The sequence below is a fragment of the Pelobates fuscus genome, chromosome 1 (genome assembly GCF_036172605.1).
Source record: "Pelobates fuscus isolate aPelFus1 chromosome 1, aPelFus1.pri, whole genome shotgun sequence".
In the NCBI taxonomy this organism is placed as follows: Eukaryota; Metazoa; Chordata; class Amphibia; order Anura; family Pelobatidae; genus Pelobates; species Pelobates fuscus.
The window spans coordinates 26,299,043-26,875,758 of NC_086317.1; the positions used below are offsets into that span (position 1 = coordinate 26,299,043).

The 576,716-nt window shown below is 41.7% G+C and overlaps 2 protein-coding genes, 3 long non-coding RNA genes and 3 pseudogenes across 5 annotated transcripts; all 8 read right to left on the reverse strand.

The window, feature by feature from the left end:
* Positions 1-66,218: 66,218 nt before the first annotated feature.
* On the reverse strand, positions 66,219-455,594 carry LOC134600026 (mucin-2-like). Its single transcript, XM_063445024.1, has 23 exons — positions 455,448-455,594; positions 454,446-455,328; positions 454,094-454,351; positions 452,320-452,432; positions 451,569-451,782; positions 450,633-450,770; positions 434,562-434,702; positions 433,807-433,947; positions 429,465-429,605; positions 290,791-290,931; positions 210,403-210,543; positions 209,043-209,126; positions 208,161-208,273; positions 206,738-206,936; positions 206,089-206,229; positions 205,571-205,711; positions 96,671-96,811; positions 95,298-95,438; positions 88,521-88,661; positions 70,422-70,505; positions 69,559-69,671; positions 67,674-67,872; positions 66,219-67,015 (listed from the first exon to the last, which is right to left on the reverse strand). The coding sequence occupies exons 1-23, from the start codon at positions 455,592-455,594 to the stop codon at positions 66,804-66,806; spliced, it is 4,167 nt and encodes a 1,388-aa protein (XP_063301094.1). The 3' UTR covers positions 66,219-66,803.
* On the reverse strand, positions 209,513-209,988 carry LOC134600571 (mitochondrial inner membrane protease subunit 1-like; annotated as a pseudogene).
* On the reverse strand, positions 224,926-228,131 carry LOC134602232 (uncharacterized). The gene is made up of 2 exons (XR_010090420.1): positions 227,663-228,131; positions 224,926-225,040 (listed from the first exon to the last, which is right to left on the reverse strand). It is a non-coding gene; the product is annotated as an uncharacterized LOC134602232 (long non-coding RNA).
* LOC134602240 (uncharacterized) lies at positions 266,221-270,904 on the reverse strand. Its single transcript, XR_010090422.1, has 2 exons — positions 270,804-270,904; positions 266,221-266,332 (listed from the first exon to the last, which is right to left on the reverse strand). It is a non-coding gene; the product is annotated as an uncharacterized LOC134602240 (long non-coding RNA).
* On the reverse strand, positions 291,030-324,537 carry LOC134600587 (uromodulin-like 1). Its single transcript, XM_063445027.1, has 6 exons — positions 324,025-324,537; positions 323,672-323,929; positions 301,671-301,780; positions 298,389-298,599; positions 291,352-291,486; positions 291,030-291,091 (listed from the first exon to the last, which is right to left on the reverse strand). The coding sequence occupies exons 1-6, from the start codon at positions 324,362-324,364 to the stop codon at positions 291,030-291,032; spliced, it is 1,116 nt and encodes a 371-aa protein (XP_063301097.1). The 5' UTR covers positions 324,365-324,537.
* Positions 423,838-427,463, reverse strand: LOC134600603 (mitochondrial inner membrane protease subunit 1-like; annotated as a pseudogene).
* On the reverse strand, positions 441,167-444,574 carry LOC134600619 (mitochondrial inner membrane protease subunit 1-like; annotated as a pseudogene).
* A 25,389-nt stretch (positions 455,595-480,983) lies between the features above and the next one.
* LOC134602235 (uncharacterized) lies at positions 480,984-488,575 on the reverse strand. The gene is made up of 3 exons (XR_010090421.1): positions 488,489-488,575; positions 485,615-485,724; positions 480,984-481,038 (listed from the first exon to the last, which is right to left on the reverse strand). It is a non-coding gene; the product is annotated as an uncharacterized LOC134602235 (long non-coding RNA).
* Positions 488,576-576,716: the final 88,141 nt, after the last annotated feature.

The following is a 576,716-nucleotide window of genomic DNA, read 5'->3' on the forward strand; positions in this document are numbered from 1 at the left end:
GACTGGAACCACACGAACACTGGAACAGCTGAACAAGAAAAGCAGACATCGGCTTACACTCTTGGCAGTCAGCATACAATCCCATTCCCCCAAAGACCGAGACGACACATCGCTTTGAGGGTTAAGCAAGAACTCTAGACTGGGACACCCAGTCTGGCTTTTATTTCCAACTCACACATACAGGCCACACCCAGGGGGAGGCATAAAATAACCAGTCAGATACATGGTACAACCCACACATCCCCTCCCCTTAGTGTGACACATAATCCCATTATGCATACAGAGTAAAATATACTTTTACACAACTTTCATAACTTTAAAACCATACATCACATTCACATAAAAATACATATCCACAATCAATCCATTCAGGGGAACAACATATTAAAAAATGGCATGAATCCGACCAGGGGTTTAAAAGTTACTAAAAGTATCTTTTGGGCCCTGGCTTGCAGCTGTAACGTGTATATACCCCTACACGCAGGATCCAGCAAAACAGAAGACAGCACAGAGGAGAGATACGTCTACCGGACCTTAGAGTGGCCGGACTCGACGTAAAGGAGAAGTACAGAGTCAGGAGCGATCCGAGGTCAAGGGCACAAAGAGACAGCGTAAACGAGAACTAGCCGGGGTCTGGTACACAGGAATCAGCAAGCCGGCAAACAGTACAGACAAGGATAAAGCGAAAACGAAGTCAGAATACAAAGCCAAGGTCAAATACGGAGAAACACAACAGAATACAACAAGCACTAAAGGGAACTGTAGCAGAAACCACGATAGGGCAAGGAACTAAGGGAAAAGGGTAAGTATAAGTAGCCTTCAAACTAACGTGATTGGCTCCTGTCTCTTCCACTCCCCCAACAGGTAAGTGTATGGGGTGATTGGCGTGACAGGAGCCAATGGGAGCCTTTTTGCAATTTAGGCTCCCACTGTCTCTTTAAGAGCGCGCCCGAGATTCGCGGCGCGCTCTTAGCTGCAGGCGGGACACGTGACCGCTTCTCGCGGTCACTGCCCGCCTTCCTGTTTGAGCAGTCGGATGAGCCGCGCGCGGCTCGTGCAGCCGCAGGACCGCGCGCGGCTTGAAGAGAGGACCGCGGCCGGCCCCCGGATAAGGTAAGTACCGCTACAGTACCCCCCCCTGAGGACACGCCCTCCGGGCGGGCAGGACCAGGTCTGGCAGGAAAACGCGAATGGAAAGAACGTACAAGGCGGGGAGCATGAACAGCATCCGCAGAAATCCAACTGCGCTCCTCAGGCCCATAACCCTTCCAATGTACCAAGTACTGAAGCCGACCCCTGAGGAAACGAGAGTCAATAACAGCAGACACTTCGAACTCCTCATGACCCTCCACAGAGACAGGAGGGGGAGGGGGTGTACTCCGGGTATAGCGGTTGCGTACGTAAGGCTTCAACAACGAGGTGTGAAATACATTGGGTATACGCAGATTTTTAGGCAGACCCAAGGCATAAGAAACGGGATTAACCTTATGTATAATGCGATAAGGACCAATGAAGCGGGGAGCCAATTTCATAGAAGGCACCCGGAGGCGAATATTCCGTGTGGAAAGCAAAACCCTGTCCCCCACAACATAGGAAGGAGCCGCTCTGCGATGCTTGTCAGCCTGAGCCTTCTGGCGGGCAGCAGAGTCCACCAAAGAACGCTGAACCTGCTCCCAAGTATTACGCAAACCAGCCAAATGCTCATCCAGAACTGGCATGCCCTGTGAGGAGAATGCAGCCGGAAGAACAACGGGATGCTGGCCATAGACAACGTAAAAAGGGCTTTTGCCGGAAGAATCATGAGTGGCGTTATTCCGAGCAAATTCAGCCCAAGGAAGCAGGTCAGACCAATTGTCCTGATGGTGAGACACAAAACAACGGAGGTACTGCTCCAGAGACTGGTTGGCACGTTCAGCAGCTCCATTAGACTGGGGATGGTAAGCGGAAGAAAATGAGAGGGAAATACCCATCTCCGAACAAAAGGCTTTCCAGAACCTGGAAATAAATTGGCTACCCCTATCGGATACAATAGATAAGGGAATACCATGTAACCGAAACACTTCTTTAGCGAAGATAAGAGCCAGTTCCTTGGAAGTGGGCAACTTGCGAAGAGACACAAAGTGAGCCATTTTGGAAAACCGATCTACTATCATTAGGATGACTGTGTTACCATTCGAAGGGGGTAATTCAACAATAAAATCCATTGATAGATTAGACCAAGGTCTCTCGGGAACGGGTAACGGATGCAACAGCCCACAAGGAACTCTACGAGAGGTTTTCATACATGCACAAGTAGAACAAGCACTTATATAGTCAGTAACATCCTTACGTAAGGTATCCCACCAGAAATACCGAGAAACGGCTGACACTGTTTTGGAAATACCAGGATGTCCAGCAGTCTTAGTATCGTGATACAGTGACAGAATATCCCGTCTCTCGGGAACGTCAACGAACAATTTATCATTAGGCCTCTCGCCAGGTGCCATGCTCTGTTTCGCTTGTATGGCCTGCAAGAGGGACGAGGAAATAGACAATATAGTAGTTGCTATTATCCTGTCTGGGGGAATGACAGGAGTGACATCAATCTCCTGTTTGTCAATAGTCTCGAATTGTCTGGACAGAGCGTCCGCTTTAGTGTTCCGGTCGCCTGGCCTATAGGTTATTATATAATTAAAATGAGACAAGAACAGTGACCACCTAGCCTGCCTGGAAGACAATCTTTTAGCTTCGCTAAGGTAGGACAGGTTCTTATGATCCGTAAATATGAGGATGGGATCCTTAGTGCCTTCTAACAAATGTCTCCATTCTTTAAGTGCTAAAATGATAGCAAGGAGTTCGCGATTACCCACATCATAATTCCTTTCTGCTTTGGACATTTGTTTAGAAAAGAAGCCACAAGGATGCAATGGCTTGTCAGGAGACTCTCTTTGGGATAAGACAGCACCTACCCCTATATCGGAAGCATCAACCTCAAGTATATATGGCAATGAGGGGACAGGATGCTGTAAAATAGGGGCAGAGGCGAACGTAGTCTTAAGAAAGTCAAAAGCCTGAAGTGCCTCAGTAGACCAGACACGTGTATTGCCATCCTTTTTAGTCATACGAGTAATAGGCGCTACTATAGACGAAAAACCTTTGATAAAACGTCTATAATAATTAGAGAAACCCAGAAAACGCTGGATGGCTTTCAGACCTTGTGGCAGAGGCCATTCTATGACCGCAGCGAGCTTCTGGGGATCCATCCGAAAACCCTCAGCGGAAATCAAATACCCTAAAAACTGGACCTCGGATTGGTCGAATAGACATTTTTCTAATTTGCAATAAAGACCATTAGCAAGAAGGGTCTTCAGAACTGTCGTAACATGTCTGTGATGAGTGTGAATGTCTGTAGAATATATTAAAATGTCATCCAAGTACACAATAACAAATGAGTGAATAAAGTCCCTTAAGACATCATTAATAAATTCTTGGAACACTGCTGGGGCATTGCAAAGCCCAAATGGCATGACGGTATACTCATAATGACCTGACCGAGTGTTAAAGGCTGTTTTCCATTCGTGGTCCTTCTTTATACGTATCAAATTGTATGCTCCTCTAAGATCTAATTTGGTGAATACCGTAGCATGTTTGAGCCTGTCAAACAATTCTGTTATTAACGGTATAGGGTAAGCATTTTTGATGGTGATTTTATTAAGACCTCTATAATCAATGCAAGGTCTTAAATCACCTTCTTTCTTCGATACAAAGAAGAACCCCGCTCCAGCCGGAGAAGAGGATCTCCTAATAAATCCCTTTTCTAATGATTCTTTAATGTACTCCTCCATGACACGGTTTTCTTGAACCGATAGGGGGTACACCCTGCCCTTGGGAGGTATAGTACCAGGCAACAAATCAATAGCACAATCGTAGGGTCTGTGAGGCGGTAATTTGTCAGCCTCTCTTTTATCAAAGACAGTCTTTAAAGTTAAATACTGAGAGGGTATAGCCGTAGATAAAGGAGGAACAGTAGGAACGTTAATAGAATTCACAGGCGTGACTTCAATAGTACATGACTCATGGCAGGCTTCACTCCATGATTTTATCTGCCCTGTCTCCCAGTCAAAAATGGGATTGTGGGCACGTAACCATGGATACCCTAATACCAACTGTGAAGAGGGAGAGGTGATGACCTGGAACCGAATGGTTTCATAGTGTAGAACCCCTGTGTACATGTGTAGCGGTGCAGTCTCGTGAGTAACAACTGGAGATATCAATGGTCTACCATCTATGGCCTCAACGGCCAAGGGTATCTCCTTCTCCCTGATGGGAATATTGTTTTTCTTTACAAAACCAGAGTCTATAAAATTCTCAGCTGCCCCAGAATCAACCAGGGCGTCTATGTTTTCAACTATACAACTCTCTCCCATATGTAAAGAAACAGGGAGAAGCAGTCGGTTAGGAGGCAAAGTAGGAGACTTAGAAATCACACCCAAGGCCAGTCCCCTATAAGGTCTTAGGTGCGAGAGTTTTCCGGGAGCAGAGGACACTCCTTTACCATATGGTCTCTCTTACCACAATATAGGCAGAGTCCCTCCCTTCTCCTATGTAATTTCTCAGTATCTGAGAGTTTGGCAACCCCTAATTGCATAGGTTCCTCTTCAGGTACTTTAACACTCTCCGGTATATTAACTCTGGGTTGAATAGGTGTAACAAAACGTCTATTCCTGTTCTTAGTATAGAGCCTGTCACGAATCCTATTATCTATATCGATGAGGTAGTCAATAAGGTCCTCTAAGGCAATAGGAAGCTCCTTAGCTGCTACCTCATCCAATATAGAGTCTGATAAACCTTCCATGAAGGCCGTAGTTAACCCATTATTGGTCCAATCGACCTGTGAGGCAAGGGTACGAAACTGTATAGCGTAATCAGCCACAGACCTAGAACCCTGTTTAACCCTCATTAATGCTCTAGCGGCATTCTTAGACCTTTTCATAGTATCAAAAGTTCTACGAAAAGCTGTTAGGAAACTGTGAAAGTTATGCACCATAGGTCCATTAGCCTCCCAAATAGGGTTTGCCCATTCAAGTGCTTTGTCGGTAAGTTGGTGCATAAAGAACCCAACTTTAGACCTCTCTGTGGGAAATGAACGTGGATACATTTCAAAATGAAACTCTATTTGGTTAATGAACCCTCTGCATGTCTTAGAATCCCCTCCATACCTAGGAGGAGGCGTTAAATGTGCTGTAGCGTTAGGCATAGTCGATACTTCAGGAAGCAGGGGTGCAGGAGGGTTAGGTGCGGTTGCTGGAATGGTTCTAGCTAAGAGCGTCTGGAGAGCCTGAGCTATTTGATCCATACGGTGATCCTGCTCTACAAATCTAGCCTCATGGGTCGCCATCTGTTGAGCTAAATCTGCGGGGTCCATGGCCCTATCGTAATGTAACGTGTATATACCCCTACACGCAGGATCCAGCAAAACAGAAGACAGCACAGAGGAGAGATACGTCTACCGGACCTTAGAGTGGCCGGACTCGACGTAAAGGAGAAGTACAGAGTCAGGAGCGATCCGAGGTCAAGGGCACAAAGAGACAGCGTAAACGAGAACTAGCCGGGGTCTGGTACACAGGAATCAGCAAGCCGGCAAACAGTACAGACAAGGATAAAGCGAAAACGAAGTCAGAATACAAAGCCAAGGTCAAATACGGAGAAACACAACAGAATACAACAAGCACTAAAGGGAACTGTAGCAGAAACCACGATAGGGCAAGGAACTAAGGGAAAAGGGTAAGTATAAGTAGCCTTCAAACTAACGTGATTGGCTCCTGTCTCTTCCACTCCCCCAACAGGTAAGTGTATGGGGTGATTGGCGTGACAGGAGCCAATGGGAGCCTTTTTGCAATTTAGGCTCCCACTGTCTCTTTAAGAGCGCGCCCGAGATTCGCGGCGCGCTCTTAGCTGCAGGCGGGACACGTGACCGCTTCTCGCGGTCACTGCCCGCCTTCCTGTTTGAGCAGTCGGATGAGCCGCGCGCGGCTCGTGCAGCCGCAGGACCGCGCGCGGCTTGAAGAGAGGACCGCGGCCGGCCCCCGGATAAGGTAAGTACCGCTACAGCAGCATGGCACAATCTGGCCCAAACAGAAGTAAAACATCCCCCACAATGCATCCCGGCTTCCTCCCTTCTGCCCTGGAGATAATTGGAGAAGTAATCCAATTATCTAGGACTAGAGTCAGACTCCATTAACCACATGGTTGCAAAAAGACAGTAAAAGACATAAAATTACATACTGATACATTTAACACATAAAACACACATTTCTACAAATCCCAAGTTTAACTGAACACATAAATACCTACATAATATTTAAGACAGTATTACTGTGATATGTTACAAAGTCTTAAAGGGACATTAGTCCCAAAAGTCCCAATATGTCCATCGCTGATTTTAAAGGGCCAGTAGCAGCAATATAAATTATTACATGCCCAAATATAGTGTTTATAGAGCAATATGTCCATGGGCCGTAGTCGCAGGGCAGGAGGCTAGCAGCCAGGCCTCTCCAGTTCACAGTGGCGAAGCTGGTTTCGCCACATTTCTCCCCTTTGCCAATTAGACTAACAGGGTACCTGACTTTCTGCCGGTCAGTGCCCTGGTTAGTCCAGCAACCCACCCACGAAACAGAAATAACAGAGCAGCCCACCCACACTAACCGGTTACTACATCTGGGTGAGGAAGGATTTTGTCCAAGTTCTGGTGTTTCACCACTGCTGGGTGGGAGACGGGTAGGCTGCCTTGGTGGGTTGCTGAGGGGGCAGAGACCAGCGGTACTCTGTCCTGTTGCCAGCACTACCACGGGAGTAGTCTGGTGGGCGCCTGGTTGTTGGAGACTGGCTGTCTCCCCTTTAGGTGCACAGCTCGACTGCCGGAGGGGGAGACCGACTGTCTCCCCTTTGGATCCATCACACTGAGGCTGGGGAACAGGACCGACCGTCCCTATCCCTTGTGCTGTAAGTGCAGAGACTACGGTCCCATCTGCACAGTTGTTGGGCTTAACATCTCCCCTTGGTGGGTTAGGTTGCCGTGGGAGAGAGGGTGTAACAAGTTCCTCTCTCTGGATGGCAAACTGCCGCTGGGGAGAAAGGATGGCACCTTCTGCTCCCTGGGGTACACACTGCCGCTGGGGAGGAAGGATTGCACCTTCTGCTCCCTGAGGTACACACTGCCGCTGGGGAGGGAGGACGCTGCTCTCCTCTCCCTTCACCTCACCCTGCCTTCCTGGCACATCACTTTGTTGCTGGGGGGCAGGAACAACAACCTCTGCCCCCTGTAACTCAGCCTGCCGCTGGGGAGGATGGACGACACCATCAGCTCCCGGAGACACACACTGCCGCTGGGGGGGGGAAGGACTGCACCTTCTGCTCCCTGGGGCACACACTGCCGCTGGGGAGGGAGGACGCTGCTCTCCTCTCCCTTCCCTTCACACTGCCTTCTTGGCATATCACTTTGCTGCTGGGGGGCAGGAACAACAACCTCTGCCCCCTGTAACTCAGCCTGCCGCTGGGGAGGATGGACGACACCATCAGCTCCCGGAGACACACACTGCCGCTGGGGAGGGAGGACGCTGCTCTCCTCTCCCTTTACTTCACACTGCCTTCCTGGCATATCACTTTTCTGCTGGGGGGCAGGAACAACAACCTCTGCCCCCTGTAACTCAGCCTGCCGCTGGGGAGGAAGGACGACACCTTCATCTCCCTGGGACACACACTGCCGCTGGGGAGGAAGGACGGCACCTTCAGCTCCCTGAGATACAATCTGCCGCTGGGGAGGAAGGACGACACCTTCAGCTCCCTGTGATACAATCTGCCGCTGGGGAGGAAGGACGACACCTTTAGCTCCCTGGGACTTACTCTGCCGCTGGGGAGGATGGACGACACCTTCCTCTCCCTGGGGTTGCTCACAGGACCAGTCTAGGAACTCTGCTACCTCGGGTACTGCTGGTTGCTGTTGGGCGGGAGGACCGGTTGTCTCTTCCCAGGCCTCATTGATGAGTCGCAGGTAATTCCCCTCCAGGTTCCATTCCTTGGTGACCAAATATCGTAGGTCTGCCTCGAGGTCCATAGCGCCAAAGAGACCCAGCATGTTCTCTCGGATGCCGTACAGGTCCCAAAAACGATAGTCGGTATCTTCCCCAAAGTCCTCGTCACCACTATTATCCCAAAATAGACCGGGGCCAGTGTATTCTCCGCCTTCTGGGAACTCATACTCTGCCATCCTGGGGACACACTGAGCCGCGTACCACTGTAGCGCCTGGTACGCGTTGTCGAGCGTCAGTTCTGCGTATACTAGAATCTCGAGTCTAGTCACCCACTTTTCTGTGGTCTGTTTTCTCAGGAGGGGCATCCGCTCTGCCATTCTAGCCAGAATTCGCTGCCTTCTGCTGCGGCGCCGATCCCCTCGTGAATACTGTACTTCTTCTAGGGCTTCGTCCCACAATCTGGCTCTGGCCATATCTCTGTACCTCATCATGTCCTCCTCTGGGACTACTCCAGCCCACAGGCCTACGTAACTGGACATTACATCCTGAAGCTTCTTCTCCATTTTCTGAGTTCCTTTGTAGATAGGGTCGCTGTACGGATACTAGCGTTACCCTCAATTTGTAATCCAGAAATAGTGTTGTCTGTAGCTGTCCCTCTGGTTGTAGGAACGATCCCACCGCTGCCACCAATTGTAACGGACCGTTTCACTTACAAGAGGATAAAACCCAGTTTAGGCGATAATCCCCTTTCCAGATGCACAGGCAGCTACTGCAAGCACCATTCTCCCGACTGGAACCACACGAACACTGGAACAGCTGAACAAGAAAAGCAGACATCGGCACACTCTTGGCAGTCAGCATACAATCCCATTCCCCCAAAGACCGAGACGACACATCGCTTTGAGGGTTAAGCAAGAACTCTAGACTGGGACACCCAGTCTGGCTTTTATTTCCAACTCACACATACAGGCCACACCCAGGGGGAGGCATAAAATAACCAGTCAGATACATGGTACAACCCACACATCCCCTCCCCTTAGTGTGACACATAATCCCATTATGCATACAGAGTAAAATATACTTTTACACAACTTTCATAACTTTAAAACCATACATCACATTCACATAAAAATACATATCCACAATCAATCCATTCAGGGGAACAACATATTAAAAAATGGCATGAATCCGACCAGGGGTTTAAAAGTTACTAAAAGTATCTTTTGGGCCCTGGCTTGCAGCATGGCACAATCTGGCCCAAACAGAAGTAAAACATCCCCCACAATGCATCCCGGCTTCCTCCCTTCTGCCCTGGAGATAATTGGAGAAGTAATCCAATTATCTAGGACTAGAGTCAGACTCCATTAACCACATGGTTGCAAAAAGACAGTAAAAGACATAAAATTACATACTGATACATTTAACACATAAAACACACATTTCTACATATCCCAAGTTTAACTGAACACATAAATACCTACATAATATTTAAGACAGTATTACTGTGATATGTTACAAAGTCTTAAAGGGACATTAGTCCCAAAAGTCCCAATATGTCCATCGCTGATTTTAAAGGGCCAGTAGCAGCAATATAAATTATTACATGCCCAAATATAGTGTTTATAGAGCAATATGTCCATGGGCCGTAGTCGCAGGGCAGGAGGCTAGCAGCCAGGCCTCTCCAGTTCACAGTGGCGAAGCTGGTTTCGCCACAGTTACGCTGTACGATAGATGTTATTCGGCACCGACTAAAAACAAAACGTTGTCTTTGAGCTATGCGGTATTGGGTAACCGAGCCACCACACATGAATTCTCTTACAAGGCCCAATGGGAAAGAGAATGCCCCTTGGCAGTTTCAGACGGGCAGTGGCTTGAATCACTGATGGCTTTAAAAGGCATATCCACCTGCTACTCACACATGGAAGCCCACAAAAAAATAGTGTACAGATGGTACTACACCCCTGATAAGCTGCATAGAATTTTTCCTCTCACTTCAAACAAATGCTGGAGGTGCGGAGTGAGTGAAGGAACAATGACCCACATATGGTGGGGATTCCACCTCATAGCACCATTATGGGCGGAAACCCATAATCTATGGTCCTGTATGGGTATAACGAACCTGGCACTGACACCCCAACTGGGCCTCTTGCTCTTCGTCCCCACCCCTATCTCACACCTGGATAAACACATGGTAATTATAACAATATTAGCGACACGCAATCTTATAGCTACACACTGGAAACAAACTACCTGCCCTTCTTCCGCTCTGCTGAAAGTAAAGATTAGACAATACCTTAAATACGAAATAACGACCTCTACACGAAAACAAATAGCAACCGCACACCACAACTGGCACAAGTGGACTACCTTAAAACCAAAGCCCGTCGGGGCCGGGCCTGGCCGCCATGCTGGCTGGTCGCATGGCCCAATAGCTACGACAACTTTATGCCTTTAAAGCCAGAAAAATTGAATACTCGGTCCTACTGGACGACCAAATGCGGTGGGCCGGCACACGAGGAAGCACTGGACCCAAGGAGAGGCTCGCAGTACCTGTTTCAGTCCCTCGGAGAGATACACGTCGTCCCCACAGGATGAGGCCTACTCAGGCAGTGAGTGGGGGTGACGGCCGCTGCCCCGCTATCCTGCCCGACAGTATCCAGACGGACTCCCTCAGAGTGGTGGACAGGGCCCTGTTCCCCCCCCCTCTGGGCCGGTGGTGGTGATCCCGGCCCACACCCTGCAGTTCCGCCCGTAGATGAGCTCCCAAGACCCAGGTAGGCTGTTAAACCACAGCTCAAGCCACAGGCCGCATCTACAAAGGCGGTATCTACAACCCTGCTAACTCGCATCAGGGAGCCTGTCACCTTCCGCCCCCGAGGAATGCAATCCCCACAAATCTAGGGCAGACCCCACGCACCTGCCCATGAAAGCCTGACCGACGGGGACACAGGACCACACCACATCGGTATATGCTAGACCTGATCTCCATTGTCCCTGCACCTGCATACAGCAAAGAAGGCGAAGGGGCAGCACGCAGGCACAAGCGACACAACACCAACTCACCAGACCCGGCAGACAAGCCCTCAACCTTCAAGGTGTGGACACTGAACACCAGAGACTGAGCACACCACCAAGGGCCACACTGAGCATGCAGATACCTGCCTCAATCCACAGCCAGGGATATTGGGACTTAACATCTGTTGGTGGGGCATTGGGGTGTTTTAATGTCATCAGCTTGAAGCATAGCATGTTGTTTATTCATCCTTACACAGCAAATATTTACTAACTCAGATGGGGTTGGTGCCCTTCTAAAGCGACTGAATGACTTCTCTTCTGTTTAATAAGGGAACTGACAACATGTGGTTAAATCTCTTGTTTCTTTAACGTGTTACTTTAATATATAGTTAATTCACTTCTTCTTGACTCCAGAGCTTGTGACACTAATCTTCTTACTTATAAAAATGCGGTTAGCTACTACTTAGACCACCTAACATATGTTAGTACTCGTGGTTGCCTGCGTATAGAAATGTACATGTACCCTACTCATGCTGACTGCTATACCTCTGCACAGTTTCCACTCTGTATTGTTCATACAATTGTGGATATGACATATCTAACCATATTACCTCTCACGGCACTAGACGTATCTCTTACTCCTATCTCATACGCTTGTTTTAATTTTAAACATCACATGACTAACAAATGTCTAGAACACTGCCTAACCTAATCAGTGGACGAGCTCCTACAGCCAAGCACGCTATAACTTACACTACACTACTGTCCAATCTTCTTAAATTTAAAAAATGTGCACTGTCAATTCATGCCATACAACTGTCTTTCTATGAATATGTAAACTCTGGCATAAGCTATTGTGGCATTGCTGGCGTAGATGTTATATGTCTAATATATGCACGATAAAATAAAGAATAAAAAAAAACAAAAAAAAAAAACAGCCCGTCAATACAGTTTAGTATGACACACAGCACAACGTTAAAACCCAATTGATAACAAAACATCACAGGTTTAAATGAGATATACGCGGCTGACGCCTACGATGGGAGAAACGAAAACCCTGACTTATTAGATTTATATATATGGTTGCAATCTCTCCTAGTATAGACAGATATGCAAACCTGCAAGCAGATTGTGCAGCCCATCACACATATGTATCTTAGATCCATGTCTGTATCTGATTCTAAACAGGACAACTTGTACAAATGAGCTGCTGTTAATATGTGAAATGTTATGTAATAAACTGCAAGTACATGTGAAACACCCCTACCCCTCCACATCCTTTTTGTCTTCTGTATCCTATCCCTCCTCATAAAACTTTCAATAAAATACGAACTATTAAAAAAAAACCTCCTTCTCCCCCCCTGTAACACCACCATAAACTATCGGTTTTGATGTCACTTAACTGAGAAGATTACCAAAATTAGGAATGCTATTTCCCCTTTTTTCCTCTTCTGCCCCAACACTTACCTTCCATTTTGTTCCCTTTTTTACTCTTAACTCATTTTCCCTGTCTCTGAGCAAAAGGTCTCTAAACGTCTTCTATTATCCCACCCCACCACATGTCCTCTTTATCCTATCCACTCTCAGCCTCTCCAGTATCTTTCGCTGAGTCCAGTCCCAGACAGAATGCTCTTTGGTGCCACCTTCTTACCACTTCTCATTACTGTTGATGTCCCCCAAGGCTCTGTACTTGGTCCTTTTTCATTCTCTATTTACACAGCCTCTCTCTGTAAAATAATTTGCTCTGTTTGATTTTATTTTGTCAGGAACAACACAGGGATCCAATACGCAAAATGGAAATAGGAAAACATATACCGGGCCTTAGAATGGACTGACTAATGTCTGTAATGACAGAGAATAGTCAGGGACGAGCCGAGGTTAAGAGAGCCAGAAAACAGGTAAGCGAATAATATAAGCCGAGTCAAAACAGAAAATGTACTATAGGGAACAATAAAGCTTGAACCACAACAGGGCAATGATTCAGAACAACTGATCCCTTTTTATAGTGTGGCTCTTTAATTGATAGCCATGCCTTCAAAAAGTCCAATTTCAAATTTTCGGGAGTGCCGTTATGTCATTGTTGTCATGCCGCGTCATAAATAGGGGAGGAGTTACAGCGACCTGTGTCAGAACGGCTGAGATGAGGGGGAGGAGGCAGAGGACGGTCCCGCTCCTGTGCGAGGAGACCTACAGGCTGGATCCCTGCCTGGGAAGAGGCAACAGGTACCCTGGCAGTACCCCCCCCTTCGAGAAACACCCACTGGACGGAAGGGACCAGGATGAGAAGGATAACGTGAATGAAAAGCCCTATGAAGACGGGGAGCATGGACATCATCATAATTCACCCATCATCTTTCCTCAGGACCACATCCCTTCCAATCAACAAGGTATTGTAGTTTCCGACGAGACATACTAGACTTAAGAAGATACTTAAAGGGACACTCTAGGCACCCAGACCACTTCTGCTCATTGGAGTGGTCTGGGTGCCAACTCCCACTACTCTTAACCCTGCAAGTGTAATTATTGCAGTTTTTTATAAACTGCAATAATTACATTGCAGGGTTAACTCCACCTCTAGTGACTGTCTGTTAGACAGCCACTATAGGGCACTTCCTGGATCATAGCACAGGAAACCTGTGCTAGAGCGTCGCTGGACGTCCTCACGCTGTGTGAGGACCTCCAGCGTCGCTCAAAACCCCATAGGAAAGCATTGAAATGATTTTCAATGCTTTCCTATGGGGAGACGTAATGTGCATGCGCGGCATGTTAGGTCCCCTCGGCCGGTGGGCGAGATCAGTCTCGCCCACCGGCCGACGCAATGAAGAGGAGGAGCGTCGCAGGGTGACACAATGCACAACCTCATAACATGCTCCACCTCAACAACTGGCCACAAATACGAGACAACATCCATCACTATGAGCCTCTCAAACACATAGACGATGGCAACATACAAGTGCAGACACGCTTTAAGAAACACCATGGCCCTAACTATAATATCACTTAATGCGAAAGGTTTGAACTCTCCGCATAAGCGAAGGCTCGCCCTTGACAAAGGGTTTCTTCCAAGAAACCCACTTTTTGAAATCCAACTTGCCCAAACAATTCCCTATAGGCTACCACTCCGGATACTCTAAAAAGAAAAGAGGGGTATCAATACTGATCAATAAGGATGTGCCCTTCTCATTACAGAAAAAAATCAGTGACAAAGAGGGACGTTTCCTCCTGGTACAATGCCTAATCAACAATGAACCATACACTCTTATTAATGTGTACGGACCACACGAGAACAGGGCAACGTACCTGGACAAACTTAGACAAATTGCATACCTTTGGCAACGTAGAGATAGGGGGGAGACACCAACCTTATCTTAGATAGCCACCTAGACACACCCTCCTCCTCACACATATCACAGACCACGGCCAAGAACCGATCAACCACAACAAAGGATATCCAGCAATGTCTCCATGACACTAGTTTCTTAGATGTATGGAGGATATTACATCCCACTGAAAAAGATTTCACCTTCCATTCACAAGCCCACAATTCCTAGTCCCGGATAGATTCCTAGTACACTCCTCTATGATACCTAAAATAGGTCTGATAACCATGCCCCTATCTCTATTACACTAACGACTCAGTACCCCAACAAAGGCACGGGTTCGTGGAGATTGAATGAATCCTTATTGCGTGACCCTAACATCATCACACAAGTTAAGACAGAACTCGCAGAATATTTCCAACGGAATACTGTGGAAACCTCACCTGTAGAAATGATATGGCAAGCCCATAAGGCAGTAATACGAGGAATATTCATTAAACAGGCCAGCTTCGCGAAAAAGACGAGGCTTCACACTTACAACACTCTAATTCAACAAATAACCACACTCACCCATGCTAACAAACTAAATCCGACAGCAAACAGCTATACACAGCTAAACAAATTGCAGGCACAACTACGTGAGATGGAATTAGACAAAACAACCCATCTCCTGCAAAGATATAAATATAAATTTTTCGCCCAAGGGAATAAAGCAGGATCTCTTTTAGCTTCCACACTAAAGGCTCGTATGGCCAACTCACGGGTGGCATATATTCTCTCCTCCAACAAAAGGAAACTAATGCACCCTCAAGACATTGTGGAAGAGTTTGCGAAGTACTATACCTCCCTATACAATCTCAAAAATGATCCTACAATGCCCACACCGTCTAAGGAACATATCACACAATTCTTAGACAGGGTGAACCTACCCACCCTAACACAGGGAGAAATAGAAACGATAACACAACCCTTCACAGTAGAAGAATTGAAACACACAAAAACCAAACTGCCCCAGCATAAATCCCCGGGACCAGACGGTTTCACAAACCTGTACTACCAGACATTCTCTGACATAATGACCCCCCATCTAACAACCCTACTTAAACCAATGCTTCTCCAAAGGTACGATGCCAACAGACATGTTACAAGCCCACATCTCCACCTTACCTAAACCAGGAAAGCCACCCACGCAATGTCAGAACTTTCTGCCAATTTCCTTACTAAACTGTGACACAAAATTTTATGCCAAGATATTAGCAGACAGGCTTAAAAACATCATAGCCCGGATAGTTCACAACGACCAATCAGGCTTTGTCACAAACAGACAGGGATCAGACAACACAAGAAAAATATTAAACATATTAGCACACATGGAAACATACAACACAGAAGGTCTTCTCCTAGCACTAGACGCAGAGAAAGCCTTTGATAGATTACACTGGGGATACATGGAACAGGTACTCATCAAGTTTGGATTTCCAGCACCGTACCTTAAAGGCATTATGGCCCTATACTCGAACCCTACTGCCAAAGTTACAAACGCGGGGTTTGTATCCAGCCCTTTCCCTATCACTAATGGAACACGCCAAGGCTGCCTGCTTTCACCTCTACTTTTTATCCTCTCTCTTGAACCACTGGCTTATATAATTAGGCATCACCCGAGCATAACAGGAATTAAGATCAAATCCTCAGAATACACACTGTCAATGTTTGCAGATGATGTCCTGATCACCATGTCCCAACCTGAACGTTCCCCACCCAATCTCATCAATGAACTAGAAGACTATTACAAGCTAAACCAATCAAAAACGCAAGCCCTGCCAATCCGCCTTTCCTCTTCAAAGGTATCTAGACTGAAAACCGAATTCTCCTTCGATTGGAGACAGACACACCTCACTTATTTAGGAGTAAAGATAGCGGCCACACACCGAAGCATCACCACACTCAATCTTTTCCCCTTACCACAAATGTGTAAGCAGGTCCTACATAAATGGAAAGATGTTATACTGTCATGGCTGGGTAGGATCAACACTGTAAAGATGATGGTGCTCCTGAAACCTCTATATGTTTTTCGTATGTTACCCTTACCCCTCTCACCCACACTATGCAAACAGATACAAAACGTACTATCATCCTTTATATGGGACGCCAAAAAAAACGAGACTTCCTCTAGCACTATTGCACTCCCCGACCAAGAAAGGCGGTATAGGATTCCCTAACGTCCTAAGGTACCATACGGCCGCAATCATAGAGAATGTAGTTAAACTACACGCCCCACCAGGGACCATACAATGGGTGGACACTGAAAATCAACATGGGCCCAGAGGATCTGTGGTAGTTCTCATTTGGACCTCAAAACATCTGAGAGATAAAAAACAAAAACTCTTACCCATAACCCACTACGCTATACAAATGTGGGACTCCCTCCGCCACACACAACAGACTGACAAACGGTTCTCTCACTGGGCACCTATAACTGCGCTTCAGTCGATCTCTCCATGGCTATCCCTAGGCAGATGGGAGGAGAGAGGAGCTAAACGCATTAAGGACATATGTCACCAAGGGAAGATCATACCCTTCCCGGAATTACAAAGCACATTCAAATTACCCCACTCCTATATCTTTCCATACCTCCAACTAAAAAGCATAATCAAGGACAAAGTAGCACAATCCTTAACCGCCCCATACAACATTGATACCGAAACGGTTACTGTAACGGACCGTTTCACTTACAAGAGGATAAAACCCAGTTTAGGCGATAATCCCCTTTCCAGATGCACAGGCAGCTACTGCAAGCACCATTCTCCCGACTGGAACCACACGAACACTGGAACAGCTGAACAAGAAAAGCAGACATCGGCTTACACTCTTGGCAGTCAGCATACAATCCCATTCCCCCAAAGACCGAGACGACACATCGCTTTGAGGGTTAAGCAAGAACTCTAGACTGGGACACCCAGTCTGGCTTTTATTTCCAACTCACACATACAGGCCACACCCAGGGGGAGGCATAAAATAACCAGTCAGATACATGGTACAACCCACACATCCCCTCCCCTTAGTGTGACACATAATCCCATTATGCATACAGAGTAAAATATACTTTTACACAACTTTCATAACTTTAAAACCATACATCACATTCACATAAAAATACATATCCACAATCAATCCATTCAGGGGAACAACATATTAAAAAATGGCATGAATCCGACCAGGGGTTTAAAAGTTACTAAAAGTATCTTTTGGGCCCTGGCTTGCAGCATGGCACAATCTGGCCCAAACAGAAGTAAAACATCCCCCACAATGCATCCCGGCTTCCTCCCTTCTGCCCTGGAGATAATTGGAGAAGTAATCCAATTATCTAGGACTAGAGTCAGACTCCATTAACCACATGGTTGCAAAAAGACAGTAAAAGACATAAAATTACATACTGATACATTTAACACATAAAACACACATTTCTACATATCCCAAGTTTAACTGAACACATAAATACCTACATAATATTTAAGACAGTATTACTGTGATATGTTACAAAGTCTTAAAGGGACATTAGTCCCAAAAGTCCCAATATGTCCATCGCTGATTTTAAAGGGCCAGTAGCAGCAATATAAATTATTACATGCCCAAATATAGTGTTTATAGAGCAATATGTCCATGGGCCGTAGTCGCAGGGCAGGAGGCTAGCAGCCAGGCCTCTCCAGTTCACAGTGGCGAAGCTGGTTTCGCCACATTTCTCCCCTTTGCCAATTAGACTAACAGGGTACCTGACTTTCTGCCGGTCAGTGCCCTGGTTAGTCCAGCAACCCACCCACGAAACAGAAATAACAGAGCAGCCCACCCACACTAACCGGTTACTACATCTGGGTGAGGAAGGATTTTGTCCAAGTTCTGGTGTTTCACCACTGCTGGGTGGGAGACGGGTAGGCTGCCTTGGTGGGTTGCTGAGGGGGCAGAGACCAGCGGTACTCTGTCCTGTTGCCAGCACTACCACGGGAGTAGTCTGGTGGGCGCCTGGTTGTTGGAGACTGGCTGTCTCCCCTTTAGGTGCACAGCTCGACTGCCGGAGGGGGAGACCGACTGTCTCCCCTTTGGATCCATCACACTGAGGCTGGGGAACAGGACCGACCGTCCCTATCCCTTGTGCTGTAAGTGCAGAGACTACGGTCCCATCTGCACAGTTGTGGGGCTTAACATCTCCCCTTGGTGGGTTAGGTTGCCGTGGGAGAGAGGGTGTAACAAGTTCCTCTCTCTGGATGGCAAACTGCCGCTGGGGAGAAAGGATGGCACCTTCTGCTCCCTGGGGTACACACTGCCGCTGGGGAGGAAGGATTGCACCTTCTGCTCCCTGAGGTACACACTGCCGCTGGGGAGGGAGGACGCTGCTCTCCTCTCCCTTCACCTCACCCTGCCTTCCTGGCACATCACTTTGTTGCTGGGGGGCAGGAACAACAACCTCTGCCCCCTGTAACTCAGCCTGCCGCTGGGGAGGATGGACGACACCATCAGCTCCCGGAGACACACACTGCCGCTGGGGGGGGAAGGACTGCACCTTCTGCTCCCTGGGGCACACACTGCCGCTGGGGAGGGAGGACGCTGCTCTCCTCTCCCTTCCCTTCACACTGCCTTCTTGGCATATCACTTTGCTGCTGGGGGGCAGGAACAACAACCTCTGCCCCCTGTAACTCAGCCTGCCGCTGGGGAGGATGGACGACACCATCAGCTCCCGGAGACACACACTGCCGCTGGGGAGGGAGGACGCTGCTCTCCTCTCCCTTTACTTCACACTGCCTTCCTGGCATATCACTTTTCTGCTGGGGGGCAGGAACAACAACCTCTGCCCCCTGTAACTCAGCCTGCCGCTGGGGAGGAAGGACGACACCTTCATCTCCCTGGGACACACACTGCCGCTGGGGAGGAAGGACGGCACCTTCAGCTCCCTGAGATACAATCTGCCGCTGGGGAGGAAGGACGACACCTTCAGCTCCCTGTGATACAATCTGCCGCTGGGGAGGAAGGACGACACCTTTAGCTCCCTGGGACTTACTCTGCCGCTGGGGAGGATGGACGACACCTTCCTCTCCCTGGGGTTGCTCACAGGACCAGTCTAGGAACTCTGCTACCTCGGGTACTGCTGGTTGCTGTTGGGCGGGAGGACCGGTTGTCTCTTCCCAGGCCTCATTGATGAGTCGCAGGTAATTCCCCTCCAGGTTCCATTCCTTGGTGACCAAATATCGTAGGTCTGCCTCGAGGACCATAGCGCCAAAGAGACCCAGCATGTTCTCTCGGATGCCGTACAGGTCCCAAAAACGATAGTCGGTATCTTCCCCAAAGTCCTCGTCACCACTATTATCCCAAAATAGACCGGGGCCAGTGTATTCTCCGCCTTCTGGGAACTCATACTCTGCCATCCTGGGGACACACTGAGCCGCGTACCACTGTAGCGCCTGGTACGCGTTGTCGAGCGTCAGTTCTGCGTATACTAGAATCTCGAGTCTAGTCACCCACTTTTCTGTGGTCTGTTTTCTCAGGAGGGGCATCCGCTCTGCCATTCTAGCCAGAATTCGCTGCCTTCTGCTGCGGCGCCGATCCCCTCGTGAATACTGTACTTCTTCTAGGGCTTCGTCCCACAATCTGGCTCTGGCCATATCTCTGTACCTCATCATGTCCTCCTCTGGGACTACTCCAGCCCACAGGCCTACGTAACTGGACATTACATCCTGAAGCTTCTTCTCCATTTTCTGAGTTCCTTTGTAGATAGGGTCGCTGTACGGATACTAGCGTTGCCCTCAATTTGTAATCCAGAAATAGTGTTGTCTGTAGCTGTCCCTCTGGTTGTAGGAACGATCCCACCGCTGCCACCAATTGTAACGGACCGTTTCACTTACAAGAGGATAAAACCCAGTTTAGGCGATAATCCCCTTTCCAGATGCACAGGCAGCTACTGCAAGCACCATTCTCCCGACTGGAACCACACGAACACTGGAACAGCTGAACAAGAAAAGCAGACATCGGCTTACACTCTTGGCAGTCAGCATACAATCCCATTCCCCCAAAGACCGAGACGACACATCGCTTTGAGGGTTAAGCAAGAACTCTAGACTGGGACACCCAGTCTGGCTTTTATTTCCAACTCACACATACAGGCCACACCCAGGGGGAGGCATAAAATAACCAGTCAGATACATGGTACAACCCACACATCCCCTCCCCTTAGTGTGACACATAATCCCATTATGCATACAGAGTAAAATATACTTTTACACAACTTTCATAACTTTAAAACCATACATCACATTCACATAAAAATACATATCCACAATCAATCCATTCAGGGGAACAACATATTAAAAAATGGCATGAATCCGACCAGGGGTTTAAAAGTTACTAAAAGTATCTTTTGGGCCCTGGCTTGCAGCATGGCACAATCTGGCCCAAACAGAAGTAAAACATCCCCCACAATGCATCCCGGCTTCCTCCCTTCTGCCCTGGAGATAATTGGAGAAGTAATCCAATTATCTAGGACTAGAGTCAGACTCCATTAACCACATGGTTGCAAAAAGACAGTAAAAGACATAAAATTACATACTGATACATTTAACACATAAAACACACATTTCTACATATCCCCAGTTTAACTGAACACATAAATACCTACATAATATTTAAGACAGTATTACTGTGATATGTTACAAAGTCTTAAAGGGACATTAGTCCCAAAAGTCCCAATATGTCCATCGCTGATTTTAAAGGGCCAGTAGCAGCAATATAAATTATTACATGCCCAAATATAGTGTTTATAGAGCAATATGTCCATGGGCCGTAGTCGCAGGGCAGGAGGCTAGCAGCCAGGCCTCTCCAGTTCACAGTGGCGAAGCTGGTTTCGCCACAGTTACGCTGTACGATAGATGTTATTCGGCACCGACTAAAAACAAAACGTTGTCTTTGAGCTATGCGGTATTGGGTAACCGAGCCACCACACATGAATTCTCTTACAAGGCCCAATGGGAAAGAGAATGCCCCTTGGCAGTTTCAGACGGGCAGTGGCTTGAATCACTGATGGCTTTAAAAGGCATATCCACCTGCTACTCACACATGGAAGCCCACAAAAAAATAGTGTACAGATGGTACTACACCCCTGATAAGCTGCATAGAATTTTTCCTCTCACTTCAAACAAATGCTGGAGGTGCGGAGTGAGTGAAGGAACAATGACCCACATATGGTGGGGATTCCACCTCATAGCACCATTATGGGCGGAAACCCATAATCTATGGTCCTGTATGGGTATAACGAACCTGGCACTGACACCCCAACTGGGCCTCTTGCTCTTCGTCCCCACCCCTATCTCACACCTGGATAAACACATGGTAATTATAACAATATTAGCGACACGCAATCTTATAGCTACACACTGGAAACAAACTACCTGCCCTTCTTCCGCTCTGCTGAAAGTAAAGATTAGACAATACCTTAAATACGAAATAACGACCTCTACACGAAAACAAATAGCAACCGCACACCACAACTGGCACAAGTGGACTACCTTAAAACCAAAGCCCGTCGGGGCCGGGCCTGGCCGCCATGCTGGCTGGTCGCATGGCCCAATGGCTCCGACAACTTTATGCCTTTTAAGCCAGAAAAATTGAATACTCGGTCCTACTGGACGACCAAATGCGGTGGGCCGGCACACGAGGAAGCACTGGACCCAAGGAGAGGCTCGCAGTACCTGTTTCAGTCCCTCGGAGAGATACACGTCGTCCCCACAGGATGAGGCCTACTCAGGCAGTGAGTGGGGGTGACGGCCGCTGCCCCGCTATCCTGCCCGACAGTATCCAGACGGACTCCCTCAGAGTGGTGGACAGGGCCCTGTTCCCCCCCCCTCTGGGCCGGTGGGGGTGATCCCGGCCCACACCCTGCAGTTCCGCCCGTAGATGAGCTCCCAAGACCCAGGTAGGCTGTTAAACCACAGCTCAAGCCACAGGCCGCATCTACAAAGGCGGTATCTACAACCTTGCTAACTCGCATCAGGGAGCCTGTCACCTTCCGCCCCCGAGGAATGCAATCCCCACAAATCTAGGGCAGACCCCACGCACCTGCCCATGAAAGCCTGACCGACGGGGACACAGGACCACACCACATCGGTATATGCTAGACCTGATCTCCATTGTCCCTGCACCTGCATACAGCAAAGAAGGCGAAGGGGCAGCACGCAGGCACAAGCGACACAACACCAACTCACCAGACCCGGCAGACAAGCCCTCAACCTTCAAGGTGTGGACACTGAACACCAGAGACTGAGCACACCACCAAGGGCCACACTGAGCATGCAGATACCTGCCTCAATCCACAGCCAGGGATATTGGGACTTAACATCTGTTGGTGGGGCATTGGGGTGTTTTAATGTCATCAGCTTGAAGCATAGCATGTTGTTTATTCATCCTTACACAGCAAATATTTACTAACTCAGATGGGGTTGGTGCCCTTCTAAAGCGACTGAATGACTTCTCTTCTGTTTAATAAGGGAACTGACAACATGTGGTTAAATCTCTTGTTTCTTTAACGTGTTACTTTAATATATAGTTAATTCACTTCTTCTTGACTCCAGAGCTTGTGACACTAATCTTCTTACTTATAAAAATGCGGTTAGCTACTACTTAGACCACCTAACATATGTTAGTACTCGTGGTTGCCTGCGTATAGAAATGTACATGTACCCTACTCATGCTGACTGCTATACCTCTGCACAGTTTCCACTCTGTATTGTTCATACAATTGTGGATATGACATATCTAACCATATTACCTCTCACGGCACTAGACGTATCTCTTACTCCTATCTCATACGCTTGTTTTAATTTTAAACATCACATGACTAACAAATGTCTAGAACACTGCCTAACCTAATCAGTGGACGAGCTCCTACAGCCAAGCACGCTATAACTTACACTACACTACTGTCCAATCTTCTTAAATTTAAAAAATGTGCACTGTCAATTCATGCCATACAACTGTCTTTCTATGAATATGTAAACTCTGGCATAAGCTATTGTGGCATTGCTGGCGTAGATGTTATATGTCTAATATATGCACGATAAAATAAAGAATAAAAAAAAACAAAAAAAAAAAACAGCCCGTCAATACAGTTTAGTATGACACACAGCACAACGTTAAAACTCAATTGATAACAAAACATCACAGGTTTAAATGAGATATACGCGGCTGACGCCTACGATGGGAGAAACGAAAACCCTGACTTATTAGATTTATATATATGGTTGCAATCTCTCCTAGTATAGACAGATATGCAAACCTGCAAGCAGATTGTGCAGCCCATCACACATATGTATCTTAGATCCATGTCTGTATCTGATTCTAAACAGGACAACTTGTACAAATGAGCTGCTGTTAATATGTGAAATGTTATGTAATAAACTGCAAGTACATGTGAAACACCCCTACCCCTCCACATCCTTTTTGTCTTCTGTATCCTATCCCTCCTCATAAAACTTTCAATAAAATACGAACTATTAAAAAAAAACCTCCTTCTCCCCCCCTGTAACACCACCATAAACTATCGGTTTTGATGTCACTTAACTGAGAAGATTACCAAAATTAGGAATGCTATTTCCCCTTTTTTCCTCTTCTGCCCCAACACTTACCTTCCATTTTGTTCCCTTTTTTACTCTTAACTCATTTTCCCTGTCTCTGAGCAAAAGGTCTCTAAACGTCTTCTATTATCCCACCCCACCACATGTCCTCTTTATCCTATCCACTCTCAGCCTCTCCAGTATCTTTCGCTGAGTCCAGTCCCAGACAGAATGCTCTTTGGTGCCACCTTCTTACCACTTCTCATTACTGTTGATGTCCCCCAAGGCTCTGTACTTGGTCCTTTTTCATTCTCTATTTACACAGCCTCTCTCTGTAAAATAATTTGCTCTGTTTGATTTTATTTTGTCAGGAACAACACAGGGATCCAATACGCAAAATGGAAATAGGAAAACATATACCGGGCCTTAGAATGGACTGACTAATGTCTGTAATGACAGAGAATAGTCAGGGACGAGCCGAGGTTAAGAGAGCCAGAAAACAGGTAAGCGAATAATATAAGCCGAGTCAAACCAGAAAATGTACTATAGGGAACAATAAAGCTTGAACCACAACAGGGCAATGATTCAGAACAACTGATCCCTTTTTATAGTGTGGCTCTTTAATTGATAGCCATGCCTTCAAAAAGTCCAATTTCAAATTTTCGGGAGTGCCGTTATGTCATTGTTGTCATGCCGCGTCATAAATAGGGGAGGAGTTACAGCGACCTGTGTCAGAACGGCTGAGATGAGGGGGAGGAGGCAGAGGACGGTCCCGCTCCTGTGCGAGGAGACCTACAGGCTGGATCCCTGCCTGGGAAGAGGCAACAGGTACCCTGGCAGTACCCCCCCCTTCGAGAAACACCCACTGGACGGAAGGGACCAGGATGAGAAGGATAACGTGAATGAAAAGCCCTATGAAGACGGGGAGCATGGACATCATCATAATTCACCCATCATCTTTCCTCAGGACCACATCCCTTCCAATCAACAAGGTATTGTAGTTTCCGACGAGACATACTAGACTTAAGAAGATACTTAAAGGGACACTCTAGGCACCCAGACCACTTCTGCTCATTGGAGTGGTCTGGGTGCCAACTCCCACTACTCTTAACCCTGCAAGTGTAATTATTGCAGTTTTTTATAAACTGCAATAATTACATTGCAGGGTTAACTCCACCTCTAGTGACTGTCTGTTAGACAGCCACTATAGGGCACTTCCTGGATCATAGCACAGGAAACCTGTGCTAGAGCGTCGCTGGACGTCCTCACGCTGTGTGAGGACCTCCAGCGTCGCTCAAAACCCCATAGGAAAGCATTGAAATGATTTTCAATGCTTTCCTATGGGGAGACGTAATGTGCATGCGCGGCATGTTAGGTCCCCTCGGCCGGTGGGCGAGATCAGTCTCGCCCACCGGCCGACGCAATGAAGAGGAGGAGCGTCGCAGAGGCGGAAACAGCGACGAGGGACATCGCCGCTGCCTCAGGTAAGTGACTGAAGGGGTTTTCACCCCTTCAGTAACTGGGGATTGGTGGGTGGGAGGGAGAGGGACAGGGCCGGACTGGCCATCGGGCACACCGGGCAAATGCCCGGTGGGCCGCGATGGCTGTGGGGCCGAGGCCGGCAGGGGAGATCACAGGATCTCCCCTGCCAGCCCCAGCAGGGCCAGCGCTACCCGAGCGCCGGCCCTGCTGTGTGTCTCCATGGGCCGGTGGGGAGATCAAAGATCTCCCTCACCGGCCCAGAGACACTGACAGGCGGCCGCCGGCTGTGGGGTGTGAGGGAGGCAGCAGAGAGGACCGGCGGAGCTCTATCCAGCAGCTCCGCCGGGTCCTCTCGCGAGGTCTGAGCGTTGCCGCGGTTACCGTGGCAACGCTCAGATCTCGCGAGAGTGAACTCTAGCCGGCAGGTTAGAGTTCACTCTCACCACTGGACCACCAGGGAAGGAAGCATGGTCCCCCCCCCAGGCAGAACGGCTCCTCGCAGGCAGAACGGCTCCCCCCCTCCCATGCTAAAGGTAAGAAGGGAGGAGGGGATATAACTTTTTTTTTTTTAATTATTAATAAAAAAAATATTTAAATGTAAAAAAAAAAATCACACTAACAGCCCCCTCACACACACACACATCACCCCCAGACACACACATCACCCCCAGACACACACAGCACCCAGACACACACACAGCCCCCAGACACACACAGCCCTCCCAGACACACACAGCCCCCCCAGACACACACAGCCTCCCCCCAGACACACACAGCACCCCCAAACACACACAGCCCCCCCAGACACACACAGCCCCCCCAGACACACACAGCCCCCCCAGACACACACAGCAACCCCAGACACACACAGCACCCCCAGACACACACGGCACCCCCAGACACACACGGCCCCCCCGACACACATGGCCCCCCCGACACACACAGCCCCCCCAGACACACACAGCACCCCCAGACACACACAGCACCCCCAGACACACACAGCACACACAGCGCACGCAGACACACAGCGCACGCAGACACACAGCGCACCCAGACACACAGCGCACCCAGACACACAGCGCACCCAGACACACAGCACCCTCAGACACACAGCACACATCACCTTCAGACACACACATCATCTTCAGACACACACAGCACCTTCAGACACACACAGCACCCTCAGAGAGACAGCACCCTCAGACAGACAGCACCATCAGACAGACAGCACCCTCGCTCACACACATACACACATATAAAATAACCCTCAGTGAGTTAACAGACAAAGAAAATTAGAAAGCTAGAATGTGACGGCAGATAAAAACACCCTCACACACAGCACCCCTCTTAAATACACACACACTGCGCCCCTCACACATACAATACGTCCAAATATATATATATATATATATACACACACACACACACACACACACTACAGCACCCCTCACACTGCACCACCACACACATTATGCTCCAGATACACGCTAGATCCCTTACCCTATATGCACTCTTAATCCTCTATATATACATACACACACACACACACAATCTCCTATACACACTCTGGGTCCTTTACACACTAGATCTCCTACACACCCTCTCTACAACCCCTACACACACTACGTCACCTATACACACACACACTGCCTGTATGCACACACTCGCTACATCCCCTATAACACTATGCCCCCTATACACACACTATCTACAGCCCCTAGCCACACATATTACACCACAAACACAAATTAAATTGACCTATTTACACAATACCACACCACACTCTACACACACGCAATTTCACAAGCAGGCTCCAAACACATGCACCATACACTTTCCTGGCCCAATTGTCCTCTGGTATCCCACTTGTGGAGACACCAGAGACAATTTAAAAGCAAACAAAGCGCAAGCCTCATTCTAATGCCAGAGCTCTTCAGCAGGGCTCTGCGCATTGAACCAACTTGCTCACTTTGAGAGGGGGTGTGCTTGTCATTAGTGATGACAAAACACACCCTCTCTGGCCCCGCCCCCTTCTTAGGGGGCCGCTCTGATTGAAAAATGCCCGGGCCTAATTTTTTTCCCAGTCCGGCCCTGGAGAGGGACCCTCCAGTGCCAGGAAAACGTTTCCTGGCACTGGAGTTTCCCTTTAATATAATACTCCTTTTGTTCCTCATCCTGGATAGAGGAAGTAGGAGAAGGAAGAGTAGTGAACCTGTAACAAGTCAGAGGCTTCAACATGGAGACCTGAAAGGAATTGGAAATACACAAGGTAGAGGGAAGAGCAAGCTTATACGCTTCAGTATTTATCCTGTATTCATTCTGTTAGTACATGTCTTATTACAGTGCTGAAGAATATGTTGGAGCTATCTAAATAATTGTAATTCAGCAAATTATTTCAACATAGCAACTTTTTTTGTGTTGATAAATGCCTCCAGTGTGTTAAAATCTGTTTCAAAATGAAATGCAATTAAATAAATTTAGATTTGAAAGATTAACATTCCTCTGAAAAAACACGCAAGTTGTGATTTGTTTTTTTAACCATATCAACAGTGGAAGCTTCCAAATAAATAGAGACATACTTTTACAAATCTAGCCAAAGTAGAACATACCAAACTCCGTACCATATATTCCAATAAAAGCAGCATTTCATGACATCAATTTAGAGGTTAAAAGTCTTTGACATAAAATTACCCCTGGAGTCAGATTCATCGGTTCATACAAACAGATTGTTATAGGTATACTGCACATTCATGGATTAAAAGTTTAAATCAGATTACATTTTATAATCAGATTAAGCGTTTTGCCATGCTTCCTAGGATATTATAAGCAGATGACTCAATCTATTAGCACATATGTCACATGATGTTTGTGGCTAATGAAGTTTAGCCCCGGAGCACTGTGACATCACACTGTTTAAAACGCTGTGCGAATTCCGTGGAACTCAGTCACTGAGCGCAGCTGTAATCAACACACGGGAAGGGCAGGAATCATTACAATAATATGAGGATTAATGCTGACAGTACTAACTTCATTAGCATGTGAATACCTAGAATGATTTATTTTCTAGTTTGCTTTTGTTTATATATATAACTGGCATTGCATAGCCATATACAGTTTAGAAGAAATTAGGAACTAAAATAATGCAGATAAGCAACCAGATTTAGGGTGCAAAATGCTTCTAGCAACCCCCCCACCCCCACCCAAAAAAGCTACACAAACAATAACCTTAAAAAGAATACATCTCACACACCATTTATAGTTAAATATAACAAATATATATTCATTTATTCCATCCATCACAAATAATATTAATTAATTATTATATTCATAATTATGCAATTATAATTGGTAACCTCTACACCACCAACAAGAAGATTAAGGAAGGGGTAGGAGTCATTGTAGCGGACTGGGTCCTATACCAGAGTGCGCCCCAGTTTCCTGGAGGGGGCTGATGGCTCACCTCCTGCCCAGTGATTATGGCCCTGGGGGTATTGCCCTTTAAAGACAGTATTTGGGCATTATGGATTTTTATTATGTGGCTACTGGCCCTTTAAGCACAGTGTATGGACTTATATTAGACTGTGTATAGATTGTGTATAGGAAGGTGTACCCCTCCCCCGTTTCCTGTCCCATTGTTCTCCAGCAGGGCGTTGTCCCAGGCACACTGCCAGACTAGTTGGAACTGGTTTTGGGCTGGAAAGTTTGGGCTGTAGCGCCATGCTTCAGTGGAACTAAAGGGAAATCCACCTAACTTTTAAACCCCATAACTCCCAAACCCCTGGTCCGATCTGGGTGATTTTTGAATATGTTATTCACCCAGATCAGAGCTATCAGGGGATACCACATTTAGGAGTGTACCCTATGTATTTGGGGTACATCTAGAAGTTGCAGAAAATGTACGTTCTGTTAACAGATAAGCTGATGGGAGGAGATGTGTGGGTTGTACCTTGTACTTTATTGGTTAATGTACTAATTATTGTGGGTGGCTCCCTTGCATGGGAGCATTGCATAAAAGCAGGGGTTGTGTGATTTAAAAGTGAAGTTCTACTCCTGATACTGTGTGTCGTCCAGTTATTGGGAAATGTGATGGGATATTGCTGGATTGTATTGCTGACTGTGCTGGATATGCTCTGGGATTTACTACTTATTCCTGCATCCTCTGGATATATTGGCGGAGTTAAGCTGTGAGAAATCAGCTCTCCGGTAGAGTCATTCATTCATCAAGGAAAGATATTTGGGTCACATCTGGTTAATACTGGTGTCTGGAAGAGAAGACCCTACTTTCTTAACCCCACAAAGAAGAGTTCAGCAGCTCTCTCTTATTAAAGCGGCACTTTCATGCCAAACCTACCTTTCCCCAATCGCTTCTTCTTCTCTTCCTCTCTCAGAATCTGTTCTTCATTTCTTCCTGTCTGATCTAGTTTTCCTTAAAACATAAGACAAAATAGGGACTACTTTGTCTTATGTATTTTTCCTTCACTTGACCATCTATGATCCAAGGAAGAGCTTAAGTCTGCTCCATTTCCTGTGGTCAAAGAAATTTTCCCTCTGTGATCTCTAGTTGCTACATTCGCCGTTCGAACGGCCTGTCATATAGACAGGATGCAGGTAAAACTTTAAAATTTCAGCCTAACAGAATGAATATAGTTTGTCCACTCGTGTTAGGGCAAATTTTGTGCATTTTGTTCGTTTCAAAATTTAATTTGATTCGTGCACCGGCTGCATCTTGCAGCCACTAAGCAAATAACTCCCTAATTTGAATTGTATTAGGGAGCTATCTACTAAAAGGCTGAAAGACCAAAATTGGCCTTTCAGCCAACTTTACTAATATTAAGTAAAAATTACTTAGTATTAATAAATTCGATAGACCTTCTGCCCCTACTCGCAATGCCGCAAATAGGGCATGTCTACTAAACAGTGATCAGCATGTGGCTGCTCATTGTTCAAAATAAAAAAAGAGCCCCCCCCCCCCCCACTCCAAAATAATTGCAAATAATTAATAGGGGGTCATAGTGTCCCTCCTGAGCCTCCACCTAATGGCCCACAAGTGCGGTCTAATAAACTAAATGGAGGGTTTAACTAAACTAAACAAATTCGATTGGAATTCCATTCATTCAAATGAAATTTTGAACCGAACAAAATGCACAAATTCTCGTCCTAACACGAACGGACAAACTGTACTCACTCTGTGAGGAGGAAATTCGGTAGTTTAGACGGCGTTTGAACGGCAAATGAAGCAACTAGAGATCACGGAGGAGGGGTTCTTTGACCACAGGAAATGGAGCAGATTTAAGCTTCTCCTTATTTCAAAGATGGTCAAGTGTAGGAAAAATACACTAGACAAAGTAGTCCATATTTTATCCTATGTTGTAACGAAAACTAGATTAGAAAGGAAGAAATGAAGAACGGATTCTGAGAGAGGAAGAGAAGAGGAAGTGATATTGGAAAGGTAAGTCTGACATGACAGCCGGTTTAAATGCTGTGGTCCATAGACCCCAGACATGTATTATTTTTACAGTTATTGAAAGGGACACTATTGTCACCAGAACAACTTCAGCTTAAGGTAGTTGTTTTGATGTCCCTATACTGTCCCTGCAGCCTTTTTGATGTTCTCAACCATAATGTCTATTATCTGCATCCTGTGTTGACAACCCATTAGATCAAAATAATTGCCTAACTAGTAAATATTGAGTGATGTCTTTGGTCCTAATTTTTTTTCCTTTACTTAGGTCCCAGTAGAGCATTGATAGTGGAGTTTAGAAGTCAGATGTGACATGCTAAGTAGTCCTGTTATGTCCCACTCTGCAATTTTCCCATCCGCCTCCGTTAATTAAGTTAGACACAGTTAGTGCATACATGGTGCCCCAGAAACTCAACTGTTCTTGATGCAACAACAATCAAACTGCAACACCCATAAATAGACAGACTGACAGGCAGACAACTGACATTGAAACAATTTTAAGACTTGCAACTAGTTCATAAACCAGAAACCCAGTGTCAAGCTATTAGGTACATGCATTGCTTAGGTGATAAAGTTACAGTAGTTTTCTAGTAAAAGGGTTCAATAAAGTCATGAATCCATTATTGTACAAAAACACATGCTCACAGAGAAGAGCAAGAGTAGTTATTTGGCTGGTTAATATGGTTGGTTACCTGTTGGTAAGATGTTGGTTGGTTTCGAGCTCGTTGGTAGCTCAGAACCCGGGTGGTGTAGGGGTTTCAGGTGTTTATGTTATATTTACGTGATTGGTATACTATGTTATGTCATGGGTCATTGCCTTGTGATTTGACATGTGGGGAAGTGATAATGTTGGATGGCTGAGGTTTTGGGGATGGGCAATGAATTTAAATGTTGTTTTATTCACATGTTATTGTTATTATTAGTATGATTATAATAAAATTAAAGCTGTGGGTATATTGACCCATACCTAAGAGTGGCAGTGTTTTTTTAGGGGTGGGTTTGGTATAAGGCAGTAGACAGCTCCTCCTGCCAATATGGCGACAATGCACCTGTTATGGATTTTACTGCAAAATATGAAAAACTGGCAAATTACTTCTGCTATGAAAAATCATGCAAAAGATAAATAGGTGAAAAAGGAAAGCTAATTTAATAGAATTAAAATTTGAGATGGTTCAGTATTTAAAAAAAGTCTTCATAAGTTAAGTAACATGTTGCATTAAACAGCATCTTTTGAGACAAAGCAACAGAGTTGTAAAAAATGAAGATGGTATAATGTACTAATAATCTTACATTTAGTGATGACAGGAGGCAAGTATCTTGCATATCTTTCTTTACTTGACTCCATAGCAGCAAAGAAACATATAGAAAAAACAAGATCTAATCAGAAACAAGTAATGTGAATATAAGGCATAGTAAAACCAAGCACTTCCTCTTTCTCCATGCAATATCACAAGCAAAATAGAGAAAACATTGTACAAGGAGAAAAACAAGAACGTTCAGACTCAGCATCCCGTAGAACGAGGAGACCCAGCAGACCAGAACAGCAAACGCGTCCCCAGAAGTGAATTTAACTGAAATGAAAAGGTATTATAGGCTTAGTCATACCGAAATAAATATATTAAACAACAAAGTAATGCAAGTACTTGAATTTAAATACATGAGTCATAGCAGAAAAGACAATATTACTTGTATAACAAAACGCAAAACAGCACTAATGCCATATCAAAATATCAAAACCAAATCACGAAATCACAATAAAATACCCCAACAATGGGAACCCCCATCATCAAGACAGCAAACAATGTAAAAAAAAAAAGTGGGGGAAAAAAAGGGGTGGGAAATACTCACCTCCTGTCATTATTAAAATTAAGATTATTAGTATATTAAAGCCAGCATAATCTTCAATTTGACAACATGACAGGAGACTTCATAGTTAGCTATTTTAATGCTGAGAGAGAAGAGAAAACGTAGCATAGAAGAGGGGCAGAATTCCTTGAGAAGAACATGGTTATTAGCAAAAATCGCCATGGTTTTATGAAGCACAGGTCATGTCAAACTAACTTGATTGCATTCTACGAAGAGGTAAGTAGAAGTATAGATCAGGGTGTTGCAGTGGATGTGATCTATTTGGATTTTGCCAAGGCATTTGATACAGTTCCACACAATACATTAGTGTTCAAACTCAAAGAAATCGATCTAAATGAAAATTCTTGTTCTTGGGTAGAACATTGGCTTAAAAACAAGAGTACAAAGAGTTGTCATTAATGGTAAATGTTCAAGCTGGACAGAGGTGGCAGCCACTTGTGGAATTAGTTCAGTAAAGCATTCGTTGTTTGCTATCTGGTGATAGTTTATTTGTTTTTTTTTAGAATAAATTAATGAAAAATAAATGTTTTGTTCATTTTAGCATTTGTACAAAAACAAAAGTGCATATCTACCAGCAACCTTATATATTATATATTAAAGTTAGATAATAAACATATATATTTTTGGTTTGGTTAACATTGAGTTTATAAATAATATATATTAGAAAGTTAAATATTTTTTAAGTTTTTATCAGGATTGATGTGTAGCTGCTTTTATGTTACTTAGCGCCACCTAGTGGCTTTCCATTTTTCATGCTATCTCATACTGGCCCAATATGATTTCTTTGTTTTTTTTTATTGCCCTCCAGAAAATGCCAGACATAGTTGATTGTGGGATGGGGACAGGGCCGGTGCTAGGATTTTTAGTTACACAGGCGAAGATGCATTTTGGCGCCCCCAACCCTCATTAAAAAAAAAAAAAAATGCATCTGACCTGTGTGTCTTTCCTCCCAAGCCACAGGCACACAGGCATCATTTTTCAGTCACACAGTCAAAGTCATACAGGTACACTGTCATACAAAGACAGCAATAATCATACAGACACATACAGTCAGAGACATACAAGCAGAGACATACATGCATACAGAGACATGCAGGCATACCGTCATACAGACACATACATACAGACAGGCATACAGAAACATACATACAAAGACATACAGGCATGCAGACACATACATACATACATACAGGCATACAAAGACATACACACATACAGATACATGCATGCATACAGAGACATAACGTCATACAGACACATTCATATAGACAGGCATACAGACACATACATACATACAGAGGCATATCGTCATACAGACACATACATACATACAGAAACATGCATACAAAGACATACAGGCATACAGAGACACACAGACACACATACGTACATACAGAGACATAAAGGCATACAGTTACATACATGCATACAGAGACATATATACAGACATTTAGAGACAAACATACATCCAGTTACATACATGCATACAGAGACATACAGAAACATACGTACAAGACATACAGGCATACGGACACATACATACATACAGAGGCATACCATCATACAGATACGTACATACAGACAGGCATACATAAAAATACATACTCACACACACACACACAAACTCAGACACATACTCGAACACACACACACACACATACTCACGTGCGCACACACACACTGACATACTCACACACACCGACAGACACACTCACTCACACACAAACTCATAGACACACTTCACACACACTGACAGACACACACACACTCACACACATACACACTGACATACACACTCACACACAAACTCATAGACACACTTACACACACACTGACAGACACTCACACTCACATGCACACACACAGTAATTAATAAAGTAATTAATAATAAATTACATTTAAATGTCCCACCCAGCCTCCCTACCTGGAGTGCTGGCGTGGGTCTCTCATTGGTGGTCCAGTGGGGCTGCTGGGAGGCGTGCGTCTGAAGTTGATTAGGAGGCGGCGAGGGAGCTCTCTGATCTCTCTGACCGGCTCCCTCGCAGGCTGTTTTCTGATGCCGCGGGAGCCGGAATATGACGTCATATTCCGGCTCCCACGGCATCAGCAAAAGGCGCGCGAGGGAGCCGGTCAGAGAGATCAGAGAGCTCCCTCGCCGCCTCCTAATCAACTTCAGTCGCACACCCCCCAGCAGCTCCGGGGATCCAGGAGGTGACCAGGCAGGAGGAAGCACTTCCCTCCTGCCGGTCACTGGAATTTTGCGCCCCCAGAGCCGGTGCGCCCTAAGGCGGCCGCCTGTGCCGCCTTATGGACGCGCCGGCCCTGTATAACATGTTATGTTTGTAATACCTGTCAAAGAAATGCTTGCAACAGCTGTTGGAGCTGTGCAAGCCCAATGTTAGTTTATGCACAACCAAAATAAAAATAAAGAATTTAAAAAAAATAATAATAATAAAGAATTAAAAAAAAATTAAATATAAAAAAAAAAAAATTAAATATATAAAAAAAAAATTAAATATATAAAAAAAAAAAAAAATTAATCTTACCCCCTTCAAGTGCTGGCAGACAGTTCTAAAGTGATGGGGATCTGAGGAGACTGCAGGCACTCCAACACTATGGGGAGCAGTCTTGCAGAAGAGGCAGCTCTCCCAAAGTAAGTCTGCTGCCGCCTGCCTGCAGGACTTTGACAATATGGAGTCAGGGGAAAGGGGAAGGGGGAAGGGGGAGGGGGCGGAAGTCAGGCCACCTACTCGGCTCACCATATTAAACTAAAGTCCGCCTGGGCCTATCTGCCTATCTCCCCTCCCCTTCCCTTCCCTTACCTTCCTGTTTTCTCCGGGCTGGCCTGACTCCAAACGCAGGCGGGCTCCACTCTGTCATGGGCGCCGCCATATTGGAGCCAGCAGAGGGAGCCCGGCCCTGATGCATCCGACGGTGGACCGCAGGGGACTCTGGGGGAGGTGTAAGTCGCGCCCTCCTCCTGACATCATCAGGAGTGGGCGGCGCAGCAGGAACTTCACCTCCGGTCCGGAAGTAAGGGAAGCATGCAGCCTCAGCAGGCCAAGGTAGGCTGCGGTATTATAAAAATCCGAATCCCTAGCCGTTGGCTGGGGATTCGGATTTTTGCGCCCCCCCTGCGCCTTATGGACGCGCCGGCCCTGGATGGGGAACAAGATTGGGGAAGGGGAAAATGAGTTTTTGGTCAGTACCAAATTTCCCATATTAAAGTAGCTCAGGGCACATTCAATATCTCATGTTGTAAGGTAGTTTTACAACATAACAGACAAATGGACTTTAGTGGGAGATTACAGACTCCTAAAGCTTGCTGAAATGCTTTACGTGTAAAACGTGTGTCCTCTTTATTTCATTTTACAAAAAGTGCTTATCAGTTTTTGTACATTTTTTAGATTTAGTCGACTAAAATGAAAACAATTCAGATGACTAAAATATGACTAAAACTAAAATGGCTTTTTAGTCAAAAGACTATGACTAAAAACAAAATTTAAATTTGCAGCCAAAATTAACACTGGCGGGTAATGAGACACATGGTGGACTGAGGGAATGAGACCCACAAATAAGAGGATCTGAGAGGAGGAGCAAAGAGCCACAGAGGGGCTGAAGAAGGACTAAAACTAAATTGAAATTTGCTGCCAAAATAAGAAATGCTGCAGATTTCAATAGAAATTTACACCTTGTAACATCTTCCTGGCTGTCAATCAGACAACAAGTCGTGTTACTTCCTGGTTTATTTAGCTCAGTGGTTCTAAACTCAAGAGGCAGAACACCTGCCTTGCAAAGACTTCTCATTGAGCTGCACTGGGAAGTCTGTGATTGGACAGCCATAGAATAGCTGGGCGTGGTTAGAATGGGAAGGATTGCAAAGGCTGCAGACAAGAGATCTGCAGCTTTTACAAGCTGTGTTTAACCCCTTAAGGACCGGCCTGTTTTTGCGATGTTTGTACGTTAAGGACCAGAGCAGTTTTAACACTTTTGTGGTGTTTGTGTTTAGCTGTAATTTTCCGCTCTCTCATTTATGGTTCCCATACAAGTTATATATTGTTTTTTTCACGACAAGAAGGGCTTTCTTTACATACCATTATTTGTATTATGTCATATATTGTATTTTAAAAAAAAATAAAATATGGTGAAAAAGTTAAAAAAAACATGTTTTTGGACTTTTACTTGAAAAATCTTTTACTTATCTACAAAAGCTAATGAAAAAAACTGCTAAATAGATTCAAAATTTTGTCCCGAGTTTAAAAACACCCAGTGTTTACATGCTTTATTGCTTTTTTTGCAAGTTATAGGCCTATAAATACAAGTAGGAAATTGCTGTTTCAATATATATATATTTTAAGTGTATCAATAGTGACATTGTAACACCGTTATCTGTCATAAATCCCCGAAACACACCTAACATGGACATATTTTTTTAAAGTAGACAACCCAAGGTATTCAAAATGGGGTATGTCCAGTCTTTTTTAGTAGCCACCTAGTCACAAACACTGGCCAAAGTTAGCATTTATATTTGTTTGTGTGTTACATATGCAAAAAACGCTAACTTTGGCCGGTGTTTGTGACTAAGTGGCTACTAAAAAAGGCTGAACATACCCCATTTGCAATACCTTGGGTTGTCTTCTTTTGCAAATGGTATGCCATCATAGGGCTAATTCTCATTCCTTGGCTACCATACGCTCTCAAAGGCAACCTAACCAATCTGACAAAGTAAAAAAAAAGTAAAATCAAGCCTTATATTTGACCCTGTAACTTTCACAAACACTATAAAACCTCTACATGTGGGGTACTGTTATACTCAGGAGACTTCGCTGAACACAAATATTAGTGTATCAGAACAGTAAAATGTATCACAGCAATAATATCCTCAGTGAAAGAGCTGTTTGTGTGTGAAAAATGCAAAAAACTTCACTTTCACTGACAATATCATCGCTGTGATATGTTTTACTGTTTTGAAACACTAATATTTGTGTTCAGCGAAGTCTCCCGAGTAAAACAGTACCCCCATGTACAGGATTTAGGGTGTCATAGAAAGTTACAGGGTTAAACACAGTGCTAGCAAATTAAATTATCTGGACTTTCGGCCTGGGTTGGCAGGCAGGTCCCTCAAATTGCAATCATTAAAATTACTTAATTAGGTAAAAATATTACATAAATACGCACGTATAATTTTAATATATATACATATTTATATATTTGACGTCTACGTGTATATTTATGAAATTATTTATGTAATTATGTATGTGGACATATGTATATTTCGGATTATTTTTATTTATTTATTTATACATAGATATATGTATCATTACATTCTAAGTGTATTTTGATATAAATATATATATATCAATATCAAAATACTGTTAGAATAAAATTGCATATATATATATATATATAATTTTTTTAATTATTAAAAATTATTTTTATTTGTTGTTATTTATTTTTATTAACATATTATTTGTATTTTATAATAATATATATATATATATACCATATATATAGTTATTATATATATTGTATATATTCGTGTGTAATTTAAATATAAGTGTATTTTTATATTAATATACGTATATATAAATATAGAAATACACTTAGTATGACATTATATATATGATATATATACATATATTATATATAGGTATATATAGATATAATACATGTATATATATCATATATATACACATATTATTATTTTTTTTACACTGATTGTTTTTTTTTCACTTTATTTTTTTGATTTTTCACTTGCAGGGAGACTGCCTGTCAGCACAGACAGTCCCCCTGCAGGCAGACACATGGACCCCTATTGCGGTCATGTGATCGAGTGATCACATGGCCGTGGGGTCCTGATCTGCCGAGGGGGGACTGCCCGGGCAGACAGGCAGTCCCCCTGGACCGGGAGGAGAGCTGATCGCCGCCGTGGGACCGACGGCGATCAGGTAAGCAGCCCCAGACCGTTATGGCGGTTCTGGACCGTCAGCGGTCCAAACGCACGTTTTACCGCTGACGGTCCTGAACCGTCAGCGGTCCTGAAAGGGTTAAAAATACCCCAAAGGAAAACATGCACAATTAAATGTATACAAGTTAGTTGCCCCATTAAAGGACCACTATAGTGCCAGAAAAACAAACTCGTTGGCCGGGCTGAAGGGGGCTGAAGGGGGCTGAAGGGGTTAAACTCTTACCTTTCTCTAGCGCCAGGCTTCCTCTGTTCTGCGGAACTCTCCTCCCACTCCCGACGTCAGCGCTGAATGCGCATGTGCGGCAAGAGCCGCATGCGCATTCAAACACTCCATAGGAAAGCATTTCTCAATGCTTTCCTATGGACGTCAGTGTCTTCTCACTGTGATTTTCACAGTGAGAAGCGCGGAAGCGCCCTTAGCGGCTGTCAGTGAGAAAGCCACTAGAGGCTGGATGAACCCTATTGTAAACATAGTAAGAGCCGCGTGCGCATTCAAACAGTCCATAGGAAAGCATTTCTCAATGCTTTCCTATGGACGTCAGTGTCTTCTCACTGTGATTTTCACAGTGAGAAGCGCAGAAGCGCCCCTAGCGGGTCTCAGTAAGACAGCCACTAGAAGCTGGATTAATCCTATTGTAAACATAGCAGTTTCGCTGAAACTGCTATGTTTACAGCTGCAGGGTTAACACTAGATGGGCCTGGCACCCAGACCACTTCATTGAGCTGAAGTGGTCTAGGTGCCTAGAGTGGTCCTTTAAGCATATCTCCTCATCACATGCATTTCTAATAGCATGGAGCTCAGGGAGTTGTAATATTTATTGTGCAAGAAAATAGAAGAAAAAGCAGTGGTAAAAGGGACTACATTTGTGTCTGTCCCCTGTGACAGAGATGGGTCAAAAAATATCCAAGAGGTATTGTGCATTAATCATGGTGTTATACATGCCAGTTCTCTCTAAAAACATGTACAGGCTGGTTTTAGATCCAGATTTTGTATGGTCTTCAATAAAACCCTTAACCCCTTAAGGACACATGACATGTGTAACATGTCATGATTCCCTTTTATTCCAGAAGTTTGGTCCTTAAGGGGTTAAAGACCTTTTTTCCATTTTATGAAATGTGCAGATTTCAATGGAAATTGTCAATTTTATAAATTAACCTTGTTACACCCCTTCCCCACCCCCCTGAGCTGTCAATCAGACAAGTAGTCCAGTTACTTCCTGGTTGTTTAACTCAGTGGGTCTAATCTCAAATTGCACCTTCCTTGTAAAGACTTCTTATTGAGCTGCATTGAATTGGGAAGTCTGTGATTGGACAGCCACGGAAAGTTTGGACAGGAATGGCTTGCAAAGGCAGCAGACAAGAGATTTGCAGCCTTTGTACGCTGTTTTTAAATAGACCCCCCAATTAAAAAATTAAATGCACGGATATTTTCATTGGGGTCTACTGAACAGTTATTTTTATTTACTTTTTTTATATTTGGTTGGAGTAGGTTTCATTTAAAGGTAATTATTCCCAGGCATCCAGGGTAATTCAAAAGATTCATTGTAAAGAAAAAGGCATCAACGTTAATGCAGAACAATATAATGCAAAAGGAAGTTATAGTACATGTGAACATAAACAAATATGCTTCTTTGAGGAGGTACTTTTTTAATGCTAAAGAGATATTACTTTGGGGTGTTCACATATTTTTTTGTTTTTCAAATATGTTTATTCTTAGTCATGGTCTTTTTATAACTGTGTTCGCCTTAAGGTGACAACATGAAGCCATAACGATTGCTTGTGTTTTTATTGATTTAGTGTTAATGTTGTTGTAATTTGCTGTTGGCTGCTGTTCAGAGGCCAGGACTGCAATGATTGCATAGCTTGGTTTTACTATTTTGTTCCATTGAACATGCATGGTGCGTTGCACAAGCATTCATTTTCCATGGACATTTCTACATTTTGAAGTGACACAAACAGGAATTTGATTCTATGAGGAATTTAATCATTTATTTTACTCCGCAAGCATGCTTAACACTTATAAGGTGTAATCATGTCACAAAAGTAATACGTCATTAAAGGGACACTCCACACCAATACATACCTTTAGTTTGTTGGAGTCATTTGTGTGTGAAGAGTGTGTTCTCTTTTTTTCATTATACAAAGTGTGCAGATTGGCACTTTTCTAAATCAATCTTGTGCTACCTAGGTCCATGGATGAGGTGTTTAGTAGATGCAGAGTGTGTGTGTTTGCAGTAAATGTAGTGTGTGTAGTAGATGCAGTGTGTGTGTGTGTGTGTGTGTGTGTGTAGTGGATGCAGAGTGTGTTGGAGTAGATGCAGTGTGTGTAGTGGATGCAGTGAGTGTGTATGTAGTGAATGTAGAGTGTGTGTGTGTGTGTGTGTGTGTGTGTAGTGGAGGCAGTATATGTGTGTAGTGGATGCAGTAGATGTGTGTAGTGGATGCAGAGTGTGTGTAGTGGATGCAGGGTGTGTGTGTGAAGTGGATGCAGTATCAGTGTTTGTGTACTGCCTGTAGTGTCTGCAGTGTGTGTAGTGGATGCAGTGTTGGTGTTTGTGTACTGCCTGTAGTGTGTGAAGTGTGTATTGTGGATGCAGTGTCGGTGTTTGTGTAGTGCCTGTAGTGTGTGCAGTGCGCAGTGTGTGTGTAGTGGATGTAGTGTCGGTGTTTGAGTACTGTCTGTAGTGTGTGCAGTGTGTGTAGTGGATGCAGTGTCAGTGTTTGTGTAGTGCATGTACTGTGTGCAGTGTGAGTAGTAGAATAATTATAACATTTAATTTTATGTTACCAATTCTACCTAGTTTCTCTCTATGCATTTGTGTTTCTCATTAGCTGACAATGTTATTCAACAAAGTGACAACAGGCTGTCTTTGATTGTTTTAAGGTAAACCTTTATGAAGGACTTCCAGGTCTTCCTGGTCTGATCTTGCTGCAGAAAAAGACCATAAGTGACGATGTAGGCAAATAAAATGAATAAGAGAATCCTCTTAATGCGTAAAATTTACTCAGGGGATTGCAACCACAGAGACCAATTATTTGAGCAGTATAGAGCTTGAAAACCTCAAAGGTACCGCTTCCGGATGTGTTGATACTCCTGTGTGGTTCTTTCCATTGAGCCAAAAAAAGTCTATTGTAATCTTTTGGGAAAGGAATTAAATAAAAGACAATTGTATCAACAGTGTTCTAAATAGACATTTAGGCGTACAACATCATAAATGGCTTAAAGGGTAACTGACATATCTCAACATTTTTATATTTCTATTTGATTATCCCCTGTTATCCCCTGCACACCTGTTTTATATGGGGGCTGAAAAACAAAACACGTTGTTAAAATCTGCACATATATCCTGGAATTGGGCACCTCCATCTTGGCTCCCTGTCAGTCAACTTTGTAAATGTTGCCTTTGTCTATCACTGAAGATAGTTAGTGGATGAGGAGAAAAGGATACAATGTTTCTGCTCTAGTCCTCATGTACATTGTGTCTGGGTTAAACTGCTTTGTGGCGTCACTTGCTAAATCTTTCATACACATTTTAAATGAAAACAGAGAATTAAATAAAACTTAGAAGATTTTAAATGTCTCATTAAACAAAGTATTTTCCAGAGAAGTGACACTACCACTTTAAGATAAACTATATATTTTGGTAAACTGTATTTCAGAAGAAGGCAATGTATAATTAAAAGAATGAGAAATGCCAGATAATGTATGTCGACAATAGTTAGGTATTAATACACCTGGTATATTCAGTGCCTTCTTAACAGCATTAGGGGGCCCCTGGGCAAAGCACTGGGGCCCTGCCTACACAACCACTCGCAGGAATAAAAATTAAAATTATCGATAAAATTAAGCTTATATTTAATGATACCTCCAACAAATTAAATACATTCATACAAAAGAAACTCAAAGACAGCTGAATACACCCACACAGACTGCTGAGTACACCCACACAGACTGCTGAATACCGGACTGGCCCACCGGGATACAGAGAAATTTCCCGGTGGGCCGCCGCAAGCTGGGGTTGGGCTGACAGCCCTAATGATCATCATGATAAATCCTTCCCTCGGACTGTGCCAGCCTGTCAGTCCGAGGGAAGTAAGGACGGAGGAGCTGGGGGCTGGTGTGGCTGCCAGCGGCCGCAGGGACACCTGTCAGTCTCCCGGCAAAATCTAAAACAATTTTGGCTGCATGCCCCGCCCCCACACGGAAGCTCCACCTCCCGAACACAAGCTCCGCCCCCACGCACGTTGCTGGAAAGCTGCCCACCGGACCAACAGGAAACTAAAAGTTATTTACCTTTTTACAGACCCCTACCCACCATTCAGATCCCCCCATTATACAGTCCCCCTACCCACTATACAGCCCCCTTACCAACTATACATCCACCTACTAACTTTACAGCCCCACTATACATCCCCCCTACCCTCTATACATCCCCCTACCCTCTATACAGCCCCCCTACCCTCTATACATCCCCCCTACCCTCTATACAGCCCCCCTACTAATTATACAGCCCCCTAACCATTATATATATATATATATATCCCTGTTACCATTTATACATCCCCCTACCCTCTATACAGCCCCCCTACCCACTATATATATCCCCATTACCATTTATACATCCCCTACCCTCTATACAGCCCCCCTACCCACATCATAGCCCCCCTACCCACCTTACAGTCCCCCTACCCACCATACAGATCCCCTACCTACTTACTGTATTAGAGGTGTGATGTGTGTGAGGAGTGCAGTGTGTGTGTGGGGGGGGGGGGGGTCGGTTCTGTGTGTGTGTGTGGCGGGGGGGTGCTGTGTGTGTGTGTGTGTGTGAGTGGTGTTGTGTGTGTGTGACGGGTGCTGTGTGTGTGTGTGAGGGGCGCTCTGTGTGTGTGTGAGGGGTGCTGTGTGTATTTGAGGGGTGTAGGGGGGAGTTCAGTTTGTGTGTGGGGGGGTTCCGTGTGTGTGTGTGTAATGGGGTGCTCTGTGTGTATGTGAGGGGTACTCTATGTATATGCGAGGGTTGCTGTGTGTGTGTGAGGGGTGCTCTGTGCGTGAGGGATGCTGTGTGTGTGGGGAGCAGTGTGTGTGAGGGGTGCTGTGTGTATTTGAGGGGTACTGTGTGTATGTGAGGGGTGCTTTGTGTGTTAATGAAAGGTGCTGTGTGTGTGTGAGGGGGGAGGAGCTTAGCAAAAAGGGATTTTTTAAAATTTTATTTAAAATACCTTTTAAAAAAAGCTTCATGCCCACCCACCCTTCTTCTTACCTTTGGTGAAGGAAGTGTGGGGGAGGGACAAAGCTAGCCTTGGTGGTCCGGTGGTGAGTAGTGCTCTTTAGCCTGCAGCTCCTGTGGCTTCAGGCTGCCTATACTTCTGCCGTGAGGAGAGAGCTGTGTCGGAGTGTTGACATGGCAACTTCCTCCCAGGTCTTACATCCCTCCCTGTCACTAACAAAATGTGTTTGGGCAGGGCCGGCTCTCCATGGGCCTGCGGGGTAGATCAAAGGATCTCTCCTGTCAGCCCTGTACATGGGCATCGCTGTGGAGCCCCTATGCTTGTGGGGCCCTCAGGCAAGTGCCCAGCGTGCCCATGCAGAAATATGGCCCTGAGCGTCCCCAAGTCTGTGGTACACGGATGCTGACCTTCCAATGGACCTAGGGCTGAAGAGGGGACTATCTCTGCCCGTATTTTACTGTCACCCTAAGGACCCTCCATGCCCCCATAGTTTCATTGCCCAGTATGGGCATTAGCTGACTGTGGACACTAGATGGGCTTCACCAGCTATTGCCATTCCAGGACAGCTTCATTGTAGGTACCAAGCACCATTTTACCCATATATGCAGACACTCACAGTTCTCTTATCTTAATATTTTTGCCTTATAGTTTAAGTTAATCTGCAAAGCTCTAAATATGATGTGATGTTGATAGTTTGCTGGGTCTTATCCACCATGATCCTTTCCACAGTAAACCGATTTGATATGCCACGTCTACTGGGCCTAATCTGCTATTTACCATGAACTGCTTTTCTACTCATAATTCTCTTTAGACGTGCTAATATAATTTAAGCTCGCATTGCTGTTAAATTACTGCTTAGGGAATGCTCTAAGCATTACACAGATCTAACACACTATGTGGGCAAAGTGTATTGTGTGGCACTATTATGGCTTAGTATCGGTGGAATTTACTAATTTCAGTTCTCACAGTTTATTAGGCGTGATAGAATCTTCGTAAGCATTCTTTTTAATGTAACAGGATCGAGTATAGTGAAGAGATCGCAAAAAAATATGAAATATTATAAGGTGGTATCAAATATGAACAAATTTGTAACTTCACCTATCAAAGTATGACAATATACAATATAACCATAAAAAATGTACGAGATTATACAGCAAAAATAAAATATAGGTAATACAGTCACTGTTAGGGATAGGCAAAGTTCATGTCCAATCTGTATAAATAAATCCGTAGATAACCAACTGTGCCTTAAAAATAAGGAAACAGATAATAGTGTAACACAGTTTATTTATTGCCCTTAAAGGGACACTCCAGGCACCCAGACAACTGCCCATTGGAGTGGTCTGGGTGCCAACTCCCACTACCCTTAACCCTGCAAGTGTAATTATTGCAGTTTTTTTTATAAACTGCAATAATTACCTTGCAGGGTTAACTACACCTCTAGTGCCACTAGAGGGCACTTCCTGGATTATAGCACAGATTTTCTGTGCTAGAGCTTCGCTGGACATCCTCACGCTGTGTGAGGACCTCCAGTGTCACTCAATTCCCCATAGGAAAGCATTGAAAGCATTTTCAATGCTTTCCTATGGAGAGCTCTAATGTGCATGTACATTAGGTCTCCCCGGCCGGCGGGCGGGATCAGTCTCGCCCACCGGCCAACGTAATGAAGAGGAGGAGCGGCGGCGGAGGAAGTAGCAGTGACGAGGGACATGTCGCTGCCTTTGGTAAGTGACTGAAGGGGTTTTCACCCCTTCAGCAACCGGGGATTGGGAAGTGGGAGGGAGAGGGGACCTGCAGTGTTAGGAAAACGGATTGTTTTCCTGGCACCGGAGAGTCCCTTTAAACATGAAAAAATTCCCCCTAATTAAAAACTCTTACAAGATAAAATAGTGTTACTTATCTCTAAGGACTACGAATTCAGCTAAAATAGCAAGTCACTCTTAGTCCAAGTATATCTCACATGGAACCGATCCTCCAGAGGAAGCTGGGTCTGCCTTGTGCACAAAAGCCGACCATCCTGGTGCCGCGGCCATTTTTGCAGATATATACCATGGTTTTGATCAATCTTGTCCTCGTTCAGAATTGCATTGTTTTACTTATTCCCTAACTGAAATACCCATTACACGAGTGTAAGAGATACACAGGGGTTTGTAGTGGTGTACAACTTTAAGAAAACAATTTTGCCGTTTAGCAGACATGGTATATATCTGCAGAATAACGGCAGCGGCACCTCATGAGAAGGGCGAAACGCGTTGAAGGTGTAGCATGTATTTTTCAGCAGCAGGGCTCACTGATTTAGTTCCAACATCCAGCGTGGTATACTTCAGGCGTTCCTAAGAGCTTGGTACCAGGACGGTCAGCTTTTGTGCACGATTCAGACCCAGCTTCCTCTGGAGGATCGGTTCCATGTGAGATATACTTGGACTAAGAGTGACTTGCTATTTTAGCTGAATTTGTGGTCATTTGAGATAAGTGTGGGTCTGTAAGTATGTGTGTTTGTCTGTAAGTGTATGTGTGTATGTGTGTGTCTGTAAGTATATGTGTGTGTCTGTAAGTATGTGTGTGTGTCTGTAACTGTATGTGTGTCTGTCTGTAAGTGTGTGTCTGTAAGTGTGTGTGTCTGTAAGTGTGTGGGTGTCTGTAAGTATATGTGTGTGTGTGTGTGTGTGTGTGTGTGTGTGTGTGTGTGTGTGTAAGTGTATGTGTGTATGTATGTGTGTGTGTGTCTTACTCTTGTAAGAGTTTTTAATTAGGGGGGATTTTTTCATGTTTAAGGGCAATAAATAAACTGTGTTACACTATTATCTGTTTCCTTATTTTTAAGGCACAGCTGGTTATCTACGGATTTATTTACACCAGTGGTAGTCAACCTTTTTCTACCTACTGCCCACTAATGCATCTTTCTTGATAGAAAAAATTCCTTACCGCCCACCAGTTTTCGCGCAAGTGCAGAATATTTTTTAGAAAGGAGGGTGTTTTAAAAAAATTAATGCACGTACATTTATCTTTTTATTTCTACTTTATGCATGTTTATAATGTTTTTAACTTTATAAAGTTTAATGAGAAAACAATAAAGTAAATTGAAATTACCTTTACTAGTGATTAATGAGATCCTTGAGGTTGATGCTGTGAGACTAAATATTTGATATCTGGTTCGATTTTCGTAAGGAACAAACAAAGGTCTCTTTCGGTGATATTCAGACGATTTCATACACACATACACTTACAGACACACACACACATACATACACACATACACTTACACACACACACACACACACACACACACACACACACACATATACTTACAGACACCCACACACTTACAGACACACACACTTACAGACACACACTTACAGACAGACACACATACAGTTACAGACACACACACATACTTACAGACACACACATACACTTACAGACACACACACACACATACATACACACATATACTTACAGACACACACATACACACATACACTTACAGACAAACACACATACTTACAGACCCACACACATACACTTACAGACACACACACACATACATACACACATATACTTACAGACACACACATACACACATACACTTACAGACACACGCACACATACACTTACAGACACTCACACACATACACTTAAAGATACACTATACACTTACAGACACACACACATACACTTACAGACACACACACATACACTTACATAAACACAAATTATTAATATTAAATGTCCACCCAGCCTCCCTACCTGGAGAGCTGGTGTGGATCTGTCCCTGGGGTCCAGTGGGGCTTCTAATCCGAGGGGGCGAGGGAGCTCTAACCTCTCTGCTCTGCTCCCTTGCGGGCTGTCTACTGATGCCGGGAGTCGAAATATGACATCATATTCCGGCTCCCGCGGCATCAGCAAACATCGAGCAAGGGAGCAGAGCAGAGAGGTTAGAGCTCCCTCGCCGCGTCTGATCTTACCACTGCCACACACCATGCCGGGGGTCCAGAAGGTGGCCTGGCAGGAGGGAGCGCTTCCTTCCTGCCAGTCACTGAAAACTTGCGCCCGCATAGCCGCTCGCTCCCGCCCACCCAAAAGGAGAAATTCTCAAATAAAGAGGATTTAGCCGCTGAAATCCCTACTGCCCACCTGGAATCCTGAAATGCCCACTAGTGGGCGGTAGGGACCAGGTTGACGACCCATGATTTACACAGATTGGACATGAACTTTGCCTATCCCTAACAGTGACTGTATTACCTATATTTTATTTTTGCTGTATATTCTCGTACATTTTTTATTCTTGTTTTACCCATCTGGTATTTTTTTCAGAAACCTGTGTTTTACCATTGATACTCATTTGCTTTGCATTTTACTTGATTATTTTTTACTGCTTTCATATTGCACTAATGCTCTACTAAGGGCATATTAACTAAGCGCTGACACTACGTACACTGTATACTTCTTAATGTGTATTTCTGTTCCTCAATACTCGTTAAGCCTTGTACCAGTACCAAAACTTGTTTGATTAACGTGTAGTCTTTTATGTTACCTATGCAGACAGATCTATCTGGCCTGATTTTCCTTCTTTTTCATTATAAAAATAAGGCAGTCTACCCATTATGCTTTCATACTTTTTTTTTTTTATGTATATCTGACATAACTCATTTTCTATATTCTGTAACATGTGAATCAAATGCCATAATAAAAGAAAGATCGTCAATAAAAGGGACACTGTAGGAACCATAACCACTTCAACTGATTAAAAGTTTATTTCAACCACCATAACCACTTCAACTGATTAAAATATGTTTAGCAGAGATGTACAATCCCCAGGAGTATGTAGCCCTGTCCCTGATGATAAAAAGACAGTGACAGAGATTTTTATATTCACCAAGGGGACTAAGTTTGGCGCTCTCAGCAATTTACCGACCCTATCCTTGGTATGAATTGGTATGGTGTAAAGCAGAGCATAGCTTAGACTCCGCCATATTGTATTTAGGTGCCAAGCTGAGGGCTACTGGAAACCGAGCATCTCTGCTAAACAATTAGTGAACCATTGATGTGGGACCTGGCACACATGATATCCAGATACTATAACCACTTCAATCAGTTAAAGTGTTGTGGTGTGTATAGTGCTCCTCTCATTTTTGTCAGATAGTGTAAGAAGCTTCAATACTTAAATTTTATATTTTATATCTAGCTATTTGAGAATGTCTCTCTCTCGTGATCTATTTTTCCTCTTTGCGGTATTTGTGAAAATGGGTGTAAAAGGGAATAAACACCACCTCCACACTGATCCCATGCCCCAGGAGGGCACTCCAGCAATGCCCAAGGGCTTAACCCTAGATACTAGCAACAGAAACAAAGAAGCACAAATTCACAAACTGAATATAATGCTGGCTGGAGATAAAGACGTAGGCACCAAAGCATCCAGTGGTATGGAACAATGTAACCAGAGGGAGACCACTAAATAGCTGAAGTAACAAAGTATCAACACAAAAATAAACTAACTCCAAATAATAATAAATACCAAACTCGCCTTATAAGGCTACTCTCATGCCTAAGTAAGTGAGGGGATAAAGTTACTAAACACCTAAGTCTGCAATATTCATATAGGCTTTATTGGTCCTGGCCCTTTAATGCATAGGGTGTTAGTAGATCTCCCATTAATTCCTGAAAACCGGGAAAAATGCTAAAGGGAGATAAGTTACTGTCTAGAGGATCAGCAGCGCTAATAATCAAAGTAGGACAGGTAAAGTAGAGAAAGTCTATCTCCCTGTTAAACTTACTAAATAGGCATAGAAGAACAAAATTGCAAAGGAAAAACTTAAATCATAACAAACATGTATCACACAGTGCAGTGAAGTGCCCATGTGTGTGCAAGTTAAAACTGACCCATAGGAAAGAGCCCATGGGCCCTATGGGTCAATTTTATCTTGCACCTATGCATCCTATTCAGCTCTCTGTAGCAGCTCTGAAGCCCTTGTCCTTTCAATGTTTTTGCGAATGGGAGGGAGAGTGTGGACACAAGGCAGCAGCAGCCATTCTCCTCTGACTTCACACTAACATTTGAATACTGATGTCTAAAGGAGACAGCTGTATTCCGTTCCATTGCTTTTTTTTTTTTTTTGTGATAATGCCGCCTTGGAGGGGGAAGACTACAGCCTCTCTGTTTTCTTTCTTATGATTAGTTTGCTATCTTTAGGGGTAATTCTCGGATCCTCTGAGCTGCCTCTAAATGCTATGAGGGGAGGACTGGCACAGCTCATTTGTTTACTCAAATCAAAGGAACAGGTAATAGGAGGGTGGCTGAGGCTGTTAGGGAGATGGCAAAGTGTGCTACATCCATAGGCGTGCGCAGCCTATTGCATTATGGTGTGCACCCTAAAGCACAAACACACACGCCGCGTATATATATATATATATATATATATATATATACACACACACACACAAACACACACACACACATATATAAATACATACACTGCTGTGTGTGTGAGGGTGCTGTTAGTGTGTGTGTGTGTCTGTGTGTCTGTGCTGCCATGCCTAATCCCTGGTGGTTCTAGTGTGAGTGAACTCTAGCCTGCAGGGCCTGCAGGTCTAGAGTTCACTCTCACGAGATCTGAGCGTTGCTGTGTGTGCCTAGTTGTGTGTTGCGTTTTCATGTAAGGACTGTATTTAGTGTATCTAGGAGTTGCAGGGGCTGGTATTGTGTGTATGCGTATCGTGTGTATGCGTATCGTGTTGTGCCCATGTGTGTATTGGTGTGGTAATAATAGGGGGTGTAGTGTTGTGGTGGAATCTCGGTAAAAATAAATTTAGTAGGCCGAGATTGCCACGTGGTATGTGCACGTGCATATGCTGATGTATCGGTCGGTTGGTTGCACGTGGCAACGATACAATCAGTAGTGTAAGGAGCATGTGCAGGAATACAGGATATACGAGTATTCCCCTCCTCCATTGTGCTGGGCAAGCCAAGTGGTCAAACAGGAAAGTTAGTCTTTATTCTGTTGATTGGGTTAGAGTGATACCGGAGAAACTGACGGAAGCCAAGCACAGAGAGATGGACACAGGTTTCTTCAGGAAGGAAGAGATTCTTTATTCGGTTCACCGATCGGGACTCAGAGGGACTAATGTCACCAAAAATACAGCCCCGGACAATAGTGCAGGCTCCTTATATAGGCATATAACTCCTCCCATATTAAGCTCCACCCGCACATTCTCTTGACCAATCAATACAAATAAGAATTAACTTCCTGCTTGACCGCATGGCTTGTCCAGCACAATGGAGGAGGGGAATACTACATCCTGTATTCTCGCACATGCTCCGTGCACTACTGATCGTATCTTGCCACGTGCAACTAACTGATCGATACGTCAGCATATGCACGTACACATGCCACGTGGTAATCTCGGCCTACTAAATTTATTTTTACCGAGATTCCACCACATTCCCCCCTTTGATGCCTCTTGATATTTCACAATTACTTGAGGCATCACTTAACCTTAGTTTGCATATACCTCAGGCTACCATAAAACCAGACCAGACTTTTCCCGTGATGTGAATCCCTCAACACTCCTCTTCCTGCATTGGTTCTCCCTGATCTAGAGCTTCATATTTATATATGGCCATTATCTGTGCTGCAGCCTTCCTTTCTGCTATATTTTCTATCAGGCTTTGCACAGACCTAACTACTAAGGGGATAAGACATGGCAGGAGTAGACACAACTGCTCATACCAGCTACCAAACCAACTACTTGGATTGTACCCTTTCCATACCTGAGTAGGCACATGCGCTAGTTTAACCATATGGCTAGTAAGCTCAGCTATTGCTTGCCCTTCGTCATCTATTTGAAGACAGCAATTGCTCAGGTTAAACTTCCCACATACACCTCCCTCTACTGCCAATAGGTAATCCAAGGCTAATCTATTTTGGTATACTGCTGTCCTCATCCTGGTATTATGCTTCGCTAGAAGATTGAGCGCTTGTGAGGTCTCATTAGTAATTATCTCAACCACCGCCTGTAACCTTATAATACGGTTGAGCATATAAATTGGGGTTCTATAACCAAACGTACCATCCTCTGCCCATGTGGCTGGCCCATAATAATCTATAATACGCTGGGGAGGCCATTCATCATCTTCCCAAGCGCCTATCTCTATGGGTCCCCTTTTCTTCCTATGATTCACATCATACACTTTAACACCCAAAGTCTCACCTGTTTCAATAGGTAACAAGAAGAAGGATGGTTTGAGCATACCCAACACACATGCCCCTTCCCAGTCCTGTGGCAACTCCGAATAGGCCTTCTTACCACAGATCCAGTACAAATTTGCTGGGGCTCTCCAACTAGATGTGATGGATAAATCAAACCACACGTCCTTTAAATTGGCATATCTTGCAAACGGGTTAGATGGTTCTGAGACATTTGAAGCCGACCACCAAGTTGTATTCTTTGTATCATCATCATAAGCTTTTTGCCCTAGACAAGTTAACTCTCCTACAGAAGTATTATACATCATTCCTTTCCTTGCTATGCAAACATAACCTATGATGGAGGTCTTTAATCTCCACTCAGATTTACCTCTAACACTCACCTGATAATCGGCTTGTGAAGATATTAATTGTTCAACTGCCTCAGAACCGGACATTACCTCCTTTGCTTCCCAAGGCCATTGGTCTCCCATGTTAGTACCTCCACACACATAGCAGTTGGTAACATTAAGACTACCGGCAATACTCTCAGCTAAATCAATGAACAGGTTTTTAGCGTTATGGGGGATCTTATTATCTATACTCATCTCTTCATAAAAGGAATGGTATACCTGATGAGTTTGGGAGGTTACCGTATCGGTCTCTATCCCTATAAACAATACTGTCCCAGGGTCTAAACCCGTCCCGTATATTTGAAACCCAAATAAATTACCATATCTATCTAAGAACTGGTCAGGATTGTTTATAAGAATATGGACTGGATTGCATTCCATAGACTTACAGTATGGATTGGTAGGCAACTTAGTCACAATCATATCCTTGTCTGCTGTCTGTCCCCAAGTTGCCCACCCCACACAAGACCAATATGGGCAAAAAATATAATCCCTATTTGGGCATCTAGGACTCACATACTTATTTTTACTACTGGGACAAATATATTTATCATTAGACCCATACGTTCTCTCATTAGATGCCCACATACATTCCACGGCTTTCTACCACTTGATATTGCTTTACATGCATCAAATAGCAGAACACCCGAAGAATGTACGGATTCTAACACTGTTTTATTTATTAGGGTCCCCTGAGGATCTCCATTCCTGAGAGTCAACCAAATTGTACGGGGTTGATACTCTGGATTGAAGCACTTAGGTTCTCCTACCCCTAGTTGGCATACACAATACTCTACATTTAAGTATCTACACCTAGACACATCACCTTTACACTCATATTGCGAATGCCAAATTAGGGTCTGGGAAATATGGTTACCTGTTCTTGTAGTCTTAATGCATACCTCACAGCTAGGAGTGTCGGTACCTCTACCTTCCTGAATATAAAAATACATATAAATAAACATTATCATAAGCACATCTTTCGTCGGCATCCTCAGTCTTCGTCCGTGCGATGGCACCTCAGCTTCCAGGGTTAAGGGCTGCAGGGAATGGAGTTCTGCTCGTCTTCACAGGGGTCCCTTCGAGACTTCCCTGACTTTTAAACTACACGTCGGTGAGCGGACAGGCTTTATTATGGCCTTCTCACTCACTTACCAATCTCTGAAACAATAAAATTTGTAATCCACAAGGTTCCTCGTCACTCCGACTGAGTCGTGCGCTTTAACCGGATCTTGCAGGGATTCTCTGGATCTGATGTAACTTGCCAAGAATCGACTGCTGCTGGTTTAACCCTGGAGTGATGTATCCACGGAGTCACTTCGGCCACTTTTATCGCTGTAGGGGTAGACAAAAGAACAACATAAGGACCTCTCCACTTGGGCCCTAACGGTACATTATTCCACTCTTTAATCCACACTTGGTCTCCTGGATGGTAACTATGAACAGGGGGATAAATATTCACAGGTAATCTATCTTGTACCCATTTCTGTACCTCCTCCATAGTCTTACCCAACTCTACAACCTGCTGCCGAGTAATTCCTTCTCCCAACTGACTAAAATCCCCCCTTAAGTTACCAAGTACGGGAGGTGGTCGCCCATACATGATTTCAAAAGGAGAGAGGCCCATCCTTCTGGTAGGTGTACTGCGGATTCGTAACAGAGCTATGGGCAAAAGAACGTTCCACTTAAGTTGGGTTTCCTGACACATTTTTGCCAACTGGTTCTTAATAGTTCTATTCATTCTCTCTACCTTACCAGAACTCTGAGGTCTATATGCCGTATGAAGTCTCCACTTTATACCAAGCATATGAGTCAGTTGTTGTAGGCATTGATGAACAAAAGCTGGACCATTGTCCGATCCTATAGAGCAGGGTAGTCCATATCGGGGTATTATTTCTCGTAGCAGGAATCTCACAACTTCTCCTGCTTTCTCTGTACGAGTAGGACATGCTTCTACCCAGCCTGAATAGGTGCACACAACTACTAGTAGGTAGCGATGTCCACCAGATTTAGGCATTACTGTATAGTCAATTTGTAGATCCCCATAAACTGAACTCCTGGTGGCTTTACTGGTCCTTGATTTGCATTATTTTTAGCACACGTCACACATCTTCGTACAATGGCCTGAGTTAAATTGAACAATCTTGGTATGTAGAAATGTTTTCTGAGAGATTCTTCTGTACTATCTCTCCAAGAATGTGTCCCGTTGTGATAGTTTTGGACAATTTCTACCGCTAGTGATGCTGGGATAACTATTCTCCCATCTTCTAACTGATACCATTTGTTCTCCAAATACTTTCCAGATTCAGTCTTTAACCACTCCTCTTCTTGAGCTGTATAAACTGGAGTCCATTGAGACAGTGGGGTTGGAATAAGAGCAGCTATATGTTCCACATATTCCTGTCTTCCTGATTCAGCGGCACGCTTAGCTGCATTATCTGCCATCCGATTTCCTTTGGTTATATCACCATCTCCTCTCAGATGCGCTCGACAATGTATAATACCGACTTCTTTCGGTTCCCACACTGCTTCCAATAGTTGTAGGATTTCAGCTGCGTACTTGATTTCTTTGCCCTCTGAATTCAATAGTCCTCTTTCTTTATACAAAGCTCCGTGGGCATGAGTGGTTAAAAACGCATACTTGTCCGTCCGTATAGATGTTCACCCTTAAACCTTCAGCCAATTGTAACGCTCGTGTCAGTGCTATCAATTCTGCCTTTTGTGCTGATGTTCCTTTTGCCAGTGGCCGAGCTTCTATCACCTTGTCTATTGTTGTTACTGCATATCCTGCATAGCGGATCCCTTCTTTCACATAACTACTGCCGTCTGTGTAATATTGAACGTCGGGGTTCTGGATGGGAAAATCACGAAGATCTGGTCTACTTGAAAATACTTCATCCATCACCTCCAAACAATCATGTTGACTTTCAGTAGGTTGTGGCAAAAGAGTAGCTGGATTTAAGGTATTTACAGTCTCTAAATGCACTCTTGGGTTTTCACACAACATTGCTTGATACTTGGTCATACGGCTGTTACTAAACCAATGATTTCCTTTGTAATCCAACAACGTCTGTACTGCATGTGGGACTCGTACTTAAAGTTCTTGACCCAGAGTGAGTTTATCGGCTTCAGCTACTAGCAGGGCGGCTGCAGCTACGGCTCTTAGACAAGGTGGAAGTCCGCTGGCCACTGCATCCAATTGCTTAGACATATAGGCAACAGGTCTTTGCCATGATCCCAAGTACTGTGTCAATACTCCCACAGCCATTCTTATTTGCTCGTGTACATACAGGTAGAATGGTCGTGTGTGATCAGGTAGACCTAATGCTGGGGCACTCATCAAAGCCTTCTTCACATCTTCAAATGCCGTTTGCTGTTCTTGAGTCCATAAGAAGGGGTCGTGTTCTGTACCCTTGATAGCTGCATACAGAGGTTTTGCCAATATCGCGTAACTGGGAATCCATATCCTACAGAAGCCTGCTGCCCCCAAGAACTCTCGCACTTGTCTTCTATTCTTGGGTATTGGTATTTGGCACACAGCTTCTTTTCTCTCTGGCCCCATTATCCTTTGACCTTCAGAGATATGGAATCCCAGATATTTGACAGTTGGCAGACACAACTGAGCCTTCTTCCTAGACATCTTGTATCCTGCCTTCCAGAGAATGTGTAGTAGATCGTGCGTTGCTTGCTGACATATTTCCCTTGTAACTGCTGCTATCAACAAGTCGTCTACATATTGTAATAATACACACTCTCCTGGGATGGACTCGAAATCCAGTAGATCTTGACTTAGAGCTGAACCGAACAGGGTAGGTGAATTTTTAAACCCTTGAGGCAGTCTTGTCCAAGTCATTTGGCGTTTTGAGCCCGTTACAGCATTTTCCCATTGAAAAGCAAAGATACATTGGCTTTCTGCGGCAATTCGGAGGCAAAAGAAGGCATCTTTGAGGTCTAAGACTGTAAAATAGGTAGCCCCGCCCAGAATTAAAGCAAGCAGGTTATACGGATTGGGCACAACTGGATGTATACTAACAACCGCATCATTGACTGCTCTCAAGTCCTGCACAGGGCGATTCTCATCTGTACCGGGCTTTTGAACAGGCAGCAATGGGGTGTTCCAGGGGGAAGTACAGAATTTTAGGATACCATACCGTATGAACTTATCCAGATAAGATTGAATGTTTTTCTTAGGCTTCTGCGGGATATGATATTGTCGTAGGCTCACTGGATAAACCCCAAGTTTTAGTTCGATTTTAATAGGTGGAATATTGCCGGCCAGTCCTGGTGGGTTGTTCTCTGCCCAAACTCCTGGTATGTTGAATAAGGATTCATCACTCCTAGGGTTTTGGCTAGTCAACGCTGTATAAAGTCGCCACTCTTCTTCCTTTGGTACGGATAATGTCATGATACCTGAAGGTCCATTAAACTTTAAGGATGTTGTTCCGTTTGGTAGGAACGTAATCTGCGCTTGTAATTTGGATAGCAAATCACGTCCCAGCAATTGGACTGGACATTCAGGCATGTAAAGGAATTGATGTTTTACTACGTGGCCTCCCAATGTACAGAGTCGACTTTTAAGAACCGGTTTTGCAGCACTCCTTCCGGTTGCTCCTATTACGGTAATAGTTCTTCCAGATGGAGGAGCAACTAGGTTAGTCACCACCGAATGTTCAGCACCAGTGTCGATCATGAATGCACTCCTTTTTCCCCCTATTGATACATCGACCATAGGCTCCGCTCGACCAAGGGGGATGGAGCCCGGTCGGTATCAATAGTCCTCCATGACCGTGTCAGCCAATCCTACAAAGTCCCTACCTTCTCTATCGTGGGACCTTTGCGCTGCAGGATAGTATCTATCCTCTCTTACACTTCCTCTATTACCATTACTCCCTCCGGGACCTCCTCTACCTCTCGCTCTGCCTTTCCATAACCTGCCCTGGGTGGGTCTCTCTCGTACTGCTCTTTTTTCGGACACTCGCTTCTCCAATGCCCTTCTTCTCTGCAATACGCGCACTGATTCCTACTCAGGGGCTCCCTATTCCACCTACTATCGCCTCTATCTGGGCCCCGTCTATCTACGCCATGCGATCGCTACCGCTAGCATATCCGCCTTTTTACGCATCTTGCGCTCTTCCTCTTTCTTACTTTCTGATTCCCTATTCATATATACCTTATTTGCTACCTCCATTAGTTGGGTGATGGACATTCCTGCAAACCCTTCTAACTTCTGTAGCTTGCGCTTAATATCCCCGTAGGCTTGGCTGACAAAGGCAGAGTTTACCATTCGGGAATTCTCGGTGTCTTCCGGATTAAAGGGGGTATACAGGCGGTATGCCTCCAATAATCGGTCATAAAAGACACTGGGCGCTTCATCACTTTTCTGAATCACCTCAACTGTCTTCGACATATTTATGGCTTTCTTCCCTCCGGCTCTCATGCCAGCAATTATAGCGTCTCTGTAGGCTTTTAAATGACGCATATCTGCACCATTAACATCCCATTCGGGATCGGTATTAGGATAATGAGTTGCGGCCCATGCTGCTGGATTTGCTTGGTTTAAGGCACGGGCTTCTTCCTCTAGCGCTTTAATGGCCGCTTGATTAATCCTAGTCCTCTCCTCATTGTTAAATAATGTCATTAATAATTGTCGGATTATGCGTCTGAACTATCGAGGTGAACAGGTCGGTCATGGCTTGTGGTTTCTCAGTATACGAGGAATTGTGGGTCTTCCAATTCAAGAGATCGGTAGTCGTGAATGGGACATATACGAAGACTGGGTCAGCATACACCATCTGACCTAAAGCATCAAGGTAGGCTGACCCAGGATTCAAGCGAAGAGGCATCTGATAATGTTTGGGTTGTTGGGTACCGGTCAGTTGTCGGGTTAGTATAGGGCTACGTGGAGGGGCGTCGGTTAGAGGTTCCGGTCGGGGGGTAGTAAGACGTGGGGATGTAGAGGCTTTATTGTGGGGAAGGCCGGTGGCCGCTGAATAGAATATTCCGAGCCGGGCTAGAGGAAGCCTGACCGGAAGCTTGAAGTGGCGCCACATCAGGATAGATGGACTGAACGGGGGCTGGTGCCGGAAGGGGAGGTTGCTAATGGCGAGCGGTGGATTCTGAGCTGGAGGAGGATGGGGACAACGGGCCAGTGGGTGTGGAACTTCCTGTACTTGTATCACCTCCCCCTACAGGGAAGTAAGGGGGCGGCATAGGGATCTCGGACTCAGGGGGCGTGTCCAAAATGGGCCTAACCATGGTCCTAGTGGACAAACAAGTCCTGGCCACCATGAGGCGACATTGCTCCTCGTGGCATATTCGGATCCATCTTGGCGAGTCGTTTACGGCCTGCCTCCAACAATCGATGTATGGAAACTGTCCGTAAAGTTCAGGCCTACCTGATACAGCCACGTGTACACGCTGTACCAGATTTGGATCCAAACTGCCACGTGGCGGCCATGCCGCAACCAAAGTAGGCCACTCCCTAGTGCACAAAGTGACCAGACGTGCAGGAGACATTTTAACCCCAAAATCACATACTTTAAATCCCTTGTTAAAATTCTTTACCATACAACCTAAGGGATCCAAAATCGTCGACTCCGACGCGCCCATACTTATCAATGGAGCGTCGTTGACAACGAATGCTATACACATGCTCTATTCAACAGTCACACCCGTTTCTTCCGGCAACAGCACCATGTGGTACAGTTACCAAGTGAAACGTACACAGTAACACAATAAAAACACTCAGGGAATTCCCGTACACACACAGCTGTTACACCAGTCACTAAGTAATCGATATTATGCCCTTTGGCGAAACTATACAGTCACCCACGCTATAATTCTCTATATATGAATTACCCGTCTATAACACACCCCAGTAACATCGTCTTTTACAAACAGCAGTTACAGTACGGTTAGCATAGGTCAAAGTACAATTTAAGGTCACAATACAATTATTAGTGGTTATGGTGTTAGACATGCAATAGACGACAATGATTAGTACTTATATACAATGTCAGTAAATATACAGGGTTATGGTACCGTGCACTATAATACAGCAACACACTATTAACACTCTCGCTAGACGGCTGAGCTCGCGCTATCTAACAAGATATACACGTTACTAACAATATACAATCCCAACTAAACTATTGGCCAGTACCTTGATGGACTACCTAAAACTATCTACATCCGTTTTGGTTAGCCACACTGCCCAAGCACCACATATAGCGAACTAGAGGGCGGAATTTACAACAGAACCCTTTTAGTCTTTCTACTCTATCAATAGTCTAGTGGGTTCCAAATTTACACGCCTTCCCACTTAGCCAAGATAGGTTGAGAGCTAGCGGACCGAATTTACACAGACGCCGCTTAGTCTCCCGGTCCCTCCGACCTAGCGAACAAATTGTACACCCTAGAACGCTAGTCTAGACAAGACACCGGTGTCCGGCTAGGGCTATTTACACAGAACCCCGCCTGACTCCAAACCAAATCAAACGGTCTTACTAAAGAGCGTTCGATTGAGCGGTGTGCCTTCGCTCCTTCCCTCCGACAGAGGGGGCAGATTCCATACACAGATTTAACCCCTTATAACCCCTTATGGGTCTACCGCACAATCGGTATACCCCTAGTGGGTCCGTCTAAAACAGCGGTTGTCTTACCTCCTCGTTCCTGAACCTGAGTTCACACTCATCGACGGGGACACCCCAGCACTTACTACGTAGAGGCCGATGATCTCCTGGACAACAGACCAGTGGCGCCGAGACGAAGGGAGGTCCACGCAGAAGTTCAGGGGTGCAGCCGTAGAGAACGTGGGCAAAGATAGACCGTCTCACGTCTCTGCTTCTCAGCTACCGTTGAACGATGAGTTTCCCGGCCAATGCACCAAATGATACCGGAGAAACTGACGGAAGCCAAGCACAGAGAGATGGACACAGGTTTCTTCAGGAAGGAAGAGATTCTTTATTCGGTTCACCGATCGGGACTCAGAGGGACTAATGTCACCAAAAATACAGCAAGTTCTGAGCCCCGGACAAAAGTGCAGGCTCCTTATATAGGCATATAACTCCTCCCATATTAAGCTCCACCCGCACATTCTCTTGACCAATCAATACAAATAAGAATTAACTTCCTGCTTGACCGCATGGCTTGTCCAGCACAATGGAGGAGGGGAATACTACATCCTGTATTCTCGCACATGCTCCGTACACTACTGATCGTATCTTGCCACGTGCAACTAACTGATCGATACGTCAGCATATGCACGTACACATGCCACGTGGTAATCTCGGCCTACTAAATTTATTTTTACCGAGATTCCACCACAAGAGTACATGTAGGTGGAACTGATTATAAGAGGAGCTATATGCCTATATAAGGGACCTACACTGTATGATCAGGACTCAGATTTTAGCTGTTTTTGGTGACATTAGTCCCTCTGAGTCCCGGTCGGTGAATCGAATAAAGAATCTCTTCCTTCCTGAAGAAACCTGTGTCCATCTCTCTGTGCTTGGCTTCCGTCAGTTTCTCCGGTATCAGTGTGTGTTTAGGGGAGTTGTGCGTGCATAGGGGTACAGTGGGTGCACAGGAGATGTATATCGGCATAGTATGAATGCAGTGGTAAGGTGTTTATAGGGGTATAGAGTGTGTAGTGCTTTTGTATGTGTGTATGCAGGAGGTGTAATATGTGTGTTTAAAGGGAGTATAGAGTGTGTGTAGTGATTGAGTGCAGTGTATAGGGGGTATAGAGTGTGTGTGAGTGCAGAGGGTGCAGTATGTATATAGGGGTATAGTGTGTAGTGTGTATATAGTGTGTGTAGGTGCAGGGGGTGTAATATGTGTGTTTAAAGGGAGTATAGAGTGTGTGTAGTGATTGAGTGCAGTGTATAGGGGGTATCAGTGGCGTACCTACAGGGGGCCCGGCCGCACTGTGGACCCCTGCTGTTACTATCAGATAATAACATTCTTCCTGGTGCTGTGGGCGGCCTTGGCAGATAGCTGGCTGCTCTGAGTCTCAGACTCAGTGATTGATGCAGCAGGTAAGCTGGGGCCGTATGCTGTCTGACTGGGGCATGTGGTGCAGGGAGTGGGGCCCGGGGGGACTCTGGGGGTGGGGGTGGAGCCCAGGGGGGGAACGTGGGGGTGGTAATGCAGCCAGGAAGGAACCTTCTCCTCCTGCTCCGCAGGAAATCAGATCTCCCTCACTGCCTCTCCAGCAGGCAGCTGCCCTTCAGCACTGCCACTGTCTGACAGCAGCAGCAGAGCAGAGTCCCCCCAGTCAGGCCAGGTCCAGATCATTGTGTCTCCCCTCTCTGGCCCAAGGTAAGCCAAAGGGAGGGGGACAACAAATAGGTAGGTGTATTGTTGTGTTTTTTTTTTTTTGCATTGCATTGCATTGTTGTAGTATTTTAAAGCCCTTAAACCCCACCACTACCACAGTGAGCCCCTTGGCACTCCTGTGTACTGCCCATCCCCCTTTGTGCATCCTCTTCCTCATGTTTGCAGCCCCTTACCCCCTCTGTGATTCCCCACTCTGTGCAGTTCATTCCCCCTGTGTGAATCCCCCTTTCCCCCTTTCCCCCCTCTGTGCAGTTAATTCCCTCCTTTGTGCAGCCCCCTTCCCTCCACTCTGTGCAGCCCCCTTCCCCCTCTCTGTGCAGCCCCCTCCCCCAGTATGAATCCCCCTTTCCCCCCTCTGTGCAGTTAATTTCCCCCTTTCCCCCCCTCTATGCAGTTAATTCCCCTTTGTGTGAATCCCCGTTTGTTTGGTAATTCCCCCCTTTGTGCAGCCCCCTTTCCCTCTCTGTGTGCAGCCCCCACCCCCTGTGTGAATTCCCATTTCCCCCCTCTGTGCAGTTCATTCCCCCTGTGTGTATCCCCCTTTCTCCTCTCTGTGCAGTTAATTCCCCCTGTGGGCAGCCCCCTTGCCCCCTCTGTATGTTGCCCCTTCTCTGTGCAGCCCCCTTGCCTTCTCTGTGTGCAGCACCCTCTGTGTGCAGCCCTCGAGTGTGTCTGTGTGTTAGTGTGTGTGTCTGCTAGTGAGTGTCAGCAGGTGTTGGCTTTTGTGTGTGTGTGTGTGTGTGTGTGTGTATGTGTTACTGTGTGTGTTGTGTGTCTGTTATTGAGTGTGTGTCTGCTAGTGAGTGTCAGTGAGTGTGTTACTGTGTGTGTCTGTTACTGAGTGTTTTAGTTCGTGTGTGTCTGTTAGTGAGTGTGTGTTTGTCAGTGAGAGTGTATGTATGTCTGTCACTGAGTGTGTGTAAATGTGTGTGTCTGCTAGCTAGTGTGTATGCGTCTGTTCGTGAGAGTGTGTGTGGTAAAAACCCCTTCAGCACTTACCTTTCTGCAGTGCCAGGCTCCCTTGGCGCTGGGGATTTCTCTGCCACGATCCGCTTCTCAGCTCCGAATGCGCATGCACGGCAAGAGCCGTGAACGCATTCAAACTGCCCATAGGAAAGCATTACTCAATGCTTTCCTATGGACGTCCAGCGTAAGCGTCTCTAGCGGCTGTCAATGAGACAGCTACTAGAGGCTGGATTAACCCTCTCTGAAACTGCTATGTTTTCAGCTCCAGGGTTAAAACTAGAGGGACCTGGCACCCAGACCCCTTCATTGAGCTGAAGTGATCGGAGTGCCTATAATGGTTCTTTAAGTGTATGTGTATCTGCATGCACTGGCGTCGCAGGGGTCGCAACATGTGTTGCTGCCCAGGCCCGAGCAGAGTAAGCGGATCAATTTTCGCACCAGGGCCGCATGGATTGTGTGTACGCCACTGGGGGGTATAGAGTGTGTGTGAGTGCAGAGGGTGTAGTAAGTATATAGGGGTATAGTGTGTAGTGTGTATATAGTGTGTGTAGGTGCAGGGGGTGTAGTGTGTATGTATATGGGGTATAGTGTGTTGGTAAAGGGGTTGTAGTGTGTATGTATAGGGGGTATAGTGTGTAGGTGCAGGGGGTGTAGTGTGTATGTATGGGGGGTATAGTGTGTAGGTGCAGGGGTTGTTGTGTGTGTATATAGGGGGTGTAGTGTGTATAAAGGTGGTGTATATAGGTGTATAGTGTGTTTAGTGTGTAGGTGCAGTGTTACCACGGCAACGCTCTGAAAATATCGGAGATCGCGAGGCCGTTTGCTCCGTAACCAAACAGAACGGAGCTCTTCAGAGCCTCTGTTGGGGCCAATCTGCTGTGCTTGAGCCGGCAGGGGAGATTTTTTCTATCTTCACTGCCGGCCTCGATCCATAAGCGGCACGCAGGGATTAGGGATTATCTGTTTATATGTGTGTGAGCATTGAATGTGTATAGGTGTGCATGTATCAGAGTGTGCATGTATTAGTATGTGTGTGTCCAAAGAAGCAACATAGCTGCAATGAGGGTGATATGGTTTTGGCAATATCATGGAGATGTGGTAATATATATGAGAATTATACAATACATGTATCTTTATTTAGAACACTGTTTCCTGGTCTGTAACTTCATTATTTGGTTACTGATTATTTTTTTTTAAGGTTTTTCTGCCCCATCAAATTTTTCTTTTTTTATTTCCATTTCATAACATTATCTGAAACAAAAAGTACATTTAGACATTACTTCCAAAGACACTCAAATGATTTGAAATCTGGAGGTGTTTTTTTTTGCAAACCGGTTGGTAGTGAAAGAGCAAAACTTGAGGACTATTCAGTTTAAGCATGTGATACTGCCATCTAGTGCTTATAATAGGTGCTACACCTTATAGCAGTTAAACTTTATCCATATACACCGCTCAACCACAACATTAAAACAAATTATCTGAGTACCTTTGACATTGGCCAAATAGTGATGGCTAGACAATTGGGTTAGATCATATCCAAAATGGCAGGTCTTGTGGGGCGTTCCCAATATGCATTGTTAAGTACCTACCAAAAGTGGTGCAAGGAAGACAACCGGTGAACATCAGGGTCATGGGCTCCTAAGGTAAATCACACATAAGAGTTACTTAATTTAAATTGCTGAAAATTGTTATGCTGGCCATGATAGAAGGTTGTCAGAGCACACAGTGCATCGCAGTTTGCAGCGTATGGTGCTGCCCAGCTGCAGAATGGTCAGCTGACACTCTCAACCAATTACTTTTACAAGTGGCTGCTCTGTCTAATGATAAAGCATTAACCTGAGTGGCAGAGAGGAGCCAGGCTGTGGTCTATTCAAAACCAGTTAAATATTTATTAATGGGATGGTGCCAGGGAATTCTAAGTACCATAACCACTTTAATAAGATAACATGTTTATGGTGTCTGGGGTGTCCATTTAAAATTGTAAAAAATATATAATCTCCCTCTTTATGTAGCCCCAAAGAGCAACACAGAATTGTTATCATACATTGGCGTAGTACAGAGCATGCTAATGTTTTATTGTTTTTTAAAAAAAAACAGTAGTGAAGGAAATTCATGAAAAAAGCCACACATACTAAAATATTGTTTATTGAGATAATGTTAAATAGCATACCACAAAAGTTAAAATAACTGTGTACATAATGTTTTATTATGTTACAAATACATAAGGAAAGACCCAGTCATACATGAAACATGTGTACTTCATACAATAATCATAAGGCAGTAGGTTTCATTAGACAAATAGATACAAGTATCGAGTATACAAACCAGTCCTAAAATTAATTTCCACAAAACATAATTAAATACATTTCATAGTAAGAATGAGCAGAATACATTGGGCATCGCTATATGTGTGCCTTAATAAAGTATCTAGTGATTACGATTGTTTGTTCCTGATAGACAGCAACGATACATTAAAATGGGTGGGGCATCGGCTAAAATGGGTGGGGCATATGATAAATGGGTGGGTCATGTTCTAAAATGGGTGGGGCATATGATAAATGGGTGGGGCATAAGCTAAAATGGATTCCCAATATTTCCTTCATCTACACATTGGTATCCCTAGACATCACCCCCTAGCCAAGTGCTCCATGGGAAATGAAATCTCAATGCCAGTAAGCTCTTCATTTTGAATATGGAGAACAATGCAGATACAGTTTTGCCATGTGTTCAATTATTGTCTGTGACTGAGCACTTCATATGCAATAACAAACATGGCGTTTTCCATGTATCAGTTAAACCTTTACTTTTTGTTTCTCCTTTTTGCATTGTTCTAAAGACTTTACAGGTTCGATGGATTAATTATGGAGCATCACTGAATGCTGCTTTACAATATGTGAAATGATTGATACTTTTATTTGATATAAATCCTTCCAATTTCAACATTGAAAGAAAATGAACAGCTGTCCTGTTTTGGTTTTAAAATATATCTACAAAAAAAACCCCCAAAACCCTCAGTACTTTAATATTTAGATTCCTTGTGGATTCTGACATTTATTTGGATGACACAAATGTATCCTTAGAACAGTATTATACGTTATGTAATTAAATGTATTAATATGTTTATAAAAATATAAAGAATATAAAATATTAAGAGTAATCTGTGCAATTGATATATTATTCTATAGCAACAACCTGAGTAACTATTTGGCACATCATTTTATATAACAATTGCTTTCAGTGTTTCCTTTATTTAGTTCAATTAGTTATAATATTTGTTTTAAAGAATTACTTTCTAATTTGTTAATACCAGTATAAATATATAATATATATACATACACCGCATACATGTTTATAACATATTTTGTTACACATTTTATGTTAAACTGTAAACATTTCTTTTAGCATTATAACATGATAACATAACTTTACCAGCAAAATGATATTTTAGGATAAAATTCCGTGAGAAACCCACATGTCCAGCATCTGTTGAGTTTCCAAAGAGGTAAAAAATGATTGAGGATTTCCACGTGAATCCCACCTCTATAACGTCTAACTACACCTGACCCTATTCACCTGAATTTACGTTAAACAGCAACAGCAACAGTCCAGGTTCAACCAACACCATTTCACTGCTCTGAAAATACAGAAATATCTATGATCCTCCAGTTTTATTTTAGCTAGTTAAAGCCTGGTAAAGAAACATGATTACTGGGAAAGTTACCTAGCGACTAATCCGGTGGTCATATCATTTTTTGGTGGGGTCTTCATCCCTCCTTAAAGTGCTACCATATTAATTCACTGTATTATTACAGTAAATAACACAAAATGAATAAGCATACCTTATACATTTTTAAGCAAAAACATTCCTTTTTTTTCTTTGTATGATCTAATATGTTGAACATATTTTATTCCCGTTGGAGGATAAACAACAATAGTTTTTAGGTCAGACTAACTGGATGTTTTTATAAGTGTTTATAAGCAGATATTTTCACGTTGTCGCCAAAACTGGTTGAGTACCGACCAGTCCTTCTCTTTATATACAGAGATACAGCTACCACAATGATAACTATTAGCAGGGCTGCGGATAGTAGCACACCGATAATGATTGTAGCCATCCTCCATTGATTGTCCTGAGTGGGATTTGAAGATGAAGCAGAAGCAGAAGTAGATATTGCTGTCAATGGGAAATAAATAGAAAATATGTTACTACATGTCACCTAGATATCATTAAGATAATAAAAAGCTAACCCAACAAGGTTTATTTTGTTCCTGTGAAGATTTTGAGGTTCTCTCTATGCAGTATTTAATAGAGACTAATCTATATAGTTCTGATTTCCTCCTGTATCAGGGGAGAAATTCATCTTATTAGTGCAACTGCGATTTTAAAACGGGTGTTATTATTCAGCACCAGTGAGTACCTACCCACAGATAGAAAGCTGTCTCTGTGCTGCCAGTGCCAGGAATGGTCATGCTGCCAGTACTAGGATTGCCTACATTGCCAATTCCATGGTTACTTAACCTGCCAATGCTACAGTTGCAAGTTATCCCACTGCTGGGGTTTCCATTTATCTCAAAGCTAGGGTTGATACCATAACCTATTCCATAATGTTTCATTCTGCCGTTGTATGAGGTACCTGTGCTGTTAATTTAAGCATTGGTTAGGCTGACAAAGCCAATGTTACTAATGCTATACATGCCAGGAGGTATATGCTGACAATTACCATTGCCAGGATTATCTATGCTGTTGATGCCAGGGTTAGCTAAACGGACGATACGAGGCATGCCCATAGAGCAGTAAAACAGAGATCTGGTCAGCCACATGGAACACTTACTCTGCACTGTAACTGCAATGTCTGACGTTGGAAACACAGTTTTCAATGCATCATTCAAAGTGGCCTTCAGGAGTGCTTCGGTAACAGAAACTGTTGAATTTACTAAGACCATGGTGTAAGCATGTACACTTCCTTTGCGGAAACCCAGCACAACAATTTTTAAAGAGATGTTCAGGATTGCAGTCATATTCCCTGCGACCTAAATAAAATAGAGTCAAAATGAATTTGAATGTGATTAATAAGAGTGTATTGCATTAAGTGGCAATTAATTACTATTTTAAATTATAGTTAAAAGAAATCCTGAGAAATGGTAAATCTAAACATTTTATTTTATTTCTCCAATATTTCCATTAATAGTATAAACCCCAATTTTTTATTATAATTTTTTTTTAATTCAATTTAATTACCCCATTAATTCTCTTGCACTGTATATGCAAAGCGACATTACAGAAAAGAAATCAGAAATCTGATATTACTACTCACAACTTTTTGATGGCAAAACAAAACGCATTGTTTTGTTTTTTCCAAACTCTGAATTATTGTTGTTGCTGACCATGTGATCAAGTCTGGTTTGTGTGGTTCAAACACAAGGGTAACAAAAAGGATGAAGATGCACCAGTCTAGCTTGCAGTAATGAGTCTTCTAATTTCTAGATGTAACTGTCCCTACTCTCGATATTATGTGTCTAAAACACCAGGTAGACAATGTTCAGATTGTTCATTCATATTAAACAAAGACTACATTTCCTATAATGCTCAACCAGTCAGAAAGTAAATAAAGCCTGTCAGGGTGTCATATAAATGAATGTTAACTATGATATGGTAATAATCTAAAGCAGGCTTCCCCAAACTCCGGCCCTCCAGATGTTGCTGAACTACAACTCCCATGATTCTCAGCCTATCTATTTCATTCAAAGAATCATGGGAGTTGTAGTTCAGCAACATCTGGAGGGCCGGAGTTTGGGGAAGCCTGATCTAAAGCAAGTGTGATTTTCCTAAATCTGCAATATTACTGTGAACCACAAGATGGCAGTGCTCTTATAAATGTATATCTAAAATGCTAGTGTAGTAACACTTTTCAACCATTACTGCCATTGAGAATATTATTAAAATTACCAACACATCAAACAGGTTGCTAAATAAGAATAGAAATTCTAATACTCTCCGTTCGATGTTAAAACGCCTTTTATATTCTACTATTTTTACATCACGTGTGGCGATGCATGTGAATTAACTGCTGCAGCAAAATGGCTAATATGCAAATGCAGCTATATTATTATTATTATTATATTTATAGAGCGCCATCAAATTCCGCAGCGCTTTACAATGGGTGGACGAACAGACATGTAGTTGTAACCAGACAAGCTATACAAAGATTAAATCTCTTTATTTACAGAGCAAAAGGATAGCGGTGAAATTCCTACATTTATCTAAACTTTGTTCTTTTTTGATTTTGGAGCGCTCTAATAAATAATAGTTGTATACTTAGAGTTGGTATGAATTGTATTTGTCTAATTATAAAATGCTGCTAACACACTCATGTCTTGTACCCCAAAACACAAAACAGAGTCAGAAGAAAATGTATATACATAAGAGTGGAGCAGTGTGTTAAGAAAGTATAAACTTTGTTTAAGCTGCTGATGTAAGTGTAAGAGTATTTTATCATATGGTGTTTTGTTTCCTCAAACTATTTTCATTGTGGATGTTGTAGTTGCATACATGAAGGGTCAGTTTAAAACTGGGCTTCACTTCTTGTTATTTGAGCATCAACGTGCCTTTCACATGGATTTGTACTTTGGATGTTTGCAGAATGAGTAGTGTTATAAACATTTTTGTTTTGTTTTGTTTATTTGCATTAGACACATATCAAACTATAATTTACTCACGTATTCTGTGAATTCCTTTGCATATTGTGTATAATTTTGGCTTGAAGTGTTTAGCAAATCTGTACTAAAGTTTCCATCTTTAATGAATATGTCACACGGAAATGCTTGTTTACCTGAAATACAATGAAATCAATTGTAATTTTATATATATACAAACCGATCACATAAATACTGCAATGAGATATCACACTATCTAATTAAAGAACAAATATGCCAAGGTGGAAACATTTTGAAATGTGGTCGGCTGTCAAGTCACCCCAACTCCTTCATTTGTTTTCCCCCTTTAGGTTTCACGCAATTTAAAGCACTTGTGAGGCTATATTTCTTTAGAAGATAATATTCTCAATTTAAGATATAGATTAAAAAGATACAGATTAAAATGTTCAAATAATTTATGATATTCAAAAAAATCATGCTGAAAAAACTCTTAGAAGGACTTGTCATACAGCAAACAAGAATATAGAGAATACTATTATATAACAGCTGCCACTCCAATAAACGATTGAGCCACTAGTTCAGTATAACTAGTTATTATTATAATCATTGCACTGGGATATTTTGTTTTACAAAGTTTTGATTTAGTCAGCCGGCTTTAGTTGTGTAGAGTTGCCTCTATCTAGATGAAATATATGTTTTATGTCTATTAAAGTATCAATTTGTTTAAAGGTACAGCAGTTTGAATTATTGAAGGAATCACATCTATTGTTACTTTTATTTTTGTCTTTATTTTATTTTTTACTTTCAATAACGCCTCCTTGATATTGTAGTTTTATGTTATCTATGCGCCATAAACATTATATCTTGTTGACTGGCATATATTACCTAAACATAATAATTCAAAAATGGTTTCTACTCAGACTTACTTGCGCATATAAGATCTTTGGAGGGCGTACATGAGCTGGTTTGGGAACAGAAACTGCTGCTGTTGAAACATCCTGGTAAAGAATCTACAAAACAAACAGCACCATTATTTGCCTAGATTGTTGACCGATATTTCACATTTCTTCACAACATAGCATTTCACTTTTTTTCTCCTTATATATATCTGGACTATATACAATACAGATAAATGGGATGGAGTTACATGACTTTGTGAGCAAACTAAGGCCTTGATTTAATATTTCTGGATACACGTTCAAATGATTCAATATTTTTGTAAAAAAAAAAGAAATTTAAAAATATTCAAATATCCAAAAATATCTCATATGTATAAATAGTAATAAAAAAATAATATATATATATATATATATATATATATATATATATATATATATATATATATATATTTGTGTAAGGGGCAAATAGCCGTATATGGAGTATTGATCCAGCATAAGCATAGGATAGTATAAAGGGAGCAAGTCGGTTGTGGTGTGCCGAGACCGACGATACGGTAGGCCTGTAAATAAAGAGGGCCCACCAAGGAGTAAGAAAGTAAAGTAAATGGAAAGAAAAGAGAAAGTGTTGAAATGAGGAGTGGGTGGGAGGGTCATTCTGCTGCTGACCTCAATCGATATGAGTCAAGTAAGGGGTGTCCCTTATATAGGGGAGTGAATTAATTTAAGCCCCTCCCACAAATACAGGCCAAACGGCCTTAATACTTGTGTAAGGGGCAAATAGCCGTATATGGAGTATTGATCCAGCATAAGCATAGGATAGTATAAAGGGAGCAAGTCGGTTGTGGTGTGCCGAGACCGACGATACGGTAGGCCTGTAAATAAAGAGGGCAAAAATGAATAATCAAAGATTTAATACAGTCAACAAATATATACAAATTAACCAGACATTTCCTTAAATGCATTACAGTATTTAATTCCTGGAAGAATTTTGAAGGTAGGAATCTAGGACCGAAAGTGGACACCATTTGGATAGTATGTTATCTCTACTGTTGGTCCGTGTTGACTCGTTTCGGAATGTGGTAGAGCCAATAGGTAATGATATATGTGTTTACGTACGTGGGATCGTTGAAGACAATGATCTGTCTGAGTGGTGGTGATGGTAGTGGATTCTCTGGCCCGAGAAAGGCATAAAAGGCAATGTGCATGGCTGGTAATGGCCGACTTGGTGTATAATTGAATGGTTGTAGATCTAATAGGTCCGATAAGGATGAAAAGTTGGATGGCTATTGGTAATCTCTGAAAGTATCATGGGGGAATGGATTCCTGAAAACCTCTGAGTATATTCTTGTCTGGTATGATAGCATGAAGTTATGGTAGTTTTGGCCATAGGTTATCCTGTGTTGTTGAATGCCTGTAAAATATATAATTAATGGTGTGTGAGATAGTTTAAGGTGGCAAAAAGAAGCAAAACCTAGGAGAAATGTTATGACACAGGTTGAGCTATGTTGTGTTCCAATGAGATTCTTTAAGCCAGGTAAAAAGCTGTGTTATGCATTCAGACAAGTATGGGACGAAAGTGCTAGGTGGGATAGTGCATGCTATGCTGCATGAGTATGTCTAATCCATGATTTTGTCTCTGGAACGAAAGAGTGGCCGTGACTGTATGGGCGGCTGTAGGAAGTGTATGATGAACATGCCTGGAATATAAATGAGACAATTGTCGGCAGGGATGTATACCCCCGTCCGGTACATGAAAGTGAAATGTGATAAGTGGCCAACCAAGTGAGTTCCCCAGAAATATCATGACCTTATGGATGAGTAGTGGCGTTTGTTGATGATATGACATGTGCCTAGTTGTCTGAGTAACAACGGATTGATGACCCTGACCATGATTTACCCCATGCCACAGCAGCGGCTACAATTGGGAAGTTCTCCCAAAGGGGCTGAGGTGGTGGGAAAATTGCCAAACCTGGATGCCATGGCCAACAGTCTAGGGACATCTTTTGATCGTCATGTTGGAAGTGTGGAAAAAAGGGGAAAGTACTCTGGATGTGAAAGCGTGGTCTTGTGGTATGATTGGCATGGCAAAATTAAGGAACCTGGTAGGGATTGTAGTTCCTTGCAGTTGTAAGTACTAAGCAGGAGGTAGTGATTGATGTAGTTGAGAATGTTCCCTATTTGTCTTGTGGTAACTTGCGTGTATGGATGCCGACTCAAGTCATATGCCCAGTAATGTGATGATAGTGTCTGAGCCTTCTGTTTCTTATGGGGTACTGGGACACCCAAGTGGTCAACCAGACTAAGCTGCCGTGAGGCTTCTAGTGAAAAATATGTTATCTTTGATCAACAAGAAGTCTTCTAGATAGTGTATGACTGTAAGGCCTCTGGATATGTTATCATAACCAGCACAGAGTATCTGCGAAATATCGATAGTAGGCTAATCTGTAGCTCGAAAGTTGAGCAGGGAAAGGATTGCCCAATTTATGCCATGTAAGTGCCAGTGTGTAGGGTAGATGGTAGCCGTTTACTGCGTTGATGATATTGGTCTTCCTTAATCAAGCTTCAACCCATGCTTGAGTGATAGCTGTAAAGGTAGGTCAATGGTGTTGTATAGTAAGAAAACTCCTCGGAGGGTATGAGGGAGTTGAGACTTGGGGTAGCCGAGGTGTGTGGTTCCAATAAGGCTACGGTTAGTCTTTGTTTAAGGGAAGATTCCTTGTGACAATACCAATGTGTTTGTGTTTGGTGCCATGCTGTAAATGGTGGAGATTGGAAGACCCTTCTGCAAATCTTTGCTATGAGTGTGTTTACAGCCAATGGTTTTGTTGTGCTAACTAAGTGAGGGCATGCTATATTCCTTGAAGGTGTGTTTATGATACCTGTATGGGAGCCCTTTGAAGCTCCAGAGCTTTAGTAAATCTACTACAAGTCTGGAAGGGTGATGAGTCAGTAGTGTTGAAAATGCATTAGTGTGTACAGATGGTGAGTACGTTATTTGTAAGTTGTATTGGGACACATGGTTTGTCATGTGCCCTGAACAATTTGAACATATATGCAACAGTCTATATGCAATGCAACTACTCATATCAATGGTCTCTGGTAGTTCAGAGGTGCTGGTACCTGGAGCCTGAGAGTGCTCGTCCATTTGTTTGGGACAAACTCCCTTCTGTATGGGTACCTGCACAAATAAACATCTCTACATATTCCAAAATGCCAACCCAACCAAGGGATGGTCAGTTCCCGATTTACCTGGAATCCCTGGATCTGACCATCACAGATACATCATCATACATATATATGCCTTGCTTAACCAATGTGCTGGGATCATACGTGCAGGGTTAACGTCTTGTGTGTCATAAGAATTGATTGTACCAGGTAACCAAGTTTCGGTTGGTGCTGGTTGTAGAGTAGCGTGAGGCCCAGCCTTGTGAGGGCTGTGGTGACCAACTCGAGATTGCCAGTCTATCATAAATTTTTTTTTTTTTTTTTTTTTGGGGGGGGGGGCTCATGAGTTTATGAGTGAGGCTAGCATAGCCTGGGTGTCACCTGAGTTGATGTAGCTGGGCCTTCCCCTGCCTTCGTGTTGTCCGTTGATGTATGGAGGAGTTTGAATAACTCTGCTTTCCTTGCTGTAGCAGGGTAGGGGATTTGTCACCTCCTTAGGTCGGTGGTAATGTGTGGGATCGTCCAGGATCTGATTGCTGCTGGACTAGCAACATCTCCTCTGCTTGAAGGTGTATCAATTCTAGCCGGGGTGCTAGGAAGAGGTGATTCTTCACCATCTTTTGGAGAAATACTTAAATAACAATAAAGATTGCAATTATTATTTGTACCCAGGGTTCTTGTACTGGCTTGCTAGCTAAGCCGTAAGGCGAAACGATTAGGCTTGGTGTTTTTTTTTTTTTGGGGTGACTGGTGAGGCCCTGCTAGTTGCCAAGTGGCTTGAGAGGCTCCATCTATGCTTGGCGCGAGGGGATTTTGTGTGGCCACTGAATGTTGTGGCAGGATGTTGGCCTCTCGGTGACAGTAACCAGAAAATAGGAAGGGGAGTGACAGGTGAGGCCCTCTCTATGATACAATGCGAGGCGGCTAGCTCATGAGTGGCCCGAGGGGTGTATGCCTCCGACGAGTGAGGCGGGGTGTTGGCCTCGCGGGACCACTAACCGAAGCATAATGCAGAGAAAAAAGGGGGTAATACCTATTGGGCCCTAGAACCCTAATTGCCAGTACACTATTACTATTCCAGGGAAAGTAAGAGATGAAAAACTATGTGAGCAGGTGTATGTACCTGGTAGTATGGTATTGAACCTGACAATCCGTATAGGTTTTTAGTAGTAACTGTAACCTGAATGGATAAAACCGTATGGCATAAGGAAATGTGGCATAGACCAAGCTTATCTTAATACGTACAGTATATGTGAAAAGTAAAGTGCCGTGATGTGTAAATATTAAACATCGTAGCCATACTGGTTAAATATGTATCAATCTTAACCCATTAAGTGCCGTATGTACAAGTGAAAAGGTGGTCTGTCCCCACCTTGTAAGTTGTATGTCCCCTTGCTAGGGGAAAGTCTGTTGTGTGAGCAGCGTGCTGTGAAAAATGTATGTGAACTATATTACCAGTTACGTATATACAGATGTGTCTGCTACTGTGTAATAATATATGTATTTATAACAGATGTTTGATATAGTACTTGCTATGTGAATTGTTGTATTATTGAATGGTAGGGGTCAGTGAACATGGTGTTGCAAAATGCAAGTGCACTGGAGATCTGCAGAGTGCCCTATAGGTGGCAGTGCAGTTGGATACTGATTGGTATGTGAAATGTTGTTTGTCTGTTGACCTATAGGTGTCAGTGTTTTGGTGTTTGTAAAACCCCATGAAAATTGTCAACGTACTTGACAGACCTGTAGGTGGCAGTGTTGATAGAACCACTGTTGGTCTTGATGTGAAATGTAAATTATTGTGAATAAAACCTGAAGTTGAGCCCGTGCTGGAGTTTAATTTATGGTTATGTTTAAAACAATCTTATGTGTAATTTATATTGGCTGGTAAATTGTATATGACATGTGAAGACAGTTTTGCTGTTGACCAGTAGGGGTCAGAAATGCTGATTGTATGTTAAAATACCCTTTAACCCCTTAAGGACCAAACTTCTGGAATAAAAGGGGATCATTACATGTCACACATGTCATATGTCCTTAAGGGGTTAATCCTACCGTTTGACAGATAGGAGTCAGTATAAAAGCGAAAATGCTGTAGTTAGTTTGTTTGCTTATGAAGTGAAATAAAGTCTGAGAAGCCTGTAGTATACCGATTGACCGGTAGGGGTCAGCATGTAGGCGAAAATGCCATGGTTTATTGTTTTGTACATGAAAAGCAAAAATGTCCTAGAAGCCTGTAGTACACCGAATGACTGATAGGGGTCAGTGTGTAGGTGAAAAATGCAGTGGTTTGTTAGTTTGTACATGAAATGCAATAATGTCTGAGAAGCCTGTAGTACACCGAATGACTGATAGGGGTCAGTGTGTAGGTGAAAAATGCAGTGGTTTGTTGGTTTGTACATGAAATGCAATAATGTCTGAGAAGCCTGTAGTACACCGAATAACCGGTAGGGGTCAGTGTGTAGGCGCAAATGCAGTGATTCGTTGATTTGTACATGAAATGTGATAATATCTAAGAAGCCTGTAGTACACCAAAAGACCAGTAGGGGTCAGTGTGTAGGCGAAAATGCAGTTGGTTGATTTGTACATGAAATGCAATAATGTCTGAGAAGCCTGTAGTACACTGAATGACCGATAGGGGTCAGTGTGTAGGTGAAAATGCAGTGGTTCGATGGTTTGTACATGAAATGCAATAATGTCTGAAAAGCCTGTAGTACACCGAATGACCGGTAGGGGTCAGTGTGTAGGCGAAATTGCAGTGGTTCGTTGGTTTGTACATGAAATGCGATAATGTCTAAGAAGCCTGTAGTACACCCAAAGACCAGTAGGGGGTTTAAACGAATGATATGCTTGAACTTGCAATGGTTTTAGAACAGACAAAATGCAGCCGTAAAGTGAGGACCTGACCCGTGCATGGTGCCGTGGGACTGATGCCTGGCGTAACGGGTAGGTCGACTTACAGTTTGTGAGTCACTTGGACACCATCCACGGTGATGGATTGAAGAAAGAAGGTGGTAGGCCAGAAAAGCCTGTGGCTGGATTCCTGACACAGCTCTGCTTAGAAAACCTCATGGAGTAATCAGGTAAAATGGCATCTGGATGACCCGGAAGTGGAAATCATTCTGCTGCTGACCTCAATCGATATGAGTCAAGTAAGGGGTGTCCCTTATATAGGGGAGTGAATTAATTTAAGCCCCTCCCACAAATACAGGCCAAACGGCCTTAATACATATATATATATATATCACAAAATATCAAGATACTAAAATAGTACATAATTTTAAAAGCTTTTTCAAAATTATTAAATTGCGACCTAAATTTAGTAAAACAACAAAAGAAATTGTTAAAGCCAACACAGTAAAGGAGTTTAAGCATGCGTGGGATAGGCATAAGGATATCCTAACTATAAGATAAGGCCAGGGACTAATGAAAGTATTTAGAAAACTGGGCAGACTAGATGGGCCAAACGGTTCTAATCTCCCGTCACATTCTATGTTTCTATGTTTCTATATAAAACTGCTTTGATAAAAACTTCAAAAAAAAACAAAACAATTATATAGCATTCTTTTTATGAAGCAAAGATTTAACCTTTGAAAATCCAGCAGTCCTAAAAATGTAACGAATACTATAATGTTAACTCCACCACTTGTACCCAATTTGGTCCTTAAGGCGCATCAATGGTTCAGCTTTTGTCAGTATCACATGGGAATAGGATTGGATACACCTGTGCTATGGACTGTTAATACGCCTTGAGGATTGTGTTGGGAACCACTGATCTAGACAATGGTGGTTATTTACTGATCTACAACTCAATGTGCGTTGTTGCATGTCATTTTCTAATTATCTAGTCTTAATAGTTGTTAATTAGCTACTATAGATACCATAGAGGATGGAAAAGTTTCCTTTTTCCTTTTTCCTTTTTTGTATTTTTCTTGTTCCATAGTGATGGTATTATCCTACCAAATTATAGTTTTTCAAATATCAATCCAAAACTTCACAGACATAGGCCTGGCTGAAGATAATGAGCAATTTTTGAAACTGACATAGATCATGCCCACTTAACGCCATCATTTATTGAACTTGCTATGTATAGTAAAGCATCATATGAGTGATGGGACACTGTAATTGTCATAGAAGAGTCCATTCAAATCAAACTAGTTATCTACAAACATGTCTTGAACTTGGAACAGATTGGAAAATGATACATTTAAAATATGGGTGTTTGTAACATAGGGTGATTTTAATCATGCAAATCTTTAATGTTATGTAGCATTTGAGGGGAAGGGGAGTAAATATAGAACAGAGGACAAAGGATCACCACCATGGGCGTAGGAACCGGGGGGGATGGGGGGGACGCATCCCCCCCAGCAAATCATGCGGGGGGGACAGGTATGGGGAAATCCCCCCCAGCTCCGCCGCCCCCCCCTGATGCTGCAGCCGCCCGAGCGCTCTGCAGATAGCCTCAGGCGGCTGCAGCTTTGCCCGGGCTGGTGCGTCCATGAGAGCGCACCGCCCGGGCGCAGCATGAAGAGAGGAGCTGACAGGAGGGAAGCGCTCAGCGCTCCCTCCTGTCACTCCTTCACTGTAGCGTAGCCGAGCGCTGTATAGTCCGCCGGTACAGGGAGCATCTGTCTCCTGTACCCGGCCGGACTAACAGGAAGTGCACACTGAGTGTGCACTTCCTGTTAGTCCGCCGGGTACAGGAAACAAAAGCTACCTGTACCGGCGGACTATACAGCGCTCGGCCACGCTACATCATAGGTAGGGGAGGGAGGGAGAGAAAGAAACAGGAAGGGGGGAAGAGGGAGGGGGGGGGAATAAAGAAACAGGGAGGGAGGGAGGAAGGGGAAATAAAGAAACAGGGAGGGGAGGGGGGGGGAATAAAGAAACAGGGAGAGGGGGGGAATAAAGAAACAGGGAGGGGGGGAATAAAGAAACAGGGAGGGAGGGGGGAGGGGGGGAATAAAGAAACAGGGAGGGAGGGGAAATAAAGAAACAGGGAGGGAGGGAGGAAGGGGAAATAAAGAAACAGGGGGGGGAAGGGGGGGAATAAAGAAACAGGGAGGGAGGGGAAATAAAGAAACAGGGAGGGAGGGTGGGGAAATAAAGAAACAGGGAGGGGGGGGAAAGAAGCAGGGAGGGGGGAGAAAGAAGCAGGGAGGGGGGGAAAGAAGCAGGGAGGGGGGAAAGAAGCAGGGAGGGGGGGGAGAAAGAAGCAGGGGGGGGAGAAAGAAGCAGGGAGGGGGGGAGAAAGAAGCAGGGAGGGGGGAGAAAGAAGCAGGGAGGGGGGGGAGAAAGAAGCAGGGAGGGGGGGAGAAAGAAGCAGGGAGGGGGGGAGAAAGAAGCAGGGAGGGGGGGAGAAAGAAGCAGGGAGGGGGGGGAGAAAGAAGCAGGGAGGGGGGGAGAAAGAAGCAGGGAGGGAGGGGGGGAGAAAGAAGCAGGGAGGGGGGGAGAAAGAAGCAGGGAGGGGGGGGGAGAAAGAAGCAGGGAGGGGGGGAGAAAGAAGCAGGGAGGGAGGGGGGGAGAAAGAAGCAGGGAGGGAGGGGGGGGAGAAAGAAGCAGGGAGGGAGGGGGGAAGAAAGAAGCAGGGAGGGAGGGGGGGGAGAAAGAAGCAGGGAGGGAGGGGGGGGAGAAAGAAGCAGGGAGGGGGGGGGGAGAAAGAAGCAGGGAGGGAGGGGGGGAGAAGGAAGCAGGGAGGGAGGGGGGGGAGAAGGAAGCAGGGAGGGAGGGGGGGGAGAAGGAAGCAGGGAAGGAGGGGGGGGAGAAGGAAGCAGGGAGGGAGGGGGGGAGAAAGAAGCAGGGAGGGAGGGGGGGAGAAAGAAGCAGGGAGGGAGGGGGGGAGAAAGAAGCAGGGAGGGAGGGGGGGGGAGAAAGAAGCAGGGAGGGAGGGGGGGGAGAAAGAAGCAGGGAGGGGGGGGAGAAAGAGTGACAAGGGAGGGAGAGAGATTGACATCCACCACACACACACACACACACAATCACACAATCATACCACCCTTACACACACAGAAACACACAATTCATCCTTACACACACTCAATGCACCCCGTGCACACACACACACACACTCACACAATCATGCAACCTTACACACTCAATGCACCCCGTACATACACTCAATGCACCCCTTACAGACGCACACACTGCATCCCGTACATACACAGAATCACACCTTGCAGCCCTTACACATACAAACACAGATTCACACAATGCATTCCTTACACACATATCAGGACATCCCCTACACACTCCACCCCCTGTGAACAAACTCATTGGTGGAACATGAAGGTGGACCCTGGGATCCAGACCTTGAGCTGTGTAAAGGACCCCCAAAAAATGGAGCTGCTTCCCGTTCTCACAGAACATTGATTTTTGTGACCACAGTTACAAACAGCCTCCAGAGAGCCTGTTCTACACCAGACCAGTGGAGCCAGACTGCAGCTAGAGCCCATCATCATCCTCATCTGGTTGTAAGTAGGCAATCTAGCATATTATTCGTTGCACTAATCTCTAATTTACCTCACATTAAAGAAACACTATAGTCCCCAGAAGCACTGCAGCTTAGTGTAGTGGTTCTGGTGTCTATAGCCTGTCCCTGCAGGCCTTTTAATGTAGGCACTCCAGCACTGGCGTTAGTTAACATGGCAGAAAAATAATTGGAAAGGGTTAGAGGGGCTACTAATAAGGATAGGGGAGAGGGGTAGGTAGAAAAATAATTGGAAGGGTTTAGGGGGGCTACTAATATGGATGGGAGGAGGGGGTAGGTAGAAAAATTATTGGAAGGGGTTAGGGGAGTACTAATATGAATGGAAGAGGTAGAGTGGGTTCTAATATGCATGGAAGGGGTTAGGGGGGTACTAATATGCATGGAAGGGGTAGGGAGTTAATGTGCGTGGAAGGGGTAGGTGGAGTTCTTTTGTGCATGGAAGGGGTAGGGGTGGTTCTAATATTCATGGGAAGGGTAGGGGTGGTTCTAATCAGGAGGATCCCGGCGCTGTATCCGGGTAAGTAAAACCCCTTCCCTGTGGTGACCCTTTAATGTTGTTATTATTTAATCATTTATATAGCGACTGCAAATTCCGTAGCGCTGTACAATGGGATAAACAACTCCTAGTTTACGGAATAAGAATATACCCGGCGAGTAAAAATGCTATCCCCCCCAGATTTTTTTGGGTTCCTACGCCCATGATCACCACAATTCAATGCTTTAATTTTATTTGCTAGAAAAGCGAATGCGTTGAGGAATACATTCATCTAACAAGATGTTGTGTGGAAATCTCTATAGAAACTGTAGGATATTGTAAAGTGTGATATTGACTTTGTTCCACAATGTGAAAGCATTGTGAAGGAATATGTGAAATACAATAAACGGGATAGACTTGAATGATTCTTTTGAATAATCAGTCATGCTAGGTGTCAGTATCTGTGACTTTCATGGGGGATGATACCTTACGGAACTGAAGGAGAAAATACAATTTGTTCTATGCACTCAGAGACAAACAAAACAGCAATGATAATATATAGTAACAAGGAAATTATTTTGTTTTGCTAAACAGTGAGACTACTTTTTAGCAAGATAATACATATATGAGAGTCTTTCATAATGCTATTTGCTCATCAACCGTTTCCTAACTCCTGGAAAAACACTTTTAGCTAACTATTTATATGACTACGCTAACTGCTTAAAGTGTACCTATTACATTAATTACACAGACAATTCTTTAAATTCAAGTGGAAAACAATTATGTATAGATTGTGCTAGTATAACTGGCAATTGTATAGATTTTTGAAGAAAAAAAAAATCTGCAGTAAAGTGTGGTCTCTCTTTACCTAGACGATTCAGTTCTCAGCATAACATATATGCCTCTGGCATAAAGATCTATACTGAGTGTTGAGTGACACCAGGGAGCAGGAGATCCCTTCTACCTTCTCCTATACCTATAGCTACCCCCAGCAAGTCTTGCACTTGCTTGGGCAATGTATAAATGAAGTAACAGATATCAGAGGTTGCTGTATCTCTTGTGAGTTTGGATCTGTCCTGCCATTTTGGGTGGGATCAGTCTGATGTGCAAATGGCCTGGTTCTTTTTGTAATGGCACAAGATGAGCTAAAACCAACTTGAGATCTGTGCGGGGACCAACAGTATGGCAGGCTATGTGAGCTGTTGTCCATTCTCAGTATTCTCTTGCACCCTGTTTTTTGCTTTCCCTAGGTTTAAAGGATATTCCAGATGTGGATCCCTTGCTCACGGTTCCTAGAGGGATATTGGCTATACCTCACTGATGATGCCTAACAAGGTTTAAACGACTGTCTGGGGTTGCTGTATCTCTCCTGCAGAGAGAACCGGTCTGCATTTTGGATCTGTCCTGCCATTTTGAGTGGCATCAATGTGATGTGCAAATGGTTCTTATTGTAATGGCACCAGATGAGCTACAACCAGCTTGAGATCTGAGTGGGGACCAAGCGACGGGCAGGCTATATGAGCTGTTGTCCGTTCTCAGTATTCTCTTGCACCCTGTTTTATGCTCTCCCTAAGTAACAGATATCACTCCATTCTGAAGTTAATAAGCTGGCAATGAAGCCAATGAGTCAGCAGCATGGGGAGGATTTGAGGGCAAAGGTTCCTAAATAGGTTCAATTGTATTGAAGGTAGGAGAAAAGGGATGGAGAGATCTTGGTGAGTCTTACATTACTTGAACATCGACAAAACTGCTCAGATTGCTGCTTTGTCACTACTGGAGAGGAGATTGGTATATCACTTATTGTCTCTGTTATATTCATTATGTAAATTACTTGTTGTCAAATATCCCTATTCTATAATTGTACAGAGTTTGTTGGAGCTAAATAAATGCTAATAATTATAATAATGTGCCACTAATATCTCCAAAATAAAATAAATAGGTCTTTTGTCCTTATGATAAACTATATTTTTTATTCGTTGTGTTCAGATTCTGCCCCAGCCCAAATGCAACACCCAGTTTCCATTAACTTGGACTAGGAATTTATTTATAAATACCCACGGAGATGTTTTTCTCAGTTTATATTTTGGGTCCACCTGAGACAGTTTAAAGCGGCACTGTCATGCCGAATCCCGGTTTTTTTTAACCCCCCTCCCACCTCCACTACATCCAATTGACCCCTTAGTTGACCCCTTAGTCACCCCCAAATGCCCCTAAGCCCCCCAGATTACCTATTTATTAATCTGTATTTTCTGCCCCGATCTTTATTCAGGGCGCCGCCATCTTTGTGTGGGTAAGTGAAGTCCCTGTGGGACACGTCATCTGCCCACACTAGATAGCGCTGAGATTCCTGCACATGCCCAGTTAAACACCTGGACATGTGAACAGGAATTTCATCTATTCATTCATTCATCAGACGAATGAATGAATAGAAAAATCAGCCGAACAAACTAACACTGAGTATCAGTGTTAGTTTGTTCGTTCAGTTTATTACAAGGAGGGAGCTACCGGCGTGCAGCTCCCTCCTTGTAATATGTAAAGACAGAAGCGGCAGGGAGCAGTGCTCCCCACCACTTCATAAGCCCCCTCGGTCCCCCCCTCACTCTATGGGGGTCAATATGACCCCCATAATAGTATAAAGGAGAATAAAATCTCCCAAATGCCCCTACTCGCTATACCGCGATTAGGGGCATGTCTACTAAACAGTGAGCAGCCAGTGGCTGGTGGGGGCCATAAATTACAATGGAGGGATGGGGACCTACTGTCCTCCCCCCACCCCCGGCCCCCACCCTTGAGCGGTGGGTGGGGGCCATAATTTATAATGAGGGGGGGGACCTACTGTCCTCCCCCCGGCCCCCACCCCTGGTAATGATAATGGGGGGGACCTACTGTTCTACCCCCCAGGCCTCCACCCCTGGGCGGCGGGTGGGGGCCATAATGATAAAGAAGGGGGGGGGACCTACTGTCCTCCCACCTCCGGCCCCCACCCTTGGGCGGCGGGTGGTGGCCATAATGATAATGAAGGGGGGGATCCTACTGTCCTCCCCCCCCGGCTCCCACCCCTGGGCAGCAGGTGGGGGCCATAATGATAATGAAGGGGGGGGACACCTACTGTCCTCCCCCCGGCCCCCACCCCTGGGTGGTGGGTGGGGGCCATAAAGATAACGAGGGGGACCTACTGTCCTCCCCCTCTCCGGCCCCCACCCCTGGGCGGCGGGTGGGGGCCATAATGATAATGAGGGGGGGACGACACCTACTGTCCTCCCCCCACCGGCCCCCACCCCTGGGTGGCGGGTGGGGTCCCTAAATCAAATAACCCCCCCTCCATCAAAGGTGACTAGGGGTCCCCAAGCCCCTAGTCACCCATCCCCCACCCAAATAAAAAAGCCCCTACCTACCCCCCTCACCCTAAAAAATAGTGAGGGGGGAATAAAATTACTACCCTGTAAAAAAAATTAAACTTACCATTCGACATCTTCCTTTTTCTGAAATCTTCATTTTTGAGCCCCAAAAAAGGGCAAATAAAATCCACTATACCCATCGAACTTAAAATAAAATAAAAAACCAGACGAAAAAGAAAAAAAAATCCATCTTCACCCATGGAGGGCTCCGCACAGACTGAGCTCCGCAGGGCGGGGGAAGGCTTATAAAGCCTTGCCCCGCCCTGCACTTAGGCTAAGAACACTCTGATTGGTGGGTTTAAGCCAATCAGAGTGCTCTTTGTCATTTTACACAGCGTGGGAAAGTTCTTTGGAATTTATGGGACAATAGGTCTCCCCCCTTATTTTACTTTAGGGCCCCCACCCGTCGTTTAGGGGTGGAGGCCAATAGTTTTTTTGTTTGTTTTTTTACAGTGAGCAGCCACTGGCTGCTCACTGTTTACTAGACATGCCCCTACTCGCGGTATAGCGAGTAGGGGCATATTATTTACTAATACTAAGTAATCTTTACTTAGTATTAGTAAATTTGGCTGAAAGACCAATTTAGGTCTTTCAGCCTTTTAGTAGATAGCTCCCTAATACCGTGGGAATTAGGGAGTTATCTACTAAGTGGCTGCAAGATGCAGCCGCGGCAATGAATAGGATCGGAGTTTCATTCATTCGAATGAAATTGCGATCCGAACAAAGTCCCGAATTGCGTTCTAAAACAAACGAACATACTGTTCTCATTCAGTTAGAACGCAATTCGGCAGTTTCGGCTAAAATGACAGGAAGCATCGTGGGAACAGGGAGGAAAGGTAAGAATTATGGGAAAATTGCTCTGACCAGCGGAAATGAAGCACACTTTGCTCCTCCGCTGGTCAGAGCTGGCCAAGTGGAGGAATCCTCCATAAGACAAAGAGTCCCTACTTTGTCTTATGATTTTAAAGAAAACTATAGCAGACAGGAAGAAACGGAGAACAGATTCTCAGAGAGGGGGAGAAGAGGAACAGTTTGAGGAAAGGTAAGTTCGGCATGACAGTGCCGCTTTAAGGCTATTTCACTCCTCTTAATAAAAGTAAATTTAGCTGAATGACCTTGAATACATAAACTGAGCAATTACTTTTTTTTTTCTAAAGAAACACAACATACAACCCTACAAATAATGGAACATCAATCCGACCTTCAAAAATATAAGTCCAGTTTACCTTTAAAGGCCCTCACATGTTAAAATGAGTTACAGTCCAAGTTCAGAATCTGCTCTATTTATACAAGCTTGGGTATTTGTCTGCTAATCCAGAGATCTTTCCTTATTTGCTAAGTTGCGGCTTCTTTGAAAATGTAATTACGATCGATGATGCAATATTTATAACACGTCTACACCAATTTCTATGTCACCTGCTAACGCAAACACTTCAAAGAAAAATAGCCAAACCATATAGGGTGGGTGACTACATATGATTTAGACAATAACCCATTAAACGTAAGCATTAAACTTGTTGATGCTATCCTGTATGCATGGCTTCCTTGATTCTACCAATTTTAAAGAAGAAATCTGCTTAAAGGGACTCTATGGTTACCAGGACCAGTACAGCTTAATGTAATGGTTCTGGTATCTATAGCTTGTAGGCTTTTCAATGTAAACACTGCCTTTTCAGAGAAAATGCAGTTTTTATATTGCTGCCTAACAACACCTCCAGGCACAGCCACTAGAGGTGCTTCCATGTTCAGTACTGCGCTGTGTACATGGAGAAACTCTGCATGGAGACACTGAATGCTCCACGTTGAGATGCATTGATTGATCTATAAGAAGATTCTGCCTGGTTTGCTTTGGGAAAGCATTGGATTGGCCGAGATCATCAAGATTGATAATCTCAGCCATAGAGGCTAAGCCAGGCAGGGCCTGCTGGCCTGGCGTGGGGAAATAGGTGAGTTAAATAACCTTTTCTGCACGATCGGAGTGAAGACAGTCACCTAAAATGTCACATCAGGACTATAATGTCAGTAATACATGTTTGTATTCCTGACACTATAAAGTTCCTTTAAGTTACTTTATGGCTTATCTTTTTATCCATAAAGTCTATATTAAAGCATCACTGAACTAAACTTTTTTAAAATAGAATGTGACAATTTCATGGTAGCAAATTACATTTTGCTGTTGCTAATTAAACAATGGAACTGTCCTGTAGCCCATGGAACAGCAAAGAGAGTGGAATGGACCTTGATAAGGCCGGGAAGTAGGCATAAAAAACATGTCAATTAGGTCAGTGAGAGCAGGGTTTGTTAGGGATATAGGGGTTTATTAGGGATATACATATCGGCCATAAAGGGGTTTGTTAGGGATATACATATCGGCCATTTTAGGTAGTGGCTATTTTGAATAACCTTCACTTACCTGCTATTTGTCCCTCCCTGTTATTTTGTTTTGGGTTTTTTCCGGTTTCTTCACAGTGGTGGGGAATGGCCAAGTTAAATTTTGGGGGTAGATGGAGTAGGAAGTGGGGCATGGCTAAGTTAGTATGGATTAGGCAGGAATGTTTCACTTGGTTGGTAGGTTCGAGCTCGTTGTTGGCTCGTTGTTGGAGATGTAGGGGTGTTGGAACGACAGTGTTTTATGTCATGTTATTAAGTGTTCTTGCATAGCAAGACCACTTAATGTTATCTCACATATATATTATTATTATAGCCAAATTTGCCACCCTAACTCCTCCCACAGTTTTTACACTACATAGACCATAATATACCAAAACGTGCGGATTGCTATTACTTTGTGGAACGTTTCGCCGAATGGTTCACGGAATATCGTCGTTCTTGTGGCGAAATTTGTCCCATAGGAATGAATGGCAAAATGTTCAAAACTAGAGTGGGAGCTGGCAAAAGCTTAAAAATCAGGACATGATTTCTAAACTGACACCACTCCCTCATTTTCAAGCCCACCTACACAAATCTTATATCAAAACGTTCAGCTATCCCTGCTGCCAATAGAAATGTCCACGGCTATGCCATAGTCCTGATAGTTTTCACAATATGACCATTTGTTTGCAACTCACGCCTTCCATTGACATTCATTGAAACTTCACTCAAGTCAGCTCAAACTTGAAGGGCAATTTCTAAACTGCGACTGTGCCTGAATTTTTAATACTTCAGAGACATACTATGCATCAAAATGTAGGTCTGGGTCTTGTGATTCTCACAATATAAAGCTCTTCGCTGTAGGATTTACAGTTTCTAAAATACGACCGTTTGAAGATGGCAACCGCCAAAATACTCTGACCTGTGCCAGGCTGCAGCAGCAAGTGATGTCATAGACAGGGCCTTTTGTACACCTGCTAATGTTTTTATAACTGTATGTTTTAATGTAACTGTGAAGCACTTTGGGCAACAACGTTGCAATTAAATGTGCTATATAAATAATAACAGTTACTCCGCCAACTCCAGTTGCAGACTACTGGTGGAGGCAAGAACACTTCACAATTTCCACAGAAATTGTAGCTTTTCTAGTTTATATTGTTATGTTTTGTTTTGTTGGGTCACTTCCAGGGGTAATTTATGTATGAGGGGATGGTGGTTTACATATGAGTATGGTTTTGTTGGCAATTATCCTATTTTGTTATATTTTCTTATAAGTTAATAAAGCTGTGTACAAATATTTTACAATAAGAAAAGTCAGTGTCCTTGTCTTTTTGGGGATGTGGGGGTAAGTGTTATGACTATGCCGGTCAACGACTGTGCACTTGTCATGTGTTTATTAAAATATATGCTATTTTTTTTTATTTACCAGAAAATTATAGTTTGAAAGTAGACAGAAAATTAATGCAGTGACTGGTCTCTGCAAACTAAAGTGGAAAGTAAATATCTGTCACATAGAAACTCCCCGACTTAGAACTGACTGCATTGCTGATTGATTACAGGTTTGTGTATGATTAGTCAATCCGTGGGTGAAAGTCTTCAACCGAGAGCTGCAAAGTGAAATGTCCATTACATCAGTTAACCATTGTAATTAAAAACAAATGAAAAGATTTTGAGCTAAGTTATTTAATAAACTGAAAATCTGGAGAATCGGCTGAAGGATTTTACATTTTAGGCAAGCTGAAAAAATGTTAGCAAGTCTACTAATTTTGTTTAAAATTTAAAATGTAATTCTTTAGTTCTCACTAATGTTTTTCAAGAGTTTGGTGATTATCTCTGTTTGGAACATAAAGGAACACCATGATCACTGTTTTGCCCTCTCGTAGGAAAAGTGATATTCCCGCTACCCCTCACATATCAGATCTCTCTGACACCCATTTATATCTTCTCATTTCTTTGTTTAGAGTTATGCATTTCCAGGGATTTCACTCCCTTCCAGAGTTAGGGAATCAGGGCATGTCTAAGGTTATCACTTTGCTCTCTCAGTTCCTCCTATTACTGGATTTCTGATACACGACTGATCATAGCAGAGCAGCAGTCACATGTCAAACTAAGTAAATATTAAAGGAGGACAATGTTACTTTAAGACAAGTTAAGTAACATACATTTTCTTGAGTAAATGTCTCCAGTTATTTAGACACAGTTGTATACTGTATGTTTCGGGCAGTACTCACCAATGCATTGTCGTCCAGGATTAGTTGTATTGGTATCAGAATATCCTGGGTAACACTGACACTGATAGCTCCCAGGAGTGTTGGTACAAGTAGCAAAAGACGAACAGGTGTTCAAAGTAGAATTTGCACACTCATTTATATCTGTAACGAAACAAATCAACTAATGAATTATATAGACATTGTAAAGCAAATGTAACGGGTTATAATATGAAGGTATTAACATACACAAATAAAGTAAAAAGCAATCTCCCTTGTATCTGATTCATGTAATAAACGTTATCTTGTTTAACTGCAAGGAAAAGGCTCTCTTAGAGACAAGTTATTGTTAACAGAAATTCAAATGTCAAGAAGAGTTTAGGATATTCCTAAAATCCTCGAGTCACTGCAACTATATTTAACCCCTTAGTGACCAGACCATTTTTCAATTTTCTTACCGTTAAGGACCAGGGCTGTCACACTTTTTTGAACTTTGACCCCAAAATCTGTTACGCATCTACAACCGCCACAAAACACCCATGCTAAATAGTTTCTTGAGTTTAGAAATACCCAATGTTATCATGTTCTTAGCTTTTTTTGGAAAGTTATAGGGCAATAAGTACAAGTAGCACTTTGCTATTTCCAAACCATTTATTTTTTAAAAATATCACTGATATCTGTAAGGAATCCCTAAATAAACCTGCACATTTAAATATTTTTTTTTAAAAATAAGACAACCTAAGATATTAAACTTGGGGTATTTTGACTCTTTTCATGCAACCATTTTACCAATCTATTCCAAATAAAAAAAAAATAATTGGTGATTTTTTTTGACACACAGTAATTTAAGAATACATCTACTGAGAACTTTAAGGGTTACTGCCAAAGAACACCCCAATATGTGTTCAGCAACATCTCCCGAGTACAGTTATACCACCCATGTATAGGTGTGTTGGGTTCTCCGGGGGCTAAAAGACCTTATTTGGATGGTGTGCATTCCAGTTTTCCAACTTGGAATTTTCACAGCTGGTCATCATGCACCCATGTCCTATTTGTGAAATTTTTGAAGCCGGACAATGTAATTTACCCCCATCAAACCATATATTTCTGAAATGTAGACACCCTAGGGTATTTTAAATGGTGGTATTTTAACACTTTCCATTCACTAATTCTACCACCAGTCTGTGTCAAACCTTTGGGTAGTCATTGTTTGTGTTATTTTTCTCTCACATTGTACTTTAGGCATGGATTCTCAATTCCTGTTATGTGTTACTGACCCCAATATGAACATGCCAATATACCGAATCCCGCGCGCTCATGGGGAAAAAAACGAACGTGTGTGCAAACAGGCATGAACACCTTATTCGTGTCCACGCGTTCGTGAGGAAATGAATTGATGCGCCCGCGCAAACATCTGAATGCCCGGGCGTGCGCACTCATTATGTAGGATGCCGGGGACCTTGCGCTAGAAGGCAAGAACGCCAGCGCAAACGTACCTGAGCGGAATAAAGGGATTGAAAAATAGGACCGGAGTACTTCCGTGAGAAAGCAGAAGGAGACAACATGTCAGGTGGCATCCAGGGTTGTTCACAGTGGATCCTTCTCCCCAGTCATCCACATATTTGCCGGCCTACGTGTGTGTCTGTGCATATATATATATATATATATATATATATATATATAGTGTATCTCACAAAAGTGAATACACCCCTCACATTTTTTGTAAATAGTTTATTAGATCTTTTCATGTGGCAACACTGAAGAAATGACATTCTGCTACAATGTAAAGTAGTAAGTGTACAGCCTCTATAACAGTGTAAATTTGCTGTCCCCTGAAAATAACTCAACACACAGCCAATAATGTCTATACCGTTGGCACCAAAAGTGAGAGCAACCCCTAAGTGGAAATGTCCAAATTGGGCCCAGAGTGTCAATATTTTGTGTGGTCACCATTACTTTCCAGCACTTCCTTAACCCTCATGGGCATGGAGTTCACCAGAGCTTCACAAGTTTCCACTGGAGTCCTCTTTCACTCCTCCATGACAACATTACGTAGCTGGTGGAGGTTATAGACCTTGCGCTCCCCCACCTTCAATTTGAGGATGCCCCACAGATGGTCAATAGGGATTAGGTCTGGAGACATACTTGGCCAGTCCATCACCTTTACCTTCAGCTTCTTTAGCAAGGCAGTGGTTGTCTTGGAGGTGTGTTTGGGGTCGTTATCATGTTGGAATACTTTCCTGCGGCCCAGTCTCTGAAGGGACGGGATCATGCTCTGCTTCAGTATGTCACAGTACGTGTTGGCATTCATGGTTCTCTCAATGAACTGTCTCCCCAGTGCCGGCAGCACTCATGCAGGCCCAGACCATGACACTCCCACCACCATGCTTGACTGTAGGCAAGACAAGCTTGTCTTTGTACTCCTCACTTGGTTGCCACCACACACACTTGACACCATCTGAACCAAATACATTTATATTGGTCTCATCGGACCACAGGACATGGTTCCAGTAATCCATGTCCTTAGTCTGCTTGTCTTCAGCGAACTGTTTGCAGGCTTTCTTGTGCATCATATTTAGGAGAGGCTTCCTTCTGGGATGACAGCAATGCACATCAATTTGATGCAGTATGCAGCATATGGTCTGAACATTGACAGGTTGATCCTTCACCCCTTCAACATCTGCAGCACTGATCCGTCTTTTTCCCAAAGACAACCTCTGGCTATGACGCTGAGCACGTGCACTAAACTTCTTTGGTTGACCATGACGAGACCTGTTCTGAGTGGAACCTGTCCTGTGAAACCATGCCCACCGTGCAGCTCAGTTCAGGGTCTTGGCAATCCTCTTATAGCCTAGGACATCTTTATGTAGAGCGGCAATCGTTTTTTTTTCAGATCCCCAGAGATTTCTTTGCCATGAGGTGCTACGTTGAACTTCCAGTGACGAGTATGAGAGAGTGTGAGAGTTATACCACCAAATTTAACACACCTGCTCCCCATTCACACCTGAGACCTTGTAACACTAACGAGTCACATGACACTGGGGAGGGAAAATGGCTAATTGGGCCCAATTTGGACATTTCCACTTAGGGGTGTACTCACTTTTGTTGCCAACGGTTTAGACATTAATGGCTGTGTGTTGAGTTATTTTGAGGGTACAGCACATTTACACTGTTATACATGCTGAACACTTACTACTTTACATTGTAGCAAAGTGTCATTTCTTCAGTGTTGTCTCATGAAAAGATATAATAAAATCTTTAAAAAAATGTGAGGGGTGTACTCACTTTTGTAAGATACTGTATTATATAGATATACCGTATATACTCGAGTATAAGCCGATTTTTTTCAGCACATTTTTTGTGATGAAAAACCCCAACTCAGCTTATACTCGAGTCAATTGTCTGTATTATGGCAATTTACTGCCATAATACAGACAATGGGGCTGTGGGGGCTGTATGCGTTTACTTACCTCTCCTGCAGCTCCTGTCAGCTCCCTTCTCCTCCTCGCCGGTCCGTTCAGCACCTCTGTCAGCTCCCAGTGTAAGTCTCGCGAGAGCCACGGGGTCATAGTGTGGCTCTCGCGAGACTTACACTGGGAGCTGACAGAGGTGCTGAACAGACCGGCGCGGAGGAGGAGGGAGCTGACAGGAGCTGCAGGAGAGGTAAGTAAGAGCTCTGCCAGCCCCCTCCTACACAGCCCATCCACTGGACCACCAGGGAGTGAGAGCCCCCCTCCCTGCCATATCAAGCAGGATGGGGGGACGAAAAACATTTAAATTATAATAAAATAAAATAAAAAATAATAATTAAATAAAATAAAAAATAATAATAACAAAAAGTATTAAAATAATTAAAAAATAATAATAATAAAATTACCCACCCCCCACCAAGGCTCTGCAACACACACACACACTGCACTCATACACACACACTGCACTCATACACACACGCTGCACTCATACACACACGCTGCACTCATACACACACTGCATTCATACACACGCTGCACTCATACACACACTGCATTCATACACACACACTGCATTCATACACACACACACTGCATTCATACACACACACACTGCATTCATACACACACTCTGCATTCATTATATACACACACTGTAAATAAATATTCAATTAATATAATTTTTTTAGGATCTAATTTGATTTAGAAATTTACCAGTAGCTGCTGCATTTCCCACCCTAGTCTTATACTCGAGTCAATAAGTTTTCCCAGTTTTTTGGGGTAAAATTAGGGGCCTCGGCTTATATTCTGGTCGGCTTATACTCGAGTATATACGGTGTGTATATATATATATATATATATATATATATATATATAAACACACACATATAATACATGTGTATTACATGTGTATGTATGTATGTATGTATAGTATGTATGTATACGGATGGTGGGGGAAAAAAAGTGTGGATGAAAACCCCTTCCACCTGAAATAAGTAGATAGTTAATAAATTGCTAAACACAAATGCACACACCAGTCAAGCCTTAAGACTTGCTTTTCCCACAGAAATCTCACTTTAACAGTGCTCTCACTACTGCAAGGGATTCTGGATAGGTGTATGCAAATGAGATCAACAAAGAACCATATTTTTGCCTCATAATTCCACTTTATACATGGATTCCTTGGAGTATGTGTCTGCTGTATACAACAGCTTTGAAACACAACTCAGGAAGAGGAGCAAAGCTAGTGAACCACTCATGGACAGCTGTTTCGTTGTTAATGCAACTCATCAGCATGAGGTTGGTTACTGGCTTGAAGGCCTGGCATTACTTGCAAAGTACATACCAAGAGAGTTGTGGTGGGGAAAAAAGTGTGGATGAAAACCTCTTCCACCTGAAGTAAGTGGATAGTTAATACATTGCTAAACACAAATACACACACCAGTCAAGCCATAAGACTTGCTTTTCCCACAGAAATCCCACTTTAACAGTGCTCTCACTACTGCAAGAGTATCTGGGTAGGTATATGCAAATGAACTCAACAAAGAATGTGGTTCTTTGTTGAGCTCATTGCATACGCCTACCCAGAATGCATATATATGATTTTATTATAAGTGTATTTTGCGATATGTGGATATATCTCAAAGTACACTTATAATGAAATCATATATATGCATTATATATGTATAATCTTTTATAAAATGCTTTGATTATTTTATAATATTGTATACATATATAATATATGTATAATATATATATATATATATTTATATATATATATTTCATTTTTACTTTTTAGCAGCCTTGGGGACTGCCTGACAGCTCAGACAGTCCCCCTGCTGGCAGCTCCATAGACTCCTATTGCGGCCATGTGATCATTTTGATCACATGGCCCTGGAGGGCCAGAGTGGCCGTGGCTGCTGCTGGGGGACTGCTGTGGTCTCCGGCAGTACCCCCCGACTGTGATCGCCACGGATCGCAGGTCCAGGTAAGTCCAGGGCTCCTATTTGCCACTGACGTACTAGGTACGTCCGCAGTCCTTAACGACCGTTTTTTGTCGGATGTACCTAGTACGTCCATGATCGTTAAAGGGATATATGTATTTATAACGTCATTCTAAATGTATTTTGATTTAAACATATATGGATATTAATATAAAAACCAGTTAGAACAAATTTAATTTTATTATTTTTTTGTTATTCTATTGAGGGCTGGATCGGGCAGTGGGGATCTGTCTGACCTCCCAGATGGACCCCAGGATCGCGATCACTGGTGGGGGAACGCCAGTGGTCAGGTAAGTGTCGATTTACCAAATGACGTGCCGGGTACATCCGCTGTTGTTTTTTTGGAGGACGTACCTGGTACGTCTCTGATCAGGAAGGGGTTAACGGGACAATATAGTCACCAGAACAACTACAGCGTAATGTTTTCAGTTGACAAGCTATTTGCCAAATTTAAAGGGACTCTCCAGGGAGAATATTTTACTCACCTCATTCCAGCGCCGGGAGCCTCGTGAAGCCGCGCACCCTATTTCGTCAAAATGACGAAATAGGCGGGCGCGAGCAGGGAGCAATCAGACGCTTCCATTTGGAAGAGTCATTGCTCCCTTGTGCGCATGCGCTGCTTTGCTATTCATGCCGCCCTCTGAAGTCCTGAGCGCACTACCGCGCATGTGCGCGGCCGCGAGCTGAGCTGACTGACAGCTCAGCTCGCGGTCTTTGCCCGCCCCCCTCCTCTGCTGACAGGCTGGAGAGAGAAGGACACAGTGCCTTCTCTCTCCTGCACGTCAGACATATTTTAATACGTCTGACGTGTACAAGGCCTTTTTAGGGCCCTGCATGATAGGAAGTCCCTCTGGTGGCAGTCTGAGTGACGGCCACTGGAGGTATTCCTATCAATCAATGTAAACACTGTATTTTCTCTGAAAATACAGTGTTTACATTAGATTGCCTGCAGGGAGCTATAGATCTCACCTGAACAAATACATTAAGCTGTAGTTGTTCAGGTGACTATAGTGTCCCTTTAAAACAAAATTGCCAAATTAGAAAACTATTCCGGACCCAATTATTTCTCTTCAACTTCTTATTTTGGCCTAAAAAATCCTCAACTGACTGTTTGGTGTATATTGCACTAAAGGTGACAGTCAAGAAAACTGAAAGAGACTCCAAGGTCTTAGAGTTAATTGATCCTTTTAAGGATTTTTTTTTATTTTAATTATATTGCTAAACAATGATTTAGTTACTAAAAAAAAAATTAATGTAACAATTTACATTACTGAAATAATGTTCCATATTGTTTATATCCATGTACACATGTCCTAGGCAGTACTTACCTGTGCATTGTCTACCAGGATTGGTTGTATTATTATCCACCGTTCCTGGGATGCACTGACATTCATAGCTTCCCGGGGTGTTGATACAAGTTGCCAAAGGTGAGCAGGTATTAGTAGTATTAGATGCACATTCATTGATATCTGGAAAAAATACATATAATGTAATCAGTCTGTAGAATTCAGTAAAAGTTTTAACGTAAATGTGGAGCGCTGTGATATAAACGCCATTATATGTGTCAGATATTTCGCCCATAACGAGATGGTTCTATATAGTTAACACACAGTCTTCTCTGTATCTTGTATTGAGTTAATAAACTTGCTTTAGAGTGTTCTATGTAAAGAAGCCAATTATTGAGAACAATTATTACGAAAAAGGCTATGTAACAGATAAGTTATTGGTAACAGAAATTCAAATGTTAAGAAGAGAATATACTCCTAGAACCCTTGAGCCAATTTAACTATATTTAAAGGGACACTATAGACATCAGAACAGCTACAGCATAATGTTGTCCCATATTCATGTAAAACTGCGTTTTCAGTCACTCAGACGGCCACTAGTGGTTCTTCCTGGGTCAGTGCTGCATAATGTGCAGCACTGGCGCTCTGCGTCTCCACACTCTACATAGAGCCACTGAACCTCCCCATAGAGATGCATTGATTCAATACATCTGTATGTGGAGATGCTGATTGGTGCACTGCAGCATTTTGCTGCTTGTGCGCATTAGCCTCCCAATGCTTTAATATGGGAAAGCAGTGGATTGGCTGAGATCATCAATTTTGAAATTGACATTTATAGTTTCCGAGAGTGTTGGCACAAGTTGCCAAAGGTGAACCTTTGTTGTTAGTAGTACACTCCTTTATGTATATATGAAGATAAAAAATAAATAAATGAATGCATATTTTTTTCTAAAAGTCTTAAAGTTTTACAGTAGCCCTTTTTAATATATGTGTTCTGTTTAAGCAAATACGACTTATAGGGCACAATTTATTAGGTCTCCCACTACATTTAGCAATAAAAGCTGAAAAAAAGGTTTTCAACTTACCTCAAATCCAGCTCCGGGCAAAGCTCCCAGCTCCGCCTTCCAAGCCTCTTCCAACACCAGCAAGGGACTAGTGCGGTCCAATCAAAGGCTTCTCGTAGAAAAGTCTTTAATTGGACCATTTCACTGGGTCAGAACCGGTGACAAAGGGAAAAAAAATGATATCAGCCATGGAGCGAGGCTGGAGGTGGGAGGGCAGAGCAAGTTTCCCCTTGCAGGCATGCTATATAGTTAACGCACAGTATTCTTTGTATCGTGCATTGAAGTACACATGATTGAGATAATGTTCCATATTGTTTAAATGCATGTACACATGTCCTAGGCGGTACTTACCTGTGCATTGTCTACCAGGATTGGTTGTATTATTATCCACCGTTCCTGGGATGCACTGACATACATAGCTTCCCGGGGTGTTGTTACACGTTGCCAAAGGTGAGCAGGTATTAGTAGTATTAGATGCACATTCATCGATATCTGGAAAAATAGAATGTAGAATTCAGTAAAAGATTTACCGTAAACGTGGAGCGCTGTGATATAAACGCCATTATATGTGGCAGATATTTCACCCATAACGAGATGGTTCTACATTGTTAAGACGCAGTCTTCTCTGTATCTTGTATTGAGTTAATAAACTTGCTTCACATATCTTGCTATAGAGTGTTGTGTGTAAAGAAGCTATTTATTGATATTTGAACACCTAGAAAAATGTTTAGAATTAACAGAAACACCAACTGTTGCCACGCAGCAAAAGTGACTCACTTTTCTTCTGTAGAATTGTATTTAGATATTTTGATAATTTTTTTCCCACCAACATGTTTGTCATAGCTACCTTGTTTGGTTTTGGTTGTTTGAGGTGCACATCTTAAATCTTAACATTATATCAATCGGTTCCAAAGATTCCACTTACCTTCACACATTCTTCCAGGGACACTGGGGCTGGTATCGTTATATCCTGAGAAACACTGACAAGTATATGAGCCATCGGTGGCCGTGCATGTGGCAGATTGCGAGCAATCATTTTGTCCGGTAGCACAACTGTTTGATACTGTAGAAAAAAAAAAGTAAGGACTTGTAGGAAATGAAATCCAACACTATAAATATTTGTAAACTAAAGAAAAAGTAACCAAAGTTTTATGTCATACGTACAAAAAGGTTTTATATATGTATAAATCAGGAAGTAACAGCCAGGGAGGGGGAGGGGGGAGTGTAACAAGGTTATTTTATAAGAGTGCCAATATCTATTGACATCAGCTCTTTTGTGCAAATTGAGAAAAAATCAGAAAGCAAAAGTGCTTTAGGGGTCTGGAGTGTAACTAAATTCTATGACATGTCATGATTCCCTTTTATTCCAGAAGTTTGGTCCTTAAGGGGCTAAAGCCTGGAGGAAAGACGAGCCAGGGGCGATGTGATAGAAACATTTAAATACATAAAAAGAATCAACACAGTAAAGGAGGAGGTTATATTTAAAAGAAGAAAAACTACCACAACAAGAGGACATAGTCTTAAATTAGAGGGGCAAAGGTTTAAAAATAATATCAGGAAGTATTACTTTACTGAGAGGGTAGTGGATGCATGGAATAGCCTTCCAGCTGAAGTGGTAGAGGTTAACACAGTAAAGGAGTTTAAGCATGCGTGGGATAGGCATAAGGCTATCCTAACTATAAGATAAGGCCAGGGACTAATGAAAGTATTTAGAAAATTGAGCAGACTAGATGGGCCGAATGGTTCTTATCTGCCGTCACATTCTATGTTAACAGTGTAGCGGATTTGTTGCTTCCATGAAGTCTGTGGATCTTTCTTTTTCAATCTAGGTCATTGGCATAAATTTATTAAGAAATTAATTTACTAATTCATTTATCAAGAAAGGACTTGAGAAAGGATCAAGTGAGGTCCAAAATGGTCACAATCTTGCAGGTCAATATAGAAGAAATACTTTAATATTTTTTTACAAAAAGACGTGTGAGTACCCATACCATATGATTATATATACATATTAAACACACACACACACATATACATACATACAGAGATCCAGTGCACTCACTCATTCACTAAATCAACGTCAAAGATCACAAAATGTGGCCAAACTTATAATAATGGGGATTTACAGTAGTAGACATTTTAAGACAGAATGTTTAGTATAAAAACATTATGCAAAACAAATTGCAGCATAAAACTTATACCTTTAAAGTTATATGTCGATATTTCAAGAGTTACGCTTTTATTTAATGCTTCTTTAATAATGGTGGAGACATTCTGCACTGTAAAGTTGTTGGCTGTATTTGTGATGATGTCAAAGTTTACAACGACGCTTCCTTGTACAATGCTGGTGATGTGGATACGCATTTTCCCAGAATTAATCAATCCTCTACTATTGTCATCCAGATTTGTTATTAACTGCAAAGCATAATTACAAATTTAAAAACTAACACATTGATTAAAAAGCACTTCTGTATATTCTGTTACTAAATGCTGGAATATGGAGAGTTTGTTCTTTAGTCAAGCTATGTTTTTGTTGTGTTTTTTTCTTTTTTCACGCAGTTACATATTTATCATTTTCTCTCCACCATGCAGTTACCACATGTGACCACTAGGCATCTTGGATATTAAACAGACTGAAATTATTAAGAAGATTTCTAAATATCATATGTAGTTTCCATAAAGTTATTTATTGTAGTCACATTATTGGCCTTTGTGTCAATACTAACTCCCACCACTTACCCCGCTTCTCTAAATTTTGACTGTATTTTCCCTTGACTGCAAAGTTTTTTCCCCCCCAAAAAAATCTAAGTAAACTCAACAACGCAAGAATAATATAATGATATTAAAACATGTCTAATGAAACCAATGTAATAATAATTTATTTGTGCAAAATAATTAATTTAAAACAATTGCCTAATTTGATATTGCTACTGAACACACTCACCTGTTGTGTAAAGGTGTCAGTGAAATTTTTATACGCCTGACTACTTGTGTTTTCAAAATCTGGTTGGAAAATTTCATTTGTTATCCTAATTTGTGCAGCAAATATTTTTCCAGCTGTAGAAACAAGAAACACATAAGACTTAGAATGGTAGTTTTATTATCATTAAATATCATCGTATACCTCCATTTTACAAGTCCCATATAACCATATATTATTTTATTAGACTGTAATTGAATATCGATAACGTTGGCTTTGGGATTTAACTCTCTAATTCCTTTGTTAAGCTGAGGTGCATGGACTTTTATGATTTACTCTAGGGGTAATAGCGCACCCACTGGTCATGAATATACCTGTATTTGGTCTTTAATGTCACATAAAATAAATATAGTTGCCAGGCAAAAAACAACAAAACAGGAATCTTACTATCAATGTTGGCTGCATTATTATGCTCCCAAAGCCCTCCCTACCTCCCTCTCACCCAGATGCTGTTCTCTGCACTACTGACATTTACATAATGATCTGTCTCTCTGCACAAGGCAGCGAGGCTAAACAGAGCACTAACAGAGAAATTGGTTGTCTTACTGGTTCAGGATCACCACAGTTTGCCAAAACAAACTTAGGCGTATGTTGTGCTGGGGTAGTAGAAGTCTATTGGTGGTGTTAGTATATAGAATTAGGAGGTAAAGTGTTTATAATTCTTTAACAAAGTATCTCTGTTTCCTTGCATACTAATAACTTCAGTAATTAAATGAAAGCACTGTGCGTCTGTACCATAGGTAGTGAAATTCTCATCTGCAGGGAATATGTGAAAAGTGAAGCAGAGTATATGTCAACATTGACAAACTGTAAATGTGTGAATTTTAACTGAACCCTCCAAGCACCATAAACACAACTGGCCAACATGGGCATGGAACCAAATAAGTTGCCAGGGTTGCAGAACCAAATAAGTTGCCAGAATGTATTCTAACATTTTGACAAATTACTTCCGGGCGGCAGCAGAACACTCCTGGCACCATAACCATACAGTGAGTTGTAGTGGTTATGGTACTTGGGAGTGGTTTTTTTAAGTCAGTTCCTTAAACAGTTCATGTTCTAAAAAGGTTTGCTTCTGAACCAATTTGTTCAATGTCTCAGCTTCTCATTAACGAGCAAACAAATCCTATCCTGTGGTCACTTTTTTGGCAATGTTGGAATGTAATAACCTTTCTGCGGTTATGTTGTACCAGAATTCTGTAAACATGATTATTTGGCCTCTCAGAGCATTTTGTTAGCAGTAATGGAAAGCATTTGTAGCTTGCTATTTTAAGATGGGGAAGCTGCTATTTCAGGCTCTTTAGGGAGCGTTCCGAAGTCTCTCCAAAGAGTAAAGCTGCGTGTTTTATTTATTTAAAAATTAACTGTTACTTATTTGTTGATAGATTAGGCTAAGCAGGTAACTTTCCTGGTTTATTCAACCTGCGCAGATATACCATCAGTGATACTTTGTGTGTTTCACACGCTCATTGGAACTTTCCATTGCTTGTTTGACTCTAGGAAATGCCCTCGTCACAATGATTACTCAGTGTCACTAGGAAGTTTTGTAAACATAAGCAGCATTTTCCGTGACACTCAGTGCTATGTGCTTAAACGGTGGAATATTGTTAAATGACACTCTAATGGGGCTGAGTTTGCAAGATCAGAACTTTGCAGCTTTAAATCTTATCCTTAGGATTAGGGTGTGCTTATGGTTAGACTTCACTGCACTCAGAATGAGTGGATTGTAAAACCACCATTAACCCCCTTGGCTTCTATGTGATTTCAAACCCTTATATTGGTTTCTGTGCTGCTGTACAAAATTCTAAATATAGTTAGATAGCTGAAAAGAGACTTGCGTCCATCAAGTTCAGCCTTCCTCACACCTGTTTTTTGCTGTTGATCCAAAAGGCAAAAAAAAAAAAAAAACCCAGTTTGAAGCACAATTTTGCAACAAGCTAGGACAAAAAATTCCTTCTTGACCCCAGAATGGCAGTCAGATTTATCCTTGAATCAAGCAGTTATTACCCTACATTGAAAGATTATATCCTTGAATATTCTGTCTTTGCAAGTATGCATCTAGTAGCTGTTTGAACATCTGTATGGACTCTGATAAAACCACTTCTTCAGGCAGAGAATTCCACATCCTGATTGTTCTTACAGTAAAAAAACCTTTCCTTTGCCTTAGACGAAATCTTCTTTCTTCCAGTCTAAACGCATGGCCTCGTGTCCTATGTAAAGTCCGGTTTGTGAATAGATTTCCACACAATGGTTTGTATTGGCCCCGAATATATTTGTATAATGTTATCATATCCCCTCTCAGGCGACGTTTTTCTAAACTAAATAGGTTTAAATTAGTTAACCTTTCTTCATAGCTGATATGTATAATTATAGTGTCATTTTCCAAGTGTAATTGGTTAACATTTGATAAATATTATTTTATAACTATTTGAAAAATATACATTATACTTTCACATTTAGCATTAGTTCAGCTTCCCAAAAAGGTCCAATTTATGATTGTATACCTATGTTTTCATGTTTTGTTTTTTTTTTTTAAATAAAATTAACAATCTACAATTAGAAAATATTCTGCTTTTATTATTATTATTATTATTATTATTATTATTATTATTATTTTCTTTGTGGTATGTTGTATATAATGCAGAAAATGCATAGGAATAAAATGTGTATCCATAAAGATATAACATTTATTTTAAACCACACTCAATTCTGATTTTATAGAAGGTATTGTAACGAATATGTATTAATTACTGCATTTCTCCAACCCCGTCTAAATGTACTATAGTAAAAGAATAATAATTAATAATAATAATCATCATAATAATAATAATAAATTAATTCACCAAAAATCATCCTATACAGATACAAGACCCCTTATATAATAACGTAGAATGTCCACTTTTAAAAGATTGCTCTTAAGGGTGTCTCTGTAATTTTGGGAGTCAGGAAGGCAATAAATCAGATATCAGATTTAAATATTACAGGTCACAGTATGATATTTGTAGTTTTCCGAATAGTTAAGATTACCTTGCAAAGTGTTGTATTGTAGTTTTTTTGTAAAATATCCTTCCCTAGACCACTCACAATCAAATCCAACATAAACCTGTGAGCAAGCCATTGGCAAAATGTATATAACTTAAACAAGTAGAAACAACCAGCGGCAGACATACGTAGATGTCAGAACGCCAATTTAATCTTCCCAGATTAAAGAACAGCCTCTGTTTGTCTCACTGCTGTGAAAGTAACCTACAGCCCATTCCCCGTCTTCAAAAAAAGGTCGATTACTTATTTACTAAGCAAATGAAACCAGTTAATCCCCTACCTCTCAACATTTTAAATATTCAAAAATAATATTGCTTTAAGGGCCATAGCTTGTAATGCAAGAAATTTAGAATAGTCCCTGTAACCAATTGATAGCTACTAGATCATTCAGAGTATAAAACAAATACAAATTAATATAATATGCTGGCTAAAGCAGTGTAAAGTATATAATGATATTGTTATGCAGCTCTGTAATACACACATACATGCTGGTTATTACTATATTTAATTCACACAATTATAAAAACGACAATAATGCACACTGTTTAGGAGTGTATCACAGAGCTCCACAACTATAAAACTTACAATAATGTGCAGTGTTTAGGAGTGTATCACAGAAGCCATCCACAATAAACAAACAATAATGTGTTGTGTAAAGTAGATTAGTATATCACAGAACTATTCTAGCAGGCATAGTTTTTTTTATTTTATTTTTTTTGTAACTCGGCTATTTTTACTTAAAATTTGAAAATAAATACATGCATATGTGAAAAAAAAATATGTTTATCTTATTTATTTGTGTCCCAAGACTAATATTTATATATACTCACTATTACATGTATTTTAAGAAGTACCAAAAAGGAAAAGAAAGAAAAAATGATATTGAGATGGAAGTTACAAACATCTTACCTGTCCAGACACTGCTGTTATAAATGTTATTCTGCGGGCAAGATAACTGTCGTACAGACAGCTGATACTGGAAGGAAGGTTCAAGGCTCGAAAACGTCACCAGAGAACTGGCTTGTGTTTGTGTCGATGATAACAGGACAGTGCCATTTGACAAGGTTACACTGTACAGAGCTCCATTGAACCCTCCCTGAGCGATGACTACTAGTGTAATCTGATCACTGGTAACTTCATTTAGCTGGATAGTGACAGTTACTCCATCTAAGACAGAAAACATACAATTAGTACAGTTAGTACATCAAAAACAGTTCTTTAGAATTAATGGAACAATATATTCTGATAATTATTAACATACCACACACTGAAGGTGTTGTTAGCTGTGTGATGGAGGTTTTAGATGTACTGACTGTTGTTGAAGTAGTTGATATGACTGGCATTGTGGTTGATGTTATGTTTTGTGCAACTGGCTTGGTGGTATATGTTTGCGATTCTGTTTTGGTGACCATGCTTGCTGTAGTAGTTACTGAGATGGACACTGATGCATTTGCTTCAGGGCTTGTTTTGGAGGGGAAGCTTGAGGAAGAAGTTTCTGAGAGAGACACTGTGACTGGCACTTTGGTTGTTGTGTTATCTGGCTGAGATTCTGTTTTGATGGCTGTAGTAGTTTCTGAGGTGGACATTGTTTCATTGGTTTCAAACGATGTATTGCTCGACATTAACTGTATAGAAGTCATTGTCATGGATGAGTTTAGTGTAGATGTTTCTGAAATATTATTTGTTGTAGACCCTGTTGTGGAAGACATGACTGGTGTAGATGTTTCTAAGACAGGCACAGTTGTATTTGCTTCAGAGCTTGATTTGGTGGAAATGCTTGGTGTAGAGGTTTGCAAGGATACTGTAGTATTTTCTTGATCACTTATTGGGGAGGACATAGTAGAGGTGGACTCTGTAGAATTTATTCCAGATGTTATGTAAGTTATGTTTGCTATGGAGGATTCCAAGATGTCTTTGGTTGGCTGTGTGGTTTTATCTGTGGTTATATCTTTGGTTGGCTGTGTGGTTGTATCTTTGGTTGGCTGTGTGGTTGTATCTTTTGTTGGCTGTGTGGTCGTATCTTTGGTTGGCTGTGTGGTCGTATCTACATTTGGCTGTGTGGTTGTGTCTGCAGTTATATCTTTGGTTGGCTGTGTGGTTGTATCTGCAGTTGGCTGTGTGGTTGTATCTGCAGTTGGCTGTGTGGTTGTATCTACAGTTGTATCTTTGGTTGGCTGTGGGGTTGTATCTACAGTTGGCTGTGTGGTTGTATCTGCAGATGTATCTTTGGTTGACTGTGTGGTTGTATCTGCAGATGTATCGTTGGACAGCAGTGTGGTTGTATCTGCAGATGTATCTTTGGTTGGCTGTGGGGTTGTATCTACAGTTGGTTGTGTGGTTGAATCTGCAGTAGTATCTTTGGTCAACTGTGTGGTTGTATCTGCAGTTGTATATTTGGACGGCAGTGTGGTTGTATCTGCAATTGCATCTTTGGTTGGCTGTGTGGTTGTATATGCAGTTTGCTCTCTAATTGTATCTGCGGTTGCATCTTTGCTTGGCTGTGTGGTTGTATCGACAGTTGGCTGTGTGGTTGAATCTGCAGTTGTATCTTTGGTTGGCTGTGTGGTTGTATCTACAGTTGGCTGTGTGGTTTTATGTGCAGTTGTATCTTTGGTCGGCAGTGTTGTTGTAATTACAGTTGGCTGTGTGGTTGTATTTGCAGTTGTATCTATGGTCGGCTGTGTGCTTGCATCTGCAGATGTCTCTTTGGTTGGCTGTGGGGTTGTATCTACAGTTGGTTGTGTTGTTGAATCTGCAGTTGTATCTTTGGTTGGCAGTGTTGTTGTATCTGCAGTTGGCTCTGTGGTTGTATCTGTGGTTGTGTCTTTGGTTGGCTGTGTACTTGTATCTCCAGTTGGCTGTGTGGTTGTATCTGCAGTTGTATCTTTGGTCGGCTGTGTGGTTGTATCTAGAGTTGGCTGTGTGGTTGTATCTGCAATTGTATCTTTGGATGGCTGTGTGGTTGTATCTGCAGTTGTATATTTAGTCGACTGTGTGGTTGTATCTACAGTTGGTTGTGTGGTTAAATCTACAGTAGTATCTTTGGTCGACTGTGTGGTTGTATCTGCAATTGCATCTTTGGTCGGCTGTGTGATTGCATATGCAGTTTGCTCTGTAATTGTATCTGTGGTTGTATCTTTGGTTGGCTGTGTAGTTGTATCTTTGGTCGGCTGTGTGGTTGTATCTACAGTTGTATCTTTGGTTGGCTGTGTGGTTGTACCTGCAGTTGTATCTTTGGTTGGCTGTGTGGTTGTACCTGCAGTTGTATCTTTGGTTGGAAGTGTGGTTGTATCTGCAGTTGGCTCTGTAGTTGGCTGTGTGGCTGTATCTACAGTTGCCTGTGTGCTTGTATCTGCAGTTGTATCTTTGCTAGGCTGTGTGGTTGTATCTACAGTTGGCTGTGTGGTTGTATCTACAGTTGGCTGTGTGGTTGTATCTGCAGTTGGCTGTGTGGTCGTATCTGCAGTTATATCTTTGGTTGGCTGTGTAGTTGTTTCAACAGTTTGCTGGGTGGTTATTTCTACAGTTGGCTGTGTGCTTGTATCTGCATTTGTATCTTTGGTTGGCTGTGTGGTTGTATCTACAGTTGGCTGTGTGGTTGTATCTGCAGTTGTATCTGCTGTTGTATCTTTGGTTGGCTGTGTAGTTGTTTCGACAGTTTGCTGGGTGGTTATTTCTACAGTTGGCTGTGTGCTTGTATCTGCATTTGTATCTTTGGTTGGCTGTGTGGTTGTATCTACAGTTGGCTGTGTGGTTGTATCTGCAGTTGGCTCTGTGGTTGTATCTGCTGTTGTATCTTTGGTTGGCTGTGTAGTTGTTTTGACAGTTTGCTGGGTGGTTATTTCTACAGTTGGCTGTGTGCTTGTATCTGTATTTGTATCTTTGGTTGGCTGTGTGGTTGTATCTACAGTTGGCTGTGTGGTTGTATCTGCAGTTGGCTGTGTGGTTGTATCTGCAGTTGGCTGTGTGGTTGTATCTGCAGTTGGCTGTGTGGTTGTATCTGCAGTTGGCACTGTGGTTGTATCTGCAGTTGGCACTGTGGTTGTATCTTCGGTTGGCTGTATTGTTGTATCTACAGTTGTCTTTGTGGTTGTATCTGCAGTTGTATCTTTTATTGGCTGTGTGGTTGTATCTTTGGTTGGCTGTGTGGTTGTATCTGAAGTTGGCTGTGTGGTTGTATCTGCAGTTGTATCTTTGGTTGGCTGTATTGTTGTATCTACAGTTGGCTTTGTGGTTGTATCTGCAGTTGTATATTTTGTCGGCTGTGTGGTTGTATCTTTGGTTGGCTGTGTGCTTGCATCTGCAGTTGGCTCTGTGGTTGTATCTGTGGCTGTGTCTTTGGTTGGCTGTGTGGTTGAATCTACAGTTGGCTGTGTGGTTGTATCTGCAGTTGTATCTTTGGTTGACTGTGTGGTTGTATCTACAGTTGGCTGTGTGGTTGTATCTGCAGTTATATCTTTAATTGGCTGTGTGGTTGTATCTACATTTGGCTGTGTGGTTGTATCTGCAGTTATATCTTTAATTGGCTGTGTGGTTGTATCTACAGTTGGCTGTGTTGTTATGTCTGCAGTTGTATCTCTGGTTGGCTGTGGGGTTGTATCTACAGTTGGCTGTGTGTTTGTATCTGCAGTTGTATCTTTGGTTGGCTGCATGGTTGTATCAACATTTGGCTGTGTGGTTGTATCTGCAGTTGTATCTTTGGTTGGCTGTGTCGTTGTATCTACATTTGGCTGTGTCGTTGTATCTTTGTTTATCTGTGTGCGTGTATCTGCAGTTGTATCTTTGTTTGGCTGTGTGGTTGTGTCTGCAATTGTATCTTTGGTTGACTGTGTGGTTGTATCTACATTTGGCTGTGTGGTTGTATCTGCAGTTGTATCTTTGGTTGGCTGTGTGGTTGTATCTTTGGTTGGCTGTGTGGTTGTATCTACAGTTGGCTGTGTGGTTATATCTGCAATTGTATCTTTGGTTGGCTGTTGGGTTGTATCTACAGTTGTATCTTTGGTTGGCTGCGTGGTTGTATCTACATTTGGCTGTGTGGTTGTATCTTTGGTTGGCTGTGTGGTTGTATCTGCAGTTGTATCTGTGGTTGGCTGTGTGTTTGTATCTGCAGTTGTATCTTTGGTTGGCTGCGTGGTTGTATCTACATTTGGCTGTGTGGTTGTATCTGCAGTTATATCTTTAATTGGCTGTGTGGTTGTATCTACAGTTGGCTGTGTTGTTATGTCTGCAGTTGTATCTCTGGTTGGCTGTGGGGTTGTATCTACAGTTGGCTGTGTGTTTGTATCTGCAGTTGTATCTTTGGTTGGCTGCGTGGTTGTATCTACATTTGGCTGTGTGGTTGTATCTGCAGTTGTATCTTTGGTTGGCTGTGTAGTTGTATCAGCAGTTGTATCTTTGGTTGGCTGTGTGGTTGTATCTACATTTGGCTGTGTGGTTGTATCTGCAGTTGTATCTTTGGTTGGCTGTGTAGTTGTATCAGCAGTTGTATCTTTGGTTGGCTGTGTGGTTGTATCTACATTTGGCTGTGTGGTTGTGTCTGCAGTTGTATCTTTGGTTGGCTGTGGGGTTGTATCTACAGTTGGCTGTGTGTTTGTATCTGCAGTTGTATCTTTGGTTGGCTGTGTGGTTGTATCTACATTTGGCTGTGTGGTTGTATCTGCAGTTGTATCTTTGGTTGGCTGTGTAGTTGTATCTACATTTGGCTGTGTCGTTGTATCTGTAGTGTTATCTTTGTTTTTCTGTGTGCGTGTATCTGCAGTTGTATCTTTGTTTGGCTGTGTGGTTGTGTCTGCAGTTGTATCTTTGGTTGACTGTGTGGTTGTATCTACATTTGGCTGTGTGGTTGTATCTGCAGTTGTATCTTTGGTTGGCTGTGTGGTTGTATCTACAGTTGGCTGTGTGGTTGTATCTACAGTTGGCTGTGTGGTTGTATCTGCAATTGTATCTTTGGTTGGCTGCGTGGTTGTATCTACATTTGGCTGTGTGGTTGTATCTGCAGTTGTATCTTTGGTTGGCTGTGTGTTTGTATCTGCAGTTGTATCTTTGGTTGGCTGCGTGGTTGTATCTACATTTGGCTGTGTGGTTGTATCTGCAGTTGTATCTTTGGTCATCTGTGTGCTTGTACCTGCAGTTGTATCTTTGTTTGGCTGTGTGGTTGTTTCTTCAGTTATATCTTTAGTTGGCTGTGTGGTTGTATCTACATTTGGCTGTGTGGTTGTATCTGCAGTTGTATCTTTGGTCGGCTGTGTGCTTGTATCTGCAGTTGTATCTATGGTTGGCTTTGGGGTTGTATCTACAGTTGGCTGTGTGTCTGTAGCTGCAGTTGTATCTTTGGTTGGCTGTGTGGTTGTATCTACAGTTGGCTGTGTGCTTGTATCTACAGTTGGCTCTGGGGTTGTATCTGCAGTTGTATCTTTGGTTGGCTGTGGAGTTGTATCTGCAGTTGTATCTTTGGTTGGCTGTGGGGTTGTATCAGCAGTTGTATCTTTGGTTGGCTGTGGGGTTGTATCAGCAGTTGTATCTTTGGTTGGCTGTGTGGTTGTATCTACAGTTGGCTGTGTGCTTGTATCTACAGTTGGCTGTGGGGTTGTATCTGCAGTTGTATCTTTGGTTGGCTGTGGAGTTGTATCTGCAGTTGTATCTTTGGTTGGCTGTGGGGTTGTATCAGCAGTTGTATCTTTGGTTGGCTGTGGGGTTGTATCAGCAGTTGTATCTTTGGTTGGCTGTGTGGTTGTATCTACATTTGGCTGTGTGGTTGTATCTGCAGTTGTATCTTTGGTTGGCTGTGTAGTTGTATCAGCAGTTGTATCTTTGGTTGGCTGTGTGGTTGTATCTACATTTGGCTGTGTCGTTGTATCTGTAGTGTTATCTTTGTTTTTCTGTGTGCGTGTATCTGCAGTTGTATCTTTGTTTGGCTGTGTGGTTGTGTCTGCAGTTGTATCTTTGGTTGACTGTGTGGTTGTATCTACATTTGGCTGTGTGGTTGTATCTGCAGTTGTATCTTTGGTTGGCTGTGTGGTTGTATCTTTGGTTGGCTGTGTGTTTGTATCTACAGTTGGCTGTGTGGTTATATCTGCAATTGTATCTTTGGTTGGCTGCGTGGTTGTATCTACATTTGGCTGTGTGGTTTTATCTGCAGTTGTATCTTTGGTTGGCTGTGTGGTTGTATCTACATTTGGCTGTGTGGTTGTATCTGCAGTTGTATCTTTGGTTGGCTGTGTGTTTGTATCTGCAGTTGTATCTTTGGTTGGCTGCGTGGTTGTATCTACATTTGGATGTGTGGTTATATCTGCAGTTATATCTTTAGTTGGCTGTGTGCTTGTATCTACAGTTGGCTGTGTGGTTATATCTGCAGTTGTATCTTTGGTCATCTGTGTGCTTGTACCTGCAGTTGTATCTTTGTTTGGCTGTGTGGTTGTTTCTTCAGTTATATCTTTAGTTGGCTGTGTGGTTGTATCTACATTTGGCTGTGTGGTTGTATCTGCAGTTGTATCTTTGGTCGGCTGTGTGCTTGTATCTGCAGTTGTATCTTTGGTTGACTGTGTGGTTGTATCTACATTTGGATGTGTGGTTATATCTGCAGTTATATCTTTAGTTGGCTGTGTGCTTGTATCTACAGTTGGCTGTGTGGTTATATCTGCAGTTGTATCTATGGTTGGCTGTGGGGTTGTATCTACAGTTGGCTGTGTGGTTATATCTGCAGTTGTATCTATGGTTGGCTGTGGGGTTGTATCTACAGTTGGCTGTGTGTCTGTAGCTGCAGTTGTATCTTTGGTTGGCTGTGTGGTTGTATCTACAGTTGGCTGTGTGCTTGTATCTACAGTTGGCTGTGGGGTTGTATCTGCAGTTGTATCTTTGGTTGGCTGTGGAGTTGTATCTGCAGTTGTATCTTTGGTTGGCTGTGGGGTTGTATCAGCAGTTGTATCTTTGGTTGGCTGTGGGGTTGTATCAGCAGTTGTATCTTTGGTTGGCTGTGTGGTTGTATCTACATTTGGCTGTGTGGTTGTATCTGCAGTTGTATCTTTGGTTGGCTGTGTAGTTGTATCAGCAGTTGTATCTTTGGTTGGCTGTGTGGTTGTATCTACATTTGGCTGTGTGGTTGTATCTGCAGTTGTATCTTTGGTTGGCTGTGTAGTTGTATCAGCAGTTGTATCTTTGGTTGGCTGTGGGGTTGTATCTACAGTTGGCTGTGTGTTTGTATCTGCAGTTGTATCTTTGGTTGGCTGTGTGGTTGTATCTGCAGTTGGCTGTGTTGTTGTATCTGCGGTTGACTCTGTGGTTTGATCTGTGGTTGACGCTGTGGTTTGTCCTGTGCTTTCTGTGCTTCCATCTAGGAAATAAAACAGACATATGAGGAGATAAAAAAAAATTAAGAGTTATATAAAGAGTTTTAAACTTTTTTATGGGTAAGAAATTGTCACACTATATGTTACTAAGTGAACACATAACCAGAAGCACTTTTTATAAGAATTGTTTAGCAGGAGTTTACAAACGTTGCTGTATGTTGCAGCATTAAAATAATGTTGCTGAATTGCCAACAACATCAAATTATTATATTTTGTAAAGCTAGGTCTCATACCGTGCTTGATACACTGCACTATCATGCACTATAATAACACAAGGCATAGCAGTAACATGAATCTCTCATGAATAACCTGTTTTTCTTTAATGACTCTACACATGCAACCTATTGCAGAAATCACCATAACTTCTACAGCCTGCTGCAGGGGTGCCAATTCAGTGCCATGATTAGCCCGGAGTAGACAGATGTTTCTGCCAGTAAAGGACTATTCTTATACTCTCACCAGTTGGTGTGCTCCTACATTTCCCTGCTCTGTTCCAGACAGCAATCTAGATTCTCCAGAGAAGATGGGATGCAAGAAATACAGTCGCAAGTACCTAGAGGGGCCCAGCTAAGATGTCACACTGTGCTTAAGCAGTTTGACATCCTGCAGTGAGACATAGCCAGGGAACTCCAGGCACCATAACTAGTACAGTGGGCTGTAGTGGTTATGGTGCTTTAACGTTTTCTTGAATGCTTCATATCTACTTGATACTTGAAAAAAAAAAAAAATCTACTTGAATGCTTCATAGTTATTAAATGTTTCCATAAGGTATAAAATAAAAAAAAACGAATTAAAATAGCATAATCTCATTGTGAGTGTATTAATGAGATTTAAGAATGCAATATCTATTAAGATAGGACTATGTATATAATATATATAATCAGGAAAAAAATCTAAGTTAATAAGTGGTAATTAATTGTAATCATCATATATAATAAATAATGCATGCACCTAATAAGTGCATTTTAAGGCAAAAAAAAAGCTATGATTCCAAAGTCTGTTATTTTTTGGGCTTAGCTGTTTGGCCTAAAAGTTGAAATCCATTTTGAATTCACTTTGAATTCCCACCAATTCACTTGTTACATCGAAAGCATTTGTAAAAATAAAATAAAATGCTGTACTTGTTTTTCAGACAAAATTATAAAATGATAAACGATGTTATGAAATACGATAGCCTTGATTTGCATAGTAGGGGGGCCTTCTTTATGTAAACATGTCCTTTGCATGGGTCCCTGTCCTATGTTTTGGCTCTTTAAGTCCTTTTGCTATTTTGATCCATTTATGGCTAAGAGATTATAATACAGGGTTGGCAGGCTGAGTTTTTGAATTAAAACAAAATACTGTCGTTTTAGACCATTTTGAACAATAGACAGTTTCCCAAGATCACAGTTGTATAATGCTGAAGGCAAGAACAAAATACAAAGCACCAACTCAGGGTGTCATCAGGTTCATTCGCTAAACAATGCTTTGTGTTTTACTGAAATCTCAATTTAAAACAATTAAGAAATGGAAAAGTTGTCCAATTGATTTTCTCTTTCAACTTGACTCATTTTTGTATTTAGGTTTAAAAAAAATATAATGGTTTTACGTGACTAGCAAAATACTTCAATGGTTTTAAAATCCCATTCTGCACTGGAGCTGAGATCACATGTGTAGTATTATTTGTATTGATAGACAACATACAGCACAGTTGGCTAGTCCAGGGATAATGGAATTGTGGGTAAGGAGCAGATAAGATAGAAATTGTAGTTTCCTCATGTACTCTAAGGTCATATAACAGTCAGGGAAGGGAATACATTAATGGCATTAATTCAGTCCGTCTCCATGAAAGGGAGGATTTGAGAGGCAAAACAACGTGACTACATTTTTGGCATATAAATAAAGGTGGGCCTAGACCATGGTACCTTTTATAGAATACATCTGACAAAACTAGTTTCTTAGGCTGTAACGAGTAACTGCCAGTGATTACAGTGAGGGAAAAAGTATTTAATCCCCTGCTGATTTTGAACGTTTGCCCACTGACACAGAATAAGAAAAAAAAAAATCCAGAAAAACGCATTACAAAAAAGTTATACACTGATTTGCATGTCAATGAGTGAAATAAGTATTTGACCCCTTCGATTTAGTCCTTTGTGGCAAAACCCTTGTTGGCAAGCACAGAGGTCAAATGTTTCTTGTAGTTGGCCACGAGATTTGCACACATCTCAGGAGGGATTTTGTCCCACTCCTCTTTGCAGATCCTCTACAAGTCATTAAAGGACAACTATAGGCAACCAGACCACTTCAGCTCAATGAAGTGGTCTGGGTGCCAGGGCCCCCAGTTTTTAACCCTGCAGCTGTAAACATAGCAGTTTCAGAGAAACTGCTATGTTTACACAAGGGTTAATCCAGCCTCGGCTGGCTGTCTCACTGACAGCCGCTAGAGGGGCTTCTGCGCTTCTCACTGTGAAAATCACAGTGAGAAGACGCTAACGTCCATAGGAAAGCATTGAGAAATGCTTTCCTATGGACTGTATGAATGCGCGTGCGGCTCTTATGCTGACGTCGGGAGGAGGAGGAGAGTTCCCCAGCACCAAGGGAGCCCAGTGCTGGAGCAAGATAAGTGTTTAACCCCTTCAGCCCCCCTGAGCCCAGCGGGAGTGGGACCCTGAGGGTGGGGGGAACCTAAAGACCCTATAGTGCCAGGAAAACGAGTTTGTTTTCCTGGCACTATAGTGGTTGTAACCGACCGTTTTGCTCAAAAGGAGATAAAACCCAGTTTAGGCGATAATCCCCTTTAGATAGACCAGCAGCTACTATAAGCACCAATTTCCCGAACTCCCAAACTGCACGGATTCACCAACTCTCGAACAGCAGACACACAAACCCTGGAAGCAGCCGAACAGGAAAAGCAATACGAACAGCTTACACTCCTGGCAGTCGGCATACAGTCAAATTCCCCCCAAGAATGAGACAACACTTCAGCTTCAGGGTTAAGCAGGAACTCATTTACTCAGGGCTACCTGCCCAGTATTTATGCAGGTCTCCCACCTGGTGGACACTCCCCTAGGGGACCAAATGGAAGACTGTAACAAAGGACAGACATAAACCAATTACAGACACACAGCAGTAAACATTCCCACAATGCATCATGGCTTCCTCCCTTCTGCCCTGGAGATAATTGTAGAAGTAATCCAATTATCTCCCAGGACAAAGACAAGACTCCATTACACATGTGGGGACCTAAATACAGTATTATGCTTTAAAATATATAAAGTCACTTTTATTTCACCCAACACAGACATGTTACATATCCCCAGATAGCTCAGGTCTGGGTGCACATTATTAGGTGAATGGCACCCAGACCACACGAATACAGTTTAATCGCCATGGAGCCAAAGTCTTTAATCACCCAAATAGGCTCCATGGCATAGCTATCTGGGTTACTACAATTCACATAGAAATTCCTGTGTTCGGTTAACCTTGTACGATTAGGACCCAGGCGACGGACGGCTCAGCGGTGTTCGTGCAATTAAGTGTCCGTTTACAGTTCCATAGTTTGAGCGCTGAACACCGCTGGCCGTTCGGGAGTTAAAATGGCCACTGCCACGTGTTCGGCAAACGAACAAAGGCCACCCAGCGGTCATCAATTAAGCTGCGGTTAACCGCAGCTCCTGGGCGGTTAAATGACGGCACACTCCAGCTCCTAGGTGGTCCCTCATACGGTAGTTTGTTCGGTAGCTGGAATCTACCGAACACCCCGGCTGAAAGGCACGAATATGCCTTTCTGCAGGTAAAATAAGCTTTTTAAAGTCTGGTCCATAGTCCAAAGGAAGCAGGCGAGCAACCAGGCTTCTCCAGCTCATAGTGGCGAGGTTGGTTTCGCCACAGTGGTCCTTTAAGGTTTCGAGGCTGATGTTTAGCAACTCGAACCTTCAGCTTCATCCATAGATTTTCTATTGGATTAAGGTCTGCAAACTGGCTAGGCCACTCCATGACCTTAATATGCTTGTTCTTGAGCCACTCCTTTGTTGCTTTTGGCTGTGTGTTTTGCGTCATTGTCATGCTGGAATACCCATCCCCGACCCATTTTCGATGCCCTGGCTTTCAATGCAGGTGTCTTTTATACAGGTAACAAGCTGAGATTAGGAGCACTCCCTTTAAGAGAGTGCTCCTAATCTCAGCTCGTTACCTATATAAAAGACACCTGGGAGCCAGAAATCTTTCTGATTTATAGGGGATCAAATACTAATTTCACTCATTGACATGAAAATCTATTTATAACTTCACTGTAAATCACTGTGTATGTTTAATAATGAAGCAAGGACATTCCCTAGCAGCAATTAAATGGCCATGGTACCATAAAATCATGTTACCATAACACAGATATATATATTGCATTTTATCATCATACTAAGTGTAACATATTTATTTTTTACTTTTACATCCACAGAAGTTAGGGCAAAACAATATCTAAATATAAAGCACATTAATTATCTCTTCAACGCTTTCAACAGCACGTCCGATACCACAACAATTTGTGACTTTGCTTAACCCCAGCCCTAAAGTGGTTTATTGGATTGGGAAAATTAATAAATTGCTCCAGGTTCAATCTTTTCATGAAATGCATTGATCAGAAGAAAACCTCCATGACCATATTTTATTAACATGTCATTATGGCTGAAATCGATTTCTAAAGGCAAATAATGCACATTAATATTGAAAGTATGTCTTTGTAACTGAAAAATCAATTTACTATAGTGGATCAACCTTGTAAAATGGATTATCTACAGATAAAGCTTCTATTTCAATACAATGATCTGTTATCAACAGGGAATATCTTATATCTAAGCCAAATTAAACTAGTGGTGATATTAAAGGTGATTAAAAAATATCCTACTTATTCACGTTAACTAGGATGCATCCCTTGAATATCCCAAGGCAAGTTTTAGTAAAAGTCTCCCTTAGGAACTGAACTAAGAGGTGATGCATTTAACAATTCTGCCAGAATGCAATTCTGAATATGCAAATACACCTAGACAGGTATCACAAGGTTTTCAAAGATTTATTTAAGCTCCTTTAGCAAAGACACTTTATTTCAAACACGATCTTTCATTTGTTGAAAGCATAATATGTACATAAACAATTTGAAAATAGCTCAAAGGAAATATTTCATAACATTTGTTAAAAAAAATAATAATTCCATTAACCCCTTCCTGACCAAAGACGGAAATTTTCCATCAAGCTTGTCCTTGTGTTAATAACCCTTGACAGAAAATTTCCGTAATTTACAAAAGTTAACCCCAGATCGCCGCAATCCCAGCGATTGCGGGGTTAACACTCCTCCAGTCTGCTCTGTGTTCAAGGCAGACCGGGAGCACCCGATTGCGCTGTCCCTGCAGCTGTGATCGCTCTGACAGGCTGTCAGACTTCTAACCGCCTCCCTGTGCTTCCGCGGTCAGTGTAAAGTGCAGGGAGACGGATCAGTAGTGATCTTCTCCCTGCAAAAAAATAAAATAAAGTTAAAGTTAAAGTTAAGTCCCACCCCCTCTTTCCCCTGCTTTAATAAAATTAACTCCTTCCATGCCAAATGATCACTGACTACAGTGATCATTGGCAGGGACTACATTTTACTGTCATCTGTTTTTTTTTTTTTTTTAACCCCATGTGGGTCAACTATTATTTTTTTTTAACCCTCGGGGGTTAAATTTATTTTATTAATTAATGTAAATATTTTTAAATTATATATTTAGCTAGCTGGGGTGGGAAAAAGTTAGTGTGGAATTGGGGAATTTGGTGTTAAGCTAGCTAGGAGTTAACGTTAAAAAAAAGTTTAAAAAACAATAAATTCTAAAACTTTTGAAAGATTTTTTAATAACGTTTAAAAAAAGTAAAACAAATCCCACCCCCCTTTACCCAGTCCAAATAAAAATTAACCCCTTTCCTTCCAGTTGATCACTACCTACAGTGATCAAAATAAAGATCACAGTATTGTACTGTGATCTGATTTTTTAATCCCTGAGGATAAACTTTTATTTATTTTTTAACCCTCAGAGGATCAATTTATTTAATTAATTAATTTAAATATTTTAAAATGATATATTTTGCTAGCTGGGGTGGGTGGGAGTTATGGGAACTTGGGGAATTTACTGTTAGTGCTGCTTACTGCTAGTTAGGGGATAACGGAAAAAAAAAGTTCATAACATTTTTTAAAAGTGTAAAAAAGTTAAGAAAGTTTTAAAAAAATTTAAAAATTGAATAAGTAAAAAAAGTTTAATAAGTTTTAAAAAGTAAAATAAGTTTTAAAAAGTTTAAAAATACATTAAAAAATGCTCATTACCACTACACCTGGAACAAACTTGAAAAAAAAATGATCACACGCTAAGGTTCAAAATATGCCTTTTGAATTACACCAGGCTGTATTCTTTAATAAATAGTATGTGTTTGTGGGGAAGTTTGAATAACCAACCAGCTAAACTACTCCAAAATGGAACATGGACACAGCGTAAAAATTCAAAGTTTGAAAAAACCTGGAATGGCTGTGTTTCAAATGTGCCCCTTCAATGTCCACATATACCTGGCAAAGGTACATACGGTATTGCTGTACTCAGACGACATAGCTGAGCAACATATGAAGTATTATACAGTCGTAGCACACATAAGGTTTGCAAAATATACTGTGCAAACTCACTTTTTGTGTCAAAAAGGCATAAAAAAAATGCTTATTCTCACTACACCTGGAACAAACTAGAGAAAAAAAATGATCCCACGCTAAGATTCAAAATATGCCTTTTGTAATACCCTGGGATGTCTTTGTGGTGTAGTTGTAATATGTAGCCTGCTCAAGTGCTCCAAAGTGGGACACGGATGCATCAAAACCCTCCATGAAAATTCACACTTAAAAACCTGAACTTGTCACGTCTCTTTTACAGCACTGTAACTTCACAAACTAGTGTCTAGGTCATACATTGGGCATATTGTTTTACTCAGAAGATGTAACTGAGTATAATTTGTTTTTTTTAATGACTGGTACATATCATGTGTGAGAAATACTCAGCAAAAATGCAACATATATGTAAAAATGCCATTTTTGTTCCACTCACCACAAACATTGACATAAATTGGTGAAAAAATTGTGACAAATTACACCATAAAAGATACCCTGGAGTGTCTGCCTTATCAAATGAAAGCCCTTAGTAGGGTTATTTGAACAGTCACACTGCTATAATACCCTAAAATGAGACATAGGACGTAAAATCCATCTACGAAAATTCTAACTATAGAAACTGAAATGGCCTTGTCTCTTATATGGCATTGTAGATTCACAGAATAGTGCCAAAGGCATACAATGGGGGTATCGATATACTCAGCAGATGTAGCTGAACACAATATGGGGTTCTGTGCAGGAATAGCACACTCCAGTTTTACGAAATACACATTACAAAAACCTTGTTATATGTGTATATGCCAAAATAGAGAAAAAACACAATTTTACTCCAATATTTAGCAGAAATTAGCGATGAAATGGCTACGTAAAAAGTGTCAAACTAACCTTAGATAAATAGCCCGTGATGTCTACTTTATATGAATATATACTGTTGTGTGGCAATTTTGTTTTCTGTGATGGCTACTAAACCTACAAGACAAACATACCAACATCTAAAATTGTTGCACATTGAAATGTTATTTTAGTCCTTGTATTTTGTGACCTGTACCTTTCAAAATAAGCTGAAATCCTATACATATTATGTAGTACAGGCATAGGCAACCTTCGGCACTGCAGATGTTTTGGACTACACCTTCCATGATGCTTTGCCAGCATTATAGGTATAAGAGCATTATGGGGGATGTAGTCCACAACATCTGGAGTGCCGAAGGTTGCCTATATCTGATGTAGTATATAAAGCAAGACACATAAATTTATTTATTTTTAATTACTTTTTCTAAGTTGGACATATTATGCACACGCTATTATTGCCAAAACTGTGAAAAAAATAAAATGTATTTTATTTTCCCATTTTTTGGCATTTCTTTTATAATAAATGACAATATATCTATTTATATGTGACATCAAATTAAAGCACTCTTTGCCCTCTATAAAACGGTCTAAAATATGTGTTGGTGCAATAAATGACAGAGATACAAATTGCGTTTGAACACAAACCGCAAAAAAATAAAAAAAATGGCTTGTGTCCGTAAGGGTAAGAAAAGCTTTTGAAGCTGTGTTCTTAAAGGGACACTCCAGGCACCCAGACCACTTCTGCCCATTGGAGTGGTCTGGGTGCCAACTCCCACTACCCTTAACACTGCAACTGTAATTATTGCAGTTTTCTTAAACTCCAGTATTTACCTTGCAGGGTTAACTCCTCCTCTAGTGGCTGTCTACCAGACAGCCACTAGAGGGCACTTACTGCTTCATAGCACAGGTTTTCTGTGGTATCGCTGTAGCGGAGTGCAGTATTAGAATCCACGATCTCCGCTGGTATCACAGGTAAATCCACAGTCAGCGCTGAAAAGGAAGGCAATATCCCAATCCTCCCAATAACCGGACGAAACACAGTTTGGGAGTCAACTAACTCGCTTTATTCACAGACTTCCATATTTATGCAGTTCCCCATGCAAGGGGTTTCCTCACAGATGTTACAGGGGATTTCTCCCATCAGGCATTGTAATTATCCCAACAGGCATTGCTGCACGAGAGGGATACTCCCACTAAAATGGACGATTAAGTAGATTATCCCCTCGTGCAGCAAAACTGACAATTCATATAAAAATCTATTTTTCACATATTACGCATCGCTTTTATACACACAACTGTTCGGTAGATAGCTGGGGTCTGCGGGCATATTTAGGGAGAATACCGCTCAGATCCCAGCTAAACCAACCGAACGCCGCACAAAATACACTTACCCATCGAGTTCGGTTTGAAACTACCGAACACCGATGGGGAACATAATGGGCTGAGAGCGGACCTACCGAACGCTCTGGAAGTCCAACAGTGTTCGTATCATCGAGTAGCCATTTTCGGTTCCGGGCCCTCGACGACCGAACACCGCTGGAGAGACAAAGGATCCAAGATGGCCAACCGCCGCATGGTCGGTAGCCTAACGGGGGCCACCTAGGAGAGCCACCTAGGGGGCCACCTAGGATTGCCATAGTTGCAATCGGTTAACGAGCGCCACACGACTATGAAGGTGTGGTTCATCTGGGGGGCCCGTGTTCGTTCGACGAACAGCCCGGATAGCCGAGGTTCGCCGAACGAAGTACTTGCATGCTGGTAGCTTACGGCTGCCAGCATGCTAATTACCATATACATTGTACATACAGACGAATTACCTAAGACACAATACAGCCTGCGGACAACCTTTTCTATATATCGTCCAGAAGTGGCTAGGTTTGCCACAATAGCGTCGCTGGACATCCTCACGCTGTGTGAGGACCTCCAGCGTTGCTAAAATCTCCATAGGAAAGCATTGAAATTATTTTCAATGCTTTCCTATGGAGAGGTCTAATGCGCGTGCGCAGCATTGCCGCGCATGCGCATTAGGTCTTCCCCGCCGGTGAGCGTGATCGGTCTCCCCCGCCAGATGACTTGGTGACGGGGAGGAGCATGGGCGGACCCAGAAGCAGCGCCGAGGGACATCGGCGCTGCCTCAGGTAAGTCACTGAAGGGGTTTTGACCCCTTCAGCAACCGGGGATGGGAGGTGGGAGGGAGAGGGGACCTACAGTGCCAGGAAAACGATTTGTCTTCCTGGCACTGGAGAGTCCCTTTAAGGGGTTAATTGAGTTTTAAAATGTTTTATGACTCATTTAATGGAAATGGATGTGTTTCTGTTATCTTCTACTGATCAACATAACAGGGTTTGTTTAATAAACAGTGACGTATACTGAATCGAAAATCGAATTGCACAATTCAGACTAGAATTTTCAATCTATGGCTATAGCTGAGTTTACATTTTTCCAAATCAGCTTTTTAAATTTGAAAGTTAGCATTTCGGTTTTCAATGCAGTACACTTCACTGTTTGATGAGTAAACCCTTTATTGTATGGGTTAAACTTATCACAGCAACACACACTGACACACATTAACAACTGAACTATTTTAGCTTATATAAACTAATATATCATCAGTAAATAAATTAAATTAATGTATATCTTATCTCTTTGCAAAAGACGCTGGATACACTTTGATTAATTAAAATCACTTCCTAAAAAGAAAATCCCCCAAAATACTCCATCTAAAAGCAATTTTAACACACAATGAGAGATTAAAAAATAGTTAATATATTTTTTACAGGTGCGAAATTAAATTTAAAATACATTTACCCACTAATATATTACCAATATCAGTGAGGTAAATAAATACATACATAAACAAATAAAAATAAGATAGGGCATAAATAAGTCAATAATTTGAATGGGAAATTAAAATATTCAGAGTTTGTTCAAGAAATATTTTAGGTTTAATTCTATAAAAAAGGATAAAAGGAACAAGTAATGCCATATGTGCTTAAAGTTATATTTAGTCATTATTATTATTATTATATTATTTATAGAGCGCCGTCAAATTCCGCAGTGCTTTACAATGGGTGGACGAACAGACATGTAGTTGTAACCAGACAAGTTGGACACACAGGAACAGAGGGGTTGAGGGCCCTGCTCAATGAGCTTACATGCTAGAGGGAGTGGGGTATAGTGACACAAAAGGTAAGGATAGTATTAGACTAATGACAGTGGCAGAAGAGGAATCAGTCGGGAGCTATTAACAGATCAATTGATACGCTTTTATGAAGAAGTGGGTTTTTAATGATTTTTGAAGGATTGGAGACTGGATGAGCATCTAACGGAGGAGGGAAGCGAGTTCTACAGGATAAAATGTCATAAAATGCATTGCCTGATAAATTTATAGAAAATACATTTATAAAGTGAATTTGATTCATGGTAAAAATAAAGTCAATTAGAAAACAGCAAAATTACTGATAGTAAGTGATAAATGCTTATCTGATCTTTTACTATCATTATTCTATTTGGATATAATTCAATAATGTTAATATTAATCATCACTTCATACAGAGAAGTGTATTAAATATATTTATGCCTCAATGAAAAATGAAAAAAAAAATAAAAAATATATATATATATATATTAAATACAAAACTGTTTTACCCAAATATTATTAATGTGAACAAAAATAAAGACGGTAGAAAACTTACATATTAAGCAGCAAATAAATATACATAATTTGATCCACACTCCCATCGTTTATCAGTTCTGTTTCTTGTTCTCTGTTGCTCTTTGTATTCCTTGTGCTGTACTGACATTTTTGAATAACTGTAAGGGTGCTTTTGTAGGTTTGCAGTGGGCGAGGCATGAGTACCAATACCTGTTACAGAAGTCAAACCTGTTTTCTCTTGCACAGTCGTTTGTTTAAAGGGAAACTCCAGTGCCAGAAAAACAATCCGTTTTTCTGGCACTGGAGGGTCCTTCTCCCTCCCACCCCCCAATACCCGGTTACTGAAGGGGTGACAACCCCTTCAGTCACTTACCTGGGACAGCGGCGATGTCCCTCGCCGCTGTCTCTGCCTCCGCGACGCTCCTCCCAGTGATTGCGTCGGCCGGTGGGCGAGACTAATCTCGCCCACCGGCCGAGGAGATGTAATGCGCATGCGCGGAAATGCCGCGCATGCGCATTATGTCTCCCCATAGGAAAGCATTGAAAAATCATTTCAATGCTTTCCTATGGGGTTTTGAGCGACGCTGGAGGTCCTCACACAGCGTGAGGACGTCCAGCGACGCTCTAGCACAGGTTTCCTGTGCTAGAACCCAGGAAGTGACCTCTAGTGGCTGTCTAGTAGACAGCCACTAGAGGTGGAGTTAACCCTGCAATGTAATTATTGCAGTTTATGAAAAACTGCAATAATTACACTTGCAGGGTTAAGGGTAGTGGGAGTTGGCACCCAGACCACTCCAATGGGCAGAAGTGGTCTGGGTGCCTGGAGTGTCCCTTTAAATAAGTTTCCTGGGCTGGACACAAAGGGACAGTGACAATTCCAGAGTGAGATATGAAACACATGCATCTAACAGATATGTTCCCATTTATTGGATCATTGATAAAGACTTTAGTGTGTTTTGTATTTCCTAACCTTGATGAGAATGAAAAGTGTATAAACAATAAAAACAGTTTTATGTGTTCTAAAAAGTATCATAAAATTGAATTGCGAAATAAAACATTCTAAACATTTGCTTAAAAATTCTTTTCAGATATAGAAAATAAACGTTATCTTTTAGTACATATTATAGGGATTCTATAATTCCAGGAATACAAAGCTGCATTCCTGGCACTATCACTCTCTCTATTTTTTCAGCATAGAAGGGCACAAATATTTGTTTGAACATCTTGTACGTCTTAGAACACATTGCCCTCCATGCTCCTAGAGCAGAAAGATTTCCCCCTTTTCTGGCCTTTGCACTCTTGCCAACAAACAAACAACTATTTTTATGTGATGCCAAATCATTTCTGTTCAATACGAGAGTAAAATTATTTACGTAAAGTGGGGAGAAACATTTCCACAAAGGGACAATTTACCTTGGTTTTTATTTCTAAATATAGACCCATGGGTAAATATCTGCAAAAACACAGCGTAATTATTGTTATCAGCAACTGTGGGACATAACTATCTGAACCCATGTGACAACTTGAATTCCCTGTTGTCCCATCTACTGGTCCGTTATCTTTCACTTAATCTAGTAATGTTAGAACCTTATACTATGATTCTATAGGAACTCCTCACTGGAATTTTGCTGCCCAAAAATGGAAATTGCAAATAAACAGTCATGCACACTTTTTAGGTTTGTTTTCTGGTGCATTTCCTATTTGCACCAATGTATTTTCGTATTTGCAACAAAATATTTCTTGACCTTTTCTGACATTTTAGTTTCGTATTCCAATTTGGTTCTACTTTTTATTTTGTTCACAAATTTGCTGCTTTGAATGTATAAGAAAAACATTCAAATATTTCCGCCACTGTCAGGGGTTTTCGAGGCAGTTAAGAAGGTTTTATGGCCTTCCTTTTGGTTTTAGGAATAAAAATCCTTCAAACTGCATGTGCATCTTTTTTCCATCTGATAGTGCGTATTTGTATTGTTATGTGAAAGTAACAAACGGCAAAATCGTCCATTAAAAAAAAAAAAAAAAAAAAAAGAACAAAAACTCAGAAGAGGAATAAAAAAATATGTCAGGAAGACAAATTATTTTGGAACATTACAAAAGGTGCAAAAACTAGCATGTCTAAAGAGTGGACTAAATGTTTTATACACAAGGAAGTTGTGCATGTGCACAAATGCAAATGATAATCTTTCTGTCAATAAGAGCCAGGACAGAATAAACCCATCAATGTACAGCGTATCACTAGTCCTTCCACGATTTGGAGATATCAGGTGCACAAAAAAAAATCTGTTCGACTAGGGACAGTGTTTTTTTTTTAATCCCTAGATATAGTATAACATTTTCCCACTTTATTTTTCCAGCATTTAAATTAACTATGGGAAAAACTATTAAAAATAGCAATGAGTTAAGGGAAAAAAAATTAGGAAAAAAAGTAAAAAAAAAAAATCAATAAAACTGTTTACCTGAAAGAGCTCCTCCTATATGTTGCTGTAATCTCAGACCCAGAATAATTGTTTGTTCGTCTTTGCATGGTTACACAAATACAATGTAATTTTTTTTTTTTAATGGTATTCGGCTGTAGCGTCAATTGTTATATTTATGTACATCTATAAAACAATAAAATATTTAAAAAATATATAATATTTAAAAAAAATAGCAATGAGTAATAGAGTAACATTGTCTTGAGAAGTAAGAAGCTATAACTATGATCAGTCGTTGTTTTAGCACCAGAGCACTACCAAAGCTCTTTACAATATACATGTCAGGATCGGGACAGGGATCCAACACGCAGAGTACAAACAGGTGGTAGGTACGTATACCGGACCTTAGAATGGCCGGACTAACGTAAGGAGTAAGCAAAGAATGGTCAGAGACAAGCCGAGGTCGGGGGAACGAGAGAGCAGGTAAGCGAGAGACAAGCCGAGTCAAAGGGTAATAGAGATAAGCAGGGTAGAACAAACAAGCCGGGTCAGAACCAAAGAGACAAATAGAAAACAAGAGCACTGAGTGACTAGACAAGCTAGAACCACGACAGGGCAATGAACAAATGCAGAAAGCCCTATTTTATACCTTGGTTCTAGATAGGAATCACGCCCCCGACGAGTCCTGATTCGTGCTCGGGACTTGATTGATAGGTCGGAACGGATTGTCGTCATGACGTCGGCTACTGAGCGCCGCGTCATAAAAGGAAGCGGATTCCTCGCGGCCGGCGTGTAAACGGCCGAGAGAACTGCGAGGAACGAGTGAGTCAACCCCTCTGAGAGGATGAACGTCCAAGTGTCTCACCTCCTCCGAGGTAGAGACAACAGGTACCCTGACAATACAAAGGGAAGAAATAGCTGGTAATTGGCAGAAAGTAGCGAAAATCAAGAGGTAAAGAGAACCCTGATCAAACAAGCTTACAATCTATCTCAAGATTCCGAGAGTAAATATATATATTTTTTTTGTTTGTTTGTTTTTACAGAAAAAGATTGCAGATTCATGGGCTAACAGTTGCTGTGGGCTATATATTACAGATTAAAATAATATCAAGCGTTCAAGAAGATAGACAGTGCATTTGTATTTCCCAAGCCACAAAACAAATATTATTAAAATCTCGTCATTTTTATAGGTAAGAGGTAGTTTTGATGATTTCATTGGATTTTTTCCTATCAGCAAAATCTATTTCTGTTGATTGGTGTCTTTGTCAGGTTGAAAAGAAATCTTGGTTTCGGACAATGGAGTGGACTTTTTGACATTTATTATAACTCTAAGAGACAAGAATGCCACTTGGGAGGAATGGTCAGGTTTTGGAGTAATTAAGCATTATTACGTCACGCTTGGATTAAGCCTAAAGCCCCTTGGTCAACCTTAAAGAATGTATGATTTCCAGTAGAACAGGCTGCAAAAAGAATCACCCTGTGTTTTCTTCCCCCAGAAATGTCGTTAACATTTTGTTAACATGACGTTTCACAGATCCCTCCTGCTGACTTGGCTTCTGGATGTAGTAGAGGCCTATAGGAGAAGACTGTTAAGGGCTAATTTCAAGAACTATTATTGCAATTCTGTTCAGCGGTTTCCTATTATATTATTTGATATTTTCTTCTGAACTAAACATCAGATTGTGTAAGCATTGGACTTTTGTAATTGTTGTTTTTAATAATATCAAAAGGTGACATTTTGCAGAGTTGATATATTTTCATTTTAATGAGGAATATTAAAAGATAGATGATGCACTGATGGACAGAGAGACAGACAGACAGAGAGACACATGATAATTCAGTAGACAGTGAACTATCTAAAATGGAAAAGAAAATTGCAAACTTTACACCAAAACGGGAAAAAATAGAAAAAGGGTCTAATTTAAGAGGTTCAGATGGTTTCATTGTTTTATATATTTTCTAGTGCCATTATTTTGTATAACATTTGCATTCCCCTGTCACTTCCCAACATTTATTTCTTTAGTAAATGATCCGGCGAGTGAGAAAGGAACAGCAACGGAACATAATGGTTTACATGTGACAGAAATATTAAAAAAAAAAAAAAAAAAAAAGACCACAAGGTCTAGAGATTCTTTGAAATGTATAAAAATAGAAACTATGTGATAAAAAAATTGACCACTAGCTGCAGACGTAGAGCGATAAAAAAATTAGATTGAGAAAGTCGTTCAAATACAGCGAAACGCGTTTCGGATCAAGAAGACCACAATGCCTTTCTTTTTTGTATGGGTCTAATTACTAGCTTTTATTTGTTTTCACAATACTTTTAATAAATTTAACTAGACACATTAAGTTGTTCAGTGGATAATCTTCTACTGATGCTCCTAGACACATACCTAGAGCAAGGTATGGACTCTTTACAAGGTGAGAAGCAAATTGCACATTGTATCCATGTCACAATTTCTAGTGACCCAACACACAGAATGTAAATAATAATAGATGTAACAGCGTATACCGGTCCTTAGAGTGTCTGGACTTTACGTTCCCTAGATATTGAATGGTTAGGCACAAGCCATGTCAGGGTAACCAGAAAACAGTAAAGCGAGGTACAAAAGCCAAATCAGGGAAACCAGAAATCATATAACCGAAAACCAATAGCCGAGTCACAGGAATAGAGAATAGTCAGAATAGCCAAGATCAGTAACCAGAATATACACAGAAATAATGCACTCTTGGAAAACAAAATATTACTACAATGGGGCAATGATCCTTGCCCTGTGAGACCTTTTTATAGTATGTGACTTTAATTCTATAGCTACGTCCCCAAAAGTTCGAATAAGAACATTTTGTTGGGCCGTGAAGTCATTAGCATTATGATGATAGCGTGCGCGGTGCGTCATAAAAGGGACGGAACTTCAGCGGCTGGCGTAGGAACCTCTGAAGAAATTATAGGGACCATGGGAAGAAAGGTAACGTGACAATCCACCTATTTGTATCCTGTTTTTAATGCACTAGGAGCCTCCCTGCTTCTATTTTTTCTTTATTCCTTTTTTCTTCCCCTTATATCAGGACATCATTATTTATAGAAAGAAGTTGTTCTGTGTCACCTTAGTACACACAAGTGGATGTGATCTGAGCCTAACCAAACTGGTTCTTTTCCATGTGAGTGTACCCATTGAGAGCATATACCTTCCACTGTATTTAACTGTATTACACTATATGTGTTTTATTTTTTTATTCATTGTACTGCTGTTTTAACCCTTCAGAGTAACTGTATGAAGTTATTAGCGCTCCACGTCTGCAACTAGGGGTGAATTCTTTTTTATCACATAGTGTCTATTTTTATACATTATAATGTGTCAGGGCTGAGAGTTCCTACAACTGTGTGGTAGCTGCTACTATATAACTTCATTTGCCCATTGTTGTATTTGAAGCGCCCTGTAGCACAACGCACTTTTGGTTTTTATATACACGTTAACATGTGCTTATATTTTAACCATTATGTGACATATCCTTAAAAATGGGAATTTCCACAATAAATTAATACATTGACTTGTTACTGTCACAAGGAAACTTTATTTAAAACCGTTTTATTGCATTTTTCACATATTATAATTATGTAAGTATGAACATGAAGCTCTAGGAGTCTTTTGAAGTCAAATATAGCTCTAATGACTTTGCAATTCGGTAACATGCGTGACAGGATAATATGAACTAAACAAAAGAGGAGATTAGGTATCGCCAAAAACAGAACAAACAAAGTATAGTTACAAATCTATAAAAAATATATTAAATTCAATATAAGAGATAATGAAAAGAAGTCCAATAAAACTTACCAGAAGATAGAGCCTCAAATATGTCCGGAATCATTTTTCTAAACTATTAGAATTAAAAAAAAATATTCTGCCAGGTTAGAGTATTTGTCTCCACTTGATAAAGCTTTGTTGGTAAAAATGCAATGTGGATATTTTATATTGTTATAATAAAGGTATTTTGGCTACTTCCATTTGTGAGTGTGCCATTTTACTTTTTTTATTTGTTCTTTTCTACCTGGCATCTATTTAATGTTCCAGTGAGGACTACTCCTAAAGAATCCAAGGTGGGTATTATACCACTTACACTCTATACAGTGAGCAGTTTGTCTGCTCTACTAAATGTGAGTAAGCATTTATTATTTAATTCTCCTGGCATTTTTTTTTTTATACAGTGAGCACCAGTATTGTCTCTTTTAAATTTATTTTATGGTCTACATATTGCCGAAACATCTTCCTAACAACCTAACTGTCACGTATTCATCCGCACATGAAAATGTGATTAATGGCATTTACTGTCCTGACAGGAAAAGTTGTGCCGAGCAACATTACTGTCCTGACAGGAAAAGTTGTGCTGAGCAACATTACTGTCCTGACAGGAAACATGTGCCGTGCAGCAATCAAATCCACAGGAGGGTTTGTGCTGAGCAGCAATTATGCAAATGGAAACCTAATAATTGCCCAAGGAGTAGAGTTGGGTACCAAACATTAATTTTTTTTGGACCCCAGAATCGAACACGGACATTTCACTGTATGTTCGGGTTGGAGTTCGGTGTTCGGCGATTTAATGGCACGTTTTGAAAGGCTTCAGGGCAGCCAATCAACAAGTGTTTGACTCGTGTGCCCTTAGAAGCCATCACAGCCATGACTTCTAATGGCATGGCTGTGATTGGCCAGTGCAGCATGTGAGCCATAGACATAGTATACATAGTCGCCGTATTGACTGCTGAGCGGCGATAAATAGACACAGATACAGAGATACAGTTGCAAGAAAAAGTATGTGAACCCTTTGGAATGATATGGATTTCTGCACAAATTGGTCATAAAATGTGATCTGATCATCATCTAAGTCACAACAATAGACAATCACAGTCTGCTTAACCCCTTAAGGACGAGTGACGGACGAGGTCCGTCACTCAGGGGAATGCGTTAATGACGAGTGACGGACCTCGTCCGTCACGCGGTAAAATTAACCCCAGATCGCCGCAATCGCGGCGATCGCAAGGTTAATGGTGCTCCGGTCTGCCTCTGTATTAGAGGCAGACCGGGAGCACCGGATCGGGCTGTCTCAGTACATGTGCCCGCTCTGACAGCATGTCAGAGCGGGCACATGTGCTGTGTATACTCATCTCCGCCTCCCTGCACTTCCTGGTTCTGTGTGAAGTGCAGGGAGACGGATCTTCAGTGATCCTGCCCCCTGGTGGAAAAAAAACATAGTAAAATTAAAATCCCACCGCCCTTTACCCCCCCTTTACCCATTTTAATAAAAAATTAACCCCTTCCCTGCCAATTGATCACGGACTACAGTGATCAATTGGCAGGGATTACATTTTGCTATGATCGGATTTTTTTTTAACCCCTGAGGGTTAATTCTTTTTTTTTAACCCTCAGGGGTTAAATTTATTTTATTAATTAATTTAAATATTTTAAAATTATAAATTTAGCTAGCTGGGGAGGGTGGAAGTTAGTGGGGAATTGGGGGATTTAGTGTTAGGCTAACTAGGGGTTAACGTTAAAAAAAAAGTTTTAAAATAAGCTTTAAAAAGTAAAAAAATTAAGTTAAAAAAAGTTTTAATAACGTTTAAGTAAAAAATTACAAAAAATAAACCCTTTACCCGGTCCAAATAAAAATTAACCCCTTCCCTGCCAGTCGATCACTGCCTACAGTGATCAAAATACAGATCACAGTATTATACTGTGATCTAATTCTTTTTTAACCCCTGACGATTAACTTTTATTTATTTTTTAACCCTCAGGGGTTAAATTTATTTAATTAACTAATTTAAATATTGTATAATTAAATATTTTGCTAGCTGGGGTGGGTGGGAGTTATGGGAAAATGGGGAATTTACTGTTAGTGCTGCTTACTGCTAGTTAGGGGTTAACGGTAAAAAAAAGCTTAGAAAAATTTTAAATCTGTAGAAAAAAGTTTTACGAAAGTTTAGGAAACTTTAAAAAATATAATAAGCAAAACAAAAGTTTAAAAAATAGTTTTAAAAAGTAATTAAAGTTTTAAAAAGTTAGAAAATACATTTAATAACGCTCATTACCACTACACCTGGTATACGCTAGCGGAAAAATGATCCCACGCTAAGGTTCAAAATATGCCTTTTGAAATACCCTGGGATGTCTTCTTTAAGAAATGGTATGGCTTTATGGGGTATTTGGATTATATAGCCTGGTAAAATACTCTAAAATGGGACATGGGCACAGCGTAAAAATGTAAAGTTTGAAAAGAAATGGAATGGCTGTGTCCCAAATGTGCCCCTCCGATGTCCACATATACCTGCCAAAGGTACATACGGGGGTATTTTTGTACTCAGCAGACATAGCTGAGCAATATATGAAGTATTATACAGTGGTAGTACACATAAGGTTTGCAAAATATACTGTGCAAACTCACTTTGTGAGTCAAAAAGGCAGAAAAAAACTCTTATTACCACTACACCTGGTACAAGCTAGCGGAAAAATGATCCCACGCTAAGGTTTAAAATATGCCTTTTAAAATACCCTGGGATGTCTTCTTTAAGAAATGGTATGGCTTTATGGGGTATTTGGATTATATAGCCTGGTAAAATACTCTAAAATGGGACATGGGCACAGCGTAAAAATTTAAAAATTTGAAAAGAAATGGAATGGCTGTGTCCCAAATGTGCCCCTCCGATGTCCACATATACCTGGCAAAGGTACATACGGGGGTATTTTTGTACTCAGCAGACATAGCTGAGCAGCATATGAAGTATTATACAGTGGTAGTACACATGGTTTGCAAAATATACTGTGCAAATTCACTTTGTGTGTCAAAAAGGCAGAAAAAAACGCTTATTACCACTACACTTGGTACACGATGGCGGAAAAATGATCCCACGCTAAGGTTCAAAATATGCCTTTTGAAATACCCTGGGATGTCTACTTTAAGAAATGGTAGGCCTTTGTGGAGTAGTTTGAATTTAAAACCTGCGAAGATGCTTGGAAATTGCACATAGGCCCAGCGTCAAAATTCAAAGTTCGGTAAAAACTGATATGGCTTGATCTCCTATATGGCACTGTAGCTTCACGAAATAGTGCCAAAGACATTTATTGGGGGTGTCTTTATCTCAGAAGACTTAGCTGAGCATAATTTGGGGGTTTTGAACTCAGTGGCACATATGAAATATACAAAATGCCCAGCAAAAATGCAATCCGTATGTAAAAAAATGCCCAAAATAATTTTTGACCACATACTTTGGCATATATTGGTGGAAAAATGGGGGCATGCTAAGGCACAATATGCACCTTATGAGATACCCTGGAGTGTCTACTTTTACAAATGGTAGGCCTTTGTGGGGTTTTTATGAACAGTCAAACTACTATAATACCCCAAATGGAAGCATAGGCTCATTAAATCAGTCTCTCAAAATTCTACTGTGAATACTGAAAAGGACAGGTCTCCTGTATGGCACTGTAGCTTCACAAAATAGTGCCATAGACATACAATGGGGGTGTCCTTTTACTCAGAAGACTTAGCTGAGCATAATTTGGGGGGTTTGAACTTAGTGGCACATATGAAATATACAAAATGCCCAGCAAAAATGCAATCCGTGTGTAAAAAATGCACAAAATTATTTTTTACTACATACTTTGGCATGTAATGGTAAAAAATGGGGGCATGTTAAGGCACAATATGCACCTTATGAGATACCCTGGAGTGTCTTCTTTTACAAATGGTAGGCCTTTGTGGTTTTTTTTTTGAACAGTCAAACTGTTATAATACCCCAAATGGAAGCATAGGCTCATTAAATCCGTCTCTCAAAATTCGACTGTGAATACTGAAAAGGACAGGTCTCCTATATGGCACTGTAGCTCCACGAAATAGTGCCAAAGACATACAATGGGGGTACCGTTGTACTCAGCAGAAGTAACTGAACACATTATAAAACTTTGTACAGGAATAGCACACACCAACTTTACAAAATACACATGAGAAGTTCTTTGTTATAAGTTTGTGTGCCAAAACCTCCCAAAAATACCATTTTACTCCAATATTTATCAGAGGTTGGCGGTAAAATGGCTACGTAGAAAGTGTCAAAAGAACCTTAGGTAAATAGCCTGTGGTGTCTACTTTATATAAATATATACTTTTGTGTGGCAATTTTGTTTTCTTTTATGGCTATTAAGCTTACAAGACAAACATACCAAATTCTAAAATCGCTCCACATTAAAAGTTTATTTTACTCCTTGTGCTTTGTGACCTGTAACTACCAAAAAAAACTGAAAATCCCAGACACATTATATATTCTGTAAATCAGAACAACTAAATTAATGTATTTTTAATTACTTTCCTTAACCTGCACTAATTGTGCACACATTATTATTGCAAAAACTGTAAAAAACCACAATATTTTTCTTTTTTTTTTGCATTTTTCTGTATTTTTTTATAATAAATAAGCATATAAATATATATATATATATATATATATATATATATATATATATGTTACATCAAATTAAAGCCCTTTCTGTCCTTTAAAAAACAGTATATAATATGCGTTGGTGCAATAAATTAGTCAAATGCAAATTGCAGTTGAACGCAAACAGCAAAAAATGCCGTTGTCATAAAGTGAATGACAAGCTTCCGAAGCTCTGTCCTTAAGGGGTTAAACTAATAACACACAAAGAATGAAATGTTGCCATGTTTTTATTGAACACACCATGTAAACAACATAGTGCAGAGCAGGGATAATGAGAATGGTAGTACTCAGTTAGTGCAGTGCAGGGATAATGGGAATGGTAGTACTCAGTCAGTGCAGGGATAATGGGAATGGTAGTACTCAGTGCAGAGCAGGGATAATGAGAATGGCATTACTCAGTAAGGGCAGGGATAATGGGGATGGTAGTACTCAGTAAGGGCAGAGCAGGGATAACAGGAATGGTAGTACTCAGTCAGTGCAGGGTTAATTGGAATGGTAGTACTCAGTTAGTGCAGAGCAGGGATAATGAGAATGGCAGTACTCAGTAAGTGAAGGGATAATGGGAATGGTAGTACTCAGTGCAGAGCAGGGATAATTATAATGGCAGTACTTAGTTACTGCAGAGCAGGGATAATGGGAATGGTAGTACTCATTCAGTGCAGGGATAATGGGAATGGTAGTACTCATTCAGTGCAGGGATAATGGGAATGGTAGTACTCATTCAGTGCAGGGATAATGGGAATGGTAGTACTCAGTTATTGCAGAACAGGGAAAATGTGAATGGCAGTACTCAGTGCATGGATAATGGGAATGGCAGTACTCGGTCAGTGCAGGGATAATGGGAATGGTAGTACTCAGTCAGTGCAGGGATAATGGGAATGGTAGTACTCAGTCAGTGCAGGGATAATGGAATGGTAGTACTCAGTGCAGAGCAGGGATAATGGGAATGGTAGTACTCAGTAAGGGCAGGGATAATGGGAATGGCAGTACTCAGTTAGTGCAGGGATAATGGGAATGGCAGTACTCAGTCAGTGCAGAGCAGGGATAACAGGAATGGTAGTACTCAGTCAGTGCAGGGTTAATTGGAATGGTAGTACTCAGTTAGTGCAGAGCAGGGATAATGATAAAGGCAGTACTTAGTGCAGAGCAGGGATAATGAGAATGGTAATACTCAGTGCAGAGCAGGGATAATTATAATGGCAGTACTCAGTTAGTGCAGGGATAATGATAATGGCAGTACTCAGTGCAGGGATAATGGGAATGGTAGTACTCAGTGCAGAGCAGGGATAATGATAATGGCAGTACTCAGTCAGTGCAAGGATAATGGGAATGGTAGAACTCAGTTAGAGCAGGGTTAATGGGAATGGTAGTACTCAGTCAGTGCAGTGATAATGGGAATGGTAGTACTCAATCAGTGCAGGGATAACGGGAATGGTAGTACTCAGTCATGGCAGGGTTCATGGGAATGGTAGTACTCAGTGCAGAGCAGGGATAATGATAATGGCAGTACTCAGTCAGTGCAAGGATAATGGGAATGGTAGTACTCAGTTAGAGCAGGGTTAATGGGAATGGTAGTACTCAGTTAGTGCAGGGATAATGGGAATGGTAGTACTCAGTCAGGGCAGGGTTAATGGGAATGGTAGTACTCAGTTAGTGCAGAGCAGGGATAATGGGAATGGTAGTACTCAGTTAGAGCAGGGGTAATGGGAATGGCAGTACTCAGTGCAGAGCAGGGATAATGCTAATGGCAGTACTCAGTCAGTGCAGTGATAATGGGAATGGTAGTACTCAGTCAGGGCAGGGTTAATGGGAATGGTAGTACTCAGTTAGTGCAGGGATAATGGGAATGGTAGTACTCAGTCAGGGCAGGGTTAATGGGAATGGTAGTACTCAGTTAGTGCAGGGGTAATGGGAATGGCAGTACTCAGTCAGTGCAGGGATAATGGGGATGGTAGTACTCAGTTAGTGCAGGGATAATGGGAATGGTAGTACTCAGTCAGGGCAGGGTTAATGGGAATGGTAGTACTCAGTTAGTGCAGGCCTAATGGGAATGGCAGTACTCAGTGCAGAGCAGGGATAATGAGAATGGCAGTACTCAGTAAGGGCAGGGATAATGGGGATGGTAGTACTCAGTAAGGGCAGAGCAGGGATAACAGGAATGGTAGTACTCAGTCAGTGCAGGGTTAATTGGAATGGTAGTACTCAGTGCAGGGATAATGAGAATGGCAGTACTCAGTTAGTGCAGGGATAATGGGAATGGTAGTACTCAGTGCAGAGCAGGGATAATTATAATGGCAGTACTTAGTTACTGCAGAGCAGGGATAATGGGAATGGTAGCACTCAGTTAGAGCAGGGGTAATGGGAATGGTAGTACTCAGTCAGGACAGGGTTAATGGGAATGGTAGTACTCATTCAGTGCAGGGATAATGGGAATGGTAGTACTCAGTTATTGCAGAACAGGGACTGGCCCACCGGGATACCGGGTATGTGCCACCGGGTGGCCGGTCCGGTGGCACACTCAGAGGGGGCCGGACGGCCGCGTTCCAGGCTTAAACTGCCGGGCCGGGTGGCACTCCTAATGCTGAGGGCTGAAGGAGGAGGGAGCATGTCTCTCTACCATGCTCCCTCGCGGTTCCCACAATTCACAGCACAGATACTGCTGTGAATTGTGGGAACCGCGAGGGAGCATGGTAGAGAGACATGCTCCCTCCTCCTTCAGCCCTCAGGTGTGCCGGTTGTGCATGGGCACACCCTAATCCCTGCGGCACGCCTCTGGAGTGAGACCGGCAGGGGAGATCCCTGGGGTGAGCAGGGAGTCCAGAGCTTCTGGCAGGGAGAGGGGGGTGGGTGGGCAGGGAGAGGGGTGGGGGGTGAGCAGGGAGTCCAGAGCTGCTGGCAGGGAGAGGGGGGGGGGGGGGGTGAGCAGGGAGTCCAGAGCTGCTGGCAGTGAGGGGAGAGGGGGTGAGCAGGGAGTCCAGAGCTGCTGGCAGGGAGAGGTGGGGGGGGGGGGGGGGGGGTGAGCAGGGAGTCCAGAGCTGCTGGCAGTGAGGGGAGGGGGGGTGAGCAGGGAGTCCAGAGCTGCTGGCAGTGAGGGGAGGGGGGGTGAGCAGGGAGTCCAGAGCTGCTGGCAGTGAGGGGAGGGGGGGTGAGCAGGGAGTCCAGAGCTGCTGGCAGTGAGGGGAGGGGGTGAGCAGGGAGTCCAGAGCTGCTGGCAGTGAGGGGAGGGGGGGTGAGCAGGGAGTCCAGAGCTGCTGGCAGGGAGAGGGGGGGGGGGGGGTGAGCAGGGATTCCAGAGCTGCTGGCAGGGAGGGAGGGGGGGGAGGGTGAGCAGGGAGTCCAGAGCTGCTGGCAGGGAGAGGGGGGGGGGGGGTGAGCAGGGAGTCCAGGGCTGCTGGCAGGGGGGGGGGGGGGTGAGCAGGGAGTCCAGAGCTGCTGGCAGTGAGGGGAGGGGGGTGGGGGTGGTTGAGCAGGGAGTCCAGAGCTGCTGGCAGGGAGAGGGGGGGGGGGGTGAGCAGGGAGTCCAGAGCTTCTGGCAGGGAGGGGGGGGGGGGTGAGCAGGGAGTCCAGAGCTGCTGGCGGGGAGGGGGGGGGGGTGAGCAGGGAGTCCAGAGCTGCTGGCAGTGAGGGGAGGGGGGGTGAGCAGGGAGTCCAGAGCTGCTGGCAGTGAGAGGATGGGGGTGACCTTTGACCCACAGTGTACCATTTATCACTGTGCTCTTGATTTCTCCCCTTCTGTTGGAAGCAGGAAATTCAACTTCAGGAGCTAAGCGCAGAGCTTTCAAGAAGCAAAGTGGGCAGTGGCACCCAGGTATTCATGTTTATTTAACTGATTCTTAAGGTGTAATTGTATGTATGTTTGAGGATGTAATTGTGTGTGTGTGTTTGAGGATGTAATGGTGCTTATGTATGTTTGAGGATGTAATTGTGAATGTGTTTGGTGTGTATTTTTAAAGGTATTATGTGTGTGTTTGAGAGCGTAATTATGAGTATGGTTTTTATGGCTGAATGAGTGATAGGTGCCCATACCTTATGGATACACTATACACGCCTTGGCACCCATGCTTTGACACTCACATTCCCAACTTTCCATGTACATACACACACACACACACACACACACACACACACACAGTGATTGTGCTTTTGGGTGCACACCCTAATGCAATAGGCTGCGCACGCCTATGCCCTCAGCATTAGGAGTGCCGCCAGACCGGCAAGGCTGCAGCGTGGAACGCGGCCGGCCCCCCTGACTCCTCTCAGGTGGATGGGGGGGATGGGGGAATGGGGGGGTGGGTGGGAGAAAGGTAGAGGGTGAATAGATAGACGCAGGGAAAGAAAGAGACACTGGGAGAATAGAGAGAGACAGAGGGGGAGGGGGAGGGAGAGTGCCACAGGGAAAGGAGGGAGAAAGAGACAGAAGGGGGAGAGTGAGACACAAGGGGAGAAAGAGGGGGAATAGAGAGATGGTAAAGGGGGAGAGAGAGAGACACAGGGAAAGGGGGGAGAAAGAGACACAGGGGGAGAGTGAGACACAGGGGGAGAAAGAGGGGGAGAGAGAGACACAGGGAAAGGGGGGAGAAAGAGACAGAGGGGGGAGAGTGAGACACAAGGGGAGAAATAGGGGGAATAGAAAGAGGCAGAGGTGGAAGAGAGAGTCTGGGAAGGAGAGGGGAGACATGGACACAGGAGCAGTGAGGGGGAGAAAGAAACATACAGAGGGACTGGGAGGAGGCAAAAAGGCACGCAGAGGGGCTGTATATATCACTGGTGGTTCCAGGGGGGCAACGGGCAATTGCCCCCCCCCGCCCCCCACCAGAGGCTCTCCCCTGCTGGCCAATGCAGGGCTGGCACTGTCAAGCGCCATGTGCCTTCACGGACCGGAGGAGAGATCAGAGATCTCCCTCCCAGTTCCACAGGCACCGTGCAGGCAGCCGGCAGGGGAGGAAGAGAGGACCCAGGAACTTAGCCTGCAGCTCCTCCGGGTCCTTCATGTGCGAGTACAGAGCGTTGCCGCGGTTACAGCGGCAACGCTCACCATACACATTCACACACTGCCCCCCCCACACACACACAGACCCCCATACACACATTGCCCTACTCACACACACAGCCGCCCATACACACATTGCCCCACACACCCTACACACTGAACCTTTCACACACACATTGCACCACTGCTCCTATACCCTACTACAGCCCCATATCCCAGCAGACCCCAGGTAAGTTGTCAAACTGTTCTTAAACGGTTTGACTACTTACTCTGGGAGCGGGTCCCGGCACTCCTGCCACCATAACCACTACACAGAGCAGTAGTGGTTATTGTGCATGTATTATTTCTTTAAATAATCTGTAAGTGCCCCTTCCGAGATAAGGCTCTGGATCCGCCACTGGTATATATATATATATATATATATATATATACCTATTATATTTACACATATATTAATGTACATTTACATATGCATAATACACATAGAAATGTCATTAATATTGGCCCAGTCTTGTTGCTAGGTGCATACTCCAGCACAATAACATATTTAAAGTGAAGAGTGCACCCACAGGACTTCAAAATAAACAAGATAATGTAATTTTTTACAGTTGTGCCCTACATACATTCACCATTTCAGTCCCATTACCACACTATGCTGGCGCGACGCATTATGGGGCTGGTAAATATTTTTTTTCCAGGGCTGCTTTTAATTCCCAGTCCGGCCCTGACTCAGTGCATGGATAATGGGAATGGCAGTACTCGGTCAGTGCAGGGATAATGGGAATGGTAGTACTCAGTCAGTGCAGGGATAATGGAATGGTAGTACTCAGTGCAGAGCAGGGATAATGGGAATGGCAGTACTCAGTGCAGAGCAGGGATAATGGGAATGGCAGTACTCAGTTAGTTCAGGGATAATGGGAATGGTAGTACTCAGTCAGTGCAGAGCAGGGATAACAGGAATGGTAGTACTCAGTCAGTGCAGGGTTAATTGGAATGGTAGTACTCAGTTAGTGCAGAGCAGGGATAATGATAAAGGCAGTACTTAGTGCAGAGCAGGGATAATGAGAATGGTAATACTCAGTGCAGGGATAATGATAATGGCAGTACTCAGTTAGTGCAGGGATAATGGGAATGGTAGTACTCAGTCAGGGCAGGGTTCATGGGAATGGTAGTACTCAGTGCAGAGCAGGGATAATGGGAATGGTAGTACTCAGTCAGTGCAAGGATAATGGGAATGGTAGTACTCGGTCAGTGCAAGGATAATGGGAATGGTAGTACTCAGTTAGTGCAGGGATAATGGGAATGGTAGTACTCAGTCAGGGCAGGATTCATGGGAATGGTAGTACTCAGTGCAGAGCAGGGATAATGGGAATGGTAGTACTCAGTCAGTGCAGGGATAACGGGAATGGTAGTACTCAGTCAGTGCAGGGATAACGGGAATGGTAGTACTCAGTGCAGAGCAGGGATAACGGGAATGGTAGTACTCAGTTAGAGCAGGGGGTAATGTCCTGCAGGAACGCATGGGAACGGCGTTCCTGCACTTTTTCCAATGCAGGAACGCCGTTCCCGCTAGTGATCATGCAGGACTCGAGCCCTGCTACCTGCAAACAGGGGCCATCACACGCTGTGTTCCCTCTCCAGCTCTAACTCTCGCGAGACCTGGCTGTCAGAGCGTTGCCACAGGTTGCCACAGGCGAGTCTCGCGAGAGTTAGAGCTGGAGAGGGAACCCAGCGTGTGATGGTCTCTGTGTGCAGCGGCTGCCTTCCTCCACCGGACCACCAGGTGATCTCCCCCCTCCCTGACAAGGTAAGAAGCAGGGAGGGGGGAATAAAATAAAAAAAAAATACACACATAAAGTTAAAAAAAAAATGCTTCCTCCCATCATCCAGCACACACACACACAATCCAACACACACACATCGTCCAGCACACACACATCATCCAGCACACACATCATCCAGCACACACATCATCCAGCACACACACACACCCACACATCATCCAGCACACACACACACACATCATCCAGCACACACACACACACACACACATCATCCAGCACACACACACACACACACATCATCCAGCACACACACATCATCCAGCGCACACACACACACACACACACACACATCATCCAGCACACACACACACATCATCCAGCACACACACACACATCATCCAGCACACACAAACACAATCCAACACACACACAATCCAACACACACACATCATCGAACACACACACACACACAATCCAACACACACTCACATCATCCAGCACACACACACACACATCATCCAGCACACACAAACACAATCCAACACACACACATCATCCAGCACACACACACACACACACACACACACAATCCAACACACACACATCATCCCGCACACACACGCAATCCAACACACACACACACAATCCAGCGCACACACATCATCCAGCACACACACACACACACACACACATCATCCAGCACACACACACACACACATCATTCAGCACACACACACACATCATTCAGCACACACACACACACACACACACATCATTCAGCACACACACACACACACACATCATCCAGCGCACACACACTGCATTCATTATACACAATCTGCACTTACTACAAACACACTACATTCATTATACACACTCTGCACTCATTACAAACACACTACATTCACTACACACACTGCATTCATTATACACACATTGCACTCACTACAACACAGTACATTCATTATACACACTGCACTCACTACACACACTACATTCATTATACACATTCTGCAGTTCACTACAAACACACCACATTTATTATACACAATCTGCACTTACTACAAACACACTACATTCATTATACACACTTTTCACTCACTATAAACACACTACATTCATTATACACACTCTGCCATCACTACAAACACACTACATTTATTATACATACTACACTCACTACAGACACACTACATTCATTATTCATACTCTGCATTCACTACAAACACACTGCATTCGTTATACACACTCTGCACTCACTACAAACACATTACATTCGCTATACACACTCTACACTCACTACAAACACACTACATTCACTATACACACTTTGCACTCACTACAAACACACTGCATTCATTATACATACTCTGCACTTATTACAAACACACTACATTCATTATACACACACTGCACTTATTACAAACACACTACATTCATTATACACACACTGCACTTACTACAAACACACTACATTCATTATACACACTCTGCCATCACTACAAACACACTACATTTATTATACACACTGCACTCACTACAGACACACTACATTCATTATTCATACTCTGCATTCACTACAAACACACTGCATTCGTTATACACACTCTGCACTCACTACAAACACATTACATTCGCTATACACACTCTACACTCACTACAAACACACTACATTCACTATACACACTTTGCACTCACTACAAACACACTGCATTCATTATACATACTCTGCACTTATTACAAACACACTACATTCATTATACACACACTGCACTTACTACAAACACACTACATTCATTATACACACTCTGCCATCACTACAAACACACTACATTTATTATACACACTGCACTCACTACAGACACACTACATTCATTATACACACTCTGCACTCACTACAAACACACTACATTTATTATACACACTGCACTCACAACAAACACACTATATTCATTATACACACTCTGCACTCACTACAAACACACTACATTCATTATACACACTCTGCCATCACTACAAACACACTACATTTATTATATACACTGCACTCACTACAGACACACTACATTCATTATACACACTCTGCACTCACTGCAAACACACTACATTCATTATTCATACTCTGCATTCACTACAAAGCACTACATTTATTATACACACTCTGCACTATATGCATAGGCGTGTAATTTAAAAAAACAAAAAACTGGGGGCTGGGGGGGGGGATCTTGGGTGAGTTCCCACACTTTTTTCCCCAGGACTTGACCCCTGGGTAATGGGAATGGTAGTACTCAGTCAGGGCAGGGTTAATGGGAATGGTAGTACTCAGTTAGTGCAGAGCATGGATAATGGGAATGGTAGTACTAAGTCAGTGCAGGGATAATGGGGATGGTAGTACTCAGTTAGTGCAGGGATAATGGGAATGGTAGTACTCAGTTAGTGCAGGTATAATGGGGATGGTAGTACTCAGTTAGTGCAGAGCAGGGATAATGGGGATGGTAGTACTCAGTTAGAGCAGGGGGTAATGTCCTGCAGGAACGCATGGGAACAGCGTTCCTGCACTTTTTCCAATGCAGGAACGCCGTTCCCGCTAGTGATCATGCAGGACTCGAGCCCTGCTACCTGCAAACAGGGGCCATCACACGCTGTGTTCCCTCTCCAGCTCTAACTCTCGTGAGACCCGGCTGTCAGAGCGTTGCCACAGGTTACCATGGCAACGCGCCGCACAGGCGAGTCTCGCGAGAGTTAGAGCTGGAGAGGGAACCCAGCGTGTGATGGTCTCTGTGTGCAGCGGCTGCCTTCCTCCACCGGACCGTCAGGTGATCTCCCCCCTCCCTGACAAGGTAAGAAGCAGGGAGGGGGGAATAAAAAAAAAAAAATACACACATAAAGTTAAAAAAAAAATGCTTCCTCCCATCATCCAGCACACACACACATCATCCAGCACACACACACACAATCCAACACACACACATCGTCCAGCACACACACATCATCCAGCACACACACACACACCCACACATCATCCAGCAAACACACACACACATCATCCAGCACACACACACACACACACACACACACACATCATCCAGCACACACACACACACACACACACACATCATGCAGCACACACACACACACACACCATCCAGCACACACACACACACACACATCATCCAGCACACACACACACACACACACACACATCATCCAGCGCACACACACACACACACACACATCATCCAGCACACACACACACATCATCCAGCACACACACACACATCATCCAGCACACACACACACACACACACACATCATCCAGCACACACACACACACACATCATCCAGCACACACAAACACAATCCAACACACACACAATCCAACACACACTCACATCATCGAACACATACACACACACACAATCCAACACACACTCACATCATCCAGCGCACACACACACACACACATCATCCAGCTCACACACAAACACAATCCAACACACACACATCATCCAGCACACACACACACACACACACACACACACACAATCCAACACACACACATCATCCCGCACACACACGCAATCCAACACACACACATCATCCAGCACACACACACACATCATCCAGCACACACACACACACACATCATTCAGCACACACACACATCATTCAGCACACACACACACACACACACACATCATTCAGCACACACACACACACACACACACATCATCCAGCGCACACACACTGCATTCATTATACACAATCTGCACTTACTACAAACACACTACATTCATTATACACACTCTGCACTCATTACAAACACACTACATTCACTACACACACTGCATTCATTATACACACATTGCACTCACTACAACACAGTACATTCATTATACACACTGCACTCACTACACACACTACATTCATTATACACATTCTGCAGTTCACTACAAACACACCACATTTATTATACACAATCTGCACTTACTACAAACACACTACATTCATTATACACACTTTTCACTCACTATAAACACACTACATTCATTATACACACTCTGCCATCACTACAAACACACTACATTTATTATACATACTACACTCACTACAGACACACTACATTCATTATTCATACTCTGCATTCACTACAAACACACTGCATTCGTTATACACACTCTGCACTCACTACAAACACATTACATTCGCTATACACACTCTACACTCACTACAAACACACTACATTCACTATACACACTTTGCACTCACTACAAACACACTGCATTCATTATACATACTCTGCACTTATTACAAACACACTACATTCATTATACACACACTGCACTTATTACAAACACACTACATTCATTATACACACACTGCACTTACTACAAACACACTACATTCATTATACACACTCTGCCATCACTACAAACACACTACATTTATTATACACACTGCACTCACTACAGACACACTACATTCATTATTCATACTCTGCATTCACTACAAACACACTGCATTCGTTATACACACTCTGCACTCACTACAAACACATTACATTCGCTATACACACTCTACACTCACTACAAACACACTACATTCACTATACACACTTTGCACTCACTACAAACACACTGCATTCATTATACATACTCTGCACTTATTACAAACACACTACATTCATTATACACACACTGCACTTACTACAAACACACTACATTCATTATACACACTCTGCCATCACTACAAACACACTACATTTATTATACACACTGCACTCACTACAGACACACTACATTCATTATACACACTCTGCACTCACTACAAACACACTACATTTATTATACACACTGCACTCACAACAAACACACTATATTCATTATACACACTCTGCACTCACTACAAACACACTACATTCATTATACACACTCTGCCATCACTACAAACACACTACATTTATTATATACACTGCACTCACTACAGACACACTACATTCATTATACACACTCTGCACTCACTGCAAACACACTACATTCATTATTCATACTCTGCATTCACTACAAAGCACTACATTTATTATACACACTCTGCACTATATGCATAGGCGTGTAATTTAAAAAAAAAAAAAACTGGGGGCTGGGGGGGGGGATCTTGGGTGAGTTCCCACACTTTTTTCCCCAGGACTTGACCCCTGGGTAATGGGAATGGTAGTACTCAGTCAGGGCAGGGTTAATGGGAATGGTAGTACTCAGTTAGTGCAGAGCATGGATAATGGGAATGGTAGTACTAAGTCAGTGCAGGGATAATGGGGATGGTAGTACTCAGTTAGTGCAGGGATAATGGGAATGGTAGTACTCAGTTAGTGCAGGTATAATGGGGATGGTAGTACTCAGTTAGTGCAGAGCAGGGATAATGGGGATGGTAGTACTCAGTTAGAGCAGGGGGTAATGTCCTGCAGGAACGCATGGGAACAGCGTTCCTGCACTTTTTCCAATGCAGGAACGCCGTTCCCGCTAGTGATCATGCAGGACTCGAGCCCTGCTACCTGCAAACAGGGGCCATCACACGCTGTGTTCCCTCTCCAGCTCTAACTCTCGTGAGACCCGGCTGTCAGAGCGTTGCCACAGGTTACCATGGCAACGCGCCGCACAGGCGAGTCTCGCGAGAGTTAGAGCTGGAGAGGGAACCCAGCGTGTGATGGTCTCTGTGTGCAGCGGCTGCCTTCCTCCACCGGACCGTCAGGTGATCTCCCCCCTCCCTGACAAGGTAAGAAGCAGGGAGGGGGGAATAAAATAAAAAAAAATACACACATAAAGTTAAAAAAAAAAATGCTTCCTCCCATCATCCAGCACACACACACATCATCCAGCACACACACACACAATCCAACACACACACATCGTCCAGCACACACACATCATCCAGCACACACACACACACCCACACATCATCCAGCAAACACACACACACATCATCCAGCACACACACACACACACACACACACATCATCCAGCACACACACACACACATCATGCAGCACACACACACACACACACCATCCAGCACACACACACACACACACATCATCCAGCACACACACACACACACACACATCATCCAGCGCACACACACACACACACACACATCATCCAGCACACACACACACATCATCCAGCACACACACACACACATCATCCAGCACACACACACACACACACATCATCCAGCACACACAAACACAATCCAACACACACACAATCCAACACACACTCACATCATCGAACACATACACACACACACAATCCAACACACACTCACATCATCCAGCGCACACACACACACACACATCATCCAGCTCACACACAAACACAATCCAACACACACACATCATCCAGCACACACACACACACACACACACACAATCCAACACACACACACATCATCCCGCACACACACGCAATCCAACACACACACATCATCCAGCACACACACATCATCCAGCACACACACACACACACATCATTCAGCACACACACACATCATTCAGCACACACACACACACACACACACACACATCATTCAGCACACACACACACACACACACATCATCCAGCGCACACACACTGCATTCATTATACACAATCTGCACTTACTACAAACACACTACATTCATTATACACACTCTGCACTCATTACAAACACACTACATTCACTACACACACTGCATTCATTATACACACATTGCACTCACTACAACACAGTACATTCATTATGCACACTGCACTCACTACACACACTACATTCATTATACACATTCTGCAGTTCACTACAAACACACCACATTTATTATACACAATCTGCACTTACTACAAACACACTACATTCATTATACACACTTTTCACTCACTATAAACACACTACATTCATTATACACACTCTGCCATCACTACAAACACACTACATTTATTATACACACTACACTCACTACAGACACACTACATTCATTATTCATACTCTGCATTCACTACAAACACACTGCATTCGTTATACACACTCTGCACTCACTACAAACACATTACATTCGCTATACACACTCTACACTCACTACAAACACACTACATTCACTATACACACTTTGCACTCACTACAAACACACTGCATTCATTATACATACTCTGCACTTATTACAAACACACTACATTCATTATACACACACTGCACTTATTACAAACACACTACATTCATTATACACACACTGCACTTACTACAAACACACTACATTCATTATACACACTCTGCCATCACTACAAACACACTACATTTATTATACACACTGCACTCACTACAGACACACTACATTCATTATTCATACTCTGCACTCACTACAGAAACACTACATTCATTATTCACACTCTGCACTCACTACAAACATATTACATTCGCTATACACACTCTACACTCACTACAAACACACTACATTCACTATACACACTTTGCACTCACTACAAACACACTGCATTCATTATACATACTCTGCACTTATTACAAACACACTACATTCATTATACACACACTGCACTGCATGGGAATGGCAGTACTCAGTCAGTGCAGGGATAATGGGAATGGTAGTACTCAGTTAGTGCAGGCATAATGGGAATGGTAGTACTCAGTTAGTGCAGGGATAATGGGAATGGTAGTACTCAGGCAGGACTACTGTCCTCCCCCCCCCCCCCGGCCCCCACCCCTGAGCGATGGGTGGGGTCCCTAAATATACATTTAGTCCCCCCCCCCCAAAAAAAAAAATAACCTCTACCTACCCCCCTCATCCTAAAAATAATGAGGTGGGACCATAAGCTAGATACCTGTAAAAAAAAGAAACTTTCTTCTAAAATCGACTTTTTCAGCCCCAAGAAAGGCCTAATAAAAATCCATAATAACCGACGCACTTTAAATAAAAAGAAAATACAAAAATGAGCGCAAAAACAATAAATCCATTTTCACCCATGGAGGGCTCCGCACAGACTGAGCTCTGCAGGGCAAGGGAAGGCTTATAAAGCCTTGCCCCGCCCTGCAATTAGGCTCAGAGCACTCTGATTGGTGGGTTTAAGTCATCCAATCAGAGTGCTCTGACAGATAAATGAAGAGACTGACAGGTAACTGACTTGAAATCCACCAATCAGAGTGCTCTGTGTCATGTAGGAAAGTTATTTTTTTTTTTTTTAAATGCGACGGCCATTATGGTTTTTTATTTGGCCTTTTTTGGGTCTGAAAAAATAAGATTTTAGAAAAAAGAAGACTTCAAATGGTAAGTTTTTTAAATTTTTATTTTTTTACAGATACTTAGTTAATGGTCCCCCAGGACAATGGGTCTCCCCATTATTGATATTTAGGGCCCCCCATCCAATGCTAAGGAGGGCCGGGGGGAGGACAGTAGGTCCCCCCCTCATTGTTATTTAGGGCCCCCACCCACCGCTAAGTGGGGCCAGGGGGGGAGGACAGTAGGTCCCCCCCTCATTGTTATGTAGGACCCCAACCCGCTGCGCAGGGGTGGAGGCCGGGGGGGGAGGACAATAGCCCCCCCCCTTTATTTTACTTTAGGGTTCCCACCCGCCGTTCAGGGGTGGGGGCCAATAGGTTTTTAATTATTATTATTTTTTTACAGTGAGCAGCCACTGGCTGCTCACTGTTTACTAGACATGCCCCTACTCGCGGTATAGCGAGTAGGGGCTGAATTTACTAATACTAAGTAATCTTTACTTAGTATTAGTAAATGTGGCTGGCCTTTTGGTAGATAGCTCCCTAATACCGTGGGAATTAGGGAGTTCTCTACTATGCAGCTTCTTATTTTATGTTATTTTAAGTGATTTCCCTATCCACATTTGTTTGCAGGGCACTGGTCCTACTCTTACCCCCATTTTACTTCCTTTTGCAACCCTCTAGCCTTTTCCAGGACTTTTGTAGAGGCATTTTAGTAAACATCAAACAAAACTGAATTGGAGTACACAATAAATGGAATAATAAAAGGGGCTGCGTCACATACAGAGGAGCGACTGAATTATAAGATCCTTTAAGATTTATACTTAATAATATTATTTTGATGTTTCTATTGTATTTTATGTTAATAATTTAAAATGCACACCTTAGGCGATCCGCCCTCTACAAATTTACTTTCAAACTTTATTTTTTAATTGAATGACCACTCCTTTAGATGTAGGGTATATATACCCAGTATGTGGACAGCAGATCTTTGTCTTGAGAAAGTCCTCCAAAGGGGACGAAACGCGTAGACGATCTGTTTTCCGTCTCCTCTGTATTTTCAACCCGGCTTCATTTACGGTCCGGGAGTGATTTTCGGCAGCTGTTGAATTCGGACCCAGATATCCTATCTCGCGGTAGGGAGTTGGCGTGCTCCTCTTAGCTTACACGAAGGTCGGGTGAATAGGGTAAGTTGCTCTGACTCACTCCCTAGGTTTTCAACTCTGGGAGATTATTCACAGCGGCACCCTCTACCTTAACCTAGTTGTCTGGCGGATTTAAGAGCTCCCTCCCCCAGGAATGATATATGTGTTTGGGGTCTGATATTCATTTTTTGATGTTTTACATTTTTTAACTTTGATGTGCACAGTCCTTTGGTTTTCTATTTTGATACACAATCAATATTAGTGTTGGGGGCCCCACACTGTGTATCTTTGAACTCTGGTCTGGACATATTTTTGTGGTAACATAATTCTTTTCATTGTATCCACGTTTGATTTATTTCATTGTTTATATATGTTTAAATAAATACTTTGTGTATATTTACATTTTTTTTTTTTTTTTTAATTCTTTATTTTGGTTGTGCATGTGGTTACAGGTTATTAACAGACGCCACAACAGCGTATTTCAAGATTAACAGTAACGTAGTGGCATAAAAATTCGCACATTTTTGTTGTATATCATGTATGACTAAACAGTTATGTCGTCGAAATATGTTGAACTCGAATAAAATAAAATAAAACAGCAATGTTTACACAAACACCACAACAGCGTAAATTAACATATATCAACATAGATAAGGAGTATGACAGTGGTTTGCATGGTCGCATATTTTTCTATATATAAGTATGGTTATGCTGTTATCGCCTGTGGTACATTTATCGCTTAGCCTTAGTATTAACAGACGCCACAATAGCGTATCTCAAGATTAGCAGTAGTTACGTAGCGGCATAGAAATTTGCACATTTTTTTTTTTTTTGTTGTATATCATGCATGACTAAACGGTTATGTCGTCGAAATATGTTTAACTCGAATAAATTAACAGAAGACAGCAAAGTTTTCACAAACACCACAACAGCCTATATTAACATATATCAACATAGATAAGGAGTATGATAGTGGTTTGCATGGTCGCATATTTTTCTATATATAAGTATGGTTATGCTGTTATCGCCTGTGGTACAGTTATCGTTTAGCCGTAGTAGTTTAGGTAAACAAAGCATTAACTCAATTTATGCGTTATGGTGTAGTTGCATGCAAGATGTTCATCACATGGCGAGAGCCAGTGACGGCAGACTAGGCAGCTATTTTAAATTACATCTTATTTTGTGCGTCGTATCCTGAGTACGACGTGTTTGGGTACCTTAACGCTAGGACATATTTATGTTTAGTGCCGTATATATGCAATAGATGGTGCTGGATAAAAAAAACAAAAAAAAAAACATCCGCTTGTATTAAACACGAGAAAACAGTAATATCTGGGGAAAAAAAATAGGCATTATAAACTTGCTTAGTGTAGTCTCCAGTTAGTTGGGGCTTTATCAGTCAGAGGCCTGAGCACAATCAGACGATTCCCTCGTCTGGGAAGCCGAAACCCTGAGAATAGGGGTCAGAAAGGTAGCGTTTGTCCCAAAGTTGTATTATGAATGCAGAGGGCCTCATGCGTGGCAGTTCATTTAGCCGATACCCTGTCGCCAGGCTGGCACCGAGGGACCATGATGCTGGCTGGAAGCTGCTTTGGTCGTCGTTCTCTGCTGTGAGTGCTCTTGTTGCCTCTTCGTGGTGCCGCTTACTGACAGGTGCTGGTGGGGTCGGATAGCTGGATCGGGTTGCTGGAGCAGGGTCACCCCCGATGTGGCGGGTGCTTGTAGGGGTTTTATGTCTGGTTTCGGCAGGCCCCTCCGCCGTGCTGCTTTGCGTACACGAGGTGAGTGTCGAGCCCTGTGCCGCCATCTTGTGACCTTGGTTGCTGGAGTAGCTGACTTGTGCTGCGGGGTGTGTGGAGGTTGTCGAGGTAAGTGGTTTTCCGTTGCTTTTAGGGCCCCTTGGTGCAGTTTGCTCTCTAGTTTGCGCCAAAAGTCTGCAAAGATACGGTCCAGGCTGGACTTTGGGTCGTGTTGCATCTCGTGGCTGTTTGGGGCCTGCGTGGTCTCCGCCATCTTAGGTAGGTCCTGCGGCTCTCCGGCTCGCCCCCCCAAGGGTACTGCCGTGTTGTAGAGGGTCCCTCGAGGTGGACCGGGATCACCCCCGCCGGTCCAGGGGGGGGGGTTGCGGGTTACCCATTTGTAGCAGCCGGTCTCCGGGGAGCCCCAGGCTGGGAGGTCGGCCGCCTCTCCCATCCGGCATTCACCGGGCCTTTTGCCCTCGTGGGTAGTGCTGACTGTCCGATGTCCGCTCACGGGCCGCATTACCGGTTCACCGTGGGGATTGATAACAGGTGGGTCGCTCGAAATCATGCTTTAGTGCGTTTTGTGGGTGAGAAATGCAGTTTTAGCTGTTTCCAGTGAGGAGCTCCAGCTAGGCACGTCTTCCCTCCATGGCAGTCAGGCCCCGCCCCCCATATTTACATTTTTTATTCAACAGCTGCTGCTTTGGAGTATAATTTCTTGTGGTCATATTTTATTTGGAGCGCTCACATACCCTTGTTGGTTTATATTTTATTTAGAGGCATTTTAGTGCCCAAAAGTTTGGTTCCCCATTGACTTCAATGGGGTTCGGGGTCAAGTTCGAGTTGAACTCGAACTTTTTGATGAAATTTGGCCAAACTTGGCGAACCCGAACATCCAGGTGTCCGCTCAACTCTACTAAGTGGTCAAAAGCCGGTTACAGCCAATCGGATCCACAGGAGGGGTATTTAGGCTTAGTTCTCCTCTTGCTCAGTGCCCTGTCGTGGTTTCATGCTTATGGGTATCCGAGAGTGCGTTCCTGATCTTGATTTTCTGGTATTTTACTTTGGCTTTGTTTTGACTTCACTGATATCTGGTATCCTTGACTTTTGGCTTTCCCTCATCTTTGTGTCTGATTCTGTGTCCCTAACCTCGGCAAGTATTTTGACTATTCTTGGAGACGTTAAGTCTGGCCATTCTAAGGTCCGGTTATATGTTATCCCTAGTCCTAGGTGTGACACAGTACTGCGTGCTGTATCAACTTGTAATCCTGACATTACAACATATTCATAGATCCTGCAGAATTGTGTCAGCACATAGCAGCTTGTGAGAGAAAGATAGAGGAGAATGATCACCGTATGGATCAATTTGCCCAGGCTTTAAGCATGCTCCTTACTAGGACGACTCATTTACAACCTGAGGCTTCTCCAATTATGTCACCACTGCTTAATTTACCTCCACCTATAGTATATAAGGCACCTACGATCTCCTTATCTCCTCCACCACAAGCATTGAGTGGGGACTGGGGGGGACATTAGGCCCCCCCTCATTATTATTTTAACATCCCCACCCGCGGGCAATGGGTGGGAACCAGGGGGACATTAGGTCCCCCCCACAATTATGTTAGGGTCCCCACCCTACGTGCAATGGAGGATTTAACCTCCCATTTATTATGGGGGTCATAGTGACCCCCATGGATTTAATGCGAGGGGGGGTAGTAATAATTTTTTTACAAGGAGGGAGCTGGTAGAAATGCCGGCTCCCTCCTTGCTTTTTTTGTGCGTACGCTAATAGAAACAAAAATGGAAACGAAAAGGTAATCATTCGGCATTTCCCCTTTCCTTTCGTTTCCATTATCATATGTTGCTCTTTCATTTATGTTTCTGCCGACGAATACGAAAACCACAGGAATTTTAGCCGAAAACGCTTACGTTCAAAAACGAATGCACATGTCTACTACGAATATCTTGTTATGCCCTTCGGGTTATGTAATGCTCCTGCCGTATTTCAAGACTTCATTAATGATGTACTCAGAGACTATATTTACTCTTTTGTGCTTGTATACCTGGATGATATCCTTATTTATTCCCCTGACATCCAAACTCATCATGATCATGTCAAACAAGTTCTACATACTTTGCTTAAAAATGGTCTTTATTGCAAACTTGAGAAATGCTTATTTGATCAACATGAGGTTCAGTTTTTGGGGTATAATATTTCTGCCTCCGGTTTCCAAATAGATCCTCGCAAACTAGAGGCCGTTCTACAATGGCCATTACCCAGTGGGTTAAAAGCCATTCAGAGGTTTATTGGTTTCTCTAACTATTACAGGAGATTCATCAAAGGTTTCTCATCGGCAGTAGCCACCATTACTAATATGACGTGCAAGGGGGCTAATTGTACTATATGGCCTAAAGAAGCTAGAGAGGCTTTTGAGCTTCTTAAACTAATGTTCGCATCTGCTGACATATTAAGACATCCTGTCACTAGTGTTTTCAAATTTCAATTTAGGTGATATAACCCTACTCGCGGCATGTCACGAGTGGGGACATTGGTGAGGGTTTAACCTCCTTTTTTATCAATATGGGGGTCCTATTGACCCCCATATTGATTTATATTTAGTTTTATGACAGCGAGCAGACACTGGCTGCTCACTGTCATTTAAACTTACATAGAAGTGAGAGAGCTGGTAAGAGTACCGTGGGAAAACTAACTATTTAGATCTAAATAGCAACTTTTTCCTATTGCAACATTGTTATAGTTTTAATATAACATTTTGTTACATGTACTCTCTCTTACCATAGCTCTCACTCACTTCTATGTAAAATACTGATTTAAATGACAGCGAGCAACCACTGGTGACATGCCCCTACTGCAGGGGGGGGGGGGAGGGGGGGGGCTGGCACAGGTAGGGGCAGCAGGATTGTATCTGTGCCAGCCCCCTACTCCCCCATTTATTGCACTAGTGACTGGGCAGCAATAGTTACATAGTTACATAGCTGAAATAAGACTTGCGTCCATCAAGTTCAGCCTTCCTCACATATGCTTTTTCTGTTGATCCAAAAGAAGGCAAAAAACCCAGTCTGAAGCGCTTCCAATTTTGCAACAAACGAGGAAAAAATTCCTTCTTGACACCAAAATAGCAGTCAGATGTCTCCTTGGATCAAACAGCTATTACCCCACTAATTAGAAATGATATCCCTGTATGTTATGTTTTTGCAAGTATTTATCCAATTGCAGTTTAAACATCTGTATAGACTCTGACAAAACCACCTCTTCAGGCAAAGAATTCCATATCCTTATTGCTCTTACTGTAAAAAAAACCTTTTCTTTGCCTTAGATGAAATCTCCTTTCTTCAAGCCTAAATGTGTGACCTTGTGTCCTATGTATAGCCCTGTTTATGAATAGATTTCCAGATAATGGTTTGTACTGGCCCCGAATATATTTGTATCATGTTATCATATCCCCTCTCAGGCGCCGTTTTTCCAAACTAAAGAGATTTACATTTTTTAACCTTTCTAAAATGCTCCATTCCTTTTATCAATTTTGTAGCTCGTCTCTGCACTTTTTCTAGTGCCATGATATCTTTCTTTAGAACAGGTGCCCAAAATTGCACAGCATATTCAAGGTGTGGTCTTACCAGCGATTTATAAAGAGGCAAACTTATATTTTCATCTCGAGAATTTATGCCCCTATTTATACATGACAAAACCTTACTGGCCTTAGCAACGGCAGATTGACATTGCATATTGCTACCTAATTTATTGTCTATAACAATTCCCAAATCCTTCACGTGTGTGGTTATCCCTAGTTCACTACCATTTAGGGTGTAAATTGCTCGTGCATTCTTAACCACGAAGTGCATAACTTTGCATTTTTCTACGTTAAATTTAATCTGCCATTTTAGTGCCCAGTCCCCCAATCTATCCAAATCCCTCTGCAGCAAGGCAATATCCTGCTCACATTTTATTACTTTACAATGTTTTGTGTCATCTGCAAACACTTATACATGGCTTTCAATGCCCATTTCAAGATCATTTATAAATATGTTAAATAGAAGCGATCCCAAAACAGAACCCTGAGGGACACCACTTACCACTTTTGTCCAGCTTGAAAATTTACCATTTATAACAACTCATTGTACTCTATCCTTAAGCCAATGTTCTACCCAAGAACAAGAATATTCATCTAGACCAATTTCTTTTAGTTTGAAGAGGAACCGTATCAAATGCCTTGGCAAAATCCAAGTAGATCACATCCACTGCAACACCCTGATCTATATTTCTACTTACTTCTTCGTAGAATGCAATTAGGTTAGTTTGACATGACCTATGTTTCATAAAACCATGCTGATTATTGCTAATAACACAGTTCTTGCCAATGAATTCCTGAATATTATCCCTTAATAGCCTTTCAAATAATTTCCCAGTCACAGAAGTTAAGCTCACAGGTCTATAATTTCCAGGCACGGATTTTGAACACTTTTTAAATATAGGAACAACATCTGCCTTCCTCCAATCCTCCGGTACAATACCTGAAACAAAAGAATCTTGAAAAATTAAATACAGAGGTTCACTTATTTCCCCACTTAGCTCCTTAAGTACTCGTGGGTGGATACCGTCAGGCCCCGGAGCTTTATTTACATTAATTTTCTTTAATAGCTGTAGCACCTTGTCGCGAGTTATCCAATCACAAGTTATCTGCCAGTTTGTTGCAGCAATCATTTACATATCTCTTGCCATAGGATCCTCATTAATACCGTATATACTCGAGTATAAGCCGACCCGAATATAAGCCGAGGCCCCTAATTTTACCCCAAAAAACTGGGAAAACGTATTGACTCGAGTATAAGACTAGGTTGGGAAATGCAGCAGCTACTGGTAAATTTCTAAATAAAATTAGATCCTAAAAAAAATATATTAATTGAATATTTATTTACAGTGTGTGTATAATGAATGCAGTGTGAGTGTATGAGTGCAGCGTGTGTGTATGAGTGCAGCGTGTGTGTATGAGTGCAGCGTGTGTGTATGAGTGCTGCGTGTGTGTATGAGTGCAGCGTGTGTGTATGAGTGCAGCGTGTGTGTATGAGTGCAGCGTGTGTGTATGAATGCAGCGTGTGTGTATGAATGCAGCGTGTGTGTATGAGTGCAGCATGTGTGTATGTGTGTATGAGTGCAGTGTGTGTGTGTATGAGTGGTGTGCGTGTGTGTTGCAGAGCCCTGGTGGGGGGTGGGCAATTTTTTTTTATTCTTTAAAAAAAAAAATATTATTATTATTTATTATTATTATTTAATTTAACTTAATTATTATTATTTTTATTATTATTTATTATTTAATTTAATTATTATTTTTTTATTATTATTTATTTAATTTAATTATTATTTTTTTATTATTAATATATATTTTTTTCGTCCCCCCTCCCTGCTTGATACATGGCAGGGAGGGGGGCTCTCCTTCCCTGGTGGTCCAGCATTGGCAGTTCAGTGGGGGGAAGAGGGGAGCTGGCAGAGCTGTAACTTACCTGTCCTGCAGCTCCTGTCAGCTCTCTCCTCCTCCGCGCCGTCCGGTCAGCTCTTCTGTCAGCTCCCACTGTAAGTCTCGCGAGAGCCGCGGCTCAACACACACGCACACCACTCATACACACACACAGTAGTAGGGGCATTCAGGAGGATTTAACCTCCCATTTATTAATATGGGGGTCATAGTGACTCCCATGGATTTTAATGCAGGGGGGGTAGTAATATTTTTTTTACAAGGAGGGAGCTGGTAGAAATGCCTGCTCCCTCCTTGCTTTTTTTTTTGCGCACGCTAATGGAAACGAAAAGGTAATCATTCGGCATTTCCACTTTCCTTTCGTTTCCATTATCGTATGTTGCTCTTTCGTTTCCGTTTCTGCCAACGAATACGAAAACCACAGGAATTTCGGCCGGAAACGCTTTTGTTCGAAAACGAATGCACATGTCTACTACGAATATCTTGTTATGCCCTTCGGGTTATGTAATGCTCCGGCCGTATTTCAGGACTTCATTAATGATGTACTCAGAGACTATATTTACTCTTTTGTGCTTGTATACCTGGATTATATCCTTATTTATTCCCCTGACATCCGAACTCATCATGATCATGTCAAACAAGTTCAACAAACTTTGCTTAAAAATGGTCTTTATTGCAAACTTGAGAAATGCATATTTGACCAACATGAGGTTCAGTTTTTGGGGTATAATATTTCTGCCTCCGGTTTCCAAATAGATCCTCACAAATTAGAGGCCGTTCTACAATGGCCATTACCCAGTGGGTTAAAAGCCATACAGAGGTTTATTGGTTTCTCTAACTATTACAGGAGATTCATCAAAGGTTTCTCTTCGGTATTAGCCCCCATCACTAATATGACGTGCAAGGGGGCTAATTGTACTATATGGCCTAAAGAGGCTTTTGAGCTTCTTAAACAAATGTTCGCATCTGCTGACATATTAAGACATCCTGACACTAGTAAATCTATCCTACTTGAAGTTGACGCCTCTGAGAAAGGGGTCGGGGCTGTTTTTTCTCAGAGAGAGAGTCAGGATGCCCCTTTGCATCCTTGTGGTTACTTTTCCAGAAAGTTGTCTCCTGCCGAGCATAACTATGACATTGGTAATAGAAGACTGTTAGCCATCATACTAGCGCTTAAGAAATGGCGACATATTTTGGAGGGTTCCATGGATCCCATTCTGATTATTACTGATCACAAGAACCTGGCATATATTGGGGATGCCAAACCACTGTCTTCTAGACAAGCTAGATGGTCATTATTTTTGTCTAGCTTTGACTTTATTATCACCTACAGACCCAGTTCTAAGAACGTTAAAGCTGACGCCATGTCTAGGCAATTTGACGTTGAATCGGATCTAGAACAAGAGACATCCCCTTTTATTTCTCCTGAGTGTATTATTGCATCCACTGTCCTTTCTTTATCATCCCCTTTGCTCTGTGCTATCATGGCGGCTCAGCCCCAGGCACCTTGCAACAAACCTCAAGATAAATCGTTTATTCCATTGCCTGACAGGAAAGAGGTGCTGAAGGTATTCCATGACAATGTGACCGCTCGGCATCCGGGTATTAATAAAACTGTATCCTCCATTTCCAGGTCATTTTGGTGGGAGTCACTCAGGAGGGATATTAAAGATTATGTAGAAGCCTGCTCTGTCTGTGCAGTTTCGAAAGTTCCTCATAAACTTCTGTGTGGATTGTTACAGCCACTTCCTATACCCAGTATCCCATGGTCTCATTTATCGATGAATTTCATTGTTGTACTGCCTAGTTCCAATGGGTATACTATCATCCTCATGGTAGTTGAACGTTTTTCAAAAATGGCACACTAGTGCACAGTCTAACTGGGCTGAATTATTGCCCTGGGCCAAATTTGCAAGGAATAATGCTACCCATGACTCATCTGGGCATAGTCCGTTTTTTGTCAATACGGCTCGTCATCCTGCTGTTCTCCCTGCTGTGTTTTCTGATACAGATATCCCTACTTTGGATGATCACCTCACCTCTATTCGTGATACCTGGACTAAGGTACACTCCGCTCTTGAAACTGTGGCTGCTCGTTTTAAGTTTCATGCGGATAAACGGCGGAGTGCCAATCCAGTTTTCCAGGCGGGTGATCGGGTTTGGTTATCTTCACGCAACATCAGGTTGAAGGTTCCCAGCATGAAGTTTGCTCCGAGGTTCCTTGGTCCTTTTCGTGTGGTTATGAGAATCAACCCTGTTTCCTATTCTCTGGCCCTTCCAGCGTCCTTACATATACCTAATACTTTTCATGTGTCCTTGCTCAAACCGCTTGTTTGCAATCGGTACACAAGTCCGATTGCTCCCCCTCCTCCTTTGGTTGTTTCTGGACAGGAGACGAAGTCTCCTCCATCATTGATTCCAGGTTTTCTAATGGTTCCTTACAGTATTTGGTTGATTGGAGGGGGTATGGGCCTGCTGACTGTTCTTGGGTTTCGGCTTCTGATATCCATGCTGGCCATAAAATGTGTTCTTTTCATGCCAAGTTTCCTCTCAAACCTGGTCCTGCTCACCCGGTGGGCGTTCTTCAGGTGGGGGTAATGTCACGTATTCATCCGCACATAAAAATGTGGTTAATGGCATTTACTGTCCTGACAGGAAAAGTTGTGCCGAGCAACATTACTGTCCTGACAGGGAAAGTTGTACCGAGCAACATTATTGTCCTGACAGGAAAAGTTGTGCCGAACAACATTACTGTCCTGACAGTAAAAGTTGTGCCGAGCAGCAGTCAAATCGACAGGAGGATTTGTGCAGAGCAGCAGTTATGCAAATGGAAGACCTGGTAATTGCCTAAGGGGTCAAAAGCCGGTTACAGCCAATCAAATCCACAGGAGGGGTATATAGGCCCAGTTCTCCTCTTGCTCAGTGTCCTGTCGTGGTTTCATGCCTATGGTTATCCGAGAGTGCTTTCCTGATCTTGATTTTCTGGTATTTGACTTTGGCTTTGTTTTGACATCCCTGATCTCTGGTATCCTTGACTTTTGGCTTTCCCTCATCTTTGTGTCTGATTCTGTGTCCCTGACCTCGGCAAGTATTTTAACTATTCTTGGAGACGTTAAGTCCGGCCATTCTAAGGTCCGGTTATACGTTATCCCTAGTCCTAGGTGTGACACAGTACTGCGAGCTGGATCAATTTGTAATCCTGACACTAACATCACTGCACACTATTCATACTAGAAGAGCTGGTTATAAGCTCTTAAAAACTTAAGTAGGACTAGATTAAACTTTTATACTGGTATTATCTAACTCTGGGGTATATTGCACTATTAGTTTTTCCTTTTGTTTTTACATACGGATGAATACCCTGATCTGACACTGTTTTAGAAGAATTATTCATATTTGAGGCTATATCTTCTGGTAAGTTTTATTGGGACTTTTACTGGACTTCTTTTCATTATTTCTTATATTGAATTTGTTTATATATTTTTTTATATATTTGTAACTATACTTTGTTTCTTCTGTTTTGTTCCAACCTTATCTCCTCTTTTGTTTAGTTTTTGCTTACTTGTGGGGCTTAGAGGGAGCCCTGCTATTTTAGGTGTGCTGCCTCATTTACATATATTCTAAATTTTGTGTTTGTTATTTAGAGCGCTGATCCTTTTTCATCTAGTTCCTGTGACAGGATAATATGCAAGCGTTGAATGTAAATAATCATTTGAGAAGAAGTTAAAAACAAGATTATGCATTCCTTTTTCAATCCCTTGAGCGACATTGTGGCAGGAGTGGCAGGAGTTTACTTACAATAAACCTTTTCAGTTCATTTTTCATAAACATGAAATATGAACTACAGGCAATCGAGAATTCATTAACCATGCACAAGGTAATTCCTTTTGTGAATCATCTGGAAATCTAGAGTGAATTCAAAGTACATTTTCTTCAATTTCAAAATTCCAAAAATATTTTTCCAAGTTTACTATTTTGTCCTAAGCAAATAAGTGAAGGAAAAAATATATTTTTGGAATATCCTGGTGTAGACAAATGGCAACCAACCTAAAACTGTTTTGATTCTAATATTTCACCTTGAAATTAACATAAATACATAAAAACTTATCAGAATGAAGCTGGCTGTTTTTCCTAGACTTGTTCACTGTGAAAAAAAACTGTTTCGGCTTAACCACTTTGTCCAAAATTTCAAAAATAAGAAAATTTAAAATGATAGGATGGCAGAATTTTGATAAAATTGGGATTGGCTCACCTAGATTTTATTAATGAAAAAATTATTCAGAATCAAAATAAAATAAAATAATGGTAAGATGGGAGAATTTTGGTAATATGGCAGGTTGGCTTATCCAGATCTCATTAATGAAAAAACTTTAAGGAATTTGAATCCAAACCAAAAACAAGTCAGGAATTGTACTTCAACATATACACAAAATAGATTAGACCTCATATATCCATATACGTTAGACAGATTTTGGTTGGTTGAAAACACCATCCAATCAAAACACTGAAATGACTCAAAATGCTCAGTGATTCAAACTGGGTCAAGTCTCTCTAAAATGCAGGGCATCATATTGGAAAAAAATATAATGGTCAAATTACTTTTATACATACACATACAAATTTGTCACCATGTATTGGTTAATATATAAAAACCAAAAAACAAAGTAATATTGAACTTGTATCCTCTTTGTAACAAATGACCAACCAATACCATCAAGATAGCAATGGATTTTCCTAATCCTGGCCTGATAGGGATAATCAGGTGCAATTATTACTTTCATGCCTCTGGGCCAAAAACAATAGAAATGCAGATAGTCCCAGCAGATGATGAGTATACAAATCAGTGGAGGATGAATACTGTTAATTAAGGCTATAAATAGCTTTTTACTGCTAAACAAACAGTAGTGATTATTTCTTAGCTTGGAAAGCAATTTACACACTCTGCATTACTTTAACGATATACAGAAGATTATGATGATGGCGATGATGATGTCACCCAATTCGTGCCAATACTAGAAATGTAATAAGATGACTTAAGGTTCTATTGAAGGAATGAAACTCGCAGCTTTGAGTTCCAGAAACTCTCTCAATGTTAGTGTTAATTAAAAGATCTGTTGGGAATGTCAAACCTTTGATATACCGGCCAGGCATGCTCGACCATAGATAATGTCAGGAATACACTGTGAATTTCACATTTAAAGCCAAAATACTAAAAGTGAAAGCACATTGATTAATTAGGCCACTGTGGATTTGAACTTTCTTTTGGTTTGAAGTCAAATTTTAAAACCCACAATATTCTTATCCTCTCTTTTGTTATCTTTTGGATCAACAGCAGAACAAGAGTTGTGTAAGATGTTGAACCTGATGAAGCCGAATCTTAAGAGTTTATTCACTAAATAATGATATGAAATAAATGAGAACACAAATTGGAAAACTTAAGCAAAAAAAAAATAAATCTGTTTATTAAACTTATTTAACCCCTTAAGACCGCAGCCAAATGTACAAGTTGTGAACCAAAAAAAATGTAAACAAACCACAGATTTTGACTATATGTCTGTTCAACAATAATTTACCTCTTTCATATTAAATGCACCCACACTTATTATATATCATTTTGTTCAGGGGAAACAGGGCTTTCATTTAACATCCAATATTTAGGTATGGAACATAACGTAATATGAATAAAATATAAAAAAATGAGAGAAAATATGATTTTTTTTAAATTTTCTTAGTTCTATGTGACATTCTAACTGTGAATGTCATAATACTGTTTGCTTTTACTGCAATAAAATACACATATTTGTATTCAGCGATGTCTCACGTGTAAAACAGTACCCCCTATGTACAGGTTTTATGGTGTTTTGGGAAGTTACAGGGTCAAATATAGCATGTTACACTTTTCAGTTTTTTCACATTGAAATTTGCCAGTTTGGTTATGTTGCCTTTGAGACTGTATGGTAGCCCAGGAATGAAAATTACCCCCATGATGGCATACCATTTGCAAAAGTAGACAACCCAAGGTATTGCAAATGGGGTATGTCCAGTCTTTTTTAGTAGCCACTTGGTCACAAACACTAGCCAAAGTTAACGTTAATATTTGTTTGTGTGTGAAAAATGCAAAAAACTAATTTGAAAGCCAATTTTGGCCAGTGTTTGTGACTAAGTGGCTACTAAAAAAGACTGAACATACCCCATTTGCAATACCTTGGGTTGTCTACTTTTGCAAATGGTATGCCATTATGGAGGTAATTCTTATTTCTGGGCTACTATACGGTCTCAAAGCCAACGTAACCAATCTGGCGAATTTCATTGTGAAAAAACTGAAACGCAAGCCTTATATTTGACTCTGTAACTTTTGAAAACACCATAAAACCTGTACATGAGGGGTACTGTTATACTCAGGAGACTTTGCTGAACACAAATATTTGTGTTTCAAAACAGTAAAAAGTATGACAGCAAAAATATCGTCAGTGTAAGTGCCGTTTGTGTGCGAAAAAGGCAATAAATTTCACTTTCCCTGACGATATCATTGTTGTAATAAATTTTACGGTTTTGAAACACAAATATTTGTATTCAGCGATGTCTCCCGAGTAAAACAGTACCCCCCATGTACAGGTTTTATAGTGTCTTGGAAAGTTATAGGGTTAAATATAGTGCTAGCAAATTAAATTCCCTATACTTTCGGCCTGGGTTGTTAGGCAGGTCCCGCTAATTGTAATTAATTAGGATACCTAATTATGTAAAATTATTACATAAATATATATGTAAAATTATTATATATACACGTGTGTGTATATATATATATGTATATATATGTATATAATTTTTTTACTATTTTTATTTATATATAGGTATACATATAGTGATGTATACGTATATACTTGGGTATATTATTTCGTTCTACGTGTATTTTGATATCTATATATATATATATATATATCTATCTATCTATATATATATATATATATATAGATAGATAGATAGATATATATATATATTATCAAAATACAGTTAGAACGAAATTACACATATATATATTTTTAATTATTTATTTTTTTATTTTATTTTTTTTTACGTATTTACATATTTTTTTATTATAATATATATATATATAATTATGTATATATTTAATCAATATCCTTCTACGTGTATTTTGATATTAATATATATATATATATATAATTATATATATAAATATTAAAATACACTTAGTGTATGTGTAAATGTGTGCGTATATATATATATTATATATAGATCATATATATAATAGATATATAAATGATGTAAGTGTATTTTATTTTTAACTCTAATTTATTTATTTTTTTACATTAAGGGGTTAATAGGGGAGGAGAGGGGCAGAGACAGTGTCAGCCAGTGATTTTACATCACTGGCTGACACACAGGATCAGTGATCACAGTGACAGGCTGTCACTGTGATCACCTCCTGCAGATCGCGGTAATTGGCCACAGGGGGAGTGCCTGGGTGGCCAGGCATGCCCCCCACCGCGATCTGCAGGGGGATCCTGCCTGCAGTTACTATGTGTCAGCCAATAGGCTGACACATAGTAACCTCTGATCGCAGTGACAGGCTGTCACTGCGATCAGATCGCAGGGAGAGGCTGTCTCTGCATTCAGATCGCAGAGACAGCCTCTCCCTGCGATCATACTCTGCAGATCGCGGTCACTGACCGCAGGGGGACTGCCTGGGGGGCCAGGCATGTCCCCCGACCGCGATCTGCTGCAGAGAATTCCGCCGGCTCCATGTGTCAGCCGATTTTAAAATCGGCTGACACATGGTAAATACCGATCGCAGTGACAGCCTGTCACTGCGATCGGAAGCTGCAGACCGCGGTCCCCAGGCACAGGGGGGCTGCCTGGGGGGCCAGGCATGCCCCCCGACCGCGATCTGCAGCGGCCATGTTCCGCCGGCCACGTGGGGCTGAAGACCGCCCAGGACGTACTATGCCGTCCTGCGGCGTTTAGAGCCACCAAAATAAGGACGGCATAGTACGTCCTGCGGTCTTAAGGGGTTAAGGAAAAAATTGTAATAAGTTGGGTGCTGAGTGCCTCTTCTCCTTCGGCTAGAGTTTAAATATTTTAAACAACACAGGTGGACAGAGGGAATCTCTGAGGGAAGGAGTGGGGAAATGTGCAAGAACTAATGTATAAAGGACCCTGGAGCAAGATTTTGTTTTGTACCCTACTATAGCGCAAGGGTCACCAAAAGGTAGATTCTTAACTGTTGAGTTACTCCCAAGACATATTGAGGAGAGTTTGTGCATTTGAATGTAAGCATGCTTTTTTTCTGAAATATAGGTGTGAATGTAGGGGAATATTTGTGTGTAGTGTATGTGTTTGAATGCAGGCATCTGTTTATACATAATGTTGGTGTCTGAATGCATGGATGCAGTGGCGTACACACAACCCATGGGGCCCCGGTGCGAAAACTGATCCGGGCCCCCCCCCCCCTCCCGCGCGAGCGCGCTTACTCTGCGCAGGCTGGGGCCGCAACACATGGCGGCGGGCACCTGGTCGCAGGGCTGCGACCCGTGCGACCGCGGTATGTATGCCAGTGCATGCATAAACACATACACTTAAAGGACCAATACAAACACCCAGATCACATCAGCTCAATGAAGTGGTCTGGGTGCCAGGTCTCTCTAGTTTTAACCCTGCAGCTGAAAACATAGCAGTTTCAGAGAAACTGCTATGTTTCACTGAGGGTTAATCCAGCCTCTAGTGGCTGTCTCATTGACAGCCGCTAGAGGATTTTCTGCGATTCTCACTGTGAAAATCACAGTGAGAAGACGCTGAACGTCCATAGGAAAGCATTGAGTAATGCTTTCCTATGGGCGGTTTGAATGCGCGCGTGGCTCTTGCCACGCATGTGCATTCGGAGCTGAGAGGCGGATGGGGACGGAGAGATCCCCAGCGTTAAGGGAGTCCGGCGCTGGAGAAAGGTAAGTGCTTAAGACACACACACACAAACACTCTCATGAACAGACGCACACATTTACTGACATACACACACTCAGTGACAGACGCACACAAACATACTCAGTAACAGACACACACACACACACTCTAACACTAACACACTCACTAACACACACACACTCACTAACACTAACACACACTCTAACACTAACACACACTCTAACACTAACACACACTCTAACACTAACACACACTCTAACACTAACACACACTCTAACACTAACACACACACTCACTAACACACACACTCTAACACTAACACACACACTCACTAACACTAACACACACACTCACTAACACTAACACACACACTCACTAACACTAACACACACTAACACTCACTAACACTAACACACTCACTAACACTAACACACTCACTAACACACACACTCACTAACACACACACTCACTAACACACACACTCACTAACACACACACTCACTAACACACACACACTCACTAACACACACACTCACTAACACACACACTCACTAACACACACACTCACTAACACACTCACTAACACTAACACACTCACTAACACTAACACACTCACTCACACACTCACTAACACACACACTCACTAACACACACACTCACTAACACCACACACACACTCACTAACACTAACACACTCACTAACACACTCACTAACACACTCACTAACACACTCACTAACACAAACACACTCAAACGTTTTTTTGTTTGTTTTTTTTTTAATCCCCCCAGCCTCCTTACCTGTGGGAGAGCTGAGGGGATTCCCTGGGGTCCAGTGGTGCTGCTGGCCCTGCTGTCACCCGGCTGGCTGGCGGGCGCACGAGGGAGCACTGTCCCCTGGGTGCTCCCTCTTCAGCTCCCTCGCGCGCCGCGTACTGATGCCGGAGCCGGAAGATGACGTCATCTTCCGGCTCCGGTTTCAGTGCGGTGCGCGAGGGAGCTGAAGAGGGAGCAACCAGGGGACAGTGCTCCCTCGCGCTCCCGCCAGCCAGCCGGGTGACAGCAGGGCCAGCCTCGGGGGGGCCCGGAGGTGGCCGGCTCCTGGGCCCCCCAGCAGAAGAGGCTGGCCCAGTGACCTACATACCTGGGTCGCAGGGCGGCCGGGCCCCCTGGTGGGCCGGGCCCGATCGCAGCCGCGACCCCTGCGACCCCGGTATGTACGCCACTGCATGGATGTGTGTGTATGTTATGTTGGCATTTGACTGCAGGGGGGGATTTGTGTATAGTAGTTGCATTTGAAAGATGATGCTCTTGGAGTTTAGATTCAGGGGTGCAAATGTGTATGTAGTGTTTGAATTTGAAATCTTGGATGTATGGACTTATATACTTACACTACCACACAATTATGCAAACATACTGACATAGATACAAACAATGACAAACACACATATACTTCCACAGACACACGTACTGACACACACAGATGTACACACTGATACACACACACAAGTCATAACTACATATTTTCAGCCACCTCACTGCTTCCATGCCTTTTGAATGCAGGAGGCTGACTTCCCTGGGGTAGCATGTGATCTGGCTTAGGCTGATGGGAGTCCCAGTCTTGTTGGTGTATGCTCCTTGTTCCCTCTCCCTTTCTCTCTGTGCCTCCTCTTCTGGCCGCACCACTGGCAGATCCCTCCATGGGTGAAAGCATTGGGCACCTTATCAAGATCATAATCGTAAGATAGCGGTCAGCAGGCAAAATAGATTTAAAGTATACTAAAAGCTGGAAGTGAATAAAAAATAATGCATAAAAGTAGGTGAGAAGAAAACAGTGAAAAAAAAATAGGAAAAATAAATAGATTAGAAAAGAATGCAAAAGATACTCATTTTTAAAGTTCTTATATTTGTTGGGGTTTGAGTAAGTTCTGTAAAGACCAGGAAATACAACCCAAAGTCATGGCTTTTATTAGTATGCACAGCATTAACATCAATAGTAATCCATATACAATTATCACGAAACTTAAAACTCTAAAAATGATAAAACATGGCCAGAATCTCTCATTTAAGATGGTAAAGGTCTCACCATTTTTTGCAAATGAAAATTAATGCATTTAGAAGTGGGGTGATAGTTGAATCTATTGAGATTATATTTTTATGTATCTTAAAGGGACTCTCCAGTGCCAGTAAAACAATCCGTTTTCCTGGCACTGCAGGTCCCCTCTCCCTCCCACCACCCATCCCCCGGTAGCTGAAGGGGTGAAAACCCCTTCAGGTCACTTACCTGAAACCCCGCCCATGTCCCTCGGCGGTGGTTTCTGCTCGCCGCCGCTCCTCCCAGTGATTACGTCAGCCGGTGGGCGAGACTGATCCCGCCTGCCGGCTGAGGAAACCTAATGCGCATGCTTGGCAAGTGCAAGTGCGCATGCGCAGCAAGTGTTTGTCTGATAGGATATTTCAGAATGTTAGACATTTATTTTATACTTTGGTGAAGGACAACATTTTTTTTTTAAATAAGAGCCGACAAGGTAAGAAACTCCCCAGGCAGAAAGAATGAGATCGAAATTATTATTATTAGTTGGATGATATTTGACTTCCTTCATGCAAATTGGTAGTGAATAAGCTACAAAGAAATGTATATGAATTGAAATATCTGAATGGTCGAATGACAACTAATAAACATATATCACGGTTGAGGTAAAGTTTCTGATTTCGTTTTTTTTACATAGATTCTAACAGGAAAAAAACAAAAACAGACTCATATTCAAGGATTTATTTGCATTTAACTCTATTTGCTTTAATTTCTGCATATTATTATTATTATTATTATTATTATTATTATTATTATTATTACTACCATGTATTAATTTACTTATTCGATTCTATTTCAGTTTCCAGATCTTTGATGTCCCTTTCTTACTCTCCTCTCTATTGTCTGTGTTTTCAGATCCTTTCATCTGCTCTCTGTCTCCTCTAATTGTTTATACCAGACCTCTACCTTCTCTCGTATTAAACATATCCATAACACCAATATCTACCATACTTCCCTCCTTTTTATACAACACATTCTGCATTCTCTCAATTTCCCACTTTGCCTTTGTTAGTATCCTGTATCCTTTCTACTTCCTTCCTTAAATTTTGATTCCACATTTAACTTATCAAATAGGCCCCAATCCGGCCTCTGTCATCACTCTTTTTTCTTCTATATTGTTCCATTTCTCCCTTTTCTCTTATCTGTTATCTGCACCAATCTTGTACTCTTTCATTATCTTTCTATCCTATTCCTCAATTTCCACCATTCAATTCTGTATTATCAACAATGTCCAAAGCCCATCATTGCACCCATTTTTTCCTCTTGTATTTTCTTCTTTTTCATTGGTTCTTCTCTTGGTCTTTCTTCTGTTTTCACGTCATTACTCTTCTTCACGTGTTACGGTAATAGCCACAAAGATCTAAAAAATAGAAAGGTAACAAGTACCTGCATCAAACAATTCAAAAGGTTTTGTGGACATAATGCTCAAAAGATTCCATCTTATTTGTACTAAACAAAGCCCTTTGAGTAGCTGGTCCACCCAAATGTATTCACTTAAAAAAACAGATTGGTATACAAACCAAACATTTGTCACTTTCAATTCTCTGCTAAACCACAGGGTGTGACAGACTGACAGGGACATAATTGTGCGTGAATATTTAGTATACAATCTCATCTGTTCACGGATACAGCTAGTTGTTGTCCTTGTTCTCCTATTGTTAAGACATGTTTAACTTGTTCTTTATTGAACCTTTTTTTTGTTCTCTTTCTGCTCATTGTAAAGTTCAAGCTCTGTATATGGTTTATTCATTAAATATCGAATCACAGTAATATTCATGATCAACAGTAGTGTGACTTATGATTAGCTTTGTATTGAAAGAACAATATTTTCTTGCTTAGTATTTAATTTAGAATTTGCTTTACTCTATAACACTGAGATGCTATTTAGAGTAATTTAAACCACATTTCTACCATTTAGAGTGATTTACACAGATCTCTTTAAAATTAATATATATACCGTATATACTCGAGTATAAGCCGAGTTTTTCAGCACATTTTTTGTGCTGAAAAACCCCAACTCGGCTTATACTCGAGTCAGTGTCTGTATTATGGCAATTTACATTGCCATAATACAGACTGGGGGCTGGCAGCGAGCGCTTACCTCTCCTGCAGCTCCTGTCAGCTCCCTTCTCCTCCGCGCCGGTCCTTTCAGCACCTCTGTCAGCTCCCAGTGTAAATCTCGCGAGAGCCGCGGGGTCATAGTGCGGCTCTTGCGAGACTTACAGTGTGAGCTGACAGAGGAGCTGACCGGACCGGCGCGGAGAAGGGAGCTGACAGGAGCTGCAGGTGAGGTAAGTAAACTCTGCCAGCCCCCTCACCCCCCCCCCCACTCAACTGCCAATGCCACTGGACCACCAGGGAAGGAGAGCCCCTCTTCCTGCCATGTATCAAGCAGGGAGGGGGGACGGAAAAAATAAAAATAATAAAATAATAATATTAATAAAAAAATAATATTAATGAAAAATAAATAATATAACAAAAATAAAAATAAAATAATAATAATAAAAAATATATAAAAAATTCCCACCCCCCACCAAGGCTCTGCATCACACACATACACACGGCACTCATACACATACACACTGCACTCATACACACACACACACTGCATTCATACACACTGCATTCATACATACACACTGCACTCATACACACACTGCACTCATACATACACTGCATACACACACACACTGCACTCATACACACACACTGCATTCATACACACACACACTGCACTCATACATACACACTGCACACACTGCACTCATACACACACTGCACTCATACACACACACTGCATTCATACATACACACTGAACTCACACACACACACACACTGCATTCACACACACACACTGCATTCACACACACACACTGCATTCATACACACTGCATTCATACACACACTGCATTCATTCACACACTGCATTCATACACACACACTGCACTCATACACACACACTGCATTCATACATACACACTGCACTCATACACACACTGCACCCATACACACACTGCACTCACTCATACACACTGCATTCACACATACACACTGCATTCATATACACACACTGCATTCATATACACACACTGCACTCATACACACACACTGCACTCATACACACACTGCATTCATACACACACACTGCACTCATACACACTGCATTCAAACACACACTGCACTCATACACACACACTGCACTCATACACACTGCACTCATACACACTGCACTCATGCACAATGCATTCATACACACACTGCACTCATACACACACACTGCACTCATATACACACACACTGCCCTCATATACACACACGCTGCATTCATGATATACACACACACTGCATTCATGATATACACACACTGTAAATAAATATTCAATTAATATAATTTTTTTAAACAAAGAAACATAGAATGTGACGGCGGATAAGAACCATTCGGCCCATCTAGTCTGCCCAGTTTTCTAAATACTTTCATTAGTCCCTGGCATTATCTTATAGTTAGGATAGCCTTATGCCTATCCCATGCATGCTTAAACTCCTTTACTGTGTTAACCTCTACCACTTCAGCTGGAAGGCTTTTCCATGCATCCACTACCCTCTCAGTAAAGTAATACTTCCTGATATTATTTTTAAACCTTTGTCCCTCTAATTTAAGACTATGTCCTCTTGTTGTGGTAGTTTTTCTTCTTTTAAATATAGTCTCCTCCTTTACTGTGTTGATTCCCTTTATGTATTTAAATGTTTCTATCATATCCCCCCTGTCTCGTCTTTCCACCAAGCTATACATGTTAAGATCCTTTAACCTTTCCTGGTAAGTTTTATCCTGCAATCCATGAACCAGTTTAGTAGCCCTTCTTTGAACTCTCTCTAAGGTATCAGTATCCTTCTGAAGATATGGTCTCCAGTACTGTGTACAGTACTCCAAGTGAGGTCTCACCAGTGTTCTGTACAATGGCATGAGCACTTCCCTCTTTCTACTGCTAATACCTCTCCCTATACAACCAAGCATTCTGCTAGCATTTCCTGCTGCTCTATTACATTGTCTGCCTACCTTTAAGTCCTCAGAAATAATCACCCCTAAATCCCTTTCCTCAGATGTTGAGGTTAGGACTCTATCAAATATTCTGTACTCTGCCCTTGGGTTTTTACGTCCAAGATGCATTATCTTGCACTTATCCACATTTTTAGGATCTAATTTTATATAGAAATTTACCAGTAGCTGCTGCATTTCCCACCCTAGTCTTATACTCGAGTCAATAAGTTTTCCCAGTTTTTTGGGGTAAAATTAGGGGCCTCGGCTTATATTCGGTTCGGCTTATACTCGAGTATATACGGTATATGAGATTTTTGGCAATCTAAGAAAAGATACAGTTTAAAATAGCTGAATGATGTTGGCCAACCATGATGAGACTGTGGGATAGTTTTCGAATGTACCTGAACAATCCTGTGCCTGTAGTGACTATCCTGGTACAATTCCTGGTAGAATTCCAAGTTCACCTGGATTCACTTTCCCATGAGAAAGTAATTTGTGGGAGATAATCTGCCTGGGCAAAACCAGAATCTACCTAGCTTGGTGTCAAGGAATATTAGACAGGTGAGACCATAAATATTTTGAGCCTGTGTGTACTCATAACATTTGGAAAATAATGTTTAGATTAATGCTTTACGGGGACGGGGTCTGAACTCTGTGACAGTCACCTTAGAAAGCCCAAGAAGCAAAACGCGTTGTGATTTGAGATTGTAAAGTATTTTACTATTAATTTGTTATGGCTTGTTTGCTGATTAAATAGTTTTTACTGTTCAATTTATGTTTATTATTTTATTTATTTCATATTTTATATTGGGCCTCATTTTCATTTTTACATTTTTATCTTTATTTTATCTTAAATATCCTGAAAAAAACAGCTAGCATTCCTGCACCTTTTCCACTTGTCCTTACCTATGCTGTTACCACATGTGTATGCTCCTTTAAATGTAAGTTCATTTCATTGAAATGTTTAAGCTATATTTCAGTAGTATTTAGTAGCATCACAGTTGAAAGAGAGAAGCGCTCATGCCATTGTACAGAACACTGGTGAGACCTCACTTGGAGTATTGTACGCAGTACTGGAGACCGTATCTCCACAAGGATATTGATACTTTAGAGAGAGTTCAGAGAAGGGCTACTAAACTGGTTCATGGATTGCAGGATAAAACTTACCAGGAAAGGTTAAAGGATCTTAACATGTATAGCTTGGTGGAAAGACGAAACAGGGGGGATATGATAGAAACATTTAAATACATAAAGGGAATCAACACAGTAAAGGAGGAGACTATATTTTAAATAAGAAACTACCACAACAAAATGACATAGTATTAAATTAAAGGGGCAAATGTTTAAAAATATCAGGAAGTATTACTTTACTGAGAGGGTAGTGGATGCATGGAATAGCCTTCCAGCTCAAGTGATAGAGGTTAACACAGTAAAGGAGTTTAAGCATGCGTGGGATAGGCATAAGGCTATCCTACCTACAAGATAAGGCCAGTGATTGATTAAAAGTGTTTTGAAATATTGGGCAGACTAGATGGGCCAAAGGGTTCTTACCTGCCGTCACATTCTATGTTTCTATGTTTCTATTTCCACTTCATACAGAGAGCACTATTTTTTGTATTTCTAACACTTACCAAAAGGAATATCCGTGAGCGGGGATTATACTGCTTCATGCTTTGACTAAGAGCTGAATTGGAAGCTTTTTGTTTGTGAGTGTATTTTTATCTTCTATTAATTTACCCTTTTTCTGTTTTATTGGATTACACAAATGGATTTCTCTCTACTTTTATATTTCATGTGAGTCACGCATGTTTTGAATCTGTCACTGTTCATGCATGTGTTCCTGGAATGATTCTGAGTGATTACCTTCTATATATCCCATGACAAGGATTGTATTGTCAGATATTGATGCATGAGAGCTAATATATAGTTCCTTGTTTGTGAGTGCATTTTCTATTACCTTATTCCTCACCTCTGTCATATACAATATTACACTATTTTGGCATCCTTGTCATTTCATTTCACAAAATCTGCATAAGTTTATGAACACACTACAATACCTGCTGTACTTCACCTCCCTTATCAAGAATTCTGCTATCCCAATCGAATTTGGGAATATTTTGTAAATACCATTATATTACTTTTCATTATTAGTGTTGTTTTACATCTTGTCTAATATATTTATTAATGCTTTTAAAAAAATAGTATAACAGATAATATAATAATGACATAAATAGGATACTGTATGAACTGTTGTCAAATAAAACAGATAAATAAGTGAAAAACACATAAAAATTATAGTTTTCGATATAAATGAGATAAATAAAGTCAGGTGGGAACATGGTTAAGGTCCGTATTCCTTTTTCACACCAACATCTGGCGCAACCTGTCTTTTTTCTCTACCTTTACTATATCTCTTAGATTGTTGGGGAATCCAAGTATCATTGTCCTACTCCAGTCTTAATATACCAAAAACAGAAAGGCCTCAAAGATGGTGCAAGAACGTGAATAAAATTTAATTTGGCCTAACATTGATCAAACAGCAAATACTGTGTAAAGATGCGAGGAAAATAAAACTTTAATTGCATACCAATAGATCTATTATTGACCACAGAAGTATTATCTATGTGGAATCAAATCGAACTCATAGTCATGTTGCTACGGTGTCAAAAAAAATTGTAAACACAAAAAAGCATTGAATTGCTAGAATGATGCAGGTTGCTGCAGCATAAAAAAACAATGCAAGGACATATGAGCATGGTGTCAACAGGAAGGCGCTATAGCACAGAAATTTACGCAAGTTCAGGGAGATATAATATGACACTGCACAAGCAGTCCGCATCAAAACTCACAACAGAGTGATGCATAATGTAAATTACTGTGCCCATGGTGGCTTCTGTATGAAGTGGAATTCAGGATAAATATAGAATGTGTGTGTGTTCTAACGTGGGCGTATTTTTGTCGTCATTCATTAGTGATTCCAGAAGAGATAAGCACAGACTAGGTTTGGCAAGACAGTGCAGCCTTCATCATACATTCTTTGAAATAGAAATGAACGAGAACAAAAATATTGCAGATTCTTTTGACCAACGTCTGCTTATTTGAGGAAGCTTTATGCATAGTTTTTTTTACATTTGTTTGACTTTAAATCTAAAAATATTTTTTTCCGTACCTAAACATACGTCAGCATATTGAACCTTCGCTTAGCAAGACAGAGTTTGTGGAAATTGGAATACCACAAGAAAACAAAATGTTCTAATACCTACAGTGACTCCGATTTCACTGGTAATAGACCAGGCTAGTTCAGTTTACACTTGATAGATGTTTCCAATCAGATGCATACAAAGTTGGCCACTAATGTGGTATTATACTGGGTATTATAATTTTAAAACCCACAGGGACTCTTTCTGGCCACAATAGTGATGGAAAAGTTGTTTCAAGGGGACTAACACCTGGACTGTGGCATGCCGGAGGGGGATCCATGGCAAAACTCCCATGGAAAATTACATAGTTGATGCAGAGTCTGGTTTTAATCCATAAAGGGCATAAATCACCTAACATTCCTAAATTGTTTGGAATAACGTGCTTTAAAACATCAGGTATGATGTTGTATCGATCAGGTAGTGTAAGGGTTACACCCGCTTCACAGTGACAGACCAAACTCCCCGTTTAACGCACCGCAAACAACCGCAAACAGTCCATTTGCACAACCGCAAACTCCCCATTTGCACAAGGTTGGATACCAAGCTAGCCATGTCCCGTTTCTTGTCCTCACTGATGTCATTGAAGGTCTCTTCCTCCACCCAGCCACGTACAACACCAAGGGTCCCCAAAAGGTGACAACAAGCCCCCTGGGACGCCTGCTGTGTTTGGTCTTCTACCTCCTCAAAGCCACCTTCCTCCTCTGACTCCTCTTCTTCAGACTCCTCTCTCTGCATTGCCTCTCTCTGCGTTATTATAAGGTGTGTTAAGTAGTACTGTTCCTATCAGTTTAATCCCTGTTACGTCCCCTGTCAGGGGACGTGTATATGGCATCGATTTTAGGAACCGGGAGATGGAAAAAGATGCTTGGTTGGTCCTCCTACTTCAAATTTGGGGCACTGCACATGTAATCTAATGTGCCACCAGATAGGAGTGGTGTGCTAAGTAGTACTATTCTTATCAGTTTAATCCCTGTTACGTCCCCTATCAGGGGACGTGTATATGGCATCGATTTTAGGAACCGGGAGATGGAAAAAGATGCTTGGTTGGTCCTCCTACTTCAAATTTGGGGCACTGCGCGTGTAATCTAATGTTTTTTATATATATATATAGTTCCATAATTTTATTTTTCCTTTTTATATATATACATATATTTCTTATCATTATTATTTTATTTTACAACCACTACTATTTTTACCTTTCACACTCGGATCCTGATCCAAAGAAATCCTAGGTGGGGATTATTCCACCAGTGCCCTATTAATAGAGCAGTATTTCCTGCTCTATATTTGTAAGTACAATTTTTATCTACTGTTATTTCACATACCCTGCCTACTGAGAGCACTATTGTTGTTTCCTATCCATTCCGGAGTACCAAGGTTGGATCGCCAGACGTCTTCTCCAGTACATCCTGGTAGCGGGGATCATACCGCTGCAACGCCTATAAGTCCAGAGCTGGTCCAAAGCTCCCACAAATGTGAGTGTATTATCATATTATTTTCTCACTTCACCCTTGGAGCCGCAATTCTTCACTATTGGCAGTTTGTCGTGTCTCCTATTTTGTCTCCACATATACGGATTATCCTACTACCCGGACGGATCAACTCCTGAGGACTGTACAGATATCCCACCAAGCTATATCAGTGAGACTAATTTTTTATTCATCTTTTATTCATTTTTTATTCATTTTTTTACCATTTTTTACATTGTATACTTTTTTTATCTGCAAAGACTCTCTTCAAATATATATTTTTCTACAGACTATTTTTTCACCTGGTTCAAAGAGACTTACACTTTCCGTTGTTACCAAATTGTGACCATTTGGTCTGGTTTACACTGTACTGTATTTTACTGTATCTTATTTTTTAGCGCAGCCCTTTCCCCCCGTTGTTTCAATCTAATGTGCCACCAGATAGGAGTGGTGTGTTAAGTAGTACTATTCTTATCAGTTTAATCCCTGTTACGTCCCCTATCAGGGGACATGTATATGGCATCGATTTTAGGAACCGGGAGATGGAAAAAGATTCTTGGTCGGTCCTCCTACTCCAAATTTGGGGCACTGCGCGTGCAATCTAATGTGCCACCAGATAGGAGTGGTGTGTTAAGTAGTACAATTCTTTTCAGTTTAATCCCTGTTACGTCCCCCTCATCAGGCCTTTTTTAGTCGAATGTATCGCCCACTGTCAGTCCCTTTGGGATCCATCCCTCATTCATCTTAATAAAGGTGAGGTATCTAGACTTTTTTGACCTAGACGACTTCTCTTCTCAGTGACAATACCTCCTGCTGCACTGAAGGTCCTTTCTGACAGGACACTTGAAGCGGGGCAGGCCATAAGTTCTAACGCAAATTGGGATAGCTCAGGCCACAGGTCAAGCCTGCACACCTAGTAGTCAAGGGGTTCATCGCTCCTCAGAGTGTCGATATCTGCAGTTAAGGCGAGGTAGTCTGCTACCTGTCAGTCGAGTCGTTCTCTGAGGGTGGACCCCGAAGGGCTGTGGCGATGCATAGGACTTAAAAAGCTCCACATGTCCTCCATCAACAACACGTCTGTAAAGCGTCCTGTCCTTGCCGGCGTGGTCGTGGGAGGAGGAGGATTACTTTCACCTCTTCCCCTGTTAGTTTCCTGTTGTGCTGTGACATCACCCTTATACGCAGTGTAAAGCATACTTTTTAATTTATTTTGGAACTGCTGCATCCTTTCCGACTTGCGGTAATTCGGTAACATTTCAGGCACTTTCTGCTTATACCGGTGGTCTAGTAGTGTGGACACCCAGTACAGGTCGTTCTCCTTCAGCCTTTTTATACGAGGGTCCCTCAACAGGCACGACAGCATGAAATACCCCATTTGCACAAGGTTGGATGCCGAGCTACTCATGTCCCGTTCCTCGTCCTCAGTGATCTCACTGAAGGTATGTTCTTCCCCCCCCAGCCACGTACAACACCACAGGTACCAGATAGGTGACAACGAGCTCCCTGGGATGCCTGTTGTGGTTGGTCTTCCTCCTCCTCCTCAAAGCCACATTCCTCCTCTGACTCCTCTTCTTCACAATCCTCTTCCAGCGTTGCCGCAGGTCCTGCAATCGATGCTGATAAGGCTGTTTCTGGTGGTGATGGTGACCACAACTCTTCCTCTTCCTCTTCACGCTCATCTACGGCCTGATCCAGCACTCTTCGCAGGGCACGCTCCAGGAAGAAAACAAATGGTATGATGTCGCTGATGGTGCCTTCGGTGCGACTGACTAGGTTTGTCACCTCCTCAAAAGGACGCATGAGCCTACAGGCATTGCGCATGAGTGTCCAGTAACGTGGCAAAAAAATTCCCAGCAGAGGTTGTCCTAGCACCCCGGTCATACAAATAGTCGTTAACAGCTTTTTCTTGTTGGAGCAGGCGGTCGAACATTAGGAGTGTTGAATTCCAACGTGTCGGGCTGTCACAAATCAAGCGCCTCACTGGCATGTTGTTTCGCCACTGGATATCTGAAAGGTGCGCCATGGCCGTGTAGGAACGTCTGAAATGCCACACACCTTCCTGGCCTGCTTCAGGACGTCCTGTAAGCCTGGGTACTTATGCACAAAGCGTTGTACGATCAGATTACACACATGTGCCATGCACGGCACATGTGTCAACTTGCCCAAATTCAATGCCGCCAACAAATTTCTTCCGTTGTCACAAACCACTTTGCCGATCTCCAGTTGGTGCGGAGTCAGCCACTGATCCACCTGTGCGTTCAGGGCGGACAGGAGTGCTGGTCCGGTGTGACTCTCTGCTTTCAGGCAAGTCAACCCCAAGATGGCGTGACACTGCCTGGGGAGCTGGGTGGGGGGTGCCGTTCATGTGGAGCAAGACGCATCAGCAGAAGAGGACTCAGCAGAGGAGGTTATGGAAGAGGATTGAGTAGGAGGAGTAGAGGAGGTGGCAGCAGGCCTGCCTGCAAGTCGTGGCGGTGTCACCAACTCCTCTGCAGAGCCACGCATTCCATGCTTGGCAGCCGTCAGCAGGTTTACCCAATGCGCAGTGTAGGTGATATACCTGCCCTGACAATGCTTTGCAGACCAGGTATCAGTGGTCAGATGGACCCTTGCCCAAACACTGTGTGCCAGACATGCCATTACTTCCTTTTGCACAATCGAGTACAGGTTGGGGATTGCCTTTTGTGCAAAGAAATTTTGGCCGGGTACCTTCCACTGCGGTGTCCCAATAGCTACAAATTTTTGGAACGCCTCAGACTCCACCAGCTTGTATGGTAAAAGCTGGTGGACTAAGAGTTCAGACAAGCCAGCTGTCAGATGCTGGGCAAGGACATTGGCTTCTTACGCTCAAACATGTCCTTGACAGACACCTGACTGTGGGCAGATGAGCAGGAACTGCTCAAGGCGAGAGACGGAATGGCGGATGGTTGAGAGGGGGCAAGGAGGACAGCAGTGGTTGACGTGGCTGAAGATGCTGGACCAGGAGGAGGATGGCGGCTTTGAGTTTGTGTGCTGCTTGTACTCATGTGTTGATCCCATAGGTGTTTGTGATGTGTGATCATGTGCCTTCACAAAGCACAAAGCAGGTTGTACCTAGGTGGCTGTTGGACTTCCCACGACTCAGTTTCTTTTGGCACAGGTTGCAGATGGCATTACTGTTGTCAGAGGCAGACACACAAAAAAAATGCCACACTGCTGAGCTCTGCAATGACGGCATTCTGGTGGTGGCAACAGCATGCATTGATTGGCGTGCTGTCTGGCTGACCCCGGGTGCCGATGTATGCTGTATGACTGTACCACTAGCTCCTTGCGACGACCTCCCCCTGCTTCCAACTAGTCTCCTCCTCCTCTCTGTCTCCCCATCTGAACTTTCCCCCTGTTCTTCTTCTCTTCTAGCGGGCACCCACATGACATCCACGGACGCATCGTCATCATCAACCGCTTCACTTGTATCTGACAACTCAGCAAAGGAAGCAGCAGCGGGTACAACATCATCATCATCACACCGTACGTCAATATGTGTAATGCTGCCTGACTAAAACATATCCCTGTTATCTACATCCTCTGGCAATAATGGTTGCGCATCACTCATTTCTTCCAACTGATGTGTAAATAACTCCTCTGACAGATCAAGTGAAGCGGCTGTGGTGCTAGTGTTGGTGGTGGCGGCAGGCGGGCAAGTGGTAACTTGAGAGGTGCCCGAAGCTAAGCTGGAGGAGGATGGTACGTCAAGGTTCCGAGCGGAAGCTGTAGAAGATTGGGTGTCCTGTGTTAGCCAGTCAACTATGTCCTCAGAACTTTTCGAGTTTAGGGTACGTGGCCTCTGAACACTGGGCATTATTCTAGGGCCAAAGGGAATCACAGCACCACGACCACGACGGCACCTGCGGGATGGCCTGCCTCTGCCTGTCATTTTGTTTTCGATTAGTGGTACTATGCGTGCAAGCTACTGTGACAACAGATATGAGTGGCACTGTGCACTGGCAGAAGTTGGCAGAGTAGACGCTGTAGGCCTGACACACACGCTTGCAGACAACTAACTGCTATTCAATCTATTACAGTCAAAATTGTATTTTATTTTTTAAATGTACACTACTGTTACTCAGGATATGAGTTGTACTGGTGTTACACTGTGCCCTGGCAGGCCCTGAAATGGACACGTGTGAAGGAAACTGACTGCTATTATTTCACAGTCAAAAAAGTTTTGTTTTTTTAATGCAAGCTATTGTGACACCAGATATGAGTGGTGGCACTGGGCAAGTGGGCACAGTATACGCTGTGAGCCTGACACACACGCTGGCAGACAGGCAACTGCAATTAGATTACACAGGAAATAAAAAAAAGCAGACTGATGTTCTAGCCCTAAAAAGGGCTTTTTGGGGTGCTGTCCTTACAGCAGAGATCAGATGAGTCCTTCAGGACTTTAGTGGACACTGAATACACTAGCCTAGCTATCAATTTCCCTATTAAATCAGCAGCAGCTACACTGTCCCTCCTCTCACTAAGAATGCAGCTTCCGGGGGGCGGGGCCTAGCTGTCATGGAGGAAAGATGCACTTCGTGTGAGCTCCCTCAATATCTCACTTTAAGCAGCTATCAACAAGCAAATTTCACCCCAGAAGGTCCTACCTGACCGACCTGACATGCTTAATAGCGGTCAGCCACTCGACAGAGTCTTACTTACCTCCGTGTGGCAGGTGTGGCCTGGAGCTCCGTTACCCCCCCCCCTCGGACCAGTGGGGGTTATCCCGGTCCACCCCTGAGAGGCTGTCTGGAGCTAATGGACGCACAGAGCACAGCTGCCCAGGCTGACATACTCATCTGCGACTCTCCCAATATGGCGGCAGCCACGTGTCCTCCTGGTACCAGCAAAGCATGGCAGGATATTGAGTCTAAGCTGGACAGACTCTTTAATCAATTTTGGAGCAAATAACAAGCAGGAAGCCCCAACAAGCTCCACCACAGCCCCAACAAGCTCCACCACAGCTAAGCGAAGCAGTCCCCATTAAAATCCACCAACGCAAAAGGCGTCGAAGACGGGACCAGAGGCACAAACAGAAATACAGAGCCTGCCCCACGTCAAGCACTCGCCTCCACCTTAAGCCACCACAATCCCGCACCGGACGTGAAGCACCACCGGGACAGATCCGACCACCCGACAAAACAAGCTTCCACCACCTCAAGCCGCGAATCCGGCACTCAGCCAGAGACTTGCCTTTGTTGTTCCAGGTATCAGGGACTCCCAGGGTCTGCACCTGGCGCCCAGAAGGGTCAGATGAGCACAAGCAGTTAACAGCAGCCTGCCAAGCATGTCCCACTATAGCCGATCCTCCACACCATGCCTTTGATCACATGAACTGCTCTCTGCACATTAACTAATCATAAAGTAGCAAGCGTTTAAACATGTCATTATTTCACCTCCTAAAGAGTTTATTGCCGTAGTTCCTTACATGCCTTTACCTTAACCGTTCATATATTATGTTATTGACTAGTCTCATCTCATGGGGCGACTCACACTTGATTTATAACTAGTGGTGGAGCTGCTGATATAAATACACAGTTGATAACGTGCAAGCTACACCCTAAACATGACAGCCATCTTTCACAACAATGTACTGCTATATACTCATACCCTCAGTGCAACTAGCCATGATATACGCACGTTCAGCCTAGCATGCTCAAATATAACACACTTTTTTTTTTTAAATGTATTTACTTATATGCATGACCATATAATGCAAAAAGAAGATATAGTACATGTAAACTTTTATTTCTAGTAAGAATAAAAAGTGATGCCACTTTGAGGAGGTACTTTTTCAATGCAAAAGAGATATTACTTTGGGGTGCTCACATATTTTAGTTTTTTTTCAAATATGTGTATTGTTAGTTGTGAACTTTTTATAAATATGTTCGTCTTAAGGTGACAACATGAAGCCATAACGATTGCTTGTGTTTTTATTGATTTAGTGTTAATGTTGTTGTAATTTGTTGCTGGCTGCTGTTCAGAGGCCAGGACTGCAATGATTGCATAGCTTGGTTTTACTATTTTGTTCCATTGAACATGCATGGTGCGTTGCACAAGCATTCATTTTCCATGGACATTTCTACATTTTGAAGTGACACAAACAGGAATTGGATTCTATGAAGTATTTTATCATTTATTGTACTCCGCAAGCATGCTTGACACTCATAAGGTGTAAAATATGTTGTAATCATGTCACATAAGTAATTAAAGTCATTAAAGGGAAACTCCACACCACTACATACCTTTACAACCACCATAAAGTGTACAGGGGCAGCAAAATGCCCTCCTTTAAAAGTGCCACGTGGAGCAATAGCCCGACCGGGGGTAAATGAACGGGCTGGTTCTGGTGGTATGACTATTAAATAGTGGTTTTATTGATTTGGCCAGTTGAGCGTCCCTTTAACCCCTTAAGGACCTGACTGGTTTACGATGTTGTACATTTGCGACCAGGCATCTTTTTACACTTTTGTGGTGTTTGTGTTTAGCTGTAATTTTCCGTTCTCTCATTTACTGTTCCCATACAAATTATATATTGTTTTTTTCAGGACAAAAGGGGCTTTCTTTACATACCATTATTTATATAATCTCATGTAATTTAATTTAAAAAAAATGAAAAAATATGATGAAAAATTGAAAGAAATACATGTTTTTTTACTTTTATGTGAAAAATCTTTTACTCATCTACAAAAGCGAATACAAAAAAACTGCTAAATAGATTCAAAATGTTGTCCTGAGTTTAAAAATACCCAGTGTTTATGTGCTTTTTGCTATTTTTTTGCATGTTATAGGGTTATGAGTACAAGTAGGATATTGCGGTTTCAAAACATACATTTTTAAAATGTATCAAAAGTGACATTGTAACATTATTATCTGTCATAAATCTCTGAATAACACCCCACATGTACATATTTTTTTTAAAGTAGACAACCCAGGGTATTCAATATGGGGTATGTCCAGACTTTTTTAGTAGCCACTTAGTCGCAAACACTGGCCAAAGTTAGCGTCCATATTTGTTTGTGTGTGAAAAAAGTAAAAAACTAAATTGAACGCTAATTTTGGCCAGTACATGGGGGGTACTGTTTTTCTCTGGAGACTTTGCTGAACTCAAATTTTAGTGTTTCAAACTGGTAAATTTTATTACAACGATGATATTTTAAGTAAAAGTGATGTTTTTTAAATTTTTTACAACCAAACTGCACTTTTATGGACTATATTATTGTTGTAATATGTTTTACTGTTTTAAATCACAATATATCACAATATCATAATATTTGTGTTTAGTGAAGTCTCCCGAGAATAACTGTACCCCCCATTTACAGGTTGTATGGTGTTTTGGAAAGTTAGAGAGTCACAAATAAGGCTTGCAGTACATTTTTTTGACATTGAAATCTGCCAGATTGGTTATGTTGCCTTTGAGAGTGTATGGTAACCCAGGAATGAGAATTACCCCAATGATGGCATACCATTTGCAAAAGTAGACAACCCAAGGTATTTCAAGTGGGGTATGTCCAGTCTTTCTTAGTAGCCACTTAGTCACAAACACTGGCCAAATATTAGTTTTTTGCTTTTTTCACACAAAAACAAATATGAACGCTAACTTTGGCCAGTGTTTGTGACTAAGTGGTTACTAAAAAAGACTGGACATACCCCATTTGCAATACCTTGGGTTGTCTTCTTTTGCAAATGGTATGCCATCATGGGGGTAATTCTCATTCCTGGGCTACCATACGCTCTCAAAGGAAACGTAACCAACCTGGCCATTTTCAATGTAAAAATATTTGACCCATATATTTGACCCTGTAACTTTCAAAAACGCTATAAAACCTGTACATGGGGGGTACTGTTATACTCAGGAGACTTTGATGAACACAAATATTAGTGTTTCAAAACTGGAAAATGTATCACAACAATTATATCATCAGTAAAATAGCTGTTTGTGTGTCACTTTCACTGACAATATCATCACTGTGATATGTTTTACTGTTTTGAATCACTAATATTTGTATTCAGCAAAGTCTCCCGAGTCAAACAGTACCCCCCATGAACAGGTTTTAGGGTGTCGTAGAACGTTACAGGGTAAAATACAGTGCTAGCAAATTAAATTCTCAGGACTTTCGACCTGGGTTTGCAGGCAGGTCCCTCAAGTTGCAATCAATAAAATTACTTAATTATGTAAAAATATTACATAAATACACACGTAGAATTTAAATATATATGCATATTTATATATTTGAAGTCTACATGTATATTTATATAATTATTTATGTAATTTTGTATATGGACATATATATATTTTGTATTCTTTTTATTTATTTATATATACATAGATATATATACAATTCATTCTAGGTGTATTTTGATATAAATATATATATATATTAATATCAAAATCCAGTTAGAATAAAATTTCATATAGATATATAATTTTGTTTTACATTTTTATTATTATTTTAAATTTTTTTTTATTTAAATTACTAATTATTTGTATTTTATAATAATATATATATACAATATATATACGGTAGTTATTATATATATATATGATATATATACGTGTGTAATTTAATTATAAGTGTATTTTTATATCAATATATGTACATATTAATATAAAAATACACTTAGCATGACATTATATATATGATATAGAGACATATATTATATAGGTATAATATATGTCTCTATATCATATATATATACACATATATAATTATTATTTATTTTTAATTAACATGTACCTTTATTTTTTTTATGATTTTACACTAGCAGGGAGACTGCATGTCGGCACAGACAGTCCCCCTGCAGGCAGACACATGGACACCTATTGTGACCATGTGGTCGCTCTGTTGAGCGATCACATGGCCCCAGGGGTCCAAATCCGCCATGGGGAGACTGTCTGGGCTGCAGGCAGTCTCCCCACACCGGGAGCACCGCCGATCGCCGCCGGGGGAACAACTGCGATCGGGTAAGTAACTAAGGCCGTTAGGACGGTTCAGGACCGTCACCGGTCGGCAATGCAAAAATGCCGATGACGGTCCTGAACCGTTCTTGGTCCTTAAGGGGTTAAACAATTTTTTTTTTCTTTTCTTTTTACATACCTATAGCACCACAAGGTTACAATTAAAATATCCCATGAGCTCTATTTGTAGAAGGCTCCATTGTAATTGCTATAGGTGATATTCAAAGTAGTGGCATCATGAAGGAGCTACCAAAACAAGTCCAGGATAAAGCAGGATAAGTAGCACAAATATATATTAACATTTAAATAAAATGTACAGTTTTTATTTTTGTTTTCATCCATAACACAATGAAATGTGAAAATGTGATGGATGCTTGATCAAGTAATTGTATCTTGCAATGTGTACAGTTTTGGTTCACTGGCTTTTCGTCTCTTCCTGAGTTGTGTTTCAAAGCTGTTGCATACAGCAAAAAGGAATCCATGTTTAAAATGGAATGATGAGGCCAAAATGGGATTCTTTGTTGAACTAATTTGCATATTCCCACCCAGAATCTCTTGCAGTAGCAACATCACTGCAATTTCAAAGATTTCTGTTGAAAAAAATAGACTTGTGTGTAGATCTGTGTTTAACAATGTATTGACTATCTAATCTATATTAGGTTATAGACTTGGCCGGTCAGATCAGTCAGAATTGAAATTTTCATCCGTTTGAATCTCAGAACTGTGAACATCAATCAAATCTTCAAAAATAGAAGTTTACCTTTAAAGGCCCTCACATGTTAAAATGAGTTACAGTCCAAGTTCGGAATCTGCTCTATTAATACAAGCTACGGTATGTGTCTGCTAATCCAGAGATCTTGTTTGCTAAGTTGCGGCTTCTTTGAAAATGTAATTATGATCGATGATGCAATATTTAAAACACACTATACCAATTTCTATGTCACCTGCTAACGCAAACACTTCAAAGAAAAATAGCCAAACCATATAGGGTGGGTGACTACATATGATTTATAGAACAGCCCATAACACGTAAGCATTAAACTTGTTGATGCTATCCTGTATGCATGGCTTCCTTGATTCTACCACTTTTAAAGAAGAAATCTGCTTAAAGGGACTCTATGGTCACCAGAGCCACTACAGCTTAATGTAATGGTTCTGGTATCTATAGCTTGTAGGCTTTTCAATGTAAACACTGCCTTTTCAGAGAATTCTTCACAACTGAAAAAATTTGGCAAAATTCTTCACAACCGAAAACATTTGCCGTACACAAGTCTATTCGCCACTGCCACTAAACTACACCTTTAAATCACTAATTTATAGATTGAGAATAGTTGTTTTTCTTTTTGTTAAAAGGGCACTAAGTGCACCTTTTTTCCTTCATTTTAGGGCTTTCCGTTGATTGTCAGATTATTTAAGCATTTTTCAAACTGAACCTGAAACTGAAATTTCGAGTCAAACTGAAAATGTTTGACTGAATGTCTTCAGAACTAAAAAAAATCTGAAATCAAACTGTATCAGTTTAGATAATTCTAATAGGTTCTGTACCATTGAAGAGAAATCTGGAATAATTATAACATTTCATTTTATGTCACAAATTCTACCTAGTTTCTCTCTATACATTTGTGTTTCTCATTAGCTGACAACCATAGGCGTGCGCAGCCTATTGCATTAGGGTGTGCACAAAGCACAAACACGTGCCGCGTGTAAATGTATGTATGTGTGTATGTGTGAGTGTGTGTATATATATATATATATATATATATATAGGAAACATGGGGGGACATGGGGGGATGGTTGCACTCACCTAAACATGCTTAAATGGGGTGCTGCTGGGGGCCATATTATACAATAAACAATACACAAGATCCAGCGCACTCTCCTATCCACTAAACAGCAACTTCAATGTTGACAGATTTTATTAGTTTGTAAAAGTTTTTTTTTTTTTCTTTTTTTTTTTTAAAAACACCTAATCTAGGCAAAAAAATGGGGATTTAGTTACATTATATGATCATACATTGCATAAGCCTGCCACAACGTCAATGTACCCCATCTTTGGCAGGTCCTACTCTCACAGTCTAATGTCTGCTCTTATGAGATTAACCACTTACTTGGGAAAAAAAAAAAATATATATACATACACACACACACATACATACACTGCTGTGTGTGTGTGTGGGTGCTGTTAGTGTGCTGTGTGAGGCTGGGGGTGGTGGGGGTGAGGTTGAGGGTGGTGGGGGTGAGGGTGGTGGGGGGTGAGGCTGAGGGTGGTGAGGCTGAGGGGGTGATGCTGAGGGTGGTGGGGGGTGAAGCTGAGGGTGGTGGGGGTGGTGATGCTGAGGGTGGTGGGGGGTGAGGCTGAGGGTGGTGGGGGGAGAGGGTGAGGGTGGTGGGGGGGTGAGGCTGAGGGTGGTGGGGGGGTGAAGCTGAGGGTTGTGAGGGGTGATGGTTGGTGATGGGGTGGTGAGGCTGTGGGGGTGAGGGTGAGGCTGGGGGTGGTGGGGGGTGAGGGTGAGGCTGGGGGTGGTGGGGGGTGAGGGTGAGGCTGGGGGTGGTGGGGGGTGAGGCTGAGGGTGGGGGGGTGAGGCTGAGGGTGCGGGGGGTGAGGCTGAGGGTGGTGGGGGGTGAGGCTGAGGGTGGTGGGGGGTGAGGCTGAGGGTGGTGGGGGGTGATGGTGAGGGTGGGGGGTGAGGCTGAGGGTGGTGGGGGTGATGGTGAGTGAGGCTGAGGGTGGTGATGGTGAGGGGGAGTGAGGCTGAGGGTGGTGGGGGTGATGGTGAGGGTGGGGGGTGAGGCTGAGGGTGGTGATGGTGAGTGAGGCTGAGGGTGGTGATGGTGGGGGGGGTGAGGCTGAGGGTGGTGGGGGTGATGGTGAGTGAGGCTGGGGGTGAGGCTGAGGGTGGTGGGGGTGATGGTGAGTGAGGCTGAGGGTGGTGATGGTGAGGGGTGGGTGAGGCTGAGGGTGGTGGGGGTGATGGTGAGGGTGGGGGGGTGAGGGTGGGGTGATGGTGAGTGAGGCTGAGGGTGATGAGGCTGTGGGGGGAACGGCTGGGGGTGGTGATGGTGGTGGGGGGTGATGGGGAGGGAGAGCCTACCTTTCCCTGGTGGTCCAGTGGGCTCCCTGGTGGTCCGGTGGCCATTACTTCCGGTCTGCAGCTCCGCAGAGCTGCAGACCGTGTAATCTCGCGAGATTTCAGAGCGTTGCCGTGGTAACCCGCGGCAACGCTCTGATTGGCCAATTCTCGCGAGTCACATAGTCTGCAGCTCTGCACACTGCGGAGCTGCAGACCAGTGTCTGCGGTGGCTGGCCGGCAGCCAGGAGGGGCCTTGCACCCGGCGGCATACCGGGCAAGCCGCCGGGCCCCCTCCTGGTGTCAGGTCCTTGGTCAGTGACCGAGGACCTGACACACTCTGCCAACAGGCGGTTTAGGCGGCCGCGAGGCCCCAGCCAGCGCGAGGCCTTAGGCGGCCGCCTAAACTGCCTAATTAGAGAGCCGCCTCTGTTGTGCGGGTAGGGGCAGATTACTTAATATCCCCCCTCCCTTCTTACCTTATGTAGGGAGGGGGGATCCTTCATTGCTGCCTTGCTGCCTTTCCTGGTGGTCCAGTGGAGAGTAAACTCTAACCTGGGGGCTAGAGTTCACTCTAGCGAGATCTGAGAGGAACCCCTCGGATAGCGTCGGCTGACAGGGGAGATCCTGATATCTCCCCTGCCGGTCTCAATCCATAGGCGTGCTGCGGGGATTAGGGTGTGCCCAGGCACACCCGGCAAACCCTGTGCGCATGCCTATGCTGACAACGTTATTCCATTAACAAAGTGACAACAGGCTGATTTGATTGTTTGTTTAAGTTTAAGGTAAACCTCTATGAAGGACTTTCAGGTCTTCCTGGTCTGATCTTGCTGCAGAAAAAGACCATGAGCGACAATGTAGGCAAATAAAATGAATAAGAGAATTCTCTTAATGCGTAAAATTTACTCAGGGGATTGCAACCACAGAAACCAATTAGATGAGCAGTATAGAGCTTGTAAACATCCTTCCGGATGTGTTGATACTCCTGTGTGGTTCTTTCCATTGAGCCAGGAAAAAAAGTCTATTGTAATCTTTTGGGAAAGGAATTAAATAAAAGACAATTGTATCAACAGTGTTTTAAATAGACATTTTGACGCATAACATCATAAATGGCTTAAAGGGGTAACTGACATATCTCAACATTTTTATATTTCTATTTGGTTATCCCCTGTATTTAGCAAACCTGTTTTATATGGGGGCTGAAAAACAAAACACGTTGTTAAAATCTGCACATATATCCTGGAATTGGGCACCTCCATCTTGGCTCCCTGTCAGTCAACTTTGTAAATGTTGCCTTTGTCTATCACTGAAGATAGTTAGTGGATGAGGAGAAAAGGATACAATGTTTCTGCTCTAGTCCTCATGTACATTGTGTCTGGGTTAAACTGTTTTGTGACGTCACTTGCTAAATCTTTCATACACATTTTAAAAGAAAACAGATAATTAAATAAAACTTAGAAGATTTTAAATGTCTCATTAAACAAAGTATTTTCCAGAGAAGTGACACTACCACTTTAAGATAAACTATATATTTTGGAAGAAGAAGAAGAAATATAATTAAAAGAATGAGAAATGCCAGATAATGTATGTCGACAATAGTTAGGTATTAATAAACCTGGTATATTGCCTTCTAGTTGTGTTACGAATAATGCGTTTGACACACAGGCTATGAAACGTTCTATAGCACCTGGCTCCTATTATTGAAGGAGATTGATTTTTTTGTTTTTTTAGCTATTTTTATCTGACACTAAGATACAAACGTATGTTGCATTATGGTGGCTGGTAAATGAATTCCTTTTGTTTCTTAAACAAGTGTATTTTACCTTTTGTCAGCCCCTGCCTAGGGTTTAATGCACTAAACAATGAGTTCTGCTGCTTTACGACTGTTTTGACAACAGACAGACCTAAAAATTTAAATTTTTAATAAATCCCTCTTCTATAAAACAAAGCAGAAAATGTCATATCTGAGTGCCAGGGTTTGGTATTGTACCCCCCCCCCCCCCCCCCCCCTCTGATATATGTATTGCAATGTGATGGAATTAAAGTGACACTCTAGGGACTATAACCACTTTAAATGATAAACGCTGTTATTTTGCCTGGAGTCAATGGGCACTGGATCCTGCATTACTCCTAAGGGTTTACTCTGTGTGAGACACAGAGATAGGTTTCCATTCACACCATACCAAGAGTACAAAGCAGTGATTGACTGAGCACTCTCAGACAGTTACTGCCCCTACCCTTGGTATTATTATTAAGTGTTCTTGCATAGCAGTTTTTACACTACATAGACAGAAATATACCGAAACATGCGGATTGTTCCCGATCGTATTACTATTACTTCGAGGAACGTTTCGCTGAATGGTTCACGGAATATCGTCGTTCTTGTGGCAAAATTTGTCCCATAGGAATGAATGGCAAAATGTTCAAAACTAGAGTGGGAGCTGGCAAAAGCTGAAAAATCAGGACATGATTTCTAAACTGCCACCACTCCCTCATTTTCAAGCCCACCTACACAAATCTTATATCAAAACGTTCAGCTATCCCTGCTGCCACTAGAAATGTCCACGGCTAAGCCATAGTCCTGATAGTTTTCACAATATGACCATTTGTTTGCAACTCACGCCTTCCATTGACATTCATTGAAACTTCACTCAAGCCAGCTCAAACTTGAAGGGCAATTTCTAAACTGCGACTGTGCCTTCATTTTTAATACTTCAGAGACATACTATGCATCAAAATGTAGCTCTTCGCTGTAGGATTTATAGTTTTTAAAATACGACCGTTTGAAGATGGCAACCGCCAAAAAACTCTGACCTGTGCCAGGCTGCAGCAGCAAGTGATCTAATAGACAAAGCCTTTTGTACACCTGCTAATGTTTTTATAAATGTATGGTTTAATGTAACTGTGCAACAACGTTGCAATTAAATGTGCTATATAAATAATAACAGTTACTCTGCCCACTCCAGTTGTAGACTACTGGTGGAGGCAAGAACACTTCACACAATTTCCCCAGAAATTGTAGCTTTTCTAGTTATTATGTTATTATTTATATAGCGCCAACAAATTATATAGTATGTGTGACTGTGTTTGTGTATGTGTGACTGTCTGCCTGTGTGACTGTATGCCTGTAACGGTGTGACTGTGTGTGAGTGACTATGTGTGTGGGACTGTGTGCATCTGACAGTCTTCGCCCTGCAATGAGCCAGCAGTCGGGATATGATGTCATCGCGGCCTCAACGTCATTACAGGGCGCGCAAGGGACCAGTGCAGGAAGAGCACAGAGATCCCAGCAGCAACCACTGACCACCAGGGACTGAGTATCCACTCCAGCCCTTCTAGAGCAAGGTAGGGAGGCTGGGTTGGCCTCTTTATTATTAAATGTGTATATGTATGTAATGCTTGTGTGTGTATGTGATTGTGTGTCTGTGATTGTATGTGTGTGGGTCTGTGATTGTGTTTGTGTATATCTGTGATTATGTGTATACTTGTGGTTAAAGGACCACTATAGGCATCCAGACCACTTCAGCTCAGGGAAGTGGTCTGGGTGCCAGATCCCTCTAGCTTTAACCCTGCAGCTGAAAACATAGCAGTTTCAAAAATAGGACCCACCCCGGGTGCCAAAGGCTCTAGGTACGCCCCTGGCCACAGGTACCATGGCAACGCTCCAAATCTCGTGAGACTAAACTCTAGCAGCTCCTGAGGCTGCTAGAGTTCACTCTCACCACTTGGACCACTAGGGCTTCTCCACCGGACCTCCAGGGATTGCCTAGTACTGTCCCTCCTCCCAGGCAAAGGTAAAAAGGGAGGGGATGCGCCATATTGTATTTAGGTGTATTCTGTTCCTCTGCTTTTTTTTTTGTGATAATGCCGTCTTGGAGGGGGAAGACTACAGCCCTTTCTTTTTCTTTCTTCCTCATTAGTCAGCTATTTAACCCCTTAAGGACCAAACTTCTGGAATAAAAGGGAATCATGACGTGTCACACATGTCATGTGTCCTTAAGGGGTTAAAGGGGTGTTCTCGGCTCCTCGTAGCTGCTTCTAAATGCTGGGAGGGGGAGGACTGGCACTGCTCATTTGCTTTCTCATATCAAAGGCACAGGTAATCAGAGGGTGTCTGAGGCTGATAGGGAGATGGCAAAGTGTGCAACATCTCCTGATAGCAGACACTAGCACATTCTTGCATAGTCCATTACTATATCCAGCTACACTTCACATCATAGTGAAGCAGCATGTGCTGCCTGTCTGATTGTTCCTTTCAGGATTTACAACACACTATCACCACTACATCACCAGGGTAAATGTGTGTGTTTCTAGCAATATGTGTGGTGTGTGAGTGGGTGTGTGCCTGTCAGCATATATATGTGTGTATGTGTCTGACAGGCTATTTTGGTATCTGTATGTGCACATGTAACTGACATTGTGTATATGTGTGTGCCTCTGAATGTGAGTATGTGTGTGGCAGTGAATATCTGCATGTTTGTCTTTCTGGCAGTGCTATCAGTGGTGTGTTTGGATTATCTGTGTATATGTGTGTGCGCATGAATGTATATAGGTGTGCGCGTATCAGAGTGTGTATGTACGTGCATGTACCAGTGTATATATACGTGTGCATGTATTAGTATGCGTGTGTCCTGTCAGTATATCTCCACTAGCAGACATTTTGTGCTAAGATAGAAATTAAAAATGTATACTGTAAGTCACCATTAAAGCGGAGGTGACTCCATTTTGTAACAGAATACAAAAAGACAGACACATTTTTTGTACTTCTCTGTAACTCTATTCATTCAAGCAAACAAATGCGTCTAACGTAAACATTGGCCAGAAATAAGGTTTTCCTACAAGACCTTATGTCTGCAGCAGGAAGGGAGGGAGAGGGAGGGAGGCTGAAACAGCCCAGAAACACACACAGACATATATATATATATATATATATATATATATATATATATATATATATATATATACATACATATATCCACATATAACTTACTATTATGATATTAAACATATAGAAATAGCACCTATATTAATATTAAATATAAAAGGATCGCATATCAATGAAGAAATATCATATTATTAAACTAATGTTGGTGGAATGTGTATAATAGGCATGTATATAACACATGTTGTCACATTACTTAGTGTTACACACATAATTCCACAAAAGAACCAGACACAGGATTATGAAGAAAATAGATAACTAAAAGTAATTAATTTACTTTTTAAATATTATGGCTCTGATACAAAGTTTCATTGTATTAGAGAAGGTAAAAGAAAAGGCAAATGTGTCAAATTCTAATTTTATGACACAAAAACCAGATGGTAAGTCTGGTAAAATGAAATAAAAGTCTTTGAAATCTGACTGGTTTTGATGGATGGTTATCCATAAAGATAACCAAAAATGACATCAAGTGCATCACAAAATCTTGTTAACCTCTTACACAAAGTGATAATTGGAATTCCTGACAAGAATTTCTTGTGGTGTTATGATGCCATCTACTGACCAAAATCTAGATAATAGTCTTTAGGGAGGACACGCTTGTCTTACTCTATTGGTCACTGAAACTAATGACGTAAAGTATGATTCTCCTTGAAAAATTAAGGACAAAGGAGAGAGAGGGGTCTGGGGTCGGAGATTGGAGCATATAAAACTGACACATCTAACTTTACAACTAACACTTTACTTTGAATTTCTTATTTCCCACAATTATCATTCATACTTGCATTCACAAATCTTGGAATATATCTCCTAAAATAAATTCTACAAAAAGAAGCTGGCAATTATGCTGGTCTTATTTAATTTAATTTGAATTAATTAATTTTGCTAAAAATAGAAATATATCTTGATCAAAAGGATGGTCAGATTTAAACTATTATGAAATCATAGTTAGCTAATGAAATATGCTGTTCCACGTTCCTTACTGCAGATGGAATAAATAACAATATATTTACTGCCAATTTGCCAAAAATAGCATATCAGTTATTAACCAGAGATACTGACTTATCTGGATTTAGGGATAGTCATCTTTATTAGGAAAGTTAAAATTCTGCAAATGTAAAATCTGGTTAGAAATATTCTTATTGGTTATTGGATGAGAAGGAATGGTTACCTGATCTGGTATGATAAATATTGTATTTTGTCATTGCAATATAAAAGGTATTTTGCCCGTGAGAATTGTAGCCAGCAGTGAGTGAGTTAACTCAGTGTGATTCAGACAGACAGAGAAATGTTTTTACAGCCATATGCTGTGTGCTGTCATGTGAGGCTGTGAGATGCTGTGTTCTGTGTTAAGAATTGCATAGCTGATATCAAAGAAAGTGTCCTGTTGTAAATCTAGTTGAAATTGCATTTACGTGGATATAAAGGTTGCTATTCAACTATTGGAAACTGTGTTAAACTGCCATATCGTATACTTATATACCTAATTATTCACAGTTTATTGCCACGCATGTTACATTTTATTATTATTATTATTATTATTATTATAATTATTATTGTCACAATAAATAATATTTGTATAATTAATTTGTGATTAATGTGTGAAATACAAATCCTCTAATAAAACATACTCTAGGGCAGGGGTAGGCAACCTTTTAGCAGCACTGTGCCAATATAGGATTGTGATGTCCCGTAGAGTGCCGATCCTATTTTTTTTAAATTGAGGTGTGTATGCTGCCATATTCTGCTTGTGTTATTTTGACTGTAATTGCTTTGTATCGTTGTATTTGTGCGTATATGAGCTATTATATTGTATATGTTCGTTAGTAGTTTATGGTATCGTGTATGATACCTATGAATGAGGGCTGCTTGTGGAATTGTGTGTGGATGGATATGTCACATTGTGTGTTTGGTAGTCTGTGGGGGCTGTTTGGGGTATTGCATGTGAGAGGCTGCATGTGGGGTTGTGTGCATGTTTTTGGATTGTTAGTGGTGTTGCGTTTATGGGCGTTGTGTGTGTGTGTGGGCTGTTCATATTATTTGTATGAGGGGAGGGTTATTCTGCATTTCTGTGTATATCTAGCAGTGTGGGTGGGTTCCATGGGTTCCAGTGGGGACCAGGCTGGCCAGGTACAGGTTAAGGACAGGAGCTGGGATAGCTGTCGATGGCTGCTCTACTACAGTGTGGATTCCAATTCACAAGTGCTGGTAGGAAGTGCTCTGAGATCACTTCCTCTATGTGCTGCAATGCATAAATTGAGGATTGTCCTTCACCACCTCTTCGTATTAGCAGATATCTGAAGTTTTACTGGGACTCCTGATAGGCCAGAGTGCGTTTGGCTCTAGCAGCCTTGAGTGCCGTGCAAAGACACCTCGAGTGCCGTGCATGGCACTAGTGCCGTAGGTTGCCTACCCCTGCTCTAGGGTCTATAAGAGTAAAACAATAGTGACTAACTACCCATTCCACTTCAACCCCAGGCACATACATTATCTGGGTGTCGATCTACCAGCAGACGTCTCCCAGACATACCGACTCAACTATTCCCCCCTACTACAAAGAGCGAAGGCCGACCTTAAAATTTGGGAATCCCCCTCTATCTCCTGACTAGGAAGGGTGGCATGCATAAAGATGAATCTCTTACCGAGATTTTTATACCTATACCAAACGCTACCAGTTCAAGTAGCAGCCAAAGACTTTAAACTACTACAAACACAAATTGACCGCTTCGTATGGGCCAACAGGCATGCTAGGATAAGGAGGTGCATCCTCTATCTCCCGACAAGATCAGGGGGCCTCGGCCTACCCCACTTCCTCCACTACTTCCACGCAGCACAACTAGCGCAGATTAAGGCACTGCATGCCCCCATAGGGTTAAAAAGATGAGCAGACCTCGAACACGACTTGTTTGGCCAAGATTTCCCTTCCCTTTATATCTGGGTACCAAAGCGAGCAAGACCACAACCCCCACGAACCACACCGGCACTCGATACTTCTATAACTATAACTTCTATAACTGGAACAAACTCTCCATAAAACATGCACTCACGTCAGACCCCTTACCCATGACACCAATCTTGAGAAATGAACACTTCACACCAGGCATGACCCCAAAAGTCTTTGCACACTATGAAGACAATGACTTAATCAGGACATATCAATTTTTCCGGAACCAAAAACTCATTGTGTTCACAGACTTACCACAAACCAGACCACTCACCACACACGACTTCTTCCGCTATCTGCAAATCAAAAACCTACTGGAAACTCCTACATATAAACAAGCCGGACTTACCCCCCTCACCGCCTTTGAACAGTCATGTATCCATGCCCCTATACAAAAAAAGCCAGATCTCTACAACATACACACAACTGCTCAAGGCGACAAAAACCCAACCATTAGGGTATGTCTCAGCATGGGAACGGGACTTAGGACCCCCCACCGACCCCACAGACTGGACTGTAATCTGGGAAGCCACAGCAATGGTAACGATATGCGTGACCCACAAAGAGCAGGCATACAAAACTCTTATGCACTGGTACCACACTCTGTTAAAACTCAAGCAAATGGGACTTTCCACTTCGGATAGATGCTGGAAAGGGTGCGGCCAAAAGGGGACATACTACCACCTGTGATGGGAATGCCCACACATAACACAAATTTGGACAGACATAGTGGCCTTGACCTCAAGAGTCCTACACAACCCCATCCCAAGGCTACTATCCAAACCGCTAGAAGGCACACCACGGGCTCACAGCAAACTACTAGCCAAACTAGCCTTGGCCACTAGAAGAGCCATAGCCACCCACTGGGGTTCACCCACAGTCCTGTAAATCACTGACATAAAGAAAAAAATTAACGAAGCTAGGTCAATGGATAGTTTATCAGTAGTGATGTCCCGAACAGTTCGCCGGGAACCGTTTGTCGGCGAACATAGCGTGTTCGCGGTCGCGAACATGCGCGATGTTCGGTCCGCCCCCTATTCATCATCATTGAGTAAAATTTGACCCTGTGTCTCACAGTCAGCAGACACATTCCAGCCAATCAGCAGCAGACCATCCCTCCCAGACCCTCTCACCTCCATGACGAATAGGGGGTGGACCGAACATCGCGCAAACGGTTCCCGGCGAACTGTTCGGGACATCACTATTTATCAGCACTCATTCACAACACCACAACACATTGTAACAAAATATGGGACCTGTGGCTCATGGAACCCACCACTGCCACTTAAGAAACTAAGACCCCAAGAGAGTCAAGGCCGAGCACCACGATTCGCAAATCAAACTAAAACCACCCTTCCCCTTCCAAAATCCCAACCTGAACCCAACCCCAATAACCCAATATAAAGGAAGGATCGAATCGACAGTAGAACTAATAGACAGGTAACCAACCACGTAAAGAGACACATAAATAAATAGAGCCCACGGGGACCATAATCATAATTATGAAAGAAGCGTAGAAACATGCACAACACCAAAAGGCCGCACACCACAAAGGTCAGGGACGCCTATTCACTCCACCACTCCCCCTACAACCCCATTGAAGACTCCAACAGATGGAGCCTCTCTAACACACTTCATCCATAATTTTAATTATAATTTTAATTAAATTTTTTCTTATTTTTCTAACCTTCAATTTCTGCTTCTTTTGCTGTTCCAATGCTACCTACAGTTGCATTCAAACTTGTTTAGTTTTGTTTTATTGTATAAAAACTTGACAGAACAGAACTGCATAGAAAGAAACTAAAGTTGCACCACCAGACAACATCTCTTTCTCTACAAACTTTTCTGTATCATGATGTACTGTTGAAATGTTTGAACTTTGACTTTTGCATAAGCCCATGCATTACCTTTGCACAACACTCATGTGCTTGACAATTCTGTCACTTGAAAATAAAAGAATTACAAAAAAAGAGTAAAACAATAGTGGGTAGCTCTTAGCTTTAAATTATTCAAGGGGAACAGTGCCAGAATATACATTTTTGATATAATAAAAATTATTAAATACATTTTTGATAATATTTATGAAATATTATTTTTTAATATTTATTACCACATAAATATCTTCACAGTCCAAATAATCAACATAGCTGCAATGAGGGTGATATGGTTTGGACAATATCATGGAGATGCGGTAATATATATGAGAATTCTACAATATGTGTATCTTTATTTAGAACACTGTTTCCTTGTCTGTAACTTCATTATTTGGTAACTTATTTTGTAAAAAGTTTTTCTGCCCCATCAAATGTTTCATTTTGATTTCCTTTTAATAACATTATCTAAAGCTATCTGAAACACAAAAAGTACATTGAAACATTACTTCCAAGGACACTCACATTATTTAGATTCTGGGGGTATTTTTTTTTTTTTTGCAAACCGCTTGATGGTGAAGGGGTTAAACTAGAACACTGTTTCATTGAACTTTTTAAATACAGCTTGAGGAATATTCGGTTTGAGCATGTGGTACTGCCATCTAGTGCTTATAATATGTGCTTCTCCTTCAAAATTATTGCAGTTAAAACTTCATCTGTATACACCGATCAACCACAACATTAAAACCAGTTATCTGAGTAACTTTGACAATGGCCAAATAGCAATGGCTAGACAATTGGGTTAGAGCACAGGGGCGCCACAAAATGTTTCCCTGATGCTATAATCATAGCACCGGGAAATGTGCCTCGCTCTCCCCTGCCTGCTCTGCACTGTAATGCTGGCAGCCGGCACGGGAGGGAGAGAGGACCCAGAAGAAGTTCTAACCTGCAGTTCCGCTGGGTTCTCCTCTCATGAGCTCGGAGCAACGCTCCGCCGGGTTCTCCTCTCGCAAGAGTGAACTCTAGCAGCTCTTAACTCTCACAACTTGGACCACCAGGGCTTCTCCACCGGACATCCAGGGATTGCATTGTACTGTCCCCTCCCCTAGGCAAAGGTAAAAAGGGAGGAGGTATGAAAATTATTATTTTTAATAAAAAAATAAAAAAAAAATAAATATATATATATATATATATATTCATGAAGTTTCCCTCCTACCCCTACAGACCCACTATAACTCCCCCCATAGACACACACTGTCCCCCATAAATAAACACACTACCCCATACACACACACTACCCCTCATACATACACACTACCCCCCATACACAAACACTACCCTCATACACACACACTGCCCCCCATACACACACACGGCCCCCCATACACACACTTAAACCCCCCATATACACACACTGCACCCCTCACACACTGTACTTCTCACACACTGCACTTCTGACACACACACTCCACCACTCACACACACATATTGCACCCCTCACACACACACACACACTACAGCCCCTATCCCGGCAGATCCCAGGTAAGTTGTCAAACTGTTTTTAAACAGTTTTACTACTTACCCTGGAAGGGCACTATGACACTACTGGCACCATAACCACTACAAAGTGATGTAGTGGTTATTATGCCTGGATTGTTTCTTTAAATAATCTATCAGTGCCCCTCCAAAGATTAGGTTCTGGATCTGTGCCTGAACGGCAAGTATTTCTGCCAAACAAGGGCCCAGTATATGCTACAGTGCTGTACATATATACAACCTAGAAAATTGTTTTGCCTTGGGGCACTTTGGAAAAATATTGAACTATTAATGGCACCTTGAAGCTAAAATATTTGGGAACCACTGGGTTCGAGCATCTTCAAAATAACAGGTCTTGTGGGATGTTCCCAATATGCATTGTTTAGTTCCTACCAAAAGTGGTGCAAAAATGACAACAGGTGAACCAACAACAGGGTCATGGGCTTCTAAGGCTCATTGACGCACCTGTAGAGTGAAGGCCAGACCTTCTAGCCCAATCACACATAAGAGTTACTGTAGCTCAAATTGCTGAAAAACTGTATGCACAGTTTGCAGCCAATCACAGTTACAAGTAACTGCTTTGTCTAATGATGAAGCATTAATCTGAATGGCAGAGAGGGGCCAGGCTGTGGTCTATTCAAAACCTTTTAAACATTTATTGATGGGATGGTGCCAGGGAATTCTAAGTACCATAACCACTTTAATAAGATAAAATGTTTAAGGTACCTGGGGTGTCCATTTAAAATTGTTCAGAAATATATAATCTCCCTCTTTATGTAGCCCCAAAGAGCAACACAGAATTGTTATCATGCTTTGGCGTACTACAGAGCATGTACGTTATGTTACATTTTTTTATTTTCCTTAAAGAACCGGTAGTGAAGAAAAGTCATGAAACAAATCACACATACTAAAATATTGTTTATTGAGGTAATTTTAAATAGCATACCACATAAGTTAAAATAACTGTGTACATAATGTTTTAATATATTACAAATACACAAGGAAAGACCCAGTCATACAGGAAACATGTTGTGTACTTCATACAATAATCATAAGGCAGCAGGTTTTATTAGACAAATAGATACAAGTATCGAGTATACAAACCAGTCCTAAAATTAATTTCCACAAAACATAATTATATACATTTCATAGTAAGAATGAGCAGAATACATTGGGCATCGCTATATGTGTGCCTTAATACAGTATCTAGTGATTACGATTGTTTGTTCCTGATAGACAGCAACGATACATTAAAATGGGTGGGGCATCGGCTAAAATGGGTGGGGCATATGATAATGGGTGGGTCATGTTCTAAAATGGGTGGGGCATATGATAAATGCGTGGGGCATATGATAAATGGGTGGGGCATAAGCTAAAATGGATTCCCAATATTTCCTTCATCCACACATTGGTATCCCTAGACATCACCCCCTAGCCAAGTGCTCCATGGGAAATGAAATCTCAATGCCAGTAAGCTCTTCATTTTGAATATGGAGAACAATGCAGATACAGTTTTGCCATGTGTGCAATTATTGTCTGTGACTGAGCACTTCATATGCAATAACAAACATGGCGTTTTCCATGTATCAGGTACACCTTTACTTACTGTTTCTCCTTTTGGCATTGTTCTAAAGCCTTTACAGGTTCGATGGATTAATTATGGAGCATCACGGAATGCTGCTTTACAATATGTGAAAGTATTGATACTTTTATTTTATATAAATCCTTCCAATTTCAACATTGAAAGAAAATGAACAGCTGTCCTGTTTTGGTTTTAAAATATATCTACAAAAAATAAACCCCCAAACCCTCAGTACTTTAATATTTAGATTCCTTGTGGATTCTGACATTTATTTGAATGACACAAATGTATCCTTAGAACAGTATTATACGTTATGTAATTAAATGTATTAATATGTTTATAAAAATATAAAGAGTATAAAATATTAAGAGTAATCTGTGCAATTGATATATTATTCTATAGCAACAACCTGAGTAGCTATTTGGCACATCATTTTATATAACAATTGCTTTCAGTGTTTCCTTTATTTAGTTCAATTAGTTATAATATTTGTTTTAAAGAATTACTTTTATAATTTATTAATACCAGTATAAATATATAATATATATACATACACCGCATACATGTTTATAACATATTTTGTTACACATTTTATGTTAAACTGTAAACATTTATTTTAGCATTATAACATGATAACATAACTTTACCAGCAAAATGATATTTTAGGATAAAATTCCGTGAGAAACCCACATGTCCAGCATCTGTTGAGTTTCCAAAGAGGTAAAAAATGATTGAGGATTTCCACGTGAATCCCACCTCTATCACGTCTAACTACACCTGACCCTTTTCAGCTGAATTTACGTTAAACAGCAACAGTCCAAGTTGAACCAACACCATTTCACTGCTCTGAAAATACCGAAATATCTATGATCCTCCAGTTTTATTTTAGCTAGTTAAAGCCTGGTAAAGAAACATGATTACTGGGAAAGTTACCTAGCGACTAATCCGGTGGTCATATCATTTTTTGGTGGGGTCTTCATCCCTCCTTAAAGTGCTACCATATTAATTCACTGTATTATTACAGTAAATCACACAAAAATAAGCATACCTTACACATTTTTAAGGAAAAACACAAAAAAAATGTCTTTCTTTCTTTGTATGATCTAATATGTTGAACATATTTTATTCCCGTTGGAGGATAAACAACAATAGTTTTTAGGTCAGACTAACTGGATGTTTTTATAAGTGTTTATAAGCAGATATTTTCACGTTGTCGTCAAAACTGGTTGAGTACCGACCAGTCCTTCTCTTTATATACAGAGATACAGCTACCAAAATGATAACTATTAGCAGGGCTGCGGATAGTAGCACACCGATAACGATTGTAGCCGTCCTCCATTGATTGTCCTCAGGCATTGCTGTCAATAGAAAATAAATAGAAAATATGTTACTACATGTCACCTAGATATCATTAAGATAATTAAACGTTAACCCAACAAGGTTTATTTTGTTCCTGTGAAGATTTTGAGGTTCTCTCTATGCAGTATATGATAGAGACTAATCTATATAATTCTGATTTCCTCCTGTATCAGGGGAAAGGTTAATCTTAAAACGGGTGTTATTATTCAGCACCAGTGAGAACCTACCCACAGATAGAAAGCTGTCTCTGTGCTGCCAGTGCCAGGAATGGTCATGCTGCCAGTACTAGGATTGCCTACATTGCCAATTCCATGGTTACTTAACCTGCCAATGCTACAGTTGCAAGTTATCCCACTGCTAGGAATTCCATTCATCCCAAAGCCAGGGTTGAAACCCTAACCTATTCTGCCATTGCATGAGGTGCCTGTGCTGCTAATGCAAGAGTTGGCTAAGCTGTTAATGTCAATTGGTTAGGCTGACAATGCCAATGTTGATAATGCTATAAATGCCAGGTGGCATCTGCTGGCATTACCATTGTCAGGGTTACCAATGCTGTTGATGCCAGGGATTGCTAAACGGGCATAACTATAGAGCAGTATAAGGGCTGCATCTGATGTGTTGGGTTGCATTGGCATTATAATTTAATACAACTATTTGTATCTACAAAGTTTAAGTATTTGATGAGTATGCCCTTGTTGGAGCTCCATTGCAGGTCCGAATCTTTAAAGGAACACTATAGGGTGAGGAACACTTTAAAGGAACATTATAGGGTCACATTTATTCCTGACCCTATAATGTTAAAACCACCATCTAGACCCCTGCCCCTAAATATAGCAAAATCTTGCCTTTATTCCAGTCTCCTGCTGCTTGCTCTGCCCCTGATCTGCCTGCTTGGCTGACATAATCAAAAGTGGTGATCTGAGCCAATCACAATGTTTTCCCATAGGAAGCATTGGATTGGCTAAGCTTGTCAAGGAGACAGAACACAGCCCTGGCAAATCAGTATTGAACTACTGCACCTCTATGAGGACAGTTTTGTGTCTCCATGCAGAGGGTGGAGACACTGAATGTAAGTAATTTTGTGCAGCCCTGCCCCAGGAAATGTTTCTAGTAGCTATCTGAGGAGTGGCCAGTGGAGGTATCCCTAGTCTGTAATGTAAACACTGCATTTTCTCTGAAGTGTTTACTGCAAAAAAACGTAAAGGGAATTATTATGCTCACCAGAACAAATGCAATAAGCTGTAGTTGTTCTGGTGACTATAGTGTCCCTTTAACACTGAGATGAGATGTTTTCCTTGTGTTCAGATTCTGCCTCAAGCCAAATGCAACACCCCGTTTCCATTAAATTGGACTAAGAATGTATTTATAAATACCCATTAAAATGATTTTCTCATTTCATATTTGGGTCCAACTGAGTTAGTTTAAGGGTATTCTTCATTCATAGAACCATTGGAAATATATTAAAAATAAACCATTAAACATATCTATTCTGCAATAAGGAACTTGAAAACTTTTATTTGTACCCGAAGACATAATGTTCCCTCCGGTTTAACCATAAATCATATAATCCCTATTTCAAGAGAGTCAAAGTTATTTAACACTAAGAAAATACACAGTTTAACTGTGAGATTAAATGTTACTCAATCCCTATAATTACCACCTATTAAGTGATTGTATTTAAAGGTCCAGTTACTCTATGTAGATGTCTATTGTAATATACAGAGCAATTCAAGCAGAGCGCTCCTCAATTAGATATATCAAGATTTATGCTGACTGAACTTAAATATATCAACTGAGCAACTACTTTTCTTTTCTAAAGAAACACGACATACAACCCTAAAAATAATGGAACATCAATCCGACCTTCAAAAATAGACGTCCAGTTTACCTTTAAAGGCCCTCACATGTTAAAATGAGTTACAGTCCAAGTTCAGAATCTGCTCTATTAATACAAGCTACGGTATGTGTCTGCTAATCCAGAGATCTTTCCCTATTTGCTAAGTTGCGGCTTCTTTGAAAATGTAATTACGATCGATGATGCAATATTCATAACACACTATACCAATTTCTATGTCACCTGCTAACGCAAACACGTCAAAGAAAAATAGCCAAACCATATGGGGTGGGTTATTACATATGATTTAGACAATAGCCCATAGATTCTACCACTTTTAAAGAAGAAATCTGCTTATAGTAACTCTATGGTCACCAGAACCACTACAGCTTAATGTAATGGTTCTGGTATCTACAGCCTGTAGGCTTTTCAATGTAAACACTGCCTTTTCAGAGAAAAGGCAGTTTTTATATTGCTGCCTAACAACAGCTCTAGGCGCAGTCACACATATGGCCAATAGAGGTGCTTCCATGATCAGTACTGCGCAGTGTACATGGAGACACTCTGCATGGAGACACTAAACGCTCCACATAGGGATACATTGATTCAATGCATCTCTATTAGAAGATGCTGACTGGCGTGTTTTGGGAAAGAATTGGATTGGCCGAGATCATCAAGATTGATAATCTCAGCCATGGAGGCTAAGCCAGACAGGGCCTGTCGGCGTGACGTGGGGGAAAGGTTGAGTAAAATAACCTTTTCTGCACGATCGGTATGAGGACAGTCACCTAAAATGTCATATCAGGACTATAGTGTCACTATAGTGTCATCAGGACCAATACATGTTTGTATTCCTGACAGTATAATGTTCCTTTAAGTTACTTTATGGCTTTGTGTTTTATTCATTAAATCTATATTAATGCGTCACTGAACTAAATTTTCTTTTAAATAGAACTGTTACACTTTCATGGTAGCATATGCATTTTTGCTGTTCGTAATAGAATAATGAAAATGTCCTGTGTTTATTAAAATTATAGTAAAGCTATTTACTAAACTGAAATTCTGGAGAATTGGCCGCTAGGCAAGCTGTAAAAATGTTTGCAAGTCTACTAATTTTGTTCAAGATTTTACATTTCCTTCTTCTATTCTCACTAATGCAGTTTAAGAGTTTTGTGATTATCTCTGTTTGGAACATAAAGGAACACCGTGATCAATATTTTTAATTCACTCTCGTAGGAAAAGTGATATTCCCGCTACCCCTCACATATCAGATCTCTCTGACACCCAATTATATCTTCTCATTTCTTTGTTTAGAGTTATGCATTTCCAGGGATTTCACTCCCTTCCAGAGTTATGGAATCAGGGCATGTCTAAGGTTATCACTTTGCTCTCTCAGTTCCTCCTATTACTGGATTTCTGATACACGACTGATCATAGCAGAGCAGCAGTCACATGTCAAACTAAGTAAATATTAAAGGAGGACAATGTTACTTTAAGACAAGCTAAGTAACATACATTTGCCCGAGTAAATGTCTCCAGTCATTTAGACACAGTTGTATACTGTATGTTTCGGGCAGTACTCACCAATGCATTGTCGTCCAGGATTAGTTGTATTGGTATCAGAATATCCTGGGTAACACTGACACTGATAGCTTCCAGGAGTGTTGGTACAAGTAGCAAAAGCCAAACAGGTGTTCAAAGTAGAATTTGCACACTCATTTATATCTGTAACGAAACAAATCAACAAATGAATTGTATATAGACATTGTAAAGCATATGTAACAGGTTATAATATGAAGGTATTAACATACACAAAAAAAGTAAAAAGCAATCTCACATACATCCTCCCTCGTATCTGATTCATGTTATAAACTTAATCTTGTTTAACAAGAAAAAGGCTAGTTAAACAGTTTATTCAGGAAAACTGAAAGAGACTCCAAGGCCTTAGAGTTGATTTTTGTTTTCATTGAATTGAATTAAATCACTGAACAATGATTAACTACTAAAAAAAACAAAAAAACAATTGATGTAAAATTATACATGATTGAAACAATGTTCCTTATTGTTTAAATGCATTTACACATGTCCTATGCGGTACTTACCTCTGCATTGTCTACCAGGATTGGTTGTATTATTATCCACCGTTCCTGGGATGCACTGACATACATAGCTTCCCGGGGTGTTGTTACAAGTTGCCAAAGGTGAACAGGTATTAGTAGCATTAGATGCACATTCATCAACGTCTGGAAAAATACAAAAAATGTAATTAGTCTGTAAAATTCAGTAAAGGTTTTAACGTATATGTGCAGGACTGTGATATAAAGGACATTATATGTGGCAGATATTTCGCCCATAACGAGATGGCTCTATATTGTTAACATTTCCATTGCCAGGGTTAGCCAGTCTGTTGATTCCAGGGTAAGCTAAATGGACAATACCAGAGCAGTATATGGGCTGCCTCTAATCCCAGGGTTAGTGTTAAGTTGCACTGGCATTATCCATCTAGAAAAATGCCAGTGCAACTTAACACTAACCCTGGCATTGGAGGCAGCCCTTAAACTGCTCTGTCGTCATGCCTGGTATTGTCCATTTAGCTTACCCTGGCATCAACAGACTGGCTAACCCTGGCAATGGAAATGTTAATGATATAGAGCCATCTATTCTACAAGAACATAATTAAAGTTTCTTGACTGTCTCTATCATTTTAGAGTGGGTAAAACTGAGATCTGGTCAGCCACATGGCACACTTACTCTGCACTGTAACTGCAATGTTTGACGATGGATACACAGTGTGCAATGCCTTATTCAGAGTCGTCTTTAAGACGTCTTCGGTAACCGGAATGGTTGAATTTACTATGACCATGGTGTAAGCATGTACACTTCCTTCGCGGAAACCCAGCACAACAATTTGTAAAGAGCTGTTCAGGATTGCAGTCATATTCCCTGCGACCTAAATAATGAGAAAATAGAGTCAAAATGAATTTGAATGTTATTCATGAGAAAGTATTAGATCAAATTGCAATTAATTACTATTTTAAATTATATATAAACATGTTTTTATTTATTCTATGTAATTACCCCATTTATTCCACTATATATGCAAAGAGAACTTACAGACGAGCGTATAGAAATCAGATTTTACAACTCACACCTTTTTGATGACAAGACAAAATGCGTTGTTTTGTTTTTCCACACTCCATGAATTATTGTTGGCACTGACCATGTGATCCTGTCTGCCCTTTGTGGTTCAAACACAAGGGTAAAGAAAAGGATGACAAGACACCAGTCTAGCTTGCAGTAATGGGCCTGCTAATTTCTAGATGTAACTGCCCCTACTATAGATATTTTATGTCTAAAACCCCAGCCAGACAATGTTTCAGATTCTTAATTCATATTAAACAGAGACCTGATGACTAAACATTGATCTGCATATGTTTGACAACTACATTTCCCATAATGCTTAACCAGTTAGATAGTAAATAAAGCCTGACAGGTTACATTATAAAATGACTGTTAACTATGATATGGTAATAATTTAAAACAAGTGTGGTTTTCCTAAATCTGCAATATTACTTTGAACCACAAGAGGGCAGTGCTCTTTATAAATGTATATCTAAATTGTGACTCATATAGTAACACTTTTCAACCATTTCTGATATTGAAAATATTATTAATATTAGCATTACATGAACGGGCTGCTAAGGAAGAATAGACGTTCTCATGCTCTCCGTTCTATGTTATATACCTGTTATATTTTGCTATTTTTACATCACATGTGGCGATGCATGCAAAATAACTGCGGCATCAAAAATGGCTTATTTGCAAGAGCAGCTATAACAGGATTCAATTTTTTTGATTTACAGAGCGAAAGGATAGTGTTGAAATTCTTACATTTATTTTATTATCTAAACTTTATTTAAGCTGTCATGTACTTGTAAGTGTGACAGGACGCTTTATCATTAAATGGTGTTTCGCTTCCTCAAACTATTTTCATTGTAGATGTTGTAGTTAGATGCATTTTGGGTCAGTTTAAAACTGGGCTTCACCTTCTGTTATCTGAGCATGCCTTTCACAAGGATTCGGGCCTTGGATGTTTGCAGAATGAGTAGTGTTACAAATATATATATATTTTTTTGATTTGCATTACACATATATAAAACTACAATTTACTCACGTATTCTGTGAATTCCTTTGCATAGTTCAGATAGTTTTGGCTTGAAGTGTTTAATAGGTCTGTTGTAAAGTTTGCATCTTTAATCAATACGTTACAAGGAAATGCTTGTTTACCTGAAATACAATGAAATCAATTGTAATTTGGTATATCTATACAAACAGATCACATAAATACTGCAATGAGATATCACACTATCTAATTAAACAAACAAATATGCCAAGGAAGAAACATTTTGAAACGTGGTCGGCTGTCAAGTCACCCCAACTCCTTCATTTGTTTTCCCCCTTCAGGTTTCACGCAATTTAAAGCACTTGTGAGGCTATATTTCTTTAGAAGATAATATTCTCAATTTAAGATATAGATAACAATGATTTAAAATAATTTATGGCTTCTTTAAAAAAAAAAAAAAAAAAAAGCTGAAAAGACTCTTAGAAGGACACGTCCTACCGCAAACAAGAGTATAGAGAATACTGGAAAAAAATTAATTTTATATGTATAATATACATAAAATTATATAGAACAGCTACCACTCCAATAAAAGATTGAGCCACTAGTTCAGTATAACTTGTTATTATTACAATAATTGCACAGTGATTTTACAACTTTTACAAAGTTTTGATTTAGTCAGCTGGCTTTAGTTGTGTAGCGTTATCTAGATGAAATATATGTTTTATGTCTATTAAAGTATCATTTTGTTTTAAAGGTACAACAGTTTGTATTATTGAAGGAATCACATCTATTGTTACTTTTCTTTTTACTTTCAATAACGCCTCCTTGACATTGTAGTTTTATGTTGTCTATGCACCATAAACATTATATCTTATTGACTGGCATATATTACCTAAACATAATAATTCAAAAATGGTTTCTACTCAGACTTACTTGAGCATATAAGATCTTTGGAGGGTGTACATGAGCTGGTTTGGGAACAGAACCCACTGTTGTTGAAACATGATGGTACAGAATCTATAAAACAAACAGCACCATGATTATTTGACTGGATTGTTGATTGTTATTTGAAACATTCACATTAGTATTTATCTCACCATGTACAAATTATTTTTCTCATTAAAAATACCCTTAAAACGTTGGAGAAGGCTTACATGTTTACATTAGAAAGTCCATGATTGACTATATTACTTTTAAACAGTTTCTACACAAAAATAGAATTCTAGGAGAACATATTATAAATGTTATAATTATAGTTTCTTCACAACATTCTCTAAAAATGGCATTTCAATGGCATTTTCAGTTTATTGTAAAGAATGGCATTTCAATGGCATTTTCAGTTTATTGTAAAGAATGATTTTATAAATAAGTAGAAGACATTAAAATATTATTAGAAAATAGTGTCAATCATCTTGCAATATGCTGCCAGTCAGACTATCCTGCAACACACCAAAAGAGCTGAAAGGCCAAATCCCCATAAAAATCCGACCCCTTATCAGGGCATAATAAACTGGGCCGTAGGTGCTGGAATCACATGAGTTCTGCAGGTTGTCATCTTCTAACCAAACATGGCCTTTGGGAACATGAGTGTGTCTCTTGAGGAGTTCTGATGGGCTGCTGGTACATATTTTGGAACCTTCCAGTCCAATTACCCTTTTACAGATGTTGATTTCTGGCCTGTTTGGGCTTTTTGCAATTATGATATCTCCCTTGTGTATTGAATAAAGGTGTCAAATGAAATCGTCAGTAAGTAAAAAATCAAAATCCTTATGGTTGGTTCCATAGAGGGTCCAGAACAGATGACTATTTCTCCAATGTATTCAAATATAAATTGTGCTTTGCAGCCATACTGAATTGCATATCTGAAGAAACCAAGTTTTTTCCAACCTTTTTTTCTCCTTATTTCTCCTTATTTTACTTGGCTAAATACAAAATGGATAAATGGGATTGAGTTAAATTATTTTGTGAGCAGACTAAGGACTTGATTTAATATTCTTGAAAAAGATTTCAAATGTTTTAATATTTATGGTTAATTTTAAACTAATTGTTTTCAAACTATTAAAATATCCAAAAATATATCATATTGGTTAAAAAAAATGAATATATCTCAAAATGTCGAGATACTCAAATATAAATCATTTAAAAAACTTGTGAAAAAATATTAAATTGTGACCTACATTTGGTAAAACATCTAAAGTGCAGAACAAAAGAAATTGTCAAAAACAACATATAAAACAGCTAAATAAAACAGCTTTGATAAAAACTTAATAAAAATGTCTCAGACAGTACTCACCAATGCATTGTCGTCCAGGATTGGTTGTATTGGTATCCACAAATCCTGGGTAACACTGACACTGATAGCTTCCAGGAGTGTTGGTACAAGATGCAAAAGCCGAACAGGTGTTCAAAGTAGAATTTGCACACTCATCTATATCTGTAAAGAAACATATCAACTAATGAATTATATAGACATTTTAAAGCATATGGAATGTGTTATAATAGCGGTACCCAAACTGTGTGCCGTAGCAGCCTGGGGCGTCACGACGGGCACACAGGTTCCCCGTGGAATGTGTCCCGGTGCTATGATTGTAACACCAGGAAACATTTCTGCTGAACAAGGGCCCTTGTATTGTTGCCCAGCTTCGTGCAGGGAGACACGCGGGGGGGAGAGGAGGCAGCCGCAGCATGAGGGGAGAGGAGCACTCCAGGAGCTGTTCCAGACCCCTCACTTCCACTAGCCAGCAAAACCAGGACTGGTGTGTGTATGTGTCAGTGTATGTGTGTGTTTATGTGTAAGGATCAGTGTGTATCTATGTGTCTCTATATGAATTTGTGTGAATTTATATGTATATGTGTTTTAATGTGCATGTATATCTGTGTAAGTATGTACAGTTGCAAGAAAAAGTATGTGAACCCTTTGTAATGATATGGATTTCTGCACAAATTGGTCATAAAATGTGATCTGATCATTATCTAAGTCACAACAAAAGACAACCACAGTCTGCTTAAACTAATAACACACAAAGAATAAAATGTTGCCATGTTTTTATTGAACACACCATGTAAACATTCACAGTGCAGGTGTAAAAAGTACGTGAACCCCTAGACTAATGACATCTCCAAGAGCTAATTGGAGTGAGATGTCAGCCAACTGGAGTCCAATCAATGAGATGAGATTGGAGGTGTTGGTTACAGCTGCCCTGCCCTATAAAAAACACACACCAGTTCTGGGTTTGCTTTTCACAAGAAGCATTGCCTGATGTGAATGATGCCTCGCAAAAAAGAGCTCTCAGAAGACCTACGATTAAGAATTGTTGACTTGCATAAAGCTGGAAAGGGTTATAAAAGTATCTCCAAAAGACAAATTGTCTATAAATGGAGAAAGTTCAGCACTGCTGCTACTCTCCCTAGGAGTGGCCTTCCTGTAAAGATGACTGCAAGAGCACAGTGCAGACTGCTCAATGAGGTGAATATGAATCCTAGAGTGTCAGCTAAAGACTTACAAAAGTCACTGGCAAATGCTAACATCCCTGTTAGCGAATCTACAATACGTAAAACACTCAACAAGAATGGATTTCATGGGAGGATACCACAGAGGAAGCCACTGCTGTCCAAACAAAACGTTGCTGCACGTTTACAGTTAGCACAAGAGCACCTGGATGTTCCGCAGCAGTACTGGCAAAATATTTTGTGGACAGATGAAACCAAAGTTGAGTTGTTTGGAAGAAACACACAACGCTATGTGTGGCGAAAAAGAGGGACAGATCACCAACATCAAAACCTCATCCCAACTGTGAAGTATGGTGGTGGGGGCATCATGGTTTGGGGCTGCTTTGAATTCCCAAGTTTATCAAGACATTTTGCAGGAGAACTTAAGGCCATCTGCTACCAGTAGTGATGTCCCGAACTATTCGCTGGTGAATAGTTCCTGGCGAACATAGCATGTTCGCGTTCGCCACTGCGGGCGAACACATGCGATGTTCGATCCACCCCCTATTCATCATAATTGAGTAAACAATAAGGGGGGGACCTACTGTCCTCCCCCCCGGCCCCCACCCCTGCGCGGTGGGTGGGGGCCATAAATCACAATGGGGGGGACCTACTGTCCTCCCCCCCGCCCCCACCCGTGAGCGTTGGGTGGGGGCCATAAAATAATGAGGAGGGGGGACCTACTGTCCTCCCCCCGCCCCCACCCCTGCGCAGTGGGTGGGGGCCATGAAAATAATGAGGAGGGGGGACCTACTGTCCTCGCCCCCGCCCCCAACCCTGCGCGGTGGGTGGGGACCATAAAAATAATGAGGGGGGGCCTACTGTCCTCCCCCCCGCCCCAACCCTGCGCGGTGGGTGGTGACCATAAAAATAATGAGGGGGGACCTACTGTCCTCCCCCCGCCCCATCCCTGCGCGGTGGGTGGGGGCCATAAAAATAATGAGGGGAGGACCTACTGTCCTCCCCCCGGCCCCCACCCCTTGCGCGGTGGGTGGGGGCCATAAATCACAATGGGGGGCCCCGGCCCCCACCCCTGAACGGTGGGTGGGGGCCCTAAAAAAAACAATAAGGGGGGGACGTACTGTCCCCCCTGGCCCCCACCCCTGAGCGGTGGGTGGGGGCCCTAAAAAAATAATAAGGGGGGACCTACTGTCCCCTCCCGGCCCCCACCCCTGAGCAGTGGGTGGGGGTCCTAAAAAAAAACAATAAGGGGGACCTACTGTCCTCCCCAGCCCCCACCCCTGAGCGTTGGGTGGGGGCCATAAAATAATGAGAGGGGGGACCTTCTGTCCTCCCCCCCTGGCCGCCACCCCTGCACGGTGGGTGGGGGCCATGAATCACAATGGGGGGACCTACTGTCCCCCCAGCCCCCACCCCTGAGCATTGGGTGGGGGCCATAAAAATAATGAGGGGGGGGACCTACTGTCCTCCCCCCGGCCGCCACCCCTGCATGGTGGGTGGGGGCCATAAATCACAATGCGGGGACCTACTGTCCCCCCCTGGCCCCCACCCCTGAGCAGTGGGTGGGGGCCCTAAATACTAATAAGGAGGGGGACCTAATGTCCTCCCCCCTGGCCCGCACCCCTGAGGGGCGGGTGGGGGCCCTAAATACAAATGGGGAGGACCCTAGTCACCCCCTCCCCCCAAAAAAAAGTTATCCCCCTACCTAACCCCCTCACCCTAAAAATAATGAGGGGGGAAGAACCTGTAAAAAAAAATAGAAAAAAACAACTTACCATTCGATGTTTTCTTTCTTCTAAAATCTTCTTTTTTCAGCCCCAAAAAAGGCCAAATTAAAAACCATAATAACTGATGCAAAAAAAAAAATACATCTTCACCCATGGAGGGCTCCGCGCAGACTGAGCTCTGCAGGGCGGGGGAAGGCTTATAAAGCCTTGCCACGCCCTGCAATTAGGCTAAGAACACTCTGATTGGCTGGTTTAAGCCAATCAGAGTGCTCTTTGTCAATTTACACAGTGTGGGAAAACTCCAAAGAACTTTCCCACGCTGTGTAAAATGACACAGAGCACTGTGATTGGATGGCTTGAAATCCATCCAATCACAGTGCTCTTTGTCATTTTACACAGCGTGGGAAAATTCCAAAGAACTTCCCCACGCTGTGTAAAATGACACAGAGCACTGTGATTGGTGGGCTTGAAACACAAAATAAAACTTTGTACATTAATAGCACACACCAACTTTACAAAATACACATGAGAAGTTCTTTGTTATAAGTTTGTGTGCCAAAAAAAACCCAAAAATAAATTTTACTCCAATATTTAGCAGAGATTGGCGGTGAAATGGCTACGTAGAAAGTGTCAAAACAACCATAGAACAATATCCTGTGATGTCTACTTTATATAAATATATACTTTTGTGTGGCAATTTTGTTTTCTTTTATGGCTATTAAGCTTACAAGACAAACATACCAAATTCTAAAATCGCTCCACATTAAAAGTTTATTTTACTCCTTGTGCTTTGTGACCTGTAACTACCAAAAACTTAAAATCCCAGACACATTATATATTCTGTAAATCAGAACAACTAAATTAATTTATTTTTAATTACTTTCTTTAACCTGCATTAATTAGGCACACATTATTATTGCAAAAACTGTACAAAAAACTCATTTTTCTTTTCTTTTTGCATTTTTCTGTATTTTTTTTAATAATAAATAAGCATATATATATATATATATATATATATATATATATATATATATATATATATATATATGTTACATCAAATTAAAGCCCTTTCTGTCCTATAAAAAAAGAGTATATAATATGTGTCAGTGTAAAAAACGAGAGAGATGCAAATTGCAGTTGAACGCATACAGCAAGAAAATGCAAAAATTGCTTGCGTCATAAGCGTAAGACAAGCTTCTGAAGCTGTGTCCTTAAGGGGTTAATGTATCACATAACAATTGTAGGACAGTTTTTTTTTCTTTTTGTAACTAGATGGAAATTTGAAAATGAATACATGCAAATCTGCAAATTAAAATGTGTTTATCTTTTTTGTCACAAGACCAATATTTATATATTTATATATATTCACCTTTACATGCATTTTAAGAAGCATCAAAAAAGGAAAAGAAAGAAAAAATTATATTGAGATGGAAGTTACAAGCGTCTTACCTGTCCAGACACTGATGTTATAAATCTCATTCTTCGGGCAAGATAACTGTCGTACAGACAGCTGATACTGGAGGGAAGGTACAAGGCTCGAAAATGTCACCTGAGAACTGGCTTGTGTTTGTGTGGATGATAACAGGACAGTGCCATTCGACAAGGTTACATTGTACAGAGCTCCGTTGAACCCTCCCTGAGCGATGACTACTAGTGTAATCTGATCACTGGTAACTTCATTTAGCTGGATAGTGACAGTTACTCCATCTAAGACAGAAAACATACAATTAGTACAGTTAGTACATCAAAAACAGTTCTTTAGAATTAATGAAACAACAGATTCAGATAATTATTAACATACCACACACTGAAGCTGTTGTTAGCTGTGTGATGGAGGTTTTAGTTGTACTGGCTGTTGTTGAAGTAGTTGATATGACTGGTACTGTGGGTGATGTTATGTTTTGTCCAATGGTAACAGATTCTGAATTGGTGGTATATGTTGCATTTGTTTTGCTGGACGTTAACTCTATAGATGTCGTTGTCTTGGATAAATTTAGTGTAGATGTTTCTGAAATAGTACTTGTTATAGACCTTGTAGTGGAAGACACAACTGGTGTAGATGTTTCTGAAATGGAAACGGCACTACTTGTTTCAGATCTTTGTGTCGTAGATGTACTTGGTGTAGAGGTTTCTGGAATGGACACAGTAGTACTTGTGTCAGATCTTTGTGATGTATATGTACTTGGTGTAGAAGTTTCTGGAATGTACGCTGTAGTACTTGTTTCAGATCCGTGTGTCGTAGACGTACTTGGTGTAGACGTTTCTGGTATAGACACTGTAGTACTTGTTTCAGATTTTTGTGTAGTAGATATGCTTGGTGTACTGGTTTCTGGAATGGACACTATAGTACTTGTTTCAGATCCGTGTGTCGTAGATATACTTGGAGTAGTAGTTTCTGGAATGGACACTGTAGTATTTGTATGAAATCCTTCTGATGTAGGTATACTTGGTGTAGGATTTTTTGAAGTGGACTCTGTGGTATTTGTTTCAGATCCTTGTGACGTAGATGCACCTGGTGTAGATGTTTCTGGAATGGGCACTGTAGTACTTGTTTCAGATCTTTGTGTCGTAGATGTACTTGGTGTAGATGTTTCTGGAATGGGCACTGTAGTACTTGTTTCAGATCTTTGTGTAGTAGATATGCTTGGTGTACTGGTTTCTGGAATGGACACTATAGTACTTGTTTCAGATCCGTGTGTCATAGATATACTTGGAGTAGTAGTTTCTGGAATGGACACTGTAGTATTTGTATGAAATCCTTCTGATGTAGGTATACTTGGTGTAGGATTTTTTGAAGTGGACTCTGTGGTATTTGTTTCAGATCCTTGTGACGTAGATGCACCTGGTGTAGATGTTTCTGGAATGGGCACTGTAGTACTTGTTTCAGATCTTTGTGTCATAGATGTACTTGGTGTAGAGGTTTCCGGAATGGACATTGTAGTACTTGATTCAGATCCTTGTGTAGTAGAAATAGTTGGTGTACTGGTTTCTAGATTGGACACTGTAGTACTTGTTTCAGATCCATGTGTCGTATATATACTTGGAGTAGTAGTTTCTGAAGTGGACACTATAGTACTTGTTTGAGATCCTTCTGATGTAGGTATATTTGGTGTAGAATTTTTTAAAGTTGACTCTGTAGTACTTGTTTCAGATCCGTGTGTTGTAGATATACTTGGAGTAGTAGTTTCTGTAATGGATACTGTAGTACTTGTTTGAGATCCTTCTGATGTAGGTATACTTGATGTAGGATGTTCTGAAGTGGACTCTGTGATATTTGTTTCAGATCCTTGTGTCGTAGATGTACTTGGTGCTGATGTTTCTAGAATGGACACTGTAGTACTTTTTTCAGATCCGTGTGTCGTAGATATACTTGTTTGAGATTCTTCTGAAGTAGGTATACTTGGTGTAGGATTTTCTGAAGTAGACTCTGTGGTACTTGTTTCAGATCCTTGTGACGTAGATGTACTTGGTGTAGAGGTTTCTGGAATGGACACTGTAGTAATTGTTTCAGATTCTTGTGCAGTAGATATACTTGGTGTACTGGTTTCTGGATTGGATACTGTAGTACTTGTTTCAGATCCATATGTTGTAGATATGCTTGGAGTAGTAGTTTCTGTAATGGATACTATAGTACTTGTTTGAGATCCTTCTGATGTAGGTATACTTGCTGTAAGATTTTCTGAAGTGGACTCTGTGGTACTTGTTTCAGATCCTTGTGTTGTAGATGTACTTGGTGTAGATGTTTCTGAAATGGGAACTGTAGTACTTGTATTAGATCCTTCTGATGGAGTTGTACTTGGTGTAGAATTTTCTGAAGCAGACTCTGTAGTACTTATTTCAGATCTTTGTGTAGTAGATATTCTTGGTTTACTGGTTTCTGGATTGGACACTGTAGTACTTGTTTCAGATCCGTGTGTCATAGATATACTTGGAGTAATAGTTTCTGGAGTGTACACTATAGTACTTGTTTGAGATCCTTCTGATGTAGGTATATTTGCTGGAGGATTTTCTGAAGTGGACTCTGTGGTACTTGTTTCAGATCCTTGTGTTGTAGATGTTATTGATGTAGATGTTTCTGAAATGGGCACTGTAGTACTTGTTTCAGATTCTTGTGTAGTAGTTAGACTTGGTGTACTGGTTTCTGGATTGGATACTGTGGTATTTGTTTCAGGTCTGTGTGTCGTAGATATACGTGGTGTAGATGTTTCTGGAATGGTTACTGTAGTACTTGTTTCAGATCTTTGTGTCGTAGATGTACTTGGTGTAGATGTTTCTGGAATGGGCACTGTAGTACTTGTTTCAGATCCTTGTGTAGTTGATGTACTTGGTGTACTGGTTTCTGGATTGGACACTGTAGTACTTGTTTCAGATCCGTGTGTTGTAGATATACTTGGAGTAGTAGTTTCTGGAGTGGACACTATAGTACTTGTTTGATATCCTTCTGATGTAGGTATACTTGGTGTAGGATTTTCTGAAGTGGACTCTGTGGTACTTGTTTCAGATCCTTTTGACGCAGATGTACTTGGTGTAGATGTTTCTGGAATGGGCACTATAGTACTTGTTTTAGATCCATGTGTGGTTGATGTACTTGGTATACTGGTTTCTGGATTGGACACTGTAGTACTTGTTTCAGATCCATGTGTTGTAGATATACTTGGAGTAGTAGTTTCAGGAATTGACACGGTAGTACTTGTTTGAGATCCTTCTGATGTAGGTATGCTTGGTGTAGGATTTTCTGAAGTGGACTCTGTGGTACTTGTTTCAGATCCGTGTGTCGTAGATATACTTGGAGTAGTAGTTTCTGAAATGGACACTGTAGTACTTATATTAGATCCTTCTGATATAGGTATACTTGCTGTAGGATTTTCTGAAGTGGACTCGGTGGTACTTGTTTCAGATCCTTGTGTTGTAGATGTTCTTGGTGTAGATGTTTCTGAAATGGGCACTATAGTACTTGTTTCAGATCTTTGTGTCGTAGATGTACTTGGTTTAGACGTTTCTGGTATGGACACTGTAGTACTTGTTTCAGATTTTTGTGTAGTAGATATGCTTGGTGTACTGGTTTCTGGATTGGACACTGTAGTACTTGTTTCAGATCCATATGTTGTAGATATGCTTGAAGTAGTAGTTTCTGGAGGGGACACTATAGTACTTGTTTGAGATCCTTCTGATGTAGGTATACTTGCTGTAGGATTTTCTGAAGTGGACTCGGTGGTACTTGTTTCAGATCCTTGTGTTGTAGATGTTCTTGGTGTAGATGTTTCTGAAATGGGCACTATAGTACTTGTTTCAGATCCTTGTGACGTAGATGTACTTGGTGTAGATGTTTCTGGAATGGGCATTGTAGTACTTGTTTCCGATCCTTGTGTAGTAGATATACTTGGTGTACTGGTTTCTGGATTGGATACTGTAGTACTTGTTTCAGATCCATATGTTGTAGATATGCTTGAAGTAGTAGTTTCTGGAGTGGACACTATAGTACTTGTTTGAGATCCTTCTGATGTAGGTATACTTGCTGTAGGATTTTCTGAAGTGGACTCTGTGGTACTTGTTTCAGATCCTTGTGTTGTAGATGTTATTGATGTAGATGTTTCTGAAATGGGCACTGTAGTACTTGTTTCAGATTCTTGTGTAGTAGTTAGACTTGGTGTACTGGTTTCTGGATTGGATACTGTGGTATTTGTATGAAATCCTTCTGATGTAGGCATACTTGGTGTAGGATTTTCTGAAGTGGACTGTGTGCTACTTGTTTCAGATCCTTGTGACGTAGATGTACTTGGTGTAGATGTTTCTGGAATGGGCATTGTAGTACTTGTTTCCGATCCTTGTGTAGTAGATATAGTTGGTGTACTTGTTTCTAGATTGGACACTGTAGTACTTGTTTCGGATCTTTGTATCGTAGATGTACTTGGTGTAGATGTTTCTTGAATGTACACTGTAGTACTTGTTTCAGATCCTTGTGTTGTAGATATAGTTGGTGTACTGGTTTCTAGATTGGACACTGTAGTACTTGTTTCAGATCTGTGTGTCGTATATATACTTGGAGTAGTAGTTTCTGAAGTGTACACTATAGTACTTGTTTGAGATCCTTCTGATGTAGGTATACTTGGTGTAGGATATTCTGAAGTGGACTCTGTGGTACTTGTTTCAGATCCTTTTGACGTAGATGTACTTGGTGTAGATGTTTCTGGAATGGGCACTGTAGTACTTGTTTCAGATCCTTGTGTAGTAGATATACTTGGTGTACTGGTTTCTGGATTGGATACTGTAGTACTTGTTTCAGATCCATATGTTGTAGATATGCTTGAAGTAGTAGTTTCTGGAGTGGACACTATAGTACTTGTTTGAGATCCTTCTGATGTAGGTATACTTGCTGTAGGATTTTCTGAAGTGGACTCGGTGGTACTTGTTTCAGATCCTTGTGTTGTAGATGTTCTTGGTGTAGATGTTTCTGAAATGGGCACTATAGTACTTGTTTCAGATCCTTGTGACGTAGATGTACTTGGTGTAGATGTTTCTGGAATGGGCATTGTAGTACTTGTTTCCGATCCTTGTGTAGTAGATATACTTGGTGTACTGGTTTCTGGATTGGATACTGTAGTACTTGTTTCAGATCCATATGTTGTAGATATGCTTGAAGTAGTAGTTTCTGGAGTGGACACTATAGTACTTGTTTGAGATCCTTCTGATGTAGGTATACTTGCTGTAGGATTTTCTGAAGTGGACTCTGTGGTACTTGTTTCAGATCCTTGTGTTGTAGATGTTATTGATGTAGATGTTTCTGAAATGGGCACTGTAGTACTTGTTTCAGATTCTTGTGTAGTAGTTAGACTTGGTGTACTGGTTTCTGGATTGGATACTGTGGTATTTGTATGAAATCCTTCTGATGTAGGCATACTTGGTGTAGGATTTTCTGAAGTGGACTGTGTGGTACTTGTTTCAGATCCTTGTGACGTAGATTTACTTGGTGTAGATGTTTCTGGAATGGGCATTGTAGTACTTGTTTCCGATCCTTGTGTAGTAGATATAGTTGGTGTACTTGTTTCTAGATTGGACACTGTACTACTTGTTTCGGATCTTTGTATCGTAGATGTACTTGGTGTAGATGTTTCTTGAATGTACACTGTAGTACTTGTTTCAGATCCTTGTGTTGTAGATATAGTTGGTGTACTGGTTTCTAGATTGGACACTGTAGTACTTGTTTCAGATCTGTGTGTCGTATATATACTTGGAGTAGTAGTTTCTGAAGTGTACACTATAGTACTTGTTTGAGATCCTTCTGATGTAGGTATACTTGGTGTAGGATATTCTGAAGTGGACTCTGTGGTACTTGTTTCAGATCCTTTTGACGTAGATGTACTTGGTGTAGATGTTTCTGGAATGGGCACTGTAGTACTTGTTTCAGATCCTTGTGTAGTTGATGTACTTGGTGTACTGGTTTCTGGATTGGACACTGTAGTACTTGTTTCAGATACATGTGTTGTAGATATACTTGGAGTAGTAGTTTCAGGAATTGACACGGTAGTACTTGTTTCAGATCCGTGTGTCGTAGATATACTTGGAGTAGTAGTTTCTGGAGTGAACACTATAGTACTTGTTTGAGATCCTTCTGATATAGGTATACTTGCTATAGGATTTTCTGAAGTGGACTCGGTGGTACTTGTTTCAGATCCTTGTGTTGTAGATGTTCTTGGTGTAGATGTTTCTGAAATGGGCACTATAGTACTTGTTTCAGATCTTTGTTTCGTAGATGTACTTGGTGTAGACGTTTCTGGTATGGACACTGTCGTACTTGTTTCAGATTTTTGTGTAGTAGATAAACTTGGAGTAGTAGTTTCTGGAGTGGACACTATAATACTTGTTTGAGATTCTTCTGATGTAGGTATTCTTGGTGTAGGATTTTCTGAAGTGGACTCTGTGGTACCTGTTTCAGATCCGTGTGTCGTAGATATACTTGGAGTAGTAGTTTCTGGAGTGGACACTATAGTACTTGTTTGAGATCCTTCTGATGTAGGTATACTTGCTGTAGGATTTTCTGAAGTGGACTCGGTGGTACTTGTTTCAGATCCTTGTGATGTAAATGTACTTGGATTTTCTGTTATAGTTGATGTGGTGTCGGGAACAGTAGCGGTTGTAACTGTGTTTCCATCTAGGTAACAGAAGAGAGATATCAGAAATTCACACATTGAGTAAGAGGTATATAAAAGTAATGTATAAAGTAGTAATATACAAAGTATTTTAAAAGTTTTAATCCATTGATGTCTTTGCAATCACATAATATATCTGCATAAGAAATTCTCACACATGAGTAGAAGCCCTTTTTTAAGGAACTGTTTGGCATGATTCTCTTTGGAAATATTATCTCTATGTAATTGAGTTTGCAAATGTTGCTGTGAATTAAAGCATTGAAATAATGCTGTAGCATTGAACACAATGTCACATTATTACTGTATATATTATGGTACTATGCCTCATACAGTGCTAGATACTCCACTATACAGGCACTGTAATAACATGAGACACAGCAAGAAACTCTTATGATGGACCTGTTTCTGCTTAACTTACTGATTTCTATAATGGTAAATTTCAATTTAAGAAAAAAAAATGCATTGGTCATGGTAATTTATTGACTTTTAAAGGGACACTATAAGCAAGCAGACCAGAGCTTATTGAAGTGGTCTGGGTGCATTGCCCTAGGCCCCTTAATCCTGCAATTGTAATTATTGCAGTTTTTGATAAACTGCAATAATTACCTGCCAGGGATAACTTATGGGTGGTTAGGTGACTTTTGGTCCCCTGCTGACGCTGGATGTCCAGACGCTCTGCATGAGGACCTCCAGCTTTACCCAAACTTTCACAGGAAAGCACTTTACAATGCTTTCTTTTGGAGAAGTCCTAATGCGAGCATGACTTTGGCAGAGGAGTCGAAGCGGACTCAGCGCTGGAATAAGGTATGTGACAGAAGGTGTTTTTACGACCTTATGCACCACGGGGGGAACGGGGGCATAAGGGAATAGAGCACTTTAAGGAGCTATAGTGTGAGGAAAACAACTTTTCTACAACTTTTCCTAGCATTATAGTTTCCCTTTAAAGACTTTACATATGCACCCAATGGCTTAAATGAATTCTTAAACCACCACAATGATAATTTTAATTTAATTTATTATTAATTATTAAAAAAAAAAGGACAGGGAAAGAAGCATGCAGATAATTATTGCAGATCAATACTTCATATTTATGTTTTTAAAAATATATGCCATTTTTTCCCTACTAGTGAATTATATCTTTCAATCTAAACGCGAGCCAGGAGATGTCTGCACTGATTGGTCTCTAAAAATGAGGGTCTTGTTTTAATAATTTTACAGATTAATTTTTCAAATTATTTAATATTTTTAGATAATTTAAAATGATTCTATATTTTAAAATGCAAAAATCTAGATTTTTACATATCTATTGATGTGTTGTTTTTTTAGATGATATATGTTTGATATTTTACATTTTTGAAAAATGTTAATATTTGTTTAAAAATACTAAATTATTTTAAAAGCATATCCAAAAATATTAACTCTTTCAATTAGATTTCATTTGTTTGAACCAGATTTAGAAAGCATTCTATTCTATTAGGGGGAAAAATAACCTGTTCAAATGATTTATTTATAAAACAAATCCCATTGGCTTTAATGGTGACTTCTGTAGATCTGTAGATAAATCATTTGAGATTTATTTTTTTCCTAAAAGAATGGAATAATTTCGAATTCTGATTCAAACTAATTAAATAGAGACCTTAGAACTGACTGCCTTAGGATTGATAAGGTTAGTGCACGTTATTCCGTCAGTGTGTGAAAGCCTTCAGCTGAGAGGTGTTATGTAAAAATGTCCGTTAGGATCACTCTATTACATCAGTTGCCCATTGTAATTAAAAACAAATTAAAAGATTTTCAGCTTTTCAGTTATTTACTGACAGAAAATCTGAAGAATAAGCCAGAGGATTTTAAAGTTTTTATGTCAAATTAGTAAAGCTGCAAAAATGTTTTGGGCTAAAATGATAAATTTCCTTGTTTAATACAAACTAATGTAGTTTAACAGTTTAGTGGGAAAAAAAGTAATAAGCACTTAAAGGGAAGGGAAACTGTAGACATTTGTAAATCGAAGAAAAGGAAAAGGTTCTATATCATACATTATTTTTATTTTTTTTAGATTACTGGATTTGAGAGTTTTTTTATACATATATTGTAAATTCGACACGTTGAGCAATCACTACCTAGGTATGATGGAATGTTCATCTGGTCTGAAAACTTGTCTTGTTAGAAATACAACAGCGGAAGTAAAGAATGGTCAGAATTGCAGTATAAATCTCCCTAAACTAAACTCCAAGGTACAGAGTTCAATGGAAACAACAGTGTGAAGGATTCCTAGCTCCCCTGGAGTCCGTTCATCTTTCTTTATTAAGAAACAGATGGGTGGCGTAGCTCCAAATATGACCCCGGATTTGGTGTTTGAATCGTCTTTTGAACTGTACCAGTAAACTACAAGCACTGAATTCCCCCTCTGTTTCTACATCTTTCTTCATTAATCTAGGTCATTGGGATAAATGGATTAGGGGATGAGTTCACTAATGAGCTGAATGTTGCGTTTACAATTGTTTTAGCAAATTTAGGTTAAAATATTCAAAGTGGAACAAATCCTCAGATTTTATTTAGTTTTACTTTTCTTTCTTTCTCTCTCTCTCTCTCTTTCTCTCTCTCTCTCTCTCTTTTTCTCTCTCTCGCTCTCTCTTTCTCACTCTCTCTTTCTCTCTCTCTCTCTCTCTTTCTCTCTCTCTCTCTCTTTCTCTCTCTCGCTCTCTCTTTCTCTCTCTCTCGCTCTCTCTTTCTCTCTCTCAGAATCTTTGGTATCAAAAACACTAGGCAAAAGAAATTGCAGAATAACACTTATACCTGTAACAGCAAATAACGCTATTATAAAAGTAGTCTTATTTAATGCATCTGAAAAACTGGTGCGGATATCCTCTAGAGTCAGGTTTTCGGCTAGGTCCGTTACAATGTCAGCGTATACAACAATGCTTCCTTGTTCAATACTGGTGATGTCGATGCGCATTTTCCCAGACTCAATCAATGCTTGGCTTTTCGGATCCAGATTTGTTGTTACCTGCAAATCATAATTACAAAGTAATTAAAAACAAAACAAAACCAAACACAAGACAAAAATAAAGCATTGATTGAAAAACAACTTTGTATATTCTTTTACTGGGCTGCCTCAATGTGGAGAATTTGTTCTTTAGTTAGTCTATTGTTTTGTTTTTGTTTCTTTTCCATGCAGTTACACCATTATCATTTTATTCTGCATACAGGTATCACATTCTTGATTATAATACAATATAAACATATTGAGAAGGTTTCTACATGCTTATGTAGTTTAAAAAAAAAAAAAAAACTCCATTTCGGGCAGGTAATTTCCCTTTGTCTAAAACGTGGCTGTGCCCTACTTGTATTGGAAAGCTTGTTATTTGTTCACATTAGCAATTATAATATAATGATATGAAAACATTTTATCTCAGGAAACTAATGTAATGATGGATTATTTGTGCAGAATAATTCATTTAACAAATGTCTAATTTGATATTGTTTCTGAACACACTCACCTCTTGTATAAACGTGTCAGTGAAGTTTTTATATTCAGGGCTACTTTGATTGTTAAATGCATCTATGAATTCTTCATTTGTTATCTTAATTTTTGCATAAAATACCACTTCACCTGTAGAAACAAGGAACACATATGATTTAACATGGTAGTGGAAATATCATTAAATATCATTGTATACCTACATTTTACAAGTCCCATATAACCATATTTTATTTTACTAGACTGTTATTGACTATCTATAACTTTGGCTTCGGGATGCAACTCTCTAATTCCCTTGTTATGCTGAGGTGCCTGGACATTTAAGATTTACTGCAGGTATAATAGAACAACGACTAATTATGAATATACCTGTATTTGGTCTATAATGTCACATAAAATAAATATGTTTGCCAGGCAAAAAAAAGGAATCTTAGCATAAATTTTGGCTGCAATGTGCCCTATTATGTGAACAAAACCTTCTCTACCTCCCTCTCACCCAGATGCTACCCACTTTCAAAATTTAAGCAAAATAAACATATATGTATATTTAGAAATTCTGAGGTTATGTTGCACTATAATGCTGTAAACATGATTAATTGCCCTCTCAGAGGCTTTTCTAAGCTCTACTGGAAAGCATGTATAATTGGCTATTGTAAGAGGGGCATACTTCTATTTTAGGAATTTTAGAGAGCGTTACACAGTCTTTCAAAGCTCTAAACTGCGTGTTTTCTTTATTTAAAAATAAACAGTTTTTACTGAATGAATTGTTATTAAATTATTTGTTGAGAGATTAGTGTATAAGGGTAACTTTCTTGGTTTCTTCACCCTTCTTAGACAAACTATTCCAAAGTCATTGGACAGGTGGTGGGCCGCCAATATATCTATGCCACGGATTCCCTTTTCCCCAAATATCACAGCTACAACAATCCTGAAAGAAAATATCCCATATATTCCATATCCCCCCACCCAGTATTCCATATCCCCCCCGAGACTTAGTGCTGTGAGTAGAACTGTTTAATGGGAGCACAGTCACATAATTTATACAGTTAGTAAACTCCTCCTCTGTGCCTGAGAAGTATTTAAGTCAGGAACTGTACAAATTCAATTATCTCCAGGGACAGAAAAGTATAAAACAATTTAAACACCCCAAAAGTACCCCCAAAATCCATGGAAACCTGGCCAAAGTCACATCCCCAGATAGCCCTGATCTGAGTGACCATCATATCCAAAAATCACTCAGATCAGTTTGGCAGTTTTTGAAATCTTTTCACTGGAGAATGCTCCCCTTGTTCGGCAGTTTAGAACTCCCGAACAACATTCGTATAAGTGGTTGGGAACTTGAACAGGCAGCAGGTCTATCTTCACCGGCATTCGCGAGAATGCCTGGCAGAAATCAGTTCCAGGCACTAGACGGCCAAGTCCCACTGCCTGTGTTCGGTAGACAAGATGGTCCCCATCCATTTTGCCGACTACGTGTGTTCGGTTGCACGAAATGGTGTCCACCCAGTGGATCATTCTATTAATTGTTTCCTTTGCGTTTTTCGTACTGGGTACTTAAAGTTCCAAGTACTAATGAGGTTCTGGGGTGGTCTTCATTCAGGAATCGAACCAGGTGGAAACAAACAAAATAAATCCCATGAAATAAGCCAAAACATGTGATGGGGATATTCCTTCACAGAACATCAATGAAGGAACATCTTATTGAAGTAATTATAGTATCTGGAGTACCCTGGCACATTTTCCACTCAACATTGTACTGTTTATAATTTTTTATTGCATAGCAAGAGTCCCCAGCAGCCCTCCATGATGCATTTTATTATTATTTATCATTATTCTGAGCAAAAATTGGCAGCTGTGATTGGGTGAGAGTTGCAGCTGACCACTCTCAGCCTTTCAAAGCACCCATTTCTGGCATGAATTGGTACGGCTAGAAGAAAGTGTGCAATCTCTGCCATAGCTATACTTTCAATCGGAAGTAGTCTACTAGAAGTAGTCTACTAATTGCTGCCCCTATTTAACGTTTAACTGCTTGAACGTAGTGTACCACTGAATGGAGAGACAGTGCAAGGAGACTCCAAATCAAGGATATAAATTGGCTACAGAATCCCTTTAATGAATAGACCATGCAGAGTAAGGTGGAGGAACAGATCAATAGGAGTTTCAACAAAGAAAAAGAGAATTATCATTCATTAGAATGAATAATTAGGAGCTTAGAATATATTTTGTGCAAGAATGTATCACAGAGTTCCATGCAAATAAAACTCACAGTAACATACTGTGTACATGAGTGTATTAGAAAGTTCTACAAATATAACACTTACATTAAGTGTATTAAGTCCCTGCCTTTTCAGGACACCTCCAGTGGCAGTCACTCAGATGGCCACTAAGGGTGGTTCCTAGGTCAGTGCTGCACAATGTGCCCTCTGCATGGAGACACTGAACTTTCCCCACAGAGATGCCTTTAGTCGATGAATCTCTATGAGGAGATGCTGATAGCCAGGGTTGTGTTTGACTCCGCCCCACAGAACTGATGAACTCTAATCCACTGCTTTCCCATAGGAAAAACTATAAAACTAAAAGAAACTATAAAACTTACAGTAATGGGCAGTGTTTAGAAGTGTATCACAGAGGCCCAGTACTAAAAATCTAATGGTTTTATGCTGTTTTTAGGAATGTATCCCAAAACTCCACAACTATAAAACTCACAGTAGATCACTATACTACTTGTATTAGATCCATATGTAATAGATATACCTGGTGTAGTAGTTTCTGGAATGGACACTGTAGAACTTGTTTTAGATCCTTGTGATGAAGTTGCACTTGGTGTAGAGGTTTCTGAAATGGATACTGTAGTACTTATTTCAGGTCCATGTGTCGTAGAGATACTTGGAGTAGTAGTTTCTGAAATGGACACTGTAGTACTTGTTGTAAATCCTTCTGATGGAGTTGCACTTAGTGTAGAAGTTTCTGAAGTGGACTCTGTGGTGCTTGTTTTAGATCCTTGTATCGTAGATTTACTTAGTGTAGTAGTTTCTGGAATGGACACTGTAGAACTTGTTTCAGACCCTTGTGATGAAGTTGCACTTGGTGTAAAGGTTTCTGAATTTGAAGTACTTGCTTCAGATTTGTATGTAGTAGATATACCTGGTGTAGTAGACAAACTTTGTGTAGAAGTTTCTGAAGTGGACTCTATGGTACTAGTTTCAGATCCTTGTGTCGTAGATATTCTCAGAGTAGATGTTTCTGAAATGGATACTGTAGTACTAGTATCAGAACTGTGTGTGGTAGATATACTTGGTGTAAAATTTTCTGAAGTGTACTCTGTGGTGCTTGCTTCAGATCCTTGTGTTGTAGATATACCAATTGTAGAAGTTTCTGGAATGGACATTGAAGTACTTGTTGTAAATTCTTCTGATGGAGTTGCACTTGGTGTAGAAGATTCTGAAGTTGACTCTGTGGTGCTTGTTTCAGATCCTTGTGTTGTAAATTTACTTAGTGTAGTATTTTCTGGAATGGACACTGTAGAACTTGTTTCAGATCCTTGTGATGAAGTTGCACTTGGTGTAGAGGTTTCTGAAATGGACATTGTAGTACTTGCTTCAGATTTGTATGTAGTAGATATACCTGGTGTAGTAGTTAAACTTGGTGTAGCAGTTTCTGGAATGGACACTGTAGCACTTGCTTCATATACTTGTGATGAAGTTGCACTTGGTGTAGACGTTTCTGAAGTAGACTCTTTGGTACTAGTTTCAGATCCTTGTGTCGTAGATATTCTCAGAGTAGAGGTTTCTGAAATATACACTGTAGTAGTTGTTTCGGATCCATGTGTGGTAAATATACTTGGTGTAAAAGTTTCTGAAGTTGACACTGTGGTGCTTGTTTCAGATCCTTGTGTCATAGATATACTTGGTGTAGAAGTTTCTGTAATGGACTCTGTAGTACTTGTCTCAGATTCTTGTGGTGAAGTTCCACTTGGTGTAGAGGTTTCTGAAATGGACACTGTAGTACTTGCTTCAGATTCATATATACTAGATATACTTGGTGTAGAAGTTTCGGGAATGGACACTGTAGTACTTGTTTCAGATCCTTGTGATGAATTTGCACTTGGTGTAGAGGTTTCTGAAATGAATACTGCAGTACTTGTTTGAGATACTTCTGATGTAGGTATACTTGGTGTAGGATTTTCTGAAGTGGACTCTGTGCTACTTGTTTCAGATCCGTGTGTCGTAGATATACTTGGAGTAGTAGTTTCTGAAATGGACACTGTAGTACTTGTATTAGATCCTTGTGACAAAGTTGCACTTTGTGTAGAAGTTTCTGACGTAGACTCTATGGTGCTTGTTTCAGATCCTGGTGTAGTAGATATACTTGCATTTTCTGTTAAAGTTGATGTGGTGTCGGGAACAGTAGTTGTTGTATCTGTAGTTCCAACTAGGTAACAAAAAAGAGATATCAGAAATTCACACATTTTGAAGAGGTATATAAAAGTAATGTATAAGGTAGAAATATACAAAGTATGTTAAAAGTTTTAATCCATTGATGTCTTTGCAATCACATAATATATCTGCATCAGAAATTCTCACACATGAGTAGAAGCCCTTTTTTAAGGAACTGTTTGGCATGATTCTCCTTGGAAATATTATCTCTATGTAATTGAGTTTGCAAATGTTGCTGTGAATTAAAGCATTGAAATAATGCTGTAGCATTGAACACAATGTGACATTGTTACTGCATATATTATGGTACTATGCCTCATACAGTGCTAGATACTCCACTATAGAGGCACTGTAATAACACGAGACACAGCAGTAAACTCTTATGATGAACCTGTTTCTCCATAGTTTACGGATTTCTATAACTGTTAAATTACATTTTAAAACATTTTTTTTTTATTGCCAATGATAATTTATTGATTTCTAAAGGGACACTACAAGCACCCAGACCACTTCAGCTTATTGAGGTGTTCTGGGTGCTGTGTCCCAAGCCCCTTAACCCTGCAATAGTAATTACTGCAGTTTTTCATAATCTGCAATAATTATCTGCCAGGGTTAACTTCCGGGTAGTGAGGCAACTTTTGGTCGCCTAGCTGGCGCTGGATGTCCTCACGCTCTGCACGAGGACTTCCAGTGTCATCCAAAACCCCATAGGAAAGCATTGTATGTCAGCGGAGGAGGATGTAGTAGGATGGGGAGCCGAGGTGGAGCCTGAACTAGCACCGAGGAACATCAGCGCTGGAATAAGGTATGTGACTGAAGGGGTTTTAAAGCCCTTCTGCATCACGGAGGGAAGGGGGCATAAGAGAATAGGACACTATATAGAGCTATAGTGCGAGGAAAACAACTTTTCTACAACTTTTCCTAGGATTATAGTTTCCCTTTAAAGACTTTACATATGCACACAATGGCTTAAATTAATACTTAAACCACCAGAATGATAATTTTTTTTCTTTTATTATTAATTATTAATAAGGACAGGGAAAGAAGCACGCAGATAATTATTGCAGATCAGTCCTTCATATTTATGTTTTTAAAAATATATGCCATTTTTTTCTCTACTAGTGAATTATATCTTTCAATCTGAAGAAAGCCAGGAGATGTTTGCACTGATTGGTCTCTAAAAGTTAGGGTCTCATTTTAATAATTTTATGGATTACATTTGCAAATGATTTAATATTTTTGGATAAACATTTGTAATGATTCTATGTTTAAAAATTTTAATATCTAGATTTTTATATAGTTACAAAAATGTTTGCAAGTCTACTCATTTTGGATTAAAATGATAAATTCCCTTATTTAATACTAACTAATGTAGTCTAACAGTTTAGTGATAAATAAAGTAATATAAGTAATATAAAAAAAGTAATATAGGGAAGGGAAATCCAAACTGTAAACATTTCAAAGAAAAGTTTCTATATCATTCGAAAATGTTTTTAGATTACTGGATTTGAGAGTTTTTTTATACATATATTGTAAATTTGACACGTTGAGCAATCACTACCTAGAGATGATGGAATGTTCATCTGGTCTGAAAACTTGTCTTGTTAGAAATACAAAACAACGGAAGTAAAGAATGGTCAGAATTGCAGTATAAATCTCCCTAAATTAAACTCCAAGGTACAGAGTTCAATGGAAACAACAGTGTGAAGGATTCCTAGCTCCCTGGAGTCCATTTATCTTTCTTAATTAATCTAGGTCATTGGAATAAATGGATTAAAGGAGGAATTTACTAAAGAGCAAAGTGCGTTGCATTTACAATTGTTTTAGCAAATTTAGGCTAAAATATCAAAACTGGAAAAAATCCTCAGATCTGTAATTTTTTTTGGTAAATTTGTCTTTACTTCTATTTTTCTCTCTCTTTCTCTCTCTCTCTCTCTCTCTCTCTCTCTCAGAATATTTGGCATCAAATACACTATGCAAAATAAGACTGCAGAATAAAACTTATACCTGTAATGTCAAATGACAATATGTGAAAAGCGCTGTTATTTAATGCATCTGTAAGAATGGTGCTGATATGCGCTAGAGTCAGGTTTTGGGCTGGGTCCGTGGCAATTACAATGTTTACAACAATGCTTCCTCGTTCAATACTGGTGATGTCGATGCGCATTTTCCCAGACTCGATCAATGCTTGGCTTTTCGAATCCAGATTTTCTATGAACTGCAAATCATAATTACAAAAAACTTAAAAACAAAAATAAAGCATTGATTGAAAAACAACTTTGTATATTATTTTACTGGGCTGCCTCAGTGTGGAGAATTTGTTCTTTAGTTAGTCTATTGTTTGTTTGTTTTTGGAGGTTGGGGTTGTTTTCTTGCATTTACATAATTCTCATTTTTTTCTGCATACAGTTATCAAATTTTTGGATTTTTAAATAAATGCCTCCCTTTAGGGCAGGTAATTTCCCCTTGTTTGGAACTTTGGCAGAAAGCTTGTTATTTGATCACATTAGCAATTATAATAGACTTTTTATCTCATTTTATCTCAGGAATATTATCATTTTACAACATTTTATCTCAGGAAACTAATGTAATGATGGATTATTTGTGTAGAATAATTCATTAAAAAAATGTTTTCATTTGATATTGCTTCTGAACACACTCACCTCTTGTATAAACGTGTCAGTGAAGTTTTTATATTCAGGGCTACTTTTATTGTTAAATGCTTCTATGAATTCTTCATTTATCTTAACTTTTGCATAAAATTCCTCTTCACCTGTAGAAACAAGGAACACATATGATTTAACATGGTAGTGTAAATATCATTAAATATCATTGTATACCTCCATTTTACAAGTCCCATATAACCATATTTTATTTTACTAGACTGTTATTGAATATCTATAACCTTGGCTTCAGGATGCAACTCTCTAATTCCCTTGTTAAGCTGAGGAGAATGGACATTTAGGATTTACTGTAGGTATAATAGAACGACCACTAATCCTGATTTTATTAAAGACACGGAGGCTCCTATTATGCTTCTCTTTCTTTTATTTTCCCTCAGCAGCGAAGAGAGAAATGAGTGAAAAGAGAAAAAACATATCATTAACATATATACATATTCAACATATTCCACAGTGCTACATAAGGGAACCTCCCCCTTTCAGTATATAAGGTGTAGCACTCTCTTCCTCTTCCTCTTTCTTCGCTGCTCCCTCAGACCAGCTAAGTACATTTTATTGACTATATCATTCTGCTGTCATTTATACCTACACTGCCTGCAGTTTCTCTGCAGGGCTTGTTTTATGTTTAATTTATTCATATATATACTACTTATTCTATCCTTTGGGGGTGGGCTCTTGCCCCTCTTCACCCTGGGCTGTTTTTGACCCGACCCGTTTTCACCCGGGTCCCTGGGCTCTTCTGTGCCCCTGGCTGTCTCCCCACCCCACCCTTGTCGTTTTCGGCACCCTTAGAATCCCGCCAACGTTGTTCCCCGGCGGTTTCTCATCTTCTCCGGTTCCGCCGCGGGCGCGTTCTGCGCATGCGCGGACACTCGCGGCGGCCATTTTCTTGGTTTCCTGTCGCCGATAGTGCCGGCGGCCATTTTAAGCCTCATTACTCGGCGTTTTTTGCTCCGAGGAGGCTGCTTGATCCCTGCTCCTGCTCCTACCGGGTATCTTCTCTCCTGCTCTGTCCTTTGTGCGTGGGTTAAGCAATCCAGCACCTGTCTCTGTCCTTAGCCTTAGACATTACCTACTTAGTTTGTGATTATGCAGTCTGCCTGTGGTGATTTGAGTCCCCACCCTGTCCCCCCTAGGGGTACCACAGCATCTGATTCCCAGGCTGACTCCAACCTTATAGGCTCTGAGGAGTTCCAAACCCTCCTGGACACCACTATGTCCACCTCCATTAACAAGGCCATTTCCTCGGCCATGGGAGCTATGTCCTCTAGTATCTCCCTGTCCATCTCTCAGGCCCTTAGGCAGGCCCTCCCCGCCCAGTCTGGCATAGGACCCTCTCCCAGCTCCCCTGAAGGGACTAGCCCAGGGCGCAAGGCGCCTGCCAAACGCAAACACTCTGCTGACCCTCCCCACACCCAGGTAAAGCCTGGTTTGAATGACACGCCTCAGGCTGTCGATGATGGCGCGCAACAACCGCGCAGTAGAGCTACTGGCCGGGCTACGGCGGCCAGAGAATGGAAACGGGCACGTGCCCATGATTTATTGTCCGATTCGGACGAGGATGGGGACGAGGAGTCAGACAACCAGTTCTCGGATCCCTACGGGGACGAGGTTTCAGGGGACGATGACCTCCCAGGGTCACAATTCCCTTCCAGGCCAACCCAGGCCAAAACCCTTTCAGGGGCCCATGATGCAGAGCTAACCTCTGACGATAAGGATGCCCTGGCTTTTGACCCAGACAACCTCAGGCACCCTCGCTCCGCGGAATGGGAGCCTGCGACCCATATAGCCCGATACCTGGCCCTTAGGGTCCGGAAATCCCTCTCACAGGAGGGTCGGAACAAGCTGAGGGCGGAATGCCCCCGCCCGATCATACCCGATGCGGTAGCCAAGACCCCTGAGGTAGACCCCCAGATTGTACAATTTCTGGGCAAGTCGGGTTGGAAACCCAAAAAGGGCCTGGACTACTCCATGCGTAACTGTCAGGACAAGTTCCTTGACACCCTGGGCCCGGTCACCAAATTGTATGAGCTGCTAGAGACGGCTCAGTCTAGTGGGGCTCCAGTAGACTTTGAGGTGGCGTTCGGCTGGCTCCAACGCCTAATTTGTATGATAGGCAACGCCAACACGGCTATGTCAACAGAGCGCAGGAAAGCCATCCTGCTTAAGATTGAGCCCAAGCTCGCAAGCATGGCCTCCAATGAGCCCGGTGCCTCCGCAAAAGGCCTTCTATTTGGAGAGTCCTTCGTAAAGGACCTGGGGTCTTACGTTAAGACATTCACGGCTTTGGACAAGGCCCAATCCTCCATTAAGCGGGTATTTAGCCCAAAGGTTTTTGGCGGGGCCGGTAGAGGTAGGAGCCGTCTACCCGGCCGCAACCCCCGGGGTTTCTCAAGACCGGGCAGAGGCTCCTTCAACCAACAGAGACCGACCCAGGAACGGTCCTTCACCCCATTCTTCCCCTCACGAGGACGGGCTTGGCATACCCGCGGCAGTCGAGGAGCACCCACGGGAAAACGCCCTTATGGTGAGTACCATGTTTCCCCTTTCTTCCCATATACAGGTAGGGGGCAGACTGACCCGGTTCACCCGGGCATGGTCACTTATCACGTCAGACAGTTGGGTGTTACAGACGATAGAGGGCTACCACCTAGAACTGACCGCTTCCCCCATTCAGACCTCTCCCCCAAGGGCGATTCACATGCCATCTGCACACTTAGATCTCATCTCTACGGAGATCAGGGAATTACAGGCCAAGAAGGCCATAGAAGAAGTCCCTCTAGACACACCGGGTTTCGTAAGCAACCTTTTTCTAGTGCCCAAAAAAGGAGGCGGGGTACGCCCGGTTATCAACCTACGGCCCCTGAATGCCTTCATACAATACCGGCACTTCAAGATGGAGGGCATTCATTGCCTCAGAGACCTGCTCCTACCCGGAGACTGGATGGTCAAATTAGATTTGCAAGATGCTTACCTAACGATCCCAGTAGCCTCAATTCACAGGAACCTACTCCAGTTCTGCTGGGAAGGCAAGAAGTGGCGTTTCACATGCCTACCTTTCGGTCTGTCCTCCACCCCATGGTGTTTCACGAAAGTACTAAAACCAGTGGTAGCCTTCCTCAGATTGCACGGAGTCCGCCTTATCATTTACCTGGACGACATCCTCATACTCTCCGGGACTCGATCCCTCTTACTAGAACACTTGGGGTGGGCCCTACACCTCATACAGAACCTAGGCTTCCTTGTAAACTGGAAGAAGTCGGTTCTGATCCCCTCTCAACAAATGGAATTCCTCGGATTCCGTATCGACTCTGTACTACAAGTTCTCTGCCTCCCAGCGGAGAAGATGTCCAACATCAAGAGGGAAATACGGAAACTTATGCAACGGCCGGACATTTCCCTGCGCCAACTGGCACGGGTCATCGGCCTGTTGGCAGCCTCTATCCAGGCGATTTTCCCAGGTCCGCTACACTACAGAGCCTTACAACGACTGAAAGCGGCCTGCCTGAGAAGTGGCCACTCGTACGAATCTCACATTTCCCTAGACACGGAGTCGAGGGAGGAACTGAACTGGTGGCTGACCCACATGGAGGCTTGGAACGGCCGAGCGATCTTCGGGTCCACTCCAGATCTGGTGATCGAATCGGACGCCAGCTTACATGGTTGGGGCGCGCGCTGCGGCAATATATCCACAGGAGGCAGGTGGTCCACGGAGGAGTCCTTCTTACACATAAACTCTCTGGAACTGCTGGCGGCCTCGTTCGCCATTCGCAGTCTGTCTCCCAGAGGCATCTCATGCTCGATTCTTCTCAAGCTGGACAATGTCTCAGCAGTACGATACATAAACCATCTAGGGGGAACCAGGTCCCGCATCCTAGCGGTTTTGGCCAGAGACTTCTGGAATTACTGCTTACAGAACAGCGTGTCCGTTACCGCGGAACACATCCCGGGCCTAGACAACTACACCGCGGATTGGAACTCCCGCTACTTGAGGGACTCGGGAGATTGGAGACTGCTACCGAAAGTATTCCGCAGAATCTCGTCCCTGTGGGGACCTTTGAGCACGGACCTGTTCGCATCCAGACTCAACACACAACTACCGAAGTTCTGCAGCTGGCGACCAGACCCGGAAGCCATAGCGACAGACGCTTTCCTCCAAGATTGGTCCGAGGGCAGGGCTTACGCCTTCCCACCGTTCAATCTGATAGCTCGTTGTCTGGCGCACCTCCGACGCTTCAAGAGCTCATTGGTACTGATAACCCCGTGCTGGAGATCTCAACCTTGGTTCCCACACCTACTGGAGATGGCGATAGACCACCCACGGCTACTGCCGGACCATCCATCTCTACTGACCAACCCGGACGGGGAGAACCACTCCCTGGTGGAACAGGGCCTTCTCCGCCTCATGGCATGGCTCCTTTCCGGGGACCCTGGGAAATCACGGAAGTTTCGAACACGACTATGCAGGTCCTGGCAAACGCATGGGCACCTGGTACACGACAAGCTTATGCTGCAGCATGGAGACAGTGGGCCAATTGGTGCTTGGGACGATCACTGGATCCGATATCAGCCCCTGTGAAGTCGGTACTAGATTTCCTTACGCACCTGTTCGAGTCAGGCAAGGCCTTCCGCACGGTCAATGTTTTCCGCTCGGCCATCTCAGCCGGGCACGACCAGGTGGACGGCCTCCCACTGGGGCAGAATCCTCTAATTTGTCGTTTGCTCAAGGGAGTCCGTTTCTCACGTCCCCCCACGTCCAGATACGGGTCCTTCTGGGACGTCAACTGTGTGTTCAGACTCCTAGATGGCTGGCCCACCAACGTGGATCTTTCACTTAAACAATTATCGGCAAAACTACTGATGCTGCTCTGCCTTCTATCCTGCAAACGGGTATCAGATGTAAGAGCCTTGGACTGGCGAGCACGTACATTCACCCCGGAGGGGGTGTCGTTCGATATCTCACGAAGAACGAAGTCGGCCACCAAACAGGTCTGCTATCCACGGATACCGTGCTTACCTAACTTATGCCCAATAGCGTGCCTAAAAGAATACGAGTCTCGCACCTCTGCACTGCGCCCGTCCAATGACGGCCCTCTGTTCATCTCCCTGAAGAAACCCCATCTACCGGTATCCACGCCGACGCTGGCACGATGGATCAAATGGCTGTTAGCTACGGCCGGGGTCGTCGTCTCTGTTTTCTCATCACACTCTGTTAGAGGCGCCATGGCCTCTAAAGCATCGGCGGCCGGATGCCGCTTGGAAGACATTCTGAAGGCTGCAGATTGGTCTACGGAATCCACATTCAGGAACTTTTACTTTAGACCGATACAACATTTTTCAGATAAAGTTATTGCTCAGCTTTGAACAAGCATAATAGGAGCCTCCGTGTCTTTAATAAAATTCCTAGATTTTACTAGTAGCATGACGTAAAGTCATGATTTTATTAATGACACGGAGGCGAGTATTATTCCCTCCCTCCCTCCCTAGGTTGGAGGTGGTGATATGTCTTCTTTTACAACCTGTTTATCTGGACTGACTCACGACTTACATCTTTAGGACGGGTCTTCCTGGCCCATATTCTATTTAGTTATGCTTTATTATTTGACGTTTCTGTCTTTCAGGCTTAGTTTACATTAGCTTTAATTGATCATGATCGTCACGTATTTAATGTTATGTCTATTTAGTATGACATTTATTTCCTTTTCAGAAGTCAAGATTACTAAATATACTGGAAAATGTTACACCCAGTTGTAAGTTGAGATTTTACCATATTTCTCCTCTCTTTTTTTTTTTAGCATGATTCCAAATACCAATGGAAATAACAGGAGCTTCAAGGTTGACTCCACATTCCCAGGAAGATATGTTCAGCTTCCCGAGTTTACAGTTCAAATTCAAGTTCTGGTTCGGTTTACGGGTCTTCGGATCGCTACGAAAGAGGAAGAGGAAGAGAGTGCTACACCTTATATACTGAAAGGGGGAGGTTCCCTTATGTAGCACTGTGGAATATGTTGAATATGTATATATGTTAATGATATGTTTTTTCTCTTTTCACTCATTTCTCTCTTCGCTGCTGAGGGAAAATAAAAGAAAGAGAAGCATAATACTCGCCTCCGTGTCATTAATAAAATCATGACTTTACGTCATGCTACTAGTAAAATCTAGGAATTATACCTGTATTTGGTCTATATTGTCACATAAAATAAATATGCTTGCCAGGCAAAAAAACAGGAATCTTAGAATCAATTTTGGCTGCAATGTGCCCTATTATGTGAACAAAACCTTCCCTACCTCCCTCTCACCCAGATGCTACCCACTTTCAAAATTTAAGCAAAATAAACACAGATGTATATTTAGAAATTCTCAGGTTATGTTGCAATAGAATGCTGTAAACATGATTAATTGCCCTCTCAGAGGCGTTTCGAAGCAATGCCGGAAAGCTTTTATAATTGGCTATTGTAAGAGGGATATACTTCTATTTCAGGCATTTTAGGGAGCGGTATGCAGTCTCTCAAAGTTCTAAACCGCGTGTTTTCTTTCTTTAAAAATAAACTGTTTTTATTGAATGAATTGTTAATGAATTATTTGTTGAGAGATTAGTCTACAAGGGTAACTTTCCTGGTTTCTTCACCCTGCTTAGACAAACTATTCCAAAGTCATTGGACATCCATGAAGGAATATTTTATTGAAGTGGTTACAGTATCTGGAGTGCCCTGACACCTTTTCTACTCTACATTGTACTGTTTTTAATTTTTTATTCCTAAACAATAGTCCTCATCGATGATGCATTATTATTATTATATATCATTATTCTGAGCAGTAATGGGCAGCTGTGATTGGGTGAGAGTGTCAGCTGACAACTCTCAGCCTGTCTTAGCACCCATTGTTGGCATGAATTGGTATGGCTAGAAGAAAGTGTGTAATCTCTGCCATAGCTATACTTTCAATCGGAAGTAGTCTACTAGAAGTAGTCTAATAGTTTCCACCCCTATTTAACGTTTAACTGCTTGAACATAGTGTACCACTCAATGGAGAGACAGTGCAAGGAGACTCCAAATCAAGGATATAAAATGCCTACAGTACTCCTTTAATGAATAGACCATGTAGAGTAAGGTGGAGGGACAGATCAATAGGAGTTTCAACAAAGAAAAAGAGAACTATCATTAATTAGAATTAATAATTAGGAGCTTAGAATATATGTTGTGCAAAAATGTATTACAAAGCTCCATGCTAATAAAACTCACAGTAATACTCATTTACTGTGTAAATGAGTGTATTACAAAGATCTACAACTATAACGCTTACATTAAAGAGACAGCTTCAGAGAAAAGGCAGTGTTTACAATGCTCCCTAGGGACACCTCCAGTGGCAGTCACTCAGATGGCCATTGAAGGTGGTTCCTGGGTCCGTGCTACACAAGGTGCAGCACTGACGTTCAGCGTCTCCACACTCTGCATGGAGACTCTGAACTTTCCTCACAGAGATGCATTTAGTCGATGCATCTCTATGAGGAGATACTGATTGCCAGGGTGGTGTTTGACTCCGCCCCACAAAATTGATTAACTCAGCCAATCCACTGCTTTCCCGTAGCAAAAACTATAAAACTAAAAGAAACTATAAAACTTACAGTAATGGGCAGTGTTTAGAAGTGTATCACAGATGACCAGTACTATAAATCTAACGGTATTGTGCAGTTTTTAGAAATGTATCCCAAACCTCCACAACTATAAAACTCAAAGTAGAACACTATAGTACTTGTATTAGATCCATATGTAGTAGATATACCTGGTGTAGTAGTTACTGGAATGGACACTGTAGTGGTTGTTTCAGATCCTTGTGATGAAGTTGCACTCAGTGTAGAAGTTTCTGAAGTGGACTCTATGGTACTAGTTTCAGATCCTTGTGTCGTAGATATTCTCAAAGAGGAGGTTTCTGAAATGGACACTGTAGTACTTGTTTCAGATCCGTGCATGGTAGACATACTTGGTGTAAATGTTTCCGCAGTGGACTCTGTGATGCTTGTTTCAGATCCTTGTGTTGTAGATATAGGCAGTGAAGTTGGTTGTGAAGTGGACCCTGCAGTACTTGTTTCAGACTCTTGTGATGTAGTTATACTTGGTGTAGAAGTTTCTGACGTGGATGCTGTGGTGCTTGTTTCAGATCCTGGTGGTGTAGATATATTCAGTGAACTTGTTTCTGAAGTGGACTCTGCAGTACTTGTTACAGGTCCTTGTGATGTAGTTATACTCAGTGTAGAAGTTTCGGATGTGGATACTGTGGTGCTTGTTTCCGATCCTGGTGTTGTAGATATATTCAGTGAAGTTGTTTCTGAAGTGGACCCTGCAGTACTTGTTTCAGACCCTTGTGATGTAGTTATACTTGGTGTAGAAGTTTCTGAAATGGACTCTGCAGTACTTGATACAGGTCCTTGTGATGTAGTTATACTTGGTGTAGAAGTTTCTGACGTGGATGCTGTGGTGATTGTTTCGGATCCTGGTGTTGTAGATATATTCAGTGAAGTTGTTTCTGAAGTGGACCCTGCAGTACTTGTTTCAGACCCTTGTGATGTAGTTATACTTGGTGTAGACGTTTCTGATGTGGACTCGGTGGTGCTTGTTACAGATTCTGGTGTTGTAGATATATTCAGTAAAGTTGTTTCTGAAGTGGACTCTGCAGTACTTGTTACAGGTCCTTGTGATGTAGTTATACTTGGTGTAGAAGTTTCTGACGTGGATGCTGTGGTGATTGTTTCAGATCCTGGTGTTGAAGATATATTCAGTGAAGTTGTTTCTGAAGTGGACCCTGCAGTACTTGTTTCAGACCCTTGTGATGTAGTTATACTTGGTGTAGACGTTTCTGATGTGGACTCGGTGGTGCTTGTTACAGATTCTGGTGTTGTAGATATATTCAGTAAAGTTGTTTCTGAAGTGGACTCTGCAGTACTTGTTACAGGTCCTTGTGATGTAGTTATACTTGGTGTAGAAGTTTCTGACGTGGATGCTGTGGTGATTGTTTCAGATCCTGGTGTTGAAGATATATTCAGTGAAGTTGTTTCTGAAGTGGACCCTGCAGTACTTGTTTCAGACCCTTGTGATGTAGTTATACTTGGTGTAGACGTTTCTGATGTGGACTCGGTGGTGCTTGTTTCAGATTCTGATGTTGTAGATATATTCAGTAAAGTTGTTTCTGAAGTGGACTCTGCAGTACTTGTTTCAGACCCTTGTGATGTAGTTATACTTGGTGTAGAAGTTTCTGATGTGGCTTCTGTGGTGCTTGTTTCCGATCCTGGTGTTGTAGATATATTCAGTAAAGTTGTTTCTGAAGTGGACTCTACAGTACTTGTTACAGGTCCTTGTGATGTAGTTATACTTGGTGTAGAAGTTTCTGAAATGGACTCTGCAGTACTTGTTACAGGTCCTTGTGATGTAGTTATACTTGGTGTAGAAGTTTCTGACGTGGATACTGTGTTGATTGTTTCAGATCCTGGTGTTGTAGATATATTCAGTGAAGTTGTTTCTGAAGTGGACTCTGCAGTACTTGTTTCAGACCCTTGTGATGTAGTTATACTTGGTGTAGAAGTTTCTGAAATGGACTCTGCAGTACTTGTTACAGGTCCTTGTGATGTAATTATACTTGGTGTAGAAGTTTCTGACGTGGATGCTGTGGTGCTTGTTTCAGATCCTGGAGTTGTAGATATATTCAGTGAAGTTGTTTCTGAAGTGGACTCTGCAGTACTTGTTTCAGACCCTTGTGATGTAGTTATACTTGGTGTAGACGTTTCTGATGTGGCAACTGTTGTGCTTGTTTCCAATCCTAGTGTTGTAGATATATTCTGTAAAGTTGTTTCTGAAGTGGACTCTGCAGTATTTGTTTCAGACCCTTGTGATGTAGTTATACTCAGTGTAGAAGTTTCTGATGTGGCTACTGTGGTGCTTGTTTCCGATCCTGGTTTTGTAGATATATTCAGTAACGTTGTTTCTGAAGTGGACTCTGCAGTACTTGTTTCAGACCCTTGTGATGTAGTTATACTTGGTGTAGAAGTTTCTGAAATGGACTCTGCAGTACTTGTTACAGGTCCTTGTGATGTAGTTATACTTGGTGTAGAAGTTTCTAACGTGGATACTGTGTTGATTGTTTCAGATCCTGGTGTTGTAGATATATTCAGTGAAGTTGTTTCTGAAGTGGACTCTGCAGTACGTGTTTCAGACCCTTGTGATGTAGTTATACTTGGTGTAGAAGTTTCTGAAATGGACTCTGCAGTACTTGTTACAGGTCCTTGTGATGTAGTTATACTTGGTGTAGAAGTTTCTGACGTGGATACTGTGTTGATTGTTTCAGATCCTGGTGTTGTAGATATATTCAGTAAAGTTGTTTCTAAAGTGGACTCTGCAGTACTTGTTTCAGACCCTTGTGATGTAGTTATACTTGGTGTAGAAGTTTCTGACGTGGACTCTGCAGTACTTGTTACAGGTCCTTGTGATGTAGTTATACTTGGTGTAGAAGTTTCTGGTGTGGATGCTGTGGTGATTGTTTCAGATCCTGGTGTTGTAGATATATTCAGTGAAGTTGTTTCTGAAGTGGACTCTACAGTACTTGTTACAGGTCCTTGTGATGTAGTTATACTTGGTGTAGAAGTTTCTGAAATGGACTCTGCAGTACTTGTTACAGGTCCTTGTGATGTAGTTATACTTGGTGTAGAAGTTTCTGACGTGGATACTGTGTTGATTGTTTCAGATCCTGGTGTTGTAGATATATTCAGTGAAGTTGTTTCTGAAGTGGACTCTGCAGTACTTGTTTCAGACCATTGTGATGTAGTTATACTTGGTGTAGAAGTTTCTGAAATTGACTCTGTAGCACTTGTTACAGGTCCTTGTGATGTGGTTATACTTGGTGTAGATGTTTCTGACGTGGATGCTGTGGTGATTGTTTCAGATCCTGGTGTTGTAGATATATTCAGTGAAGTTGTTTCTAAAGTGGACCCTGCAGTACTTGTTTCAGACCCTTTTGATGTAGTTATACTTGGTGTAGATGTTTCTGATGCGGACTCTGTGGTGCTTGTTTCAGATCCTGGTGTTGTAGATATATTCATTGAAGTTGTTTCTGAAGTGGACTCTACAGTACTTGTTACAGGTCCTTGTGATGTAGTTATACTTGGTGTAGAAGTTTCTGAAATGGACTCTGCAGTACTTGTTACAGGTCCTTGTGATGTAGTTATACTTGGTGTAGAAGTTTCTGACGTGGATACTGTGTTGATTGTTTCAGATCCTGGTGTTGTAGATATATTCAGTGAAGTTGTTTCTGAAGTGGACTCTGCAGTACTTGTTTCAGACCATTGTGATGTAGTTATACTTGGTGTAGAAGTTTCTGAAATTGACTCTGTAGTACTTGTTACAGGTCCTTGTGATGTGGTTATACTTGGTGTAGATGTTTCTGACGTGGATGCTGTGGTGATTGTTTCAGATCCTGGTGTTGTAGATATATTCAGTGAAGTTGTTTCTAAAGTGGACCCTGCAGTACTTGTTTCAGACCCTTTTGATGTAGTTATACTTGGTGTAGATGTTTCTGATGCGGACTCTGTGGTGCTTGTTTCAGATCCTGGTGTTGTAGATATATTCATTGAAGTTGTTTCTGAAGTGGACTCTGCAGTACTTGTTTCAGACCCTTGTGATGTAGTTATACTCAGTGTAGAAGTTTCTGATGTGGCTACTGTGGTGCTTGTTTCCGATCCTGGTGTTGTAGATATATTCAGTGAAGTTGTTTCTGAAGTTGACTCTGCAGTACTTGTTTCAGTCCCTGGTGATGTAGTTATACCAGGTGTAGACTTTTCTGAGGTGGACTCTGTGGTGCTTGTTTCAGATCCTGGTGTTGTAGATATATTCAGTGAAGTTGTTTCTGAAGTGGACTCTGCAGTACTTGTTTCAGACCCATATGATGTAGTTATACTTGGTGTAGAAGTTTCTGATGTGTACTGTGTGGTGCTTGTTTCAGATCCTGGTGTTGTAGATATATTCAGTGATGTTGTTTCTGAAGTGGACTCTGCAGTACTTGTTTCAGTCCCTGGTGATGTAGTTATACCAGGTGTAGACTTTTCTGATGTGGACTCTGTGGTGCTTGTTTCAGATCCTGGTGTTGTAGATATATTCAGTGAAGTTGTTTCTGAAGTGGACCCTGCAGTACTTGTTTCAGACCCTTGTGATGTAGTTATACTTGGTGTAGACATAACTGATGTGGACACTGTGGTGCTAGTTTCAGATCCTGGTGTTGTAGATATATTCAGTGAAGTTGTTTCTGAAGTGGACCCTGCAGTACTTGTTTCAGACCCTTGTGATGTAGTTATACACGGTGTAGACGTTTCTGATGTGGACTCTGTGGTGCTTGTTTCAGATCCTGGTGTTTTAGATATATTCAGTGAAGTTGTTTCTGAAGTGGACTCTGCAGTACTTGTTTCAGACCCATATGATGTAGTTATACTTGGTGTAGAAGTTTCTGCTGTGGACTCTGTGGTGCTTGTTTCAGATCCTGGTGTTGTAGATATATTCAGTGAAGTTGTTTCTGAAGTGGACCCTGCAGTACTTGTTTCAGACCCTTGTGATGTAGTTATTCTTGGTGTAGAAGTTTCTGATGTGGACTCTGTGGTGCTTGTTTCAGATCCTGGTGTTGTAGATATATTCAGTAAAGTTGTTTCTGAAGTGGACTCTGCAGTACTTGTTTCAGACCCTTGTGATGTAGTTATACCAGTTGTAGACGTTTCTGATGTGGACTCTGTGGTGCTTGTTTCAGATCCTCGTGTTGTAGATATATTCAGTAAAGTTGTTTCTGAAGTGGACTCTTTAGTACTTGCTTCAGACCCTTGTGATGTATTTATACTTGGTGTAGAAGTTTCTGATGTGGATACTGTGGTGCTTGTTTCCGATCCTGGTGTTGTAGATATATTAAGTGAAGTTGTTTCTGAAGTGGACCCTGCAGTACTTGTTTCAGACCCTGGTGATGTAGTTATACCAGGTGTAGACGTTTCTGATGTGGACTCTGTGGTGCTTGTTTCAGATCCTGGCGTTGTAGATATATTCAGTAAAGTTGTTTCTGAAGTGGACTCTGTAGTACTTGTTTCAGACGCTTGTGATGTAGTTATACTTGGTGTAGAAGTTTCTGAAATGGACTCTGCAGTACTTGTTACAGGTCCTTGTGATATAGTTAGACTTGGTGTAGAAGTTTCTGACGTGGATGCTGTGGTGCTTGTTTCAGATCCTGGTGTTGTAGATATATTCAGTGAAGATGTTTCTGAAGTGGACTCTGCAGTACTTGTTTCAGTCCCTGGTGATGTAGTTATACCAGGTGTAGACTTTTCTGATGTGGACTCTGTGGTGCTTGTTTCAGATCCTGGTGTTGTAGATATATTCAGTGAAGTTGTTTCTGAAGTGGACCCTGCAGTACTTGTTTCAGACCCTTGTGATGTAGTTATACTTGGCGTAGACGTTACTGATGTGGACTCTGTGGTGCTTGTTTCAGATCCTGGTGTTGTAGATATATTCAGTGAAGTTGTTTCTGAAGTGGACCCTGCAGTACTTGTTTCAGACCCTTGTGATGTAGTTATACTTGGTGTAGAAGTTTCTGAAATGGACTCTGCAGTACTTGATACAGGTCCTTGTGATGTAGTTATACTTGGTGTAGAAGTTTCTGACGTGGATGCTGTGGTGATTGTTTCGGATCCTGGTGTTGTAGATATATTCAGTGAAGTTGTTTCTGAAGTGGACCCTGCAGTACTTGTTTCAGACCCTTGTGATGTAGTTATACTTGGTGTAGACGTTTCTGATGTGGACTCGGTGGTGCTTGTTACAGATTCTGGTGTTGTAGATATATTCAGTAAAGTTGTTTCTGAAGTGGACTCTGCAGTACTTGTTACAGGTCCTTGTGATGTAGTTATACTTGGTGTAGAAGTTTCTGACGTGGATGCTGTGGTGATTGTTTCAGATCCTGGTGTTGAAGATATATTCAGTGAAGTTGTTTCTGAAGTGGACCCTGCAGTACTTGTTTCAGACCCTTGTGATGTAGTTATACTTGGTGTAGACGTTTCTGATGTGGACTCGGTGGTGCTTGTTACAGATTCTGGTGTTGTAGATATATTCAGTAAAGTTGTTTCTGAAGTGGACTCTGCAGTACTTGTTACAGGTCCTTGTGATGTAGTTATACTTGGTGTAGAAGTTTCTGACGTGGATGCTGTGGTGATTGTTTCAGATCCTGGTGTTGAAGATATATTCAGTGAAGTTGTTTCTGAAGTGGACCCTGCAGTACTTGTTTCAGACCCTTGTGATGTAGTTATACTTGGTGTAGACGTTTCTGATGTGGACTCGGTGGTGCTTGTTTCAGATTCTGATGTTGTAGATATATTCAGTAAAGTTGTTTCTGAAGTGGACTCTGCAGTACTTGTTTCAGACCCTTGTGATGTAGTTATACTTGGTGTAGAAGTTTCTGATGTGGCTTCTGTGGTGCTTGTTTCCGATCCTGGTGTTGTAGATATATTCAGTAAAGTTGTTTCTGAAGTGGACTCTACAGTACTTGTTACAGGTCCTTGTGATGTAGTTATACTTGGTGTAGAAGTTTCTGAAATGGACTCTGCAGTACTTGTTACAGGTCCTTGTGATGTAGTTATACTTGGTGTAGAAGTTTCTGACGTGGATACTGTGTTGATTGTTTCAGATCCTGGTGTTGTAGATATATTCAGTGAAGTTGTTTCTGAAGTGGACTCTGCAGTACTTGTTTCAGACCCTTGTGATGTAGTTATACTTGGTGTAGAAGTTTCTGAAATGGACTCTGCAGTACTTGTTACAGGTCCTTGTGATGTAATTATACTTGGTGTAGAAGTTTCTGACGTGGATGCTGTGGTGCTTGTTTCAGATCCTGGAGTTGTAGATATATTCAGTGAAGTTGTTTCTGAAGTGGACTCTGCAGTACTTGTTTCAGACCCTTGTGATGTAGTTATACTTGGTGTAGACGTTTCTGATGTGGCAACTGTTGTGCTTGTTTCCAATCCTAGTGTTGTAGATATATTCTGTAAAGTTGTTTCTGAAGTGGACTCTGCAGTATTTGTTTCAGACCCTTGTGATGTAGTTATACTCAGTGTAGAAGTTTCTGATGTGGCTACTGTGGTGCTTGTTTCCGATCCTGGTTTTGTAGATATATTCAGTAACGTTGTTTCTGAAGTGGACTCTGCAGTACTTGTTTCAGACCCTTGTGATGTAGTTATACTTGGTGTAGAAGTTTCTGAAATGGACTCTGCAGTACTTGTTACAGGTCCTTGTGATGTAGTTATACTTGGTGTAGAAGTTTCTAACGTGGATACTGTGTTGATTGTTTCAGATCCTGGTGTTGTAGATATATTCAGTGAAGTTGTTTCTGAAGTGGACTCTGCAGTACGTGTTTCAGACCCTTGTGATGTAGTTATACTTGGTGTAGAAGTTTCTGAAATGGACTCTGCAGTACTTGTTACAGGTCCTTGTGATGTAGTTATACTTGGTGTAGAAGTTTCTGACGTGGATACTGTGTTGATTGTTTCAGATCCTGGTGTTGTAGATATATTCAGTAAAGTTGTTTCTAAAGTGGACTCTGCAGTACTTGTTTCAGACCCTTGTGATGTAGTTATACTTGGTGTAGAAGTTTCTGACGTGGACTCTGCAGTACTTGTTACAGGTCCTTGTGATGTAGTTATACTTGGTGTAGAAGTTTCTGGTGTGGATGCTGTGGTGATTGTTTCAGATCCTGGTGTTGTAGATATATTCAGTGAAGTTGTTTCTGAAGTGGACTCTACAGTACTTGTTACAGGTCCTTGTGATGTAGTTATACTTGGTGTAGAAGTTTCTGAAATGGACTCTGCAGTACTTGTTACAGGTCCTTGTGATGTAGTTATACTTGGTGTAGAAGTTTCTGACGTGGATACTGTGTTGATTGTTTCAGATCCTGGTGTTGTAGATATATTCAGTGAAGTTGTTTCTGAAGTGGACTCTGCAGTACTTGTTTCAGACCATTGTGATGTAGTTATACTTGGTGTAGAAGTTTCTGAAATTGACTCTGTAGCACTTGTTACAGGTCCTTGTGATGTGGTTATACTTGGTGTAGATGTTTCTGACGTGGATGCTGTGGTGATTGTTTCAGATCCTGGTGTTGTAGATATATTCAGTGAAGTTGTTTCTAAAGTGGACCCTGCAGTACTTGTTTCAGACCCTTTTGATGTAGTTATACTTGGTGTAGATGTTTCTGATGCGGACTCTGTGGTGCTTGTTTCAGATCCTGGTGTTGTAGATATATTCATTGAAGTTGTTTCTGAAGTGGACTCTACAGTACTTGTTACAGGTCCTTGTGATGTAGTTATACTTGGTGTAGAAGTTTCTGAAATGGACTCTGCAGTACTTGTTACAGGTCCTTGTGATGTAGTTATACTTGGTGTAGAAGTTTCTGACGTGGATACTGTGTTGATTGTTTCAGATCCTGGTGTTGTAGATATATTCAGTGAAGTTGTTTCTGAAGTGGACTCTGCAGTACTTGTTTCAGACCATTGTGATGTAGTTATACTTGGTGTAGAAGTTTCTGAAATTGACTCTGTAGTACTTGTTACAGGTCCTTGTGATGTGGTTATACTTGGTGTAGATGTTTCTGACGTGGATGCTGTGGTGATTGTTTCAGATCCTGGTGTTGTAGATATATTCAGTGAAGTTGTTTCTAAAGTGGACCCTGCAGTACTTGTTTCAGACCCTTTTGATGTAGTTATACTTGGTGTAGATGTTTCTGATGCGGACTCTGTGGTGCTTGTTTCAGATCCTGGTGTTGTAGATATATTCATTGAAGTTGTTTCTGAAGTGGACTCTGCAGTACTTGTTTCAGACCCTTGTGATGTAGTTATACTCAGTGTAGAAGTTTCTGATGTGGCTACTGTGGTGCTTGTTTCCGATCCTGGTGTTGTAGATATATTCAGTGAAGTTGTTTCTGAAGTTGACTCTGCAGTACTTGTTTCAGTCCCTGGTGATGTAGTTATACCAGGTGTAGACTTTTCTGATGTGGACTCTGTGGTGCTTGTTTCAGATCCTGGTGTTGTAGATATATTCAGTGAAGTTGTTTCTGAAGTGGACCCTGCAGTACTTGTTTCAGACCCTTGTGATGTAGTTATACTTGGTGTAGAAGTTTCTGATGTGTACTGTGTGGTGCTTGTTTCAGATCCTGGTGTTGTAGATATATTCAGTGATGTTGTTTCTGAAGTGGACTCTGCAGTACTTGTTTCAGTCCCTGGTGATGTAGTTATACCAGGTGTAGACTTTTCTGATGTGGACTCTGTGGTGCTTGTTTCAGATCCTGGTGTTGTAGATATATTCAGTGAAGTTGTTTCTGAAGTGGACCCTGCAGTACTTGTTTCAGACCCTTGTGATGTAGTTATACTTGGTGTAGACATAACTGATGTGGACACTGTGGTGCTAGTTTCAGATCCTGGTGTTGTAGATATATTCAGTGAAGTTGTTTCTGAAGTGGACCCTGCAGTACTTGTTTCAGACCCTTGTGATGTAGTTATACACGGTGTAGACGTTTCTGATGTGGACTCTGTGGTGCTTGTTTCAGATCCTGGTGTTTTAGATATATTCAGTGAAGTTGTTTCTGAAGTGGACTCTGCAGTACTTGTTTCAGACCCATATGATGTAGTTATACTTGGTGTAGAAGTTTCTGCTGTGGACTCTGTGGTGCTTGTTTCAGATCCTGGTGTTGTAGATATATTCAGTGAAGTTGTTTCTGAAGTGGACCCTGCAGTACTTGTTTCAGACCCTTGTGATGTAGTTATTCTTGGTGTAGAAGTTTCTGATGTGGACTCTGTGGTGCTTGTTTCAGATCCTGGTGTTGTAGATATATTCAGTAAAGTTGTTTCTGAAGTGGACTCTGCAGTACTTGTTTCAGACCCTTGTGATGTAGTTATACCAGTTGTAGACGTTTCTGATGTGGACTCTGTGGTGCTTGTTTCAGATCCTCGTGTTGTAGATATATTCAGTAAAGTTGTTTCTGAAGTGGACTCTTTAGTACTTGCTTCAGACCCTTGTGATGTATTTATACTTGGTGTAGAAGTTTCTGATGTGGATACTGTGGTGCTTGTTTCCGATCCTGGTGTTGTAGATATATTAAGTGAAGTTGTTTCTGAAGTGGACCCTGCAGTACTTGTTTCAGACCCTGGTGATGTAGTTATACCAGGTGTAGACGTTTCTGATGTGGACTCTGTGGTGCTTGTTTCAGATCCTGGCGTTGTAGATATATTCAGTAAAGTTGTTTCTGAAGTGGACTCTGTAGTACTTGTTTCAGACGCTTGTGATGTAGTTATACTTGGTGTAGAAGTTTCTGAAATGGACTCTGCAGTACTTGTTACAGGTCCTTGTGATATAGTTAGACTTGGTGTAGAAGTTTCTGACGTGGATGCTGTGGTGCTTGTTTCAGATCCTGGTGTTGTAGATATATTCAGTAAAGTTGTTTCTGAAGTGGACTCTGCAGTACTTGTTTCAGACCCTTGTGATGTAGTTATACTCAGTGTAGAAGTTTCTGATGTGGCTACTGTGGTGCTTGTTTCCGATCCTGGTGTTGTAGATATATTCAGTAAAGTTGTTTCTGAAGTGGACTCTGCAGTACTTGTTTCAGACCCTTGTGATGTAGTTATACTTGGTGTAGAAGTTTCTGAAGTGGACTCTACAGTACTTGTTACAGGTCCTTGTGATGTAGTTATACTTGGTGTAGAAGTTTCTGAAATGGACTCTGCAGTACTTGTTACAGGTCCTTGTGATGTAGTTATACTTGGTGTAGAAGTTTCTGACGTGGATACTGTGTTGATTGTTTCAGATCCTGGTGTTGTAGATATATTCAGTGAAGTTGTTTCTGAAGTGGACTCTGCAGTACTTGTTTCAGACCATTGTGATGTAGTTATACTTGGTGTAGAAGTTTCTGAAATTGACTCTGTAGTACTTGTTACAGGTCCTTGTGATGTGGTTATACTTGGTGTAGATGTTTCTGACGTGGATGCTGTGGTGATTGTTTCAGATCCTGGTGTTGTAGATATATTCAGTGAAGTTGTTTCTAAAGTGGACCCTGCAGTACTTGTTTCAGACCCTTTTGATGTAGTTATACTTGGTGTAGATGTTTCTGATGCGGACTCTGTGGTGCTTGTTTCAGATCCTGGTGTTGTAGATATATTCATTGAAGTTGTTTCTGAAGTGGACTCTGCAGTACTTGTTTCAGACCCTTGTGATGTAGTTATACTCAGTGTAGAAGTTTCTGATGTGGCTACTGTGGTGCTTGTTTCCGATCCTGGTGTTGTAGATATATTCAGTGAAGTTGTTTCTGTAGTTGACTCTGCAGTACTTGTTTCAGTCCCTGGTGATGTAGTTATACCAGGTGTAGACTTTTCTGAGGTGGACTCTGTGGTGCTTGTTTCAGATCCTGGTGTTGTAGATATATTCAGTGAAGTTGTTTCTGAAGTGGACTCTGCAGTACTTGTTTCAGACCCATATGATGTAGTTATACTTGGTGTAGAAGTTTCTGATGTGTACTGTGTGGTGCTTGTTTCAGATCCTGGTGTTGTAGATATATTCAGTGATGTTGTTTCTGAAGTGGACTCTGCAGTACTTGTTTCAGTCCCTGGTGATGTAGTTATACCAGGTGTAGACTTTTCTGATGTGGACTCTGTGGTGCTTGTTTCAGATCCTGGTGTTGTAGATATATTCAGTGAAGTTGTTTCTGAAGTGGACCCTGCAGTACTTGTTTCAGACCCTTGTGATGTAGTTATACTTGGTGTAGACATAACTGATGTGGACACTGTGGTGCTAGTTTCAGATCCTGGTGTTGTAGATATATTCAGTGAAGTTGTTTCTGAAGTGGACCCTGCAGTACTTGTTTCAGACCCTTGTGATGTAGTTATACACGGTGTAGACGTTTCTGATGTGGACTCTGTGGTGCTTGTTACAGATCCTGGTGTTTTAGATATATTCAGTGAAGTTGTTTCTGAAGTGGACTCTGCAGTACTTGTTTCAGACCCATATGATGTAGTTATACTTGGTGTAGAAGTTTCTGCTGTGGACTCTGTGGTGCTTGTTTCAGATCCTGGTGTTGTAGATATATTCAGTGAAGTTGTTTCTGAAGTGGACCCTGCAGTACTTGTTTCAGACCCTTGTGATGTAGTTATTCTTGGTGTAGAAGTTTCTGATGTGGACTCTGTGGTGCTTGTTTCAGATCCTGGTGTTGTAGATATATTCAGTAAAGTTGTTTCTGAAGTGGACTCTGCAGTACTTGTTTCAGACCCTTGTGATGTAGTTATACCAGTTGTAGACGTTTCTGATGTGGACTCTGTGGTGCTTGTTTCAGATCCTCGTGTTGTAGATATATTCAGTAAAGTTGTTTCTGAAGTGGACTCTTTAGTACTTGCTTCAGACCCTTGTGATGTATTTATACTTGGTGTAGAAGTTTCTGATGTGGATACTGTGGTGCTTGTTTCCGATCCTGGTGTTGTAGATATATTAAGTGAAGTTGTTTCTGAAGTGGACCCTGCAGTACTTGTTTCAGACCCTGGTGATGTAGTTATACCAGGTGTAGACGTTTCTGATGTGGACTCTGTGGTGCTTGTTTCAGATCCTGGCGTTGTAGATATATTCAGTAAAGTTGTTTCTGAAGTGGACTCTGTAGTACTTGTTTCAGACGCTTGTGATGTAGTTATACTTGGTGTAGAAGTTTCTGAAATGGACTCTGCAGTACTTGTTACAGGTCCTTGTGATATAGTTAGACTTGGTGTAGAAGTTTCTGACGTGGATGCTGTGGTGCTTGTTTCAGATCCTGGTGTTGTAGATATATTCAGTGAAGATGTTTCTGAAGTGGACTCTGCAGTACTTGTTTCAGTCCCTGGTGATGTAGTTATACCAGGTGTAGACTTTTCTGATGTGGACTCTGTGGTGCTTGTTTCAGATCCTGGTGTTGTAGATATATTCAGTGAAGTTGTTTCTGAAGTGGACCCTGCAGTACTTGTTTCAGACCCTTGTGATGTAGTTATACTTGGCGTAGACGTTACTGATGTGGACTCTGTGGTGCTTGTTTCAGATCCTGGTGTTGTAGATATATTCAGTGAAGTTTTTTCTGAAGTGGACTCTGCAGTACTTGTTTCAGACCCTTGTGATGTAGTTATACTCAGTGTAGAAGTTTCTGATGTGGCTACTGTGGTGCTTGTTTCCGATCCTGGTGTTGTAGATATATTCAGTAAAGTTGTTTCTGAAGTGGACTCTGCAGTACTTGTTTCAGACCCTTGTGATGTAGTTATACTTGGTGTAGAAGTTTCTGAAATGGACTCTGCAGTACTTGTTACAGGTCCTTGTGATGTAGTTATACTTGGTGTAGAAGTTTCTGACGTGGATGCTGTGGTGCTTGTTTCCGATCCTGGTGTTGTAGATATATTCAGTGCAGTTGTTTCTGAAGTGGACTCTGCAGTACTTGTTTCAGACCCTTGTGATGTAGTTATACTTGGTGTAGAAGTTTCTGAAATGTACTCTGCAGTACTTGTTACAGGTCCTTGTGATGTAGTTATACTTGGTGTAGAAGTTTCTGAAGTGGATGCTATGGTGATTATTTCAGATCCTGGTGTTGTAGATATATTCAGTAAAGTTGTTTCTGAAGTGGACTCTGCAGTACTTGTTTCAGACCCATATGATGTAGTTATACTTGCTGTTGAAGTTTCTGAAATTGACTCTGCAGTACTTGTTACATGTCCTTGTGATGTGGTTATACATGGTGTAGAAGTTTCTGAGGTGGATGCTCTCGTGCTTGTTTCAGATCCTAGTGTTGTAGATATATTCAGTGAAGTTGTTTCTGAAGTGGACCCTGCAGTACTTGTTTCAGACCCTTGTGATGTAGTTATACTCAGTGTAGAAGTGTCTGATGTTGCTACAGTGGTGCTTGTTTCAGATCCTGGTGTTGTAGATATATTCAGTGAAGTTGTTTCTGAAGTGGACCCTGCAGTACTTGTTTCAGACCCTTGTGATGTAGTTATACTTGGTGTAGACGTTACTGATGTGGACTCTGTGGTGCTTGTTTCAGATCCTGGTGTTGTAGATATATTCAGTAAAGTTGTTTCTGACGTGGACTCTGCAGTACTTGTTTCAGACCCTTGTGATGTAGTTATACTTGGTGTAGAAGTTTCTGAAATTGACTCTGCAGTACTTGTTACAGGTCCTTGTGATGTAGTTATACTTGGTGTAGAAGTTTCTGACGTGGATGCTGTGGTGATTGTTTCAGATCCTGGTGTTGTAGATATATTCAGTAAAGTTGTTTCTAAAGTGGACTCTGCACTACTTGTTTCAGACCCATATGATGTAGTTATACTTGGTGTAGAAGTTTCTGATGTGGACTCTGTGGTGCTTGTTTCAGATCCTGGTGTTGTATATATATTCAGTGAAGTTGTTTCTGAAGTGAACCCTGCAGTACTTGTTTCAGACCCTTGTGATGTAGTTATACTTGGTGTAGAAGTTTCTGATGTGGACTCTGTGGTGCTTGTTTCAGCCCCTAGTGTTGTAGATATATTCAGTAAAGTTGTTTCTGAAGTGGAATCTGTAGTACTTGTTTCAGACCATTGTGATGTAGTTATACTTGGTGTAGAAGTTTCTGATGTGGACTCTGTGGTGCTTGTTTCAGACCCATATGATGTAGTTATACTTGCTGCTGAAGTTTTTGAAATTGACTCTGCAGTATTTGTTACATGTCCTTGTGATGTGGTTATACTTGGTGTAGAAGTTTCTGACGTGGATGCTCTCGTGCTTGTTTCAGATCCTTGTGTTGTAGATATATTCAGTGAAGTTGTTTCTGAAGTGGACCCTGCAGTACTTGTTTCAGACCCTTGTGATGTAGTTATACTCAGTGTGGAAGTTTCTGATGTGGCTACAGTGGTGCTTGTTTCCGATCCTGGTGTTGTAGATATATTCAGTGAAGTTGTTTCTGAAGTGGACTCTGCAGTACTTGTTTCAGACCCTTGTGATGTAGTTATACCAGTTGTAGACGTTTCTGATGTGGACTGTGTGGTGCTTGTTTCAGACCCTGGTGTTGTAGTTATATTCAGTAAAGTTGTTTCTGAAGTGGACTCTGTAGTACTTGTTTCAGACGCTTGTGATGTAGTTATACTTGGTGTAGAAGTTTCTGAAATGGACTCTGCAGTACTTGTTACAGGTCCTTGTGATGTAGTTAAACTTGGTGTAGAGGTTTCTGGCGTGGATGCTGTGGTGATTGTTTCAGATCCTGGTGTTGTAGATATATTCAGTGAAGTTGTTTCTGAAGTGGAGCCTGCAGTACTTGTTTCAGACCCTTGTGATGTAGTTATACTTGGTGTAGAGGTTTCTGATGTGGACTCTGTGGTGCTTGTTTCAGATCCTGGTGTTTTAGATATATTCAGTGAAGTTGTTTCTGAAGTGGACTCTGCAGTACTTGTTTCAGACCCATATGATGTAGTTATACTTGGTGTAGAAGTTTCTGATGTGGACTCTGTGGTGCTTGTTTCAGATCCTGGTGTTGTAGATATATTCAGTGAAGTTGTTTCTGAAGTGGACTCTGCAGTACTTGTTTCAGACCCTTGTGATGTAGTTATTATTGGTGTAGAAGTTTCTGATGTGGACTTTGTGGTGCTTGTTTCAGATCCTGGTGTTGTAGATATATTCAGTGAAGTTGTTTCTGAAGTCGACACTGCAATACTTGTTTCAGATCCTTGTGATGTAGTTATACTTGGTGTAGAAGTTTCTGATGTGGCTACTGTGGTGATTGTTTTCGATCCTGGTGTTGTAGATATATTCAGTAAAGTTGTTTCTGAGGTGGACTCTGCATTACTTGTTTCAGTCCGATGTGATGTAGTTATACTTGGTGTAGAAGTTTCTGAAATGGACTCTGCAGTACTTGTTACAGGTCCTTGTGATGTAGTTATACTTGGTGTAGAAGTTTCTGAGGTGGATGCTCTCGTGCTTGTTTCAGATCCTAGGGTTGTAGATATATTCAGTGAAGTTGTTTCTGAAGTGGACTCTGCAGTACTTGTTTCAGACCCATATGATGTAGTTATACTTGCTGTTGAATTTTCTGAAATTGACTCTGCAGTACTTGTTACAGAACCTTGTGATGTGGTTATACTTGGTGTAGAGGTTTCTGACGTGGATGCTCTCGTGCTTGTTTCAGATCCTAGTGTTGTAGATATATTCAGTGAAGTTGTTTCTGAAGTGGACCCTGCAGTACTTGATTCAGACCCTTGTGATGTAGTTATACTTGGTGTAGACGTTTCTGATGTGGACTCTGTAGTGCTTGTTTCAGATCCTAGTGTTGTAGATATATTCACTGAAGTTGTTTCTGAAGTGGACTCTGCAGTACTTGTTTCAGAACCTTGTGATGTAGTTATACTTGGTGTAGAAGTTTCTGAAATGGACTCTGCAGTACTTGTTACAGTTCCTTGTGATGTAGTTATACTTGGTGTAGAAGTTTCTGACCTGGATGCTGTGGTGCTTGTTTCTGATCCTGGTGTTGTAGATATATTCAGTGCAGTTGTTTCTGAAGTGGACTCTGCAGTACTTGTTTCAGACCTTTGTGATGTAGTTATACTTGGTGTAGAAGTTTCTGATGTGGATATTGTGGTGCTTGTATCAGATCCTGGTGTTGTCGATATATTCAGTGAAGTTGTTTCTGAAGTGGACTCTGCAGTACTTGTTTCAGACCCTTGTGATGTAGTTATGCTTGGTGTAGAAGTTTCTGATGTGGCTACTGTGGTGCTTGTTTTCGATCCTGGTGTAGATATATTCAGTGAAGTTGTTTCTGAAGTGGCCTCTGCAGTACTTGTTTCACACCCATATGATGTAGTTACTCTTGCTGTTGAAGTTTCTGAAATTGACTCTGCAGTACTTGTTACATGTCCTTGTGATGTGGTTATACTTGGTGTAGAAGTTTCTGAGGTGGATGCTCTCGTGCTTGTTTCAGATCCTAGTGTTGTAGATATATTCAGTGAAGTTGTTTCTGAAGTGGACCCTGCAGTACTTGTTTCAGACCCTTGTGATGTAGTTATACTCAGTGTAGAAGTGTCTGATGTAGCTACAGTGGTGCTTGTTTCAGATCCTGGTTTTGTAGATATATTCAGTGATGTTGTTTCTGAAGTGGACCCTGCAGTACTTGTTTCAGACCCTTGTGATGTAGTTATACTTGGTGTAGACGTTACTGATGTGGACTCTGTGGTGCTTGTTTCAGATCCTGGTGTTGTAGATATATTCAGTGAAGTTGTTTCTGAAGTGGACTCTGCAGTACTTGTTTCAGACCCTTGTGATGTAGTTATACTCAGTGTTGAAGTTTCTGATGTGGCTACTGTTGTGCTTGTTTCCGATCCTGGTGTTGTAGATATATACAGGAAAGTTGTTTCTGACGTGGACTCTGCATTACTTGTTTCAGACCCTTGTGATGTAGTTATACTTGGTGTAGAAGTGTCTGATGTTGCTACAGTGGTGCTTGTTTCAGATCCTGGTGTTGTAGATATATTCAGTGAAGTTGTTTCTGAAGTGGACCCTGCAGTACTTGTTTCAGACCCTTGTGATGTAGTTATACTTGGTGTAGACGTTACTGATGTGGACTCTGTGGTGCTTGTTTCAGATCCTGGTGTTGTAGATATATTCAGTAAAGTTGTTTCTGACGTGGACTCTGCAGTACTTGTTTCAGACCCTTGTGATGTAGTTATACTTGGTGTAGAAGTTTCTGAAATTGACTCTGCAGTACTTGTTACAGTTCCTTGTGATGTAGTTATACTTGGTGTAGAAGTTTCTGACGTGGATGCTGTGGTGATTGTTTCAGATCCTGGTGTTGTAGATATATTCAGTAAAGTTGTTTCTAAAGTGGACTCTGCACTACTTGTTTCAGACCCATATGATGTAGTTATACTTGGTGTAGAAGTTTCTGATGTGGACTCTGTGGTGCTTGTTTCAGATCCTGGTGTTGTAGATATATTCAGTGAAGTTGTTTCTGAAATGGACTCTGCAGTACTTGTTACAGGTCCTTGTGATGTAGTTATACTTGGTGTAGAAGTTTCTGACGTGGATGCTGTGGTGATTGTTTCAGATCCTGGTGTAGATATATTCAGTGAAGTTGTTTCTGAAGTGGCCTCTGCAGTACTTGTTTCAGACCCATATGATTTAGTTACACTTGCTGTTGAAGTTTTTGAAATTGACTCTGCAGTACTTGTTACATGTCCTTGTGATGTGGTTATACTTGGTGTAGAAGTTTCTGAGGTGGATGCTCTCGTGCTTGTTTCAGATCCTAGTGTTGTAGATATATTAAGTGAAGTTGTTTCTGAAATGGACTCTGCAGTACTTGTTACAGGTCCTTGTGATGTGGTTATACTTGGTGTAGAAGTTTCTTGCGTGGATGCTGTGGTGCTTGTTTCAAATCCTGGTGTTGTAGATATATTCAGTGAAGTTGTTTCTGAAGTGGACCCTGCAGTACTTTTTTCAGACCCTTGTGATGTAGTTATACTCAGTGTAGAAGTGTCTGATGTGGCTACAGTGGTGCTTGTTTCAGATCCTGGTGTTGTAGATATATTCAGTGAAGTTGTTTCTGAAGTGGACCCTGCAGTACTTGTTTCAGACCCTTGTGATGTAGTTATACTTGGTGTAGACGTTACTGATGTGGACTCTGTGGTGCTTGTTTCAGATCCTGGTGTTGTAGATATATTCAGTGAAGTTGTTTCTGAAGTGGACTCTGCAGTACTTGTTTCAGACCCTTGTGATGTAGTTATACTCAGTGTTGAAGTTTCTGATGTGGCTACTGTTGTGCTTGTTTCCGATCCTGGTGTTGTAGATATATTCAGTAAAGTTGTTTCTGACGTGGACTCTGCATTACTTGTTTCAGACCCCTGTGATGTAGTTATACTTGGTGTAGAAGTTTCTGAAATGGACTCTGCAGTACTTGTTACAGGTCCTTGTGAAGTAGTTATACTTGGTGTAGAAGTTTCTGACGTGAATGCTGTGGTGATTGTTTCAGATCCTGGTGTAGATATATTCAGTGAAGTTGTTTCTGAAGTGGACTCTGCAGTACTTGTTTCAGACCCATATGATGTAGTAATACTTGGTGTAGAAGTTTCTGATGTGTACTCTGTGGTGCTTGTTTCAGATCCTGGTGTTGTAGATATATTCAGTGAAGTTGTTTCTAAAGTGGACCTTGCAGTACTTGTTTCAGACCCTTGTGATGTAGTTATACTTGGTGTAGAAGTTTCTGATGTGGCTACTGTGGTGCTTGTTTTCGATCCTGGTGTTGTAGATATATTCAGTAAAGTTGTTTCTGAAGTGGACTCTGCAGTACTTGTTTCAGACCCTTGTGATGTAGTTATACTTGGTGTAGAAGTTTCTGACGTGGATGCTGTGGTGATTGTTTCAGATCCTGGTGTAGATATATTCAGTGAAGTTGTTTCTGAAGTGGCCTCTGCAGTACTTGTTTCAGACCCATATGATGTAGTTATACTTGCTGTTGAAGTTTCTGAAATTGACTCTGCAGTACTTGTTACATGTCCTTGTGATGTGGTTATACTTGGTGTAGAAGTTTCTGAGGTGGATGCTCTCGTGCTTGTTTCAGATCCTAGGGTTGTAGATATATTCAGTGAAGTTGTTTCTGAAGTGGACCCTGCAGTACTTGTTTCAGACCCTTGTGATGTAGTTATACTCAGTGTAGAAGTGTCTGATGTGGCTACAGTGGTGCTTGTTTCAGATCCTGGTGTTGTAGATATATTCAGTGCAGTTGTTTCTGAAGTGGACCCTGCAGTACTTGTTTCAGACCCTTGTGATGTAGTTATACTTGGTGTAGACGTTACTGATGTGGACTCTGTGGTGCTTGTTTCAGATCCTGGTGTTGTAGATATATTCAGTGAAGTTGTTTCTGAAGTGGACTCTGCAGTACTTGTTTCAGACCCTTGTGATGTAGTTATACTCAGTGTAGAAGTTTCTGATGTGGCTACTGTGGTGCTTGTTTCCGATCCTGGTGTTGTAGATATATTCAGTGAAGTTGTTTCTGAAGTTGACTCTGCAGTACTTGTTTCAGACCCTTGTGATGTAGTTATACTCAGTGTAGAAGTGTCTGATGTGGCTACAGTGGTGCTTGTTTCAGATCCTGGTGTTGTAGATATATTCAGTGAAGTTGTTTCTGAAGTTGACCCTGCAGTACTTGTTTCAGACCCTTGTGATGTAGTTATACTTGGTGTAGACGTTACTGATGTGGACTCTGTGGTGCTTGTTTCAGATCCTGGTGTTGTAGATATATTCAGTGAAGTTGTTTCTGAAGTGGACTCTGCAGTACTTGTTTCAGACCCTTGTGATGTAGTTATACTCAGTGTAGACGTTTCTGATGTGGCTACTGTGGTGCTTGTTTCCGATCCTGGTGTTGTAGATATATTCAGTAAAGTTGTTTCTGACGTGGACTCTGCATTACTTGTTTCAGACCCTTGTGATGTAGTTATACTTGGTGTAGAAGTTTCTGAAATGGACTCTGCAGTACTTGTTACAGGTCCTTGTGATGTAGTTATACTTGGTGTAGAAGTTTCTGACGTGGATGCTGTGGTGATTGCTTCAGATCCTGGTGTAGATATATTCAGTGAAGTTGTTTCTGAAGTGGACTCTGCAGTACTTGTTTCAGACCCATATGATGTAGTTATACTTGGTGTAGAAGTTTCTGATGTGGACTCAGTGGTGCTTGTTTCAGATCCTGGTGTTGTAGATATATTCAGTGAAGTTGTTTCTAAAGTGGACTCTGCAGTACTTGTTTTAGACCCATATGATGTAGTTATACTTGGTGTAGAAGTTTCTGATGTGGACTCTGTGGTGCTTGTTTCAGATCCTGGTGTTGTAGATATATTCAGTGAAGTTGTTTCTGAAGTGGACCTTGCAGTACTTGTTTCAGACCCTTGTGATGTAGTTATACTTGGTGTAGAAGTTTCTGATGTGGACTCTGTGGTGCTTGTTTCAGCCCCTGGTGTTGTAGATATATTCAGTAAAGTTGTTTCTGAAGTGGACTCTGTAGTACTTGTTTCAGACCCTTGTGATATAGATATACTTGGTGTAGAAGTTTCTGATGTGGACTCTGTGGTGCTTGTTTCAGATCCTGGTGTTGTAGATATATTCAGTGAAGTTGTTTCTGAAGTGGAGCCTGCAGTACTTGTTTCAGACCCTTGTGATGTAGTTATACTTGGTGTAGAAGTTTCTGAAATGGACTCTGCAGTACTTGTTACAGGTCCTTGTGATGTAGTTATACTTGGTGTAGAAGTTTCTGAAGTGGACTCTGTGGTGCTTGTTTCAGATCCTGGTGTAGTAGATATACTTGCATTTTCTGTTAAAGTTGATGTGGTGTCGGGAACAGTAGTTGTTGTATCTGTAGTTCCAACTAGGTAACAAAAAAGAGATCAGAAATTCACAGATTTTGAAGAGGTATAAAAAAGTAATGTATAAGGTAGTAATATACAAAGTATTTTAAAAGTTTTAACCCATTGAGGTCTTTGCAATCACATAATATATCTGCATAAGAAATTCTCACACATGAGTAGAAGCCCTTTTTTAAGGAACTGTTTGGCATGATTCTCTTTGGAAATATTATCTCTATGTAATTGAGTTTGCAAATGTTGCTGTGAATTAAAGCATTGAAATAATGCTGTAGCATTGAACACAATGTGAAATTATTACTGCATATATTATGGTACTATGCCTCATACAGTGCTAGATACTCCACTATAGAGTCACTGTAATAACACAAGGCACAACAGTAAACTCTTATGATGAACCTGTTTCTGCATAGTTTACGGATTTCTATAACTGTTACATTAAATTTTAAAACATTTTTTTTTATTGCCAATGATAATTTATTGATTTCTAAAGGGACACTACAAGCACCCAGACCACTTCAGCTTATTGCAGTGGTCTGGGTGCTGTGTCCCAAGCCCCTTAACCCTGCAATTGTAATTTTTGCAGGTTTTCATAAACTGAACAGGGTTAACTTCCGGGTAGTGAGGCAACTTTTGGTCGCCTAGCTGGCACTGGATGTCCTCACGCTCTGCATGAGGACTTCTAGTGTCATCCAAAACCCCATAGGAAAGCATTGTATGTCAGCAGAGGAGGATGTAGTAGGATGGGGAGCCGAGGCGGAGCCTGAACTAGCACCGAGGAACATCAGTGCTAGAATAAGGTATGTGACTGAAGGGGTTTTTAAGCCCTTCTGCATCACGGGGGGAAGGGGAGCGCAAGGGAATGGGGCACTATAAAGAGCTATAGTGCGAGGAAAACAACTTTTCTACAACTTTTCCTAGCATTATAGTTTCCCTTTAAAGACTTTACATATGCACACAATGGCTTAAATTAATACTTAAACCACCACAATGATAATTTTTATTTCATTTATTATTAATTATTAATAAGGACAGGGAAAGAAGCACGCAGATAATTATTGCTGATCAGTCCTTCATATTTATGTTTTTAAAAATATATGCCATTTTTTTCTCTACTAGTGAATTATATCTTTCAATCTGAAGAAAGCCAGGAGATGTTTGCACTGATTGGTCTCTAAAAGTTAGGGTCTCATTTTAATAATTTTATGGATTACATTTGCAAATCATTTAATATTTTGGGATAAACATTTGTAATGATTCTATGTTTAAAAATGTTAATATCTAGATTTTTATATAGTTACAAAAATGTTTGCAAGTCTACTCATTTTGGATTAAAATGATAAATTCCCTTATTTAATACTAACTAATGTAGTCTAACAGTTTAGTGATAAATAAAGTAATATAAGTAATATAAAAAAAGTAATATAGGGAAGGGAAATACAAACTGTAAACATTTGAAAGAAAAGTTTCTATATCATTCGAAAATGTTTTTAGATTACTGGATTTGAGAGTTTTTTTATACATATATTGTAAATTTGACACGTTGAGCAATCACTACCTAGATATGATGGAATGTTCAACTGGTCTGAAAACTTGTCTTGTTAGAAATACAAAACAACGAAAGTAAAGAATGGTCAGAATTGCAGTATAAATCTCCCTAAACTAAACTCCAAGGTACAGAGTTCAATGGAAACAACAGTGTGAAGGATTCCTAGCTCCCTGGAGTCCATTTATCTTTGTTAATTAATCTAGGTCATTGGGATAAATGGATTAAAGGATGAATTTACTAAAGAGCAAAGTGCGTTGCATTTACAATTGTTTTAGCAAATTTAGGCTAAAATATTGAAACTGGAAAAAATCCTCAGATCTGTAATTTTTTTTGGTAAATCTTTCTTTACCTCTATTTTTATCTCTCTTTCTCTCTCTCTCTCTCTCTCTCTTTCTCAGAATATTTGGCATCAAAAACACTATGCAAAATAAGACTGCAGAATAAAACTTATACCTGTAACGTCAAATGACAATATGTGAAAAGCGCTGTTATTTAATGCATCTGTAAGAATGGTGCTGATATCCGCTAGAGTCAGGTTTTGGGATGGGTCCGTGGCAATTACAATGTTTACAACAATGCTTCCTCGTTCAATACTGGTGATGTTGATGCACATTTTGCCAGACTCGATCAATGCTTGGCTTTTCGAATCCAGATTTTCTATAAACTGCAAATCATAATTACAAAAAACGTAAAAACAAAACAAAAATAAAGCATTGATTTAACCCCTTAAGGACCGAGGACGGTTCAGGACCGTCATCTGCATTTTTGCATTGCCGACCGCTGACGGTCCTGAACCGTCCTAACGGTCTTAGTTACTTACCCGATCGCCGTCGTTCCCCCGGCGGCGATCGGCGGTGCTCCCGGTGTGGGGAGACTGTCTGCAGCCCAGACAGTCTCCCCATGGCGGATTTGGATCCCTGGGGCCATGTGATCGCTCAACAGAGCGACCACATGGTCACAATAGGTTTCCACGTGTCTGCCTGCAGGGGGACTGTCTGTGCTGACAGGCAGTCTCCCTGCTAGTGTAAAATCATTAAAAAAAATAAAGGTTAAAGTTAATAAATAAAAATAATAATTATATATGTGTATATATATGATATATAGACGTATATTATATATATATATAATATACGTCTATATATCATATATATATATAATGTCATACTAAGTGTATTTTTATATTAATATGTACATATATTAATATAAATATATTATTATTATAATTAAATTACACACGTGTATATATATAATATATATAATAACTATATATATTATATATATTATTATAAAATACAAATAATAAATAAATGAAATAAAAAAATGTAAAAATAATAATAAAAATTAAAAAAATTATGTATCTATATGAAATTTTATTCTAACTGTATTTGGATATTAATATATATATATATATTTATATCAAAATACACTTAGAATGAAATTGTATATATATATATATCTATGTATATATAAATAAATAAAAAGAATACGAACTATACATATGTCCATATACAAAATTACATAAATAATTATATAAATATACACGTAGACTTCAAATATATAAATATGCATATATATTTAAATTCTACGTGTGTATTTATGTAATATTTTTACATAATTAAGTAATTTTAATGATTGCAATTTAAGGGACCTGCCTGCCAATCCAGGTCGAAAGTCAGGAGAATTTAATTTGTTATCACTGTATTTTACCCTATAACGTTCTACGACACCCTAAATCCTGTACATGGGGGTACTGTTTTACTCGGAAGACTTCGCTGAACACAAATATTAGTGATTCAAAACAGTATATCATATCACAGCGATGATATTGTCAGTGAAAGTGACTTTTGTTTTAATTTTTCACACACAAACAGCACTTTTACTGATGATATAATTGCTGTGATACATTTTCCAGTTTTGAAACACTAATCTTTGTGTTCAGCGAAGTCTCCCGAGTAAAACAGTACCCCCCAGGTACAGGTTTTATAGCGTTTTTGAAAGTTACAGGGTCAAATATATGGGTCAAATATTTTTACATTGAAAATGGCCAGGTTGGTTACGTTGCCTTTGAGAGCGTATGGTAGCCCAGGAATGAGAATTACCCCCATGATGGCATACCATTTGCAAAAGAAGACAACCCAATGTATTGCAAATGGTGTATGTCCAGTCTTTTTTAGTAACCACTTAGTCACAAACACTGGCCAAAATTAGCGTTCAATTTAGTTTTTTACTTTTTTCACACACAAACAAATATGAACGCTAACTTTGGCCAGTGTTTGCAACTAAAAAAGTCTGGACATACCCCATATTGAATATCTTGGGTTGTCTACTTTAAAACAAATATGTACATGTGGGGTGGTATTCAGAGATTTATGACAGATAATAGTGTTACAATGTCACTATTGATACATTTTAAAAATGTATGTTTTGAAACCGCAATATCCTACTTGTACTTATAGCCCTATAACATGCAAAAAAATAGCAAAAAGAATGTAAACACTGGGTATTTTTAAACTGAGGACAACATTTTTAATCTATTTAGCAGTTTTTTGCATTCGCTTTTGTAGATGAGTAAAAGATTTTTCACATAAAAGTCAAAAAATATGTATTTTTTTCAATTTTTCATCATATTTTTTCATTTTTTTTTATTAAATTACATTAAATTATATAAATAATGGTATGTAAAGAAAGCCCATTTTGTCCTGAAAAAAACAATATATAATTTGTATGGGAACAGTAAATGAGAGAGCAGAAAATTACAGCTAAACACAAACACCACAAAAGTGTTAAAAGATGCCTGGTCGCAAATGTACAACATCGCAAAAACAGTCCGGTCCTTAAGGGGTTAAAAACAACTTTGTATATTCTTTTACTGGGCTGCCTCAGTGTGGAGAATTTGTTCTTTATTTAGTCTATTGTTTTTTTTTTTTTTTTTTGGGGGGGGGGGTTGTTTTCTTGCATTTACATAATTCTCATTTTTTTCTGCATACAGTTATCACATTTTGGGATTTTTAAATAAATGCCTCCCTTTAGGGCAGGTAATTTCCCCTTGTTTGAAACTTTGGCTGAAAGCTTGTTATTTGATCACATTAGCAATTATAATAGACTTTTTATCTCATTTTATCTCAGGAATATTATCATTTTACAACATTTTATCTCAGGAAACTAATGTAATGATGGATTATTTGTGCAGAATAATTAATTTAAAAAAATGTTATTTGATATTGCTTCTGCACACACTCACCTCTTGTATAAACGTGTCAGTGAAGTTTTTATATTCAGGGCTACTTTTATTGTTAAATGCTTCTATGAATTCTTCATTTATCTTAACTTTTGCATAAAATACCTCTTCACCTGTAGAAACAAGGAACACATATGATTTAACATGGTAGTGTAAATATCATTAAATATCATTGTATACCTCCATACAAGTCCCATATAACCATATTTTATTTTACTAGACTGTTATTGACTATCTATAACTTTGGCTTCAGGATTCAACTCTCTAATTCCCTTGTTAAACTGAGGTGAATGGACATTTAGGATTTACTGTAGGTATAAAAGAACGAACACTAATCATGATTATACCTGTATTTGGTCTATATTGTCACATAAAATAAATATGCTTGCCAGGCAAAAAAACAGGAAACTTAGAATCAATTTTGGCTGCCCAGGGCTCGAGTCCTGCAGGAACGCATGGGAACGGCGTTCCTGCACTTTTTCCAAAGCAGGAACGCCGTTCCCAGTCCTGCAGGACCTGCCCTGCTAACTGCACACAGGGGCCATCACACGCGGCGTTCTTCTCCAGCTCTCTCAGCTTCAACTCTCGCGAGACCCGCAGCTGTAAGAGCGTTGCCACGGGTTACCATGGCAACGCTCCGCACAGGCGAGTCTCGCGAGAGTTGAAGCTGAGAGAGCTGGAGAAGAACGCCGCGTGTGATGGCCCCTGTGTGCAGCGGCTGCTACCCTCCACCGGACCACCAGGCGATCACATAAAAGTTAAAAAGCAAATGCATCCCCCCCATCATCCAGCACACACACACACATAATCCAGCACACACACACACACACATAATCCAGCACACACACACATAATCCAGTACACACACACACATAATCCAGCACACACACACACACATAATCCAGCACACACACACACATAATCCAGCACACACACACATAATCCAGCACACACACACATAATCCAGTACACACACACACATAATCCAGCACGCACACACACACATAATCCAGCACACACACACACACATAATCCAGCACACACACATAATCCAGTACACACACACACATAATCCAGCACACACACACATAATCCAGCACACACACACATCATCCAGCACACACACACACAATCATCCAGCACCCACACACACACACACACATAATCCAGCACACACACACTGCATTCATTATACACAATCTGCACTTACTACAAACACACTACATTCATTATACACACACTGCACTCACAACAAACACACTACATTCATTATACACACTCTGCACTCACTACAAACACACTAAATTTATTATACACACTGCACTCACTACAAACACACTACATTCATTATACACACTGCACTCACTACAAACACACTACATTCATTATCCATACTCTGCATTCACTACAAACACACTACATTCATTATACACACCCTGCACTGCACTATATGCATAGGAGTGTAATTTTTTTTAAGGGGGGGGGAGGCGGAATCTTGGGTGAGTTCCCACACTTTTTTCCCCAGGACTTGACCCCTGAATGTGCCCTATTATGTAAACAAAACCTTCCCTACCTCCCTCTCACCCAGATGCTACCAACTTTCAAAATTTAAGCAAAATAAACACAGATGTATATTTAGAAATTCTCAGGTTATGTTGCAATAGAATGCTGTAAACATGATTAATTGCCCTCTCAGAGGCGTTTCGAAGCAATGCCGGAAAGCTTTTATAATTGGCTATTGTAAGAGGGGTATACTTCTATTTCAGGCATTTTAGGGAGCAGTATGCAGTCTCTCAAAGTCCTAAACCGCTTTTCTCTAAAAATAAACAGTTTTTATTGAATGAATTGTTAATGAATTATTTGTTGAGAGATTAGTCTACAAGGGTAACTTTCCTGGTTTCTTCACCCTGCTTAGACAAACTATTCCAAAGTCATTGGACATCCATGAACTAATATTTTATTGAAATGGTTACAGTATCTGGAGTGCCCTGACACCTTTTCCACTGTACATTGTACTGTTTTTAATTTTTTATTCCTAAACAATAGTCCTCATCGATGATTCATTATTATTATTATATATCATTATTCTGAGCAGTAATGGGCAGCTGTTATTGGGTGAGAGTGTCAGCTGACAACTCTCAGCCTGTTTTAGCACCCATTGTTGGCATGAATTGGTATGGCTAGAAGAAAGTGTGCAATCTCTGCCATGGCTATACTTTCAATCGGAAGTAGTCTACTAGAAGTCCCTCCCCACCCCATCCCACCCATGGTCATCAATTTACTTATAGATAGTGCACATCAGCTGGTTACCTTAACACACCTATCAAGTCACTAAACCTCTCCTCACCTGAAATCATTTAACACACTGCATCCTTACAATGGTTTAAACACTCATTGATATTTGTGTGTGTTTGTATATATGATCTACATATCTATATAATACACATTTTCTCTAATGTTCTCCCTTCTATTTTTCACTTTAACACTAACTTCTCTCATTACTAAAATATCCCTATCCTTTTGCTCACCTGTCCCTGGCAACACCATCATCATTACTTCCACCTTACTCCCCTCCCCTCTCTATTCATCCCATGCACTCTACACATACCTTTCCAGCCTATCCGCACCATCTCCTCCCAAATTCTCTACATACATACCCTCCTACAAAACTTTCAAATCCTACTCCCACCTTCACTTATTTTCTATCCTTCTGCTCCTAGCAGCTGGTGATGACTCTCCAAACCCCGGTCCCCTCTCAACAAACTCACCACATACTAACTCAAGGAACCACACTAATCTCATACCCATCTCATGTTCCTCTAAATCCTCCTTCAATACTGCCCCCTGGAACGCACGCTCTGTTTGCAATATAACTAAATCCACTGCTGTCCATGACTTCTTCATCTCTCGTTCAATAGATTTACTAGCCTTAACAGAAACCTGGCTCTCCCCCTCTGACACTGCCACCCCTGCATCTTTGTCTTTCGGTGGTCTCCAACTTACCCACAACCCAAGAAACTCTGAATGTAAAGGTGGTGGTGTTGGGTTTCTCATCTCTCCTCACTGCTCCTTTAAACCTCTTCCAACCCCCCCCTTCCCTCTCTTTCCCGTCATTTGAAATACATTCAATTCGCCTTTTGAAACCCTTCTCTGCTAACATTGCTGTTATTTACCATCCCCCTGGTTTCCCTCTTCTCTTCCTTGACCACTTTGCTGCCTGGCTACCCTATTTCCTCTCTTCTAACATTCCATCCCTAATTCTCGGGGACTTCAATATTCCTATAAACCCACCTTTGACCTCTGCAGCCACTAAACTACTTTCAATTACTTCCTCCCTCAGGCTATCGCAGTGGGCAAATTCTCCCACCCATGTAGCTGGCAATACCCTTGACCTAATCTTCACTTATGCATGTACAGTATCTACTATCTGCAACACTCCATTTCCACTCTCTGATCACCACCTCTTATCATTTGCTCTCGCGTACCCCCTCACCCAACAACCTCAACCTAACCCCCCTCAACTAAGGAGGGACCTTAATTCTCTTGATCTCCAGCAGTTGTCAGCTGACATTGATTCACGACTGCTGTCCATCCCTTCCCTCTCCTGTCCTTCACTGGCCATCTCCACATATAACTCTACTCTTACATCTGCCTTGAACGCTGCAGCGCCACTCCAAACAAGTACCTCAAGGAGGACCCGCCCCCAACCATGGCATACTAAATCAACGCGCTACCTGCAAAGATGCTCCTGTTATGCTGAACACTCCTGGAGGAAGTCTCGCACCCAATCAGACTTTCTCCATTATAGATTCATATTGTGTTCATACAGTGCAGCCCTTGCCCTTGCCAAACAGTCCTATTTTTCCTCTCTCATTAGTTCATGTTCCCGCAACCCCAGGCGTCTCTTTGACACCTTTAATTCTCTTCTTCACCCTGCTGTGGCCACCCACCAAATTAACCTTACTGCTGATAACTTTGCATGTTATTTCACTGACAAGATTGAACAGCTAAGGAAAGAATTCTCCCCTCCTTCAGAGCTCCATGCTAATAAAACTCTTGCTGTGTAAATGAGTGTATTACCAAGAGCCACAACTATAACGCTTACATTAAAGAGACAGCTTCAGAGAAAAGGCAGTGTTTACAATGCTCCCTAGGGACACCTCCAGTGGCAATCACTCAGATGGCCATTGAAGGTGGTTCCTGGGTCAGTGCAACACAAGGTGCAGCACTGACGTTCAGCGTCTCCACACTCTTCATGGAGACACTGAACTTTCCTCACAGAGATGCATTTAGTCGATGAATCTCTATGAGGAGATGCTGATAGCTAGGGTGGTGTTTGACTCCGCCCCACAAAATTGATTAACTCAGCCAATCCACTGCTTTCCCGTAGCAAAAACTATAAAACTAAAAGAAACTATAAAACTTACAGTAATGAGCAGTGTTTAGAAGTGTATCACAGATGACCAGTACTATAAATCTAACGGTATTGTGCAGTTTTTAGAAATGTATCCCAAAACTCCACAACTATAAAACTCAAAGTAGAAAATTATACTACTTTTTTAGATCCATATGTAGTAGATATACCTGGTGTAGTAGTTACTGGAATGGACACTGTAGTACTTGTTTCAACTCCTTGTGATGTAGTTATACTCAGTGTAGAAGTTTCTGATGTGGATACTGTGATGCTTGTTTCCGATCCCGAAGTTGTTTCTGAAGTGGACCCTGCAGTACTTGTTTCAGACCGTTGTGATGTAGTTCTACTTGGTGTAGATGTTTCTGACGTGGATGCTGTGGTGCTTGTTTCAGATCCTGGTGTTGTAGATATATTCAGTGAAGTTGTTTCTGAAGTGAACTCTGTAGTACTTGTTTCAGACCCTTGTGATGTAGTTATACTTTGTGTAGAAGTTTCTGAAATGGACTCTGCAGTACTTGTTACAGGTCCTTGTGATGTAGTTATACTTGGTGTAAAGGTTTCTGACATGGATGCTGTGGTGATTGTTTCAGATCCTGGTGTTGTTGATATATGCAGTGAAGTTGTTTCTGAAGTGGACTCTGCAGTACTTGTTACAGGTCCTTGTGATGTAGTTATACTCAGTGTAGAAGTTTCTGATGTGGATATTGTGGTGCTTGCTTCAGATCCTGGTGTTGTAGATATATTCAGTGAAGTTGTTTCTGAAATGGACCCTGCAGTACTTGTTTCAGACCCTTGTGATGTAGTTATACTCAGTGTAGAAGTTTCTGATGTGGATATTGTGGTGCTTGCTTCAGATCCTGGTGTTGTAGATATATTCAGTGAAGTTGTTTCTGAAGTGGACTCTGCAGTACTTGTTACAGGACCTGGTGATGTAATTATACTCGGTGTAGAAGTTTCTGACATGGATTCTGTAGTGCTTGTTTCTGATCCTGTTGTTGTAGATATATGTAGTGAAGTTGCTTCTGAAGTGAACTCTGCAGAACTTGTTTCACACCCTTGTGTTGTAGTTATACTCAGTGTAGAAGTGTCTGATGTGGATACTGTGGTGCTTGTTTCCAATCCTGGTGTTGTAGATATATTCAGTAAAGTTGTTTCTGAAGTGGACTCTGCAGTACTGATTACAGGTCCTTGTGATGTAGTTATACTTGGTGTAGAAGTTTCTGACGTGGATGCTGTGGTGATTGTTTCAGATCCTGGTGTTGTAGATATATTCAGTGAAGATGTTTCTGAAGTGGACTCTGCAGTACTTGTTTCAGACCGATATGATGTAGTTATACTTGGTGTAGAAGTTTCTGAAATGGACTCTGCAGTACTTGTTACAGGTCCTTGTGATGTAGTTATACTTGGTGTAGAAGTTTCTGACGTGGATGCTGTGGTGATTGTTTCAGATCCTGGTGTTGTAGATATATTCAGTGAAGTTGTTTCTGAAGTGGACCCTGCAGTACTTGTTTCAGACCCTTGTGATGTAGTTATACTTGGTGTAGAAGTTTCTGACGTGGATGCTGTGGTGATTGTTTCAGATCCTGGTGTTGTAGATATATTCAGTGAAGTTGTTTCTGAAGTGGACTCTGCAGTACTTGTTACAGGTCCTTGTGATGTAGTTATACTTGGTGTAGACGTTTCTGATGTGGACTCTGTGGTGCTTGTTTCATATATTGTAGATATATTCAGTGAAGTTGTTTCTGAAGTGGATTCTGCAGTACTTGTTTCAGACCCTTGTGATGTAGTTATACTTGGTGTAGACGTTTCTGATGTGGACTCTGTGGTGCTTGTTTCAGATCCTGGTGTTGTAGATATATTCAGTAAAGTTGTTTCTGAAGTGGACCCTGCAGTACTTGTTTCAGACAATTGTGATGTAGTTATACTTGGTGTAGAAGTTTCTGACGTGGATGCTGTGGTGATTGTTTCAGATCCTGGTGTTGTAGATATATTCAGTAAAGTTGTTTCTGAAGTGGACTCTGCAGTACTTGTTTCAGACCCTTGTGATGTAGTTATACTCAGTGTAGAAGTTTCTGATGTGGCTACTGTGGTGCTTGTTTCCGAACCTAGTGTTGTAGATATATTCAGTGAAGTTGTTTCTGATGTGGACTCTGCAGTACTTGTTTCAGACCCTTGTGATGTAGTTATACTGGGTGTAGAAGTTTCTGATGTGGACTCTGTGGTGCTTGTTTCAGATCCTGGTGTTGTAGATATATTCAGTGAAGTTGTTTCTGAAGTGGACCCTGCAGTACTTGTTTCAGACCCTTGTGATGTAGTTATACTTGGTGTAGAAGTTTCTGATGTGGACTCTGTGGTGCTTGTTTCCGATCCTGGTGTTGTAGATATATTCAGTGAAGTTGTTTCTGAAATGGACTCTGCAGTACTTGTTACAGGTCCTTGTGATGTGGTTATACTTGGTGTAGAAGTTTCTGGCGTGGATGCTGTGGTACTTGTTTCAAATCCTGGTGTTGTAGATATATTCAGTGAAGTTGTTTCTGAAGTGGACTCTGCAGTACTTGTTTCAGACCCTTGTGATGTAGTTATACTTGGTGTAGACATTTCTGATGTGGCTACTGTGGTGCTTGTTTCCGATCCTAGTGTTGTAGATATATTCAGTGAAGTTGTTTCTGAAGTGGACTCTGCAGTACTTGTTTCAGATCGATGTGATGTAGTTATACTTGGTGTAGAAGTTTCTGAAATGGACTCTGCAGTACTTGTTACAGGTCCTTGTGATGTAGTTATACTTGGTGTAGAAGTTTCTGACGTGGATGCTGTGGTGATTGTTTCAGATCCTGGTGTTGTAGATATATTCAGTGAAGTTGTTTCTGAAGTGGACCCTGCAGTACTTGTTTCAGACCCTTGTGATGTAGTTATACTTGGTGTAGAAGTTTCTGACGTGGATGCTGTGGTGATTGTTTCAGATCCTGGTGTTGTAGATATATTCAGTAAAGTTGTTTCTGAAGTGGACTCTGCAGTACTTGTTTCAGACCCTTGTGATGTAGTTATACTCAGTGTAGAAGTTTCTGATGTGGCTACTGTGGTGCTTGTTTCCGATCCTGGTGTTGTAGATATATTCAGTAAAGTTGTTTCTGAAGTGGACTCTGCAGTACTTGTTACAGGTCCTTGTGATGTAGTTATACTTGGTGTAGAAGTTTCTGACGTGGTCTCTGCAGTACTTTTTACAGGTCCTTGTGATGTAGTTATACTTGGTGTAGAAGTTTCTGATGTGGATGGTGTGGTGATTGTTTCAGATCCTGGTGTTGTAGATATATTCAGTGAAGTTGTTTCTGAAGTGGACTCTGCAGTACTTATTTCAGACCGATGTGATGTAGTTATACTTGGTGTAGAAGTTTCTAAAATGGACTCTGCAGTACTTGGTACAGGTCCTTGTGATGTAGTTATACTCAGTGTAGAAGTTTCTGAAGTGGATACTGATGTGCTAGTTTCAGATCCTGGTGTTGTAGATATATTCAGTAAAGTTGTTTCTGAAGTGGACTCTGCAGTACTTGTTACAGGTCCTTGTGATGTAGTTATACTTGGTGTAGAAGTTTCTGACCTGGATGCTGTGGTGATTGTTTCAGATCCTGGTGTTGTAGATATATTCAGTAAAGTTGTTTCTGAAGTGGACTCTGCAGTACTTGTATCAGACCTTTGTGATGTAGTTATACTTGGTGTAGACGTTTCTGATGTGGACTCTGTGGTGCTTGTTTCAGATCCTGGTGTTGTAGATATATTCAGTAAAGTTGTTTCTGAAGTGGACTCTGTAGTACTTGTTTCAGACCCTTGTGATGTAGTTATACTCAGTGTAGAAGTTTCTGAAGTGGATACTGATGTGCTAGTTTCAGATCCTGGTGTTGTAGATATATTCAGTAAAGTTGTTTCTGAAATGGACTCTGCAGTACTTGTTACAGGTCCTTGTGATGTAGTTATACTTGGTGTAGAAGTTTCTGACCTGGATGCTGTGGTGATTGTTTCAGATCCTGGTGTTGTAGATATATTCAGTAAAGTTGTTTCTGAAGTGGACTCTGCAGTACTTGTATCAGACCTTTGTGATGTAGTTATACTTGGTGTAGACGTTTCTGATGTGGACTCTGTGGTGCTTGTTTCAGATCCTGGTGTTGTAGATATATTCAGTGAAGTTGTTTCTGAAGTGGACTCTGCAGTACTTGTTTCAGACCCTTGTGATGTAGTTATACTTGGTGTAGAAGTTTCTGACCTGGATGCTGTGGTGATTGTTTCAGATCCTGGTGTTGTAGATATATTCAGTGAAGTTGTTTCTGAAGTGGACTCTGCAATACTTGTATCAGACCCTTGTGATGTAGTTATACTTGGTGTAGACGTTTCTGATGTGGACTCTGTGGTGCTTGTTTCAGATCCTGGTGTTGTAGATATATTCAGTGAAGTTGTTTCTGAAGTGGACTCTGCAGTACTTGTTTCAGACCCTTGTGATGTAGTTATACTTGGCGTAGAAGTTTCTGAAATAGACTCTGCAGTACTTGTTACAGGTCCTTGTGATGTAGGTATACTTTGTGTAGACGTTTCTGATGTGGACTCTGTGGTGCTTGTTTCAGATCCTGGTGTTGTAGATATATTCAGTAAAGTTGTTTCTGAAGTGGACCCTGCAGTACTTGTTTCAGACCCTTGTGATGTAGTTATACTTGGTGTAGAAGTTTCTGACATGGATGCTGTGGTGATTGTTTCAGATCCTGGTGTTGTAGATATATTCAGTAAAGTTGTTTCTGAAGTGGACTCTGCAGTACTTGTTTCAGACCCTTGTGATGTAGTTATACTTGGTGTAGACGTTTCTGATGTGGACTCTGTGGTGCTTGTTTCAGATCCTGGTGTTGTAGATATATTCAGTAAAGTTGTTTCTGAAGTGGACCCTGCAGTACTTGTTTCAGACCCTTGTGATGTAGTTATACTTGGTGTAGACGTTTCTGATGTGGACACTGTGGTGCTTGTTTCAGATCCTGGTGTTGTAGATATATTCAGTAAAGTTGTTTCTGAAGTTGATTCTGCAGTACTTGTTTCAGACCCTTGTGATGTAGTTATACTTGGTGTAGACGTTTCTGATGTGGACTCTGTGGTGCTTGTTTCAGATCCTGGTGTTGTAGATATATTCAGTAAAGTTGTTTCTGAAGTGGACCCTGCAGTACTTGTTTCAGACCCTTGTGATGTAGTTATACTTGGTGTAGAAGTTTCTGACGTGGATGCTGTGGTGATTGTTTCAGATCCTGGTGTTGTAGATATATTCAGTAAAGTTGTTTCTGAAGTGGACTCTGCAGTACTTGTTTCAGACCCTTGTGATGTAGTTATACTCAGTGTAGAAGTTTCTGATGTGGCTACTGTGGTGCTTGTTTCCGAACCTAGTGTTGTAGATATATTCAGTGAAGTTGTTTCTGATGTGGACTCTGCAGTACTTGTTTCAGAGTCTTGTGATGTAGTTATATTTGGTGTAGAAGTTTCTGATGTGGATACTGTGGTGCTTGCTTCAGATCCTGGTGTTGTAGATATATTCAGTAAAGTTGTTTCTAAAGTGGACTCTGCAGTACTTGTTACAGGTCCTTGTGATGTAGTTATACTTGGTGTAGAAGTTTCTGGTGTGGATGCTGTGGTGATTGTTTCAGATCCCGGTGTTGTAGATATATTCAGTGAAGTGGTTTCTGAAGTGGACTCTGCAGTACTTGTTTCAGACCGATGTGATGTAGTTATACTTGGTGTAGAAGTTTCTGAAATGGACTCTGCAGTACTTGTTACAGGTCCTTGTGATGTAGTTATACTTGGTGTAGAAGTTTCTGACGTGGATGCTGTGGTGATTGTTTCAGATCCTGGTGTGTTAGATATATTCAGTGAAGTTGTTTCTGAAGTGGACTCTGTAGTTCTTGTTTCAGACCGATGTGATGTAGTTATACTTGGTGTAGAAGTTTCTGAAATGGACTCTGCAGTACTTGTTACAGGTCCTTGTGATGTAGTTATACTTCGTGTAGAAGTTTCTGACGTGGATGCTGTGGTGATTGTTTCAGATCCTGGTGTTGTAGATATATTCAGTGAAGTTGTTTCTGAAGTGGACTCTGCAGTACTTTTTTCAGACCGATGTGATGTAGTTATACTTGGTGTAGAAGTTTCTGAAATGGACTCTGCAGTACTTGTTACAGGTCCTTGTGATGTAGTTCTACTTGGTGTAGAAGTTTCTGACGTGGATGCTGTGGTGATTGTTTCAGATCCTGGTGTTGTAGATATATTCAGTGAAGTTGTTTCTGAAGTGGACTCTGCAGTACTTGTTTCAGACCCTTGTGATGTAGTTATACCAGTTGTAGACGTTTCTGATGTGGACTCTGTGGTGCTTGTTTCAGACCCTGGTGTTGTAGTTATATTCAGTAAAGTTGTTTCTGAAGTGGACTCTGTAGTACTTGTTTCAGACCCATGTGATGTAGATATACTTGGTGTAGAAGTTTCTGAAATGGACTCTGCAGTATTTGTTACAGGTCCTTGTGATATAGTTATACTTGGTGTAGAAGTTCCTGACATGGATGGCGTGGTGATTGTTTCAGATCCTGGTGTTGTAGATATATTCAGTAAAGTTGTATCTGAAGTGGACTCTGCAGTACTTGTTTCAGACCCTTGTGATGTAGTTATACTCAGTGTAGAAGTTTCTGAAGTGGATACTGATGTGCTAGTTTCAGATCCTGGTGTTGTAAAAATATTCAGTGAAGTTGTTTCTGAAGTGGACTCTGCAGTATTTGTTACAGATCCTTGTGATGTAGCTATACTCAGTGTAGAAGTTTCTGATGTGGATACTGTGATGCTTGTTTCCGATCCTGAAGTTGTTTCTGAAGTGGACCCTGCAGTACTTGTTTCAGACCCTTGTGATGTAGTTATACTTGGTGTAGAAGTTTCTGATGTGGCTACTGTGGTGCTTGTTTCCGATCCTGGTGTTGTAGATATATTCAGTAAAGTTGTTTCTGAAGTGGACTCTGTAGTACTTGTTTCAGACCCTTGTGATGTAGTTATACTTGGTGTAGAAGTTTCTGATGTGGATACTGTGGTGCTTGTTTCAGATCCTGGTGTTGTAGATATATTCAGTGAAGTTGTTTCTGAAGTGGACTCTGCAGTACTTGTTTCAGACCCTTGTGATGTAGTTATACTGGGTGTAGAAGTTTCTGATGTGGACTCTGTGGTGCTTGTTTCAGATCCTGGTGTTGTAGATATATTCAGTGAAGTTGTTTCTGAAGTGGACCCTGCAGTACTTGTTTCAGACCCTTGTGATGTAGTTATACTTGGTGTAGAAGTTTCTGATGTGGACTCTGTGGTGCTTGTTTCCGATCCTGGTGTTGTAGATATATTCAGTGAAGTTGTTTCTGAAATGGACTCTGCAGTACTTGTTACAGGTCCTTGTGATGTGGTTATACTTGGTGTAGAAGTTTCTGGCGTGGATGCTGTGGTACTTGTTTCAAATCCTGGTGTTGTAGATATATTCAGTGAAGTTGTTTCTGAAGTGGACTCTGCAGTACTTGTTTCAGACCCTTGTGATGTAGTTATACTTGGTGTAGACATTTCTGATGTGGCTACTGTGGTGCTTGTTTCCGATCCTAGTGTTGTAGATATATTCAGTAAAGTTGTTTCTGAAATGGACTCTGCAGTATTTGTTACCGATCCTTGTGATGTAGCTATACTCAGTGTAGAAGTTTCTGATGTGGATACTGTGATGCTTGTTTCCGATCCTGAAGTTGTTTCTGAAGTGGACCCTGCAGTACTTGTTACAGGTCCTTGTGATGTGGTTATACTTGGTGTAGAAGTTTCTGACGTGGATGCTGTGGTGCTTGTTTCAGATCCTGGTGTTGTAGATATATTCAGTGAAGTTGTTTCTGAAGTGGACTCTGCAGTACTTGTTTCAGACCCTTGTGATGTAGTTATACTTGGCGTAGAAGTTTCTGAAATAGACTCTGCAGTACTTGTTACAGGTCCTTGTGATGTAGGTATACTTGGTGTAGACGTTTCTGATGTGGACTCTGTGGTGCTTGTTTCAGATCCTGGTGTTGTAGATATATTCAGTAAAGGTGTTTCTGAAGTGGACCCTGCAGTACTTGTTTCAGACCCTTGTGATGTAGTTATACTTGGTGTAGAAGTTTCTGACATGGATGCTGTGGTGATTGTTTCAGATCCTGGTGTTGTAGATATATTCAGTAAAGTTGTTTCTGAAGTGGACTCTGCAGTACTTGTTTCAGACCCTTGTGATGTAGTTATACTCAGTGTAGAAGTTTCTGATGTGGCTACTGTGGTGCTTGTTTCCGAACCTAGTGTTGTAGATATATTCAGTGAAGTTGTTTCTGATGTGGACTCTGCAGTACTTGTTTCAGAGTCTTGTGATGTAGTTATATTTGGTGTAGAAGTTTCTGATGTGGATACTGTGGTGCTTGCTTCAGATCCTGGTGTTGTAGATATATTCAGTAAAGTTGTTTCTAAAGTGGACTCTGCAGTACTTGTTACATGTCCTTGTGATGTAGTTATACTTGGTGTAGAAGTTTCTGGTGTGGATGCTGTGGTGATTGTTTCAGATCCCGGTGTTGTAGATATATTCAGTGAAGTGGTTTCTGAAGTGGACTCTGCAGTACTTGTTTCAGACCGATGTGATGTAGTTATACTTGGTGTAGAAGTTTCTGAAATGGACTCTGCAGTACTTGTTACAGGTCCTTGTGATGTATTTATACTTGGTGTAGAAGTTTCTGACGTGGATGCTGTGGTGATTGTTTCAGATCCTGGTGTGTTAGATATATTCAGTGAAGTTGTTTCTGAAGTGGACTCTGTAGTTCTTGTTTCAGACCGATGTGATGTAGTTATACTTGGTGTAGAAGTTTCTGAAATGGACTCTGCAGTACTTGTTACAGGTCCTTGTGATGTAGTTATACTTGGTGTAGAAGTTTCTGACGTGGATGCTGTGGTGATTGTTTCAGATCCTGGTGTTGTAGATATATTCAGTGAAGTTGTTTCTGAAGTGGACTCTGCAGTACTTGTTTCATACCGATGTGATGTAGTTATACTTGGTGTAGAAGTTTCTGAAATGGACTCTGCAGTACTTGTTACAGGTCCTTGTGATGTAGTTCTACTTGGTGTAGAAGTTTCTGACGTGGATGCTGTGGTGATTGTTTCAGATCCTGGTGTTGTAGATATATTCAGTGAAGTTGTTTCTGAAGTGGACTCTGCAGTACTTGTTTCAGACCCTTGTGATGTAGTTATACCAGTTGTAGACGTTTCTGATGTGGACTCTGTGGTGCTTGTTTCAGACCCTGGTGTTGCAGTTATATTCAGTAAAGTTGTTTCTGAAGTGGACTCTGTAGTACTTGTTTCAGACCCATGTGATGTAGATATACTTGGTGTAGAAGTTTCTGAAATGGACTCTGCAGTATTTGTTACAGGTCCTTGTGATGTAGTTATACTTGGTGTAGAAGTTCCTGACATGGATGGCGTGGTGATTGTTTCAGATCCTGGTGTTGTAGATATATTCAGTAAAGTTGTATCTGAAGTGGACTCTGCAGTACTTGTTTCAGACCCTTGTGATGTAGTTATACTCAGTGTAGAAGTTTCTGAAGTGGATACTGATGTGCTAGTTTCAGATCCTGGTGTTGTAAAAATATTCAGTGAAGTTGTTTCTGAAGTGGACTCTGCAGTATTTGTTACAGATCCTTGTGATGTAGCTATACTCAGTGTAGAAGTTTCTGATGTGGATACTGTGATGCTTGTTTCCGATCCTGAAGTTGTTTCTGAAGTGGACCCTGCAGTACTTGTTTCAGACCCTTGTGATGTAGTTATACTTGGTGTAGAAGTTTCTGATGTGGCTACTGTGGTGCTTGTTTCCGATCCTGGTGTTGTAGATATATTCAGTAAAGTTGTTTCTGAAGTGGACTCTGTAGTACTTGTTTCAGACCCTTGTGATGTAGTTATACTTGGTGTAGAAGTTTCTGACATGGATGCTGTGGTGATTGTTTCAGATCCTGGTGTTGTAGATATATTCAGTAAAGTTGTTTCTGAAGTGGACTCTGCAGTACTTGTTTCAGACCCTTGTGATGTAGTTATACTTGGTGTAGACGTTTCTGATGTGGACTCTGTGGTGCTTGTTTCAGATCCTGGTGTTGTAGATATATTCAGTAAAGTTGTTTCTGAAGTGGACCCTGCAGTACTTGTTTCAGACCCTTGTGATGTAGTTATACTTGGTGTAGACGTTTCTGATGTGGACACTGTGGTGCTTGTTTCAGATCCTGGTGTTGTAGATATATTTAGTAAAGTTGTTTCTGAAGTTGATTCTGCAGTACTTGTTTCAGACCCTTGTGATGTAGTTATACTTGGTGTAGACGTTTCTGATGTGGACTCTGTGGTGCTTGTTTCAGATCCTGGTGTTGTAGATATATTCAGTAAAGTTGTTTCTGAAGTGGACCCTGCAGTACTTGTTTCAGACCCTTGTGATGTAGTTATACTTGGTGTAGAAGTTTCTGACGTGGATGCTGTGGTGATTGTTTCAGATCCTGGTGTTGTAGATATATTCAGTAAAGTTGTTTCTGAAGTGGACTCTGCAGTACTTGTTTCAGACCCTTGTGATGTAGTTATACTCAGTGTAGAAGTTTCTGATGTGGCTACTGTGGTGCTTGTTTCCGAACCTAGTGTTGTAGATATATTCAGTGAAGTTGTTTCTGATGTGGACTCTGCAGTACTTGTTTCAGAGTATTGTGATGTAGTTATATTTGGTGTAGAAGTTTCTGATGTGGATACTGTGGTGCTTGCTTCAGATCCTGGTGTTGTAGATATATTCAGTAAAGTTGTTTCTAAAGTGGACTCTGCAGTACTTATTACAGGTCCTTGTGATGTAGTTATACTTGGTGTAGAAGTTTCTGGTGTGGATGCTGTGGTGATTGTTTCAGATCCCGGTGTTGTAGATATATTCAGTGAAGTGGTTTCTGAAGTGGACTCTGCAGTACTTGTTTCAGACCGATGTGATGTAGTTATACTTGGTGTAGAAGTTTCTGAAATGGACTCTGCAGTACTTGTTACAGGTCCTTGTGATGTAGTTATACTTGGTGTAGAAGTTTCTGACGTGGATGCTGTGGTGATTGTTTCAGATCCTGGTGTGTTAGATATATTCAGTGAAGTTGTTTCTGAAGTGGACTCTGTAGTTCTTGTTTCAGACCGATGTGATGTAGTTATACTTGGTGTAGAAGTTTCTGAAATGGACTCTGCAGTACTTGTTACAGGTCCTTGTGATGTAGTTATACTTGGTGTAGAAGTTTCTGACGTGGATGCTGTGGTGATTGTTTCAGATCCTGGTGTTGTAGATATATTCAGTGAAGTTGTTTCTGAAGTGGACTCTGCAGTACTTGTTTCAGACCGATGTGATGTAGTTATACTTGGTGTAGAAGTTTCTGAAATGGACTCTGCAGTACTTGTTACAGGTCCTTGTGATGTAGTTCTACTTGGTGTAGAAGTTTCTGACGTGGATGCTGTGGTGATTGTTTCAGATCCTGGTGTTGTAGATATATTCAGTGAAGTTGTTTCTGAAGTGGACTCTGCAGTACTTGTTTCAGACCCTTGTGATGTAGTTATACCAGTTGTAGACGTTTCTGATGTGGATACTGATGTGCTAGTTTCAGATCCTGGTGTTGTAAAAATATTCAGTGAAGTTGTTTCTGAAGTGGACTCTGCAGTATTTGTTACAGATCCTTGAGATGTAGCTATACTCAGTGTAGAAGTTTCTGATGTGGATACTGTGATGCTTGTTTCCGATCCTGAAGTTGTTTCTGAAGTGGACCCTGCAGTACTTGTTTCAGACCCTTGTGATGTAGTTATACTTGGTGTAGAAGTTTCTGATGTGGCTACTGTGGTGCTTGTTTCCGATCCTGGTGTTGTAGATATATTCAGTAAAGTTGTTTCTGAAGTGGACTCTGTAGTACTTGTTTCAGACCCTTGTGATGTAGTTATACTTGGTGTAGAAGTTTCTGATGTGGATACTGTGGTGCTTGTTTCAGATCCTGGTGTTGTAGATATATTCAGTGAAGTTGTTTCTGAAGTGGACTCTGCAGTACTTGTTTCAGACCCTTGTGATGTAGTTATACTGGGTGTAGAAGTTTCTGATGTGGACTCTGTGGTGCTTGTTTCAGATCCTGGTGTTGTAGATATATTCAGTGAAGTTGTTTCTGAAGTGGACCCTGCAGTACTTGTTTCTGACCCTCGTGATGTAGTTATACTTGGTGTAGTAGTTTCTGATGTGGCTACTGTGGTGCTTGTTTCCGATCCTAATGTTGTAGATATATTCAGTAAAGTTGTTTCTGAAATGGACCCTGCAGTACTTGTTTCAGACCCTTGTGATGTAGTTATACTTGGTGTAGAAGTTTCTGATGTGGACTCTGTGGTGCTTGTTTCCGATCCTGGTGTTGTAGATATATTCAGTGAAGTTGTTTCTGAAGTGGACTCTGCAGTACTTGTTACAGGTCCTTGTGATGTGGTTATACTTGGTGTAGAAGTTTCTGGCGTGGATGCTGTGGTGCTTGTTTCAAATCCTGGTGTTGTAGATAAATTCAGTGAAGTTGTTTCTGAAGTGGACTCTGCAGTACTTGTTTCAGACCCTTGTGATGTAGTTATACTTGGTGTAGACATTTCTGATGTGGCTACTGTGGTGCTTGTTTCCGATCCTAGTGTTGTAGATATATTCAGTAAAGTTGTTTCTGAAATGGACTCTGCAGTACTTGTTACAGGTCCTTGTGATGTGGTTATACTTGGTGTAGAAGTTTCTGACGTGGATGCTGTGGTGCTTGTTTCAGATCCTGGTGTTGTAGATATATTCAGTGAAGTTGTTTCTGAAGTGGACTCTGCAGTACTTGTTTCAGACCCTTGTGATGTAGTTATACTCGGTGTAGAAGTTTCTGAAACAGACTCTGTGGTACTTGTTTCAGATCCTTGTGATGTATTTTCTGTTAATGTTGAAGTGGTACCGGGAACAGTCGTTGTTGGATCTGAGGTGCCATCTGGGTAACAGAGCAGAGAAATCATAAAGTCACACATTGGTGTATAAAAGTAATTTATAATGTAGTAATTCCCAGATTTTACTAGTAACATGACGTAAAGTCATGATTTTATTAAAGACACGGAGGCGAGTATTATGCATAACTCTTTCTTTTATTTCCTCAGCAGCAAAGATAGAGGAATATAAATATTATCAAAAATGAAAGAAAAAACTGTACAGGCACAACAGGCAGCCAATCACATAATAGAGGAAGTAGCTATATAAGTCCTGTGTCTCCCACAATCCCCCTCTTTCTTGCGAAAACCGAAGACCAGGTAAGATGAACGATGTCCCACTTGATCCAAACAGGAAACGGGAAACAATGCGATAACTTCAAGCTAAAAAAGATAGAAAAATATGGTAATTTCCAAACTCAAAATTGTAGACTTACCAAAGGAGGAGTCATACATAAAACTGGATTCTGAAATAGAAAATATATAAAAATTAGAAACCAGCATAAAAACGTTCAAAATCATCCAAAACATGATAAAAATACATGATATAAATACATGATCCAAATACAGACCCAATTGAAAACATACCTGCATAGTATCGAAGCATCTCCTATCCCAAATCCACACCGGGAGGGTGGGAGGGAATAATACTTGCCTCCGTGTCTTTAATAAAATCATGACTTTACGTCATGTTACTAGTAAAATCTGGGAATTTTATTAAAGACACGGAGGATCATATTATGCAAGTTCAAAGCTCTGCTATCACCTGAGATGCGATGTGTTCAATTGGTCTGAAATAGAAGTCCCTGAAGGTTGATTCTCGGGACCAGTCCGCTGCGCGCATGATGTCCTCCAGACGGCAACCAACTGTGGATGCCTTCGAGGCCATAGCACCTCGTACAGAATGAGGTGTAAAGATAGACGTGTCTATACCCGCTAGAGATAAAAGCCAACGAATCCAACGCGCTAGAGTCGGTGTCGAAACCGGCCGATGAGGAGCCTTAAAGGAAATGAATAGGGGTTGTCGGTCAGACGAACACAACGTTCGCGTAGCATCCAGATAGGCCTTCAAACAATCCACCGGACAGAGTGCCGAGAAGCTAGGATATACGAAGGATTTGGATGCCGACTTAGTCCTCCTAGATATGTTGAAAGTAACGCCTTCAGGAGTAAACACAAAGGCACCCCAGTCAAGAGCCCTGACATCGGAGACTCTCTTACAAGAGATCAGGCAAAGCAGCATAACCATCTTGGAGGATAGCTGCTTAAGGGTCAAGTCATGGTTAGGATACCACGCCGACAGGAACCGCAACATTATGTTGACATCCCAAAAGGCCGAAAAATGCGACCTAGGTGGACGGACGAGTCGAATACCCTTGAGAAGGCGGCATACAAAAGGATGTTTGCCGACGGGTAAACCTTCCAAACCGCCGTGACCGGCAGATATGGCCGAACGAAAAACATTGATAGTTCTGTACGCCTTGCCCGAGTCGAACAGGGCTGTGAGAAACTCCAGGATCAAATGGAGAGGGGCAGATATGGGATCCACTGCCCGTTCCATGCACCAACCAGACCAAGACTTCCATGCAGCTCGGTAAGCTGATCGCGTGCCCGGAGCCCAGGCGTTATCGAGGAGCAAGAGAGTCGTCTGTGGAACGTCAGGGACAACCCAGCGTCCCCTGAAAGGAACCACGCTACCAGGGGCAACTGGTGCCGTAATACCAATTCGTGCGAGTTCCCATCCGGATCCAGAAGGAGGTCCTGAAAGTTCGGTAATAGACGAGGGAAGTCTATAGACAACTCCATCAGTCGAGGGAACCACAGACGGGATCTCCACAGAGGGGTGATCAGAGCCAGACAGCAGTCGTGACGAACCAGCTTCGAGATTGTGCGAGCAATCATGTTGAATGGAGGGAAGGCATACAGGCGGCCCGGCGGCCATTCCTGAAGAAAGGCATCCTTCGCCACAGCCGCCGGGTCCGGTCTCCAACTGTAGAACTTCGGCTATTGAGTGTTCAGGCGAGAGGCGAATAGGTCCATCTCGAATCGCCCCCACAACCCGGTTAGGCTTTGGAAGACCGAGGCGTGCAAGCGCCAGTCTCCCGAGTCTCTTAAATGTCTGGAGTTCCAATCCGCACCCGAATTGTCCAGACCCGGAATATGTTCCGCCGTCACCGAAACGTTGTTGAAAAGGCAGAACTGCCACAAATCCTTCGCCAAGAGAGCCAACATCCTGGACTTGGTGCCGCCCAGGTGATTTATGTACCAGACCGCCGATACGTTGTCTAACTTGAGGAGAACGCAACAATTCGCCCTTCCAGGGGTAAGGCTGCAAATCGCAAAGGCTCCCGCCAGAAGTTCTAGGCAGTTGATGTGCAACGACTTCTCTGTGTCGGACCATCTGCCTCCTGTGGAAACGTCGCCACAACGAGCACCCCAGCCGTGCAAGCTGGCATCTGATTCTATGATCACGTCCGGAATGGAACCGAAAATCGCCCTTCCGTTCCAGGCTTCCATGTGTGCTAGCCACCATACCAGCTCGTCTATGGATTCCTCATCCAAACATATCCGAGATTCGTAGGAGTGACCCGAACGTAGGTGTGACCCCTTGAGCCGCTGGAGGGCCCGGTAATGCAAAGGGCCTGGGAATATCGCCTGAATGGAGGAGGCCAGTAGACCGATGATCCTTGCCAACTGTCGAACCGATAAGTCCGAAGCACGAAGAGCTCGACGAAGCTCCTTCTGGATGGCTTTCATCTTGGATTCCGGCAAGTACAGGAACTGCCGTATGGAATCCACCTGGAACCCCAAAAACTCCATAGACTGGGCGGGGGTCAGGACCGACTTGTCCCAGTTGATCAGAAAACCTAGGTTCTGTAAAAGGTTGACTGTCCAGTCCAAATGCAGTCTCAGGCATTCCAACGATGACATGATCAGGATGTCGTCCAGGTAAATAATCAGTCGAACCCCACGAGTACGGAGGTACAACACCACCGGCTTCATTACCTTGGTGAAACACCAAGGGGCCGAGGAGAGACCGAATGGCAGGCATGTAAAACGCCAATGCCGTCCGTGCCAGGTGAAGTGTAAGTAGTCCCTGGACTCTACTGCTATTGGAACCGTGAAGTACGCGTCCTTCAGGTCCAACTTGGCCATCCAATCCGACTGTCTCAGAAGGTCTCTGAGACAATGAATGCCTTCCATCTGAAAGTGTTGGTAGCGGAGGAAAGCGTTGAGAGGGCGAAGATTTATCACTGGGCGGACTCCGCCCCCTTTCTTGGGCACTAGGAAGAGATTGCTCGTAAAGCCTGGAGTGGCGAACGGCAATTCCTCGATGGCGCCTTTCGAGAACATCTCCTCGACTTCTGCGGAGATCATCGCGTCCTGCTCCTGTGGGAGAGACAATTCCCTGGGGGCAGACATTTGAACAGGCAGGGAGACAAACTCCAGTTGATAACCCTTTACGCATTGCAGAACCCAAGCATCTGAGGTTATATCTGCCCACCTTAGGTAGAATAAAGCCAGCCTCCCCGCCACCCGAACCTGATCGAGAGGGGAAGAAAGGGTACTCACCATAAGGGCGTCTGCCCGAAGACCCACCACGGGGGTATCTGGAGCCCCACGATCTCCCTCTTGCCGGAAAGAAGGGAAGCGTTTTCGGATCTTGGAACCCTCCGGAGGGGAAAAAGGAACCTCTGGTGGCACGGAACGAGCCTCGGAAACCACGGCCGGGTGGACGGTTCCTGCTACGCCCGGCCCCTCCGAAAACCTTGGGCGCGAATACGCGCTTCATATTTGCCTGCGCCTTGTCGATCGCCGTAAATGTTTTGACATAAGATCCCATGTCTTTCACGAAGGATGTGCCGAACAACATCCCCTCATCGGCTGAATCAGGTTCAGCTACGGTCATAGCGGCCAGTTTAGGGTCTATTTTTAAGAGAATTGCCTTGCGTCTCTCGGAAGACATGGCCGTGTTAGCATTCCCTATAAGGCAGATAGCCCGCTGGACCCACCCGATGGCCACATCGACATCCAAAACAGAGTCACCAGTACGAGTGGCGTCAAGAAGCTCATACAGCTTTGACAGGGGGCCCAGCGTATCTAGGATCTTGTCTTGGCACCCTTTCAGGGAGTGATCAAGACCCTTCTTAGGTTTCCACCCAGACTTATTTAAAAATTGGGCAATTTGAGGGTCAACGTCTGGGGTCTTACAGGCAGCGCCAGGGAGGGAAGGTCGTGGGCATTCGGCACGAAATTTATTGCGGCCTTCCTTGGACAGAGGTGTGCGTATTCGTTTAGCCACATATTGGGCGATATGGTCCGGAGGGACCCATTCAGCAGACCGCGGGTGACGTAGGTCGTCCGGGTCAAACAGGGGGTTACCCTGTGGGTCTAAAAGCCCTTTATTATCATCCCCAGCAGGGCCTGGCACTTTCCCTCGGGGGTTGGCAGAGGACCCAGAAGGGGTTACACCCATAGGGGGTTGATCCTCGCCTGACTCGCCCTCAACATAGGAGTCATACTCCATAATATCGGAATCATCTTCCACACTCCGGTCGGTATCCGACCCATTATCCAGGGCTCTAGCCCGTTTCCACAATCTAGCATCTTTAGCCCGGCCAGGGGCTCTTGTGCACGTGGGATGCGCGCTATCTGCGACCACCAGAGGCGTGTCAGTCATGGCAGGCAAAGCCTGCATCGAGGAGTGGGAGCCGATATGTCGAGATTTTGCCTTCGCCTTACGGGCACCCGGCACAGTTTGGGCAGGGGAAGGGGACCCCACACCCAGGGGGGTAGGGGTAGCCATGGAAGGTAAAAACACAGAGTGAAGTGACTGGGTAAAGGAGGATGAAACAGCCCCCATAGCGGAGGCAATAGCCTTTTGAAGGGAGGAAGCCATAGTGGCCTCTAATAAGGCCTGGAACTCCTGAGAGGCTATAGCACCCTAGGGTTATCTATTGGGAAATCCCCAGAGGGGTCAGTAGGCCCATCCTTACTATCCTGCATAATGAGGCACTAGAGAAAAAATGGGCACTAATATAAGCCTAAAAGGAAACACCAGAAATGGGTTGATTAACCCAGCAGAACAGAATACAAGCTAAAACCTGATCGTTGGTGTAGCAGGGGAACCCGGAGAAGAACAGGGACCGACCGCACGGCAGAAACAGGGTGATGCGAGTGACCGCCCAAAATGGCCGCCGCATGTGTCAGAGTGCGAGAGGGGAACGAGCACAACTCAGCCGCGGTCGCAGGGGGAAGGACCGTCGGGGCAGAGTAACAGCACTGAGAAGCGAGTAGAGAAACAGGGACGGGAGGGAGGGGAAAAACAGCCCGCGGCGGCGGGCAAAGTCCCAGGGGAACCCCCAAATACACCAACGATGTAGGTAACAGAAAATATCAACAGCGAATAAATACAATAATAATAGCAATAAGCATAAATCAAAAACATGAACCACAAGTAAACATCACAAAACAAAATGCAATGAGTAGGAGAGCTCAAGTAAGATACTTAGCTGTCTGAGGAAGCAGCAAAGAAAGAGGAGGATTGTGGGAGACACAGGACTTATATAGCTACTTCCTCTATTATGTGATTGGCTGCCTGTTGTGCCTGTACAGTTTTTTCTTTCATTTTTGATAATATTTATATTCCTCTATCTTTGCTGCTGAGGAAATAAAAGAAAGAGTTATGCATAATATGAGCCTCCGTGTCTTTAATAAAATATACAACATACAGTTTTAATGTATTGATGTCTTTGCAATCATACAATGTATCTGCATAAGAAATCCTCACTCTTGATGGTTTAAAGAGTATACATGAGTAGAATCACTTTTTTAAGGAACTGTTTGGCATGATTCTCTTTGGAAATTTTATCTCTATGTAATTTAATTTGCCAATGTTGCTGTGTATTAAAGCATTGAAATAATGCTGTAGCATTGAACACAATGTGAGATTATTACTGCATATATTATGGTACTATGCCTCATACAGTGCTAGATACTCCACTATAGAGGCACTGTAATAACACGAGGCACAGCAGTAAACTCTTATGATGGACCTGTTTCTGTATAATTTATTTACTTGTATAGCTGTAAAATTTAAATTAAAGAAAATGTTTCCATGATAAAATATTACTTTTTAAAGATTTTACATATGCACCCAATGGCTTAAAGCAACAATTAAATCACCTCAATTAATAATTATTAGTTGGGAAACCAAAAGGAACATGCCAATAATTATTGTAGCAGTCCTCCACATATATGTTTTTTTAAATATATTCCATATTTTCCCCTACTAGTGAAATATATCTTTCAATCTGAAAGTAAGTCGAAGATTTATGCAATGAATGGTCTCTAAAATCAGGACTTGGTTTAATATTTTTGGATTAACTGTTCAAATGATTTAATATATTTGGAAAAAACAAATTAAAATAATTAATATTTAAAAATGTTATATGTATTTTTTTTATATTGGTATATTTTTTGTATGATATATGTTTGATGTTTAATATTTTAACCTTTTTGAAAAAAAAAATATTTTAAAAGTTTATCTAAAATTATCAATTTATTTTAAAAGCTTATTTAAAAATATCAGTACTTGATGTAATTTGTTTGAATCAGAATCAGAAAGAAATAAAATTAATAAAAAAAAACTTTTCAATGATTTATTTGCAAAAAATTGCCACTGGCTTTCATGGTGACTTCTGTAGATAAATCATTTTGAATTTTTTTTTTTTCTCAAAGAATGAAATTATTTCTAATTCTGTTTCAAACTAATTAAATCAAAATCTTAGAACTGACTAGCTAATTGATTAGTAGAGGTTTGTGTATGTTTTCCAGTCAGTGGGTGAATGTCTTCGGCCGATGGAGGCTAATTGAAAAATTCATTAGGATTTAGGATTTTTAAGTTTACTATTTTCTTGTTCAATACGCACTTATATATTTTATAGTTGCAACATAAAGGAACACCACGATCACTATTTTTGTGCACTGCCATAGGAAATGTGTTATTCCTACTACCCCTTCAAATATCAGATCTCTCTTTAATAGAATCTCAATTATATATTGTTATCTCTTTGTTTAGAGTTTTGCTTTTACATGGATATCAGTTGCGGTACTTACCTGTGCATTGTCTACCAGGATTGGTTGTATTATTATCCACCGTTCCTGGGATGCACTGACATTCATAGCTTCCCAGGGTGTTCTTACAAGTTGCCAAAGATGAACAGGTATTTGTAGTATTAGATGCACATTCATCGATATCTGGAAAAATACAAATTTCATAATCAATCTGTAGAATTCAGTAATAAAGTAAAAAGAGAGAACTGTGATAAAAAAGGCCATTATAAGTGGCAGATATTTCACCCATAACGAGATGGTTCTATACAGTTAACACCAAAATCTGCCCCACAGCAAATAAAGCCTTCAAAAAGATTTATTGAGGAAAAATAAGTGACTCACTTTTCTTCTGTAGATTTTAATTTAGATATTTTTCTTTGATCACTTTTTCCAACCAACATGTTTGTCATAGCTAGTGCGTTTGGTTTTGGTTGTTTGTGGTGGGGCAGGGTAGGGGATGCACATCTTGAATCTTAACATTAAGTAAGCCGATGGAGGCTAATTAAAAAATTCATTTTTTTTAATCTTAACATTAAGTAAAGCGGATCCAAATATTCCTCTTACCTTCACAAAATCTTCCAGGGACACTGGGGCTGGTACCGCTATATCCTGGCAAACACTGACAAGGAACCAAGCTATAACTAGTGCATGTGGCAAATTGCGAGCAACCAGCTTGTCCAGAGACACATATGTCTGTTTCTGTAAAAATAAAAAAAGGAAGGATTTATAGGTGACAAAATCCGAACTATAAACATTAGTAAAATGAAGAAAAGGAAAAGGTTCCATCTCATACATACAAAAATGTGTATAAATTACTGGATTTGAGGTTATTTATATATACATTGTAAATTCAAGACTCTGGACGTCTGGAAACTTGTCTTGTGAAAAATGCACACTGTAGCGAAAGCCACTTCGCCACTGTGTTTTGGAGGGGGCTGCTTGCCCGCCTCTTACCCTGTGACTACGGTCCCTGGGCGATTTGGCCCTTTATGCACGGTATTTGGGCATACTGTGGGTTATTGGGCTGCCCCAGGATTATGGGCCCTCTCATCAGCCCATACGAAACTTAAACCCCATGGCGTTTGAACTGTGTTTGTGGCATCTGAGCGCTGTTTGGATATGTTGAGCGCTCAGATCCAAGCCATCTGGGGATGGGTTGAATGTGGGGGTTCTGTTTAGTATAACAGGAGTTATGTATTGTTATGTCTTTTGGTGGTTGCTGGTAACATGTGATTAATGGAGGCTGTGTTTGTCCCTGGATATAATTAAATCAGCTTCTCCATTGTCTCCAGGATAGAGGTGTTACGGACCGTTTCAGCATAAAAGGGGAAAAATCGGTTTAGGCGATAATCCCCTTTTCCCCAAAAAGGCACAGCTACTGTAAAAGCACCAAAACTCACGAACTGGATATAGATGAATAAGGTAGCACTCCAGCTGGAACCTCACGAATAGCTGCTAGCAGATGAATAGGAAAAGCAGACATCAGCTTACACTCCTTAGCAATCAATCTCCAACAGCATACAGTGAATCCCCCCAAGAACGAGACAAGGCTCCGTGTTGAAGGTCAAGCAGTGGTCTGTTTATTCAGGGCTACCTGCCCCTGTATTTATGCAGGTCTCCCACCTGGTGGACACTCCCCTAGGGGACCAGATGGAAGACTGAAACAGCAGACAGACATGTATCATTTTCGTACACACAGCCACAATACTTTCCCACAATGCATCCTGGTTTCCTCCTCCCTGCCCTGGAGATAATTAATGAAGTAATTCAATTATCTCCTAAGACAAAGGCCAGACTCCATTATGCACATGGTGACACAGAAACAGACTATCCCTTTAAAATACATACAGACACATTTTATACACAAAACACAGACATGTAACATATCCCCAGATAGCTCAGGTCTGGGCGCACATTATTAGGTGAATGGCACCCAGATCACACAAATACATTTTAATTGCCATGGAGCCAAAGTCTTTAATTATACGAACAGGCTCCATGGCATTGCTATCTGGGTTACTACAGTTCACATAAAACATAAAATACCGAATTCCCTGCATTCACCAAATCCATACGAATTAGAACCAGGGGCTGGAGGTTCAGCGGTGCCTGCACGTAAAAGTGTCCGATTTTGGTGCATGAAAGCCGGGCAGAAAAGTGCTGCTGGGGGGCAGGGACAACTACCTGTGCCCCCTGTAACTCAGCCTGCCGCTGGGGAGGGAGGCCACTGCTCTCCTCTCCCTGTACTTCACATTGCCCTCCTGGCATATCACTCTGCTGCTGGGGGGCAGGAACAACTACCTCTGCCCCCTGTAACTCAGCCTGCCGCTGGGGAGGGAGGACGCTGCTCTCCTCTCCCTGCACTTCACATTGCCCTCCTGGCATATCACTCTGCTGCTGGGGGGCAGGAACAACTACCTCTGCCCCCTGTAACTCAGCCTGCCGCTGGGGAGGGAGGACGCTGCTCTCCTCTCCCTGCACTTTACACTGCCGCTGGGGAATGGAGACTGGGCTCCCAATTCCCTGCAGGCTCGGTGGAGAGACCTCGGTCCCATCTCCACTGGCCACCTGGGGTTCTTCCCAGTAAAATTGTACAATATCTTCCCAGCTGAAGGGGTCTGGATCTGGGTCTGCGCTTCCCTGTTGAGCCTTCTCACTGGAGTGGAACAGATTTTGGTAGTCCTGTTCCAGCTCCATCTCTCGGGTTACTAGGTGGACCAGGTCTTGCTCAATTTCATGAGTGTCGTCCCAGTCATACCTGCTCTCCCTCCACTCAAAGAGATCACTGAACCGGGCTTGTGTGGGGCTCCCAAATTCAGGCTCTGAGAAAGACTCCCATAACAAGCCAGGACCATCAAACTCCTCTCCCTCTGGCTTGTCATGCTCGGCTGTCCAGGGCAGGTGCTGTGCAACATACCACCAAAGCGCCTGGTAGGCATCCTCCAGCCACATCTCCTGCCATACCCGGAGCTCCAGTTCTTTTACCCATTCCTCCCTGGGCTGCTCTCCCAGGAAGGGCATCCGCAGGGCTAGTCGCTCCTGCAAACGCTGATCTTCCTTGGGAAGTCTCTCACCTCGTTGGTATTCCACAATGTCCAGTGCCTGGTACCAGATGCCTTTCCTTAATGCCTCCCGGTCATCCATGTCACCCTCATCGTACTCCACTGCTGGTTCAATGCTGTTGCTTTTAGGGTCGCTGTCCTGGGACATGCGTTGCCCTCAAATTGTAAAATCCAGAGTAATGGTGTCTCCTGTAGCTGTCCTTCTGGCTGTAGGAACGATCCCGCCGCTTGCCACCAATTGTTACGGACCGTTTCAGCATAAAAGGGGAAAAATCGGTTTAGGCGATAATCCCCTTTTCCCCAAAAAGGCACAGCTACTGTAAAAGCACCAAAACTCACGAACTGGATATAGATGAATAAGGTAGCACTCCAGCTGGAACCTCACGAATAGCTGCTAGCAGATGAATAGGAAAAGCAGACATCAGCTTACACTCCTTAGCAATCAATCTCCAACAGCATACAGTGAATCCCCCCAAGAACGAGACAAGGCTCCGTGTTGAAGGTCAAGCAGTGGTCTGTTTATTCAGGGCTACCTGCCCCTGTATTTATGCAGGTCTCCCACCTGGTGGACACTCCCCTAGGGGACCAGATGGAAGACTGAAACAGCAGACAGACATGTATCATTTTCGTACACACAGCCACAATACTTTCCCACAATGCATCCTGGTTTCCTCCTCCCTGCCCTGGAGATAATTAATGAAGTAATTCAATTATCTCCTAAGACAAAGGCCAGACTCCATTATGCACATGGTGACACAGAAACAGACTATCCCTTTAAAATACATACAGACACATTTTATACACAAAACACAGACATGTAACATATCCCCAGATAGCTCAGGTCTGGGCGCACATTATTAGGTGAATGGCACCCAGATCACACAAATACATTTTAATTGCCATGGAGCCAAAGTCTTTAATTATACGAACAGGCTCCATGGCATTGCTATCTGGGTTACTACAGTTCACATAAAACATAAAATACCGAATTCCCTGCATTCACCAAATCCATACGAATTAGAACCAGGGGCTGGAGGTTCAGCGGTGCCTGCACGTAAAAGTGTCCGATTTTGGTGCATGAAAGCCGGGCAGAAAAGTGTTGGCTGCCCGGGGAGCTCCAGAACAGCGCCACCTAGCGGCCGCTAAGTGTAACAGCGGCCACACAGTTAACAGGCAATTAACCGCAGCTTCAGGGAGGTAAATTGGCAGCACACTCCAGCTTCTGGGTGGCCAATTAACAACGCCGGCCGGCTTCCCACGGCTCTGGGGAGGTTGGTGAACGGCTGTTTGTTCGGTAGATGAAATCTACCGAACTGCTGTGCAGAAAGGGAGAAATAAATCCTTCTGCACAGTAAAATTAACCCTTTAGCTGCCGGTCCATAATCCAAAGGCAGCAGGCGGGCAACCAGGCTCCTCCAATACAATGTGGCGAGATTGGTTTCGTCACAAGAGGATTCTGTGGAACTAGTTTGAGCTGGAAAAACCATGCTTCCAGAAGGTCAAATGCACATTTGTACTAACTTTTGAACCCCTGGTCCAATTCTTATGATTTTTGAGTATGTTGTTCCCCCGAATGTATTGATTATGCGAATGTGATGTATATTTTGGGAGTTATGACTGTTGTGTAAAAACTGTATTTTCCCTACCTATGATAATTGTATTTTCCTGTGTGTACAGATAATTAGTTTACAGGTAGAAGGGAGGGCTATGTGTGGGATGTAACTATTGTGTGATTGGTTAATGTACGTTACTGTGTGTGTCCCTCCCCTTCATGGGAGCACCTAATAAAAAGGGCTGCAAGCTAGCAGCCAGACAGTTCTATTTTTACCCTCAACTTGAGTCCTGTCTCTTATTGGGGGAATCTGCTACAAGGGATTGCTATGCTAGGCATATTCCCTTGCTATAATCACTGAGCTCTTGTAAGAGCTTGTTCCTGCTTCGTTCTGAAGGGAGATAGCTGCAGCCTGCGGTGCTTATGGTGTCTGGTGCAGTGCTTGGAGTCCTCTGGAAGCGCTAGGAGCATCTTTTAACGGAGGTACCCAGTCGGGGTGCCAGTGGATCCGTTACATTGGTGGCAGCGGTGGGATGGCGTCCTAGTGCGAGAAGCAGCTCAGAGACACCGGTAACATGTGGAGTTGTGCAGCGTCCCTATCTTCAGCAACATAATGGAACCAGCAGTGGCTACAGCAAGCATGGCGTATAGCTACTCCGTACTGGAGTTTGGCACGATGGTAGGGTTGCACCTGAAGTTTTACGGACCCAATCCAGAGGAGAAATTCGTGCGGTTCGTGTGGGGCATGGTGACCCGGAACCTACAACACAGGGCGTTGAGGGAAGGCCAGTGGGCACGTTGGGAGAAACTCCAGCCACAGGTAGACTGGGACGAGGAAGAAACCGAGGTGGCCGGTGGAGATGGGACCGAGGTCTCTCTACCGGCCCTACAGGGATGCTGGGCACCCGGCCCAGATCATCAGCGGCAGTATGTTTTACAGGGAGGGGAGACAGTCGGTCTCACTCCCCAGCGGCAGAATGTGTTATTGGAGGAAGAGACAACCGGTCTCCCTCCCCAACAGCAACCAGTGGTACCCGAGGTAGAGGACCTCATAGACTGGTCCTGGGAGGACCCCCTGCAGGCAGGTGGAGATGGGACCGAGATCTCTCCACCGGCCCTACAGGGATGCTGGGCAACCGGCCCAGATCCCCAACTAGAGCTGGAGTTACAGAAAGTAGAGAGCATCGACCTCCCCCCCCAGCAGCAGCCGGAGTACCAGGGGGAGGTAAGTGATATTTCTCCTCCCCAGTCAACTCCTTTGTTCCCTGACCCCCCAGCAGAAGAGCTGGCAACTGGGCAGAGCGCCGCTGGCCTCTGTCCTCCCTTGTTTCCTTCCCCTGAGCCTGACTTTCTACAGGCTGCCCCAGCGGAAGAGCTGACAACTGGGCAGAGCGCCGCTGGCCTCTGTCCTTCCTGTTTTCCTTAACCTGAGACTACCCCAGCTCTGACCCCGGAGCAGAGCACATCGGGCATCTGGCCCCCAAGTACTCACAGCCATTTGCCCAGCAAGGCCGAGGGTGCCACAGTTTCACCCCACAACTTGGGACCTACAGGCCAGTATGACTTATTGTGGGGGGGCTATTCTGTTAATTCTTTATTGTGGGGGGCTACACTGCTAAATTTGTTTTGTGGGTGGGCTACTCTGCTAATTTTGTTTTATGGGTGGGCTGCCCGACTAATCTAGGTACTGACCGGCAGAAGGTCAGGTACCTGGTTAGTCTACCCCCGAATGGGAAGATATGTAGCGAAAGCCACTTCGCCACTGTGTTTTGGAGGGGGCTGCTTGCCAGCCTCTTACCCTTTGACTACGGTCCCTGGGCGATTTGGCCCTTTATGCACGGTATTTGGGCATACTGTGGGTTATTGGGCTGCCCCAGGATTATGGGCCCTCTCATCAGCCCATACGAAACTTAAACCCCATGGCGTTTGAACTGTGTTTGTGGCATCTGAGCGCTGTTTGGATATGTTGAGCGTTCAGATCCAAGCCATCTGGGGAATGTGGGGGTTCTGTTTAGTATAACAGGAGTTATGTATTGTTATGTCTTTTGGTGGTTGCTGGTAACATGTGATTAATGGAGGCTGTGTTTGTCCCTGGATATAATTAAATCAGCTTCTCCATTGTCTCCAGGATAGAGGATTCTGTGGAACTAGTTTGAGCTGGAAAAACCATGCTTCCAGAAGGTCAAATGCACATTTGTACTAACTTTTGAACCCCTGGTCCAATTCGTATGATTATTGAGTATGTTGTTCCCCCGAATGGATTGATTGTGAATATGTATTTTTATGCGAATGTGATGTATATTTTGGGAGTTATGAATGTTGTGTAAAAACTGTATTTTCCCTACCTATGATAATTGTATTTTCCTGTGTGTACAGATAATTAGTTTACAGGTAGAAGGGAGGGCTATGTGTGGGATGTAACTATTGTGTGATTGGTTAATGTACGTTACTGTGTGTGTCCCTCCCCTTCATGGGAGCACCCAATAAAAAGGGCTGCAAGCTAGCAGCCAGACAGTTCTATTTTTACCCTCAACTTGAGTCCTGTCTCTTATTGGGGGAATCTGCTACAAGGGATTGCTATGCTAGGCATATTCCCTTGCTATAATCACTGAGCTCTTGTAAGAGCTTGTTCCTGCTTCATTCTGAAGGGAGATAGCTGCAGCCTGCGGTGCTTATGGTGTCTGGTGGAGTGCTTGGAGTCCTCTGGAAGCGCTAGGAGCATCTTTCAATGGAGGTACCAAGTCGGGGTGCCAGTGGATCCGTTACACACACGATGGTTGGAAGCAAAGAATGGTCAGTATTGTAGTATAAATCTCACTAAACTAAACTCTAAGGTACAGAATTCAATGGAAACAACAATGTGAGTGACTCCTAGCTTCCCTGGAGTTTGTTCATCTTTCTTTATTTTGTCTCTCTCTCTCTCTCTCTCTCTTTCCCTTAGTAACAAAAACATTATGCAAAAGAAAGTTGCAGAATAAAACTTATACCTGTAAAATTAAATGAATCTAATTGAAGAGTGCTGTTTTCTAATGCTTCTGAAAAAGTGGTGGAAATATCACTTAGAGTCAAGTTTTCGGCTGGGTCCGTGGCAATGCTAAAGTTTACAACAACACTTCCTTGTTCAATACTGGTGATGTCGATGCGCATTTTCCCAGAATTAACCAATTCTTTGCTTTTCTGATCCAGATTGCTTGTTACCTGCAAATCATAATTACAAATTAAAAAAAATAAACACAAAGCAAAAGTAAAGCATTGATTGAAAAAGAACTTTGTGGGGGCGGAGCTAAGCAACCGAGAGGGAAATTCGCATGGAGCATGCGCTCCGACACAACCAGGCCCAAACTTACCAAAATCCAATGTGGCGGAACCACCCTCGCCACTGAGAACTGGAGAAGCCTGGTTGCTAGCCTCCTGCCCAGTGATTATGGTCCCTGGGAGATATTGCCCTTTAACCCCTTAAGGACCAAACTTCTGGAATAAAAAGGAATCATGACATGTCACACATGTCATGTGTCCTTAAGGGGTTAAGGGACTGAATTGGGGCTTATGGACTGCTACCATAATGTACTGACCCTTTAAGAACTACTTTTGGGCAGGTGGATTGTATTATACTGTCCCTAGCTCTTTAAATACTTTGGGGACAGATTGGTACTTTTGTATATGGCACTTTGGACACATTCGAAGCTGTCGAAGCTGTCGAAGCTGTCGAAGCTGTCGAAGCGGTCGAAGCGGTCGAAGCGGTCGAAGCGGTCGAAGCTGTCGAAGCGGTCGAAGCTGTCGAAGCGGTCGAAGCTGTCGAAGCGGTCGAAGCTGTCGAAGCTGTCGAAGCGGTCGAAGCAATCGAAGCGGTCGAAGTGGTCGAAGCTGTCGAAGTTACCGAAGTTGTCGAAGTCGTCGAAGTGGCCGGTATCGGACAAAGGACCACGTGGCGGCGGCCATTTTAACTTCGAACACTGCCGACCCTTAACATCAACTCCACTTCGACACTTCGACTAAAGTCGAAGTTCAGGCACACTTCGAATGGGACTTAGCCGTTTTTATGCCAGGAATTGACCGACCGCACAGCCCAAATCTATGGAACTGTTTTGGGCAAGAAAATGTGCTCGCGGTCGGTCATAAAAGGACTTCCGTGTAACTTTTGATCCACTGGAGGGATTTGCCTGAATTTTGGAAGTGTTTATGTTTAAAGTATGCTGAGTCTGAATATGTGATTTGTATGTGAATGTGATGTATGGTTTTGAAGTTACAGATATTGTGTAAAAGTTATGTTTTAAACTGTATAATAAGTGGATTATCTCTCAGGCTAAGGGGAGGGGATGTGTGGGTTGTACCATATCTCGGATTGGTTATTTTATGCCTCCCCCTGGGTGTGGCCTGTATGTGTGAGATGGAAATAAAAGCCAGGCTGGATGAGCCAGTCGAGAGTTCCTGTTTTACCCTCAAAGTGATGTGTCGTCTCATTATTGGGGGAAAGATTTATTGCATGCTGTTCCAGTTGACTGCTAGGAGTACAAGCCTATTCGTATGGTTCCTATTCAATGGTCTACAGCATTCATATGCTTGGGAGAATTTAAAGGTTTCTCGGATTCGGTGATTGTGGTGTCTGCCAGAGTGCTTGGAGTCCTCAGGAAGCGCTAGGAGCATCCATTAACGGAGGTACCCGGTCGGGGTGCCAGGCGATCCGTTACATCCAGCATTTGGCAACACTTATTCCAGAGGATACCCCAACAGACGAATTGCCACACATACTAAGGCACTTGCTGACAGCCCTGCTACCACCGCGACAGGCCAAAACAACGCAGTTAGATGGCTTCTTCCGAGCCCCAAAACCAGCTAAGGCACCTACCGCAACACCCAGAGATCTTATCATAAAATTAAGGACAAGATGGCGGCCGTGGCGGCGACCAGGGGAAGCTCACCCCATCAGTTTGAGGCGATGAATCTATCATTCTACGCGGACCTAACTGGCAGCACACTCTCCTGGAGATGGTCCCTCAAACCATTCACCATGCTGTTGAGGCAGAAAAACATACTCTACAAGTGGCTGATGACCCGAGCCTTATGGATCCAGAAAGGAGAAACAAAGCACACAGTAAGCACCCTCACAGAAGCAGCGGCGCTGTTACCTGTCCTGGGGCTGCCGATGGACTCACTACACCCCGCTGCAACCCAAAGCGCTACCACCTCGACGCATTATTGGAACCCTGATCAGGTGACCCCCTTCGTCCCACGAGGTTCGACCCGGGAAAAACATGATTCGGCAACAACCTGAAATCTACAGGCGAGAGCCACCACCCTAAGGACATTGCACTAAAGCATGAGTTTTTATACTTTCTCTGTTTTCAACGTTAACCTTTGAATGTTTTAATGTTAACATGACGACTAACCACACTCTCAACACATCTGACTAGACGGCCGGTGGGCCATGAACCACTACCCTCCCCCCCACGCCTGACAGAACTTACACAGGACTTGCAACCCAACCCTACAGAGACAGGCGACGCACCAAGCAAGACACTAAGCGACATGACATCCCACTACAGGGAACATGTCATTTAAAAGCACCACTCACTATTAAACTTCCCGGGTTATACCAGGCATACCGAACAGGTCAGACACAAGTTTACATGCATACACGCAGTACACACTGCTTATTCCATTCAAACCTCACCTAGCCAAGTGTACAGCGGGGACAATAAGCTCACACAGGACACCCTGGATGCAACCTCGAGCTGTAGAGACCACTATGTATAATGCGACCAAAACCAAAAATGTGCATGATACGACAAGCCATGCAATGTTGCCGACTGTTTATTGTTTAATGTTGCAAAGCTGTTGTGGCAATGTGACTATATGTGTTACTCTACGCACAACCAAAATAAAGAATTACAAAAAAAAAAAGAAAAATAACTTGGCTGCGAATGTATTCTTTAGTTAGTGTATTGTTTTGTTTTGCTACATATTTTTCTTTTTTTTTTCTACATGCAGTTACTATATTCTTGGATATTAAAAGTATCAGAATGTTGAGAAGCTTTCTAATTTTATGTAGTTTTTTTTTTTTATTTTAAATAAATGCCTCCGTTTAGGCTAGCCAATTTTTTCCTTCTGTGAAGCTTGACTGTGCCCTCCATGGAAAGTTTTATTTTAGTTTTTACATTAGCAATTATTATATAACCACGTTAAAACATTTTATCCCATGGAAACAATGTCAAGATGGTTTATTTGTGCAGAATAATTAATGTGAAACAGTTCTATAATTTCACACTCACCTCTTGTATAAAGTTGTCAGTGAAATTTTTATATTCAGCACTACTTATATTTTTAAATTGTTCGTTGAATTCTTCATTTATCGTAACTTTTGCAGAAAATGATACTCCGGCTGTAGAAACAAGGAACACATATGATTTAATATTGTAGTTTTTGTTTATCATTTAAGATCATAGTATGCTTCTATTTCATAAGTACCATATTACCATATTTTATTTTATTAGACTGTTATTGAACATCTACAAATTTGGCTTTGGGATGCAACTCTCTTATTCAGTTGTTAAGCTAAGTTGCCTGGACTTTTAGGTCCATATATATATATATATATATATATATATATATATATATATATATATATATATATATATATATATATATATATATATATACTGCAGGTATAATAGCACAACCACTGATCATTAATATGGCTGTATTTAGTCTCTAATGTCACGTAAAATAAATATAGTTGTATATTAGTATCAATGTTGGCTATAATGCCTTAATATGTGCCCAAAGCCCACTCTACCTCCCATCCACCCAGATGCTGCTTTCTGCAGCACTGCCAGAAGGGGAGAGAGTGCTGTATAGCTCCTGTCTAAGCCAGTGAGGTTGACCAGAGTCCTAGTAGAGACATTTGTTTATTTACTGGTTAAGGATCACCCCAGGATTGCCAGGGAAGGTTAGTGCAATTTTATTTTAGATTTTGCCATGCTGAAAGCCAAAACAAACCACGGGTATATGTTGAGAAATTCTGAGGTTATGTTTCACTAGAATGCTGTAAACATGATTAATTGCCCTCTCAGGGGCTTTCTAAGCTCTAATGGAAAGCATTTATAATCGGCTATTGTAAAAGGGAACACTTCTATTGCAAGCCTTTTTGGGGGTGCGTTACACAGTCTCTCAAAGGGTGTTTTCTTTCTTTAAAAATAAACTGGTTTTATTGGATGAATTGTTAATGAATTATTTGTTGAGAGATTAGTCTACAAGGGTAACTTTCCTGGTTTCTTCACCCTGCTTAGACAAACCTTCAATAATATATTGTATGTTTCACACGCACAGTTGAACTTTCTTTTTTGAGTCTGGGAAATGCCCCTTTTACCCACCGGCACTGGTACCTGCATACGTTTTACATTTTACTTTTTTAATTTACTTTTCAGTTTTGATGGTCTAGACCAGTGGAAAAAGAGAACAATCATTTTTATCTATTGCTAATAATAGATTGTATCCTCCCTGATAACAATCGTAAAAAGTCCAAAGCCATTACGGATAAATATAGTAAATTTCCACTTTATTTTTACCATTTACATCTATCGGTTAGTGTAAAAGTAATTCTTTTTTGGTCTCTTGTAAAAATAATAAAGTGTGATTTAGGTTTTTTATCAGGAGCATTGTATACAGGCATGGACCCAAGAAGTTTGACTTGTTTAATCAACAATGAAATGGTCATTACTCTGTTAACTAGGTCTCGTATTAAGAAACAAAGAAAGCTTAAAAAAATAAAAAAGCAGTGTAGCTGAGGGCAGTATTATAATCCACAATCTCCGCTGGTTTCACAGGTAAATCCACAGTCAGCGCTGAAAAGTAATGCAAGTCCCCAAATCCTCCCAATAACCGGACGAAACACAGTTTGGGAGTCAACTAACTGGCTTTATTCACAAGCTGGCATATTTAAGCAGTTCCCCATGCAAGGGGTTTCCTTACAGATAATTCAGGGGATTTCTCCCATCAGGCATTGCAATTCTCCCAACAGGCATTGCTGCACGAGAGGGATACTCTGTCAGGATCGGGACAGGGATCCAACACGCAGAGTACAAACAGGTACAGGATACGTATACCGGACCTTAGAATGGCCGGACTAACGTACGGAGAATATAGAGAATAGTCAAAGACAAGCCGAGGTCGAGGGAACGAGAAGACAGGTAAGCGAGGAACAAGCCGGGTTAAGGGTAACAGAGATAAACAGAGTAAGTCAAACAAGCCGGGTCAGAACCAAAGGGATAACAGAAATACAAGAGCACTGTGTGACTAGGCAGACTAGAACCACGACAGGGCAATGAGCAAATGGGAGAAGCAAGTTTAAATACCCTGGCTCGGAAGGGTAGACACGCCTCCGACGAGTCCTGATTAGTCTCTGAAGGATTGAGTGACAGGTCGTTCCGGGTTGGCGTCATGACGTCGGTTTCCGGACGTCATGCTAAAAAAGGGAGTGAGTCCCTCGCGGCCGGCGTTTACGTGACCGGATGGACCGCGAGGAACAGAGGAAACAGCCCGTCCGGACGGATGGACGTCTAAGTCTCTACCTCTCTCGGAGGTAGAGACTTCAGGTACCCTGACATACTCCCACTAAAATGGACGATTAAGTGGATTATCCCCTCGTGCAGCAAAACCGACAATTTACTTTAAAATACATATTTTAGACAATATTCGGTACATTGAGGTAACCGAACGTTCGGTAGATAGCTGGGGTCTGAGCGCACCTATTGTGAGAATACCGCTCAGATCCCAGCTGAAATGACCGAACGCCGCAACAAATACTGTTCTGTATAGAAGTTCCCCTCAATCTGTCGATTGTATTTAGGGGAACGATTCTACCGAAAACCGGGCTCCCGAACGGCCTGGAAGTGCAGCGGTGTTCATATCATCGAGTAGCCGTTTTTAGTTCCAGGCGCTCGATGACCAAACACCGCTGCAGAATAGATGATCCAAGATGGCCGACCGCCGCATGGTCGGTAGTCGAACGACGGCCACCTAGGAGAGCCTCTAATTACCGATTGCAACATTGTTGCAATCGGTTAACAAGCGCCACACGACCCTAAGTGTGTGATCTATCAGGGGGGCCCGTATTCGTTTGGCGAACAGCCCAGATAGCCGCTGTTCGCCGAACGAAGTACTTGTATGCTGGTAGCTTACGGCTGCCAGCATGCGAATCACTATAGCACAATACATACACAGCCTACAGACAACCTTCCTATATTATAGTCCAGAAGTGGCTAGGTTTGCCACAATGCTCCCCCAGAACCAAGCCGGCATACACAGTCTGATCCCAACGGATCGGCTTGGGGAGGTCCGGGAGAGTACTCACAGATCACTTTTCAAGTTCAGTCTGTCTAGATAACTCGTCGGCGTTACCGTTTTGTTTCCCTGGGTGATAATGAATTGTAAAATCGAAGGGCTGCAGCGCCAAACTCCAGCGCAGCAGCCTGGCGTTGTCCCCAGCTACACGGTTCAGCCACACCAACGGGTTGTGATCTGTGAGTAGGGAAAAAGGTTGTCCATACAAATAAGGCTGTAGCTTCTTCAGGGCCCACACCACGGCCAGGCACTCCTTCTCAATAGCGGCGTAGCTTACTTCTCGTGGCAATAACTTCCGGCTCAAGTAAGCTACGGGATGTTCTCCGCCATCGGTTCCAACTTGGCTCAGCACTGCCCCCAATCCAAACATTGAAGCGTCTGTGTGAACAAGAAATCTTTTAGTTGGATCAGGAGCCGCAAGTACAGGAGCATTAGTTAGAGCAGTCTTTAGTTGTTGGAATGCCTGCTCACACTCTGGGGCCCAGACAGCCTGCCGTACGCTACCAGCATGCAAACCTTTCGTTTGACGAAACACGGCTATCCGGGTCGTTCGCCAAACAAATACGGGCTCCCCAGGTAGACCACACATTCACAGGTCGTGTGGCACCAATTAACCGATTGCAACATTGTTGCAATCGGTAATTAAGGGCTCTCCTAGGTGGCCGTCGTTCGGCTACCGACCATGCGGCGGTCGGCCATCTTGGATCCTTTGTCTCTGCAGCGGTGTTCGGTCGTCGAGAGCCTGGAACTGAAAACGGCTACTCAATGATCCGAACACCGCTGGACTTCCAGAGCGTTCGGGAGTTCCACGTTCACCACATTATGTTCCCCATCGATGTTCGGTAGTTTCAAACCGAACTCGATGGTTAAGTGTATTTTGTGCGGCGTTCGGTTAGTTTAGCTGGGATCTGAGCGGTATTCTCACTAAATGTGCCCGCAGACCCCAGCTATCTACCGAATGGTCATTCGTATGAAAGCGAGTAATATTATGTGAAATATGTATTTCTATGTGAATTGCCAGTTTTGCTGCACGAGGGGATAATCCACTTAATCGTCCATTTTAGTAGGAGGATTCCTTCTCGTGCAACAATGCCTGTTGGGATAATTACACTGCCTGATGGGAGAATTCCCCTGTAACATCTGCAAGGAAACCCCTTGCAAGGGGAACTGCATAAATATGGAAGTCTGTGAATAAAGCAAGTTAGTTGACTCCCAAACTGTGTTTCGTCAGGTTATTGGGAGGATTGGGGATATTGCCATGCTTTCTAACTCTGACTGTGGATTACCTAAGATACCAACGGAGATCGTGGACTATACTACTGCATTCCATTACAATTGGTGGCAAGCGACGGGATCCGAACCTTACAGCCGAAAAGCAGTGTTCGTGTAAACTGAAACTACCGAACAAGGAAAGCAAGGGCAATTCGTATGGAGATTGATTATACCGTACTGAAACGGCAGACTTTAAAGGAGCTACTGGAAGCCAGGGGTAAGATAGCCAGCAACAAATCCAAAGCTGTGCTGATCGCTGAACTGATGGAGGGAGACGGAGCTCTCAGCGTTACACCTCCACCAGCCATGGAAGAGACCCCATACCAGAGAGAGCTGAGAACCAGGATGGCGTTTCTGCCACAGCCAGTACCCTTGGAGATATTGACCGTGCTGATGTCAGATGTGCAGGATTATCTGATGGCAAACCGCACACCAGAGACACCGCCTAGGGCAGAGTCTGTTACTGCCTCCATATACGGACAGGTAAATCCCAAAGTCCCACATCACGCGTTTAAAGTATTTTGTGAAGAAAAGGACGAGATTGACGGGTATTTACAGGATTTCGAGAGGCTGTGTGATTTGCACGACTTGGAACCCGCAGTATGGGTACCCCTACTGGCAGGCAAATTATCGGGTAGGGCAGCCGAAGCCTACCGCGCTGTGCCCCGAGAGGACAGCAAAGATTACCCAAAAGTAAAAAGGGCGATCTTGGAGAGGTATGCCATTACCCCAGAGGCGTACAGGCGCAAGTTCAGGGGCTTGCGCAAACCTGAGAAAGATTCCCATGCAGAATGGGCGCATAAGCTGGATCAAGCATCACAAGGCTGGATACAAGCCAGCAATGCTACCAATATGGAAGAATTGCGGCAGTTAATGCTGCTGGAGCAATTCTTTAATGGCTTGTCCCCAGAAGCACAAGAATGGGTGAGAGATCGAAAACCACTCACCCTAACCGAAGCGGCTAGACTAGCGGATCAACATTTTGATGCCAGGAGGCATCACGGACTCCAATTTAAGACTTTCCCTCGACTTACCGGGCCACCCAGTAACTTTTCTCCTACTGGCCCCACAGTAACCCTGTCCAGGCCCGCACCAAATAATCCCCCCCCTCTCGATACAATAGCCGGGCTAACATCCAATGTCACACCTGCAAACAGTGGGGACATATTTCCCGAGAGTGCACGCAAAACCGGAGCAGACAAGCGTGGAACCAGGTGCGACAAAATTTGACACCAAGGGCTGCTGCACATCACTATCAAGTAGCACCAGCCACCCAGGAAATGCTGAGCGCCCAGACCGAGGAACCTCTAGGAGTACTCCACGAGGTGATGTCGGTCCGAGCCACCGACAACCGGCAGCATCATCGTCAGCTGGTGACCCTGGAAGGGAAGGAGGTACAAGGGCTCCGAGATTCGGGGGCCACTCTAACTTTGGTTGCACCGCATTTAGTCCCAGGCTCAACTCACACTGGCGGATCAGTGGCAGTACGGGTGGCAGGGGGAGCAGTATACCGGCTACCCACTGCCAAGGTACATTTGGATTGGGGTGTGGGAGAGGGAACTGTGGAAGTGGGGCTTATGCTAAATTTACCCGCAGATGTTGTACTGGGGAATGACTTGGGCCAGATGACTTCTGCTTTTATACCCCAGGCTCCGTACCAGGAAGCCCATCCAGTGACTACACGGCAGCAGGCTCGCACCACGGCTCCACCGATACACTCTGAGGCTCAGGTAAGAGACCATGAACCCCACACGACTCACATGTCCTGGGATACCCCGACTACCTTTGCGACAGAAGTAAAGACAGACCCCACCCTACAAGTATATAGGGACCGGGTACACACTGACCAGGCAGGGCTAGAGGGGGAGCGGTACACGTGGGAGAAAGGGTTATTATACCGCGTCGCGGCGAGGGAATTGGGAGGGTCCGTCACCCTGACAACCAAACAGTTAGTGGTACCACAGAAATATAGGCAGGAGCTACTTAGGAACGCTCATGATATTCCCTTGTCCGGACACCTAGGGATGACCCGCACCAGATATCGCCTAACGCATGCTTTCTTCTGGCCCGGCATTTCTAAGGACGTGCGACAGTATTGCACCTCCTGTGACGTCTGCCAGCGAGTAGGGAAACGAGGGGACCGCCACAAAGCCAAGCTATGTCCCCTACCCAGTATTGTAGAGCCCTTCAGCAGGCTAGCCGTAGACATAGTGGGACCCCTGCCAAAGCCCAGCCCCTCTGGCAAAAAGTATATCCTAACTGTAGTGGACTACGCCACCAGGTACCCAGAGGCTGTAGCCCTCACTAACATTCATGCTGAAACCGTAGCTGAGGCCTTAATGAAGGTATTCTCCAGAGTAGGGTTCCCCCAAGAAATAATATCTGACCCAATTCACTGCCGAGGTCACCCAACATATGTGGAAAGTATGTGGCATTAAGCCAATAGTCAATTCCACCTACCACCCCCAGTCCAATGGACTATGCGAGAGGTTCAACGGTACGCTGAAGCAGATGCTTTGTACGTTTGGGGAAACCCACAAGGACTGGGAGAGGTTCCTACCTCACCTACTCTTTGCATATAGAGAGGTCCCCCAGGAGTCGACAGGATTCTCCCCGTTTGAGTTGCTGTTTGGGAGGAGGGTGCGGGGACCCTTGAACTTGATTAGGGAACACTGGGAGGGAGAGAGTAATACAGACGGAACCCCTATCGTATCATACGTACTGGAGTTCCGGGACCGTCTGGAGGCGCTGACCCAGACTGTGCGCACCAACCTCCAGGCGGCCCAGCAACGCCAGCGGCGCTGGTACGATAGAGGAGCCAGAGACCGCAGCTTTCAGGTGGGGCAGAAGGTTTTGATTTTAAAACCCGTCGGCACAGACAAGCTGCAGGCCATCTGGCAAGGCCCATATCAGGTGGTAGAGCAGAGATGCGACACCACCTATGTGATTGGCCCCTGCTCAGGGGTAGGGAAGAGACGCATGCTCCATGCTCAAACCCTACCATGAGAGGATAGAGGATGTGACGGCGATCTGTGCCTCCGCCTCAGAAGATCAGGAGAATCTGCCCCTACCTTGCTAGAACCGGAAGAGCCGATAGAGCCCTCCCGGGGGGTTCAGTTGGGGGAGCGGCTAAGCCCTCAAGAGCGTGCACAGGTACAAGCGCTGATTGTAGCTAAAGGGGCTACCTTCTCCAATTTACCTGGGTACACTCCGCTGGCCACCCACCGAGTTGAAACCCCGGGACAGCTACCTATGCGACAGGCTCCATATCGGGTCCCTGAGTCAGTCCGGACCCATATGAAGGCAGAATTAGACGAGATGTTACAGCTAGGGGTTATCGAACCCTCAGATAGCCCCTGGGCATCGCCGGTAGTCCTGGTACCTAAAAAGGACGGCACAACCCGGTTCTGCGTCGACTACCGGAGGCTAAACTACAAAACGGTGTCTGATGCCTACCCGATGCCCCGGATAGACGAGCTGTTAGATAAGATGGCACGGGGCCAGTATCTCACTACCATTGATTTGTCTAAGGGATACTGGCAAATTCCCCTAGCCGATGACGCCATCCCCAAGTCGGCGTTTGTCACTCCGTTTGGCCTGTATCAGTTCAAGGTCATGCCCTTCGGAATGAAAAACGCTCCGGCTACCTTTCAGCGGATGGTAGATCGGCTACTGGGCAGCTTTCAGGAGTATGCCTGTGCCTACTTAGACGACATAGCCATATTTAGCCAGACCTGGGAAGACCACCTACGCCATATAGGGGCTATTTTAGACCGTATTGGGGAGGCAGGGTTAACCTTAAAGCCCAGTAAGTGCCACATAGGGATGGCCGAAGTGCATTATCTGGGGCACCGAGTAGGGTGTGGGCAGCAGAGACCCGAGCCAGCCAAAATTGAGGCCGTGGCAAAGTGGCCTACCCCAAGGACCAAAACTCAGGTGCTAGCTTTCCTAGGGACTGCAGGGTATTATAGGAAATTTGTACCCGACTACAGCGCCCTGGCCAAACCCCTGACGGACCTGACCAGAAAGAACCTTCCCTGACAGGTTGTCTGGGCCCCAGAGTGTGAGCAGGCATTCCAACAACTCAAGACTGCTCTGACTAATGCTCCTGTATTAACTGCTCCTGATCCAACTAAAAGATTTCTTGTCCACACAGATGCTTCAATGTTTGGATTGGGGGCAGTGCTGAGCCAGGTGGGAGCAGATGGCGGAGAGCATCCCGTAGCTTACTTGAGCCGAAAGTTGTTGCCCCGTGAAGTGAGCTACGCCGCCATTGAGAAAGAATGCCTGGCCGTGGTGTGGGCCCTTAAAAAGCTACAGCCATATTTGTATGGACAACCTTTTTCCTTACTCACAGATCACAACCCGTTGGTGTGGCTGAACCGTGTGGCTGGGGACAATGCCAGACTGCTGCGCTGGAGTTTGGCGCTGCAGCCCTTCGACTTCACCATCCATTACCGCCCAGGAAAACAAAACGGTAACGCCGACGGGTTATCCAGACAAACTGAACTCGAAAAGTGATCTGTGAGTACTCTCCCGGACATCCCCAAGCCGATCCGTTGGGATCAGACTGTGTATGCCGGCTTGGTTCTGGGGGAGCATTGTGGCAAACCTAGCCACTTCTGGACTATATTTAACAAAGGTTGTCCGTAGGCTGAATGTGTTACTGTATACCTTGATTGTGTATGTATTGTATTATGGCCGTTCGCATGCTGGCAGCCGTACGCTACCAGCATGCAAACCTTTCGTTTGACGAAACACGGCTATCCGGGCCGTTCGCCAAACGAATACGGGCTCCCCAGGTAGACCACACACTCACAGTCGTGTGGCACTAATTAACCGATTGCAACAATGTTGCAATCGGTAATTGAAGGCTCTCCTAGGTGGCCGTCGTTCGGCTACCGACCATGCGGCGGTAGGCCATCTTGGATCCTTTGTCTCTGCAGCGGTGTTCGGTCGTCGAGAGCCTGGAACTGAAAACGGCTACTCAATGATCCGAACACCGCTGGACTTCCAGAGCGTTCGGGAGTTCCGCGTTCACCACATTCTGTTCCCCATCGATGTTCGGTAGTTTCAAACCGAACTCGATGGTTAAGTGTATTTTGTGCGGCGTTCGGTTAGTTTAGCTGGGATCTGAGCGGTATTCTCACTAAATGTGCCCGCAGACCCCAGCTATCTACTGAATGGTCATTCGTATGAAAGCGAGTAATATTATGTGAAATATGGATTTCTATGTGAATTGCCAGTTTTGCTGCATGAGGGGATAATCCACTTAATCGTCCATTTTAGTAGGAGGATCCCTCAGGTGCAGCAATGCCTGTTGGCATAATTATACTGCCTGATGGGAGAAATCCCCTGTAACATCTGTAAGGAAACCCCTTGCAAGGGGAACTGCATAAATATGGAAGTCTGTGAATAAAGCAAGTTAGTTGACTCCCAAACTGTGTTTAGTCCGGTTATTGGGAGGATTGGGGATATTGCCGTGCTTTCTAACTCTGACTGTGGATTACCTAAGATACCAACGGAGATCGTGGACTATACTACTGCATTCCGTTACAGTGCTCTGCCCAGGTCTGGCTGAATATAGCTATGTCGTCTAAGTAGGCACAGGCGTATTCCTGGAATCCGTCCAGTAACCGATCTACCATCCGCTGAAACGTCGCAGGAGCGTTTTTCATCCCGAATGGCATGACTCGAAATTGATATAAGCCAAACGGGGTGACAAACGCCGACTTAAGTATCCCTTTATGTAAGTATCCCTTACATAAATCTATGGTAGTGAGATACTGGCCCCGTGCCATCTTATCCAGCAGCTCGTCTATCCGGGGCATCGGATAGGCATCAGACACCGTTTTGTCATTTAGCCTCCGGTAGTCGACACAGAAACGTGTCGTGCCGTCTTTCTTGGGTACCAGCACTACCGGCGATGCCCAGGGGCTATCGGAAGGTTCAATAACCCCTAGCTGTAACATCTCATCTATTTCCATTTTCATATGCGTCCTGACTGCTTCAGGTACGCGATATGGGGTCTGCCGCATAGGTAGCTGTCCCGGGGTTTTAACTCGGTGGGTGGCTAGCGGAGTGTACCCAGGCAAATTGGAGAAAGTAGACCCTTTAGCTACAATCAGCTCTTGTATCTGGGCACGCTCCTGAGAACTTAGCTGCTCCCCCAGCTGAACCCCCTTGGAGGGCTCTGTCTGTTCTTCCTGTTCTAATAGGTCAGGTAGGGGCAGATTCTCCTGATCCTCAGAGGCTGAGGCGCATATCGCCGCCACGTCCTCTATCCTCTCATGGTAGGGTTTGAGCATGTTCACATGGAGCATGCGTCTCTTCCCTACCCCTGAGCATGGGCCAATCACATAGGTGGTGTCACACCTCTGTTCCACCACCTGGTATGGGCCTTGCCAGATGGCCTGCAGCTTGTCTGTGCGGACAGGTTTTAAAATCAAAACCTTCTGTCCCACTTGAAAGCTGCGGTCTCTGGCTCCCCTATCGTACCAGCGGCGCTGGCGTTGTTGGGCCGCCTGGAGGTTGGTGCGCACTTCCTGAGTCAGCGCCTCCAGACGGTCCCTGAATTCCAGTACGTACGATACAATAGGGGTTCCATCTGGGCTACTCTCTCCCTCCCAATGTTCTCTAATTAGGTCTAATGGCCCCCGTACCCTTCTCCCAAACAGCAATTCAAAAGGGGAAAACCCTGTTGACTCTTGAGGTACCTCTCTATATGCGAAGAGCAAATGGGGCAGAAAACGCTCCCAGTCTCTGTGGGCCTCTACAAACGTACGGAGCATCTGCTTCAGCGTACCATTAAATCTCTCGCATAAGCCATTGGACTGGGGGTGGTACGCAGAATTTACTATTGGCTTAATGCCACATATTTTCCACAGTTGCTGGGTGATCTCGGCGGTGAATTGGGTGCCCCTATTGGATATTATTTCTTGGGGAAACCCTACCCGGGAGAATATTTTCATTAAAGTCTCGGCCACCGTCTCTGCATGGATATTCGAGAGTGCTACGGCCTCTGGGTATCGGGTGGCATAGTCCACTACCGTTAAGATGAACCGTTTTCCGGAGGGACTGGGTTTGGGTAAGGGTCCCACTATGTCAACGGCCCCCCTACTGAAAGGTTCTGAAATAATCGGGAGGGGACATAATTTAGCTTTGTGACGGTCACCTCACTTGCCTACTCGCTGGCATATATCACAGGATGTGCAGTATTGTCTCACATCTTTAGAAATCCCTGGCCAGAAAAATGCATGAGTTAACCTATATCGGGTACGGGTCATTCCTAGATGTCCGAACAAGGGGATATCGTGAGCAATCCTAAGTAGCTCGGGACGATATTTCTGGGGAACCACTAACTGTTTGGTGGTCACTGTGACTGACCCTCCCACTCCCCGTTCAGAAATGCGGTATTGTAGCCCTTTCTCCCAAGTGTACCGCTCCCCCTCTAGCCCCCCCTGGTCAGTGCGTACCCTGTCTCTGTACACCTGTAATGTGGGATCTGACTTCACCTCGGCTTCAAACTTAGCTGGGGTATCCCAGGACATACGTGTCGGGTGGGGGTCTTGGTCTCTTACCTGAGCCTCAGAGTGTGTTGGTGGAGCCGTGGTGCGAGCCTGTTGCCGTGTGGTGACTGGATGGGCTTCTTGGTAGGGAGCCTGTGGGACAAAAGCAAAGGTCATCTGGCCCAAGTCATTCCCCAGTACAACATCCACTGGTAGGTTTTGCATGAGACCTACTTCCACAACCCCCTCTCCCACACCCCAATCCAAATGTACTTTCGCAGTGGGTAAACGATACACTGCTCCCCCTGCCACCCTTACGGCCACTGATCCGCCAGTGTGAGCGGAACCTGGGACTAGATGGGGTGCGATCAAGGTGAGCGTGGCTCCGGAATCTCGGAGCCCTTGTACTTCTTTCCCCTCCAGGGTCACCAGCTGGCGATGATGCTGCCTGTTGTCGGTGGCTCGAACTGACATCACCTCGTGTAATACCCCTAGAGGTTCCTCGGGTTGAACACTCCACATCTCTTGGGCAGCTGGTTCCCGCTGATAATAGTGGGCAGCAGCCCTTGGTGCTGGATTCGGTCGGGCTTGGTTCCAGGTGGGTCTGCCTCGATTTTGGGTGCATTCTCGGGCCATATGCTCCCACTGTTTGCAGGCGTGGCACTGGATATTGGCACGTCCATTATACCTGGAGGTGGGTGGTACATTCCCTGGGGACGGGCGAAAAGGGGATGCAGTGGGAGCGTGTGGGGTTGGAACGCTGGGTGACCCCGTGGGTCGCGGGTAACTCTTGGAAAGGGTTATCTGATGCCTTCTTGCATCAAAATGCTGGTCGGCTAAGCGTGCCGCCTCTGTTAGGGTGAGAGGCTTCCTGTCCCGCACCCATTCTTGTGTCACTGGAGACAAACCGTCGAAGAATTGCTCCAACAGCATTAACTGTTGCAATCCTTCCATGGTAGTGGCTTGGCTCGCTTGTATCCACCCTTGTGATGCTTGGTCCAGCTTGTGTGCCCACTCAGCATGAGAATCTTTATCTGGTTTTCGCAGGTTTCTAAATTTCCGCCGGTATGCCTCTGGGGTAATGGCATACCTCTCTAATATTGCTCGCTTCACTTTCTCATAGTCTTTGCTGTCCTCGCTGGGTACAGCGCGATATGCTTCGGCTGCCCGCCCTGCCAGCTTGCCTGCCAGCAGTGGGACCCATACGGCCCGTTCTAAGTCATGTAAATCACACAGCCTTTCAAAATCTTGTAAGAACCCATCGATCTCATCCTTCTCCTCGCAGAATACTTTAAATGCATGATAGGGAATCTTGGGTTTTACCTGGCTGTAGGGTGACCCAGTCGAGGGTTCTGCTCGAGACAAGGTATGCTGTGGGCTGTGTGCCATCACGTACTCCTGCACATTTGCCATCACCAGGTTCAGCATGTCAGCCGATATAGGCTGTGGCAGAAATTCCAGCCTGGTCCTCATTTCTCTCTGGTAAAGCGTTTCCTCCATGACTGCTGGGGGTGTAGCGCTGCGGGCTCGGTCTCACTCCATCAGCTCGGCAATTAGTACAGCCTTGGGTTTGCTGCTGGCTATCTTACCCCTGGCTTCTAGCAGTTCTTTTTTTTTTTTGTCAATCTTTCTTTTATTGAGGTATATGGTTATGGTGGTACAGAATAAAGAGAGGGAGACTTCAGGGGTTATACAGGCTAATATCGTCATAACAGTTTACAAAATCTCCTGAAGATATCCGCCTCATTTTATATTTTTTAAAACAAGCTTAGAACATGGAATTATTCAAACAGGTGAGTGATAATATATGTCTTGGTTATCCAGCTTAGTTAATGTAACGTTAAAACATCAATATACATTTTATGTAAAACATAGAGATATCAGGCTTTATAACAGTAATAGATTGAACATGCTAAGCTGGGCAGATGTATAATTAGTCGAGTAGACTATTAGATATGCGTCAGGGTAACTGTCGCTTAACCGGGTTGGCGGTCTCACTGTGCATTTGTTGTGAGTAATATAATAGAGAACTGCGTTTTGTCGTGAAGATGCGATTTAAGGGCTCAGTTAATTATAGATTTCTGTATGCATAAGTTTATCCACCAGGGGGCAGCAGAGCGACAGGCTCAGATATCGTAATTAGAATACGTAGTAAGACAGGGAACTTATAGTGCTTAACACAACACTACGCAAAAAAGTACATTAATGCTTATAATGTGATTTGCCGAGCTTGTGTTAAACTTAATAGTAATAAGTAAGGATGACAAGCTTTGCACACAGTTTTTGGACTGAGGCTTGAGTCACAAGATAAAAGTTTAAACTGTAGGTACATTAGCTTGCTTATTAAGGAAATGTTAAATATAACATGCTGTGTAATCATGTCTAAAGTGAATGAGCATATAACGTTGGCTAGCCTAGGATAAGAGCTAAACAATTAAGAAAAGTATATACATTAAAACATGAGAGACAAGCTGAGTAATCCCTGTGCTGTCTATTAAGGCTATTGTAAATAATCGTTAGGTTTGAGAGGCAAATGTGTGATGTGGCTAGGATACATTTTAAGGAGTACAAAAACTCTGCTTAGGAAGTGCCACTGTGGTATAGATAGCGTCCATGGTAGTAAAGGCCTTGGACTTATACCGCTGTGCGTCCCGGTCTGGTAGTGCTCGGTCAGCCGATACCCAGCGCCTTGAAGGGTGTTGGGAGTGTTTGGAGGTCCTGCTGAGGCTCTGCAGTGTGCTGCGTCGTGGGTTCCAGTCGCTGTTGCATCTGCTTGTCACCGCGGGAACCGGTGTGGATAATGCGTATTAGTGTGTTCTTCGCTTGGTGCTCTGGGGCTCTCCATAGCTCCGAGCAGGATCGAGGCTGGGGTTGTAGCTTGCTTGTTGCTGGTTGCGGGTTAAGTGTCCGCCGCATGCAGGATTTAAGGTGAGCTTGTGGGCCAAGTCGGGCCCTTGATGCCTTTCGGTATCTGTTTTGTCGGACGCCCATCTTGGATGTGTGGGGCACCTGTGTGTAGTGCCTGCGTCGCGTTGTCGGTCGCAGCCATGAGGCTACCAGCTGCTCAGCTTGACGGTAAGTTACTCCTCGATTTCGCAGAGCTGCCCTGAGACCAGCGCAGGTCCGGTCTAGTATTGTCATAGGAGATGTGTATGTCTCTGTGCGGGTATTCCGCCTGCGCTGTTTGGGCTGGTCGGCCATTTTGGCTGTACCTCTGGGGTCTGTTGCCCTGCCATTTCTGGCGGTTGGTGTGGTCTTGTTCCGTGCTGGTCCGTCTGTGCCTGGTAGACCGGGATGTCCCCCACCGGTCCCTGGGGGGGGGTAGGTAGAGGTGTAACAGCTTGTGGGGTCTTTCGCTGAGAGGAGCGGCCCCCTCCTCCCTGCTTCAGCCCCATTAGGCCGCACGTGTAACTCCGCTTCCCCGGCATTGACAGGCACCGGGGTGGTGTCAGAATGCGCAGTGGGGCACCCCCAACACGGGTAGTGCTCCCTCCGACGCTTTTGGGCTCAATATTCGTTGCTGGTACCCCGGTTTCTGCCCGTCGGATCGGAGCTCGTGGCAGATGCGTCTGCACGGCTCAGCGGTCAAGCTCCGCCCCCCTCTAGCAGTTCTTTTAACGTCTGTCTCTTTAGCTTAGAATAATCCGTCTCCATTCACTTCGGTAGCCGGTTCTTTCGCTGAATTCCACTTGCCATTCCCTTTTCTCATTCGGCAGTTGCAATTTGCACCAATTGCGCTTTTTCGGCTGTAAGGTCGGATCCCGTCGCTTGCCACCAATTGTAGCGGAGGGCAGTATTATAATCCACGATCTCCGCTGGTTTCACAGGTAAATCCACAGTCAGCGCTGAAAAGTAATGCAAGTCCCCAAATCCTCCCAATAACCGGACGAAACACAGTTTGGGAGTCAACTAACTGGCTTTATTCACAAGCTGGCATATTTAAGCAGTTCCCCATGCAAGGGGTTTTCTTACAGATAATTCAGGGGATTTCTCCCATCAGGCATTGCAATTCTCCCAACAGGCATTGCTGCACGAGAGGGATACTCCCACTGGGAGTGGACGATTACGTGGATTATCCCCTCGTGCAGCAAAACCGACAATTTACTTTAAAATACATATTTTAGACAATATTCGGTACATTGAGGTAACCGAACGTTCGGTAGATAGCTGGGGTCTGAGCGCACCTTTTGTGAGAATACCGCTCAGATCCCAGCTGAAATGACCGAACGCCGCAACAAATACTGTTCTGTATAGAAGTTCCCCTCAATCTGTCGATTGTATTTAGGGGAACGATTCTACCGAAAACCGGGCTCCCGAACGGCCTGGAAGTGCAGCGGTGTTCGTATCATCGAGTAGCCGTTTTTAGTTCCAGGCGCTCGATGACCAAACACCGCTGCAGAATAGACGATCCAAGATGGCCGCCCGCCGCATGGTCGGTAGTCGAACGACGGCCACCTAGGAGAGCCTCTAATTACCGATTGCAACATTGTTGCAATTGGTTAACAAGCACCACACGACCCTAAGTGTGTGATCTATCAGGGGGGCCCGTATTCGTTTGGCGAACAGCCCAGATAGCCGCTGTTCGCCGAACGAAGTACTTGTATGCTGGTAGCTTACGGCTGCCAGCATGCGAATCACTATAGCACAATACACACACAGCAAAATATACATAGCACACAGTACAGCCTACAGACAATCTTCCTATATTATAGTCCAGAAGTTATTATGAAAAGGTTTGGACGGTGTTTACAAAAACATGTAAATAAACACTTTGATCATTCAACTCTGTATATAACACCCACGACTATACCTCCCCTACCCTTCTTTTTAGGAGTTTAGAATATATGTTGTGCAAGAATGTATCACAAAGTCCCATGCAAGTAAAACTCACTGTAATGTATTGTGTGCATGAGTGTATTACGAAGTTCTACAACTATAGCACTTACATTAATGTGCATTGTGTTTGAGTGTTTAAAAGTTCTCTATGCAAATTCAACTCACAATAATGGACAGTCTACAAGAGGGTGTCACAGAGCCCCACAACTATAAAACTAATAGTACGTGTAGTGTTAAGAAGTGTATCACACAGCCCCAAAACTATACATCTTACAGTAATGTGCCATTTTTAGGGATGTTTCACACAGTTCCATAACTATAAAAATGTATCACAGAGCGCCATCATTTTTAGAACTCACAGCAATGTGCAGTGTTTAGAAATGTATCACAGAGCGCCATCATTTTTAGAACTCACAGCAATGTGCAATGTTTAGAAATGTATCACAGAGCGCCATCCTTTTTAGAACTCACAGCAATGTGCAGTGTTTAGAAATGTATCACAGAGCACCATAATTTTTATAACTCACAGCAATGTGCAGTGTTTAGAAATGTATCACAGAGCACCATCATTTTTAAATTCACAGCAATGTGCAGTGTTTAGAAATGTGTCACAGAGCGCCATAATTTTTATAACTCACAGCAATGTGCAGTGTTTAGAAATGTGTCACAGAGCGCGATCATTTTTATAACTCACAGCAATGTGCAGTGTTTAGAAATGTGTCACAGAGCGCCATCATTTTTAAATTCACAGCAATGTGCAATGTTTAGAAATGTATCACAGAGCGCCATAATTTTTATAACTCACAGCAATGTGCAATGTTTAGAAATGTATCACAGAGCGCCATCATTTTTAGAACTCACAGCAATGTGCAGTGTTTAGAAATGTATCACAGAGCGTCATCATTTTTAGAACTCACAGCAATGTGCAGTGTTTAGAAATGTATCACAGAGCGCCATAATTTTTAGAACTAACAGCAATGTGCAGTGTTTAGAAATGTATCACAGAGCGCCATAATTTTTAGAACTCACAGCAATGTGCAGTGTTTAGAAATGTATCACAGAGCTCCATAATTTTTAGAACTCACTGCAATGTGCAGTGTTTAGAAATGTATCACAGAGCGCCATCATTTTTAAACTCACAGCAATGTGCAGTGTTTAGAAATGTATCACAGAGCGCCATAATTTTTAGAACTCACAGCAATGTGCAGTGTTTAGAAATGTGTCACAGAGCGCCATCATTTTTAAATTCACAGCAATGTGCAGTGTTTAGAAATGTGTCACAGAGCGCCATAATTTTTATAACTCACAGCAATGTGCAGTGTTTAGAAATGTGTCACAGAGCGCCATAATTTTTAGAACTCACAGCAATGTGCAGTGTTTAGAAATGTATCACAGAGCGCCATCATTTTTAGAACTCACAGCAATGTGCAGTGTTTAGAAATGTATCACAGAGCGCCATCATTTTTATAACTCACAGCAATGTGCAGTGTTTAGAAATGTATCACAGAGCGCCATCATTTTTAGAACTCACAGCAATGTGCAGTGTTTAGAAATGTATCACAGAGCGCCAGCATTTTTAGAACTCACAGCAATGTGCAGTGTTTAGAAATGTATCACAGAGCACCATCATTTTTAGAACTCACAGCAATGTGCAGTGTTTAGAAATGTATCACAGAGCGCCATCATTTTTAGAACTCACAGCAATGTGCAGTGTTTAGAAATGTATCACAGAGCGCCATAATTTTTAGAACTCACAGCAATGTGCAGTGTTTAGAAATGTATCACAGAGCTCCATAATTTTTAGAACTCACTGCAATGTGCAGTGTTTAGAAATGTATCACAGAGCGCCATCATTTTTAAACTCACAGCAATGTGCAGTGTTTAGAAATGTATCACAGAGCGCCATCATTTTTAGAACTCACAGCAATGTGCAGTGTTTAGAAATGTGTCACAGAGCGCCATCATTTTTAAATTCACAGCAATGTGCAGTGTTTAGAAATGTGTCACAGAGCGCCATAATTTTTATAACTCACAGCAATGTGCAGTGTTTAGAAATGTGTCACAGAGCGCCATCATTTTTAAACTCACAGCAATGTGCAGTGTTTAGAAATGTATCACAGAGCGCCATCATTTTTAGAACTCACAGCAATGTGCAGTGTTTAGAAATGTGTCACAGAGCGCCATCATTTTTAAATTCACAGCAATGTGCAGTGTTTAGAAATGTGTCACAGAGCGCCATAATTTTTATAACTCACAGCAATGTGCAGTGTTTAGAAATGTGTCACAGAGCGCCATCATTTTTAAATTCACAGCAATGTGCAATGTTTAGAAATGTATCACAGAGCGCCATAATTTTTATAACTCACAGCAATGTGCAATGTTTAGAAATGTATCACAGAGCCCCATCATTTTTAGAACTCACAGCAATGTGCAGTGTTTAGAAATGTATCACAGAGCGCCATCATTTTTATAACTCACAGCAATGTGCAGTGTTTAGAAATGTATCACAGAGCGCCATCATTTTTAGAACTCACAGCAATGTGCAGTGTTTAGAAATGTATCACAGAGCGCCATAATTTTTAGAACTCACAGCAATGTGCAGTGTTTAGAAATGTATCACAGAGCGCCATAATTTTTAGAACTCACAGCAATGTGCAGTGTTTAGAAATGTATCACAGAGCTCCATAATTTTTAGAACTCACTGCAATGTGCAGTGTTTAGAAATGTATCACAGAGCGCCATCATTTTTAAACTCACAGCAATGTGCAGTGTTTAGAAATGTATCACAGAGCGCCATAATTTTTAGAACTCACAGCAATGTGCAGTGTTTAGAAATGTGTCACAGAGCGCCATCATTTTTAAATTCACAGCAATGTGCAGTGTTTAGAAATGTGTCACAGAGCGCCATAATTTTTATAACTCACAGCAATGTGCAGTGTTTAGAAATGTGTCACAGAGCGCCATCATTTTTAAACTCACAGCAATGTGCAGTGTTTAGAAATGTATCACAGAGCGCCATCATTTTTAGAACTCACAGCAATGTGCAGTGTTTAGAAATGTGTCACAGAGCGCCATCATTTTTAAATTCACAGCAATGTGCAGTGTTTAGAAATGTGTCACAGAGCGCCATAATTTTTATAACTCACAGCAATGTGCAGTGTTTAGAAATGTGTCACAGAGCGCCATCATTTTTAAATTCACAGCAATGTGCAATGTTTAGAAATGTATCACAGAGCGCCATAATTTTTATAACTCACAGCAATGTGCAATGTTTAGAAATGTATCACAGAGCCCCATCATTTTTAGAACTCACAGCAATGTGCAGTGTTTAGAAATGTATCACAGAGCGCCATCATTTTTATAACTCACAGCAATGTGCAGTGTTTAGAAATGTATCACAGAGCGCCATCATTTTTAGAACTCACAGCAATGTGCAGTGTTTAGAAATGTATCACAGAGCGCCATAATTTTTAGAACTCACAGCAATGTGCAGTGTTTAGAAATGTATCACAGAGCGCCATAATTTTTAGAACTCACAGCAATGTGCAGTGTTTAGAAATGTATCACAGAGCTCCATAATTTTTAGAACTCACTGCAATGTGCAGTGTTTAGAAATGTATCACAGAGCGCCATCATTTTTAAACTCACAGCAATGTGCAATGTTTAGAAATGTATCACAGAGCGCCATAATTTTTAGAACTCACAGCAATGTGCAGTGTTTAGAAATGTGTCACAGAGCTCCATAATTTTTTAAACTCACAGCAATGTGCAGTGTTTAGAAATGTGTCACAGAGCCTCATCATTTTTTAAACTTACAGTAACATGCACCATTTAGGAGTGTATCACAGAGTTCCATAACTATAAAACTCACAGCAATGCGTCCTCTGCAATAAACGCACAGTAATGCAATGCGTACATCGCAGAACTATTCAAGCAGGAACAGCTTTTGCTCCAGCTTGACTATTTGAACTTAAAATGAGAAAATTAATAAGTCGATATCTGAAAGAGAAAATGTGTTTTTCTGCTGTTAAGCAAAGTATAGGCGTGATATATATTTTTATTGGACAAATATAATATTTAAAAGCCAATGTGGCAAACCTAGCCACTTCTGAACTATATTCATTACAGGTTGTCCGTAGGCTGACTGCATAATGTGTACCGTTAAATGTATATGTGTTGTATTATGGCCGTTCGCATGCTGGCAGCCGTACGCTGCCAGCATACAAAGCATTCGTACGACGAAACACGGCTATCCTGGCCGTTCGCCGTACGAATGCGGGCTCCCCAGGTCGACCACACATTCACAGGTCGTGTGGCATCAATTAACCGATTGCAACATTGTTGCAATCGGTAATTAAGGGCTCTCCTAGGTGGCCGTCGTTCGGCTACCGACCATGCGGCGGTCGGCCATCTTGGATCCTTTGTCTCTGCAGCGGTGTTCGGTCGTCGAGAGCCTGGAACTGAAAACGGCTACTCAATGATCCGAACACCGCTGGACTTCCAGAGCGTTCGGGAGTTCCGCGTTCGGTACATTATGTTCCCCATACTTATTCGGTACTTTTAAACTAACTTCAATGTTTAAATGTATTCTGTGCGGCGTTCGGTTAATTCAGCTGGGATCAGAGCGGTATTCTCACGAAGTATGCGCTTCGACCCCAGCTACCTACCGAACGTTCGGTTATTCCAAAGTACCGAATATTGTGTGAAATATGTATTTTAAAGTAAATTGTCAGTTTTGCTGCACGAGGGGATAATCCACTTAATCGTCCATTTTAGTGGGAGTATCCTTCTCGTGCAGCAATGCCTGCTGGGAAAGTCACATTGCATGATGGGAGAAATCCCCTGGATTTACTGTATGGAAACCCCTTGCATGGGGAACTGTATAAATATGCCAGCTGTGAATAAAGCCAGTTAGTTGACTCCCAAACTGTGTTTCGCCCGGTTATTGGGAGGATTGGGGATATTGCCGTGCTTTCTACTCTGACTGTGGATTTCCTGAAGATACCAACGGATATTGTGTACTATTATACTGCATTCCGTTACAGCCAAGTTTTTGAGAGGTTTTTTTACTCTCTTCTGGTCTGTGTATTGCTTCATTCCTGATGTAGAGAGGAAATCTCTCAAAATCTTGTCTTTTATATATTACGTAAGTCCATTAAAACAGGTTTCATTGAATATTGATATACTCCAGTTGTTTTGGTAAATTCTCTACTGATACTAATAAGGCTAATCCAGTATATAGTCACCAGTATATATTGTGACCTCGAAAAAAAAGAAAAGAGAAAATAATTTTCTGGAGCTCACAAAAGTCTTACCTGTCCAGATGCTGCTGTTATAAATGTCATTGTGCGGACAAGACAACTGTTGTACAAACACTTGATACTGAAAGGAAGGTTTCAGTTGCACGAATGTCACCTCAGACCTGGATTGTGTTTGATTCGATGATAAAAGGTCAGTGCCATTTGACAAGGAAACATTGTACAGAGCTCCGTTGCTCTCTCCTCGAGCGATGACTACTAGTATAATCTGATCACTGGTAACTTTATTTAGTTGAATAGTGACAGTTACTCCATCTAAGACAGAAAACATGCAATTAGCACAGTTAGTACATCAACAACAATGTTTTAGATTTAATAAAAGCAATATATTCATATAATTAATAACGTACCACAAGCTGAAGGCGTTGTTAACGGTGAGTTGGAGTTCTTAGTTGGACTTGGTGTAGATGTTTCCAGAATGGACACAGTGCTAAATGTTTCAGGACTTCTATTGCTGAAAATGCTTAGTGTGGATGATTCTGTTGTAATTGCTTTGGATCCTGGTAAAGTTGATATGCTTGCTGTAGGAGTTTGTGAAATGAACAATGTTATACTTTTTTCAGATTGCTGTAAAGTAGATATACTTGGTGTAGAGGTATGTAAGTTATACCATGCAGTACTTGTTTCAAATCCTTGTGATGTAGATATACTTTGTGTAGGAGTTTCTGAAATTGATTTTGTAGTACTCATTTTAACATCTTGTGACACAGATATGCTTGGTATAGAAGCGGTTGGCTCTGCGGGTGGCTCTGTGGTTGTATCTGTTAGCTCTTTGGTTGTACCTTCGGTTTTCTCTGTGCTTTTATCTGTGGTTGTATCTGTGATTGTATCTGTGGTTGTATCTGCAGTTGTAGTTGCGGTTGGCTCTGTGATTGGCTGTGTGGTTGTCTCTGTGATTGGCTGTGTGGTTGTATCTGCGGTTTGCTCTGTGATTGGCTGTGTGGTTGTATATGTGGTTGGCTCTGTGATTGGCTGTGTGGTTGTATATTTGGTTGGCTGTGTGGTTGTATCTGTGGTTGGCTCTGTGATTGGCTGTGTGGTTGTATATGTGGTTGGCTCTGTGATTGGCTGTGTGGTTGTATATGTGGTTGGCTCTGTGATTGGCTGTGTGGTTGTATCTGCAGTTGGCTCTGTGATTGACTGTGTGGTTGTATCTGCAGTTGGCTCTGTGATTGGCTGTGTGGTTAGCCCTGCTGTTGGCTCTGTGATTGACTGTGTGGTTGGCTCTGCTGTTCGCTCTGTGATTGGCTCTGTGGTTGTATCTGTGATTGGCTCTGTGGTTGTATCTGTGATTGGCTCTGCGATTGGCTGTGTGGTTGTATCTGTGGTTGGCTCTGTGATTGGCTCTGTGATTGGCTGTGTGGTTGTATCTGTGGTTGGCTCTGTGATTGGCTGTGTGGTTGTATCTGTGGTTGGCTCTGTGATTGGCTGTCTAGTTGTATCTGTGATTGTCTGTGTGGTTGTATCTGGCGTTGGCTCTGTGATTGGCCTTGTGGATGTATCTGCGGTTGGCTCTGTGATTTGATGTGTGGTTGGCTCTGCGGTTGGCTCTGTGATTGACTTTGTGGTTGTATATTTGATTGGCTCAGTGAGTGGCAGTGTGGTTGTATCTGCAGTTGGCTCTGTGATTGGCTGTGTGGTTGTATCTGTGATTAGCTCTGTGATTGGCTGTGTGGTTGTATCTGCCGTTGGCTCTGTGATTGGCTGTGTGGTTGTATCTGCAGGTGGTTCTGTGATTGGCTGTGTGGTTGTGTCTGCCGTTGGCTCGGTGATTGGCTCGGTAGTTGTATCTGCGGTTGGCTCGGTGGTTAGCTGTGTGGTTGTATCTGCGGTTGGCTCTGTGATTGGCTGTGTGGTTGTATCTGCAGTTGGCTGTGTGGTTGTATCAGCGATTGGCTCTGTGATTGGCTGTGTGGTTGTATCTGCGGTTGGCTCTGTGGTTGGCTGTGTGGTTGTATCTGCGGTTGGCTCTGTGGTTTTATCTGCGGTTAGCTCTCTGATTGGCTTTGTGGTTGTATCTGCCGTTGGCTCTGTGATTGGCTGTGTGGTTGTATCTGCGGTTGGCTCTGTGATTGGCTGTGTGGTTGTATCTGCGGTTGGCTCTGTGATTGGCTTTGTGGTTGGCTCTGCGGTTGGCTGTGTGGTTGTATCTGCGGTTGGCTCTGTGGTTGGCTGTGTGGTTGTATCTGCGTTTGGCTCTGTGATTGACTGTGTGATTGTATCTGTTGTTAGCTCTGTAATTGGCTGTGTTGTTGTATCTGCGGTTGGCTCTGTGATTGGCTTTGTGGTTGTATCTGCGGTTGGCTCTGTGATTGACTGTGTGGTTGTATCTGTCGTTGGCTCTGTGATTGAATCTGTGGTTTGCTCTGTAATTTGCTGTGTGGTTATATCTGCCGTTGGCTCTGTGATTGGCTGTGTGGTTGTATCTGCCATTGACTCTGTGATTGGCTGTGTGGTTGTACCTGCCATTGACTCTGTGATTGGCTGTGTGGTTGTACCTGCGGTTGGCTCTGTGATTGGCTGTGTGGTTGTATCTGCCATTGGCACTGTGATTGGCTGTGAGGTTGTATCTGCGGTTGGCTCTGTGATTGGCTGTGAGGTTGTATCTGAGGTTGGCTCTGTGATTGGCTGTGTGGTTGTATCTGCGGATGGCTCTGTGGTTGGCTGTGTGGTTGTATCTGCGGCTGGCTCTGTGGTTTTATCTGCAGTTGGCTCTCTGATTGGCTTTGTGGTTGTATCTGCCGTTGGCTCTGTTATTGGCTGTGTGGTTGTATCTGCCATTGGCTCTGTGATTAGCTGTGTGGTGGTATCTGCCGTTGGTTCTGTGATTGGCTGTGTGGTTGTATCTGCGTTTGGCTGAGTGGTTGTATCTGTGCTTGGCTCTGTAATTGGCTGTGTGGTTGCATCTGTGGTTGGCTCTGTGATTGGCTGTGTGGTTGTATCTGCGGTTGGCTGTATGGTTGTATCTGCGGTTAGCTCTGTGATTGGCTGTGTGGTTGCATCTGTGGTTGGCTCTGTGATAGGCTGTGTGGTTATATCTGTGGTTGTATCTGCGGTTGGCTGTATGGTTGTATCTGCTGTTGGCTCTGTGATTGGCTGGGTAGTTGTATCTGCGGTTGGTTCTGTGATTGGCTGTGTGGTTGTATCTGCGGTTGGCTCTGTGATTGGCTGTGTGGTTGTATCTGCGGTTTGCTCTGTGGTTGGCTGTGTGGTTGTATCTGCGGTTGGCTGTGTGGTTATATCTGCGATTGGCTGTGTGATTGTATCTCTGGTTTTCTCTGTTATTGGCTGTGTGGTTGTATCTGCGTTTGGCTCTGTGATTGGCTGTGTGGTTGGCTCTGCTGTTGACTCTGTGATTGTATGTGTGGTTGTATCTGCGGTTGGCTCTGTGATTGGCTGTGTGGTTGGATCTGCGGTTGGCTGTGTGGTTAGATCTGCGGATGGCTCTTTGATTAGCTGGGTAGTTGTATCTGCAGTTGGTTCTGTTGTTGGCTGTGTGGTCATATCTACAGTTGGCTCTGTGGTTGGCCTTGTGGTTGTATCTGCTGTGTGCTCTGTGATTGGCTGTGTTGTTGGCTCTGCTGTTGGCTCTGTGATTGGCTGTGTGGTTGTATCTGCAGTTGGCTCTGTGAATGGCTGTGTGGTTGGCTCTGCGGTTGGCTGTATGGTTGTATCTGCGGTTGGCTCTGTGGTTGGCTGTGTGGTTGTATCTGCGGTTGGCTCTGTGATTGACTGTGTGATTGTATCTGTTGTTGGCTCTATAATTGGCTGTGTGGTTGTATCTGCGGTTGGCTCTGTGATTGGCTTTGTGGTTGTATCTGCGGTTGGCTCTGTGATTGACTGTGTGGTTGTATCTGTCGTTGGCTCTGTGATTGAATCTGTGGTTTGCTCTGTAATTTGCTGTGTGGTTATATCTGCCGTTGGCTCTGTGATTGGCTGTGTGGTTGTATCTGCCATTGACTCTGTGATTGGCTGTGTGGTTGTACCTGCCATTGACTCTGTGATTGGCTGTGTGGTTGTACCTGCGGTTGGCTCTGTGATTGGCTGTGTGGTTGTATCTGCCATTGGCACTGTGATTGGCTGTGAGGTTGTATCTGCGGTTGGCTCTGTGATTGGCTGTGAGGTTGTATCTGAGGTTGGCTCTGTGATTGGCTGTGTGGTTGTATCTGCGGATGGCTCTGTGGTTGGCTGTGTGGTTGTATCTGCGGCTGGCTCTGTGGTTTTATCTGCAGTTGGCTCTCTGATTGGCTTTGTGGTTGTATCTGCCGTTGGCTCTGTTATTGGCTGTGTGGTTGTATCTGCCATTGGCTCTGTGATTAGCTGTGTGGTGGTATCTGCCGTTGGTTCTGTGATTGGCTGTGTGGTTGTATCTGCGTTTGGCTGAGTGGTTGTATCTGTGCTTGGCTCTGTAATTGGCTGTGTGGTTGCATCTGTGGTTGGCTCTGTGATTGGCTGTGTGGTTGTATCTGCAGATGGCTGTATGGTTGTATCTGCGGTTGGCTCTGTGATTGGCTGTGTGGTTGCATCTGTGGTTGGCTCTGTGATAGGCTGTGTGGTTATATCTGTGGTTGTATCTGCGGTTGGCTGTATGGTTGTATCTGCTGTTGGCTCTGTGATTGGCTGGGTAGTTGTATCTGCGGTTGGTTCTGTGATTGGCTGTGTGGTTGTATCTGCGGTTGGCTCTGTGATTGGCTGTGTGGTTGTATCTGCGGTTTGCTCTGTGGTTGGCTGTGTGGTTGTATCTGCGGTTGGCTGTGTGGTTATATCTGCGATTGGCTGTGTGATTGTATCTCTGGTTTTCTCTGTTATTGGCTGTGTGGTTGTATCTGCGTTTGGCTCTGTGATTGGCTGTGTGGTTGGCTCTGCTGTTGACTCTGTGATTGTATGTGTGGTTGTATCTGCGTTTGGCTCTGTGATTGGCTGTGTGGTTGGATCTGCGGTTGGCTGTGTGGTTAGATCTGCGGATGGCTCTTTGATTAGCTGGGTAGTTGTATCTGCAGTTGGTTCTGTTGTTGGCTGTGTGGTCATATCTACAGTTGGCTCTGTGGTTGGCCTCGTGGTTGTATCTGCTGTGTGCTCTGTGATTGGCTGTGTTGTTGGCTCTGCTGTTGGCTCTGTGATTGGCTGTGTGGTTGTATCTGCAGTTGGCTCTGTGAATGGCTGTGTGGTTGGCTCTGCGGTTGGCTGTATGGTTGTATCTGCGGTTGGCTCTGTGGTTGGCTGTGTGGTTGTATCTGCGGTTGGCTCTGTGATTGACTGTGTGATTGTATCTGTTGTTGGCTCTATAATTGGCTGTGTGGTTGTATCTGCGGTTGGCTGTGTGATTGGCTTTGTGGTTGTATCTGTGGTTTGCTCTGCAATTTGCTGTGTGGTTGTATCTGCCGTTGGCTCTGTGATTGGCTGTGTGGTTGTATCTGCCTTTGACTCTGTGATTGGCTGTGTGGTTGTACCTGCGGTTGGCTCTGTGATTGGCTGTGTGGTTGTATCTGCCGTTGGCACTGTGATTGGCTGTGAGGTTGTATCTGCGGTTGGCTCTGTGATTGGCTGTGTGGTTGTATCTGCAGATGGCTCTGTGGTTGGCTGTGTGGTTGTATCTGCGGTTGGCTCTGTGGTTTTACCTGCAGTTGGCTCTCTGATTGGCTTTGTGGTTGTATCTGCTGTTGGCTCTGTGATTGGCTGTGTGGTTGTATCTGCCATTGGCTCTGTGATTAGCTGTGTGGTGGTATCTGCCATTGGCTCTGTTATTGGCTGTGTGGTTGTATCTGCGTTTGGCTGAGTGGTTGTGTCTGCGCTTGGCTCTGTATTTGGCTGTGTGGTTGCATCTGTGGTTGGCTGTGTGGTTGTATCTGTGGTTGGCTCTGTGATTGGCTGTGTGGTTGCATCTGTGGTTGGCTCTATGATAGGATGTGTGGTTGTATCTGTGGTTGTATCTGTGGTTGGCTGTATGGTTGTATCTGCGGTTGGCTCTGTGATTGGCTGTGTGGTTGTACCTGTGGTTGGCTCTGTGATTGGCTGTGTGGTTGTATCTGCTGTTGGTTCTGTGGTTGACTGTATGGTTGTTTCTGCGGTTGGCTCTGTGGTTGGCTGTGTGGTTGTACCTGTGGTTGGCTCTGTGATTGGCTGTGTGGTTGTATCTGCTGTTGGCACTGTGATTGGCTTTGAGGTTGTATCTGCGTTTGGCTCTGTGATTGGCTGTGTGGTTGGATCTGCGGTTGGCTGTGTGGTTAGATCTGCGGATGGCTCTTTGATTAGCTGGGTAGTTGTATCTGCGGTTGGTTCTGTTGTTGGCTGTGTGGTCGTATCTACAGTTGGCTCTGTAATTGGCTGTGTGGTTGTATCTGCGGTTGGCTCTGTGATTGGCTTTGTGGTTGTATCTGCGGTTGGATCTGTGATTGACTGTGTGGTTGTATCTGTCGTTGGCTCTGTGATTGAATCTGTGGTTTGCTCTGCAATTTGCTGTGTGGTTGTATCTGCCGTTGGCTCTGTGATTGGCTGTGTGGTTGTATCTGCCTTTGACTCTGTGATTGGCTGTGTGGTTGTACCTGCGGTTGGCTCTGTGATTGGCTGTGTGGTTGTATCTGCCATTGGCTCTGTGATTGGCTGTGTGGTTGTATCTGCAGATGACTCTGTGGTTGGCTGTGTGGTTGTATCTGCGGTTGGCTCTGTGGTTTTATCTGCAGTTGGCTCTCTGATTGGCTTTGTGGTTGTATCTGCCGTTGGCTCTGTGATTGGCTGTGTGGTTGTATCTGCCATTGGCTCTGTGATTAGCTGTGTGGTGGTATCTGCCATTGGCTCTGTTATTGGCTGTGTGGTTGTATCTGCGTTTGGCTGAGTGGTTGTGTCTGCGCTTGGCTCTGTAATTGGCTGTGTGGTTGCATCTGTGGTTGGCTCTGTGATTGGCTGTGTGGTTTTATCTGTGGTTGGCTGTGTGGTTGTATCTGTGGTTGGCTCTGTGATTGGCTGTGTGGTTGCATCTGTGGTTGGCTCTGTGATTGTATCTGTGGTTGTATCTGCGGTTGGCTGTATGGTTGTATCTGCGGTTGGCTCTGTGATTGGCTGGGTAGTTGTATCTGCGGTTGGTTCTGTGGTTGACTGTATGGTTGTTTCTGTGGTTGGCTCTGTGGTTGGCTGTGTGGTTGTACCTGTGGTTGGCTCTGTGATTGGCTGTGTGGTTGTATCTGCTGTTGGCACTGTGATTGGCTTTGAGGTTGTATCTGCGTTTGGCTCTGTGATTGGCTGTGTGGTTGGATCTGCGGTTGGCTGTGTGGTTAGATCTGCGGATGGCTCTTTGATTAGCTGGGTAGTTGTATCTGCGGATGGCTCTTTGATTAGCTGGGTAGTTGTATCTGCGGTTGGTTCTGTTGTTGGCTGTGTGGTTGTATCTACAGTTGGCTCTGTGGTTGGCCTTGTGGTTGTATCTGCTGTGTGCTCTGTGATTGGCTGTGTGGTTGGCTCTGCGGTTGGCTCTGTGGTTGCCTGTGTGGTTGTATCTGCGGTTGGCTCTGTGATTGACTGTGTGATTGTATCTGTTGTTGGCTCTGTAATTGGCTGTGTGGTTGTATCTGTGGTTGGCTCTGTGATTGGCTTTGTGGTTGTATCTGCGGTTGGATCTCTGATTGACTGTGTGGTTGTATCTGTCGTTGGCTCTGTGATTGAATCTGTGGTTTGCTCTGTAATTTGCTGTGTGGTTGTATCTGCCGTTGGCTCTGTGATTGGCTGTGTGGTTGTATCTGCCATTGACTCTGTGATTGGCTGTGTGGTTGTACCTGCGGTTGGCTCTGTGATTGGCTGTGTGGTTGTATCTGCCATTGGCACTGTGATTGGCTGTGAGGTTGTATCTGCGGTTGGCTCTGTGATTGGCTGTGTGGTTGTATCTGCAGATGGCTCTGTGGTTGGCTGTGTGGTTGTATCTGCGGTTGGCTCTGTGGTTTTATCTGCAGTTGGCTCTCTGATTGGCTTTGTGGTTGTATCTGCCGTTGGCTCTGTGATTGGCTGTGTGGTTGTATCTGCCATTGGCTCTGTGATTGGCTGTGTGGTTGTATCTGCCATTGGCTCTGTGATTAGCTGTGTGGTGGTATCTGCCATTGGCTCTGTTATTGGCTGTGTGGTTGTATCTGCGTTTGGCTGAGTGGTTGTGTCTGCGCTTGGCTCTGTAATTGGCTGTGTGGTTGCATCTGTGGTTGGCTCTGTGATTGGCTGTGTGGTTGTATCTGTGGTTGTATCTGCGGTGGGCTGTATGGTTGTATCTGCGGTTGGCTCTGTGATTGGCTGGGTAGTTGTATCTGCGGTTGGTTCTGTGGTTGACTGTATGGTTGTTTCTGCAGTTGGCTTTGTGGTTGGCTGTGTGGTTGTATCTGCAGTTTGCTGTGTGGTTGTATCTGCGGTTGAATCTGTGATTGGCTGTGTGGTTGTATCAGCAGTTGGCTCTGTGATTGGCTGTGTGGTTATATCTGTGGTTGGCTCTGAGGTTGGATGTGTGGTTGTCTCTGATGTTGGCTCTTTGACTGGCTGTGTTGTTGTATCTGCGGTTGGCTCTTTGAATGGCTGTGTGGTTGTATCTGCGGTTGGCTGTGTGATTGGCTGTGTGGTTGTATCTGCGGTTGGCTGTGTGGTTGTATCTGCGGTTGGCTCTGTGATTAGCTGGGTAGTTGTATCTGCAGTTGGTTCTGTTGTTTGTTGTGTGGTTGTATCTGTAGTTGGCTCTGTGGTTGGCTGTGTGCTTGAATCTGCGTTTGGCTGTGTAGTTGTATCTGCAGTTGGCTCTGTGATTGGCTGTGTGGTTTTATCTGTGGTTGACTCTGTGGTTGGCTGTGTGGTTGTATCTGCGGTTGTCTCTGTGGTTGGCTGTGTGGTTATATCTGCGGTTGGCTCTCTGATTGACTGTGTGGTTGTATCTATCGTTGGCTCTGTGATTGACTGTGTGGTTGTATCTGTGGTTGGCTGTGTGGTTGTATCTACGGTTGTATCTGTGATTGTCTGGGTGGTTGTATCTGCCGTTGGCTCTGTGATTGGCTTTTTGGTTGTATCTGTGGTTGGCTCTGTGATTGGCTGGGTGGTTGTATCTGCGGTTGGCTGTGTTATTGGCTGTGTGGTTTTATCTGCGGTTGGCTCTGTGATTAGCTGGGTAGTTGTATCTGCCGTTGGTTCTTTTGTAGGCTGTGTGGTTGGCTCTGTGGTTGGCTGTGTGGTTGTATCTGCGGTTGGCTCTGTGATTGGCTGTGTGGTTGTATCTGCGGTTGGCTCTGTGATTGGCTGTGTGGTTGTATCTGTGGTTGGCTCTGTGGTTGCCTGTGTGGTTGTATCTGCAATTGGCTCTGTGTTTGGCTGTATGGTTGTATCTGCGGTTGGCTCTGTGATTAACTGTGTGGTTGCATCTGTGGTTGGCTCTGTGATAGGCTGGGTAGTTGTATCTGCAGTTGGTTCTGTGGTTGACTGTATGGTTGTATCTGCAGTGTGCTGTGTGGTTGGCTGTGTGGTTGTATCTGCGGTTGGCTCTGTGATTGGCTGGGTAGTTGTATCTGCGGTTGGTTCTGTGGTTGACTGTATGGTTGTATCTGCAGTTTGCTGTGTGGTTGGCTGTGTGGTTGTATCTGCAGTTTGCTGTGTGGTTGTATCTGCGGTTGAATCTGTGATTGGCTGTGTGGTTGTATCAGCAGTTGGCTCTGTGATTGGCTCTGTGGTTATATCTGCGGTTGGCTCTGAGGTTGGCTGTGTGGTTGTCTCTGATGTTGGCTCTTTGACTGGCTGTGTGGTTGTATCTGCGGTTGGCTGTGTGATTGGCTGTGTGGTTGGCTCTGCTGTTGGCTGTGTGGTTAGATCTGCGGATGGCTCTTTGATTAGCTCGGTAGTTGTATCTGCGGTTGGTTCTGTTGTTGGCTGTGTGGTCGTATCTACAGTTGGCTCTGTGGTTGGCCTTGTTGTTGCATCTGCTGTGTGCTCTGTGATTGGCTGTGTGGTTGGCTCTGCTGTTGGATCTGTGATTGACTGTGTGGTTGTATCTATTGTTGGCTCTGTGATTGACTGTGTGGTTGTATCTGTGGTTGGCTGTGTGGTTGTATCTGCGGTTGTATCTGTGATTGGCTGGGTGGTTGTATCTGCCGTTGGCTCTGTGATTGGCTTTGTGGTTGTATCTGTGGTTGGCTCTGTGATTGGCTGGGTGGTTGTATCTGCGGTTGGCTGTGTTATTGGCTGTGTGGTTGTATCTGCGGTTGGCTGTGTGGTTGTATCTGCAGTTGGCTCTGTGATTAGCTGGGTAGTTGTATCTGTGGTTGGTTCTTTTGTTGGCTGTGTGGTTGGCTCTGTGGTTGGCTGTGTGCTTGTATCTGCGTTTGGCTGTGTGGTTGTATCTGCGGTTGGCTCTGTGATTGGCTGTGTGGTTGTATCTGCGGTTGGCTCTGTGGTTGCCTGTGTGGTTGTATCTGCAGTTGGCTCTGTGTTTGACTGTATGGTTGTATCTGCGGTTGGCTCTGTGATTAGCTGTGTGGTTGCATCTGTGCTTGGCTCTGTGATAGGCTGTGTGGTTGTATCTGTGGTTGTATCTGCGGTTGGCTGTATGGTTGTATCTGCGGTTGGCTCTGTGATTGGCTGGGTAGTTGTATCTGCAGTTGGTTCTGTGGTTGACTGCATGGTTGTTTCTGCGGTTGGCTCTGTGGTTGGCTGTGTGGTTGTATCTGCAGTTTGCTGTGTGGTTGTATCTGCGGTTGAATCTGTGATTGGCTGTGTGGTTGTATCAGCAGTTGGCTCTGAGGTTGGCTGTGTGGTTGTCTCTGATGTTGGCTCTTTGACTGGGTGTGTGGTTGTATCTGCGGTTGGCTGTGTGATTGGCTGTGTGGTTGGCTCTGCTGTTGGCTGTGTGGTTAAATCTGCGGATGGCTCTTTGATTAGACGGGTAGTTGTATCTGCGGTTGGTTCTGTTGTTGGCTGTGTGGTCGTATCTACAGTTGGCTCTGTGGTTGGCCTTGTGGTTGTATCTGCTGTGTGCTCTGTGATTGGCTGTTTGGTTTGCTCTGCTGTTGGCTCTGTGATTGGCTGTGTGGTTGTATCTGCAGTTGGCTCTGTGATTGGCTGTGTGGTTGGCTCTGCGGTTGGCTGTATGGTTGTATCTGCGGTTGGCTCTGTGGTTGGCTGTGTGGTTGTATCTGCGGTTGGCTCTGTGATTGGCTTTGTGGTTGTATCTGCGGTTGGCTCTGTGATTGACTGTGTGGTTGTATCTGTCGTTGGCTCTGTTATTGAATCTGTGGTTTGCTCTGTAATTTGCTGTGTGGTTGTATCTGCCGTTGGCTCTGTGATTGGCTGTGTGGTTGTATCTGCCATTGACTCTGTGATTGGCTGTTTGGTTGTACCTTCGGTTGGCTCTGTGATTGGCTGTGTGGTTGTATCTGCCGTTGGCACTGTGATTGGCTGTGAGGATGTATCTGCGGTTGGCTCTGTGATTGGCTGTGTGGTTGTATCTGCGGATGGCTCTGTGGTTGGCTGTGTGGTTGTATCTGCGGTTGGCTCTGTGGTTTTATCTGCAGTTGGCTCTCTGATTGGCTTTGTGGTTGTATCTGCCGTTGGCTCTGTTATTGGCTGTGTGGTTGTATCTGTGTTTGGCTGAGTGGTTGTGTCCGCGCTTGGCTCTGTAATTGGCTGTGTGGTTGCATCTGTGGTTGGCTCTGTGATTGTCTGTGTGGTTGTATCTGCGGTTGGCTGTGTGGTTGTATCTGTGATTGGCTCTGTGATTGGCTGTGTGGTTGCATCTGTGGTTGGCTCTGTGATACGCTGTGTGGTTGTATCTGTGGTTGGCTGTATGTTTGTATCTGCGGTTGGCTCTGTGATTGGCTGGGTAGTTGTATCTGCGGTTGGTTCTGTGGTTGACTGTATGGTTGTTTCTGCGGTTGGCTCTGTGGTTGGCTGTGTAGTTGTTTCTGCGGTTGGCTCTGTGGTTGGCTGTGTGGTTGTATCTGCAGTTTGCGGTGTGGTTGTATCTGCGGTTGAATCTGCGATTGGCTGTGTGGTTGTATCAGCAGTTAGCTCTGAGGTTGGCTGTGTGGTTGTCTCTGATGTTGGCTCTTTGACTGGCTGTGTGGTTGTATCTGTGGTTGGCTCTAAGAATGGCTGTGTGGTTGTATCTGCGGTTGGCTGTGTGATTGGCTGTGTGGTTGTATCTGCGGTTGGCTGTGTTGTTGTATCTGCGGTTGGCTCTGTGATTAGCTGGGTAGTTGTATCTGCAGTTGGTTCTGTTGTTTGCTGTGTGGTTGTATCTGTGGTTGGCTCTGTGGTTGGCTGTGTGCTTGTATCTGCGTTTGGCTGTGTGGTTGTATCTGTGGTTGGCTCTGTGATTGGCTGTGTAGTTGTATCTGTGGTTGACTCTGTGGTTGGCTGTGTGGTTGTATCTGCGGTTGACTCTGTGGTTGGCTGTGTGGTTATATCTGCGGTTGGCTCTCTGATTGATTGTGTGGTTGTATCTATTGTTGGCTCTGTGATTGACTGTGTGGTTGTATCTGTGGTTGGCTCTGTGATTGGCTGTGTGGTTGTATCTGCGGTTGGCTGTGTTGTTGTATCTGCGGTTGGCTCTGTGATTAGCTGGGTAGTTGTATCTGCAGTTGGTTCTGTTGTTTGCTGTGTGGTTGTATCTGTGATTGGCTCTGTGGTTGGCTGTGTGCTTGTATCTGCGTTTGGCTGTGTGGTTGTATCTGTGGTTGGCTCTGTGATTGGCTGTGTAGTTGTATCTGTGGTTGACTCTGTGGTTGGCTGTGTGGTTGTATCTGCGGTTGACTCTGTGGTTGGCTGTGTGGTTATATCTGCGGTTGGCTCTCTGATTGACTGTGTGGTTGTATCTATCGTTGGCTCTGTGATTGACTGTGTGGTTGTATCTGTGGTTGTCTCTGATGTTGGCTCTTTGACTGGCTGTGTGGTTGTATCTGTGGTTGGCTCTAAGAATGGCTGTGTGGTTGTATCTGCGGTTGGCTGTGTGATTGGCTGTGTGGTTGTATCTGCGGTTGGCTGTGTTGTTGTATCTGCGGTTGGCTCTGTGATTAGCTGGGTAGTTGTATCTGCAGTTGGTTCTGTTGTTTGCTGTGTGGTTGTATCTGTGGTTGGCTCTGTGGTTGGCTGTGTGCTTGTATCTGCGTTTGGCTGTGTGGTTGTATCTGTGGTTGGCTCTGTGATTGGCTGTGTAGTTGTATCTGTGGTTGACTCTGTGGTTGGCTGTGTGGTTGTATCTGCGGTTGACTCTGTGGTTGGCTGTGTGGTTATATCTGCGGTTGGCTCTCTGATTGATTGTGTGGTTGTATCTATTGTTGGCTCTGTGATTGACTGTGTGGTTGTATCTGTGGTTGGCTCTGTGATTGGCTGTGTGGTTGTATCTGCGGTTGGCTGTGTTGTTGTATCTGCGGTTGGCTCTGTGATTAGCTGGGTAGTTGTATCTGCAGTTGGTTCTGTTGTTTGCTGTGTGGTTGTATCGGTGATTGGCTCTGTGGTTGGCTGTGTGCTTGTATCTGCGTTTGGCTGTGTGGTTTTATCTGTGGTTGGCTCTGTGATTGGCTGTGTAGTTGTATCTGTGGTTGACTCTGTGGTTGGCTGTGTGGTTGTATCTGCGGTTGACTCTGTGGTTGGCTGTGTGGTTATATCTGCGGTTGGCTCTCTGATTGACTGTGTGGTTGTATCTATCGTTGGCTCTGTGATTGACTGTGTGGTTGTATCTGTGGATGGCTCTGTGATTGGCTGTGTGGTTGTATCTGCGGTTGGCTGTGTGGTTGTATCTGCGGTTGGCTCTGTGATTAGCTGGGTAGTTGTATCTGCAGTTGGTATTGTTGCTGGCTGTGTGTCTGTATCTGTGGCTGGCTCTAAGGTTAGCTGTGTGGTTGTATCTGCAGTTGGCTCTGTGATTGGCTGTGTGGTTGTATCTGTGGTTGGCTCTGTGTTTGGCTGTGTGGTTGTATCTGCGGTTGGCTCTATGATTGACTGTGTGGTTGTATCTATTGTTGACTCTGTGATTGACAGTGTGTTTGTATCTGTGGTTGGCTCTGTGATTGGCTGTGTGGTTGTATCTGCGGTTGTATCTGTGATTGGCTGGCTGGTTGTTTCTGCCGTTGGCTCTGTGATTGGCTTTGTGGTTGTATCTGTGGTTGGCTCTGTGATTGGCAGGGTGGTTGTATCTGCGGTTGGCTGTGTTATTGGCTGTGTGGTTGTATCTGCGGTTGGCTGTGTGGTTGTATCTGCGGTTGGCTCTGTGATTAGCTGGGTGGTTGTATCTGTATTTGGTTCTGTTGTTGGCTGTGTGGCTGTATCTGTGGTTGGCTCTAGGGTTAGCTGTGTGGTTGTATCTGCAGTTGGCTCTGTGATTGGCTGTGGGGTTATATCTGTGGTTGGCTCTGTGGTTGGCTGTGTGGTTGTATCTGCAGTTGGCTCTCTGATTGACTGTGTGGTTGTATCTATTGTTGACTCTGTGATTGACTGTGTGGTTGTATCTGTGGTTGGCTCTGTGATTGGCTGTGTGGTTGTATCTGCGGTTGTATCTGTGATTGGCTGGCTGGTTGTATCTGCCGTTGGCTCTGTGATTGGCTTTGTGGTTGTATCTGTTGTTGGCTCTGTGATTGGCTGGGTGGTTGTATCTGCGGTTGGCTCTGTGATTAGCTGGGTAGTTGTATCTGTGGTTGGTTCTATTGTTGGCTGTGTGGTTGGCTCTGTGGTTGGCTGTGTGGTTGTATCTGTGGTTGGCTCTCTGATTGACTGTGTGGTTGTATCTATTGTTGACTCTGTGATTGACTGTGTGGTTGTATCTGTGGATGGCTCTGTGATTGGCTGTGTGGTTGTATCTGCGGTTGTATCTGTGATTGGCTGGCTGGTTGTATCTGCCGTTGGCTCTGTGATTGGCTTTGTGGTTGTATCTGTGGTTGGCTCTGTGATTGGCTGGGTGGTTGTATCTGCGGTTGGCTGTGTTATTGGCTTTGTGGTTGTATCTGCGGTTGGCTGTGTGGTTGTATCTGCGGTTGGCTCTGAGATTAGCTGGGTAGTTGTATCTGCAGTTTGTTCTGTTGTTGTCTGTGTGTCTGTATCTGTGGTTGGCTCTAGGGTTAGCTGTGTGGTTGTATCTGCAGTTGGCTCTGTTATTGTCTGTGTGGTTGTATCTGTGGTTGGCTGTTTGGTTGTATCTGCGGTTGGCTCTCTGATTGACTTTGTGGTTGTATCTATTGTTGGCTCTGTGATTGACTGTGTGGTTGTATCTGTGGTTGGCTCTGTGATTGGCTGTGTGGTTGTATCTGCGGTTGTATCTGTGATTGGCTGGGTGGTTGTATCTGCTGTTGGCTGTGTGGTTGTATCTGCGGTTGGCTCTGTGATTAGCTGGGTAGTTGTATCTGTGGTTGGTTCTATTGTTGGCTGTGTGGTTGGCTCTGTGGTTGGCTGTGTGCTTGTATCTGCGTTTGGCTGTGTGGTTGTATCTGTGGTTGGCTCTGTGGTTGCCTGTGTGGTTGTATCTGCAGTTGGCTCTGTGTTTGGCTGTGTGGTTGTATCTGTTGTTGGCTCTGTAATTGGCTGTGAGGTTGTATCTGCGGTTGGATCTGTGATTGGCTGGGTGGTTGTATCTGCCGTTGGCTCTGTGATTGGCTTTGTGGTTGTATCTGTGGTTGGCTCTGTGATTGGCTGGGTGGTTGTATCTGCGGTTGGCTGTGCTATTGGCTGTGTGGTTGTATCTGCGGTTGGCTGTGTGGTTGTATCTGCCATTGACTCTGTGATTGGCTGTGTGGTTGTACCTGCGGTTGGCTCTGTGATTGGCTGTGTGGTTGTATCTGCCGTTGGCACTGTGATTGGCTGTGAGGTTGTATCTGCGGTTGGATCTGTGATTGGCTGGGTGGTTGTATCTGCCGTTGGCTCTGTGATTGGCTTTGTGGTTGTATCTGTGGTTGGCTCTGTGATTGGCTGGGTTATTGTATCTGCGGTTGGCTGTGCTATTGGCTGTGTGGTTGTATCTGCGGTTGGCTGTGTGGTTGTATCTGCGGTTGGCTCTGTGATTAGCTGGGTAGTTGTATCTGTGGTTGGTTCTATTGTTGGCTGTGTGGTTGGCTCTGTGATAGGCTGTGTGCTTGTATCTGCGTTTGGCTGTGTGGTTGTAGCTGCGGTTGGCTCTGTGGTTGGCTGTTTGGTTGTATCTGCGGTTGGCTCTCTGATTGACTGTGTGGTTGTATCTATTGTTGGCTCTGTGGTTGGCTGTGTGGTTGTATCTGCGGTTGGCTCTCTGATTGACTGTGTGGTTGTATCTATTGTTGACTCTGTGATTGACTGTGTGGTTGTATCTGTGGTTGGCTCTGTGATTGGCTGTGTGGTTGTATCTGCGGTTGTATCTGTGATTGGCTGGCTGGTTGTATCTGCCGTTGGCTCTGTGATTGGCTTTGTGGTTGTATGTGTGGTTGGCTCTGTTATTGGCTGGGTGGTTGTATCTGTGGTTGGCTCTGTGATTAGCTGGGTAGTTGTATCTGTGGTTGGTTCTATTGTTGGCTGTGTGGTTGGCTCTGTGGTTGGCTGTGTGGTTGTATCTGCGGTTGGCTCTCTGATTGACTGTGTGGTTGTATCTATTGTTGACTCTGTGATTGACTGTGTAGTTGTATCTGTGGATGGCTCTGTGATTGGCTGTGTGGTTATATCTGCGGTTGTATCTGTGATTGGCTGGCTGGTTGTATCTGCCGTTGGCTCTGTGATTGGCTTTGTGGTTGTATCTGTGGTTGGCTCTGTGATTGGCTGGGTGGTTGTATCTGCGGTTGGCTGTGTTATTGGCTTTGTGGTTGTATCTGCGGTTGGCTGTGTGGTTGTATCTGCGGTTGGCTCTGTGATTAGCTGGGTAGTTGTATCTGCAGTTGGCTCTGTTATTGTCTGTCTGGTTGTATCTGTGGTTGCCTGTTTGGTTGTATCTGCGGTTGGCTCTCTGATTGACTGTGTGGTTGTATCTATTGTTGGCTCTGTGATTGACTGTGTGGTTCTATCTGTGGTTGGCTCTGTGATTGGCTGTGTGGTTGTATCTGCGGTTGAATCTGTGATTGGCTGGGTGGTTGTATCTGCCGTTGGCTGTGTGGTTGTATCTGCGGTTTGCTCTGTGATTAGCTGGGTAGTTGTATCTGTGGTTGGTTCTATTGTTGGCTGAGTGGTTGGCTCTGTGGTTGGCTGTGTGCTTGTATCTGCGTTTGGCTGTGTGGTTGTATCTGTGGTTGGCTCTGTGGTTGCCTGTGTGGTTGTATCTGCAGTTGGCTCTGTGTTTGGCTGTGTGGTTGTATCTGTTGTTGGCTCTGTAATTGGCTGTGTGGTTGTATCTGTGGTTGGCTCTGTGATTGGCTTTGTGGTTGGCTCTGTGATTGGCTTTGTGGTTGTATCTGCGGTTGGCTCTGTGATTGACTGTGTGGTTGTATCTGTCGTTGGCTCTGTGATTGACTGTGTGGTTGTATCTGTGGTTTCCTCTGTAATTTGCTGTGTGGTTTTATCTGCCGTTGGCTCTGTGATTGGCTGTGTGGTTGTATCTGCCATTGACTCTGTCATTGGCTGTGTGGTTGTACCTGCGGTTGGCTCTGTGATTGGCTGTGTGGTTGTATCTGCCGTTGGCACTGTGATTGGCTGTGAGGTTGTATCTGCGGTTGGCTCTGTGATTGGCTGTGTGGTTGTATCTGCGGATGGCTCTGTGATTGGTTGTGTGGTTGTATCTGCCATTGACTCTGTGATTGGCTGTGTGGTTGTACCTGCGGTTGGCTCTGTGATTGGCTGTGTGGTTGTATCTGCCGTTGGCACTGTGATTGGCTGTGAGGTTGTATCTGCGGTTGGATCTGTGATTGGCTGGGTGGTTGTATCTGCCGTTGGCTCTGTGATTGGCTTTGTGGTTGTATCTGTGGTTGGCTCTGTGATTGGCTGGGTGGTTGTATCTGCGGTTGGCTGTGCTATTGGCTGTGTGGTTGTATCTGCGGTTGGCTGTGTGGTTGTATCTGCGGTTGGCTCTGTGATTAGCTGGGTAGTTGTATCTGTGGTTGGTTCTATTGTTGGCTGTGTGGTTGGCTCTGTGATAGCCTGTGTGCTTGTATCTGCGTTTGGCTGTGTGGTTGTAGCTGTGGTTGGCTCTGTGGTTGGCTGTTTGGTTGTATCTGCGGTTGGCTCTCTGATTGACTGTGTGGTTGTATCTATTGTTGGCTCTGTGATTGACTGTGTGGTTGTATCTGTGGTTGGCTCTGTGATTGGCTGTGTGGTTGTATCTGCGGTTGTATCTGTGATTGGCTGGGTGGTTGTATCTGCCGTTGGCTGTGTGGTTGTATCTGCGGTTGGCTCTGTGATTAGCTGGGTAGTTGTATCTGTGGTTGTTTCTATTGTTGGCTGTGTGGTTGGCTCTGTGGTTGGCTGTGTGCTTGTATCTGCGTTTGGCTGTGTGGTTGTATCTGTGGTTGGCTCTGTGGTTGCCTGTGTGGTTGTATCTGCAGTTGGCTCTGTGTTTGGCTGTGTGGTTGTATCTGTTGTTGGCTCTGTAATTGGCTGTGTGGTTGTATCTGTGGTTGGCTCTGTGATTGGCTTTGTGGTTGGCTCTGTGATTGGCTTTGTGGTTGTATCTGCGGTTGGCTCTGTGATTGACTGTGTGGTTGTATCTGTCGTTGGCTCTGTGATTGACTGTGTGGTTGTATCTGTGGTTTCCTCTGTAATTTGCTGTGTGGTTGTATCTGCCGTTGGCTCTGTGATTGGCTGTGTGGTTGTATCTGCCATTGACTCTGTGATTGGCTGTGTGGTTGTACCTGCGGTTGGCTCTGTGATTGGCTGTGTGGTTGTATCTGCCGTTGGCACTGTGATTGGCTGTGAGGTTGTATCTGCGGTTGGCTCTGTGATTGGCTGTGTGGTTGTATCTGCGGATGGCTCTGTGATTGGTTGTGTGGTTGTATCTGCCATTGACTCTGTGATTGGCTGTGTGGTTGTACCTGCGGTTGGCTCTGTGATTGGCTGTGTGGTTGTATCTGCCGTTGGCACTGTGATTGGCTGTGAGGTTGTATCTGCGGTTGGATCTGTGATTGGCTGGGTGGTTGTATCTGCCGTTGGCTCTGTGATTGGCTTTGTGGTTGTATCTGTGTTTGGCTCTGTGATTGGCTGGGTGGTTGTATCTGCGGTTGGCTGTGCTATTGGCTGTGTGGTTGTATCTGCGGTTGGCTGTGTGGTTGTATCTGCGGTTGGCTCTGTGATTAGCTGGGTAGTTGTATCTGTGGTTGGTTCTATTGTTGGCTGTGTGGTTGGCTCTGTGATAGGCTGTGTGCTTGTATCTGCGTTTGGCTGTGTGGTTGTAGCTGCGGTTGGCTCTGTGATTGGCTGTGTGGTTGTATCTGCGGTTGGCTCTGTGATTGGCTGTGTGGTTGTATCTGTGGTTGGCTCTGTGGTTGGCTGTGTGGTTGTATCTGTGGTTGGCTCTGTGGTTGCCTGTGTGGTTGTATCTGCAGTTGGCTCTGTGTTTGGCTGTGTGGTTGTATCTGTGGTTGGCTCTGCGATTGACTGTGTGGTTGTATCTGTTGTTGGCTCTGTAATTGGCTGTGTGGTTGTATCTGTGGTTTGCTCTGTGATTGGCTTTGTGGTTGTATCTGCGGTTGGCTCTGTGATTGGCTGTGTGGTTGTATCTGCCGTTGGCACTGTGATTGGCTGTGAGGTTGTATCTGCGGTTGGATCTGTGATTGGCTGGGTGGTTGTATTTGTGGTTGGCTCTGTGATTGGCTTTGTGGTTGTATCTGTGGTTGGCTGTGTGGTTGTATCTGCGGTTGGCTCTTTGATTAGCTGGGTAGTTGTATCTGCAGTTGGTTCTGTTGTTGGCTGTGTGGTTGTATCTGTGGTTGGCTCTGTGGTTAGCTGTGTGGTTGTATCTGCGGTTGGCTCTGTGATTGGCTGTGTGGTTGTATCTGTGGTTGGCTGTGTGGTTGTATCTGTGGTTGGCTCTCTGATTGACTGTGTGGTTTTATCTGTGATTAGCTGTGTGGTTGTGTCTGTGGTTGGCTCTGTAATTGGCTTTGTGGTTGCATCTGTGGTTGGCTCTGTGATTGTCTGTGTGGTTGTATCTGCGGTTGGATCTGTGATTGGCTGGGTGGTTGTATCTGCCGTTAGCTCTGTGATTGGCTGGGTGGTTGTATCTGTGGTTGGCTCTGTGATTGGCTGGGTGGTTGTATCTGCGGTTGGCTCTGTGGTTGGCTGTGTGGTTGCATCTGCGGTTGGCTCTGTGATTGGTTCTGTGGTTGTATCTGCGGTTGGCTCTGTAATTGACTGTGTGGTTGTATCTGTGGTTGGCTCTGCAGTTGACTGTGTGGTTCTATCTGCAGTTTTATCTTTTGTTGGCTTTGTGTTTGTATCTGCGTTTGGATTTTTGGTTGGACCTGCGGTTGTCTCTGTGGTTTTACCTGAAGATGTATCTGCGGTTAGCTCTGTGGTTGGCTCTGCGGTTTGCTCTGTGATTGGCTCTGTAGTTTTATCTGCTGTTGCATCTGCAGTTGGCGGTGTGGTTGTATCTTTGGTTTGCTGTGTGGTTATGTCCGCAGGTGGCTCTGTGGTTGTATCTGCAGTTGTATATTTGGGTAGCTGTGTGGTTGGCAGTGCAGTTGCACCTCCAGTCGGCTCTGTGGTTGTACCTGCAGTTGTATCTGCAGTTGTATTTTTGGTTGGTTCTGTGATTGTATTTACAGTTGACTCTGTGGTTGTATTTGCAGTTGGCACTGTGGTTGTATTTGCAGTTGTCACTGTGGTTGTAGTTGCAGCTGACTCTATGGCTGTATTTGTATCATTCTCTGTGCTTCCATCTAGGTAATTAAACAGAGATATGAGGAAATCAAAAAATGTAAGAGGTATATAAAGGGTTTTTAAACTTTTTTTTTTTACAATAAGAAATTGTCACACTATATGTTACTACGTGAACACAAAACTAGAAGCACTTTTTGTAAGAATTTTTTAGCATTAATTTACAAATGTTGCTGTATATTGCAGCATTACCACAAATAGAATATAGGACAAAGCAGCCAAAATGATCAGAGGTGACGGCTGAGAATCTTTCCATTTCTCCAATTTTTACTATACATTTGAAATTCATTTGAATTCTTATTGCAGTGGATAACCTTAAGCTGCTGCTGAATCCTTCAGTTCTGAATGGGTTATCAAGGTCAGTTTTGTTATCTTGTAATTTGCTTAGAAAGTGATCTATTGAACTATTTGCCTCAATGTGGAAAGATGTAAAAATAATCTAACTCTGTACAGAAAACATAAGCAGACACTTAACATACATGTGCAGAACATGAAAAATAACTTGACTTCTTCACTAACAGGTACATTTAAATAAAAGCATAATAGAATAGGGGATCATCTGCTAAATACAGATAAAATGGAAAAACATAGCGTTTAACTGTGTGGGAGTAAATGAAGGTGTGTGATTTACAATTGGCCACTCACAAATTTTCAGATGTTAAACAGCCTTGAATGGAATCTTTTTCTTCAATATCTTCACACTCCCATCAGTCAATCAGAATATTTGCTCAAAGAGAAAATATATGGAGAAAATAAAGTGCAATTCCAGAGTAAAGTAGAAAAAGAATTTAATAACTTACATATAAGTTAAAAACAATGAGCATATCACCACTGGGCGTCCTACGCGTTTCGTCCTATGATGGGACTTCCTCAGGGACTTGGTGCATCAGTAACAGCAAGAATGTGTATGAAAAAACATTCCCCCCCGCCAGTTCTTATATATCCCCTCCCGGAGTTCATTATTCAATTATTCCCGGCCGGTGCTTCTTCTCCATTCGGGCGGCACTTCCTGGTTGGACGCGATGTCGTCATCACGCACGCACGCCCTTTGCGTTCCACACGTGCGTTCCAAATACCCGGAAGTGTATGACGGTCATAAATCTTCAGTTCTCCCGGCGATGTATGGGCGGAATAGAGGCATATGAGGGGGAAAACAAGTTAAAAAGACTCTGGATAGCACAATGTATATGGACAAACATGTCCTATTATCATAATGTTAGAAACTACAGAAAAATGTAGTAAAAAGTAAAAGATAAAAAAATGTATATATACTTTTATACGGTTTATACAAAGTATATATACATTTTTTTATCTTTTACTTTTTACTACATTTTTCTGTAGTTTCTAACATTATGATAATAGGACATGTTTGTCCATATACATTGTGCTATCCAGAGTCTTTTTAACTTGTTTCCCCCCTCATATGCCTCTATTCCGCCCATACATCGCCGGGAGAACTGAAGATTTATGACCGTCATACACTTCCGGGTATTTGGAACGCACGTGTGGAACGCAAAGGCCGTGCGTGCGTGATGACGACATCGCGTCCAAGCAGGAAGTGCCGCCCGAATGGAGAAGAAGCACCGGCCGGGAATAATTGAATAATGAACTCCGGGAGGGGATATATAAGAACTGGCGGGGGGGAATGTTTTTTCATACACATTCTTGCTGTTACTGATGCACCAAGTCCCTGAGGAAGTCCCATCATAGGACGAAATGCGTAGGACGCCCAGTGGTGATATGCTCATTGTTTTTAACTTATATGTAAGTTATTAAATTCTTTTTCTACTTTACTCTGGAATTGCACTTTATTTTCTCCATATATTTTCTCTTTGAGCAAATATTCTGATTGACTGATGGGAGTGTGAAGATATTGAAGAAAAAGATTCCATTCAAGGCTGTTTAACATCTGAAAATTTGTGAGTGGCCAATTGTAAATCACACACCTTCATTTACTCCCACACAGTTAAACGCTATGTTTTTCCATTTTATCTGTATTTAGCAGATGATCCCCTATTCTATTATGCATTTGTATTGAAGACAAGAGGAAGTCTTTGGGGACCTTTTACCCTACACAGGGAAGTTCCGTTTGGGTTTACAAATTATCACTATTTCTCAATGGGGTTGTGTTCACATATTTTGTTTGTTTGTATACATTTAAATAAAAGTAAGAATACTATTAACACAGCATGTATTTAAAACATGGGACACAAATGTAGCAAACAAATGTTGGATAGAACAGAAAAGATACATTAAAAATGAAATTTTATAAACTTGTTCAATGTTATTTTTTGTTTTATTTTTTAAAATAAATATTGTGGATAAAATATTTTAGCGATTATATGGAATCTTATTAATGAACTATTTCAAACAGGGTTTGAAATATTTACCCCCTTTAAGGGAGTGGTCTGGGTGCCAACTCCCACTACCCTTAACCCTGCAAGTGTAATTATTGCAATTTTCATAAACTGCAATATTTACCTTGCAGGGTTAAGTCCTCCTCCTCTACTCTACATGTTTTTTAGCAACACTGGACAACCTCACTTTATGTGATTACCTCCAGTGTCGCCAAAATCCCTATAGGAAAGCATTGGATAATGCTTTTGTAACGGACCGTTTCAGCATAAAAGGGGAAAAATCCGTTTAGGCGATAATCCCCTTTCTTAGAGACAGGCACAGCTACTGCAGAACACCAAACTCCCGATCTGGATACGAAATAATACTCCGAACTGGAACAGCTGAACAAGAAAAGCATACAATCCGCTTACACTCCTGGCAGTCAGCTTACAATCCAATTCCCCCCAAGAACGAGACGACACTTCATTTTGAGGGTTAAACAGGAACTCTCGACTGGCTTATCCAGCCTGGCTTTTATTTCCAACTCACACATACAGGCCACACCCAGGGGGAGGCATAAAAGAACCAATGACATAGATGTTACATCCCACACATCCCCTCCCCTTAGTGTGACACATAATCCCATTATGCATACAGTTTAAAATATACTTTTACACAACTTTCATAACTTTAAAACCATACATCACATCCACATAAAAACCACATATTCAGACTCAGCATACTTTAAACATAAACACTCTCAAAAATCATACCAATCCCTTCAGTAAATAAAAAGTTACACGGAAGTCCTTTTATGACCGACCGCAAGCACCTTTGTTTGCCCAAAATAGTTCCATGGATTTGGGCTGTGCGGTCGGTCCCTTCCTGGTATAAAAACGACTAAGTCCCGTTCGAAGTGTGTTCGGTATGTAGCGGAGAGCTGATATCCCACAGCTATTCTCCACTGACGATCCCAGGAAGGCTCAGGAACAAGGCAATAGTAGATCCATAGGCAGAGTTTCCAGCAGGCAAAGTAACACAGCGATATCCCCACAGCAATCCCAATAACTGGACGACTCACAGTTTCAGGAACAGAACTGCTGGCTGGTACATCCAGCCTGCCTTTTATTACAACTGTACACAGACAAGCCACACCCAGGGGGAGGCATAAAACAACCAATGGTATCTTGGGTACAACCCACACATCCCCTCCCCTTAGTGTGACACATAATCCCATTATTGTACAGTTTCAAACATAACTTTTACACCATATTCATGACTTCTATAATATTCATCACATTCGCATAAAAATACATATTCACAATCAATCCATTCAGGGGAATAACATATAAAAAAATGGCATGAATCAGACCAGGGGTTCAAAAGTTAGTAAAAGTATCTTTTGTTCCCCCTGGCTGATTGTATTTTAATCTGGCTCAAACAGTAAAAGTAAAACCATCCCCACAATGCATCCTGGCTTCCTCCCTTCTGCCCTGGAGATAATTGGAGAAGGAATCTAATTATCTCCAAAGACAGAGCCAAACTCCATTACCCACATGGCAGACAAAAAGACAGTAAAAGACATAAAATTACATACTGATACATTTAGTACATAAAACACACATTTCTACATATCCCCAGATAGCTTTGATCTGACTGCACATTATTAGATGAATGGCACTCAGATCACACGAATAAGCCTTTCTGCAGGGAAAACAAACAGTTTAACCTGCAGGGCCATAGTCCAAAGGCAAGAGGCGGGCAAGCAGCCCCCTCCAAGGACACGTGGCGAGGTCGGTTTCGCCACACTTCTCCCCTTTGCCCCCCAGACTAACAGGGTAGATGAGGGCAATCCATAATACAGGGAGGACAGCCACAATAGGGTTCCGCTACACGGTACTTCGACTTTAGTCGAAGTGTCGAAGTGCAGTCGATGGTACGGGTCGGCGGTGTTCGAGTTAAAATGGCCGCCGCCACGTGGTCCTTTGTCCGATGTCGGTCACTTCGACGACTTCGACACCTTCGGTAACTTCGGCACTTCGGCAACTTCGGCTGCATCCGAAGTGCCCTCTAGTAAGTGCCAATCCTTCTCCCATAGTCATTAAATGGGCGAACACTGTTCTTAAAGGGCCCACTCTCCCAGGGCCATAATCGCTGGGCAGGAGGCTAGCAACCAGGCCTCTCCAGTTCACAGTGGCGAAGCTGGTTTCACCACACTTCTCCCCTTTACCCATTAGACTAACAGGGTACCTGACCTTCTGCCGGTCAGTGCCCTGGTTAGTCCAGCAACCCACCCATACAACAGAAACAACAGAGCAGCCCACCCACAATAAACGGTTACTACACCTGGGTGAGGGAGAATCTTGTCCAGGTTCAGGTGCCTCACCACTGCTGTGTGGGAGACTGGTAGGCTGCCTTGATGGGTTGCTGAGGGGGCAGAGACCAGCGGTACTCTGTCCTGTTGCCAGCACTACCACGGGAGTAGTCTGGTTGGGGCCTGGTTGCTGGAGACCGATTGTCTCCCCTTGGGATATATTGCTCTGTGGCTGGGGAACAGGACCGACCGTCCCTACCCCTGGTGCTGTAAGTGCAGAGACTACCGTCCCATCTGCACAGATGTGGGGCTTAACATCTCCCCTTGGTGGGTTAGGCTGCCGTGGGAGAGAGGATGTAACAAGCTCCTCTCTCTGGACGGTGAACTGCCGCTGGTGAGAGGGGTTAGCAGGCTCCTCTCCCTGACACTCTCTCTGCTGGTGGAAAGGGAGACCAGCTGTCTCCCCTTTCCTTCTCTTGTCCTGCTGCTGGGGTGCGAGACTGACTGTCTCTGCTCCCTGCCGGACACACTGCCGCTGGGGAGGACGGACGACACCATCAGCTCCCTGGGGTACACACTGCCGCTGGGGAGGAAGGACGGCACCTTCGGCTCCCTGGGGTACACACTGCCGCTGGGGAGGAAGGACGACACCTTCTGCTCCCTGGGACACACACTGCCGCTGGGGAGGGAGGACGCTGCTCTCCGCTCCCTTCACTTCACACTGCCTTCTTGGCATCTCACTTTGCTGCTGGGGGGCAGGGACAACAACCTCTGCCCCCTGTAACTCAGCCTGCCGCTGGGGAGGACGGACGACACCATCAGCTCCCTGGGGTACACACTGCCGCTGGGGAGGAAGGACAGCACCTTCGGCTCCCTGGGGTACACACTGCCGCTGGGGAGGAAGGACGACACCTTCTGCTCCCTGGGACATACACTGCCGCTGGGGAGGGAGGACGCTGCTCTCCGCTCCCTTCACTTCACACTGCCTTCTTGGCATCTCACTTTGCTGCTGGGGGGCAGGAACAACAACCTCTGCCCCCTGTAACTCAGCCTGCCGCTGGGGAGGGAGGACGACACCATCCGCTCCCTGGGTTACACACTGCCGCTGGGGAGGATGGACGACACCATCCGCTCCCTGGGGTACACACTGCCGCTGGGGAGGAAGGACTGCACCTTCTGCTCCCTGGGGCACACACTGCCGCTGGGGAGGATGGACGACACCATCAGCTCCCTGGGGTACACACTGCCGCTGGGGAGGAAGGACTGCACCTTCTGCTCCCTGGGGCACACACTGCCGCTGGGGAGGATGGACGACACCATCAGCTCCCTGGGGTACACACTGCCGCTGGGGAGGAAGGACGACACCTTCTGCTCCCTGGGACACACACTGCCGTTGGGGATCTGGGCCGGAATTTAATAGTTCTACATAGTCCATCTCCAGCCCTTGTTCCATGGCGGCGAAACGGCGGAGGTCTCGTCCCAGTCCAATAGATCTCGGGCCCTGTAACATCTCACTCCGGTAATGCACGATAGCCCGGTACCGTGACTCTGCTGGACTGCCGAAGTCGACGTCTTCTGTTAGGGCCTTCCACAACAGGCCAGGGCTAGTGTAGTGATCCCCCTCCGGCTGGATGCCCTCTGCCCTCCACGTCTCTGGCTGGACAGTGCACCACCACAGTGCCCGGTATGAGACGTCCAGGCTCAATTCCCTTTCCACGAGGTACTCAAGTTGTCTTACCCGCTCCCCTCCTGTGTTGGTCCCCCAGAAGCGGCATCCGCCAGGCCATTTGTTCCTCCAACAGGTATGCGGCACCAGGAAAGCGCTGCTGCCGTTGATACTGGACTTCTTCCCGGGCATCATACCATAATCTTATCCGGGCATTATCTCTCCATTCTAATTCATTCTCTTCCTCAGGTGTGTGTGTTGCCCAGGTGTGCGTGTTGCCCATTTTCCCAAAATCCTTCGTAGATAGGGGCGCTGTACGGGTACTGGCGTTGCCCTCACTTTGTAATCCAGGAATGGTGTTGTCTGTAGCTGTCCCTCTGGTTGTAGGAACGATCCCGCCGCTTGCCACCAATTGTAACGGACCGTTTCAGCATAAAAGGGGAAAAATCCGTTTAGGCGATAATCCCCTTTCTTAGAGACAGGCACAGCTACTGCAGAACACCAAACTCCCGATCTGGATACAAAATAATACTCCGAACTGGAACAGCTGAACAAGAAAAGCATACAATCCGCTTACACTTCTGGCAGTCAGCTTACAATCCAATTCCCCCCAAGAACGAGACGACACTTCATTTTGAGGGTTAAACAGGAACTCTCGACTGGCTCATCCAGCCTGGCTTTTATTTCCAACTCACACATACAGGCCACACCCAGGGGGAGGCATAAAAGAACCAATGACATAGATGTTACATCCCACACATCCCCTCCCCTTAGTGTGACACATAATCTCATTATGCATACAGTTTAAAATATACTTTTACACAACTTTCATAACTTTAAAACCATACATCACATCCACATCCACATATTCAGACTCAGCATACTTTAAACATAAACACTCTCAAAAATCATACCAATCCCTTCAGTAAATAAAAAGTTACATGGAAGTCCTTTTATGACCGACCGCAAGCACCTTTGTTTGCCCAAAATAGTTCCATGGATTTGGGCTGTGCGGTCGGTCCCTTCCTGGTATAAAAACCACTAAGTCCCGTTCGAAGTGTGTTCGGTACTTCGACTTTAGTCGAAGTGTCGAAGTGCAGTCGATGGTACGGGTCGGCGGTGTTCGAGTTAAAATGGCCGCCGCCACGTGGTCCTTTGTCCGATGTCGGTCACTTTGACGACTTCGACACCTTCGGTAACTTCGGCACTTCGGCAACTTCGGCTGCATCCGAAGTGCCCTCTAGTAAGTGCCAATCCTTCTCCCATAGTCATTAAATGGGCGAACACTGTTCTTAAAGGGCCCAATCTCCCAGGGCCATAATCGCTGGGCAGGAGGCTAGCAACCAGGCCTCTCCAGTTCACAGTGGCGAAGCTGGTTTCGCCACAGCTTTCCTATGGGGAGGTCTAATGCTCGTACGCGACCATTGCCGCGCATGCGCATTAGGTCTCCCCCGTCGGCTGACGTCGGTGGGGGAGGAGAGTAGGCGGAAAGTAGGCAGAGCCTGACCAGCGCTGAGGCACATCGGCGCTGGACTTCGGCAAGTCACTGAAGGGGTTTTAACCCCTTCAGCAACTTGGGGTGGGGGGTGGGAGGGAGAGGGGCACTACAGGGTCCTGCAATGCCAGGAAAACGAATATGTTTTCCTGGCACTGGAGAATTCCTTTAATTGGTTCCCATGTTCCAATTCTCCATGGTGGTACGGAAGCCGCAGCAATCGCTATTTGTGGCAAATACAGCCACTATATATTGTCCTGTATGTATAACCACTGTTAATGTATGTGTATACCCTTTAAAAGAACCAAGTGGAGGACTGCTTGCCAGCCTCTTGCCATGTGATTATGGTCCCTGGGAGATTGGGCCCTTTAAAAACAGTATTTGTGTGGTCTGGGTGCCATTCACCTAATAATGTGCACCCAGACCTGAGCTATCTGGGGATATGTAACATGTCTGTGTTTGGTGTAATAAACGTAACTTTATATATTTTAAAACATAATCCTGCATTTAGGTCCCCACATGTGTAATGGAGTTTTGTCTTTGACCTGGGAGATAATTGGATTACTTCTCCAATTATCTCCAGGGCAGGAGGGAGGAAACCAGGATGCATTGTGGGGATGTTTTTACTTTTACTGTGTGAGCCAGATTCTAATACTACCAGCCAGGGGGAACAAAAGATACTTTTACTAACTTTTTAACCCCTGGTCGGATTCATGCCATTTTTTAATATGTTGTTTCCCTGAATGGATTGATTGTGGATATGTATTTTTATGTGAATGTGATGTATGGTTTTAAAGTTACAGAGTATGTGTGGAAACTGTATTTTTACTGTATGTAGTAATTATGTTAATTGCTTATCTGAGGGGAGGGGATGTGTGGGTTGTGCTGTTACTTGATTGGTTGTTTTATGCCTCCCCCTGGGTGTGTCCTGTATGTGCACAACTGTAATAAAAAGCAGGCTGGGTGTTCCAGACCTGAGATTCTGCTTGACCCTCAAACCGATGTGTCGTCTCGTTCTTGGGGGGAATTGGAGTGTATGCTGACTGCCAGGAGTGCAAGCTGTTCGTATGCTTTTCTTGTTCAGCTATTCCAGTGTTCGTGTGTTTCCAGTCGGGAGATTGGTGCTTGCAGGAGCTGCCTGTGCATCTGGAAAGGGGGATATCGCCTAAACTGGGTTTAAGCCTCTTGTAAGTGAAATGGTCCGTTACAATTGGTGGCAAGCGACGGGATCTCAACTACCCAGCAAAGCAGCGTTCGGCGGAATCCTAAACGAAAGCAACAATTCGTGGGTTTATTTATTCGGTGGGAACCGGAACCCGGGAACACGAGGTGTAACGGATCACCTGTACTCCGACCGAGTACCCTCTGTTGATGGATGCTCCTAGCGCTTCCAGAGGACTCCAAGCACTCCACCAGACACCATAAGCACCGCAGGCTGCAGCTATCTCCCTTCAGGACGAAGCAGGAACAAGCTCTTACAAGAGCTAAGTGATTAAGCTCAGGGGAATATGCAGAGCATAGCAATCCCCAGTGTGATACAGCAATTCCCTCCAATAACGAGACAAGGCTACGTTTTGAAGGGTCAAGAAGAACTGAGGACTGGAATACCCAGCCTGCTTTTTATTAGGATTCAGTACAGAAAGAACACACCCAGGGGGAGGTTGAAAATAACCAATCATATGCATGGTAACACCCCCACGTCTCCTCCCCTCAGATAAACACATAACATAATTATACGGTACACATTTTTAGTCAAGTTCTGGATGTACCCTAAAATCAGGGGGTACACCTTTAAATCCAGCAACGCTGGATAGCCCTTGTTCAGGGGAGTAACATATCCGAAAATCAGTCAATTCGGACAAATGGTTCGGGAGATACAGGGTTCCAAAGTTTTGACCGACCGCACAGACCAACTAGCCGAAAATAGTTCCATGAGTTTTGGCCTTGCGGTCGGTCTCCGTTCGTACGGTGAAAAGACATGAAATTCGTGCCATCCAGTCGAATCTCGGTGTTCGCTGAAATCCCCATAGATGATTAAGTATAACTACCGAACGGTGGGACGTTCGGTAGTTTCAGTCCGAATTTATGGAGGTCTGGAGGACTCAGCGGTGTTCGCCTGTTCGCGTATCCGTTTTTAGTTCCATGCGGTTACAGGCAAACACCGCTGTTCGTGCGCAAGATGGCCGCGAACACGTGTAAAGTCCCGAAATGGCGGCCACCTATATTTTACACACGGAATTCGTACTGAACCATACGAACGGTTTTACTACCGAATCCCAACAAGGCATTTAAACATCTTCTATGTGTCCATAGTCTATGTACAGCCCATTTAAAGAGCCACAGACAGCATAATGAAAATTCAATAAGCCCAGATATAGTGTATAAAGGGCCAAATCGCCCAGGGACCGTAGTCACAGGGTAAGAGGCGGGCAAGCAGCCCCCTCCAAAACACAGTGGCGAAGTGGCTTTCGCTACATATCTTCCCATTCGGGGGTAGACTAACCAGGTACCTGACCTTCTGCCGGTCAGTACCTAGATTAGTCGGGCAGCCCACCCATAAAACAAATTTAGCAGTGTAGCCCCCCCCAATAAAGAATTCACAGAATGGCCCACCCACGGTACATAGTTCACAGAGGGTCTAACCCACCAAACAAATTTAGCAGTGTAGCCCCCCCACAATAAAGAATCCACAGAATAGCCCCCCCCCACAATAAGTCATACTGGCCTGTAAGTCCCAAGTTGTGGGGTGGAACTGTGGCACCCTCGGCCTTTCTGGGCAACTGGCTGTGAGCACTTGGGGGCCAGATGCCCGATGTGCTCTGCTCCGGGGTCAGAGCTGGGGTAGTCTCAGGGTAAGGAAGAAAGGGAGGACAGAGGCCAGCGGCGCTCTGCCCAGTTGCCAGCTCTTCCGCTGGGGCAGCCTGTAGAAAGTCAGGCTCAGGGGAAGGAAACAAGGGAGGACAGAGGCCAGCGGTGCTCTGCCCAGTTGCCAGCTCTTCCGCTGGGGCAGCCTGTAGAAAGTCAGGCTCAGGGGAAGGGAACAAGGGAGGACAGAGACCAGCGGCGCTCTGCCCAGTTGCCAGCTCTTCTGCTGGGGGGTCAGGGAACAAAGGAATTGACTGGGGAGGAGAAATATCACTTACCTCCCCCTGGTACTCCGGCTGCTGCTGGGGGGGGAGGTCGATGCTCTCCACTTTCTGTAACTCCAGCTCTAGTTGGGGATCTGGGCCGGTTGCCCAGCATCCCTGTAGGGCCGGTGGAGAGATCTCGGTCCCATCTCCACCTGCCTGCAGGGGGTCCTCCCAGGACCAGTCTATGAGGTCCTCTACCTCGGGTACCTCTGGTTGCTGTTGGGGAGGGAGACCGGTTGTCTCTTCCTCCAATAACACATTCTGCCGCTGGGGAGTGAGACCGACTGTCTCCCCTCCCTGTAAAACATACTGCCGCTCGGGATCTGGGCCGGGTGCCCAGCATCCCTGTAGGGCCGGTAGAGAGACCTCGGTCCCATCTCCACCAGCCACCTCGGTTTCTTCCTCGTCCCACTCTACCTGTGACTGTAGTTTCTCCCAACGTGCCCACTGGCCTTCCCTCAACGCCCTGTGTTGTAGGTTCCGGGTCACCATGTCCCACACGAACCGCACGTATTTCTCCTCTGGATTGGGTCCGTAAAACTTCAGGTGCAACCCTACCATCATGCCAAACTCTAGTACAGAGTAGCTATACGTCATGCTTGCTGTAGCCACTGCTGGTTCCATTATGTTGCTGAAGATAGGGACGCTGCCCAACTCCACACGTTACCGGTGTCTCTGAGCTGCTTCTCCTCGCACTAGGACGCCATCCCACCACTTGCCACCAATGTAACGGATCACCTGTACTCCGACCGAGTACCCTCCGTTGATGGATGCTCCTAGCGCTTCCAGAGGACTCCAAGCACTCCACCAGACACCATAAGCACCGCAGGCTGCAGCTATCTCCCTTCAGGACGAAGCAGGAACAAGCTCTTACAAGAGCTAAGTGATTAAGCTCAGGGGAATATGCAGAGCATAGCAATCCCCAGTGTGATACAGCAATTCCCTCCAATAACGAGACAAGGCTACGTTTTGAAGGGTCAAGAAGAACTGAGGACTGGAATACCCAGCCTGCTTTTTATTAGGATTCAGTACAGAAAGAACACACCCAGGGGGAGGTTGAAAATAACCAATCATATGCATGGTAACACCCCCACGTCTCCTCCCCTCAGATAAACACATAACATAATTATACGGTACACATTTTTAGTCAAGTTCTGGATGTACCCTAAAAACAGGGGGTACACCTTTAAATCCAGCATCAATGGATAGCCCGTGTTCAGGGGAGTAACATATCCGAAAATCAGTCAATTCGGACAAATGGTTCGGGAGATACAGGGTTCCAAAGTTTTGACCGACCGCACAGACCAACTAGCCGAAAATAGTTCCATGAGTTTTGGCCTTGCGGTCGGTCTCCGTTTGTACGGTGAAAAGACATGAAATTCGTGCCATCCAGTTGAATCTCGGTGTTCGCTGAAATCCCCATAGATGATTAAGTATAACTACCGAACGGTGGGACGTTCGGTAGATTCAGCCCGAATTTATGGAGGTCTGGAGGACTCAGCGGTGTTCGCCTGTTCGCGTATCCGTTTTTAGTTCCATGCGTTTACAGGCAAACACCGCTGTTCGTGCGCAAGATGGCCGCGAACACGTGTAAAGTCCCGAAATGGCGGCCACCTATATTTTACACACGGAATTCGTACTGAACCATACGAACGGTTTTACTACCGAATCCCAACAAGGCATTTAAACATCTTCTATGTGTCCATAGTCTCTGTACAGCCCATTTAAAGAGCCACAGACAGCATAATGAAAATTCATTAAGCCCAGATATAGTGTATAAAGGGCCAAATCGCCCAGGGACCGTAGTCACAGGGAAAGAGGCGGGCAAGCAGCCCCCTCCAAAACACAGTGGCGAAGTGGCTTTCGCTGCACGAGGAAACTCACGAACGGCCGTTAAATGAACACGGATTACACGATCTTAAAGAGAAGTACGCTGAAAGAGCTGTTGGAGGCAAGAGGTACAACAGCCAGCAGCAAGACAAAGGCTACCCTCATAGCAGAGCTAATGGAAGTGGATAGAGCCGCAGCTGATGCAGCACCTCCAAGGGAGGAGGAGCAAACGGAATTTGAAAGAGAGTACAGAAGCAGGGTGGCTCTGTTCTCCCCAGCAATGGCTGACCGGATGGCCGACAGGGTTTATACTGATGTGCAGGGCTACATCATGCTTCGAAGGTCGCAGATGACCCCCCAAACGGGAGCCACATCACCTGTTCAGATCCTACCAGGGAAACCAAAAATCCCCTATCAAGCTTTCAAAAGCTATGCAGAAGCCGATGGAGAGGTAGATGACTACCTGCAGGATTTCGAGAGACTATGCCATTTGCACAATATCAGTAGGATCAAGTACCCCTACTGGCAGGGAAATTATCTGGTCGTGCTGCAGAGGCATATCGTGCCGTATCAGATGAGGACAGCACAAACTATGCCAAGGTAAAACAGGCCATTCTAGCCAGGTATGCAATTACCTCAGAGGCCTACCGGCTAAAGTTCCGAGATCTTAAGAAACTACCCAGGGACACGCACACAGAATGGGCACATCGCTTACAACGGGCAGCCAAGGGGTGGTTGGAAGCCACCCAAGTAACCACCCTAGACGAACTGTTCCAACTTATGGTGACAGAACAGTTCTTTGAGGGACTATCACCACATTTGCAAGTTTGGGTGCGAGATCGGAAGCCACGCACCCTACAAGACGCAGCCCAGCTGGCCGATGAGTTCCACGATGTCAGGAGGGAGCAGCGGGCCCAAATAAAAAACACATACGGGCCTACAACGCCAGTACCAGCCATACCCGCAACAGTCCCAGCACGCCCGGGAGTAAATAATAACATTTACACCCCCAGGTATCCGGCTCGACCCCCTATACGATGCCACACCTGCAACCAACAGGGACATATGCAGCGGGATTGCCCCCGCAACCGACCACGTCCCAGCTGGAATGCCCCGGCACCCAACCAATGAGCTGCGGTGCACTGTGCCCAAGACGAGCCCTTCCAAGGACCCGAAGAACCTCTGGGTACGTTGCATGAGGTAAACCCGGTCCAAGCCACCTCTGACAACCGGCAAGGGCACAGGCAAGAGGTACAGATGGAGGGCAGAAAGGTACAGGGTTTGCGAGACTCTGGAGCCACTATAACGCTGGTCCGCAACCACCTGGTACCTAAAAGTCACCTCACTGGGGAATGTGTGGCAGTACGTGTAGCAGGGGGAGCAATCTATAAGATACCTACTGCCAAGGTACACCTGAATTGGGGAGCGGGGAATGGAAATGTGGAGGTGGGCCTAATGCAGGATTTACCAGCGGATGTTATTTTGGGCAACGATTTGGGGGAGCTGACTTCAGCTTTTGTTCCCCAATCCAATATACGAGAAGCTTATCCGGTTGTAACTCGACAACAGGCTCGCACCACAGCACCACATAACCACTCTGAGGCTCAGGTAAGCAATGTACCCCCCATGCCTAATGTCACTCCCTGGGCGTCCCCCTTAGAATTTGGGTCAGAAGTGGCTCTAGATTCCTCTTTAAAACTGTACAAAGACCGGATAGACAAAAATCAGGCCGGGATCGAGGGAGAAAGGTATATCTGGGATAAGGGACTTCTATATCGCCAAGCCGAGAAAGTGATAGCCGGAGCGATCCCCATACCCATTAAGCAATTAATTGTCCCACGGAAATATAGATTGGTGCTGCTGCGCATCGCGCACGATATACCCTTGTCGGGTCACTTAGGGATTAGCCGGACCAAGCACAGGTTAACCCAGAATTTCTTCTGGCCAGGTATCTCCCAAGATGTGCGGCGGTACTGCCAGACCTGCGATACCTGCCAAAGGGTAGGGAAGAGGGGTGACCGTTACAAGGCCCGGCTACGAACCCTCCCCATAATTGACGAACCCTTTAGCAGGGTCGCAGTCGATATAATAGGGCCCCTAGCTAAACCTAGCCCCTCCGGTAAGAGATATGTGCTAACGGTAGTGGACTACGCCACCAGATACCCTGAGGCAGTGGCCCTGACCAATGTGCACGCCGAAACGGTAGCTGATGCCCTAATGCGAATCTTCTCCCGCGTGGGATTTCCCCGGGAAATTATTTCGGATAGGGGTACTCAGTTTACCGCCGAAGTGATGCACCAGCTCTGGAAACTATGTGGGGTGCAACAAATTTTGAACTCCGCATACCACCCCCAGTCCAACGGGCTCTGTGAACGTTTCAACGGCACTCTCAAACAGATGATCCAAACGTTCATGGATACCCAGAAAGACTGGGAAAGGTTCCTTCCCCACTTAATGTTCGCCTACAGGGAGGTACCCCAAGAATCCACCGGAATCTCCCCTTTCGAACTTCTGTTCGGGAGGAGAGTGAGGGGCCCCCTCGATTTAATCCGGGAACATTGGGAGGGAGAAGGGACCATTAATGGTACCCCTATCGTGCCATATGTACTGGAGTTTAGGGAACGCTTGGAGGCCCTGACTCAGACTGTGCGCGGCAACCTCCAGGCGGCCCAACGACAACAGCGCCAATGGTACGATAGGGGAGCCAGGGACCGCAGCTTTCAGGTGGGACAAAAAGTACTCATATTACGACCCGTCCACAAGGACAAGCTGCAGGCCTCCTGGCAAGGCCCATACAAGGTAGTAGAGCAAATATGCGATACCACCTATGTGATCGGCCCGGTCACCGGCACAGGGGTTAGACGCATGCTCCACGTGAACATGCTCAAGCCCTACCAAGAGCGGACAGAGGAGGTCACTGCGATCTGCGCGTCCGCAGCCGAGGATTTCGACAACTTACCTCTCCTCGATCTCTTAGACCAGGAGGGCCAGACTGGAGATTTGGGAGAGATACAGTTGGGGGAGCGGTTAACCGCCCCAGAACGGACTCAAGTCCAAAACTTAATTAGGGAGAAAAGGGCCACTTTCTCTAACTTACCCGGATACACCCCCCTAGCCACCCACAAAGTAGAGACTCTGGACCAAACCCCCCTATGCCAGCCTCCTTATCGTATCCCAGAATCCGTAAAAGGGAGTATGCATAAGGAGGTTGCGGACATGCTCCAGCTAGGAGTGATAGAGCCCTCGGATAGCCCTTGGGCCTCCCCAGTAGTACTAGTGCCGAAACGGGATGGAACGACCCGTTTCTGCGTAGACTACCGGAGGCTCAACGACAAAACCACCTCAGATGCTTACCCGATGCCCCGGATAGACGAGCTCCTGGATAAAATGGCAAGAGGCCAGTACCTCACCACAATAGATCTGTGCAAAGGGTACTGGCAAATTCCACTAGCCGAGGACGCCATCCCCAAGTCGGCGTTTGTCACCCCGTTTGGCTTGTACCAGTTCCGAGTCATGCCATTCGGGAAGAAAAATGCCCGGCTACCTTCCAAAGGATGGTGGATCGGCTACTGGATGGGTTTCAGAAGTATGCTTGTGCCTATCTAGATGATATCGCCATCTTTAGCTGCTCCTGGCCTGAACATCTGACCCACATAGGAGCCGTACTAGACCGCATCAGGGAGGCAGGATTGACCCTCAAGCCCAGCAAGTGCCACATAGGGATGGCCGAGGTCCAGTATTTGGGACACCGGGTAGGCAGCGGTCAGCAGAAACCCGAGCCGGCCAAGATAGAGGCCGTCGCCAAGTGGCCAACCCCCCGCACTAAGACCCAGGTGCTAGCGTTTTTAGGTACCGCAGGGTACTATCGCAAATTTGTGCCCAATTACAGCGCCCTCGCCAAACCCCTCACGGATCTTACCCGCAAGAACTTACCTAAGATAGTAACCTGGGCCCCCGAGTGCGAACAGGCATTTCAGCAACTAAAAACGGCTCTTGTAAACTCCCCTGTACTTTCTGCTCCCGATCCAACTAAACGATTTCTCGTTCATACAGACGCTTCTATGTTTGGATTGGGAGCAGTACTGAGCCAAGTCGGAGCGGATGGCGGCGAGCACCCAGTGGCTTATCTAAGCAGGAAACTTTTACCCCGGGAAGTGAGCTACGCCGCCATTGAAAAGGAGTGCCTGGCTGTGTTGTGGGCCCTCAAAAAGTTACAACCCTATCTATATGGACAAGCTTTCTCGTTACTCACGGATCATAACCCGTTGGTGTGGCTGAACAGGGTGTCAGGAGACAATGCCAGGCTGCTGCGCTGGAGTTTGGCGCTGCAGCCTTTTGACTTTACCATCCACTACCGCCCTGGGAAACAGAACGGCAACGCCGACGGGTTATCCAGACAAACAGACATTGACAAGTGATCCGTGAGTACTCTCCTGGACATCCCCAAGCCGATCCGTCAGGATCAGACTGTGTATGCCGGCTTGGTTCTGGGGGAGCATTGTGGCAAATACAGCCAATATATATTGTCCTGTATGTATAACCACTGTTAATGTATGTGTATACCCCTTTAAAAGAACCAAGTGGAGGACTGCTTGCCAGCCTCTTGCCATGTGATTATGGTCCCTGGGGGATTGGGCCCTTTAAAAACAGTATTCGTGTGGTCTGGGTGCCATTCATCTAATAATGTGCACCCAGACCTGAGCTATCTGGGGATATGTAACATGTCTGTGTTTGGTGTAATAAACGTAACTTTATATATTTTAAAACATAATCCTGTATTTAGGTCCCCACATGTGTAATGGAGTTTTGTCTTTGACCTGGGAGATAATTGGATTAGGAGGGAGGAAACCAGCCTTAACAGTCAATTATTTGTTCGGTATCAACATTTAGTTAAGGAACAGTTGAGAGGCAGGTTCTACCGTTGTCTAAAGAGCGCTGCTATAACGGTTATCTCCCAGCAACAGCCTTATGTCACCCTTGCATCCTCAGCCTTAACAATCTTGATATTCGGCTGTTGGCATCAATGGGACCAGCGTCGGTTTCACCGTTGTCGAGGAGGGGGAAAAAAGGAAAAAATAGCAGCCGTTGAAGCTATATCGGTTATCCCAAAGCGATCATCTGGTAGCGGTCACTGTGCATCCATACGGACATCCATTTGAGCATCTCCTCACCCCTTCCTGGAACATCGTGGAGCGCGTGCGTGCGTGCGTGCGTGCGTGTCACGTCATCACCTCTGATAACGGTGGAATTCGAACTTCAACTAAATATCGATATAGAATTAACAAATGACAACTAATAGCTGATTGATTAAGGCCGCTGATATAAAGCTGAGGCTGAATGATGGTGTGGTACAATTGATGGGTGAATATTCCTCTACACCAAATTTATTGTTGATTTATGGCACTCTCAGTGGTTGCTTACAAATGGATATAAAGCCGCTGCTGGAAGTATGAGCACAAGTAACTAAGCCCAGAGTTATTCCTTTACACAAAATTTATTGTTGATTTATGGCACCCTCAGGGGTGGCTTACAAACGGTTATAAAGCCGCTGCTGGAAGTTTGAACACAAGTATCTAAGCCTATATTGAAATAAGCGAAAACAGCAAAACAGCTACGAAAGAGGGGGAAAAGCAAGGAAGTAGAAAATACTAAAGGGAACAGCTACACCTAACAAATAGATACAGAAGTAGATCGATATAAAAGACAATGCCTTCTAAAAAAGAAAAGGAAAAGGAGAAAAATAGCAATACAGCTGCGGATAAGACAAAGGGGATTAATAATTTTTATTCACCTAAACCTCAAGAAAGGAGCACTACGAGCAGGGCTGTCTTTAATATTGATTGGACCCTGGGCAAGCATTTGCTTGGGCCCCCTGGACCCCGCCATCTTAAAGGGGTTACTGTGCAAGGTGAGTGTGCTAGGGCGGTGTGAATGAGACAAAGTTGGGCAGTGATTGTGACAGGCTTGGGGGCATTAAATTGACACGGTGGTGTGGTATGGTTGTGAGTGTTACAGGGTTGGGGTGAATGTGGCATGGTTAGAGGAGGAAGTGTGACACGATTAGGGATTGATTCATGTGACAGGGTGTGTACAGCATGATTGGGGGGATGAGTGTGACAGAGTTGGAGGGGTTAATGTGATTGGGTGAGTGTGACAGGGTGAAAGGGGGTGAGTGTGACAGAGTGATGGAGGATGAGTGTGAAAGCATGGAAGGGTGTTTGTGACAGTGCGAGAGAAGGTGAGTGTGACAGGATTAGGTGGATTAATGTGATAGGGTGAGTGTGACATGATTAGGTGGATTAATGTGATAGGGTGAGTGTGACAGCATTAGGGGAGTTAAAGGATCACTATAGTGTCAGGAAAACAAAGCGGTTTTCCTGACACTATAGTGCCCTGAAGGTGCCCCCACCCTCTGGGTCCCCCTCTCGTGGCGCTGAAGGGGTTAAAACCCCTTCAGTTACTTACTTTAATCCAGCGCCAGGCTCCCTCTGCGCTGGCGACCTCTCCTCCCCCGCTGACGTCAGCTCCCATGTCCGACATCAGCGGAGCCAAATGCGCATGCGCGATAAGTGCCACGCGCGCATTCAAAGTGTCCATAGGAAAGCATTTCTCAATGCTTTCCTATGGACGCTCTGCGTAATGGAGGCATAATATGCCTTTGCCTCCAACGTCGCAGATGCGCCGCTAGTGGCTGTCCGGAAGACACCCACTAGAGGCTGGATTAACCCCAAATGTAAACATAGCAGTTTCTCTGAAACTGCTATGTTTGCATCTGAAGGGTTAAAACCTGAGGGACCTGGCACCCAAACCACTTAATTGAGCTGAAGTGGTCTGGGTGACTATAGTGTCCCTTTAATGTGAGTTTTGTTGGGTGAAAGGGGTGGCATTGTGTGGAGGGTGACAGTGTTGAACATGCAGGGGTGTATGTATTGCCACACACAGATACACGCTTACACACACAGGTGCAGGGGTGTATTTGTGTGCAGTGTTGGCATTGAAATACTGGGATGTATGCACTGCCACATGCACAGGTATGCACACACGCTCAGAAACACACAGATACACTGGAGCAAAAAAACACTGACAAATAGATACACATGCAAAAGCAAATATACTGACGCACAGCTACACATACATACAGGTATATAAACACACATGTACACATACATACACAGATACAAAGACATACATATACACACTGACACACAAGTACATACAAACACGGACACATAGGTACATACAAACACAGGTACACATATACTCTGACACACAGGTAAACATACACTATGATGACACACATACACATACACCGACATACAGACACAGATACATAAACACAGATACACAAACACAGACATACGGGTACACAAACACAGACACACGGGTACACAAACACAGACACGCGGGTACACAGACACAGACACGCGGGTACACAGACACGCGGGTACACAGACACAGACACAGACACGCGGGTACACAAACACAGACACGCGGGTACACAAACACAGACACGCGGGTACACAGACACACAGATAGACACACGGGTACACAGACACACAATTACATACAAACACACATACACTCTGACACACAGGTACACATGCACTATGACACACAAATACATACAAACACAGACACATAGGTACACATACACTGTGACACAGACACACATACACTATAACAGACAGATACACATACACTCTGACACACAAACACACATACACTCTGGCACATGGGTACACAAACACACAGGTACACATAAACACACAGATATGCACAATCTCACATACACAAGTACATATATAAATAACAATAAATTTTTTCTTACTTTTGCTGCAGTGCACTGGGGTCCAGTGGGGGTAGGCTGACCTAAAGTGATGGGTGTCAGCCTTCTTTAGAATACCTCTTGTGTCTGCCACCTCCTCCTCTTCCTTCTCCTACCCACAGGGCTCTCTATTAGCTGGGCGGGAGGAAGTGAATGGAACTCACTCCTCCCAGCAGGCAATGCGATCCCAGCCATGATCGCAAGGGAGAGGAGCCCGGCCGCGGGGAAACACATTGTTAGGGGCCCGGCCGCGGCCCTCATGATTAAAGGGCCCGCAGGAAATATAATGATAGGAGTCTGGCCGCGGTCTGTCTGGGAAGGGGCCCGGTCCAGTGAAAAATTAAAGGGCCCGCGGGGCTCAAGGGGCAGATGCTTTGGGCCCCCCAGGAATAAATGGGCCCGGGGCAGCTGCCCCTTTTGCCCCGCGTTAAAGACGGCCCTGACTACGAGTAGACTATCCCACGGAGAACGAAGAGAATCTACTGCTCTAGGTCAAGAACAAACTCAGATACCCTCACAGGAGGTAACACTGCAAATATTGAATGAAGCCCTGGAAAATTTATATGTCAAACTGAAGCAGGATGCAGAAGACAACTCCAAAATATTAAAAGAGGAAATTTTAAATCTATCTATTAATCTGCAAGTACAAGCCGATAGTCTTAAGCAAATACAAATTAATAACGAGGAATTGATGAAGAAATGTAATCACTTGGAGGGGAAAATACAAACCTTAGAAATAAAAATAGGTGACTTAGAGGATCGTTCACGGAGGAATAACATCAAAGTAAGAGGGATTCCTGAAAACATCAAATTAGAACAATTGGACCAATATCTAAAAACCCTCTTTCAAAGATTGACTCCTGGAAGTCCTCTAGGAGACTTACCATTTGTAAAAAATATAGAAGACGCACAACAGTTCATTTCAACATGGAAGCTGACATAGATCAATGATATTAGAAGAGAGGGAGAGGGGAGAGAGAGAGGAGGAAAGAGGGGAAAAGAAAAATAATTTTTAAAAAAAAAATTTCTTTCTGTAGGGAGAGAGAGAAAAGAAGTGGAAGGGATACATTTATATTAAAAGGGAATAATATTTAATAGGTAATCACATCCTATATTAAACACATGGTAATAAGCCTATGTAAACACTGTGATTTATAACACAACCCAAATACTAAGATGATATATCAACACTTTATAACACAGTAATTATAAGGAGTCATAATGGTTGAAATTGTTTATTTAACTTTTTAGTATCACGAGATGGAGCTTAATAATAATTTTTTTATATAAATATTAGGATAGCATATTAACAAATAGTAACACATAAATATACAAGGAACACATTATTCTAAATTATTTCACTGATAATAATAGGATAGGGGTAAACAATGTTTTTTTTTCTATTCACAAATTATATTTCTTTTTTGCAAATATTAGGCTGATATCTTAAAATTTTGTATTAGATAAGGAGAATTTTTTTTTGTCAATTAATTCAGAGCCATCAATAGGAAGGAGGATATTTAAAACGGAATAAATCACTTATCACTAATTATAAATCTAGGAAGTAAAGTAAAATCTATTTGTTTATTTATGCATCTATCCTCCTCTCTCTCATTTGTGCCTGGTGTATAATTGGAATAGGAGTCGGAACCACTTATTTAATGATTATATTGACATAATAATGTGTTGGAAATGAATGTTTTTTTTTTGTTTTTTTTTCCTTCCCCTCTGTAAATATATAATTGTATTATATCTTGACTGGTTAATATCCTATAGGGTACAGATCACCTATTATAAATAATAGAACAATGTATCTATACCCACATCTACATGTATATTTGTCTATATCCTATAATTTGGGAAATCTAACGATGAATATAAGTTGAATAACTAGAATTAACGACATTGTTCTGAGTATATACAGCTTATATAGACATATATATACAAAAATCATAGGGATAGAATACCTTTAACATCTATCTCTATACATAATGGATGTTAATGGACATTGCTAAGGTAGTTTTGGAAATGAGTAATTGCTGATTAAGGATAAAAATTTATATTGACCAGGGCGTCCCTCTTTCCCCCCAAGGGAACCTTATTTTTCCTGCATAACAGGGCAGGCTAGTCCAAGGGTGATATGGGAACGACCTTCTCTTGGATTTTTAAAAAGGGGGGTGTTTACTCCCCTCAACAAATTTCTGTTCACAATTCGATTAATTTTAAATATTACTTTTTATTTCTTTGTATTTTTGGCTATTTTTTTTCTTTTTCTTTTTCTTTTCTTTTTTTTGTTTTCGGGATTCATGGTGTGAGACTCAGTCTGGGTTGGGATAGGGATTTCTGGAATAGAGATGTCACTTAAAATTATTACTTGGAACGTCCAGGGCATGAACTCACCTCAAAAAAGGGGAGCAATATATAAATTTCTAATTGAAAATTCAATTGACGTAGCTCTTATTCATAAGACTCACTGGATATAACCTCCTGATAGATTATGGAAATATAAAAAATTTCCAACTGTTTACGCATCGAATTTAGAAGGCAAGAAGAAAAAAAGGGGAATGGCTATTATTATTTCAAATCGAGTTAGTCTTGAAACCATTCATTCAATAACTGATAAAAATGGTAGATACCAGGTTTTGATTAAAAAAATTAATGGCCTCACATATACTTTTGTAAATATATATGCTCCGAACTATAACCCTTCAGATTTGTTAGATCAAATTATGGATATTGTAGACGAAATCGCTTGTGGCAGTATAATAATAGGAGGGGATTTCAATAGTGTCATTGATCTGGCTAAGGATAGAAGTTATAAATACAACGAGAATGGTAACCCTTGTCATGTAGGAACATTTGGTTTATCTGATTTTCTAGCTAAAAATTCCTTATTTGATTGCTGGCGAACTATGAATCCCCAGGGAAGAAATTATACATTCTTCTCACATGTACAACAAACGTATTCTCGTATAGATATGTTCTTTGTGAAAGAAGGACTTTTAAATAACATCATAAAATCCACAATTGGCTCTATAGAAATTTCGGACCATGCTCCAGTTTTCTTGAGAATTAGGATAAAAGAAGGTAAAACCTCAAGGACTAAATGGAGACTTAATGAAAGCCTTTTAAAACTTGATTATATTAGGGACCAAACAGAAATAGAAATAGAGAATTTTTAAAAAATTAATTACAACGGAGAAGTTGCAACACCAATTGTATGGTGTACCATGAAAAGTTTCATAAGAGGATTACTAATAAAGTTTGGTTCCGAATAAAAACGGAAGAAAGGGGAGTCACTACAAGTCCTAAGAATTAAACTAGCGAAAATGGAAAGGTTAAATAAAATATCAATAACTAGGGAAATAATAGAGGAAATCAATGATATAAAGTCAAGTATTAAAGAAAAAATATACGAGGAGATCAGTAAAAATCTATCCTTCCTTAGACAAAGATGGTATCATAATAATAATAAAACCAATAGAGATCTCTCTAATACAATTAAGAATCAACATAAAGATAAATATATAAAAAAAAACTGATGACAAAGGGAGGAAAGGCTGTAAATTTACCTAAAGATATAGCAGAGGCTTTTGCCGAATTCTATAGTTCATTGTATAATTTAGAAGAGGTTAAGGTTAGTAACGGCGAAATTGACAAATTTCTTAAGAATCTTAGACTTCCTAGGCTAAGCCAAGAGAAATTAGAATATATAAATGCCCCTTTTAGAGAATTGGAAATTGAAGAAGCGATAGAGAAATTAAAATCAAATAAGGCACCAGGTCCGGATGGATTCTCTGCTATTTTTTATAAAACATATACGAAAATAATTACTCCAATTCTCCTGGAGATGTATTCGTTAATATCTAGCGATGCTCCATTTCCAAAGGAGATGATGTTAGCAACAATTATTCCGATTCCTAAGCCAGATAAAGACAACACAATAATCGCTAACTATAGACCAATATCACTAATAAATATTGATATTAAAATATTTTCGGCAATCTTGGCTAACCGTTTAAAAGAAGTATTGGGAGATTTGATAAAATGGGACCAATCAGGATTTGTGAAAGGAAGAAATACCTCAGATAATACAAGGAGGATTTTTAATGTAATAAATAGAGTGAGCGGACAACACAGGGAATCTGTTATTATTGCCCTGGATGCCGAGAAGGCCTTTGACAGAGTCAATTGGAGATTCCTGGACTCTGTCATGGGCCATTTCGGATTGGAAGGATCATTTAGAAATAAAACTCTATCTTTATATAAAAACTCCTCGGCAAGAATTAGCAGCCCATATTTTGATTCCGACCCCTTTGATATTGGGAATGGGACTAGGCAGGGCTGTCCGCTAGCTCCACTCCTTTATATTCTTACAATTGAACCGTTGGCTACGATGATAAGACAGAACGAAAAGATAAAGGGAATAGATTTTCAAGAGGATTGTATAAAGATATCTTTGTTCGCTGATGATGTGTTGCTCACTCTTGCTGACCCCCTATCATCAATTCCACCACTATTAGAAGATATTTCTATATACAGTAAATTTTCTAACTATAAGGTCAACATTAATAAATCTCAAATTCTTCCATTTTTATTGACCAAGACACAGTTGGAAGTCTTGTCCTCCTATTTCCATATAAAATGTATAAAAGACAACATTGATTATTTAGGTATAAAGATAACATTTGATACCACAAAAACAATTTTGATAAATTTTGCCATTTTGTATAAAGATCTACAATTCCAGATACATAAATTGAGGAGACTAGAACCATCTTGGATAGGAAGAGTTAATATTACTAAATCGTACCTGATGCCGAAACTCTTATACTTCCTTAGGATGATTCCCTATAGTATCGAAAGGGGTATTTGAAAGCGTTTTCAAAGTCTATTCTCTAGTTATATATGGCGGGATAAACCACCTAGAATAGCGGCAGAGATCCTACGTAGAAGCTATCGGAAAGGGGGGATAGCCTTTCCTGATGTGATTAAGATGTACGAAGCAAATAGGGCCTCCCAGCTTATGACATGGTTAAATCTGGATCAAAACATATCCAAATCCTGGATTAAAATTGAACAGGAACTAGGACCAGGACAAAAGTTATGTATTTTAGGGTGGCTAGGACTTTTGAATCTGGGGATTTTGGAAACGGAGCAATTTTCTAATAAAATTATAAGAGATATGGTGGACTTTGCAAAATATTTGAATATTAAGTTGAACCTTAAAGGGAAATTATTATCTAATACACCCATAGAAACTCTTCACTATGCTATGCCAGATATGAATATTAAAACCTGGTCACACCATGGAATAAAAAGTGTAACGGATCACCTGGCACCCCGACTGGGTACCTCCGTTGAAAGATGCTCCTAGCGCTTCCAGAGGACTCCAAGCACTCCACCAGACACCATAAGCACCGCAGGCTGCAGCTATCTCCCTTCAGAACGAAGCAGGAACAAGCTCTTACAAGAGCTCAGTGATTATAGCAAGGGAATATGACTAGCATAGCAATCCCTTGTAGCAGGTTCCCCCAATAAGACACAGGACTCAAGTTGAGGGTAAAACAGGAACTCTGGACTGGCTCATCCAGCCTGGCTTTTATTTCCAACTCACACATACAGGCCACACCCAGGGGGAGGCATAAAAGAACCAATGACATAGATGTTACCTCCCACACATCCCCTCCCCTTAGTGTGACACATAATCCCATTATGCATACAGTGTAACATATACTTTTACACAACTTTCATAACTTTAAAACCATACATCACATTCACATAAAAATACATATCCACAATCAATCCATTCAGGGGAACAACATATTAAAAAATGGCATGAATCCGACCAGGGGTTAAAAAGTTACTAAAAGTATCTTTTGTTCCTTTCTGGCTGGCAGAAAAACATCCCCACAATGCACCCTGGTTTCCTCCCTTCTGCCCTGGAGTTAATTGGAGAAGTAATCCAATTACCCAGGACTAAAGGCAGACTCCATTAACCACATGGTTGCAAAACGACATAAAACACTTTAAAATACATAAAGTCACATTTACACATAACACACAGACATTTCACCTATCCCCAGATAGCTGGGATCTGCACGCACAAAACTACCGAATAGCGCGCAGATCCTACTCACACAGTACAATTGCCATGGAGCTAAAGTCTTTCCCATAGTCTTTCATTATATGAATAGGCTCCATGGTATGGCTATCTGGGGTATCACATTCCCATAAAGACTGGTCCATAGTCCAAAGGCAAGAGGCGGGCAATCAGCCCCCTCCAAGGACACGTGGCGAGGTCGGTTTCGCCACACTTCTCCCCTTTACCCCCCAGACTAACAGGGTACTTGACCTCCTGCCGGTCAGTGCCCTTGTTAGTCCAGCAGCCCACCCACAAGACAGAAACAGCAGAGCAGCCCACCCACAATAAACAGTTACTACACCTGGGTGAGGGAGAATCTTGTCCAGGTTCAGGTGCCTCACCACGGCTGTGTGGGGGACTGGTAGGCTGCCTTGGTAGGTTGCTGAGGGGGCAGATACCAGCGGTACTCTGTCCTGTTGCCAGCACTACCACGGGAGTAGTCTGGTTGGAGCCTGGTTGCTGGAGACCGACTGTCTCCCCTTTAAATACACCGCTCTGCTGCTGGAGACCGACTGTCTCCCCTTGAGTTACACCGCTCTGCTGCTGGAGACCGACCGTCTCCCCTTGAGTTACACAGCTCTGCTGCTGGAGACCGACTGTCTCCCCTTTAGTTACACAGCTCTGCTGCTGGAGACAGACTATCTCCCCTTTAAATACACCGCTCTGCTGCTGGAGAGGGGGGGCCCTGTTGTGGGGGGGCAGGACCGACCGTCCCTACCCCCTGTGCTGGAAGTGCAGAGACCACGGTCCCATCTGCACAGGTGTGGGGCTTACAGTCTCCCCCTGGTACATTAAGCTGCCGCTGGGGAGAGGTGGTAACCAGCTCCTCTCCCATTAGAACACTCTGCCGCTGGGGAATGGAGACTGGGCTCTCTATTCCCTGTACATTAATGATCCGCCGCTGGGGAGAGGTGGTAACAATCTCCTCTCCCATGCATACTTCCCGTCTCTGCGGAGGGAGACCGACTGTCTCTCCTCCCAGCACAGAGTCCTGCTGTGGGGAAAAGGGGGCTGGGCTCTCCATTCCCTGCTGGATACTCTGCCGCTGGGGAATGGAGACTGGGCTCCCAATCCCCAACCAATCACACTGCCGCTGGGGAGGGAGGACGGCCCCTTCAGCTCCCTGTAACTTGGGCGCAGATACCACGGTCCCATTTGCGCTGGTGTGGGGCTTACTGTCTCCCCTTGGTGTGCTAAGCTGCCGCTGGGTAGAGGGGGTAACAAACTCCTCTCCCTTACACACTTTCAGCCGCTGGGGAGCAGGGCTGACCCTCTGTACTCCCTGTAGGCAGGGCGCAGAGACCACGGTCCCATCTGCGCTGGTGAGGGGCTTACTGTCTCCCCTTGGTGAGCTGCGCTGCCGCTGGGGAGAGGGAATAACAAACTCCTCTCCCTTACACACCTTCAGCCGCTGGGGAGAGGGGATAACAGGCTCCTCTCCCTGCACCGTAGACTGCCGCTGGGGAGCAAGAACGACACCTTCAGCTCCCTGTAACGCACACTGCCGCTGGGGATCTGGGCCGACTGCCCAGCATCCCTGTAGGGCCGGTAGAGAGACCGCAGTCCCATCTCCACCTGCCATCTGTGGGTCTTCCCAGGACCAATCCGTGAGGCCCCGCAACATTTGTGAGTAAGGGCCCGGTGGAGAGACCTTGGTCCCATCTCTACCTGCCTGTTGTGGTTCCTCACAGGACCAGTCTATGAGGACCCCCACTTCGGGTTCCTCCCGCCGCCTCAGGGAAAGACGGCTAACCTCCTCGGATGCAGCCTCTACTCGGCTGCTGTACCGCTCCTGCTGCTGAGCATACTTCCTCTCTTTTGCCAACCGGAATTCTCGGTCCAGCCTTGTGTTTCGCTCAGCCATGACCTGGTTCCAGATCACCCGGCGTGTCTCCATGGGTATATCATCCCCATACTCGGCCACTCGCTGCCTCACCTCGGCCAGCCAATCATCTCCAGAGCCAGAACCTTCCATACTTGTCTGCTCCCAGGGGCGCTGCACGACTGCTAGCGTTGCCCTCAATTGGTAAATCCAAACAGTGTCTCTGAGCTGCTTTACCTCACACTAGGACGCCATCCCACCGCTTGCCACCAATGTAACGGATCACCTGGCACCCCGACTGGGTACCTCCGTTGAAAGAAGCTCCTAGCGCTTCCTGAGGACTCCAAGCTCTCTGGCAGACACCACAATCACCGAATCCGAGAAACCTTTAAATTCTCCCAAGCGTATGAATGCTGTAGACCATTGAATAGGAACCATACGAATAGGCTTGTACTCCTAGCAGTCAACTGGAACAGCATACAATAAATCCTTCCCCCAATAATGAGACGACACATCACTTTGAGGGTAAAACAGGAACTGAGGACTGGGACACCCAGTCTGGCTTTTATTACAAACAAGTACATACAGGACACTCCCAGGGGGAGGATGAAATTAACCAATCACAGGGATGTACCTCCCACACATTTCCTCCCCTTAGATTAACAGTTAAACCAATTATTACATACAATAAAAATACAGTTTTTACACACACACTGTAACTTTAAAACCATACATTCAATTTCAATAAAAGTTGCATATTCAGACTCAGCATACATCAAACATAAACACTTCCAAAAATCAGCCAAATCCCTCCAGTGGATCAAAAGTTAGCTGGAAGTCCTTTATGACCGACCGCAAGCACAATTTCCTGCCCAAAACAGTTCCATAGATTTGGGCTGTGCGGTCGGTCAATTTCATGCCGAAAAACGACTAAGTCCCATTTCGAACGGGACTTAGTCTCTGGAGCTGCAAGTTCCGTATGGGAGAAGGTAAGGGTCAGCGGTGTTCGGCAAAATGTGTAGCCGATTTTAGTTCCACAGAATCTTTAGCATACACCGCTGACCGCATTCGAGGAAACCAAGATGGCCGCCGCCACGTGCAATTGACCGGCAGTAACCTCACAGCCTGGGAGGTAAATTGCCTGCACACTTTAGCTTCTGGGTGGTCCGCCTGTGTGGCACTTGGTTCAGTAAGCCCTATTTACTGAACCAAGTGGGGGAAAGCCAGGGGCAAGTTATTTTACCGGTCTGGGGACATAGTCTTAAAGGGACATTGTTCACCAAAGTCACAATATGTCCCCAGACGGTTCTTAAAGGGCCATACACACCAATAAAAGTCCATACGTTTTCAGGGGCCATAGTCTTAAAGGGTATTGTTACCCAAAGTCTCAATAGGTCCCCAGACAGTTCTTAAAGGGCCAGCAGCAGTACAATAAAATACCATTCACTTTACTTAAAGGGCCAGCAGTCGCACGATAAAATACAATATGCCCCAAATATGTCCAGGGGCCATAGTCGCAGGGCAGGAGGCTAGCAACCAGGCTTCTCCAGTTCACAGGGGCGAAGTTGGTTTCGCCACAAAAAGAATAGGAAATTTATATGAGGGATCTAAACTAGCGACATTTACACAACTACAATCTAAATATAAACTCTTACCTAGGGAAATATTTCAATATTTGAGGATTAGAAATTGTCTTCTAACTAAAATATTGATGAAAGATCATTATATTGAACCCTATATTATTTGTAGTAAAAAAAAAAAGGGGGGAATCTCTAGATTTAATAAATTGTTTGATACATTAGACAATGTTATTGATGTGCCTCCATTTGGTAAATGGGAGAGGGACATGGGAAAGTCCCTCCCATTGATAGATTGGATAAATGCCACAATGTTAGTAAAACAAAGTATACAAAATATATCTTTGTTCGAAACACATTTAAAGATTATCTATAGGTGGTATATGGTCCCGGTTAGACTTCATAAAATATCCCCAATTTACTCAAAAGTATGTTGGAGATGTGGAAGAGAAGAGGGTACCATGCTCCATATATGGTGGGCTTGTATGGGGCTGAATAATATCAAAACCCAAATGCTAGGTTTAATGAAAAGTATCTTTAAGGAAGTCGTTATAATTAGTCCCGAAATGTTTTTGTTCAACATGGATTACAAATCATTTGATAAACAACAAAAATATATTATGACACATATATTTTTCGCAATAAAAATCAATATCGCTAGAGCATGGAAATCAACTAACCCTCCATCTTGGCAAGAAATAATGGACCAAATAAGGTTCCAATATAAGATGGAATCTACAACTAGAGCTTCGAGAGAGCTCTGGCAACCCTGGACCTCCAGATTTCCTATATAATAACGCAATATTGGATTAGGACCCAACCCACGCCGAGTCTCATACATATTTTTATGTTTTGTTTTTTTTTGTTTTTTTTTGTCTTTTTTCTCTCCTTTTGGAACTTATATAAATTATAGATGACTAATATGGCAAATAGGGAAAGGACCAAATGCAAAATAGATAAAGGTTTAATATAAGATGTAAATCTATAATTACCTTTCAATTCGAGAAATATATGTTCTATATAATGGAGAAATGTTAAATTGAGAACTGACTATGTATTGATCCCTATAACGTTAACCCGATATGTTCCTCCCCCTTTTTTTTTTTTTTTTTTCTCTGTTGTTGGATTGTGAAATAAACTCAATGTTATGGATACTCAAAAGAACTATTTTAATGCTGCAATATTTAAATCTGTATATTTACTGAATATTGGATATATGTATAAAGGAAAACAAAAAAAAATCTACAAATAAAATAAAAAAAAAAAAAAAAAAAAAGTCCATAGTTACAAAAAAGTAACATTTCTACAATAAAAATGGAAAAAAAAAAAGTGGAAAACCCAAGCAACTCATTCACGTCTGTCGAGTTTTTTATAGTAGAGTTTTTTGACCCATTGTGTTCTAATTATCTAAACTAGGCATGGCAGCAATACAATAGCTTTAGTGTTTAATTATAGGCTGTACACCTGGGCATTTGTTTACTCTCTCAGTGTTAGTTACCAAAATCACAATTCTCAGACATTCAAAGTGAATTTAAGGGGATTCTGTAGTGCAAGGAAAACAAACTGGTCAAACTGTCAAGGCTCCCTCCCGCGGCACTGAAGGAGTTAATAACCCCTTCAATCACTTACCTGAGGTACTTCGGCGCTGGCTCAGCTCCACCCACGCTCCTTCCCCACTGACGTCCGCCGGCGGGGGAGGCCTAATGCGCATGCGCGGCAGTTATTCAATGCTTTCCTGTGGGGAAAATCTGACGCTGGAAGTCCTCATGCAGAGCGTGAGGACGTCCAGCGTCAGATAACGGACCATTTCAATTCCGGAAGTCCCTCTAGTTTTTAAAAACTGCAATAATTAACACTGTAGGGTTAAGGCTGATGGGTGATGGAAGTTTGCACTCAGACCACTTCAATGAGCTGAAGTGGTCTTGGTGCCTACAGTGTCCCTTTAAACTTTGAGGCCAATGTAGCCAAACTGGAAACATAGCTGGTTTAGGGATTTTTTTTCAATTCAGTTATTGTGATCTTAAATCTAAAATTCACTTTCATTTAGAAACATAGAATGTGATGGGAGATTAGAACCGTTTGGCCCATCTAGTCTGCACAATTTTCTAATTACTTTCATTAGTCCCTGGCCTTATCTTATAGCTAGGATAGTCTTTTGCCTATCCCACGCATACTTAACCTCTATCACTTCAGCTGGATGGCTAGTCCATGCATCCACTACCATCTCTGTAAAGTAATATTTTATTTTTAAACCTTTACCCCTCTAATTTAAGACTATGTCCTCTTGTTGTGGTAGTTTTTATTCATTTAACCCGTTAACGCCGTTAGGGCATTATATGCCGTCCCTATTATATTGGGCTTTAAAGCCGTTACGGTGGCATAGTACGTCCTAACGGCTTTGAGCCACAGCACCCGATGTGTACTCACCTCCACCGCAATCCACTTCTGGGGGACTGCCTGACATCCCTGGAAGTCCCCCCTCAGCAATTTAGCCCCCCAGGGGCCATGTGATCTCTCTGAAAGAGCGATCACATGGCAGGCATAGCTGCCTATGCAGCTGCCTGCAGTGGACTGCCTAAACTGACAGGCAGTCCTCCTGCTGGTGAAATAAGATTAAAACAATGTTAATAAAGCAACCAGGGGTAAATATATATATATATATATATATTGCTTTTTTTAAGGAGGAGTGCCCTGCTTTGTATTTTGTTCCTATATGTATATATGTATATATATATATATATATATATATATATATATATATATATATATATAGTTAGCAAAATACTTGGAATGAATTTTTTTATATATATATAAAATGTATATATATAAATAGATATAATTACATAACAAATTACATAAATATACATGTAGGATTTAAATACATATATATGGATATATATTTAAATTCTACGTGAAAATTTATGTAATCTATTAAAATAATTAAGTCATTTTATTAATTATAATTTGAGGTGTCAGCCTGACAACCCAGGCAGCAAGTCCAGATAATTTAATCAGCCTGACAACCCTGGACATGGGGGTATTATTTTACTTGGAAGACTTCCCTGAACACAAATTTGTGTGTTATAAAACAGTAAACTTATCACGACGATTATATAGTAAAAGTGCAGCTTTTGTGTAAAAAATGCAAAAAACTAATATGAACGCTAAATTTGGCTTGCGTTCGTGACTTAGTGGCTACTAAAAAACACTGGACATACCCCATTTTGAATACCCTGGGTTGTCTACTTTTTCAAATGGTATGCCATGGTGGGGTTAATTTTCATTTCTGGGCTGCCATACGGTCTCAAAGGCAACATAGCCAACCTGGCAAATTTCAAGTTTCAAAAACTGAAATTGGCAAATCTTATATTTGACCCTGGAAAGCCAAAACCCCATAAAACCTGTACATGACGGGTACTGTTGAACTCGTGAGACATTACTCTACACAAATATTAGTGTTTTAAAGCAGTAAAATCTATAATACTGTTGATATAATTGGTGAAAATGCAGTTTGTATGTGAAAAATGCAAAACAAAACTAATATAAACGCTAACTTTGGCCATGGTTTGTGACTAAGTGGCTACTAAAAAAGACTGGACATACCCCATCAATACCGTGGGTTGTCTACTTTTACAAATGGTTTGCTAAGATGTGGTTAATTTTCATTCCTGGGCTACCATACGGTCTCAAAGGCAAAATGGGCCAAACAAACCAATCTGCCAAATTTCAATGGAAAAAGGAAAAGCCCTATATTTGACCCCTGTAAGTTTCCAAAAACCCATGAAACCTGTACGTGGGGGTACTATGATACTCCTGAGACATTGTTGAATACAAATATTTGTATTTTAATCTCAGTAAAATCTAACAGTATTATGACATTCACAGTTAAAATGCCAGGCAGAACTTAAAAAAATAAAAACATTTCTTAATTTCTTATTCTTTTTAAGATTTTATTCACATTTAGTTATGTTGCATATATAAATATTGAAATGAAAGCCCTGTTTCTCCTGAACAAAAATGATATATACTAAGTGTGGGTGCACTTAATATAAAAGAGGTGAATTACGGTTAAAAAACATATAGCGCAAATTCCAGTTTTTTTTTTTTACGTTTTGTTTTGATCACAACTTGTACAATTGGCTCCGTCCTTAAAGGGTTAAATATAGTCTCCTCCTTTACTGTGTTGATTCCCTTTATGTATTTAAATGTTTCTATCATATCTCCCCCCCCCCCCCCCCCGCCTCATCTTTCCTCCAAGCTATACAATTCACTTTGATCTCTCACTTTAGTGAATAACCCTGTTAATCTATCACCTTGTTAAAAAATAAAAATAAAAAAAAAAACATATATATATATATATATATATACAAAAAGCCCTTTGCTCCATATAATGGCTAAGTCATGTAAATATTTGGGTTTTATTTACTAAAAAGTCAAATTGGTAAAATTCTTTATTTTAACTATTTTTTAAATTCTTCAAATTTGACCTAACGTTTGAAATCTCCTTATCATCTCCACAATTTACTGAATAAACTTCATTGCAGTAAAATCGAAGTACGTGTGTTGAGGTTTGTTTCAGCAAGCTTTTGTAATAACAAGTTTTCATAACATTAAATAGGAAGTTTTTATAACAAAGTAGTTTTTATTGCACAACAGTCATTTCCTGAGGTTATACTAACGATGACAAACTTAAATAAATGATAGTCTAAAGATTGGACTACTGAAATTGTATTATATATATATATATATATATATATATATATATATATATATAGTTAAATAAAGTAAAGCAAGCTGCACTCACGGACTTTATGAATTCAAATGGTGTTTATTCCATCGAAGGTAGAAAAAAAGAAGATCTTCTTTTTTTCTACCTTCGATGGAATAAACACCATTTGAATTCATAAAGTCCGTGAGTGCAGCTTGCTTTACTTTATTTAACTACAATTTACCTCCCTGGAAGTTTGGCACCCGGCAGGCCTCTTAAGGCACAACTTTACACTTTGAGCGTGAGTGCTGAGAACTTTTGTATTTCTATATATATATAAATAAAATCAGGAAAACAATATAAGTGAATAAGTGGTAATTAATCGCACTCATCATATATAGTAAATAATGCAACAACCTAACAAGTGCACTAGCTCAACCAAACACTACATGAAAAGTTGCAATCGGAATATAAAACACTCAAAGTCTATATAATCACACCAGTACATAAAAAACTCACAGGAGTAAATCTTGTTGTGACTGAGATAAGATTTACTCCTGCGAGTGTTTTCTACATATATATGTAGAAAATCACATACGCTTTGTGTGTTTTACATTCACTTTACAGACATCACATTACCAGTTAATATACCGTCAGGGTCTTTCCATTAAAAAGTGAATTATCAAGACTTGAAAGTGAATTGACCTAAAATTTAAAAATTCATTTTGAATTCAGTTTGAATTCCCACCAATTCATTCTTTACATCGAAAGCAATCATAAAGAAAAAAATCGCTGCACTTTTTTTCACAAACTTATAAGATGATAAATGACTTTATGAAATACGATGGCCTTGATTCGTATAGTAAAAGGGGGCCTTGATTATATAAAGATATCGTAAAAGGGGGCCTTGATTATATAGATATCCTTTTCACGAGTCCCTTTGCTATTTTGGGGCTCTTTTATTAGTCCCTTTTGTTATTTTGCTCCATGTACGGCTAAGAGATTACGATACAGTGTTGGTGTGCAGGGTTCTTGAATTATAAACATAATACTGAAAGTGTTACATTTCTGGAAACTGTGACATTTTGTTACGGTTAATTACACCTCTTTACTACTGTCGTTTTAGACCATTTTGAACAATAGACAGTTTCCCAAGAGCACAGTTGTATAATGCTGAAAGCATGAACGAAATACAAAGCACCAATTTAGGGTGTCATCAGGTTCATTCACTAAACAATGTTTTCCTGAAATCTCAATTTAAAAGTTTAAGACATTTTAATTTTCTTTTTCAACTTGTCTCATTTTTGGATTTAGGTTTTCAAAATAAATAAATAATGGTTTTACATGACTAGCAAACTATTTCAATGGTCAGATCATGTTTTAAAATCCCATTCTGCACTGGAGCTGAGATCACAGGTGAAGTATTCTTTATATTGACAGACAACATACAGCACAGTTGTCTTGTCTCACGGCAACACTGGGCACTCCAAAACAGAAGCTACTATTTAAATGTACATTTTACAATCTCCTGATAATGGAATTGTGGGTAAGGAGCAGAGGAGATAGAAATTGCAGTTTCCCCATGTACTCTCAGGTCATATAACAGTCAGGGAAGGAAATACATTAATGGCATTAATTCAGTCCGTCTCCTTGAGAGGGGGGATTTGAGAGGCAAAATAGTGTGACTCTTTCATGGCATATAAATAAAGGGTGGGCCTAGATCCTGCTCCATTTTATAGAATACATGTAACAAAACCAGATTATCAGGTGGTAACGAGTAACTGCCAGTGATTAAATCACTGTGTATGTATAATAATGAGACAATGACATTCCCTAGCAGCAATGAAATGGCCATGTTACTATATAATCATGTTACCAGTACACAGAACATATATATTGCATTTTATCATCATACTAAGTGTAAATAAATAATAATAAATATAGAACACATTAATTATCTCTTCAACAACACTTCAGATACCACAACAATTTGTGACTTTGCTTAATTCTCAGAAATGTATTAATGAGAAGAAAACATCATGACCACATCTTATTTACATGTCATTATGGCTAAAAATCAATCTCTAAAGGCAAATAATGCACATTAATATTGACAGGATTTCGTTGTTACCGAAAAATCTATTTACTATAGTGCATCAACCTTGTAAGAGGAATTATCTGCCGGTTAAGCTTCTATTTCATGAGATGATCTGCTATGAACAGGGAATATCTTATATCTAAGCCATATTAAACTAGTGGTGATATCAAAAGTGATTTCAAAATATCCTGCTTTTACACGTAAACTAGGGAACAATTTGCATCCCTTGCATATCCCAAGGCAAGCTTTAGTAAAAGACTTTTTTAGAAACAGCAGCTCTAAGAGGTGATGCATTTAACAATTCTCCCAAAATGCAATTCTGAATATGCAAATACACCTAGACAAAGTATCATAAGGTTTTCAAAGATTAATATAAGCTCCTTCAGAAAAGACACCGTATTTTAAAACACAATCTTCATTTGTTGAAAGCATAATATGCACATCAACAATTTTAAAAAGCTAATATGAAATATTTAATAACATTTGTTAAACAAAATCTGTTAAATGAGTCATAAAAATGTTTAATTAATCATTTAATGGAAATGGATGTGTTTCTGTTATCGTCTACTGATCAACATAACAGGGTTTGTTCAATAAATAGGGATGTATAATGAATCGAAAATCGAATTGCACAATTCAGACTAGAATTTTCAATCTATGGCTATAGCTGAGTTTTATCATTTTTCCAAATCAGCTTTTTTAAATTTTAAAGTTATCATTTCGGTTTTCAATGCAGAACACTTCACTGTTTGATGTGTAAACCCTTATTGTATGGGTTAAACTTATCACAGCAACACACACTGAGACACACTAACAACTGAACTATTTTAGCTTATATAAACTAATATATCGTCAGTAAATAAATTAAATTAATGTATATCTTATCTCTTTGCAAAAGACGCTGGATACAGTTTGATTAATTAAAATCACTTCCTAAAAAGAAAACCCCCCAAATACTCCATCTAAAAGCAATTTTAACACACAATGAGAGATTAAAAGATAGTTCATATATTTGTGGCGGTTGCAAACATAAAATTGAAATGCATTTGCCTACTTAGATATTACTAATATCAGTAAGCTGAAATAATAAATAAATGAATATAAGAGAGCATTGGTAAGTCTATAATTTTAATAGCAAATATTTGTTCAATAAATATTTTAGGATTATAAAAAAGGATAAAAGGATCAAGCAATATGTTATGTGTCTTTAAAGTTATGTCTTGTCATAAAATGCATTGCCTGATAAATTTATAGAAAATACATTTATAAAGTGAATTTGATACATGGTAAAAAAAAAAAAAACCTCAATAAGAAAACAGCCAACTTACTGGTATTAAGTGATAAATGCTTCTCTGATCTTTTGACTATCATTCTTCTATTTGGATATAATTCGTTAATGTTAATATCTATTCTCCATCATACAGAAAACTACCCTAAATATATTTATACCTTAATGAAAAAAAAATACAAAACTGTTTTACCCAAATATATTAATGTGAACAGAAATAACGACGGTAGTAAACTTACTACTTAAGCAGAAAATAAATATCAATAATTTGATCCACACTCCCATCGTTGAGCAATTCTGTTTCTTGTTCTCTGTTGCTCTTTGTATTCCTTGTGCTGTACTGACATTTTTGAATAACTGTACAGGTGCTTTTGTAGGTTTGCAGTGGGCAAGGCTCGAATACCAATACCTGTTACATAAGTCAAACCTGTTTTCTCTTGCACAGTCGTTTGTTTAAATAAGTTTCCTGGACACAAAGGGACAGTGACAATTACAGAGTGAGATATGAAACACATGCATCTAACAGATATGTTTCCATTTATTGGATCATTGAGAAATACTTTTGTGTGTTTTGTATTTCTTCACTTTGATGAGAAACAATAAAAAAAAGTTTTATATGTACTAGGCATATCATAAAATTATATTGCCAAATAAAAAAATTCTAAGTGAAAATTTACAACATAAAATATTTATTTTTTCAGATTTAGCAAATAAACGTTATCTTTTAGTACTTATTAACCCCTTCAGGACCGCTGACGGTTCAGGACCGTCAGCGGTAAAACGTGCGTTTGGACTGCTGACGGTCCTGAACCGTCATAGCGAAAAACGGGCAAAAGATCAAAGATCGCTCCCACCAGTATAACGCTGTAACTATCTGCCAGACATCCCAGGCAGATAGTAACAGCCAATCGCTCACAATTGGCTGCTGTCAAAGTGGGTGTTACAAAAACTCACTTTTGACAGTGATCTCTGCCCCTCTCTCCTCTGTAGCATTTTGTGAGACGAGAGAGACAGAGATCGTGATAGTTTGTTGCAGCAGAAGTGTTCCAGAGCATTATACAGTATCTAAAGTGAATAAAAAATCCCTTTTAACCCATTCCCTGCCAGATCTGTTACAGCAGTGCATTTGTACTGTCTGTAATTATTTATTTTTGCCCTTAAAGGGTTAAATTTGTTTTAAAAAGCTGTGTCTTGGTCTGTCTTGTTCTGTCTTGGTCAGTCAGTTTCCTTCCCCCAAATCTCCATTAGATTTTTGTGACAGGAGTTAGTTTAGGGATTGCTGTTTAGTCTGTTTTAGTAAAGAAAAAAAAAAGTAGAAATGTTTTTTTTGTGTGTTTGTAATTTGTTTTAGTCATGTGTAAAACATGCAGCATATGTATAACTTGCAGGAGGCATATGCCTTCTTGGTGTCAGACTCTGACGCCACTGACACTGCGTCAGATTTTGACCCAGGTCAGTTTTCTGACACGTCTAGTCAAGACGACATGTCATCTGTGTGTGAGCCGGCTGAAGAAAGAAGCTGTGCTTCCTCTGCTACGCCGAATGTGGAGAAGGACTGGGTACCTCCACAGTTAGCCGAACCCAACGTCCCCCCTTTTAGTGCCAACGCAGGCATTAATGTTAATGTGAATGGCTTCTCCCCATTGCAGTATGTAGAACTATTTTTACGGGATACCATCTGGGAGGAGATTGCTTCCCAGACTAACTTGTATGCTACCTAATTTATTGATAACAATCTAGGTAGCTATACAGTCAGGGAGCATGACTGGCATCCCACAGATGTTCCAGAGCTTAAAAAATTCTGGGCTCTTACAATGCTCATGGGGATTATAAAGAAGCCACCAATTCGCTCATACTGGAGCACCAACCCAATAATGTCTAGTCCAGTATTCTCCCAAACCATGCCTAGAGCCAGATATGAGTTACTGCTGAGATTTTTACATTTCAGTGACAATACCCCCTGTCACCCTAGAGATCACCCCCAATACGATAGGCTTCATAAAATACGCCCACTACTAGACCATTTTCAGGACAAAGTTTCGGATGTTTATACCCCCCAACAAAATTTAACCATAGATTAATCTCTAATGAAATACAAGGGGAGATTAGGGTTCAGACAATACATCCCCTCAAAGCGATCTAGATATGTCATAAAATTGTACAAACGGTGCAAGAGCGAAAGTGGATACACGTTTGCCTTCCATGTATATGAGGGGAAAGATGGTCAACTGGACCCTCCTGGCTGTCCTGACTCCATGGGGACAAGTGGGAAACTTGTATGGGACCTACTAAACCCCTTGTTTAATAAAGGTTTATGTGGATATTTTTTATAGTAGTGTCTGTCTGTTTAAAACACTATATGGTTTACAGACACTGGCCTGCGGCACTGCCAGAAAAAATTCCAAAGACTTTCCATGATCTCTCATAGAGGCAAAATTGAATAAAGGGCGAATGTAAAGCACTTCGCAAAGCTGAAGTGCTTGCACTAAAATTTCGGGACAGGAAGGAAGTCAACATGCTAACCACCATCCATGACAAACGCATGTCAGAGTCCAAACCGGTTTGCATCAGGGCTTATAATAAGTACATGGGGGGGTGTTGGTTTGGCTGATCAGCTGATGCAGCCATATCTTATTTTATGAAAAACCAAAGCATGGTATAAAAAGGTGGCTATCGATCTGATGCAAATAGCAACCCACAACTCATTTTTGCTTTTTTTTTTTTTTTTTAAATAATCCAGGGAAAACCACCTTTCTCCAATTTCAGTTGAAAATTATTTATTTAACAATTTATGGAGATGGACAAGTTCCAACAACAGTGCAAGCTGAGTCCAGACATTTTATTTTTAAGTTACAACCAACTGCTAGAAAAAAAAAACCCAGAAACGTTGCCATGCCTGTTTTAAAAACGGGAAAAGGACAGACACCGCTTTTCACTGTCCTGATTGCCCTTCGAAACCAGGACTGTGTGTAGGAACATGTTTCAAGCTGTACCACACAGAACAGTTGTAAGAAGTGTTCCTGAATTTTTATTTTATTTTTTGTTTCTTTGGAAAGCAGCCATTTTTTGTTAGTCTGTTTCCTTCCCCCAAATCTCCAGTTAGATTCTATTTGCAGGAGTCAGTTTAAAGATTGCTGCTAAATGTACATTTGCTACCTGCACATTTGGTCTAACAAGTTTTCTGGCAGTAACACATAACCAGCTGGCCAAAACCAGATGACGTGTACATAAAAACCAGAATAAAAAAATTACCACTACACTTTCTTTGGGGGGCAAAATGGTTGGGGGGAAGTAGTCAAAACACCCCATCTTCTATAACCTTTGATGTCTACTTTTTAAAAATATATACTATATATACTGTCATGATGGTAACATTAACTGGGGTGTGGCGGAACCAACCTCGCCACTGACCACTGGAGGAGCCCGCCTCCTGCCACTGGACTATGGCCCCATGTTTACACTGTTCTTTTTCCCTGCAGAAAGGCTGGTTCGTGCCTTTCTGTGGACTGTTGAAGCCATGCTCTCCCAGATAGCTATGCCATGGAGCCCAACCGTATACTGAAAGACTGTATGAAAGACTTTGGCTCCATGGCGATTGAACTGTATGTGATCTAAAGGCCATCCGGTAATAATGTGCGCTCAGATCTAAGCTATCTGTGGATAGGTAGAATGTGTATGTTCTATGTGATAAATGTAACGGTATGCATTTGTATGTGTTTTATTGTCCTTTGTCTGCCATGTGGCTAATGGAGTTTTGCCTCTGTCCTTGGAGATAATTGGATTACTTCCCAATTACCTCCAGGACAGAGAGGAGGGATTGTGATGCATTGTGGGATTGTAAGCTTGTGATTGGTCAATGTCCAATATGTTTCCCAGTCTTCCATCTGGTCCCCTAGGGGAGTGTCCACCAGGTGGGAGACCTGCATAAAAGCTGGGCAGGTAGCCCCAGTAAATCAGTTCTGCTTGACCCTCAAACGAAGTTGTGGCAAATACAGCCACTATATATTGTCCTGTATGTATAACCACTGTTAATGTATGTGTATACCCCTTTAACAAAGAACCAAGCGTGTATGTATTATGTATATTCTGGTTCAGGGGAATGTTAGCATTCATATGCTGGCGGCATGTAAAACCACCAGCCTACAGGTAATCGTTTCACGAACGGTGAATTTCAACACCATTCGTGAAACGAACAAAGCTACCGAATGGAGACCACACACAGGAGGTCGTGTGGCACCCATTAACGATTGCAACAATGTTGCAATTGGTATTTAAGAGGATTCAGGGTGGCCGTCGTTTGACTACCGACCATGCGGCGGTCGGCCATTTTGTATCCTTTGTTCGTCCAGCGGTATTTGGTCGTCGAGCGCCTGGAACTAAAATTGGCTACTCGATGACACGAATACCGCTGGACTTCCAAGCCGTTCGGGAGCCCCGGTCTTTCGGTAATGTGGTCTCTGAAGCTCAATCGGTAGTTTGAAGCAAGTATATGTATAATATGTATTCCGTGCGGCGTTCGGTTAGTTAAGCTGGGATCCGAGCGGTAATTTCACGAAAGGTACGCTCAGACCCCAGCTATCTACCGAACGTCCAACCATGTTAAAATACCGAATATTACTCGTTATGTATTTTAAACGTAAATTGTCAGTTCTGCTGCACAAGGGGATAATCCACTTAACTATATATTTCAGTGGGAGTATCCCTCTTGTCCAGCAGTGCCTGATGGGAGAAATGTGGGGAATGCCCCTGCTATGTCATTATGGAAACCCCTTGCATGGGGACCTGCATAAATGCTGCAACTTGGAATAAAGCACTCAGTTGACTCCCAGCCTATGTCTCGTCTAGTTCTTGGGAGGGAAGGATTCTTATTACGCTACCTGGAATATTGTATGCTGTACCTGCCTATGCTGATTATTACCTGTGTTCCTGTCTACCAGCGGAGATCTTGCAAATGGTACTGCCTCTCCGCTACAATTGGTGGCAAGCGACGAGATTTTGACTACCCAGCAAAGCAGCGTTCGGCGGAATCCTAAACGAAAGCAACAATGCGTGAGTTTATTTATTCGGTGGGAACCAGAACCCGAGAACACGGAGAAACTCACGAACGGCCGTTAAATGAACACGGATTACACGCTCTTAAAGAGAAGTACGCTGAAAGAGCTGCTGGAGGCAAGAGGAACAACCGCCAGCAGCAAGACAAAGGCTACACTCATAGCGGAGCTAATGGAAGGGGACAGAGCCGCAGCTGCTGCAGCACCTCCAAGGGAGGAGGAGCAAACAGAGTTTGAAAGGGAGTACAGAAGCAGGATGGCTTTGTTCTCCCCAGCAGTAGCTGACCAGATGGCTGACAGGGTCTATAACGATGTGCAGGACTACATCATGCTTCGAAGGTCGCAGATGACCCCCCAAACGGGAGCCACATCACCTGTTCAGATCCTACCAGGGAAACCAAAAATTCCCTACCAAGCTTTCAAAAACTATACAGAAGCAGATGGTGAGGTAAACGACTACCTGCAGGACTTTGAGAGACTATGCCAGTTGCACAACATCAGCGTGGAGGATCAGGTACCTCTACTGGCAGGGAAATTATCTGGTCGCGCTGCAGAGGCATATCGTGCCGTACCAGATGAGGACAGCACAAACTATGCCAAGGTAAAACAGGCCATTCTAGCCAGGTACGCAATTACCTCAGAGGCCTACCGGCTAAAGTTCCGAGAGCTAAAGAAACTACCCAGGGACACCCACACAGAATGGGCACATCGCTTACAACGAGCAGCCAAGGGGTGGTTGGAAGCCACCCAAGTAACCATCCTAGACGAACTGTTCCAACTTATGGTGATAGAACAGTTCTTTGGGGGACTATCGCCACAGTTGCAAGATTGGGTGTGAGATCGGAAACCACGCACCCTACAAGACGCAGCGCAGCTGGCCGATGAATTTCAGGATGTCAGGAGGGAACAGCGGGCCCAAATAAAAACCACATATGGGCCTACCGCACCAGTTCCAGCCGTACCCACAACAGTACCAGCACGTCCGGGGGTAAATAATAACATTTACACCCCCAGGTATCCGGCTCAACCCCCGATACGATGCCACACCTGAAACCAACAGGGACATATGCAGCGGGATTGCCCCCGTAACTGGCCACGTCCCAGCTGGAATAACCCGGCACCCAACCAACGAGCAGCAGTGCACTGTGCCCAGGCCGAGCCCTACCAAGTGCCCGAGGTCCTAACTTCCACCGAGGAACCTCTGGGTACATTAAATGAGGTAAATCCGGTCCAAGCCGCCTCTGACAACCGGCAAGGGCACAGGCAAGAGGTACAGATGGAGGGCAGAAAGGTACAGGGGTTGCGAGACTCTGGAGCCACTATAACGCTGGTCCGCAACCACCTGGTACCTAAAAGTCACCTCACCGGGGAATGTGTGGCAGTACGTGTAGCAGGCGGAGCAATCTATAAAATCCCCACTGCCAAGGTACACCTGAATTGGGGAGCGGGGAATGGAAATGTGGAGGTGGGCCTAATGCAGGATTTACCAGCAGATGTCATTTTGGGCAACGATTTGGGGGAGCTGACGTCAGCTTTTGTTCCCCAATCCAATACACGAGAGGCTTATCCGGTTGTAACCCGGCAACAGGCTCGCACCACAGCACCACCTAACCACTCTAAAGCTCAGGTAAGCAATGTACCCCCCATGCCTAATGTCATCCCCTGGGCGTCTCCCTTAGAATTTGGGTCAGAAGTGGCTCTAGATCCCTCTTTAAAACTGTACAAAGACCGGATAGACAAAAATCAGGCAGGGTTCGAGGGAGAAAGGTATATCTGGGATAAGGGACTCCTATACCGCCAAGCCGAGAAAGTGATAGCCGGAGCGATCCCCATACCTATTAAGCAATTAATTGTCCCACGGAAGTATAGACTGGAGCTGCTGCGCATCGTGCACGATATACCCTTGTCCGGTCACCTAGGGATTAGCAGGACCTAACACAGGTTAACCCAGAATTTCTTTTGGCCAGGTATCTCCCAGGATGTACGGCGGTATTGCAAGACCTGCGATACCTGCCAACGGGTAGGGAAGAGGGGTGACCATTACAAGGCCCGGCTATGATCCCTCCCCATAATTGAAGAACCCTTTAGCAGGGTCGCAGTTGATATAATAGGGCCCCTAGCTAAACCTAGCCCCTCCGGTAAAAGATGTGCTAACGGTGGTGGACTACGCCACCAGATACCCTGAGGCAGTGGCCCTGACCAATGTGCACGCCGAAACGGTAGCTGATGCCCTAATGCAAATCTTCTCCCGCGTGGGATTTCCCCGGGAAATTATTTTGGATAGGGGTACTCAGTTTACCGCCGAAGTGATGCACCAGCTCTGGAAACTATGTGGGGTGCAACAGATTTTGAACTCCACATACCACCCCCAGTCCAACGGGCTCTGTGAACGTTTCAACGGCACTCTCAGACAGATGATCCGGACGTTCATGGATACCCAGAAAGACTGGGAAAGGTTCCTTCCCCATTTAATGCTCGCCTATAGGGAGGTACCCCAAGAGTCCACCGGATTCTCCCCGTTCGAACTTCTGTTCGGGAGGAGAGTGAGGGGCCCACTCGATTTAATCCGGGAACATTGGGAGGGGGAACGGACCATTAATGGTACACCTATCGTACCATATGTGCTGGAATTTAGGGAACGCTTGGAGGCCTTGACTCAGACTGTGCGCGACAACCTTCAGGCGGCCCAACGGCGACAGTGCCGATGGTACGATAGGGGAGCCAGGGACCACAGCTTTCAGATGGGACAAAAGGTATTCATATTATGACCCATCCATAAAGACAAGCTGCAGGCCTCCTGGCAAGGCCCATACAAGGTGGTAGAGCAAATATGCGATACCACCTATGTGATCGGCCCGGTCACCGGCACAGGGGTTAGACGCATGCTCCACGTGAACATGCTCAAGCCCTACCAAGAGCGGACAGAGGAGGTCACTGCGATCTGCGCGTCCGCCGCCGAGGATTTTGACAACTTACCTCTCCCCGATCTCTTAGACCAGGAGAGAGATTTGGGAGGGATACAGCTGGGGGAGCGGCTAACCGCCCCAGAACGGACTCAAGTCCAAAACTTAATTAGGGAGAAAAGGGCCACCTTCTCTAACTTGCCCGGATACACTCCCCAAGCCACCCACAAAGTAGAGACTTTGGACCAAACTCCCCTCCGCCAACCTCCCTATCGTTTCCCAGAATCTGTAAAAGGGAGTATGCATAGGGAGGTTGCGGAGATGCTCCAGCTAGGGGTGATAGAGCCCTCGGATAGCCCTTGGGCCTCCCCAGTGGTGCTAGTGCCGAAACGGGATGGAACGACCCGTTTCTGCGTAGACTACCGGAGGCTCAAAGACAAAACCACCTCCGATGCTTACCCGATGCCCCGGATAGACAAGCTCCTAGATAAAATGGCCAGGGGCCAGTACCTCACCACAATAGATTTGTGCAAAGGGTACTGGCAAATTCCACTAGCCGAGGACGCCATCCCCAAGTCGGCGTTTGTCACCCCGTTTGGCTTGTACAAGTTCAGAGTCATGCCATTCGGGATGGAAAAATGCCCCGGCTACCTTCCAGAGGATGGTGGATCGGCTACTGGATGGGTTTCAGGAGTATGCTTGTGCATACCTAGACGATATCGCCATTTTTAGCTGCTCCTGGCCTGAACATCTGACCCACATAGGAGCCGTACTAGACCGCATTAGGGAAGCAGGATTGACCCTCAAGCCCAGCAAATGCCACATAGGGATGGCCGAGGTCCAGTATTTGGGGCACCGGGTAGGCAGCGGTCAGCAGAAACCCGAGCCGGCTAAGATAGAAGCCGTTGCCAAGTGGCCAACCCCCCGCACCAAGACCCAGGTTTTAGCGTTTTTAGGTACTGCAGGGTACTACCGTAAATTTGTGCCCAATTACAGCGCCCTCGACAAACCTCTCACTGATCTTACCCGCAAAAACTTACCTAAGATAGTAACCTGGGCCCCAGAGTGTGAACAGGCATTTCAGCAGCTAAAAACGGCACTTGTGAACGCCCCTGTACTTTCTGCTCCCGATCCAACTAAACGATTTCTCGTTCATACAGACGCTTCTATGTTTGGATTGGGAGCAGTACTGAGCCAAGTCGGAGCGGATGGCGGCGAGCACCCAGTGGCCTATCTAAGCCGGAAACTTTTACCCCGGGAGGTGAGCTACGCCGCCATTGAAAAGGAGTGCCTGGCTGTGGTGTGGGCCCTCAAAAAGTTACAACCCTATCTGTATGGACAAGCTTTTTCATTACTCACGGATCACAACCCGTTGGTGTGGCTAAACAGGGTATCCGGGGACAATGCCAGGCAGCTGCGCTGGAGTTTGGCGCTGCAGCCTTTTGACTTTACCATCCACTACCGCCCTGGGAAACAAAACGGCAACGCCGACGGGTTATCTAGACAAACAGACATTGACAAGTGATCCGTGAGTACTCCCCCGGACATCCCCAAGCAGATTCGTTAGGATCAGACTGTGTATGCCGGCTTGGTTCTGGGGGAGCATTGTGGCAAATACAGCCACTATATATTGTCCTGTATGTATAACCACTGTTAATGTATGTGTATACCCCTTTAACAAAGAACCAAGCGTGTATGTATTATGTATATTCTGGTTCAGGGGAATGTTAGCATTCATATGCCGGCGGCATGTAAAACCACCAGCCTACAGGTAATCGTTTCACGAACGGTGAATTTCAACACCATTCGTGAAACGAACAAAGCTACCGAATGGAGACCACACACAGGAGGTCGTGTGGCACCCATTAACGATTGCAACAATGTTGCAATCGGTATTTAAGAGGATTCAGGGTGGCCGTCGTTCGACTACCGACCATGTGGCGGTCGGCCATTTTGGATCCTTTGTTCGTCCAGCGGTATTTGGTCGTCGAGCGCCTGGAACTAAAATTGGCTACTCGATGACACGAATACCGCTGGACTTCCAAGCCGTTCGGGAGCCCCGGTCTTTCGGTAATGTGGTCTCTGAAGCTCAATCGGTAGTTTGAAGCAAGTATATGTATAATATGTATTCCGTGCGGCGTTCGGTTAGTTAAGCTGGGATCCGAGCGGTAATTTCACGAAAGGTACGCTCAGACCCCAGCTATCTACCGAACGTCCAACCATGTTAAAATACCGAATATTACTCGTTATGTATTTTAAACGTAAATTGTCAGTTCTGCTGCACAAGGGGATAATCCACTTAACTATATATTTCAGTGGGAGTATCCCTCTTGTCCAGCAGTGCCTGATGGGAGAAATGCAATGCATGATGGGAGAAATGTGGGGAATGCCCCTGCTATGTCATTATGGAAACCCCTTGCATGGGGACCTGCATAAATGCTGCAACTTGGAATAAAGCACTCAGTTGACTCCCAGCCTATGTCTCGTCTATTTCTTGGGAGGGAAGGATTCTTATTACACTACCTGGAATATTGTATGCTGTACCTGCCTATGCTGATTATTACCTGTGTTCCTGTCTACCAGCGGAGATCTTGCAGATGGTACTGCCTCTCCGCTACAGAAGTGTTGTCTCGTTCTTGGGGGGAATTGGATTGTATGCTGTTACAGTGCGACTGCCAGGAGTGTAAACTGTTCGTATGGTTTTTCCTGTTCGGCTGTTTACAGCATTCGTGTGTTTCCTGTTCGGGAGTTTGGAGCATTCCCCTGGTTCTAGGTCGGGAGATTGGTGAATTCATGTGTTTGCAGTTCGGGAGTTTGAGTATTGATGTGTTTGCAATTCGGGAGATTGGTGATTGCAGTAGCTGCCTGTGCATCTGAAAAGTGGAATATCGCCTAAACAGTTTTTAACCTCTTGTGTGCAAAACGGTCCGTTACATGGGGGTTGCAAAAATATGTCAAACTAAAGATAGACCAAGCATACCTATATATCAAGTTGAAAAACTGACATGTACAAGTTCTGATTGTTGCCTTTTGGCACCCAAACAACCCAGCAACCCTATACATGGGGGTATCGCTGTACTCGGGAGATGTTGCTGAACATTTTGGGCAGTGTTTGGCAGTGACACATAACAGGATCTGTTAATTCATGCCTAAAGTACAATGTGTGTGACAAAGAAACAAAAAAAGATTACTACCCAAAAGTTTGACAAAGGCTGGTGGTAGAATTCAGTGCGTGAAAAGTAAAATACCACCATTAAAAATACCCTGGGTTGCCTTCTTTTCAAAAATATATGGTTTGATGGGGGTAAAATACATTGGCTCAAATGGGACATGGGGGCAGGTTGATTGCATGTCAAAATTCCAAGTTGGGAAACTGATAAGCGCACCTGCCAAACGTGGCCTTTTACCCCCCAAATAACCCAACAAGCCTATGCATGGGTGGTATCACTGTATTCAGGAGATCTTGCTGAACACATATTGGGGTGTTGTTTGGCAGTGACACATAACAGGATCTGTTCATTCATGCCTAAAGTACAATGTGTGTGAAAAAAAAACAGAAACATTTTTACTAACTCAATGTTTGACAAAGCCTGGTGGTAGAATTAGTGCATGAAAAGTGTTAAAATACCACCATGTGAACTACCCTAGGGTGTCTACTTTTCAAAAATATATGGCTTGATGGGGGTAAAATACATTGACCGGCTTCAAAAATGTCCCAAATAGGACATGCATGCAGGTTGACTACATGTCAAAATTCCAAGCTGGGAAACTGATATGCGCACCTGCCAAATGTGGCCTTTTAGCCCCCCAACAACCCAACACACCTATACATGGGGGGTATCCCTGTACTCGGGAGATGTTGCTGAACACATATTTGGATGTTGTTTGGTAGTGACACCTAACAGAATCTGTGAATTTATACCTGAATTGCAATGTATGTGAAAAAAAATTAAAAAAAATAAACTACCTATGCAAAGGTTTGTGGTAAAATGGCTGCATAGAAAGTATCAAAATATTCTTAGATGAATACCCTGGGTTATCTAGTTTAAGAAAAATATATACATGTGGGGTGTTTTTTGGAGATTTATGACATAACAGTGTTACAATGTCAATATTGATACATTTGAAAAATGTACATTTTGAAACAGCAATTTCCTACTTGTACTTATAGCCCTATAACTTGCAAATAAAAGCAAAAAAAAAACACATAAACATTGGGTGTTTTTAAACTCAGGACAACATTTTGAATCTATTTAGCAGTTTGTTTCATTCGATTTTGTAGATCAGTGAAAGATTTTTTAAGTAAAAGTAAAAAAAAGTGTTTATTTTTTATTTTTCACCATATTTTATTATTATTTAAATTAAATTATATGACATGATAAAAATAATAGTATGTAAAGAAAGCCCTTTTTGTCCTGAAAAAAAACAATATATAATTTGTATCGGAACAGTAAATGAGAGCGCGGAAAATTACAGCTAAACACAAACACCACAAAAGTGTTAAAATAGCTCTGTTTTTTAACGTACAACATCGCAAAAACAGTCCGGTCCTGAAGGGGTTAAGAAGTATGTATATATCTGTGCTGCATTGATTGCTCACAAAGTGAATTTTTACTATTTTTGGTTATTTTTGCTTATACACACGCCCTTCAGTGGAGTATAAATATTTGGGAAATTGTCGGGGTTTTGGTTTCATTATAAGGACTGAAAGATTTCATTATAGTGATTAGCAGACATACACATTGATTTATACATTCATATATTTTAGATTGTGAGTTTATGGAGCCAGTCCCTCTGATTCTTCTTGTAAATAGATTCATTAACAATTAAAAATTGTAGATTATGCTAGCTTTAGTGTACCTATAATCTTAATTTTATTAATGACAGGAGGCGAGTATTTGCTTAAGTCTCTCTTTACTAGAACTCCACAGCAGCACAGAAAAACAACCAATCAGAAAAAAGTTAGGTACTATAAAACTCCCCTCCCCATGCATCATTTCCTCTTTCAAGCTGCGACAAAACAGAATAAAAGGCAGAAAACATAATGGGGAAGAAGAAACAATGTCCTAGATACGATGAATACAACGATGTCCACCCTCCGAGAGTAACGGTCGAGCCAGATAGCGATGAAGGACTGTAAACTGAAACGAGAGAAAAAACAGAATCGAAAGGGTTGGTTAGCCAAATAAAATGTACTCTGAACAAAACATGTAGGTACCCAATGTAGCAACCAAAATTACCTTAATATGAGATATCCCAACCCTACATATGAAAAACAGACATAAGAACAAGTGACAGGTAGCAGAGACAACAAGCAGAGTTGCATACGTACCTGATAAAACTAAACTATTAACAGTAAACAAGGGAGGGATAAGAATGGGTGGGAAATACTCGCCTCCTGTCATTAATAAAATTAAGATTATAGGTACACTAAAGCTAGCATAATCTACAATTTTAAAACATGACAGGAGGCTTCGTATTTGCTGTTTCAACGCTCAATTCGACAGTCCAACGCTGTTTGTGTCGCTGGTACCTATTCCAGGAGATATCAGAATAATCCAAAACGGACATAACAACTGCGATAAAGGACAGAAGACGGATCAATGAAGATGCCAGCCGACGAAGCATCTCAAACACGGATAAAAAACACCATCTGCCCGTAGATCCATTGAACGTGGTGTTGTGATCTGTTTCCTAGCAGTCGGTCCATGAGCCAGCAATCTGACCTATCAGCCTGTAGTTGTAAAATATCGAAGGTCATTTGCGGACTTAGGGCCGCGAGAAGAAATTGCCACCATGTCTCAACTCTTGATCTGTAAGGTGGTTCCTCCGATCGTGCCAGGGTCATCCGGCGATGTGGCCTTGCAGGTAGATCTCCAATCTCAAGAGTGCGCCTAAGTCCACCACCAATATCACAATAGAACCGAGTAGGATCTTTCGTTCCCTCCTGACCTACCCGGTGAGAAGTTTCATCCTAGAATAAATTAGTATGCAGGCAAGAGTGTGGTCAAACCAGCCGTATCCTAAGTGATTCCAATAAAGCAAATGGACTGTGTAATCCTCGCCTGCAGTAGAGAAAAGACTCCAAAAGGACGTCCATTCAGGGTTCTGAACTGAACTTGTGTGGATGAACTGTGGTCGACTAGTCTGGAAATAGAGAGTCCCAGAAATATACAAAGGCATGGGAAGTGTAAACCGGAGTGGAGATTCCCATCCAGATATGTCATCGTGTAAGAGTGACAGATGTACGGATCCAATGGTGATTGGGACCTGGAAACCACGAAGAGTCCTCACGTGCTGTAGTGAGAGAGTGAAATAATCTGATTACCCGTAGCACGATCCTGTTCCATGCCCGACCTGTCAAAATTTGTGTAGGGGTTTCTGGTATACACGCCACCTACAAGATGGGTTATTATAAAAATACAGTATATACATATATAAACAAGAAACATATGACTAAATCTAATAAACCTTAAATATATAAAAGGAAAAGAATTATAAAAATATATAATAAATAACTAAATACAGAAATAAACATAAAATATATAAAAAGAAAATAATATAATATATAACTAAATACAGTATATACATATATAATATATAAAAATAAATACACAATATGGTAACTGAATAATATAAATATAAATCATAAATAAGTCAAAAATAAATCCCAAAGCCACCCACTAGAAGCAGGAGGCAGTGGTACTCTGACCTGTACTGTCTGCAGAGCAGCAAAGAAAGAGGAAATGATGCATGGGGAGGGGAGTTTTATAGTACCTAACTTTTTTCTGATTGGTTGTTTTTCTGTGCTGCTGTGGAGTTCTAGTAAAGAGAGACTTAAGCAAATACGAAGCCTCCTGTCATGTTATAAAATTGTATACAATGAGGCATGAACACTAGTGAACAGATGTGTATTTTGCACGTGGCCCGTTGCAAATGTTTAATGTGTTTTGTAGTCGATGCTTCAATTACCAAAGATATTGCAGTATCCTGTTTGTTTGTTTTTTGTAATGGTCACCTTTACTCATTTTTTTTTTTTTATAAATCTTTTTTTTTTTTTTTTTTATTGAAACAGGGTTGGTAAGAAAGTTAGGCTCGCAGGCCTGCATATACAACAGTTATATAATCAATACCAGTTCAATATCATCTTTTTCTTTTGCATGAAATACAGGGATAACATTGTGTGGAACAGATCTTAATTACATTGTTATTTTGTATTAAGAATATAGTTGCATTTGGGTGAGATGTGCCATGAGAGCTTTATCTAAACAATTATGCTTTGTTCTTTATGCGGACATGCATATATAAATGTTATCCAAGGTTTGATGTATGTCCCCCTGTAGGCTTATGACTGTCTTCCTCTTCCTAGTATGAGGTTGAGAATTCTAGTGTTAGGAGGCTTTTAAAGATGAAGTGGAATGTGTGTTTGGGGAAAGAAGGAAAAAGGGAAGGTGGTAGATGTGGGAGGGTCTTCCCCTTGATCCTGAATTGTATGTCCACATTTTTGTTTTTGTAGGTCAGTTTTTTCTTGGAAAGCACTGAAAAGAGTGGCATGTATATGAGCCTCCAGAGAGACAATATTTAATGCCGGTGTCACCTTTACTAATTGTGGGCAAGAAACATGTACATGACTTCGCGACTGCTCTTTTGCAACCTGTGAGTACCAAGATATGATGTTATATCCACACACTTACTTCCTTCAACCTATACGTAACTTTGGACTCCATGGGTTTGAGAGCCGCTATATTGCAGGTCTCACTCAGCATCCTGAGTGAGGTGCCTGAAATCCTTCAACTATTTGAGTGAACCTGTCAGGGTACCTGAGGTCTCTACCTCCGAAAGAGGTAGAGATTTAGCCGTTCATCCATCCGGACGGTCTGATTTCTCCCTTCCTCGCGGTGACAGAACCAAACAATTGGGATTTTCAAAATCATGGGGTTACATAAAGCCGAGGGCCAGAGCCCCACCTGCCTCTCTCAGTGATCGGCCTTAATGGTGGCCGCTTCATAATTCAGAAACTATTAATACAAGCTTTTAATATTGTACATTTCCTGTTGCATTCTACCCATATGGTTCTGTGTTCCCCTAATGTCTGCCGAAATGGCCAACATTTGGAATTACACAATGTGCATTCCATACATTTTTTACTTCCTCCAAATAGCATGTGTGACGTGCGACAAGTGTCCTCTTCAAGTTCATAGGTTTGCCAAAAAATTGAAAAACAAAATTAGATAAAAGTTAGAATCTTCCTGGATTAAATTTGCAACTTTTACCTAACCCTAATTGGCAGCAAAAGAGAGGTGTAACAAGGTAAATATATAAAAGTGCAAATTTCTAAAAGAGTACACACTCTTCACACATAAAGCATTTCAGCAAACTACAGTAATTTATGTGTGTGGAATGTCCCTGAAAATGATTGTCTGTCATATACTTTGCATGGACCCAAAGGAACTTTGGCTAAATTTCAGCTGGTTCAGAACGTGAATGTGAGAATCTTTGAATAATTATCCCTCCAATCATTATCATAACAGTCCTGCAAGATGTAGACCATGGATCGTCAACCTGGTCCCTATCGCCCACTAGTGGGCGTTTCAGGATTCCTAGTGGGCGGTAGGGATTTCGGCAGCTAAATCCTCTGTTTGAGAGACTGGCTGGCTGGGCCGGACACAGCAAGCTGGGGCTGGGCTGGCAGCCCTAATGATCATTATGATTAATCCTCCCCTCGGACTTTGCCAGCCTGTCAGTCCGAGGGGAGTAAGGAGGGAGGAGCTGGGGGCTGGTGTGGCTGCCAGCGGCCACAGGGAGATCTCTCAGTCTCCCTGCACACTCTAAAATCATTTCGGCCGCATGCCCCGCCTCCTAACAGAAGCTCCGCCTCCCGCAAACAAGCTCTGCCCCCCTACAACTTTCTGGAGAGCTGCCACCGGACCAAGAGGAAACTAAAAGGTATTTACCTTTTTACAGCCCCCTTCCCACCATTCAAATGCCCCCTACCCACTGTACAGCCCCCCTATCCACCTCACAGCCCCCTACCCACCTCACAGCTCCCCTACCCACTATACAGCTCCCTTACCCACTATACAGCCCCTCTACCCACCTCACAGTCCCCCTACCAACTATACAGCCCCCCCTACCCACCTCACTGCCCCCTATCCACTATAGAGACTCCCTACCCACTATACAGCCCCCCTACCCACCTCATAGCCCCCCTACCAACTATACAGCCCTCCTACCCACCTCACAGCCCCCTACCCACTATAGAGCCCCCCTACCCACCTCACAGCTCCCCTACCCACTATACTGCTCCCTACCCACTATACTGCCCCCCTACCCACCTCACAGCTCCCCTACCCACTATACTGCCCCCCTACCCACTATACTGCCCCTCTATCCACCTCACAGCCCCCTAACCACTATACAGCCCCCCTATTCACCTCACAGTCCCTCTACCCACTATACAGCCCCCTACCCACTATATAGCCCCCCCTACCAGTATACAGCCCCCTACCCACTATACAGCCCCCCTACTCTCCTCACAGCCCCCCTACCCACTATACAGACCCCTACCCACCTCACAGCCCCCTACCCACTATACAGCCCCCTTACCCACCTCACAGCTCCCCTACCCAGTATTCTGCCCCCCTACCCACCTCACCATCCCCCTACGTACTATACAGCCCCCCTATTCACCTCACAGTCCCCCTACCCACTATACAGCCCCCTATCCACCTCACAGTCCCCCTATCCACCTGACATATGACATATTGACACATTGACATATGGATTGACACCTGTCCTCAGAGCCCCTGATACACAATGACACAGAGCAGAATAGGGACTGTTCCACCTACATAGGGTCACTTGGCAGGTATGGATTGACACCTGTCCTCAGAGACCATGATACACACTGACACAGAGCAGAATAGAGACTGTTCCCCCTACATAGGGTCACTTGGCAGGTATGGATTGACACCTGTCCTCAGAGACCATGATACACACTGACACAGAGCAGAATAGAGACTGTTCCCCCTACATAGGGTCACTTGCCAGATATGGATTGACACCTGTCCTCAGAGATCATGATACACACTGACACAGAACAGAATAGAGACTGTTCCCCCTACATAGGGTCACTTGGCAGATATGGATTGACACCTGTCCTCAGAGCCCCTGATACACACTGACACAGAGCAGAATAGGGACTGTTCCCCCTACATAGGGCCACTTGGCAGACACCTGTCCTCAGAGACCTAATTGTGTAATAATGGTAATACTATTACCTATTATATAATATTGGCAGGGGCAAGGAAATTCCCTCTAAATAGATGGGTATAGGCAGAGAGTATGGAGACCGGAGTGATAAAGTGTCAATAAGGTGTGTTACAAAAACCTTATTTCACTGTGTGCCTTTAAGTGCTATTTTCACCTTTCTGACTTATTTGCAGCCGTTCGTATGGTTCAGCACGAATCCTTTGTGTAAACGTATAGGTGGCCGCCATTTTGGGACTTTGCACGTGTTCGCGGCCATCTTACGTACGAACAGCGGTGTTTGCCAGCAATCGTCTGGAACTGAAAACGGAGACGCAAACAGGCGAACACCGCTGAGACCTCCAGGATAGCATAACTTTGTGCTGGACCTACCGAACGGCCCACCGTTCGGTAGGACGATGGGGAGTACAGCGACCCCCGGGATAACTATGGATGGCAATGGGTTCGTGGAGTTTTACAGTACGAACAGAGACCGACCGCAAGGCCTAAACGTGTGGAACTATTTTCGACTAGAAAGTCTGTGCGGTCGGTCAAAACTTTGGAAACCCATAACTCCCGAACCGTTCATCCGAACGAGCCAGTTTTCGGATATGTTGCTCCCCTGAACGAGGTCTATCCAGCAGTGCAGGATTTAAAGGCATACCCCCTGGTTTTGGGGTACATCCAGAACTTGGGTGAAAATATGTATAGTATAATTGTTTTAACTGTTTATCTGAGGGGAGGGGACATGTGGGTTGCACCCAATATGTGATTGGTGATTTTATGCCTCCCCCTGGGAGTGTCCTTTTTGTATGTGACCACAATAAAAAGCAGGCTGGGCATCCCAGTCCTCAGTTCTTGTTTGACCCTCAAATCGCAGCCTTGACTCGTTTTGTGGGCAGAAGGGTATCCTAGCTGTGCTATAGCTAGTGGGATTATTCTACATTTACAGGACTCGCATGGAATACTATGGAAAGCTATGGAAAGCAGATTCTCCCCTCTCCAGCAATAGGAATCCAGACTACTAAGCGGTCCAGCTCTCAGCAAGACTAAGGGTAACCGTAACAAGGTGAAATAAAGTTAAATGTATCACAGACACACAGCCACCCTTTCTCTTAGCTAGTTTCCAGAAATGCTGGATAGGTAGAAGGGCTATAAAGACTCAGAGAGGTCTAAGAAGAATCCTCTAAACTAGCCCTAATCTCCTTAAACACCTTCAAGGGTATTCTAAGCTAAAGCTCAATTTAAACGTTTAGATTACTGTCTGATTTCTCATCACAGATGCTGGCTAGGAATAACAGTGTGCAAGACAAAGAGTGGGTCTAAGTGCCCATAGTGCAGTAAAGTGTCCCTAGTGAAGTGAAAAAGAGAATAACGAGCTGGCGCCCAAGAGAATAACGAGCTGGCGCCCTATCAGGGGACGTGTATATGGCATCGATTTTAGGAACCGGGAGATGGAAAAATATGCTTGGTCGGTCGTCCTACTTCAAATTTGGGGCACTGCACGTGCAATCTAATGTGCCACCAGATAGGAGTGGTGTGTTAAGTAGTACTATTCCTATCAGTTTAATCCCTGTTATGTGCCTTTTTTTTGGTTTGGTTTTTGAAGCCATAGTGCAGCACCAGAGGCCCGAAAAATTAGACATGTACATATGCCTGAAAAATTAGGTATTGTTGCAGCGGCCATAACAATTGATGTTTGTTTCCCAGGCAGAAAGTGCCCTAAAACATTGCGGCTTGAGCCCTAGTTGGTGGCGGATAACTCACGCAAGTCAACCGGCATTCAGAGCTAAAATACAGCAGCGTGTGGACCATTTTTAGCCCAAGGCAGCTCATCTCATCAGGCCTTTTTTAGTCGAATGTATCGCCCACTGTCAGTCCCTTCGGGATCCATCCCTCATTCATCTTAATAAAGGTGAGGTAATCTAGACTTTTTGACCTAGGCGACTTCTCTTCTCAGTGACAATACCTCCTGCTGCACTGAAGGTCCTTTCTGACAGGACACTTGAAGCGGGGCAGGCCAGAAGTTCTATCGCAAATTGGGATAGCTCAGGCCACAGGTCAAGCCTGCACACCCAGTAGTCAAGGGGTTCATCGCTCCTCAGAGTGTCGATATCTGCAATTAAGGCGAGGTAGTCTGCTACCTGTCAGTCGAGTCGTTCTCTGAGGGTGGATCCCGAAGGGCTGTGGCGATGCGTAGGACTTAAAAAGCTCCGCATGTCCTCCATCAACAACACGTCTTTAAAGCGTCCCGTCCTTGCCGGCGTGGTCGTGGGAGGAGGAGGATGACTTTCACCTTTTCCCCTGTTAGATTCCCATTGTGCTGTGACATCACCCTTATACGCTGTGTAAAGCATACTTTTTAATTTATTTTGCAAATGCTGCATCCTTTCTGACTTGTTTTAATTCGGTAACATTTCCACCACTTTCTGCTTATACCGGGGGTCTAGTAGCGTGGACACCCAGTACAGGTCGTTCTCCTTCAGCCTTTTTATATGAGGGTCCCTCAACAGGCACGACAGCATGAAAGACCCCATTTGCACAAGGTTGGATGCCGAGCTACTCATTTCCCGTTCCTCCTCCTCAGTGATGTCAATGAAGGTATGTTCTTCCCCCCAGCCATGTACAACACCACGGGTACCAGATAGGTGACAACGAGCACCCTGGGATGCCTGTTGTGGTTGGTCTTCCTCCTCCTCCTCAAAGCCACATTCCTCCTCTGACTCCTCTTCCTCACAATCCTCTTCCAGCGTTGCCGCAGGTCCAGCAAGCGATGCTGATAAGGCTGTTTCTGTTGGTGATGGTGACCACAACTCTTCCTCTTCCTCTTCACGCTCATCTATGGCCTGATCCAGCACTCTTCGCAGGGCATGCTCCAGGAAGAAAACAAATGGTATGATGTCGCTGATGGTGCCTTCGGTGCGACTGACTAGGTTTGTGTCCTCAAAAGGACTCATGAGCCTACAGGCATTGCGCATGAGCGTCCAGTAACGTGCCAAAAAAATTCACAGCTCCCCAGAGGCTGTCCTAGCACCCCAGTCATACAAATATTCATTAACGGCGTTTTCTTGTTGGAGCAGGCGTTCGAACATTAGGAGTGTTGAATTCCAACGTGTTGGGCTGTCGCAAATCAAGCGCCTCACTGGCATGTTGTTTCGCCGCTGGATATCTGCAAAGTGCGCCATGGCCGTGTAGGAACGCCTGAAATGGCCACACACCTTCCTGGCCTGCTTCAGGATGTCCTGTAAGCCTGTGTACTTATGCACAAAGCGTTGTACGATCAGATTACACACATGTGCCATGCACGGCACATGTGTCAACTTGCCCAACTTCAATGCCGCCAACAAATTTGTTCCGTTGTCACAAACCACTTTGCCGATCTCCAGTTGCTGCAGAGTCAGCCACTTTTCCACCTGTGCGTTCAGGGCGGACAGGAGTGCTTGTCCGGTGTGACTCTCTGCTTTCAAGCAAGTCAAACACAAGACGGCGTGACACTGCCGTATCCGGGATGTGGAAAAGTACCTGGGGAGCTGGGGGGGTGCCGTTGATGTGGAGCAAGACGCAGCAGCAGAAGAGGACTCAGCCGAGGAGGTTATGGAAGAGGATGGAGTAGGAGGAGTAGAGGAGGTGGCAGCAGGCCTGCCTGCAAGTCGTGGCGGTGTCACCAACTCCTCTGCAGAGCCACTCCTCTGCAGCCGTCAGCAGGTTTACCCAATGCGCAGTGTAGGTGATATACCTGCCCTGACCATGCTTTGCAGACCAGGTATCAGTGGTCAGATGGACCCTTGCCCCAACACTGTGTGCCAGACATGCCATTACTTCCTTTTGCACAATCGAGTACAGGTTGGGGATTGCCTTTTGTGAAAATAAATTTCTTCCGGGTACCTTCCACTGCGGTGTCCCAATAGCTATACATTTTTTGAACGCCTCAGACTCCACCAGCTTGTATGGTAAAAGCTGGTGGGCTAATAGTTCGGACAAGCCAGCTGTCAGACGCTGGGCAAGGGGGTGATTTTCTGACATTGGCTTCTTACGCTCAAACATGTCCTTGACAGACACCTGACTGTGGGCAGATGAGCGGGAACTGCTCAAGGCGAGAGACGGAGTGGCGGATGGTTGAGAGGGGGCAAGGAGGACAGCAGTGGTTGACGTGGCTGAAGATGCTGGACCAGGAGGAGGATGGTGGCTTTGAGTTTGTGTGCTGCTTGTACTCATGTGTTGATCTCATAGGCGTTTGTGATGTGCGATCATGTGCCTACGCAAAGCAGTTGTACCTAGGTGGGTGTTGGACTTCCCACGACTCAGTTTCTTTTGGCACAGGTTGCAAATGGCATCGCTGTTGTCAGATGCAGACACACAAAAAAAATGCCACACTGCTGAGCTCTGCAATGACGGCATTCTGGTGGTGGACACAGCATGCGTTGATTGACGTGCTGTCGGGCTGACCCCGGGTGGCGATGCATGCTGTCTGACTGTGCCACTAGCTCCTTGCGACGACCTCCCCCTGCTTCCAACTCGTCTCCTCCTCCTCCTCTCTGTCTCCCCATCTGAACTTTCGTCCTGTTCTTCTTCTTGCCGAGCGGGCACCCACGTGACATCCATGGACGCATCGTCATCATCAACCGCTTCACTTGTATCTGACAACTCAGCAAAGGAAGCAGCAGCGGGTACAACATCATCATCATCACACCGTACGTCCATGTGTGTAATGCTGCCTGACTGAGACATATCCCTGTTATCTACATCCTCTGGCAATAATGGTTGCGCATCATTCATTTCTTCAAACGGATGTGTGAATAACTCCTCTGACATACCAAGTGAAGCGGCTGTGGTGCTAGTGTTGGTGGTGGTGGCAGGCGGGTGAGTGGTATCTTGAGAGGTGCCCGAAGCTAAGCTAGAGGAGGATGGTGCGTCAAGGTTCCATGCGGAAGCTGTAGAAGATTGGGTGTCCTGTGTTAGCCAGTCAACTATGTCCTCAGAACTTTTCAAGTTCAGGTTACGTGGCCTCTGAAAACTGGGCATTATTCTAGGGCCAAAGGGAATCACAGCAACACGACCACGATGGCCCCTGCGGGGTGGCCTGCCTCTGCCTGTCTTTTTTTTTGGATTAGTGGTACTATGCATGCAAGCTACTGTGAGACCAGATATAAGTGGCACTATGCAGTGGCAGAGTTTGGCAGAGTACACGCTGTAGGCCTGACACACCCGCTTGAAGACAACTAACTGCTATTCAATCTATAACAGTGAAAAATGTTTTTGGGTTTTAAATGCATGCTATTGTGACACCAGATATGAGTGGCAAAGTGGGCTGGCAGAGGTTGGCAGAGTACACGCTGAAGGTCTGACACCCGCTTTAACGACACTGACTGCTATTAGCTTACAGTGAAAAAAGTTTTTTGTTTTTAAATGCACGCTTTTGTGACACCAGATATGAGTGGCAAAGTGCACTTGCAGAGGTTGGCAGAGTACATGCTGAATCCTGACAACCGCTTTAAGGACACTGACTGCTATTAGCTTACAGTTAAAAACTTTTTTCTTTTTAAAGGCACGCTATTGTCACACCTGATATGAGTGGAAAAGTGGACTGGCAGAGGTTGGCAAAGTACACGCTGAAGGCCTGACACACCAGCTTGAAGGAAACTGACTGCTATTAGCTTACAGTGAAAAACTTTTTTTCTTTTTAAAGGCACGCTATTGTCACACCTGATATGAGTGGCAAAGTGGACTGGCAGAGGTTGGCAGAGTACACACTGAAGGCCTGACAGCCGCTTGAAGACAACTAACTGTTATTCAATCTATTACAGTGAAAAAAAATATTTTGTTTCTAAATGCAAGCTTAAGCTATTGTGACACCAGATAGGAGTGGTGGCACTGGGCAAGTGGGCACAGTATCCACTGTGAGCCTGACACAGAAGCTGGCAGACAACTAACTGCTATTCAATCTATTACAGTGAAAAACAAAATTTTGTTTTTAAATGTCAAGCTTAAGCAATTGTGACACCAGATATGAGTGGTGGCACTGGGCAAGTGGGCACAGTATCCACAGTGAGCCTGACACAGAAGCTGACAGACAACTAACTGCTATTCAATCTATTACAGTGGAAAAACTTTTTTTCTTTTTAAAAGCAGGCTATTGTCACACCAGATATGAGTGGCAAAGTGGACTGGCAGAGGTTGGCAGAGTACACGCTGAAAGCCTGACACACCAGCTTGAAGGACACTGACTGCTATTAGCTTACAGTGAAAAACTTTTTTTCTTTTTAAAGGCACGCTATTGTCACACCAGATATGAGTGGCAAAGTGGACTGGCAGAGGTTGGCAGAGTACACGCTGAAGGCCACTGACTGCTATTAGTGGGAAAGTGGGCACAGTATCCACTGTGAGCCTGACACAGAAGCTGGCAGACAACTAACTGCTATTCAATCTATTACAGTGAAAAAAAAAATATTTTTAAATGTCAAGCTTAAGCTATTGTTACACCAGATATAAGTGGTGGCTCTGGGCAAGTGGGCACAGAATCCACTGAGAGCCTGACACAGAAGCTGGCAGACAACTAACTGCTATTCAATCTATTACAGTGAAAAAAATTTTTTTTTTTAAATGTCAAGCTTAAGCTATTGTGACACCAGATATGAGTGGTGGCACTGGGCAAGTGGGCACAGTATCCACTGTGAGCCTGACACAGAAGCTGGCAGGCAGGCAACTGCAATTACATTACACAGAAGAAAAAAAAACGCCTTTGGGGTGCTGTCCTTACAGCAGAGATCAGATGAGTCCTTCAGGACTGTAGTGGACACTGAATACCCTAGCCTAGCTATCAATTTCCCTATCAAATGAGCAGCAGCTACACTTTCCCTCCTCTATCTAAGAATGCAGCTTCAGAATGAATCTGAAATGGATGCTGTCCAGGAGGTGGGAGGGTCTGCGCTAATTTGCTGGAATGTGTCTGCTGACCGTGAGGCACAGGGTCAAAGTTTACTCAATGATGACGAATAGGGGGTGGATCGAACCGCGCATGTGTTCGCCCACCGTGGCGAACGCGAACACGCTATGTTCGCCAGGAGCTATTCGCCAGCGAACCGTTCGGTACATCACTACTAATAGACAATCACAGTCTGCTTAAACTAATAACACACAAAGAATGAAATGTTGCCATGTTTTTATTGAACACACCATGTAAACATTCACAGTGCAGGTGGAAAAAGTATGTGAACCCTTGGATTTAATAACTGGTTGAACCTCCTTTGGCAGCAATAACTTCAACCAAACGTTTCCTGTAGTTGCAGATCAGACGTGCACAACGGTCAGGAGTAATTCTTGACCATTCCTCTTTACAGAACTTTTTCAGTTCAGCAATATTCTTGGGATGTCTGGTGTAAATCGCTTTCTTGAGGTCATGCCACAACATCTTAATCGGGTTGAGGTCAGGACTCTGACTGGGCCACTTCAGAAGGCGTATTTTCTTCTGTTTAAGCCATTCTGTTGTTGATTTACTTCTATGCTTTGGGTCATTGTCCTGTTGCAACACCCATCTTCTGTTGAGCTTCAGCTGGTAGACAGATGGCCTTAAGTTCTCCTGCAAAATGTCTTGATAAACTTGGGAATTCATTATTCCTTCGATGATAGCAATCCGTCCAGGCCCTGACGCAGCAAAGCAGCCCCAAACCATGATGCCCCCACCACCATACTTCACAGTTTTGATGTCGGTGTGCTGTGCCTCTTTTTCGCCACACATAGTGTTGTGTGTTTCGTCCAAACAAGTCAACTTTGGTTTAATCTGTCCACAGAATTTTTTGCCAGTACTGCTGTGGAACATCCAGGTGCTCTTGTGCAAACTGTAAACGTGCAGCAATGTTTTGTTTGGAAAGCAGTGGCTTCCTCTGTGGTATCCTCCCATGAAATCCATTCTTGTTTAGTGTTTTACGTATTGTAGATTCGCTAACAGGGATGTTAGCATTTGCCAGTGACTTTTGTAAGTCTTTAGCTGACACTCTAGGATTCTTCTTCACCTCATTGAGCAGTCTGTGCTGTGCTCTTGCAGTCATCTTTACAGGACGGCCACTCCTAGGGAGAGTAGCAGCAGTGCTGAACTTTCTCCATTTATAGGCAATTTGTCTTACCATGGACTGATGAACTGCAAGGCTTTTGGAGATACTTTTATAACCCTTTCCAGCTTTATGCAAGTCAACAATTCTTAATCGTAGGTCTTCTGAGAGCTCTTTTGTGCGAGGCATCATTCACATCAGGCAATGCTTCTTGTGAAAAGCAAACCCTGAACTGGTGTGTGTTTTTTATAGGGCAGGGCAGCTGTAACCAACACCTCCAATCTCATCTCATTGATTGGACTCCAGCTGGCTGACATCTTACTCCAATTAGCTCTTGGAGATGTCATTAGTCTAGGGCAGGGGTTCTCAACCAGGTCCTCAAGGACCCCATACCAGTCCAGGATTTAGGGATTACCTGGGTGTGTCTAAGGTGTTTAGAAAAAGAAGATAAAAAAAACACCTTAGACACACCCAGGTAATCCCTAAATCCTGGACTGGTAGGGGGTCCTTGAGGACTGGGTTGAGAACCGCTGGTCATGGGGTTCACATACTTTTTCCACCTGCACTGTGAATGTTTACATGGTGTGTTCAATAAAAACATGGCAATATTTCATTCTTTGTGTGTTATTAGTTTAAGCAGACTGTGATTGTCTATTGTTGTGACTTAGATGATGATCAGATCACATTTTATGACCAATTTGTGCAGAAATCCATATCATTCCAAAGGGTTCACATACTTTTTCTTGCAACTGTATATACATACAAATATCCACATATGACTTACTATTATGATATTGAACATATAGAAATAGCACCTATATTAATATTGAATATGCATGGATCGAATATCAATGAAGAAATATCATATTATTAAACTAGTGTTGGTGGAATGTGTATAATAGACATGTATATATCACATGTTGTCACATTACTTAGTGTTACACACATAATTCCACACAAGAACCAGACAAAGGATTACGAAGAAAATAGATAACTAAAAGTAATTAATTTACTTTTTAAATATTATGGATCTGATACAAAGTTTGATTGTATTAGAGAAGGTAAAAGAAAAGGCAAATGTGTCAAATTCTAATTTTATGACACAAAAACCAGATGGGAAGTCTGGTAAAATGAAAGAAAAGTCTTTGAAATCTGACAGGTTTTGATGGATGGTTATCCATAAAGATAACCAAAAATGACATCAAGTGCATCACAAAATACAGTTAACCTCTTACACAAAGTGATAATAGGAATTCCTGACAATAATTTTTTTGTGGTGTTATGACGCCATCTACTGACCAAAATCTAGATAATAGTCTGTAGGGAGATCACGCTTACCTTACTCTATTGATCACTGAAACTAATGACGTAAAGTATGATTCTCCTTGAAAAAATAAGGACAAAGGAGAGAGAGGGATCTGGGGTCTGAGGTTGGAGCATATAAAACTGACACATCTAACTTTACAACTAACACTTTACTTTGAATTTCTTATTTCTCACAATTATCATTCATACTTGCATTCACAAATCTTGGAATATATTTCCAGGCCTAAAATAAATTCTACAAAAAGAAGCTGGTAATTATGCTGGTCTTATTTAATTTAATTTGAATTAATTAATTTTGCTAAAAATATAAATATATCTGGATAAAAGGATGGTCAGATTTAAACTATTATGAAATCATAGTTAGCTAATGAAATATGCTGTTCCACGGTCCTTACTGCAGATGGAATAAATAACAATATATTTACTGCCAATTTGCCAAAAATAGCATATCAGTTATTACCAGAGATACTGAATTATCTGGATTTAGGGATAGTCATCTTTATTAGGAAAGCTTAAATTCTGCAAATGTAAAATCTGGTTAGAATTATTCTTATTGGTTATTGGATGAGAAGGAATGGTTAACTGATCTGGTATGATAAATATTGTATTTTGTCATTGCAACATAAAAGGTATTTTGCCCATGAGAATTGTAGCCAGCAGTGAGTGAGTTAACTCAGTGTGATTCAGACAGACAGAGAAATGTTTTTACGGCCATATGCTGTGTGCTGTCATGTGAGGCTGTGAGATACTGTGTTCTGTGTTAAGCATTGCATAGCTGGTATCAAAGAAAGTGTCCTGTTGTAAATCTAGTTAAAATTGCATTTATGTGGATATAAAGGTTGCTATTAAACTATCAGAAACTGTGTTAAACTGCCATATCGTATACTTATATAACTAATTAGTCACTGTTTATTGCCACACATGTTACATTTTATTATTATTATTAGTAGTATTGTCACAATAAATAATATTTGTATAATTAATTTGTGATTAATGTGTGAAATACAAATTCTCTAATAAAACGTACTCTAGGGTCTATAAGAGTAAAACAATAGTGGGTAGCTCTTAGCTTTAAATTATTCAAGGGGATCATTGCCAATATATAAATTATAAAATACATTTTTGATAATATTTATGAAATATTATTTTTAATATTTTTTACCACATAAATATCTTCACAGTCCAAAGAATCAACATAGCTGCAATGAGGGTGATATGGTTTGGACAAAATCATGGAGATGCGGTAATATATATGAGAATTCTACAATATGTGTATATTTATTTAGAACACTGTTTCCTTGTCTGTAACTTCATTATTTGGTAACTTATTTTGTAAAAAGTTTTTCTGCCCCATCAAATGTTTCGTTTTGATTTCCTTTTAATAACATTATCTAAAGCTATCTGAAACAAAAAGTACATTGAAACATTACTTCCAAGGACACTCACATTATTTAGATTCTGGGGGTGTTTTCTTTTTTGCAAACCGCTTGATGGTGAAGGGGTTAAACTAGAACACTGTTTCATTGAACTTTTTAAATACAGCTTGAGGAATATTCGGGTTGAGCATGTGGTACTGTCATCTAGTGCTTATAATATGTGCTTCTCCTTAAAAATTATTGCAGTTAAAACTTCATCTGTATACACCGATCAACCACAACATTAAAACCAGTTATCCGACAATTGGGTTAGAGCACAGGGGCGCCACAAAATGTTTCCCTGATGCTATAATCATAGCACCGGGAAATGTGCCTCGCTCTCCCCTGCCTGATCTGCACTGTAATGCTGGCAGCCGGCAGGGGAGGGAGAGAGGACCCAGAGGAAGTTCTAACCTGCAGTTCCGCTGGGTTCTCCTCTCGCGAGCTCGAAGCAACGCTCCGCCGGGTTCTCCTCTCGCAAGAGTGAACTCTATCAGCTCTTAACTCTCACCACTTGGACCACCAGGGCTTCTCCACCGGACCTCCAGGGATTGCAGTGTACTGTCCCCTCCCCTAGGCATAGGTAAAGAGGGAGAGGGTATGAAAATTATTATTTTTAATTAAAAAAACAAAACAAATATATATATATTCATGAAATTGCCCTCCTTCCCCTACAGACCCACTATAACTCCCCCCATACACACGCACTGTCCCCCATAAATACACACACTACCCCCATACACACACACTGCCCCCATACACAAACACTACCCCTCATACATACACACTACCCCCCCATACACAAACACTACCCTCATACACACACACTGCCCCCCATACACACACACGGACACTGTGTGTGTCAGAAGTGCAATGTGTGAGAAGTACAGTGTGTGAGGGGTGCACTGCCCCCTCACACACTGCACCCCTCACACACTGTACTTCTGACACACACTCCGCCACTCACACACACATATTGCACCCCTCACACACACACACACACTACAGCCCCTATCCCGGCAGATCCCAGGTAAGTTGTCAAACTGTTTTTAAACAGTTTTACTCCTTACCCTGGGAGGGCACTATGACACTACTGGCACCATAACCACTACAAATTGATGTAGTGGTTATTATGCCTGGATTGTTTCTTTAACCCCTTAAGGACACATGACATGTGTGACATGTCATGATTCCCTTTTATTCCAGAAGTTTGGTCCTTAAGGGGTTAAATAATCTACCAGTGCCCCTCCAAAGATTAGGTTCTGGATCTGTGCCTGAACGGCAAGTATTTCTGCCAAACAAGGGCCCAGTATATGCTACAGCGCTGTACATATATACAACCTAGAAATTTTTTTGACTTGGGGCACTTTGGAAAAATATTTAACTATTAATGGCGCCTTGAAGCTAAAATATTTGGGAACCACTGGGTTCGAGCATCTTCAAAATAACAGGTCTTGTGGGATGTTCCCAATATGCATTGTTTCTACCAAAAGTGGTGCAAAAATGACAACCGGTGAACCGACAACAGGGTCATGGGCTTCTAAGGCTCATTGACGCACCTGTAGAGTGAAGGCCAGACCTTCTAGCCCAATCACACATAAGAGTTACTGTAGCTCAAATTGCTGAAAAACTGTATGCTGGCCATGATAGAAAGTTGTCAGAACACACAGGGCATCACAGTTTGCAGCCAATCACAGTTACAAGTAACTGCTTTGTCTAATGATGAAGCATTAATCTGAATGGCAGAGAGGGGCCAGGCTGTGGTCTATTCAAAATGTTTTAAACATTTATTGATGGGATGGTGCCAGGGAATTCTAAGTACCATAACCACTTGAATAAGATAAAATGTTTAAGGTGCCTGGGGTGTCCATTTAAAATTGTTCAGAAATATATAATCTTCCTCTTTAAGTAGCCCCAAAGAGCAACACAGAATTGTTATCATGCTTTGGCGTACAACAGAGCATGTACGTTATGTTAAATTTTTTTATTTTCCTTAAAGAACCGGTAGTGAAGAAAAGTCATGAAACAAACCACACATACTAAAATATTGTTTATTGAGGTAATTTTAAATAGCATACCACATAAGTTAAAATAACTGTGTACATAATGTTTTAATATATTACAAATACATAAGGAAAGACCCAGTCATACAGGAAACATGTTGTGTACCTCATACAATAATCATAAGGCAGTAGTTTTATTAGACAAATAGATACAAGTATTGTGTATAAAAAACAGTCCTAAAATGAATTTCCACAAAACATAATTAAATACATTTCATAGTACATTGGGCATCGCTATATGTGAGCCTTAATACAGTATCTAGTGATTACGATTGTTTGTTCCTGATAGACCGCAAAAATACATTAAAATGGTTGGGGCATAGACTAAAATGGGTGGGGCATAGGCTAAAATGGGTGGGGCATAAGCTAAAATGGATTCCCAATATTTCCTTCATCCACACACTGGTATCCCTAGACATCACCCCCTAGCCAAGTGCTCCATGGGAAATGAAATCTCAATGCCAGTAAGCTCTTCCTTTTGAATATGGAGAACAATGCAGATACAGTTTTGCCATGTGTGCAATTATTGTCTGTGACTGAGCACTTCATATGCAATAACAAACATGGCGTTTTACATGTATCATGTAAACCTTTACCTATTGTTTCTCCTTTTGGCATTGTTCTAAAGACTTTACAGGTTCGATGGACTAATTATGGAGCATCACTGAATGCTGCTTTACAATATGTGAAATTATTGATACTTTTATTTGATATAAATCCTTCCAATTTCAACATTGAAAGAAAATGAGCAGCTGTCCTGTTTTGGTTTTAAAATATATCTACAAAAAAAAAAGCCAAACCCTCCGAACTTTAATATTTAGATTCCTTGTGGATTCTGACATTAATTTGGATGACACAAATGTATCCTTAGAACAGTATTATACGTTATGTAATTAAATGTATTAATATGTTTATAAAAATATAAAGAATATAAAATATTAAGAGTAATCTGTGCAATTGATATATTATTCTATAGCAACAACCTGAGTAACTATTTGACACATCATATTATATAACAATTGCTTTTAATGTTTCCTTTATTTAGTTCAATTAGTTATAATATTTGTTTTAAAGAATTACTTTCTAATTTGTTAATACCAGTATAAATATATAATATATATACATACACTGCATACATATTTATAACATATTTTGTTACACATTTTATGTTAAATTGTAAACATTTCTTTTAGCACTATAACATGATAACATAACTTTACCAGCAAAATGATATTTTAGGATAAAATTCCGTGAGAAACCCACATGTCCAGCATCTGTTGAGGTAAAAAATGATTGAGGATTTCCACGTGAATCCCACCTCTATCACGTCTAACTACACCTGACCCTTTTCAGCTGAATTTACGTTAAACAGCAACAGTCCAAGTTGAACCAACACCATTTCACTGCTCTTAAAATACCAACATATCTATGATTACTGGGAAAGTTACCTAGCGACTAATCCGGTGGTCATATAATTTTTTGGTGGGGTCTTCATCCCTCCTTAAAATGCTACCATATTAATTCACTGTATTATTACAGTAAATCACACAAAATAAATAAGCATACCTTATACATTTATAAGCAAAAACATTCCTTTTTTTCATTTTTTCTTTAAATGATCTAATATGTTGAACATATTTTATTCCCGTTGGAGGATAAATAACAATAGTTTTTAGGTCAGACTAACTGGTTGTTTTTATAAGTTTTTATAAGCAGATATTTTCACATTGTCGGCAAAACTGGTTGAGTACCGACCAGTCCTTCTCTTTATATACAGAGATACAGCTACCACAATGATAACTATTAGCAGGGCTGCGGAAAGTAGCACACCGATAACGATTGTAGCTGTCCTCCATTGATTGTCCTCAGTGGGATTTGATGATGAAGGTGAAGCAGAAGCAGAAGCAGAAGTAGCTATTGCTGTCAATAGAAAATAAATAGAAAATATGTTACTGCATGTCACCTAGATATCATTAAGATAATAAAACGCTAACCCAACAAGGTTTATTTTGTTCCTGTGAAGATTTTGAGGTTCTCTCTATGCAGTATTTGATAGAGACTAATCTAGATAATTCTGATTTCCTCCTGTATCAGGGGAAAGGTTAATCTTAAAACGGGTGTTATTATTCAGCACCAGTGAGAACCTACCCACAGATAGAAAGCTGTCTCTGTGCTGCCAGTGCCAGGAATGGTCATGCTGCCAGTGCTAGGATTGCCTTCATTGCCAATTCCATGGTTACTTAACCTGCCAATACTACAGTTGCAAGTTATCCCACTGCTGGGGTTTCAATTTATCTCAAAGCCTGGGTTGATACCATAACCTATTCCATAATGCTTCATTCTGCCGTTGTATGAGGTACCTGTGCTGTTAATTTAAGCATTGGTTAGGCTGACAAAGCCAATGTTACTAATGCTATACATGCCAGGAGGCATATGCTGACAATTACCATTGCCAGGATTATCTATGCTGTTGATGCCAGGGTTAGCTAAACGGACAATACAAGGCATGCCCATAGAGCAGTATAAGGACTGCCTCTGATGCCAGGATTAGTTTTGGGTTGTATTGGCTTTATTCTAGAAGAACATAATTAAAGTTTCTTGACGGTAAAACTGAGATCTGGTCAGCCACATGGAACACTTACTCTGCACTGTAACTGCAATGTTTGACGATGGATACACAGTTTGCAATGCCTTATTCAGAGTCGTCTTTAGGACGTCTTCGGTAACCGGAATCGTTGAATTTACTATGACCATGGTGTAAGCACGCACACTTCCTTCGCGGAAACCCAGCACAACAATTTTTAAAGAGCTGTTCAGGATTGCAGTCATATTCCCTGCGACCTAAATAATGAGAAAATAGAGTCAAAATGAATTTGAATGTGATTCATGAGAAAGTATTAGATCAAATTGCAATTAATTACTATTTTAAATTATATTTAAAAGAAAACCTGAGAAATATATATTTTTTTTATTTATTCTATTTTTTTAATTATTTTTATTTATTCTATTTTTTATTTATTTTTATTTATTCTATGTAATTACCCCATTTATTCCACTATATATGCAAAGAGAAATTACAGACGAGCGTATAGAAATCAGACTTTACAACTCACACCTTTTTGATGACAAGACAAAATGCGTTGTTTTGTTTTTCCACACTCCATGAATTATTGTTGGCATTGACCATGTGATCCTGTCTGCCCTTTGTGGTTCAAACACAAGGGTAAAGAATAGGATGACACGACACCAGTCTAGCTTGCAGTAATGGGCCTGCTAATTTCTAGATGTAACTGCCCCTACTACAGATATTTTATGTCTAAAACCCCAGCCAGACAATGTTTCAGATTCTTAATTCATATTAAACAGAGACCTGATGACTAAACATTGATCTGCATATGTTTGACAACTACATTTCCCATAATGCTTAACCAGCTAGATAGTAAATAAAGTCTGACAGGTTACATTATAAAATGACTGTTAACTATGATATGGTAATAATTTAAAACAAGTGTGGTTTTCCTAAATCTGCAATATTACTTTGAACCACAAGAGGGCAGTGCTCTTTATAAATGTATATCTAAATTGTGACTCATATAGTAACACTTTTCAACCATTTCTGATATTGAGAATATTATTAATATTAGCGTTACATGAACGGGCTGCTAAGGAAGAATAGACGTTCTCATGCTCTCCGTTTTATGTTATATACCTGTTATATTTTGCTATTTTTACATCACATGTGGCGATGCATGCAAAATAACTGCGGCATCAAAAATGGCTTATTTGCAAGAGCAGCTATAACAGGATTCAATTTTTTTGATGTACAGAGCGAAAGGATAGTGTTGAAATTCTTACATTTATTTTATTATCTAAACTTTATTTAAGCTGTCATGTACTTGTAAGTGTGACAGGACGCTTTATCATTAAATGGTGTTTCGCTTCCTCAAACTATTTTCATTGTAGATGTTGTAGTTAGATGCATTTTGGGTCAGTTTAAAACTGGGCTTCACCTTCTGTTATCTGAGCATGCCTTTCACAAGGATTCGTGCCTTGGATGTTTGCAGAATGAGTAGTGTTACAAATATATACTTTTTTTTTATTTGCATTACACATATATAAAAGAACAATTTACTCACGTATACTGTGAATTCCTTTGCATAGTTCAGATAGTTTTGGCTTGAAGTGTTTAATAGGTCTGTTGTAAAGTTTGCATCTTTAATCAATATGTTACAAGGAAATGCTTGTTTACCTGAAATACAAATAAAATCAATTGTAATTTGGTATATCTATACAAACAGATCACATAAATACTGCAATGAGATATCACACTATCTAAGTAAAGAAACAAATATGCCAAGGTGGAAACATTTTGAAACGTGGTCGGCTGTCAAATCACCCCAACTCCTTCAATTGTTCTACCCCTTTAGGTTTCACGCAATTTAAAGCATTTGTGAGGCTATATTTCTTTAGACGATAATATTCTCAATTTAAGATATAGATTAAAATGTTTAAATACCTAATTTATGGCTTCTTTAAAAAAAAAAAGACTCTTAGAAGGACACGTCCTACCGCAAACTAGAGTATAGAGAATACTGGAAAAAATTAAATTTTATATGTATAATATACATAAAATTATATAGAACAGCTACCACTCCAAAAAAGATTGAGCCACTAGTTCAGTATAACTTGTTATTATTACAATCATTGCACGGTGATACTTTGTTTTACAAAGTTTTGATTTAGTCAGCTGGCTTTAGTTGTGTAGCGTTATCTAGATGAAATATATGTTTTATGTCTATTAAAGCAGTGCTCCCCAACCCCCGGGCCGCGGACCGGTACCGGTCCGGGGATCAAACGGTCAGGGCCGGCGCCACCTGTAAGGCGACCTAGGCAGCCGCCTAGGGCGCAACTTACCAGGGGGCGCCGGATCCCTGTCCCCGCTGTGGCTCCTCATGCTGCGCCGCCTGAGCGCTTTAGCAAGCCCCAGGCGGCGCAGCACTGCTGCATGGAGGGCGGCCGGGTTTGTGACCGGCAGGAGGGAAGCGCAGAGCGCTCCCTCCTGCCGGTCTCTCCATGTAGCGTGGCCGGGCGGCGCGGAACGCGAGACAGGAACCTTTGTTTCCTGTACCCGGCCGCCGGCGGAATGACAGGAAGTGCTCACTCAGTGAGCATTTCCTGTCATTCCGCCGGTGGCCGGGTACAGGAAACAAAGGTTCCTGTCTCGCGTTCCGTGCCGCCCGGCCACGCTACATGGGCAGGAGGGAAGGGTAAGGACCACTAAGGGGGGGGGAGTTAAGGACCACGGGGGGGGGAGTTAAGGACCACGGAGGGGGGGTGGGGTGGGTTAAGGACCACTAAGGGAGAGGGGGGGGGGTATAAGGACCACTAAGGGAGGGGGGGGGTATAAGGACCACTAAGGGAGGTGGGGTATAAGGACCACTAAGGGAGGGGGGGGGGTATAAGGACCACTAAGGGAGGGGGGGTATAAGGACCACTAAGGGAGGGGGGGTATAAGGACCACTAAGGGAGGGGGGTATAAGGACCACTAAGGGAGGGGGGGGCTATAAGGACCACTAAGGGGGGAGGGGGGTATAAGGACCACTAAGGGAGGGGGGGTTATAAGGACCACTAAGGGAGGGGGGGTTATAAGGACCACTAAGGGGGGGGTATAAGGACCACTAAGGGGGGGGGGGGTATAAGGACCACTAAGGGAGGGGGGTATAAGGACCACTAAGGGAGGGGGGGGGGGATAAGGACTACTATGGGAGGGAGGGGGGGGGGATAAGGACCACTATGGGAGGGAGGGGGGGGATAAGGACCACTATGGGAGGGAGGGGGGGGATAAGGACCACTATGGGAGGGAGGGGGGGGATAAGGACCACTATGGGAGGGAGGGGGGGGGGATAAGGACCACTATGGGAGGGAGGGGGGGATAAGGACCACTATGGGAGGGGGGGGGGGATAAGGACCACTATGGGAGGGAGGGGGGGATAAGGAGCACTATGGGAGGGAGGGGGATAAGGACCACTATGGGAGGGAGGGGGGGGATAAGGACCACTATGGGAGGGAGGGGGGGGGTAAGGACCACTATGGGAGGGGGGGTAAGGACCACTATGGGAGGTTGCAGGGGATAAGGACCACTAGGGGAGGGGGGATAAGGACCACTAGGGGAGGGGGGGTAAGGACCACTAGGGGAGGGGGGATAAGGACCACTAGGGGAGGGGGATAAGGACCACTAGGGGAGGGAGGGAGGGGGGATAAGAACCACTATGGGAGGTTGGGGGGGATAAGGACCACTAGGGGAGGGGGGATAAGGACCACTAAGGGGGGGAAGGACCACCAAAGGGGGGTAAGGAGGGACAGGGGGCCAAGGGAGAGCACTAAGTGACAGAAGGGGAGAACACGGAGGGACAGAAGGGAAGGGGAAATCAATAATTGAGGGGAGAGCACTATGAATTAAAAAAAAAAAAAGAAAGCTGTTCCCATCTCAGTCCCTATCCTACCCCACAAACCCTCTCTTTTACACTACACACATACACAATGCATCCCCCCCACACACACACAGAAACATACAATGCATTCCTACTCACACACAGACACACCCGAAACACACAATTCATCCCTTACGTTCTCTTACATAATTAATGCACCCCTTACAGACACACACTGCATTCAATTACATACACAGAAACAAACCTTGCACCCCTTACACACACACACACACAGAAACATACAATGCATTCCTTACACGCAAACACACACTACATCCCCTATAAACACACTACATCCCTTACACAAATTGCACACATAAAACATCCCCAACTCATGGATGGGCCATGTAGGTGGATCTATGGGTGGGCATTGTAGGCGTATGCCCCCTGGGGGCCCAGACCTTGAGCTGTGTAAGGGGCCCTAAAAAATGGAGCTGCTTCCTGTTCGTTAATTGTTGTGAGCACTGTTAAAAACAGTCTCCAGAGAGCCTCTTCTACACCAGACCTGTGGAGCCAGACTGAGCCCATCATCAGCCTCTTGTCCTCATCTGGTGGTAAGTAAATCTCTAATTTACCTCACATTAAATGGATACTATAGTCACCAGAAGCACTACAGCATAATGTAGTGGTTCTGGTGTCTATAGCCTGTGCCTGTAGGCATTTTAATGTAAACACACTGTCTTTTCAGATAAGACACTTTGTGAAGACTGGCGTTGACCCATATGGCAGAGCATATGGGCGGGGCATTGTGATGTCACATGGTGGGCTGGACATATGGGGGGGCGGCAAAATTTTTTTTGCCTAGGGCGGCAAAAATCCTTGCACCGGCCCTGCAAACGGTACCGGGCCGCCCAGGGGTGTGGGGTGTGCGAGCCTGCCGGCTAATGCAGGGCTGGCATTGCCCAAGTGCCAGCCCTGCAATGTGCCTGCAGACCGGAGGGGAGATCAGAGATCTCCCTCCCCGGTCTGCAGGCACATTGCTGACAGCCGGCAGGGGAGGGAGTGAGAGAGGACCCGGGAGCTCTTACCTGCAGCTCCTCCGGGTCCTCCTCTCGCGAGATTTGGAGCGTTGCCGCGGTAACCACAGCAACGCTCCAAATCTCGCGAGAGTGAACTCTAGCCCTGTAACTGGGCTAGAGTTCATCTCACCACCACTGGGACCACCAGGGATTCCCCACCGGACCACCAGGGACTAAGAAATGCCCCCCCTCCTCCCAGTAAAGGTAAGAAGGGAGGGGGGACATGAATATATTAATTTTAATTAAATAAAAAAATATAAAAAAGCCTCCCTACCCTCCTTACCCCCCATACACACACTGCCCCCATACACACACTGCCCCACAAACACTGCCCCCATGCACACACTACACACACTGCCCCACAAACACTGCCCCCATGCACACACTACACACACTGCCCCACAAACACTGCCCCCATACACACACTACACACACTGCCCCACAAACACTGCCCCCATACACACACTACCCTTTACACACACTACACACACTGCCCCACAAATACTGCCCCCATACACACACTACACACACTGCCCCACAAACACTGCCCCATACACACACTACACACACTGCCCCACAAATACTGCCCCCATACACACACTACACACACTGCCCCACAAACACTGCCCCTATACACACACTACACACACTGCCCCACAAACACTGCCCCCATACACACACTGCCCCATGCACACACTACACACACTGCCCCACAAACACTGCCCCCATGCACACACTACACACATTGCCCCACAAACACTGCCCCCATACACACACTACACACACTGCCCCACAAACACTGCCCCCATGCACACACTACACACATTGCCCCACAAACACTGCCCCCATACACACACTACACACACTGCCCCCATGCACACACTACACACACACTACACACACTGCCCCACAAACACTGCCCCCATGCACACACTACACACACTGCCCCACAAACACTGCCCCCATGCACACACTACACACATTGCCCCACAAACACTGCCCCCATACACACACTACACACACTGCCCCACAAACACTGCCCCTATACACACACTACACACACTGCCCCCATGCACACACTACTGGCGCCATAACTACTACACTGTGCTGTAGTGGTTATTGTGCCTGGATTATTTCTTTAAATAATCTACAAGTGCCCCTCCCGAGATCAGGTTCTGGATCCGCCACTGGTGCGAACTGTGCGGTCGCACAGGGCGCCATAACACAAGGGGCGCCCTGGCAGCCGACACGGCTCGCAAGCTGAATCCCTGATGGTCCAGTGGTGCACCTAGCAGGAGCTGCAGCTAGATAATCATAACTTCTCCCTCGCGGTTCTGGCGCTCACTTAGTGAGTCAGAGGCAGCCTCAGAGATTCACAGCCTGCGCTCTGACTCCACACAGCGCCAGAACCTCGAGGGAGAAGTTATGATCAGCACTCCCTGCTATTCACCTCCAGCCCACCAGAGGCCGGCACTGGAGACCAGGGACAGAGGAGACTTGTGATCGGGCACCAGAGAGAAGGGGCACTGCATGGAAGCAGAGACAGCTTGGGACAAGGTAGGTAGGAGACTGAAATAAAGCCTTGAGTTCCCAGCCACAGAAACTCCCCCAGTCTGTGACTGGGAAAGAAGCTGCTGAGTATAGGTGGTGTTACATCAGCATTAGTCTGCTGGTGTAACACTACCTACCTATCCTGTCTGTCACATACCCTCATATGTACCCCATTTTTATTAACTCTCATATGAACATGCTATATACATTCAGTCTGCGTATGTGTGGGACCGTGAACCAACTATTTTGAGTCTATGTCTTTATGTGACTGTGTTTGTGATTTTCTCACTATGTATGTGTCTGTGTGTTTTTTTAATATATGGGACTGTTTTTTTTTTTTGTCTTATTAAATCAAAACAACCGGGCCACGGAAAAATTATCAAACGTTTACCGGTCCGCGGCGATAAAAAGGTTGGGGAGCACTGTATTAAAGTATCATTTTGTTTTAAAGGTACAACAGTTTGTATTATTGAAGGAATCACATCTATTGTTACTTTTATTTTTGTCTTTATTTTTTACTTTCAATAACGCCTCCTTGACATTGTAGTTTTATGTTATCTATGCACCATAAACATTATATCTTATTGACTGGCATATATTACCTAAAAATAATAATTCAAAAATGGTTTCTACTCAGACTTACTTGCGCATATAAGATCTTTGGAGGGTGTACATGAGCTGGTTTGGGAACAGAACCCACTGTTGTTGAAACATGCTGGTACAGAATCTATAAAACAAACAGCACCACAATTATTTGACTGGATTGTTGATTGTTATTTATCTTACCATGTACAAATTATTTTTCTCATTAAAAATACCCTCAAAACGTTGGAGAAGGCTTACATGTTTACATTAGAAAGTCCATGATTGACTATATTACTTTTAAACAGTTTCTACACAAAAATAGAATTCTAGGAGAACATATTATAAATGTTATAATTATAGTTTCTTCACAACATTCTCTAAAAAGGGCATTTCAATGGCATTTTCAGTTTATTGTAAAGAATGATTTTATAAATAAGTAGAAGACATTAAAATATTATTAGAAAATAGTGTCAATCATCTTGCAATATGCTGCCAGTCAGACTATCCTGCAACACACCAAAAGAGCTGAAAGGCCAAATCCCCATAAAAATCCGACCCCTTATCAGGGCATAATAAACTGGGCCATAGGTGCTGGAATCAGATGAGTTCTGCAGGTTGTCATCTTCTAACCAAACATGGCCTTTGGGAACATGAGTGTGTCTCTTGAGGAGTTCTGATGGGCTGCTGGTACATATTTTGGAACCTTCCAGTCCAATTACCCTTTTACAGATGTTGATTTCTGGCCTGTTTGGGCTTTTTGCAATTATGATATCTCCCTTGTGTATTGAATAAAGGTGTCGAATTAAATGGTCAGTAATTAAAACATCAAAATCCTTATTGTTGGTTCCATAGAGGGTCCAGAACCGATGACTATTTCTCCAATGTATTCAAATGTAAATTGTGCTATGCAGCCATACTGAATTGCATATCTGAAGAAACCAAGGTTTTTCCAACCTTTTTATTTTTTTTCTCCTTATTTTACTTGGCTAAATACAAAATGGATAAATGGTATTGAGTTAAATTATTTTGTGAGCAAATTAATGACTTGATTTAATATTCTTGAAAAAGATTTCGAATGATTTAATATTTATGGTTAAGTGTAAACTAATTGTTTTCAAACTATTAAAATATCCAAAAATATATCATATTGGTTAAAAATAAATAAATATCTTACAAAATGTCAAGATACTCAAATATAAATCATTTAAAAAAACGTATGCAAAAATATTAAATTGTGACCTACATTTGGTAAAACATCTAAAGTGCAGAACAAAAGAAATTGTCAAAAACAACATATAAAACATCTATGTAAAACAGCTTTGATAAAAACTTAAAGGGAAACTCCAGTGCCAGGAAAACGATCCGTTTTCCTGGCACTGGAGGGTCCCTCTCCCTTCCACCCACCAAACCCCAGTTACTGAAGGGGTGAAAACCCCTTCAGTCACTTACCTGAGGCAGCGGCGATGTCCCTCGCCGCTGTCTCCTCCTCTGCGCCGCTCCTCCTACTGGCTCCGTCGGCCGGCGGGCGAGACTGATCCCGCCCACCAGCTGAGGAGACCTAATGCGCATGCGCGGCAATTCCACGCATGCGCATTAGGTCTCCCCATAGGAAAGCATTGAAAACTATTTTCAATGCTTTCCTATGGGGATTTGAGCGACGCTGGAGGTCCTCACACAGCGTGAGGACGTCCAGCGACGCTCTAGCACAGGTTTCCTGTGCTATGGACCAGGAAGAGACCTCTAGTGGCTGTCTAGTAGACAGCCACTAGAGGTGGAGTTAACCCTGCAAGGTAATTATTGCAGTTTTTAAAAAACTGCAATAATTACACTTACAGGGTTAGGAGTAGTCGGAGTTGGCACCCAGACCACTCCAATGAGCAGAAGTGGTCTGGGTGCCTGGAGTGTCCCTTTAATAAAAATACAAATTATTGCATTTAATCTTTGAAAATACAGCAGTCGTAAAACTGCAACTGATACTATAATGTTAGCTCAACCTCTTGTACTCAATTTGGTCCTTAAAGCACATCCATGGTTCAGCTTTTGTCAGTATCCCAATTGGAGTAGAATTGGATACACCTGTGCTATAGACTGTTGGTGCGCTTTGAAGATTGTGCTGGGTACCACTAATCTAGACAATGGTGGTTATTCGCTGATCTACAACTTAATGTGCCATGTTACTTGTCATTTTTTTTATTAACTTGTATAACTAATAATACCATAGAAGATGGAAAAGGTTCCCGTTTTGTATTTTTCTTGTACCATATTTATGGTATTAGCCGACCGAATTATACTTTTTCAAATAGCAATCCAAGACTTCCCTATATATAAGCCTGGTTGAAGATAATGAGATACTCTTGAAACTGACGTAGATTGTGCCAACTTAACTCCAGCACCACAATACAGTTTTACAGTATGAGCCCATCATTTATTGAACTTGCTTTGTATAGTAAAGCATCACTACGAGTGATGGGACACTGTAATTTCATAGAAGATTCCATTCAATTCAAACTAGTTATCTGCAAAAATGTCTTGAACTTGGAACAGATTGGAAAATGATACGTATAAAATATGGCTGTTTGTAACATTGGGTGATTTTAATCATGCAAATCTTTAATGTTATGTAGCATTTGAGGGGAGGGGGAGTAAATATAGAACCGAGGACAAAGGATCACCACAATTCAATGCTTTAATTTTATTTGCTAGAAATGAGAATGCGTTGTGGAATACATTCATCTAACAATATGTTGTGTGGAAATCTCTATAGAAACTGTAGGATATTGTAAAGTGTGATATGAAAGCATTGTGAAGGAATATGTGAAATACAATAAACGGGATAGACTTCAATGATTCTTTTGAATAATCAGTCATGCTGGGTGTCAGTATCTGTGACTTTCATGGGGGATGTTACCTTACGGAACTGATGGAGAAAATACAATTTGTTCTACGCACTCAGAGACAAACAAAACAGCAATGACAATACATAGTAACAAGGAAATGGTCTTCCTTTGATAAATAGTGAGAATAATATTTAGCCAAATTGCTCTATCAAGAAATCATTTGTAAAATCAGTTTCTTTGTGACTGAGGGTTTATTAGCTATGCATTGCGTCATTCTAGAAGTAAAAGATAACCCTGTTAAAGAAAGTGAATACTGCTTCTGACAATACAGTTTTTGAAACGATTTCACAAGGAATGGGATATTAAGAAATATATGGGAGTCTTTCAATATGCTATTTGCAACAGATACTTTACTCCTGGAAAAACACTTGTAACTAACTATTTATATAGCTAACTAACTGCTTAAAGTGTACCTACCACATTACACAGACATGTTTGTTTTAAATTAATGTGAAAATAATCATATATAGATTTTACTAGTATAATTGGCAATTGTATCGATTTTATGAAAATTCTGCAGTAAGATATGGTCTCTTCTTACCTAGAACATTTGGTTCTCACCATAGACATCTATACTTCTGGCATAAAGGTCTATGCTGAGGATTGAGTGACACCGGATAGCTAGAGAACCCTTCTACCTTCTCCTATAGCAATCACCAGCAAGTCTTATAATATTAAAGGAGTATATAAATGAAGTAACAGATATCACTCTATTCTGAAGATGAGAAGCTGGCAATGATGTCAATGAGTCAGCAGTATGGAGAGAATTTGTTTTTGGGGGGGGAAGGGTTCCCAAATAGGTTCAATTGTATTGAAAGGAAGGAAAAAATGAAGGAGGAATCAGGGAGAGTTTTACATTACATGAACATCTACAAACCTGCTCAGATTGCTGCTTTGTCACAACTGGAGAGGAGATTGGTATATCACTTATTGTCTCTGTTATATTCAGTATGTAAATTACTTGTTGGCAAACATCCCCCTTCTATATTTGTGCAGAATATGTTGTCGCTAAATAAATGCTAATAATAATAATAATTCAAGGGGGGCGTAGCCTGACCTACAAGCGGCTCGGACGTATGGAGCACAAGCTCTAGACCATGTGGCAGATTTGGGCGTGCCTATCCCTGCCAACAAGCCACTAAACCTGACATAAGTGCACCATCTGCGTCAGGGAATCCTGGACGAGCTTTTGGAGTCATTACTCGCAACTCAACCCGGAAATCTGTGTTGGCGGCCTGCTGAGGACAGAGCAGGGGAGAGACGGTCGATCTTCTCTCTCTTGTACCTGCTGCACTCCTACTCCTACCTACCCATAGGTAAACATAGCAGTTTCTCAGAAACTGCTATGTTTACAGCAAAAAAGGTTAAACCTAGCTGGACCTGGCACCCAGACCACTTCATTGAGCTGAAGTGGTCTGGGTACCTATAGTGGTCCTTTAAGGCTATTCTACCCCTCTAAATAAAAGTTAATTAATCTAAATCGTAGAACCATTGGGAATATATTAAATGCAAGCCATTGTACATATATGTTCTGTAATAAAGGCTTAAAAACTTTTATTTGTACCCAAACACATAATGTTCCTTCTGGTTTAACCATATATCATATAACCCCTATTTCAAGAAATTCAAAGTTATTTAACACTAAGAAATTACACAGTTTAACTGTGGGATTAAACATTACTCAATATCTAGAATTACCACCTATTAAGTAAGTGTGTTTAATGGTCCAGTTACTCTATGTAGATGTCTATTGTAATATACAGAGCATTTCAAGCAGAGAGCTCCTCAAAGATTAATTCTAAATGACCTTGAATATATCAACTGAGCAATTACTTTTTTATTTCTAAAGAAACACAACATACAACCCTAAAAATAATGGAACATCAATCAGACCTTCAAAAATAGACGTCCAGTTTACCTTTAAAGGCCCTCACAGGGTAAAATGAGTTACAGTCCAAGTTCAGAATCTGCTCTATTAATACAAGCTAGGGTATTTGCAGCTTAATGTAGTGGTTCATGTATCTATAGCCTGTAGGCTTTTCAATGTAAACACTGCCTTTTCAGAGAAAAGGCAGTTTTTATATTGCTGCCTAACAACACCTCTAGGCGCAGTCACACAGATAGCCAATAGAGGTGCTTCCATGATCAGTACCGCGCAGTGTACATGGAGACACTTTGCACGGAGACACTGAACGCTCCACATAGGGATACATTGATGCGATACATCTCTACATGAAGATGCTGCCTGGCGTGTTTTGGGAAAGAATTGGATTGGCCTAGATCATCAAGATTGATAATCTCAGCCATGGAGGCTAAGCCAGGCAGGGCCTGTCGGCGTGACGTGGGGGAAAGGTTGAGTAAAATAACCTTTTCTGCACGATTGGTGTGAGGACAGTCACATAAAATGTCATATCAGGACTATAGTGTCACTATAGTGTCATCAGGACCAATACATGTTTGTATTCCTGACAGTATAATGTTCCTTTAAGTTACTTTATGGCTTAGTGTTTTATTCATTAAATCTATATTAATGCGTCACTGAACTAAATTTTCTTTTAAATAGAATTGTTACACTTTCATGGTAGCATGTGCATTTTTGCTGTTCGTAATAGAATAATGAAAATGTCCTGTGTTTATTAAAATTATAGTAAAGCTATTTACTAAACTGAAATTCTGGAGAATTGGCCGCTAGGCAAGCTGTAAAAATGTTTGCAAGTCTACTAATTTTGTTCAAGATTTTACATTTCCTTCTTCTATTCTCACTAATGCAGTTTAAGAGTTTGGTGATTATCTCTGTTTGGAACATAAAGGAACACCGTGATCACTATTTTTAATTCACTCTCATAGAAAAAGTGATATTCCCGCTACCCCTCACATATCAGATCTCTCTGACACCCAATTATATCTTCTCATTTCTTTGTTTAGAGTTATGCATTTCCAGGGATTTCACTCCCTTCCAGAGTTAGGGAATCAGGGCATGTCTAAGGTTATCCCTTTGCTCTGTCAGTTCCTGCTGTTACTGGATTTCTGATACACGACTGATCATAGCAGAGCAGCAGTCACATGTCAAACTACCGTAAGTAAATATTAAAGGAGGACAATGCTACTTTAAGACAAGTTAAGTAAAATACATTTGCCCGAGTAAATGTCTCCAGTTATTTAGACACAGTTGTATACTGTATGTTTCGGGCAGTACTCACCAATGCATTGTCGTCCAGGATTGGTTGTATTGGTATCAGAATATCCTGGGTAACACTGACACTGATAGCTTCCAGGAGTGTTGGTACAAGATGCAAAAGCCGAACAGGTGTTCAAAGTAGAATTTGCACACTCATTTATATCTGTAAAGAAACAAATCAACTAATGGATTATATAGACATTGTAAAGCATATGCATAGGTTTAATTGTATTGAAAAGAAGGAAGAAAGGAAGGAGGAATCAGGGAGAGTTTTACATTACATGAACATCTACAAAACTGCTCAGATTGCTGCTTTGTCACAACTGGGGAGGAGATTGGTATATCACTTATTGTCTCTGTTATATTCAGTATGTAAATTACTTGTTGGCAAACATCCCCCTTCTATATTTGTGCAGAATATGTTGTCGCTAAATAAATGCTAATAATAATTCAAGGGGGGCGTAGCCTGACCTACGAGCGGCTCGGACGTATGGAGCACAAGCTCTAGACCATGTGGCAGATTTGGGCGTGCCTATCCCTGCCAACAAGCCACTAAACCTGACATAAGTGCACCATCTGCGTCAGGGAATCCTGGACGAGCTTTTGGAGTCATTACTCGCATCTTAACTCAACCCGGAAATCTGTGTTGGCGGCCTGCTGAGGACAGAGCAGGGGAGAGACGGTCGATCTTCTCTCTCTTGTACCCACAGCGTGGACCTGCTGCACCGGAGGGGGTTATCCCGGTCCCCACTGAAACCCAACAAGCAGGTTTTACTACACCTGCCTAGTGCTCAGCTTTGAACCCTGTTAACAGCTCTCAATCTCTTAAGATCAGCAAGATGGCGACCGGGTTACAGCCTACCTCTCAGGGCCTGGGTCCATCACGGCAGCCGACTCACATCGCTGTTGAGTGCACCTTGCAAAGCCTGGATGAGGTTTTCCAGTTATTCTGGCAACGACTACAGGAACATACACAAGCACCGCTGCCCAAACCAAGGATGGAAAAGCGGATCTCCGTTTTGCCAGGGAAGAGGGGACTCTTGTACCCACAAGCATCACACTCATCTACTACTCACCTACCTGGGCCAAGAGCACCATGGGGATGCCTCATTGCATCACTCGTGCCGGTCGAAGACCACCAGCAGACGGCGGAGGATACCACCTGGTTCTACCGGCTACCTCAGAGGGGGGAAAGACTTGGCACCGAAGTGTCTCCAAACCTGTGTAACCCAGATGCCAGCTCTCATACCAGCTCGGGCCTGCGAGAGGTTCCAGATCTGGAGAAGCGGCACATCCCTTATGCCCTGCTGTGGACTGACCCTGCCACACGTGGGGATAGGTTGAGCAATGTTCTGAGCCAACAACATTAGATTAGCATGCCTCTACTCTAACAATCATCATACGACTTTCACAAAACCAACTAAACAACACATTATGTTATTATTTCTGCTGCAACTCTTTTCCCTTTACTCTACCTTGTTACCTGGTTTCATGCAATGAGCTTTACAGTTTTAGTGGCTCCCATAGAGGCAATTTTAGCAACTTGATGCCAATTTAACTTGTGATGTTATGCATACTCTTGTCCACTGTCCAGCCCAGTCTTCACTTCTGAGTACAGTCTTAGACATGATTGTTTATTGCTTATTTTATAAAAGAAAATATGTGCTAGACCTTCACAATGTCACATGCTGCAACTTTTACTGCTCTGCCTGATACATATGTGTATGTGTTTTGCTATAATTATGGTTGCATCTTGTTAGTGCTGTTGTGGCATTGCAAGATTCTATGTATTACTCCCGGCACAACCAAAATAAAGAATTAAAAAAAATAAAAAAATAATAATAATAATAATTCATTACTAACATCTCCTAATGAAAATAAAATAGGTTGTTTGCCCTTATAATTGTATTTTCAATAGTTTTTATGTCCAGATTTTAATTTTATTTGAGGAGTATGTCATTGGAGCTCCATTGCAGAACCAAATTATTAACACGGAGATGAGATATTTTCCTTCACTGTGTTCAGATTCTGCCCCGAGCCAAATGCAACACCCAGTTTCTGTTAACTTGGACTAGGAGTTTATTTATAAATACCCACGGAGATTATTTTCTCAGTTCATATTTTGGTTCCATCTGAGCCAGTTTAAAGGACTACTATAGTGCCAGGAAAACAAACTTTTCCTGTCACTATAGTGCCCTGAGGGTGCCCCCACCCCCAGGGTCCCACTCCCGTGGAGCTGAAGGGGGAGGAAGGGTTTAATCCCTTACCTTTTTTCCAGCACCGGGCTCCCTCGGCGCTGGGACTCTCCTCCCTCTTCTGACGTCCCTGGCTGAATGCGCATGCGCGCATGCGCAGCCAGAAAGCATTCTCAATGCTTTCCTATAGACGCTGGCGTCTTCTCACTGTGAAAATCACAGTGAGAAGCGTGGAAGCGCCTCTAGCGGCTGTCAGGAAGAAAGCCACTAGAGGCTGGATTAACCCATAGGTAAACATAGCAGTTTTTCTGAAACTGCTATATTTACAGCAAAAAGGGTTAAACCTAGCTGGACCTGGCACCCAGACCACTTCATTGAGCTGAAGTGGTCTGGGTACCTATAGTGGTCCTTTAAGGCTATTCTACCCCTCTAAATAAAAGTAAATTAATCTAAATCGTAGAACCATTGGGAATATATTAAATGCAAGCCATTGTACATATATGTTCTGTAATAAAGGCTTAAAAACTTTTATTTGTACCCAAACACATAATGTTCCTTCTGGTTTAACCATATATCATATAACCCCTATTTCAAGAAATTCAAAGTTATTTAACACTAAGAAATTACACAGTTTAACTGTGGGATTAAACATTACTCAATATCTAGAATTACCACCTATTAAGTAAGTGTGTTTAATGGTCCAGTTACTCTATGTAGATGTCTATTGTAATATACAGAGCATTTCAAGCAGAGAGCTCCTCAAAGATTAATTCTAAATGACCTTGAATATATCAACTGAGCAATTACTTTTTTATTTCTAAAGAAACACAACATACAACCCTAAAAATAACGGAACATCAATCAGACCTTCAAAAATAGACGTCCAGTTTACCTTTAAAGGCCCTCACAGGGTAAAATGAGTTACAGTCCAAGTGCAGAATCTGCTCTATTAATACAAGCTAGGGTATTTGCAGCTTAATGTAGTGGTTCATGTATCTATAGCCTGTAGGCTTTACAATGTAAACACTGCCTTTTCAGAGAAAAGGCAGTTTTTATATTGCTGCCTAACAACACCTCTAGGCGCAGTCACACAGATAGCCAATAGAGGTGCTTCCATGATCAGTACCGCGCAGTGTACATGGAGACACTCTGCACGGAGACACTGAACGCTCCACATAGGGATACATTGATTCGATACATCTCTATATGAAGATGCTGCCTGGCGTGTTTTGGGAAAGAATTGGATTGGCCGAGATCATCAAGATTGATAATCTCAGCCACGGAGGCTAAGCCAGACAGGGCCTGTCGGCGTGACGTGGGGGAAAGGTTGAGTAAAATAACCTTTTCTGCACGATCAGTGTGAGGACAGTCACCTAAAATGTCATATCAGGACTATAGTGTCACTATAGTGTCATCAGGACCAATACATGTTTGTATTCCTGACAGTATAATGTTCCTTTAAGTTACTTTATGGCTTAGTGTTTTATTCATTAAATCTATATTAATGCGTCACTGAACTACATTTTCTTTTAAATAGAACTGTTACACTTTCATGGTAGCATATGCATTTTTGCTGTTCGTAATAGAATAATGAAAATGTCCTGTGTTTATTAAAATTATAGTAAAGCTATTTACTAAACTGAAATTCTGGAGAATTGGCCGCTAGGCAAGCTGTAAAAATGTTTGCAAGTCTACTAATTTTGTTCAAGATTTTACATTTCCTTCTTCTATTCTCACTAATGCAGTTTAAGAGTTTGGTGATTATCTCTGTTTGGAACATAAAGGTACACCGTGATCAATATTTTTAATTCACTCTCGTAGGAAAAGTGTTATTCCCGCTACCCCTCACATATCAGATCTCTCTGGCACCCAATTATATCTTCTCATTTCTTTGTTTAGAGTTATGCATTTCCAGGGATTTCACTCCCTTCCAGAGTTAGGGAATCCCGGCATGTCTAAGGTTATCACTTTGCTCTCTCAGTTCCTCCTATTACTGGATTTCTGATACACGACTGATCATAGCAGAGCAGCAGTCACATGTCAAACTAAGTAAATATTAAAGGAGGACAATGTTACTTTAAGACAAGTTACGTAAAATACATTTGCCCGAGTAAATGTCTCCAGTCATTTAGACACAGTTGTATACTGTATGTTTCGGGCAGTACTCACCAATGCATTGTCGTCCAGGATTAGTTGTATTGGTATCAGAATATCCTGGGTAACACTGACACAGATAGCTCCCAGGAGTGTTGGTACAAGATGCAAAAGCCGAACAGGTGTATAAAGTAGAATTTGCACACTCATTTATATCTGTAACGAAACAAATCAACTAATGAATTATATAGACATTGTAAAGCATATGTAACGGGTTATAATATGAAGGTATTAACATACACAAAAAAAGTAAAAAACAATCTCACATACATCCTCCCTCGTATCTGATTCATGTAATAAACGTTATCTTGTTTAACAAGAAAAAGGCTAGTTAAACAAGTTATAGAAGACAATTGATTGTTAACAGAAATTCCAATGTCAAGAAGAGTTTAAGATACGTTTAGAATCCTCAATGTAACTATATTTAAAGGGACACTATAGTCACGAAAACAACTACAGCTTAATGCTTTCAGTTGAGAAGTAATTTGCCAAATGTAAAATAAAATTGCCAAATTAGAAAAATCTTTAGGAGTCAATCATTTTTCTTCTTATTTTGGCCTAAAAAATCCTCAAGTGACTGCTTGGTGAATATAGCACTAAAAGAGACTCCAAGGCCTTAGAGTTGATTTTTGTTTTCATTGAATTGAATTAAATCACTGAACAATGATTAACTACTAAAAGAAAAAAACAATTGATGTAAAATTATACATGATTGAAAAAATGTTCCTTATTGTTTAAATGCATTTACACATGTCCTATGTGGTACTTACCTGTGCATTGTCTACCAGGATTGGTTGTATTATTATCCACCGTTCCTGGGATGCACTGACATTCATAGCTTCCCGGGGTGTTCTTACAAGTTGCCAAAGGTGAGCAGGTATTAGTAGTATTAGATGCACATTCATCAACGTCTGGAAAAATACAAATAATGTAATTAGTCTGTAAAATTCAGCAAAGGTTTTAACGTATATGTGCAGGACTGTGATATAAAGGACATTATATGTGGCAGATATTTCGCCCATAACGAGATGGCTCTATATTGTTAACATTTCCATTGCCAGGGTTAGCCAGTCTGTTGATTCCAGGGTAAGCTAAATGGACAATACCAGAGCAGTATATGGGCTGCCTCTAATCCCAGGGTTAGTGTTAAGTTGCACTGGCATTATCCATCTAGAAAAATGCCAGTGCAACTTAACACTAACCCTGGCATTAGAGGAAGCCCTTAAACTGCTCTATCGTCATGCCTGGTATTGTCCATTTAGCTTACCCTGGCATCAACAGACTGGCTAACCCTGGCAATGGAAATGTTAATGATATAGAGCCATCTATTCTACAAGAACATAATTAAAGTTTCTTGACTGTCTCTATCATTTTAGAGTGGGTAAAACTGAGATCTGGTCAGCCACATGGAACACTTACTCTGCACTGTAACTGCAATGTTTGACGATGGATACACAGTGTGCAATGCCTTATTCAGAGTCGCATTCAGGAGTGCTTCGGTAACCGGAATGGTTGAATTTACTATGACCATGGTGTAAGCACGCACACTTCCTTCGCGGAAACCCAGCACAACTATTTTTAAAGAGCTGTTCAGGATTGCAGTCATATTCCCTGCGACCTAAATAATGAGAAAATAGAGTCAAAATTCATTTGAATGTGATTCATGAGAAAGTATTAGATCAAATTGCAATTACCGTATATACTCGAGTATAAGCCGAGTTTTTCAGCCCATTTTTTGGGCTGAAAAACCCCAACTCGGCTTATACTCGAGTCATAGTCTGTATTATGGCAATTTGCATTGCCATAATACAGACCGGGGGAGAGGGGGGCTGGCAGAGCTGTACTTACCCGTCCTGCAGCTCCTGTCAGCTCTCTCCTCCTCCGCGCCGTCCGTTCAGCACCTCGGTCAGCTCCCAGTGTAAATCTCGCGAGAGCCGCGGCTCTCGCGAGACTTACACTGGAAGCTGACAGAGGGAGCTGCACGGACGGCGCGGAGGAGGAGAGAGCTGACAGGAGCTGCAGGAAAGGTAAGTACAGCTCTGCCAGCCCCCCTCTCCCCCCACTGGACCACCAGGGAAGGAGAGCCCCCCTCCCTGCCCTATATCAAGCAGGGAGGGGGGACGAAAAAAAAATATATACAAATAAAATAAGAAATAATAATAATAAAAAAAAGGAGTATAAGGACCACTATGGGAGGGGGGGGGGGTATAAGGACCGCTATGGGAGGGAGGGGGGGGGGGGTATAAGGACCACTATGGGAGGGGGGGGTATAAGGACCACTATGGGAGGGAGGGGGGGCATAAGGACCACTATGGGAGGGAGGGGGGGGATATAAGGACCACTATGGGAGGGAGGGGGGTATAAGGACCACTATGGGAGGGAGGGGGGGGATAAGGACCACTATGGGAGGGAGGGGGGGCATAAGGACCACTATGGGAGGGAGGGGGGGGATATAAGGACCACTATGGGAGGGAGGGGGGTATAAGGACCACTATGGGAGGGAGGGGGGGGATAAGGACCACTATGGGAGGGAGGGGGGGGATAAGGACCACTATGGGAGGGAGGGGGGGGATAAGGACCACTATGGGAGGGAGGGGGGGGATAAGGACCACTATGGGAGGGAGGGGGGGGATAAGGACCACTATGGGAGGGAGGGGGGGGATAAGGACCACTATGGGAGGGAGGGGGGGATAAGGACCACTATGGGAGGGAGGGGGGGGATAAGGACCACTATGGGAGGGAGGGGGGGGATAAGGACCACTATGGGAGGGAGGGGGGGGGGATAAGGACCACTATGGGAGGGAGGAGGGATAAGGACCACTATGGGAGGGAGGGGGGGGATAAGGACCACTATTGGAGGGAGGGGGGTATAAGGACCGCTATTGGAGGGAGGGGGGTATAAGGACCGCTATGGGAGGGAGGGGGGTATAAGGACCGCTATGGGAGGGAGGGGGGGTATAAGGACCACTATGGGAGGGAGGGGGGGCATAAGGACCACTATGGGGGGATAAGGAACACTATGGGAGGGAGAAGGGGGATAAGGACCACTATGAGAGGATGGGGGTGGGATAAGGACCACTAGGGGAGGGGAGGGTAAGGACCACTAGGGGAGAGGTGAGTCAGGACCACTGGGGGGGGGGGGGTGAAGGAACACGGGGGTGGGGAGGTAAGGACCACTGAGGGAGGAGGAGGGGAAGTCAGGACATATGGGGGGGAGGGGGCGGCAAAATTTTTTTTGCCTACGGCGGCAAATATCCTTGCACCGGCCCTGCACACACTGCATTCACACACTGCATTCATACACACACACACTGCATTCATGCACACACACACTGCATTCATGCACACACACGCTGCACTCATACACACGCTGCACTCATACACACGCTGCACTCATACACACGCTGCACTCATACACACACACATACGCACACACTGCATTCATTATACACACACTGTAAATAAATATTCAATTAATATATTTTTTTTAGGATCTAATTTTATTTAGAAATTTACCAGTAGCTGCTGCATTTCCCACCCTAGTCTTATACTCGAGTCAATAAGTTTTCCCAGTTTTTTGGGATAAAATTAGGGGCCTCGGCTTATATTCGGGTCGGCTTATACTCGAGTATATACGGTAATTACTATTTTAAATTATATTTAAAAGAAAACCTGAGAAATATATATTTTTTTATTTATTCTATGTAATTACCCCATTTATTCCACTATATATGCAAAGAGAAATTACAGACGAGCGTATAGAAATCAGACTTTACAACTCACACCTTTTTGATGACAAGACAAAATGCGTTGTTTTGTTTTTCCACACTCCATGAATTATTGTTGGCACTGACCATGTGATCCTGTCTGCCCTTTGTGGTTCAAACACAAGGGTAAATAAAAGGATGACACGACACCAGTCTAGCTTGCAGTAATGGGCCTGCTAATTTCTAGATGTAACTGCCCCTACTATAGATATTTTATGTCTAAAACCCCAGCCAGACAATGTTTCAGATTCTTAATTCATATTAAACAGAGACCTGATGACTAAACATTGATCTGCATATGTAAAATATGTAAATAGTAAATAAATCCTGACAGGTTACATTATAAAATGACTGTTAACTATGATATGGTAATAATTTAAAACAAGTGTGGTTTCCTAAATCTGCAATATTACTTTGAACCACAAGAGGGCAGTGCTCTTTATAAATGTATATCTAAATTGTGACTCATATAGTAACACTTTTCAACCATTTATATTAGCATTACATGAACGGGCTGCTAAGGAAGAATAGACGTTCTCATGCTCTCCGTTCTATGTTATATACCTGTTATATTTTGCTATTTTTACATCACATGTGGCGATGCATGCAAAATAACTGCGGCATCAAAAATGGCTTATTTGAAAGAGCAGCTATAACAGGATTCAATTTTTTTGATTTACAGAGCGAAAGGATGTTGAAATTCTTACATTTATTTTATTATCTAAACTTTATTTAAGCTGTCATGTACTTGTAAGTGTGACAGGACGCTTTATCATTAAATGGTGTTTCGCTTCCTCAAACTATTTTCATTGTAGATGTTGTAGTTAGATGCATTTTGGGTCAGTTTAAAACTGGGCTTCACCTTCTGTTATCTGAGCATGCCTTTCACAAGGATTCGTGCCTTGGATGTTTGCAGAATGAGTAGTGTTACAAATATATATATATATTTTTTGATTTGCATTACACATATATAAAACTACAATTTACTCACGTATTCTGTGAATTCCTTTGCATAGTTCAGATAGTTTTGGCTTGAAGTGTTTAATAGGTCTGTTGTAAAGTTTCCATCTTCAATCAATACGTTACAAGGAAATGCTTGTTTACCTGAAATACAAATGAAACCAATTGTAATTTGGTATATCTATACAAACAGATCACATAAATACTGCAATGAGATATCACACTATCTAATTAAATAAACAAATATGCCAAGGTGGAAACATTTTGAAACGTGGTCGGCTGTCAAGTCACCCCAACTCCTTCAATTGTTCTACCCCTTTAGGTTTCCTGCAATTTAAAGCACTTGTGAGGCTATATTTCTTTAGAAGATAATATTCTCAATTTAAGATATAGATTAAAATTTATGGCTTCTTTTAAAAAAAAAAAAAAGCTGAAAAGACTCTTAGAAGGACACGTCCTACCGCAAACAAGAGTATAGAGAATACTGGAAAACATTTAATTTTATATATATAATATACATAAAATTATATAGAACAGCTACCACTCCAATAAAAGATTGAGCCACTAGTTCAGTATAACTTGTTATTATTACAATCATTGCACGGTGATACTTTGTTTTACAACGTTTTGATTTAGTCAGCTGGTTTTAGTTGTGTAGCGTTATCTAGATGAAATATATGTTTTATGTCTATTAAAGTATCATTTTGTTTTAAAGGTACAACAGTTTGTATTATTGAAGGAATCACATCTATTGTTACTTTTATTTTTGTCTTTATTTTTTACTTTCAATAACGCCTCCTTGACATTGTTGTAACGGACCACCTGGCACCCCGACCGGGTACCTCCGTTAATGGATGCTCCTAGTGCTTCCTGAGGACTCCAAGCACTCTGGCAGACACCACAATCACCGAATCCGAGAAACCTTTAAATTCTCCCAAGCATATGAATGCTGTAGACCATTGAATAGGAACCATACGAATAGGCTTGTACTCCTAGCAGTCAACTGGAACAGCATGCAATAAATCCTTCCCCCCAATAATGAGACGACACATCACTTTGAGGGTAAAACAGGAACTCTCGACTGGCTCATCCAGCCTGGCTTTTATTACACTAATCCACATACAGGCCACACCCAGGGGGAGGCATAAAATAACCAATCACATACATGGTTCAGCCCACACATCCCCTCCCCTCAGATAACATTAAACTCAATTATCCGGTACACTTTTTCAGCCAAGTTCTGGATGTACCCCAAAACCCGGGGGTACACCTTTAAATCCAGCATCGCTGGATAGCCCTTATTCAGGGGGACAACATATCCAAAATTCAAGTAATTCGGATGAATGGTTCGTGAGATATGGGGTTCCAAAGATTTGACCGACCGCATGGGTAAAGTATCCGAAAACAGTTCCATGCATTTTGGCCCTGCGGTCGGTCACAAACAAGGGAATGAAAACAGGCGAATTGCCTGTGTTATAGAGCCTGGAGAGGGTTTGAATGAATTCCCTTGTTTATGGGGTTCTTTCTACCGAACGGCGGGTCATTCGGTAGTTTCTATACGAATTTCTGGAAGTATGGAGGTCTCAGCGGTGTTTGCCTAGTCAAGTGTCCGATTTTAGTTCCAGACACTCGACGGCAAAACACCGCTGTTCGGTAGTTTAAGATGGCCGCCGCCACGTGTTTGTTTCCCGAATGGCGGCCACCCAGAGGACAAAGAATACATTACACTGATTGCCAATTACCCGTTTGCAACATTGTTGCAAACTGTAATTGGAGGCACACTTATTCCTGGGTGGTCTGGTTGTTCGGTAGTTTCACTCAATATAATGAATGGAGTGATTCTACCGAACAATCAGATGAATGCTGCATACATATCCCAGGTTAAACTTAATACACATATAATATTACAGGCAGTACACTAGAGTATGTATCACAGTCTTAAAGGGACAGTAGTCCCAAAAGTCCCAATATGTCCATAGATGCTGTTAAAAGGGCCAGTAGCAGCAATATACAGTACAATATGCCCCAAATAACCCAGGGGCCATAGTCAGCAGGTAGGAGGCTAGCAAACAGGCTTCTCCAGGGCCCAGTGGCGAGATTGGTTTCGCCACATTTGTAGTTTTATGTTATCTATGCACCATAAACATTATATCTTATTGACTGGCATATATTACCTAAAAATAATAATTCAAAAATGGTTTCTACTCAGACTTACTTGCGCATATAAGATCTTTGGAGGGTGTACATGAGCTGGTTTGGGAACAGAAACTGCTGCTGTTGAAACATCCTGGTACAGAATCTATAAAACAAACAGCACCACGATTATTTGACTGGATTGTTGATTGTTATTTGAAACATTCACATTAGTATTTATCTCACCATGTACAAATTATTTTTCTCATTAAAAATACCCTTAAAACGTTGGAGAAGGCTTACATGTTTACATTAGAAAGTCCATGATTGACTATATTACTTTTAAACAGTTTCTACACAAAAATAGAATTCTAGGAGAACATATTATAAATGTTATAATTATAGTTTCTTCACAACATTCTCTAAAAATGGCATTTCAATGGCATTTTCAGTTTATTGTAAAGAATGATTTTATAAATAAGTAGAAGACATTAAAATATTATTAGAAAATAGTGTCAATCATCTTGCAATATGCTGCCAGTCAGACTATCCTGCAACACACCAAAAGAGCTGAAAGGCCAAATCCCCATAAAAATCCGACCCCTTATCAGGGCATAATAAACTGGGCCGTAGGTGCTGGAATCAGATGAGTTCTGCAGGTTGTCATCTTCTAACCAAACATGGCCTTTGGGAACATGAGTGTGTCTCTTGAGGAGTTCTGATGGGCTGCTGGTACATATTTTGGAACCTTCCAGTCCAATTACCCTTTTACAGATGTTGATTTCTGGCCTGTTTGGGCTTTTTGCAATTATGATATCTCCCTTGTGTATTGAATAAAGGTGTCGAATTAAATGGTCAGAAATTAAAACATCAAAATCCTTATGGTTGGTTCCATAGAGGGTCCAGAACCGATGACTATTTCTCCAATGTATTCAAATGTAAATTGTGCTATGCAGCCATACTGAATTGCATATCTGAAGAAACCAAGGTTTTTCCAACCTTTTTATTTTTTTTCTCCTTATTTTACTTGGCTAAATACAAAATGGATAAATGGGATTGAGTTAAATTATTTTGTGAGCAAATTAAGGACTTGATTTAATATTCTTGAAAAAGATTTCAAATGATTTAATATTTATGGTTAACTGTAAACTAATTGTTTTCAAACTATTAAAATATCCAAAAATATATCATATTGGTTAAAAAAAAAAAAATATCTTACAAAATGTCAAGATACTCAAATATAAATCATTTAAAAAACGTATGCAAAAATATTAAATTGTGACCTACATTTGGTAAAACATCTAAAGTGCAGAACAAAAGAAATGGTCAAAAACAACATATAAAACATCTATGTAAAACAGCTTTGATAAAAACTTAAAGGGAAACTCCAGTGCCAGGAAAACGATCCGTTTTCCTGGCACTGGAGGGTCCCTCTCCCTCCCACCCACCAAACCCCAGTTACTGAAGGGGTGAAAACCCCTTCAGTCACTTACCTGAGGCAGCGGCGATGTCCCTCGCCGCTGTCTCCTCCTCTGCGCCGCTCCTCCTACTGGCTCCGTCGGCCGGACGTCCAGGGACGTCCAGCGATGCTCTAGCACAGGTTTCCTGCAAGGTAATTATTGCAGTTTTAAAAAAACTGCAATAATTACACTTACAGGGTTAGGAGTAGTCGGAGTTGGCACCTAGACCACTCCAATGAGCAGAAGTGGTCTGGGTGCCTGGAGTGTCCCTTTAATAAAAATACAAATTATTGCATTTAATCTTTGAAAATACAGCAGTCGTAAAACTGCAACTGATACTATAATGTTAGCTCAACCTCTTGTACTCAATTTGGTCCTTAAAGCACATCCATGGTTCAGCTTTTGTCAGTATCCCAATTGGAGTAGAATTGGATACACCTGTGCTATAGACTGTTGGTGCGCTTTGAAGATTGTGCTGGGTACCACTAATCTAGACAATGGTGGTTATTCGCTGATCTACAACTTGTACAACATGTGCCATGTTACTTGTCATTTTTTTTATTAACTTGTATAACTAATAATACCATAGAAGATGGAAAAGGTTCCCGTTTTGTATTTTTCTTGTACCATATTTATGGTATTAGCCGACCGAATTATACTTTTTCAAATAGCAATCCAAGACTTCCCTATATATAAGCCTGGTTGAAGATAATGAGATACTCTTGAAACTGACATAGATTGTGCCTACTTAACTCCAGCACCACAATACAGTTTTACAGTATGAGCCCATCATTTATTGAACTTGCTTGGTATAGTAAAGCATCACTACGAGTGATGGGACACTGTAATTTCATAGAAGATTTCATTCAATTCAAACTAGTTATCTGCAAAAATGTCTTGAACTTGGAACAGAATAGAAAGATGATACATTTAAAATATGGGTGTTTTTAACATAGGGTGATTTTAACCATGCAAGGGTTTAATGTTATGTAGCATTCGGGGGGAAAAAGTAGATCTAGAACCGAGGACAAAGGATCACCACAATTCAATGCTTTAATTTTATTTGCTAGAAATGAGAATGCGTTGTGGAATACATTCATCTAACAAGATGTTGTGTGGAAATCTCTATAGAAACTGTAGGATATTGTAAAGTGTGATATGAAAGCATTGTGAAGGAATATGTGAAATACAATAAACGGGATAGACTTGAATGATTCTTTTGAATAATCAGTCATGCTGGGTGTCAGTATCTGTGACTTTCATGGGGGATGTTACCTTACGGAACTGATGGAGAAAATACAATTTGTTCTACGCACTCAGAGACAAACAAAACAGCAATGACAATACATAGTAACAAGGAAATGGTCTTCCTTTGATAAATAGTGAGAATAATATTTAGCCAAATTGCTCTATTAAGAAATAATTTGTAAAATCAGTTTCTTTGTGACTGAGGGTTTATTAGCTATGCATTGCGTCATTCTAGAAGTAAAAGATAACCCTGTTAAAGAAAGTGAATACTGCTTCTGACAATACAGTTTTTGAAACGATTTCACAAGGAATGGGATATTAAGAAATATATGGGAGTCTTTCAATATGCTATTTGCAACAGATACTTTACTCCTGGAAAAACACTTTTAACTAACTATTTATATAGTTAACTAACTGCTTAAAGTGTACCTATCCCATTACACAGACATGTTTGTTTTAAATTAATGTGAAAATAATCATATATAGATTGTACTAGTATAATTGGCAATTGTATCGATTTTATGAAAATTCTGCAGTAAGATATGGTCTCTTCTTACCTAGAACATTTGGTTCTCACCATAGACATCTATACTTCTGGCATAAAGGTCTATGCTGAGGATTGAGTGACACCGGATAGCTAGAGAACCCTTCTACCTTCTCCTATAGCAATCACCAGCAAGTCTTATAATATTAAAGGAGTATATAAATGAAGTAACAGATATCACTCTATTCTGAAGATGAGAAGCTGGCAATGATGTCAATGAGTCAGCAGTATGGAGAGAATTTGTTTTTTGGGGGGGAAGGGTTCCCAAATAGGTTCAATTGTATTGAAAGGAAGGAAAAAATGAAGGAGGAATCAGGGAGAGTTTTACATTACATGAACATCTACAAACCTGCTCAGATTGCTGCTTTGTCACAACTGGAGAGGAGATTGGTATATCACTTATTGTCTCTGTTACATTCAGTATGTAAATTACTTGTTGGCAAACATCCCCCTTCTATATTTGTGCAGAATATAATGTCGCTAAATAAATGCTAATAATAATAATAATTCAAGGGGAGCGTAGCCTGACCTACGAGCCGCTCGGACGTATGGAGCACAAGCTCTAGACCATGTGGCAGATTTGGGCGTGCCTATCCCTGCCAACAAGCCACTAAACCTGACATAAGTGCACCATCTGCGTCAGGGAATCCTGGACGAGCTTTTGGAGTCATTACTCGCATCTTAACTCAACCCGGAAATCTGTGTTGGCGGCCTGCTGAGGACAGAGCAGGGGAGAGACGGTCGATCTTCTCTCTCTTGTACCCACAGCGTGGACCTGCTGCACCGGAGGGGGTTATCCCGGTCCCCACTGAAACCCAACAAGCAGGTTTTACTACACCTGCCTAGTGCTCAGCTTTGAACCCTGTTAACAGCTCTCAATCTCTTAAGATCAGCAAGATGGCGACCGGGTTACAGCCCACCTCTCAGGGCCTGGGTCCATCATGGCAGCCGACTCACATCGCTGTTGAGTGCACCTTGCAATGCCTGGATGAGATTTTCCAGTTATTCTGGCAACGACTACAGGAACATACACAAGCACCGCTGCCCAAACCAAGGATGGAAAAGCGGATCTCCGTTTTGCCAGGGAAGAGGGGACTCTTGTACCCACAAGCATCACACTCATCTACTACTCACCTACCTGGGCCAAGAGCACCACGGGGATGCCTCATTGCATCACTCGCGCCGGTCGAAGACCACCCGCAGACGGTGGAGGATACCACCTGGTTCTACCGGCTACCTCAGAGGGGGGAAAGACTTGGCACCGAAGTGTCTCCAAACCTGTGTAACCCAGATGCCAGCTCTCATACCAGCTCGGGCTTGCGGGAGGTTCCAGATCTGGAGAAGCGGCACATCCCTTATGCCCTGCTGTGGACTGACCCTGCCACCCGTGGGGATAGGTTGAGCAATGTTGTGAGCTAACGACATTAGATTAGCATGCCTCTACTCTAACAATCATCATACGACTTTCACAAAACCAATCAAACAACACATTATGTTATTATTTCTGCTGCAACTATTTTCCCTTTACTCTACCTTGTTACCTGGTTTCATGCAGTGAGCTTTACAGTTTTAGTGGCTCCCATAGAGGCAATTTTAGCAACTTGATGCCAATTTAACTTGTGATGTTATGCCTACTCTTGTCTGATATACTTCATGTTCACTGTCCAGCCCAGTCTTCACTTCTGAGTACAGTCTTAGACATGATTGTTTATTGCTTATTTTTTAAAAAAAAATATGTGCTAGACCTTCACAATGTCACATGCTGCAACTTTTACTGCTCTGCCTGATACATGTGTGTATGTGTTTTGCTATAATTATGGTTGCATCTTGTTAGTGCTGTTGTGGCATTGCAAGATTCTATGTGTTACTCCCGGCACAACCAAAATAAAGAATTAAAAAAAATAAAAAATAATAATAATAATAATTCATTACTAACATCTCCTAATGAAAATAAAATGACCTATTTTGCCCTTATAATTGTATTTTCAATAGTTTTTATGTCCAGATTTTAATTTTATTTGAGGAGTATGTCATTGGAGCTCCATTGCAGAACCAAATTATTAACACGGAGATGAGATATTTTCCTTCACTGTGTTCAGATTCTGCCCCGAGCCAAATGCAACACCCAGTTTCTGTTAACTTGGACTAAGAGTTTATTTATAAATACCCAAGGAGATGATTTTCTCAGTTCATATTTTGGTTCCACCTGAGCCAGTTTAAAGGACTACTATAGTGCCAGGAAAACAAACTTGTTTTCCTGGCATTATAGTGCCCTGAGGGTGCCCCCACCCCCAGGGTCCCACTCCCGTGGAGCTAAAGGGGGAGGAAGGGGTTAATCCCTTACCTTTTTTCCAGCACCGGGCTCCCTCGGCGCTGGGACTCTCCTCCCTCTTCTGACGTCCCTGGCTGAATGCGCACGCGCGCATGCGCGGCCAGAAAGCATTCTCAATGCTTTCCTATGACGCTGGCGTCTTCTCACTGTGAAAATCACAGTGAGAAGCGCGGAAGCGCCTCTAGCGGCTGTCAGGAAGACAGCCACTAGAGGCTGGATTAACCCATAGGTAAACATAGCAGTTTCTCTGAAACTGCTATATTTACAGCAAAAAGGGTTAAACCTAGCTGGACCTGGCACCCAGACCACTTCATTGAGCTGAAGTGGTCTGGGTGCCTATAGTGGTCCTTTAAGGCTATTCTACCCCTCTAAATAAAAGTAAATTAATCTAAATCGTAGAACCATTGGGAATATATTAAATGCAAGCCATTGTACATATATGTTCTGTAATAAAGGCTTAAAAACTTTTATTTGTACCCAAACACATAATGTTCCTTCTGGTTTAACCATATATCATATAACCCCTATTTCAAGAAATTCAAAGTTATTTAACACTAAGAAATTACACAGTTTAACTGTGGGATTAAACATTACTCAATATCTAGAATTACCACCTATTAAGTAAGCGTGTTTAAAGGTCCAGTTACTCTATGTAGATGTCTATTGTAATATACAGAGCATTTCAAGCAGAGAGCTCCTCAAAGATTAATTCTAAATGACCTTGAATATATCAACTGAGCAATTACTTTTTTATTTCTAAAGAAACACAACATACAACCCTAAAAATAACGGAACATCAATCAGACCTTCAAAAATAGACGCCCAGTTTACCTTTAAAGGCCCTCACAGGGTAAAATGAGTTACAGTCCAAGTTCAGAATCTGCTCTATTAATACAAGCTAGGGTATTTGCAGCTTAATGTAGTGGTTCATGTATCTATAGCGTGTAGGCTTTTCAATGTAAACACTGCCTTTTCAGAGAAAAGGCAGTTTTTATATTGCTGCCTAACAACACCTCTAGGCGCAGTCACACAGATAGCCAATAGAGGTGCTTCCGTGATCAGTACCGCGCAGTGTACATGGAGACACTCTGCACGGAGACACTGAACGCTCCACATAGGGATACATTGATTCGATACATCTCTATATGAAGATGCTGCCTGGTTTGTTTTGGGAAAGTATTGGATTGGCCGAGATCATCAAGATTGATAATCTCAGCCATGGAGGCTAAGCCAGACAGGGCCTGTCGGCGTGACGTGGGGGAAAGGTTGAGTAAAATAACCTTTTCTGCACGATCGCAGTGGGACAGTCACCTAAAATGTCACATCAGGACTATAGTGTCAGGAATACATGTTTGTATTCCTGACAGCATAATGTTCCTTTAATTTACTTTATGGCTTAGCTTTCTATCCATTAAGTCTATATTATTGTATTGCGTCACTGCACTAAACTTTTTTAAAAATAGAATTGTTACACTTTCATGGAAGCAAATGCATTTTTGCTGATGATAATAGAATAATGAAAATGTCCTGTGTTTATTAAAATTATAGTAAAGCTATTTACTAAACTGAAAATTTGGAGTATCGGCCGGAGGATTTTTCATTTTAGGCCAAAATAGGCAAGCTGTAAAAATGTTTGCAAGTCTACTAATTTTGTTTAAAATGTTAAATTTCCTTCTTCTATTCTCACTAATGCAGTTTAAGAGTTTAGTGATTATCTCTGTTTGGAGCATTACTAAACACTATTTAGTGCCCTCTCAGAGGAAATGTGTTATTCCCGCTACCCTTTACATATCAGATCTCTCTGACACCCATTTATATCTTCTCATTTCTTTGTTTAGAGTTATGCATTTCCAGGGATTTCACTCCCTTCCAGAGTTAGGGAATCAGGGCATGTCTAAGGTTATCACTTTGCTCTGTCAGTTCCTTCAGTCATTTAGACACAGTTGTATACTGTATGTCTCGGACAGTACTCACCAATGCATTGTCGTCCAGGATTGGTTGTATTGGTATCAGAATATCCTGGGTAACACTGACACTGATAGCTTCCAAGAGTGTTGGTACAAGATGCAAAAGCCGAACAGGTGTTCAAATTAGAATTTGCACACTCATTTATATCTGTAAAGAAACAAATCAACTAATGGATTATATAGACATTTTAAAGCATATGGAATTTGTTATAGTAGCGGTACCCAAACTGTGTGCCGTAGCAGCCTGGGGCGCCGCGACGGGCACACAGGGTCCCCGTGGAATATTTCCCGGTGCTATGGTTGTAACACCAGGAAACATTTCTGCTGAACAAGGGCCCTTATACAAGGCCCCCCCCCCCCTCCCTCTCACAATCACCCCCCCTCTCCTCACTTCCACTAGCCAGCAAAACCAGGACTGGTGTGTGTATGTGTCGGTGTATGCGTGTGTTAACATATGTGTATGTGTCAGTGTGTATCTATGTGTCTCTATATGAATTTGGGTGTATTTACATGTGTATGTGTTTTAATGTGTAAGTATGTATGTATGTGGTAGTGTATGTGCATACATCTAAGCAGGCAAACACCAGCACAACATACAAACACACTCCTGCATTCAAACTCCAAAAGGATATACAAATACTTCATACAGATGACTAATTTACATCCGCATTTAAAAGTGAACATTTCATTCAAACACGCCCCTGAAATTAAACGCAAACATTACATACACACACGCTCCTGAAATCAAACGCAAACATTACATACAAACACACTCCTGAAATCAAACGCAAACATTACATACAAACATAAAGAAATGTCCCAAATGGAAGGATTATATGGAGGGAGAAAAAGAAAAGTTCAACCCCCCGATAATCACTAACATAGGGTGTGCCCACATGGAGGGATGAATAACTCAAATCCCATGGTATCAAATAAATAAAAATAAAAACAGAAATAAATATAAATAAAATTCTTTATTAGACAAAAACTGTTGAAAAAACACCCAATAAAATAGAACCCAGATAAGTGAAAAAACAAGTGTATAAAAGTGTATTATACACACAGGGTCTGGATAGACTGAGGTCCTAAAGGTGAGGTCTAAGGTATATAGTATGATAGATATCTAGAAAGGGTAGACCATGTAGCTGGATAGGAGTCTAGATAAATATAGAGGAAAGGACTTATAAATATATAGAACAAGTGTTCAAAGGTGAGACAAAATACCTTCCTCAAGGAACTAGGACCAGAGAACAGTCACAGGGACCCCAGATATAAAGGGAAAACAGACCAACAAAAATGGATTGACCTCCTAATAGAGGTTATTAGGTAATCAATAAAGTAGGTAGAAATATAGGGGATACAAATATCCAAAGTAAATAATTGTAGATATCCCCTATCAAGGATCCAAATTTGTACATTGAATTTAGCTAGGAGAAGTAATCTATAATATACCTAGATAACAGTGTCCAAATGTTAAATAGCTAAGTGTATCGAAATAAAAGATACTGGGTTGCAAACTGCTATGATGGCCACCGGAGCACCAGGGCCCCCACCGGACCACCAGGCAGCCCCCACTGGACCACCAGGGATTTAAGGTAATTTTTTTAGTCACCCCCGCCTCTCCTCATCACCCCCCTCCCTCTCACAATCACCCCCCTCTCCTCATCAGCCCCCTCCCTCTCACAATCACCCCCCTCTCCTCATCAACCCCCTCCCTCTTACAATCACCCCCCTCTCCTCATCAACCCCCTCCCTCTTACAATCACCCCCCTCTCCTCATCTCGACATTTTTTTAATTTATTATCCGTGCCACATTTTTTTATAAAGGTTAGTACCAATCACAACATGTTTCATTTAACATATTGATATATATCACAGTAATGATGTATGTTATTGTCTCTCATGTAATTTACAAACTTAAAAACGGGGGATGAAAGGGCCTCATAAGTGGAAAAGCCTAGGGCCTCTTTTCATCTAAATCCGGCCCTGTGGCAGATAGTTCAGCCATAACGAGATGGTTCTATATAGTTAACACACAGTATTCTTTGTATCTTGTATCGAGTTAATAAACTTGCTTCACATATCTTGCTATAGAGTGTTGAATGTAAAGAAGCCAATTATTGACCCTTGAACGCGTAGAAAAATGTTTAGAATTAACAGAAACACCAACTGTTGCCACGCAGAAAATCAAGTCTTCAAAAAGATTAATTTAGGAGGAATAAATTTCTTACAAGTGACTCACTTTTCTTTTGTGCATTTTAATCTAGATGTTTTACTTTGCTAATTTTTTTTTTTTTGCTAATTTTTTTCATAACCGACATGTTTGTCATAGCTAGTGTGTTTGGTTTGATTGTTTGTGGTGGGGCAGGGTTGGGGCTGCACATCCTAAATCTTAACATTATATAAAGCTGTTCCAAAAATTCCTCTTACCTTGACACATTCTTCCAGGGACACTGGGGCTGGTATCGTTATATCCTGAGAAACACTGACAAGTATATGAGCCATTGGTGGCCGTGCATGTGGCAGATTGCGAGCAATCATTTTGTCCGGTAGCACAACTGTTTGATACTGTAGAAAAAAAAAAAGTAAGGACTTGTAGGAAATGAAATCCAACACTATAAATATTTGTAAACTGAAGAAAAGTAGTTCTATATTATCTAAAGTTCTATATCATACGTACAAAAAGGATATATATATATATATATAAACCAACAATTAACAGTAACAAGGTTATTTTATAAGAGTGACAATTTCTATTGAATCTGCACTTTTTTGCAAAATGAAAAAAAGAGGACATACTTCACACATTCAGCAAGCTGAAGTGCTTTAAGGGTCTGGAGTGTAACTAAACTCTAAGTTACAGAGCTCAATGTCAACAACGGTGTAAGAGACTACTAGCTTCCTTTACAATTTCAATCATTGGGATAAATGTATTAAGAAATGAATTCACTTATTCATATATCAAGAAAGGACTTGAGAAAGGATTAAGTGATGTCCAAAATTGTCATACTTGCAGGTCAATATAGAACAAATAATTAAATATTTTTTTGCAAAAAGACTTCTGAGTAGCCATACCATATGATTATATATACACATATTAAACACACACACACACACACACACACATACATATATATATACATCCAGCGCACTCACTTATTCATTAAACAACAACTTCTCAAAAGTTTAATAGTTTGTGTTTGTTTTTTTTAAACACCAGATTTAGGTGTTAATAATGGGGATTTAGTAACAGTATATGATCATACATTGCATAAGCCTGCCACTATGTACAGTAGTAGAAGTTTTAAGACAGAATGCTTAGTATAAAAACATTATGCAAAACAAATTGCAACATAAAAATTATACCTTGAAAGTTATATGTCGATATTTCAAGAGTTACGCTTTTATTTAATGCTTCTGTAATAATGGTGGAGACATTCTGCACTGTAAAGTTGTTGGCTGTATTCGTGATGATGTCAAAGTTTACAACGACGCTTCCTTGTACAATGCTGGTGATGTGGATACGCATTTTCCCAGAATTAATCAATCCTCTACTATTGTCATCCAGATTTGTTATTAACTGCAAAGCATAATTACAAATTAAAAAACTAACACATTGATTAAAAAGCACTTCTGTATATTCTGTTACTAAATGCTGGAATATGGAGAGTTTATTCTTTAGTCAAGCTATGTTTTTGTTGTGTTTTTTTCTTTTTTCACGCAGTTACATATTTATAATTGTCTCTCCTCCATGCAGTTACCATATGTGACCACTAGGCATCTTGGATATTAAACAGACTAAGAATGTTAAGAAGATTTCTAAATATTATATGCAGTTTCCACAAAGATATTTATTGTAGTCACATTATTGGCCTTTGTTTCAAAACTAACTCCCACCACTCCCCCCCCCCCCCCACTTCCTTGACTGAAGATTGATATTTCCCTTAACTGAAAAAAAAATTCCCAAATAAAATCAAAGTAAACTCAACAATACAAGTATAATACATTGATATTAAAGCATGTTGTCTAATGAAACCAATGTAATAATAATTTATTTGTGCAGAATAATTAATTTAAAACAATTGCCTAATTTGATATTGCTACTGAACACACTCACCTGTTGTGTAAAGTTGTCAGTGAAATTTTTATACACCGGACTACTTGTGTTTTCAAAATCTGGCTGGAAATCTAAACTTGTTATCCTAATTTGTGCAGCAAATATTTTTCCAGCTGTAGAAATAAGAAACACATAAGACTTAGAATGGTAGTTTTATTATCATTAAAGATCATCGTATACCTCCATTTTACAAGTCCCATATAACCATATTTTATTTTCTTAGACTGTAATTGAATATCGATAACGTTGGCTTTGGGATTTAACTCTCTAATTCCTTTGTTAAGCTGAGGTGCATGGACTTTTATGATTTACTCTAGGGGTAATATTGCAACCACTGGTCATGAATATACCTGTATTTGGTCTTTAATGTCACATAAAATAAATATAGTTGCCAGGCAAAAAAAAAAAAAAAAAAACAGGAATCTTACTATCAATGTTGGCTGCATTATTATGTTCCCAACGCCCTCCCTACCTCCCTTTCACCTCCCAAAGCCCTCCCTACCTCCCTCTCACCCAGATGCTGTTCTCTGCACTACTGACATTTACATAATGATCTGTCCCTCTGCACAAGGCAGCGAGGCTAAACAGAGCACTAACAGAGAAATTGGTTGTCTTACTGGTTAAGGATTACCCAGTCACTAGTAGTTTTAAATTTGTTTAGGCGACATGCCCCTACTCATGGCATGCCGCGAGTAGGGGCATACGAGAGGATTTAACCTCCATTTTAGTAATATCGGGGTCCTAGTGAGCCCTATAGGTTTCAATGCGTAGGGGGGTAGAAATTAATATTATTACAAGGAGGGAGCTGGTAGCGCTGCTGACTCCCTCCTTGCTTTTTCTTTTGCGCACATGCGCAATGTTATTTCTCAGTGCTGTGGGGGTTAATTCCCCTGCAGCACAGAGTCTATTAAACAAACAAAATGAAAAGGTAATGTATTCTGCATTTGCCCTTTTGTTTATATTATATATGTAGGGCTTTCGTTAAAAAAAAAAACAGAATTTTCAGGCGAAATCGTATTCGGACAAAAACGAATGCACATGTCTACTGATTAAAGACCAGCCCGTTTGTCTCACTGTTGTGAAAGGAGCCTACAGCCCTTTCTCTGTCTTCAAAAAAGGTTGACTACTTATTTACTAAGCAAATGAAACCAGTTAATCCCCTACCTCTCAACATTTTAAATATTCAAAAATAATATTGCTTTAAGGGCCATAGCTTGTAATGCAAGAAATTTAGAATAGTCCCTGTAACTTATTAATAGCTTCTATATCATTCAGAGTATAAAACTAATACAAATGAATATACGGTATATGCTAGTTAAAGCAGTGTAAAGTATATAATTATATTGCTATGCAGCTCTGTAAAACACACATATACATGCTGCTTATTATTGTATTTAATTCCACAATTGTAAAAGTGACAATAATGCACACTGTTTAGGAGTGTAACACAGAGCTCCACAAGCATAAAACATACAATACTGTGCAGTGTTGAGGAGTGTATCACAGATACCAGTAGCAAAAAACTCACAGTAATGGATTGTGTACAGTAGATTAATGTATCACATAACAATTCTAGGACAGTTGTTTGTTTTTGTTTTTTGTAACTAGGTGGAAATTAGAAAATGAATACATGCAAATCTGCAAAATAAAATGCTTATCTTTTTTTGTCACAAGACCAATATTTATATATTTATATATATTCACCATTACATGCATTTTAAGAAGCATCAAAAAAGAAAAGAAATAAAAAAAATGATATTGAGATGGAAGTTACCTGTCCAGACACTGATGTTATAAATCTTATTCTGCGGGCAAGATAACTGTCGTACAGACAGCTGATACTGGAAGGAAGGTACAAGGTTCGAAAATGTCACCTGAGAACTGGCTTGTGTTTGTGTGGATGATAACAGGACAGTGCCATTCGACAAGGTTACACTGTACAGAGCTCCATTGAACCCCCCCTGAGCGATGACTACTAGTGTAATCTGATCACTGGTAACTTCATTTAGCTGGATAGTGACAGTTACTCCATCTAAGACAGAAAACATACAATTAGTACAGTTAGTACATCAAAAACAGTTCTTTAGAATTAATGAAACAACAGATTCAGATAATTATTAACATACCACACACTAAAGCTGTTGTTAGCTGTGTGATGGAGGTTTTAGTTGTACTGGCTGTTGTTGAAGTAGTTGATATGACTGGTACTGTGGGTGATGTTATGTTTTGTCCAACGGTAACAGATTCTGAATTGGTGGTATATGTTGCATTTGTTTTGCTGGACGTTAACTCTATAGATGTCGTTGTCTTGGATAAATTTAGTGTAGATGTTTCTGAAATAGTACTTGTTATAGACCTTGTTGTGGAAGACACAACTGGTGTAGATGTTTCTGAAATGGAAACTGCACTACTTGTTTCAGATCTTTGTGTCGTTGATGTACTTGGTGTAGAGGTTTCTGGAATGGACACAGTAGTACTTGTGTCAGATCTTTGTGATGTATATGTACTTGGTGTAGAAGTTTCTGGAATGTACACTGTAGTACTTGTTTCAGATCCGTGTGTCGTAGATATGCTTGGAGTAGTAGTGGACACTATAGTACTTGTTTGTGATCCTTCTGATGAAGGTATACTTGGTGTAGGATTTTTTGAAGTGGACTCTGTGGTACTTGTTTCAGATCCTTGTGACGTAGATGCACCTGGTGTAGATGTTTCTGGAATGGGCACTGTAGTACTTGTTTCAGATCTTTGTGTCGTAGATGTACTTGGTGTAGATGTTTCTGGAATGGGCACTATAGTACTTGTTTCAGATCTTTGTGTCGTAGATATAGTTGGTGTACTGGTTTCTAGATTGGACACTGTAGTACTTGTTTCAGATCTCTGTATCGTAGATGTACTTGGTGTAGATGTTTCTGGAATGGGCACTATAGTACTTGTTTCAGATCTTTGTGTCGTAGATATAGTTGGTGTACTGGTTTCTAGATTGGACTCTGTGGTACTTGTTTCAGATCTCTGTATCGTAGATGTACTTGGTGTAGATGTTTCTGGAATGTACACTGTAGTACTTGTTTCAGATCCTTGTGTAGTAGATATAGTTGGTGTACTGGTTTCTGGAATGGACACTGTAGTACTTGTTTGAGATCCTTCTGATGAAGGTATACTTGGTGTAGGATTTTTTGAAGTGGACTCTGTGGTATTTGTTTCAGATCCTTGTGACGTAGATCCACCTGGTGTAGATGTTTCTGGAATGGGCACTGTAGTACTTGTTTCAGATCCATATATTGTAGATATGCTTGGAGTAGTAGTTTCTGAAGTGGACACTATAGTACTTGTTTGTGATCCTTCTGATGAAGGTATACTTGGTGTAGGATTTTTTGAAGTGGACTCTGTGGTACTTGTTTCAGATCCTTGTGACGTAGATGCACCTGGTGTAGATGTTTCTGGAATGGGCACTGTAGTACTTGTTTCAGATCTTTGTGTCGTAGATGTACTTGGTGTAGATGTTTCTGGAATGGGCACTATAGTACTTGTTTCAGATCTTTGTGTCGTAGATATAGTTGGTGTACTGGTTTCTAGATTGGACACTGTAGTACTTGTTTCAGATCTCTGTATCGTAGATGTACTTGGTGTAGATGTTTCTGGAATGGGCACTATAGTACTTGTTTCAGATCTTTGTGTCGTAGATATAGTTGGTGTACTGGTTTCTAGATTGGACTCTGTGGTACTTGTTTCAGATCTCTGTATCGTAGATGTACTTGGTGTAGATGTTTCTGGAATGTACACTGTAGTACTTGTTTCAGATCCTTGTGTAGTAGATATAGTTGGTGTACTGGTTTCTGGAATGGACACTGTAGTACTTGTTTGAGATCCTTCTGATGAAGGTATACTTGGTGTAGGATTTTTTGAAGTGGACTCTGTGGTATTTGTTTCAGATCCTTGTGACGTAGATCCACCTGGTGTAGATGTTTCTGGAATGGGCACTGTAGTACTTGTTTCAGATCTTTGTGTTGTAGAGGTACTTGGTGTAGAGGTTTCCGGAATGGACATTGTAGTACTTGTTTCAGATCCGTGTGTTGTAGATATACTTGGAGTAGTAGTTTCTGGAATGGACACTATAGTACTTGTTTGAGATCCTTCTGATGTAGGTATACTTGATGTAGGATTTTCTGAAGTGGACTCGGTGGTACTTGTTTCAGATCCTTGTGATGTAAATGTACTTGGATTTTCTGTTATAGTTGATGTGGTGTCGGGAACAGTAGCGGTTGTTACTGTGTTTCCATCTAGGTAACAGAAGAGAGATATCAGAAATTCACACATTGAGTAAGAGGTATATAAAAGTATTTTAAAAGTTTTAATGCATTGATGTATTTGCAATCACACAATGTATCAGCATCATAAATTCTCACACTTGATATTTTAAAGAGTATACATGAGTAGAAGCCCTTTTTAAAGGAACTGTTTGGCATGATTCTCTTTGGAAATATTATCTCTATGTAATTGAGTTTGCAAATGTTGCTGTGAATTAAAGCATTGAAATAATGCTGTAGCATTGAACACAATGTGAGATTATTACTGCATATATTATGGTACTATGCCTCATACAGTGCTAGATACTCCACTATAGAGGCACTGTAATAACACGAGACACAGCAAGAAACTCTTATGATGAACCTGTTTCTTCATAGTTTACGGATTTCTATAACTGTTAGATTAAATTTTAAAACATTTTATTTTTTTATTGCCAATGATAATTTATTGATTTCTAAAGGGACACTACAAGCACCCAGACCACTTCAGCTTATTGCAGTGGTCTGGGTGCTGTGTCCCAAGCCCCTTAACCCTGCAATTGTAATTACTGCAGGTTTTTATAAACTGCAATAATTATCTGCCAGGGTTAACTTCCGGGTAGTGAGGCAACTTTTGGTCACCTAGCTGGCGCTGGATGTCCTCACGCTCTGCATGAGGACTTCCAGTGTCATCCAAAACCCCATAGGAAAGCATTGTATGTCAGCGGGGGAGGATGTAGTAGGATGGGGAGCCGAGGTGGAGCCTGAACTAGCACCGAGGAACATCAGTGCTGGAATAAGGTATGTGACAGAAGGGGTTTTAAAGCCTTCTGTATCACGGGGGAAAGGGGAGCGCAAGGGAATGGGGCACTATAAAGAGCTATAGTGCGAGGAAAACAACTTTTCTACAACTTTTCCTAGCATTATAGTTTCCCTTTAAAGACTTTACATATGCACACAATGGCCTAAATTAATACTTAAACCACCAGAATGATAATTTTAATTTAATTTATTATTAATTATTAATAAGGACAGAGAAAGAAGAACTCAGATAATGATTGTAGTATCATTCCTCCATATCAGTCCACCATATTTATATATTTTTTTACCGTACTACTGAATTATATCTTTCAATCTAAAAGCAAGCCAGGAGATGTTTGCACTGATTGGTCTCTTAAAATTAGGGTCTCATTTTAATAATTTTATGGATTACATTTTCAAATGATTTAATATTTTTTATATTTAAATATTTTAATATCTATATTGTTTTATATTTATTGTGTTTTTTTTATATATATGATATAAGTTTAATATTTTAACATTCTGAAAAAAGTGTATATTTTTTTTAAATATGAAATAATTGTAAAAGCTTATCCAAAAATATTAAATATTAGGAATCGATTTCATTCTATTCCGTTTACAAAAAAAAAAAAAAAAAAAACATTTCTAATGATTTTCAGCTTATCAGTTATTTACGGACTGAATCAGCCAGAGGATTTTACCTTTTAGGCCAAAAGAGTAAAGCTACAAATATGTTTGCAAGTCTACTAATTTTGGATTTAAATGAGCAATGTCCTTGTTTAAAACTAACAGTAGTTTAACAGTTTAGTGAGAAAAAAAAGTAATAAGTACTTATAGGGAAGGGAAATCCAGACTGTAAACATTTGAAAACTGAAGAAAAATAAAAGTTTCTATATCATTCGAAAATGTTTTTAGATTACTGGATTTGAGAGTTTTTTTATACATATATTGTAAAATTGACACGTTGAGCAATCACTACCTAGGTATGATGGAATTTTCAACTGGTCTGAAAACTTGTCTTGTTAGAAATACAAAACAACGGAATCAAAGAATGGTCTTAATCTCCCTAAACTAAACTCTAAGGTACAGAGTTCAATGGAAACAACAATGTGAGGGACTCCTTGCTTCCCTGCAGTCTGTTCATCTCTCTCTCTCTCTCTCTCTCTCTCTCTCTCTCTCTCTCTCTCTCTCTCATCGAAAACACTATGCAAAATAAGACTGCAGAATTAAACTTATACCTGTAACATCAAATGACAATAAGTGAAAAGCGCTGTTATTTAATGCATCTGGAAAAATGGTGCGGATATCCGCTAGAGTCAGGTTTTGGGCTGGGTCCGTGGCAATTACAGTGTTTACAACAATGCTTCCTCGTTCAATACTGGTGATTTTGATGCGCATTTTCCCAGACTCGATCAATGCTTGGCTTTTCGAATCCAGATTTTCTATTAACTGCAAATCATAATTACAAAAAACTTAAAAATCAAAACAAAAACAAACACAAGACAAAAATAAAGCATTGATTGAAAAACAACATTGTATATTATTTTACTGGGCTGCCTCAGTGTGGAAAATTTGTTCTATAACCCCTTAACGCTGTTACGGCGTTCTATGCCGTCCCGCATTTAAAGGGCTTTAAAGCCGTTGCGGCGGCATAGAATGCCGTAACGGCTTTGAGCCCCTGGAGCCTCCAGCTACTTACCTCCACCGCGATCCTCTTCTGGAGGGCTGCCTGACAGCCCAGGCAGCCCTCCCCGGCAAATGAGGCAGCCCTCCCAGGTAAAGAGCGATCACATGGCCCCCTATAGCTGGCTGTAGATCTGCCAGCAGGGGAACTGTCTGAAATATCAGACAGTCCCCCTGCTGGTGGGTAGTGTAAAAAAAAAAAAATATTAAACAAGTTTTAAAATTAATTACATGTATTTTTAAATATATAATATATGTATATCTATTATATATATAATATATATACATACTATATATGTAACGTCATACAAAGTGTATTTTAATATTAATATGAGTATCTATATTAATATTAAAATACACTTAGAATGACGTTACATATATATATAATGTGTATATCTATTATATATATAATAGATATATACACACACACACATATATATATATATATATATATATATATATATATATATATATACACACAATAATTACAATAATAAATAAATAAAATAAATAAAATAAAATATTGGAACAAAATTTAATATAAATTATATATTCATATGTAATTTCATTCTAACTGTATTTTGTTATTAATATATATATATATATATATATATATATATATATATATATATATATATATATATATATATTGGTAAAATACACTTAGAATGATATTCTATATATATCTATCTATATATAAAATACAAATAACTGTAAATATATATATATGTATATATATATATATATACATATATATAGATAGATAAATACATATAATTACATAAAAGATTACATTAGTATACACATAGAATTTAAATACCTATAAATGCATATATATATTAAAATTCTACGTGTATATTTAAATAATCTTGTAACGTAATTATGTGATTCGATTAATTAAAATTTGATTGACATGCCTGACAACACAGGGAGAAAGTGCAGAGAATTTAATTCGTAAGCACTATATTTGACCCTGTAACTCTACAAGACACCATAAAACCTGTACATAGGGGGTACTGTTTTACTCGGGAGACTTAGCTGAACTCAAATATTAGTGTTTCAAACTGGTAAATTGTATTACAACGATGATATTTTAAGTAAAAGTGACGTTTTTCGCATTTTTTCCAAGGGAACGACACTTTTATGGTCTATATTGTTGTTGTAATATGTTATACTGTTTTAAAACACTAATATTTGTGTTTAGTGAAGTCTCCCAAGAATAACAGTACCCCCCATGTACATGTTTTATGGTGTTTTGGAAAGTTAGAGAGTCACATATAAGGCTTGCATTTCATTTTTTTCCACATTGAAATTTGACAGATTGGTTATGTTGCCTTTGAGAGCGTATGGTAGCCCAGGAATGAGAATTACCCCCATGATGGCATACCATTTGCAAAAGTAGACAACCCGAGGTATTGCAAGTGGGGTATGTCCAGTCTTTCTTAGTAGTCACTTAGTCACAAACACTGGCCAAATATTCGTTTTTTGCTTTTTTCACACAAAAACAAATATGAACGCTAACTTTGGCCAGTGTTTGTGACTAAGTGGCTACTAAAAAAGACTAAACATACCCCACTTTCAATACCTTGGCTTGTCTACTTTTTCACATGCTATGCCATTATGGAGGTAATTCTCATTCCTGGCTACCACACCGTCTCAAAGGTATCATTACTAATCTGTAAAATTTCAATTTGAAAATGGAATGTTCTATATTTGACCCTGTAACTTTCCAAAACAACATAAAACCTGTTAATGGGGAGTACTGGTGTACTCGTGACACATCGCTGATTACAAATATGTGCATTTTTTTGCAGTAAAACCTAACAGTATTATGACATTCACAGTTAAAATGCAAATTTTAAAAAAAATCTTATTTTCTCACATTTTTTTTTAAATTTTATTCATAATAAATTATGTTCCATATATGAATAGTTAATGATAAATTAAAGCCCTGTTTCTCCTGAACAAAATAATATATAATAAGTGTGGGTGCATATAATTTGAAAGAGGGGAACTACGGGTGAACAGACATATAGCACAAATTCCAGTTTTTGTTTACGTTTTGTTTTGATCAGAAGTGCACTATCGACTCCGTCCTGAAGGGGTTAATTAGTCTATTTTTTGTTTGTTTTTTGTGGGGGTTGTTTTCTTGCATTTACATCATTCTCATTTTTTTCTGCATACAGTTATCACATTTTTGGATTTTTAAATAAATGCCTCCCTTTAGGGTAGGTAATTTCCCCTTGTTTGAAACTTTGTCAGAAAGCTTGTTATTTGATCACATTAGCAATTATAATAGACTTTTTATCTCATTTTATCTCAGGAATATTATCATTTTACAACATTTTATCTCAGAAAACTAATGTAATGATGGATTATTTGTGCAGAATAATTAATTTAAAAAAATGTAATTTGATATTGCTTCTGTACACACTCACCTCTTGTATAAACGTGTCAGTGAAGTTTTTATATTCAGGGCTACTTTTATTGTTAAATGCTTCTATGAATTCTTCATTTATCTTAATTTTTGCATAAAATACCACTTCACCTGTAGAAACAAGTAACACATATGATTTAACATGGTAGTGTAAATATCATTAAATATCATTGTATTTAGAAATTCTCAGGTTATGTTGCAATAGAATGCTGTAAACATGATTAATTGCCCTCTCAGAGGCCTTTCGAAGCAATGCCGGAAAGCTTTTATAATTGGCTATTGTAAGAGGGGTATACTTCTATTTCAGGCATTTTAGGGAGCAGTATGAAGTCTCTCAAAGTTCTAAACCACGTGTTTTCTTTCTTTAAAAATAAACTGTTTTTATTGAATGAATTGTTAATGAATTATTTGTTGATAGTAACTTTCCTGGTTTCTTCATCCTGCTTAGACAAACTATTCCAAAGTCATTGGACATCCATGAAGGAATATTTTATTGAAGTTGTTACAGTATCTGGAGTGCCCTGACACCTTTTCCACTCTACATTGTACTGTTTTAAATTTTTTATTCCTAAACAATAGTCCTCATCGATGATTCATTATTATTATTATATATCATTATTCTGAGCAGTAATGGGCAGCTGTGATTGGGTGAGAGTGTCAGCTGACAACTCTCAGTCTGTCTTAGCACCCATTGTTGGCATGAATTGGTATGGCTAGAAGAAAGTGTGCAATCTCTGCCATAGCTATACTTTCAATCGGAAGTAGTCTACTAGAAGTAGTCTACTAATTGCCGCCCCTATTTAACGTTTAACTGCTTGAACGTAGTGTACCACTGAATGGAGAGACAGTGCAAGGAGACTCCAAATCAAGGATATAAAATGGCTACAGTATCCCTTTAATGAATAGACCATGTAGAGTAAGGTGGAGGGACAGATCAATAGGAGTTTCAACAAAGAAAAAGAGAACTATCATTAATTAGAATTAATAATTAGGAGCTTAGAACATATGTTGTGCAAGAATGTATTACAAAGCTCCATGCTAATAAAACTCACAGTAATACTCATTTACTGTGTAAATGAGTGTATTACAAAGATCTACAACTATAACGCTTACATTAAAGAGACAGCTTCAGAGAAAAGGCAGTGTTTACAATGCTCCATAGGGACACCTCCAGTGGCATTCACTCAGATGGCCATTGAAGGTGGTTCCTGGGTCAGTGCTACACAAGGTGCAGCACTGACATTCAGCGTCTCCACAGTCTGCATGGAGACACTGAACCTTCCTCACAGAGATGCATTTAGTTGATGCATCTCTATGAGAAGATGCTGATAGCCAGGGTGGTGTTTGACTCCACCCCACAGAATTCTAACGGTATTGTGCAGTTTTTAGGAATGTATCCCAAACCTCCAAAACTATAAAACTCAAAGTAGAACACTGTAGTACTTGTATTAGATCCATATGTAGTAGATATACCTGGTGTAGTAGTTACTGGAATAGACACTGTAGTGCTTGTTTCAGATCCTTGTGATGAAGTTGCACTCAGTGTAGAAGTTTCTGAAGTGGACTCTATGGTACTAGTTTCAGATCCTTGTGTCGTAGATATTCTCAAAGAGGAGGTTTCTGAAATGGACACTGTAGTACTTGTTTCAGATCCGTGCATGGTAGACATACTTGGTGTAAATGTTTCCGCAGTGGACTCTGTGATGCTTGTTTCAGATCCAAGTGTTGTAGATATAGGCAGTGAAGTTGGTTCTGAAGTGGTCTCTGCAGTACTTGTTTCAGACCCTTGTGATGTTGTTATACTTGGTGTAGAAGTTTCTGACGTGGATGCTGTGGTGCTTGTTTCCAATCCTGGTGTTGTAGATATATTCACTGAAGTTGTTTCTGAAGTGGACCCTGCAGTACTTGTTTCAGACCCTTGTGATGTAGTTATACTTGGTGTAGACGTTTCTGATGTGGACTCTGTGGTGCTTGTTTCAGATCCTGGTGTTGTAGATATATTCAGTGAAGTTGTTTCTGAAGTGGACTCTGCAGTACTTTTTTCAGACCCTTGTGATGTAGTTATACTCAATGTAGAAGTTTCTGATGTGGCTACTGTGGTGCTTGTTTCCGATCCTGGTGTTGTAGATATATTCAGTAAAGTTGTTTCTGAAGTGGACTCTGTAGTACTTGTTTCAGACCCTTGTGATGTAGTTATACTTGGTGTAGAAGTTTCTGAAGTGGACTCTGCAGTACTTGTTTCAGACCCTTGTGATGTAGTAATACTTGGTGTAGAAGTTTCTGATGTGGATACTGTTGTGCTTGTTTCAGATCCTGGTGTTGTAGATATATTCAGTGAAGTTGTTTCTGAAGTGGACTCTGCAGTACTTGTTTCAGACCCTTGTGATGTAGTTATACTCAATGTAGAAGTTTCTGATGTGGCTACTGTCTTGCTTGTTTCCGATCCTGGTGTTGTAGATATATTCAGTAAAGTTGTTTCTGAAGTGGACTCTGCAGTACTTGTTTCAGACCTTGGTGATGTAGTTATACTTGGTGTAGCAGTTTCTGAAGTGGACTCTGCAGTACTTGTTTCAGACCCTTGTGATGTAGTTATACTTGGTGTAGAAGTTTCTGATGTGGATACTGTTGTGCTTGTTTCAGATCCTGGTGTTGTAGATATATTCTGTGAAGTTGTTTCTGAAGTGGACTCTGCAGTACTTGTTTCAGACCCTTGTGATGTAGTTATACTCAGTGTAGAAGTTTCTGATGTGGATTCTATGGTGCTTGTTTCAGAACCTGGTGTTGTAGATATATTCAGTGAAGTTGTTTCTGAAGTGGACCCTGCAGTACTTGTTTCAGACCCTTGTGATGTAGTTATACTTGGTGTAGAAGTTTCTGATGTGGCTACTGTGGTGCTTGTTTCCGATCCTGGTGTTGTAGATATATTCAGTAAAGTTGTTTCTGAAGTGGACTCTGCAGTACTTGTGTCAGACCTTGGTGATGTAGTTATACTTGGTGTAGCAGTTTCTGAAGTGGACTCTGCAGTACTTGTTTCAGACCCTTGTGATGTAGTTATACTTGGTGTAGAAGTTTCTGATGTGGATACTGTTGTGCTTGTTTCAGATCCTGGTGTTGTAGATATATTCTGTGAAGTTGTTTCTGAAGTGGACTCTGCAGTACTTGTTTCAGACCCTTGTGATGTAGTTATACTCAGTGTAGAAGTTTCTGATGTGGAATCTATGGTGCTTGTTTCAGAACCTGGTGTTGTAGATATATTCAGTGAAGTTGTTTCTGAAGTGGACCCTGCAGTACTTGTTTCAGACCCTTGTGATGTACTTATACTTGGTGTAGAAGTTTCTGAAGTGGACTCTGTGGTGCTTGTTTCAGATCCTGGTGTTGTAGATATATTCAGTGAAGTTGTTTCTGAAGTGGACTCTGCAGTACTTGTTTCAGACCCTTGTGATGTAGTTATACTCAATGTAGAAGTTTCTGATGTGGCTACTGTGGTGCTTGTTTCCGATCCTGGTGTTGTAGATATATTCAGTAAAGTTGTTTCTGAAGTGGACTCTGCAGTACTTGTGTCAGACCTTGGTGATGTAGTTATACTTGGTGTAGCAGTTTCTGAAGTGGACTCTGCAGTACTTGTTTCAGACCCTTGTGATGTAGTTATACTTGGTGTAGAAGTTTCTGATGTGGATACTGTTGTGCTTGTTTCAGATCCTGGTGTTGTAGATATATTCTGTGAAGTTGTTTCTGAAGTGGACTCTGCAGTACTTGTTTCAGACCCTTGTGATGTAGTTATACTCAGTGTAGAAGTTTCTGATGTGGATTCTATGGTGCTTGTTTCAGAACCTGGTGTTGTAGATATATTCAGTGAAGTTGTTTCTGAAGTGGACCCTGCAGTACTTGTTTCAGACCCTTGTGATGTAGTTATACTTGGTGTAGAAGTTTCTGAAGTGGACTCTGTGGTGCTTGTTTCAGATCCTGGTGTTGTAGATATATTCAGTGAAGTTGTTTCTGAAGTGGACTCTGCAGTACTTGTTTCAGACCCATGTGATGTAGTTATACTCAATGTAGAAGTTTCTGATGTGGACTCTGTAGTACTTGTTTCAGAGCCTTGTGATGTAGTTATACTTGGTGTAGAAGTTTCTGATGTGGATTCTGTGGTACTTGTTTCAGATCCTGGTGAAGTAGGTATACTTGGATTTTCTGTTATAGTTGATGTGGTGTCGGGAACAGTAGCGGTTGTAACTGTGTTTCCATCTAGGTAACAGAAGAGAGATATCAGAAATTCACACATTTTGAGGTATAAAAAAAGTAATGTATAAAGTATTTTAAAAGTTTTAATCCATTGATGTCTTTGCAATCAGATAATATATCTGCATAAGAAATTCTCACACATGAGTAGAAGCCCTTTTTTAAGGAACTGCTTGGCATGATTCTCTTTGGAAATATTATCTCTATGTAATTGAGTTTGCAAATGTTGCTGTGAATTAAAGCATTGAAATAATGCTGTAGCATTGAACACAATGTGACATTATTACTGTATATATTATGGTACTATGCCTCATACAGTGCTAGATACTCCACTATAGAGGCACTGTAATAACACGAGACACAGCAAGAAACTCTTATGATGGACCTGTTTCTGCTTAACTTACTGATTTCTATAACTGTTACATTAAATTTAAAAACATTTCTTTTTTATTGCCAATGATAATTTATTGATTTCTAAAGGGACACTACAAGCACCCAGACCACTTCAGCTTATTGCAGTGGTCTGGGTGCTGTGTCCCAAGCCCCTTAACCCTGCAATTGTAATTACTGCAGGTTTTCATAAACTGCAATAATTATCTGCCAGGGTTAACTTCCGGGTAGTGAGGCAACTTTTGGTCGCCTAGCTGGCGCTGGATGTCCTCACGCTCTGCATGAGGACTTCCAGTGTCCTCCAAAACCCCATAGGAAAGCATTGTATGTCAGCGGGGGAGGATGTAGTAGGATGAGGAGCGGAGGCGGAGCCTGAACTAGCACCGAGGAACATCAGCGCTGGAATAAGGTATGTGACAGAAGGTGTTTTAAAGCCTTCTGCATCACGGGGGGAAGGGGAGCACAAGGGAATGGGGCGCTATAAAGAGCTATAGTGCGAGGAAAACAACTTTTCTACAACTTTTCCTAGCATTATAGTTTCCCTTTAAAGACTTTACATATGCACACAATGGCTTAAATTAATACTTAAACCAACACAATGATAATTTGTATTTCATTTATTATTAATTATTAATAAGGACAGAGAAAGAAGCACGGAGATAATTATTGCAGATCAGTCCTTCATATTTATGTTTTTAAAAATATATGCAATTTTTTTCTCTACTAGTGAATTATATCTTTCAATCTGAAGCAAGCCAGGAGATGTTTGCACTGATTGGTCTCTAAAAGTTAGGGTCTCATTTTAATAATTTTATGGATTACATTTGCAAATGATTTAATATTTTTGGATAAACATTTGTAATGATTCTATGTTTAAAAAATTTAATATCTAGATTTTTATATAGTTACAAAAATGTTTGCAAGTCTACCAATTTTGGATTAAAATGATAAATTCCCTTCTTTAATACCAACTAATGTAGTTTAACAGTTTAGTGATAAATAAAGTAATATAAAAAAAGTAATATAGGGAAGGGAAATCCAAACTGTAAACATTTGAAAGAAAAGTTTCTATATCATTCGAAAATGTTTTTAGATTACTGGATTTGAGAGTTTTTTATATATATATATTGTAAATTTGACACGTTGAGCAGTCACTACCTAGATATGATGGAATGTTCATCTGGCCTGAAAACTTGTCTTGTTAGAAATACAACACAACGAAAGTAAAGAATGGTCAGAATTGCAGTATAAATCTCCCTAAACTAAACTCCAAGGTACAGAGTTCAATGGAAACAACAGTGTGAAGGATTCCTAGCTCCCTGGAGTCCATTTATCTTTCTTAATTAATCTAGGTCATTGGGATAAATGGATTAAAGGATGAATTTACTAAAGAGCAAAGTGCGTTGTATTTACAATTGTTTTAGCAAATTTAGGCAAAAATATCGAAACTGGAAAAAATCCTCAGATTTGTAATTTTTTTTGGTAAATTTGTCTTTACTTCTATTTTTATCTCTCTTTCTTTCTCTCTCTCTCTCTTTCTCAGAATATTTGGCATCAAAAACACAATGCAAAATAAGACTGCAGAATAAAACTTATACCTGTAACGTCAAATGACAATATGTGAAAAGTGCTGTTATTTAATGCATCTGTAAAAATGGTGCTGATATCCGCTAGAGTCAGGTTTTGGGCTGGGTCCGTGGCAATTACAGTGTTTACAACAATGCTTCCTCGTTCAATACTGGTGATGTTGATGCGCATTTTCCCAGACTCGATCAATGCTTGGCTTTTCGAATCCAGATTTTCTATAAACTGCAAATCATAATTACAAAAAACTTAAAAACAAAACAAAAATAAAGCATTGATTGAAAAACAACTTTGTATATTCTTTTACTAGGCTGCCTCAGTGTGGAGAATTTTTTATTTAGTTAGTCTATTGGTTTTTTTTTTTTTTGTTTGTTTTTTGTGGGGGTTGTTTTCTTGCATTTACATAATTCTCATTTTTTTCTGCATACAGTTATCACATTTTTGGATTTTTAAATAAATGCCTCCCTTTGGAGCAGGTAATTTCCCCTTGTTTGAAACTTTGGCTGAAAGCTTGTTATTTGATCACATTAGCAATTATAATAGACTTTTTATCTCATTTTATCTCAGGAATATTATCATTTTACAACATTTTATCTCAGGAAACTAATGTAATGATGGATTATTTGTGCAGAATAATTAATTTAAAAAAATGTTATTTGATATTGCTTCTGAACACACTCACCTCTTGTATAAACGTGTCAGTGAAGTTTTTATATTCAGGGCTACTTTTATTGTTAAATGCTTCTATGAATTCTTCATTTATCTTAATTTTTGCATAAAATACCTCTTCACCTGTAGAAACAAGGAACACATATGATTTAACATGGTAGTGTAAATATCATTAAATATCATTGTATACCTCCATTTTACAAGTCCCATATAACCATATTTTATTTTACTAGACTGTTATTGACTATCTATAACTTTGGCTTCAGGATGCAACTCTCTAATTCCCTTGTTAAGCTGAGGTGAATGGACATCTAGGATTTACTGTAGGTATAATAGAATGACCACTAATCATGATTATACCTGTATTTGGTCTATATTGTCACATAAAATAAATATGCTTGCCAGGCAAAAAAACAGGAATCTTAGAATTAATTTTGGCTGCAATGTGCCCTATTATGTGAACAAAACCTTCCCTACCTCCCTCTCACCCAGATGCTACCCACTTTCAAAATGTAAGCAAAATAACCACAGATGTATATTTAGAAATTCTCAGGTTATGTTGCAATAGAATGCTGTAAACATGATTAATTGCCCTCTCAGAGGCCTTTCGAAGCAATGCCGGAAAGCTTTTATAATTGGCTATTGTAAGAGGGGTATACTTCTATTTCAGGCATTTTAGGGAGCAGTATGCAGTCTCTCAAAGTTCTAAACCGCATGTTTTCTTTCTTTAAAAATAAACAGTTTTTATTGAATGAATTGTTAATGAATTATTTGGTGAGAGATTAGTCTACAAGGGTAACTTTCCTGGTTTCTTCATCCTGCTTAGACAAACTATTCCAAAGTCATTGGACATCCATGAAGGAATATTTTATTGAAGTGGTTACAGTATCTGGAGTGCCCTGACACCTTTTCCACTCTACATTGTACTGTTTTTAATTTTTTATTCCTAAACAATAGTCCTCATCGATGATTCATTATTATTATTATATATCATTATTCTGAGCAGTAATGGGCAGCTGTGATTGGGTGAGAGTGTCAGCTGACAACTCTCAGCCTGTCTTAGCACCCATTGTTGGCATGAATTGGTATGGCTAGAAGAAAGTGTGCAATATCTGCCATAGCTATACTTTCAATCGGAAGTAGTCGACTAGAAGTAGTCTACTAGTTGCCGCCCCTATTTAACGTTTAACTGCTTGAACGTAGTGTACCACTGAATGGAGAGACAGTGCAAGGAGACTCCAAATCAAGGATCTAAAATGGCTACAGTATTCCTTTAATGAATAGACCATGCAGAGTAAGGTGGAGGGACAGATCAATAGGAGTTTCAACAAAGAAAAAGAGAACTATCATTAATTAGAATTAATAATTAGGAGCTTAGAATATATGTTGTGCAAGAATGTATCACAGAGCTCCATGCTAATAAAACTCACAGTAATACTCATTTACTGTGTAAATGACTGTATTACAAAGATCTACAACTATAACGCTTACATTAAAGAGACAGCTTCAGAGAAAAGGCAGTGTTTACAATGCTCCATAGGGACACCTCCAGTGGCAGTCACTCAGATGGCCATTGAAGGTGGTTCCTGGGTCAGTGCTACACAAGGTGCAGCACTGACATTCAGCATGGAGACACTGAACTTTCCTCACAGAGATGCATTTAGTTGATGCATCTCTATGAGAAGATGTTGATAGCCAGGGTGGTGGTTGACTCCACCCCACAGAATTCTAACGGTATTGTGCAGTTTTTAGGAATGTATCCCAAACCTCCAAAACGATAAAACTCAAAGTAGAACACTATAGTACTTGTATTAGATCCATACGTAGTAGATATACCTGGTGTAGTAGTTGCTGGAATAGACACTGTAGTGCTTGTTTCAGATCCTTGTGATGAAGTTGCACTCAGTGTAGAAGTTTCTGAAGTGGACTCTATGGTACTAGTTTCAGATCCTTGTGTCGTAGATATTCTCAAAGAGGAGGTTTCTGAAATGGACACTGTAGTACTTGTTTCAGATCCGTGCATGGTAGACATACTTGGTGTAAATGTTTCCGCAGTGGACTCTGTGATGCTTGTTTCAGATCCATGTGTTGTAGATATAGGCAGTGAGGTTGGTTCTGAAGTGGTCTCTGCAGTACTTGTTTCAGACCCTTGTGATGTTGTTATACTTGGTGTAGAAGTTTCTGACGTGGATCCTGTGGTGCTTGTTTCAGATCCTGGTGTTGTAGATATATTCAGTGAAGTTGTTTCTGAAGTGGACTCTGCAGTACTTGTTAGAGATCCTTGTGATGTAGTTATACTCAGTGTAGAAGTTTCTGATGTGGATACTGTGGTGCTTGTTTCCAATCCTGGTGTTGTAGATATATTCACTGAAGTTGTTTCTGAAGTGGACCCTGCAGTACTTGTTTCAGACCCTTGTGATGTAGTTATACTTGGTGTAGATGTTTCTGACGTGGATGCTGTGGTGCTTGTTTCAGATCCTGGTGTTGTAGATATATTCAGTGAAGTTGTTTCTGAAGTGGACTCTGTAGTACTTGTTTCAGACCCTTGTGATGTAGTTATACTCAATGTAGAAGTTTCTGATGTGGCTACTGTGGTGCTTGTTTCCGATCCTGGTGTTGTAGATATATTCAGTAAAGTTGTTTCTGAAGTGGACTCTGTAGTACTTGTTTCAGACCCTTGTGATGTAGTTATACTTGGTGTAGAAGTTTCTGAAGTGGACTCTGCAGTACTTGTTTCAGACCCTTGTGATGTAGTTATACTTGGTGTAGAAGTTTCCGACGTGGATGCTGTGGTGCTTGTTTCAGATCCTGGTGTTGTAGATATAATCAGTAAAGTTGTTTCTGAAGTGGACTCTGCAGTACTTGTTTCAGACCCTTGTGATGTAGTTATACTTGGTGTAGAAGTTTCTGACGTGGATGCTGTGGTGCTTGTTTCAGATCCTGGTGTTGTAGATATATTCAGTGATGTTGTTTCTGAAGTGGACTCTGCAGTACTTGTTACAGGTCCTTGTGATGTAGTTATACTTGGTGTAGAAGTTTCTGATGTGGATTCTGTGGTGCTTGTTTCAGATCCTGGTGTTGTAGATATATTTAGTGAAGTTGTTTCTGAAGTTGACTCTGCAGTACTTGTTTCAGACCCTTGTGATGTAGTTATACTTGGTGTAGAAGTTTCTGATGTGGATTCTGTGGTGCTTGTTTCAGATCCTGGTGTTGTAGATATATTCAGTAAAGATGTTTCTGAAGTGGACTCTGCAGTACTTGTTTCAGAGCCTTGTGATGTAGTTATACTTGGTGTAGAAGATTCTGATGTGGACTCGGTGGTGCTTGTTTCAGATCCTGGTGTTGTAGATATATTCAGTAAAGTTGTTTCTGAAGTGGACTCTGCAGTACTTGTTTCAGAGCCTTGTGATGTAGTTATACTTGGTGTAGAAGTTTCTGATGTGGACTCTGTGGTGCTTGTTTCAGATCCTGGTGTTGTAGAAATATACAGTAAAGTTGTTTCTGAAGTGGACTCTGCAGTACTTGTTTCAGACCCTTGTGATGTAGTTATACTCAGTGTAGAAGTTTCTGATGTGGATTCTGTGGTGCTTGTTTCAGATCCTTGTGATGTAGTTATACTTGGTGTAGAAGTTTCTGACATGGACTCGGTGGTACTTGTTTCAGATCCTTGTGATGTAAATGTACTTGGATTTTCTGTTATAGTTGATGTGGTGTCAGGAACAGTAGCGGTTGTAACTGTGTTTCCATCTAGGTAACAGAAGAGAGATATCAGAAATTCACACATTGAGTAATATGTATATAAAAGTAACGTATAAAGTAGTAATATACAAAGTATTTTAAAAGTTTTAATCCATTGATGTCTTTGCAATCACATAATATATCTGCATAAGAAATTCTCACACATGAGTAGAAGCCCTTTTTAAAGGAACTGTTTGGCATGATTCTCTTTGGAAATATTATCTCTATGCAATTGAGTTTGCAAATGTTGCTGTGAATTAAAGCATTGAAATAATGCTGTAGCATTGAACACAATGTGACATTGTTACTGCATATATTATGGTACTATGCCTCATACAGTGCTAGATACTCCACTATAGAGGCACTGTAATAAAACGAGACACAGCAGTAAACTCTTATGATGAACCTGTTTCTCCATAGTTTACGGATTTCTATAACTGTTAAATTACATTTTAAAACAATTTTTTTTATTGCCAATGATAATTTATTGATTTCTAAAGGGACACTACAAGCACCCAGACCACTTCAGCTTATTGAGGTGTTCTGGGTGCTGTGTCCCAAGCCCCTTAACCCTGCAATAGTAATTACTGCAGTTTTTCATAAACTGCAATAATTATCTGCCAGGGTTATATTCCGGGTAGTAAGGCAACTTTTGGTCGCCTAGCTGGCGCTGGATGTCCTCACACTCTGCATGAGGACTTCCAGTGTCATCCAAAACACCATAGGAAAGCATTGTATGTCAGCGGGGGAGGATGTAGTAGGATGGGGAGCTGAGGCAGAGCCTGAACTAGCACCGAGGAACATCAGCGCTGGAATAAGGTATGTGACAGAAGGGGTTTTAAAGCGTCTGCATCACGGGGGTAGGGGAGCGCAAGGGAATGGGGCACTATAAAGAGCTATAGTGCGAGGAAAACAACTTTTCTACAACTTTTCCTAGCATTATAGTTTCCCTTTAAAGACTTTACATATGCACACAATGGCTTAAATTAATACTTAAACCACCACAATGATATTTTTTTTTAATTTTATTATTAATTATTAATAAGGACAGAGAAAGAAGCACGCAGATAATTATTGCAGATCAGTCCTTCATATTTATGTTTTTAAAAATATATGCCATTTTTTTCTCTACTAGTGAATTATATCTTTCAATCTGAAGCAAGCCAGGAGATGTTTGCACTGATTGGTCTCTAAAAGTTAGGGTCTCATTTTAATAATTTTATGGATTACATTTGCAAATCATTTAATATTTTTGGATAAACATTTGTAATGATTCTATGTTTAAACATTTTAATATCTAGATTTTTATATAGTTACAAAAATGTTTGCAAGTCTACTAATTTTGGATTAAAATGATAAATTCCCTTCTTTAATACTAACTAATGTAGTTTAACAGTTTAGTGATAAATAAAGTAATATAAAAAAAAAGTAATCTAGGGAAGGGAAATCCAAACTGTAAACATTTGAAAGAAAAGTTTCTATATCATTCGAAAATGTTTTTAGATTACTGGATTTGAGAATTTTTTTATACATATATTGTAAATTCGACACGTTGAGCAGTCACTACCTAGATATGATGGAATGTTCATCTGGCCTGAAAACTTGTCTTGTTAGAAATACAACACAACGAAAGTAAAGAATGGTCAGAATTGCAGTATAAATCTCCCTAAACTAAACTCCAAGGTACAGAGTTCAATGGAAACAACAGTGTGAAGGATTCCTAGCTCCCTGGAGTCCATTTATCTTTCTTAATTAATCTAGGTCATTGGGATAAATGGATTAAAGGATGAATTTACTAAAGAGCAAAGTGCGTTGTATTTACAATTGTTTTAGCAAATTTAGGCAAAAATATTGAAACTGGAAAAAATCCTCAGATTTGTAATTTTTTTTGGTAAATTTGTCTTTACTTCTATTTTTATCTCTCTTTCTTTCTTTCTCTCTCTCTCTCTCTCTCTCTCTCTCTCTCTCTTTCTCAGAATATTTGGCATCAAAAACACTATGCAAAATAAGACTGCAGAATAAAACTTATACCTGTAATGTCAAATGACAATATGTGAAAAGTGCTGTTATTTAATGCATCTGTAAGAATGGTGCTGATATCCGCTAGAGTCAGGTTTTGGGCTGGGTCCGTGGCAATTACAGTGTTTACAACAATGCTTCCTCGTTCAATACTGGTGATGTTGATGCGCATTTTCCCAGACTCGATCAATGCTTGGCTTTTCGAATCCAGATTTTGTATAAACTGCAAATCATAATTACAAAAAACTTAAAAACAAAACAAAAATAGAGCATTGATTGAAAAACAACTTTGTATATTCTTTTACTAGGCTGCCTCAGTGTGGAGAATTTGTTCTTTAGTTAGTCTATTGTTTTTTTTTTTGTTGTTTTTTTTGTTGGGGTTGTTTTCTTGCATTTACATAATTCTCATTTTTTTTTCTGCATACAGTTTTCACAGTTTTTGGATTTTTAAATAAATGCCTCCCTTTAGGGCAGGTAATTTCTCCTTGTTTGAAACTTTGGCAGAAAACTTGTTATTTGGTCACATTAGCAATTATAATATACTTTTTATCTCATTTTATCTCAGGAATATTATCATTTTACAACATTTTATCTCAGGAAACTAATGTAATGATGGATTATTTGTGCAGAATAATTAATTTAAAAAAAATTCATTTGATATTGCTTCTGTACACACTCACCTCTTGTATAAACGTGTCAGTGAAGTTTTTATATTCAGGGCTACTTTTATTGTTAAATGCTTCTATGAATTCTTCATTTATCTTAAATTTTGCATAAAATACCTCTTCACCTGTAGAAACAAGGAACACATATGATTTAACATGGTAGCGTAAATATCATTAAATATCATTGTATACCTCCATTTTACAAGTCCCATATAACCATATTTTATTTTACTAGACTGTTATTGAATATCTATAACTTTGGCTTCAGGATGCAACTCTCTAATTCCCTTGTTAAACTGAGGTGAATGGACATTTAGGATTTACTGTAGGTATAATAGAACGACCACTAATCATGATTATACCTGTATTTGGTCTATATTGTCACATAAAATAAATATGCTTGCCAGGCAAAAAAACAGGAATCTTAGAATCAATTTTGGCTGCAATGTGCCCTATTATGTGAACAAAACCTTCCCTACCTCCCTCTCACCCAGATGCTACCCACTTTCAAAATTTAAGCAAAATAAACACATATGTATATTTAGAAATTCTCAGGTTATGTTGCAATAGAATGCTGTAAACATGATTAATTGCCCTCTCAGAGGCGTTTCGAAGCAATGCCGGAAAGCTTTTATAATTGGCTATTGTAAGAGGGGTATACTTCTATTTCAGGCATTTTAGGGAGCAGTATGCAGTCTCTCAAAGTTCTAAACCGCGTGTTTTCTTTCTTTAAAAATAAACAGTTTTTATTGAATGAATTGTTAATGAATTATTTGTTGAGAGATTAGTCTACAAGGGTAACTTTCCTGGTTTCTTCACCCTGCTTAGACAAACTATTCCAAAGTCATTGGACATCCATGAAGGAATATTTTATTGAAGTGGTTACAGTATCTGGAGTGCCCTGACACCTTTTCCACTCTACATTGTACTGTTTTTAATTTTTTATTCCTAAACAATAGTCCTCATCGATGATTCATTATTATTATTATATATAATTATTCTGAGCAGTAATGGGCAGCTGTGATTGGGTGAGAGTGTCAGCTGACAACTCTCAGCCTGTCTTAGCACCCATTGTTGGCATAAATTGGTATGGCTAGAAGAAAGTGTGCAATCTCTGCCATAGCTATACTTTCAATCGGAAGTAGTCGACTAGAAGTAGTCTACTAGTTGCCGCCCCTATTTAACGTTTAACTGCTTGAACGTAGTGTACCAGTCAATGGAGAGACAGTGCAAGGAGACTCCAAATCAAGGATATAAAATGCCTACAGTATCCCTTTAATGAATAGACCATGCAGAGTAAGGTGGAGGGACAGATCAATAGGAGTTTCAACAAAGAAAAAGAGAACTATCATTAATTAGAATTAATAATTAGGAGCTTAGAATACATGTTGTGCAAGAATGTATTACAGAGCTCCATGCTAATAAAACTCACAGTAACATACTGTGTAAATGAGTGTATTACAAAGATCTACAACTATAACGCTTACATTAAAGAGACAGCTTCAGAGAAAAGGCAGTGTTTACAATGCTCCCTAGGGACACCCCCAGTGGCAGTCACTCAGATGGCCATTGAAGGTGGTTCCTGGGTCAGTGCTACACACGGTGCAGCACTGACGTTCAGCGTCTCCACACTCTGCATGGAGACACTGAACTTTCCTCACACAGATGCATTTAGTCGATGTATCTCTATGAGGAGATGCTGATAGCCAGGGTGGTGTTTGACTCCGCCCCACAGAATTGATTAACTCAGCCAATCCGCTGCTTTCCCATAGCTAAAACTAAAAGAAACAAAAAACTTACAGTAATTGGCAGTGTTTAGAAGTGTATCACAGAGGACTAGTACTATAAATCTAACGGTATTGTGAAGTTTTTAGGAATGTATCCCAAAACTACACAACTATAAAACTCAAAGTAGAACACTATAGTACTTGTATTAGATCCATATGTAGTAGATATACCTGGTGTAGTAGTTACTCGAATGGACACTGTAGAGCTTGTTTCATATTCTTGTGATGAAGTTGCACTCAGTGTAGAAGTTTCTGAAGTGGACTCTATGGTACTAGTTTCAGATCCTTTTGTCGTAGATATGCTCAAAGAAGAGGTTTCTGAAATGGACTCTGCAGTACTTGTTTCAGACCCTTGTGATGTAGTTATACTTGGTGTAGAAGTTTCTGATGTGGATGCTGTGGTGCTTGTTTCAGATCCTGGTGTTGTAGATATATTCAGTGAAGTTGTTTCTGAAGTGGACTCTGCAGTACTTGTTTCAGACCCTTGTGAAGTAGTTATACTTGGTGTAGACGTTTCTGATGTGGATGCTGTGGTGCTTGTTTCAGATCCTGGTGTTGTAGATATATTCAGTGACGTTGTTTCTGAAGTGGACTCTGCAGTACTTGTTACAGACCCTTGTGATGTAGTTATACTTGGTGTAGATGTTTCTGATGTGGATGCTGTGGTGCTTGTTTCGGATCCTGGTGTTGTAGATATATTCAGTGAAGTTGTTTCTGAAGTGGACCCTGCAGTACTTGTTTCAGACCCTTGTGATGTAGTTATACTTGGTGTAGACGTTTCTGATGTGGACTCTGTGGTGCTTGTTTCAGACCCTGGTGTTGTAGATATATTCAGTGAAGTTGTTTCTGAAGTGGACTCTGTAGTACTTGTTTCAGATCCTTGTGATGTAGTTATACTTGGTGTAGACGTTTCTGATGTGGACTCTGTGGTGCTTGTTTCAGACCCTGGTGTTGTAGATATATTCAGTGAAGTTGTTTCTGAAGTGGACTCTGCAGTACTTGTTTCAGACCCTTGTGATGTAGTTATACTTGGTGTAGATGTTTCTGACGTGGATGCTGTGGTGCTTGTTTCGGATCCTGGTGTTGTAGATATATTCAGTGTAGTTGTTTCTGAAGTGGACTCTGCAGTACTTGTTTCAGACCCTTGTGATGTAGTTATACTTGGTGTAGAAGTTTCTGAAACCGACTCTGTGGTACTTGCTTCAGACCCTTGTGATGTAGTTATACTTGGTGTAGAAGTTTCTGAAACAGACTCTGTGGTACTTGTTTCAGACCTTTGTGATGTAGTTATAATTGATGTAGAAGTTTCTGATGTGGATACTGTGATGCTTGTTTCCGATCTTGAAGTTGTTTCTGAAGTGGACTCTGCAGTACTTGTTACAGGTCCTTGTGATGTAGTTATACTTGGTGTAGACGTTTCTGATGTGGATGCTGTGGTGATTGTTTCAGATCCTGGTGTTGTAGATATATTCAGTGAAGTTGTTTCTGAAGTGGACTCTGCAGTACTTGTTTCAGACCCTTGTGATGTAGTTATACTTGGTGTAGAAGTTTCTGAAACCGACTCTGTGGTACTTGCTTCAGATCCTTGTGATGTATTTTCTGTTAATGTTGAAGTGGTACCGGGAACAGTCGTTGTTGGATCTGAGGTGCCATCTTGGTAACAGAGCAGAGAAATCATAAAGTCACACATTGGTGTATAAAAGTAATGTATAATGTAGTAATATACAACATTTTGAAAACAGTTTTAATGTATTGATGTCTTTGCAATCATACAATGTATCTGCATAAGAAATCCTCACTCTTGATGGTTTAAAGAGTATACATGAGTAGAATCACTTTTTTAAGGAACTGTTTGGCATGATTCTCTTTGGAAATATTATCTCTATGTAATTTAATTTGCCAATGTTGCTGTGTATTAAAGCATTGAAATAATGCTGTAGCATTGAACACAATGTGAGATTATTACTGTATATATTATGGTACTATGCCTCATACAGTGCTAGATACTCCACTATAGAGGCACTGTAATAACACGAGGCACAGCAGTAAACTCTTATGATGGACCTGTTTGTATAATTTATTGACTTGTATAGCTGTAAAATTTCAATTAAAAAAAATGTTTCCATGATAAAATATTACTTTTTAAAGATTTTACATATGCACCCAATGGCTAAAAGCAACACTTAAATCACCTCAATGAATAATTATTAGTTGGGAAACCAAAAGGAACATGCCAATAATTATTGTAGCAGTCCTCCACATATGTTTTTTTGAAATATATGCCATATTTTCCCCTACTAGTGAAATATATCTTTCAATCTGAAAGTAAGTCGAGGATTTATGCAATGATTGGTCTCTAAAATCAGGACTTGGTTTAATATTTTTGGATTAACTGTTCAAATGATTTAATATATTTGGATAAAACATTTAAAAATAATTAATATTTAAAAAATGTATATGTATTTTTTTATATTGGTATATTTTTTATGTATGATATATGTTTGATGTTTAATATTTTAACCTTTTTGAAAAAAAAACATTTTAAAAGTTTATCTAAAAATATAAATTTATTTTAAAAGCTTATTTAAAAATATCAGTACTTGATGTACTTTGTTTGAATCAGAATCAGAAAGAAATAAAATTAAAAAAAAAAACTTTTCAATTATTTATTTGCAAAAAATTGCAACTGGCTTTCATGGTGACTTCTGTAGATAAATCATTTTGAATTTTTATTTTTATTTTCTCAAAGAATGAAATAATTTCTAATTCTGTTTCAAACTAATTAAATCAAAATCTTAGAACTGACTAGCTAATTGATTAGTAGAGGTTTGTGTATGTTTTCCAGTCAGTGGGTGAATGTCTTCGGCCGATGGAGGCTAATTGAAAAATTCATTAGGATCACTCTGTTGCTAAACTGAAAATCTGGAAAATTGGCCAAGAGGATTTTTAAGTTTACAATTTTCTTGTTCAATACGCACTTATATATTTTATAGTTGGAACATAAAGGAACACCACAATCACTTTTTTGTGCACTGCCATAGGAAATGTGTTATTCCTACTACCCCTTCACATATCAGATCTCTCTTTAATAGAATCTCAATTATATATTGTTATCTCTTTGTTTAGAGTTTTGCTTTTACATGGATATCAGTTGCGGTACTTACCTGTGCATTGTCTACCAGGATTGGTTGTATTATTATCCACCGTTCCTGGGATGCACTGACATTCATAGCTTCCCGGGGTGTTCTTACAAGTTGCCAAAGATGAACAGGTATTTGTAGTATTAGATGCACATTCATCGATATCTGGAAAAATACAAATTTCATAATCAATCTGTAGAATTCAGTAATAAAGTAAAAAGAGAGAACTGTGATAAAAAAGGCCATTATAAGTGGCAGATATTTCACCCATAACGAGATGGTTCTATACAGTTAACACCAAAATCTGCCACACAGCAAATAAAGCCTTCAAAAAGATTTATTGAGGAAAAATAAGTGACTCACTTTTCTTCTGTAGATTTAATTTAGCTTTTTCTTTGATCACTTTTTCCTACCAACATGTTTGTCATAGCTAGTGTGTTTGGTTTTGGTTGTTTGTGGTGGGGCAGGGTAGGGGATGCACATCTTGAATCTTAACATTAAGTAAAGCGGATCCAAATATTCCTCTTACCTTCACACAATCTTCCAGGGACACTGGGGCTGGTATCGTTATATCCTGAGAAACACTGACAAGGAACCAAGCTATTACTAGTGCATGTGGCAAATTGCGAGCAACCAGCTTGTCCAGAGACACATATGTCTGTTTCTGTAAAAATAAAAAAAGGAAGGATTTATAGGTGACAAAATCCAAACTATGAACATTAGTAAAATGAAGAAAAGGAAAAGGTTCCATCTCATACATACAAAAATGTTTATAAATTACTGGATTTGAGGTTATTTATATATACATTGTAAATTCAAGACTCTGGACGTCTGGAAACTTGTCTTGTAAAAAATGCACACGATGGTTGGAAGCAAAGAATGGTCAGTATTGTAGTATAAATCTCACTAAACTAAACTCTAAGGTACAGAATTAAATGGAAACAACAATGTGAGGGACTCCTAGCTTCCCTGGAGTTTGTTCATCTTTCTTTATTTTGTGTCTCACTCTCTCTCTCTCTCTTTCCCTTGATAACAAAAACATTATGCAAAAGAAAGTTGTAGAATAAAACTTATACCTGTAAAATTAAATGAAAGAAATTGAAGAGTGCTATTTTCTAATGCTTCTGAAAAAGTGGTGGAAATATCATGTAGAGTCAAGTTTTCGGCTGGGTCCGTGGCAATGCTAAAGTTTACAACAACACTTCCTTGTTCAATACTGGTGATGTCGAAATGCATTTTCCCAGAATTAACCAATTCTTTGCTTTTCTGATCCAGATTGCTTGTTACCTGCAAATCATAATTACAAATTTAAAAAAATAAACACAAAGCAAAAGTAAAGCATTGATTGAAAAAGAACTTTGTGGGGGCGGAGCTAAGCAACCGAGAGGGAAATTTGCATGGAGCATGAGCTCCGACACAACCAGGCCCAAACTTACCAAAACCCAGCATTTGGCAACACTTAACCGGTACTATCATAGCCCACCGAACCGACAGGTACTGGAAACACATAATGGGGCGAAAATCAAAAAAGCCCAAGCAGAAGAACCCGAGACAGGGCCCTAACATAGCCGAGCTGCTCCGCCAAATACAGGGGGCGTCCAGGCTTAAAATGGCCGCTTATCTGGAAACATACCCTGAATTCTCCGATGACTTTTCCTCGGGAGAAGACGAAGCAGACCTCCCGGTGGAGCCTACACCAAAACCGGTTACTCAAAGGGAGGGTGCCTCACCTGTAACGACGGCGGTGCTGAAATCACTGCTTGCTGACCTCCAACGTACCCTCCAATCGGATGTGGCGTCCCTGCGGGCCAACATCCACGGCCTAACGGGGAAAATAGGAGCCCTGGAGACTGAGTCCAATAGCCAAGCCACTCAACTAGCAGCTCTGCAAATGGAGGTACGGGGCCTCAAAAGCCAGAATGATGGACATGAGCGCCGGTTCGCAGCACTCGAAGATGCAAGGCGGGCTAATAACTTAAAAATCCGGGTCCCCAACAGACGAATTGCCACACATACTAAGGCACTTGCTGACAGCCCTGCTACCACCGCGACAGGCCAAAACAACGCAGTTAGACGGCTTCTTCTGAGCCCCAAAACGAGCTAAGGCACCTACCGCAACACCCAGAGATCTTATCATGAAATTACAGCGCCACAAGGACAAGATGGTGGCCGTGGCCGCGACCAGGGGAAGCTCACCCTATCAGTTTGAGGCGATGAATCTATCATTCTACGCGGACCTAACTGGCAGCACACTCGCCTGGAGATGGTCCCTCAGACCATTCACCATGCTGTTGAGGCAGAGAAACATACCCTACAAGTGGCTGATGACCCGAGCCTTATGGATCCAGAAAGGAGAAACCAAGCACACAGTAAGCACCCTCACAGAAGCAGTGGCGCTGTTACCTGTCCTGGGGCTGCCGATGGACTCACTACACTCCGCTGCAACCCAAAGCGCTACCACCTCCACACATACATGGAACCCTGATCGGGTGACCCCTTTCGTCCCACGAGGTTCGACCCAGGAACAACATGATTCGGCAACAACCTGAAATCTACAGGCGAGAGCCACCACCCTAAGGACATTGCACTAAAGCATGAGTTTTTATACTTTCTCTGTTTTCAACATTAACCTTTGAATGTTTTAATGTTAACATGACGACTAACCACACTCTCAACACATCTGACTAAATAAAAGCAAGAAATAGAGAAGATATATTGAAATATAAAACTAATAAGAAAAACACATATCCAAGTAGTATTCCCTTCATATGCAATTTCAGCAATCAAAATAGAAAAGTAAGAAATATAATACAGAAAAATTGGCATATCCTGTTGCAAGATCCAACATTAAAAGAAATCTTGACAGAAAAACCAAGAATAGTCCATAGGGGTGTTAGAAACATTAAAAGTAGTCTGGTAAGAAGTCACTTAAGAGAAATGAAAATTCCATCTAGGCTAGACAACAACATTGGATTTTATGGCTGCGGACAGTGTATGGCGTGTAAGAGAACAGGCAATCACAGAAGAATAATTAAAGAATTCCATTCAGAAAAGAAAATTCATAAAATTAAGGAATTTATTACATGCCATACTAAAAACATAATATATCTATTAGAATGCCCATGTGGGCTGAGATATGTAGGGAGAACAACAAGAGCACTACATACACGTATAGAGGAACACTCAAGAAATATTTTAAAGGGCTATGAAAACCATAGCGTTTCAGCTCACTTTGGAATCTGCCATCCAAAAAATCCTATAGGCATGAAATTTATGGGTATAAAGAAAATCCGAAATGACTGGAGAGGAGGGGACTTTAATAAGATTATAGGAAAGGCAGAGATGGAATTAATTTTTATGTTAAATACAATGACCCCATATGGACTTAACAGTGATTTCGAGATTTGCCACTTTCTAAAGTGAAGAAGATATTAATATCTATATTATTAAAATCAAGGAACACTTTTCTTTTAAAGAAGATCTATTAATTTTATAAACCTGCTAAAACTTTTTAGGAGATTAGACATTTATATTTAATATTTATTTTAGATTGACCATTTTTTAGATTTAATTAAAATATATGTATCAGGATATTTAATGTATTTGAATAATTTGGAAAATATGTTGAATTTATGTAAAAGATAATTTGTAAGAAAAAGATAATGTGGTATATATATAATAGAGGTAATAGGATTTATCTCCCTCCCTTATACACATTCTATAAGAAACATATTCCCATACACTAAAGAGATGTTTAATACAATAAATTGATTCAATATAAATTTCCTTCTTTATCTGTAAAATGAACCCCCAATTGGTGAAACGCAGACAAGAAGGAGGGAGAGAGGAACGTTATAATACGCCCTTCCGCAAACGAACTCTTATGTTGACGTAATGACGTCATGCGGTCCACGCACACATATCGAAACTGAGGCGTGAACCGCAAATACAGCGCGAAAAGAAGATTGAACGAGAAACAGCTGATAGAGAACAAGAGGAGGAAGCATTTAAAAACGGAGACCAAGGAAGTCAGAATTAGAAGACTGAGGAAGCCGAACTGAACGGTGAAACGCGTTTCTTTATTTGAATAGACTTTTTTAATAGATTTGGTATTGTATTTTTTATACTTAATTTTATTTCTATCTTGGAAAAATAAAATAATACTTTTTTACCGAATTTAAGTCTCCGGCATCTATACAGATGGGTGTGTAGTCCCAAACTACACTAAGCTGATTTACTGAGCCAGGTTACAGGCTCTACATTTGTGAGTATATTTTCACTTATAAAAGAATGGCGCCTCGGAAAAGGCCCAAGACGCAGAGCCCAACGCTTCCCCTGGAGGCTTTTGACCGGATCTGCAGGGGCTTTTGGACAGTGCTTTGCGGACGTGGAATGGACTACCATTTAGCGGTAAAAGCGGTGGCTACATGTATACGCCCCACAACTCGCCGCCGACAATACGCCTTCTTACCTCTAGCCTCCAGAGCAGCCATCCGGCAACGTAGACGCCAAAAATCTAAATGGCGGGAAACAGCGCCGAGACACTCGGGCGCACTCACTCTCTCCCGCACGCGCGGGAGCCGGTTCCTCGAGCAAGCACTGCAAACAAGCAACTCACCTGTCCCAAAAGCCTGCGATCAGCGAAGCGCCTACCTACCGACCCCCACTCAAGCGGCAAGCCACAATGCTGCCCACAGGTACACCAGGCGGAGCACTGCTGGAGCGACATCTCAGCCTGGGATCATCGATGAGGGGGCCACCAAAGCCATCACCCAAGACACGAGCTGGAAGCACACCTGGCAAGCCTCCAGAGTCGGCATCGGCTGAGTGGGAAGACTGTGTGGGGGACAAACTTGGACTCTGGGCACCGGGCGGCAGATGACCCTACCGAGCAGCCTCTGACACACATAAATATTCAGGACTCTCATGCAATATAGCGGGATAACAAATGTAATTGTTTTAGATAACCTTCGAATTGCAACAGATAAAGGGGCTTATGCTTATTTAACTTAGCTAGCACTACCCAACTAACACTGATTTAAAATTGTACACCCTAGCATGATGTCCTAGGAATAGTGACACTGGCAGATGCCGGTGAACCAACTCACCTACCTGACCATCCCAGTTAGCAATATATATGTATATCGCATATCAATTTACAGCATAGTTTCGCTAGCTGCCGTATATGACACACAACGGTAATAACCAATGCTAAGATGTCCGCAAGCGCAATGTTTTCCCACTGTGTCTCTCCTCTGTCTTCTCCTACCTGTCAAGCTCATTTTGATTCTGCACTAAAGCAAGAATTCAAACAATTATAATCCTGGCATATGTATAAATGTTTGTACTCCTCAGGAATGTAATGCTATATACTCCACATAATCTTAACGTAACGAAATCAACCATAAGCCTGTCTAGTTTAGTATGTTTAAAGCAATCTACAGATGTTCAAAAGTCAGATACTTTCTTGTTCTTACAAAAAAAATGTGCTGTTTAATCTGCCACACTGTAAAATGCTATGAAAAAGCCTGCAGTTGCTGTTGTGGCTCTGCAAGCCTGTTGTTACTGCATGCACAGCAAAAATAAAGAATTAAAAAAAAAAAAAAAAAGTATCAGAATGTTGAGAAGCTTTCTAATTTTATGTAGTTTTTTTTTATTTTAAATAAATGCCTCTGTTTAGACTAGCCAATTTTTTCCTTCTGTGAAGCTTGACTGTGCCCTCCATGGAAAGTTTTATTTTAGTTTTTACATTAGCAATTATTATATAACCCCGTTAAAACATTTTATCCCATGGAAACAATGTCAAGATGCTTTATTTGTGCAGTATAATTCATGTGAAACAGTTCTATAATTTGACACTCACCTCTTGTATAAAGTTGTCAGTGAAATTTTTATATTCAGCACTACTTATATTTTTAAATTGTTCGTTGAATTCTTCATTTATCGTAACTTTTGCAGAAAATGATACTCCGGCTGTAGAAACAAGGAACACATATGATTTAATATTGTAGTTTTTGTTTATCATTTAAGATCATAGTATGCTTCTATTTCATAAGCACCATATTACCATATTTTATTTTATTAGACTGTTATTGAACATCTACAAATTTGGCTTTGGGATGCCACTCTCTTATTCAGTTGTTAAGCTGAGGTGCCTGGACTTTTAGGTCCATATATATATACATACTGCAGGTATAATAGCACAACCACTGATCATTAATATGGCTGTATTTAATCTCTAATGTCACGTAAAATAAATATAGTTGTATATTAGTATCAATGTTGGCTATAATGCCTTAATATGTGCCCAAAGCCCACTCTACCTCCCATCCACCCAGATGCTGCTTTCTGCAGCACTGCCAGAAGGGGAGAGAGTGCTGTATAGCTCCTGTCTAAGCCAGTGAGGTTGAACAGAGCCCTAGTAGAGACATTTGTTTATTTACTGGTTAAGAATCACCCCAGGATTGCCAGGGAAGGTTAGTGCAATTTTATTTTAGATTTTGCCATGCTGAAAGCCAAAACAAACCGCAGGTATATATATATATATATATATATGTATATATATATAGTCTCTCAAAGGGTGTTTTCTTTCTTTGAAAATAAACTGGTTTTATTGGATGAATTGTTAATGAATTATTGGTTGAGAGATTAGTCACAAAGGGTAACTATCCTGGTTTCTTCACCCTGCTTAGACAAACCTTCAATAATATATTGTATGTTTCACACGCACAGTTGAACTTTCTTTTTTGAGTCTCGGAAATGCCCCTTTTACCCACCTGCCCTGGTACCTGCATACTTTTTACATTTTACTTTTTTAATTTACTTTTCAGTTTTGATGGTCTAGACCAGTGGTTCCCAACCTAGTCCTCGAGGCTAATCCGTTACTGAGAAATGAAGAATGAAGTGTGTAATCTCTGCCTTAGCAAGACCTCCAGTCTGCATGTGGCCAGGGACCCTTATATAATATGTACCTGCTTGAACGTAGTGAACCACTGAATGGAGACTCCAGGCATTATAAACAAATCAATGAGATGTTGTGGCTACAGTGTCCCTTTAATAAATAGACCATGTAATAAACTAAGGAGGAGGGACAGATCAATAGGAATTTCAACAAAGAAAAAGAGAACAATCATTTTTATCTATTGCTAATAATAGATTGTATCCTCCCTGATAACAATCGTAAAAAGTCCAAAGCCATTACCGATAAATATATTAAATTTCCACTTTATTTTTACCATTTACATCTATCGGTTAGTGTAAAAGTAATTCTTTTTTGGTCTCTTGTAAAAATAGTAAAGTGTGATTTAGGTTTTTTTATCAAGAGCATTGTATACAGTTATGGACCCAAGAAGTTTGACTTGTTTAATCAACAATGAAATGGTTATTACTCTGTTAACTAGTATTAAGAAACAAAGAAAGCTTAACCAAATTAAAAAGCAGCATTATTATGAAAAGGTTTGGACGTAGTTTACAAAAACATGTAAATAAACACTTTGATCATTCAACTCTGTATGTAACACCCACGACTATGCCTCCCCTACCCTTCTTTTTAGGAGTTTGGAATATATGTTGTGCAAGAATGTATCACACAGTTCCATGCAAGTAAAACTCACTGTAATGTATTGTGTGCATGAGTGTATTACGAAGTTCTACAACTATAGCACTTACATTAATGTGCATTGTGTTTGAGTGTTTAAAAGTTCTCTATGCAAATTCAACTCACAATAATGGACAGTCTAACAAGAGGGTATCACAGAGCCCCACAACTATAAAACTAATAGTACGTGTAGTGTTAAGAAGTGTATCACACAGCCGCAAAACTATACATCTTACAGTAATGTGCCATTTTTAGGGATGTTTCACACAGTTCCATAACTATAAAAATGTATCACAGAGCGCCATCATTTTTATAACTCACAGCAATGTGCAGTGTTTAGAAATTTATCACAGAGCTCCATCATTTTTATAACTCACAGCAATGTGCAGTGTTTAGAAATGTATCACAGAGCTCCATCATTTTTATAACTCACAGCAATGTGCAATGTTTAGAAATGTATCACAGAGCTCCATCATTTTTATAACTCACAGCAATGTGCAGTGTTTAGAAATGTATCACAGAGCTCCATCATTTTTATAACTCACAGCAATGTGCAATGTTTAGAAATGTATCACAAAGCGCCATCATTTTTATAACTCACAGTAACATGCACCATTTAGGAGTGTATCACAGAGCGCCATAACTATAAAACTCACAGCAATGAGCCCTCTGCAATAAACGCATAGTAATGCATTGCGTACATCGCAGAACTATTCAAGCAGGAACAGCTTTTGCTCCAGCTCGACTATTTGAACTTAAAATGAGAAAATTAGTAAGTCGATATCTGAAAGAAAGAATGTGTTTTTCTGCTGTTAAGCAAAGTATAGGCGTGATATATATTTTTATTGGACTAATATAATATTTAAAAGCCAAGTTTTTGAGAGGTTTTTTTAATTCTCTTCTGGTCTGTGTATTGCTTCATTCCTGATGTAGAGAGGAAATCTCTCAAAATCTTGTCTTTTATATATTACGTAAGTCCATTAAAACAGGTTTCATTGAATATTGATATACTCCAGTTGTTTTGGTATATTCTCTAGTGATACTAATAAGGCTAATCCAATATATAGTCACCAGTATATATTGTGACCTCAAAAAAAAAGAAAAGAGAAAATAATTTTGTGGAGGTCACAAAAGTCTTACCTGTCCAGATGCTGCTGTTATAAATGTAATTGTGCGGACAAGACAACTGTTGTACAAACACTTGATACTGAAAGGAAGGTTTCAGTTGCACGAATATCACCTCAGACCTGGATTGTGTTTGATTCGATGATAAAAGGTCAGTGCCATTCGACAAGGAAACATTGTACAGAGCTCCGTTGCTCTCTCCTCGAGCGATGACTACTAGTATAATCTGATCACTGGTAACTTTATTTAGTTGAATAGTGACAGTTACTCCATCTAAGACAGAAAACATGCAATTAGCACAGTTAGTACATCATCAACAATGTTTTAGATTTAATAAAAGCAATATATTCATATAATTAATAACGTACCACAAGCTGAAGGCGTTGTTAACGGTGAGTTGGCGTTCTTAGTTGTACTTGGTGTAGATGTTTCCAGAATGGACACAGTGCTAAATGTTTCAGAACTTGCATTGCTGAAAATGCTTAGTGTGGATGATTCTGTTGTAATTTCTTCAGATCCTGGTAAAGTCGATATGCTTGGTGTAGGAGTTTGTGAAATTAACAATGTTATACTTGTTTCAGATTGCTGTAAAGTAGATATACTTGGTGTAGAGGTATGTAGGTTATACCATGTAGTATTTGTTTCAGATCCTTGTGATATAGATATACTTTGTGTAGGAGTTTCTGAAATTGATTTTGTAGTACTCATTTTAACATCTTGTGACACAGATATGCTTGGTGTAGAAGCGGTTGGCTCTGCGGGTGGCTCTGTGGTTGTATCTGTTAGCTCTTTGGTTGTACCTGCGGTTTTCTCTGTGCTTTTATCTGTGGTTGTATCTGTGGTTGTATCTGTGATTGTATCTGTGATTGTATCTGCAGTTGTAGTTGCGGTTGGCTCTGTGGTTGGCTCTGACATTGGCTGTGTGGTTGTATCTGTGATTGGCTCTGTGATTGGCTGTGTGGTTGTCTCTGTGATTGGCTGTGTGGATGTATCTGTGATTGGCTCTGTAATTGGCTGTGTGGTTGTATCTGCGGTTGGCTCTGTGATTGGCTGTGTGGTTGTATCTGCTGTTGGCTCTGTGATTGGCTCTGCTGTTGGCTCTGTGATTGACTGTGTGGTTGGCTCTGTGATTGACTGTGTGGTTGGCTCTGCTGTTCGCTCTGTGGTTGGCTCTGTTGTTGTATCTGTGATTGGCTCTGTGATTGGCTGTGTGGTTGTATCTGTGATTGGCTCTGTGATTGGCTTTGTGATTGGCTGTGTGGTTGTATCTGTGGTTGGCTCTGTGATTGGCTGTTTGGTTGTATCTGTGACTGGCTGTGTGGTTGTATCTGTGGTTGGCTCTGTGATTGGCCTTGTGGTTGTATCTGTGGTTGGCTCTGTGATTTGATATGTGGTTGGCTCTGCGGTTGTATATGTGATTGGCTCTGTGAGTGGCTGTGTGGTTGTATCTGCAGTTGGCTCTGTGATTGGCTGTGTGGTTGTATCTGTGATTAGCTCTGTGATTGGCTGTGTGGTTGTATGTGCCGTTGGCTCTGTGATTGGCTGTGTGGTTGTATCTGCAGTTGGTTCTGTGATTGGCTGTATGGTTGTGCCTGTCGTTGGCTCTGTGATTGGCTCGGTAGTTGTATCTGCGGTTGGCTCTGTGGTTGTATCTGCGGTTGGCTCTGTGATTGGCTGTGTGGTTGTATCTGTGGTTGGCTCTGTGGTTTGCTGTGTGGTTATGTCCGCAGGTGGCTCTGTGGTTGTATCTGCAGTTGTATCTTTGGGTGGATGTGTGGTTGGCACTGCAGTTGCACCTCCAGGCTCTGTGGTTGTACCTGCAGTTGTATCTGCAGTTGTATTTTTGGTTGGTTCTGTGATTGTGACTGTGGTTGTATTTGCAGTTGGCTTTGTGGTTGTATTTGCAGTTGTCACTGTCTTTGTAGTTGCAGTTGACTCTATGGCTGTATTTGTATCATTCTGTGTGCTTCCATCTAGGTAATTAAACAGAGATATGAGGAAATCAAAAAATGTAAGAGGTATATGAAGGGTTTTTAAACTTTTTTTTTTACAATAAGAAATTGTCACACTATATGTTACTACGTGAACACAAAACTAGAAGCACTTTTTGTAAGATTTTTTTAGCATTAATTTACAAATGTTGCTGTATATTGCAGCATTACAACAAATAGAATATAGGACAAAGCAGCCAAAATGATCAGAGGTGACGGCTGAGAATCTTTCCATTTCTCCAATTTTTACTATACATTTGAAATTCATTTGAATTCTTATTGCAGTGGATAACCTTAAGCTGCTGCTGAATCCTTCAGTTCTGAATGGGTTATCGAGGTCAATTTTGTTATCTTGTAATTTGCTTAGAAAGTGATCTATTGAACTATCTGCCTCAACGTGGAAAGATGTAAAAATAATCTAACTCTGTACAGAAAACATAAGCAGACACTTAACATACATGTGCAGAACATGAAAAATAACTTGACTTCTTCACTAACAGGTACATTTAAATACAAGTAAGAATACTATTAACACAGCATGTATTTAAAACATGGGACACAAATCTAGCAAACAAATGTTGGATAGAACAGAAAAGATACATTAAAAATGAAATTTTATAAACTTGTTCAATGTTATTTTTTGTTTTATTTTTTAAAATAAATATTGTGGATAAAATATTTTAGCGATTATATGGAATCTTATTAATGAACTATTTCAAAAAGAGTTTGAAATATTTACCCCCTTAAAGGGATACTCCAGGCACCCAGGCCACTTCTGTCCATTGGAGTGGTCTGGGTGCCAACTCCCACTACCCATAACCCTGCAAGTGTAATTATTGCAATTTTCATAAACTGCAATATTTACCTTGCAGGGTTAACTCCTCCTCTACTAGAGGGACTTCTTAAATTACCTTAAATTAAAACTGAACTCATGGCGTTTGGAGTAAACCTTTAGCTAAACTAGGAGTTCATTTAGGGGCATTTTTTTTTATTAATTTCCTATCTGCATCATAATAATGCCACTTACCGCAGGCAGCATCAGCAGATCCAGCACAAAAAGCATGTCCACAGTGAGACCAGTGCATAATTAAAGGGGAAAACCCAAGCAACTCATTCACGTCTGTCGAGTTTTTTTATAATAGAGTTTTTTGAGCCATTGTGTTCTAATTATCTAAACTAGGCATGGCAGCAATACAATAGCTTTAGTGTTTGATTATAGGCTGTACACCTGGGCATTTGTTTACTCTCTCAGTGTTATTTACCAAAATCGCAATTCTCAGACATTCAAAGTGAATTTAAGGGGAATCTGTAGTGCATTATAGTTTCCCTTTAAAGACTTTACGTATGCACACAATGGCTTAAATTAATACTTAAACCACCACAATGATAATTTTTTTTCTTTTATTATTAATTATTAATAAGGACAGGGAAAGAAGCACGCAGATAATTATTGCAGATCAGTCCTTCATATTTATGTTTTTAAAAATATATGCCATTTTTTTTCTCTACTAGTGAATTATATCTTTCAATCTAAAACCGAGCCAGGAGATGTTTGCACTGATTGGTCTCTAAAAGTTAGGGTCTCATTTTAATAATTTTATGGATTACATTTGCAAATGATTTAATATTTTTGGATAAACATTTGTAATGATTCTATGTTTAAAAATTTTAATATCTAGATTTTTATATAGTTACAAAAATGTTTGCAAGTCTACTAATTTTGGATTAAAATGATAAATTCCCTTCTTTAATACTAACTAATGTAGTTTAACAGTTTAGTGATAAATAAAGTAATATAAGTAATATAAAAAAAGTAATATAGGGAAGGGAAATCCAAACTGTAAACATTTGAAAGAAAAGTTTCTATATCATTCGAAAATGTTTTTAGATTACTGGATTTGAGAGTTTTTTTATACATATATTGTAAATTGAGCACGTTGAGCAATCACTACCTAGATATGATGGAATGGTCATCTGGTCTGAAAACTTGTCTTGTTAGAAATACAAAACAACGGAAGTAAAGAATGGTCAGAATTGCAGTATAAATCTCCCTAAACTAGACTCCAAGGTACAGAGTTCAATGGAAACAACAGTGTGAAGGATTCCTATTTATCTTTCTTAATTAATTTAGGTCATTGGGATAAATGGATTAAAGGATGAATTTACTAAAGAGCAAAGTGCGTTGCATTTACAATTGTTTTAGCAAATTTAGGCTAAAATATCGAAACTGGAAAAAATCCTCAGATTTGTAATTTTTTTTGGTAAATTTGTCTTTACTTCTATTTTTATCTCTCTTTCTCTCTCTCTCTCTCTCTTTCTCAGAATATTTGGCATCAAATACACTATGCAAAATAAGACTGCAGAATAAAACTTATACCTGTAATGTCAAATGACAATATGTGCAAAGCGCTGTTATTTAATGCATCTGTAAGAATGGTGCTGATATGCGCTAGAGTCAGGTTTTGGGATGGATCCGTGGCAATTACAATGTTTACAACAATGCTTCCTTGTTCAATACTGGTGATGTCGATGCGCATTTTCCCAGACTCGATCAGTGCTTGGCTTTTCAAATCCAGATTTTCTATATACTGCAAATCATAATTACAAAAAACTTAAAAACAAAAATAAAGCATTGATTGAAAAACAACTTTGTATATTCTTTTACTGGGCTGCCTCAGTGTGGAGAATTTGTTCTTTAGTTAGTCTATTGTTTTTTTTTTTTGGTTTTTTTTTGTGGGGGTTGTTTTCTTGCATTTACATAATTCTCATTTTTTTTCTGCATACAGTTATCACATTTTTGGATTTTTAAATAAATGCCTCCCTTTAGGGCAGGTAATTTCTCCTTGTTTGAAACTTTGGCTGAAAGCTTGTTATTTGATCACATTAGCAATTATAATAGACTTTTTATCTCATTTTATCATTTTTAATTTGATATTGCTTCTGAACACACTCACCTCTTGTATAAACCTGTCAGTGAAGTTTTTATATTCAGGGCTACTTTTATTGTTAAATGCTTCTATGAATTCTTCATTTATCTTAACTTTTGCATAAAATACCTCTTCACCTGTAGAAACAAGTAACACATATGATTTAACATGGTAGTGTAAATATCATTAAATATCATTGTATACCTCCATTTAACAAGTCCCATATAACCATATTTTATTTTACTAGACTGTTATTGAATATCTATAACTTTGGCTTCGGGATGCAACTCTCGGATTCCCTTGTTAAACTGAGGTGAATGGACATTTAAGATTTACTGTAGGTATAATAGAACGAACACTAATCATGAATATACCTGTATTTGGTCTATATTGTCACATAAAATAAATATGCTTGCCAGGCAAAAAAACAGGAATCTTAGAATCAATTTTGGCTGCAATGTGCCCTATTATGTGAACAAAACCTTCCCTACCTCCCTCTTACCCACTTTCAAAATTTAAACAAAATAAACACAGATGTATATTTAGAAAGTCTCAGGTTATGCTGCAATAGAATGCTGTAAACATGATTAATTGCCCTCTCAGAGGCCTTTCGAAGCAATGCCGGAAAGCTTTTATAATTGGCTATTGTAAGAGGGATATACTTCTATTTCAGGCATTTTAGGGAGCAGTATGAAGTCTCTCAAAGTTCTAAACCGCGTGTTTTCTTTCTTTAAAAATAAACAGTTTTTATTGAATGAATTGTTAATGAATTATTTGTTGAGAGATTAGTCTACAAGGGTAACTTTCCTGGTTTCTTCACCCTGCTTAGACAAACTATTCCAAAGTCATTGGACATCCATGAAGGAATATTTTATTGAAGTGGTTATAGTATCTGGAGTGCCCTGACACCTTTTCCACTCTACATTGTACTGTTTTTAATTTTTTATTCCTAAACAATAGTCCTCATCGATGATTCATTATTATTATTATATATCATTATTCTGAGCAGTAATGGGCAGCTGTGATTGGGTGAGAGTGTCAGCTGACAACTCTCAGCCTGTCTTAGCACCCATTGTTGGCATGAATTGGTATGGCTAGAAGAAAGTGTGCACTCTCTGCCATAGCTATACTTTCAATCAGAAGTAGTCTACTAGAAGTAGTCTACTAGTGGCCGTCCCTATTTACCATTTAACTGCTTGAACGTAGTGTACCACTGAATGGAGAGACAGTGCAAGGAGACTCCAAATCAAGGATATAAAATGGCTACAGTATCCCTTTAATGAATAGACCATGCAGAGTAAGGTGGAGGGACAGATCAATAGGAGTTTCAACAAAGAAAAAGAGAACTATCATTAATTAGAATTAATAATTAGGAGCTTAGAATATATGTTTTGCAAGAATGTATTACAGAGCTCCATGCTAATAAAACTCACAGTAATACTCATTTACTGTGTAAATGAGTGTATTACAAAGATCTACAACTATAACGCTTACATTAAAGAGACAGCTTCAGAGAAAAGGCAGTGTTTACAATGCTCCCTAGGGACACCTCCAGTGGCAGTCACTCAGATGGCCATTGAAGGTGGTTCCTGGGTCAGTGCTACACAAGGTGCAGCACTGACGTTCAGCGTCTCCACAGTCTGCATGGAGACACTGAACTTTCCACACAGAGATGCATTTAGTCGATGAATCTCTATGAGGAGATGCTGATGGCTAGGGTGGTGTTTGACTCCGCCCCACAAAATTGATTAACTCAGCCAATCCGCTGCTTTCCCGTAGCAAAAACTATAAAACTAAAAGAAACAAAAAACTTACAGTAATGGGCAGTGTTTAGAAGTGTATCACAGAGGACTAGTACTATAAATCTAACGGTATTGTGCAGTTTTTAGAAATGTATCCCAAAACTCAACAACTATAAAACTCAAAGTAGAAAATTATACTACTTGTTTAGATCCATATGTAGTAGATATACCTGGTGTAGTAGTTACTGGAATGGACTCTGCAGTACTTGTTACAGGTCCTTGTGATGAAGTTGCACTCAGTGTAGAAGTTTCTGAAGTGGACTCTATGGTACTAGTTTCAGATCTTTGTGTCGTAGATATTCTCAAAAAGGAGGTTTCTGAAATGGACACTGTAGTACTTGTTTCAGATCCGTGCATGGTAGACATACTTGGTGTAAATGTTTCCGCAGTGGACTCTGTGATGCTTGTTTCAGATCCTTGGGTTGTAGATATAGGCAGTGAAGTTGGTTCTGATGTGGACTCTGCAGTACTTGTTTCAGAGCCTTGTGATGTAGTTATACTTGGTGTAGAAGTTTCTGATGTGGATGCTGTGGTGCTTGTTTCAGATCCATGTGTTGTAGATAAATTCAGTGAAGTTGTTTCTGAAGTGGACCCTGCAGTACTTGTTTCAGACCCTTGTGATGTAGTTATACTCAGTGTAGAAGTTTCTGATGTGGATTCTGTGGTGCTTGTTTCAGAACCTGGTGTTGTAGATATATTCAGTGAAGTTGATTCTGAAGTGGACTCTGCAGTACTTGTTTCAGACCCTTGTGATGTAGTTATACTTGGTGTAGAAGTTTCTGAAATGGACTCTGCAGTACTTGTTTCAACTCCTTGTGATGTAGTTATACTTGGTGTAGAAGTTTCTGACGTGGATGCTGTGGTGATTGTTTCAGATCCTGGTGTTGTAGATATATTCAGTAAAGTTGTTTTTGAAGTGGACTCTGCAGTACTTGTTTCAGACCCTTGTGATGTAGTTATACTTGGTGTAGAAGTTTCTGAAATGGACTCTGCAGTACTTGTTACAGGTCCTTGTGATGTAGGTATACTTGGTGTAGACGTTTCTGACGTGGATGCTGTGGTGCTTGTTTCAGATCCTGGTGTTGTAGATATATTCATTGAAGTTGTTTCTGAAGTGGACCCTGCAGTACTTGTTTCAGACCCTTGTGATGTAGTTATACTTGGTGTAGATGTTTCTGACGTGGATGCTGTGGTGCTTGTTTCAGATCCTGGTGTTGTAGATATATTCAGTGAAGTTGTTTCTGAAGTGGACTCTGCAGTACTTGTTTCAAACCCTTGTGATGTAGTTAGACTTGGTGTAGAAGTTTCTGAAGTGGACTCTGCAGTACTTGTTTCAGATCCTTGTGATGTAGTTATACTTGGTGTAGATGTTTCTGACGTGGATGCTGTGGTGCTTGTTTCAGATCCTGGTGTTGTAGATATATTCAGTGAAGATGTTTCTGAAGTGGACTCTGCAGTACTTGTTTCAGATCCTTGTGATGTAGTTATACTTGGTGTAGAAGTTTCTGATGTGGATACTGTGATGCTTGTTTCCGATCCTGAAGTTGTTTCTGAAATGGACTCTGCAGTACTTGTTTCAGACCCTTGTGATGTAGTTATACTTGGTGTAGACGTTTCTGACGTGGATGCTGTGGTGATTGTTTCCGATCCTGGTGTTGTAGATATATTCAGTGAAGTTGTTTCTGAAGTGGACCCTGCAGTACTTGTTTCAGACCCTTGTGATGTAGTTATACTTGGTGTAGATGTTTCTGACGTGGATGCTGTGGTGCTTGTTTCAGATCCTGGTGTTGTAGATATATTCAGTGAAGTTATTTCTGAAGTGGACTCTGCAGTACTTGTTTCAGACCCTTGTGATGTAGTTATACTTGGTGTAGAAGTTTCTGATGTGGACTCTGTGGTGCTTGTTACAGGTCCTTGTGCTGTAGTTATACTCGGTGTAGAAGTTTCTGACGTGGATGCTGTGGTGATTGTTTCAGATCCTGGTGTTGTAGATATATTCAGTGAAGTTATTTCTGAAGTGGACTCTGCAGTACTTGTTTCAGATCCTTGTGATGTAGTTATACTTGGTGTAGAAGTTTCTGATGTGGACTCTGTGGTGCTTGTTTCAGATCCTGGTGTTGTAGATATATTCAGTAAAGTTGTTTCTGAAGTGGACTCTGCAGTACTTGTTTCAGACCCTTGTGATGTAGTTATACTTGGTGTAGAAGTTTCTGAAATTGACTCTGCAGTACTTGTTACAGGTCCTTGGGATGTAGTTATACTTGGTGTAGAAGTTTCTGAAATAGACTCTGTGGTACTTGTTTCAGATCCTTGAGATGTATTTTCTGTTAATGTTGAAGTGGTACCGGGAACAGTCGTTGTTGGATCTGAGGTGCCATCTTGGTAACAGAGCAGAGAAATCATAAAGTCACACATTGGTGTATAAAAGTAATGTATAATGTAGTAATATACAACATTTTGAAAACAGTTTTGATGTATTGATGTCTTTGCAATCATACAATGTATCTGCATAAGAAATCCTCACTCTTGATGGTTTAAAGAGTATACATGAGTAGAATCATTTTTTTAAGGAACTGTTTGGCATGATTCTCTTTGGAAATATTATCTCTATGTAATTTAATTTGCCAATGTTGCTGTGTATTAAAGCATTGAAATAATGCTGTAGCATTGAACACAATGTGAGATTATTACTGTATATATTATGGTACTATGCCTCATACAGTGCTAGATACTCCACTATAGAGGCACTGTAATAACACGAGGCACAGCAGTAAACTCTTATGATGGACCTGTTTCTGTATAATTTATTGACTTGTATAGCTGTAAAATTTCAATTAAAATTTTTTTTTTCCATGATAAAATATTACTTTTTAAAGATTTTACATATGCACCCAATGGCTTAAAGCAACAATTAAATCAACTCAATGAATAATTATTAGTTGGGAAACCAAAAAGGAACATGCCAATAATTATTGTAGCAGTCCTCCACATATATGTTTTTTTTTAAATATATGCCATATTTTCCCCTACTAGTGAAATATATCTTTCAATCTGAAAGTAAGTCGAAGATTTATGCAATGATTGGTCTCTAAAATCAGGACTTGGTTTAATATTTTGGGATTAACTGTTCAAATGATTTAATATATTTGGATAAAACATTTAAAAATAATTAATATTTAAAAAATGTACATGTATTTTTTTATATTGGTATATGTTTTATGTATGATATATGTTTGATGTTTAATATTTTAACCTTTTTGAAAAAAAATATTTTAAAAGTTTATCTAAAAATATCAATTTATTTTAAAAGCTTATTTAAAAATATCAGTACTTGATGTACTTTGTTTGAATCAGAATCAGAAAGAAATAAAATTAATAAAAAAAACTTTTCAATGATTTATTTGCAAAAAATTGCCACTGGCTTTCATGGTGACTTCTGTAGATAAATCATTTTGATTTTTTTTTTTCTTTTCTCAAAGAATGAAATTATTTCTAATTCTGTTTCAAACTAATTAAATCAAAATCTTAGAACTGACTAGCTAATTGATTAGTAGAGGTTTGTGTATGTTTTCCAGTCAGTGGGTGAATGTCTTCGGCCGATGGAGGCTAATTGAAAAATTAATTAGGATCACTCTGTTGCTAAACTGAAAATCTGGAAAATTGGCCAAGAGGATTTTTAAGTTTACAATTTTCTTGTTCAATACGCACTTATATATTTTATAGTTGGAACATAAAGGAACACCACGATCACTGTTTTTGTGCACTGCCATAGGAAATGTGTTATTCCTACTACCCCTTCACATATCAGATCTCTCTTTAATAGAATCTCAATTATATATTGTTATCTCTTTGTTTAGAGTTTTGCTTTTACATGGATATCAGTTGCGGTACCTACCTGTGCATTGTCTACCATGATTGGTTGTATTATTATCCACCGTTCCTGGGATGCACTGACATTCATAGCTTCCCGGGGTGTTCTTACAAGTTGCCAAAGATGAACAGGTATTTGTAGTATTAGATGCACATTCATCGATATCTGGAAAAATACAAATTTCATAATCAATCTGTAGAATTCAGTAATAAAGTAAAAAGAGAGAACTGTGATAAAAAAGGCCATTATAAGTGGCAGATATTTCACCCATAACGAGATGGTTCTATACAGTTAAAGGACCACTCTAGGCACCCAGACCACTTCAGCTTAATTAAGTGGTCTGGGTGCCAGGTCCAGCTAGGGTTAACCCATTTTTTTTATAAACATAGCAGTTTCAGAGAAACTGCTATGTTTATAAATTGGTTAAGCCTTCCCCCTAATCCTCTAGTGGCTGTCTCATTGACAGCCGCTAGAGGCGCTTGCGTGATTCTCACTGTGAAAATCACAGTGAGATTATGAAAGCGTCCATAGGAAAGCATTGTAAATGCTTTCCTATGCGACCGGCTGAATGCGCGCGCAGCTCTTGCCGCGCGTGCGCATTCAACCGACGTGGCGGAACGGAGGCGGAGAGGAGGTGGAGGGCTCCCCGCCCAGCGCTGGAAAAAGGTAAGTTTTACCCCTTTTCCCCTTTCCAGAGCCGGGCGGGAGGGGGACCCTGAGGGTGGGGGCACCCTCAGGGCACTCTAGTGCCAGGAAAACGAGTGTTTTCCTGGCACTAGAGTGGTCCTTTAACACCAAAATCTGCCACACAGCAAATAAAGCCTTCAAAAAGATTTATTGAGGAAAAATAAATAGCTCATTTTTCTTCTGTAGATTTTAATTTAGATATTTTTCTTTGATCACTTTTTCCTACCAACATGTTTGTCATAGCTAGTGCGTTTGGTTTTGGTTGTTTGTGGTGGGGCAGGGTAGGGGATGCACATCTTGAATCTTAACATTAAGTAAGCAGATGGAGGCTAATTGAAAAATTCATTAGGATCACTCTGTTGCTAAACTGAAAATCTGGAAAATTGGCCAAGAGGATTTTTAAGTTTACAATTTTCTTGTTCAATACGCACTTATATATTTTATAGTTGGAACATAAAGGAACACCACAATCACTTTTTTGTGCACTGCCATAGGAAATGTGTTATTCCTACTACCCCTTCACATATTAGATCTCTCTTTAATAGAATCTCAATTATATATTGTTATCTCTTTGTTTAGAGTTTTGCTTTTACATGGATATCAGTTGCGGTACTTACCTGTGCATTGTCTACCAGGATTGGTTGTATTATTATCCACCGTTCCTGGGATGCACTGACATTCATAGCTTCCCGGGGTGTTCTTACAAGTTGCCAAAGATGAACAGGTATTTGTAGTATTAGATGCACATTCATCGATATCTGGAAAAATACAAATTTCATAATCAATCTGTAGAATTCAGTAATAAAGTAAAAAGAGAGAACTGTGATAAAAAAGGCCATTATAAGTGGCAGATATTTCACCCATAACGAGATGGTTCTATACAGTTAACACCAAAATCTGCCACACAGCAAATAAAGCCTTCAAAAAGATTTATTGAGGAAAAATAAGTGACTCACTTTTCTTCTGTAGATTTTAATTTAGATATTTTTCTTTGATCACTTTTTCCTACCAACATGTTTGTCATAGCTAGTGCGTTTGGTTTTGGTTGTTTGTGGTGGGGCAGGGTAGGGGATGCACATCTTGAATCTTAACATTAAGTAAAGCGGATCCAAATATTCCTCTTACCTTCACACATTCTTCCAGCGACACTGGGGCTGGTATCGTTATATCCTGGCAAACACTGACAAGGATCCAAGCTATTACTAGTGCATGTGGCAAATTGCGAGCAACCAGCTTGTCCAGAGACACATATGTCTGTTTCTGTAAAAATAAAAAAGGAAGGATTTATAGGTGACAAAATCCGAACTATAAACATTAGTAAAATGAAGAAAAGGAAAAGGTTCCATCTCATACATACAAAAATGTTTATAAATTACTGGATTTGAGGTTATTTATATATACATTGTAAATTCAAGACTCTGGACGTCTGGAAACTTGTCTTGTGAAAAATGCACACGATGGTTGGAAGCAAAGAATGGTCAGTATTGTAGTATAAATCTCACTAAACTAAACTCTAAGGTACAGAATTCAATGGAAACAACAATGTGAGGGACTCCTAGCTTCCCTGGAGTTCGTTCATCTTTCTTTATTTTGTGTGTGTCTCTCTCTCTCTCTCTCTTTCCCTTGGTAACAAAAACATTATGCAAAAGAAAGTTGCAGAATAAAACTTTATACCTGTAAAATTAAATGAATCTAATTGAAGAGTGCTGTTTTTTAATGCTTCTGAAAAAGTGGTGGAAATATCATGTAGAGTCAAGTTTTCGTCTGGGTCCGTGGCAATGCTAAAGTTTACAACAACACTTCCTTGTTCAATACTGGTGATGTCGATACGCATTTTCCCAGAATTAACCAATTCTTTGCTTTTCTGATCCAGATTGCTTGTTACCTGCAAATCATAATTACAAATTTAAAAAAAATAAACACAAAGCAAAAGTAAAGCATTGATTGAAAAAGAACTTTGTGGAGGCGGAGCTAAGCAACCGAGAAGAAAATTCTCATAGAGCATGAGCCCCGACACAACCAGGCCTAAACTTACCAAAATCCAGCATTTGGCAACACTTAACCGGTACTATCATAGCCCACCGAACCGACAGGTACTGGAAACACATATTGGGGCGAAAATCAAAGAAGCCCAAGCAGAAGAACCCGAGACAGGGCCCTAACATAGCCGAGCTGCTCCGCCAAATACAGGGGGCGTCCAGGCCCAAAATGGGCGCTTATCTGGAAACATACCCTGAATTCTCCGATGACTTTTCCTCGGGAGAAGACGAAGCAGACCTCCCGGTGGAGCCGACACCAAAACCGGTTACTCAAAGGGCGGATGCCTCACCTGTAATGATAGCGGTGCTGAAATCACTGCTTGCTGACCTCCAACGTACCCTCCAATCGGATGTGGCGTCCCTGCGGGCCAACATCCACGGCCTAACGGGGAGAATAGGAGCCCTGGAGACTGAGTCCAATAGCCAAGCCACTCAACTAGCAGCTCTGCAAATGGAGGTACGGGGCCTCAAAAGCCAGAATGATGGACATGCGCCCCGGTTCGCGGCACTCGAAGATGCAAGGCGGGCTAATAACTTAAAAATCCGGGGCCCCAACAGACGAATTAACACACATACTAAGGCACTTGCTGACAGCCCTGCTACCACCGCGACAGGCCAAAACAACGCAGTTAGACGGCTTCTTCCGAGCCCCAAAACCAGCTAAGGCACCTACCGCAACACCCAGAGATCTTATCATAAAATTACAGCGCCACAAGGACAAGATGGCGGCCGTGGCGGCGACCAGGGGAAGCTCACCCTATCAGTTTGAGGCGATGAATCTATCATTCTACGCGGACCTAACTGGCAGCACACTCGCCTGGAGATGGTCCCTCAGACCATTCACCATGCTGTTGAGGCAGAGAAACATACCCTACAAGTGGCTGATGACCCGAGCCTTATGGATCCAGAAAGGAGAAACTAAGCATACAGTAAGCACCCTCACAGAAGCAGCGGCACTGTTACCTGTCCTGGGGCTGCCGATGGACTCACTACACTCCGCTGCAACCCAAAGCGCTACCACCTCGACGCATACATGGAACCCTGATCGGGTGACCCCCTTCGTCCCACGAGGTTCGACCCAGGAACAACATGATTCGGCAACAACCTGAAATCTACAGGCGAGAGCCACCACCCTAAGGACATTGCACTAAAGCATGAGTTTTTATACTTTCTCTGTTTTTAACGTTAACCTTTGAATGTTTTAATGTTAACGTGACGACTAACCACACTCTCAACACATCTGACTAGACGGCCGGTGGGCCATGAACCACTACCCTCCCCCCCACGCCTGACAGAACTTACACAGGGAACACGCAACCCAACCCGACAGAGACAGGCGACGCACCAAGCAAGGCACTAAGCGACATGACAGCCCGCTACAGGGAACATGTCATTTAAAAGCACCACTCACTATTAAACTTCCCGGGTTATACCAGGCATACCGAACAGGTCCGACACAAGCTTACATGCATACACGCAGTACACACTGCTTATTCCATTCAAACCTCACCTAGCCAAGTGTACAACGGGGACAATAAGTTCACACAGGACACCGGGAATGCAACCCCAAGCTGTAGAGACCACTATGTATAATGCGACCAAAACCAAAAATGTGCATGATACCACAAGCCATGCAATGTTGCCGACTGTTTATTGTTTAATGTTGCAAAGCTGTTGTGGCAATGTGACTATATGTGTTACTCTACGCACAACCAAAATAAAGAATAAAAAAAAAAAGAAAAAAGAAAAAGAACTTGGCTGCGAATGTATTCATTAGTTAGTGTATTGTTTTGTTTTGCTACATATTTTTCTTTTTTTTTTCTACATGCAGTTACTATATTCTTGGATATTAAAAGTATCAGAATGTTGAGAAGCTTTCTAATTTTATGTAGTTTTTTTTATTTTAAATAAATGCCTCCGTTTAGACTAGCCAATTTCTTCCTTCTGTGAAGCTTGACTTTTATTTTAGTTTTTACATTAGCAATTATTATATAACCACGTTAAAACATTTTATCCCATGGAAACAATGTCAAGATGCTTTATTTGTGCAGTATAATTCATGTGAAACAGTTCTATAATTTCACACTCACCTCTTGTATAAAGTTGTCAGTGAAATTTTTATATTCAGCACTACTTATATTTTTAAATTGTTCGGTGAATTCTTCATTTATCGTAACTTTTGCAGAAAATGATACTCCGGCTGTAGAAACAAGGAACACATATGATTTAATATTGTAGTTTTTGTTTATCATTTAAGATCATAGTATGCTTCTATTTCATAAATACCATATTACCATATTTTATTTTCTTAGACTGTTATTGAACATCTACAAATTTGGCTTTGGGATGCAACTCTCTTATTCAGTTGTTAAGCTGAGGTGCCTGGACTTTTAGGTCCATATATATACATACTGCAGGTATAATAGCACAACCACTGATCATTAATATGGCTGTATTTAATCTGTAATGTCACGTAAAATAAATATAGTTGTATATTAGTATCAATGTTGGCTATAATGCCTTAATATGTGCACAAAGCCCACTCTACCTCCCATCCACCCAGATGCTGCTTTCTGCAGCACTGCCAGAAGGGGAGAGAGTGCTGTATAGCTCCTGTCTAAGCCAGTGAGGTTGAACAGAGCCCTAGTAGAGACATTTGTTGCTTTACTGGTTAAGGATCACCCCAGGATTGCCAGGTAAGGTTGGTGCAATTTTATTTTAGATTTTGCCATGCTGAAAGCCAAAACAAACCGCGGGTATTTGTTGAGAAATTCTGAGGTTATGTTTCACTAGAATGCTGTAAACATGATTAATTGCCCTCTCAGGGGCTTTTCTAAGCTCTAATGGAAAGCATTTATAATCGGCTATTGTAAAAGGAAACACTTCTATTTCAGGCATTTTAGGGAGCATTACACAGTCTCTCAAAGGGTGTTTTCTTTCTTTGAAAATAAACAGTTTTTATTGAATGAATTGTTAATGAATTATTGGTTGAGAGATTAGTCTACAAGGGTAACTTTCCTGGTTTCTTCACCCTGCTTAGACAAACCTTCAATAATATATTGTATGTTTCACACGCACAGTTGAACTTTCTTTTTTGAGTCTGGGAAATGCCCCTTTTACCCACCGGCCCTGGTACCTGCATATGTTTTACATTTTACTTTTTTAATTTACTTTTCAGTTTTGATGGTCTAGACCAGTGGTTCCCAACCCAGTCCTCGAGACCCACCAACAGTCCAGGTTTTGTATCTCCTTTGGAATAAAAAAGGGAAATACATAAATCCTAGATTGTTGGTGGGCCATGAGGACTGGTTTGGGAACTACTGCTCTAGATCTCTATGAGATACCCACATATTACAAAAATTCTTTATATAAAAGAGAATCACTTCAAATCTACTCTATTCACTAAATGGCAAGTATTTTAATAACTGGCTGACAAAAAGTAGGATAAAATAGCGACTGACAAGTTGTTGTATTTATCCAATCTGCTATTTACTCAAAATTTGGCAAATTTGTTCCAAAGTCATTGGATTTCAATAAAGGAACAATGTAGGTGCTGTAACTGCCTCATCTCATTGAAGTGTCTGAAGTCCCCTGGCACCTTTGTCTCAATCTACATTGTACTGTTTTTATGTTTAATTGCTAAACAAGAGTCCCCAGCAGCCCTACATGATGAATAGGCTAATCTGTTACTGAGAAATGAAGAATGAAGTGTGTAATCTCTGCCTTAGCCAGACCTCCAGTCTGCATGTGGCCAGGGACACTTATATAATATGTACCTGCTTGAACGTAGTGAACCACTAAATGGAGACTCCAGGCATTATAAACAAATCAATGAGATGTTGTGGCTACAGTGTCCCTTTAATAAATAGACCATGTAATAAACTAAGGAGGAGGGACGGATCAATAGGAATTTCAACAAAGAAAAAGAGAACAATCATTTTTATCTATGGCTAATAATCGATTGTATCCTCCCTGATAACAATTGTAAAAAGTCCAAAGCCATTACGGATAAATATATTAAATTTCCACTTTACTTTTACCATTTACATCTATCGGTTAGTGTAAAAGTAATTCTTTTTTGGTCTCTTGTAAAAATAATAAAGTGTGATTTAGGTTTTTTTTATCAGGAGCATTGTATACAGGTATGGACCCAAGAAGTTTGACTTGTTTAATCAACAATGAAATGGTTATTACTCTGTTAACTAGTATTAAGAAACAAAGAAAGCTTAACCAAATTAAAAAGCAAATAAATAAACACTTTGATCATTCAACTCTGTATATAACACCCACGACTATTCCTCCCCTACCCTTCTTTTTAGGAGTTTAGAATATATGTTGTGCAAGAATGTATCACACAGTTCCATGCAAGTAAAACTCACTGTAATGTATTGTGTGCATGAGTGTATTACGAAGTTCTACAACTATAGCACTTACATTAATGTGCATTGTGTTTGAGTGTTTAAAAGTTCTCTATGCAAATTCAACTCACAATAATGGACAGTCTACAAGAGGGTATCACAGAGCCCCACAACTATAAAACTAATAGTACATGTAGTGTTAAGAAGTGTATCACACAGCCGCAAAACTATACATCTTACAGTAATGTGCCATTTTTAGGGATGTTTCACAGAGTTCCATAACTATAAAAATGTATCACAGAGCGCCATCATTTTTATAACTCACAGCAATGTGCAATGTTTAGAAATGTATCACAGAGCGCCATCATTTTTATAACTCACAGCAATGTGCAGTGTTTAGAAATGTGTCACAGAGCTCCATCATTTTTTAAACTCACAGTAACATGCACCATTTAGGAGTGTATCACAGAGTTCCATAACTATAAAACTCACAGCAATGCGTCCTCTGCAATAAACGCACAGTAATGCATTGCGTACATCGCAGAACTATTCAAGCAGGAACAGCTTTTGCTCTAGCTCGACTATTTGAACTTAAAATGAGAAAATTAATAAGTCGATATCTGAAAGAGAAAATTAGTTTTTCTGCTGTTAAGCAAAGTATAGGCGTGATATATATTTTTATTGGACTAATATAATATTTTAAAGCCAAGTTTTTGAGATTTTTTTTATTCTCTTCTGGTCTGTGTATTGCTTCATTCCTGATGTAGAGAGGAAATCTCTCAAAATCTTGTCTTTTATATATTACGTAAGTCCATTAAAACAGGTTTCATTGAATATTGATATACTCCAGTTGTTTTGGTATATTCTCTACTGATACTAATAAGGCTAATCCAATATATAGTCACCAGTATATATTGTGACCTCGAAAAAAAAGAAAAGAGAAAATAATTTTGTGGAGGTCACAAAAGTCTTACCTGTCCAGATGCTGCTGTTATAAATGTCATTGTGCGGGCAAGACAACTGTTGTACAAACACTTGATACTGAAAGGAAGGTTTCAGTTGCACGAATGTCACCTCAGACCTGGATTGTGTTTGATTCGATGATAAAAGGTCAGTGCCATTTGACAAGGAAACATTGTACAGAGCTCCATTGCTCTCTCCTCGAGCGATGACTACTAGTATAATCTGATCACTGGTAACTTCATTTAGTTGAATAGTGACAGTTACTCCATCTAAGACAGAAAACATGCAATAAGCACAGTTAGTACATCAACAACAATGTTTTAGATTTAATAAAAGCAATATATTCATATAATTAATAACGTACCACAAGCTGAAGGCGTTGTTAACGGTGAGTTGGAGTTCTTAGTTGTACTTGGTGTAGATGTTTCCAGAATGGACACAGTGCTAAATGTTTGAGAACTTCCATTGCTGAAAATGCTTAGTGTGGATGATTCTGTTGTAATTGCTTCGGATCCTGGTAAAGTTGATATGCTTGCTGTAGGAGTTTGTGAAATGAACAATGTTATACTTGTTTCAGATCCTTGTGATGTAGATATACTTGGTGTAGGAGTTTCTGAATTTGAGTCTGAAGTATTTATTTCAACATCATGTGACACTGATATGCTTGGTGTAAAAGTATTTGGCTCTGCAGTTGGCTCTCTAGTTGTATCTGCAGTTGTATCTGCAGTTGTCTGTGTTGTTGTATCTGCAGTTGTATCTGCAGTTGTCTCTTTGGTTGTATCTGCGTTTGGCTCTGTGGTTGTATCTGTAGTTGTATCTGTAGTTGGCTCTTTGGTTGTATCTGTGTTTCGCTCTGTGGTTGTATCTGCAGTTGGCTGTGTGGTTGTATCTTCAGTTGTATCTGCAGTTGACTCTTTGGTTGTATCTGTGTTTGATTCTGTGGTTGTATCTGGGGGTGGCTCTGTGGTTGTATCTGTGGCTGGTTCTGCAGTTGTATCTGCAGTTGGCTCTGTGGTTGTATCTGGATTTGTATCTGTGGTTAGCTCTGTGATTGTATCTGCGGTTTTATCTGGGGTTTTATTTGCAGTTGTATCTTTGGTTGGCTCTGTGGTTGCATCTGCAGTTGGCTGTGTGGTTGTATCTGCAGTTGTATCTGCTTTTGGCTCTGTGGTTTTATCTGTGGTTGGCTGTGTGGTTGTATCTGCAGTTGGCTGTGTAGTTGTATCTGCAGTTGTATCTTTGTTTGGCTCTGTGCTTGTATCTGCGGTTGTATCTGTGGTTGTATCTGCAGCTGGCTCTGTGGTTGGCACTGTGGTTGTATCTGCGGTTGTATCTGCAGTTGTATCTGCGGCTGGCTCTGTGATTGGCTCTGTAGTTGTATCTGTGGTTGGCACCGTGGTTGACTCTGCGCTTGGCTCTCTGGTTGTATACGCGGTTGAATCTGCAGTTGGCTCTGTGGCTGGCTCTGTGGTTGGCTCTGCAGTTGTATCTGTGGTCTGCTCTGTGGTTAGCTCTTTGGTTGTACCTGCGGTTTTCTCTATGCTTTTATCTGCAGTTGTATCTGCAGTTGGCTCTGTGATTGGCTCTCTGGTTGTATCTGCAGTTGGCTGTGTGGTTGAATCTGCAGTTGTATCTGCTTTTGGCTCTGTGGTTTTATCTGCAGATGGCTGTGTAGTTGTATCTTTGGTTGGCTGTGTGGTTGTATCTGCGGTTGGCTCTGTGGTTGTATCTGCGGTTGGCTCTGTGGTTATATCTGCAGTTGGCTCTGTGGTTATATCTGCAGTTGGCTCTGTGGTTATATCTGCAGTTGGCTCTGTGGTTATATCTGCAGTTGGCTTTGTGGTTGTATCTGCGGTTGTATCTGCAGTTGTATCTGCGGGTGGCTCTGTGATTGGCTCTGTGGTTGACTCTGTGGTTGGCTCTGCGGTTTGCTCTGTGATTGGCTTTGTGGTTGTATCTGCGGTTGTATCTGCAGGTGGCTCTGTGATTGTATCTGTCGTTGGCTCTGTGGTTGTATCTGCAGATGGCTGTGTGGTTGTATCTGCAGTTGTATCTTTGGTAGGCACTGTGGTTTTATATGTGGTTGACTGTGTTGTTGTATCTGCAGCTGGCTGTGTAGCTGTATCTGCAGTTGTATCTTTGATTAATTCTGTGGTTGTATCTGTGGTTAGCTCTTTGGTTGTACCTGCGGTTTTCTCTATGGTTGTATATGCGGTTGGATCTGTGGTTGGCACTGTGGTTATATCTGCATTTGGCTCTGTGGTTGTACTTGCGGTTTTCTCTGTGCTTTTATCTGCAGTTGTATCTGCAGTTGGCTCTGTGATTGGCTCTCTGGTTGTATCTGCAGTTGGCTGCGTGGTTGAATCTGCAGTTGTATCTGCTTTTGGCTCTGTGGTTTTATATGTGGTTGGCTCTGTAGTCGTATCTACAAATGACTCTGTGGTTGTATCTGCAGTTGTATCTTTGGTAGGTACTGTGGTTTTATCTGTGGTTGGCTGTGTGGTTGTTTCTGCAGTTGGCTGTGTAGTTGTATCTTTGGTTGACTGTGTGGTTGTATCTGCGGTTGGCTGTGTGGTTATATCTGCGGTTGGCTCTGTGGTTGTATCTGCGGTTAGATCTGTAGTTGGCTCTGTGGTTTGCTCTGTGATCATCTTTGTGGTTGTATCTGCGGTTGTATCTGCAGTTTTATCTGCGGGTGGCTCTGTGGTTGTATCTGTGGTTGGCATTGTGGTTGTATCTGCGGTTGTATCTGCAGTTGTATCTGTGGGTGGCTCTGTGATTGGCTCTCTGGTTGTATATGTGGTTGGCACTGTGGTTTGCTCTGCGGTTTGCTCTCTGGTTGTATATGCGGTTGAATCTGCAGTTGGCTCTACAGTTGTATCTGCGGTCGGCTCTGTGGTTGTATCTGCAGGTGGCTCTGTGGTTGTATCTGTGGCTAGCTCTTTGGTTGTACCTGCAGTTTTCTCTGTGCTTTTATCTGCAGTTGTATCTGCAGTTGGCTCTGTGATTCCCTCTCTGGTTGTATCTGCAGTTGGCTCTGTGGTTGAATCTGCAGTTGTATCTGCTTTTGGCTCTGTGGTTTTATATGTGGTTGGCTCTGTGGTTGTATCTGCAGATGGCTGTGTGGTTGTATCTGCAGTTGTATCTTTGGTAGGCACTGTGGTTTTATCTGTGGTTGGCTGTGTGGTTGTATCTGCAGTTGGCTGTGTAGTTGTATCTGCAGTTGTATATTTGGCTGGCTGTGTGGTTGTATCTGCGGTTGGCTCTGTGGTTGTATCTGCGGTTGGCTCTGTGGTTGTATCTGCGGTTGGCTCTGTGGTTGTATCTGTGGTTGGCTCTGTGGTTGGCTCTGTGGTTGTATCTGCAGTTGTATCTGCGGGTGGCTCTGTGGTTGTATCTGTCGTTGGCACTGTGGTTGTATCTGCGGTTGTATCTGCAGTAGTATCTGCAGGTGGCTCTGTGATTGGCTCTGTAGTTGTATCTGTGGTTGGCACTGTGGTTGGCTCTGCGCTTGGCTCTCTGGTTGTATATGCGGTTGGATCTGCAGTTGGCTCTGTGGCTAGCTCTGTAGTTGGCCCTGCAGTTGTATCTGTGGTCGGCTCTGTGGTTGTATCTGCGGGTGGCTCTGTGGTTGGATCTGTGGTTAGCTCTTTGGTTGTACCTGTAGTTTTCTCTGTGCTTTTATCTGCAGTTGTATCTGCAGTTGGCTCTGTGATTGGCTCTCTGGTTGTATCTGCAGTTTGCTGTGTCATTGAATCTGCAGTTGTATCTGCAGTTGGCTGTGTGGTTATATCTGCGGCTGGCTCTGTGCTTGTATATGCAATTGGTTCTTTGGTTGGACCCGCGGTTTTCTCTGTGCTTTTATCTGCAATTGTATCTGCAGATGGCTCTGTGGTTGGCTCTCTGGTTTCATCTGCAGTTGGCTGTGTCGTTGAATCTGCAGTTGTATCTGTAGTAGTATCTGCAGTTGGCTCTGTGGTTTTATCTGTGGTTGGCTCTGCAGTTGGCTGTGTGGTTGTATCTGCAGTTGTGTCTTTGGTTGACTGTGTGGTTATATCTGCGGTTGGTGTTATGGTTGTATCTGCGGCTGGCTCTGTGCTTGTATCTGTGGGTGGCTCTGTGGTTGTATCTGCGTTTGGTTCTTTGGTTGGACCTGCAGTTGTTTCTGTGGTTTTATCTGAAGTTGTGTCTGTGGTTGGCTTTGCGGTTTGCTCTGTGATTGGCTTAATGGTTTTATCTGTGGTTGTATCTGCAGTTGGCTGTGTGGTTGTATCTCCCGTTGTATCTGCGGTTGGCTCTGTGGTTATATCTGCGGTTGTATCTGCAGTTGGATGTGTGATTGCATCTGAAGTTGTATCTGTGGTTGTATCTGCAGTTGGCTCTGTGGTTGTATCTGCGGTTGGCTCTGTGGTTGGCTCTGTGGTTGTATCTGCGGTTGGCTGTGTGGTTGTATCTGCAGTTGGCTGTGTGGTTGTATCTGCAGTTGGCTGTGTGGTTGTATCTGCAGTTGGCTCTCTGGTTTTATCTGTGGTTGGCTCTGCAGTTGGCTGTGTGGTTGTATCTGCAGTTGTGTCTTTGGTTGACTGTGTGGTTATATCTGCGGTTGGTGTTATGGTTGTATCTGCGGCTGGCTCTGTGCTTGTATCTGTGGGTGGCTCTGTGGTTGTATCTGCGTTTGGTTCTTTGGTTGGACCTGCAGTTGTCTCTGTGGTTTTATCTGAAGTTGTGTCTGTGGTTGGCTTTGCGGTTTGCTCTGTGATTGGCTTAATGGTTTTATCTGTGGTTGTATCTGCAGTTGGCTGTGTGGTTGTATCTCCCGTTGTATCTGCGGTTGGCTCTGTGGTTATATCTGCGGTTGTATCTGCAGTTGGATGTGTGATTGCATCTGAAGTTGTATCTGTGGTTGTATCTGCAGTTGGCTCTGTGGTTGTATCTGCGGTTGGCTCTGTGGTTGGCTCTGTGGTTGTATCTGCGGTTGGCTGTGTGGTTGTATCTGCAGTTGGCTGTGTGGTTGTATCTGCAGTTGGCTGTGTGGTTGTATCTGCAGTTGGCTGTGTGGTTGTATCTGCAGTTGGCTCTGCAGTTGGCTGTGTGGTTGTATCTGCAGTTGTGTCTTTGGTTGACTGTGTGGTTATATCTGTGGTTGGTGTTATGGTTGTATCTGCGGCTGGCTCTGTGCTTGTATCTGTGGGTGGCTCTGTGGTTGTATCTGCGTTTGGTTCTTTGGTTGGACCTGCAGTTGTCTCTGTGGTTTTATCTGAAGTTGTGTCTGTGGTTGGCTTTGCGGTTTGCTCTGTGATTGGCTTAATGGTTTTATCTGCGGTTGTATCTACAGTTGGCTGTGTGGTTGTATCTCCCGTTGTATCTGCAGTTGGCTCTGTGGTTATATCTGCGGTTGTATCTGCAGTTGGATGTGTGATTGCATCTGAAGTTGTATCTGTGGTTGTATCTGCGGTTGGCTCTGTGGTTGTATCTGCGGTTGTATCTGCGGTTGGCTCTGTGGTTGTATCTGCGGTTGGCTGTGTGGTTGTATCTGCGGTTGGCTGTGTGGTTGTATCTGCAGTTGGCTGTGTGGTTGTATCTGCAGTTGGCTCTGTGGTTTTATCTGTGGTTGGCTCTGCAGTTGGCTGTGTGGTTGTATCTGCAGTTGTGTCTTTGGTTGACTGTGTGGTTATATCTGCGGTTGGTGTTATGGTTGTATCTGCGGCTGGCTCTGTGCTTGTATCTGTGGGTGGCTCTGTGGTTGTATCTGCATATGGTTCTTTAGTTGGACCTGCAGTTGTCTCTGTGGTTGTATCTGCAGTTGTCTCTGTGGTTGTATCTGCACTTGGCTCTGTGGTTGTATCTGCAGTTGGCTCTGTGGTTGTATCTGCAGTTGGCTCTGTGGTTGTATCTGCAGTTGGCTCTGTGGTTGTATCTGCAGTTGGCTCTGTGGTTGCATCTGCAGTTGGCTCTGTGGTTGCATCTGCAGGTGGCTCTGTGGTTGCATCTGCAGTTGGCTCTGTGGCTGCATCTGCAGTTGGCTCTGTGGCTGCATCTGCAGTTGGCTCTGTGGTTGCATCTGCAGTTGGCTCTGTGGTTGCATCTGCAGTTGGCTCTGTGGTTGCATCTGCAGTTGGCTCTGTGGTTGCATCTGCAGTTGGCTCTGTGGTTGCATCTGCAGTTGGCTCTGTGGTTGCATCTGCAGTTGGCTCTGTGGTTGTATCTGCAGTTGGCTCTGTGGTTGTATCTGCAGTTGGCTCTGTGGTTGTATCTGCAGTTGGCTGTGTAGTTGTATCTGCAGTTGGCTGTGTAGTTGTATCTGCAGTTGGCTGTGTAGTTGTATCTGCAGTTGGCTGTGTAGTTGTATCTTTGGTTGGCTCTGGGGTTGTATCTGTGGTTGGCTCTGTAGTTGTATCTTTGGTTGGCACTGTGGTTGTATCTGCAGTTGGCTGTGTAGTTGTATCTTTGGTTGGCTCTGTGGTTGTATCTGCGGTTGGCACTGTGGTTGGATCTGTACTTGTGCTAAGAGTGCTTCCATCTAGGTAATTAAACAGAGATATGAGGAAATCAAAAAAATGTAAGATGTATATAAAAGGGTTTTTAAACCTTTTTTTGTTTGACAATAAGAAATTGTCACACTAAATGTTATAAAGTGAACACATAACTAGAAGTACTTTTTGTAAGAATTGTTTAGCAGGAGTTTACAAATGTTGCTGTATATTGCAGCATTAACACAAATAGCAGATAGATATGTATTCCTAACACTACAATGTTCCTTTAAGGACAAAGCAGCCAAAATGAAATGAGAGCTGACAGCTGAGAATCTTCCCAGCTCTGAATTTTTACTATACATTTGACATGCATTTGAATTGTTACTTCAGTGGATATCCTTTTCAATTTGCTGCTGCTAAATCCCTCCGCTCTGAATGTGTTATATAGTGTGATAAAGTGAAGGCAGAGAGGCCATTTAATACCAGGGGGAGTATATGTAGTTTGTGTGTAGTTTTGGGTTTTCCTGGGAGACATGGATCCAGGCCAGGGTTTTTTGGACGGTCTCCAACCCACTGCTCAGCTGCAGGCAATTAGCTGTAGCAGTGGGAATAAACCCCTCCCTGCTAGGCAGGTAAAAAGGGGGGATTGCAGGTTTCCTCCCAAGAAGCAGGAAGGAGAGAATCTGTTCTCTCCAGAGAGAGAGTCAAGGAGACTAGGCACTGGGAGTGCAGAAAGGGAAGCAGTTAAGGCTGGCTTGGAGCACTGGGAGTGCAGAAAGGGAAGCAGTTAAGGCTGGCTTGAAACACTGGGAGTGCAAAAGAAAAGCAGTCAAGGCTGGCTTGGAGCACTGGGAGTGCAGAAAGGGAAGCAGTTAAGGCTGGCTTGGAGCACTGGGAGTGCAGAAGGGAAGCAGTCAAGGCTGGCTTGGAGCACTGGGGGTGCAGAAAGGGAAGCTGTTAAGGCTGGCTTGGAGCACTGAGAGTGCAGAAAGGAAGCAGTCAAGGCTGGTTTGGAGCACTGAGAGTGCAGAAAGGAAGCAGTCAAGGCTGGCTTGGAGCACTGGGAGTGCAGAAAGGAAGCAGTCAAGGCTGGCTTGGAGCACTGGGAGTGCAGAAAGGAAGCAGTCAAGGCTGGCTTGGAGCACTGGGAGTGCAGAAAGGAAGCAGTCAAGGCTGGCTTGGAGCACTGGGAGTGCAGAAAGTGAAGCAGTCAAGGCTGGCTTGGAGCACTGGGAGTGCAGAAAGTGAAGCAGTTAAGGCTGGCTTGGAGCACTGGGAGTGCTGAGAGCGGACAAAGAACTAGGTTGGTGAAACCAATATTGTTTTGTTTTAGTTTAACCCCTGAGAGCTAGGGAACCTAATGTTAGTTAGTGCTCAGACGAGCTAGGTTTTTGTTTATAGGGATTTATGTTTTATTTATGTCTTCATTTACTGCTGTCTCCTGTGTAGATTTACAAATAAAGTGCCTGGAGTATATGCAATTACAAGGACTGTGCCTGTTTACTCTAGAGGACCGTGCTACCTGCAAACAAGGATCACAATAGGTTAAGTAATCTTCCAGTTTTGATCTTGTAATTTGCTTAGAAAGTGGTATATCTGCCTCAACGTGGAAAGATGTAAAAATAATCTTACTGTGTGCAGAAAATTTAAGCAAATACTTTACATACATGTGCAGAACATATTAGAAAATATAACTTGACTTCTTCACTAACATGTAATTAAAATTTGGGACATATATCTTGCAAACAAATGTTGGATAAAACTGGAAAGAGACATTAAAAATGAAATTCTATGAACTTGTTCAATGTTATTTTTGTTTTATTTTTTACATAAATATTGTGGATAAAATATTTTAGCGATTATATGGAATCTTATTAATGAACTATTTTAGACAGGGTTTGAGATATTTGCCCCTTACGTGGGTCCCATGTTCCAATTCTCCATGGTGGTACGGAAGCCAAGAGTTGCAGCTGATAGCATTTCATAGTGAAGCACTGCACATACAGACTCCAGGCACCATGCCCACCTTAAATCAAAACTGAAATGGTGTTTGGAATAACCCTTTAACTAAACTAGGAGTTCATTTAGGAGTTTTTTTTTTTCTTTTTTAGTATTTATTGATTTCCTTCCTGCAGCATATGAATGCCATGCAGGCAGCATCAGCAGGTGGATATGATGTGTGTAACAAAAAACGTTTCTGACAATCCAGTACAAAAAGCATGACCTTAGTGAGACCAGTGCACAATTAAAGGAGGACACCCCAAGCAACTCATTCATGCCTTGTCAAATTATTTCAAGTAGAGTTTTTTGAGCCATTATGTTCTAATTATTTAAACTAGTCATGGCAGCAAGTATAGGCTGTACACCTGGGTATTTGTTTACTCTCTTGGGGTTATTTACCAAAATCACAATTCCCAGAAATTTTAAGTGAATTTAAAGTTTGAGGCCAATGTAGCAAACTGGATACATAGCTGGTTTAGGGGAAAAAAAATTCCAATTCAGCTATTGTGACCATAAATCTAAAATTCCCTTTCAATTAGAAACATAGAATGTGATGGCAGATCAGAACCATTCGGCCCATCTAGTCTGCCCATTTTTTTTTTTAAATACTTTCATTAGTCCCTGGCCTTATCTTATAGCTAGGATAGCCTTATGCCTATCCCACGCATGCTTAAACTCCTTTATTGTGTTAACCTCTACCACTTCAGCTGGAAGGCTATTCCATGCATCCACTACCCTCTCAGTAAAGTAATACTTCCGGATATTATTTTTAACCCCTTAAGGACGGACGACGGTTCGACGGTTGACCGTCATCTGCATTTTTCCATTGCCGACCGATGACGGTCCTGAACCGTCCTAACTTTAAGATTTACTTACCCGATCGCCGTTGTTCCCCCGGCGGCGATCGGCGGTGCTCCCGTTGTGGGGAGACTGCCTGCAGCCCAGACAGTCTCCCCATGGCGAATTAGGACCCCTGTGGCCATGTGATCGCTCAACAGGGCGACCACATGGTCACAATAGGTGTCCATGTGTCTGCCTGCAGGGGGACTGTCTGTGCTGACAGGCAGTCTCCCTGCATGTGTAAAATCATGAAAAAAATTAAAGTTAAAGTTAATAAAAAAAATTATTATATATGTGTAAATATATATGATATATAGACATATATTATACCTATATAATATATGTCTATCATATATATGTCATGCTAAGTGTATTTTTATATTAATTTGTACATATATTAATATAAAAATACACTTATAATTAAATTACACACGTGTATATATAATTATATATTGTGTATATATATTATTATAACATACAAATAATAAGTAATTTAAATTAAATGAAACATGTTAAAATAATAAATTAAAAAAAATTATATCTATACGAAATTTTATTCTAACTGTATTTTGATATTAATATATATATTTATATCAAAATACACTTAGAATGAAATTGTGTATATAAATAAATAAAAAGAATATGAACTCTTCATATGTCCATATACAAAATTACATAAATAATTATATAAATATACACGTAGACTTCAAATATATAAATATACATACTATTTTTACATAATTAAGTAATTTTATTGATTGCAATTTAAGGGACCTGCCTGCCAACCCAGGCCGAAATTCCAGAGAATTTAATTTGCTATCACTGTATTTTACCCTGTAACGTTCTACGACACCCTAAAACCTGTACATGGGGGGTACTGTTTTACTCGGGAGACTTCGCTGAATACAAATATTAGTGATTCAAAACAGTAAAACAAATCACAGCGATGATATTGTCAGTGAAAGTGACTTTTTTTGCATTTTTCACACACAAACAGCACTTTTACTGATATAATTGTTGTGATACATTTTCCAGTTTTGAAACACTAGTATTTGTGTTCAGCAAAGTCTCCCGAGTATAACCGTACCCCCCATGTACAGGTTTTATAGCGTTTTTGAAAGTTACAGGGTCAAATATATGGGTCAAATATTTTTACATTGAAAATGGCCAGGTTGGTTACGTTGCCTTTTGAGAGCGTATGGTAGCCCAGGAATGAGAATTACCCCCATAATGGCATAAAATTTGCAAAAGAAGACAACCCAAGGTATTGCAAATGGGGTATGTCCAGTCTTTTTAGTAACCACTTAGTCACAAACACTGGCCAAAATTAGCGTTCAATTTAGTTTTTTACTTTTTTCACACACAAACAAATATGAACGCTAACTTTGGCCAGTGTTTGCGACTAACTGGCTACTAAAAAAGTCTGGACATTCCCCATATTGAATACCCTGGGTTGTCTACTTTAAAAAAAAATATGTACATGTGGGGTGTTATTCAGCGATTTATGACAGATAATAGTGTTACAATGTCACTATTGATACATTTTAAAAATGTATGTTTTGAAACCGCAATATCCTACTTGTACTTATAGCCCTATAACATGCAAAAAAAAGCAAAAAGCATGTAAACACTGGGTATTTTTAAACTCAGGACAAAAGTTTGAATCTATTTAGCAGTTTTTTCATTCGCTTTTGTAGATGAGTAAAAGATGTTTCACATAAAAGTCGAAAAACATGTATTTTCAATTTTATCATATTTTTTCATTTTTTAAAAATTTAAATTACATGAGATTATATAAATAATGGTATGTAAAGAAAGCCCATTTTGTCCTGAAAAAAACAATATATAATTTGTATGGGAACAGTAAATGAGAGAGCGGAAAATTACAGCTAAACACAAACACCACAAAAGTGTAAAAAGATGCCTGGTCGCAAATGTACAACATCGCAAAAACAGTCCGGTCCTTAAGGGGTTAAACCTTTGCCCCTCTAATTTAAGACTATGTCCTCTTGTTGTGGTAGTTTTTCTTCTTTTAAATATAGTCTCCTCCTTTACTGTGTTGATTCCCTTTATGTATTTAAATGTTTCTATCATATCCCCCCTGTCTCGTCTTTCCTCCTATACAATTCACTTTGATGTCTCACTTTAGTGAATAATCCTGTTAGTCTACCACCTTGTTTTAAAAAATATATACATGAAAAAAGCCCTGTGCTCCATATACTGGATACATGATGTGGTAAATATGTTTTTTATTTTGACCTAAAGTTTAAAATCTCATTGTCATCTCCACAATTGACAATTTACTGAATAAACTTCATTGCAGTAAAATCGAAGTACGTGTGTTGAGGTTTGTTTCAGCAAGCTTTTGTAATAACACGTTTTCATAACATTAAATAGGAAGTTTTTATAACAAAGTAGTTTTTATTGCACAACAGTTATTTCCTGAGGTTATACTAACGATGATGAACTTAAATGAGAGTCTAAAGATTGGACTACTGAAATTGTATTATGTATTATTTATATATATATATTCAGGAAAACAATGTAAGTGATAATAAATCGCAATCATCATATATAGTAAATAATGCAACAACCTAACAAGTGCACTAGCTCAACCAAACACTACATGAAAAGTTGCAATCGGAATATAAAACACTCAAAGTCTATATAATCACAGCAGTACATAAAAAAACTCACAGGAGTAAATCTTGTTGTGACTCACATAAGATTTACTCCTGCGAGTGTTTTATATACATATATATTATTGTAATCACATACGCTTTGTGTGTTTTACATTCACTTTACAGACATCACATTACCAGTTAATATACCGTCAGGGTCTTTCCATTAAAAAGTGAATTATAAAGACTTGAAAGTGAATTGACCTAAAATTTGAAATTCATTTTGAATTCAGTTTGAATTCCCACCAATTCACTCTTTACATCGAAAGCAATCATAAAGAAAAAAATCGCTGCACTTTTTTTCACAAACTTATAAGATGATAAATGACTTTATGAAATACGATGGCCTTGATTCATATAGTAAAAGGGGGCCTTGATTATATAAAGATATCCTTTTCACGAGTCCCTTTGCTATTTTTGGGCTCTTTTATTAGTCCCTTTGTTATTTTGCTCCATGTACGGCTAAGAGATTACGATACAGTGTTGGTGTGCAGGGTTCTTGAATTATAAACATAATACTGAAAGTGTTACATTTCTGGAAACTGTGACATTTTGTTACGGTTAATTACACCTCTTTACGACTGTCGTTTTAGACCATTTTGAACAATAGACAGTTTCCCAAGAGCACAGTTGTATAATGCTGAAAGCATGAACGAAATACAAAGCACCAATTTAGGGTGTCATCAGGTTCATTCACTAAACAATGTTTTCCTGAAATCTCAATTTAAAAGTTTAAGACATTTTGATTTTCTCTTTCAACTTGTCTCATTTTTGGATTTAGGTTTTCAAAATAAATAAATAATGGTTTTACATGACTAGCAAACTATTTCAATGGTCAGATCATGTTTTAAAATCCCATTCTGCACTGGAGCTGAGATCACAGGTGAAGTATTCTTTATATTGACAGACAACATACAGCACAGTTGTTTTGTCTCAGGGCAACACTGGGCACTCCCAGGCGATCCTAAATTAGTGGGACTAACACTCCCAAACAGAAGCTACTATTTAAATGTAAATTTTACAATCTCCTGATAATGGAATTGTGGGTAAGGAGCAGAGGAGAAAGAAATTGCAGTTTCCTCATGTACTCTCAGGTCAGGGAAAAAAAAATAAATGAATGGCATTAATTCAGTCTATCTCCATGAGAGGGGGGATTTGAGAGGCAAAATAGTGTAACTCCATTTTGGCATATAAACAAAGGGTGGGCTTAGATCCTGCTCCCTTTTAAAGAATGCATGTGACAAAACCAGATTATCAGGTAGGAACGGGTAACTGCCAGTGATTAAATCACTGTGTATGTATAATAATGAGACAATGACATTCCCTAGCAGCAATGAAATGGCCATGTTACTATATAATCATGTTACCAGTACGCAGAACATATATATTGCATTTTATCATCGTACTAAGTGTAAATAAATAATAAATATAGAACACATTATCTCTTCAACAGCACGTTGGATACCACAACAATTTGTGACTTTGCTTAACCCCAGCCCTAAAGTGGTTAAATGGATTGGGAAAATGAATAGATTGATGCAGGTTCAATCGTTTTATAAAAAAATGTATTAATGAGAAGAAAACATCATGACCACATCTTATTTACATGTCATTATGGCTAAAAATCAATCTGTAAACGCAAATAATGCACATTAATATTGACAGGATTTTGTTGTTACCGAAAAATCTATTTACTATAGTGGATCAACCTTGTAAGAGGAATTTTCTGCCGCTAAAGCTTCTATTTCAATACAATGATTTGCCATGAACAGGGAATATCTTATATTTAAGCCATATTAAACTAGTGGTGATATCAAAAGTGATTTAACAATATCCTGCTTTTACACGTAAACTAGGGAACAATTTGCATCCCTTGCATATCCCAAGGCAAGCTTTAGTAAAATACTTTTTTAGAAACAGCAGCTCTAAGAGGTGATGCATTTAACTATTCTCCCAAAATGCAATTCTGAATATGCAAATACACCTAGACAAAGTATCATAAGGTTTTCAAAGATTTATATAAGCTCCTTCAGAAAAGACACCGTATTTTAAAACACAATCTTTCATTTGTTGAAAGCATAATATGCACATCAACAATTTTAAAAAGCTAATATGAAATATTTAATAACATTTGTTAAACAAAATCTGTTAAATGAGTCATAAAAATGTTTAATTAATCATTTAATGGAAATGGATGTTTCTGTTATCGTCTACTGATCAACATAACAGGGTTTGTTCAATAAACAGTGACGTATACTGAATCGAAAATCGAATTGCACAATTCAGACTAGAATTTTCAATCTATGGCTATAGCTGAGTTTTACCATTTTTCCAAATCAGCTTTTTTTCAATTTTAAAGTTAGCATTTCGGTTTTCAATACAGTACACTTCACTGTTTGATGTGTAAACCCTTTAGTGTATGGGTTAACCTTATCACAGCAACACACACTGAGACACATTAACAACTGAACTATTTTAGCTTATATAAACTAATATATCATCAGTAAATAAATTAAATTAATGTATATCTTATCTCTTTGCAAAAGACACTGGATACACTTTGATTAAAATCACTTCCTAAAAAGAAAATCCCCCCAAATACTCCATCTAAAAGCAATTTTAACACACAATGAGAGATTAAAAAATAGTTCATATATTTGTGGCGGTTGCAAAAATAAAATTGAAATGCATTTGCCTACTTAGATATTACTAATATCAGTAAGCTGAAAAAATAAATAAATGAATATAAGAGAGCATTGGTAAGTCTATAATTTTAATAGCAAATATTTGTTCAAGAAATATTTTAGGATTATAAAAAAGGATAAAAGGAACAAGCAATATGTTATGTATCTATAAAACTGTCTTGTCATAAAATGCATTGCCTGATAAACTTATAGAAAATACATTTATAAAGTGAATTTGATACATGGTAAAAAAAAAAAATTAAAACAATTATAACTCAATAAGAAAACAGCCAACTTACTGGTATTAAGTGATAAATGCTTCTCTGATCTTTTGACTATCATTCTTCTATTTGGATATAATTTTGTTAATGTTAATATCTATTCTCCATCATACAGAAAACTACCCTATAAAAATAATACAAAACTGTTTTACCCAAATATATTAATGTGAACAAAGATAACGACGGTAGACAACTTACATATTAAGCAGAAAATAAATATCAATAATTTGATCCACACTCCCATCGTTGAGCAATTCTGTTTCTTGCTCTCTGTTGCTCTTTGTATTCCTTGTGCTGTACTGACATTTTTGAATAACTGTACAGGTGCTTTTGTAGGTTTGCAGTGGGCGAGGCTTGAGTACCAATACCTGTTACAGAAGTCAAACCTGTTTTCTCTTGCACAGTCGTTTGTTTAAATAAGTTTCCTGGACACAAAGGGACAGTGACAATTCCAGAGTGAGATATTGTAGCGGACTGGGTCCTATACCAGAGTACGCCCCAGTTTCCTGGAGGGGGCTGATGGCTCACCTCCTGCCCAGTGATTATGGTCCCAGAAAGATGAGGCCCTTTAAGTACAATGACTGGGATTAATGGGATTTTGAATGGCACTACTGGCCCTTTAAGACCCAGCCAAGGACATGGTGTACCATTACAGAGACTTCGGACCATATACCTTGTGCAGCAAGGGACATTAAGCTATGTACCAAGATTTGTGTCTTTTAATATATTTTCATGTATTGTGTATTCACCTTGTATGCAGCATTCGTCTGATTGTTCGGTAGAATCACTCCAGTTATTATGAGAGTGAAACTACCGAACAGTCAGACCACCCCAGTAGTAAGTGTGCCTCCAATTACCGTTTGAAACAATGTTGCGAACGGGTAATTGGCCTTTCGTGTAGTGTATTTTGTCCTCTGGGTGGCCGCCATTCGTGAGACGAACACATGGTGGCGGCCATCTTAAACTCCCAAACAGCGGTGTTTTGCCGTCGAGTGTCTGGAACTAAAATCGGACACTCGACTAGGCAAACACCGCTGAGACCTCCAGACTTCCATGGATTCGTGCTGAAACTACCGAACGGGCTACCGTTCGGTAGAAAGATTCATACGAACAAGGGGATTCAAATGAAGGCAAGCAACAGCTATTTTAAACACGAACTGAGACCGACCGCAGGGCCAGATTTCATGTAACTATTTTTGGCTAATTTGCCCATGCGGTCGGTCAAAACTTTACCTGCCCATAACTCCCGAACCCCTGGTCTGATCTGGGTGATTTTTGTGATGGGAGTGAGCGCAGGACTTCTCTTTTTGTATTTATATTTACTTTGTATCACACAGCCTGGTTACAATGCTGCCGCCCATCCCATGTGTTCCCTATTAAGGGTTAATAAGTATATAGGGGTGTATATAAAAAATACCCCTCTCTGTCTCATTAGAGATATCTTTGCCAGAAGCTCAAGGGGGTTCTGCCTTGACGTTTGCAGGCAGGCATTCCCTCCAATGGCCATTGGAGCAACTAAATGACCTCCATTTGTCTAAATATACATAGGGATTAAGGAGAGAGCGTAGGCAACTTTTACTGTCCTTTGATTTTTGGATATGTTTCTCTACCAGGGGGTACCATATTTAAGGGCATATTCCACCGATTTGGGGTACATCTGAAAAGGAGGAGAAAAGTATGCATTGTATAATTGTGTTAATTGCTAATCTAAGGGGAGGAGATGTGTGAGAAGTAACGTCTATGGGATTGGTTACTGTACTAATTGTGGTGAATCCCTCCCTTGCATGGGAGAATCTCATAAAAGCAGGAATGTTGCCATTAAACTTGAGTTCTACTCCTGATACTGTGTGTCGTCCAGTGATTGGGAAAGGTGATGGGACTATGGGACTTTATTGCTGATTGTGCTGAATATTCTCTTGGATTTATTACTTGTTCCTGCATCCTCTGGATATATTGGTGGAGTTAAGCTGTGAGAAATTAGCTCTCCGCTACAGATATGAAGCACATGCATCTAACAGATATGTTCCCATTTATTGGATCATTGAGAAAGACTTTAGTGTGTTTTGTTTTTCTTCACTTTGATGAGAAAGAAAAGTGTATGAACAATAAAAACAGTTTTAGGTGTACGAGGCATATCATAAAAGTTTATCGCCAAATAAAAATTTCTAAGTGAAAATTTACAACATAAAATATTTGCATATTTTTTTTTTCAGCGTTAGCAAATAAACGTTATCTTTTAGTACTTATTAATAATTATGTATATATCTTTGTTGCATTTTATTGCTCACAAAGTTAATTTTGACTATTTTTGGTTATTTTTGCTTATACACACACCTTTCGGAGTATAAATATTTGGGAAATTGTCGGGGTTTTGGTTTCATTACAATGACTGAAAGATTTCATTATAGTGCTTAGCAGACATACACATTGATTTATACATTTATATATTTTAGATTGTAAGTTTATGAAGCGAGTCCCTCTGATTCTTCTAGTAAATAGATTCATTAACAATTAAAAATTGTATGCAATGAGGCATGAACACTAGTGAACAGGTGTTTATGTTGCAGGTGGCCTGCTGCAAATGTTTAATGGACAAAAAGGAACTTTGGCTAAATTTCAGCTGGTTCAGAAAATGAATGTGAGAATCTCTGAATAATTATCCCTCTAATCATTATCATAACAGTCCTGCAAGATGTAGACAGTCTAGGATGTTTTGGGAATTCTAGTAAATGATATGTGAAATAGTATCTGTGTTTTTTCCCTTCCTTCACTTGTATTTTCTTCTACCTTTAACTAACAGCAAAGTAAATTGATATTTACACTGGTTAAAAGAGAAGCAATATAGACTATAAAGTCTATACATATACAAAGTTACAGGTTTACTTAGCACTTTAAAAGTTATATAGCAGTAGAGGGAGTAAGTGTAGTGAATGCAGAGTGTTAATGTGTAGTGAACACAGAGTGTGTTTGAGTAGTGGATGTAGTGTGTGTACAGTGATGTAGTGTGTGTTTGTGTAGTGGATGTAGTGTTTGTATGTACTAGATGAAATGTGTTTAGTGGATGCAGTGTCTGTAGTGTGTGTATTAGACGCAGTATCTGTGTATAGTGAATGAAGAGTGTTTCAGTTTGTGGTGGATGTAGTGTGTGTACTGTGAATACAGGATGTTTGGGTAGTGGATGCTGTGTGTACAGTTAATGCAGAGTGTGTGTCAGTATAGTGAATCCAGAGTGTGTGCATAGTTTAGTGAATGCAGAGTGTGTGTTAGTGTGTAATGAATGCAGAGTGTGTGTTAGTGTGTAATGAATGCAGAGTGTGTTAGTGTGTAATGAATGCAGAGTGTGTGTTAGTGTGTAGTGAATGCAGAGTGTGTGTTAGTGTGTAGTGAATGCAGAGTGTGTGTTAGTGTGTAGTGAATGCAGAGTGTGTCAGTGTAATGAATGTAGTGTGTGTTAGTGCAGTGAATGCAGAGTGTGTTTTAATGTGTAGCGAATGCAGAGATTGTGTTAATGTGCAGCGAATGCAGAGAGTGTGTTAATGTGCAGCGAATGCAGAGAGTGTGTTAATGTGTAGCGAATGCAGAGAGTGTGTTAATGTGTAGCGAATGCAGAGAGTGTGTTAATGTGTAGCGAATGCAGAGAGTGTGTTAATGTGTAGCGAATGCAGATAGTGTGTTAGTGTGTAGCGGATGCAGAGTATGTGTTAGTGTAGTGAATGCAGAGTGTTTGTGTAGTGGATGTAGTGTTTGTATGTACTAGATGAAATGTGTTTAGCGGATGCAGTGGATGTAGTGTGTGTATTAGACGCAGTGTCTGTGTATAGTGAATGCAGAGTGTTTCAATTTCTGGTGGATGTAGTGTGTGTACTGTGAATACAAGATGTTTGTGTAGTGGATGCTGTGTGTACAGTTAATGCAGAGTGTGTGTCAATATAGTGAATGCAGAGTGTGTGCATAGTTTAGTGAATGCAGAGTGTGTGTTAGTGTTTAATAAATGCAGAGTGTGTGTTAGTGTGTAATAAATGCAGAGTGTGTGTTAGGGTGTAGTGAATGCAGAGTGTGTTAATGTGTAGTGAATGTCAGTATAGTGGATGCAGTGAGTGTTTTAGTGTGTAGTGTATGCAGAGTGCATGTTGTATTAGTGAATGCAGTGTGTGTATTGTATTAGTGTATTCGTGTATGCAGTGTGTGTGTTAGTGTATGCAGTGTGTGTTGTGTTAGTATATGCAGAGTGTGTTGTCAGTGTATGCAGAGTGTGTTGTCAGTGTATTGTGTCAGTGTATGCAGAGTATGTGTTGTGTTAGTGTATGCAGAGTATGTGTTGTGTTAGTGTATGCAGAGTATGTGTTGTGTTAGTGTATGCAGAGTATGTGGTGTGTTAGTGTATGCATAGTATGTGTTGTGTTAGTGCATGCAGTGTGTGTTGTGTCAGTGTATGCAGAGTGTGTTGTGTCAGTGTATGCAGAGTGTGTGTTGTGTCAGTGTATGCAGAGTGTGTGTTGTGTCAGTGTATGCAGAGTGTGTGTTGTGTCAGTGTATGCAGAGTGTGTGTTGTGTCAGTGTATGCAGAGTGTGTGTTGTGTCAGTGTATGCAGAGTGTGTGTTGTGTCAGTGTATGCAGAGTGTGTGTTGTGTCAGTGTATGGAGAGTGTGTGTTGTGTCAGTGTATGCAGTGTGTGTGTTGTGTCAGTGTATACAGAGTGTGTGTTGTGTCAGTGTATGCAGAGTATGTGTTGTGTTATTGTATGCAGAGTATGTGTTGTGTTAGTGTATGCAGAGTATGTGTGTTAGTGTATGCAGAGTATGTGTTGTGTTAGTGTATGCAGAGTATAAGTTGTGTTAGTGTATGCATAGTATGTGTTGTGTTAGTGTATGCAGTGTGTGTTGTGTCAGTGTATGCAGAGTGTGTTGTCAGTGTATGCAGAGTGTGTTGTCAGTGTATGCAGAGTGTGTTGTCAGTGTATGCAGAGTGTGTTGTCAGTGTATGCAGAGTGTGTTGTCAGTGTATGCAGAGTGTGTTGTCAGTGTATGCAGAGTGTGTTGTCAGTGTATGCAGAGTGTGTTGTCAGTGTATGCAGAGTTTGTTGTCAGTGTATGCAGAGTGTGTTTTGTCAGTGTATTGTGTCAGTGTATGCAGAGTATGTGTTGTGTCAGTGTATGCAGAGTATGTGTTGTGTCAGTGTATGCAGAGTATGTGTTGTGTCAGTGTATGCAGAGTATGTGTTGTGTTAGTGTATGCAGAGTATGTGTTGTGTTAGTGTATGCAGAGTATGTGTTGTGTTAGTGTATGCAGAGTATGTGTTGTGTTAGTGTATGCAGAGTATGTGTTGTGTCAGTGTATGCAGTGTGTGTTGTGTCAGTGTATGCAGAGTGTGTGTTGTCAGTGTATGCAGTGTGTTGTGTATGCAGAGTGTGTGTTATCAGTGTATGCAGTGTGTTGTGTATGCAGAGTGTGTGTTGTGTCAGTGTATGCAGAGTGTGTGTTGTGTCAGTGTATGCAGAGTGTGTGTTGTGTCAGTGTATGCAGAGTGTGTGTTGTGTCAGTGTATGCAGAGTGTGTGTTGTGTCAGTGTATGCAGAGTGTGTGTTGTGTCAGTGTATGCAGAGTGTGTGTTGTGTCGGTGTATGGGGTGTGTTTTGTGTTGGTGTATGTAGTGTGTGTGTGTTGTGTTGGTGTATGTAGTGTGTGTGTGTTGTGTTGGTGTATGTAGTGTGTGTGTGTGTGTTGGTGTATGTAGTGTGTGTGTGTGTGTTGTGTTGGCGTATGTAGTGTGTGTGTGTTGTTTAGGCGTATGTAGTGTGTGTGTTGTGTCGGCGTATGTAGTGTGTGTGTGTTGTGTCGGTGTAGTTAGTGTGTGTGTGTGTTGTGTCGGTGTAGTTAGTGTGTGTGTGTGTGTTGTGTCGGTGTATGTAGTGTGTGTGTGTGTTGTGTCGGTGTATGTAGTGTGTGTGTGTGTTGTGTCGGTGTATGTGTTGTGTCCGTGTATGTAGTGTGTGTTGTGTCCGTGTATGTAGTGTGTGTGTAAATGTGCAATCTGGGGGGGAAGGGGGAGGAAGGGGCATTTTCACAAAAAAAGAAAAAAAAAAGAAAATTAATTTAATTAAATGTTATTCCCCCCTCCCTGCTTACCTGGTCCAGGGAGGGGGAGATTCCATCCTTGGTGGTCTGGTGGGGGCCCCCCGGCTCCCTGTAACCACACTGCCTGTTCTCTCTTCTCTCTTCCAATAACTCTTACGAGACCCGTGGAGCATTGCCATGGCAACCGGGTCTCGCGAGAGTTATTAGAAGAGAGAAGAGAGAAGAGGCTGTGTGCTGGGCCCCCTCTGTGGTAACAGGGAGCCGGAGGCCCGCGGCTGCACACATAGATAGCGATATTCGCTATCTATGTGTGCAGAAAGGGAAAGTGGGGCCCAGGACTGCCAGAGCAGTCCGGGCCCCCCAGGGCCGCCGGGCCTGTGACAACCGTCATGGTTGTCACCCCCTGATGGCCCTGAGTGCAGTAGGTATATAGTGTATGTATAATTTATTTAATAGTGCTAACAGGTGTACTCAGCACTTAACAGGTTGCATTACAGTCGAGGAAGGTACAGTAAGTGCAGTAGGTATACAGTGTATGTATATTTTATTTATATAGCACTAACAGGTGTACTCAGCACTTTACAGGTTACATTACAGTCGAGGGAAGTACAGTAAGTGCAGTAGGTATACAGTGTATGTATATTTTATTTATACAGCGTTAACAGGTGTACTCAGCACTTTACAGATTACATTACAGTAGAGGGAGGTACAGTAAGTAGAATAGTTTTATAGTGTATGTAAAAATGTATTTATAAAGTGCTAACAGGTGTACTTAACACTTTAAAAGTTACATTGCAGTAGAGGGAGTAAGTGCAGTAGGTATACAGTGTATGTATAATTTATTTAATATTGCTAACAGGTGTACTCAGCACTTTACAGGTTACATTACAGTAGATGGAGGTTCAGAAAGTGCAGTATGTATACAGTATGTTTCTATTTTACTTATATAGCGCTAACAGGTGTACTCAGCACTTTACAGGTTACATTACAGTCGAGGGAGGTACAGTAAGTGCAGTAGGTATACAGTGTATGTGTATTTTATTTATATAGCGCTAACAGGTGTACTCAGCAATTTACAGGTTACATTACAGTAGAGGGAGGTACAGTAAGTGCAGTAGGTATACAGTATGTTTCTATTTTACTTATATAGCGCTAACAGGTGTACTCAGCACTTTACAGGTTACATTACAGTCGAGGGAGGTACAGTAAGTACAGTAGGTATATAGTGTATGTATAATTTATTTATATAGCGCTAACAGGTGTACTTAGCACTTTACAGGTTACATTACAGTAGAGGGAGGTACAGTAAGTGCAGTAGGTATACAGTGTATGTATTTTATTTATATAGCACTAACAGGTGTACTCAGCACTTTACAGGTTACATTACAGTAGAGGGAGGTACAGTAAGTACAGTAGGTATACAGTGTATGTATAATTTATTTAATATTGCTAACAGGTGTACTCAGCACTTTACAGGTTACATTACAGTAGAGGGAGGTACAGTACGTGCAGTAGGTATACAGTGTATTTTATTTATATAGCGCTAACAGATGTACTCAGCACTTTACAGGTTACATTACAGTAGAGGGAGGTACAGTAAGTGCAGTAGGTATACAGTGTATGTGTATTTTATTTATATAGCGCTAACAGGTGTACTCAGCACTTTACAGGTTACATTACAGAAGAGGGAGGTACAGTACGTGCAGTAGGTATACAGTGTATGTGTATTTTATTTATATAGCACTAACAGGTGTACTCAGTACTTTACAGGTTACATTACAGTAGAGGGAGGTACAGTAAGTGCAGTAGGTATACAGTGTATGTATATTTTATTCATATAGCACTAACAGGTGTACTCAGCACTTTACAGGTTACATTACAGTAGAGGGAGGTACAGTAAGTGCAGTAGGTATACAGTGTATGTATATTTTATTCATATAGCACTAACAGGTGTACTCAGCACTTTACAGGTTATATTACAGAAGAGGGAGGTACAGTAAGTACAATAGTTATACAAAAGGTTGTTGGATTCAGTGCTTAGTGACCAGTAGATAGCTTGAATAAAAAATGGAGAAGGGTCGTAACCTAAGAGTATGATGTTCCCTCACAGTTCATGAGAAAAGAGTACAAATGTAAAAACAGAAAATTATAGGTCGCGCCACACAGATAATGATATAATAAAACCAATATGTACTTACATAAAATGCTTAAAAGGAACAAAGTCCTGAGTAAAATTATATGAATAAAATAGTATAGTCCAAGTTGATTGAAGAAATAAATGAGTACAGTAGATCTTATAGGTTCTGAGATAATCCAATGTCCAGATGGCGTGGAGGCATGAAAATCTGAAAATGTTCCAATAGTGTAAAACTGTAGACAAAAGGCGAAATATGATAGTAGTAGTGTATCTCCTACTCACCTAGTCGAGAGCTAAAGCCAGCTCAGGTGTAAACCGCATTCAGTGGCGTTGATCCCCCACTGGTAGGATATAGGTGTTAGTAGGCAGGTGAAGATAATCAATATGTGGGAGGAAAAAGATAAAAAACAATAGTGCTCTCTGTATACTTTAGCAAAGAGTTGGTAATTTAAAAAGGTATAATACTCACATGCGGATGAGCAGGATATGCTGCTCACTTTAAAAGCGTGGGTGGTATAATCCCCACCTAGGATTCTTGAGTGAATGGGGATTTCCAGTGTATTGAATGACCAGGATTTAAAAAAAATAATTAAATAGCATAAAAAAAGAAAGGTATAATACTCACATGCGGGTGAGCAGAATATGCTGCTCACTTTAAAAGCATGAGTGGTATAATCCCTACCTAGGATTCTTGAGTGAATGGGGATTTCCAGTGTATTGAATGACCAGGTTTTAAAAAAAAAAATTAAATAGCATAAAAAAAGAAAGGTATAATACTCACATGCGGGTGAGCAGAATATGGTGCTCACTTTAAAAGCATGGGTGGTATAATCCCTACCTAGGATTCTTGAGTGAATGGGGATTTCCAGTGTATTGAATGACCAGGTTTTAAAAAATAATTAAATAGCATGAAAAAAGAAAGGTATATTTCATAGGTAAAGTATCTAGGGCCAAATTTACTTTAATTATTTAAATTAAAAAGGGTAAGAACAGTAAAAAAAACTGCCAAAATTGGTAGTTTATATAGGCACTTACAAACAGTTAATTATTCAAATTTTGGCGCCAAAACGGTGTCACAATTTTGTGAGACATAAATTATAAAATAAAACCGGGTTAATATTAGAATAATAAAATAGTTGTACAAATTATAAGTGTATAGTTTATTTAATAAAACGAAGGTTTTAAAGCCTTAAAAGTAAACCAAAAGTTAAAATGCAAATGAGCGGTCATGTAGTGCGCGCTCGGGGTGTGACGCGCTTGTCCACGTGACTCGCCGAGGGAGCTTATGGAAAGTGTGAGCTCTCACCGGGTGGTATTACGGCGCGATTGCCGAGAGGGCGGGCTGGACAGGAGGTAGGGCAGACCGCGGGGTTGGCACAGCACGCATGCGTGCCACACTTCAGATGAATACTGGGAAATGCTTAATCAGATTAATCATGCCAATGTAAATGGAAATAAAATGTGATTAACAGTACAAAAGTGTGTGAGATAATACATTTGTTTGAAACTACTAGATTATAATGTGTGACATGGTTGTATAATGCCATACAAATGAAATATAAATATAGATATAATTGACCATACAGGGATGTGTAAAAATACACATATATAAAGAGCTGCCATGAAAAGAAAGGCAATGTACATAAGCAAAATAAATAACCCCACTGAAAAAAGAAGGGGAGGAGGGGGGAGAAAATACATATATGGGAATAGTGTCTTTATTAACAGCAATATAGCCTACCAAGAGCCAGAGATAGGATGCTTCCTTGTGTTGCTTATGGACGTTAGATGGTGGGATTCCCATCTTAGGAAAATAGAAAGGGAGATATGTGAATATCACATATAGGGAAGAGAGTATGTATAGAAAAAAAAAAGCCATATAAAAAGGAATAGGCCTAAAAAAGAAGAAAATAAAATAATAATATAAAATGTTAAATATAATAAAATAATAAAGTATGCAAAAAATGAAAAAATAATAAAGTATACAAAAAATTATAAAGTATACAAAAAATGAAAATAAATAAAAAATAAATAAAAAGAATGTATTACAAAAAAAATAAATTATATAGTAAAAAATACATGTATTAAAATCTATGATAAAAAAATCTGGTATAAAAAATTGTTATAGAAAATTAAACATTAAATTAAACATTAAGACCCTCTGGAGAGTGGGTTTTTAGCTCAAAAATTTCTCTTTTACCTAAGATTCTTCTCATATCACCACCACCTCTCCAGGGGGTGTTGCAATGTTCAATCCCAATACATTTAAGTCATTTGGGGTCTTTATTATGTTTTATAAATTGTTTAGACACAGAGTTATTTTTGTACCCTTTTGTTTTGCTGGGTATGAGTCTATGGAAGTAGTTTTATTAGGGGTAACAAATCTTTTAACCCCTTAAGGACAGAGCTTCGGAAGCTTGTCTTTCACTTTGTGACAACGGCATTTTTTGCATTTTTTGCTGTTTGCGTTCAACTGCAATTTGCATTTGACTAATTTATTGCACCGACGCATATTATATACCGTTTTTTAAAGGACAGAAAGGGCTTTCATTTGATGTAACATATATATATATACATGCTTATTTATTATAAAAAAAATACAGAAAAATGCAAAAAAATTAAAAAATTTGATTTTTTTTTTACAGTTTTTGCAATAATAATGTGTGCCTAATTAGTGCAGGTTAAGGAAAGTAATTAAAAATAAATTCATTTAGTTGTTCTGATTTACAGAATATATAATGTGACTGGGATTTTCAGTTTTTTTTTGGTAGTTACAGGTCACAAAGCACAAGGAGTAAAATAAACTTTTAATATGGAGCGATTTTAGTATTTGGTATGTTTGTCTTGTAAGATTTATAGCCATAAAAGAAAACAAAATTGCAACACAAAAGTATATATTTATATAAAGTAGACACCACAGGCTATTTACCTAAGGTTGTTTTGACACTTTCTACGTAGCCATTTTACCGCCAACCTCTGCTAAATATTGGAGTAAAATTGTGTTTTTTGGGGGTTTTCGCACACAAACTTATAACAAAGAACTTCTCATGTGTATTTTGTAAAGTTGGTGTGTGCTATTCCTGTACAAAGTTTTATTATGTGTTCAGTTACTTCTGCTGAGTACAACGGTACCCCCATTGTATGTCTTTGGCACTATTTCGTGAAGCTACAGTGCCATATAGGAGACCTGTCCTTTTCAGTATTCACAGTAGAATTTTGAGAGACGGATTTAATGAGCCTATGCTTCCATTTGGGGTATTATAACAGTTTGACTGTTCAAAAAAAAACCACAAAGGCCTACCATTTGTAAAAGTAGACACCCCAGGGTATGTCATAAGGTGCATATTGTGCCTTAACATGCCCCCATTTTTTTACCATTACATGCCAAAGTATGTGGTAAAAAATAATTTTGTGCATTTTTTACATACGGATTGCATTTTTGCTGGGCATTTTGTATATTTCATATGTGCCACTAAGCTCAAACCCCCCAAATAATGCTCAGCTAAGTCTTCTGAGTAAAAGGACAACCCCATTGTATGTCTATGGCACTATTTCGTGAAGCTACAGTGCCATATAGGAGACCAAGCCATATCAGTTTTTACCGAACTTTGAATTTTGACGCCGGGCCTAAGTGCAATTTCCAAGCATCTTCGCAGGTTTTAAATTCAAACTACCCCACAAAGGCCTACCATTTCTTAAAGTAGAAACCCCAGGGTATTTCAAAAGGCATATTTTGAACCTTAGCGTGGGATCATTTTTCCGCTAGCGTGTACCAGGTGTAGTGGTAATAAGCGTTTTTTTCTGCCTTTTTGACACACAAAGTGAGTTTGCACAGTATATTTTGCAAACCATATGTGTACAAACACTGTATAATAATTCATATGTTGCTCAGCTATGTCTGCTGAGTACAAAAATACCCCCGTATGTACCTTTGCCAGGTATATGTGGACATCGGAGGGGCACATTTGGGACACAGCCATTCCATTTTTTTTTCAAACTTTCAATTTTTACGCTGTGCCCATGTCCCATTTTAGAGTATTTTACCAGGCTATATAATCCAAATACCCCATAAAGCCATACCATTTCTTAAAGAAGACATCCCAGGGTATTTCAAAAGGCATATTTTGAACCTTAGCGTGGGATCATTTTTCCGCTAGCTTGTACCAGGTGTAGTGGTAATAAGCGTTTTAACTGCCTTTTTGACACATAAAGTGAGTTTGCACAGTATATTTTGCAAACCTTATGTGTACTACCACTGTATAATACTTCATATGTTGCTCAGCTATGTCTGCTGAGTACAAAAATACCCCCGTATGTACCTTTGCCAGGTATATGTGGACATCGGAGGGGCACATTTGGGACACAGCCATTCCATTTTTTTTCAAACTTTACATTTTTACGCTGTGCCCATGTCCCATTTTAGAGTATTTTACCAGGCTATATAAACCAAATACCCCATAAAGCCATACCATTTCTTAAAGAAGACATCCCAGGGTATTTTAAAAGGCATATTTTGAACCTTAGCGTGGGATCATTTTTACGCTAGCTTGTACCAGGTGTAGTGGTAATGAGCGTTATTAAATGTATTTTTTTACTTTTTAAAACTTTTTTTACTTTTTAAAACTATTTTTTAAACTTTTGTTTTGCTTATTAATTTTTTTAAAGTTTCCTAAACTTTCGTAAAACTTTTTTTTACAGATTTAACATTTTTCTAAGCTTTTTTTTTTACGTTAACCCCTAACTAGCAGTAAGCAGCACTAACAGTAAATTCCCCATTTTCCCATAACTCCCACCCACCCCAGCTAGCAAAATATTTAATTATACAATATTTAAATTAGTTAATTAAATAAATCTAACCCCTGAGGGATAAAAAATAAATAAAAGTTAATCGTCAGGGGTTAAAAAAAAAATTAGATCACAGTATAATACTGTGATCTGTATTTTGATCACTGTAGGCAGTGATCGACTGGCAGGGAAGGGGTTAATTTTTATTTGGACTGGGTAAAGGGTTTATTTTTTTACATTTTTTACTTAAACGTTATTAAAACTTTTTTTAACTTAATTTTTTAACTTTTTAAAGCTTATTTTTACACTTTTTTTAACGTTAACCCCTAGTTAGCCTAATACTAAATCCCCCAATTCCCCACTAACTTCCACCCTCCCCAGCTAGCTAAATTTATAACTTTAAAAAATTTAAATTAATTAATAAAATAAATTTAACCCCTGAGGGTTAAAAAAAAATAATAATTAACCCTCAGGGGTTAAAAAAAAAAATCAGATCATAGTAAAATGTAATCCCTGCCAATTGATCACTGTAGTCAGTGATCAATTGGCAGGGAAGGGGTTAATTTTATATTAAAATGGGTAAAGGGGGGTGGGATTTTAATTTAACTTTATTGTTTTGTCACCAGGGGGCAGGATCACTGAAGATCCGGCTCCCTGCACTTCACACAGAACCAGGAAGTGCAGGGAGGCGGAGGTGAGTATAGAGAGCACATGTGCCCGCTCTGGCATGCTGTCAGAGCGGGCACATGTACTGTGACAGCCCGATCCGGTGCTCCCGGTCTGCCTCTAATGCAGAGGCAGACCGGAGCACCATTAACGGGTGACGGACGAGGTCCGTCACTCGTCGTTAAGGCAATCCCCTGAGTGACGGACCTCGTCCGTCACTCGTCGTTAAGGGGTTAATAGTAGCTTTCCTTACAAACGTATTGATATCTATAAACGCCTGGAAAGGTTCAAAGGGGTTCGTGGGGGCATATTTGAGGCCTTTACTTAAAACCGAGATTTGGGCAGATGTTAGGGCTTTCTGGGAAAGGATAAAATGCCTAGGTCTTTCTCATTTATTGCAGTTATTGTCTTTCTGTTCTTTATCTCTTGTAGTCTTCTACCACTTCTCCTTCCTCTATACTCAGACTTCTTTTTCTTGCCCTGGATAGGTAAGGAGTTTGTATATGTGGAAGGTTGTGCGTGCAGATGTCTAAAAAAAATATCTTCATTGACTATTTCTGAGTCAATGGATAATAGTTGATATCTATTGCTGTGGTTATAGTCAACTGGGGATTTGGGGGGGTCTGTGTAGCGTTACTTACCTTATCCAGGGGCTGGCCGCGGTCCTCTCTTCGAGCTGCACGCGGTCCTGCTGCTGCACGAGCCGCGCGCGGCTCATCCCACGGCTTCAATAGGAAGGCGGACAGTGACCGTAAGAAGCGGTCACGTGTCCCGCCTGAATCTAAGAGCGCGCCGCGAGTCCCGGGCGCGCTCTTAAAGAGACAGTGGGAGCCTAAATTGCCAAAGGCTCCCATTGGCCCCTGTCATACCACACTCCCCATACACTTACCTTTTGGGGGTGTGGATATGACAGGAGCCAATCACATTAGTTTAGAAGCTATTTAAACTTACCTTTTTCCCTTAGTTCCTTGCCCTATCGTGGTTTCTGTTACAGTTCCCTTTAGTGCTTGTGGTGTTCAGTTGTGTTTCTTCGTTTTGACCTTGGCTTTGTATTCTGACTTCGTTTTTGCTTTGTCCTTATCTGTTCTGTTTGCCGGCTTGCTGTTTACTGTGTACCAGACCACGGCTAGTCCTAGTTTACGCTGTCTCTTTGTGCCCTTGACCTCGGATCGTTCCTGACTCTGTACTTCTCTTATATACGTCGAGTCCGGCCACTCTAAGGACCGGTAGACGTATCTTCCCTCTGTGTTGTCTTCTGTTTAGCTGGATCCTGCGTTTTGGGGTATTATCTCGTTACATTTAGATAAGGGCCATGGACCCCCCAGATTTAGTTCAACAGATGGCGTCCCATGAGGCTAGATTTGTAGAGCAGGATCACTGTATGGATCAGATAGCCCAGGCTCTCCAGACGCTCTTAGCTAGGACCATTCCAGCAACCACACCTAACCCTCCTACACCCCTTCTTCCTGAAGTATCTACTTTGCCTAATACTTTGGCCCATTTAACAACTCCTCCTAGGTATGGAGGGGACTCTAAGACATGCAGAGGGTTCATTAATCAAATAGAATTCCACTTTGAGATGTATCCACGTTCATTTCCCACAGAGAGGTCTAAGGTTGGGTTCCTTATGCACCAATTTACCGATAAAGCACTTGAGTGGGCAAATCCTATTTGGGAAGCTAATGGACCTATGGTGCATGATTTCAACAGTTTTCTTACGGCTTTTCGCAGAACTTTTGACACAATGAAATGGTCAAAGAATGCCGCAAGAGCATTAATGAGAATTAAACAGGGTTCTAGGTCTGTGGCTGATTATGCTATTCAGTTTCGTACCCTTGCCTCACAGGTAGATTGGACCAACAATGGGTTAACTACTGCCTTCATGGAAGGTTTATCAGACTCTATATTGGATGAGGTAGCAGCTAAGGAGCTTCCTATTGCCTTAGAGGACCTTATTGACTACCTCATTGATATAGATAATAGGATTCGTGACAGGCTCTATACTAAGAACAGGAATAGACGTTTTGTTACACCTATTAACCCCAGAGTTAATATACCGGAGAGTGTTAAAGTATCTGATGAGGAACCTATGCAATTAGGGGTTGCCAAACTCTCTGATACTGAGAAATTACATAGGAGAAGGGAGGGACTCTGCCTATACTGTGGTAGGAGAGACCATATGGTAAAGGAGTGTCCTTTGCTTCCGGAAAACTCTCGCACCTAAGACCATATAGGGGACTGGCCTTGGGTGTGATATCTAAGTCTCCTAAATTGCCTCCAAACCTCTTGATCCTCCCTGTTTCTTTACATATGGGAGAGAGTTGTATAGTTGAAAACATATACGCTCTGGTTGACTCTGGGGCAGCTGAAAATTTTATAGACTCTGGTTTTGTAAAGAGAAACAACATTCCCATCAGAGAGAAGGAGATACCCTTGGCCGTTGAGGCCATAGATGGTATACCATTAAGTTCTCCAGTTGTTACTCATGAGACTGTACCGTTACACATGTACACAGGGATTTTACACTATGAAACCATTCGGTTCCAGGTCATCACCTCTCCCTCTTCACAATTAGTGTTAGGGTATCCATGGTTACGTGCTCACAATCCCATTTTTGACTGGGAGACAGGGCAAATAAAATCATGGAGTGAAGCCTGCCACGAGTCTTGTACTATTGAAGTCACGCCTTTGAATTCTATTAATGTTCCTACCATTCCTCCTTTGTCTATGGCTATACCCTCTCAGTACTTATCTCTAAAGACTGTCTTCGATAAAAGGGAGGCTGACAAATTACCGCCTCACAGACCCTACGATTGTGCTATTGACTTGTTGCCTGGCACTATACCTCCAAAGGGCAGGGTGTACCCTCTATCGGTTCAAGAAAACCGTGTCATGGAGGAATATATTAAGGAATCATTAGACAAGGGATTTATTAGGAGATCCTCTTCTCCAGCTGGAGCGGGGTTCTTCTTTGTATTGAAGAAAGAAGGTGATTTAAGACCGTGTATCGATTATAGAGGTCTAAATAAAATCAACATCAAAAATGCATACCCTATACCATTAATCACAGAATTGTTTGACAGGCTCAAACATGCTACGGTATTCACCAAACTGGATTGTAGAGGAGCATACAATTTAATACGTATCAAGAAAGACCACGAATGGAAGACAGCATTCAACACTAGATCAGGCCATTATGAGTATACTGTTATGCCATTTGGGCTTTGCAATGCCCCAGCAGTATTTCAAGAATTTATTAATGATGTCTTAAGAGACTTTATTCACACATTTGTTATTGTGTACTTGGACGACATTTTAATATATTCTACAGACTTACACACTCATCACAGACATGTTACGACAGTTCTGAAGACCCTTCTTGCTAATGGTCTTTATTGCAAACTAGAAAAATGTCTATTTGACCAATCCGAAGTCCAGTTTTTGGGGTATTTGATTTCCGCTAAAGGTTTTCGTATGGATCCCCAGAAGCTTGCTGCTGTCATAGAATGGCCTCTACCGCAAGGTCTGAAAGCCATTCAGCGTTTTCTTGGTTTCTCCAATTATTATAGACGTTTTATCAAAGGTTCCTCGTCTAGTGTAGCACCTATTACCCGTATGACATAAAAGGATGGCAATACTCGTGTCTGGTCTACCGAGGCACTTCAGGCTTTTGAATTTCTTAAGACTACGTTCGCCTCTGCACCTATTTTACAGCATCCTGTCCCCTCACTGCCCTATATTCTTGAAGTTGATGCTTCCGATATCGGGGTAGGTGCTGTCTTATCCCAAAGAGAGTCGCCTGAAAAGCCATTGCATCCTTGTGGCTTCTTTTCTAAACAAATGTCCAAAGAAGAGAAAAATTATGATGTGGGTAATCGCAAACTCCTTGCTATTATTTTAGCACTTAAAGAATGGAGACATTTGTTAGAAGGAACTAAGGATCCTATCCTCATTTTTACGGATCACAAGAACCTATCCTACCTTAGCGAAGCTAAAAGATTGTCTTCCAGGCAGGCTAGGTGGTCACTGGTTTTGTCTCATTTCAATTATATTATCACCTATAGGCCAGGTGATCGCAACACTAAAGCAGATGCTCTGTCCAGACAGTTCGAAACTACTGACAAACAGGAGATTGATGTTACTCCTGTCATTCCCCCAGACAGGATAATAGCTACTACTATTTTGTCTATTTCCTCGTCCCTCTTGCAGGCCATACAAGCGAAACAAAGCATGGCACCTAGCGAGAGGCCTAATGATAAACTGTTCGTTGATGTTCCCGAGAGACGGGATATTCTGTCATTATATCATGATACTAAGACTGCTGGACATCCTGGTATTTCCAAAATGGTGTCAGCTGTTTCTCGGTATTTTTGGTGGGATTCCTTACGAAAGGATGTCACTGACTATATAAGTGCTTGTACTACTTGTGCCTGTATGAAATCCTCTCGTAGAGTTCCTTGTGGGCTGTTGCATCCGTTACCCGTTCCCGAGAGACCTTGGTCTAACCTATTAATGGATTTTATTGTTGAATTACCCCCTTCGAATGGTAACACAGTCATCCTGATGATAGTAGATCGGTTTTCCAAAATGGCTCACTTTGTGTCTCTTCATAAGTTGCCCACATCCAAGGAACTGGCTCTTATCTTCGCTAGAGAAGTATTTCGGTTACATGGTATTCCCGTATCTATTGTGTCCGATAGGGGTAGCCAATTTATTTCCAGGTTCTGGAAAGCCTTTTGTTCGGAAATGGGTATTTCTCTCTCATTTTCTTCCGCTTACCATCCCCAGTCTAATGGAGCTGCTGAACGTGCCAACCAGTCTCTGGAGCAGTGCCTCCGTTGTTTTGTGTCTCACCATCAGGACAATTGATCTGACCTGCTTCCTTGGGCTGAATTTGCTCGGAATAACGCCACTCATGATTCTTCCGGCAAAAGCCCTTTTTTCGTTGTCTATGGCCAGCATCCCGTTGTTCTTCCGGCTGCATTCTCCTCACAGGGCATGCCAGTTCTGGATGAGCATTTGGCTGGTTTGCGTAATACTTGGGAGCAGGTTCAGCGTTTTTTGGTGGACTCTGCTGCTCGCCAGAAGGCTCAGGCTAACAAGCATCGCAGAGCGGCTCCTTCCTATGTTGTGGGGGACAGGGTTTTGCTTTCCACGCGGAATATTCGCCTCCGGGTGCCTTCTATGAAATTGGCTCCCCGCTTCATTGGTCCTTATCGTATTATACATAAGGTTAATCCTGTTTCTTATGCCTTGGGTCTGCCTAAGAATCTGCGTATTCCTAATGTCTTTCACACCTCATTGTTGAAGCCTTACGTACGCAACCGCTATACCCGGCATACTCCTCCTCCCCCTCCTGTCTCTGTGGAGGGCCATGAGGAATTCGAAGTGTCTGCTGTTCTTGACTCTCGTTTCCTTAGGGGTCGACTTCAGTACTTGGTACATTGGAAGGGTTATGGGCCTGAGGAGCGCAGTTGGATTTCAGCTGATGCTGTTCATGCTCCCCGCCTTGTGCGTTCTTTCCATTCTCGTTTTCCTGCCAGACCTGGTCCTACCCGCCCGGAGGGCGTGTCCTCAGGGGGGGTACTGTAGCGTTACTTACCTTATCCAGGGGGTGGCCGCGGTCCTCTCTTCGAGCCGCGCGCGGTCCTGCTGCTGCACGAGCCGCGCGCGGCTCATCCGACGGCTTCAATAGGAAGCTCGGGCAGTGACCGCGAGAAGCGGTCACGTGTCCCGCCTGAATCTAAGAGAGCGCCGCAAGTCTCGGGCGTGCTCTTAAAGAGACAGTGGGAGCCTAAATTGCCAAAAGGCTCCCATTGGCCCCTGTCATACCACACTCCCCATACACTTACCTTTTGGGGGTGTGGATATGACAGGAGCCAATCACATTAGTTTAGAAGCTATTTAAACTTACCTTTTTCCCTTAGTTCCTTGCCCTATCGTGGTTTCTGTTACAGTTCCCTTTAGTGCTTGTGGTGTTCAGTTGTGTTTCTTCGTTTTGACCTTGGCTTTGTATTCTGACTTCGTTTTCGCTTTGTCCTTATCTGTTCTGTTTGCCGGCTTGCTGTTTACTGTGTACCAGACCCCGGCTAGTCCTAGTTTACGCTGTCTCTTTGTGCCCTTGACCTTGGATCGTTCCTGACTGTACTTCTCCTATATATGTCGAGTCCGGCCACTCTAAGGACCGGTAGACGTATCTTCCCTCTGTGTTGTCTTCTGTTTAGCTGGATCCTGCGTGTTGTGGTATTATCTCGTTACAGTCTGGACGTCTTAGTGCAAATGAGTTCTTTGTGGTCTGGGCGTAATATTCCTAGACGTAGATGTGTTGTGTGTAAATAAATTGTGATTTTGTTTAGATGTTGTGGTATTGTGAGGAAAATTTTAGTAATCTGGTGATGTTGTATTTTTTTGTATGGTAGGAAGGTGGCCTATAGTTTTGTGGTGGTGTTTGCTTTATGGGTGATCTTTGTCTTATGGATCCTTAAACAAGATGATCTTCTAAAGGACCAAATCCCAGAGAGACCCCACATCATATTTAGAGGAGCTCCCAGTTTCAAAAGTATTCTTACTAAAAGCTACACTAGAAATAACAAAAACGCCACAGGTTTCTTACCAAAACCTAAAGGTTTCTTTAAGTGTAACAAATGTATTGTGTGCAAAACCACAGACCCAACAATCACAACTAAAACAACCCATTTTTCCTCCAACAATACCAGTAATTCTTACCCTTAATTAAACTCTTAATTAAAGATTTCATCGGATGCAATTCCAAAAATATTATCTATCTGCTAGAGTGCCCTTGCCAGAGCATTGTCAAAATTTTACCAAAGGGTAAGAAAATCACTCTGTGTCTAAACACTTTATAAAACATAATAATGACCCCAAATGACTTAAATGTATTGGGATTGAACATTGCAACACCCGCTGGAGAGGTGGTGGTGATATGAGAAGAATCTTAGGTAAAAGAGAATTTTTTGAGCTCAAAACCCACTCTCCAGAGGGTCTTAATGTTGAATTTGATCTTTTTAATTTTCTATAACAATTTTTTATACCAGATTTTTTTATCATAGATTTTAATACATATATTTTTTACTATATAATTTAATTTTTTGTAATACATTCTTTTTATTTATTTTTTTATTATTTATTTTTATTTTTTTTTTCATTTTTTGTATACTTTATAATTTTTTGTATACTTTATTATTTTTTCATGTTTTGCATACTGTATTATTTTATTATATTTAACATTTTATATTATTATTTTATTTTCTTCTTTTTTAGGCCTATTCCTTTTTATATGGCTTTTTTTTTCTATACATACTCTCTTCCCTATATGTGATATTCACATATCTCCCTTTCTATTTTCCTAAGATGGGAATCCCACCATCTAACGTCCATAAGCAACACAAGGAAGCATCCTATGTCTGGCTCTTGGTAGGCTATATTGCTGTTAATAAAGACACTATTCCCATATATGTATTTTCTCCCCCCTCCTCCCCTTCTTTTTTCAGTGGGGTTATTTATTTTGCTTATGTACATTGCCTTTCTTTTCATGGCAGCTCTTTATATATGTATATTTTTACACATCCCTGTATGGTCAATTATATCTATATTTATATTTCATTTGTATGGCATTATACAACCATGTCACACATTATAATCTAGTAGTTTCAAACAAATGTATTATCTCACACACTTTTGTACTGTTAATCACATTTTATTTCCATTTACATTGGCATGATTAATCTGATTAAGCATTTCCCAGTATTCATCTGAAGTGTGGCACGCATGCGTGCTGTGCCAACCCCGCGGTCTGCCCTACCTCCTGCATAGAGGCTTGCACTGTCCAGCCCGCCCTCTCGGCAATTGCGCCGTAATACCACCCGGTGGGAGCTCACACTTTCCATAAGCTCCCTCGGCGAGTCACGTGGACAAGCCTGATCGCGCACTACGTGACCACTCATTTGCATTTTAACTTTTGGTTTACTTTTAAGGCTTTAAAACCTTTGTTTTATTAAGTTAACTATACACTTATAATTTGTACAACTATTTTATTATTCTAATATTAACCCAGTTTTATTTTGTAATTTATGTCTCATAAAATTGTGACGTCATTTTGGCGCCAAAATTTGAATAATTAACTGTTTGTAAGTGCCTATATAAAGTACCATTGTACCAGGTTATGTTTTTATTGCCATTTGATGAAGCTCTGTGTGGCGTAACTTTTTTTTTTAATGCTATTTATTTATTGTTTAAAGCCTGGTCATTCAATACTCTGGAAATCCCCATTCACTCAAGAATCCTAGGTGGGGATTATACCACCCATGCTTTTAAAGTGAGCAGCACATCCTGCTCATCCGCATGTGAGTATTATACCTTTTTAAATTACCAACTCTTTGCTAAAGTATACAGAGAGCACTATTGTTTTTTATCTTTTTCCTCCCACATATTGATTATCTTCACCTGCCTACTAACACCTATATCCTACCAGTGGGGGATCAACGCCACTGAATGCGGTTTACACCTGAGCTGGCTTTAGCTCTCGACTAGGTGAGTAGGAGATACACTACTACTATCATATTTCGCCTTTTGTCTACAGTTTTACACTATTGGAACTTTTTCTGATTTTCATGCCTCCACGCCATCTGGACATTGGATTATCTCAGAACCTATAATATCTACTGTACTCATTTATTTATTCAATCAACTTGGACTATACTATTTTATTCATATAATTTTACTCAGGATTTTGTTCCTTTTAAGCATTTTATGTAAGTACCCATTGGTTTTATTATTTATGTGGCGAAACCTATAATTTTCTGTGTTTACAATAGTTATACAGTATATGTATTTATATAGCACTAACAGGTGTACTCAGCACTTTACAGGTTACATTACGGTAGAGGGAGGTACAGTAAGTGCAGTAGGTATACAGTGTATGTATAATTTATTTAATAGTGCTAACAGGTGTACTCAGCACTTTACTGGTTACATTACCGTAGAGGGGTGTAAAGTGAGTACAGTAGGTACACAGTGTATATATATATTATGTATATAGCACCGACAGGTGTACTCAGCACTTTACAGGTTACATTACAGAAGAGGGAGGTACAGTAAGTGCAGTAGGTATACAGTGTATGTATATTTTATTTATATAGCACTAACAGGTGTACTCAGCACTTTACAGGTTACATTACAGTAGAGGGAGGTACAGTAAGTGCAGTAGGTATACAGTCTATGTACATTATATTTATGTAGTGCCAACAGGTGTACTCAGTACTTTACAGATTACATTACTGTAGAGGGAGGTGCAGTAGGTATACAGTCTATGTATATTATATTTATATAGTGCCAACGGGTGTACTCAGCACTTTGCAGGCTACATTACAGTAGAGGGAGGTACAGTACGTGCATTAGGTATACAGTGTACGTATATTTTATTTATATAGTGCTAACAGGTGTACTCAGCACTTTACCGGTTACATTACAGTAGAGAGAGTAAAGTAAAGGATATTTAGCATTCTGATTATACTGATTGTGCAACAAGGAAGAGAAAATTGCAGAGAAAGAATGAGCCTTAAATAGTGCAGATTACTGCTATAAATAGAATCAGTGCAACAGCTTTGCCAAAACAGCAGCGTGATTTAATAATTTTTCTTTATAGTAACAATGTTAAAAAAAGGGCACATTGATTTTCGATTGTTCAGTTTACTGCTCTATAATTCTCCACATCGTGCATTCGCTTTTATTTTTACTGAACGTGTTCAAAAAAAAAACTGGTGCAAAGTTCTGAAATCACAAAAAAAAAAAACATTTGTTTCCAGAGTGATTGCCTTTTAGAATTATGTTTTACTTTTCTATTGTTGGCTTTTCATAAACTCTACTCAAAAAAAAATGATGCAAAAAATAGTCTTTCACTTCTACGTGAGCAGAAAAATACATTTTGTGATCTTTCTACAAATCATATAGCAACCAAATGGAAAAGAATGATCTAAAAGCTTATGTTTGAATGGGTATTTATAATAGAATGGCAAACAAACTAAGTGAATCAAAGTTCTAAAACTAATACCATGATGAACTTTAAGAGCCTGTTATGACTTTAAAAAGTCTGCTGATCAGTAGATGTCATGTTTCATAAAGCTATAATTACTTGATAAATCGTGATTTTTACGTAAACAGCTTGTTTTTGATCTGTCTGTCTCTTCCACGCCTCTTAGTATTCCCTTTCAGATGTTAAGTGACTGTAGTAAACAATAGAAGTCAGTGGTCTAATCAGTTCTTTTATTACAAGATAACATTCCTACTTCCGCATAGCTATGGGATCTGTGAGAACTAATTCAAGTGTTGGAATTTCCACAATAAGAGAAACTCTTTTAATTTGTGATGTCTGTTAGTGGTATTTTTGTTTCATTTGTTTAATTTTGCATTTTTCAGCATAGAAGGGCACAAATATTTAATTGAACATATCATACATATTTTGGTTTAAGGAATAAAAATCCTTCAAACTGCATGTGCATCCTTTTCCCATGTGATATTTTGTGAAAGTAACAAATGGTCATATTGTAAAAAAAAAAAAAAAAAAAAAGGCAAAAAACTCGGAAGACAAATAATTTTGGAGTATTACCAAAGATGCAAAAAATAGTATGTATTAAGGGTGGACTAGAAGATTTATACATAAGGAAGTTGTGCATGTGTACAAACTGGGTGCAAATGTGAATGATACTTTTTGTGTCAGTAAGAGCCAGGACAGAATAAACCCATGGATGTGTAGGGTGTTACTAGCTGACGTCCACAATTCGGCGATATCAGGTGCACCAAAATCTGTTTAATTAGTACCGTGTAGGACAGTGTTTTTTGGAAATCCTAGATACAGTCTATTTTCCAATTTTATTATCCCAGAATTTAATTTTAACTATAGGAAATATTAAAAATAGCAATGAGTAAAGGGGAAAAAAAGAGAAAAGAAAATCTATAAAACTTTTTACCTGAAAGAGCTCCTCCTGTATGCTGCCGCAATCACCGACCAAGTATTTTAAAAAGCGTATTTGTTATTGTTTGTTTGTTCGTCTTTTGTATGGTTGCACACATACAGTGTAATTTTTTTTTTTTATGTTATTCATCTGTAACGTCAATTGTTAGATTTATGTACATATATGAAACATTAAATATATATTTTTTCAAATAACTGAGTAAAATAGTAACATTGTCTTGAGAAGTAAGAAGCTATAACTATCATCATTGTGATTTTTAGAGCACTCTCAAAGCTCTTTTCAATATACAAATGGCAAAAGAGATTGTAATTGGCATAAAGTAGTGGAAAAACAAGAGGTAAAGAGAACCCTGATCAAACAAGCTTACAATCTATCTCAAGATTCCGAGAGTAAATATATATTGTTTGTTTGTTTGTTTGTTTTAACAGAAAAAGATTGCATTCATGGGCTAACAGTTGCTGTGGACTATAGATTACAGATTAAAATAATATCAAGCGTTCAAGAACATAGACAGTGCATTTGCATTTCCCAAGCCACAAAACACTTATTATTAAAATCTCATCATTTTTATAGGTAAGAGGCAGTTTTGATGATTTCATTGGATTTTTTCCTATCAGCAAAATCTATGTTTATTGGTGTCTTTGTCAAGGTGAAAAGAAAGCCGTCTTGGTTTCTGATAATTCTGTAGCTAAAATTGGCATTTATTATAACTCTAAGAGACAAGAATGCCGCTTGGGAGGAATGGTCAAAATGCCATCCCTGGGACATACAGACACACCGGGTTTCGGAGTAATTAAGCATTATTACGTCACGCTTGGATTAAGCCTAAAGCCCTTTGGTCAACCTTAAAGAATGTCTTATTTCCAGTAGAACAGGCTGCAAAAAGAATCTCCCTGTGTTTTTTTTCCCCAGAAATGTCGTTAACATTTTGTTAACATGACGTTTCACAGATCCCTCCTGCTGACTTAGCTTCTGGATGTAGTAGAGGCCTATAGGAGACTGTTAAGGGTTAATTTCAAGAACTATTATTGCAATTCTGTTCAGCGGTTTCCTATTATATTATTTGATATTTTCTTCTGAACTAAACATCAGATTGTGTAAGCATTGGACTTTTGTAATTGTTGTTTTTCATAATATCAAAAGGTGACATTTTGCAGAGTTAATACATTTTCATTTTAATGAGGAATATTAAAAGATAGATGATACACTGACGGACAGAGAGACAGACAGACAGACACATGGTAATTCAGTAAACAGTGAACTCTCTAGAATTGACAAGAAAATTGCAAACTTTACACCAAACAGGAAAAAAAAAACAGAAAAAGGGTCTAATTTAAGAGGTTCAGATAGTTTCATTTTTAATGTATTTTTCTAGTGCCATTATTTTGTATAACATTTGCATTCCCCTGTCAATTCCCAATATTTCTTTCTTTATTAAATGATCCTGTGATTGAGAAAGGAACAACAGCAACGGAACATAATGGTTTACATGTGACAGAAATATTTAAAATATAAAAGACCCCAAGGTCTAGATACTTTGAAATGTATAAAAATAGAAACTATATGATAAAAAGTGACCACTAGCTGCAGACGTAGAGCGATAAAAAATTAGATTGAGAAAGCCGTTCTAATACGGCGAAACGCGTTTGGATCAAGAAGACCACAATGCCTTTCTTTATTGTATTTGTCTATTTACTAGTTTTTTTTTTTTGTTTTCACAATACTTTTAATAAATTTGACTATACACTGTCCAGTGAATAATCTGCTGCTGCTACTGCTACTGCTACTAAAAGAAGGGTAGTGGCCCCTTTAAAGGCACATCTACTTACATACCTAGAGCAAGGTCTGGGCTCTTTACAAGATGAGAAGCAAATTGCAAATTGTATCCATGTCATGATTTCTAGTGACCCAACACGCAGAGTGTAAATAATAATAATAGATGTAACAGCGTACACCGGACCTTAGAGTGGCCGGACTTTACGTTCGTTAGGTATAGAATGCTTAGGCACAAGCCAGGTCAGGGAAACCAGAAATTAGGATAGCATGGTACAAAAGCCAAGTCAGGGAAACCAGAAATCAGGGGAACAAAAGCCAATAGCCAAGTCACAAAAATACAAAATAGAGAATAGTCAGAATAGCCGAGATCAATAACCAGAATATACACAGAAAATAATGCACTCTTAGAAACCAAAATAGAACCACAATGGTGCAATGATCCTTGCCCTATGAGACCTTTTTATAGTATGTGGCTTACGCCCCTACCTTTTGGCAGACCATGACATCATAAAAAGGGGGGGGGGGGGCTACAGTGTCTGGCGTCTGAACCACAGAGGAGATTAGAGGGAACATGGGAGTGTCCCTCTCCAACCTTATGGACCTCCCCAGGCTGTTTGACGACCTGGGCAATGAAAGGTAATGGGACAATCCACCCATTTGTATCCTGGATTTAATGCACTAGGAGCCTCCCTGCTTCTATTTTTTCTTTATTCCTTTTTTCTTCCCCTTATATCAGGACATCATTATTTATAGAAAGAAGTTGTTCTGTGTCACCTTAGTACACACAAGTGGATGTGATCTGAGCCTAACCAAACTGGTTATTTTCCATGTGAGTGTACCCATTGAGAGCATATACCTTCCACTGTATTTAACTGTATTACACTATATGTGTTTTATTTTTGTATTCATTGTACTGCTGTTTTAACCCTTCAGAGTAACTGTATGATTTTATTAGTGATCCATGTCTGCAACTAGGGGTTAATTTTTGATCACATAGTGTCTATTTTTATACATTATAATGTGTCAGGGCTGAGAGTTCCTACAACTGTGTGGTAGCTGCTACTATATAACTTCATTTGCCCATTGTTGTATTTGAAGCGCCCTGTAGCACAACGCACTTTTGGTTTTTATATACTTTGAAATCTGTTTATATTTTAACCATTATTTGAAATGTGACATATCTTTAAAAATGAAAAAATAACCTGTTGCGGTCACAAGGAAACTCTATCTAAAAAATGTTTTTTGGTTTTTTTTAAAAATATTTTTCACATATTATAATTATGTAAGTATGAACATGAAGTTCTAGGAGGCTTTTGAAGTCAAATATAGCTCTAATGACTTTGCAATTCAGTAACATGCGTGACAGGATAATATGCAAGTGTTGAATGTAAATAATCATTTTAGAAAAAGTTAGAAACAAGATTATGCATTCCCTTTTCAATTCCTTGAGCGACATTGTGGTAGGAGTGGCAGGACTTTACTTACAATAAACCTTTTCAGTTCATTTTTAATAATCACAAAATATGAACTACAGGCAATCGAGAATTTAATTATATGTGCAACAGGAACATGCACAAGGTTATTCCTCACGTGAATTGTCGGGAAATGAATGAGTGAATTCCAAGTAAATTTTCTTCAATTTCAAAATTACAAAAAATGTTTACAATTTTGTACTAAGCAAATAACAGAAGGAAAAAAAAACGCTTTTTGGAATTTCCTGGTGTAGACAAATGGCAACAAACCTAAAACTGTTTCAATTTTAATATTTCACCTTGAAATTAACATAAATTAGTAAAAACGTATCAGAACGAAGCTGGCTGTTTTTCCTAGACTTCACTGTCAAAAAAACTGTTTTCACTTTGTCCAAAATAAAAAAATAAGAAAATTTTAAATGATAGGTTGGCAGAATTTTGCTAATATTGGAGGTTGGCTCATCCAGATTTTCTTAATGAAAAAAACATTCAGGAAAATAATTCAGAATAAAAATTACAATAAAATAAAATAATGGTAAGATGGGAGAATTTTGGTAATACGGCGGGTTGGCTCATTCAGATCTCATTAATGAAAACACTTTCAGGAATTTGAATCCGAACCAAAAACAAGCCAGGCATTGTACTTCAACATATACACAAAATAGATTAGACCTCATATATCCATATACGTTAGTCACTGACCAGAATTTCAGTCCTAGACAGATTTTGGTTGGTTGAAAACACCATCCAATCAATTATTACTTTTATGCCTCTGGGCCAAAAACAATAGAAATGCAGATAGTCCCAGCAGATTATGTGAATCAGTGGAGGAGGAATATTGTCTGTTAAAGCTATAAATTGTTGTTTACTGCTACATTGATTATTTTTTAGCTTGGGAAAGCAACTTACACACTCTGCATTACTTTAACGATATACAGAAGATTATGATGATGGCGATGATTATGTCACCCAATACGCGCCAATACCAGAAATGTAATAAGATGACTTAAGGTTCTATTGAAGGAATGAAACTCGAAGGTTTGAGTTCCAGAAACTCTCTCAATGTTAGTGTTAAATAAAAGATTTGTTGGGAAAGTCAAACCTCTGATATACGGGTCAAACAAGCTCGACCATAACATTTTTCGGGAATACACTGTGAATTTCACATTCAAAGCCAAAATATCAAAAGTGGAAGCACAGCAATTAATTAGGGCACTGTGGATTTTAAAAAGATATGGAAGGGCTGCGCCAAATAAGGGTAGATAGTTCAGTAAAGTATTGATGGGGTGCCAATAGATGGTCTAGGATACTTGATAGAGTTCCTATTCAAGAGAGCTATGGCCAGCTCTGGTGTGGATTGCGTACAGCGGTATAATCCCCGCTTATAGGATATGTAGGGAGGGGGTCTCCGTCAACACCGTCTGGTAGTCCAGAACTCGGAAAAGAAAGACAGAAAGCGACAATAGTGCTCTCAATTTTGATATGGTTCAGTGTGCAGATAAGAAGAGGTAAAAAACTCACATTTGAGGGAGCTATGGCCAGCTCTGGTGTGGATAGCGTACAGCGATATAATCCCCGCTTATAGGATTTGTAGCGGCGATACGTCCATCAGCACCGTCTGGTGATCCAAGGCTCCAATATAGAAAAATAAAAAGCAGCAACAGTGCTCTCAATTGTGATAGGTTAAGAGAGTAGTAGAGGAAATAAAATAATACTCACAAAGATAGAGCAGAGGTACTGCTCTATGGATAGGCGCTGGTGGTATGATCCCCACCTAGGATTTCTTGGAGTACTGGAACTTTAAAATTGCCAGTGGAAGTAAAAGTAACCAGGAAAGGTTAAAATGCCAGGAATAGGTAAAAAAAAAGTTTAAAGTGCATAGAGAGTGCAATAAAAAGAGGATTGGTACAATAAAGTAGCCAAAAAACTTTTATTGATCTAAAATACACAATAAAATACAGAATTAATAACCATAAACGCGTTTCACCATAAGTGGCTTCTTCAGAATGGGATAAAAGTAGTAACCTGGCAGGGGTTGTTTAAATAGGGCTATGTTAATTTGAAAATTGCGCCAAAAGTGTAATTGGCCAATCAGAGACAATTTTTAAAAACACTTTTTAAAATTAGGATTCAAAAGTATGGGAGTGATGTTATAAGGGTGATGAGTCCATTTAAATTATTTAAATGTAAAAACGAGGGTGAGAAGGTTGTTTTTAAAACCAAAACCAAAAAAAAAAAAGGTTGTTTTATAAAGTTCATAAAAAAAGGTTGTTTTATAAAGTTCATAAAAAAGGTTGTTTTATAAAGTTCAGAAAAAAAAGGTTGTTTTATAAAGTGCATAAAAAAATTAATAAAAAAATAAAATAAAATATATATATATATTTTTTTAATTTCACATATCTAAAAAAAACATAAGGAAATGGTTTAAAGGTACAGAGATACAGAGATATATGTAAATGGAGTATGCATGAAAAGGGGGTAATATAATCCCAAACATAATGATTTAAATAGGGGTTGTATTATACCCCAGAGTAATAATATATTACAGATGTTAAATGAAAATAATAGATAAAATAAAATAAAAATAAATATAAAAATAAAATTAAATAAAAGTAAAATAAAATAAAATTAAATAAAAGATAACACAGAATACAAGATACATAAATGAAAAGGCATAGATGAAAAAAATATTTAGAATTATTATTATGAGGGTTGGTTAGGTCCAAACATAAAGAATAAAGGCATGTAGATAAGGGTTGTATAGAGGAATTTAAATAAAATTGAACAGGTCAAAATCAACATTTAAACCAGATGGGGTAAGAGTTTTTAGATTAAAAACCCATCCCATCTCAGCTTTACCTAATATATTCTTAATGTTACCACCTCTCCATGGTATTATACATTTTTTTATGCCGATGCATTTAAGGTGTCTTATGTCGTTATTATGTGTACAAAAGTGTTTGGAGACTGAGTGATTCAGGTAGCCTTTTTTGATATTTCTACAGTGTTCACTCAGTCTCACTTTAATACTTCTTGTGGTCATGCCTACATACTGGAGACCACAAGGGCACTCCAACAAGTAGATGACATTTTTGGTATCACAACTGATAAAATCTTTAATTTTATAGGTTTTGTTAGTGATATTAGATTTAAAACTGGTGGTTTTGGAAGGGACGGAGGGTTCTGTGTTTTTGCATACATCTTTTACATTTATAAAAGCCACTGGCATTGGGCATGAAAGAATTAAAAGTAGGTTTGGTTTCTTTTGTAAAATTGGTGGTTAAAATGGATTTGAAGTTTGGGGCACCTCTAAAGACAACATTAGGTTTGTCAGGTATAATATTTTTTAAGTATTTCGTCTTCTTTTAAGAGGTGCCAATGTTTTTTGATAATTTTTTTGACATGGCCACTTTTGTTGAAAATAACGGGAAGGGGCATGGGGTTGGTGATGGGTTGGGTATTGTAAGTTAGGAGGTCTGCTCTATCTTTTTTGGTGATGGTATTTATAGTGGTGTTGAGGCGGGTTGGTGAGTAATTTTTCTCAATAAATTTTTCTTTTAGATAATTTGATTGTTTGTTAAAATCTTCTATTTGGGAGCAATTCCTTCTGAGACGAAGGAATTGGCTTTGAGGGGCACTTTCCAACCAAGGTTTGTAATGGCAGCTAGATCTTTCGATAGCTGTGTTAACGCAGACTTTTTTAAAGAATGTTTTGGTGTGGATGGTGTTGTCTGTAATGAAGATGTTGAGGTCTAAAAAATTAATAGATTTCTTACTTGTTTCGTGGGTTAGGGTAATGCCTCTATTGTTGATGTTGAGGTGGTGGATAAAAGAGTTAAAAAGAGCTTCTGTGCCATCCCAGATAAAAAACAAATCGTCTATATATCTAAAATATGTTACAAGGTTCGTACACCAAGCGTGCCTTCCCCATATGGCCGTGGATTCCCAGTCGGCCATAAAGAGGTTGGCGTAGCTTGGCGCGAACCTTGTACCCAGCGCAGTGCCTTGTTTTTGTAGGTAAAAGGAGTCAAAAAAACAAAAATAGTTGTTGGTTAAAATGATATTAATACCTTCTAAAATAAAATCTATTTGGGCTGGGGGGATTCTGTTTTCTTTAGTTAAAATGTCTCTGATTGCCTGGCATCCTATATGGTGGGGTATAATCGTGTATAGGGATTGGACATCACAAGTAGCTAAAATGTAATTAGTTTGCCATTTGAATTTGTCTAAAAAACGTAGTAGTGACATAGAGTCTTTTAGGTAAGAGCGCATTAATTTTAACTTTTTGTTGGTTTGAAGTTAAAGTTTAAAACCCACAATATTCTTATCCTCTCTTTTTTGTTATCAACAGCAGCAAAAGAGTTGTGTAAGATGTTGAACCTGATGAAATTGAATCTTAAGAGTTCATTCACTAAATAATGATATGAAATAAATGAAAACTTAGGCCAAAGAAGAATCTGTTTATTAGAAGCAGAAATCAGCAGGAAGGGTCAGCAAGGAGCAGGAAGGGTCAGCAAGGAGCAGGTAGTTAAAGTAGGCAAATGAGCAGAAATAAGCAGGAAGGGTCAGCAAGGGGCAGGAAGGGTCTGCAAGGAGCAGGATTGGGCAGGAAGGGTCTGCAAGGAGCAGGACGGGACCGAAGGAGAACAAAGGTAAAAGAGCAGAAATAATCATAAGGAGCACAAAGGTAAAGTAGGAGAAGGAAGGAAATAAGCAGGAAGGGTCAGCAAGAACCAGGAAGGGGCAGGAAGGCTCGGCAAGGAGCAGGATTGGGCAGGAAGGGTCTACAAGGTGCAGGGAGGTTCTGCAAGGAGCAGGAGGGGTAAGCAAGAAGGGGCAGGAAGTTAAGGTAGGAGAAGGAGCAGAAAGGGTCAGCAAAGAGCTGGAAAGGGCAGCAAGGAGCTGGAAGAGGCAGAAGGGGTGCAAAGGTAAAGTAGGAGCAGGAGCAGGAAGGGTCAGCAAGGAGCAGGAAGCGTCTGCAAGGAGCAGGAAGAGGAAGGAAGGGTCTGAAAGGAGCAGGAAGGGGCAGAAGGATACAAAGGTAAAGCAGGAGAAGGCACAGAAAGGGTCTACAAGTAGCAGAAAGGGCCAGCAAGAAGCTGGAAGTGGCTGCAAGAAGCAGGAAGGGGTAGCAAGAAGCAGGAAGGGGTAGCAAGAAGCAGGAAGGGGTAGCAAGAAGCAGGAAGGGGTAGCAAGAAGCAGGAAGGGGTAGCAAGGAGCAGGAAGGGTTAGCAAGGAGCAGGAAGGGTCTGCAAGGAGCAGAAAGAGTCAGCAAAGAACAGAAATGGGCAGCAGAAGCAGGAAGGGGCAGCAAGGAACACAACAGTAAAGGAGAAGAAAGAATCAGAAGGAGCACAAAGGTAAAGTAGGAGAAGGAGCAGAAAGGAACAGAAAGGGTCTACATGGAGCAGCAAGGAGTAGAGAAGGGTCAGCAAGGAGCTGGAAAGGGCAGCAAGGAGCAGGAAGGGACAGTAGAAGCACAAAGGTAAAGGAGCATAAAAAATCAGGAGCACAAAGGTAAAGTAGGAGAAGGAGCAGATATAAGCAGGAAGGGACATCAAGGAGCAGAAAGGAGAAGGAACAGAAATGAGCAGGAAGGGACATCAAGGAGCAGAAAGAGTCAGCAATGATCTGGAAGGGGCAGAAGGAGCACAAAGGTAAAGTAGGAGAAGAAGCAGAAAGGAATAGAAATGAGCAGGAAGGGGCAGAAATGAGAAGGAAGGGGCAGCAAGGAGCAGAAAGGGTCTGCAAGGAGAAGGAAGGGTCTGCAAGGAGCAGAAAGAGTCAGCAAGGAGCACAAAGGGGCAGGAAAGGACAGAAGGAGCACTAGGTAAAGGAGCAGAAGATTAAGAAGGAGCACAAAGGGGCAGGAAAGGACAGAAGGAGCAAAAAGGTAAAGGAGCAGAAAGAATCAGAAGGAGCACAAAGGTAAAGTAGGAGAAGGAGCAGAAAGTCATAGAACTTGGCAGGAAGGGTCAGAAAAAGGAGAAGGAAGGGTCAGCAAGGACCAGAAAGCATCGGCAAGGAACAGAAAGGGGCAGCAGGAGTAGGAAGGGACAAAAGGAGCACAAAGCTTAAGGAACAGAAAGAATCAGAAGGAGCCCAAAGGTAAAGTAGGAGAAGGAGCAGAAAGGGGAGCAAGGAGCAGTAAGGAAAAGTAGGAGAAGGAGCAGAAAGTAGAAGGAACAGAAATGAGCAGGAAGGGGCAGAAGGAGCCCAAAGGTAAAGTAGGTGAAGGAGCAGAAAGGGATCAGAAAGAGAAAGGAGCAGAAGGGCGCAAAAGAAGGTAAAGGAGCAAAAAGAATCATAAGGAAAACAAAGGTAAAGAAGGAGAAGGAGCTAAAAGGAACAACAACAAGCAGAAAGGGCAGCAAGGAGCAGGAAGGTAAAGTAGGAGAAGGAGCAGAAAGGAGAAGGAACAGAAATGAGCAGGAAGGGGCAGCAAGGAGCTGTAAGGGGCAGAATGAGCCCAAAGGTAAAGTAGGAGAAGGAGCAGAAAGGGATCAGAAAGAGAAAGGAGCAGAAGGGCGCAAAAGAAGCAGAAAGTAGCAGAAAGGTAAAGGAGCAGAAGAAGCCAAGGTGGAGAGAAGACAGTGTCAGAAGAAAAGGAAGACTGTATCAAATGAAGGAAAAGAAAATGAGACTGGAGCAGGAAGGACAAGTGAAGTGATCCCTCCACTTCATTCTGGACACCACATCATAAGACTTTGGTACCTGGGCCTGGCAAGGAAACTTTGGATCTTCTCATCTCCACAGGTAAAAAAAATATCAGTGTTAATGTGTTCATTTTTATTTACTAGCCAATCTACTCTATTTACTAGTCAAACCATGCCTGACATCAATATGCACTTCCTGACACTCCATTTCAGAAGCCGAATACCACTAAGCGACTAGGAGATCTGGAGAGCGGTTTAACCCCAGAAAGGAAAGAGAGCACCCAGGGGCCTCCTGGTTTCATAGTATTTTCATTTAGATTAAGTTGTTATGATGACCAGAATGTATCAAACATGTATTCCTGATGCCATAGTTGTGAAAACGCTATTCACCCTGGCTTTATGTGATTATGACTATGCCCCTCCCCTTCATGACACTGTCAAAAAGGGGCCAAGCATGGATGTCATTACAATTATGCCCACCCCAGTAAAATTCCTGCGGATGCCAATGGTCATAGCTACATATTTTTAGCCACCTCACTGATTCCATACCTTTTGAATGCAGGAGGCTGACTTCCCTGGGGTCGCATGTGATCTGGCTTAGGCTGCTGGGAGTCTCCAGTCTCATGGGTGTCTGCTCCTTGTTCCCTCTCCCCTTCTCTCTTTTCCTCCTCTTCTGGCTGCGCCACTGATAGTTCCCTCCATGGGTGAAAGCATTGGACACCTTATCAAGATCACAATCGTAAGATAGCGGTCAGCAGGCAAAATAGATTTAAAGGATACTAAAAGCTGGAAGTGAATAAAAAATAATGCATAAAAGTAGGTGAGAAGGAAACGGTAAAAAAAAGATGAAAAATAAATAGATAAGAAAAGTATTCAAACGATACTCTTTTTAACCCCTTAAGGACACATGACATGTGTGACATGTCATTATTCCCTTTTATTCGAGAAGTTTGGTCCTTAACCCCTTAAGGACACATGACATGTGTGACATGTCATGATTCCCTTTTATTCCAGAAGTTTGGTCCTTAAGGGGTTAAGGGGTTAATGTTCTTATATTTGCTGGGGTTCCAGTAAAATCTGTAGAGACCAGGAAATGGCTCAGTCAATCAGGAAGCTCTTACACAAAGCATATCAAATTCAAAGTCTAGCAAGGGCCAAATAAACAAGGTTTAAGTTAAGGTGGCCCGCAAAAAATAAATACTTACATTTTCATAGAAACGTAGGTTTATTGTGAAAAGTACAGTATAAAAAAAAAACAGCATCCCTCTCTACTAAACCACAGCCCCCCTCTACTAAACCCCAGTCCCCCCCTCTACTAATTCCCAGTCCCCCCCATATACTAAATCCCAGACCTAAAAACAGAAAAAGTGCTATATATACCGAAAACACCTTAAGTGTGGAGAAGTGACTCTAAGATGTATATGAGAGAATTATAATCCCCAACAAGAACCATACGTGCCAAACATTGACAAATTGATACTTATAGCCTGTCAATAGGCATCACTGGTCTCTATGACCTGGGAGACAGAGAAAGCACTCCTAGTGCAATAAAGTTACTAAAATCAGTAAAAGCAAAATATCTCTTTAAGAAAACAACTCACAAGTTGGGAGTGGTATAAGCCCCATTCCTGGCTATCTCACCCAGGGAGGATCAGCCCCTTGGGTACATGGGATCCAAGACAAGCTCTTGTGACCAGGTGTCAGATTAACACAATTGATTGCACAGAAACACTCCAAATAACAGCTTATAAAAGTCCACCTCCAGCTCACCACACCATATGGAGCCTGAAGCCGTGCAGAAAATTGCAGGTACACAGTCCTCCTTGTTCTGTAGCTGGTGTATCTCGCCGATGGATGTATCCAAACACTTCCGTGTATGCCGAACACGTGGTCACGTGACGCATTTCGCTCCGCCTCTTCGGGATTTCTCAAACGAGCTTGGTCCCAGACCTCCCCCTCTACTAAATCCCAGTCCCCCATATACTAAATCCCAGATCTCCCCCTCTACTAAATCCCAGTCTCCCCCACCCCCCATATACTATCCCAGCAACCCCCTCTAGCAAACAAGCAGACTCGACTCACATTGCCGTAGCCGGAGTCCGACCTCTGGTATACCCCAAATGGTGCCGTCCGCACCCTGTGCCAAAGCGGATCCTCCTGCTACTTCTTGAAACCCTGTGAAGGTGGAGCACGTCAACGTCACATTGGAATGTGACGTGGCGTTGCGTGCCTCCGTGCACCTCCACTGTCCATCGCAACACTGACCGACACACACACCCACTGACAGACACACACACTCACTGACACACATACACTGACAGACACACACACAACTCCATATTCCGGCGCCCGGCATCACTACAGAGGGCGCGAGGGAGCAATGAGGAGCTGGAACGCTGAGCTCCCTCGCGGCATTTACCTTCCTCTCCTCCCCGGCCGGGTAAATGTTAGCAGAGTAGGCACCTGCAATGTGGAGAAAGCAGGTGCCTACTCTGCTTTAACACCAAGCATGCACTCACGGCTCGCCAGGCTGCAAAGATGTCCATTGTGGGCCGCGAGTTTGACATGCTTGTCTTACACTGTTCAATTGAGTCTGCACATGTATGGGAAATATAGTTAAGTTCTTGGCAGCAAATCTATCCATTTTATCACATGTATTCGTGTTTGAAATGGTAGCACCTGCACTATTGAAAACTCTGCTCGCAGTTTTATGAAATTATATGATATGGCCACTGGAAGCACACATTTGAGGAGGTTTTGGATAGCACTGTCACTGTAACAATATTAATTATATATGAGGCAGATTTAATATTTGCATTGTTAATATACACATAAAAGCACTGTAACTTTCATTATTTAGTTAGAACATTTAAAAATATATATATATTTTTGCTCACATAATTTGTGTGTTATATATTAACAATGCACTCACAATGCATTAATTAAATGTACTCTAGTTAAGTTATAATCATTTAGCACTAGAACTATTTAATTGTCATTTTCCCACGAAATTAGTGTAGAACCCATCGATATTGGGGTACTGTGACATAGTGGTGGGCTTATCAGAATAGTCGTTGCTGCTGGCCCAGTAGTAATGGGACTAAGCGCAGGACTTCTCTTTTTGTATTTGTATTTACTTTGTATCACACAGCCTGGTTACAATGCTGCTGCCCATCCCATGTGTTCCCTATTAAGGGTTAATAAGTATAGGGGTGTATATAAAAAATACCCCTTTCTGTCTCATTAGAGATATCTTTGCCAGAAGCTCAAGGAAGCAGGCTGAAGGGTCAGTGTTAGGACCCGCTTAGGGGGGTCTGCCTTGACGTTGGCAGGCGGGCATTCCCTCCAATGGCCATTGGAGCAACTAAATGACCTCCATTTGTCTAAATATACATAGGGATTAAGGAGAAAGCGCAGGTAACATTTTCTTTTCTTTGGTTTTTACTATATATTGGGGCTGATGTGTATTGTAGTCGTTGCTGCTGGCCCAGTAGTAATGGGACTAAGCGCAGGACTTCTCTTTTTGTATTTGTATTTACTTTGTATCACACAGCCTGGTTACAATGCTGCTGCCCATCCCATGTGTTCCCTATTAAGGGTTAATAAGTATAGGGGTGTATATAAAAAATACCCCTTTCTGTCTCATTAGAGATATCTTTGCCAGAAGCGCAAGGAAGCAGGCTGAAGGGTCAGTGTTAGGACCCGCTTAGGGGGGTCTGCCTTGACGTTGGCAGGCGGGCATTCCCTCCAATGGCCATTGGAGCAACTAAATGACCTCCATTTGTCTAAATATACATAAGGATTAAGGAGAAAGGGCAGGTAACATTTTCTTTTCTTTGGTTTTTATCAGAATATAAACCTATGATGGAACTAAATCCCCATATTTGTTTGCTAAGATAGGTGATTTTACATAGTATTGTAAAATGTAAATCTGTATTTTCGTGTAGGCCCGGTCCCTAATCTGTATTTTGGATAAATTTAGTTTTTTATACCAACATCACTGCAATGAAATACACGTTCTGGGTGTGCCCCCAATTCCCCCTTTATTCTACGATCTGGCGTCTGGACATGTATGTGTTTCTGGCTCAGCTTCTTCGTAGCTTTCTTGTCCATGAGTTCCATCCAATCCTTGTTTCAAGTCAAGTGTATTGTCTCCTGATAATCACAGACAAAGGCAGATCTTTTTTGTCACTCTACATCTCAGTAACACACCAGTAGTCACTTTAATTTCTCAAGAGAATAGGAAAAGAAAAATATGTACATGGTGAAGTGTGCATAAAACTTTTTATTAAACTGTAATTAAAAAATAATCTTACATTGGATAATGAGTATGTCTAAAAGTCATTGTTTGATTGTGGTGCAAGTTGTGCACTTGACATTGGTCTTTGGCTCCACACACATACCGTGACATTGTTATATATTTGCATGATCCAACATAACACTTTCCTATTCTGTTTCCCGATTAGATAGGTTTATACCTGTTGCATTGAACTGATAACGAACCCTGTGGTTTATAATATTTGTGTTCTTTGTCTCTCTCTTTCTGTTGCATCCCCACTCATTTCGTTTGTCTTGTGATTTATGTAATAAGAAAGATGTTTTACATAACTTGATTTTTGCATTTTGCAGAGATTTTTTTTCTCGTGTGATACTTCAGGGCTACAGACAATTATTTTACCCTTTAGAGAAAGACTAAAAAAATTTAAAATTAGAGTTCACATATTTTTGGGTGTGCGCTGACACTAGACAAAAAGTCCCCAGGCGGAAAGAATGAGATTGAAATTATTATTCGTTGGAATATGTTTTACTTCCTTCATGCAAAATTGACAGTGAATAAGCTACAAAGAAATGTGAAATATGAATTGAAATATCTGAATGGTCGAATGACAACTAATAAACATATATCACGGTTAAGGTAAAGTTTTTGACTTTGTTTCTTACATAAATTCCAATAGAAAAACAGTAAAAACAGGCTCAAGACTGAGGGTTTTTTTTTTTGCTTTTCACTTTATTTGCTTTAATTTCTGCATATTATTATTATTATTACTACCATTTATGAATTTACATATTCAATTCTATTACCGTTTCCTAAATATAAAAATATGACAGATGATTATTGGGCTTCCTGGTCAAAATCCTCTCTGGATTTAGAAATTCAGGTCACTTTGCACTGGGGTCATTCCTGCCCATGTCCTTATAGTATAATAGAAATCACCGCCAACTCTGAGCATTTTGCGCAGTGTCCATCTCTTTTCCTTGTGGGTGTCACCCTTTCTTCAAGAACATCAGTCTTGCAAAGCTGTCCAAGTATGCCATCTCTCTCACGTATATACCACTCCTTTCTGTTCCCACTCTCTCTTTTTTATCTTTTACTTTAATTTCCTAACTTTAGGTCCTAACTTTTTTTTGTCTTTCTTTTGCTTCTTTTCCCTTGCTCTTTCTCCTTCTGTTTCGGCCATTTTTCTATAGTAGTATTTTATCATTTGGATAGAAACACTAGGGTAGATTTATTTCGCCTCTGTTAGGTCCACATAGATAAAGGAAGTGGCAAGCCCGCTAAGCTAGAGCACTTCCCCACTTCCTGATGAGCTGTATTATAGCTCACTGTAAAGCATTGTAAAGGTGTTATGGCATGACTGCTCCCGACTCCATCACTTCTCGATGCAAAGCCGCTAATTTGTGTGTTTCCTGGCACACACTGAAAGTCGGTGTATGGGAAAGAAAGAGGAAATGGTTTGCAAAGGCTGCAGACAGCAGGCATGCATGCAGCTTCTGTGCGCTAATTTTTCATGCACCTTCTAAGAAAACATGTAGAAAAAATTAATTCATATTCTCTTTGAGGGTATATCTACTAAATATATAAAACAATTCAACAGAGTGTTTCTTTCTTTATGCTCAAAAAGATAAGTTATAAGTGCTGAAAATAGACTTCCCTTATAGGACATGCACCCGTAGGTTAGTGCCTATTCTGCCTAACAGGAAATCCCTCACTGGTCAGGCATAGCGCATAGAAATTATTTTGAGTTTAGTGTCCAAGAACGGTCTACAGCAGGTTAACATGAAATCAAGGACAATAATTTAGCATAGTATATTGCAGTTGTTTTAGTACATGCTGGATAACACATTGAATAATTTATTTCAATTCATTAGGTTTATTTGGGTGAATGTTGCAGCAGCCAAATGATGTAACAGGAGAAATGTATCTTAGCAGGGACCACTGTGAATTCCAAAACATTCCATACAATACATATATTCCTTCAGTCTTCACCTGATCCTACTTAGTGATTGAACCTCTCTCTACCAATGATATCATGATTTTTTGCCAACTTACTCAGTATTTGCTCATGCATCTTACATGTTCATGCATAGAGGTTAGTAGGAAAGTTGTTGACAACCTTTATCATTAGTGCATATATAGCAGTTACGGCAGCTATTTAGGTGCCCTCGGAGGCACAGATTTAGGGTTCTTCAATTAGATTAGCAGCTATCAGAGCGCTACCACCGGAATTTCAACGTTCAGCAGAGGTTTAGGTTCCCTTGAAGGCACTGATTTAGCGTTCATCTATTAGACACTGTATCTCTTAAATCATTCCTTGCATTGCAAGTGTTGCTCATGTTATAATCTTTTGATTTTGTATAATAGGTGCCTCTCAAGGCACGGCGTATTTCGAATCCTATTTATATTTTCTTAATACCGCTCTCTCTGTAAGCTTCAATTATATTCGCTTTTTTATTAGTTATTAGTGATGTCCCGAACGGTTCGCTGGCGAACCGTTCCCGGCAAACATAGCATGTTCGCGTTCGCCACCACGGGCGAACACATGCGATGTTCGGTCCGCCCCCTATTCTTTATCATTGAATAAACTTTGACCCTGTACCTCACAGTCAGCAGACACATTCCAGCCAATCAGCAGCACACCCTCCCTAGCAGACCCTCCCACCTACTGGACAGCACCCATTTTAGATTCATTCGGAAGCTGCAACCGTTTTTTGTTTTTTTTTTCAATTTATTATTTTTTTTTTTTAGTGCATATAAATGTTACAAGCAGATACTCCCCCCAGATACTCTGTATTACTGCAGATACTCCCCCCAGACACTCTGTGTTACTGCAGATACTCCCTCCAGACACTCTGTGTTACTGCAGATACTCCCTCCAGACACTCTGTGTTACTGCAGCTACTCCCTCCAGACACCCTGTGTTACTGCAGATACTCCCTCCAGACACCCTGTGTTACTGCAGATACTCCCTCCAGACACCCTGTGTTACTGCAGATACTCCCTCCAGACACCCTGTGTTACTGCAGATAATCCCTCCAGACACTCTGTGTTACTGCAGATACTCCCTCCAGACACTCTGTGTTACTGCAGATACTCCCTCCAGACACTCTGTGTTACTGCAGATACTCACTCCAGACACTCTGTATTACTGCAGATACTCCCTCCAGACACTCTGTATTACTGCAGATACTCCCTCCAGACACTCTGTATTACTGCAGATACTCCTGGAGTAACACCGAGTGTCTGGAGGGAGTATCTGCAGTAACAAGTGACCCTATGTAGGGGGAACAGTCCCTATTCTGCTCTGTGTCAGTGTGTATCAGGGATCCTTAGGATAGGTGTCAATCCATATCTGCCAAGTGACCCTATGTAGGGGGAACAGTCCCTATTCTGCTCTGTGTCAGTGTGTATCAGGGATCCTTAGGATAGGTGTCAATCCATATATGTCAAGTGACCCTATGTAGGGGGAACAGTCTCTATTCCTCTCTGTGTCAGTGTGTATCAGGGTCTCTGAGGACAGGTGTCAATCCATATGTCAAGGTGTCAATATGTCATATGTCAGGTGTCAATCCATATCCATTGTGATTTAGGAATGTTAGGTGGTTTATGCCCTTTATGGATTGAAACCAGACTCTGCATCAACTGTGTAATTTTCCATGGGAGTTTTGCCATGGATCCCCCTCCGGCATGCCACAGTCCAGGTGTTAGTCCCCTTGAAACAACTTTTCCATCACTATTGTGGCCAGAAAGAGTCCCTGTGGGTTTTAAAATTCGCCTGCCCATTGAAGTCTATGGCGGTTCGCCCGGTTCGCGGAAGTTGCAAGAAAAACTATGTGAACCCTTTGGAATGATATGGATTTCTGCACAAATTGGTCATAAAATGTGATCTGATCATCAACTAAGTCACAACAATAGACAATCACAGTCTGCTTAAACTAATAAAATACAAAGAATGAAATGTTGCCATGTTTTTATTGAACACACCATGTAAACATTCACAGTGCAGGTGGAAAAAGTATGTGAACCCCTAGACCAATGTCATCTCCAAGAGCTAATTGGAGTGAGATGTCAGCCAACTGGAGTCCAATCAATGAGATGAGATTGGAGGTGTTGGTTACAGCTGCCCTGCCCTGCCCTATAAAAACACACACCAGTTCTGGGTTTGCTTTTCACAAGAAGCATTGCCTGATGTGAATGATGCCTTGCACAAAAGAGCTCTCAGAAGACCTACGATTAAGAATTGTTGACTTGCATAAAGCTGGAAAGGGTTATAAAAGTACCTCCAAAAGCCTTGCTGTTCATCAGTCCACGGTTAGACAAATTGTCTATAAATGGAGAAAGTTCAGCACTGCTGCTACTTTCCCTAGGAGTGGCCGTACTGTAAAGATGACTGCAAGAGCACAGTGCAGACTGCTCAATGAGGTGAAGAAGAATCCTAGAGTGTCAGCTAAAGACTTACAAAAGTCACTGGCAAATGCTAACATCCCTGTTAGCGAATCTACAATACGTAAAACACTAAACAAGAATGGATTTCATGGGAGTATACCACAGAGGAAGCCACTGCTGTCCAAACAAAACATCGCTGCACGTTTATAGTTAGCACAAGAGCACCTGGATGTTCCACAGCAGTACTGGCAAAATATTCTGTGGACAGAAACACACAACACTATGTGTGGCGAAAAAGAGGCACAGCACACCAACATCAAAACCTCATCCCAACTGTGAAGTATGGTGGTGGGGGCATCATGGTTTGGGGCTACTTTGCTGCGTCAGTGCCTGGACGGATTGCTATCATCAAAGGAAAAATTAATTCCCAAGTTTATCAAGACATTTTGCAGGAGAACTTAAGGCCATCTGTCTACCAGCTGAAGCTCAACAGAAGATGGGTGTTGCAACAGGACAATGACCCAAAGCATAGAAGTAAATCAACAACAGAATGGCTTAAACAGAAGAAAATACGCCTTCTGAAATGGCCCAGTCAGAGTCCTGACCTCAACCCGATTGAGATGCTGTGGCATGACCTCAAGAAAGCTATTCACACTAGACATCCCAAGAATATTGCTGAACTGAAACAGTTCTGTAAAGTGGAATGGTCAAGAATTACTCCTGACCGTTGTGCACGTCTGATCTGCAACCACAGGAAACGTTTGGTTGAATTTATTGCTGCCAAAGGAGGTTCAACCAGTTATTAAATCCAAGGGTTCACATACTTTTCCCACCTGCACTGTGAATGTTTACATGGTGTGTTCAATAAAAACATGGCAACATTGAATTATTTGTGTGTTATTAGTTTAAGCAGACTGTGATTGTCCATTGTTGTGACTTAGATGATGATCAGATCACATTTTATGACCAATTTGTGCAGAAATCCATATCATTCCAAAGGGTTCACATACTTTTTCTTGCAACTGTATATGGAAACTTTCAGTGGTTTTGCTTGACTTTCATCACCACTCATTTCTAATTGTAGCTCATAGTGTGCCAGCATTTATTTCCCTTTCTGTTATCTTCTATAATGCTACTCTATCCATGTTATCTCTTTTTAGTCTCTTTCTCTCTTCTTGTTTGTTCTTTTATGTCCTTTTTTTGCTCTTCTCTCTTTGCTTAAGTCTTCAAACTCTCTATTCCCTGTGTTTTAATATTATGCCATCTGCTCCCTCCTATAAATGTTCATACCAGGCCTCTACCTTCTCTCGTATTAAACATACCCATAGCACCATGATCTACCTCACTTCTTTTTATATCATACAACACATTCTGCATTCTCTCATTTTCCCAGTTTGCCTTTGTTACTACTGTTACTACTGTTTTGGATAATCTTAATTTTTTCTGGTTAGTTTTTCTTTATTTACAAAACAAGTCTGCGTGTATGCGACTCAATATTGGGACTTGAATGAATAGAACTATTACAATTAAAACATAGAATAATATTATGATGAACTGTATGGGTAGCGGATTTTGGTTCAGCATGGGTTTAAGTGGTGGTCTAGTGAGTTGCGTGTCTGAGTCGGTTTTCCAATGCTCTTCAGGTTTGTAACTGACATTGCTCAGCCACCCGTGTGTCATAAAAGTGTGCTTCCTTTTAGAAGTGCATGTTTATGTCGTCTTGGGGAAGCTATGTGTCACAGTAGCCAGTGCATCATTCATGCAAGGGCTATGTTAGTGCAGGGTCTTCAGCTGTGGAGCTTTGTTCAATTATTGGTCAATTATACCATCAGCTCCACCACGCAGGCTCGCTGCCTTGGTGTTCTCTTTGATTTCGACCTCTCCTTCAAGCCTCATGTTCAATCTATCACCAAATCCTGTCATTTCCATCTCAAAAACATTGCGTGCATCCGCTCCTACTTAACGCCAGATGCGACTAAGGTGCTGGTCCATTCCACTGTCCTTTCTCCCCTTGACTACTGTAATCCGCTTTTCAGTGGTCTTTCTTGCTCCCAACTTGCGTTGTTACAGTCCATAATGAATGTGGCAACGAGGCTCATCTTCCTGTCCGCCCGCACCTCCCATGCCTCACCCTTCTGTCAGTCCCTACATTGGCTTCCTATAAAATATAGAGCTCAATTTAAAATTCTGGTTCTTGTTTTCAAATCTCTACATAATGCTGCTCCCACCTATCTATCCTCCCTTATACGCAAGTATGTCCCATCTAGGCCCTTACAATCTGCTGAAGACTTACGTCTATCTTCTGTCCGTACTCCCACCTCTGATGCTCGCCTTCAAGATTTCTCGAGGGCTGCACCGTTCCTGTGGAACTCACTTCCCTCCTCTGTTAGATGCTCACCCAGTCTCCACTCCTTCAAAAAATCGTTAAAAACCCACTTCTTCATAAAAGCGTATCAATTAAACTGTTAATAGCTCCTGACTAATTCCTCTTCTGCAACTGTCACTAGTCTAATACTATCCTTACCTTTTTGTGTCACTTTACCCCACTCCCTCTAGCATGTAAGCTCATTGAGCATACAACCCCTCAACCCATCTGTTCCTGTGTGACCAACTTGTCTTGTTACAACTACATGTCTGTTCATCCACCCATTGTAAAGCGCTGCGGAATTTGATGGCGCTATATAAATATCATAATAATAATAATAATAATTATTGACCTAGCACCGTTAACATTTTGTCTTCCTCAAATTTTTCCCCCATTTTTTTTTTATTCTTTATTTTTCATTTTTCTATTTAATTTATCAAATAGGCTCCAACCCGGCCATTTTGTTGTTTCTTCTATATTCTTCCATTTCCCATTTTCTCTTATCTGTTATCTGCACCAATCTTGTTTGTATTGTTTTATCATCTTTCTCCCCTATTCCTCAATTTCCACCATTCAGTTCTCTATTATCAACAATGTCCAAAGTCCATCATTGTTTTCTTCCCTTTGTATTTTTTTCTTTTCCATTGGTTCTTCTCTCTGTTTTTCTTCTGTTCTTCTGTTTTTCGACTTCACATCATTGCTCTTCATGTGTTACGGTAATAGCCACAAAGATCTAAAAAATAGAAAGGTAACAAGTACCCGCATCAAACCACTCAAAAGGTTTTGTGGACATAATGCTCAAAAGATTCCATCTTATTTGTACTAAACAAAGCCCTTTGAGTAGCCGAACCACCAAAAAAAAACAGATTGGTATACAAACCAAACATTTGTCACTTTCAATTCTCTGCTAAACCACAGTGTGTGACAGACTGACATGGACATAATTGTGCGTGAATATTTAGTATACATTCTCATCTGTTCACGGATACAGCTAGTTGTTGTCCTTGTTCTCCTATTGTCAAGACATGTTTAACTTGTTCTTTATTGAACCTTTCTTTCTGTTCTCTTTCTGCTCATTGTAAATTTCAAGTTCTGTATATGGTTTATTCATTAAATATCGTATAACAGTAATATTCATGATCAACAGTAGTGTGACTTGTGATTAGCTTTGTAGTGAAAGAACAATAGTTTCTTGTTTAGAATTTGCTTTAGATTTTGCCTTACTCTATAACACTTAAATGCGATTTACAATAATTTAAACCACCTTTCTACCACTTAGAGTGATTTACACAGATCTCTTTAAAATACACATATGTATATGAGTGAATTTTTGTCAATCTAAGAAAAGATGCATTTTAAAATAGCTGAATGATGTTGGCCAACCATGACGAGAATGTGGGATATTTTTAAATCTACCTGAAAAATCCTGAGCCGGTAGTGGCCATCCTGGTAGAATTCCAAGTTCAATCTGTATTCACTTAGGAAGTTTACAAACTATGCTGTACATACTGGATTTCTAGAATGAGAATAGCCGCTGATGGTTTGACTTCATCTACACCTTCAATCAGTTTGATCTCTCCAAACGTCAACTTGAAAGTTTAGTTTTATACTAAATGTCATACAAATGCATGTATAATTTTATATTTGCTGACTTTACTGACTTTAGCCACGATAACAACTTGGTCTCCAACTTCCTGTTTTTAGTCTATTTCCATACGAATTACTCTACTTCTTTCCCATGCGACAGTTTTTTGCAGGAAATAACATGCCTGGGCAAAATTTACCTTGCTTGGTGTCAAGGAATATGAAACAAGCGAGACCATAAACGGAACTCATAACATTTAGAAAATAATGGTTAGATTAATGCTTTACGGGGACAGGGCCTGAACTCTGTGATAGTCACTTGAGAAAGCCCAAGAAGCGAAACGCGTTGTGATTTGAGATTGTAAAGTATTATACTATTATTTTTTTATAGCTTGTTTGCTAATTAAATTGTTTTTGCCATTCAATTTATTTTTTATTTATTTATTTATTTCATATTTTATTTTGGGCCTCCTTTTCATTTTACACTTTTATTTTATCTTAAATATCCTGAAAAAAAAAGCAGCTAGCATTACTGCACCTTATCCACTTATCCTTACATATCCTTGGTGAGGATTGTACCACCCACACTGTTACCACATGTGTATGCTCCTTTAAATGTAAGTTAATTTCATTGAAATGTTTAAGCTATATTTCCACTTCAAACAGGGAGCACTATTTTTTGTATTTCTAACACTTACCAAAAGGAGTATCGGTGAGAGGGATTAAACCACTTCATGCTTTGACTAAGAGCTGACTTGGAAACTCTTTGTTTGTGAGTGTATTTTTATCTTCTATTAATTTACTCTTTTTCTCTTTTATTGGATTACACAATTGGATTTCTCTCTACTTTTACTTTTCATGTGAGTTGCGCACGTTTTGAATCTGTCACTGTTCATGCATGTGTTCCTGGAAAGATTTTGAGTAATTACCTACTACATATCCCATGACAAGGATTGTATTGTCAGACGTTAATACATGAGAGCTAATAGATAGCTCCTTGTTTGTGAGTGCATGTTATATTACCTTATTCCTCATCTTTGTGATATACAATATTTCATATCACAAAATTTACCTAAGCTGGTGAACACACTACAATACCTGCTGAACTTCACCTCCCCTATCAAGAATTCTGCTATCCCAATTGAATTTGGGATTATTTTGTAAATACTATTTTATTACTTTTTATTATTAGTGTTGTTTAACATCTCTACATCAACATCTGGCACAACCTGTCTTTTATCTCTACCTTTATTATATCTCTTGGATTGTTGGGGTATCCAAGTATTATTGTCCTGCTCCAGTCTTAATATACCAAAAACAGGCCGCAAAGATGGTGCAAGAACGTGGATAAAATATCAATAGGCCTAATATTGATCAAACAGCTAATAACGTGTGAAGATGTAAGGAAAATAAAACTTTAATTACATACCAATAGATCTATTATTGACCACAGAAGTATTATCTATGTGGAATCAAATGGAACTCATAGTCATGTTGCTACGGTGTCAAAAAATGTTGGAAACACAAATAAGCATGGAATTGCTAGAATGATGCAGGTTGCTGCAGCATCAGAAAACAATGCAAGGACATGTGAGCATGGCGTCAACAGTAAGGTGCTATTGCACAGAATTTTATGCACGTTCAGGGAGATATAAGATGACATTGCATGAGCAGTCCGCATCAAAGCTCACAACAGAGTGATGCACAACGTCTATTCTTATGTCCATGGTGGCATCTGCATTAAGGGGGATTCAGGATAAATATAGAATGTGTGTGCGCTTTAACGTGGGCATATTTTTGTCATCATTCATTAGTGAGTCCAGAAAAGATAAGCTCAAACTAGGTTTAACAAGACGGTGCAGCTATTATAATAAATTATTTGAAGTAGAAATGAACGAGCACAGAAATATTGTAAATTCTTTTGACCAACGCCTGTTTATTTGAGTAAGATTTATGCATAGTTTTTTGACATTTGTTTGACTTTAAACCTAAAAATATATTTATTTTTTCGTACCTAAACATACGTCAGCATATTGAACCTTCACTTAGCAAGACAGAGTTTGTGGAAATTGGAATACCACAAGAAGAAAATGTTCTAATACCTACAGTGACTCTGATTTCACTGGTAATAGACCGGGTTAGTTCAGTTTACACTTAATAGATGTTTACAACAGATGCATACAAAGTTTGCCACTAATGTGATAATAAAAGGGGATTTATTTGAAAAATGTAGTCGGTATTATATTTGGTATTTATGTACATAAAATGTACAACTGCAACAATGAAGTGAAAAAACAACAAAATAAGAAAAAATATTCATACAATTACAATCATAATTATTATAAATAATTTGTTTCTAATATGGTCAATACCAACCCCTTCTTGCTAAAAAAAAAAGTCATCACTGTTAGCATGTATCAGCTGCTTATCAACTGCTAAATTTCACAAGTAGCAACAGGATGTTAATGGCTCCTGCTACTAAATCCATTATTCTACATAAGAGACATTCATTTCTACTTAGCAATTAGTTTGGAATAGACATGTGCAATTCATTTCGGTCCGAATATGAATTTGGACGAATTTCGGGCAATTCAGACATTCGGGTACTTCCGAATGTCCGAATTAGCGAATTGCCGAGGTCCCGAAGTTCAAAAATTACCGAATTTCTGAAGTGTCGAAGTATTTAAGGCCCCCACCCACCGCTCAGGGGTGGGGGCCAGGGGGGAGGACAATAGGTGAGCAGCCACAGGCTGCCGAAATTCCAAAGTTCCGAAGTTGCCGAATTTCTGAAGTGCTGAAGTGCCGAAGTTGCTGAAGTCCCGAATTGCGAAAGTCCCGAATTTCAGAATGCCGAACCGAACCGAAAATTTTCCCCATGCACAGGCCTAGTTTGGAAACAAGTCTTCAAGTGTGCACTTACAACGTCTGAGTGAAAAAAAAAATGAATCCAGTGCTAAATGATATAGAGAATGTATAACACCCAATTCTATATGATATATACGACACTAACATAAATCATAGAAAATCAGTCTTTGTTCAATCAGAATATTGCAGATCATACGTAGGAGGTAGGAAAAGCAAGATATAATGCATTCTGCATGGTAATAATGACAAATATAATTTATGTCATATACTCCCTTAAAGGAATTCTCCTCGCTTGGTTTCTGTTCAGTATTTGTAGATAACATCAGTGTGTAATGTTCTGATTATCCCATGACACATCTTCAAACGTATCACTTTCCTGGAACTGACACTTTCACAACCCCTCACTATACTAAATTGTGATACTGCAAGATGTGTGCTCTGTAATCTACAGACAAATGTCACCCAAGTACCATGTAAAATATGTGCAGATGTCTAGAGCAGTGAAGGACTTTTTTTTTTTTCTTTTATGTGGTATTCTCTGGCTATTCTAGGCTAGTCACGAATGGAATTTAAATGAAAATAAATAAATACAATTGAGACTTAAAATAAAGCTGATAATTAACAAGAATTAAAGGGACACTATAGTTACCTGAACAACTACAGCTTAATGTATTTGTTCAGGTGAGATCTATAGCTCCCTGCAGGCAATCTAATGTAAACACTGTATTTTCAGAGAAAATACAGTGTTTACATTGATTGATAGGAATACCTCCAGTGGCCGTCACTCAGATGGCCACCAGATGGACTTCCTATCATGTAGGGCCCTAAAGAGGCCCTGTACACATCAGACATATTAAGCTACGCCTGACATGTGCAGGAGAGAGAAGGCACTGTGTTCGCGCCTTATCTCTCCAGCCTGTCAGAGAGGAGAGGGCGGGCAAAGACTGCAAGCTGAGCTGTCAGTCAGCTCAGCTCGCGGGCGCGCACACCGCGCGCATGCGTTGTAGTGCGCTCAGGACTTGAAGTATGTGCACATGTGCAGCAAAGCCGCACATGCGCACAAGGGAGCAATGACGCTTCCAAATGGAAGCGTCTGATTGCTCCTTGCTCGCGCCTGCCTATTTCGTCATTTTGACTAAATAGGAGGCGCGGCTTCACGAGGCTGGAACCAGGTGAGTAAAACGGGTTGGCTGGAGAGTCCCTTTAAGCCCACATTTCACTTTTAGTTAGTTATTGGAATGTGCAAAAAAAAAGCAACATAAAACACACGTGATATTTTGAATACTGTTACACAGAAGGGATGAAAGAAAGAGAAGTAGGGGACATTATGGGCCAAATCTTTCAAGATTTCAAGAGCAAAGATAGTTTAAAACTCTTTATATGCAACACAGTTGCAGCTTTTGTCAACATAAAAGTTTTATGTAGAAATTGGAGAATGCTGAACCTGTAATAATTATTTTTCTGTCATGCTGACGCATTTCGCCTCCTCAAAGTGAATGATAGTATACTTAATCCATTAATTCTTCAAACTTGTGTTAAATATAATAGGGTGTAGAAAGACTTGGAAACTCTGTTTATGTTTTTGCTATTCTCCTCAGCCCTTCACTACGAAGCAGGCTACTTAAAAACCCCCACCAGAAATAAAGCATTTATTTTTTTATAATTCCTTATTTTTATTGTGCATGGTTTCAAATACAGACAGACTTGTAGTTCCACAACAGCATCAACAAGCAAGGGAACACATAATATTTAAAAAGTATGTGGCTGCAAAATGTATGCATTATATAATAAAACAGGCGAATCACACATCTAGATTCAATTGCTATCATCTGAAAAACGAGGTTGTAGAAAAGACATGGTAGGAGTAGGGCAACCGCATACCACCCCAGACTACCTTATACTTATTTGAGACTGTTACGGCTCCCCCGGTAGGAGAGGGGTTACTGTCGTACAGGACGTTCCCTTACCGAATACAGAGGTAGCCACTGAGCGCTTCAAACTGCCGAACAGCGATCATACAGTTCCCTTATTCTCATAAGCAACCGAACAGCAATCATATGAATCAGTTATTCTCCCAAGACAGACGAACAAGTGTACTCCATACGAATAATCCCCCCAATGACGAGGCAAAGCTCCGTGTTGAGGGTCAGCAGGAATCTGGTTTAATGAGGGCTACATGCCTGGATTTTATGCAGATCTCCCACCTGGTGGACACTCCCCTAGGGGACCAGATGGGAGACTGTGACAAGGACATTGCAGTAGCCAATAACAGGGTACACACTTAGCCATTCCCCTTTTGTTACCCAGCACCCTCTGCTTTGCCCAGGGAGATAATTGTGTAGCAATTCAATTATCTCCCAGGACAGAGCCTAAACGCTATTTTACATGAATATAACAAAAAGGCATAAAATTACATAACTGTAACATATTTCAACATAATACAGGCATTCCACAGGTCCCCAGATAGCTAGGATCTGAGCGCACAAAAGTACCGAATAGTGCTCAGATCCTATGCGCACAGTGCAATCACCGTGGTGCCAAAGAGTTCACAAAGTCAGTTTTCATATGAATGAGCTCCACAGGATGTCTATCTGGGGTATGGTGTATTCAAGAACAAAATACCGAACACAGGGCCATCCGTGACTTTCTACCGAACCAGAAGGGAGGTCGACGGCTGCAGCGGTGTTCGTGCCAAAAAGTATCCGTTTTGAGTTCCATGAATTAGGCGTCGAACACCGCTGTGTGTTCGTGGATTTAAAATGGGCGCGACCTCGTGGTCGGTATACGAATGGCGACCACCCAACTACCGTATCAATTAAGAGGTGTCTGCGGTTAACCTCAACGTTCTAATGGGGCCAAGAGGTTTACCAGCAGCACACTTCTCTACTGGGTGGTCGGCCGTTCGGTAGTTTTATTCGGTACATAAAAAGGGAACGGCATAGAGTCCACATGAACGGAGAAACACGAATCAACTAATGAATGAAGAAAAATGGTTACTTCAGTCCAAGACAGAGGGATCTGTCACAGAGACATCTGTCACAGAGACATCCTTCATAAATGGTAGCATCTAAAAGGGCATTTTCATCTGAAGTTTATAGACACAAGGTATAGATAAGGAAGAAAAGAAATGGAATAGCTTAAATCTGCTAGAGAGCAAGTGGGAGCATGTAGTAGACCGCAGAAATGGTTGCAACATGCAACTGGAAGCTCAAACATGGCGGTCAGCCTATCCCCAGTTCAGGGAATTCACAGTCCCACATGGCATGGACTTGCAACCTCAGAGCCGATGGGGTCAGCTCCAGGTTCTGGTTCTGCTGTTGCCTCCCACCTATCTCCCCTTCTCGCTGCATGACCCATATGTTTTTAACAAAGATGCGATGCTGCTAGGTTTGGCAGCATACCGCTGTGTTTACAGCTGCTCTTACAATGCATCTCCTCTGACATTTCCTGCGTACTGGGCCCTTGATGGCAGTAGCCGGTTGGCTTGGGATGCATCCAAAGGAAACCTCGACGGGCGTAGGAGCAGGTATGGTCAGCTTACCCTCAAGCCTTCTCTAGAAAGCATCTAGAAAGAGTAATTGGGTTTTGTTCAGCTTTTCCTGAGGAGCTCGCTGCAAACACGTCCAGATGCCATGATAATAAGCAAGCCCCGCACCCCACAAATGTTATAGGGATTCCAACTGGAACTCAATATATAATGTTTTTGTCATTATGAGTAATATGATGATGTGACAGTATTATAATGATGGTCGTCTTTAAATCGACAGTTGTTCTTGGGGCTGTTATTATGCGGGATACATCAGTGTACCCAGTGATAGATGCTTACAGGTATTTAGGGGATACTTAGCATTAGGGGGTAACTCCTTTGAAGATACTGTAAATTATAACTCCTATCTCACACATCTGGCTGAGTGTAATGGGTATTAAATTACACAGAATTTAGGCAGCACCTGCCAATATGACAGGCAATCGTGCAAGGCTCCCTCTAATTACCCCCCAATTCTAACTGATCCCCCTGACTCTATCCTACCCAAATCTAAACTTATCTGAATGGATCACATTATTGAGATTAGTCTAAATGTTGCTGTTGCTAACATCAGTGTAATGTCATTATGGGCTTAAAACACAATGTAAATATTTAAAAGTCACCAATTAAACTGCAATTTTTGGAATGTATTTATTGGAGTGATAAAAATGAGACAGCATGTGTTGGTGTAACAGTTAAAGCCAGTGACATACTTTGTATATTTGGTGACAATTTGTATATTTGGTAACGCTTATGGATATAATATGGGCTTATTATTACACTGGAACTCATATGTACACCAATAGGACCCCTGGACCACCGGTAACACCCACGGATCCACCAATGAACTTAGGGATTAGCCCTATATATAGAGACTCATAGGGGGAATATCATAGGATTTGTTTGTGATTGATGTTAAAGGATTTGGTCCCTGAGGAAGTTCCACCCTAAGGAACGAAACGCATAGGACCTGTGGTCCTCTAATTTTACATTACTTTGAGCTAATGTTAATTGCTCTTTTTTATAATAAAATCGCTGGTAATTTTTTCCTACCTACACCTATTGGAGTCTCATTTTATAT

Bases quoted from the DNA above. Each gene is read 5' to 3' on its own strand.
- LOC134600026 (XM_063445024.1), bottom strand. From the start codon at position 455,594: ATGGATCTGAAACAAGTACTACAGTGCCCATTCCAGAAACATCTACAC. The intron at 451,783-452,319 runs GTGAGTGTGTTC...TATGCTTTGCAG, and splicing joins CTGACAACTTTACACAACAG to TTAATAACAAATCTGGATGA. The intron at 433,948-434,561 runs GTAAGTACCACA...GTTTCGTTACAG, and splicing joins TCCTGGTAGACAATGCACAG to ATATAAATGAGTGTGCAAAT.
- LOC134600587 (XM_063445027.1), bottom strand. From the start codon at position 324,364: ATGAGTACTACAAAATCAATTTCAGAAACTCCTACACAAAGTATATCT. The intron at 301,781-323,671 runs GTAAGACTTTTG...TTGTTTCTACAG, and splicing joins TAACAGCAGCATCTGGACAG to CCGGAGTATCATTTTCTGCA. The intron at 291,092-291,351 runs GTAAGAGGAATA...ATCTTTTTGAAG, and splicing joins CCCTGGAAGATTTTGTGAAG to GCTTTATTTGCTGTGGGGCA.